This window comes from Equus asinus, chromosome 14 (assembly GCF_041296235.1).
Source record: "Equus asinus isolate D_3611 breed Donkey chromosome 14, EquAss-T2T_v2, whole genome shotgun sequence".
In the NCBI taxonomy this organism is placed as follows: domain Eukaryota; kingdom Metazoa; phylum Chordata; class Mammalia; order Perissodactyla; family Equidae; genus Equus; species Equus asinus.
This window is the reverse complement of record NC_091803.1, coordinates 27514995-28045900: the sequence shown is the minus strand read 5'-3', so window position 1 is coordinate 28045900 and position 530906 is coordinate 27514995. Positions and strand designations below refer to the sequence as shown.

Here is a 530906-nt window from a genome sequence, read left to right as displayed (position 1 = left end):
CCTCCCTCTATGCAGTCATTGTGGATCCCTTGGGCAACCAGAGCCTGCCCCTTCACTAGCTTTTCCTCCACTTACCTCCGCCTGAATTTCCTCCTTCCCCTCCAGCCTGACAAACACCTTGCCCTGGGGGTACTCACCGATTTGCTTTCTTTCTCAGAGGATTTCATTTCTTCCTGGTATGAGGCAGATGCCCCTCAAGGTCAAAACCTTATACTTAAATCCTTGGAATATATATACTTTTAATCTACTTCCTTCTAGATTTGATGATTTTCAGATTTTTGTTACTTGTAATTTTTCTTCTATAATCTCAGGTCCTTTGCTACACGCAGTGGGGGATGGGAAGGGCTAAATTAGAGGGATCTAGAATTCATGATAGGAAAGGGGGATCTGGGAGCTGTTCCATAAGAAAAACCCTCAGTGCAGCTCTGCTTGTCCCGGAAGTTAAAGGATCAATGTTCAATACACTCTGCCTTATGTACGGTGATGGATGGCAACTAAGCTTTTGGTGGTGAACACGATGCAGTCTGTATAGAAGTCAAAATATAATGATATACACTTGAAATTTACACAATGTTGTAAACCAGTGTAACCTCAATAAAATAATTTAAAATATATATATACATGCTGCCCACAGCGCTCAGGCAGGAACCTCTTGCCCACGGAGCAAACAGACCACACGAAATTAATCCTCCGCAATATCTGCAGGCCGGCTCAGACATGTCAGCCTCTCATCCGGCTCTGGAAGCTGCTATTCTCCATTTAGCAGTTTGAAAATGAATTCAGATTCTAAAACAGCACGCTTTCCTAATCCATCAGAACAAAGTCCATGAAAGATCTGAGCAGATCACATCACTACAGATCAAGTAGCAAACATGTCCAGAGCAGAATTTGTTCATTCGCTTATTTACTCATTCATTCGTTCATGTGACAGATACTTTAGTTACGACTCTATGAGAGGCATCATTCTCCTTCTAGGAACTTGGGAGCCACTAGTGAAATCAACCTAGTCTGATGGAGAAGGCATTCTAGCCAAATGAAATGGAGATAGGTAACATCATACTCTTTTTCTCCTTCTATCTTTTATTTTTCAACCATCTGCATTAACGCTTATAAGTGAAACGTGGAAATCAATTCTCCTTGCGGTTTATGGATAATCAGTGGAGAGACCTTCCACACAGGCAACATTGCTGGAAGCTATATGGTGAATATGTATTGCGGTTCTTTTATAAATCTGTTTCTGCTCGTCACTGCCTTCAGAAGGAATGGTTTCACACCCACTGGGAATCTGGATCTGAGGTATTTTGCTAATAAAATAACCAAATGACAGATGACTGTCAGTTTTCCCCACGTGGGATCAGAGAAGCTAGAGGCTTCCAAGAGGGTGGCAGAGTCTTTGCCTGTAGATCCACCCAGTATGTCAGCTTGTTTGAAGCAGAGAAAGATTCTTTTTCTTTCCTCTAAAGGATTAAAAAAGAGAGGAAAAAAGGAAGCATTTAAACAAAGAAGACTTGAGATTAGTTACATATACTTTATGGGCTTAACAGACAGTTGGAAAATTCTTAATTATAAGTTAGTCTCTTGACTTTGTTATTTGATTCAACAAATCCATACTTAGCCACAGCCTATTATTGGCCTTGCACACTGTTTAGCATAAAGTGGACCCTAAATGATTTTTTTTTTTTTATTGAGACACTGTGACAGATTTTGGAGATACAAGATACTGCCTTTCGCCTTAAGGAAATCATAATTTAGGATGGAAGACAGTTTTGTGAACAGCTAACTCTGATGCAACAATGACCGACAGCTCTTGAGGTCTTGCTATATTCCAGGCACCAGGCTGAACACTTTATGCATATGACCTCATTTAATTTTCACAGCCATCCTGCAGAGTAAGCACTAGCGTCTTCCCTCGTTAAGGATGAGAACACAGATGCAGAGAGAGGTTCACAAAGCTGTGAGGGAGCTGTGATCTGAACCCAGATCTTTGTGATTCAAATGTCCCCATGCTTGAGTACCCAGCTGTGTGGCCTCTCTGGGTGTCTCTGCTGCCTTGCAGGCATGAATGATGTATCTAGAAAGCAGGAGAGGGAAGTTAGTTGGTTCTCTTGGAGAAGGGTTTGGAAAATGTTCCCAGGCAAAGTGTTATTTCATTTAGCACTTTGAAGATTTCTAGAGTGGGAAAACTGGGTTTGGCAGCATGCCATTAAATGAGATTAAAAAAATACGGAAAACTGAATACTGTATCACACCATTTTGCTGCTAATCTAGTTTTGACTTGGTGACCATGCTGGTAACTGTAGGCTCATCCAGCTCATTGGGCCACCTCAATCTCTGGGTTGGGGGGAGAACTTGACCCCACCCCCCCGGCTCCTCTTCCCTGATCAACAGCTCAGGCTGTCTGCATGACTGTCAGACTTTCCTCCCTCTCTGGACACTGGGGTGCCCCTGCCTTGGCCCTCCCTCTCTCCATTTCTCTTATTACTCCACGCTGGACAGTACTGACTTGGGGCTGAGGCACCCCTTCTCGTACTGACACACCCATACTGGGAAACATAGCCAGTCAGCTAGGGTCTCTCTTATGGTCCACAGCCAACCCTCCCCCTACAATCCGGCCAGGTGGATGCCAGTTCAGTGGCTCCATCAAGTCCTAGCGATTGGCCGTTTCATTTCCCTTCTGTCATGCAGATTACCCACTTCAGGCATTAGGAAAATGGCTACAGCACTGTTCTGGAACCTGGGCAAGAAGGACCCCTATGCTTTGGAGGTCCCTTCTGTACACACCCCCCAAACATATTATGAAAAGTTGTAACGCCAAGGGAACACACATATCTGGAGACAGTGCCCTCCTAGAGCCAACTCTGCTCACCAGAATCCTGCAATCCGCTGTTCAAACAGCCCACGCTCACTTTCAGGGCCTGTTCAGAGGTCTTCCTGTGTCTGTCTTTCTGAGAGTAGACTACACAGGTGTGTGCCTTCCTAGGGCCAGTCAAGGCACAACTGTTTGAGGGAGAGTGTGGACAGAGCTTGGACCTGCAGGCTAGGGCATCCACGTGCTTGTACACAATGTTGTTGTGGTGTGAAATAGAGCTGAGAGTGGGCCGAGGGCTGAGGGACAGGAATCTCAGTTCTACAACCACAAGGAACTGAATTCTGCCAATAGCAAGAATGACTTGGAAGTGGGTTTTCCCCCAGCGTCTTGTAGACAAGGACTCAGCCTGGCTGAAACCTTGATATCAGGTTGGTGATACTTTGAGCAGAGAACCCAAGTAACCCATCCCCAGCCTCCTGGCCCATAGAAAGAGTGAGATAATAAATTTGTGCTATTTTAAGCTTCTGTGTGTGGTAACTTGTTACTCAGTGTTATAGACTGAATTGTGTTTCCCTTGACCCCTAAATTCACATGTTAAAGCCCTAACCCTCAATGTGACTGTATTTGGAGATAAGGCCAATAAGGAGGCAATTAAGGTTAAACGGAGTCATAAGGGTGGGGCCCTGATCCGGCAGGATTAGTGTCCTTATAATAAGATACACCAGAGAGCTCCCTTGCTCTCTCCGTGTACACTCACCAAGAAGGGTCATGTAAGGACACAAGAGAAGGTGGCCGTCTGCAAGCCAGGAAGAGAGCTCTCACCAGAAACCAAATTGATCTGGGATTTCTAGGCTGCAGAAGTGTGGAAAAACTAATTTCTGTTGTTTAAGCTACCCACATGTGGTATTTTGTTACGGCAGCTGGAGCTGACTAATACATGCAACAATATAAAACAGAGAGTGACACCCCCGCACTTAGCTGTATTCCATTGATTAAAGCTAAGTCACTGGATCCAGCCTATACTGAAGGGAGGGACTACACAGGGCATGACACCAGGAGACAGGGATCATTGGGGGCCATCTTAGAAGTCGGCCTGCCCACAGATAGAGTTAACAAGAATACCATTTAGCACGTATGCCAAACATTAAGTAGGTGAACTGCTCATGGATGCTGAGAAGTCTGGGGTAATTCCAGTCTGCAAAACCATTTACTCCTTGTGCCTTTCTATTCCCCAGGTGAACATGGGAAACCTTCAGGCAACTTGCTTCTTTGTTCACTTGGGTGGCAATGTGGCACAATGATGCTTGGCACGTGGTAGGTTCAAGTCCCAACTCTGCCCCCTTACTAGGTGTGTGATCTTGAGCAAATTACTCACATATCGGCGCCTTTGTTTCCTGGCATATAAAATGAGCATAAGAACACTTTACTCACAGCATCAAGAAGAGGATTAAATACGCTCATGCACGCAAGACCAGAGCATAGTGCCTAACATACAGTAAATGTTTCATAAATATTATTCACGGTAAACGATGGGATTCAACTGGATAAATTTTCAAGATCTTTTTGCTTTTATTCAATGATTCATGAATCAGGCAGCATCCAATCTAGTGGCTAGAAAGAAGCCTTGAAGAGCTGTACAAGGCAAGAGGAAGAAGGAAGTTGTACTAGGCAAAAAGCAGATTGATTACTGTACTATTTCTTTCCTTACAGGGGTTTATCTGGCAGATTACCTAATGATTGCTGATTAGGCGATTCCTGATTGGCTGGTTTAAGATTCCGTTTCTGGCAGAGCTGAAACTGTAGCTAAATCAAGACTCTGGTGATGTGGGGCGTAGCATAAACAACTTCATTTGGGGCCTGTTGTCTTTTCTGTAACATCTATTGTTGTTATCATTATCAGGAAGCTCTCCTGGACTACCTAGAATGCCACAGACATGTGACAACGTCTGCATTTCACTGGAGTAAACAGTTCACCTCATTCGTATATTTGATTTTATTTCATTTAATTTTCATAGCTCACCCTATGAGATAGGTATTTATTATCCCCAACTTACAAATAACAAAACTTACTAAAACCCAGGGAGGCTACAGGATTTGTATGTCATACAGCTATTCATCAACGAAGTCAGGATTCAAACTCAGGCTGCCGACTCGGAACCCCATTGCTCTCCACTAAACTAAGATCAGGCACCGGGCTGCCTTCGCTGATGTCCCGGATTTCATGTGGCTAGGACTTCCGCACCCCAGCGTGCCTTCAGTTTACATCAAAAGAACTCATTTTCTTTACATGGAGAATACTTTTGGCCCAAGCAGAGGTTTTTCTTCATCCAGGATTCCCAAGTCACCAGGACAACTTAAATGATTTAAAATTTTTAGTATTCCTCACTTTTCCTTTTTAAATTCCAACACCTCAGACTGAAAAAGCCAGGCCTGCCGTGAGGATTCCAGACAACTCTCTGGGAGAGCGTGTGACAGGTTGGAAAGTGTCTCCCAGCCTCGCCTGTGTTTCATACCTACAGCCCTGGGACTCTGCCTGAGGCCGTGGGAATGGGAGAGGGCCGGGTGTCAATTCCCCGGCCCCGCGTCAGCGCCACCGGCCGCTGGGGGCGCTGTAGAGCTGAGGCCGTTAAGGGATTACCTCCGTGCTAGTGCTTTCTATCGAGAAGAGATAGTCTGCCGGGGCCTCCCCAGGGGTAGCTGAATGTGTTTCATTTCTATTCGTTCTGTTCTCTGGATTCCTCGATTTAATGAAGTCTTTACTTTTGCCTTTAAAGAGTGCTCTCACCCCTGTGGAGTTTAGCTGTTATCTGGAATTTGAATACCCAAAAGAGCAGGGAAAAAGCAGGAGGAGAGGGGCCAGAAGGTTAACTGCCCCCCACACTGAGAAGGAGCTGGCTATCTTTGGCTCCCCACCTCTGCCTTTCCTGAAGTTCCAAATTTGGTGTCTCAGAGACCGCCCAACTGCTGGCTGAACCTGCCCCAGTTGCAGAGTGGACTTCCTCAGGGTCTCAGAGGTTATTAACAGTCTCTACCCAAGACCAGTGGGGATTGAAATAAATGCACATTCTCAGAAAACAGAGCCAACACAATAGCTGGGCCTCTGGCTGCCTCCCCCATCCCTCCTCCTTCCTAAGCTCTGTTGCTTGTAATCAGACACCAGCCATTGGACTCAGTGTTCCAGCAGATCCCTGGGTGCCCACACAGTGTTGAAGGCAGTCCTTCTGGAATATGGAACTCCACTCAATGTTTAGTCCATTGAAAAGACTGGGTTTCCAGCTTGATCAGCCAGGCAGTGGCCCTCCCAGTAACACTGCTTAATGCTCTGGACCCACGTTCAGCCTCAAGCTCAAACTCAGCAAAACTGTTTACTTCTGCTACTCTTCAGCCGTGATGCGCAGGTCTCCCCATTCTATAACCACAATGTATCAAACTCCTAAATGTTCCCCTGCTCACAAGACTTACTGCCACCACGGCCTAAGTGATTGTTTGCCCACCTTTTACACACGAGCTTCCGGAAGAACTCAATGCAATAAGCCACTGTAGAAAACTGCCTTGATGTACGTTGCTGATAATGAGACACCAGGCATTGGATTCAGAGTTCCAAGTGATCTTGCCATGCCCACATGGTCTGAAAGGCAGCACTTCTGGCAGGCAGAGCTCCCGCCAATGTTTATTTCCTTCAAGAGACTGGGCCTCTGGCTCAATTGGCCCAGTGACCCTACTTAATGCTATAGACTCAGCTTTGGCCTCAAGCTGAACCCCAGCCTAACTGTCTGGAGCCCTCAGACACACTTAGATCCTCAGAAACTGGGTCAGCAGGGAGAAGGAAACTAAGATCAGGCATGATGGAAGACTGAGGCACTACCGTGAAGTCAGGCTAACCCCTGTCCATCTACAAGAGAGTGACAGACTCAGACTTGGCCTTGCCTATCAGCTAACGCTCTACGTCAGGCAGGTGTTGGCAATGGACTTACTGAAGAACAAGTCCTTCTTAATATCACTTGCCATCATCTGAAGCTAAACATGGTCCTCCACTCCGGCTGCACATTGGAGTCACTAAGGGAGCTTTTAAATGTTCAGATGTCTGGTCTCCACACCAAGAGATTATGACTTAACTGGTCTTGCATAAGGCCTGGGCATTAGCACTTTTGAAAAACTCCCCAGGTAATTCTCATGGGCAAGTACTGACAGTAATGAGGACTACTGGCCTAAAAAGAAGAGAATTTAGGGCTTGATGGAAGCAACTAAGTTGAGGGCTCCAGCTCTGGCGTGGAACTGGATTATGAGGTAGGAAAAGAAAACAAACCTAATTGTAGAGACCAGGCCAACCTAGATAAGTTTGGTGATTTCTTCCAGATCCACCAGTTGCAGTCTATTCCAGATCGTTCTCCCTCACCAACTGGTAAAGCTGAGGTTTCTCGTAGACCTCCAGGAGAGGGCCCTGGTGAATTTCAGTTGGGACTGTACTGAACTGAGTTGAGGAGTGAAGGGCCCCACTGACCACACCTGGATGAGTCAGGGGCCACCATTTTGGTAATATCGCTCTTCTCAGTAAAATTACCCACATAAAACTCTTCCAGGAGTCTCTTTTAAATTGTTACAATAAGAAGAGGCTATAGACCTGGGATTCAGAGAAGATAAAATGAGCCATTTAAGAGCCTTCCTTTTTGAGTGAAATGGGCCAAGTACATTCTTTTTACAAAGTTAACCAGGAAAGAAAACCATCTGAAAACAAACCCTGTGGACAATGCCGATGTGCAGGGAGGGGTTTGAGCCTGGAACGTGGTGTAGGAGGCAAGCAATGCTAATGGCCAAACATTGATCAATTAGCTTGCGGAGTTGAGCAACTGTTGGGTTGGCTACCAACCGTATCCAAGTGAGAGCTCTTCAGGGACACCCAATGGCTGTCGGTCCTCGGAATAAAGCTGTGAGGCTGCTGACGTTTTCTGGCTGCTTTCATTGAGCAGATGTCGTCTAAAGCAGCTCAGCCTCATTTCCATACAAGTAGCCTGTACCCTGCCCCAGGCAACCTCTGAGCATGGGCCTTTGCTTCCCCAGAATTTACTGTGCCCTCGTTTTAGGTGAGAACGGATGGAGGTTGCAGGGGTTGCTTCTAAAACTGATTTTTGGGTAGAGAATGTGTAAACCACTTAATCTTACACTTTTCTCATTGCGGACATGTTGATCCTCACAGTCTTGCTTTTTGCTGGGAGAGTATAAAGAATCTTATACTCATTCATGTAAAATATTTAGAAAGTGTCTACTTTGGGTAAAGGACTTTTTTTGGCACTGAGGACAGAGCAGTGAGCATGACAGACAAGCTTCTGCCTTCAGGGTGCTTACAATCTAGTGCGAGACAGAAAATAAGCAAGTATTCTAATACATAAATACAACTTCAATAAGCATAAAAGCTATGAGGAAAACAGTACAACGTGGCCTGAGTACCAAGAAGAAGTCAGCAAAAGTAGCAATAGGAAAAATAGGTAAGTTGGATTTTTTCAAAATTAAAAAATTTTGTGCTGCCGTGGAAGTGGCGCAGTGAAAAAGACAAATAACTCAATTTTGTTTTTAAAGTCCAAGGATCTGAATAGATATTTTCCCAAAGAAAATATACAAATGACCAATAAGCACATGAAAAAATGTTTAACATTATTAGTCATCAGTCAAGTACCATTCAAAACTACAATAAGATACCACTGTATACCCACTAGGATGGCTATAATAAAACAGACAGATAATAACAAGTGTAGGCAAGGATGTAGAGAAATTGAGCCCTCATATGCTACTGGTGAAGATGTAAAATGATGTGGCTACTTTGGAAAATAATCTAGCAGTTCCCAAAAAGTTTTAAACATAGAGTTACCGTATGACCCAGCAGATCCACTCCTATGGATATTCTCAGGAGAAATGAAAACATATGCCTCTACAAAAGCTTGTATGTGAATGTTCACAGCAGAGTTATTCATAGCAGTAAAAAAGTGGAAACAACCCAGATGTTCTTCAACTGGTTGAATGGATAAATAAAGTATGGTATATCCAGGTAATGAGATATTACTTGACAATAAAAAGTAATGAAGTGCTGACACATGCTACAACATGGATGAACCTTAAAAACATTATTTCAAGTGAAAGAAGCAGCTCACAAAGGCCACATATATGATTTCATTTATATGAAATGGTCAGAAGAGGCAAATCTGCTGAGACAGAAAGTAGAATAGTGGCTGCCTAGGGACAGTGGGAGGAGGCTGGGGGGAGGGGGAGTGATTGCTAATGGGGATGGGCTTTTTGGGAGGGAGTTATAAAAATGCTCTAAAATTGATGATGGTGATGCTTGCACAATTTTGCAAATATACTAAAAAATATTGAATTGTATACTTTAAGTAGGTGAGTTGTGTGGTGTGTGAATTACAGCTCAAGAGAGATTTCATTAAAAGAAGAGGAGGAAGAGGAAGAGGCAAAGGAGGAAAAGGAGAAAGAGAAGAAGAAGAAAGCAGCAGCATCTGCCACCAGCCACAGAAGGATCAAGGATTTGGGGGAAGCATTCTGTGCAGAGAGAACAGGTAATGTAAGTGCTATAGGTTTTCTGTTTGCTATTTTATGGTATCATACAAAGAGCCTAGGTTTTGGGCCAGACACATCAGAGTCTGAATCGCGTCTTCACCATTTATCACAACCAGCTTATCATTATCCAGCTTCCTTTTAAAAACTGTTTAGGCTTCCTTTTTTGAGAACTTACTATGTACTAGATATTGTGCTAATAGATTTACGTGCGTTGATGTAATTTCATCCTTGTCAACACCTCTGAGGGAGGTGACAGTATCCTCTTTTCACGGGAAGTTGAGATTCAAAGTGCCTTAACGACCACACTACACTGAAGGAATGACTTGGGATAAGCACACCACCTCCTTGGCTCTCGTGTATCTCGTTTATGAAATGGGGATAATATCGCCACATGATGGTCCCGTAGGTTGAGAACCCATGTGTACCTAGCACTGTGCCTAGAATTACTTTAAAAGTTTTTTACTTAAGTTTTTCTATGTAAAAATTTTTACATGATTATTGCGTATGTCTTATTTCCACATTAGATCGTGAGCATTTTTTGTTAAGCAGCAATAATTTCCATGCCCTTTTAATTTTAGCCTCACGGTGTACAAAACCATGTTTGGTACTTGTAGCGGGTTGAATGATGGCTCCCCCTAAAAAGATATGTCCAAGTTCCAACATCCAGGCCCTGTGAGTGTTACTTTATCTGGAAAAAGTCTCTTTGCAGATGTAGTTAAGTTAAAGATCTTAAGATGAGATCGTTCTGGATTATCCAAGTGGGACCTAAATCCAATGACATATCTCTATTAAGGACAAAAGAGAAGACACAGACCCTGAGAAGGCCATGTGAAATTAAGGCAGAAGTTGGAGTTATGCATTCACAATTCAAGGAACACCTGGCGCCACTAGAAACTGAAAGTGGCGAGGAAGCATCATTCTCTAGTGCCAACCAACACCTAGACTTCAGACTTCTGGGCTCCAGGACTGTGAGGATGTGTTTGTGTTGTTTTAAGCCCATCCAGCACGTGGTAATTTGTTATGGAAGCCACAGGAAATTAATAGGGTACTTAGATTACGTATAAATAAATATTGATGAATTGAAGATATTAACAACAAAGCCCACCAGAAAACAGAAGGAAGAAAAGAAGGATTGTAATTAGTAATTTTTGAGCTCCTACTCTACGCAAGGCACTGTCTTAAGTCTCTTCACAACTATTAACTTCCTGCACTACGAGAGCACATCAGGGTGGTTAACTGTGTGGACTTTGAAGTTAGAGCCGGATTTAAGTGCTGCTTTTCCTACCTGTTTTATATACGATGTCAGGCCATCAGTGTAATCTGTGTGCATCTGAGTTCCTCCATTTGTAAAATGGGGAAAATCATAGCATCTTAGGTGGTTGTGAAGAGTAATGAGAAATAGAGTTAATATTCGAGATAAGCTATTTCTCTGATAACAGACGGTAGGGTCCTGAAGAGCTGACTCTTAAAGAGAGAGATGAGCTCTAGACAGACATTGCTCTCAGGATTTATAGATTTTTTAGCAGTTTGATTATGATATGCCTAGGCATGGCCTTATTCATATTTGTTTTGTTTGCTAAGCTTCTTGATTCTGTAAACTTATGTCTTTCACCAAATCTGGGAAGTTTTCAGCCCCTACTTCTTCAAGTCATTTTTCCTACCCCTATGGCTTCTCCTCTTTGCTTTAGCCACTCTAATTATGCATAAATTAAATCTTTTGATTTTCCCACAGAGATCCCTGTACATTTTTTTCCGATATTTTTTCTTTTTCTTGTTCAGCTTGGATCATCTCTATTGATCTCTCTTCAGGTTTACTTTTACTGACTCTTTCCTATGTCATCTCCATTCTTTTTTTAACCCCATCTCATAAACTTTAAAGTTCAGAAACAATATTTTTTTAGTTCTAAAATTTCCAATTGGTCCTTTGTCATATTTTGTATTTCTTTACTGAAATGTCTTATCCTTGCATTCATTATACGCATATCGTCCTTTATCTCATAGAGCATAGTTACACTGTTTTAAATTCTTTGTCGATAATTTTAGCATTTGAGACATCTCAGGGCTGGCCTTTGTTGATTACCTTTTTTCTTAAGAATGAGCCACAGTTTGCTTATTCTTCATCTGTTGAATAGTTTGGAGTTGTATCCTAGGCGTTGTGAATTCTGTTATAATTCTCCCAAGAGTGTTGATACTTATAACCTGTGTTAACTTGATTAGTGGGTGGCAACTCAAATCTCAATTTCAATACTTTATATTTAGATGGGCTGCTTGCTGGCCATGCACATGTGGTCCAGGTATCAGCCAGAGACTTGAGCAGAACTTGTACACAGAATTTAGGATACTCTCTCTCTGATCTTCTCCTTTTTTTTGAGATTTTCTCCTCATTCTTCAGCAGCCATGGTTGCTCCAGACGCCACCCCCTCATTCCTTATACCAGAGAATCAGTGGGTTTTCTATAGTTTTAGATTCCCTAAATTGTGACAGGAGTCTGACATCAGGGCAAAGCCTTCCTTAAAGGGGAAACTCATTTCATGATGATAGCTTCTTCCAAGTTTTGTCTCCCCTCCAAAATCTCTTGCCTTTATTCACATTCCAGAGCTCTCAGGTGGTTCTCTTGGGGGTATTTTATCCAGAGTTCATGGCTGTTATCTGTAAGAGTCTCAGTCTACTGAAAGCTTACTCTTCCACCTGGAAGTAGAATCTTGCATTTAGCTATAGGTTCAAAATGTTTGAAGCACTTAGATAATGTCTGGCCCAGTGTAATCCTCAACGATAATCATTGTTGATTATTCTCATCGTAACAGTGTGTGAGATAAGCATTATTATTCCCATTGTACAGATTAAGGATGAGGGCTCAGAGAAGTTTAACTTATCCAGCGTCTTATAGCTAGTAATTGGAGCTTTATCAAATGGAGTGAGTTTCAATTTGGAGTTTTGGCTAGATATTTTCCTTCCTGTTCTCCTTGAAGTTTGAATGACCCTGAATGACCCTAAATATCTAAGCTTCATTGATTTCCGTCCCTAAATGGAGATTCATAATTATGCTGCTGAACCCCTGGTGCTAATTTCTATTGGGAGAAATGGGCTTGAAGAAGTTATTGACGAGTGTCAGGCTCAGGTTCAGCTTGGGGACAGTTACAGCAGTCAACAACAATTACTCTTTAAATGGGAATGAGAAAAGGACCAGTGAAATCCCAAAAGCCTCTATTAGGCTACGACAAAGACACTTAGCTCCTCCCCTTTACTAAGTATGTGGCATTGAACAGTTATCTCTCCTTTGAGTCTCGATTTCTTCATCTGTAAATTGGGTATCATAATTCTTAATCTCCAAACTAGGAGAGAATTCGGCGAGAAAGCTCACTTTCATATGCCTGACTTTGTACTTCTCAAAAGGCAGGGAATTGATTTAAGTTAGCAGAATTGGAATAATGGGCTGCATATGCAGTCTGAAGAGAGAAGAAACAAAAGTCAGTGGCACAGAGGAAACCAACAGTTTCTCTTTGTTTTTCCGTGATACAGTTTTCCTTTTCAGATGGCTGGGAGTGAGGCTTCCAGTGGCTGGGGAGGCCAGTCCCCAGACAATAGGCCATTGTGCATTCCACCCTCCTTGCTGCCACACACCACTGCTTTCTCCTAGAGGGGCCTCGGGCTTTGGGAAACGATTAGGCAGCTGACAAGACTGCACACAGTTTCTGAGGAAGTAGCTTCTTCTTATTACTTGATGCTTCATTTTTATTTTTAATTTTCTTATCCTTGTCCTGCCCCAGGGAATGGAGAATCCTCATATGTTGTGGTACTAAATTCTTGCAATGGAACAAGCCATAAAAAGTAGAATTTGTCATTCCTTAGTCTCTCTTTATATGGGCTGGAATAAACAGAACTATTTGTTTATAATCCTTTGGACTTACATTTGGAAATATTGCTCATCTAAGGTTTATCACATAGGTTTTATTATTCCCATTTAACACAAAAAGAAACTGAGAGTCAGGGACATTGCGACTTGGGCTGAGTCCCCTAGCTTCTTAGTGCAGAGCTAGTGTTCAATGACATCAAGATCTGTGGGAAGGTGGACTGTAGCTGGATGAACATCATTTCTTTAGACTCTGTCTCTGGTTTTTACCTATAATTTCGTAGCCACAATCCAGATTAGGGACTTAATGTTATATTTTCTCAGAGATTTTGCTTTGGGGTTTTTTTGTATGGGAACTCGGAGGGCGAGGACCAGGTGCACGCATCCCTTTCGATTTGCAGATCACATTTTATCTATCTATCTATTTATTTATTTTTAATTAAAAGTTTACTTTTTTGTTGTTTTTTTGCCGGAAAGATTCACCCTGAGCTAACATCTGTTGCCAGTCTTCCTCTTTTTATTTATTCTTTTCCTCCCCAGGGCCCCAGTACATAGTTGTATATTCTAGTTGTAAGACCTTCTAGTTTTTCTATGTGAGTGGCCGCCACAGCATGAGTACTGACAGACGAGCTGGGTGGTTCCATAACCAGGAACCGAACCCAGGCTGCTGAAGCAGAGGGTGCTGAACTTTAACCCCTAGGCCGTCAGAGCTGGCTTTGGAGATCACATTTTAAATGTCTGTGGAACTCTACGAGACTAGACTTATACTACACTGTAAGTTTCGGGTCTGTTTACGCTTACCATTTTATCTCTGGCACCGAGCTCTTTATTCTACAGTATCACAGATGCCTCCTCCCAGCACAACTGATTCCCGTCTCCTATATGCCCAGGAAGCACATAACAAATAAAGACACAGAGCAGTACAAGCAGTCAATACCTTTTGAAAGTTTACGTGAACGCCCCCAAGCTGAAAACCTCAGCTCTCCAAACAGGCCCACCTCCTCCCCTACACGGCTCTGCTGAGAAAGCTTTTGCTGGGAAAGTCTCTCGGTCCGTGTCTGTTTGGTGACAGCTGTCCAAATGTAAGAGGTGTTATGCATTTGGAGAATGAAGTTATTTGGCTGAATTGATGACGTGTGACCATGAGTGGCAGATGTCTGCTTTTGTGCTGGGCATTATACCCTCACTTCTCTTGGTTTCCAAAGCAGATATGTTGGAGAGAGATGAATTTGAGGCAAACATCATTTCCTTTTGTAGGAAAGAATAACATTATTCTGAATGTGTTAAGTCCTGCCATGAGGATGTCTCCACCTCTAAAGCTAGTTCTCACCTTCTGCCTTTCTGAAGCCTAAACGATTTTTCTCCTTGATCTCTTCATTGGTGGGAAGTCCACAGGGCCAGTGGGCACTAAAGAATTTCCCTTGCAAGCCACATCTCCTCTGGGTCTTTCATGCTGCATCTGTCCGAAGTAGAAACTTCACTTCAAGGCTGCAGCATCTGCCCCAGCCTGATGCAGGCAGAATGGGTTGTCTGATGAGTTCTTCTGGATGGAGTTATATATACAAGAGACAGGTGCCAATGGGAATCGAATGCCCTTTCAATCTTATCATCAGGGTACGTATTCTACACCCGGCACACATCTTTCCAACAAGTTGGGTTCCAGTAGATGGTCAATACTATTGCCTAGAGGGTCTCTCCTTGTCCTGTAAAGCCCAAAGCTCACGTCTTACGTTTTCTGACCAATGAGATGAAAATGCCCAAACATGCTGAGGTGAGAAGAGAGAGTGAAGCAAATGCTGCAGAAGGTCAGAGATGCCCAGAGTAAACTTGCTGCCTTGACCTCACAGAAGCATAAAGAAGGCAGAAGGCTGTAAATACATGTATGACCTTCATCATGCATGGCCTCTGCTCATTAGAAAACATGACCCAGTCAGTATCCTTGACTTTGACCATGTGTGATTAGTTGGGGGCAGAAGAGAGTGTTTGCCTTCACTTCCCTACTGAACAAGCATAGAAGCTTCACACTTTGCCCTCTTTTTGCAGGACCTCACTGACATCATCAAAGGAATATAAAAACAAGACAAAAATCTGCAATAGTGGTAGAACTAGGAGAGAGTAGCATCCATGGTGAGACATTCAAAGAATTTCTCCTGGATAGAGTACAAAAGGAATCCAAGTGAAAGGGCACAGTAAGAGCTAGTCCAACTCTTCTTCCTAAATTACAGTAGAAAATAAATAAAAGGGACCTTTCCAGAACTTGACCATCATCAACTGGTTTGAAAGGGCAAAGGCTGGAGGCTGGAAGACATCTGAGAAACACTGGCCTCTGAGTCTCTTTTCATTGCTTTTGCATTTTACAGAGCTGGAAGGCCCCAGAGAGTGGGTAGAGATCCAGCAACGGGAAAGGGGTCAGCTGTTACCATGTTGTGTGTGTGAGATGAAGACAGGCCGAATAGAAGATGTCAAATTCTAAGTGACTGCTAGGAAAGTTGGGAAATTGTAGAGCGTATCAGTATGATGGATGGGTGATTGGACTACATAGCTCTTAGCATGTCTTCCTAACCTGAGAATATTTGATTGCATGAATTAAACCCAAGTTAATTCACTCTATATTTAAGTTCTAGACTCTCTTGCTCTGTAGATTTTAATCGACTGCCCCAAGGGAATGACACGGAATATACACCAGCAATATGCTTTCAGAGAAGGTGAAAGATTAATATCAGTTATAATCCAACAAATTACATATATTTGAACACTCACTGTCTGCTAGGTCACGGGACTCCAAGATAGAGAACAGATCACCATATTTTAGAGGAGCAAAAGGTCAGATAGACAAGAAAGACATTGAATGTAGGATATGGTGTGATTAAATGCTGTAATAGACTACTGCTTAAAGTGCTTAGAAACACAGATAAAGGGTAATTAATCTGCCTCATGGAAATCTACAGTGAAGAGATGATTTTTTAACTGGGCCTTGAGTATTAACTCATGGTATTAACTCATCAGACGTTATGAGAAGAGAGCAAATAACCTCGTATAATTGAAAGTTGGGGTGAGCGAAGGGAATGGTCACTCATCAGAGTGAAAAGATTGGATGAAGCCAAGTTTGTTTGTCATGCTAACGAATTTGTACTTCATTCTGCAGGAATTCGGGAGCCATTAAATCCATTTCATAGAAACATCTTTCTGGCAACAGAGTCAAAATGGATTGAAGACTTCTAAGCAAGATAGTATAGTGAACACATCAGAGGTCTCCACCCTCCAGTCCAAACAATGAAATGATTTGAAAATATAAAAATATATATAGATGTACTACAAATAAGCAAAAATAAACAGCAAAAATCCCTCCTCCCGTAATCCCCCTCCAAAATACTTCCATGGACCAAAAAGTACAGGGGAAGCCCATGGTATTAAGCAGAGGCCATACCATACACCTGGGAAGGGACAAGAATACAATTTCAATAGGAAATGGAGACTGAATGGTAGCCATGTGGTGAGAGTGGCGATCCCGTCTCCCTGCACCAAACCAGGAGCTGGAATTATGGACCTGCCCCAGGCAAAGCAGCACAACAGAGGGGGTAAGTGCACGGCCCTTGGGTCAGCCTTCCTGGGATTCCTGACTACGGGGCTTTGGATAAATTACCTATCCTCTCTGTGCTCTCCGTTTCCTTATCTGTAAAATGGGGACAGTGATAGCATCTTCTTTGTAATTCTGTTACAGAGATTAAACCAATTAAGTATATAAGGTATTTACACCTTATTAGAACTTAGTAAGTGTTGGCTATTATTAGGGAAAATGTTGGTAAAGCTCTGCCAGCCTGTCCAGGGCTGTGTCAAGAAATGATTTGCCTTTGGCGGAGGGAGGCAGTAGAGACCAGAGACCCAGGACTACATTGCATGTTGTTGGTGGTGGATCTATTCTGGTTCCTAGTGATCACCATCCAAGATTTCAAAGAGCTCAAAAGATATTCAAAATGAGTAGGAATAGATCTCTAGAACCTATTCATCTTGCATAACTGAAACCGTGTACCCATTGAGCAACATCTCCCCATTTAATGTACAGCAATATGACTATAGGTAACACTACTGTATTGTTTACTTGAAGTTTGCAAAAAGGGTAGATCTTAAGTGTTCTCACCACAAAAAAAAAAGAGAGAGAGAGAAAATGGTACCTGTTTGAGGTGATGGATATGTTAATTAGCTTGATTGTGGTAATCATTATATATCAAAACATCAAGATGCACATCTTAAATATGTATATACAATTTTTATCTGTCAGTTATATCCCAATAAAGCTGGAAAAGAAACTAATAGTAATAATAATTATTGACCATTCTCTATTCCATGCAGATCTAATGAGGATTAGTGGGTCCTTTCACGTTCGGTGCTTTGAGATTCTTAAGCTCAAATGTTATATGATTCTAAAGCAGAGATTCTTAATCATTTTTTGTGTCATGGGCCCCTTTAGGAGTTTGATGAAACCTGTAGACTTCTTCTCAAAATAATGTTATTAAATGCACGAAGTAAAATATATGAAGGAAACTAATTATATTGAAATACTGCTATCAAGATACATAAAAACCCCCAAGTCTGTAATACGGTCATATATGTGCTTTTAATTAACACATTAAATAAAAAAGATCCAGCAGTGGGTCTACCAACTACTTTAATTTCAAAATGAGGAAAAGCATAAATAATATTTTTGTATATCTGCAACAACAGTAAAATGATATGAAAAGATGTGTGATTTTTATTAGTGACAAAGTCATGGATACAAGTAAGGGTCATATTCAGAATTCAGATGTTCACTTTTAGCTTAAGAATCAAGCCCCACATAAGGCTGCTAAGAAATCATTTCCAGTATTCACCCAGCAGATTCTGTGCACCTGGTAGTGTTTGGGGGTGTCCAGTGGGTCTATGAGTACCTGGCACAGAGAAGGTGCCCAATAAATATTTATCAGTGAATGAGTGAATGGAGCTAAGCTACCCAAGAAACAAGCAGAGGAAAGTATTCTTCTCCCCTGCCCGTGCATTCCCTACCTGTCCTCCTCCTTATTCCTTTTCATCCTCCACACATTGAACTAACATTTAACGGGCAGCTACTACCTGAAAGACGCTGTGCTAGGATTGGTGGGTGACACCAAGATAAATGAATAAGACATGAATCTGGCCCTAAAAGAAGACATAGACTGGGAGGATATGATGGGAATCCAGAAAAAAACTCACTTGTGTTCAGCACGTGGCCATTTTATATTGATTGCCTCTTTTTTCTTGAAGAGTTTCTATAAAACCTAGGAAATCATCAAGGCGAATTTCAAAGTTGGCAATAATGAAATAGCAGCCAGGTTGCAGTATCTGAAAAAGAAACTTGTCACACACGGGGTTTGTTTGAACCATGCAATTTGCAAAGCTGAGTTTGGAAGAAGTAGGTCAGTTTGCAGAGCTGGCTGCCATAAGATTCTGCAAACAGCTGTCTTAGCTGGAGCCTAGGTTTACTAGGGAAAAATCACAGATGGGACCTCCTTAAAACATTGCAGAAAGTGGTGCTCGCTATTGAACTTTTTAAAGATTGTTTTATGACAGGTTTCCATACTGACTTATTGAGAAATAGGTCATTTCTCCCACAAAATTTGGTGGCATCTGATTGGATGTGCAAACTTTCTTTCAATGTTACCAGTAGACTTTCAATAAACTCTACTCTGCTATTAGCTGAAGAAGACTGCTACTCAAACACAGATGTGGCGCTGAGTGGTTGTAGGGAAGACCTCTGCTCCTTGCACAGTGTTCAGCTGGCCTGTCAAGGGTAGGTCCACAGCTGAACAGAGAATCCTGCCTATTTTCCATTTTCCTGGTAGAGAAGTCCATGATCTAGAATAGGGATTGGCAAACTATGGTCTGAGGGCCACTGCCTGTTTTTGTCAATAAAGTTTTATTAGAATACAGCCACATTCATTCATTTACAGATTGTCTGTGGCTGTTTTCATGCTACAGCAGCAGACTTGAGTAGTTGTGAGAGACTCTAAGGCCCACAAAGCCTAAAATATTTACTATCTGACCTTTTATAGAAGAAGCTTGCCAACCCTTGAATTAGAACAGTTCAGATATGCTCTCTTGCTCACGGGATGGCTGGGATTTCCAGGACATGCGTAGGAATGGTCGAAAGTAGTACTGTGGGCTGACTGAATTCAAACTTGCCTCTCCTTTTTTAGTCTTCAACCCTATAAAGATGCTAGAGGGTATCAAAGTCTGCTCTCTCTAAAGAGAAAGCATTTTTATCTTGTTGAAGTATAGGTAAAATAAGACAAATCCATAAATAACTATAATATAAAGATCGAAGTAGTAAGAGAAACACTGAGAAAAGTACTTTGGGAGCTCAGTGTGGGAAAAACTACTTTAGACTTAGAGGAACAGAAAAAGCTTTACAGAAAAAAAAAAGGGTGTTTAATCCAGGCTTTGAAGCATGCATAGAATCTGAACAAGAACTTTATAAAAAGGGATTAGAATCACAGATCTGTGAGGACTTGGGAAAATCACCCAATGTCTTGGTCTTCTGCATCCACCTGTCTGTGTATCCAATGGAAGTTTATTGATTTTCTACTAGGTCACAGGCATGGCATTATGGAGATTCAAAAACAATGGTCCAACTCCTCTCTGCCCTCTTCTCTTAATTTCTAAGGTCCTGCCTAAAATGACCCAAGGACTATACAAAGAGATCTGTAGGGGAAAGTAAGGAAGATTGCATACATGTGCTACAACTTCAAGAAATTTCTCTTAGAGTTAGAGAAACTAGGAGTAGATTAAAGGAAGTGTGATGGTTAATTTATGTGTCAACTTGACTGAGCTAAATGATGCCCAGATAGCTGGTAAAGCATTATTTCTGGGTGTCTCTGGAAGAGGATAACATTTGGATCAGTAGACTGAGTAAAGAAGATCTACCCTCACCAATGTGAGTGGGTATCATCCAATCCATTGAGAGCTTAAAGAGAGAAAAAAGGTGGAGGAAGGGAAAATTCTTTCTTGAGCTAGGACATCCATCTTCTCCTGCCCTTGGCCATTGTAGCTCTTGGCTGTTGGGATTTCAGGCTCTGGGACATACACCAGCAGCCCCCTTTCTCAGGCCTTAGGACTATGACTGAATTACACCACCAGCTTTCCTGATTCTCCAACCTGCAGATGGTATATAATGGAAGTTTTCAACCTTCATAATTGCGTGAGCCAATTCCCATAATAAATCTCCTCATATATCTATGTATATATCCTATTGGTTCTGTTTCTTGGAGAACCCTGGCTAATATCAGAAGGCAGCAAAGGCTACAACAAGAGATGTGTAAAGTTAGAAGAGCATTGCCTTGCTCTTCAAACATGGAGAGGTGATATCTAGAGGGAAGGGTATGTCAGGGTACACAGGGGAAGTACCACGTGTGAATTTCATTCATGCGTCAAGAAGCAGCTGCTTCCATGGTTGAAGATGCTAACATCCAACAGGAAGCTGGAAAGCAACAACTCTTTTTCGTGACATAGTATGTTTTTCTCTGATAGAGTGGATGGTATCACTGGGAAGATCAGTAGAGTCATAGTGCCTACTTGAAGCAGAGATTAAGAATTCTATGAATTGTATTATGTTGAATTACATTCATGGAATATAAAATAAAAAAAACTTGTGCCCAGCTCAGTAGCTTGACCAAACACAAAGGAAAAACAAGACAGAGACCTTGTATAGCGCCTGGATTCCTGTCCAACCCAATCCAATCCGTGCAGTCTCTTAGATCCTGTAACTGATAATGAAAAAATCATGGTAACGTAGAAGCATCCAGGTGGACAGTAGCGGACTTAAGGAGGTCCCTCATACTGTCTTTCACAAATATTGAGCAAGGATAGAAGCAACTTCAACCAAAGCTAAAAAATAAAAAGACGGAAACAGAAACAACTTGAGTCCCATGGAAAGATATTTCAACATGAAAGAGGCAAGGAAACAAAGAATTCAAAAGAAGGTCTCTTAGAAAAGAATAGAAGTACATTTTAGATAGCGTGTATTGTCTGTTCTCTATGAAGTGAAAGTAGAAAGATAGGATGATATCACAGCAGTCTATGATGAAAAGTTGTGGCCTGAGAGAAAGGGAAAAGATAAGGAAACGAATAATGGCAGGGGAAGAATGTTAAATTACATTAGAAAATTAAATCAGTGGTATATGACTCGTAAACTTGAAAAGCTCTATAATGCAGAATACAAGAAAAAGAAAACAAGGAGAGAGAATGTTATAACTTAAGTCTAGAGGCCAGAGAATGGAGATTCATGATATAGAGAATTGGTCATTGGGAGAAAGAGGAATAAATCAAAGACAAAATTGAATATAGCATCGTGAACTGAAGAAAGAACCAAATCTACTGATGTACAGGATTCAGCTAGGTGTGGGCAAATTTAACAGAAAGAAATGAGCTCTGAGCTGTCTTTATATATACAACTTTTAAAATTTAAGGATAAAGAAAGAATTCTGGGAGCATAAAGTTTGTATGAAAATGGTTACCTACAAAAGCAGTTCCTTAGGTTGGTAGCTTTTTAAATATGTTCCTCATGTTCTCTTTCTTGAAAAAGAAGAAATCTTTCCAGGCTCAGGAGTTCACAAAAATACCACATGAAAACTCTTTTTTCTGTTTACTCTTATGGTTTCTAAATCCCATCCAACTATTCATTCATCCATTCATCCATCCATCCCCCTATCCATCCATCCATCCATCCATCCATCCAACAAATACTTATTGAGTGCTTACTCTGTGCCAGATAGTGTTCTAGACACTGCAGATATATCAGTAAACAAAAGAGACCAAGTTCCTACTCATATGGAACTTATATCCTAGTGGGGGAGGAAAACTAACAAATATGACAGATTATGTGTCATAAGTGTTATGGAAGAAGAACAAAGCAGACTGAAGGAATAAAGAGTAGAGGAGGGGTCAAAGAACTCTTCTAAAATAAGTCAGCATTTGCAAGAAACCCAAAGGAACTGAGGAAACAACCCTGGCAGCCATCTTGGGGAAGAAGGAATTGTAAGTACAAGTGACTTGAACTAGAAAGGTGCTTGTTTAGAGTGTTTGAAGAAGAGCAAGAGGCCTGTCTGGCTCAAGCAGAGTGAGTGAGGCGAGAGTGGTGAAGATAGGAGCTTAGACACATAGGTAGGTAGAGGTTAGACTGAGCCACCATGGCTTTGAGACAATAGTAAGGGGTTTGAATTTTATATCTGAGTGAGATGGGAATCAGCTGGAGCATTTTGAGCAGAACGACATGATCTGACTTAATGTTCGAAAGGAATCTCTGTGGCTGCTGTGTGAAAAGTAGACTATGGGGAAGCAGGCAACGGGATAAGCAGGGAGACCATTAGGGAGCTATTGCAAAGGTTCAGGAGGGAGATAATGGTGGGTTGGAGCTGACGAGACCTTCTCAAACATCCAACTAAAGGGTAGTGTGCAGAGCTCCAGTAGATCCTCAGTTTCTATCAGCTCCTTCCTCATGAACCCCTCTCCTCTGAAGTGACATCTTCTTGTCTCCACTGCCAGGTTCCACACATCCCTGAACTGAAATTCTGCATGTAAAACAGTGATCACCGTCAAGTGTTGCTACCAGATTCTTACTATCTTCACCCCTGGTGCTTTTCTCATGGAGACGACACCTCCACAAGTTCAATCCACTTCAATTCTCTGCTTGGATTTACCTTCTCTGTCTGAACGTGGACATGTGTCAAGCAGTCCTTGAAGCATGGCTGAGCAGTTCTCTGATTGTTACGGCCCCCACGTCTCTGAACCAAAGGAAACACTGGACTGATGAAAAGTCATTTTACCCTTTCTAATGTTCATATTTTCATGAATCAACAGAAACAGAATCCCAAACAAGTCTTATTTTTTATTAATCCAGATCTATTTACTCTATAGTTGAATTAAATCCTCCCCAGATTTGGGCATAAGAAATTTTGTCAGTTTTCTTTTTTTGCTATAAATCTTCATCTTCAGTATCTTTGCAGCTTTTAGAGAGAAGAAAGGAGAGCCTATACCTGATGCTGTTAGACAGTCATCATGTTAAAACAGATATTACCAAGATGGTACTCAACAGCGCAAAGTAAGCCAGCGGAGGCTATCCCACTGCATTCAGAGACAAGAATGGCAGCAATTATCACCGTTACAAGCATTTCCACAACGAATGAGTTTTCAAAACAAGAATTAGATATATATGATTCATTAATAAGGGAACAGACTTTGTACCACACGGTCCAGTAGAGTTATAGCAGAATCTCAATTTCCTGCAAACTCACAGGGAAAAAAGCTCTTGTGCAGACCAGAGACACGCAATTGCTTGGCTTTAGAGGTTGGTCATGCTTTATATGCTGCATTATTTTGTTTATGTTTGGTCGTTACACGTCAATCAAAACTTCAAACCCAAGGGCATGGATGAGAGAGGAGCCCAAGCTGAGCAGAATGGACAATAAATAAGGAAGTACTTACGTCTGTTTTTCTCAATTTTGATTTGGCATTTTTAGCTTGTAATAACAAAAATACACTCAAATCCTTATTCTTTAAATCTCTGCAGGACAAAAAATGTTATTGTAAATCTAAAACTCTCTAGCTCCATAATTATTTTTCCCAATGAAATTTATGTTTGCAATGTATTTTTGAAATGTACAATGTGTTTAAAACAAAATAATTCAGTTACAGCAAAACATACTGTACATTGTTCTAGAGCTTCTTGCCAACATAATAAAATAAGAAAGGGCAAATTATCAGTATATATATTGGGAAAGCAGAGACCAAATTATTATTTTGAAGTAATAGGAGAGTCTATCTTGAAAACGCATGAAGATCTATTTAATAATTATTAGGATTAATATGAAAGTTCAAGAATGTGGCCAAACACAAGAGAAATATTAAAAACTTAACTACTTTTGTAAATGCTTGAAAAAAAACAGTGGGAAAATTGAATGGATTAAAAACATGCCATTCATATAATGATCTAAAAATAAGGTGTCCAGGAATAAACGTAACAAATAAGAATGGAATTCTTATGAAGAAAAATATAAACTTGGCAGGAGGACATAAAGGAAGAATTAAAAGTAAACAGAGTCAAACAGTGAAGAGACCTGTCGAGTCCGTGGATAGAAAGATGGAATTTCATAAAGATTTCTGTGTAATTTCCTGAAATTAATCTGAAGTTTAGGGATAGCCCAATACAAATACCAAAATAGTTTTCAGAAGGTAGGAGGATGATAAAATAATTTAAAAGCTCATTTATAAGACATAGGATTATAGCCAAGAATATTTTGAAAAAGAAATATAACGTGATCCACTTTAGGTGTTAAAACATATTATGAAGGCATACACTACTGAAACTGTGTCATGCATATAGTGACCAAAAGATTTTTGGAACAGAACAGGAAGCATAGAAATATATATAAATAAAAATAAGTATTTGCTGCTCAAAGATGTTAACATTTTAAGTAAGTAAAAAGATGGTAGATTATTCAATAAGTGCCCCCGAGGCAAATGGTGAGCTATTTGGGAACAAAGTTTGAATTCCTATTTAAGACTGTGCACCAAAATAAATCCAAGATAGATCAAGGAATCAAATGGGAAAAGTTAAAACATAAAACTCTATGAAGAAAATGTTGGCAAAGATGTAGTATAAAATTTAGCTAGGCTTGGACTTTCTGCGTATAGCACTATATCAGTATACTCCATGCCAGCCGTTAGATATTTTAACCATCCCCTTTAATGGAGATTCACACATATCTGAGGTGGTCAGTGATCTGTTTAGCCTAGGTTTCAGAAAATTATTTATGAAAAACCGAGAAGCTTGCCAGGAAGTGATCCAATCGTTAGAAAGAGAAGTCAAGTATGATAAACTTGACTCAGGATCTAGGCATCGTGACTGTAGTTAAGGCTTGCTTGGGGATCCAGCATGACAGTTACTATCAGATTTTGCTGCTATCTAGCCTTGTGGACTAATTACTAGGGTCTGGGTAGGGACACCTGTACATGAAAGCTGGCAGAAATGTTTCAACGAAACCTACAAAACAATGTGGCACCAGCAGCCCTGCTTTGGTGCCATTTATAACAGAATGAAACCCAAAGTAGATGAGTGTGGAGGAGATGGATGGATATGTTTTCAGTCAGGCTAGACTAGAGGAAGCTACAATATTAAATGACCCCAAATCTCAGTGACTTACGACAACAAATGTTTGTTTCTCACTTGTATTATACGTCCATCATTGCTCAGCTTCAGCTCTGCAATGCTGCAGGAGTCAGGCTAACAGAGCTGCCTTTATTGGGGTCGCTACATTTCTCATGGCAAAGGGATAAGAAACATGGTAAACCACATACTGTCTCTTGAAGCTTCCATTTGGAAGTGACGCTTCTGCTTGCATTTCACCGGCCAGAGTAAGCCATATGACAAGACCTGTTGTCAATGGAATGAAGACCACTTTCCTAAGACGACCTTGTTGTTCTGGAACCTACAGGCCCCTAGACACTCCTGGTCTTTTGGGGAAATTGTCCTATGACCCCAGACCCAGCCAGACCCAGAGTTTTTCTAGAAGCTGTCTGCTTGCTCTTCTCTTTCTGAGGTGAATGCTCAGCCAGTGGAGCAGATGTTGGCTGCCAAGGTGGTGCCAGATCCCACTGTGATGGACAGCTCCTCTGTTTTGTTTACTCTTCCAGGCAGAGTGATAAATTCTCCTTCTAATCAGGTTCAGTGTTTCTCACTCTCAGATGCACCAACCCTGCTAATGAATGATTCACCGAAGGTAGCGGCTGAGACACAGCATGCTGCACCCTGCTCTGCCTTTGTTATGCAAAGTCATGCCCTCACTATCTCCCAAACACAAAATCGAGTTCCTGAGTATGGCGTGGATAGATGATGGAGTGTACAACAGCCTCGGGTAATTTGTTCACAGTAATTCAGGCCAGTATATTCTGTCAAGTCCGCTACTGAATACATTTGGTTTAACTTGCTGAAGAGAATCAGGCTTGGAGGGAGCCCTCTGAGGTTGATCACTGCAAAGTCCTGAGAGTTCCCAAGCTGCCAGTCCAAGAGACCTGAGAGAGCTAGTGCTCCAAGCCTCTCTATTTGGTCCAGAGGAAGCTTCAACTGTAGGGAGCATCCCAGGAGCCAGCAAGGAACCCTATCGCCTACTTGTCACTGTCACCATGGCTTGGGAGAAATTACACTGAACAAAGAATGGAGATTTTCCTTTCTTTTTCAATCTGGGCCATGTATTTTTTCAGGATTCATTTTAAACCAAAACCAGTCAAAAAAAGATAAAGGAAGAGGATCTCAAACCATAGGACTTTTCACTAGACCGGTACTTGAAGTTACTTCCCAAGCAGTTGGATATTAAAAACGGAGAAGGCTGGGGGCAAGACATTCCAGGACCTTAGTCATAGGGGCAGAAAAATGCATCTAGCTCTGTGGCTGATTTTCTTGTGGGTAACAGAGTAATCCAATGTTGTGATATCCAAGAGGTGTGAGGATGCTGTTTGGGGAGGCGTTCGTACCACGGAAGATGAGAGGGCTCAGCAGTGAAAGTACTGAGAGAAGGTAGAGCTCAAAGTCAATTGGGTGGAAGAGTTGTGGTCACACAACTGATTCTTTTACAACCTATAACGTGAGAGTTAAATCACAGCCCATCTCACCTGACAGCGGGCTAAGTCAGAGCTCCCATCCCAGCACTCACCTGGAGTCCAGCCATGGCCTTGAACGGCCAGGGGGATAAGTCACTGGGGATAACTGGGAGGGGGAAGACGGGGACTCAGTGGACATTGGCTGCCCAGTCTGCACTACCTTCAAGATGCGTTCTTGGGAGAAAATTGGCTTACACTTGGTCTTGGTGATGTAAAACACACTGAAGTTAACTAACCTGTACCGTCAAGGAACCTGCCTTTCTATAACTTTGCCATAAGCACCTAATGAGCCAGAGAGATAAGAAGAGAATATTGATATAGGTGTGCTTGGCTATGACTGAGTTACTTTCCATATGGACTATCTTCATCAAGCATGGCTTGTCAGGACCAGAGACCCACTTGAGCCGCCTCAAGTAAAGAGAATAGTTATTTTAAGTGCAGTGGGTACAGATACCAGCCTAAAAACTTGAAAATGCAAGAAATATCTTGCTTTGTTTTCCAAAACAATTAATCTCTCATCCTCCAATGGCGTCAGAAAACTTAACTAACTCCAATTCTTCCTGTAATGCCCCCTCTCCCGGGGGATGGTTTTGATGTATACTGCATGAAGGTATCATTGGGATGGATTTTTGGCTTTCAGTTTCTGGTCTTCAGAGAGTGTTGCTGAGATGTCCATCATGTCTGCCCACATGGCTGTTTGAATTCAGGGCTCTTTACTACTTTGTTTTCACGCTCAGTGTGAAGTTGCCCCTGGTCTCACCTACCTATTCACACCATGAGGCCTGAATCAGTCAGAGTTCTCCAGAGAAACAGAACCAACAGGATATATATAGAAAGATATTTATAATGAAGGATTGGCTGACATGGCTATGGAGGCTAAAAAGTAACATGATCTGCCGACCGCAAGCTGGAGGCCCAGGGAAGCCAGCAGTGTAGTTCTAGAAAGCCTGAGGACCAGGGGAGCCAATGGTGCAAAGTCTCAGTCTGAATCCACAGGCCCAAAACCAGGAGCACGGATGTCTGAGGGCAGGGGGAGATGGATGTCTCAGCTCAAGCAGAGAACAAATTCAGTTTTCTTCTGCCTTTTTGCTCTATTCAGGCCCTAAACATATTGGAAGACGCCCACCCACATCGGTGAGGGCAGTTGCTCTTTCCTCAGTTTACTGATTCAAATGCTCATCTCTTCCGGAAACACCCTCACAGACACATCCAGAAATAATGTGTTACCAGCTCTCTGGGCACCCTTAGCCCAGTCAAGTTGACACATAAAATTAACCATCACAGAGCCATTTCCTCCCGGGAGTCTAGCTGCTTTCTTGCAGGTGTGACTGAGAAGGAGGGAAGAGGGTCCCTCTTTTGGGGCCCTAGGCAATGCAGTCTTATTCTCCCCCTCCCCCTGCCCGCAGACCACGGAAGTGTTTTGAGTTAAATATTTGCTCTTCTTTGCTAAACTTGAGAGCCCCTGGGACACTGGTTTTTGAAAAAGAAACCCAGGACAAGAAGAGATATTTGATAACTTTTGGTTTTTCTGCTCAGATGCTTCCCTCCCTTGAGCCAATGAGCATAGAACCAATCTCTATGAATAAAGGGAAGGGAGGAGGAAGATGGAGGAATATGTCTACATACGGTCAGAATATAATAGACCAGGCACGTAAGGAAACAGGACATTTCAGGGATCCCGAAGAACAGATATGCAACTGAACATCATGGTGAACTGGAAAGTGTGGAAGAACCAAGGAAGCTACACTTCGTTTTTCTCTGGTTAGGGTCACACGGTTTTTATCTCCAGGTACTCTGAGGATCATTTGATCTCATGTGTGACTTACAGGTCTCGAGAATATCCTTTACTTGTTTACAAGCCTCTAATGATTTCTTCCTACCTCAAGGATAAAATCAAGACTTCATCACTTTCATACAAATCCCTTCAAATCTGGTCGTTCCATCTTCTTTTCTGTCCTTGCCTTCCTTCCTTCATTCCCTCCCTCCCTTCCTCCTTTCTTCTTCTCTTCCACTCTTCTTTCTAGTTGCAGAGTATCTAAATACTTTCTTATCATAATTACCCACGTGCATGTGTGTATATTTAATGCAGATATATACAAAATATAAAGCAAGACTTCTCCTTCTCATCCTTCTACCCCCAAGCCCACATTCCCATCCCTGAGGTAGACCTTGATATCAGTTTGATGTGCATCCTTCCAATTATTCCCCATATATCATGTATATATCTACCTGTATCTGTATCTCTAGCCATAGCTATACCTGCACCTGTGTTTACATAATCTACATCTAAATTTGCATCTATATATCTACCTAGTGCTTGTGTATTCTTTCAGAGATTATTTACCTTTGCATTTGTGTGACTTTTTTTTCTTTTAACAGAAATAGCATCATACTATATACATTACTGCAACTTAATTTTTCACTTAACAATACATATTGAAGATATTCCCAGATAAACACAAGTAAATCTACTTCATTTGTTTAGCAGCTGCATGAAATTCTATTGCATGGGTAGTCCATCACTTATTTAACTGTTCTGCTGCTGCTGGATGGTCTGTTTATCTCCATTTGTATGTACCACTTTGTGCCCACATAATTCTCTAAGATGTCTACCTAGGTTTCCTGATAGAGAGTCAGATGCATTTCTTAAAAAAAAATTAAGATACCTTTGAATTGTTTTCTAAAAAAGTTTTACAAGATTGATCTTCTACCAACAATGTATGGAAAGGCTTGTCAACACGCACTTAATATTGCCTAAACTTTACTTTTCTATTGGAAAAAAACCCCATGAACTATCTTTGTTGTTTTATTTCACATTTTCTTGGTTACTAATAAGATTTACTTTTTGTGTGCTTTGCCTGTTTATATTGTCTACCCAATATTCTATTAAGTTTTACTGTTTATATCTTATTGATTTTTGAGAAATCTTGATATATTTGAATATTGATCCCTTGGTTATTTTTTCAGCTTTATTGAGGAATGATTGACATATAACACTGGGTGAGTTTAAGATGTACAACATGTTGATTTGATACACTTGTATACAGATATGTTGCAAAATGATTACCACCATGGTGTTAGCTAACACCTCCATCGCATATTTTCATGTAACTAATTAGCATCCTTTCGTTTCAACTCAAAGAGCTCCTTTCAGAATTACTTGTAAGGCAGCTCTAGTAGCGATGAATTCCCTCAGCTTTTGTTTGTCTGGGAAAATCTTTATCTTGTCTTCATTTCTGGAGGATAGCTTTGCCAGGTACATCTAGCTTTTTTATTCATCTAGAATTTACCTTTTGGGTACGGGGAAAGGTAAGTATCTAATTCTTTTCTTTCCAAATGGCTAAATACTGTTTGTTGAATAACTCATTCCTTCTCCACCATTTTGAAAATGCTGCTTTGATAATATACTAAACCCCACACTTGCATGAGCCTTTTCTGGGTTCTCTATTATACTCCATTGATCTATTTGGCTATTTCAACACCAGAACCACGTTGTGATATGTTGTAGCTTTTAAGAGGGCTTTCCTGGAGCTCTGAGGTAATGGAAAGGAATATAGCTGGGAAAGTGACTTCCATCTCTCACATATGCTCAGATCTTCCCACAGGAACTCTGATTCAACCCCTTTCCCGCTTCCTGAGGAGAGAGGAAGCCTGTGCTCACCACTGGAAGAACTTCAGGCATTTTCATAGCTCAGTGATTGGCCTAAATGTACCAATAATCACAGAAGGAAGAGTAAAATTTCCCCTGTCATCTCATGTTCTCATTCCTATTGTAGGGTTCAGCTCTTCCCAGGACGACTGATGATAGGAGGCACTGTACACTTCTGAGCTGCCTCCACCCTAAGTGTGTGAGTATACGGCCTTCTGGGTGGCCTCGACAGGGCAATCACACAACAGTCCAATATCTGTTACTTTAGAGTGTCTGAGAATCTGGCGTTAAATTATATCATGTGTGTTATCACAGCCCAGGGAGATTTAGGATGTGCCAAACCAATCTTGTTACCATTTAATTTCCTATCAAGAGTTGAAAAAAATGAACATGGAGTCCAGGTCTCTCCCAGCACCACACTGCTGTCCGCTGATCACTGGACTTTATATTACAGGTTCTTGTTTCTGAGTCTGCCTCTCACTCTAGACTGCGAGCTCCTTTAAGGCAGGGAGGGCATTTTATGTGCCTTTGAATTTCCTTCTCCTACTTTCCAGTGCTTAGCAGAGTCCGGCACGAAGTAAGTATACCATTACAGTAACATTTGTCTCAATGGATTGAATAATTAGCATTGTCACACGTTCCCCCCAACATCATCCTAATTACATAAAGCTTTTTAACCCCCATCACTCATCCAACAATTTCCACTTGCTCCTTCGCCTCCCCAGGATGCCATCGTATAATTGTTCTATCTCAATATTTACTCAGTTGTCTGTGTGACCCTCGTGTCTGTCTCCAATGGTGTCTTTTACATTCAATCAGATAGCTGCACCAGTGCAGGAAGCTCTTTGCAGCTTGATCAGTGAGCAATGGATCAGACAGCTGAATGGTTGATTTAATTGGCATGAAATAACTAAGCCATCTGTTCCATGGAGTTGATCTTGTAAGTATCACTCTCTTGTCTGCTCTGAAATGTCTTGGCCACTTGGGAAGACCATGTATGTCAGATGGCAGGTCACGAAAAATGTTTGCTTTAAGACAAAGAGCAAGGGTTTAAGGGAAGTTGAAGAATTTTATGGGGCTCTCTATCTTTTATCCTGCTTGAACTTTCTTTGTCACAGTTATTACCTGCTGTATTACATATGCACTTGTTTACCTGTCTCGCCCAGTAGAGGCTAACTGCCAAGAGGGCAGGGACTTTATCCTTTACTCTCCCTGCTAGATGCCAGGGTATACAGTACATGACCTCCCTTGATTTGGGCACCAGTGAGGTCTGCTCAGCTCCTTCTTGGGTTTAACTCTGCTGTGACTTTGTGTTGCGAAGGTCCATTGGGAATGCCAGGTGGATGGAAAGAGAGTGAAGAGACCGGCAGAGGAAGGAGTCTAAAGTCCAATTTGGCGTGTTCAATCCCTACAGAAAACTTGGTTTTTATGTAGCATGGCCTTGGGGTTCAAAGAATCTAATCTAGAGAAAAGGGGAGGGGTGGCATAGCTGTGGTGGGTTGGGGCAGCTTGGTGAGTTGGACCTGGGGACTCTTGGTCTTTCTGAACCTAGGTATCCTCATTTGTAGAATGGGGACAGTGTACTTTCCACCTTTAAATCATGAGGATTAAATGAGATAATGACATGAAATAATTGCCAGCACTTATAGCACTTTTGCATGGCAGGTAATACTTGAAGGACGTTACATATACTCTCTCACAGCAAGCCTCTGGGTTAGGAACCAGGAATGTGGGGTTTAGTACGAGATGGGATGGAGGGAGGCAGCTCATGAACAGCCTTGCAGAGCACATTAAGGAGTGGCCAGTGGTTTAGTTCCCATTTTTCCATCTTGACAGTGTGGGTTACTAGCCTCCTCTAGAAAAAGAGTGTAGGGTTGTCCAGTCTCTAAATATTACATTCTAGCAGCTGAAAGTCTGACTTTCCCTTTCCAAACTTGGCTTATCCAGTCCAGCTTTAAATAGTGAAGGACAATGCCTCTCACTTGGTTATAGGCACCAATTTTTCCCAGGAGGACTCTAAGTCTGGAAACCTCCAACAGCTCATCCAAGTTTTCACAGAAACCTCTTTAAACACAGCAATTTAATTACTCTGCTTAATAATGAGAATGGAGTCTTGTCAAGGCCTTTTTCAAGAAAGGATGCTAAGAAGGCCTCCTGCGTTTGGGCTAGGTTGCTGTAAACCCCAATAAGTAGGCTGACTACCAGATATTGTGACTGTTGTCATTATGAGGCTAATATTCCAGCCATGGAATAAACTTGTAAATGATGGATGTCATCAACCCTGTGGTTTTCGCTCTCCAGATGTCTCTCCCCATTAGAACCTACCCATCCTTCAGCCTTCCCAGATCCATCAACACAACCATAAAGAATCAGATTTCTATGGGAACCCAAGTTGTGGTATGTGTTGAGGGAGATGCTGGATCCAATTCCATTATTCTAGTAGACAAATGCATACAAAGAACACACAAATAGAAGTTGCATACAGTTCAACCACTCTAGTATACAAATATGTAGAGAACACACACTAAGGACATCCTAGATTCAATTCAACCATTTTAGTAGACAGATATATATAAAATACATAAAACATTATAGAAATGTAATTTACATTATATTTATATAAGTATTATCTATATCAATATCTATCTGAAAGAGCACACTAAGGATACAACTCAACCATTCTAGTAGACAAATACAGTCATGTGCAGCATAACGACATTTCAGTCAACAATTGACTGCATATGCCACGGTGTTCCCCTAAGATTAGTACCATGTAGCCTGGATGTGTAGTAGCCTATGCAATCTAAGTTTGTGCAAGTGCACTCTATGATGTTCTCGTATTGATGAAATCACCTAATGATGCATTTCTCAGCACATATCCCCGTCATTATGTGACGCATGGCTATTTAGAGAGAGATCATCATGAGATGATGGATCCAATACAATCACTCTAGTACACATATGTATATAAAGAGAGCACACTAAGGAGATCTTGGGTCACTTTAACCACTGTAACATACGAATACAGAGAGCACACCGCCGTGCATTTGCTCTGGAGCCTCTGATCCCTTCTGCACACAGTAGCTGACTATGCCACCGTCAAACCAGGAGCTCAGGTCAACCCAGCAGTGTCACTTGAGCTGTATCTCTTGGGCAGGAAGATCAGAAGGTACACGGGCCCTACAAACATTTGGGATCATATCTAAGAAATCTGAATTTAGCTGCCGGCTAGGGGTGCTGCTGGGAAATGACAGCTTCCATCACCTGGACATCTTGAGAACTCCTGATCTGGTGGGAATTAGAGTTCAGGCAAAACTCCATTTATCAGGGGTGACTGGGGCATCATCGCAGTCTGACAACCTGAAGCATTTGTCCAGCCTCACTCATCAGGCTGTCCTGATTCCTTAAAGCTTTAAATGGCATCTCCTTCCTCTCGGATCAAAGCCGAAGTCCCTTGCATCGCACACTAGGCTTGGCAAGAGCTGGCTCCTTCTCCTTGTTCACTAGGTTCCAGCCGTACCAGCCTCCTTTCCATTTCTTGAAAACGTCAGGACCCTTCCTGCCTCCAGGCCTTTGTACACTCTGTGCCCTCTGCCAGGGGCTCAGAACGGCTTTGGCTAACTTAACCCCTCTTCGCCCTTCAGATAGCAACTCAGATGTCACTTCTTCTGGGAAATGTCTCCACACACCTAAAGGAAAAGTTTTCTTTAAGAAAAGTTTTCTTGTTAGTACCTATCGCTTGTCTCCACAGCAGTGAAGTATCTTTATCGGTGTCGTTCTCTTGCTTGTCTATGATCTGCCTCCACCACTAGCCTGTAATCTCCAAGAGGGAAGCAGCTGTCCAGGATGCTTCCTCTGCTGTGGTATCCCTAGTGTTACACACAGTACTCGGAATGCAAAAGTACTCAACAAATATTTGCAAAATGTCTGAATGAACCTTCAGAACACGCTTGTTCATGTTAAAACTAGTCATCAATGAAACCGCAGCAGCTCAGTCCAACTCCACCCATTGCTGGCCCATAGCCAGGGCTCAATGAATATTTGTTGACCAACTGGCCAGTGTGGAAGGAAGTAATGGGAGATGTTGTCCAGACAGGCTTATTACCCTTGGTATCTCCTTTCCAGTCCACCTCCTCAGCCACAAGCATCCCATAAACGTCTGCATCCACCTGCATCCTATGGTCCTCTGGGATGCTTTCCAAATTCTGCCTCCAGGACGCACCAGCTTTGTTTGGCTTTCTCTATGTTGCTGATTATCTGCTTTAGTTCCCCTTCCTTCTCCTTGTATGCTTGGTGGACCTGACGATTCTATTGCTCTGTTCCTTCGCTCTGCACTCTGCCACTGGAAACAAATCCACCATCCTCTGGGACTCTGATATCAGTTCTTTTCTCTGTGTCCTGAAGCCCTGGACTAGTCCTGATTTCTTGCTTGACTGGTCTTTAGAGACCACAGTCCAGACCAGAGAGTTCAAACATCGCTCAGGAGGGGAAGTCAGATGGTCATTATCTGCTGTGATTAATAATGCTCTTTTGCACATTTAACTGGACATGAATTAACTTATAATACCAGAAAATAGAGCGACCTGCTTTATAAGTGTGCATCCAGGCAGAGAACTAAAAGCCAGGCCTCTTTGCCTGTCCAGATGGGCTATCTGTGGATCAGTTACTGTGGCCGTTTGCTGCTGCAGGCATTGGCCGGTTATCATCCTCCAAGTGGCCAAGTGTGGTGTTGGCTTCATTTCCCGACAGGGTCTTGGCTGTAGGAAGAATTGTGAAGTGCCAGGGAAATCAATGGTCATGGCTTCCTGGGAACCGGGAAAGAGTTAGGGCTTCTGCCCCAATTGCCTCTCGGCATTTCCTCCTGGGCACGTGGGCTGCTGTGCAGGCACGGTGGCTTCAGGCATATGCAACCCCCACTCCCAGGTATTAGCTGAAAGCACCTCTTTGTTTTCAAAAAGCACATTCCTATTTCTCCAATTTGGACAAATGACACAGAAGAATCTGATATGAACTTCTAGGGCAACGGGCTTCAACCCTCACTGCATATTAGAACCAGCTGAGAAGACTGAAAAATTCTGGAGCTCAGCCCCATTTAGACCAATTAAAAGAGTCTCCAGGCCTCAGTGTTTGGACGACTCCTCAAGTGATTTCAGTGCCCACCAAGGTGGAGCCCCGCTGACCCAGGCAGCGCCTCTCCCAGTCACTTGTGCATAAGAATCGTCCACGGGATGCATTACAACACAGCTTCTGAAGCCCCAGCCCTAGAATGTGGAGTCAGTGTTTCTAGGGCTGGGCCTGAGAGGAGGCGTTGTTCACGAGCCCCAGGTGATGCTGCTGCTGCCTGTCCATGGACCACACAGTGAGCAGCTCTGTTCCAGAGCTTTGCTACTCAGTGTGCAGTCCGTGGAGCAGGAGCCCGGGCATCATCCAGGAACTCATTAGAAATTAAAAATCCTGAGCTGTCCCAGACCTGTTACATCAGCATCCGTTGTTTTAAAAAGGGCTCTAGGAAATCTATTTGCACACCAATAATTGAAAAGCATTAACATGTAGGGTGGAGACGTGCAGCCCCTGGGCCAAAGTTAGCTGGCAGATGTATACCACCTGGCTTGCACAGTATTTTTTTAAAATTTGGAATTAATTTACACTTAAAAATTGGAGTTTTTTACTTCTCTTGAAAATCTAGAAGATCTAGCAATACTGGGCGTCCGTTCTCACGTGGTGACAACTGGAGACAGAATGGACGTGCTCCAAGCTGCTGCAGAATGACTCCGTTCACTAAGGGTGTCTGCAGGGCCTCTGCTGGCCCTGACTCTGCAGCTCCTGGTTCATGCCCTCCCCTCCCCGGTCCCTCCCCAGCCGGATGACTGCTCCCAAGCATTTTTTCTTGAGCCCACCTACTTTATCTCTTTGTACTTCCCTCTATTCATCTGTAAAATGGATCGATAGCATCTCTTCAGGGTTCTGATCTGGATGAAATGGAGATGGAGGTCATGCTTTAAGGTCCATACCTCTGTTTTACACACGAGTTGTTCCTATACCGAGAGTTTCCCCAAGCACCATCCCTGGACCAGCAGCACTAACATCAGCGGGGAACTTGTTAGAAATACAAACTTTCAGGCCCCACTCTAGATCCAAACGCTCGATGAATTACCAGGCATTTCAGGAGAGAGTGGAATTCTGCGTGGATTTCACCAGGATCAAAATCCCACCGTGAGCTCTATAATTTATGTGGAGAAATTTCAACCAAGACTCACGGGTGGCTGATGTTTTGCAGGTGAGAGAGACCAAGGGAAAAGGCTAGCATGTGTGGGATGGAGCCTCCACAGCTTGCTTCCTCCAGCAGCCCGACACCTCCCAGCTGTGGGCTCACCTCTGCGCCCATCCTGAGCCAACGAGCTGGGCTGAGACTTGGTGTCTGGATAACCCACCCTGAGCCTGGGTGTTCACAGGCTCATAAGACAGACTGCTGCTACTTTCACCACATCGGCCCAATCCACATAAAGCATCCTCTGCCTCAGTTTCCCTAGCAGGCACTTGAGATCTCAATGGACAGATCCACAGCCAATGCCATTGCCATCTGCCTGTGCTGACTTTGGGTCCTGCCTGCTGCCTGGGCTCCCATGATCTCACCCTCTCCATTGGATTGGGCTCCTCAGGTCACTCTATTTCCTCAGCCGAGCCTGAAACTGCCGTCCCCGTTGAGACACTGTACATTTGGGACTGGGCCAGCCCTAGAGTGAGGTCAGGTTCCTTGACCCCTGCCTCTCTCCCTGTCTACACTGGCTGAATTCCTGGAGTCCCAAGATGCCTATGACCAGAGCCTGCCCGAGTAATAGCAGAGAATTGGGGACATATGGCCTTTGGGGGGGAAATTATGATGTGACCACACACTATTCTTATGGTAAGAGACGTGGCTGCACAGAAAGGTCACACCAAGATCTTCTTTCTCTTGGTCGGGAGCAGAACATGCATAGAAACAGCAGTGAAAGCGAGGCTGGGAGAGAAACTGTTTTCCTAAAGGTGACGATAGATCCGTGTTGGGCTGGATTGCAGAAGGATTCCTCAGGAACTGTTGCTCTGGCAGTTTTTAAAGAGTGAGTCAGCAAGAATGACTCTGCCTTCTGGGATTCATTAGGTTTAATACTGATGAAAACAGGGTTGGACTATGTAATTTTTCAGAATTACTTCTAAGCAGAGGAGTCAGGCAATAATGATATTAATAATAATAGCAGGATCATCTTTTGAGTGACAGACACTCTTCTAGGTTGTTTCTATACATTCTCAGGGCTCAGCAAGCTTCTGCCATAAAGGGCCAGAGAGTAAATATTTTAGGTTTTGTGGGCTACATGGTCTCAGTTGTAACGACTCAAGTCTGCCCTCGAGACACAAAAGCAGCCACAGATAATAAGTAAACAGATGTACATGCCTGTGTTCCAATAAAACTTTATTAACAAAAACATTTGGCACACGAGCTGTATTTGCTAACTCCTGCATTATCTATTGACTCCATGATACTGTGAAGTAGGTACTTTTACTATTCCCCATTTTACAGCTGAAGGAACTGAGTCTCAGAGAGATGAGGTAACTCGCATGAGATCCCAGAGCAATAAGTGGTTTCCAACTCAGTATTCCAACTCAGGATTTCCTACACTATCATGGCTGGGTGAACACTTTCATGCCCAGAGGAGTTTCATCATTCTGGCTCCTCATGTCCCAAGTTCAGTTCTTCAATTATTTCACAATTATCGGGCAGCCTCGACACAACTCTCATGGTCTATCATTTCATTTAACTGTCAGGATGGCTGCAGGAGGTAGTTCCCGTTTCCCCATTTCGAGCCTGTGGTCCCCAGAGGATAAGGCAGGATTGTCAAGGTCCACCCTAAGAGAGCAGCTGAGCTTGGAGTCAGACTCGGGGCTGTCTGAGCCTAAGTTCAGTGATCTTCCCTCCAGACCTGTTGTCTCCAGATTTTTAAAATCTTTCACAGTTTTTGAATTACCAAATTGTATATGCCTTTTGTACAGGAATTGGAGTGATCATAAAGTTAATAACAAAAAATCACTCATGATCCACCACCCCAAAAATAACCTCTGCTACTAATCTCATGCTTTTTCCCCATCTTGATCCATGCTCATTCTCCCACACAATGACATACTAAATGAAATATTTCATATAGTTGTTACTTACCACATAAGAGTGGGAGCATTTTCTTGTGTTATGAAATTTTAATAAAAACACCATTTTAATGATTGCATATTTTCCACCATGGGATATAACAATTTTTAATAATTTAGATACTTCCCACTTTTTTAAATCATAAATGTTTTGATTACATTCTTGTACATAAGTCTCCAATTTCTTCCGCAGGATAAACTCCTGGAAGGAGAATTATTGCTCAAAAGGGTATTAATTATTTTTAGAGTTCTTTATACATTATTGCAGATTGGATTTTTTAGAAATTTGTGCTAATTTTCATTCCCCTCAGCAGGTCAGATATACCTAACCCCAAATCAACAATAATTTTTTTATTTAGATAATTTTGTGGATTAAAATGTTACAGTTCTACTTTGATTTTTTAATAGGTAGTGAGGCTTTGGGGTTTCCTATTGATTTGTCAGAGTTCTTTATATATTAAGGACTTTAGTAGTTCTTTTTCTGGCAAATATTACTCCCAGGTTTTTATTTGCCCTTAAAAGGAAAATAAACTCATCTCTATTAACTTGTCATCTTATTCACTGCAAAGCATATCAGATCATTAGCATTCAACACATTGAGCAGCAAGAGGAGTAGCAACAGCAAAGGCTTCTTCTGTGAGTAGAATTTGCCAGGTGGCTGGGAATCACAAGCAGAGGCTTAGCTGCAACCCCCGTCTCTCTGGTACAGACCGCAGACTTGCCGGGCTGTGCTTCCACACGTGTGACTCCAGGGTAGGAATCAGCCAGGACAGGAGGCAGCTTGGAGACACAGAGAGGACCTTTGAGGCTCATTATAAGCACTGAGCAAGGAGCTGCCTTTGTTCTAAGAACAGCCGCAAGCACTGAGCACCTCACCATTCTTTCAAATACAGACAAGGAGGAGAAGAACAATGTCATGAAAACCTCTTTTAGAAGACTATGAGATTGAAGGCTGGCAAGAACCTCATTTTCATACTTGTTGGTAAATTTAGAGGAAAGAAAAATGCTTCGAGGCCTGAGCTTTTCTCCCCTCAATCCTCAAGAATATTTTGAGGAAAAATAATCCTTCACATCAGGTAAATCCCTTCTTTGGGAACAATAACATTTCTTTCTCTCTATTAGATTGGGCTAGGGTGGCATTTCTCAGTCGCGGCACTAATGACATTTGGGGCCAGGTAATTATTTGTTCTTGGAAACTAATAATGAATGAATAAATGACTGATTCAATAGTTTGAATTTAAATATTTGAAGAATTGTGATATGAGAAATTCACCTTTTGTCCCCCCCTTGTCGGTCCCTACAGCTGAGTTAATTACAGGGAGAAAGATAGCAGGATCCGTGTGAGGAGTCTCTGCCATAATGACAACTAGGCAACAACGGAATGGTCTCGCTCCAGGATGAATAAGCTCATGCTCACTGGAGGCAGTCAAGGAGAGGCTGGATTGTTCTCAGGCCGCATGCTGTGCAAGACACTCACACAAAAGATGGGGAGTTCAAAGTTTAAGGGCATGTCCTATGCCTGAAAACCTATAAGTCTGTGTTTCCTGCTGTCTTTCTTTTTTAATATTTCATATTCAGGTAGTATTTCCCCCAGAGGAGCTTATTTCTTTTAAAACAGAAGATAAACTTTTCTAGAGTGCTCAAACATCATCATTCATACTGGCTTCTTGGGGGCTCCAAAGAGAAAACACACTTAAAGATGAGTGAGGGATTTTCTGCAAAAAGTGACTCGATTTCCACTAGCCGAGGACGGGAAGATTTTCACAGTCCCTCTCGGATACCGTGGGGTTGACAATGGGCAATGGAACCGGTTCAGTAGGGGGAAGGGTGCAGCAAGTGTGTGGGGGGGGATACTGCCCTCCTAGACAGCTTCCATAATCAGTGCTGCAGATCTTTGTTGACATTCCAGGCCTACCCCGAACTGAGGTCTAGTTTCCTGGAGCCCTGCATCTTCTGAAGGGCTGGCTCCTTTTCCTCTTCCCTCCAGAAGCCATGGTGACCAGAAGGCATGGCTTAGCAGGAGCTATGTTTCAGCAAAGGACATGGGTCAGCAGAAGATGTAAGTCAGCAGGACGCATGGATGAGCAGGAGCAAAGGGTCAGAAAGAACCGTGGATCTCTAGAAACCATGAGTCAGCATGAGCCATGAGTCAGCAGAGGCCACCGGTCAAAAGGAGACATGTTTCAGTGAGAGCTTCTGTACATCAGGAGCCCTGGGTCCATAGGAACTATTGTCAGCAGGAACCATACATCAGCCAGAGACAGTCAGCTGTTGGTGGTGGGGCAGAGGATTGAGACAAAGTATAAAGGATTATTTTTTTAAGGTTCTTAATATATATTGTTAAATGACTTTTCAAGGATTTGTATAAATTTGCTGTCTCCCACCTTCTAATTAAAATACTTATAAAAATGTGTTCCAAAAGGTATGAAATTTTAAGGCAGGCTGAAAGCTGTTAGTATAGCTGTCTATCAGGAGAAATTTCGAGTACAAAAAGTTCAGGTAGATGCTTGACGTAGAGCGAGAGGGCAAAGGAGACTGATATTTGCCATTGTGACTGTGCCTCTCTACCATGTGAGTCAGGACTCTTTGGAATTTCAAGGGAGAGAAGCCAATTCAATTAAGACTGGCTTAATTCAATAAAATAATTTCTAAGGGCTTGTAGCTTGGACATCTAGACAGTAGTGGGGTAGATTTCAGGTGTAGCTGGATCCAGGAGCTTGAAAATGTCAATCACAACAAACATATCAACTCTTTGTGATCTGCCCCAGCTCTGATGGTTGAAAGCCCTGATTGGCCAGGTCAGGCCCCTGTCATGTGCCCACTCTTGGAGCCAGATAGATGTTGAGGGAATTACTGACCCCCCCATCCCACTCCAAGCTACATGACTTGGAAGAGATGGTTTTTAAATGGAGATCAATTAGGCAAATCAAAACAGATGACCACAGGCCCGTCTTATGGCCATGGGGTCTTCAGGACACCCTTCAACTGGAGAGAAGCTGTATTTGAAAATGTTTAGAATGGTTTGAACATTCCCATCAGTTATTCCCATTTCATGTACCTTCTAGAATCTAGGCTATCATTTTCAATGTTACAATGTTACAGGCTGGGGAAGGAGGGGATGTACTTGCCTGTTACATCCAAGATGTGGAGTCCACAGAGATAACAGCCTGTGCCTGGAACAGCCATAGGAACAATGCGTGGAAACTTCTTTGAAGCGTCATTTTAAATAACAGCATAATAGTCTGTTACTTTTGTGGGTTGTGAAGGTGGATGGCACGCCTTCTATGGTGCAACATCCAGGATCATTCTGTTGAGAGCACCCTGGGTCCACTTGGGCAGAGCAAGCTCCTCTCCCCACCACTCCCCTGTGGCATACCGGGTGAAGAGGCGCCAGTTTTGATTGAATTCAGGTCCTTCTAATATCTTACATAGCAGAAACAACTGTCCCCGGATGCTCAGGAAATTTGAAGGCACCCTCCTCCTGACTTGTGCTTCTCCTGTATAAAATCATTTCCAGAATATCACATGATCCTAAAAATGTACTTCCTTCTTTGTGAAACCGGCTAACAGTTCCCCCGAGAGGTGTCTGAATGTAATGTGTGCCCAGACTTCTGGCATCAGAGCCATGGTGGAGAGGATTCTCTCCCCAAGGTGGCATTCTCTCCAAGAACTCCCACCAGGCGGCCCTGGGGAGCAGTTGGCGTTGCCTCCAGGCTGCCATGGTTGGGAAACCACTTTCCATCAAATCTCAGTCCTCCAATTCCTCATGGCCCCACTGCTGGGTCTCAGAATTGGGTCTCCCACGGGCTGCTCTGCATCCCCCTCCGTTCCCCTCCCAGAGGACCTGTCTCTGGGGCGTCTGGATCCATCCTCCTGGGCCACACCATTTGGGGGCGGATGCAGAGGTGTAATGAAGCCATGATGACACCGTTCGAAAAGTGCCAATTATAGGAATAATCAAAATGCTAGAGGACCTTTGGAGTGGGAGGAAGGAAATTTGCCCAGGAGACCTAGAAACTTAACAAAAGAGGAGGCATTCAAATTCAGTCTTGAAAGAACAGGAGTTTGCCAAGTGGAGATGGGAATGGATAATAAAAATAGCTAACATTTACTGGGCATTCACTGTGTGCCCATCACTGTTCTAGGAACTTTACATGTATGACGGGTATTACGCGTGTCACTCATACGCTATTTACATGTACTGACTCATTTAGTCCACACAACAACCATATGAAGTGGGTGTGAACGTCATCCCCACTTTGCAGATAAGGAGACTGAGGCACGAGAGGTGAAGTTATTTGCCGACAGTCCCACTGAAAGTATGTGGTAGACCTGAGATTCTACCCTGGCGTTTTGACTCTAGAGCCTGTGTTCTTAGCCTCTTCGCCATACTACCTGAACGAGCACAGGATCCATATGATCAAGGCATGGAGGGTTGGGGGTGATTTAACAATGTGTCCAAATTCTTTGATATTTCTTCCTACAAGAGGTGGAGTCTGCTTTCCCTCTCGCTGAGTATGAGCTGGACTTAGTAACTTGCTTCTAATGAATACAGTAGAGTGGAAGTGACAGTCTGTGGCTTTGAAGACTAGGTTATAAAAGCACTGTGGCTTCATCCTCGCTGTCTCTCAGATCACTCGCTCTGGGAATGGCCACCTGACACGTTGTAGGGACACTCAAGAAGCCCTTTGGAGGGGTCCACATGGTGAGGATCCGAAATATCTGGCTGATAGTCAGCGAGGAACTGGGGTCTCCCGCCAGCAGCCATATAAGTGAGGCTGGGAACAGATTCTCCAGTCCCCATCACAGCTTCAGAGACCTCAGCTGACGTCTTGACTGCATCCTTCTGAGAGACCCTGAATCAGGACCTCTCAACAAAGCTGCTCTGAACTCCTGACCCACAGACACTGTGAGAAAATCAATGCATCGTGTAAGCCACTGAGTATTTGCACTAATTTGTTACACAGCCACAGAGAACTGATATGGTGTGAGAATATTTTGTGTCTTCAATGTACATAGGCACTCAATATTTGGGGACTGAAGCTCAGAGTTTATAGAGAACTAGCAAGGAGGAGTGAGGCTGTAGTTTAGGATAAATTATGAAACACCACAGCCATTCTGCAAGCTCAGGTTCACATGGCCTACTTACCAAAAGCAACGCTATACTTCTCCCATCCTGACCCCTCAAACCAGCTGGAAAGTGCTTCCATGTCTGTAACTCCCTGTCCATGTTAATATATTGCATGCATGCTCTTATTGCATGAGTCCTTGTCACACAGCCATTTGTGGACGTGCCTTTCTTCCCGCCTAGAGGGCACGCTCCTGGAAGGCTGGGATCGCCTTCTGTCCATCTTCCTCCTTGTGTACAATCCTGTGGTCACTGCAGGAGCCCCGTGAACATCTAGGGGATGAAGGCTGCCCACTCTGACACCACAGCGCTGATGGATGGACTTTTACTCAATTTGGCCAACATGTTCTTCTCTCATCTTTGGCTTCGAGTGTAATGCCCATGAGCAGGATAGACTGAGACCCCAGGGGCAAATTAGTTTACAGTACCAGTAGGTGTGCTGGACTCTTTCACTACAGTGGTGTGAGATGACTCACCCCTGTGTGGACTCAGGAATGATGATACGAGGACTTTGGTGGGCCACTGGAGACAAGGCAGTAAGCCAAGAATGGGGCTACGCTTGGGCATCAGTAAGGCTGCCACCAAGGGTGATGCACATCAATACAAACCATAGTTCCGGTGTAACATTTGAAGGAATCCCACTTTTCTGCCTCGTTCTCCTCTATGTGCTCAGTTCCTGCATGTAGAACATGTTGGATGCATATTTCCGCAATGAAAGAATGCTGATGCAGACAATAATTAATATTCACAACACCCAAGTTCTCTAGGCTATCCCTACAGATAACGAGTTGGGGCTCATCTTAGAGGATGTTTTTGGATAAAGACGGACTCCATCCAGTCACAGAAGGCCAAGGACAGGCACATCCTAGGAACATCTCAGCATGAGCAGACAGCAAGAGTTGTCAGAGCCCCAGGACACCGGGGAGGAGTTCAGGGAAATACAGTAGTCTCCCCTTATCCACAGGGCATATGTGCCAAGACCCCCAGTGGATGCCTGAAATCATGGATAGTACCAAACTGTACATATACTCTGTTTCTTCCTATTCATGCATATTTGAGGTGCAACAGCAAAACTAGAATGAATTTCTATTTCCTTATTCATAATTTCAGGCATAGAAGATTCATTCTTACCGTAAATCTTAGCAACTGTACCGTATGATTTTTTTTCTTTCCTTAAGTCAAGAACTTTCAACTTTTCACTTAAAATAAGCACTTTACAGCTTCTTTTTGGCATATCTGAATTGCCAGCATCACTACTGTTGCACTTTGGGGCCATTATTAAGTAAAATAAGGGTTACTTGAACACTAGCACTGTGATACCACACAGTGGATATGATAACTGAAATGGCTACTGAGTGACTAACAGGCGGGTAGCGTATACAGCACGGATCTGCTAGACAAAGGGGTGGTTCACATCCCGGGCGGGTTGGAGTGTCCAGGTATGAGATTTCATCATGCTACTCAGAATGGCGCAATTTAAAACTTATGAATTGTTTATTTCTGGAATTTCGCATTTAATATTTTCAGACCATGGTTGACTCTAGGTAACTGAAACCATGGAAAGCAAAACCGTGGATAAAGGGGGACCACTGTAAAACACAAATACAAGGAGAATCCCAACCATATCAGTTTATCTAGGAGACATCTGCTGTTATTATTACTACTATTTTTAAGCTGTCTACTAGTTTCTCCTTCTTGGAGGAATAGCTCCCGGAGTTCCACTGGAGAACGACCCTTCTGCTGATTCTTGGTACTCGTGATTTCAATGGAGTTAATGCTCTACCCTTGGATCCTGGGAAGGACACATGGCCTGGACCTGGCCAACAGAAACTCCGTATTCTCCTGGTAACAGTGGTTCAGGAATGGGCATGTGACCCAGCCGGAGCCCGTGTGAGTCAGCACGACTTTTGCTGCTGCTGCTGGAAGAGAATTTGCCCTCCTTTCCGCTACCCTTCAGCCTAGGAGGAGTCAGCTTCAGAAACGCTGGCCTCCATCTCGCCATTAGGTGGTAGAACCTGAGAATGAAGCCAACAGAGTGGAAGTCAGAGACTGGAAAGAATATGAAACAGGTCTAACGACACAATTTCAGACTCTTGATGAGCCATATCCCAACATGTCTTTGGGCTTTTAGGTGGCATATGTCAACTTCCCTCTTTGTCTTAAGCCAGTTTGAGTTTAGTTTTCCATCACTTGCAACCTTAAGAGTCTTGACAAAAGGGACTGCCTTTGGACAGTATACCAGTAGCCAAAGACCCACGCAGGGTAAAAAAATATCAGGCTCAAGCAGCAAGACTGAGTCAGTTTCCACTGATTACTAACCCTGCTTTTGTAACTTACGAACATTTGCTTCCTTTATGTATTCGCCTATGTAAGTTCAATAGTTTTTTCCAAATGGTTAAGCAATTATCTCCAAATTATTCTCCCCACAAACGTGAAATGCCACTTTTATCATATTCTAAACTTCCATGTCATTTTCTTTGATCTAATTCCAGACTCTCCAGTCTGTTCCATTGATCTGTGTACTCCTATGTCACCGGTTTACTGTTGTATAATACATAGTAGTATCTATTCAAAGCTCCTTCCCCTCCATTCCCCCCTCAAAATTCTACTCTGTGTTTCTGACATAATATTCGTACAGGTGAGAATTAGGAACTTATCATCAAGGTCTAGAAAGTCCTATTGGGATTAAGATCGGAGATGATTGAGACTTTCCATTCAGGATTTTGGTGTATATATATATATTGGTGTATATATATATTTAAAGATTTATTTTTCCTTTTTCTCCCCAAAGCCCCCTGGTACATAGTCATGTATTTTTAGTTGTGGGTCCTTCTAGTTGTGGCATGTGGGATGCTGCCTCAGCATGGCCTGATGAGCGGTGCCATGTCCATCCCCAGGACTCGAATCGGCGAAAGCCTGGACCACCATAGCAGAGCACGTGAACTGAACCACTTGGCCACGGGGCCAGCCTCTGGTGTATATTTTTTATTTATTCACATTTTTGCACACCTCTCAGGAAAATTTTGTAAGATCATGTCATTAAAAGACAAACTATTCTTCTGAAGTTCAGGTCATTCAACTCTGACCACCTATTCTTTGCATATCCCTTTCATCGGATGACATTCTAGACTTTGCCTGGTTATTTATTTAATTCTTGGCACACATTTCTCCTCTCCACCTCAGCCCCGTCGTCATCTGGGCTGGTTTCACTGGCCATGCCATGCATCTCAGGCCTGGGACTCCCTCATGTCCAGTAACCTGACCCCCCACTCCATCTCAGTCATCCGCTGACCAAAGCAGCCTCCAGCTGGTCATCACGCTCACACTCTTCCACTCTAAGTTACTAATTCAAGCACACAAACCTCCTAAGCTTCCAATTTACTGCCTCAAATATTTTTATTACTATTTCTCTTTCACTTCTTAGGTACCACCAGTTCCTGGAGCCCTCAGGGCCCATTCAAGAGAAAGAAATCAAACAAATTATTTGAACAGAAAGAATTTAATATTAAAAAGTGTTAACTGGTATTGAGAACCGAACAGGCAAAATTCTAACCTTAAGGGAGGGAGCAACCGCAGGAAGCAGCTAGTACCACTAGAAAGGGGAAAACAAAGGGAAGAAGTTGGGCGTGTTGAATCATGGAAGCTTGGAGGAGGGCCCATGGGCCCAGGGCCCAGATCTCAGAGGAGGGGCACTGCTGGCTGCTGCGGCTGCCTTGGAGAGGGTGCCATGAAGCTGGTTCTGAGAGGCTGGAAGAGCTGCAAACTGGACTCAACTGCAGCTTCCAGAAGGAAGCGTCACTGACAACACGGTGAAGCATTGCAAGGGGGATGGTCACAGCAGCAACGGGCGCACGGGAATGAGCAAGTCCCTTCTCCCACCTTCAGCCTTGCAATCATCCTCTAGTGTTCTCTGTCTCTCTCTCTCCCTCTTTCTCCCTTTCTCTCTCTTTATTGGGAGAATCTAATAGGAAGCCAGCTGGCCATGCAGAAATGTCGTTTACAGAGTATCAATCCCAACTCCACATGAGTTTGAAGCTGGGAGAATAGCTTAATAATTGAACTAACTCTGACTTTCTATCCATCATCCCTGCCTGCCTTCACTTGCTTGTCTGTCCAGCCTGGGACCAACCGTCCAGCACTTCAGTTACTCTTTGGCTGGTATCATAAACTCATTTGCTTCCAGCGAGCAGACTGGTATCACCGATCACCAGCCCAACACTGCCCGACATCTTACCACATTTCTCTAGGCAGCTCATTTCCCCACACTCTGCAGACTGCTTTAAATCTTCTCCACTCTTCTCAAACTTCCACCTCCCCTTTTCTCTTTTGCTAGTTTCTGTTTCAAAGATGGAAACTTCCTCTCAACTTCCTGCTAACAAGCCAATAACTGCACCCACCCCCACCCACCTTGTCTCCTCTCCCAATGAGAAAGGTGGTGTTTCTCTGTGTGAGGCCAGCACCTGCTCCTCTTCACTGCATCCCATTCACTTCTTTCTGGATTTTTTTTTTATTGAGTTCATAATAGTTTACAACATTGTGAAGTTTCAGTTGTACATTATTACTTGTCCGTCATCATATAAGCACTCCCCTTCACTCCCTGTGCCCACGCCCCAGCCCCCTTCCCAGAGTAACCCCTGAACTGTTCTCGTTGTCTGTGTGTTTGTTTATCTTCCACTCATGAGTGAAATCATACGTGTTTGTCTTTCTCTGTCTGGCGTATTTCACTTAACATAATACTGTCCATGTCCATCCACGTTGCTGCAAATGGGATGATTTTGCTTTTTTATGGCTGAGTAGTATTCCATCATACATATATACTACATCTTCTTTATCCAATCATCGGTCGATGGGCACTTGGGTTGCTTCCACATCTTGGCTATTGTGAATAATGCTGCAATGAGCATAGGGGTGCATAAGTCACTTTGAATTGTTGATTTCAAGTTCTTTGGATAGATACCCAGTAGTGGGATGGCTGGGTCATATGGTATTTCTAATGTTAGTTTTTTGAGAAATCTCCATAGTGTTTTCCATAGTGGCTGCACAAGTTTGCGTTCCTGCCAGCAGTGTATGAGGGTTCCCTTTTCTCTACAATCTCTCCAACATTTGTTATTTTTTGTCTTAGTGATTATAGCCACTTTCACGGGTGTAAGGTGATATCTTAGTGTAGTTCTGATTTGCATTTCCCTGATGATTAGTGATGTTGAACATCTTGTCGTGTACCTATTGGCCATCTGTATATCTTCTTTGGAGAAATGTTTGTTCATATCCTCTGCCCATTTATGATCGAGTTGTTTGTATTTTTGTTGCTGAGTCATGTGAGTTCTTTATATATTATGGAGATTAACTTCTTGTCCAATATATGATTTGCAAATATTTTCTCCCAATTGGTGTGTTGTCTTTTTGTTTTGATCCTGGTTTCCTTTGCCTTGCAGGAGCTCTTTAGTTTGATGAAGTCCCACTTGTTTATTTTTTCTTTTGTTTCCCTTGTCTGAGAAGACATGGTATTCAAAAAGATCCTTTTATGATCAATGTCAAGGAGTGTACTATCTATATTTTCTTCCAGAAGTTTTATGGTTTCAGGTCTTACCTTCAAGTCTTTGATCCATTTGTATTTTATGTTTGTATATGGCATAAGATATTGGTCTACTTTCATTCTTTTGCATGTGGCTGTCCAGTTTTCCCAACACCATTTATTGAAGAGATTGTCTTTTCTCCATTGTATGTTCTTAGCCCTTTGTTAAAGGTTAGCTGTCTGTAAACGTGTGGTTTTATTTCTGGGCTTTCAGTTCTGTTCCATTGATCTGTGTGCCTGTGTTTATACCAGTACCATGCTGTTTTGATTACTATGGCTTTGCAGTATGTTTTGAAGTCAGGGATTGTGATCCCTCCAGCTTTGCTGTTTTTTCTCAGGATTACCTTAGCAATTCGGGGTCTTTTGTTGCCCCAAATGAATTTTAAGTGTCTTTGTTCTATTTCTGTGAAGAATGTCATTGGAATTCTGACTGGGATTGCAGTGAATTTGTGGATTGCTTTGGGTGCTATGGACATTTTAACTATCTTTATTCTTCTGACCTATGTGCATGGAATATTTATTTCTTTATGTCATTATCGATTTCTTTCAGTAATATCTTATAGTTTCCATTGTATAAGACTTTCACCTCCTTGATTAAATTTATTCCTAGATATTTTATTCTTTTTGTTGCAATTATAAATGGGGTTGTATTCTTGAGTTATCTTTCTATTAGTTCATTATTAGAGTATAGAAATGCAACTAATTTTCCAAAGTTGATTTTGTACCCTGCAACTTTACTGTAGTTGTTGATTGTTTCTAATAGTTTTCCAATGGATTCTTTAGGGTTTTCTATATATAAAATCATGTCATCTGCAAACAGTGAGAATTTTGCTTCTTCATTTCCTATTTGAATTCCTTTTATTCCTTTTGCTTGCCTGATAGCTCTGGACAAAAACTGCAGTACAATGCTGAATAAGAGTGGTGAGAGTGGGCACCCTTGTCTTGTTCTTGTTCTCAGAAGGATGGCGTTCAGTTTTGGGGTTTGTCATATATGACCCTTATTATGTTGAGATAATTTCCTTCTATCCCCATTTTGTTAAGAGTTTTTATCATCAATGGCTGTTGTATCTTGTCAAATGCTTTTCTCTGCATCTGTTGAGATGATCATGGGGTTTTTATTCCTCCTTTTGTTAATGTGGTGCATCACATTGATTGACTTGCAGTTGTTGAACCATCCCTGTGTCCCTGGTATAAATGCCGCTTGATCATGGTGTATGATCTTTTTGATATATTGCTGTATTTGGTTTGCCAATATTTTGTTGAGGATTTTTGCATCTATGTTAATCAGCAATATTGGCCTGTAGTTTTCCTTTTTGATGTTGTCCTTGTCAGGCTTTGGTATCAGGGTGATATTGGCCTCATAGAACGTGTTAGGAAGTATTCTGTCTGCCCTAATTTTTTAGCATAGTTTGAGAAGGATATGTATTAAAATACTCTTTGAATGTTTGGTAGAATTCTCCAGGGAAGCCGTCTGGTCCTGGACTTTTATTTTTTGGGATGTTTTTGATTACTGTTTCAATTTCTTTACCTGTGATTTGTCTATTCAGATTACCTTTTTCTTCCTGATTCAGCTTTGGGAGGTTGTAAGAGTCTAAGAATTTATCCATTTCTTCTAGATTGTCCAATTTGTTGGCATATAGCTTTTCCTAGTATTCTCATAATATTTTGTATTTCTGTCATATCCATTGTAATTTCTCCTCTTTCATTTCTAATGTTATTTATGTGAGCTTTCTCTCTTTTTTTCTTTGTAAGTCTGGCTAGGGGTTTGTCAGTTTTCTTTATCTTCTCAAAGAACCAGCTTTGTTTTGTTGATCCTTTCTATTGTTGTTTTTCTTTTAATTGCATTTATTGCTGCTCTGATTTTTATTATTTACCTCCTTCTTCTGACTTTGGGCTTTGATGTTCTTCTTTTTCTAATTCAGTTAGGTGTAGTTTGAGATTGCTTATTTGGGATTTTTCTTGTTTGTTAAGGTGAGCCTGTATTGCAATGAATTTCCCTCTTAGTACTGCTTTTGCTGCATCCCATAAGAGTCGGTATGGTATGTTTTCATTTTCATGTGTCTCCAGATATTTTTGGATTTCTCCTTTAATTTCTTCAATGATCCATTTGTTGTTCAGTAGCATGTTGTTTAGTCTCCAGATCTTGGTCCCTTTCTCAGCTTTTTTCTTGTAGTTAATTTCTCGTTTCATAGCATTGTGGTCAGAAAAGATGCTCGTCATTATTTCAATCTTCTTAAATTTATTGAGGCTTGTCTTGTTTCCCAACATGTGGTCTATCCTTGAGACTGTTCCATGCAAACTTGAGAAGAATGCGTATTCTGCTGTTTTTGGATGGAGTGTTCTATATATACCTATTAAATCCATCTCGTCTAGTTTTTCATTTAATTCCACTGTTTCCTTGCTGACTTTCCGTCTATATGATCTATCCATTGATGTGACTGGAGTGTTAAGGTCCTCTGCTATTATTGTGTTGTTGCTATTGTCTCCTTTTAGGTTTGTTAATAGCTGCTTTATGTACCTTGGTGCTCCTGTGTTGGGTACATAGATATTTATAAGTGTTATGTCTTCTTGGTGGAGTGTTCCTTTGATCATTATATACTGCCCCTCTTTGTCTCTCTTTACCTGTCTTATCTTGAAGTCTACTTAGTCTGATATAAATATTGCAACACCTGCTTTCTTTTGTTTCCCATTAGCTTGGAGTATCATCTTCCATCCCTTCACTCTGAGCTTTTGTTTGTCACTGCAGCTGAGATATGTTTCTTGGAGGCAGCATATTGTTGGGTCTTTTCTTTAATCCATCTCACCACTCTGTATCTTTCTATTGGAGACTTCAATCCATTTACATTTAGAGTGGTTATCGATACAAGAAGGATTAATACTGCTTTTTTTTTTTTTTTTTTTTTTGCTCATTTTCCAGTTCTCCAGCATTTCCTTTTTTTCTTATCCTATGTATTTTGGACTACCAATTCAGTTAGATAGTTTTTTTATACTGGTTTTCTTAATTTTCTCCTTATTTATTATTTGTGTCTGTGTTCTACTTTTTTGTTTAGTGGTTACTATGAGGTTTGTATGCAAAATCTCATAGATAAGATACTCCATTTTCTGATGGCCTCTTATTTCCTTAGACTAAGCCAATTCAGTCCCTTTCTACTCCCCCTCCTAAGTTGTTTTTGTCACATCTTATTCCATCTTGTGTTGTGAGTTTGTGGTTAAAGTGACAAGATTATCTTTGCTTTTGGTGTTTTCCTTCCCTTTTTCTTTAATGTTTTACTTGAGTATTCGCTAACCTGTTCTGATGGATAACTACAATTTTCTGATTTTGTCTATCTATTTATCTTCTTATTCAGGGCTTTGTAACTTCTTTCTTCTTGTTTTCCAGGTATGAGGGGCTTCTTGAGGATTTCTTGGGGGGGGGGGGCTTGTGGTGATAAACTCCCTTAGCTGTTGTGTATCTGGGAAAATTTTTATTTATCCATCATATCTGAAGGATATTTTCATGGGATAGTGTATTCTTGGCTGAGAGTTTTTGTCTTTCATAAATTTTGATATATCATTCCACTCTTTCCTAGGCTATAAGTTTTCTGCTGAGAAATCCACTGAATGCCTGATAGAGGTTCCTTTGTAAGTTATTTTCTTCTGCCTTGCTGCCCTTCATATTTTTTCCTTGTCATTGACTTTTACCACCTTCACTACTATATGCCTTGCAGTAGGTCTTTTTACATTGATATAGTTAGGAGACCTGTTGGCTTCTTTCACTTGGATTTTCATCTCCTTCCCAAGGTTTGCAAAATTCTCTGCTATTATTTCTTTAAAAGCTTTCTTCTCCATTCTCCTTCTTTTCTCCCTCTGGAATACTTATAATCCTTATGTTGTATTTCCTAATTGAGTCGGATATTTCTTGGAGAGTTTCTTCATTTCTTTTTTGTCTTCGTTCTCTCTCCTCCTCCATCTGAAGCATTTCTATATTTCTGTCTTTAATGTTGCTGACTCGTTCCTCTATGATATCAGCTCTATTGTTCAGTGAATCCATATTCTGCTTTATCTCACACATTGTGTTTTTCATTCCCAATATTTCTAGTTGGTTCTTCCTTATAGTTTTAATCTCTCTTGTGAAGTAGCTCCTGAACTTAACTGTCTATCTGCATTCCCCTTTAACTCATTGAGTTTTTTAGTGATAGCTATTTTGAATTCTCTGTCATTTAGGTTACAGATTTCTGTGTCTTCAGGATTGACTTCTGGGTACTTGTCATTTTCCTTCTGGTCTGGAGATTTAATATATTTTTTCATACTGATAGATGGCATGGATTTGTGCTTTCACATTGTGGTAGCATTTGATTGCCACTTCCCACCCGTTGCAACTGGATGGGGGTCAAGAGCTACATATTTTTAGCACACTGTGATCCATAGGACAGCTCCCAGGTGCTGGGCTGGGGCACTGGATGGGGGGTGCTTTCTTTCTCCTGCATGATCTCAGGGGCTTCTTGCTCTGCTCACACCATCTACTCTCCAGGGGTGTTGGCTTGATGCAGACACTCCCATGATAGTCACCTCTCTGGGGGGGCTTTCCCCAGGGTTGTAAGGGAACTTGATCTATGGTGTTCCCATGGAGGGCCGCCGCTCCCTCCCCTCTTTCTTCTTGGAGGCTGCTGGTAATCCCTGGGGTGCTGCGCTTGGGGGAGGAAGACAAGCTTTCTTTTACCTCATTCCACTTCCTCAGTTGGGGGGGGGGGTGCTCTAGCACCTCCATCTTCTGACGTATGGCTACGTGGGTCTCTCAGATGTCTTTTGTGTTGTGTGGGTGTCCTCTGTTGGGGTATGAATGTCCTTTTCATTGTATCTTTGAGGGGAGAGTTTAGAGGGAGAGCTAACTCTGCCATGATGCTGATGTCACTCTCTGGAAATTTTAAGATTCACCTTTCCTCCCGCAATTCTGTATCTTTGACCTCTCCCTCTTTACCAGATCCTTGCCTTTGGCTTTTCATAAATTTTAACTTTATTCACTAACTTTTGAACTAATTACACACAGCAAAATGGTACAGCCACTTTAGAAAATAATTCAGCAGTTTATTGTAAAAATAAACATACAATTATCATATAATTCAGCAATCCCACTCCTGGGTCTTTACCCAAGACAAAGGAGAACATGTACACACAAAAACCTGCGTGTGAATGTTTATTGCAGCTCTCTCTTCACAATCGTCAAAAACTAGAAATGATACAAATGCCCTTTGGTGAATGGATAAAGAAACTGTGGTAGGTCCATACAGAGGGATACTGCTCAGCAATAAAAAGGAATGAATCATTGAGACACACAACAATGTGGAGGAATCTGAAATGCATTTTTCCAAGGGAAAGAAGACAGACTCAGAAAGGGATTTACTGTATGATTCCATTTACATGACATTTTCAAAAAGATGACATTATAAGGACAGAAAAAAGATCAACAATTGCCATCAGGAATTCTTTTGAAATTAGGTACATAAGCCTCTTCTACTAAAAAAATGCTCACAAAAGGCTCTTTTGGATCTTACCCTCCCCTGCACACTACTGCCAATGTGACTCTGACTTTCATAGCAAATTTTATTAAACCAGTTTGTCTATACCCATCTTTTCCACTCCCTCTCTTTTCATTCACTCCTCAAGCAACCTCACTCTTGCTTCAGCATTGTCAAACTCACTGAGCATTTTTCTGTACTCATCTCTGTCAACCTTGCTCAGTAGCAGCCCCAAAGGGTTGACTATCCCCTCTTCACTCAGTTTAGGGAAGAGTCTTCCTGCCTAGACGGGGCAAAGGCAGACTCTACCCTTGAGTGGGCTCTGTCACTGCCCCAGTGTCTGCCTCAGTTCATGCCACAGGCTAGGAAAGACCCAGTGAACATTTCTGGAAAGGAGCTTTGGGACAGGTAGCTGGAAAAGGTGGCACTATCCCAAGTTTTCAGAAAAACTCAGCAGCTCACCTACTTTGCACTTTATTATGTTTTCTCATAAAGACCTTTCTACCATGTATCCTCAACCATTGAAGAACAAGACAAAAATGAATTGTAATTGCACAAAAACTAACAAGAACCTCTTATTTATTTAAATTTTGCCCCTCTAAATACATTTCTCAGGAGGATGGACTTCTTTTATTGAACCTTGAAGGAGATGCCTTTTCCACCCTGGAATGGGTTCATACTCTGGATTTATTGCATGTTCTGTGTATCTTCTTTGATTGATTGGTGCTGAAGAGCTGAGCAGCAACATTACTAATTATCCTCAGGATGTAATGCAGTTGAAGAGTCGTTAAGAACTCTCTCAATTTGGAAAGCAGCCACTGCCAAACAAAGGGATTCTTCTCGCCTCAGCCAGAAGATGCACAGTCAGGTCTCTGGGGCCCTCTCTGACTCAACCCGGGCTTCATTTATGTTCAAGCAACTCCACTAACACAGGGCATACCCCTACTTTCGCCCAGTGACAAAGATGAAGCAGAATTCTGCTGAAATGCCAACAGTTTATTTTTATCTTTTCTTTAGTAAGAACTTGGTAGGCTTTTCTTTCTTGTAGGGCATGGGGCTGCTATAGGGCAAGAAGATGGAATTAACTTAATCGTGAAGCAGAGCCAATGGGACTTGAGGGACTCAAATATTTTCCCCATCAACCTGTCTTTGATGCCTAAAATTCTTGTGTTGAGTATTTAGTAAGTACCTTATGACATTAAGGAGTTGTGACCTAATAAAAAACTGAATGGGAGGGAAAATTCATTGAACCTGATATACTAACTAGATCATACATGCAAAGTGCTCAGTACAGTGTCTGAAGGATAAAAAGGAGTCATAAATAGTAGCTGTTATTTCTATTACTAATAATTGCTCGAGCATTTGCTAAGCCAATGTTTCTTGACCATCTACTTGGTGTCAGGATACCATGCTAGATGTTGATAAATTGCCAGAATCTCTGTCTCAAAAGCCTCCTGTGATCAGGGCAAGAAACCCCTCAGATAAACAATTAGAATTCACCCTCATAAGTGCTCTCTCTAATAGGACACTGAGTACCAGGAGGGAGCAGGAAGGAGCAGCCTGCGGTGCTTGTGCAGACGGGACACTGTGCAGGAGGGATGGGTCAGGAGGAACATTTAGGGCGCTGCCAGGGGAGAATGAGGGGATGGGTGTACTGGGCTAAGACTGCATGCAAAAGGCACGATGACATGAAAAAAAGAAAGCAGGAAAACAGAGGAACGATAATGAGTTCAATGTGTTCAGAGCATAGATTTCATCAAGGGCTAGAGAAGAAAATGGGATTGGAAAAATATCCTAAAGGAGGAAGTGCTGTGCCTGGTGAATGGACTTAATCCAATAAGAAACATGGGTCCAAGTGCAGATTTTTAAGCAAGAACACAACAAAATTTACTGTTTGGAAAGACACATTCATTGATATCACAGGACGGGGGTCTGCAAACTATGGCCTTTGGGCCAAATCCAGTCCCTTGTCTTTTTATTTTATGGCTCAGGAGCTAAGGATGAGTTTTGCATTTTCAGATGGTTAAAAAACAATCAAAATAAGAAGAATATTTTATAGCACATGAAAATTGTAGGAAATTTAAATTTTAGTGTCATAATTAAAGTTTTAGTGGAACACGGCCATGCTCATTTGTTTACTCCTTGTCTCTGGCCACTTTTGTGCTAAACAGCAGAGATCATCAAAAATATTTACTATCTACCCTGCACAGAAGATGTCTGCCAGCCCTGGGTTAAAGGATATAGCTTAGAGCAGAGAGAGAACAGAAGGCAGGGAAGCCAGCGTGAAGGGCAGAGGGAGAAGCTTCAGCCATGTTTCTCCAACCTGAGTCGTGTACAAATCCCCCTCCGAAACTGCTCCAGGAGCTCTAGTGTCACTTGAATTATTTTTACTCAAACAGAAATTAAATATTTACAAACAGACATCCTGCTAAAACTTCCTTATTCTTTTAGCTCTTACACAACTCTAAAACCAAACAAACTTAAAAATTAAATACAAACAAAACTACGAGACCAGTCAATTTCACGTTAACGTCCTTAACTTAAGGTGAGGGACGATGTCTTTCGGCTGCAACCAGATGTCTGCGTCGAGGTCCCAGGCCAGCCCCAGATTCATCTGAGTGCGAGTGCAGGTGTCTGCTACCACGTCTGGGTGATGACAACGATCTCACAACCTTCTCTGGGTGCAAGCACTCCAGACACCTTTATTCACGTAGAATGGTGTTGGCAACATTTCTGTAAAGGGTCAGATGATAAACATTTTAGGCTTTGCAGGCCCCTGCTACAACCACTCAATTCTGCCATCATAGCTCAAAAGCCCTCACAGACAGTCCATAAATGGGCGGGCGCGGGTGTGCTCCAGTCAAACTTTACTGAGAGAACAAGCAGTGGCCAGAATTAGCTAAGAGGCTCTGGGTCAACCTTTGTTCCAGGGCAAAGTAGAAAACTGGTGGGATTTCTGTTCGGCTGTGGACACACCCTCGACAGGCCAGGAGACCGTTGTGGAAGGAGGAGTCACTGCCACAGCCGCCCATCGGATGTATTCACAATGACAGGCTACAGGCTGGACTGGGGCCACAAGCCTGGACAGCAGACAGCGTCACAACACTATCACCTCTTCACTTCACATCTGTATTCAAACCAGCTCACAGCAAGAACGACTATCTTGCCACTTCCCTTGGCCCAGAATGGGGTTTCCACCCACCGGCCCTCAACCTCAGGAGGCTCAGAGATGCCTGCAGGTCCTCACCACTTGGTTCCTGCTGGGACATCCAGAAGGGCCGGGTAATTATGGACTTTGCACGTTAGCCACCAGAGTCCAATGCATACTGACAGAGTCTGAGCGCCACGCCGTTATAGTTCTGCAGTAAGAAAGGAAACTTGGGAACAGTCTAGTTAATTTGCTACCTTTTCACCCACACTGCGAGGCATTTGGGATCAGAGTTCTGATTCTCTTTATGAAGCTCTTCTATATACAGAATCACAGCCTATGTTTAAGTTGGAGCCTGACACACCAGAGAAATAATTTTACTATTATTATGCATTAATTTTAGACAAAAAACACATTTTGAAAGGAAAAAGGGCCAAGAAATACTATAATTTGGATAAGAAACAATGTCTTTTATTAGAGTCTTTCTTGTAGGGGAGAAAACTGTGCCATACATGTCCCCATCCTGGCTAATCTTCTCTTCCCTAGACAGTCAATTCAGGGAATTCGGTGTGTGTGTGAAAACTCATCATCCTGGTGAATGGATGGATGGGTGGCTATTTACCAACCAGACGAGGAGGCTGAGTCCTCCAGTGAGGCTTCGGGTGTGTTCTCCTGGGTGTTCCTGGACAAACTGCACTCCATTGCTCACGACCATCCTTACACGGGCCAGGCTCTATGCCAGGCACTGGTCAACTAGAATGGAAGACAAGAGGGGCCTTGCCCTCAAGGAGATGGCACTGGAGTGGGCACCACCAGAGTCTTAGTTTTAGTTACGTTCTTACTGTGTGCCAAGCACCATGCCAAGCGCTATACACCCAATTTCTCTGGGAATACTAATGACACCCCCATTGAACAGACATGATCATCTTGTCTTTACAGATAAGGAAACTGAGACTCACAGAGGTTAAATGACCTGATGAAGGACAGACAGCCAGTCAGCGGCAGAAGCAGGTTTCGACCCTGTGTGGCCTAATCTCGGAGCTTCTGTACTTCCTCCTGCAGAAGCTGGACACCTAAACAGACAATTCCACGACATCCATTATCCTACAACAGGGAGAGCCGAAGCAGGGGCTCTGGGAGCAGGGGACTTGTGAGGGTGGTGGGCTATTTAGAATACTCTAGAACAAACTGATTAGGACACACGACTCATGAGTGGGACCTGAGCAAAGCCCAGCTTCTGAACCCAGTGGAGCACTTTGCTAAACATCCCACTTTAGAGCACTCGGGACTGTCTTGGAGGGAAATAAAACCACCAACCAGGCTTTCCTCCCAGAGATCCCCGTGGCTAACTGCCTCACCTCTTTCAAATCTGCTTTCAAACATCATCTTCACAAGGAGCTACTCAACCACCTTATTTAAGCTGCACCCTGCCCCCTCACCATCGCTCTGATCTCTTTCCCCGCCCTCCTATTTCTTTGTTGCACTGTTTTCACCTTCCAACCTATGGTACTATTTAACTTACTTATTCACTACGTTTACTGCTTATTCTTATTGTTTGTACTCGAATCCTTTCTTTAGAACATAACGTCAACGACAGGAGGAACTGGTGTCTGTTTTGTTCACCACCAGATCCCAAGTCCCTAGAAGAGTGCCTTGTATACAGCAGGTGCCAATAATATTTGTTAAATTAGTAAATGAGTGAAGAAGTGTTGAAAAACAGACTGCGGATGTAAGACTGGGCTGAATGATTTTGGCAGCCATTCCCAGCCCTGGCGTTCGGCTCCCACATACAGGAAAAGCATCCTTCCATTTGGGATTCAGGGGCACTGGAAGCAAGTTCTCACCGTCTAGATACACGACTGAGGTCTCACCGGGATTGTGCTTTTGAATGTGGATGAGACCTTCATGTTCAATAAACTCTCAACCTTGGTCTCCCGTGCTTGTCTTCATTCTAGTCCTGTGCTCTCGTGACATGGGCAGTCAAAGAAGTAAATTTAGTGCACACAGCAAATATTCCCCACATCTCAAAGGCAGGCAGAACAAACTCTGTGATCTGAGTTGGAAATATTTTTTATAAAATTCATGGGAGTGTCTTTAAGTTTGAATTAACATAATTATAAAATTTAGAAGCATCCACTGTGCTTTTTATAAGTTTTCTATAACAGATGTGTCAAATGTTTGGTTTTGAAAGGACTTCATAATTCAGTCACAATTTCCTCTGGGTTAATTACGGGAGTCTAAGGGTTGGTCGGGGGACAAGAGTAACACAGTTCTTGACATGCCATCTGAATGCAGGATGAATGCGGTCTGTAACAAAGGCTTCCTGTTTTCCCTTTTCTTATTATGTTGAGTAATATTCCCTTATCAGGATGAGGAACACTCCACTTCTTTAAAGGTTGAAACTGAATTCCAATTCTGTCTGGAGCACATTTGGGTTTCTACCAGGCCCACTTTCTGTTTCAATCCGAGGGATGGGAGAGATGGAGGGTACCACAATTTATTCCCGTGTGCTCAAATGTGATCAAACATTGAGCTCTCACTTGACAGTTGATGTCAAAGAAATTTAGTGTCTTTTGTTTGCATATTAATTCTTTTTTTATGCATATCCTTCTAGGTTCCAAAGCCAGAAAATCTGCAGTTCATTCCTGATTATTCCCCCTGCCCTACCTACTTCCCTGGCTATCATTTTGTCCTCAAGTGCTATCAATTTACATCTAAATATTTCTTGAATCCATCCATTTCTGTCCATCCTCACTATGGCTGCCTTGATTACGGCTGCCACACTGTTCTGCTGCTAAGGTCCAAAATCTTGAATGAGACCTGTAAATAGGGTGACCAATTCATCCAGGTTTGCCTGGGACTGTCCCAGTTTTAAATCTGAAAGTCTCACATGCCAGGACCCTCCCCCTAGTCCTGGCCAAACTGACACTGTTGGTCACCCTCCCTGTAAGTCTTGGAAACTCTCTGCTTCCTCTGTTCACTGCAGCCCCACTCACCTTCTTCCAGTGACTTGGACTTTCCTACCTCAAGACCTTCACACAGGCTGGTTTTCTCCCTGGATTGCTTTTGCAGTCACTCTTTGTCTAGTTAACTCATCCTCCTCTCCCAGATGCTGGCTTAAACGCAACATCTTCAGATAGCCTTTCACGATCCAGCACCCAGCCCCAAGTTCATTTCTGACCTTGCTACAACCTCTCAGTGTATTCTTTAATTTGCCTTCACAACCCTATCAATTAGTGGGTAATATTTTGTCTGTATAGTTATGTGTTTAAAGAAGCACTTTCTTCATTAAAATTCAGCTCCTCAAAGGCAGACAACGTGTCTGTCTATACAGCTGTTTGTCCCCAACACCTTGCCCAGGACCTGGGAAGTATCGAGCCCTCTATAAATACACTTTCAATACATTTACTTTGTACGTGTTTTCCTTTTCCCCTGATTAAACTTACAAGACGTCTTTCTATCCTCCCTCCTTCCCTTCTTCCTGCCTTTCCTATCTCTTGCTGTCTCTCCTCTCTTGTTCTTTCTTTCTATTGAAGAAACAATTATTGGAATTATCTGTTAATGCTGTTTTATGAGTTTTAAACCAGTATTTTCTGCTTTTATCAGTATTATTTCCTTCATCTAATTTTCTTAGGTATATTCTTTATTTTAGTTTTTGAGCTCTCAGGCCCATTTGCCAGCTCTCTCTTCCTCCCACCTGCTTTAGCTAGACTGAGCCTGCCCTTTTCCTGAAGAGACAGAGCTGTGTCACTTTGTCACTCTTTTGGCACCCGTTGTTTTCTCTGTGGGATATGCCCTTCGTTTACTAATCTAACAAATATTTAATGGCTACCTCCCCACCTTGTCCACTGAACTACTAATTCTTTAAGATCCAGCTCAACTGTTCCTTGACTGTAACGCTTTCCTGCCTCCACCCCCACTGAGTTCATCCGCTGCTCTGTGCCACACCCGTACCTGGAGTGGACATCCGTTATAGCACTTACGTTGCATTGTAACACTTTATTCATACTCCATCTTCCCCACTGACCTCTGAGCTCCACGACGACAGTGTCTGACCTCTGTGTCTATTTTGGGGGAGTTTGAGATTCTGGAGGAAAGGGACACACATAATTAGTATGGCTCTCTCTGCAGCCTCATCCTCTTAATAACTAAAGAGATCTTCCAGAAAAAAATAAGTAGATTAAGTCAACAGGAAAATAGGCAAGGAGATGAATAGACAGAAAAAAATACTGGGTCATGGATCACGTACATTTTCAGCTTGATTATAATACCGACGGAAATTTTTTTATTGGAGACAAGAAGAAAAACCAGGGAGGGACAACTACAAATATAAATTTGATGTAGATAAGAGCGATTTTGAGAAAATTCACACTGGAGGGACTTGGTCCTCATAGAATACGATTTTGCCAAGTTTGGCAGTTGGGGTGGAATATGGACCTTGATCAGAGTGGAACAGGTTTGGAGTACTTTAAGCATATGTTGTGGTCAACCAGTGAAGGATTGAGGACGTTAGAACCATCAAAGGGCCAACTAGATAAAGAGCAAATAACTCTTGTGATTTTACTCAGTGTGGCCTGACATGCTAGATATTGAGGCGGGTATTGAGGGGATAATTCAGACACATTTTCCCCTTCCTTACTGCCTATCTCTAGCCTTTCTGGGAGGAAACACACATCTTGGTGTTGCTTTCTTTAAAACAAGAGAAAAGAGTCAAAACAGTTAATCTCACACGCTTCCTGTGAAAGGGAAAAGGCAGCACACGCTGCTGTAGGAGGAGACCTTGGGAGCAGAGCCAAAGTAGAGGATTTTCCCAATGGGTCCCCATAATGATGCTCTTGGAGGAGGAGAGACTCAGAGTCACCCAAAGGTCCAAGGCAAGGCCAGGCCCATGAAGGACTCAAGTGAATGGAAGTGATGGTCACATCCCGTGAGGAGCCCAAGGAATGACAGCCAGAAGATAAGGGGTGGAGGTGGCCCTGAGGTTAATGACAGGAGAAGACATAAGAAGGACAAAGGTACAGGGGCCAACGGTCAAGGTTGGAAACTTCAGCAACTAAGATGGCGGTGTCATAAACAGAAAAGAAAGATGCAGAGAGAAAAGCAAACCTGCACTGGGAATAAGGAATCGGCGGAACTAGTCTGCCTGAGACAATCAGGACACGGCTTCTTCAACTGCGGGTGCGAGAAGCTGGGAAAATCAGAGAGGGGATAGCAACCCTGACCACCTTCAAATTCCAATTTAACAGACACCCAAGCTCCATCTTCTTCCTAAGACAGCACATCAGTGCCTCTGTATCCTTAGTTGTGATCTGGAAAATCAGATTCTAAGGCAGCCATCACGGTGGCTGACGTAGATCGTCTATAGTAATCACTCAACAGCTTTGGTCTTGGGTATTCTCAAATACTTGCTGTTTCTTTCCTCCACCTCTGCACTTCTGTTAGCAACATTAACAGTTGGAAAGATTTTATTTTATTTTATTTTTTGAGGAAGATTGGCCCTGAGCTAACATCTATGTCCGTCTTCCTCTACTTTATATGTGGGATGAGTGCCTCAGCATGGCTTGATGAGAGCTGGGTAGGTCTGTGCCCAGGGTCCAAACTGGCAAACCCCAGGCCACTGAAGTGGTGTGTGAGAACTTAAACGCTGCATCATTGGGCGGGCCCTGAGATTTAAATCCCTCCCTGTGAGTTACTGCACACGTGCCAAGTAGATGCTCAGTGGTCACCTCGTTCACTCACCATCTGCCAACTTTGTAGGATGTGTGAGTTGAGTTCATGCCTCAAGAAAATGTCACAATTGTTGAATCTCAAGAGTCACCTCCAGATAATCTAAATTTTAAGTATTGAATGTGTAAATGACAAGGGACTGGTGTTTAAAAACATTTGCATAGGAACTCAATTCGAAACCATCCTGTGGGGCTCAGGCCATTAGTCCATGTCTCCAGAGGCTCTGGCTCTTCAAACATGAATTCCTCCTGTTTCATTAGTTTGTGCTATTGCTGTGGCTCCCAAGGGCTTAGATTTGGGAGAAGAGACTTAACCATGGTATTGAGCTTTCAACTGTGTAGGAAATAAACTCAGAAATACCCATCCTTAACCAAATTTGTTTCACTTCAGGGAAAGAACAGATATGGGATTCTTAAAAATTAACAAGTGGCATTTATATTGAATTTTAGATTAAATGATTTTACTAAAGCCTCTAAAAAATAGCCCTTTTTAGCAGGTCAAAGAGCTCTGCTTCAGAAATGACAGCACAGCCTCCCGGTGAACTGCTTGTGTGCAGTGTCTCTTTTTCTTCTTCCCCTTCCACCTCCTAGAGAAGCTCTTCAGGAGCCTCAGACAGGGGGCTGCTGTGTGGCCAGTTCCAGGGGGACTATTCACATCCGAGTCCATTCACGTGACTCTCCATCACTGTTAGAGGCGCAGGGGTCAGAGAGAAAACTTGTCCTCGCTATGTAAATACACAGACAGACCTCTTAAAGAAAGCTTTCTCAGTGTCTTAGGTCAGGCTTCCGAGAAGCAGGGCCTGAGACGGTGATTCTGGTGGAAAGGATTCATTGGAGGAGGGCTCTCTGGAGGGGGTGCAGTGTGAGGGAAGCAGCAGACAGGACAAGAAAACTAAGCAAAGGGGCGGTCTCAGCTGGAGACTAACTTCTCCCTCGTATCCTGGAAAACTGGTCCATCTCAAGGCCAGGCAGTTGGCCTTTTTACCCCAGTCGATTGTTGGCCACTGACTGTCCCCTGCAGCCAGGAGTAACTCTTAGGCAAGGCAGCTCCATTTTAGCAATGAACATTCACAGCAACGGAGGAACAAGTGTGTCACCAGTGAAGGGGACCCAGGTAGGGCACCAGGAGCATGCACTACACTTGGGGAGGGAAAAAAAGATCAGAAAAGCAGAGAAGGCCTCTCCAAGCAAGCAGCTTATAAGCTCATAAGAACAATAAGAAAGAACAAGGATAAATAAGAGACTTAGAGGAGAAGCAGGGAGAATGGTGTCTCAGGCAAAGGGAACAGCATATGCAATGGCTCTGGGGTAGAGAAGAGAATGTTGGCCTCCTTTCCTCATCATTCAAGGTGCTCTGGCCTCCTGATTCTGGGTTTGAGGGAAAGAGTGTAGTGGCATTTCCATAAGGCAAATACAGGGCAGGCAAAGAGTTTTGTACTTTGGGCTTCTGCAAAGGACCCAGCAGATTTGTGGAAGAAAAACTTATGAGTAAGCAGTGGGCCCTGAAGATTGCTAGTCTCACCTTTCATGTGCTCTAATCTCTGTACTAAAGTATATTTATCTGCTTTAGGGAGATGAGTGAAGGTTCTTGTGCCTGGAAACTTTACAAATGCCCATCAAGGCCAAGCTCTTGGTCTGCAAGGGTATAGGGTCTTCTCATTGGGGTAACATGGTCCATCCTTCCCAGGTATGTCATCCTATGTGTCATATCCTAATAATTTACGGCACCCAAAACTCAATGAAGATAGACAGATGATAGATAGATAGATAAACAGAGAGAGAGATAAAAAGAAGACCGGGGAGTTAAAATACACTTTTTTGGCACATAAATTCTGAGATATCAAAACCTTCCTATGAAATGAAACACGAAGTGTCCAGTGAAATGAAAACATTGGAAAGAATGAACCCTCGTGTCTCCTCAATGTCCCAGCATGAGGTGTTTTGATGAGCTGTACTCAACTCAGCAGGAACTGAGCAAGGCAAATGGCCGCAAAGGGCAACTGGTAGGAAAGAAGGGCCTCAATTTTGCTTGCAGATAAAAGGTCTTCAGTACATATTTATTGGCTAGTGAATGAAGATCCCATTGAGGGCTAGCCTCTCACCAGCCACTCTAAAGACAAGCTGAAAAGAGAAAAAACAAGGAAAAAGATAGGATAACAAAGGAGGATAGGAGGTTAAGATGAGCTTAGAGTTCCAAATTTAAACATGAGATAAGAGAATTTCAATTAAAGATGGTGAGTTGAGGGGCTGGCCTGGTGGTATAGTGGTTAAGTTCGTGTGCTCTGCTTCGGTGGCCTGGAGTTCCCAGGTTCAGATCCCCAGTGCAGACCTACACACTGCTCACCAAGCCGTGCTGTGGTGGCATCCCATACAAAATAAAACAGAGGAAGCTTGGTAAAGATGTTAGCTCAGTGACAACCTTCCTCAAGCAAAAAGAAGAAGATTGGCAATAGATGTTAGTTCAGGGACAATCTTCTTCACCAAAAATTAAAAAAAAGAAGATGGCAAATTGAGAACTGACATATACTAAGGTCCTTAAAAATGTCAACCCCCATCCACTATATTTTAGAAAGAATTAATCCATAATAATACTGGAAAACTAGAAAGGCAGAGAGCTGGAGGACATTTTGAAGAAATTCTAGAAGACAGAAAGCAAATGGATCTGATTGATGAAAACAGATCACAGAAAGATGTAGCCCAAAATGCTGGAGAAAAGAGGGACCCTTCCCACAGGGGTCCTTTGAGAGCTCCAAGCTCCTAGTCCACAAACATACAGGACAGAGATGAGACAGGGTACAAGCATGAAGGTAACTGATAAATTAATCACAGGCCAAGTCCTCCCCCAAGGTCTGTTTCCTGACTTTACATCTTTCCCCTCTCTCTCTCCTTTGCTCGCCAACTCCAGCTTCATTGACCTTCTTTATGTCCTTTTAACACATGAAGTGTCTTCCCAGCTCACTGCCTTTGCACTTGCTGTTTCCTGTCTGGAACAATCTACCTCTAGACTTTCACATGGTTGGCTCTTCCTTGTCATTCAGGTCTTGGCTCAAACTTCAGCTGCTCAAAGAATTCTTCTCTGGTCACAGTATCTAAATTAGATCCCAACCCCAGCCAGTCACATCACCCTGCTTGCTTTCCTTCAGAGCATGTGTGAATCTCTGAAGTTGTTTGACTCATTTATTTCTTTGTTTCTCATCACCTGAGGACAGAGGCCTTATCTACTTTGTTTATCAGAGTATCGACAGTAGCTGGAACATCAATACAATGCGGTGTTTGTATCAGTTAGCTCTCGCTGGGTGATAAACTACCCCAAAACTTAGTGGTCTCAAACAACAACTCCTTATTTTGTCCATGATTTGGATCAGCTAGGCAGTTCTTTTTATCTGCGTGGACCCAGCACATCTCTCCCAGGTTCTGTATCCCACACATCCATGGTCAGCTGTAGGCTGGCTGCTGGTTGGATAATCTAGGGAAGTCTTTGTCACATGCTGTGTGTCTGGCAGGCTGTTGGTCAGGGCAACAGAAGCAAATGGGCCATATAGCTCTTGTCATCCTCTTGGGCTTCTTCACAGGACTGCTACTTTTGATAGCTCAGAATGAATATGCAAAAAAATGGATTTTTAACTTTCTGGTCTTTTATCTATCTTCTTTACAAGGGCAGCAAGAGACAGCATGTCCAGCCTGCAAGTGATTTTCAAGTCTCTCTCCCAGGTCAATTTTCTAGAATCCCAATGAACAAACTAAGCCACAGGGCCAAGGCCAGATTCAAGGCGATAGAGAAACAGATTCTGCCTCTTGCTAGGAGGAACTCCAAAGTCACATTGCAGAGGGGCATGGACACAGGATAGACAGAATTTGCAGCCATTTTGGCACTCTTATTGTACTGTTCAATATATATATACACATAAGTTGAGTATATCTCATTGAAAGAACTGCATCTGGGAAGGCTGGGCTAGTTGGACCACATCTGTCTTCCCTGCCCTCCTCCCAAATATATACAGCAGACAACAGAGGCTTTTGGCCCCCACATAGAAATCCAAGCTGTGCACGCTAAAGAAAGTGAGCTGCTTACATGCAGAGGCCTCCTCATTTGAGTGTAGGACCATGAATGGGAAACAAAGCAGAGTTTGAGGAAACTCTGGAACATCCAGCAGGCACCTTAATGAAAAAGGAGAGGAAACACAGCTTTTCTCAAGAAGGAACATATCAAGATAATTCACTGCTCAAGTCAAGTCCTCCCTTTTTTGACTTGGTCTCCACGGCCGGCCAACCCCCACAACTCTGAAATGTCGTTTTCCAGTTATGACACCAGACCCACCAGTACAGGCTCATCCAGGGAGCAGTTTCTTGGCAAAGAGATCTACACAAATCCAAATGGAACTCCCACTCCTCAACAGCCTAGATCTTTATTCACAAACATGAACTAACAGCCAAGGGTCAACAAACACGTGAAGAAAAGAAATCACATACATGAGTCACATTAAGATTAACAAGTAAAATAATTGTGTTTTTAGGAAATAAAGATCATTCAAGAAACAAAACAATTTTAAAAAATAAATGACTCTAGTGAGATTGGAAAGATGGCACATACAGAAGTAAGAACAGACTGCGGCTGCAAAAAAGGAGCAATCAGAGGACAAAAATGAGTACCTGGGAATTAAAAATATGTTTGGCACTAAAAAAATTCAGTGGACAGACTGAAGAAGAGAATGGGGTTGGTTAAGAACCATGTCAGAATCTTGCAGAACTTAACCAAAGGCGAAATAAGGCAATATATAAGAGAGAAATATGAAGCAGCACAGATGTCTGCCCTTTCTTTTATCGGGGCTCTGGAGGCAGAGAACAGAGGTAATAAAAGGGAGGAAAATTCAGTGATCTCGTAGAAGATAATTTCTCTGAGACAAATGCTAGCTGGGTCTCTGAAGCCCGTTTTATAAGGGCACTAATCCCATTCTGGAGGGCTCTGCCCTCATGACCTAATCACCTCCCAAAGGTCCCACCTCCTAATATCATCACATTGGCCGTTAGGATTTAACATAGGAATTGTGGGGAGACACAACATTCAGACCACAGCAATGGATCCACAGAGAATGGTGTCATGAATTTTGCTTGATCATCTGGGAATACTGCAAAAAGGAGGTGCTATTTCTGTTCCACTGTGAAGGATAAATATGAATTCCCACTGCAAGGCAAGGCATTTCAGGCAGAAGGAAGAGTATATGAGCAGAAGTAGAAAGGTCTGAAATTTCCTCACAGGTTTGGAGAAAGAGATCAACAATCCAGTGTGGTGAGAGTTTGAGATCTATGGCAGGAAGTGAATACACATGAATAGCTAGGATGGTGCCAGATTGTAAAGAGCTCACATGCTATTCTGAGAGGATTTTCTACCTGACACTACATATAGTTGGGCACCCTTGGAGAATTTTATGCAGCAGAGCAACATATTCACAATCTGCTTAGCTCAGGGTCATGAGGATAGAAAGCTTTTGCCTTCTGGTGAGCCACTCACCTAGATGTGAAAACACGAGAGGAGATGCAGAATTTCAATAGCACTAGGAACCAGGAATATTCCACCATTACCTGCTAGAAAACCGGAAGAACTTCCATGAGTTGAAGCTTTAAAGCCTGCAGGTAGAATGGTGGAACAATTCGTGGAAAAATATTTCAAGAAATCTTACAAGCTTAGACTAAAGCGAAGAAATTCAAATCTCCCTCAGTATGGAAACTATTTAGTAGAGGATTCAGTCTTTACACCCTCATTCAGCATCAGTCGTGAGCTGAAATGTGCACGTGGAAGGAAAGGAGCTGTGGGGTGGCCATGGCAAAGTTGTAGCTTTTAGCCATGAATGCAGAAACAGCCCATCCAGAAATAAAGTTTGCAATACTGTAGAAAGACAGTAAGGTAGTGGTATCTCAATATCTCTTCTTAGACACCAGGCTGTTATTTTAAAGAATAAGTCACTTTTTAAACTAGAAATTTCAATGATAATTGGCTATTTTAAACTGGAAATCTGGCTCAAGGCTGTGCACATCGAGAGTTCTCCAACTTCAGAGCAGGAAGAAGGAATAGATCACAAAACAATCTGATGGGAACTAAGTAGAAATTACATATAACAATTAGGAAAAGCCTGTATATTTCTTCTTCGTTGATGAATACACTGAAGTGGAAATCAGAGCAACATATATCTCAGGCATGTATCTTAGTCCTATTTTTTTTCAAGACTGTACAACATGAAGACAGAAATTGTAAGCTTAAGAGTCAGGAGACAAGTCTTTGAAAGAGTTCTATTAGAGGAAAGAGAAGCATACTTTAGAAAGCTTCTCTTGTGTCCGTGTTCTCAATAAAATTCAGGAAACTGCCCTATGAAACAAGAAATTAAAACTTATATGATAAGTTGAGAGATTGAGCTGTAAAAGGTGAGGTTGGCAGGATAGAAATAGATAAAGAGGAAATATCTTGAAAAGAATAAAATTTCCCTTGAGATTAAATGTAGCTTAGAAAAAATAAAGATCAGAATTTATACTACGGGGAATTAAACCAATAATGTGGAAGCCATTCTTGAGAAAATCTTTCAGAAAGAAGGGGATAAAGGAAAAGAGATAAAATAATGACTGACTAGATTCCAGATGTGGAAAAAGATTTTCAATATAAGAATGATTGGCATGTCTGATGGAGAGAACAGAGCAGATGGCAAAAACAGTATTTAAAGACGTCAGAAAAAACTTTCCAGAATTCAAGGAAGGCCCTAATCATCAAAAGGAACACATCATATACAAGGCAAAATTAATGAGAAAAAAATGTTACCATAACACATATTGAGAAAGCTTTTGAATTTAAAGAATAAATAAAACTTTCTAGGCATCTAGGAAGAAAAAGAAAAAAGGTCATATTGGAATTAGACTGCTCATCTGCAATTCTAGAGGACAACAGAGCAATGTGTGTGGATAGAGATGAGGGGCAAAATTGTGTGAGATAAGCATTCGATACCCAGACAATCTCTCATCCATGAGTGAAGACAAAAGAACAAAATATTTACACTAATGTGCAGACTCAGAAAATACACTATTCCATTTAGCAACAATATTATAAACACAGTTAAAAGATGGGTCGGACTCAGAAAAAATATTGGTAACACATAAAATAGACAAATGATTAATATCAATAGTAAAGAAGGACTCCATAAACCCAATTAATAAACTGGTAAACAGTATGAATAAACAATTTACTGAGAAATACATACAGATGACCAATATGCAGCAATAACAGAATTCATTCATTAAAAATGAAATTGGCAATGGAATACCATCTTCAACCATCAAATTGAGAAAACAAATAATGCTAATAATATTATATGTTGGAAAGGATCTGAAAACAGATACTTGTAAAAACTCTGGGAGAGCCTTTAGGGTCTGGAAGATAAAGACAGCTCCCTGAATCCAAAACTCTCCACAATCCTGCAATTGACCTCCTACAAATCATGCAGTCAACAAGGAGAACCAATGAAGCCACATATAAGCAAGCCTGTAGCATCACAAGAAGATGAAGACGACCATAACCTTCAAGTTAGCTGGAGGTTCAGAAAGAAATGCCAACTTCCAGCCTAGCTCCAACTGCTACTGAGAGCCTTTGGCAGAGTGGAGGATTAGAAGGTTTAAGAGACTCCATGGAAAGGACAGGTTCATGGAGGAATCAGATAAAACACGTCAAATCACCCTCAAAAGCGGAAGTCCAACACTACCTGTTGAAACATGGAACACAGGCGAAGGACTCAGTAGTCCTCAGCACTGGCCACGAACACGCTGCTGCAAGGGGAAACGCTCTGGAGGTGTCAGCCTTGGAGGAGCACTGCTTCCAAGGGAGAATCAGAAATTTGGAAGCTGTGGTACTCCTTAAAGATGTGGCAATAAGGAAAAAGGAAGGAAGGAAATAAAGAAATATTAAGGATTTTGCATAAAAGAAGGAGAAACAAAATATATCTCTCACTTCCCAACAACTACTGACAGAAGTAGGCTCTCTCAAACTGGGAACCCTATGCATAAAACATCTAGGAATAGGGGGAAGAAAACAAAGTTACAATAAGAAGAAAAGAGAATAAGTGAATCATAACATTTCAGCTAATAAAAATTTTCTCTTCTGCTCCTCCAAAAACATGAAGGAGAATAACTATACCATAGCACTCCACATTTAATTATTTCTAACAAGCATTTGAGGATGTTAAAAAAAAAAAACACCTGGAAATAAAAATCCCAATATTAAGAACAGAATTTGACATAGCACAGAAAGAAATACTTTGAGATTTCATCAAATTTAAGTAAAAAAATAGAAGAAAAAGACAAAACCACTTCAGAAATGAACACTAAAATAGAAGATGCCTCAGTAAGAATGCATTTAAATGTGAAAATTTAACAAAAACATTGAGGAAAGGCATTAAACCACCAAATAGTTGAGATAGAAGATAGGCAAAAGAAGGTCCAACATACATATAATTGGAGATTCTGGGAGTTGGGGTGAGTGGACGATGGAATAGCACTAGTGTTTAAAACTATAACCCAAGAAATAAAAGAAAGCTTAAATCTGAATTTTAAAATATGCATTTGTTTCTGGGGAAAATCGACCTGATAAATTTTAAGCCATATCCTATTAAAATGACTAAAATTCGAAGACAAAAAAAAAAATCCTCTGGGCTTCCGGGCAGAAAATAAAAATCAAATTTATTTATAAGAATAGGAAAATCAGCTGGCATTAGACTTTGAAAGCAAAAAACAATTCAAGAGAACAAGGGACCTCAGGGGAAAAAAGTCCTAGCCAAAGATTTTATATTCAGCAAGTTGTCCTTCATGTATCTTGGCTGTAGAACAGTGGTTCTTAACTGAGGCCATCACTCTCCCACCCCCACAGGACATCTGGCAATGTCTGAAGATGTTTTGTGTTGTCATGATGGGGTGATGGAGTGCTACTGGCATCTAGTGGCTGGTGGTCAGGAAAACGGCTAATCATCCTCCTACGTACAGAACAGCCTTACGTAACAAAGAATTACCCAGCCCAGAATGACAGCAGTTTTGTGGTTGAGAAACCCTGCTATGAAAGAAGAGTTTTAAACATGCAACAATTCAGGGAATATTGTACACTGGTGGCCATCCTGAAGAATTTACTTGTGGATAAACTTCAGCCAACCAAGAGATAACTGGGAAAATTTTGGTAAAAGGGCCAATAGTGAGTATTTAATATAGTTAATTGTGGAGGTAAGACTAACACAAGATTGGAGATGTGTGAAAGGATAGTATACAAATGTTGTATGTCCTGATAAAGTAGAAAAATGCAACTAAGAATGCTAATGTCCTACATATTCAAAAACAAAATTTAATCATCATAATGGGAAAAAAAGAAAGCCTAAAGTGAATGCAGACAGAGACAAATGAACCCATGTGTTTTGCAAATTTAAGACAATCAGCTGCAGGGGAAAATACTGGTGAACACAGTACCTGTAGCATATAGCATCAGTCTAGGGAATAACAGAACTACAAATTAATCTTGAACTTTTCTTAGTAGATATGTTTTTCATAGTATATGGGTGTAACAATCCTGACACAATTTTCTGTGTGACACAGGACTGTGCAAACGAGTAAGTGTGTTGATGTTTTGGGAGCCAGGGTTCTCAGTGGGGAGTTGGGGAAGGCAAGGAAGAACCTTGTGGGGTTAGATTGGAATTTAAGGGGGTGTCAGTATAAATTTATGATTTCTGACATACAAATTTAAACATTTCATAGCTCTGTCCAGTGAAAGAACCTAGAAGCAATGCTGTCTCAGTGACAATGAACAAACCCAAGGTCCAGATCTTAGTTTCCAATTCCCACCAAAGAGAACCAGGAATCCTTGGACAAAGTACTAATTCCAGGGCTGGGACGGGCAAGATTCAAGAACTCGGAACATCTTGTGACAAAAGGTAAATAAGTACCAAAAAAAACTTGTGGGGACTTATCAAAAGGACACATAAGCCTGCTTAAAAGAGATTCCACTGGCCAGATCTAGGGAAAACTGAGTATTGAAATAAGTAAGGACAGTAATATAACCCATTGAATCAAATAGTAATCCATTAGTCTGTACTGATAGCAAATAGACAAGTGAATGGATAGATGGACGGATGGGTAGACAGACAGAAAAATAGACAGCAAAGTAGTTAGCTAGTTAGTTACCTAGATAAATAGATGGATGACAAGAAAATGTTCTTTGTTCAAAAAAATGCCAACTGAAATGTAGAGGGAGTGGTAGAATTGCAAACTCACCATTGTGAAACCATTAGAATAAAGATTTGTTCAGATGATAATCGTCAGTGGATAGTATATCTAGTAGATGATATTCTGAGGAGGAGTAGGATATTTATATGATCTGAAAGTGTCTCTCTTCAGAGAATTTATTAGTTACAAGTGGATAATACTAATTACGTAGAGAAACTAGATGACAATTTTATCACATGAGAAAAATTAAAATCACCAGTGAGTGGGCACATGACCTTCGTGGGCCTCTGGGTGTAAGTTTCTGAGCGCACACATCACTTTTACGGTATTCTAGCCAGGCATATATACCATGAATCTAATCATGAAGAAACATCAGACCAACCCAAATTGAGGGACATTTTACAAAACAACCTGCCGTGTTTTACAAAGTTGCCTAAGTCATGAAAAACAGTGAAAGGCTAAGTACTGTTTCCAGATTAAAGGAGACTAAAGAGCCACAACAATTAAATGCAAAACACGATTCTGGACTGGATCCTGTATTGGAGGGAGAAAGATACTGTGAAAGACGTTACTGGGACACTTGACAAAATCGGAATCGAAACTGTGGAGTAGATAAAAGTGTTAGATCAATGTTAGGATTCCTGAACTTGATGAGTGGGCTGTGGTGACATAAAGGAATATCCTCGTTTTTACACAATGATATGTTGGAGGATAAATTGGTATTACATAATCAAACAACTCTGAAATCAGAAAGAACGAGAAAAGAGAGAGGAGAGAGCGATAAAACAAATGTGGCATGGCAAAAATGTTAGCAATTGGTAAATCTTTTTAAAAAGTATTTGGGAATTCTATGTATTCATCTTGTAACTGCTATGTAAATTTAGTATTTAAAACAATTAAAAATAACTGTGGGTGCAAATATAAATTTCCACAGAATTTTAGTTCTTCAAATTATGAAATACATGTATCAGTTGACACAGCAATTTTACTGCTAAGATATATGTGCATATATACATGCAATCTGTGTGTGTGTGTGCAATAGATATGTTTGTGTGTATGTATATACATACCCATCCACACATACATATATACACATACATACTCCCAAATTGGAAATAGACTAAAGGTCCAGCAGACTTGTTTGTTTAATATCTTACAGTAAGTAAATTTCTATGTAATGCTCTGTGATCGTCAAAAGGAGTGGCGTAGATCTATATGTACTGATAAGAAAAGTCTCCTAAATCTTTGTGACAAAATGAATTTGGTAAATAATATTTTTTTATTGTATAATCCAATTTTTATTTATAACAGAGAAAAAAGGACCAGTGCCTATCAAACTGTTAACAATCGTTACTTAGGGCAGGTGTATACTTGGGGATAGATTAGGTTCTGAAAGGATGTTTGTAAATCCATATGTTTTCAAGTCCAAAGTAACTCAGATTTAAACTTGTGATCCCCATTGCATTTCTGCTTAACGACAATGTGAGTCGATTTCTTTGAAGCTTGAAAAACCGGCATATTCTTCTCCCTCTTACGGATATATTTTCTAGCAGATTTCTTTTCCTGAATAGATAAATTTTGTCTTCCTTGGAAATCTGTTAAGGCAGGTATTTGTCTCTTCCTGCATAATTTGCTAGCGTCACCCATTATTCTTAAGCAGTTAGAAGTCCACATGTGCTGGTTTGCCACTCACATCAGTGGTGTGCTGATTCAGACACACCCGCAACCCTGGTGGGAATAATCTGTGAGACAAAAGAGTCATCAGCAGCCCCTTATGACCGACCTACTTAGTCCTTCAATTCCCCATATCAAGTCTTGTCAACAATTAACGCCAGGCAGACGGACTTCTGACTTCTTTTCCTCACTCAAACAGCTTTTCTCACTTCCTCATGAACACGGTTGATTTCATAGGCACAATTCTCTTCTCATCTTGCACAATTCGTTCTTACTTCAAAATCACTCACACTCTCACATAATTCATGCAGAGCACGTGTGCCACTTTCTTCCTTTTATTGACTCTCATTTCCAGAAATCTCTTTTTTTCCTTTTTAATCATGTGCCCTTTCTTAGTCACTTTTTCAATATCCTTGCTGCTTTTTCACTTATCAGATATGACGGTTTCAATAATATTTGTAAAATATCTAAACCCTAACCATAGGCCTGGCAGACACACTGTAGACTGAGCAGCAGCGTGAAGACCAGGGCCAACCTGATCACAGTGTCTGTCATGGCAGCCTCGGCACACTTCGAATGTGAAAGGTAGCTTTCACTATGGCTAGAAGAAATTGTCAGTTCGATATTTATTAACAGAGGAGCTTCCAATTACATCTGTATTCTTGGATTGATATTTTGCTAAATTTGCTGCTATGTGTTCGTATTTTATTTTGTAATTACAAACCCAGAAAACAATAGAAAAGGAAGATACCTTATAATCATGTTATCTACTGGCAGGCGGAATTGTATTTCTGTACATTTTTATCACCTCACGAAAAATGTTTTTTGTTTGTTTGTTTTGATCTCACCATGGTTTGAGAGTCCCTTGTGTGAAGAAAAACAACTGACTCTTGCCTTTTATGTAAAAGCACACTACTTAATTGGGGGCCTTGCCAAGCCCCGGCCCCAGTTGGGAGCTCAAACCCTGTGGAAAGATATATTCCAAAAAACCAAGAGTCAAATCAAAATATCTCGAGTATAAGGATTGTAAAAGCACTAGGATGAAGAATTGAAGGAGTTTCACACCGCATGTATTAAGGATAACTCAGTGTGTAAATATAGGTTGAAAACACATAGAAATATAAAGGAAGATATATAAGTTTAAAATATTGATTCAGCAATGATAAGAAGTCTAAAATTCCAAAGTTGACGCCAGGGGTTAGGTGAGGGAAAGGTTGAGAGGAGCTGAGAGTAGAAGCTGGATCCTGTATTTTACATGGAGGTGTGACAGTTTACTTTATGTTTCAACTTGACTGGGCCACAGGGTGCCCAGACATTTGGTCAAACGTTATTCTGAGTGTGTCCATGAGAGTGTTTCTGGATGACATTTACATTTGAATCGGTAGACCGAGTAAAGCAGACTGCCTTTCTGATTGTGGGCCTCGTCCAATCAGTTGAAGGCCTGAATAGAAAAGAAGGCTGAGCCTCCCTCGAGTGAGGGGAATTTTTCCTGCCTTTGGACTCGAACTGAAACAGTGGCTCTGCTGGTTCTCAGGCCTTTGGACTTGGGCTGGAACTACACTATCATCTCTCCTGACTCTCCCTGCAGACTGTACATGAGGAAGAAATATTCCTCTGTCCTCTAGGTTCTTCTGGCGGGTCTGAGAACTAAATTGACATGAGACAGAGTAACAGGAGAAAATTAAACAACTTTAGTAACATGCACACATGGGAGAAACCCAGGAACTGAGTAACTTATCCAAATGGCTGAAGCCACCACTTTAAATACCATCTTCACCTAAAGACAAAGTGGGGGGGGGTTGGGGGTCATGGTTTGGGACTTCAAAGAGGAGGAAGCCAATTCACAAGGAGTCAGAAAATCAAATGTTTGCTGGGCCATCGCTAAGCAAATGAGAGAGAACTTGTGTAAAATGGGCCCGGCTAGGTACCTTCTTCTCTACCACATCTAGAGTTCCCTAGGGTGACAGCTCCTTCCTGGGACAGGCCTTCCGTCTTAAATTCTTTTAGGCAGTTAGGGGCGAGGTCAAAGTTTCTTCCTAAATCTTTTGTTCTTAAAAATAATCATGCCAAAGAGACACATTTTGGGGTGGTAAATTCTGATCCCCCACAAGATCTTGAGATTTCTCAGTCTCTGTAATCGAGTGAGCCAATTCCTTACAATAAATCTCTCTGTCTGCATATGCATATACATTATATATGCATATAATTTTATATATATACATTTTATGTGTATATATAATTTATAGAAATAATAAATGAATTTAAATATATATAATATATTATATATTATGTTATATATTAATATATAATAATTATTATGTATTATTATTAATTAATTAATATTAATACATAATATATAATATATTATTTATATATATATATATATAATCTCCTTGGTTCTCCAGAGAACCCTGACTAATACATGAGGAGTTAATATTCTTTTATCGATGGCATTTAAATTTAATAATTCAAAATTCTTAGTTATGACATTGTGGGTGGGACTGCTAGCTGTTTGTCCACATCCTTGTCCTGGGTGCCCAGGAAGGCAGTCACCCAGCAACTTGCGGTGAGGTGTGGCGTGTGGCTATGTTTCAGCCAATGCAATGGGAGTGGAAGTGGCGTGTGCCATTTCCAGGCTGGAACTTTTGAAAGCAGCTGTGTCTTCTCCGTGCTCCCTCTTTCTCCTTGTGCAGATTGCTTGCAGACAATGATAGAGGCATCAGGGATGGCGGAGCCAAGAGACGGGAAGTCATGGGTGACTGACACACCCTGTGGAAGAGAACCACCTGCCCAGCACGATACCCACCTTGGCCTGTAAGGTAATCACACATAAATTTCTATTCTCTGGTTATTCTTTTGCGGGATCTGCTTGTTATTTCCTTAACTATTATGGAAATATTTCACATATGCAGAAGAGTACATAGTATGACCTCTATCTACGGCCCCAATACCCAGAATAAACAGACGTTAAATTCTGCCCTATTTGCTTCCGATGTTGCATTCATTTGCTGGGGCTGCCACGACAAAATACCACACGTAGGGTGGCTTAAACAATAGAAATTTATTTTCTCACAGTTCTGGAGGCCGAAGTTCAAGATCAAGGCGTTCGCAGGTTTAGTCTCTTCTTAGGCCTCTCTCCCTGGCCGCTTCTCCCTGTGTCCTCACACGGTCTTCCCTCTGTGTGTGTCTGAGTTCTAATCTTCTCTTCTTACGTGACTATCAGTCACATTGGATTGGAGCCTACCCATGTGACCTCACTTTACCTTAATTACCTCTTTAGAGGCCCTCTCTCCAAATACAGCCCTATTTTGAGGTCCTGGAGTTAGGACTTCAACATATGAATTTTCAGGACACAACAATATCTTTGTTTTTAGAAGCAAAATGTTGCAGTCACACCTAAAATTCACATTTCCATCCCATTCTCCTCCCTCCCTCATCATAGGTATCAACATCCTAAAATTAATTGCATTATTTATGATTCCAAGAATATACATGTGTATGGCCCCATAAACAAAATATTACATTTTTATGCATTTAAAAATTTACATAAATGGCATCACAGTACACATGTCCTTATTTGACTGGCTTTTATTAATCAACAATAGCTTTTTGAGTTGTGTCCCTGCTAACATGTGTATAATTAGTTGGTTCTCTTTTCCTGCAGTATATTATTCCAGTGCATAAATAAACCACAGTAATCCATTCTCTTACTGATGGAAAGTTGAGCTATTCCTTCTTTTATACTGTGTCAAACAAAACTGTACACATCTCCTGTGTGTATAAACAACCATTTTCTAGTGTACACACCAGGGAGTGGTATTAGGTCATATAATGACACAAATTTACTTTTACCTGACATTATTATTTTGCTCCAATGCAGTTGTACTAATCTGCACTGCTACATGCGATAAAATGATATCCTTCCCCCCGACATCCTTGCTAAAGTTTGGAGCTACAAGACATTAATTTTTGCCAATCTCACAGGTGTGACGTGGAATTTTACCTGTTTCAATTTTCACTATCCTGATTGCTAGTGAGGTGGAATATAATCTCTTACGATTATTTGCCATACAGATTTTCTCCTCTGTAAATTCCTTATTTGTATCTTTTTCATTTTTTTCTAGTGATTTTCAAATTATTTGTGGGAGTTTCTTTACATATATTCTGAATTTTAAGTCATTTTCCTAGGCTACTTTGTTTTTCATTCTCTTTACGGAATCTTTTTTTTTTTTTTTTGGTGCGGGGGATTCTTCCTTAGCTAACATCTGTGCCAATCTTCCTCTATTTTTTTTTTTTGTTTTTTTGTTTTTGTTTTTTTTTTTTGGAGGAAGATTAGCCCTCAGCTAACTACTGCCAGTCCTCCTCTTTTTGCTGAGGAAGCCTGGCTCTGAGCTGACATCCATGCCCATCTTTCTCTAGTTTATACGTGGGACGCCTACCACAGCATGGCTGCCAAGCAGTGCCATGTCCGCACCCGGGATCCGAACCAGCGAACCCCGGGCCGCCGAGAAGCGGAACGTGCGAACTTAACCGCTGCGCCACCGGGCCGGCCCCAATCTTCCTCTATTTTTTATATGGGATGCCACCTTAATGAGCCGTGTGTAGGTCCACACCCAGGATCCAAACCTGAGAACCCCGGGCCACGAAAGCGGAGGGCACAAACTAAACATTACACCGGCAGGCCGGCCCCTATGACACCTTTTGATTAAAAGAAATTTAAAATATAGGCAAACGTCTCAATCTTTTCCTTTATGATGTGTGCCTTTTGCATTTTGTTTATGACATGCTTTCCTACCTAGATGTTGTAGAGACAACCTCCCATGTTTTCTTATAAAATTTAAAAAATTCTTCTTTTCATACTTAGGTCTTTAATCTGCCTACACTTTGTTTTGTGTCTGCTGGTGAGAGGGGTCTAGTTCTTTCTTTTTGCCTATGGATAGCCAATGATTTGTTAAATAGCCCACTCTTTCTCCCACTGATTTGTAACGTCCTCTTTGTTAGAACGCAATTTTCCATACATGTGCTTCTGTTTGCGGGAGTTCTCTTCTCTTCCATCGATTTGTTTACAATCCCTGGGCTGGTAGAATATTGTTCTGATTACTACAGCTTTATAATACTGTTCTTTTGCTATTTGATAGTGTGAATGCTCATTTTTTATTTGTGTTCTTTAAAATTATCTTGGGTACTCTTGGCCCTTTTCCATTACGTAGAAGAATAAACAGTGTGCTCTGTTGTGTTTTAAATTGAGAAACTGTCAGAGGGATTTTAATGTTAATTGTTATGGAAGTGAGACAACAGACTAAGCTGCTATTTAAACACCCCAAATATCGGTAAGGTCTTTGTAATATACGTGGAACAAAGAATTCAGTTGAAGGGATGAAACAAACAGTGAGTTACTTAGAGGTACGGGCCAGCAATTCTGATACCACTTTATATGTATCTAGGATTGAAAAAATAAATAAATAAATTGTGTGTAATGGAGATCAGGCTTTTCACCGTTAGAAAAATAAGTTGCAAATAAGCAAGAAGAGAGGCCAGCGTGAATCCTCTACTGCTGAATTAGAGCTGGAGATGTCAGTTTGAACTCTCGTTTACTTGAACATCTATACAGATAGATACAGAATTAAATTTGTGTTAATATTTCCTAGATCTGTCCACTGAGAGAGCCTAAAAGCAGAGATGCCCCAGTAGCAAGGAGCACACTTAGCACCCACTTCTTGGCTTCTAAATATTTTTCTTCAGTGAAAGGAACCAGGACTTTTTGGAGAAATGGCTGGTTTAGGGTGAGGGTAGGGAAAATATAAAATGAGCTTGGAGCATCTCGAAGTGGCCAGAATGAAGTAAGGAAGTACAAAAAAAGGCAGCGAGCAAGTTGAAAGGCTACAGGTGCCAATATGAAAGAACTCCCAATGACCAAAGTTGGAACATTTTCAGCAACAAAATAAATTACAATAGGATAGGATTATACTGATTTATATGGATCAAAGAATAAAATAAATATCCATGAGTCCATACTCATGTAAATAAGCAACTGACTGGGGCCAGCCCAGTGGCGCAGCGGTTAAGTGTGCATGTTCTGCTTCTCAGCGGCCCGGGGTTTGCCGATTCGGATCCTGGGTGCAGACATGGCACTGCTTGGCACGCTATGCTGTGGTAGGCATCCCACATATAAAGTAGAGGAAGATGGGCACGGATGTTAGCTCAGAGCTGCCTTCCTCAGCAAAAAAGAGGAGGACTGGCAGTAATTAGCTCAGGGCTAAGCTTCCTCAAAAAAAAAAAAAAAAATAAGCAACTGACTAACCAAACAAATAGGAGAAAGGGATAAATTTTCCTTACATGAAAATTCCAATGAATAAACGCAAAAAAATGAGAGAAATAGAAATTCACCATTAGACCACACAGTAATAGTTACTGCACGTAAGATCCACTGATGAATGCTAAAATTAGTGGATGGAACTTTAAAGAGAAACAGGATATTTGCATAACCTCAAATATCTTGCCCGAAATACTTATTAGTTATTGTACTAGTTTTAACACATGTTCGCATAATCTCTGATAGTCCTCCCTCCGGGGGGGTGGAACTTAATTGCCCTTCTTTTGAGTACGACCTGGACTTAGTCACTCACTTCTAAACCATAGAGTATGGAGAGAGAAAGAAAATCACTTTACCATGGAGCAACCTGGAAGACACCCCCTTCATCTTGTCTTCAAGGTTAATGTCACCAATAAGTCATGTTGATGTCACATGTCCCTGATAGGAGGTGAAGAGAAGAGCACTTCTCCTCTGTGATATTCTTCCCCCAAACCTATAACCCCAGTCGAATCGTGAGCATAACATCAGACAAATCCAAATTGGAGGGACATTCTACACAATACTTGTTCACTGCTCTTCGAAAGTGTCAAGGTTGTGAAAAGCAAGGAAAGATTGAGACATTGCCACAGTGTTGGTTTGGTTAGTCAACTCGAGAGTTCCCTGGGTGAAATTCGCAACTGGCCCCTAGACAGGGAGGGCAAGGAGAGACCGAAGAAAGAGGCAGACCACTCCAGATTGGTGGGAGGCAGGTTTAATCAGCAAGGGAACTTACAGACAAGGCTTGTCCTGGGCAGCTACAAGACAAGTAGATCCCAACACCCACCTGCCAGAATCTTAAAAGTTTATATAGACACCTTAATGGGGTTCAGTCACAGGTACCATCCAGATGGTCTCAACAGCACCTTACTCTCTCAAGGCTGCGTCCTTGGAACAGCTCCTACTATGGGGAGAGTGGGCAGGACTACATTCCAAGGACAGGGGAGGGAAGTAAGGAGCCTCTGATTGCCTGGGTCCCGCTTAAGGATCAACTGGTGATCACATCCTGTCGATGACCTCCCCCAACACACAGACCAGAAGAGATTAAGAAGACATGACCACAAAACACAACACGATTGGATACTGGAATAGAAAAAGGATATTAATGGAAAAACCAGTGAAATACGAATAAAGTGTGTAGTTTAGTTGATAGTAGTGTAGCAAGGTTAATTTCTTGGTTTTGACACACGTACCATGCTTATAGAAGACGTTAGCATGAGGGGAAGCTGGATGAAGAGTACAAAGGGACTCTCTGTGCTATCTTGACAATCATCTATCATTCTAAATTATGTTAAAATAAAAAGGTTTTTAAAAACCCAATGAGCTAATTATAAAGGAGTTCACTGAAATAAATAACAATAATGAACAATCACTCTCTCTTCCTACATTAGTCACGTTTTATGACTTCTCATAATTATGGAAAATATATTTCGCACATTTTAAAATTGATGCACATATAAATATTTACATTTCAGATCAGTAAAGACATACTTTGCTATAAAAATAACTCCACAACAGGAGACTTCTTTTCCTTTTACATGGAAGGGCAGGGAAATACAGTGGGTCAAACCTGTCACTTGTGATGGAGATGAGATTACATAGTTACTTTTGTTTCTGCTTGCAATATTCCTACTTGGGAACTTCATTTTAGTTTAATATCAACAAACCTGAGCTCCTGGATTAGTTCATAAGGTTGTCAATCCAGCTTTCTTAACAGAGCATGGAAAGAATTTCCATCATAGGACCTGAATCAACAAAGTAATTTTGGGTCTAAGAAATTTACTTTAATCTTTCCCTTTAATTAAAATCCCTTTCCCTTCTTAAAGGGAGGTGAGTTTTTTCTGATTATACGTTTTCTTTTCCCAAAGAGGGGTTGATATCACTTGGTTTCCACACCTCCATGTGAAGTTCAGAATTAACTTATCAAAATATGCATAATTCATCCCTACACATGACCCTATTGGGATTTTGTTTAAAATTACTCAGAATTCATTAATTAATGGTGAGGATTTTATCCTTACAGTACTGAGTTTAATTTACAAATATGATAAATGTGTAGGTTTTATTTGTTTATTCATATATTTTTATGCCTGTTATGAGTTGAATAGTGTATCCCAAAAAGACATGATGAAGTCCTTAAGTCTGGAACCCATGACTGGGAATTTGTTTGGAAATAGGGACTTGTAGATTTAATCAAACAAAGACGAGGTCATTTGGGTGGGCCCTAAGCCAATGTGACCAGTGTCCTTCTAAGAAGAGGAAAGTGCCACGTGGAGGCAGAGACACACAGGGACAACAGAGGCAGACACCGGAGGCATGCAGCTGCCAAGTCAAGGAAGACCAAGGATTCCTGCCACCCCCAGAGGCTCAGAAGAGGCAAGCACAGATTCCACCCAGAGTCTCAGACAGAGCATGGCCCTGCTGACACCCTGAGTTCAGACTTCTAGCCTCCAGCACTGTGAGAGAACAAATTTCTGTTGTAAGCCACACAGTTTGTGGTCCTTTGTTATGGCAGTCCTCGGAAACTAATACAATATCCTTCCAAAAAGTTGCATAATTTCATCTACAAAGGACTGACTTAATGGACTTTATTGTAGTTCTAAACAGGATCTTATTTAGAAATTATATTTTCTAGTTGTATCCCGATTGTATATAAGAATGCTATTGTCCTTTGTATTTTTTGAATTTTGTTCAGCAATCTTGCCAAACTCTTTTGTTTTCGTAGATTTTCTTTTGCCAACAAACATATAGTTTGCAAACAATAATCATTTGTTTCTTTCTGCCCAACTTTTATGTCCTTTATTATTCTTTCTTGTCTGATTGCACTAACTGGGAACCCCAGTGTAATGCTGAATAGAAGTTGTGAGAAGGCACACTTGTCTTGTTCCTGTCTTTAAAGGGTTCACTTCTAATATTTCATCATGTTTCACTGTAATGTTTGCTGAGGGTTTTTGGCAGATACCCCTTTTCTCTTGGAGAAGTTACCTTCAATTTAGTTTGCTAAGTGTATTTATAATGAATGAAGTGGATGAGATGTTGCACAGACTAAGTATAATGTTCTTGCTTTACCTGGCTTAATCCAATTTTCCCTTTATATATGGACTTAAATGTCACTTCCTCTGGGAAGCTTCTCTCTTGCCCGTAGGCTAGTTAAGATGCTCCAACAGCATGGTCCGCAGCTCTCTGTATTATCTCTCTTTAAAATGCCTCACTTTATTAAACTTGCTTGTGTAATTGTTTCTGCCTTCACAAGGCAGGGATCTTGCTTTCTGTCTCACTGCTTAATCCTCTATGTCTAATCCATGGCCCAGAATATGCTCAAAATGACAACTGAAAGACTGAATAAATGGATGAAGCAAAAAGAGAGCAAGAAACTTTATGAAATTGAAAACAAAGCACGATTAGATGTCAAAACACTCATCTAGACAAAGATTTGTGCAGAGTTTATGCCAATAAAATTGCAGAAGTCCAATAAGATATAAAAGAAGATGGAATTAATGGAGACTTGCTTTCTGTATTTCTGGGTGGGAAAACACCAATGTTACGGGTTTATTATATAACACTTGCGTTTCAAACTGCTGAGAAATAACTAGTGCTAGGAAAATGAAGAAAAATATAAAGTTAGATCCTTGTGTAAAACCATATAATGAAATAAATTTTAGATGGTTTAAACATTTAAGTGTAGAAAATTAACCAAAAATAGTCTAGAAGAAAACGTACACTTACATACTTTGGGAACACCATTTTCCACCAAAGGTAGAAACCATAAAGGAAATAATTGACAGATTGAGTATATAAAAATGAAAAACATATGTAATCAAAAACACTAAAAGCAATTTACTGGTCAAAGCAAACTCGTAACTCAATAATTGGAAAATATATGATAGAGAAAAAATCTGATATCCTTAATACATTAGAGGCTCTTGTGGATCAGAAAGAAGTAGCAACTAAGTAATAGGAACCTGATGAAGACAAACGCCTTCACAAGTGTGTGCTCACACTTAGCATGAACATCGTGGGGCTAAAGGAGTGCCCCCACCAGATAGATCTGTTTTTCTGGTGTATCTGGGGAAGTAGGGGTGGGAAGGACGCTGGGATGATCAGGCAATTCTTGCCAAGGGAGGACACTAGTGTATGACTATACCTTTTTTCTCTCTTTCCCCCTCATTGAAGCTGGGTACCTGAGGGTTACTGTAAATATTCAATAAGATTACCTTTGACCTTCTGCCCAACACAGACATAGATGCAACGAAGTTAATCTTGTCAATTTGCTGTTTTCTTGTTTGACTTGAGGGGTGACTCAAGGGTCACAAGGATTTATGAGTTTGTTTCACAGAAGAAAAAGAATGCCTTCAAGGAAGTTCCAATCATCAGATAAGCAGTCCCCAGCTGTTGCTGACCCTAGAAGTCAGACTGCCCAGGGGCTTATTGAGAGTGAAAGAAACACAGGTTGTCTCTTTGTTTCTCTGAAACTCCTGCCAAGTCCCCTAGCTCTATAAAACCCTCTGCTTTCTGCTCTTGTTAAGGCAGATTTGAGAGAAACTATCCTCCTGCTTTCTTGTTTTGGCCAATTCGAATAAAACTTTTTTCATCTCCAAGCGCCAGTGTCTCAGTGATTGGCTTACTGCCCGTTGGGCACACGAACTTGAAATTAAGAGGTTCAGAATCAACATGATCTCCACTTTTCATTTTTTCCTCCCCCTTGATGTGGTGGTCATAGGACCAGGGCTGCAACTACAAGGGCTGGAAACAGGGATGATTCCTAAGCAAGAAACTGTAATTCTGTTGCTTAACCTTTATGTCATGGTTTCCAAGGGCTGGATGGAGCAGGATGTGCTTTCACCCATTTAGCAAAATTGGGGTTAAAAGTGAATGTTACTGTATTGCCTGGTGCTAACGATAGCCCACTAATTCTGCACCTGTAACTTCACCCTATGTGAACAGGAGTGGACCGAGGGGAGACGCTTACTAAACTAGTGTTGCTTCCTGCAATCTAGACCTGCACAGCAGGTGAACCTCACGTCCCTTCCAAAGCTGGGAACGTTTGGGCTATAAATGGGGAAGGAAAAACAGCAGCTCAGGGTAAGAGAATAAATAAACGGGTTATGTGATGAGGGAAATCCAATATTACATGAACAGCTTGAAAGAAGCTCAGAGTAAGAGACGATGTCTCTTAGCTCGATTATACCAGACGTCTGAAAGGGTGAACTCATATATTACTGAGACGACTCCCGCTTTTGGAATGTGACAAGATTGAATGGAAGCTGTAAACCCGAAGGGCCTCACCCTGGGAGACATTTTCATATGATATGATGATGGACTGGATAATCATTAGTGACTGAATGAGATTCTAGTAATGTGCCAGTCTCTTTTGACCTTTATGATTGTTTGGCTATAATGGATCTGAGTTAGAGGACCAGGGGGTGGACTGTGACATTGTGATTTCTAATAAGAAATATATATTTGGTCTTTGACCCTGTTCCTGGCACAAAGCTTTTAAAACCCTTGGAATTTCCTGTGATAAGAGCCATAAAGGTGTCTTTTGTTATATTAATGAAGAGGCTTTTGGAAAGCCCCTAGGTAACCGAAAGATGGGGGCCTGGTTGCCAGGGAAACCAACGAGGTGATTAGAGGGTTGGAACTTTCGATTCCACTCCCTGACCCTCTGGGAGGGGAGAGACGCTGGAGCTTGAATTGATTGCCAATAGCCAATGATTTAATCAACCATGACTGTGTAACGAAGGCTGCATAAAAACCCAAAAGGACAGATTTCCAAGAGCATCCAGGTTGGTGACCATGTGCAGGTTCTGGGAGAGTGGTGGTTCTGGGAGAGTGGTTACCTGGAGAGGGTGTGGAAGCTCAGTGCCCTTTCCCCGTGTCTTGCCCTATGCATCTGTTCCATCGAGCTATTCCCGAGTCATATCCTTTTCTAATAAACAGGTAATCTAGTAAGAGGTTTCTCTGAGTTCTGTGAGCCGCCCTAGCAAATTCGTCGAACCGGAGTAGAGAGTCTTGGGAACCTCCTACTGACAGCCAGTTGCTCAGAAGCATAGGCGACAGCCTAGACTTGCTCTTGGCACCTGCAGTGGGGGCAGTCTTGGGGGGCTGAACCCTTAACCTGTGGGGTGTGATGCTGTCTCTGGGTACATAGTGTCAGAATCGAGTTGAATTGTAGGACACCCAGCTGGTGTCCCAAGAATTGCTTGTTGCTGTGGGGGACTCCCCCGACCCACAACCCCACACACATTGGAATTGGTACCAGAACCTAGGAACAAACTGTGAAAGATAAGCGTCTTAGCTTGGGTTCCCATAACAAAATGCCATAGCGTGGGTGACTTAAACAACAGAAATTTATTTTCTCACAATTCTGGGGGCTGGAAGCCTGAGAGCAGGATGCCAGCATGGTCAGGTTCTGGCGAGGGCTCTCTCCTCAGCTTGTATAAGGTCCCCTTCTCACTGAGTCCTCAGATGGTGGGTTGTGTGTATGCGTGTGAAGAAACAGAACGCGATTCTCTCTTCCACTTCTGATGAGGCCACAGTCCTATCTGATTTGGGTTCCACCATTATGACTTCATTTTCACCATAATTACTTCCTAAAGACCTTGTGTCTGGACATGGTCACAAGGTGGGTCAGGGCTTCCATTATATGAATTGTGGGGAGACAGAATTCAGTCCTTAGCAATAAATAAAGAGCAAATAAATAGAAACAAAGGTTTGGCATTTATCTTTATCATTTCCTTTCTTTCTGACCTTACTGTCTTGCTCTTTGTCTAGTTTCTTGAACAAGTAGCTCATTTGTTTCTAATTTCTCTTCTTTTGAGATAAGTATATTGAAGATATAATCTTTCTTATAAGTATTGCCTAATTCCATCCACCAGATTTTGTCATGTAGTGCTTTCAGCTATAAATATTTCCTGAGTTCCATGTGAGATCCCTTTCAATGCAAGGTTCTATAAGTTCCCGGTCATTATTATTATTTTCTTATCTGTTGCTCCTCTTACAAGTATGTAATGTTCCTCCTTGTCACCATGTTGGTTTTGTCTGGAGCTTTACCTCCAGATTTCTATAGAGATACTTTTTTATTGACAGGTAAAGGACAAAATGAGGAAATATTTTTGCTATATATGAGACAAGGTGTCTGTCTACACTACTGGGACAGTGTAGACTTCTAATCTTTCACTTATCCACTTTTGTGAAAAGCAATTCTAATATGGGCTCACTGAAGTCATTTTGGTCAAAAGCAGAGGAAATTGATAATATGTATGTTTTCATCAGTCAGATAGTCCATGTTGTGTTGTACTCACAACAAACTCCCAAGTCTCAGCTAAAAATAACCAAGGTTTATTTCTCGATCATACTCCATGTCATCAGGGGCTGGCCTTGCTCAGTCTGGAGGATTGAGTAGATGGCAGCTAAAAGAGGCTTGATCCAACTTCTTGCACAACTGCCAGGCAGGAAAAACACACTCCCACTGTTTGCCGAAGGTTCTGTCTGGAAGAGACAACCTCATTTTTGCTCAAATTTCATTCGCCAAAGGTTCACAGAGTCACATCTGACTTTAAGGGGCCAAGAAAATACATCCCTTCTGTGTGCCAGAGAAGAGCCGACAATATCTGGTGAACGGCAGTAATAATAACTATACACTATGCTCTATTGTGCCTTCCAAAGCTTATTTTTGCTTTTTGTTTGTTGATTTCTCAAAAATTCCCTTCAGTTATGTGAGTTACCATAAATCCTTCTAGTCAATTTCTTTAATAAGAAAACTGAAGTTAGCCAGAGTTAGCTTCTATTGCTTAAAAAAAAAGGATCTAAGGCATTAGACTTGGCGTTATAAGTGTTACTGAGCGGCTTAGGAAAGTGAACTTCAGTTTACACCTTGGGTTGCTTTTGAAGAAAGGGTACACACCAAGTTTTGAAGGATAAGGTTTTAATAGGAAAATAAGCAGGGCATGGCATGAGCCAATATTTAGATCCAAATAATTATTGGTGGCTGCAGCGTGTCAGGCAGGGAGCCAGCTGTTTTTGCATATGCTCTCTAAGTCAATTTAATTCTTTATAAAAACAATATGAGGTGAGTCTTACTATTCATCACATACATATGCAGAAACTGAAGGTCAGGGAGGTGAAATGACCTGTCCAAAAGTCACTTAACTAGCAAATGATGGCTTTGTTTTAACTCTATCATCTGATCAGGCAGAGGTGAAAGAGAAGAATGCAATGTGTGCTCTTGGGTAGTGGGTACTGTTCGGTTTGGCAGGACTGTGGGATACATGAAAGGCAGAGGGGCCCTTGAGTGCTAAGGCAGAGAGTTGGAGTCTATCAGGTAGGCAGTGAGAGGAAGGTTTCTGCATCAGAGAGGGCACTGGTGGAGCCATGCCTCAGAACCATTGATCTGCTATTGTCCTCTACGATGAAGATGAAGAGAAATGAGGCACGCTGGAGGCCTGGAGACCAGTTGGAGCAGCATTGTAAAAACTCACATAGGCCTGAATGGGCATGGGTGTTGGCAATGGAAAAAGAAAAAAGTATTCTATCCAGTCTCCAGACCCCCAGGGAATTGCTGAACGAAGTCTGAGTTCTCCCTATGTAGACAGCTCCTACTTTTCATTATAGGTTTCTCAAGAACTTACTCCCAGAAAAAACCTGGATGGAGAACAAAACAGGTAAGTGGCCCAGTGAGAAATCTACAAAGCTCCTCTCCCCCAAAATCACCTCTTCCCCATCAGTTGTGGGGCCTAACATTTCACCAACGGGGTTCCGTTCTTTCAAGAGTCTCTTATTTAAGTAGGACTATATGTGGACGAGAGGGAGAAGGGACACTGGGAAGTGTCCTCATTAGCAGCATCCAGGCAAGTGACATAAATGTATGAGGGCACTCTGGGGGGGCACCGTGACGAACAGGGCACATGCTGCATGTCAGGGGGGCCTCTCGGTTCTGGCTGAGGGGCCCAAAGTTGCTGGATCTACTATTTCAGCAGAAACCTCATAGCCAAATTTTTTGGGCAAGTCCTCAATTTTGCAACATTGCAACCAGTTTAAACTTCTTAATATCACTGCGCTGGCCACATTTAGCTCTTAATTTGTTACCAGCTTGCCACCTCTAGGTTAAATGTTAGTACCATTTTATCAAAACCTTTCCAAATTTGAAAGCACATCTTTAGTAAAACTAGCTACAGAGCAGGTTCATTTGGATTGCCGAGAGCGGGGATACAGGAGTCTGAGAGCCAGGCAGGGACTGTAGGGAGGCCCCTGGACCACGTGCTGGGCATCCTGGTGCCTGAGCTTCGAAAGGGAGATGGACCACGGCAGTGACAATATTTGCTGCAACTGGGCCCTCCTGGGCGACCACCCAGAGCTGGGCTTGGAGCCGAAGGAGGGAGGGCAAGCTGTGCTGCTCCCAGCTCCAGTTGGCCCCTTCCCATTAACATTACAGGAGTGCAGTCGCGTGGTGTTTGAAAAAGCATCCCTAGTCCCAAGAAATGATTTACAGGACACCAGACTCTGCATTTCAGAGGTCTCCGGTGTACCATAAAAAATATATTCTAAAGGAATAATCTTTATCTGAGCTGAAGCTGCAGTGAAGGAAGCTCACGTCCAGCTGAGAGCAGCAGTGAGCTTCTGTTCACTCAGGGAAAAGTCTGTGTTCTTCGTCTTATTGGATTAACATTTTTTTTCTCTCTTTGGCACTAGGTATCTAGTTAATATTTAGACATTATATACATTTTCTTTCAACTGTTGTCCCTGTTATGTGATCAAACAAAACCGGAGATGCCAACCACATCAGCCCTCTAGGCGAAAGCAGACCCTCCAAGCACCCAGCTGTGGCTAGCAGGGTAAACAGGACTCACTGGAGCCAGCCTCTGGGAAAGACTGGCGCCAGGTGCGTGCAGGGCCAGCCCCTGCCCCCAGGAAGCAGAGTTCGCTGGAGTGCCTCAGTTGATCGCTCTGCCTCTTCCTGCTATGCCAGCCTCGCGTTTCCTCTACCTCCCTGAGCAAAAGGAAACAGGAAGCAAAGTCTAGTTTTGAATGTTTCAAAGCCTTCTGATGTTTACCATTCCCCCCAGGAGAGGGAGGTGAGGGACGGAAATCTCTCTGCAAAGAAGATACTTTTTTTTTTTTTAAATTCAATGAAGCGATGCACACACACAGCTTCTCCAACTTCTCTCTGCTTATAACTTCTCTCTGCTTATTAGGGCGATGATAGTCTCAGTCTATTTTAGTCCAGGGAAATCTGAACTCCTTGAGCGGCAATGGCCCCCAAGGGGCGCATGTGCATCTGTGGTTCAGGGTGTCGAGGAGGAGACAGCCTCTCCTTTTGGAGCAGAAAGCACAGTCAACCGGTGGCGGGACAGAGGCAAAAGCTCTAGGACAAGGAAATCTGTGGGTTTGTGTCGAAGCTCCACCAATCAGGAGCTTCAAGCTAAGATGGGGAGGCTGGAAAGATGGAAGTTGGGATGGGAATCCTGGTACGGACAAGAAATTCCTCCTGTGTCAACGGCAGGAGGATGTCCAGGAAGGGAGAAGGGCGGGTCACGGATGGACCGAGTTTGCTTGGAGTCCCATGAGAAAAGGGGAAGCGGGAGCTCACCACCTTGTGGCCTCCAGCTTCCTGGTGCGCGGCACTGGCGGCGGGCGGCGGGCTCTACATCTTCGAAAGTATCGGCAGAGGGAAGGAGAAACTGGCGTCCCAGGCTCCCAGGGGAGGGGAAGCACCCGGGATTGGGCGGGGAACCCCTCCAGCATGGATGTGGTGCGGGGCGGGGGCCGGGGGGGGGGGGGGGGCACGATCTCCGCTTTGCTGGGTGCCCCAGCCCTAGCGCACGCCTCCATGCCGTGTCCCACTCCGCAGGCGCGCGCGAGGCGCACTCCCCCTTCCCTCGGCGGCGCGGGGCGCGCGCCCGGGCCCCTCCGCCTCTCCTCCGCGCCTCTCCTCTCTCCCGGCAGAAAGTTAGCAGCGGGGAAGGAACTCGGGGCTGCAACAGCGCGCGGCGGCGGCGGCAGAGGCTGAAGCAGGAGCCGCGGCGGAGCCGGGGAAGCGGGGGCGCTGCAGACGGAGCAGGTGCAGCCGGCGGGTCCGCGCGCCCCCCTCGGTCCCCTTGCCAGAGGCTGAGGGGGGGTGGTGGGGGGGCCACCCGGACTCCGCGGGAAGAGTGGGGAGGGGGGCCATGCAGCCGGGTTCTCCCCCGGCGCAGCGGGACAGCGGCCAGGGCCGGGGGTGCAGCGGCGTCGCTTCATGCAGCCGGGGCGGCTGGGCGGCGGCGGTGGCGGCGGCGGCGGTGGCGGCGGCTGAAACCATGTCCGGGCAGCGCCGGGGGCTGCCGCCGCCGCCGCCGCCGCGAGCCGGGAGCCACGATGGCCCCGTGGCCCGCACCTCCTCCGCCTCCGCCTCCGCCTCCACCTCTCGCCGCGCCGCCGCCGCCCGGCGCCTCTCCTAAGGGGCCGCCGGCGCGCAAGCTGCTTTTTATGTGCACCTTGTCCCTGTCCGTCACCTACCTGTGCTACAGCCTCCTGGGAGGCTCGGGCTCCCTGCAATTCCCCCTGGCGCTGCAGGAGCCGCCGGGCGCCGCCGCCGAGCCCCCGCCGAGCCCGCCGCCACCCTCTCTGCTGCCGCCCCCCGTGCGCCTCGGCACCCCCTCGCAGCCGCCCGCGCCGCCGCCGGACAACGCGAGCCGCGGGGAGCCCCCGGAGCCCTCCGAGCAGCCCGCTGCCCCCGGGGCCGACGGCTGGGGGCTGGCGAGCGGCGGCGGGGGCGCTCGGGACACCTGGCTCCGGACCGCGCTGGCCCCTGGCGAGATGATCACTGCGCAGAGCGCGCTGCTGGAGAGGGAAGCGCAGGAGTCCAGCACCACCGACGAGGAGCTCGCAGGCCGGAGAGCGGCCAACGGGAGCAGCGAGAGGGGCGGCGCCCTCAGCACCCCCGACTATGGGGAGAAGAAGCTGCCACAGGCGCTTATCATCGGGGTCAAGAAAGGAGGTACCCGCGCGCTGCTGGAGGCGATCCGAGTCCACCCGGACGTGAGGGCGGTGGGCGTAGAGCCACACTTCTTCGACAGGAACTACGAAAAGGGGCTGGAGTGGTACAGGTAGGACCCTGGGCTGGCGCGGGGGATAGATGCGTGGGGAAGACCCAGAGGGAAAGCTGCGGTTTCCCACGCCCTTCGACATCCAGGCACCTCCCCGAGAGCCCTTCGCCCCACGAGGGCTCTGCGGACCCTGGCGGGGCTGCTCGGGGGAGCGCGGAGAGGACTGGAGGCTGGCCCAGGGATCACTGTATTTCAGGGCGAGGGGAGCTGGTGTCACACTGCCCTGCCTGCCTCAGGCTCCTCACCCAGGGAGGTGCTTTCTGAAGCTGCCTAGCTCCATGCCTGGGAATCCCCAGCCCAGGTGCCCGCGGGGTGTTTCCCAGCCCAGGCTCTTGTGGGGCTCTGCGCTGCTGCGTTGGGGACGCTAAGGCATGAAGCAGGACAGCTAGATTGACTGAAGGGCTTTGAGATCTCCTGGAATCTCTCAAAATCGCCCTCAAACGTATTTGCGTGTCTGGAATCTGACTTTAGCATTTTCAGGTTAGAGCAAAATGAACAGGGAACAGTTAAAAAGATGATACTGGTGAATTTTGGCTTGCCAGAAAAGACTGAGGATGTTCCCCATCTCCAGGACTTTCTATCCCCAGGTGGCTGCATGAACCCTGGGTTGATTTTGCATCAGGAGCATCAAGGTCTGCACGACAGTCGGTGCCCTAAGAGTTTTTACATCCTGCACCCCTGCCCTTTCTAACGGGCGCCTCCTTGGCAACAGATTAGAGCTTCTGTCTTGTGAGATGTTCATCTCCCTTCTCTTCCACCATCTCCCAGCGGTGAGGGAAAGGAGAGGAGAGTAGAAAGTTAAGTGCAGGTAAAATAGTAATCCGGCTTTCTTGCCAGCCATAACATTTAAAAACACTGGAGCAGATGCCCAAAAGGCAAACCTCCTTTGCTTTTTTTTTTTCCTTCCCTCTTTCCCCTTGTTTTCTCTCTCCCTGGAAAACAGATCTGGATGGCTGGCCCCATCTCTGTTACATCTCAGTAATTAATTGCAATTGTCAGACAGAAACAGGGGCTTTGTCAGCTAAAGTGATGTTATCATCTTAACAGAGCCAGTAGGTAAAATAAGGATTGTTTGCTGACAAGTTGCCTTGCTGTTGAAGAGATGTGCTTTCTAAGTTTAAATTACAGCCTGTGAAAGTTTTAGAAATAACCTAACTTCAGAAATATATAATAAATGTGTGTATTGTGATTGATTTCTTCAACTTTTAAAAATATGCCTATGCTTTCAAAGCTTGAGAGAAGTACACGTAGGCATGAACATTCCAGCACATTAAACGGGAAACAGCAAATGTGTCTGTTAATGTCTTGTCTGTTTCAACAGAGAGAACTAATTGCAACATTTTAGGAGGCTGCAAACAGCCCCTTCCTATCAAAACAGAAAACAGCAAATGCCTAATTGAACTGGAAAATCAGTATTTATAACATCGCAAGCCATGGCTTCCAGTTTGCGATTATAATTAAAAAGGTGTTAGGATGATTAATGCAACAACAGCAAACCAGAGAAAGAAGGAGATGTTTGGGAAGGTTTATGTTGTTTAATTGTTGGTTGTAGGAATGTTCTGATTTCTGCTGTGGGGTAGCTTCAGCCCTATGAGGGTCACTGTGGTCTTTTCCAGTTCTAATTTTAAAGCTGTGTATCTTGTGAGAAGTGTCAGATGCCCTTTGGGGGAGAGGAAGGCCTGAACATCAGACCTTTCCAACGTGTGTTGTGTTGCTTTGTGGCAGCTGGAAATAGAGATGGGGGTGTTTGATTCAGGTGACTTCAAATAACGTTGATGACGTGTGCGTGGTGGAGTGCGTGTCAGGAGGCCCCATCGTAGGGTCTGGAGAATTTTCTGAATGAAAGGATAGAAGATGCCAGATTTTCTCATGTTGTTTTACACTGCGGCTGGGAAAGGAAGGTATGAACTGGCCTCGCTGTCATGACATGGCTACTGAAGATGTCATTCCAGCTCGGTGGTACTCTCACCATCACTTGTGGTATTTGGGCCTTGTGGTATTGGGTGTCAGTATTTGGTAGCCACCTGTAGAACTGTTCCACTGGAGAGGTGTGGACAGAACTGGATCCTCTTGATCCTCACTTCAGAGGACCATGCGGTGTCTCTGTGTCCTCGATCTACCCCAGCGACTTGCCCGTGGGAGACCCTTAGGCTCAGTGGTGCCGATTGGAAGTGCGGGAGGAGAATCTGTCTAACATAGAGGGAATCATCAGCCACCCAAACCTGGCTGTTGAGAAGACTCCCAGAAACCCCTTGGACCTGCAGGAGCCGAGTGGGCTGGCACTGGCCTTGGACCGCTCTCCAGCCTTACGAGGGACAGCAGTGCTTTGAGGACATTTGTGGGATTTTTACTTGCTGCACCTCTTCAGGCTCCTCTCTCTCCCATGAAGGAAGAGGGAATGACAACCTCACTGTATTGTAGAAAAGGAAACAGTGGCATTGATTCAAACCAGTAACAGAAACCCTTCCTCCTGGTTCCTTGGTGCAACTCCATCTTTTCAGTGGTGGCATCGCTACTTAAATGGTTATACCACGTATTCTGCCTGAAATCTTACTCTACTGTTTAACTGGTTAGAGATCCACAGGTTAATTAAAGGCTTTGATTTGCCCCCATATATTTATTTTGTTTTTGTTTTTCTTTTCAGTGTGTTTTCCAATAGCCTACTAATTCTGCTAGTGTTTCTGTTCTGGTTGTGTTTTCAGCAAGAGGGAGAGCGAGAAGAAATTGGGGCTGCTCTCGGCACAGCTGGCTTGGGGTTTCCTCATATCCACCTAGGCAGCCCGAACAGATTTATTTCTGGTGTCACTCCAGTTATATCTAAATCTGGGTTTTGCTTTCTCCTGTGCTGTTGATCTAACGTGAGTCAAAGACACATCTGAGATGAGAACATGTGCATTGGATTTTCAGGGCAGGATGGACTGATGGATTAGGATGTGTGTGTTAAAGCTATGGAGAAGCAAGCCTCACTTGGTGGATGGACAGAGGCCAGTGATTAATAATTAGGAGTAGATTAAACCCTCCACTCCTTCCTCTGTCCACCCCCCAAATAAAAGGGTAAAGCCAGGACACACCTTTCAGTATGAGCCGATACACTCTGGCTGGGCAGAGACCTTGAACTCTCCTAAGGGATGGGACCTTGTGGCAGGCCAACTGGCTGCCACAGCAGAACTCATCAAAGTGACAGAGACGACTCGAGCTGTGGCCTCCCTCGTGGTTGACAGACTGAACAGTAACCGTGACCACTTTGCTCTGGGAGCCACTCAGCTCCAGGGTGATGAGAAGTGACCCTCCACGGTTTCCAGTTGTCTGCAGTGGTAGCAGTTAATACGCAGGTCCCATTGGCTGGGGGAAAATAACTCAGGAAAACAGCTTCAGTCATGCTCATGCCACACAGAGGAAAGTGGTCAGCAGCGTTATTCGCATGTGGTATTTGGAGAGAATGAAAGAGGACAATGGAAAGGCGCTGGCATTGATTGAATGCCTGTGATTGTGGTGGTTGGTGCTTCGCAGACATGTTATCACATCGGGGCGTCATGATGAGGCTGTGAGTTAAACAGCAACATTCCTGGTTTACACTCCAGGTGGCTCCCGGAGGGTGAACCACTTGCTGAAGGTTGCTCAGCTGGTCAGTGGTTGAGTTGACCACATCTGTCCAATTTCAGAGTGCTGGTTTCTTTCCCTGTACCACGCTGCCGCACAGAAAGTACTAGAATGTCTTTTCCTTCTTTCATTCAACAAACACTTAATAACGTTTACCATGTGCCCAGTACTGTTTTAGGTACTGGGGATAAAGTGGAGAACAAGACAGAGGGAGGACCTGTTCTTGTGGAAATGACATCTTTTAGTAGGGCGGTAGGGGAGACAGCAAACAAATGATCTTTCTTTTAACCTTTTTAATGTGGCTGTGGAAAACTTAAAATGACACTTGTGACTCCCATTGCATTTCCACTGGGCAGGGCTCCTGTAGAGCAGTGCTTTTTAAACTTGAAATGCATGTGGATCACCTGGGGTGTTGTTAACATGCAGATTCTGATTCAGCAGGTCTGGGGAGGGGCCTCAGACTCTGCATTTCTAACTTCCCAGTTGATGCTGATGCTGCTGATCCCTGAACCTCACTTTGAGAAGCAGGCGTCTAGAGAGTAATTGGGGGGTGTGTGTGTGCATGCACAGATATTATTTTAAGTCAAATGGTTAGGGGAAACCTCTCTGTGGAGGGGATGTAAATGAAGTGAAAGAGTAAGATCCTGCCATGTGGAGATCTAGGTGGAGAGGTTTCCAGTAGAGGGAACAGCAGGTACAAAGGCCCTGAGGTGGAAACAGGCCTTGTGACCTTACAGAGTGTTCTTTCATTATTTCAAAAGCAAGGTGTTTGTAGCTGGACAAAATTGGGTTTTGCAACTTGTTAGATGATCTTGGTTGGATAACTGATTTAACATCACTCATTTTCAGTTTGTTTATCTGAGAATAATTCCTTCCTTGCAGGATTGTTGAGAGGAATAAATGAAATAATAAAAGTGAATGTATTTTCTAAGCAAAAAGTGAGTATCCTAGACCAAAAATCCAAATGGACTCAACTATTGGGTTTTTCCATTTCTCAAATCCTTTTGGTCTCATATGCCTTACCTTCTGTCACAGCTGTCTTAATACTGAGAGAAGAGTCTGTTATTGGGGGTGTTTTTAGGAAAAGTCTAATAATGATTGGCTTTGCAGTCTACATCTGCTTAACCTCTTAAACCAAGGGTCACCAACTCACATGCCTTCTGGGCCCACAGCGATTGTATAAATGAGTGAAATAGACCAGGTGGGGAGAAACCGGGACACACATGTTCTGTCTAAAGGGGCAGCTACTCTTTTCCACGTGCAAACATGGCATCACGGTTGTCAGATCTTCCACTTGGTAAGAGAAACTGGAAATCCAGTTTTTGATGTAAAATTATCTGGTTTTGAATGTTGGCAACAGATGGAAATTTCTTCCGAGTGCAGTGTGGGCCAGCACTGCGGACAAACAAAACCCACCTGTGGGCTGGATACAGCCAGCTGGCTACCAGTCTGTGACTCTGGCTTAAACTCATTTCAGAAAGTAACTGGCACACCCGTACCCTTTGTAGTTGTCACAATTGTGGCTTCTGTGTGCTATTTTAGGTTAGAGTTTTCCCCCTTTGCAGATTTTGCAAGAGCGTGGGGCAAATACCTCCCAGATACATTGCAACAACAGCAAAAGGAGCTGGGTAGAAAGAGGAACATTGAGGCAGAAAAGGACAATTCCCCAATAAATTTCCCATTTGTTCCCAATGAACATTTTCCAGAAGTTGAGAAAATTTTCAGCTTTTCACTCATTAACGAGGCATTCCCCTATTTGATCCATATAGATAAACTATACTTATATAATAGGTTCTGGTCAGATGGATTGAGTAAGACCTGAGAGTTAGAAAATTGGGCTCTGGCTCTGCCTTGCCCCATCCTAGTTCTGTTGGGTGTCGGGTTACCTATATTAAACTGTTTCTTTCTCTCTTTTTCTTTTCTTTCTTTTTTTTAAAATAATTCCTGTTTCTTTTCTGATGAGGTTATATTGTCTCCGTAGGGTCCATTTACCCACTACAATGCTTTGGTTCTGGAGCAGACTTCTGTGTTAGACCCTTCAGAGGAAGCACCAGAGCACTGTAGGAGCAACATTATTTGGAGCCTGTTTTTGTATCTCTGAGTCAGAATCCCTGCATCCTCATTGTGTGACCTTAGACAAGTTACTTAATATCACCAAGCCTTCATTTTTTTTGTCTGCAGAATGGGTTCAATGTTACTTACTTGCAAGTGATTCTGTGAGGGTGAAATGAAGCGGCCCTTAAAAAGTGCCCCCACGCAGAGTGTGTGACATGATAAATTTCTTCTTCTCCTTCTCTCCTCTCTTTCTCTCCTAATTTTCCTTTTCCTTTGCTTTTCTCCTTCATTTTCCTTCAATTCCTTCCTTTTATCCTGCCTATCAGTACGGAAGGCCCTACAGAGAAAGCTGTAATGCATTTTTCATTAGCATATCGTCTTTTATTTCAAGATTATGTCTGAATGAGGGATTTCAAACACTGAAGCGGCTAAGTAGCTCTCCAGAGAATAATCCAAACCAATTCCAGAATTTGGTCTACTGTGACTTGAGCTGAAGGAGGAGAAGAGTCTGATTTCCTGGGGTACCTGCAGCCAGCCTTCTCCACTAAGGGGACGGGGTATGGAAGGGGGCAGGCTCTCGGGGCTTTCCTGCTCACATTTTCTTGAGCCCACAGTAGGAATGGAGGCCGCTTGCAGTGGAGAGGGACTGAGGTATTTAGAATGCCTAGGGCATGCTTTGCCTTCCATTTTTCTGCAGAGCTGAAGGTATTGGAGAAGGCAGGACTGTTCTAGAAGACCCCGCCAAACTCCCTACCTTGCGATTTGGCCACTCCCTGGTGTTCTCCGGCCATCATAACATGATTTATTTATTTTTACTTTTGTAAATCATACCAGGCATGTTTAGTTTTAAATTGAGTCAGGAGAGGGGCCTTGAGACTTTAGGTGAATGAGAGATTGCTAGGGTTGTGCGTTAGAAAGTTTTAAAGGTTTTGGGTTTGCATAATGGATGCTATTTCTGAAACTGATTGAACCACCGATCTTTCAAGTAATCTCTGGATTCCATTGGTTTCTGCGGTTTGACAAGCTCCTCTATAACTGTCTTGGGAATTTCAGTCTGAAATTATAATTCACTAAGGGAGTTTTTCAGCCCATCTTGCCATTAATTAAAAGCAAGCGGTTGATTTTTTTTTTTTCTTAACACTCACTAGTTAGGGTTGCCTGCCTTTAAGTTTTTATTTTTTCCCCAATCTTTTTTTAAGAATGTGTAAAGCATGTTTACAGGGAAACAAAGCAACACATCAATTAGGCAATACTTTTTTGGTTGTGAATGATAGAAATTGAGCTTAAATTATTATAAACAAAAAAAGATGCTTTATTGGCTTATGTAATTAGGAAGTCTGTGGGGTAAGTGGCTTCAGGAAAAGCTGAATCCAGGGGCTTGAATGATTTGACAAGGTCTCTGTCTCTTTCCATTCTTTGCCGGGTTTGTCTCTACCTTGCCTCATTCTCAGATAGGTTTTCTCACTACATTTTAGGCAAGATGGTAAGCAGCAACCCCAGACAAACATTATATGTTTATTTAATTCTTTTGGAAATAATATATTTTTTTTTAATTGAGAGGTTTTTACTTTCCCCCAAATTACAGAATTGTTAAACCCCATTATGGAAGTCTCCAGTGTATTGTTTTCCTCTGCATTGTGTTGAATTGTAAATGCTATTGAAAATTCCAGAAATATAAAATTTTCTAAATTTTATAGTCTCTTTTCTTGTCTCTTGAAAAATTTTCAGCTAGCTCTATTCACGTAAAAATACCCTCAACCAAAGGCAATAGTAAACCATAGAGAAGGAAATAACTTCTCCATTAAAACACATAAGGCTCCACCACAAAGACCCGTATGAAATAATTGCACATTCAAGAAAAGCTGAGTTCCCAAAGGCCAGGAAGATTCTGTGATGGATTGCCTCCAAAGGAGAAGCGTAGACCCATATTTTCATGAGTACAGTTTTGCTGATCTAAAGATGTCTGGGCACACTGAACAAAGTACTTAACTTATAAATGTAAGTTCACATTTGTGACGTCTGATAACTGGGATAATTAATAATGAGGCTACACAAAACTTAGAGTAGATAGTGATTTGGAAATAATTTTTCTTAAGAGCTTCTGCAAGAAATTCCTGGAGATGCCTTTGGTCCAGGTTGGGTCATGTGCTCCTTCCTAAAGCTGCCGTTGTGTAGTACTCTGATCGGGCCTGGCTGATGTAGCCACCCGTTTGGCCTGGAGTGGTGGGGGGAGTAAGCAACCAGGGCTAGTCCCATTGAGACCATAGGGAATAGTTTCCCCATGAAGATGAGGTGTTCAAGGGTTCTGTTGCTAGAAGTGGGGACCAGTCTAGCCACATGTTTATTAAACCTATAAGATCCACTCTGGGACAGGTGTATGATCTCTCTGAGTATTTCAACCCAGAAAGAGGGACAAAGGGTTAATTTTGGGAGGTTCCACGCACTTGTTATTTTAGTTATTCATTCATTTATTTATTCATTAAACACATATTGACTGTCAACTTTGTGCTGGGGCAGACATGAATCAGTCATGGCCAGTGATCTGAAAGAGCCTGCACAGTGGAGAAACAGACAAGTGAATGGTTACATCACAAACTAATAAAAGTCCTGACACAGTGGGGTTTATTCCAGGAATGGAAGGATGGTTCAATCTTAGGAAATCTAATAATTTGACTTATTCTTAATACGGGTAAATGAGAAAAATTCTATGATTTATTTGATGGATGCTAAAAGGCATGTGATTAAATTAGCATCTATTTCTAATTTTTAGAACACCTCCTAATAAAATGGGATCTTCCCAAAGCCAGCATCATCTTTAGTGGTGTAGTACTAGAAACATTCCCATTAAATCCAGAACAAGACTAGAATGCCCATTATCGTCACTATCATTTACCATTGCTCAGTAATTCGTAGATAATGCAGTTGGATACAAGAAAGAATAAGAAAGGGGGAGGCAGAATTATCACCATTTGCCAGTAATTTCATCTCTTTTGGAAAATCTAAGATAGCCAATCCCCCCATGAATCTATTAGAAACAATAATAGGGTTCATTAAGGGCACTGATGAGGAAATTACTATGCAAAATCTGTAGTTTTCCTACATGCCTACCCCAACCGTTTTGGAAATATAATGAGAGAAAATATTCTATTTATAGAACCAACCAAACAAACAAAATAACTTGAAATATATTTAGCAAAAGTTGTAAGGGACTTGTAAGAACAAAATTTTAATACTTTATGGAGGGGCATCAAAGAAAGAGGAGTAAATGGAAAGTGACCTCTTTCTCTTTGATGGCATGTCTTTTTTTCCACCCCTCCCCCCTGCCTCCCTCCCTCTCTCCCGCTCATCTTGTCTCTGGCTCTTCCCCTCTCTCTCCCCCTCTCCCTCCTCCTTTGATTAGAGTTCTTTGCTGCTAAGTTGAGGGTGTGTTTGAGAGTGGTCTGAAAGTATTGGTTATATGAACGTGGCGAAAATGTTGTACTTCATGTATGGAATTCCCTTACTTGCTACATTACGGAGAGGATGGTAAGACAGCCGTTACTGTTCAGATTCATAAACAGTGTCATCATTCTTTGGGGGATGGGTGCTGATTGTTTTCTATCCCAAATTCAAGGGTGGTAGGACTGTGCCAAGGTGTGGATTAATAGTTGAATTGGTGTAAATCAGTAAATTTAGATGCACTCCTGTTGTTGCAAAGCAAAAGTCCAGTCAGGGACAAGTGATGGTTATTTTCAATGGGACAGGGAGATGATGGGGTGGATCGGAAAGAATAATGGTGGCGGTGGTGGTGGTAACAGTAGTGGTGATAGACACATGTTCTATTCCTGTGTGTGTGCCAGGCTCTGCTCCAAGCGGTGGGGTCATTCAGTCTTCAGAGGACCTGGCGAGAGAGGCACTGTGATTTTACAGGCTAGGGAGCTGAGGCACAGAGAGGTCAAGTAACTTGCTCAAAATGTGGAGTTGGGATTCAGACCCAGGTGTTTGGCCACAAACATGCAGCATTTCTTTTCTTTGCCTCAAATCTCTTTCCCACTGGAGGTGGTGTCTTACAGCATCATGGGAGTGAATAGTAACTGCTGGCTTTCCCTGCCAGGAGCTTGTGATTTTCCACGTGCAGATGGACTGCCTGCCTACCTGACAGGCTAATTGAGGGAGTCTCGACCCAACAGCAGACTGTGGCAGTGGCTTCCATTCTGGGACCAGGCTCATTCCCACTGTTCCCTTCTCCTGGAGTACTCGGCCCCAGATCCTTAAACTACCCTGTCTCCTTATCTGTCCTTCAGGTGTTGGCTCAAATTTCAGCTCCTCGAAAATACCTCTCCGAGTTACCTAATTTAAAGACCCTTTTCCACGTCTGAGCTTGTGACGCTGTTTTATTTCCTTCAGAGCATGTACTACTCTCCAAAATCGTGCTGATTCCTTACTTCTTCCTCACCAGAAGGCAGATTACATGAGAGTGGGGCTCTTGTCCATCTCGTTCCTTGCCGGTGCCCAGAACAGTGCTTGGCACCCAGCAGGCACACCGTCATGGTAGTTTATTAATCAGTAATTCTGAATCAATGAATTAATGAATGGAAGGAGGGCCTGCTGTGTGCTAACTTTTCTTGCAAAACTCCAGGCTTCTGAAAAGAAATGACACTCACATTTCTTGGGAACTCTGGCTAAGAATTGTTGTCAGCTCTTTCACGTCCTATTTTTGCAAGACTATTTTGGGTACAAGAAAGAGAAACCCACTCAAACAAACCATGTGGGCTCAACAGTCTCCCACAAGCTGCCTACCGCACAGGACATCACCTCCTTTATTCCTCACAGCAGCCTCGTGAAGTCGAGACTTTCTTATCCCACTGTAACACAGAAAGTGAATGCGACCTGGAAGGGCGGGCAGGAGTCCCAGGGTCACACAGCAGGCTGGCACAAGCCAGGTGTCTTCACTGTAACACGTGGCTTTTGGTTCCTGGCCTTTGTTGCTGGTGCTGCCGAAGTTTTAGAAGAGTTCGATTACTCCCGATAGACCATTATGCTCTAAGAGTGGATTATGTTTCTCTAAATGCGTTACCGAAATTACATAGTTGGCATTTAACAATCAAAACATTATGCTGAGGCCCGTGTTTGATATGTCACTCACTGTAGGTACAGGGGCACCCTTCCCGGTGCCTCCTGGCTGAGCCTTCTGCAGGGGGCTGGAGGGTTGGGTGTCGCTGGAGCTGAGGAAGTATTTGAGCCTAACTGCCTGAGTGCCTCTGTCACAGGGCAGTTGGACTGTTTGGAGCTATGTTGTGTTTTGAAAGAAAAAGCTGAACCTGAAATCAGAATTAAGGCTTTGAGTCTGAGTTCTGTGTCTACCTTGCCTTGTGCACATAGATAAGTATTCAGCCTTTGAGCCTTTGTTTTCTCATCTCTCAAATGGGGGTACCAGCCTCTAATAATTCCATGGTGCTTTTGCAAGGATAGAATGATGATGCTGTGCTGGGATCTGCTTTGTCTACGTCTGTTAGTTTTATTAATCCATGCACGTTTTCGTGAATTCCCCCAGATAATTGGTTTTCTGGAATATTGAACTCCAGGGAATACCTGAAATACAGGACAAGCATTCTTATCATAAAGTTAGATTAAGAAGTTTAATTTACAGAAACTATTATACACCATGGATATCAAACATTGTGAGGGCAGACTGCATAAAGATCCCGGAATTCTGGAGAACCTCTGTCTGCATAACTCTTTCACCCAGCTCAGGACCACTGATGCGTCGTTCTTTTGTGCTGAAAATGTACAGAGCGGTGGGGTACACTTGCTTCTTAGGATTGTGCTGCGGCTCATGAACTTTGGGAGTGACCAGGAGATTCTTTCATTTTGCTCTCAAATGACCTATCATTTCTTTTTCCTCTGCACCCTGTCTCTTTTCCAGGTTGGCATATTAACTTCTTACCTTCTGGCTGCCTGACTAACCTACTTTCTAACCTAAAGAAGGCAGAATAATGCCCCCGCCCCCCCATAACCATGTCCTAATTCCCGGAAACTGAATATGCTAGATTATGTGGCAAAGGGGAATTAAGGTTGCACATGGAATTATGATTGCTAAACAGCTAACCTTGAGATGGGAGATAATCCTGGATTATCTGGATGGGCCCCGTGTGATCCCAGGGGTCCTTTTAAGTGGAAGAGGGAGGCAGGGAGCGAGAGTCAGAGGGATGGCAGCACGAGAGGGGCTCAACCTGCTGTTGCTGGCTTTGAAGATAGAGGAAGGGGTCATGAGCCAAGGAATTCAGGAAGCTTCTGGAAGCTAGGGAACAGGGAAGGAAATCCATCCTTGCTTAGAGCCTCCAGAGGAACACAGCCTGTGGACACTTTGATTTTAGCCCGTGGAGACCCGTGTCAGAGTTCTGGCGTCCAGGACAGTTAAGCCATCCGTGAATGGTCATTTGTTACAGCAGCAGTATGCTCTCCTCAGATAGCTCGAGCGGTCTCCGTCTCATTCCATGTCTTCCCTTTGCTTTGTCTCCCTTTCTGGAAAATACCACCTCTGGGGCTCTTTAGTTCTCTTGCCAAACAGCAAAAAAGAGGTACCCATCCAATATTTGCAGATGGTAACTTTACGAGTTAGGGTGAAAACAGAGACCCCAACACAGTGGCTTCCGTAAGACAGACAATGATTTTTCTACTACGCAACGAAAGTTGATATTCAAGGTTTGTAGCAGTCAGGGCTGCATGGTGACCAGCCACTCCGAGAGACCCAAGCTGACCACAGTGAGTGCAGGCGTGTGTGTTTGAACAGCAGGCGTGCATGAGCACTCCAGCCGGTCTTGCGGGGGCAGCTGTGCTCCAGGAGACCGTTCAGAGACCCAAGTTCTGTTCTTCCCATCTGGTTGCTCTGCCGTCCCCCAGGGAGCTTGTTAGAAAAGCAGAATCTCAGATCCCATCCCAAACTTTCTGAAGCAGAATTTACGTTTTAAGACGATACTTGGGTAATTATTATGCACGAAGTTTGAGAAACATGGCCTAACGGCAAGGTGGTTCAACTTCGGCATCATTGACACCTTGGGACAGGAAAGTCTTTGTTGTGGGGGGCTGTCCTGTGTATTGTAGGATGTTTAGCAGTCTCTCTGGCCTATATCCCCCCAGATGCTAGTAGTTAGGCCCTCCCCCAGTTTTAATAACCAAAAATGCCTCCGGACATTGCCAAATGTCCCCTGGGGTCCAAAACTGCCTCTGGTTGAGAACCCCTGCCTTAGAGGGTTTCCTCTGCTGCGTGATGGGAACTGGGACTGCACCCCATCCGCATTCCAGCCACCATGAAGCAGCGAGGGCAGAAGGCCAGGAGCGGGTTCCTCTGAAGCAGGTGAGGCAGTAATGTCGCTCATAACTTCCGCTCTCCTTCTGCTGGGGAGATTTCGTTGCATGGCCACCTCCAGCTGCAGAGGAATCTGGGGAACTTACTGAGTGTCTCTGTGCCCAGGAAGGAGGAAAGAACAAGTCTGGGGACAGTCAGCTGTCTGCTACAGTAACTCACACAAGGATGTGGTCATACTATATCTCTATTCTCTTCTATCAGAAGTCACTCCAATGGAAGGGTGAATAAATTGATGAGGCATAATATTTTTTGCAGTTGGAACACAGAACTATTTTAGGAGGTCACAGGATATTTTAGGAGCATACATAAAATTTACCTGAAGCTCTAATAGTGTATTTTGATATCAAGAGTTTGGTATCTTCTAAACTTCAGTCGTGAGTGTTATTCCTGCAAGTTTCTTTATTTTTTCTTTTTCCATTTAGATGTATTTGCCTATATTGATTTTTTATGTGAAAAATAATTTTCTTCAATCATTGTAAAGACTATATCATACTATAAGTGTGTTGTTGTGGTGGAGATAGACGTGCATGTCCATACATGTCTATGTATGTGTGTGTGTCGGTAGCTATCAGTAGACATCTCTTTCTCTGTGTATCTGTTTACTTGGCACCACCTGCCTTGGTACCCCCTCACCCCTTGCCCAGGCTGCTGCAGCCGACTTCTGTTCTTGTTCCTGCTGACTTTCTTGCCCTCTGTAATCTGCTGTCCACACAGTGGCTGGGGGAAATGATCCTTTTAGAACATAAAGCAGACTGCATCACTCTCCTAATTTAAATTTTCCAGTGGCTTGTTGTCAACCTAGAGAAAAATTCTAAGTCTTGGCCATGATCTACAAGGCCCTACAGGATCTGACCCTGCCAACCTCTTCAGCCACATTCACTTGTCATCTTCTCTTTGCTCCTCTCCTTGAGCCACATTAGCTTCCTTGCTGTATCTGAGAAGCCAAACATGGCCGTACCTCAGGACCTTTGCACTTGTTGCCCCCTCTGCCTTTAATGCTTTTTCCTTAGATAATTGCTTGGCTTGCATCCCTCCTTCATTCGAGCCTCTGCTTGGCTGTTCCTCCTCACAGTATGGCTTTTTCTTGTACTGTCTGGACTCCCCTTGTACATTCTTAGTGATAAGAGCTCCACTCATTGGAAAATGCTGGTGAACACAATATTGCCATTAATATTTGCCTACGTCCCCTAGTTACACTACCCCCACCCAACTTTCTGGTGTCTTAATTTCTTGGTTCTTAATCCCCCCATTCTTGACAGAAGATCTTGCTTTGATCTGGTGGCACAAAATGACCTCGATGTTACTGTGTCAATTGAAAAGATGCTTAGGTAACTCTTAGCTGTTCCTGTCATTTAAGTAGACTGCCGCTAGGGGGTGGTGATGTGATACAGGCTGAGTCCAGAGTGAGGCGTTTTCCTGAGAGGTGGGATGTGCGTGGCTCCTTGCTCCTTCCAACCTAGGTTAACCCTCCACATTTGCCCCTGAAAATAAGACGGTTTAGGAAAGGCTCACTTTCAGTAAATAATAAACAAACACCAAAGCCAATGTTTAGAGGTTTAAAGCAAACTCAAATATGGTTGAGTATCTTTTGTTCTCTACCCACTTTCTAGCTAGTTTTTCATTTGTGTTCAGATACAGAGAGAATATTCCTGTTACTGTCTGAATATGGACATACAATGAATGTACTATGTTACCATAAATATATGTTAAGACTTTTAATATTAGAAATTATTATTATAACATATATGCCCAATATTAAATAGGTATACTACCCATTTAGACTCTGAGAATCGCATGACAGTTTCAACCAACAAACCGCGTGACCTCACGCAGAACCACTGATTTCCTTATTTAGAGTGAGACAGAGAGTTTGTTCTGTCCATCCGTTCTGATTCTCATTCACTTATGAATTGCTGGGTTGAAAGTCTGGTCTTTTGGTTTACCTTCAACTCTTGGCCTTGATGTTCCTAGATTTTCTTGGCTTGGTGTCTCTTTTCAGTCCCTTTACCTCTCATCCTCCAGGAGGAAGAAATTGCCCCAAATCATGATATGTTAGAGCACTTTTAAAGAAAATCTTTCCCAGTGTTTTCAAACTTAACTTTAGCTGCAGAAATCTATTGGGTAGGATTCTTCTGGTTATAAACAAGGAAATTCCAGGTGAAATCTGAAATAAGCATGAATTGAAAAAGAATTTAGGGGTCGGCCTGGTGGCGTGGTGGTTAAGCTGGCGTGCTCCACTTCTGTGGCCTGGGGTTTGTAGGTTCGGATCCTAGGCGCGGACCTACACACCACTCATCAAGCCATACTGTGGCCGCGTCTGCATACAAAAAATAGAGGAAGATTGGCATAGATGTTAGCTCAGGGACAGTCTTCCTCCAGTAAAAAGAGGAAGATTGGCAACACATGTTAACTCAGAGCCAATCTTCCTCACCAAAAAAAAAAAAAAGAAAAAGAAAAAGAATATAATGGCTTATGTATCTGAGAAGTCTTGGGAAGGGGTGGCCTCATTAGGGCTTAAACAGTGTCACTGGATCTCCCACTTCTGGATTCTGCTGCCTCTGAGGTGGTTGGCCGCTTTCTTAAAACCTGTCCCCTTGTGGTCATAAGCGGGTGCCAGCCCAATTTTCTTGCCCCAAATGGAGTAGGAAAAGTGTACCATCTTTGTCCCAGAAGTCTCTGCTAATGCCTCAGGGCAGCTCATTGCTTTCTTAGGGATCTCGTGCACATCCAGCAAGCAGTCCTTGGTGCCAGAGGGGGTGTGGGGTTTGAGGCACTGCCTCCCTGGAGCAGAGGTGGGAGGCAGTTCTCCTGGGGGCACAGAGGATGAAATTCGGGCATTTTCCCAAAGCAAAGCCAGCAGACAGTTATCAAAGAAGGGAAATGCACGCTGGTGCCAAAACAACAGATGTCTGTTTCGAGACTCTTCTGTTCAAACGTCATCTTTCACCGAAGTACCAATGAATAAAACAGACATCCCGAGAGTTCTGCTGGCTTGCGTGGAGATGGGGGACCCGGATCCTCTTCTGTGGCTCTCCTTAGGTGGGCACAAGTAGAATGGCTCCAGATCTCCCTCTGCCAGGTCACTGCTTGGAGACTCTGCCTCTCTTCTTTAACACAGAAAGAAAGGAAGGAAGGGAAGGGGAGAGAGAGAGAGGGAAAGCGAGAAAGGAAACTTGTCTAGTCTCTGTGCCTAAGAGCTGTTCAATTCTGAGAAAAATATCTAAAGAACCTGCCCCTCAGAAATCACTAATTATTTACTTAGAATATTTTCTATTTCCATCACTTCCTTAGCAACCCCCAGCAGCTGCCTGGGAAAATGTAAAGGGATTGTACATTTTACAAGAGAATTCCTCAAACAGCAGGTGAAATGGTTTCCTACGTTCATCTTCCTGCCCAGATTCACTTCAAGTGGAGAGGGAGAAATGATTTGGTGTTTGATCAGTCTTAATACAACAACTAGATTGCCCGGAATTTCTAGAACATCCTGCTTCTGTGTCATTTTCCTCCTTTCATTTGTGGTAAGGCCTACGATATAGATTTAAGTGTGATTGAATTTTTTATGCTTTTGTAAGAGTTTTTATGGAAATAAATCCACATTTTGGGGGAAAAATTACTCTATTAAATCTAGTGTCTTGATGTTTTGTTTAAAAATACTTTGTGTACTTTTTGGGTTTCTCATTAGCACACAATGACGTTATCTTCCTCTGTGTGTGTGTTTGTGTGTGTGCGTGTGTTTGTGTTAAAGGTGTCTCATGAAGGTGTTCTCTGCAGGTTCCTTAGCAGGGAAGCCTTGGGAACTCGTGGACCTTGGGCTTGTGAAGCCCCAGGGTCGGTTGTCAGGCCCAGGCCACTTTCCCGTGTGGTTCTTGAACTTTCTATGGCTCCAGCCTCCAGCGTTCCCTGACACCGTACCCCTGGCCGTAGGGTCCCACCGGTGTCCTGGCTGTGGAGGAGGAGTCTGGCTCTTTCCTCATTCCCCTGAGAGGAAGACCACAGACCTTTCCCTTTAAGGGTTTGCCGGGTGGAGGTGAAGGAGCTGGAGGAACGAGGAGGAGTAACACAATACCACTTATTGCTGGTCCTCCAGTCTCTGTTGGGCCCAGGTATTTGAACGCTGGTTTTCATAAAGAGAGTGCTCATCCAGATTTCTTGTGACTTATTTGATGAGTCTGAAGACTTCCTCAAAATTCTCTTTTATTTCAGGAAAAGGCAAAATTTAAAAACCAGTAGATTATGCAGGAAGTTAATTTTTGTGACTTTTACTTTCCAGAAATTGTGCTTTTGCATGTTAGGCATTCTTAGGAAAGGTAGCTAACTTCCTTTGACTGCTTATGTGACTAAAACAAAACCCCAGTGAGTCCCTGCCCCTCCTTTGTCTGAGCTAATCCTCAGGGCAAGCCCTATTGAGTAAGAGATCCTGTATGTTATGTGGAAACTGAGGCACAGAGTGGGGAAGAATGATACCCAAAGATTCACAGGTCATTAGTGATGGGACCTAGATTCGAAGATAAGCATTTAGGGTGTTCTGTTAGCCACAGTGCTGTGCTCTTCTCTGAGAGAGGAGATGCTCAGGTGTAGGTCCATCCACAGTCACCCAGAGTCAGCTGTCCCTTGTGCCTGTCTGCAGACAGAGCTGGGATTCTCTGGAAAGCACTTCTGCAGCCGAATTCCAGATGTCTGCATCTTAGAGGATAGCTCCCGTTGCTGCCTTTCGAGGCTGTTTGGGAAGGAAACCCACATCTTCGAAGGCTGTGAAAGACTCTTGCTAACGTCTGCCTACTGCCGTTTGGGGTAAAGGTCTCAGCACTTCGGATCACTTCAGAGACAGATATTGATTTTCCAAGCCCTGCTGTGAGCCAGCAGCTTCCGAGACCCCGTGACTCAGCCTCCCCTCTCCACATGGGGCAGCCGAGGCATGAGAATTGCCCTGGGCTGTGTATTTTTTAAAAATAAGGGGAGAAAAAAAAATCCCTTCAACCTAGGCTGTTTGAAGGCAGTGTGAGGGATGGAAGGCAACCCTTCTCCATCATCTTGCTTAGGGATTCTTCTGACCCTCTGCCTCGGTTGTGCCGTGTCTGTGCAGAGAGGGGCTGCTCACAGAGACAGTGGTTTATTCAGTGACATCACGGCCACCCTTTTGTTCCTAGCGAAGAATGTTTTTTTGCTCCCTGAGGTTAACAACTACCTTTGGAAAAGTGTTTTCGTGAACAGAACTTTGGCTAAAATTGTAGTGATAACATTACTGCCTTGTTGCAAAGCTCTGACACCAGCACTCCTGCTGCAGAGTTACCTGGCCCGGAGTAGAGGAGCATAACAAGCATGCTCATCATGCCCACCAGGAACTTTTATATGCGTTATCTCCCCAAAAACAGTCCTCGTGACCACCCCATGAGAGAGAGGATGCTTTTTTAAAGTAGTTTAATTTGTTTCTCTTTTATTGTGTTAAAAAAAACCCATGTTATAAAAGTTACCGTCTTAAGCATTTTGAAGTATACAGTTCAGTAAAGTAGATTCACATTGTTGTGAAATGGATCTCCAGAACTTTTTCATCTTCTAGATGTGAAACTCTACACCCATTAAATTCTATTTTACTCAATAAATCATAGACATCTTTCCATAATAACAGGAGCGAGACTGTTCTTATCCCCATTTTACACAGGAGGAAACTGAGGTAGGAAAGGTAAGTCACCTGCCCCGGGTCACCCTGATCCTAACACGAGTTGGTCTGGATGCCAGTCTCACTATCAAGTCCTGCATTTTGGTCCTGGTCGGGTCCTAGTCTTCCTAACTGCCCTGCGCTTGGTAGGGCACCTGGGACACAGTAGGATTTCACTTAAATTGTTATTATTTAAGCAATACATACTCAGTGAAGACAATGAGAAAATGCTGACAGCACAAAAAGTCCTCTCACCCAAAGATAACTCTTATTAATAGTTTAGCGTATGTTCTTCCCTAAATTTGTCAGTACAGTCGTGTGCCGCATAACATTGTTTCGGTCAATGATCCACCGTGTATCTGATGCTGGTGCCGTATAGCTGAGGTGTGTGGCGGGCTATTCCATCTAGGTTTGTGTAAGTGCACTCTATCATGTTTGCACAACGACAAAATCGCCTTACGACACATTTCTCAGAATGTATCCCCGTCGTTACACGATGCATGACCATACTTACAAAGTATATATAAGTCACTTTCTTACAAAAATGTGTACTTTAAAAAATAATACTTAGCTTTTTTTCACCTAAAAGTGTATCATGAACATCTTCCTGTGTCTAAAATATACTTCTATAATATAATTTTAACATTTTTATGAGTATAAAGGTAATATACACATGGGCTAGCCCAAAAAGTTAAGGCCTGACCACGCCCAATTGCAGAAATAAATTGCATATAAAGAATGAAACAAAGGGCCGGCCTGGTGGTGCAGTGATTAAGTGCGCATGTTCCGCTTCTGTGCCCTGGGGTTCGCCTGTTCGGATCCCGGGTGCGGACATGGTACCACTTGGCAAGCCATGCTGTGGCAGGCGTCGCACATATAAAGTAGAGGAAGATGGGCATGGATGTTAGCTCAGGGCCAGTCTTCCCTCAGCGAAAAGAGGAGGATTGGCAGCAGTTAGCTCAGGGCTAATCTTCCTCAAAAAAAAAAAAAAAGAATGAAACAAAAGAGGTACCACAATATAGCAATAGTAACAACAACAAAATGAAGAATATTAGAAGGTGATATGGATATATCTTAATAATATTGAGATGACAAAGTCCTTTCAAATCAAGATTAAAGAAACCTGACAACCCAGAATCCATCCATAAAGGGAAAGATGGATGGACTTGCACATAGAAAATATAAAATTCCTGTATGGCGAAAGAATCTGCACCAGACTGTGTTAGTTTGCTGGGGCTGTCATAGCAAAGTACCACACACTGAGGGGCTCAAACGATGAAAATTTATCTTCTCACACTTCCAGAGGCTGAAGTCCCAGATCAAGGTGTTGGCTGGGTTGGTTTCTTCTCAGGCCTCTCTCTTTGGCTTGTGGATGGTGCCTTCTCCCTGTGCCTTCACATGGTCTTCCCTCTGTGTGTCTGTGTCATGAAGGACATTAGTCATGTTGGGTGAGGGCTCACCCTAATGACCTCATTTTACCATAATTACCTCTTAAAAGGCCCTATCCGCAAATAGAGTCCTATTCTGAGGTACTAGGGGTTAAGAATTCAACACAAGAATTTTGCGGGAACACAATTCAGCCCATAACACAGAACAAAACCAAATGAGGAGCCTGGAGGACACATTTACAAATAGGAGCCTAAGGGCCAGTTTCCTCTCTCCTGTGAGCTGCATTGATGCCTCTGCCACCTCTGCTGTCACTGTTCTTCCTAAGCTGCTGGGACTCGGTGACATCCCCACCCCCAGCTCTTGGGTGATCACATCCTTTCTTTGGATATGTTACTGCTTCCAGTCAAGTAACCTCAAGTCTCGAGGCTCCGAGGCTCCTTTTGGGGACTTTGTGTATCTCTGCTCCAATCCATTAAGAGATGCAATTAAAGTTTCATTCTTACAGGCCAATCTTGAAAAAAAACACTTTATGATAAAAGTTGCATGAGCTGGTATGAGAAGGAAAAAAACACTAACAAATAAAGGAGAATGAAATGAAAGACTTGCCTCTCTCCACGCTCACATCCTGCTTCCCACACTGCCCGCTCCGTTCCCAGGAGGAGCCACTGCTTCCAGTCGGCTGTGTTTCCTTCCCTTTGAGTGATTAACACAGTAGCGTAAGTTGTGGTCATTGCTACGGTCCAGTGACACTGGCGAGATGTTATTGATGCTGCTAACACCTCCACGATGCTGTAGCTAGTTCACACTCGCCCCGTGGCAGCTCACTGTCTACTGGCTGAGTGCTGTGTCTAATCCTTACAGGACCCCATGAGGTAGTCCTGCTGTTACCCCATTTTTCAGATGAACAAACTCCAGCTTATCGATGTTGAGGAACTTACCCACAGTCGCAGAGCTGGGAAACACGGAAGTCAGAGCTGTTGACTTCAGAGCCTGCATTTGCTCTGGTTACTCATCATTAGATCGTGAACACTTTGCCGTGACACTGCCTAAGGTCAAGTTCATTATTTTGCCATCTAGACACTGTATTTCCCTGTAGGGCTGGATCATGATGTACTTAACTACTCCCCTCTTGAGGAGCTTCTCTCTGGTTTCCGTCCTTTGCTTTTACAAACAAGGTTGCAGGGTTATCCGTGTGCTCTTGAATGCGTATGTCTGTAGAGAAAATGGAAGGAATAGGCACTTTTAAAATTTTGGCCCACTTTGATATATTTTGATCAGTTGTCGGAAGCCAATCTCCTTTCCGAGTTCTTGGGAAAGCCCTCCATGTAGTCCCCAAGTAATGCTATAGATTTAGTAAAATTCAGCTCTTTTTATGCCCCCAGGCACCTGCTGGCCCTTGATAAAAGCTTCTAATGATCAAGATGGTGATTCTGTGTACAATTACCATGAGATGAGAGAAAATAGCCAGTTTGAGTGTGGTTATCGCTCTTGGATGCTCTTATTTAGAGTTTAGTTTCTATTATCAAAATAATACTCTCTGCTCCTTTCTATTCTGCTTGAAAGGGGGAGAAAAAGTAAATACTTCCTTTCTGTCTTTGAACTGCTGCAGAATCATTTTTCTATAAGACGAGAATTCACAGTGAGGCCAAAGATTCCTTTTTTAACTTTTCCCAAGGGAACTTAAGTGGAGTGACAGGATTGCTATAGCTCTGAAGCAAGATTAGATTTCTGAGGTGTAGTTAGTGACAGAGCGGGAAGCCCTCAGTGTGTCAGGTACAGCCAAGCCGGAGTCCTCCTGCCCGTGACCTTCCTTATGCGGGATTTTGCCCTGGGGCCCCCTGAGAAGTCCAGCCTGGCCTCTGATAGCATCTTGGCATCATTCAGAGAGCAAATCCCAAGACAGGCACGTGTGAGTGACAGTGGGAAGGACTTCCAAAGGCTTCTGTCCCACCATGACAAGGGAAGAGATGAGGGGAACTTCGGCAAGACCAGAGTTGAACAGTTTCACAGGGGACCTGTGAAGCATGGGCCCATGGGTTGAGAAGCTCACATATGGTATGCTGGTGGTAGTCTTCTTTAAAATTCAACAAATACGTTTTATGTGTCTGATACTGTGACAAGATGAGTTGCTGTGGATGGTACTTCCGCAGTCTCATTAGTGCCCACGGAATCTTTTATGGAGGCACTCCTTGATGTAAAATGCCCAATTTCCACGGAAGAATTTTCCTTTCACTGTCTTGCTGTGGAAGAGGCTGCTGTTGGTCTCTCAATTTTTGTTGGGCTCATGGCAATCTGAAATAAAGACTGCGTTTCTCGGCCTTCCTTCTCCTTGGTGTGGCTAATGAAGTTATGTTTGGGCCAGTGGGATAAGAGAGTAGATGCTGGGTGTGACTTCTGAGAAGTATCCTTACGAGGACACTCTTTTCTTTGCTGTTGAGGAGAGTGCAAATACGATAGTTTAAGCTTGGACAGTAATTTGGCGCTATGTGGAAAAAGTGCCATCTTGAGGGTGGTGGAGCAGCATGGTAGAGGTTGCTTAATGGAAGCCCTCTGGATAAGAGAGAAATTTCTGTATTGCTTATGCCATGTTATTTTGGATTTTCGGTTGCTCTTGGCTAAACTTAATTGTAGTGGGTACATATGCCTTCTGTGTTCCAGGCATGGTGTTCAGTGCTTGAGGTGGATCATCTTAGGAATTTTTATTATTTTCTGTATTTTACAGATGTGGAAACTGAGACTTAAGGAGGGAAATTACAAGTGACTTGTCCAAGGTGACACACCTTGTATTTCAGCTGACCCAAGATTTTAGCCTGTTTGACTCCAGAACCTGTAATTTAATCTCTGTACTTTCCAGAAATTATTCAGACATTTCTTTCTCAATCCATATTGATTGTCTCCCAATGTGCCAGGCAGTGTGCTTGGTGCTGGGGATACAAAGGTGACCCAAAGCAGTTGATTCTTGTGGCACTTGCTTTCCAGTGCAGAAGAAGGATGTGATCACTCAAGGTAAATAAAGTTAGAATTAGGAGCATAATGAATACTATGAAGGAACAGTAGCGGTACTGTGAGAGAATATAACAGAGGGTGCAGTTTGATCACACAGCAAGAGATCTACCCTATCAGAGGTTTGGAGCATCTGGGGAGGCTCCTCTAAGTAAGTGACATTTGAGATGAGATCTGAAGGATGAGTAGGAGGTGAAGGGGTGTGTGTGTGTGTGTGTTGGAGGGGGAACAATCTAATAAGAGGAAATGGCACGTGCAAAGATCTCATGACAGGAAGGCGGATGACATGTTGGAAGAACGAAAAGCCCAGAGTGCTGGAGCTCAGTTAGAGAGGGAGGCATGGCTTAGAGTGAAGCCGGAGAGGATAGCTATGCAGGGACGTGTTGGACCTTTTAAAGATTTGGAGCTTTATCCTCAGAGAGATGGAGGGCTGTTTATGGGCTTTAGCAGGGAGGTGACACGGTCAGGTTCATACTTTGAAATGGTCTGTCGGGTTGCTATGTGGGGGATGGACTGGAAGGACGAGAATAAGTGCATGTAGGAGGTTCTTACAGTAGTCCAGGAAGAAAGTTTCTGGGAACTTAGACTAGGGAGATGGCAGTGAAGATGGCAAGAACTGGATGACGTTGAGGGAGGCAAAAGTAAAAGGATATGGTGTTGGCTTGCCTTTGGGAGATGAGAGAGGGAAGTCAGCAGGAACTTCTAGGTTTCTGGCTTGTGTGACTGGATGGGAGAATGATGACTTTTCACCAAGACAGTGATCACAATGAGAATGGCAGGCTTGAGGTAGATAGAAGACATCTGCTCAGTTAGCTTGCCCAGCACACCCTGCGCCCTCTTCCTTTGAAGAACTGTTAATCCACTTATGAGAGTTTTGGTTAGATTTCCCTTCAGAAAAACCCAGCTCCCCTGACCGAGCATGCTATGCTCCAGTGTGGCAGTATGCTTGGGGCAGGCAATGGCTTAGTGACCAGGGTTGGCACAACGAGATTCCTTTTCATGGGACGTTGGAGGTGAAGGTGAAGTGGACGTGTCTTTGGAGTCTCGGAGCAGGAACAATGGAGTGCTGCTCCTGGTTCTGTTTCCCACCTACGGAGAGCGCTGGTGGGAGAGAAAAGACTTGGGTGGAGATAAACAGAGATGAGAGATGGAGAGAGAGACCTTGTCTTGTTGTTTAAATTCCTGAGTCCAGGCATGCTTGAGACCAGCTCTGTCCAAGAGCTTTCTAGTTACTTGAGCCAGTACATTCCCTTCACTGTCTTAAACCAGCTTGAGGTAGGTTTCTGTTACTCCCATCTGGACCCTGGTTGGGGGGGATGATGAGACTAGTTTCAAAAATGTTGAATTTCACGTGGTTTTGAGACATCTGCATATTAATGTCAAATAGGTAGTTGGACATATGTATTTGAGCTCACGGGAGAGGACAGGGCTAGGCAATCTAAATTTGGGAGTTATCAACATAAAGATGATTATTGAAGCCATGGTCAATGATGGTTTTGCACAGGGAGCGAGTATATGGTGGGAAGAGAAGAAGCTTCGAATTTGGTTTTGAAGTTGAATGGACAATACGTAAAGATGAGCTTGTAAAAGAAAGAAAGATGCAGGAGAGCAGTAATAAGACACAATGCAATTTTGTGGCACTAAGGGTTTAAAAAGGAAGGAGTGATCAACCATGTTGAAGGTCACCAAAGGATCTTCTAAAGTGAAGTCTGAAAAATGTCCATTTTATTTAGATAAAGCTTGAGAAAGAGTTGACTTTTTAAGATGTGTCATAGCATTCTGAGAGCTGGGAGATGTCAGATCCAACATCAAAGATATCTCTACAGGCTCAGAAAGATAGAAATGGGTCAGGATTGAGTTTTAGTTCTTGGGGACTTGGGGAGGTGGCAGTGAGGGAAGTGAGTCTCTCATTTAACAGATGTTTAAGGCGTCCCATTCTTTGCCAGGTGCCGTAGATGCCAGGGAGATGGTAAATAACAAGGCACTTTTATCCAGTGGAACTCACAGTCCAAGGCGGAAGACAGACAAGCAAATGCCAATCACAATTTGGGTTATTAAGTGCAGAATGTGTCAGTTTGGATGCTTTTGGCTGCAAGCAAGAGAAAAGCTAATGAACAGTGACTTAGGATATTTAGATTTCACTTAGCAAGAAATCCAGATTGGTGGTCCTGGGGTAGATTAAGCAGTTTACGGGTTTATGAAGGGTTCAGGCTGTTTACATCCTTCCGTTCTGCCTTGTTAGCCTGTTGGATTTTGAGCTATGGCCTGCTGCATCATGATCTGAAGATGGCAGCTACAGCTGTAGGCATCATCTTCTTGCATGAAAGTATGCAAAGAAGGAAGGGAGGAAAAGTGACAGAAACCCTTGTTCTTCAGGCAGCTCTACCTTTTATTGGGGAGAAAATTCCTTCCAGGAGACCCCAGTGTATTTCCTTTGCACCCCACTGGCCACAAATGGGTTGTATTCATTTATTATATTATCCATTTATTTAAAAAAATCTGTTCAGTAACTACTGTCTGTCAGGCACTGTTGTAGATATAGAGTAAACACAGTGAGTAAAACAAGAGAAGTCCCGAGGGAAGTGACACTTAAACTGAGAAGTGAGGGGCCTGTAGGGGTTAGTCATTTAGGCTAAGAGCCGGTGGTGAGGGGAGCGTGTTGGGGCATAAGGAACAGGGCATATGAAGGCTTGGCAGAGAAGTTGCTGTTAGTGCTCTTGAGTTGATTCCAGCTCCTAGCGGCCCTGTGTACAGCAAAGCGGAGCCCTTCTCGGTCTTTTCACGCCATCCTCTCTCCTTCTGGTGCTGTATCAGCCAGTGTTCCGCTGCTGTTCATAGGGTTTTCGCGGCTAATTTTAAAAGTGGGTGGCCAGGTCCTTCTTCCTACTCTGTCAGCTCCACTGAAACCTGTCCACCATGGCTGACTCTCCTAGTATTTGAAATAGCAGAGGCATAGCTTTCAGCATCACCGCAACACATAGTTGCCACCCAATAGATGAGTGTTGTGGTTCCCTGATCAGGAAATGAACCTGGACCGTGGTGGTGAGAGTGCCAAATCTTAACCACTAGACAACCAGGGCTGGCTGGAGACAGAAGACATGGTACCTAAACATGCTATGGTGAAATGACGTGATTCTTCCCTTTAAACGTGTCATCAGTGTGGATTATTACTGATAGAAGGTTGGAGGCTGTAACCATAGTCTAACCTTGGGCATCCCTGGGGCACATTCATGTATTCTGGATTGGAGTTCCCTTGAAGAACTGCCTTATATGGGCTGGCCTTAGTCTTTTATGCTTTTCTTTTTCCTGATGGCACACGCCTGCATGGCAATGAGATACCCTTCTTTCACCCAAAGCAATATTTTTCACAAATCTCATCCAAATGAATTACCATTCCCAGCTCACTTGCTTTCCACGGCAGGAACAAGTTCCTATGACCACATGTGGACCATTGCACAGAAAACCAAAGCCTGTCAGTGTATTTTTGTGCAGGCAACCCTTGAGAGGCTGTTGTCTGGCCATTTTCCCCTCCATTTTCCCGGTGACATCTGTTGAATTATGTCTGACATTCTGTGTATCGTGTACATGCAGGATACTGCCCAGTGTGAGAGTAGAATGGAAGAGGAGGTGAAGGGCTTCATGAGGAGAGGAGAGGGGCAAAGACACTTGATATTTTCTGCCTAGATATTTCTCCTGGAACCTCTTTTTGTTGCTGTCTTTTTCTGAAAAATCCTAGGTGGATTTGTTTTATGATTCAAATGCATGTTTATACTGAAAGTTTCCTTCTCTTGTCAAGAAGCATCAAGCTGGAAAGAAGGCATGGAAGATGTGGGGAAGCTTTTATATGTCCCCTTGTTCATTTACCAGATTTCTTTAATGTACCCAGTTTTATTCAATTCTAAAAGAAGATTCCAACCCTTTGTTGTCAGCATTATGTTGTGGCAGTGTGTGGCCCTTTCAGGAAACTCCAGTTTATTAGATAATGCCTGGGGAATTCTATTGGGAGTAGATAGACAGAATCCGACTTTTTTTGAGAATAAAGCTGCTCAGCTAATTCTCCCCTGAAATTAACCTGCTACCTTGCGCACCTCACAATGCAAATTGTTTTCATTAAAACCCTCGGGCCTCTATCAGATCTCAGAGAGTACAAAACCCAGAACCTAGGGCACATCTTTCTTCATGTCTCTGAGACTCCATGAGGAGGGTTATCTGATCTACCAAAGGTACCAGGTAACTGATATATGTTCTCACTTGCTGTTCCTTTATTAAAACCATTTCGTTTGTTTATGTCCAATGTGCAGAGTGCCCAAAGAACGCCTCATGTTCCTTCTCTTGTGTTTCATTTTGCTTTGCTTTTCAGCTAGTGAGGCATGAAGCTGGCCTTGTGGGAAATTACCTTGGTCTCTCAGTACCCTGCAAGGGCATAAGGATATGGGATGACTTGGGGTGGGTCACAGTATTTTAACTAGCTATTTCAAGGGGCTTTTGGGAGAAAGAATAAGGTGCTATCTGCCAAACATTTAGACTGCCTTGGAAATAGGGGGCGATAACATGGGCTCTGGAGCCAGCTGCTTGGCTATGAGTATTGGCAGTATGACCTGCTGCCTTTGTGGCCTTGAATGAGTTACTGAACTCATTCTGTGACTCAGTTTCCTCATCTGTAAAATGGGAGTATCGATAGTACATATTTCATAGAATAATTATAAGGATTAAATGAGGTACACATGCAAAGCTCTGGAAATAAGTACTAATAAAGCAAAGTAGAGGATGTAGACATTTTAAAAATGATGTCAGTATCATGAGTATGGACGAGTTGATCCAGGTGCCTTTGGTAGTTTTTTTTTTTTTAATCACCACTTGTGTTTTTTAAGGATGTGTGTTTCTTTTCTTAAATCTTCATTGGAGTCTACTAAAAAACCAAGCAACTATATTTATTTAATATTGGATAACTATAACTGTCTCCAGTACTTTGCAAGGTGCTGGGAATACACAAACAAATCACGAGACTCGATAGAGTGGTATAAATTTCACCAGTGTACTCTGGAAATCATATGGGATCAATGAAACCACCTTAGTCTGGCCCCAAAGTTTTACAGTAACATCCAAAAGGATGAGTTTGTCCACCTGTCTGACAATTTTGTAGCTCGCGTTCCCAAAATCTAACCGGTGAAGGTTTTCTTCTTCAGCCTGGAAGGGAGTTTCCACATTGGCGCACTCTTTTCCCATTGTTCTTCATAGTTTTCCATTTTTGTCTTGTCTGAGTGGCAATAGAAAGGGTGGTTTTACCTCATCACCAATCATTTCCATCAGCAAGTATTCTCTTCCAATCCAACTCAACCTCTAAGTCACCTATTGAGTAGAAATCCTGTAGCTACCATTTCTCCCCAACAGAATATAAACGTTTTGAGGACAGGGTCACATGTATACTTGAGAAAGATTTGGAAAATAAAGGAATGGAATTCATACAGAAAAGCTGCCATTTCCTTGTGTTAACGCTGAGCAGGTTCATCAGCCACCAGCTACCCTGGGGTACCACTGGGGTGAAGCAGAAGATTAAACAAAGTCACTAATGATTATGCTTCCACACTAAAGCTCCCTCCACACTTTTTTTCCTTTTTAATGTAACTGTGTTTTCCTAACAGTGAAGTCATCACCTGGGCCCGAAGTAGAACTGACTCATAAAATTCCTCATCCAATTTGACAAGAGGTCAGGTCATTGGCCACTTCATTAACTCATTATGAATTAAAACAACGAGTTTATTGAGTTCTTGGGCATTTTAAAATTTAATAACCTCAGAAGGATACTTGGTTTCTGAAACCTTTAGTCATAACATGAAGGCTTTGTCAGTTATTTCGCTGCTGTAGTTTGAAGACAAGCTTTACTTTTTTTTCGATATCACATATTTTGGGTACTTTCTTTCCTTTTTACTCTTCCCCTCCTTTTATTTCTTTTTCTTTCTTTCTTCCTTTCTTTTTTATAGAAACAACAGTCGCTTGTGTATGTTATTATGCCATGATACCAAATACTTCTAATTCTGAACTACTGCTATGTTACTTTTCATGTGTAGCTTCTTATAGGAGCAAGCTGCTTGCCTCATGTGTTGCTATGCAACATTTCTGAAAGATGATTTTTTGTGAGAATGTATATCATAGGATGGAATGATTGCCTGTTCATCTCATTCATTTATTCTGTCACCATTGACTCACTCTTAGGAGCCATCTTTGGGTTGTAGTTTACTTAACCACAACCACACTTGAAAAATAGCCTTTGTTTTTTTTGTCTGGTTATTAACATAATACCTGTTCATTTTAGGAAATTTAGAAAATACCAAAAGCACATAGGGAAAAATTACATTCTCCCATAACCCTACTAGCCAGAGGATGTTTCTTTTCTGTGCACATACCTGCGTATATATTTGATTATTGATACTATCTCATATTTTGGATTATACTATATAATTTTTAACCTATTTTTGTCCACTTAAACACAGAACATTGACATATTACCATGCTACTCTTTTATTACCGCAGTGGCTTTCAATTTATTTTCTTTCTATATCCTGCAGTAAAAAAATACATTTTATATAATGACCTAGTATAAACGTACATGCATTTTACAGTTTCATGAAACCATACTTATACTTACTATGTGTAATATACTCTGATATTTTCTCTTCTTCTGTTTAAAAAGCTGGCCATGACCCACTAAAATTGGTGTCATGATTCCTTAATGATTTGTGACCCACGGTTTGAAAACTGCTCCTTTACCACATGAATATGATTGGTTGTGGAGTGTTCATTGTATGGTGTGGGTGTGTTATAATGTATTTAACTGATGCTGTGCAGGTGTACATTTACATGACTATCAGTGTTTCCCTAGTCGTAAAAGATTGCAGTGAACAAATGGGTACAGAAAACACACACACACACACACATGCACACACTTTCTAGGCTAAGTTCCTGGGCATACATTGGCATGTAATTACTGGGTCAAAAGGTGAGCGGTGAGCATGATTTTAAAGCTTTTGGTACACTTTCCTCAATTTCCCTCCAGGAAGCTTATAGAAATATTTACACTTTCGCCAGCTGTGTCTGGGGATGGCCGGTTCTCCCTGCACTCACACATAAAAGACCGCATTCTTTGAGTTCCCTTAGAATCTCAATCACAGGTGAAATTCACGGCCTCACTCAACAGGGAGGGGAGAAATGTCTCGGCAGAGGTTGGTCGGATCTACGACTGGAGATTGCTATTGTGTCTAAATTGTATTATGTTAATGTCCCGTGCAACATGCTGTGCAGGTGAGGTTTAACATTTCTATTTCTCATGTATGCCTCCAAAAAGAAATTCTTATTTTAAACAGTGCACGATGTATTTTAGATCCCATCTATCTTTCCATTGTCTGTGGCCGTGGGTCCTCTGATTCTCTCAGAAGGAGGACGGATGCAGGAACCGTGCATTGCACAATTTTCAGGACAGATTTCATTTCCACTGCTCACGTTCTCCGTAGGTCCACTTAGATTTCTTATTGGTACCTTTACTTTTGAGTTGGAGGGTACCATCTATGTAAGAACACGTACATACCACGGTTAGAGCAATCCTACCTTCCGTTCAGTTTGCAGAAATCTCAGTTGTCTAGCAAAAAGGCATATGCAAATTGTGTTTTATTTTTCAATGGCTAAAGATTGGAAACTGCCTCAGTATATATCAGTATGAGACTGGTTAAATAAATTATGGCATGTCCACAGAAGGGCTGCAATGCACTGTTCCAAAGAATGGGACAGCACTGTGCTTATAGGCATGAAGCGATCTCCGGGGTCTATTGTGGATGACAAAACCAGGGCGCAGAGCAGAGAGTGGTGTAAATCCTTTACACCGTGAACCTCTCTTTTTAAAAAATCATATGAGTGTATTTCTTCAATTGAAAATAGGTAATGGAGGGGCTGGCTCCGTGGCCGACTGGTTAAATTCCTGTGCTCCGCTTCAGCGGCCCGGGTTTTCGCCAGTGTGGATCCCAGGCGCAGACACAGCACCGTTGATCAAGCCATACTGAGACGGTGTCGCACGTAGCAGGACTAGAGGGACCTACAGCTAGAGTATACAACTATGTACTGGGGGTCTTTGGGGAGAGGAAGAAGAGAAAAAACAAGATTGGCAAGAGATGTCAGCTCAGGTGCCAATCTTTAAAAAAAAAAGTAAAAAAAATAAAAAATAAGTAATGGAAAAGAGTGAAGATTTGTGAGTGTCAAAGATATTTTAGAAAAAACGTCCACCAGGAAAACTCAGTTGTCTAATGTTGATACTGTGTTGGTTTTGCTTGAGAATTGTGTGCTGAGCTCTCCCAGGGTGGAGGGAATCCTTGGGGATCAAATAGGCACTTGGAAAGAGTTCACCTCTGAGAATGTCCACTTCCGCCCTGTCTACACCTAGGGAGAGCCTGCGTCATTCAATCAGACTTAATCCATTTAGAGGCAGCCTCTTCAAAGCTGAGTTATGCCAGTCGGTACATCTCATGACTAGAATTATGATCGGCTTCTAGGGTTGCTGATCATTCAAGTGTTTTATGGAAGACTAAAACTGGGGAAAAACACATGCACGCACTCACACACCCGTGCACACACTTAAAAACGATAAAGTCAGTATTTATGACTTCAACATTATGGACCTCGTGGAAGAGCTGGGATGGGCTTGAAGAGAGAGGGTTTGGCTCAGCGTGGAGACCCTGGAAATGTGTATTAGACACTTCACACCACTTGTCACCTGTGTTTAATCCTACTCTTCTATTCTGATTGGATTTTGAGTAGGTTTATGTTCAGGTTTTAGCGTCATTCTGACCCAGGCTCAAATCTCAGATCTGCTAAATCCTAACTCTGTGACCTTGGGCTAATTGCTTGGCTTCTCTGAACTTTATTTTTTGATCTTGCAAAGTGGAAAGTGTAATACCTTTGCTATAAGGCTGTTGATTGGGTTAAGGGAGATAAATTATATAAAGTGCCTAGCCTGATGGCAGCCCCTTGGTAGATACTGATTAATTGATAACTGTGTCTCATTATGATGATGTTCTGGGAAGAGAGGCCTTCTGTTAGGAAGGTGTTAGTGGGAATTAAAGAATATCCCTGCAAGGCTGGGAGGGCCAGAGCAACAACACTTTCAGGAACAAAGAATCAGAGACCCAGTGGGGAAAGCAGCTGTACAAACCAAGATTCCAGAAGAATTTCTCACATCTGTTTCTCAGTAATGATAATTAAATTTAAAATCCTTAAAATGTCCTATGGAGTTTGGGGGGGCATCAAGGAAGAATCTGGAGAGATGGGGCCCCACTGAGGAGCCAGGCTGGGAGCAGCAAATCAAGGAATTCAGCGGGGACAATAGGAGTTCATTTCTGGGACCTCCCTGAAAAAGTATCGGGAAACAGTGCTTGGAAAGTGACCCCAGACATCTAATGGTTTGAAAATCCTGTGGTTTCTTTTATTGGCCACAACTTCTGTACGTATGCGTATCAGCCCTCCCAAATCCCAGGCTTCCTATACACTTCACAGCACACCTGCCTCATTCTGATCCAGGAGATGCAGAAGGCATGGAACACATTCAGCTTCCCTCATGGGGCCAGGAGTCCCAGCCCATCCTCGTTTGATGAAGTGTAGTTCGGTTTAACAACACCACCCGGGCAGACAGGGAGGCAATAGAAAGGAAGTTCCTTTCTGGGATTTCAAACCCAAAGACAGATTTCCAAGTACAAATTAGGGATGCCTCGTATTGTAAGAGACTTGAAGCCTCAGATTCTCACTCATTTCCTTTCCCTTCCTGTTGTCATGGGGACTTCTTTTCCCTGAGTTATTACATCTTGCACTTCAGCAGAAATTGTATTGCTTCGGGACCATCGAGTCTCACGTGGGACATTTTTCACCGCTCATGGTGTAATACACAGAGGTGATTTCTTTCAAATGATTTTTGCTTGAAGTGGTTTTCAATGAATTGAGAAGGGTAAGAGTATGAATGGAGGACCGAGTTTCGAGCCTCGGGTCCAGGCATGGAGCATCTCCCCTCAGCCTTGCCAGAGTGTTAAATGTGGGCTGTTCAGTTGCACTGATGGCACATAAATAGATAGCTATCCATTTTATTCTCTTGTTTGACCATGAAAGAAAAAAAACGAAAACATTATGTAATGCTATAATCTGTTTAAGTCTCTTCCAGATCACTTCTGAAAGTTTTATTTTATTTCTGAAATGGAATGTTGGAATGTTTTCATCAGAAGGGAATAGCTATTATTTCTCAAAGGTGGAGGTTAGTTGTTGCACCGGGGAAACGGTTAGACAAAGCAATCTCGAGGACAGCGTGGTGGAGTCTAAAATTACGCCCTGGGTGTTGCACAGGCATCCTCTAATAGTTATCTATTTTCAGTGTCTTTCAAGGCTCTTGCATACATGGTGTTTTCTTTCCTCTTGTTACTTTGAGCTCAAACAGTGAGAAATTTGACACTAGAACACTTTCTTGGGTTCTTTGCTTCTTGTTTCATTTTATTCCTGTTCTTTCCTTTCCCTCTCTTCCTCTTTCCTTCTTCCTGTCCCCCCTTCATCCCTCCCTCCCTCCCTTTCCCCTCCTCCCTTCCTCTCAGGATGGGGCCTCCAAAACCAGCTTCAGGTTCAATAATTCACTAGAAGGACTCAGAACTCAGAAAGGCTGTTATAGTTGCGGTTTATTACAGTGAAAGGATATACACTAAAATCAGCAAAGGAAAAGGACACACTGGGCAGAGGCCAGGAGAAACCAGACCCGAGCTTCTGGTTGTGCCATCCCAGTGGAGTGGCACGGACAGTGCTAATTCTCCCAGCAGTGGTGTGTGACAAACATGCTGAGTGTTGCCGATCAGGGAAGCTCTCTGAGGCTTGGAGTCCAGGAATTGTGTTGAAGGTCACTTGTGTAGGCCTGGAGTGCCCACATGACTGACCTTAGCCACTCGGTCTCCAGGTCCTCCACCCTCCAGAGGTCAAGCTGATATGGGCTGGCCCAGGGTCCCAGGAAAACAGAAACAGCTGCTCATTGTCGATCACATTGTTCGCATAAACTATTTGGTGCGGTCCAGTGAGACACTCTTATCAGGCAGCATATTCCAAGGGCTCAGAGGTTATCTTCCAGCACATGGTCAAGGCCCAGTCCTTTCTTTGGAATGTGCACGGTTTGGGCACCCCACGCCTGCGGAGCAGACCCTTTAACGTGCGCTGCCATCCCAACACGACTCGAGGTCAGGCAAGTCCAAGCTGCTGGGAAAGTAAAGATGCTTCCTTCTATTATATGCAAATCTGAGAACTTCCTTGGGACTAATAGAAGATTTACTCTTCTCTCTTGGCCATCCCACAGTGAGTAAACAATGTTTTTAGGACCTACTTTGGAGGGAGAAACCTTTTCATAATGTTTCAAAGGAGCAGGGAGTGTAATCATTTTGCTGCACTTCCAATTGGCCTCTCCTGATCCAAGATTGGGATAGAGAAAGGTCACAGAATCCTTAAGCGATGTGACTAGAGATGGCCTGCCTTCTCTCGGAATCCAGGGAACATTTCAGTCATAGCAACTGGATCAGGCTTTCTGTTTTCAAACTTATGTCTTTAAAACAAATATTGTAGTTTCGCCCCTCCTTTCGTCTTCCTCTCACTCCTCTCCCTGCCCTCCCAAACCCTAGGGACCAGGTGAGCATCAGGAAAAATTGCCAAGTGGGCCGTGCTTTTTGGAGGCACTTTACTTCGGCTACCTTTTTACATTGTATGAGTTCTTTCGACACACGTCTGCTCAAATCAATTGATATTCTCATCCTCACCGACTCATTTGATGAGCCACCTTGATATGTCATCTCTTAGGCTGACCCTTGTAACTCTGCCACCAAACCGTAGGAAATATATGATTATTTTCATGCTAAGAAGCCCCGGAGAGCAACAGGTGTTTCCTTTTCTAGCTTTTCACAGTGACACCCATTGACCTTCAGCTGACATTCTGGGTGTCACAAAGGATGGTCAGAACCTGGCTGATCCCATGGAGCTCTTGACACCCTGAAGAAGCCTCAAGAAATGGCTTTGCCAATAGTCTTGTGCAGTCTCGACCGATCTAACAATAACAACAACAAAACCTCAAAGGCACCTCCCTGCTTGAGTGGGATCAGTTAGATTTCTGGAGGGAGGCAGTGCAGCTGGGTTATCAGAAGCCGTGTGTTTTAATTGTTGGTCTTGCTCCTGCTCCTTTCTAGCTGTGAGACCTTGGGCCTGTCACCTACCCTCTCAGGCTTTCCGTTTTCTCATCAGTGACACGAGGGTAGCAATAGTACCTACTTTCTGGCATAGTGATGCTGATTAGGAGGATAGAGCACAGAAGGCTTTTAGCAAGGTGGTTAGCACACGGTAAACAGCCGTACAATGGCAGTGTTATTATTGGCAACATTCGTAGTAATAATAAAAGTAATACATTCTGATGCAGCCGTGGATCACGACACCTACCTTGTAAATTTATGGGTGAAAGGTGCCTTCCCAATAGATGGTCTCTGAGATCCATCCCATGTAGGGAATTTCTAGAACCTTCTACCTAGGCTTCCTCTTCCTCTAGGATATGGGGAAATGGAGACAATGGATGACGTATTTTAGAGTTTATCAAGATGGAAGCACTGCATCTTATTGTTTAAAAAAAATGGTGATGTGAGATGCACTTTAATTATCTTTGGTTATTGTTATTATTAATTTTGAGGAAGATTAGCCCTGAGCAAACATCTGCCACCAATCTTCCTCTTTTTATTTTTGCAGAGGAAAACTGGCCCTGAGCTAACATCCATGTCCACCTTCCTCTACTTTATACATGGGACGCCTGCCACAGCAGGGCCTGGCAAGTGGTGTGTAGGTCTGTGCCTGGGATCCGAACTGGTGAACCCCAGGCCACTGAAGCAGAATGTGCGAACTTAACCACTGCGCCACCGGGCTGGCCCCTCTTTGGTTATTATTTAACTGAGTAATCTTGACTCTCTCCATCCTGAACCTGGGTTCGGATAACTGGACTTGTTAGATAGTCTCCTCATCAAGCATCTTCGTGCAGGGTGACAGGGGAGTCACCTGTTTGCCAGTGGATGCTTTGTATGAGCTGACGCTGGACATCCCTCTGTATTTGGGGCTGTTTCCCCGTGTCCCCGAGTATCACGCCTGGTCACGGGCATCGCATGTTACAAAGCAATGAGTGAAACTCTCTCCAATGGCTCAATTCTCTTGGTGCAGAAAGAAGCTATATGAGATTTTGACTTCATTCTAGGGTCCAGGGTTAAACATCATGGTGTTGAAAAAAGAGCAGTGGGCTGGAAGTCATTTGGCTTGGATTCTGGTTCCTGTCTTGTCTCAAGTTTTTTGTATGAATTTTGGGGAAAAAATCACTTCCCACCTCTGGGTGTCAGCATCCCCCTCTGAGAAATGGTGGGGAAGCGGGGGAGACCAGATTAGTGAACAGGTGAGTGCAGCAGTCTGCGTGTGAGTTAGGCTGGGTTCTTTGAGCTCAGATGCACTGGGCAGTGGTGTGTAATGGGTTCTTGCAGGTTGCCTAAGTTCTAATCCTAGCTTGGCTGCTTACTGTCTGTGTGACCTTGGACAAATTACTTAACCTTTCTGTGCCTCAGTTTCCTCTTTTTTGAAATCTAGATACTCATAGTACCTATCTCATAGGGTTACTCTGAAGATTGAATGGGTTAAGCAAATGTACTGTGCTTAGAATGGTAGCTGGCATGTATAATAAGTGCTACATGGATGATAGATTGTATTATTAAGTGTGTGAAGATTAAGTTCACTCCTACAAGGAAATGTGCTCTCTCTCAAAATTTTTTAAACCGTGCCTCTCTTGGTATGTCTTTATAGATGTTTATTTACTAAAAGAAAAGACACAGGGCCATGTAATCATAAATGGCAGCTGATGTATGGTGCTGCTGCAGGACTACGATGGGACTGTGGCTGCTGGGAGATTTGGGGCCTCACCCAAAGACACAGCCCTGATTCCTTTCTGGCCCGTTGCTGCCCTTTGCACTGTGGGCTCAGTGTTGTCAGAGCTTATGTTTTGCAAGAAAAACCAGAGATATGAATTTTTATAGGAAATCTCCCGGGTCTTTTTTTTTTTTTTTTTTTTTTGGTGAGGAAGATTAGCCCTGAGCTACCAGCTGTGCCAGTCTTCCTCTATTTTGTATGTGATTCGCTGCCTCAGCATGGCTGATGATTGGTGTAGGTCTGTGCCCAGGATCTGAACCTGTGAACCTGGGCCACTGAAGTGGAGTGCGTGGAACTTTAATCACTGTGCTGCGGGACTGGTCCCCTCCCCGTTTTTTAGATTGTTACAAATGTATAAAATCAGAGGATAGGCCAAACAAACCCATCGGTGCAGGATTCCCAGCCAGGTCTCAGAGGCCTACCTCCTCGTTTGTTGGAATGAGGACTCAGGCCCTCAGAGGGGCACAGCATGACTGTGAGCATGTAGGCTTGGGGGAGAGCGAGGACTGGAAACCAGGCCCCTAACTCCCAAGCCCAGGGCTGCTTGCCATACAACCATTTACTCAACACATGCGGATTGTGTGCTTCTGTTCCCGGCACTGTATGAGGTACCAGGGTACAGCGGGGCCCAGGAAAGATACAACTCTGCTCTCTGAAGGAATTTACAGTATGGTGGAGCACTCAGCCACAAGCAAGCGAACCATCCCAGGCCTTTCTGGTTTCCCTTGGAGGCCGCAGCGAGTGTCACGAGCAGACCTGCATGATCAGGACAGGTGAGGTAGTGAGTTCAGGTGGCCTTTCCCGTGTGACACAGATGTATACCAACAGAAGTCTTTGAGAGAGAGAGAGAGTGCTAGAAGCTGAAGGGGTCACCTGATGGTGGGGATTTCAGGCTTTGTTAAGGTGAGGTGAGGGGGCCAATGGCTACTTTGGCCCAGTGAAATTTTCTTGTGTGTCTTACGTCATTGCCCCTGGGACACCCATGCCAGGCTATGGAGGGCTGACCCTACCAAGAGCCTGTCTACAATGCGGTGTGCTTTGTGGATTCTGAACCAGCCGTTCGTTTAGAAAACCCCTAGCAGTGTAACTAATTCCCTAAGGTATTGCCATGAGTGCACTCCCGACATGCATGTACTGAAGAACTTGGCCACCAGCCCCTTGAGCTCTTGCAGAAGAAGTCTCATTCCAAGCCTAGGTAAGAAGCCAGCATGCTCCACCTGCCCCAACATGTAGGCCATCAGCACTACAGGACATAGTAGTCTACAGTGTTTGGATAAGTCGGGACTCTGTTGCAAGTGACATCACCTTTACCCACAAAGGAATTTATTTCCTCAACTAAGTGAAAAACCAACATTGTCCAGAGGTTTCAGGCCAAGCTGCACCCAGAGCCTCAAAACCATCAGTGTTCCGTCTCTCTCCAGTTCTTTGCTGTGCTCTCTGTTGGCTTCCTTCTCAGGCAGGTGTCCCTTACGTGTGGCTGCCAATAGTTCCAGGCTTACTTCGAAATGGCCTGCTCACAGCAGAGGAAAGGGAATGCTTCTTTCTCAGTAGATTCAGTGGACGTTCCAAGACTGATTCTCAGTGGCCCCAGTTGGGCTGTATCCCACAGACCTGGGCCTCCTGCCGCCCCTGGAGCTAGCGTGAAGGCGGCCTGCCCCAGACAACACAGACTAAGAAGAGGGAGGGATGTCCCCAAAGGAAAACTGGGGTACTAATTACTACAACATGGAAGAATAAAAGTTAGGCAGAGAGGCTCTGATGGGTCAAAGTCTTTGCCTAAGATCTTGGACCAGTTTAATTTCCTTAGTCACTAAGTTCAACTTGGCAGTGCTTCTCACAAAGGCCCCTCCGTCTCTCCTAGTCTAAGCTTTCATCCCTTCATGCCTCAGAGTTGTCTCCAAATAGGCCTCCTCATGGTGTCTGAGCAGAAGTCAAAAGATATTTTCCAAGGCTGTCATCGTCACGGTTCTCCAGAGAAACAGAAACAATAGGAGACAGAGAGAGAAAGCTAATGACTGATTATAAAGAATTGGCTCATGTGATTATGGAGGCCAGGAAGTCCCACAGGCTGCCATCTGCAAGCTGGAGAACCAGGAAAGCTGATGGTGTAGTTCATTCTGAGCTTGAAGGCCCAAGAACCGGGAGTGCTGCGGTCCGAGGGCAGGAGAAGATGGATGTCCCAGCTCAAGCAGAGAGAGTAAATTTGCCCTTCCTCCATCTTTTTGTTCTATTCAAGCCTTCAACGGATTGGATGATGCCCACCCACACTGGTGAGGGCAGATCTTCTCTACTCACTCTACTGATTCAAATGCTCCTCTCTTCTGGAAACACCATCACAGACACACCCAGCACTGTTGTACCAGCTATCTGGGCATCCCTTAGCCCAGTCGAGTTGACCCCTAAAATTAACTATCACAAAGGCATAGTAAGGGAGCTAACTGGAGTGGTGGTCCAGAACACTGTTAGAAGAGCATGTCGTTGAGGATGTGACCACTCTTGGTCATAATGTCCTTGCAGAATGACCTTGGCTCTTTAACTGTTGCATATGATTCATTTGAAGGGAGAAAATTAACTGTGCTATATGAAGTCGCTTATTAACATCTATGAGGTGGAATTCATCATATGCATTTTGAGGATGTTGCTGTGAGATTACTTCCTGTACTGCACAAATGAGATTCCTAGCACTCACTGGATACTCAGTAAGTGTTCTCAGATTGCCTCGAATCTAGACAGTGCACTCTTGTTTGTGTGATCACTAGGAATAAAGCATTGCCAATTAAACCATAACAATCCTTTTGCATTTAGAATTTTCACATTTTGCATTTATTCAAAGAGCCTTGCTATGCTTGGACATTATCTTCTATCACTCTTGTGATTCATGTATTGGAAAAAGTAAATGCACTGAGTTGGTTCGTGTATTCCTCAAGTTTCCTTTTCGGCGTTCGACTCTAAGTCACCCCCAGGTTGCAGTGTCCTTCCCTGGCATGCTCTTCATAGTACTGTTCATAGTTCCATCAAGGCCATTGCTCTTGGAGCATTTTTTGCAGAGTGCTCCTTATGGTCCCCAGAATCTTCTTCCAGGCTGTTACTGGTTTTGGTGCACAGGCCCAGGCAGTAATAATATGTCATGACGACTATGAGACACATTTTTCTTTCAGACAGGTTGAAATGTGAATAAAAATATCCATTTGAGATTGATGAAATATGGTATCTTGCTCACTTTCCTCTGCTCCCCCATCTTTACTAATAGCAGCACCAGGGCAGCACACCTTATATTGCTCGCTGAATTGTATGCCCTTTCCTGACACGTGCAGAAAGTGTGTGGGTAACTGTGCTTCTGTCCTCTGTGCACTGTGTCTCCTCCAGAAAGTCTTCCCGGCGGGCGGCATGCAAAGTCAGTGTACAACAGCTAAGCCTTTATGACTGTCAGCTCAGCTCTCCCTCTTTCCATCACTCACTGTGTGCCAGACACACTGGCTGTCTCTCTCTGTTAATTGAAAAGCCCACACTCCGCTCTACCTCAGGGTCATTGTCTTTGTTCTCTCCTTCATCAGTGGTTCTCAACAGGGGCAGTTATGGCCCTTCCTCTTGGGAAGTGAGTGGGAGCATTTTCAGCTGCCCCAGTGACTACAGAGGGGACCTTCCATAGAGATATTAGGTGGGTGGGGTCAAGAGATACCGAATGTCCTGCAACGCTCAGCACAGACCCACATAAGAAAAAAACCCCACTCCATACGCCAATAGCACCCCCTTCAAGAAAAGCTGCACCTCTGTGGCTCTTGCCCTTAGCTTTGCCTGGCTCTCTCCCCCTTGTCACTCACTCACAGCATGAATGGTCTCCTCTGGAAGTGTTCAGAGCACAGCCTGCATCCACAGGCTGCACCCCTGGTCACTTTCTATCATGCCACTTCGTTTATTACTGTTGTACACTTGCCACTGCCTGAAGTCACCTTGTTTATCTGCTTACTTCCTTATCGTTTGTTTGTGTCCTTCCACTAGTGCATATACTACCAGAGAGCAAGGATCTTGCCTGTTTTGTCTACTGCTGTGTCGTCAGCATCCAGGAAAGAACCTTGCACTTGATAAATATTTATTGAATAAATGAATGAACAAATGAAGACTTAGAATTGTCTGCTAATTATCTGAAGCTTCTAATTAGACAGCAGCTATTTGTATCTGCCCACTTTCCCTGTCTCCTCTTTAGTGAGTGACATGCTTAAAAAAACACAAAACAAGCAACTCAAAAGACTCACCAATAGTTGGCTGTCATAGTGACTGCGATTCCTGCTCCTGTTTTCTAAGGAACTGTGACATTGCTCATCATTGTCAGAGTGAATTGGCTGGGTGATGTCTTAAGCTGATTGTTTCCTGAAAAGAAGCAAGACTCCCTGGACATGTCTGTCTATTTGGGATGGCAATACATGGGGGAGATTATGATGTTTGTTATTGAGAGATGTCCTTTCCACTTAAGCTTTCTTTGAGAATCCCAGTGCAGGTTCACAGACCTTTAGATTACAGGGGAACAATGTATTCCAGCTTTGGCATCTTCCTGTAGTTGAAGTGATTAAAGTAATGGTATCTCTTCAAGGCTTCCTCCGGAAAGATAGAGATGAGACCCAGGAGAGGCTGTTTAGCCAGTGCTCATGGCTCCTTCTAAGCAAAGGACATGTTTCTGTCTGTTCCCTTAATATAAATATTTGTCTGCTCTGAACAGGTCCAGTCGCTTAGATGGAATGAGCCTCAAAGATGGAATGAGCCTTAGGTTCCAGCTGACTCCTTTGATGGATGGTGAATTAACTTGGTCAGGGTGGGACAAGTAGTTAGAAGCAGAGCCACGATTAGCAACCAGGTATTCTGGTTGTGGCTCCTTTCATGTAGAAGAGTCTTGTTGATTTTGTGGTGGCTGATTCAAACCACGCAAAATGAAAGGATAGTTAAAACAATGATCACTCCTTTCTGGTAAGCACCTTCAATGCCGTTTTCTCCCTCCATCCCAGCAACCTATGAGGACACTACTGTGTTACCTCTTATATAGATGAGGAAACTGAGGCTCAGAGAGGTGGAATGACTTGCCCAAGGTCACACAGTGGCAGAGCCAGGGACTCACATGTTCCCTGACCTTCCAAACCTACATTCTTAATTGCTGTAGTGGATGGGGTTTCCCGCTCCCACCAATATTTACTTTTTAATCTCTCTGTTTACCAAGATCCATGGAAAGAAAGAATGTATGAGTAAATATAGTTGAAAGATATGGTGAGAGTTTCTTATTACTAGATTTTTAGTTTCTGTCTCGAATCTGTCACTATTACATTTTTGATTACACTATACGGTTTGTGTGTGTGTGTGCACTTTACTTTTGCGAAAAGTCTTTGAATTGAAGAGATTTCTATTTTTGAATCATTTGTCTTCTTTTCTTCCCATGCAGGACTTTAGCAAATGTTGCAAAATTCATTATACACAGACATTTTTCCGTTCCATTTTGCGTTTGAACATCAGAGATGGATCATAAATTGTTTTTTTTTTCATTACTTTAAATGATGTTCTCCTCAGTCTTTTTTGTTTTGTTTTTGTGTTAAGGAAAGCGTTTACCTTGCCAAGATTTGATTTTAAGTACCGGCACTGCATTTCCTTAAAGGATGCATTCGAGAAAGAAGAGGGAAGAAAAAAGCAATGGGTCCAGATTGGTAGGACTCTATGTAGCCAAATAAAGTCCTCAGTCATGAAGAGCTCTTCTCAATGAACTTGAGTGAACTTCAGATTGAATCAAGTTTTAAAAATAAAAGAGGCTATTGTATCATCTTTGTGTGAAATCATAGTAAAATATGCTCTGCAGCTTCTCACATCCTCTTGTCTGTATTATTTCCTTTAGTTGATTCAGCTTCATTCAGTGAGGTTCGTTTCTACTGTGAATGTGTCTGGCCCTGTAATAGGTATTGCCATGTGGCGCAAGCACGTTTCTTGCTCTCAAGGAATTTGTGTTGTTCTAGAGAGGCGTGGATACATAAAGAAGTGCGTGTTCTGATAGAGGTGTCTCTGAAGCATAGTGGTGATATATTGGCCATCACTCTCAGTGGCAAGTGACAGAAACCAACTAAAAGGAGAATTTATTTGCCTACATAACTGGAAAATCAGGAGGTTTGTCTAAATATTCAAATAGCTGCGTCTGAGTGTGCAGATGCTCCCCCTGCCCCCCAGTTAGTCCCTTGGCTCTTCTTTCCTTCATGTTGCTTCATTTATGGACAAGTTCTCTCATAGCGGCAAAGATGTTTCCAGCAGCTCTATGCATTCATCTTACTGGCTTAGGGACCCTGGGTGGTAAAGAGGAAGCATCTTTCCTAATAATTCTACAAAAAGTTTCAGTGTTGATTTGGATTGGACCCAGTTGGGTCTTATGTTCACCCTACGCCAACCATGGTGATCAGGAGAATAGGCTATGCTTATTGGCCAAGTCTGAAACATGAGTAACCTTGGGTTCTGGGGAATGGGGTCAACTACACCAGGAAAACATGACAGAGAGGGGTGGCTCCCAGAGGAAAGTAGGTTGCTGTTAGAAGAATAAAGGGGAATGGAACCTGGGCAAGTAAAAGCAACAGAGGTCTGTCATGCTTCTCAGTCATTCAGCCTTTTGAAAGGCTCATGTACTATCTTCTGTAGCATTAGGCTGTTTCCATGCTTATCAGCCACTGGGTTCTCTTTCTGCTCTCTGTGTACAGTGTGTGGTTCATGGTTTGAGCCTTAGCATCTGCCTTCCTTTGTCTCTGCTTCCTACCTTCTCAAATGGGAATGCTTCATGGCTTCAGTTGTCACATATGCAAAGGGTGGTTTCGAATTCTTTATCTCTAGGCTTGACCTTTCTGACAAATATGTTCCTCTGAAATCTAACGCTTCTCTTGAACCACCTTCCAGTTGTGTTATCTTCACATCAAAGTTTACATGTCACAAACCCAGGATATCAACTGTTCCACAAAACCGGAATCCCAGTGAGCTTCCCCGAAGCCCCAGGTCATTGAAGGTACCAGAGAGGTCCACAATTCCCAGTTGCCACCTCAACATTCCAGACAGTTAACTGTTAAGATGTGCTCCAGTAACGGGGCAGTCATGGGAACCTTGCATGTTTCAGCGTGAAAGAGACAGTGTAGCTTTCTGGTGGTGAATGCATGGGCTCCGAGGGCTGAAACTCTGTCTTTGAATCTTGGCTTTACACCCATCCTCTCATCTGTGTGACCTCAGGCAAGTTATTTAACCTTTCTGTCTCAATTAGCTCATCCATAAAAATAGGGATAATATTAGTAACTACTTAAGAGTGTTGTGTGAATCAAATGAATTATACATCTAAAGCACTCAGAATAGTGTTGTCACATAATCACTTTAAAAATGTTAGATATTTATTTTGGGAGCAAGATGAGGTGTAAATCAATTAATCAATCAGTGTATCAGGGAAGTTGATATCCTGTAAGACAGCTCACTTTTTGGTTTGATGGGTCTTCCTGTACTACTGACTCCCTCTGACTCTCACATCCTGCTCCACTTTCTTCTTCTGTAGCTATGCAGAATGTCTTATTGTTCTAGAACATGATGGCTTTGCGAATATTTCCCGTCATCTGTATCATCCCATCTCAGTGTTCCCTTCTTCAGGTTAGGTAGTCTAAATTCTTTGGTTGACGTTTTCTAGGCACTTGCCCACTCTCCCTGTTCCATCCTGGATCCCTTCAATTTTGCCAGCATTCTTCTTCAAATGAAGTGTGCAGAAATGAATTCAATATTCTATGTATTGTCTGCAGAGCCTATTAGAAGGCTCATCTTCTCTGTTGTTTATACGCTACCTCCATTAATATAATCTGACTTTGAATTGCCTTCCTTAAGTCAGCTGCATCACACAGTTGACTAATATTGAATTCTGTGGTCAGTTAAGACCCCTAGGAGACATACTTTTTCATTTGTTGAGATTTTGACCAAATGTCTTTTATGGTTGCATTTTTCAGTGGGTCTAGACATTTGCCTGAAGTTTGGTTCTGCTGCCCAGCACACTGGGTAAGCAACCAGCTTGATGTGAAGTGCATGATTGATAAGCTGCAGATGTGAGTTAGGATTAAGTTCAGCTGCTGTATATATAGCAGAAATGTTCCAAATCACAGTGACTTAAAGTAGGACAGAAGTTTATTTTTCTTTTCAATAAAAGAAGTCCAGAGTTAGGCTTGGTCTAACATAGTCCATAATTTCTCCATACCATTAGGGACTCAGGCTCCTTTTAGCAGGTGTTTTTCCATCTTTAATATCTTGCCTCAGGGTTCAAGATGGCTTCTGGTATTCCAGCCATTGCATCCATATTCTAATTGAAGGAACAGAGAAGAGCGAAAGAAAGGCACATTCCTTCCTTTTATTTTTTATTTATTTATTTTTGAGGAACACTAGCCCTCAGCTAACTACTGCCAGTCCTCCTCTTTTTGCTGAGGAAGCCTGGCTCTGAGCTAACATCCGTGCCCATCTTCCTCTAGTTTATACGTGGGACGCCTACCACAGCATGGCTGCCAAGCAGTGCCATGTCCGCACCCAGGATCCGAACCAGCGAACCCCGGACCGCCGAGAAGCGGAACGTGAGAACTTAACCGCTGTGCCACCGGGCTGGCCCCACATTCCTTCCTTTTAAAGGAGTTTTCCTTGAAATCTTGAAAAATGCTTCTCATTGGCCAGGATTTAATCACATGGCCATGTCTAGTTGCAAAAGAGGCTGGGAAATACAGTCTTTCAGCTGAGGAACTATGTACCCAGATGAAAATAAGGTTTCTGTTACTAAAGACGAAGGAGAGAAGGTGAGTTGGGCATTGTCAGTCTTGGCCACACATGTGTTGGTGATAACATTCTGAACAAGGTCAAGCATTGGCTCATGCGTTGCACAGCTAGAGATCTTCCTGAGTGTGGCTCTGAGTAGATGATCAGTCCATCAGCATTTCAGAAATGTTTGTTCTCAGACCATCTGTATCCGATTTGCTAGAGATGCTTATTGAGGATACAGAATCCTGGGCCATGTCCTCTATTTTTGTACACATTTAATATTTGATTACTCCCTTTAAAATTGATTTTATCGAAGCATAATTTACATTCAATAACATTCACAAAATTTAAGTGTGACATTGATGAGTTTTGATGAATGTGTGCAGTCAAGTGCACCATCCAGATGTCCAGCACATGTCCATCATCCAAGAAGGTTCTTTTGTGCCCCTTACCGTCCCCTCCGCCACTGTGGCCCCAAGAAATACACTTTATGTCAGTTTATTTTTACCTTGTGTAGGATTTTATATAAAAAGAGTCATATAATATGTAGTCTTTTGTATACCATTCAAACTTGAGATTCACTAATCTACATTTTTTTTGAGGAATATTAGCCCTGAGCTAACATCCACCACCAACGCTCCTCTTTTTGCTGAGAAACGTTGGCCCTGAGCTAACGTCTGTGCCCATCTTCCTCTCTTTTTTGTGGGACCCCTGCCACACCATGGCTTGATAAGCAGTGCGTAGATCCACGCCTGGGATCTGAACGAGCAAACCCTGGGTCACCAGAAGCAGAGCACATGAACTTAACTGCTATGCCACCAGGCCAGCCCTTAATCTACATGCTTTTGATAAAAATAAGCTCTGACTTGTCTTAACCATTGTTTCATTTGGTTTTAATTTTTTCACCTGGTTTCTGTAATATCATGGGACAATTTGTCAGATGTTGTGTTCGGCAAATATTGAAACATAAACTATCCACTGCATACAGCCTTTCCCCTGCATTTTCCTCTGATTAAGTCATTTCTTCATTCCTCTTATCATGCATGAGTTGGTTATTACATATGCTACATTGTTCAATGGACCTACCTTTTGATTCTAAGCTTACTCCATGTCTATTCCATTAGTCTGTGTGCTTCTTAAGGCCAGTGCCTCTTCTTTGCTCCTTATTGAATCCCCAGTGCCTATGACAATATCTGGTTTGGTGAGAGAAAACGTCTTTTCAAGTGACTTGAACACAGAATGTTGCTACAATTGTTATAATATGATGTAAAAGTGCTATAGGGCAGCAAAGGAATGTGGCTGAGGAAATTCAGAGAATGACTTGTGGAGGTTGTCATCTGGACCTTGAAGGAAATTTGCTAGGCAAAGAGTGGGATTAGAGCATCGTGAATAAAGCAATTATTGTGCATGAAAACATGGAGATATGAGTGGATAGAAGTTGCTTGAGGAGGAAGGAAGAGTTGCCAGTGATCAGAGCATGTGGCGTGTAGCAAGCAAGGAGGGGATCAAGCTGTCAGTCAAAAGTTCATGTTAACCATCACAATTAATCAGAACACAGTGATAGAAATTGATGGCTGGTGTGGAAAAATACTCTCTGCATTATTCCTTGATACCACCATTACTCCTCTTTCCATAGATTTCTGGCCAGTAGAGGCTGCGGACATGACGGTCACGTAGCTGAGAGTGCTATTTCAGAAGGCAGAGACATGGTTCATTTTCAGCACCATGGGTTGTGGACAGCACCTGTTGCATCCCTGAGCTGTTGCTGCCTTCTACAGGCCGAGACTTTTGGTTTGTCTCCATGTGGGACAGGCCTCTCAACCTGTGGTGGCAGAGCACCAATGCTTCAGAACTAAAAAATAACTAGTACCCTTACTGGCACAAGGGCAGGCATAGCCTTTGCATTTCCTCGTTTAATGCTCACAGCTCTTCTCAGGCAGATGTCATTTTGGCTTTTCTTTTAGAGGAGAGAAATGAGGATAGAGAGATGAGATGAGTGGCAGATCCAGGACTCAAGCCTGGGTCTTCCTGACACCGATATCTGCACTCCTAGCCGCTACACTTGTCTTCCAGTGGACACTAACAGACTCTTGTGGAAGCCTTCAGCCTCCTTCAGATGCTCAAGCATGGATATGCCCTCAGGGGAGAACCAGCATTGCAGATAATTTATAGTTGTAATCTGGCTAGGGCCAGCTCAGAAATACTGGGAATGATGGGAAGAGAGAGGGTTTTCCTAGCTCGTTCCCTCCTGAGTTTGAAAGGGCACTCTCAGATAAACGTGTCAGCTGGCAAGCAGGTGTGTGCATCTGAAATGTTCTAGCAGTTGCACCTGTGAAAGGGAAGTTAGTAGCATCCAGGAATTGTCTCTCTCTCTCTCACACCAATAAAAGTCTTTGAAGCTCCAGTAGAAAAAAATCCTCAGCTACTTTCTCACTAATTTCATTTATAATTATACTTCCCTAATGGTTGTCTGGGAGTTGGTCGGTGGGAGCTCCATCTCCAAGTCTGTGGGAGAGATGTGTTGAGCTCTCCCCAGAGTCGCTGGTTCCTGGCTGTGCTTGGATGAGCATGCTCACATATGGCATAAGCATTTCTTTCTTAATGGTTGCATGCCACTCCTCCTCACTTTAAAATGAGCCCACACTGTGCCCCATTAGCTGAAATTGACATGATGGTTATTTTCAATGCCATTTCTTTAAAGAACTCAGTCTCACTGTGCATTGCTAGCTTTCTCCCCTTGCTAAGCTGAATGAAGAACCCCTGGGAAAGTGGGGTGGCAGCTTTTTGGAAGCTGCTGAGCCCAGCTCCCGCCTTCCCACCTTCACATCTCCAGCTCAGAGAGCATCACACATTATACAGACGTTAAAGCTTCCTCCCTCAATGCAGAATCCTCTGGAAATCTCAGAATCAAAAAGCTCCGTGATAAAAATGCATGAAGCAATGTCCTTATTGGTAAACTTACATATCCAGCTGAGATACTGCACATGATAATGCAATTTTCTATGCAAAAAGGGTTTATCTCCATCTAAATATTATTCCAAATCATTATTCATTCTGGAGAAGTGATTGCTGTCCTAGGTTAACTGATTGAACTTTTGGAACCAAAGCTTATCTTACTGGCTATTGCCTGACTTCTCGTAAATTGCCATTAGATTGGTAGGAATGAATATATGTACACTCCATTAGGAAATATTAAAGTTTTTTTTATACTGGTTTAGAATAAAAACAGGATTAAAAGGGGGCATTTCTGAGATTCAGTACAGCATGAAATTGAAATCTTTTTGGCATATGAAATATACAATATGAATATTCTTCCCATTTTTTGATAGCCGAGGGCGTTAGGAAGAGCGGAAAAACCACTCCCAAGTTCACCTGTAGATGCTGAAACCGGAGAAGTGGGAAAAACCCATTTTGGTATTCCCCAAGTCTACGTCTGTTAATTGTCAGATTCTTAAGCAACAACAACAATAAGAAGAATAAAACATTTCTTAAGCTTAAGTATGTGTCAAGCACTGTCTCATAGGCTTGTCTGTTTATAGGCAGATTTTTAGAATTGTTAAAAAGCTGGAGCAAGACTGCGTTGGTTTCAGATTCATATTCTGCCTCTCACATGAGTTTCGGCAAGCTCCTGTTCTCTCTTTGCCTCAGTTTCCCACTTTTAAAAGGGATAATAACAACTTTATTACCTCATGAGCCTGTTAACAGAATTAAATTATGTCATAGATGCAAAATGGATTCTGAAACATAAGAAGCTCTAGATAGATGTTGGTTGTTGTTATTATATTATTATTATCATCATTATATTTTGGTGGCTTTTCAAAGACCTCTGTGAGGTAGATATTATTAATCTTAGTCCCATTTTCCAGATGCTGAAATTAAGGTTAGTAATGTAGAAATTGATCATTTCCTGAAGAAGCAGCAGGAAAAACACATACTTTTCTGGTTTGCCTTTGTGGTGTAACAAACTCAAAAAATTTTGTACCATAAAGCAACCACTGTTTTCTTAGGCTCATGTATTCTGTGGAGAAGGAACAGAATGGTGCACAGCAACATTGGCTTGTCTCTGCTGCACAGCTTTTGGGGCCTCAGGTGGGAGAACCCAAATGGCTGGGTGCTGGAATCCTCTGGCGGCTTCTTATTCATATTTCTCAGGCCTGGGCTGGTATGATGTGAAGGCCGGGTTCAGCTGGGATTGTTGATTAGAATCCCTCATGTGTCCCCTCCGTATGACTTGGGCTTCCTCACAGCATGGTGATCCCGGGGTAGTCACACTGCGGCTCAGGGCTCCGAGGGTGAGTGTTCTAGTGACAAGGGTAGAAGCCACATGGTCTTTAATGGCCTAGCCTTGGGAGTCACATAGCATCACTTCCTAAACTAGGGGTCAAAAATGGTGAGCCTGCCTAGGTTCAAGGTAAGGGGACACAGACTTCCATTTTCCATAGAAGAAGTGTCAGAGACTTGGCAGCTGTGTTTTATGGCCACCACACTACTGTTGAGACTTGATGCTACCTTTGTGTCTCGGGATGGACCGCCATTACACACTCCATGCGATACGTTGTAGCTCTTGAAAAGCTCAGAGTGTGAACTGCTTGAGGAACTTTCTCAGTATTGATGAGCTCAGCCCTTGGTGGTACTGCCGTCTTGAAAGCTATTTGCATTCACACTTACACAATTCCTCTCCTGTGTATATTCAGGTTCCCACTCACTCGCCCTGCCCCCATGTGGGGGTGTGCGCGCGTGCACGCAAGTACAGTATCAGCCTCTCCTGTTTTCGTTATTCCATCATGTTACTTCACCCTCCTTTTTCCTTCTACTTCTTTCCAGTGGATTCAGTTAGTTCTCTGTGCTGCCTTAGCAATAAAACAGTTCCCTCCACAGCATTAGAATGAGTCTCTCTCATTATTTCATTTAGATTGTTGTGATGTTTGAAAACTTGAGGGCAGGGCAGGCAGGAGGAAAGGAATGTTAATTTGCAGGGAGTCCCTGTTGTGTGGTGGGAGTGCTGCCGAAGAGGAGCCAAGAAGCTGCCACTTGATGTACTCGTGGATACATAATGAATTGATGAAGTATGCTTAAAACCGCATAACCCCAGTGTCCGCTCATGCCGGGACTCATGACCTTACAGGAGGGGGCGCTGTGTAGGTCCTAGCCAAGCCCAGTTTGAAATGGCCGATTGCCACAACTCCTCTTGTCCATTTCAGAAGAGATATTTCCCCTGAAGGTGTGTGTGCGGATGCGGGTGCATGTCTGTGTGCTCACGTGTATATGTGTGTGGCCTCATTCAGTTTTCCTCCATACTCTCCAATTATGGAAATGCTCTTTCATTGTGGTCATCACTGGGAAAATGCAGTAGGTGGCAGAGACCGAGCTGAGGATCCTTATAATTTGACTCACAGAATGTCAGAGAATGTTACACAAAGCAAGGAATTAAGCTCTGTGAGTGCCAGAGTGACATTGATTATGTAGGAATGACTTACGGATAGTTACAAAGCACTCAGGGTTTTTGTTAGTAATCTGTGTTTAGACTCCCCTTTCAGGAGTTTGAAATGTAATCAGGTAAGTGAATAGTGCTAACAGACCTGCATTACATTCCTGCTTCACACTGTGCTAAACAGGAATCATGTTTGTTACTAGACTGAAGAGCATCTCGGTGAAAAAAAAAAAAAAGGACTGGTGGGGAGTAAGCAGGACTAGATTTAAATCTAATTGTCTTTCCTGTTTTCCTCTGCTGTTTGGCTCACACACAGTGGTAGTATTGGTGGGGAATGAGGATTAGACTGTTTGCTGGAAGGCAGAGTGAGAAAGGGCTGGTTCTGCTGCCCTCGGCAGTGATCTCAGCCGAAGATGGATGGAAGGAAGTCCCAAAGTCATTATGCATTAGATGGTTAAAAAAAAATGGCTTTCCTACTGTGTTTCTATGACTAGAAGTTTTAAATCTACTCCACGGCTTTCATTTTCTTTTCTTTTTTCATCCTAAGATTAAATCTGGGACTGTTTGAAAGCTTCCAAACCAGAGAATGATTCAGACCAGCTTTGGGAAGACAGGTAGAGATTGGATAGGACAAGCCTTCCCAGTTCCATTTACTCTCTGAATAAATATGTCGCAAAAAGAGGAATTTCATGGAAGACTTTTGGGGTCGCAGTCACTAATTCTGCCAACTAATTATCAAATCAAGGTGTCGGGCCCTTCCCCAGCATTGCCCAGCTGACTCTAGATAATCTAGAGTTCACAACTGCCAATGCTGGCTGAGTGGGCCAATGGAAAGCTATTGTTAATAACCTGGAGACATAAAATGCAGGTGATTTCGGGGGTGCAGACATGCATGCTCGGACAAGAAAGACTATCCTGCACATGAAAAATGAGATCTTAGAGTTGTGCAAGAATGAGGGGAAAGTTTAGTCGTTAATCACATAGGTCATAATGAGGAGAGGAAATCACCGTGATGAACGGGTTTGTCTGAATGGATTATAGGCAAATTCAAAAGAAGGAGGAAAAAAAGCAACAAAGGGCATTGCTGGTTTGGGAATTGGGCTCTTTAAAAATCCTCAATCATTCTCACAATCAATTTTGCATTTCCTCAATAGCCATGTGAAACAGGGCTCTCTCTTTATTGTCTTAGATTAACCACTAACTGCAAACCATACATTAAATGAAGTATCGAGTATTTGTCTTCCAGAAATACACTTGAATGTTGTTTATTTCCCCAATAGGTCTGCTATGATGCATTTAGTTGCCATATCGCTAAATACTTACTGTACTTTAATATCTGCACCAGCTACTCTCTAACTGCCTTACTTAGGAAGCAGCTGTGCGGGGGCCCCACAGTTACAGATAGAGTTTTTCTCATAAACTGTTTAATTGTTTGCTTCTGGAAACAATTAGACTGACGATATTATAGAGTGAGTGTTGTTTTGCAGCTGGCAATCCCCTTTATGAGTTTTCTTAGCAAAATACCATGTTGACATATGCTGGGCCCACACAGAAGATTCAGTTATATGGCGGCCTGATCTCCAAGGGAAATGTGCTCAGCAGAAGTTTCCCGGGGAAAATGACACTGCCAAGGGGAAGTCGGTCTGTAAACCAGTGCTCTCCTGGCATGGGTTGCCTCTGATCAGACTGGCACTGGGTGTGGACCAGTGGTTCCTCCCCGCTCTGTTGCTGGGGGAAAACCCTGACTCCTTCTTCAGAGCTGAGTGAAAGTGCAGTGTGTGATGCTTCCCTCATGACGCTTCACTCATGACATCTGTCCAGCTCCGCAGGCTTTCACAGGGCTGCTGGTCTGCAAAGCCTGGATAGGTAAAGTGCTTTGGGAAGGAGGCAGGTGTGCTGATATCTTTGTTTCACAGACCAAGGCTCCTAACATAAGTGGCCAATGGGTGAAATGGCCTCCCAGCTCCCCAGTGAGGGTGCATTTCCTTTGGGTGTTTAGTTTGTGGCAGACTTTGTGTTTTGTGCTTTTCATGCACGATGATCTTATTTAATCCTCACAAGCACTTTATGAGTTTACATTCTTCTTCTTATTTCTCTTTGACAGATGAGGACACTGTGGCTTAGCAAGTTAAGTGTTTTATCAAAGATGACTTAGTGATGATGCGTGACAAGTCCTAGTCTCGAGCCCAGGTCTGTCTGGCTCTAAACCCCAGGCTTCTAGAGGGAATCTTAATAAGGACAAGAGATTTCTTATGCCCAGTGTTTTTTTTTTTTTTTTTTAATGCCACAAAGGCCAATAAAAGCACCAAAGAAGTGAGTTCCACTCATTCATTTCATTGATATTTCCTCCTGCAGTAATCAATGTGTTAAATTTTTCCATATTTATCCAGCATCTGCAATGTGCCAGGCACAGTGGTAGGCATGGGTGTATAGCAATGCCTTCGTGAAGCTTTCAGGTGGAGGTGAGTGGGATGCATAAAATCGACAGGAAAACAGAAATCTAGACAAAGCATTTTCAGACAGTGAGAATTACTAACAAGCACAGTAATGTGCTAATTACTGACTTGATTGTCACTCTTATGATTGAGATGGTTGAGAAAGGCTTTTCTAAGGATATTTCACCTGAGTTGAAGCCTGAATCACCAGAAGGAGCTAGTCTTAGAAAGAGCTGGGGAAAGAATAAGTTCAAAATCCCTGGTAAAGGAATGAGCTTGTTGTGTGCAGGAACTTAAGTAAAGCCAGGGTGTCTGGACCAATCCTTGGCAACTATACCTAAGGCCCTGGTGAGGAACCTCCAGTCACACAGTCCATCCATCCCTGCTTCTGTCCATCCATATATCCAGTGTCCATAATCCATCCATCATACATCCATTTATGCATCCCAAAACCATCCATCCAACCATCCACCTAGCATTCATATATTCATACGTTCCTATATCCATATAGAAACTGTCCATCCATCCATCCATCCATCCATCCAACAAATATTCATGCAAGGCTGCTCCACAAGTCCCATTGCTTGACATTGGAGCCCCAGAGATGAATAAGACATGATTCTTGCCTTTAAGAATTTCAAATACTATTAAGAGAGACAGAAATTAATACAAATAATGTAAAATGTGGGTTCAAATGTAATGGTGAGAGTACTAAAGTTGCCGAGAGAGGCAGTGATGAGCTCTGTCGGGAGTCAGGGAAGGCTTCACTGAGGAGGTGACATTCGAGGCATGTTTTGGAGAAGGAGCTTTTCCAGGTAGAAAAGGAGGAAGAGGAAACGGCATGCCCAAAGGCCCAGAGGAGGGGAACCCAAAGCATGCATGGAGGGCATTTAAGGGGGAATGGCGTGAGCCCGGGAAGTGCTGGGAGGGGAGGATGACCTCTGTATTCTAGGTCAGAGGTCAGGAAATGGAAGCCACAGGTTACATTGGGCTTGCAACTCTGTTTTGTTCAGCCTGGACTGAACAAACCTTTTAAAAAGTAAATCCATTTCTCAATTTTTAATTAGGAGATCTCACAAAAATCCAGATTTCCAGCTTCTCTTGGAAAAATTTGGCAACACTGGGCCCACCTTCCTGCAGGGTGACATTGGGCTGGCTGTCCAGTCAAGGCTGGCCTCTTCTGTTGGGGCATCTGTTCCCCGGGGGCCTAGGCCTGCCCTCCCCGTTTCTCCCCCTGACACTGCAGCTGAGTATCAGTTTTCCTTTGTCATCCCACTTGCATTGTTGTTTGTCTTAGAGTAAAGAGGAAAGTAAAATACTTCTTTTCCTTCTGTCTCTATTAAAAGAAGGCATACAAAAGCTAGACTGAGAGGTCTGTTTCAAGAAAAGTGAGAGAGAAAACATATTTCTTTGTAGAAGTGAAGACTATTCCTTCATCTTTAATATGCAAACAAAGTATGTCAGTGTGGGAAGGATGCAACCCTAGGTGGCATTATAGAAACACACACACGCACATGCACACACACGCACGTGCCTGCCTCTTTCCTTCATGTGGCCTGTTTGGCCCTGAAAGACATTGGAGCCTATAAGACTTACTGCCGGCCTCAGGGAGTCTGGAAGGATTTTAAGTAGAGGCGTGACATAGGTGGTGTTTGATCAGCGATTGAGTAAGATCACTCTGGTGACAGTGGGAACGTGGATGATGACGATGGTTTTGCAGTGGGAGGTGAGGGGACTGGGCAAACCCCCAAATAGAAAAGCTGTGACCGTTATGCAGTTGAGGAAGGGTTTCAGTCTGCATGAAAATAGGACAGTGGCAGGAGGAGTCGAGAGCAAGGGCAAGAGTGGAGGTTTAGACAGGACGTGAAAGTGATGACTCGTACGACAGCCGTTTGTACCCCTTCCTCGGCTCTCATCTCGCCCCCAACACGAAGCCAGGTCTTCAGATTCAATATTGACCATAAACCTTCCTGCGGAAGAAGAGCGTCTGCAGCCGCTGGAAACCTACAGCATATCCTCGTGGTGAAACGGCTCTGTTGGTAAAAATGCTCCCGGTGTGAAACAGATGTCACTGGTGCTGGTGCAGAAAGATGAGGAAAGATAACGAATTACAATGGAGTTGAAAACACTGTTAAAAAAAAGAAAAAAACCTAACAGCATAGCACGGCAAAGGAGCAAAACTGTTTTGAAGCTGCGTATCTTTCCCGCACCTGATGGTGAAAGCCTGTGAAACTTTCTACTTCGTTGAAAGCATCCAAGCAAAATTTGTTACAGTAGCTCCCTTCAGCTCTCATCCTATGAGTATGTCTTCTATATTTAATGAGATCAAGAACACGCTGAGGGCAGGGATCTAGCCATATGTTTCCTATATTATTTTAATAACCTGTTACTTGTGTTTTTAGTTTAATAAAATCAGTCTCCCATAGATTCAAGACTGTTATGTAAGATTGAGCAGGTTGTGCGCTGCACAACTCTAGCAGGACACTATTCACATAGATCTCAATATGGATGGTGCTCTCTAGATTTATGCGCTGTTCAACTTGTGCAGCTGTACTTACTGGCCCTATTAGACTGAATTAACTCCAGTTATCACACTATTTTGATTACTGTAGCTTTGCAGTACATCTAAATCGGGGAATGTGAGTCCTCCAGGTTATTCTGGTATGACTTTTTAAAACTTGGGTTCAGATCTCAGCTCTAACACTTACAGGCCATGTGACCACGGGTGAGTTATTTAACTCCCTTGAGCCTTATGTTCCTTAGCTTCAAGCCAGGTCCAGTTACATCCTAGGCTCTGGAGCCAGGCCACCAAGGCTTGAGCATCTCTTTCTGCCACCTCCTGGCTGAGTGACTTTGAGAAAATTCTCTTAAACTGTCTCTGCCTTCCTTTGTAATCCATAAAATGGGGATAATAATAGCACACACCTCATGGAATTGTTGTGAGGATTAAATGAGTTAACATGTAAAATGCTTAGAACAGAACACTGCACACAGTAGGTGTTCAGTAAATGCCGACTCCCACTATGATGTGCACTTGGTGCAGTGTCTGGTGTACAATAATCGCTCCATAAAGATTATTATTTTAAATCTGCAGGGCCCAGGAACAGTCCCAGGGCCTGAGCACACAGTAGGTCGCCTGTTAGTTGAATGACTGCTACATGAGCCTTGCTGGTTTGGTTTTGAACAGACTAGAATGAGGGAACACCAGGTCAAGCAATTGAAGAGGAGAGTGGAAGGTTTTTCTTTGTTAGGTGGGTCCTACTCTATAGAAATAAATTTATTTTTGTACTTTTAAATTTTGTTTTAATTTGTATTTATCACCTTTTTACACTTTATAGTTTATTACCATTTTTATGCCTCCCTTTTTAATAGACTGTTTTTTTAGAGCAAGTTTAGTTTCACAGCAAAATTGAGCAGAAGGTACAGAGATTTCCTGTATACCCTCTGCCCCGACACGTGCACAGCCTCCCCCATTTTCAACCTCCCCCGCCAGAGCGGTACCTTTGTTACAATCGATGAATCTACATTGACATGTCATTATCACCCAAGTGCGTGGTTTATGTTAGGGTTCACTCTTGGACCATCCGTTCTGTGGTTTTGGACAAATTTATAATGACTTCTATCCACCGTTACGGTACCACGCAGAGTAGTTTCGCTGCTCTAAAAATCCTCTGTTCTCTCCCCCTTCATCCTCGCCCGACTCCCCATCCCTGGAAACCGCGCATCTGTTTACTGTTTGCATAGTTTTGTCTTTTCAAGAATATGACGTAGTTGGAATTACATAGCATGTAGCCTTTTCAGAATGCCTTCTCTCACTCAGATAATGTGTGTTTAAAGCTCCCCCACATCTTCTCATGGCTTGGTAGCTCATTTCTTTTCAGTCCTGAATGTCGTTCCATCATCTGAAATAAACACAGTTCATTTACCCTTCACCTACTGAACGACATCTTGGTTGCTTCCAAGTTCTGGCAATTGTGAATAAAGCTGCCGTAAACATCCGTCTGCAGGCTCTCATGTGGACGTGAGTTTCAACTCCTTTGGGTAGATACCAAGAAGCATGGTTGCTGGATCAGATAAGAGTATATTTAGTTTTGTAAGAAACTGCCAAGCTGCCTTCCAGAGTAGCTGTAGCATTTTGCATTCCCGCCAGCAATGAATGAGAGTTCCTGTTGCTCCACACCATGGCCAACATTTGGTGTTGTCAGTGTTCCAGATTTTGGCCGTTCTAGAAGTTGCATAGTGCTGTCTTACTGCTGTTTTACTTTGCATTTTTCTGATGACACATTATGTGGAACATCTTTATAATTTATTTTTATACTCTCTATAAAAATAAAAAATATGTCCACCAATTACATCCTGCTCACATGTTGTGGAATTCCTGTCTCGCTTCCTTTTCTTCTCCTCAGGCGCCAAATGTAAGGGACTCTCAGAGTCCTCAGCCTTTCTTCCTGGACACTACGGTAGAGCCTGTCTGGTGCAGGTGTCTGCTCAGCTGGGAGCTGCTAGAGAAGCAAAACCTCTGGAGGTCAAGGACTGAGCCTGTCTTGTTGACTGTTGAGTTCCCAGCCCCTCTGGTGTCTGGAATGTTGAAGGATCCCAATAAATGTTTAACATATATGCTCCCGAGTTGGGTCATTGAATGGAAGATAACTTTTGTCCTGTAGGGCAGTGTTATCTTCCAAGGGGCATGGAGTTCCTGCATACTTTCTCTCCCCTGCCTCTGACCTGAGCCCCTAGAGTAATTGAAGGCTTTCCAGTATGTTACAAAAAGATTCTTCTGGTGCCCAAGGTGGGATAGTGGAGACGCCTTCCTCCTTGGGTACCCCCTTTCCCCATTTCCTCCAGTTCTCCCCAACCTAAATGTGAGGGAGGAAGAGGGAATTCTGAATAGAGCAGGTACTTCCTGCTTCTTTCTTACTTATTTAAACAATGTCTTTGCTCTAATCACTGTATCATTCCAATCCGATACCAGTATTGATTATATCATTGATCCTCTTTTCAGTTATTTCTAATTGGTTACAGACATTAATCACAGTCTCTGCATAACAGATTGTATCTGCTGTCAATACCTTGCTCCGATAGCCGTTGCCTTGTAGATTTAACCCATTGTCAGGATTCTTTGAGGGCACCCAAACTCGTTGTCTCTTATGTTGCCATTGGGCCAAGCCTGCTTCTCTTTGAGTCCTTCTTTCCGTGTGGCTGTCACTGCCAGAGTCCTCAGGAGGGTCGAGACCATCCAGGGGCCTGGGCTTTCTCACTTCTCCGAACTTCAGAATGGATAATCCGTTTGCTGATCCCCCGTTCCCTCCAAGGGCATAACGACCACCTCGGCTCTGAGCACTCAGCCACCTGGGCAGCTCCTTCTTTGCCCTGTGAACGCAGGTGGAAGAATAGCGATTGGGCACTCACAGTTGCCTGCAGGCTCCAGATGGCCGTAGCCAGAGAGGAAGAGGGGACTTTGGTGTAAAGAAAGGTACCAAGAAGGGTCACCGTGGCTCAGAGACAGCCTGCTTGGGACCAGCAAATGAGAGGCTGACCACAGTCACTCAGGTGCCCAGCACATGATCAGAGCACCATTGATTAAGGTGCTTCACTAAAGACCGCAACAGCTGGTGTTTGGCAAGAGCTCCCTCTGCCCTGGGCAGTGTGTTCGTGCTTTTAGGGACTGTCTGATGGAATCTTCCCTGCAGCCCTTTCCTTTCTTCACTTTGCAGCTTCTGTCGTGTTCCAGGCACAGTGCTAAGCGCTGAGGATGCTGAGATGAACAAAAGAGAGCACAGCCCTGCCCTGTGGAGCTCACAGTCCCCTGGTGCAAACCGGTAGCAGTGAAATAACCACATGCAGTGACAGGTGCTGGGAAGAGAGGCTGTGGGGCTGCCTGTGCGGGTAGAGGGGCCGCATGCTTGTAACAGGCCCTTTCTGGAGGCTGGGCAGGCTGGGCAGGTGGAGGTCCGAGGGACGGCGGGCTTCGGTGGCTGGAGAGCGGAGGGAAGGACCTCCTAGTGGAGGAGCCAGCCATGGAGCAAGAGCGGGAGTGGCGAGTATGCGCGTCCGAAGCCCTAGGAGATAGGAAGTAGGTGTTTCCGTCGTCTGTAAATAGGAAAACTGAGGCTAATCCAGATTCAGAAATCTGCCTGAGGCGACACAGTAGATGGCAGACTGTATGTTTGCTCCAGCTGCCGTAACAAAGTACCACAGACTAGGGGCGGAAACAGCGGGAACTCCTTGTCTCACGCTCTGGAGGCCGGAAGCCTGACACCAAGGTGCCGGCCATCTTCTTGCTGTGTCCTCACCGTGGCCTTTCCTCTGTGCTTGTGCGTCTCTGGGGTGTGTCTCTCTGTGTCCTAATCTCCTCTTATAAGGACACCAGTCGTATTGGATCAGAACCCACCCTAAGGACCCCATAAGCTGAATTACTTCTCTAAAAACTCTGTGTCCAAAGACAGTCACATTCTGATTACAGGGCGCTAGGGCTCCAGCATACGAATTTAGGGAACACATTCAGCCCACGGCAGTGACTTTCCCAAAAAGAGGGCTTGGTAGAGTCTGAGGAGGCAGGCGGGGGCAGCCCGGGGGTGCTGAGTCGGAGACGAGGGGGAGGAAGTGCAGCGCCGCCCTGAGGCGGGGCTCGGAGCAGGACTGCGCGAAACGCAGAGGCTGAGCCAGGCCGTGGAGGGTGGCCGCGCATTGCCAGGGGAGTGAGTGCATGCGCGCTGGTCTCCACGTCACACGCCAGAGTCGGAAAGAGCCAGGTCAGAGCCGGGGCCAGCCTGGGGCGAGGCACAGATCCTGGGGAAAGCAGAGTCTGGTCAGAACCCGCTTGGGTGGATTTCCTGCAGCCACATCTTGCTTTTAATTACAAGCAGGTAATCATTGTGCGTCATTCTGTAGCTTCCGTCAACTCAGATGCCCCGTGCCCGCCACTCAATACAACTGTCTGCGATGATGGAGATGTTCTCTGTGGCCTCCAAAATGGCGGCCGCTAGTCACAGGCGACTGTTGAGCGCTTGAAGTGTGTCTAGTGCATGTGGCTGAGAGCTTTTACTTTTATTTAATTTTAATAAGTTTGCTTTTAAATTTAAAAAGTCACACGTGGCCACCAGATTGGATAGCCTCGTCCTCGACAGTGCAGCTGCAACCATACTGATTGCTAGATCAGCCAGGAGGGGTTTGGGATCTCCAGGAACAGGATGGGGGTGTGGGGAGCCCCTCTGAGAGGTGCACGTGTCAGCTAGAGCAGTTTGTCCATGTCTGCTGCACGCGGAGACCCAGCTAGGGGCGGGAGGGAGCCAGCTCTTGTGAGCTGCCCTCCCATTTCTCATTCTAAAGAGAAGGCAGGGCTCACTCATTCAGCAAATGTTTCTGAAGTGCCTCCTCTGTGCCTCTGACCTCACGTCACTGCGGTGCTCCACTGGCGTAATACTCATTCCCCAAGTATACTGTTTAGTGCGTGGTTGCCATGTGCCAGCTACACACACTTTCTGTTATTAATTTAATCCTCAGAGCCATCCTCTGCGGTAGATACTATCTTTCCCACTTCACAACAGAGGAAAGTGGGATTCAGAGATTTTGAGTGACCGCTTCAGTAATTGGAAGAGGCCGGATTTGAAGCCAGGTCTCTCTGACTCCAGAGTCCACAATGATAATGTCTCTTCTCTTTTGGAAGATCCCATTGGAGAGGGGTGCAGGTGAGGGGAGTGGGCGGGGGAGCACATCTTGTTGAGTTTTGGAGATGCTGTCACTTGCGAGGTCGGCTTGTGTGAGGAGGACGCTGAGGGCGAGGCATCCACAGGTACCTGAGGGACTTAATTCAAGCAAACGCCAGGGAGAAAGCTGACTGTGAAAAATGCTGAACCAAAGGGGCAGGCCGTCCAGACACAGGGAAGGGCTAGTCTGTTGGGTCGTGAAATGCATATTGGGACAGGGACAGGCAGCCGGGTGCCCAGGAGGGAGCGTGGGAGCGGAAAGGCTGATCTCCTCCACCTGCTCTGCCCACTTCCCGCACACCGCCCCTCTGGCCTCTGCATCATGTGCATCTGAGAGCAGCAGCACGCTCGGGGCAGCAGCTGCCTGATAAGAAGGCTGCTCCAACCTCGACCTCCGGCAAGGTCATCTGAGGCCCGGGAGTTATGAGAGGAAACAGCAGGTTTGGAGGAAAAACTGGCCTTTGGGGAAGTTGCAACAACAACTGGTGATTTCTACGGCTGTTTTGCTTTCTGCTCAGCTGCTTCTCCAGGATGGAAGACAGCCCAGGCAATAGGAAATGCCACCTGATGGCCAGTTCCCTAGTCTCCTCCCAGCACGCTTCAAGCGGGTTGTGAGGATGGTGTTGGCAAGTTTAAACCCAACCAAGGCCAGAGCAGACATTTTCCTGCCACCTCTGGTCAGACCTTTGAGTGCCAAGTTATTCATGCATTTACCAAATATTTCTTGAGCACCGGGCACTGTGGTGGGTGCTGGGGTACGGGCATGGACAGGACAGCACTGTCCGAGGCAAATACCAGAAGGACGCGGAGAAGTTAGCCAGATAAGGGCATGTGGCTGGGGGAGAGACATGGAGTGTGCAGGCAGAGGGAAGGAATGTGGGCTCTGAAGGGTGCATTCAGGAGACAGAAAGACATTCATTGTACCTGGATCTTCAAAGCAAGGAGGAGGAGTAAGAAGTGAGGCTGCAGGGGGATGAGGAAGATCAGACGATGAAGGGTTTCCTAAGCCGCAGTACGTAAACAGATGGTCTCTTAGGTTGACGGCAGGAGTGAGCCGCTGAAGATTCTAAGCAGGGGGGTGACTTGCTCAGATTGGAATTTTTAGAAAAATTGCTCTAGCTGTGTGGGGCTGGAGAATGGATTAGTTGGGGGCAAGAAAAGATTTAGGAAGAACAGTTTGAAAACTAGCACAGGTGATGGGCTGGATTGAATTAGAGACGCAGAAGCCGGGATGGAAAGAAGTGGAGGGGTCAAGAAATGACGATGATTCTAAGCACTCGGTGAAGGAGAGCGCAGCTTCCAGGCTGACTTCTGGCTCAGGCGACTGGGTAGAAGGAGGTCCCAGTTAGTGATGCAGGAGACACAGAAGGATGAGCAGGTCTGTGGGGGAAGATGGTGAATTCTGTTGAGGACATGTTGGGACATGAAAGGGAGGTGCCCACTGGCAGCTGGACTCGGCGGCCTGGAGCTCAGCAGTCGACCTGGGCTGGAGGTGATTTGCAGAGCTGCAAGGCAGCGAGGGTGCGAAGGGCTTATCAGTGCCTGCTGCAGAACGGGAGTGCCTCCACGGACGAGGAGGCGGAGGCGCAGAGAGGCTGAGGACCATCCAGGGCTTCGTACCCAAGCTGAGATTTGAACCACACCCTTTGTGTGTTTGTGTGTGCGTGTGTGCACACGTGCACGTGTGTGTTTTCCCCAGTAGGCAGTCCTGTCATCACTCATGCCTGTGCCAGCCAGTGTTTGAAAATATCACAGTTGCCTTTGCCAACTTGGCGCGTATCGTTGGCTTACTTCTATGGGACATCTAGCGTTGACTGCCCCTAGAATAGGGACGGCACATTGATACTGGAGCTGGGGATTCAAACTGGCATTAGCTTGATGGACAGGCAAATGGAGGGAGCATAATGTAGCCATGCGTGGTGAATGCTAGATTCAGAGGGTTCCTTTTTTGCACCCTGCCATATGGGCAGCTTCCGTGGCCCTGAGCGTAGATCTTGGTGAAATCACTTCTCTGCTGAAGAACGAGAGATCAGAAGATAGTTCCGCTCAGTGCTGTGTGTGCATGAACTTGCCACGGTATTATTTGAGGTAAGAGTAACCTTGTGAGAGGCCACCTTCTGATCCTGTCAGCTGTCTCCTTTACCTGGAAAAAAGCTTAGACATAAAAGAAGAGAAATAATTTAAGGGGAAGGATGGAAGAGAGGGGAAGAAATAAATAGCCGAGATGGGCAGCACAGCCATGCTTGTGAATACTCTGGGCTGTTGGAGCGTGGCAGAGTGGAGTCCACGTGAAACGTTTTGTGAAATAGCAGAGAGCAAGGCCACAGCCGCTGGGCTTCGGAGGCCGTAACCTTATTAAAAGTTATGTTTTGATCCGTGGAAGCAGACCCTTTTTGTGTGTGTGTGTGAAAAGGAAACAAATCCTGGCGTGAAATTCTGTTCCACTGAATTCATTCGGAAAGATGTTTCTGTTCGGTGGGCCAAGACGTTATGAAAAACCATAGACGCTGCTGAGAAGATGTTCTAAGGGGTTCGGCTTGTCAAGACCCAGTTCTGAGCAGCTGATTGCTGCTTGCCATTGTTCGACCTGGACTGGGGCTGAAAATGCTGATTCCCTGAATGTCCCTAAAATAGGGGCCAGCTCAGATGGGGCTTAGAGCTGGGGTGAGAGCACGTGAGCCAGATTCTAAATCAGATCGAAGCAAGAGGGGCTGTCAGTGCTTTGACCAGAGAGATTCCCTGGGTGTTAATTCCACCCTCTGCGAGTAGGACTCGGGACTGGAACACATACTCAGCTCAAGGTTGTGGCCATCTTCTTGTCCCTTTTAGCCCTGCGTGGGCTCTTGTCTTCTCTGCGTCTCTCAGTGAATTTACTTGGACTAGTCCAGAGAGAGCATCCTGTTGGCTTAACTAAGTACCATCGCCCCCTAGTGGGCAGAGCCCTCTGTACGAAGTCTCATGGTAATCGTTGGCCAACCTATGGAGGTATCTTCTTTGAGTCAGATGCTCTGTTCCAGTCCAGTCAGTGGCCAACTCAGACAAAGCCATGTTACTTTGCCAAGTGGGCAGTGCTGGGAGGGGGAGTTTGAAATGGCTGGACCGTGGCTGACTTGCACACTCCCAGTATCTATTGTCAGGGGCAAGGGCTTGGCTCAAAGCTAAGTTACCAGACTGGTTAACGGCTGGTGTGTTAATTGGCTGCTGTGTTAGAGAGTGGGACCAGGAAGAGCACGTGTGTTGAATAGCAAGTCAAGAATCCCAGAATGGTGCAAACACCTTTCCTGGCTCTTCTAGTCTATTCTGTCAGGGATGTGGGAAACTCTCTGGATTTGGGTCAAAGGGCGAGATTGAAAACCAGACACCACCACTTGAGCTGCGTGGTCTTCGGAAGCTTGATTAACCAATCAGAGCCTCACCTCTCGTGCTGTGAGCTGGACCAACAACAATGCCCCCTCCCAGGGTTGTGAGGATGAGGTGAGGAAGGTACCTCCCCTAGCATCTGGTACCCAGGAGGCACGTAATGCCTTCATCTCCTTCAGTGAAATACCAGGGACCTTTCAGCATAGAGTCACTTGTGGAAGGAGTGTGTCCACCCAGGGGCAAGAGAGTGGGATATAAGTTACATAAGGATTTTAGTTACTGCAGCCAAAAGAGCTTGGCAGACGGTGGCCAAACTTTCTAGGTCAGTGTCCAGAGAGGAGAGATATAGAGTGTCAGTGGTGATAATTTTGTCTGTCTGTCTTTCCTGCTCACTCACTCACTCATCTGTCACTTCTCTCTCTCTCTCATCTACTTTTTGTTCCATCTATCAGTCATCTATGTACACACACCTCATTTTTTAATTAAGAATTATTTCTTGAATGCCTAATATCTGCCAGGCACGGGGGGTACAGTGATGAAGAAAACAAACCCACGACTTCATAGAGCCTGCATTTGAGGCATGGGTGCAAAAGATGATACATGAAAGCTAACTCATGGCAGACGGTGACAGTCTAATGTGCTTCCGTGTGCACTGCCTCATCTTATCCTCGCGGTACCTCTGTGACGGAAGAGGGTCTCATCATCCCATTTTAAAGACAAAAAAACTTAGACTGGGGGCAGGGGTGCCTCGATTTCACCAGGTGGGCACAGCCTGCCTGGGGCAGAGCTGCCTGACTTGGCATCCCGCATTCTTTTGACTTCCCCATAATGTCACTTCCTGGGAAAGGGAAGAAATATGAACTGACAGAAAAAAAGAGAAGGTTTTCAAAATAAGAGTTTGTAAATCAACCTTAAGAAGTTCCATGAGTTGCAAGGGGAAAAAATAGCTCACTCAGTTACCTTTATTTTCCTTTCTGGTTTTAAATTCCCATAGCACACTTTCTCTGAGCGGTGCAGGGGACTTTAGCTTCTCAAATTGCCAGGCAAATATTTATCCTTATGGATAAAGCAATGCCATAGTCGTCTTCACGGCCTTATTCTAAAACGTCTTCCCTCCCTCTGGAATTTTACACTAGGCCAGCATTCTTTTTTTTGTTTGTTTTTTTTTGGTGAGGAAGATTGGCCCTGAGCTAACATCTGTTGCCAATCTTCCTCTGCTTTAGGTGGGACGCCACCACAGTGTGGCTTGATGAGCGGTGCTAGGTCTGCGCCTGGGATCTGAACCTGCGAACCCCGGGCTGTGGAAGTGGAGCACGTGCACTTAACCACTTGGCCACCAGGCCAGCCCCCTAGGCTAGCATTCTTGACAATTCCTCTCTTCTCTTTAGGGTTTGTCAGGGGCTGCAAGGCAGATGCCCAGTGGGGCCAGGCAGGTGTGACAGTGAGTGAAGGGGGCCTGGTGGGAATACTGGTGACCTCGAGAGTGAGCGTGCGTCCTCTGGGGGCAGCTGTGACTCAGCGCCATCCAGTCCCCACGTGTGTGGAGGGTGCGCCATGTTGTCAGCGCTCGTCATTTGAGAGAAACACAAGTCAAGATTTCATGCACAATATCTTCAATTTAAGTTTTAGTTCAGTTTCAACAAAACAAAATAAAACCCATAGTGTGGGCCAAACCAAGCACGCCCGCTGGCCAGGGTATTTTGGATCATAGGCTGGGTTACAACCTGCTGTCACGGGACACTTCTCAGTGGAGGGAAGGGATGTGTTTACATCAGAGATCAGATTTGATGTGTTTGGCCCGGAGAGTTTTAAGACCCATTTTGAGTTAATGGCTAATCTTTTAAAATTGGGATATTTCACCTAAAAATCTAGGTTTCTGGCTTCTTCAAAAAAAAAATCAAAAGATGGAACAACATTGAGTCCACATTCTTACCCAGTCACAGACTCCTGGTGCTGAGTGTGGCACTTCCTTTAGACAGGGGCTGTCTAGTTTGCCACAGTCCCCATCACTCCCTATTGTTGACTTCTGGCCCACTGCACTTACTGATGTGATCTCCCTGACACCTGTAGGCATTTGAGTTTGTGCTCACAGGTTCAAATCTGTGTTTGGTCAGAATGTGAAAGGGGCATTCCAACTCACCTGACATCAGTGTGGACTGACAGTGAAAATCAGCGCGCTAGTTCTTCCCAAGCAGAAGATCGCTCCCAGGAGCAAAATCAGTCCTGCTGGATCTTCCTAGACCCTTTTACTTTTTATCTGTGCCTGGGGGAAGATCTGTGTGTGTGTGCCTGTGCGTGTGCGCACACCTGCATCCATCCTGTGTGTGCACTTGTGCGTGCAGGGCATGGAGGTTTGATCCTTCTGCCGTCTCCCTCCATCTTCCCCTTTACCAAGCAGTTATCTCTGCTGTCTTCGGCTCTGGCTCTCAGGCTTGGGGAGCAACCTCTTGCTCATTGGTGCCGGGAGGACCAGGCATCCTCACTCTCGTGGTGGGGCCCTCTGAGTGGCTGGCGATCTTGGTGTTTTACATGTTGTTCGCCTCTCACAATCCATTTCTATCTGCGATGCTCTGAAATCCGTGGCAGTCTCCTTGAGATATGCGTGTTCAGCAGCTGGGACCACTCAAAGCTTTATCCCTCTATTCTGCCACCATTGCTCCTTCATGGAAAGGATTTGAAAAGGAAACCTTGACTTTTAGATTGATTTTTAAATAAGCACCTATTTAGCTGTTGGTGCTTGAAAAGCAGCCTGGATTATATTCTTCCAACAAGCAAACAGTATTCTAATTGATGCCTCTCCTAGCTGATGAAAGGGGCCTCCGCGGGTAATCCCCCCCAGCCTGGGGACAGACCTGATATTCACAGGTTGTTGACAACAGCGGGGAGTGGGGAGAGGTCAGAGAACACGGGCACAGGTGAGTGCTTTCTCCTCTCCTCCATCCTTCCCCCGTGGACTCTTGTCCTGCGGCTTCCTCTCCCTTCTAGTTGATTGCCGTGGTTTTGGTGGTCATGCCAAGGTTTTTTTGCTGCATTTCTAAGAACAAAATGCAGACTAGGAAGTACTGTTGCATTGGTAACCCAGTGGTTTCCAGGAAAGATGATGGACAGAGTGTTTAAAATTGGATTGGAACTTAGAAGTTTCCAGATTCGTAGATGCCTCCCACCCGGTGAATAGTTTTCTCTGCTTTTACTAGAGATGTCTAGAATCTAAAGTGCTTTTGCCAAGAGATGAATAAAAGCCTTTGCTCCTCCATCGGGCCTTCCTAGAGTGCGAGAAAGAAAACATATTCTCCTTTCACTCCCGTCATGATGGCCTTGAGGAGAAGTGAATAGCCAGCCTTTATTGACCACTCCTTAGACACCAGGCGTTGGGCTGGGTGCGTCACATGATCATCTTGTCCTCACAACCAGCTTAGGAGGCTGCTTTTGTTATCATCTCCAGTTTACAGATCAGGAGACAAAGGCACAGAGAGGTTAGGTAACCTCTCTCAGGCCACACAGTGGGGGAGGGGTGGTACCTGGGTTTGAGCTCAGCCCATTCTTTTAAGTGGAAAACACTCTGCGCTGCAGCCTATGTTGATACATTTCATCCGGCTGCGTGTTTCCTGATACTTTTCTCTCTGCCATTTAAAGCGTCCGTGGAGGCTGAATGTTGCAGTTCGTGAAGAGCGGTTAGTGTGCAGAACATTACTCATCATAAAAGTGAATAGTCAGTGTTTATGATATGGCAGGGAATGTGCTAAGTGCTTTAAATGCATTTTCACTTGGGGCTGTCACACTGACTCTGAAAGGTGGGTATGGAAGTCACCGACCACGATCCTACCTCCAGGATTTGAACCAGGATTGATACAGTTAGAAGTGAACCCACCCTTTAATTTACCATGTTGCAATTTCATCCTCTGCTGTTCTCTCTTCAGTGTCTCGTCTGCTCCAGCCACAGGATGGCTCAGTGCTGTTGGTTTAACATGCTAAATGATTTCCTACCTCAGGACCTTTGCACAACCTCAGCTCTCTGCTTGGCACACCTTTTCTCCTCTTCTCCCCTCAGCAAACCATGCTTTAGCACCCCGTTCAGGTGTCACCCTGGGAAGCTTTCCTCATCTTCCATGGAAAGAGCTAGTTGGTTCTCTCTGTCTCCTCCCCTGGAACCCTGCTGTCTTTAGACTCTCTTACTGCCCTCCTTACACTGTGTTGTCATAATTTGTATACCCCATGGAGTTGTAAATCCTTTGAAGTGGAGATTGTGAAGGATGCATCTCACCTGACTGTGTGGTTTGTCACTCTCCCAGAACCTACTCCAGTGGCGGGTGGTAATAGGTGCCCAGGTGCCAAGGGTGAGTCCCTGTCTCACTGGTGCCTAGCCTGGAGCACAGGAGCAGACATACTGAGCGCATGTGACAGTGCTTGTATTAGTCAGGTCTCTCCGGAGAACCAGGGCCAAGAGGATATATAGAGACATATTTAAGGGGAGATTTGTTATGGGAATTGGCTCACGTGGTCATGGAGGCTGAGAAGTCCTGTGCTCTGCCACCTGCAAGCTGGAGACCCGGAAACCAGCTGGTGGAATTCAGTCTGAGTCTGAAGCCCAAGAACCAGGAGCTCGGATGTCCGAGGACAGGGGACGATGGACGTGCCAGCTCTGAGAGACAGAGGGAATGCACCCTCCCTCCCCTTTTTCCTGTTTGGGCCCTTGACCGAGTGGAGTTGCCCAGCCGCTGTGCTGACAGCAGATCTTCTTTACTCCGTCGTCTGCTTTAGTCCCTTCCAGAAACACCCTCGCGGACACCCCCAAAATAATGTTCTACAGGTATCTGGGCATCCCTTCCCCAGCCCCGTCCAGTGGACAAGATTACCCATCACCGTTCTCAGTATGGTTTTATTGATGATTTTGTATCATTCTGGCCCCCTCCCCACCTCTTTGTTACCTTCTGGCTTCAAACAGCATTTAGTGAACGATGGAATAATGCTTCTCGCCCAGAGGTTGGCTGACCTTTTCCTGTAAAGGGACAGATGGCAAGTATTTTAGGTTTTGCAAGCTGTGTGGGCTCTGTCAACTACTCACTTCTGCCACTGTAGTGTGAAATAAAACTTTGTTTGCAAACATGGCAGCCAGCAGATGTGGCACACCGGCTGTAGCTTGCTGACCTGTGTTCTAGGAGATTCTTGTCATGACAAATACTGGGAGATGATAATTGGGCTGCTCTTATCACAGTCAAGATTAGCTTAGTTGCCCAAGCCGCAGTCTTAAACTGGGCCTTGAAGAAAGGATTGTCTGTTCAGTGTCATGCATAGCATCACTCCGAGTGCCTCACTGTTGGCCCATTTAGGTATCATTAAAGGGGTCTCGTAGGTTGTCGTGGAAAAGACCTATGCTTTGGAGTCAACTGTTCTGGTTTGAATTCTGCATTCAAGCTGTGTGATCCTGGGTAAGTTACTGAGCCCCTCTGATCCTCACTTTTCCCATCTGTGATACTTAGATCCCCATCCTTACCTTGCAGCATTTTAATAGGCTGCAAATATTTAGCCTGTTTCAGGCACATAATAGGGATTGAGCAAATATTAGTTACTTTGTCTTCTTGCAGGCTTTTGCCCCAAATCCCAACCTTTCAGCTGCAACATGGAAATGTAAACTGTAAAAGCCAGTAGAGCCCAGGGAGGCCCAGTGTATTTGAAATTCTAGAAAGAGTCTTTGAAAAGTGAGAGACATTTAAGTCTGAGGAATTCGTCCTTTCTGTCTCACCATTCTCTTTGAGACGGAGTGAGAAGAATTTGACATTTTGTTTTCACACCTGTAATGTTACAAGTCTAATGCAAGCTTGGGAATCAGAGGTGGCTGTGACGTCAGGGGACGGGGAACGGAGGTTGCAGACCAAGGGCAGAGATGGCCTGTTCAGCTCTGCAAGGAGGTCGATTGGATGTCTACAAGGTATCGAAGGGACTCTTACGCACATTCTTGGACCAGGAGGAGTAAATATTGGGACGCTCCATTGGGAAAAGGAAGTTGGATCAGACCCCTGTATATATCTGTACGTGCCACACATCATAAGTATGTACGTCCCACAACTCCTTGCGTATGGTGTAGGGCACCAAAATGTCACAGAGAACTGTCTGGTTCCGCGTCTGCCCACACTTCGCAGTTCTGTTCCCAGACAGGATCTCCGCAAGCGTTCAGAAATGCCTCTCCTTGGTCCAGGCTGACTTCCGAGCTCCTTACAGCCAGTGTCTTCATGTTTTTACCATTGAGCTTTGACGATTTTTCTGTCTTATTGCCTGAAAGTGGGGCCTGCCATGACTGGACCCCTCCCCAGGCAGACCAAAACGCTCCTTCCTCTCCAGTCCCAAGGCATTCTGTTCATAAGCCCTCAGACCACTTATAACACGGAATGGACCTTCGTCGTGCATCTATCTCTCTAATAGATTAAAAGCTCCTTGAGGACAGAGGTCACATCTTATTGATCCTTTTAGCTCCAGTACCTGGCATGGTGGCAGGTACTTATTAGAGGCTTGATAAATATTGCTGACTTTGAAAACAGGAAATGATTTTTAAATTTGGAGATATTTTCAAGTTGACAAACTGAAAATGTCTTGAAACGCTGGCTGTCCAGAAAAAATGGTTTTGTGCTGACTTTGAAGTTGAGTGGCCCGTCCTTTTAAACCAGCCCTGCTAAGCCCTCGGCGAGTCTCAGCGCATCTTGGTGACAGAACGACATCGCCCAGAGGCCTGCGGTGATTGGCTGCATCATGGGGCGCACTGACGTTCCAGATGTCGGTCCTGCGGGGTTTTCCTGCGGGAGCCGCAGGGAGCAGAGCCACCGCTCGAGAAACACTCCAGGATCTGCAGCTTTGACCCTGAGAACCGTCCACACAGGTGGGTCAGGCGGAGGTTCAGTCCACGGTGACTGGAGGGCAGGGCGAGTGGGTCAAACCAGGCATTTTGTGGGAAGTGGTTAATGTTAGGAAGTGTGAGCACTTGAATAAGAGTAAGCAGCCACGGCGAGAGCCCTTCGGGTGGCTTCTCAACCTGGGATTTAGCAAACATCTGCTGGCTGCCCGCCGTGTGCTGGGCGCTCAGTGAGTTCAAGACCTTCTGAGAGAGGCACTAGCAATGTTTCCATTTCGCAGTTGGGAAAGTCAAGATTCAAAAAATTAAGTAACTGTCACAAAGATTTAGAGCTGGAGAGCTGGAGTGACTGAGATTCAGACTCAGGTCTCTGTGCTCAAGAAATGCCCTCGTCCTTTGCTGTGGCAATGGTGGTTTAGACCACGAACTCTAAAGCTAGACGGCCAGACTGGGTTTCAATGCCGGCTCTGTTACTTATGAGCTGTGTGCCCTTGGACAACTTACTTAATCTCTCTGTGTCTCAGTTTCCTCATCTGTAAAGTGCGGATAATAATAGCTCCTACCTCACTGTGATGATCAAATGATGTCCTATGTATAACATGCCCCAAACGGTGTCTGACATACAGCAGGCACTGCACAAGTGTTTGTCATTATTACGTAGGACCACCTCTTCCATGCGAGGTACCTACTTGGTCTGTTTGTTGCGTCGTTTTGCATGAATCTTGGTGGGCATAGCGCAGTGTACTCTTCACCCACTGTCCCTTTCTCAGGCAGCACTGAATTTCCAGGAACACGGGGACCTTTGATGCATCTTGCCCCAGCGCGTAGCTTAAAATCTGGTGATGTTATTATTTTTCTTCTGCACAATCATGCATCGCAGGAATTTCTCGTGTAGCACTGACTAAACAGGATGCTATTTCTGCAGGGACCTTGGTGACTGAGCTGCTGTGGAACCCAGCGCGTTTATGTGTAGTTTGTGAACTGGCAGATTGATCCATCAAGGGTTCCAGGAGCAGAAGCACACCTCATTCTGTTTTTCTGGGAGGTCCCCCGCCACTCTGTCTGTGTGATGTGCCAGAGGTTGGTTTCCTAAGGGCCTCCAGTGCGAGGGACATCAATACTGAGGGTTCTAGAGAATGGATCTGGACAATGAGTGTTGCTGGCATGTGTCTGCAGGATGAGCAACTGTTGCCTGCCTCTTGCCCTCCCATAAAGGAAGGCGGCACATGACTGCAGAATGTTCCATGGCTGAAGGGTCGCGGATTCTGTCATTAGAAAACACCAGGGCTTGTTATATGTTTAGTGGGAAAAGCCTTCCCTACGCTGGTCTGTTCATCTCGCCTGCCGCTTGCAGACCTCCTCTGGCTGTCCGTTAGGTACAGAATCAACTCCAGAGTCCTTAGCATGACACACAGGTCTTACGGTTTCAGGTGCCCCAAGTCCAGCTGGGTGCAAAAAGCCACGCCCTCTCCCCCCACTTGTACCCTGTAATCACTTTCCACTGAATTTCTTGACTGGTCTCCAGATAGTTTGTACTTGCTCATAGCTTTTGCCTTTGTATGTGCTCTTTCTTTTGTATGATATGCCCTGTCTCCTCTTCGCCAATGGCAAACTCCTACTTATCCTTCAAAACCCAGCTCTGATAACGCTTCCTTTGGAGAAGGCTTCTGCAAGGCACCTGAGCCAAATTACTTGCCCTCTCTCCTGTCCTCTTCTAGCACTCTCTTCTCTGGTATGATAATGAGTCCATTGACTTTTGTTATCTCTCCACCAGTGCATACTCCTTCATGACAGAGACCATTTATCTCTGACCTCCTTTATTTCTGATAGGAGTGAACCATGAGTTCGAAGTCCTGGCTTGCAGAAGTCTGGTTTCTGCAGGGCCGTGCGTGCTTGGCGAGTTCTTCTGATTCAATGCATTTATTTTTAGCAATGAAATTTAACAAAAATCCCCAAATATGCATGCCGTCACTACAAGGTGCTTTATTCCGTGGGTGTTGCTTAGCCAATGCTCCCTCCTCGTTTTAATCCGCGTCCCCCCGATCGGTGCCGTCCTGCACCCCTTTCTCTAGTGCTGCTTCTCTGAAAGGCGTTCAGTGTCTCCGATGCCCCCTGATGTGTGAGTCTCTCTGGACTCAAGCACGTTAGCCTGTTGGTGTTGGCGAGTGAAGTCATCTTGCAACTGATCCAACCTCAGAATTAACATTTCCGGTCCCCTCTTTGTCTGTTTTGTTTGTTTCTCTAAAACCTGCTGGTCTCCTTCACACCTCCATAGCTTTGCCGGGATTCAGCAATCGCTCATTTTTTTCAGCACATGGTTATTGTTTACCTTCCATGTGTCAGGTACAGCTCTAGGCATTGGGGATGCAGCAGAAAGCACAAGAATGTAGAGCTTCTACACTGAATATATGACTAAATTAAATATTGTGACAGAAGATGAGAGCACTGTGGAGAAGAATGGAGGTGAAAGAATAAGTCTTGTGGATACTTGGGGGAAGAGCGTTCCTGGAAGGGGTAGCAGCAGGTGCAAAGGCCCTGAGGTGGAGGAGTACCTACCGGGTTTGAGGAACATGAAGGAGGCAGATCAGGTAGGAAATGGAAGATCGCTGTAGAAACTCTGACTTTTATCCTGGGTGAGGTGGGAAGACATTGGAGAGCTTTGAGTGGAGAAACGCCACTGACTTCATGTCTTCACAGCATTACTGTGGCTCTTGTGTTGAGATTCGACTGTGTGGGCCAAGGGAGGAAACAGAGAGCAGTCAGAGAGCCCTGCAGTCATCCACGTGAGAGCTGCGGCGCATCGGACAGTGGTGTTCCCAGTCCGCGAGGACACCCTTCTCTCTCCCATCAGGAACAGTCTTTCTCCTGTAAAATCGAGGGCCGGGGCATCCTCCTGCTGTAACTCTCCCGGACTTTCTTCTCCTGCACTCAGCACGTTTGACGTAAACTCCTGCAGTAGTGACCATCACGTGCTGTCATCCTCACTGAGCTTTTCTTCCTGCGCTGGTTTTACTTCACTTGGGAATCCTTGGGAACTTACTCATTTGTGAATTCCCAGGGACCGGTACAGTGCCTGGGACATAGTAGGCAAGTTTGGAGGGCGGGACGCACATTGCAAAGCTACCTGGTGGAAACCCCAACACCCCTGCTCACCATTTCTTGGCGTTCTAGAAGAGAGCTAGTCCAAGTCTTGCCTCTGCCTTGCTGGCTCGTGTGGCTGAACAATTGTGCATTCTGAGAAGAAGAGCCCTGAGGGGGATGAAAAGAGTGTAAGAAGGAACGGATTTAGATTTGCTAACACTGAGCTAAGAACTGTGTGCATGTTTCCTCATTTCATCCTCACTCGATCTCATGAAGCATCATCTCCATTTTACAGATGGGATAACTGAGGTTCCAAGGCTTTGGGTCACCCGGCCAGTAAGCGGCAGACAAGGAGTCCAACCCAGGTCTGTGGGCTTTGAAGGCCAGGCGCTCTCCCCAAAGATAGACTGTTCCACTGAACCATCGGGAGCCAACTCATCCTGCCTGATCGCCTTCATATAATAAAACCTAGCGGGGAAGGCTGCAGCTGTTAGCTCTGGGTCTTACTCCAACTGTCCACCAAGGGATGTAAGAGTTTCTTGAGTAACTTCGCTTCCTTAGAAAATAACGCGCCTTCTTTTCACTTTCTGCATTCTCTTCTCTAAAAATTTCACATAAACAATATAATAGACCATTATAATATTTTATAATACATAATATAAAGTATATTAAATATATAAATATGTAAAATATAAATAGATATTATGTTATATATTTATATATAAAGTCACCCAGGAGATACATGGAGAAAACTTGAATGTCCCTTGATGGGGGGAGTTAAGAAAGGTGCAGCCCTGAAAAGAAACTGAGTGGCCCTACGACATGCCAGGACGGCGTGATTCCTAGGTGTAGTTTAAGGGGAAATAATTAAAACAAAGCATTCTGTGTATCGTGTGTTTTCGTTTGCGTAGAAAGAGGCCTGTGCAGACGCACACCGGCTGAGCTGTGGGCGGTCCTGGCGGGCGGGGAAGACGTTGGCATAGTGTCTGATTGTTCGGTGGGGCCAGGTGGATGGCAGGTCACAGGTGGAGGCAGACTGATTTTTCAATAGATTCTTCTATGCTATTTGAATGTTTAAAGAATCTAAGATGCACACAAGTATGTACACATACATATAAAATATGTATTTCGATTGGTATATAAGTATAATATATATATAAATGTTGACATGTATTTTTAAAAATCTAGCTAATTTTAAGCAGGGCTTCCTCAGTGCGTCTGGCATCTCTCATACACCATCGCACAACTCCTTGGCTTCACAGACGGTCTCTGGGGACAGAGGCCCTTTGGTTGGGGACCGCCACTCTGGAGGCTGTCAGCTCCGCGTGGGCTGCCTGGCTCGCTGAGGCAGAAACCCCCTGGGGCCTGGCCTCATGCCCTCCCTTTGAGCCTCTCACCTCCCGCCCTCAGTCTTCTCCCTGCGCATCCTTCCAGGCTCAAGTCCTGCAGGATGGAGCAAGCCTGCTTCTCTTACGGCTCCAACAGGAGCTGACGTGGAATCTTACTGGCTGCTGGCCTGCTTAATTTTATGTGTCAGCTTGGCTAGGCTCTGGTGCCCAGTTGTTTGGTCAAACACCAGTCTCGATGTTGCTGTGAAGGTATTTGTTTTAAATGTGATTAATATTTAAATTTGGAGATTTTGAGGAAAGCAGATTATCCTCCACAGTGTGGTGGTCCTCATCCAATCAGTTGAATCTGTCTGTCTCTATAGATCTATCTATCTATAAATCTTTATCATACAGACATATGCCTACGTCTATATCTAGATATATCTATACTGTCTGTGTCTATGTCTATATCTGTATCCATTTTCTCTCTCTCTCTCCCCTCTTTTGGTTCTGTTTCTCTGGAGAAGCCTGAGAAATATACAGCTGTGATTGGCCTAACTTGAGCCATGGTCCTGCCCCTGATGCATTACTTTCTCCATAGGAATGCAACACACTGGGCTAAAGTTAGGGGTTGCTCCCCGGGCTGTGGGGGAGTGAGATCCGCCCTAATGACCATGGTACTGAGGATGGGAGAGAGGTAGGTCAAGAAACCAAAATCAGGCTGTTACTGGAAGTAGAATAAGTGGAGGCTGGAGTGAAACACAACAAAACAGAGAACAGAAGTCCATCGCTGTGGCTGTTATTATCTCCTCTTGCAAATCAATTAACAGGCTCAGAGTGGTTAAGAGGCATGGTTGAAGTCACACAGGAAGTTGGTAATTGAGCAGGATTCAAGCCTAAGTGTGTATGATCTTGAAGTCTTTATTCGTTCCTCGTCCCCGATCATTTCATTCCTTCCTTCATTTATTCATTTCATCATCCAGCCAGCCAACAGTAAACTAATGTTTACCGGCTGCTCACTATTGACAGACATGGACTGTGCTGGACCCTGAGGAATCTAGATCATCTGATCTTAAAAGTGTCCCTCACATGAGAAAAAAATGTTTCCTGTGCTGCAGACCGCATTTCAGATATTCCAAACAAAATCTACTTTTCTCGAGCTGCTCAGAGCAGGCACATTCAAATCCGGATTGGTCTTCAGAGAAAAGTACAAACTCCTTTTCCGCCGAGCCAACTCATTTTCATTTCACTCCATGAAGTCAGGCAGAGTACCAGGAGGGTAAAAACAATCGTAACGACACCACCGCCCACTGCTGTTTACAAGAAGGAGCATTCCTGGTGGGGCAGAGGAAGATGGACGGCACCCGTGTGCCAGAGCTGGCATGGCGTCCTGGCAAGTGGCAGATTTATGGCTCTGGCATCACCAAAGGAGGAGTCCATTTCCACTGATTTCCTTCCGAGCTCCCCAGGTTGGTTATTGCTCCATTTCTTCTTAGCGTGAGTGATGAGAGTGTCCTCGGAGGCAAGTGGGTGCACGCACGCGAGCAGTTGTTCCATGGATTTATTGTTTATTCTCTGCTCGAGTCACTTTCCTGGCTGCCGCCGCTGTGAATGAGTTTCTCTGTGAGAGCAGCTCCTGGCCTCGCTGTGCCCACTGCTGCCTCTGGGCCTTTGCCTGACATGCCGTGCCTGTTACTGTAGGTCAGTCCAAGCCCTTCCCCTTCCATGTGGCCAAGCTGTAGTAATAGTAATCGTGGTCCCTTTTGACATTCGTGTGGCACTTTACAGTTTATAAAGTAAGGTACGGTTTATAAAGCAGTGGGTCACACTGGTTCAGAGCACAGTCTTTGGAGCCAAACTGCCCGGGTTCAGATCTCAGTTTAGCCTTCACAGGCCAGATAATCGTGGGCCACCTACTCTCTCTGCCTCGGTTTCTGCATCAGTAAAGTGTGGGCAATCAGAGGGGCTCTTGTGGAGAGTAATTTGAGCTTATCCATGTAAATCAGAGGGTAAGCCCTAAACAAATGATTATTATTTTTATTTTATTATGTAAGTCATCCCAAAAGAAGGAGGAGAAGCAAAGAATTGGCATAGTGGCTTGTAATCTCAGCTCTGCCACTAATCTGCGTGAGCTTGGGCAAGTTATCAGTATTCTGTCATCTGTAAAATGGGGATGATGACAGTGCTCACTGCACAGGGTTGTTGTGAAGGTTAAAGGAGATGTTGCCTGGTAAGTGTTGAGCACAGTCTCTGTGATGCAGTGAATGCCCAATGACAATCGTTTTTAACAGTAACTAGGCACCTTAGAAACATTTAACCACTATGTTAAGTGAGCTTGATTTGTGCGATATAATCCTAAGGGAACTTTATTTTTGTCTTCTATTGTTTCTTCAGATTTACTCAGTGGGGCTGATTCTGTTGCTGCCTCTGGATGAAAATTCTGGCAGGCCCTACTGCCTTTTTGGTACAATTCAGTAACAGAAGGTCCTACAGCCCCTGTAAGTTGCAAAACCCAGTTGCACATCAATAATTAACATATTCAGTCCAGTGCAATTGCTAAAACTTTAAACGTGGTTTCTTGGCTTGCCACATACAGGGCAGCCTGCTGTCATGACAGGGAGGTGACCAGCTTCTATCTCCTCCCTCATCTGCTGACCACAGTTTCTGCCTTCTCCAGCGTTGGAGAGGGGACAAGGGCAGAGGAGAGGGGACATGAAAGTGTTTCCTTGACTGGACTGTCGTGAGCTGGTATCAGCACACTTTCTGGAATTGGCAGATGTTTCAAGCAGGCTCTTTCGCTCGTGGTTGCTTTTGGGGTTTCTTTGGAGATTCCCATACACATCGACATCCCTAATTGCTGGAGCTCTCTCACCAGCGATTCTCTTGATGACAGTAATTGCATCGCTGTTTCTGCACTGTCACTTACAACTTCTTCTCAGCCCTTAGGAAAACAGGATTTCACTTCATCTCTTTCTGTTGAGATTCCGTTTTTCCTTCCAAGTTGTCCTCTTGGATGGAACCTTCTCTCTTAGACATGGCTCACGTCTGGTTCACAGAAACATGAGCTTCCCACAAACTCATTTAATCTTCACCTGCCCTTGTGTGATGAGCGCTGTCATTATCGGCATTGACAGGGGCAGAATCTGAGACGTTGAGTGTACACGTAGCATATCCAACATCACACAGCTAGCAAGTGATGAAGTCATGCCCTTAATCCAGGTCATCTGACCCCATAGCCGAGATTTTGACCACCCACGTTGTACTTTCAACTTAAAATTGAGCATAATTGTTTTCCTTCACTGTCTGAGAAAAGATGTGTAAAGATTATGTACAATTCTCCTTCTCTTTTGATTTTTGGGGGAGTTATGGGAATGAAAATGTTCTAGTCATGCTTATCTAGTGTCTTCTCCTTTCCTGCTTCTCCCTCCAGAAAAGTCTAACCGTACAGAAAAACAAAAACAAACTCAGCCACCAAATAGAAAGACCTCTTTTGCTGGTGTCCATTTGCTCAGCATCACAGAACTCAGTGCCTGTGCCCTTCCCACGAGCTGTCTCTCTGCCTCCCACCTTTTCTGTGTGTTTCACACCAATTCTCTCTAGCTCACGCTTAGATTTTCTCCACTGTTGGATCTTAACAATATAGTTTGGAATTCAATTTATAAGAAGAATATATTACACTTTACCAAGTTACACTGCATCCCCTCTGTATCTGTTTACTGACATCTCTGGGGTCTCAGGATTATTTCAGAACAAACTTGATTAAACAGTGTTGGATTAGTTAAAGAGGGGTGCACCTGCAGCTGCCTGGATAGCCCACTGTTCTTTCATAAAAATATTGGACAGGGGCCGGCCCGGTGGCTCAGTGGTTAAGTGTGCACATTCTGCTTCTTGGTGGCCCAGGGTTTGCCAGTTCGGATCCTGGGTGCGGACATGGCACCGCTTGGCAAGCCATGCTGTGGTAGGCATCCTACATATAAAGTAAAGGAAGATGGGCATGGATGTGAGCTCAGGGCCAGTCTTCCTCAGCAAAAAGAGGAGAATTGGCAGCAGTTAGCTCAGGGCTAATCTTCCTCAAAAACAAAAAAAAATATATTGGATAATCCAATGCAGGCAAATCAGACATCAGCTTGTTTTGTTAATGTTCTGACCTCATTTAAAATTAATGAGATTTTATTAAATTAGAAGATACAGATAGGTTAAAATAAAATTGATTCATATATTTTTGCAGAGGTGAACGTACGAAATCAAACTTCCAGTCTTATTGGCTTACTAGCTTAAAAATACTTTTCATAGATTTTAGTTCTCTTCGGGTAATAGCTTGTCTGTTTCAATGGTATTGGGTCTCCTGTCAAATGCTTTCGTTGTAATTAGCATTTTCTTTCCCCACTTAACACAAAGAAAACCCAATCCACCCCTCATTTTGCTGCTTTCTTTGAAAAAAAGAGGATTGGGAGCTATTTAGCCAATCTGCCTTGCTGCAATTTCTCATATCAGAGGAATCTCATTCTTCTTTTTTTCCTTCATATTTTGTAGATTGCAAATATGTTTGAAGATGTCATTGTCAGTGAAAGGATTCTTTTCAATTTTCCACTGTGTTTCTTTTCATCAATCTAATTCTCTCTTTAACTCAATGCTGCTTTTATTTATAGCTTGTGACTCCTCTTCAAACCTTCTTCTACTTTCCAGAATGGTTGCATTTTTAAAGCTACGGCTGATTGGCCATATTTCCAGTTTTTGCAGTTAGAACCATGGGGATTTGGCTTCCCCACCCTCTGTTTTAACATCAGCTCCATTGATGGCCGTTGTCCCTGAAAATCACGTATCTGCTGTCTACCGGAAAATCAAGCCAATTATTGTTTTTTTCTGCCTATGGCGTAATGACAATTTCCTCCTTTCTAGACACTTGAGTCATTTTGATGCTCCAACTACTTGTGGGGAGAAATTGGTTATATTGAAGGATAGGGCAAGGTGACAGTGAAAAATATAATTAATAAAGAATTCGTGGTAATTCAGATGCTGAGTTTACTTATTTTTTTACACTCAGAAGAAAGATATTTATGAGCATTGTTTTTGTTGTAGTAAAAATATGTATAAGAAAAGTTACCATTTTAACTATTTTTAAAGGTCCAATTCAGGGGCATTAAGTACATTCATAGTGTTGGGCAACCATCACCATTGTCCGTTTCCAGAACTTATATATATCTCAGAGATTTTGAAGTACTTGGGTGACCAAATTTGTTAAACATTTTTAATGCACTTTTTATGTCATTGTATCATTTTATTTGTTCTTTAAGGTACATCTTTTCGTTTATTTGATTTATATTTATTGAGTGTTTCTGCTAATCTGGGCACAGAGGACTATAGTGTTAACCAGAAAGACAGGAAGCTCGTAGCTCAGTGAATTGGCTGGAGTGATTTCCAGGTCTTCTTCAGCTAGTCAGCATTTCTTCACCCGTATATGGATATGTTGTCCTTTTCAGAGCAGTCAGACCAGTGTCTCTTTGCTTCAGTCTTCACTTCAGGCTTCTTCTCAAACCCTATCCCAATATTATGTTTGGACTTTCCCAATCCTACAAAGGACTTTCTATTCCTTCTCCTTTATAGATATGTACTTTGCAGTATTCTTTCATGGATGTTTAACTGGTATTATATTGTATGTATTTCGGAGCAATTTGCTTTCTTTTTTCCCAGTTTTATTAAGATATAATTGCCACGCAGCACTGTGTAAGTTCAAGGTGTACAGCATACTGATTTGACTTACATATATTGTGAAATGATTACCATAAGAAAAAACTTTTTTTCCCTGTGGTGAGAACTCTTGGGATCTGCTCTCTTAGCTACTTTCAGACCCAGCATCCAGCAGTGTTCGCTGTACTCATCATGCTGTACCTTACACCTGTAGTACTTTTTTATCTTATCCCCAGAAGTTTGTACCTTTTGATCATCTGCAATTTGCTTTTTTACACAACAACATTGCTTGGAAATCAATGCATATTGTTGTATTTATGAGTCTCCAGCAAATGCTCGTTGAATACTTAGCATGCGGCAGGAGCTGTGAGCTAGATGTCTTCACCTCTCTTCCGCGTGTAACCTTAACAACAGCCCGGGAACGGAGTGTGTTGGCACCATCCTCATTTTATATACAAGAAAACTGAGAATCAGGGTCTTCAGGTGTTTTGTTCAGGGTCGCACAGCTGGTTAAGTAGAGTCAGGATTTGAACTCAGCTTCCTTGACCTCGGAGCATGTACAATTACCATTCCACCAAGCTGCCTCTGCCTGGTTGTTAAGTCAGAAATTTCACTCATTCACAAAGATTTTATTTGTAGTTAGTCCAAATAAATAGCCCATTAATCATGCGGTCACACGTAAATATAACATTGCAAGTGTGGTGAGTGTTTCAAAAGAGGTGCATTGCTCTGTGAGAGGGGTTGACCTTCGCTGTCTCAGCTTCCCTGAGGAAATGGTAATGAGCTGAAATTTGAAGGATGAATAGAAGTAACCAGGTGAAGAGGAAAGGAAGAGAATTCTGGGCAGAGGGAACAGCATGCACAGCAGTTGTGATCAGAGGGAGCACAGAGCTTTCAAAAACCTAACGTCCAGTGTGACTGAAGCACAGACAGGAAGAGAAGAAGTGGATGAGACAAGTGGGGAGAGGTGGGGTCCTGGGCAGGCAGGGTTCAGGGCCTGTTTGCCATCTTGTGGATTCTAGTCTTTATTCTTTATTCAAATGATTTCGAGCAAGAAGGGTGGTGTTTGCATTTCTAAAATATCACTCAGCCATACTGAGCACAAATTGGACACAGACCAGAGTGAAGGTGGAGGCTGCTCAGTATTTGGCGAGCTGGCAGCTTGGACAAGGCTGGTGGTGATGGAGATGTAGAGATGTGACTTGATACAATTGTATCAGCAGGATACAGCTGGACCAGTACAATTCTACTGCCAGAGGTACAATCAGCAGGTCTTGGAGTTGGCTTGAGTTTGGCCAGGGAGGGAGGGAGGATATGAATCAGTAACGTCTCCTGGATTTCTGGCTTGAGCAGCTAAAATGGAAGGTGGCGATAGTCACTGAGCTGGGGAAGACTGGAAAATGGCCAGATTTGGGGCAAAAGATCAGGAAGTTGGTATTACTATGCAGAATAGAAGGTCAGGTAGCTGATTTCAGAAGGGCCCTCCGACTTTATGGGCAGTGAAGTGGCTAAGAACATAGTCCCTGGCATCAGACATCGACTGGAGTCCATTCTCTGAAATTTTTGGCAGCTTCCACTCACTTTTCTGAGCCTCAGTCTCCTCTTGGGTCACAGGGATATTATCAGTCCCTGCCCTAATGTGTTGAGAGGATTTAGAGAAAACTGTGCGTGAAGCACTTAGCCCAATCCTCCGTGCTTAGTAAGTACTCAATCTAGTTACCCAGATCATTATCGTTATCACCATTGTTATTATTCTAAAATGATTTGTAACTAAAATATTGGAGGAGTTCTGAGTGACGGAGTAGATAACTCTTTATCTTTTAAGTTTATACCAATTAAACTTTCTTCTTGACTTAACAATGGACTCCCCAAACAATGAGATGTTGTTCCTCGTAGAGGACATTTTATTACAGGTAAATCAGGCAAATGGTCGCCTTTGAATATATGTTGTACAAGAGCCACAATACATCATTGTAAAGGTCACCGGTGTCAGTTTTTAAATTAATTTTTCCCACTCTTAATAGTTCAGATCAAATTCTTGATTATATTGAGTTATCAAAAAAAAAATCCCCTGTAATTTCAGAGGCTGGTGTCAGCCTCAAGAGTGACAGCCACGTGACTGTGCTGTGAGGGATGCTCTCAGCAGCATGAATGGGGAAATTACTTTTATGAACACCAGATTCTCATGGGAGGGCCCTTCCTCTGACATGTGTCAAGAAGGAGCTGCCAAATTATTCTCTTCCCAATACTTGCTAAATTAAAAGCAATTCAAACATTGCCAGTTGAGTTTGAAACTTCGAGGCTATTAAAAATGTCACATAAAATGTGAGTGTACCTATTGGAAAAGGGTAATTCTCTTTCTAGAGATTGCATAGGTAAAGCTTTCTGATTTTTGGAACGTATAATGTAGTTTCACTAAATAAATATATGCCAAAGCTTCAATGCCTTATCTCTATTTGAAAGAAATATCTTTTATAAGAAGAAAAATACTGGGTATTTGGAGAACAGATGTTAGCAACAGTCTAAGCATTGCCCGTGGCTTAGATGGAAAACTAGAGGGATGTGTATTCCAAATCAGAGGTGGGGACGTGGTCCTGCCTAGACCTTGTTCATCTTGCAGACGTGGTTGGCCTGCATGGGGATTAAAAAGACATTCCCAGCTAGCCACACTGAGTGGAGCTGAGTAGCAGCTGCCCACCTTGGAGTGGCTTGTGCTCACTCTCTTCTGTACTTTTCTGTCTTACCTGTCTGATCCCTGTAGGAATTTGAGTCTGTAACCTCTTCCCTAAGTCTATTCTTTTAAACCAGGGATATGCTGCCCCTAGAAGTCCATAGCACTGGGTGAGTGGCGTGGGTAACTCAGAATAATACGGCACATCTTCTTGGAATGTTGGTTTTACGTGACAATTTGGAGGAAATATTTTCATATTAAGACAAAATATTATGGAATAGGTTAGAAAATTCACATGACATTCTGTTTTTTTAAAAAGTAATAGATGAGATTTGAACATAATCTAGAGTTTGCAGTAGCCCAGTAGTCACTAGCTGGCCATGATCTCAGATGCGAAGGAGAATCTGAAAGTTTGGGGAAAGACAGTTTCTTCCAGGTTACAAGCATACAACAAGCCCTCCTGACCAAAAGGAGGGTCTTCTGCTGTACAAATCCAAAGTAACTAATGATTACAAGGGCCTCTATGCAGTAAAAGCACACCAGAATAGTGCTTTAATGGAATGAGTGTTTGAAAACTGGAAAAGAGAAAATGAAGCATCTTTCATTGAAGAGGAAAATTAGGAGGATCTAGTTATTGTAAACAAGTTGCTTAGTCTTTAATATATGCTTTTTCCCCACCCCCACATAATGTATTCCTGAAAATCTGCCTGGAAAGTAGACAGACATATAGAGAATAAATGCTCTTGTGTGTACTAAAGAAAGTTATATATGAGATTTCAAAGGAACATCAAGCTAGATAGTGGAAAGGCTTGACTCCTGAGTGTATTCTTCCTTCTCCTTGGTCCATGAAGGATGCTTAGTGGGAAAAGTTTGGAATGGGTTGCCTAAGTCATGGACTTAAAGCTAGAAGTGGTCTTGGAAATTTTAGCAGCCAGGACTCTTGGCTGCAAGTGACAGAAACCCAAGTCACTGCCTCAAGCAAAAGAAGGAATTATTGGCTTGCAAAATTGAAAAGTCCTAAGATTGGATATGACTATATTCAAGTTCTCAAAAATATGTCATCAGAAGTCAATCTCTGAAGGATCTCTTTATCTCCCCTCTTTCTCTCTTTCTATCCATGTATCATTTATGTATTGTCTGTCTGTAGCTCCGTCTATCATCTGTTTTCTCTTTTTTTAATCTATCATCATCATTTCTGCTTTTCTCTATTTTTTCTTTATTCTCAGGCAGAGACCTACAGTGCAATAACGATGCCAAGGATTGTATTCACGAGTTAGTTATCAATCTCAATGGCAAAGTTTGCTGTTCTTGTCACATCATTCTACCAAAAAGCTGTGCTAAAATCGTTGGTTCTGTTTGGGTTCCATGTTCATTCTTAATCAGTCGATGGTGTGGCCAGGAGATGGAATAATCTGATTGGATGGGCCTGGGTCACGTGGGCTTGGGGGTCAGTTCCACCTGAAATTCCTAGTCATGAGCATTTCTTACCAGAAGAAATTGAAATGACAGCTACAAAAGATCTTATTTAGTTCTGATTTCTCACCTTACTCATAAAGGAACTCAGGTCCAAACAGGTTTTTCTTTTTTATGGTTTCATGAAAAGATAATAATGAGTAGAGCTAGATTTTTTAAAGTGATTTTTTTAGTGGAAATATAACACACACAGGAATGTGCACAAATCCTAACTGTACAGCATGATGAGTTGTCATAAAGTGAATATACTCATGTAACCACCACCTAGATCAAGAAATAGAATACTACCCAGAAGGCCCTCTCTTGTGTCCCTCACCATCACTACCACCCAACCACTAGGCCTGTCTGGACTTCTATCACCACAGATTAATTTTGCGCATTTGAACTTTACATATATGGCATCATAAAGTGTATAGTTTTTGTGTCTGGTTTCATTAGCCCCACATTGTTTGTGAGATCCATCCATGTTGCGGTTCATTCTTTTTCATCACTATGGGGTATTCCATTGTATGAGTCTACTGACAATCATGTATCTATTTTACTATTGATGAATGTTTAGAATGATTCTGCATTTTGTTTATTATAAACAGTGCTACCATGAGCATCCTTGAACCTTCCTTTGGTGGGGGCATATATTTCGTGTTGAGTATATTCCATATAGAATTCCTTTGTCATAATGTCAAGTTAACTTACAATTTAGGTTATAATTATAAACAGTTTTCTAAAACTTGCCACTGACAATTTTAATTCCCACAGCAGTGTTTGAGAGTTCAAGATACTCCACATCTTCATCAGCACTTGGTATTGTCAGTCGTTTTAATTTTTAGCTTTTTTGGTGGTTGTGATGTAACTTATTGTGGTTTTAGTTAGCATTTTTCTGATGACTAACAAGGCTAAGCACTTTTTCATGTGCTAATTGAACACTTGCCTATACTCTTTTGTGAGGTGCATCTTCAAGTTTTTGGCCTATTGGTTTTAATGGTTTGCTTTTTTTTTCTTATTGATTTATGGGTGTTCTTTATATTTGCTGGATAAAAGTCCTTTGTTGTATATATGTTGTAAAAATATCTTCAACCCGTCTGAGACAGGCCTTTTTGCTCTCTTCATGTTGTCTTTGTGAAGAGGAATTCTTGGTTTTCATAGAGCCTAGTTTATCAGTATCTTTCATTATAGTAATTGCTTTTTTCACCCTGCTTAAAAATTAAGACTTCGTCTCAGGGTCTTGAAGATATTCTAAGTCTTGTTCTTAAAAGTTTATTATTAAATTTTTCAAACTTAGATCTACAATCTATATGATTGATGTTTTTGGTAAGACGTGCAGTAGAGGTAAAGATTCGTTCTTTTTCTTCTCCTTTGTTTCTGATAGGGGTGTCCAAATGACACAGAGCCATTTGTTAAAAAGTCCACTCCCCTCTGCCCCCACTGCAATGTAGTGTCACTGTTGTCACAAATAAGTGACTGTATCTTTGTGGGTCTATTTCTGTGCTCTCTATTCTGTTTTGCTAGCCTATTTGTCTATCTTTGAGCCAATTTCACACCATTTTAGCTCTTGTAGCTTTATAATAACTCTTGATATCTGAAAGTCTAAACCCTTCAGGCTTTTCTTTTTCTTCATGATTGTCTTGTCTTGTCTGAGCCCTCTGTGTTTCCATATATATTTTAGAATCGTCATGTCAATTTCCGCAAAAATAACTTACTGGAGTTTGGTTGCAATTACATCAAATCTATAGCCTAAGTTGTGGGACAGTTGGCATTTTTATTTAATTGCTCTTTTAACCTATGAATGTGGTATATCCTTCCATTTATTAAGGTGTCAGTTTATCTCAATAATGTTTTCTAGTTTTCTGGTCTTGAACATCTTTTCTTAGATTTAGTCCTTAGTATCTGATGATGTTGCAAATGGTGTGTTTTAAAATTTTTTTATTTTCTAATCATCTGTTACTAGTATATAGAAATACAATAGATTTTTTTTTAGATATTGTCCAAATGCACTTTCATTCTTAGTCATTTGACTGTATATTCTTTTGGGTTTTATGTATGTATAAGCCAGTGCGCTGTGAATAATGGCAGTTTTATTTCTTCCTTTCTAATCCTCTTGTTTCATTTTGGTATCTTATGGAAGTTTAGCTCCAATATGTTGTTGGATAACAGTAGAGATAGCTAGCATCTTTGTCTTGTTCCTTATTTCAGAAGGGAGACATTCAACATTTCACATTTAATTATGATAATTGCTCCAGGGTTTTTAAGTTGCTCTTTGTCAGATAAAGGAAATATCGTTTTATCAAAATTTGCTTATAAATGATCATGAATGGGTATTGTGTCTTATCAAATGACTTTTATACATCTATTGGTATGATTTTTTCCTCTTTTTTTCTGTTAACATGGGGAGTTATGTTAGTTTTTCAAAAAAATATTGAGATATATTATTATATTAATTGACAAGATATCTTTGGTAATTTTTGTTTGGCATATTCACATCCATGTTTATTAGAGAGATTGTGCTGTAATTTTCCTTTCTTGTATAGTCATATCAGATTTGGGTTGTTGTTTAAGGTAATGCGGCCTCACCGAACAGGTTGGGAAATATTGCTGTTTTTGTTTTCTCTTTTTATTCTCAGGAAGGTTTTGGGTAAGACTAGTGTTAATTGTAACTAACTTGAATGTTGGAAGAGTTCACTGGTAATGCTATCAGGGCCTGGAGATTTCTGTGTTTGGAAATTTTTATTTGCATTTAATTTTCCTAACTGTTATAGAGTTATTCAGGTTTACCACTTCTTCTACCAATTTTTGAAATTATGTTTTTCTAGGAATTTTTCCATTAATGTGAATTTTCAAATGTGTTGGCCTAAATTTGTTCCTAATTTCTTATACTATTTTTCAAATATTGGTAGGATTTGTAATAATGTTGACCCTTCCACTCTTGATATTGTGATTTATGCTGTTTCTCTTTTTTCTTGCCCATCTTGCTGGGTGTTTATCAATTTTGTATGTCTTTCAAAGAACCAACTTCTACTTCTTTGATTTTCTCTATTTTCATATTAAATTTCTCCTTATGTTTATTTTTCCTTCTCCTTTTTTAGTTTATTTGGCTCTTAAGTTTGTGTGTTAGATTAGTAGATAATTGTTTTCAGCTTTTCTTCTTTTCTAATAATTGCATTTAAGGTTATAAATTTCCCTCTAATTACAACTTTAGCTACATTCTACCAATTGTATTTTTTTTTCCTTGAGGAAGATTGTCCCTGAGCCAACATCTGTGCCAATCTTTCTCTATTTTGTATGTGGGACACCACGTACAGCATGGCTAATGAGCAACATGTAGGTCTGCATGCAGTATCCAGACTCGTCAACCCTGGGCCACTGAAGTGGAGTGTGTGAACTTAACCACCATGGCACTGGGCCAGTCCCTATCAATTGTTTTTTTTTTTTTTTTTTTGCTTGAGGAAGATTGTCCCTGAGCTAACATCTGTGCCAATCTTTCTGTACTTTGTATGTGGGACATACAGTGTGGCTAATGAGTGGCATGTAGGTCTGCACACAGGATCCAAACTCGTAAACCCTGGGCCACCGAAGTGGAGTGCGTGAACTTAACCACCATGCCACTGGGCTGGCCCCTACCAATTGTATTTTTATTAATATTCAGAGGAAAATATTTTCTAACTTCCATGTTAATATGTTCTTCCACTCATGGTTATTAGCAATATATTGCTTAGCTTCCGAACATTTTTGATTTCCTAGTATTTCTTTCATTATTGATTTGTTGCTGAATTCTAATGTAGTTGAATAATGTACTCTGAATGATATTTGCTGGAACTTACTTTATGATCCAGAGTATGATAAATTTTAATAAACATCCAGATACACTTGAAAACTTTGTGTGTTATGTCATTGCTAAGTGTAGCATTCTATATATTTCAACTATGTAAATACTGCTAATCATGTTAAGCTTAAAAAAATTCTTTCTGCTATTTTGCTCCCCTTGTTCTACCAGTTACTGGGAGTTACTGGAAGAGTTTGTTAAAGTTTGCTATTATGTGTGTGCAATTGCTTATTTTTTTTTTTTTAGTTATATCCTTTTTTGCTTTATATATTTGATGTTATGCTATTAGTTGCAGACAAATTTAGAATGTATATATTTTTCGGGAAGATTGACCATTTTATTAGCATAAAAGGTTCTTTATCTTTAGCTACGTGCCTTGCCTGAAAGTCTGCCTTGCCTTGTATCAGTATAGCTGCATCAGCTTTCTCTGATTTAGAGTATGCAGCATGTAACTTTTTCCAGCCCTTTCCTGTCAACCTTTATTTGTTCTTATATTAAAGGCATGTCACTTATAAGATCAGTGTATAGTTTTTTATTTTAATTCAGTCTGTTACTTTAAGTTGATGCGATTAGACTATTTATATTTAATTTAATTGTTGATATGTTGCAATTTTATTTAACTATTTATTTTTTATCTTCCTCCTGTTTTGTATTCCTCCCTCCCTCCCCGTTTGCTTTCTTTTTGGTTCGTTCAACATTTTTTAAATTGTTGTATTTCCCCCCTCTATTAGTTGGTACATACCCATTTAGGGGTTCCGTAGGGCTTAAAGTATAAATTAGGGGTTCCGTAGGGCTTAAAGCGTAAGTCTTTGAATTGTTACAGCCTGATAGTGACCTGTTCACAACTAATGCTAGGAATAAAGAACATTGTAACTTCTACCCTTTCTAGCCTTTTGTGTTATTGTTATCATGCATTTTAGTTCTACAAATATTTTATACACCATAAAATAGTATACTTTTTTGTACAATGTTGCATTAAATTCATTCTCATATTTAAACGTTCTTTATTCCTTTCTGCTTCTCCTGTTTCTGTTGGGATTGTTTTCCTCCTTCCTGAGTAATTCCTGGTAGCACTTCCTTGGCACAGGTCTGCTGGCAATTAATTCTCTTATGTTTTGTCTCTTTGGTGGAAATGTTTTTATTTCACCTTCACAAGTGAAGAATGTTTTCTCTGACTGGAGAATTTTAGGTTGGTGGTTATTTTCTTTCTCTGCTTTAAAGACACCATTGCATTGTGTCCTGGCTTCCACTGTTTTATTGAAAAATCAGCTGCTAGTCTAATTTTTGCTCCTTTGAAGAGATGTATCTTTTCCCCCTTTGGATGCTTTGAAAATTTTCTGTTTCTTTCATTTTCAATAGTTTCTATATGAGTTAGTTAGGTGTAATTTTCTTCATCTGTATCCGTCCTGGGAGTTGTATCACACACCTTGATGTCGTTCACTAGATTTAGAAAATTCTGAGCTATTACCTATTCAGATATTGATCCGATCCCATTCTCCCTATTTTTCTCTTGTAGGACTCAGAATTCCAATATGATAAACCTTTTCCCAGGGTTTCATACATCTTGTTCATGCTCTTTTCTGAACTTTTGGGATTTTTTAACTTTTTGTGTTTCAGTCTGGGTATTTCCATCTGTCCATCCGTCTTCCTGCTCTCTTCATCTTTGTCCAGTCTGCTGGACTGGATAATCTATCTACTGAGTTCTTAATTTCAGTTATTGTGGTGTTCAGTTCTAGAATGTCTATTTTATTCTTTTTTATACATTTCAGTTATTTGGTCAAATTCTTGAACATCTCATCTCTTTTATTGAGCATTTTAATCAAAGTTTAAAATTTGAGTCTCATAACCCTAGTAACTGAGTCACTTGTGGGTCTCTTATTTACTGTTTCTTTCTTTTCCCGTTGATAACTACTTTTTGATTTACCTGGCAATTTTGATTGGATATTGGACATTATGGATGTCAACTTGTGGAGGCTCTGGCTGGTGCTCTTGCTTTCCAGTGAGAATTCACCCTTTTCTATGACAGGCAGCAGGGGACCGATCATCTCACACCATCATGGATAGAGCTGACTTGAGGTTGTATTGCATTCTTTGTAAGACTCAGTCTCCCTTTTGTTTGCCTTCATTCCTAGCCTCTCACCCTCTGGGTGTCCCAACTTAGAGCCCATGGCATTTCCTAGAACTCTTCCCCTTGGCGGGTCTTCAGCTCTAACTAAGTGTTGTCCCTCCAGCACCGTGAGACTGTCAAAACTCTTCGTGTTTTTGAATCCGTTTTGTTTGGCTTCTTAGCCTCCGCCCTGTGATACTTCATAGATAAATGCCTCAAGAGGAAAACTGATGCTGAGTAACTCTCACTTCTCTGTTCTTTCCTTCTGTCTCTGATCTTTCCTCCTAAAGTTCTGGCTAAGCTGGCAGCCCTGAACCCCCATTTATATTACCCTCAGCCCCATGCAGTGGCCTGTATCTCTGCTGGTTTGTGTCCCTTGTATGGACTGCTCCTGTCTCTCCTTTCAGCTTCTTGACCTGTGCCAATAATTGACAAATGTCCTGTGGAAAATATCAGCATGCAGAAAATTGGGCTCACCTCAGTGAGCTTTCCTCTCTAGGGTCTGGATTTTAAATTCTGGCTGCCACGGAAACTCTCTGATGCTTTCAAACAGATGAATTTTGCTGTGCTGTTGGCTTTTATCATTGCTCTTGGTGGGAGTGTTGGTCTGCTACAAGCTACTCCACTTTAGAAGAATCTGGAGGCTCAGAGTTTGGTATTCTACTCAGATTTCCTGCCTGGGGTCTAATAGTGCTTGTCAATATGGGTTCATTGTTGCCATTGAGCAACCAATTATGGCATTGCCAGATGAATGATTATCAAGGACACTTTTTTAGCATTTGAAGTTTATAGTTATTGTTCCCATCTATTACCACCTTCTGTAATCATTGCACCCTATAAAATGGGAATCATGATCCTCGTTCTGTAAATGAGGTAACAGATCTTTCAGGAGTGATGAAGTGGATCGTTCAAGATCACACAGGAAAAACTGCCATTGTTTGGAGTCAAACAAAAACCATTAGACAATAAGTTTTTCTACTTCATCCATGTTACTTTTACTGAAAGAAGTTTCTAGATATGGGAGAATTTCCAAGTATTTTAATTTATTTATCCTTTTATTTATTTATTTATTTATCCTTAATCACAAGTAATATGACAGTTAGGTACTTGGACTCTTATGGTCAGAGACCTGCATTCACATTCAAAATCTTGCATTGAATGCTGATAAGACCCTTTTTAAGTTACCTTTTTAATCTTCTATTTACTCCCCTTGAAAGTATGGATAATAAATTGTGCCTTATTCTCAGGTATGTTAAGAATGGCAAAAGAATGAATGTGCGTGAAGAGCTTAGAACACCACATGCCATCCAGCAGGAGTTCATGTTAGCCCTCATATTTAATTATAACATTCTTGTTGCGCTGTTGCTATCGTTGTGTCTGACGCCTCTTGACCATTGGCAACACTCCCTGTATTTCCATTTCCTTCCAAGGCTTCCCCTGTAATATTCAAGTGATGGGTTTGCAGAGATCCAAAAGTACTGCTCATAAACCATTCAGACAGCAGATGCTTACATTTTATTGCCAGGGACAACTCTGCTTTGTCGTCAGTTGGTAGAACTGTGAGTAACAGTCGGAATCCTGGGTTCTTGGAAAACAATGTTACTCGAACTGTAAGTTTCTTTACGCAAGCAAACCTTGAGAAATCAAGAGCCTTCGAGGATATTGACTGGAGCAAGGGATTTCCTGTTGTGTCATCTTTTGGCTGCTGTCTGAAGGTGCACTTCATTCTCTGCTGGTGAAGCTGTCCATTGCTTCTCATATCCTGTCATCATAGAAGTGGCAGAGGCTGTGTGACATCCCGGAAGAAAGGAGTGTTTTGACATAAGTATGCGGTGAGCTTGGGGTAGAAGGAGGGGGCAAAGAAGTCAGCCTGCTACTCACTCCAGAGAGGGGCAATTCCGAGAAGGAAGATGCACCCAGGCTGGCTTTTCTCTCTCTGGGAATGCAGAGAGCGGTCACAGAGCTGCTAGGAGGCCGTGATTCATAGTGTTAAGTGGGCCTCCGAGTGTGAAAGCCAGGATACAGGCGTGTATCAGTGAGTATACTAAGACGTGCTGCGGGAACACTTAACCCCAAAGTCTCTGGCTTACAACCACAAAGGTCTATTTCTCACATTTCATGTCCATTGTGGGTCAGCTGTAATTATGCTGCACAACTGATTTTCTCTGGGATCCAGGCTAATAGAGCTGCATTAACGTATCTGGTACATGAATGGTTTTATGGCAGAGAGAAAAGAGAACATAGCCGAATACCATAAACATACAGTGACTCTTAAAGCTTTTGATTAGAAATGTTTGCTTGAAACTTTCATGTTTCTTTCATTGGCCAAAAGAAGTCACAAGGACAATCTTGATGACCGTGTGGGTGGAGAAAAATAATCCTTCTCTAGGGAGAGGCAGTGAACATTTGGAACAATACTGTAATCTACCACAAGGATGAGTTCATCCATAAAGAAAGGGGTTGGATGCCCAAGGATGGGTTGTTGAAGCAATCTGAATATCCAGTGCCAGTGGTTGGGAAGTGCTGAGCTGTAGAAGGCTTTACAGCACCCTGACCTTTCAGATGTTTGTCTCCCGTCCTCTCTTGGAGCCTGCAATCCTGTTATGAGATATTCTGACCTGGAGACCTTTCCTCATCAGGAATGCCCACCTGCTTGTTCTGGCAGCACTTCCCTGGACGTTGAGCATAGCACAGATATTACATGTGTGATCCCTCTAAGGAGCAAATAAAGGCTTTCTTGAAGAACCCAGGTATGCAGTCTCTTTGGTGGCGTGTCTGAAGCAAGAAGGTCCTGTGCAATTTGAGTACCCCAAGTGTTGGGGTCTCTTCAATGAGGAAAAGCCACATTTTCATTTTTGTGGAGCGGACTGGAACTGTAAGCTACAATTTCCCTGAACCCTCCTTTTCCTTTGGTCGCTGCCGTCTTGAAGTGGAATGATGGGTGTTGTAAGTGGTTTCCATGCTACCTGCACTCAAATTCTCATTGTTACCTTGAAGTACCATTTCTTTTCAAAGCTCCATGCTTTTCAAACATTCTCTACTGGCTGGATTTTGTAGGGCTTGCCCTCACAGTGAGCTCTTACTCATTCTTTTTTGTTAATAGACAAAAAATATGTCCCCAATGAAATATTTATCATTTATATAGCACAAGTCATAGATCTTTAGAGACAAAAGATAAGCCAATAGAAAACAAAATTTGTTACGTTTAATTCCATGACCCAGAGATAGCTATTGTTTGTGTTTTAGTGTCTGACTTTGCAGACCGTTCTCTATGAACCGTCACCAACACTTTGAATGATATCATGTGCATGGTGATTAGCAGTGTGGAGGCTGGAGACAGCCTGGGATCCATCATAAGCTGGCCCCACTGCTCATAACTTGATGGTCTTGGGCGAGTCATTGAAATTCTCCAAATGTGTTTCCTCATCTGTAAAATGGTAATTTTACTTTTTATATGATTGTTAGGATCATGTGAACTATTTCGTAAAATGTTCCTAGAATACTGCCTAACACACATACTAAGTGCTTGATGTTGATAGCTATATTTTTCTTGATAATCTATTTATATATTTCTATATCAGTAAATCTACATTCATACCACCCTTTTTAATGAAATAATTATAGTACAATAGCAGTGTGTATAACATAATTCTTTGAATCAGTTTTCTATTGTAGAATATTTAAGATGCTTTTTTCTTTTTTTACTGCTATCGGAAAAAAAACTATGTCCTCCAATATTTATCTGGGAGAAATCCCTAGAACTTGGATTACTGAGACAAATAAATGGCCAGTTTTAGACCTTTTGCTATAAATTTCCAGTGCTCTCCCTATAATATTTGCCGGAAGTCTCTGAGTCTGCTACACTTGACTCCATTCAATTCTATTATTTTTCTTTTTTTCTTTTTTTTTTTAAATGTGTCTATTTAGCGTCATTATTATTTTTTTTTTAAAGATTTTATTTTTTCCTTTTTCTCTCCAATGCCCCCCGGTACATAGTTGTGTATTCTTCGTTGTGGGTTCTTCTAGTTGTGGCATGTGGGACGCTGCCTCAGCGTGGTCTGATGAGCAGTGCCATGTCCGCGCCCAGGATTCGAACCAATGAAACACTGGGCTGCCTGCAGCGGAGCGCGCGAACTTAACCACTCGGCCACGGGGCCAGCCCCTCTATTATTTTTCTTAATGCTGTTTATTTGATAAGTGGAAAAAGTTGTCAAATTTTAATACAAATGTCTTTTAATTCTAGTCAAACTGAATGTTTAAAGCATACATTTGTTAGGACTTTTTTGTCCTTTTTATGGAGGTGGCATCACCCCCTTCAATCTTTTGTCCATTTTTCTGTTGGCCCGTGACTTTCTCTCCCTCCCTTTTTCCCTCCTTCCTTCCACTCCTCTCCCTCTTTGTCTTTCCCTCTTTCTCTCTCTGATAGAAATAACTTACCTTTTCTAATTTCAAGTGCAGTACATGTCAGCTGGAATATAGATATATATCAAAGAGAAAATGAAATTTCCCATGAAACTATACCCTGAGACAACTTTATTTACAGTGTCGTGTCTATCTTCCAAGATTTATCAGTGGTTCTCAGACTTCAGTGTGCATTAGAATGTCTTAGAGGGCTTGTTCAAACACAGATTTCTGAGTCCCATCCCTAAAGTTTATGATTCAGTAGGTTTGGTCTGAGGCCTGAGAATTTGCCTTTCAAACAACTTCCCCAGTAATGCTGATGCTGCCGGTCTGGGGACCACAGATTGAGAACCATGCTTATATATACACACGGACAAGATATACATACTGCTCGGTGACTTGCTGTCTTTTGCTAAATTTATGGCAGACGTTATTCACATGGTTCTGACCCACACTGGTATGCAGCAGAGTGTGTATTATTCCATTGTGTGGGTGTACCTAATTTATTTGATATCAAAGGCATTTAAATTGTTGCAGCTTTTTTATTATTACGATAGCAGTGCATCCTGTTTGTCTGAGTAGTGTATTTCTGCAGGCTTTTCTGTAAGACAATTTCCTAGAAGCCGAATTGTTGGTAAATGGGCATGCACATATAAAATTTGACACATTTCATTGCTCTCCAGAAAGATCCTACTAAAATTTACTTCTGCTTGCTGGTGTAAGAGTCTCGGTTTCCTTACACTCTGGTCAAAGACAGAGTGTGATCTGACTTTGCCAGTCTGAGGAGAGACAAATTCTATTTCACTCCTTTTAATACACTTTCTTTTGTTATTTGTGATGTTACACATTTTAAATATTGACCATTAACATTTCTCGTTAGGACATCATCTTTGCCCATTTTTCATTCTTATTGTTTCATAGAGGCTAGTTATTTAATGATAGATATTCAGCCTTTATAATACAGGTTGCGAATATTTTTCCAATTTATCAAATACTTTTATTTACCTTTTTTGATGTAGAGGAAAAATTAATTCACCTTATATTTTATGTAAGATGTATTATATATTTTCTTTCATGTTACTTTCTTTCTTGATTTTATGTTTAGAAAGCCTTTTCCACTCTGATATCATTTGTTTATTCATTTATTCAACAATTATTTTTTGCTTACTACTATGTACTAGAAGCTTTCCAAGGCACTGGGTATAAACAGCTAAAAATCCTGTCCTCATGAATCTTGCATTTTAGTATGAAGAGACAGACAGTAAGCAAAATAATAAAGAATTGATATAGGGGCTGGCCCTGTGGCTGAGTGGTTAAATTCATGCACTCCCCTTTGGTGACCGGGGGTTTGCAGTTCAGATCCTGGGCATGGACCTACACACCTCTCGTCAAGCCATGCTGTGGCAGCATCCCACACAGAAGAACTAGAATGACTTGCAACTACGATATACAACTATGTACTGGGGCTTTGGGGAGAAAAAAAAAAGAGAAAGATTGGCAACAAATGTTAGCTCAGGGCCAATCTTCCTCACCAAAAAGAAAAAAAAAAAGAATTGATATAATATTTTAGAAGCTGATGATGCTATGGAGAAAAAAGCAGGGGAGGATGATATGAATATTTACTTAGATTTTCTTCAGTTTATTTTTATAATTTCATTTTTCAATTTTTAATTTTACATTTATTTACAAATTATCTTGGGGTAAGGCATGAGGTGTGGTTTAAACCTGTCTTTTATCTAAATTTATTTATTGAATATATTGTTCTTTTTCTATCTGAAATATCAACTTTAGGGTCCACTCAGTACTTATAGATTTGGGTCTATTTTCTTTCCTTTTTATTCTGTTTCATTGACCCACCTCTGTTATGGTCTCAGGAAGAAGTTTTTTATTGTTCCTTTATGTATATTGTATTCTCTAATACTGCAACTTCTCCCTCCTTCTCACTCTTTTTCAGTCCTCTTTCGGCTATTCTGATCTGCTTATACTTGCTGATGAATTTTACAATCATGTTGTCAAGTTTCAAATAAAATCACTTTGGGATTGCAGTTAATGATATTAAATTTGTAGATTAATTTTAACGTCTTAAAATTGATACAGTATTGTCCCTCTAAGAACTTGGCTTGTATAACAGTGTATTCTGTTATCTTTATATTCTCCATCAAAGGATTAATATTTTTCATTTGGGTGGTGTGCGTTTCTCTGTAAAGCTATTTCAAGATGTTTTACATTTTTGTTGTTATTGTGAATGTGAAAATTGCATACTATGCTTTTTAACTGGATATTAGTGCCATGTAAGGAAGCTAGTGGATTTTAAATTATATGTGTAATAATTTAATATGTAATATTAATTACATATGTATTACACACACACACACATGCACACACAGATATGGCCTGGAGTGCCTACTGAACAATTTTAATAAATTTGCAGTGGAATCTCTTGGACTTCTAAGTAGTATTGTGTGATCCACGAATAATGGATAAATGCCTCTGCCTTTCCAATTTTTATACAGTATTGCTGCATCTTCTATTTTCTCATTGCCAACAATTTCCAGAATGCTGCTGAATAAAAGCTGAGACAGTTTCCATTTCTTGTTCTTGGCTTTAATGAGAATCCCTCCATTGTCTCATCGGTAAATATGATGGAGCCCACATTTCTCGAACACTTAACATTTTCCAGGGCGTGCCTTGTGCTAGGCGCTGGAGGTCAGGAGCATTTTATGTGTAGATGTTCTCAGCACTCACTTCTTGTCCTTTTATGACATGCCCTCCCTACAAGCAAGGTTTTTTAAAAAATTTGTTAATTCACTCCTTATTTTACTGAGTGTTCCTACAGACTTTTTTTTTCCATGAAAGGTAAATGAGGACTTCATTTCCTTGGTCCTTTTCTGTCAGAGAATTTCTTTTTTGCTGCTTTCACAAAGGATTTCCAACCTGCCTGAAGAGACAGTGCCTGGTTACAGCTGTTTTTCATCAGAACTGCATACTTTGTTTCATTGTCTCTGGCATCTAATGCTGCGGTGGAGGAGATTGCCAACAATTTGATTTCTGTTTCTTTGCGTTTGACCTGGAACCCCGCCCCTCAGGTGGAACTAAAGTATCAAGATGTATCTAAATGTTGCTGTATATTTTTTCACTTTTTTCCTGTGGTAATACATGAACCCTTCCATTTTGTCTCTTTTAGTATGTTTTCAGTTTCTCTTTCTCTCTCCCTCTCTTCCCCTCCCTCTCTCTTCCTCTCTTTCTCCTCTCTCTTTCTCCCTCCCTCCTCCTCTCTCTCACCCTCCCTTCCCTCTCTCTTTCGTTGTCTTCTCTCTCTCTGTCCCCCTCCGTTTCCCTCTTTCACCCTCCTTCTGTCCTCCAGAGAGGCTCACTAGCCTCTGGGTGTGAATTCCAGCTCTCCTCCACAGGCTTCAGAAGCAAGTTACTAACTTGTCTGGCAAGTTACTGAGCAAGTAACTAGCGTATCTTGGCCTCAGTTTCCTCATCTGTAGAACGCATATAAAATATCTGCCTCATATGTTTGAAGTGAGGACCAAATGTGGTAATCCTGGGGCTGGCTCGGTGGCATAGTGATTAGGTTTGTGTGCTCTGCTTCAGAGGCCTGGGGTTCACCGGTTTGGATCCTGGGTGCAGACCTACACACCACTCATCAAGCCATGCTGTGGCGGTGCCCACAGAGAGGAACTAGAAGGACTTACAACTAGGATATACCGCTGGGGCTTTGGGGAGGAAGAAAAAGAGGAAGATTGGCAACAGATGTTAGTTCAGGGCCAATCTTCCTCACCACAAAAGCATACCTTAAAAAAAAAAATTGAAAAAAAGTGATAATCCTAGTTGTGGTCATGTAGTTTATATTTCATTGGTTGTATGTTCTTCAGGGTTTCCAGTTTGTATTGTCCATCACCATCATCAACATAGCTAGAGGAGCCATTATAAAAGTAGTTTCTAATTAGCTTTATCTTTTTTTCCTTTTTCTTTTGCATTCAGAAAGAGCTTCTTCAATTTGCTTTGCTCAACAAGGTGTTGAAATTTCCTGTCTTGTCAGTTCAGCTCTTTACCACCTTTAGTGTTTTAATTCTGTAAATCATTCTTTCTTTCTTTGAATTAATTCCTTAACTTGGTCAGCTTCCTCTTTTTTCCCTCAGTAAATTGCCTTATTATTTCCTCTTACTTTACAGGGTCTGTGTTTCTGTGATTTCCTTGAGAGTGGAAAAGCAGATGGTATCTAAAATTTCCCGAGCAGTTTTTCTTGAAATACGATCCTCCGCCCTTGTCTGTTGGGTTCTGTTTAAATCCTCCTTCACGGACGGTTACACATCTTTTTCACAAGCCTCTTGTGGTGGTGGAGGTGATGTTTGTTCTCTTTTAAATTTGTCGTTGAATGTGGACAGCCATATTCCAGCTTATTATTTGCCCCAAAATTGCACAGCATTTTTCTAGGATGTTGCTGTGTTCACCCATGTGCCGTTGGGATCCTTATCTGTGATCTAGTAAGATTGTTGTACGATGAAGTGAGATAATGTGTTTCAGGGGCTGAATCCATTGGCTAATGCTTGGTATTAGCTTTTAATAGTTGTTACCATTATTGTTATTACAATATTTTCTCAAGTTGGAGAGGAGGATGACCAAGGTTGGTCTCAAAAGGTCAAGGAGACCACAGTCTTGGGTGGGATGTGAAGGGGCTTTGGGCACCAAGGTGGTCCTATCAGCAACTTCTCCACGCTTGCTAAAACTCCATGCCCGTGTCTGTCTGGTTGCTTGGTGGCAAAGTGGTGTGACTGAATCAGGCTCCCTTCTTGATGCTACTGGCTACTCATCAGGGCTGCGCTCTCCCTCAGCTTCCTATCTTTGCGTCTCTAAGAGAGTCCTTATGGGATGCTGTTTGATTTCCCTCAGATTACATCTTGCTGTCAATACTCTCCAGAAAGGAAGTTGTCTGGTGATTCATTTCAGTGTCCTTACATCTGCAGCGTACATCACCTATGTTTCTCAAAGTATTGACAAGTAGATGGCACCCTTCTGTAGATTCAGTGCTAGGGTGAAGTGCCCATTTCATTTGTTCTCTGCTTGGTTCTTCTGTGTGTGAGTGCGTGTGTGTGTGTGAGTGCATGTGTGTGTGTCCCCACATCAGAGATAGAACATTAGTCCAATTCTCACACCTCCATTTTCCCACAAGTCTTCTACTCATATAGTGCCAGCTTGTTGTCAGTGTTCAATCCACTGAATCTCCGTGTTAGTGGCACACATATGTACTGTGAGAGTTATCACAATCAGCTTTAATTATCCCTTTAAATAATTATTCCCTGGGCCGGCCCCGTGGCCGAGTGTTTAAGTTCGTGTGGTCAGGGGTTTTGCTGGTTCGGATCCTGGGCGTGGACATGGCACCGCTCATCAAGCCATGCTGAGGCGGCATCTCACATAGCACAACTAGAGGTACCTGCAACTAAGATATACAGCTGTGTACTGGGGGGGATTTGGGGAGGTAAAGCAGAAAAAAAAAATTGCTCTCTTCAGCAGACCATGAGCTTTTATGGAGACTGCCCTTACTCGTTTTTTTAAAGTTGAACTTTTTATTTTGAAATAATGTAAGTTCACAGACAATAGTAAGAAATAATGCAGAGAGGTCCCACCTGTCCCTTATGCCGTTTGCCCGATGGTAGCGTGGTAATATCTCACAGAACTACAGTACAGATCCCAGCTAGGATATTGACATTGATGAAATCCACTGACCTTTTTCAGTTTTCCCCACTTTTACTTGTACTCATTTGTGTGCATGAATGTGTCTGTAGGTTGTGCGTGTTGTGTGCACATGCGTATTTACTTCTGTGCAATTTTATCACATGCATAGGTGTGTGAGTCCTCTCCCACAGGCAGGATACAGAAGCATTTCCATCACCACAAGGATTCCTCATGTGACCTTTTATAGCCACACCCGTATTCCTCCCAACATTAACCCCCACAATCCCTAGACCCTGGGAACTACTAATCTGCTCTCCATTTTTATAATTCTGTCATTTCGAGAATGTTATATAAATGGAATCATGCTGTATGCTACCTTTTGAGGTTGGCTTTTTGCATTCAGCGTAATTCCCTGGACATTCGTCCAAGTTGTCATATGTGTCAGTAGTTTATTCCTTTTTGTTGCTGAGCAGTATTCCATGGTGTGACTGTAGCCCAACTTAACTGTTCATCTGTTGAAAGACTTCTGAGCTGTTTCTAGTTTTGCTTATTAGGAAAAAAGCTGCTACGAACATTAGTGTGCAGGTTTTTGTGTGAACATAAGTTTCCATTTCACCAGGATAAATGCCCAAGAGTGCAGTTGCTAGATCATATGACAGTTTCACGTTTAGTTTTATAAGAAACTGTCAAACTGTTTTCCAGAGTGGTGGTACCATTTTACATTCCCACCAGTGATGTGTGAGTGATTCAGGTTCTCTGCATCCTCGCCAGCATTGGAGTTGTCACTGTTTTTAATTTTAGCCTTTCAGACAGGTATATGGTGATACCTCATTGTGGCTTTAATTGGCATTTCCCTAATGGCTAATGATGTCGATTATCTTTTCATGTGCTTATTTGCTATTTGCATATCTTCTTCAATGAAATATCTGTTCATGTCTTGTTTATATTGTCCAGTTGGATTGTTTGATTGTTAACATTGGGTTTTGAGAGTTACTTATTTACTCCAGATATTAGTCTTTTGTGGGCTATGTGATATGCACATATTTTATTCCAGTTTGTAGCTTGTGTTTTTATCTTCTTACTAGGACCTTTTGCAGAGCAAAAGTTTTTAATTTTAATGAGGTAAAGTTTATCAAAATTTCCTTGTATGAATCTTGCTGTTAGTGTCAAGTCTAAGGAATTCTTTGTCTAGCCAGGATCTCAAAGATTTTCTCTTGTTTTTATTCTAAAAATGTTATAGTTTTACGTTTAAGCTCATGATTTGTTTTATCTTTCCAATAAGGTTTGAGGTTTTGTTCCATGTTCATTTTTCTTCCTGTGCAAATTGTCCAATTGCACCAACATCATTTGTTGAAAAGGCCGCCTTTCCTGCATTGAATTGCTTTTGCACTTTTGTCTGAAATCACTTGGGCATATTTGTGTGGATCTATTTTTGAGTTCTCCATTCTGTTCCATTGATCTGTGTGTCTTTTCCTCCATCAGAGCCACACTGTCTTGATTACTGTAGCTATACAGTAAGCCTTAAAGTGAGTGATTCCTCTCACTTTGTTTTTCTTTTTCAAGATTAGTTTAAATATGCTAGGGCCTGTACCTTGCTGTATAAATTTTGGAATACATTTGTCTACTTCTACAAAAACCTTCTGTGGATTTTGATAGGAATTCGTTAAATCTATAGATCAACTTCGGGAAATTTGACATCTTTACTATGTTGAGTCTTTCACTTCCTGAGCATGCTATGTCTCTCCATTTATTTAGATCATCTTTGATTACTTTTATTTGCATTTTGTAATTTTCAGCATACAAATATTGTACTTGTCTTGTTAAGTTTATAACTTTTCTTTGCAGCGGTTGTAAATGATACTGTGTTTTTAATTTTCGTTTATACATATTCATTGTTAGTATGAACATGCTGTTGGCTTTTTTGTGTTGATCTTGTATCCTGTCACCTTGATGAGCACACATATTACTTCTAGAAGTTTTGGAGGAATAGATTCCTTGGGATTTTTGTCAACAACCGTGTTATTTGCAAATGGGGTAGTTTCACTTCTTCCTTTCCAGGCTTTGTAGTTTTATTATAGTTTTCCTTGCCTTAATGCAGTGGCTGAAACTTCCAGTATTATGTTGAATAAGAATGTTGAGAGTGGACCTCCTTGCCTTGTTTCTGATATTAGTGAGAAAATGTATAGTCTTTCACCATCAAGTATGATGTTAGCTGTGGTTTTTTGTAGATGATCTTTATCAAGTTGATTTAGTTCCCCTCCATTCCTAACTTGCTGAGAGTTTTTATCATGAATGGTGTTGGATTTTGTCAAATGGTTTTGCTGCATCAGTTTTTTCTTCTTTAGCCTGTCGATACGGTGGATTATATTGATTGATTTTTGAATTGGCCTTGCACACCTGAAATAAATCCCAGTTGGTCATGGTGTATAATTCTTTTCATACATTGTTGAATTTGTTAATATTTTCTTAAGGATTTTTGCATCAAAGTTCATGACAGATATTGATCTGTATTTTCCTTCTTTATATTGTCTTTGTGCTTTTTTTTAAAAAAGGATCATACAGGTCTCATAAAATTATTTGAGAAGTTGTCCCTCCTCTTCTGTTTTGGAGAAGAGACTGCATGCAATTGGTGTTTATTCTTCTTAAAATGTTTGGTAAAATTCTGTAGTGAAACCAGAGATTTTCTCTTTTGGGAGTATTACAATCAGGAATTCAACTTCTTTAATAGTTATAGGGCTGTTCAAACTTTCTGTTTCATCTTCCTTGAGTTTTGGTAGTGTGTGATTTTTGAGAAATTGTCCATTTCTTCTAAGTTGTTGAATTTATGAGCATAAAGTTGTTCATGGTAATTTCTTGTTATCTTTTTTCTTTTTTTCTTTTCTTTTTTTTGTTTTTTTGAGGAAGATCAGCCCTGAGCTAACGTCTGCCTCCAATCCTCTTCTTTTTGTGGAGGAAGACTGGCCCTGAGCTAACATCCATGCCCAGCTTCCTCTATTTTATATGTGGGATGCCTGCCACAGCATGGCTTGACAAGCGGTGCGTAGGTCTGCACCCGGGATCCGAACCAGTGAACCCTGGCCACCGAAGTGGAATGTGTGAACTTAACACTGTGCCACCAGACCGGCCCCTCTTGTTATCTTTTTAGTGGCGCCAGAATCTGTAGTGAGATCTCCTATTTCATTTCTGATATTGATGACTTGTGTCTTCTCTGTTTTATTTTTGTCAGTTTTTCTTGAGTTTTAGCTATTTTACTGATTTTTTTCAAAGAACCAGCTTTTTCTTTCATTGATTTCTCTATTGTTTTCCTATTTTCAATTTCATTGATTTCTACCTTTATTATTGCCTTCTTAGGCTTACTTTGGGTTTATTTTGTTCTTCTTTTTCTAGTTTCTTGAGGTAGGAATTTAGCTTATTGGTTTGAGATCTTTCTTCTTTTCTAAAGTTATCATTTAATGCTATAAATTTCCCTGTTTGTACTGCTTTAGCTGCGTTACACGTATCTTGATATGTTTTATTTTCATTTTCATTTAGTTCTGTATATTTTTCTTTCTTTTGAGACTTCCTTTTGGACCTATAAATTATTTAGAACTGTGTTATTCAATTTCCAAGTGTTTAGAGGTTTTTCCTGTTGTCTGTTAATGCTTTTTAGTTTGGTGTCATTGTGATAAGAGAAAATAGTTTGTTTGATTTCAGTTCTTTTAAGTTTGTTGAGACTTATTTTATGTCCCAAGGTATTATCTATCTTCGTGAATATTCTATGGTGCTTGAAAAAAATGTATATTCTGCTGTTGTTGGGTGGAATGTTATGTATATGTCAACTGAATCCTATTAGCTGATTGTATTTAGACCTTCTGTATCTTTTCTGATTTCCTGAAGTGGTTCTATCATTTGCTGAGAATGAAGTGTAAATGTTCCCAATTCTAACTGCAGATTTGTCTGTTTCTCCTTTTATCACTATCAGTTTTTGCTTCATGTTTTTCAGGCTCTGTTGTTTGATAAGTAACACATTTAGAATCATTCTCTTACTCATTTTTATATTTCTGATACAGGGCCCAGCATATAATATGTGCTTTCAGCATATAATATTCCCTGAATTACTTAGCAAGTTGAAATTAAATAAGTACATAGGTGAAAGATAGAAAATATTTCATTTTCTTAAGCTGCATTTTCCTCCCCCGGTTGTATAATTTATGCATCGTATAGTTTTCAATTAAATCTTATTATTTCCTCATTTATGTTTATTAGTGTTGATTCAAAAATTAAGTTTGAGAAGGAGCAAACTTAGCAGAAAAAGCACAGACTTTCAAGTGAGATGGATTTGCTTTTAGATATGAGCTGTGTGACCAAACAGAAAATTTATCCTTTTTACTTTTCACCTTTTATGTTGGAAAGTGAAAATCATGACAGTCTATCCATTAGGAAACTTTTGGTGACAGAAATTCTGGCTTAAATAACAATAAAAAATTGGTTTATTTAACAGAAAATTTTGGCAGTAACTCATCCTAGGTGTGGCTTTATCCAGTCCCGAGCTTCATTTTGTCATCAGGGAATCTAGCTGTATTTCTTTATGATTCTCTAAATTTGGTCTTCCCTCAATGCCAGTTTATCCTCCTAGTGGCTTCCCTCATAGTGGCCAAAATGACTTTCACTGTTCCAGACCTCACAGCTTCTCACCTTCCCACCACAGCTTGCTTGGAAAGGGTGAGCATCTCTTTGGGCCGTGCCTGCAGGGGCTTGTTCCCCAGAAGTGCCACAGACGTTTTCTTGCTTCTCATTGGCTTTCGCTGGATCACATGTGCATCCCTGAACCAATCACCATAACTAGTAAGACAGAGCTAAGAGTGATGTCAGTCCCAGTCATACCACTTGCCTGAGAATAAGGGTCTTTGTGGGAAATGGATGCAGGGGAGTCAGACAACACATATCTGTTATAGTTGCCAATATTTCAAGATTGTTATGAGGATTAGAAATAATTTGCAGAGGGTACCCTTTGTAGAGCCTGGAATGGTTAGTTACATGTCCAGTAACTCTTGATATTGTAATGATGATGATGATTTGTAGAGTTTAGTAAATGTCTCCAGAAGGTTCTTAGGATATTGTAGGGATGCCTGCAAGATAATTTGAGTTTTGAAAGTGGTTTTCTTGTGTATGTGAGGAAGATTGACCCTGAACTAACATTTGTTGCCAATCTTCCTCTTTTTTGTTTGAGGAAGACTGTCATTGAAGCAACATCTGCGCCAATCTTCCTCCACTTTATGTGGGATGCTGCCACAGTGTGGATTGACAAGCAGTGCTGGGTCCGTGCCAGGATCCAAACCTGTGAACCCCAGGCTGCTGAAGTGTGGTGCACAAACCTAACCACTATGCTACACCGCTGGCCTCTGAAAGTGTTTTTATCAAAAATGACTCTTAACTTCTGAGGTCCAGGGAGATCTAATGACAAAGGACTCTTAGCTAATCTTTCTATCTGTGGTCAAGCGTACTTCAGACCATTCTCCATGTCGCCTCCAGGCTGAAATTCCTAACCTATAAATCTGATCAAATGACTACCCCAGTCGCAAGCTTCGGATGTCTCTCGATGTCTACAGCAGTGCCTTTCAGACTTTATTTGCATATGAGTCACACAGAGTATTTTTAAAACTCAGATTTTGATTTGGTCATTTCTAACAAGTTCCCGAGTATTGCTGCTCTGTGGGTGCACTTCGAGAAGATAGGCCTATAGAATAAAGAACAAACATTCTTATGTGGCAAAGACCTCAATAATCTGACCTCACCTACATCCATAGCCTCTTCTCCCATCATGCCCCAGCCTGCCCCACGCATTGCAGCCTTGCCTAAATGCTACAGGCATTTGCATCCCATTGACCTTTCTCAAGGCCGTCTTTCTGTTTGAAAACTGTGTCCCCTCTGCCATCTTCCTTTCCAAGTCTTACTATTGCCGAATAATCTTCTAGTCTTTTGTTGGAAAGTTTATTTGACATGCCTTCCCGTGATCAGTTAAGAGCTCTTCCTATACAGTCTCATAGCACTGGATTCTTTTTGTCTCTGCCTTCCTATACAAATACTATTTTCTTGGTGATAGAAAGGGCTGCTTTTTTAAATGTTGGTAAAAACAACAGAAACAGTTTGTTATGTGCTGAATCCTGGGTTAAAGACTTCCCATGTATTATCACATTCAGTCTCACGTAGTCCTCACATCTACCCTGGGAGGTAAGTATTTCTTAACGTGTTAATCAGGACTCCCACTTGCAAAGGACAGAGTCTGGACACTGAATTCAGTTGACCCTTTAAAACAGAAGACTGTTGGTTCGTATCACTGAACACTCCTGGGAGTAGGTATAGTCACACATATGGTTCAACCACAGACTGGATGAACAATATTCATGGTATAGCTATCTGGCAAAGGACTCATGTCCAGAATGTATAAAGAATGCCTACAAATATATGCCTACAAAGTATAGATACACAAGAGCATTAAAACGGGCAAAAGGCTTGAACAGACAGTGTGTGAAAGAAGATGTACAAATAGCCAATAAATGGAGAAAAAAATGTTCAATATCATTACTCATCCAGGAATACAAATGAAAACCACAATGAGATACGCTTCCACAACCACTAGAATGGCAAAAACAAGCAAAACAAAACAAAAAACAAAATTGGCAAATCAAGTATTAGGATATGGAGCAGCTGCTGGTACATTACATTGCTTGCTGTGGGGAATATCAAATGGTACAACCATTTTGGAGAACTGCTTGTTAATTTCTTATAAAGTTAAACATCCGTTTACCTAATGACCCAGAAATTCCACTCCTAGTTATTTACCCAAGAGAAATGTAGCTGTGTGTCCAGGAAAAGACTTAAATAGCAGTGCTCACAGCAGCTATATCACAATAGCCAAAACCTGGAAACAACTCAAATGTCCATCATCGGGTGAATGGATAGATAAATTGTGGTATATATTGACAGGGTGGAAGGTTATTCAACAACAGTAGGACAAGCAACTGATATATACAACAATATGGCTGTAGTTCAAAAGCATTTTGTTGAGCAAATGAAGCCAGACAAAAAAAGGATATTTTTGTATGATAATCTTTACTCATGATGATAGAAGTAAAACAATGGTTGTTTCTAAGGGGCAGGGAATTGATCTGAAAGGGGCATAAAGGGACTATCTGGGGTGATAGAGATGTTGTGTATCTTGTGTTCCGTGGGGCTTGCTTGGAAGTTTGCACTTGTCAAAACTCATTAAACCAAACACTTAAGAACTATGTATTTTATTGTAAGAAAATTATACCTCCATAAAAATAATTATATAATACAGGGGAAACTTGAAATAGAAGATGCTCACTGCTGTTATTGTGTCCATTTTATAGTAGAGATAAGTTTGAACTCAGAGACATCAAATGGCTTGCACAAGTTCACATAGCTGGTATGTGGTCTGCAAAGACTCTCAATAGCTATACACTAACCACTCTATCATTCCATCTTCCTGGCATCTGCTACAAGATCTGGTGTGTAGTAGGAGTTCAGTAAATGATTGTAGAGTGAAAGAAAGCATTTGTGATGAGTGCTGGTAGAGTTGTGCCTTACCCAGGTAGTGGAGCCACAAATCCAGGAAGGTACGAGAAATGTAGAGGTGTGTCCTCATGCTAGGGTTGGTGCAAGGGCTGGCCCTGATCCCCCCATCCCAGGAATAGTTTATGTTTCTGGGAATGAACTGTACCTGCAGCAAGTAGATTTGCAGGACTCGTTGGAATGAACATGTTGGTAGATGGACCACAATGACCACACAGTGGCATGTCTGGGTCTATATGTGGCTTTTGCAGAAAGTGAGTCTGAACTGTGTCGCCTATTGCCCTGCTATGGAATGGGAAATGAGAAACAAGAAAATTTTTCTCCTCAAGGGAGGAGTTCCCACTGATTTTTCTGCACAAGGGGTTGTGTCACTCCTCTGCTTAAACTCACTGGTGTTCCCCATTGTCGAAGTGTGAATCCCACCCAACTAAGGATGTCTAGAGTCTGTGAAGCCCTCTATATACAATTTTGGGGGCCCTTTTCAAGCAAAATGGAAATAAAAATATATTTCAAGTAAATAAACATGACCATATGAACATGCTTTAGAGCTCCTCCCAAGGTCTTGGATTGGCCCCAGGCATGTGAGGGGCTAACTAAAGCTTCACCTTCGTTAGCTTCGGGGTAAAATTGCCTCTATGCCCAAAGATTTTCACATAATCTGATTCCTTCCTATCTCACTCAACTTGTCCCCTTACTGCTCATTTTTCCAACCCTCCACCCAGTTCCTGCCTCATGGAACTTCCCGCTGCTCCCGGAATTGACTAGGCTAGTGGTGTTCAACATCCATTTGGCCCAGTGTTCCCTGTCTACTACAGATATTTTGGAGGACCTCCTGAGATGAAATTCATAGACAATATAACTAATCCACGTGCCTAATTAAAAAATCACTATTACCTAATTGTAATCTAAAGGAGAAATAAAAATGAAATAATTTATTATAAAATAAAATACATACCAATATGTAAATGCTTGGTTATGACGACACCAAAAAGCTAAACATGTACCCCTGATTTACGAGCTCCCACTTTCCTCCCCTACCCTCACCCCACAGGGCTTGGTGCCTTCAGCATTGGGAAGAATTGTACAAGATCATTTCTGACTCTGGTTTTAGCAGACCCTATACCTTCTCTCCTGGCTGCCTTCCCCCACTGGCCCTATCTTCTAAAATCCTCCAGAACCAAGGCTCAGACAGTGGCCCTCATCTCAGCCCTTCCAGAAGCTTCCATTGACAGCTCACTTCTCCAGAGGCGATCGATCCCTTTGTCATCTGTACCTCCAACATCCGTCCAGACTTGTGGTTTGCCCTAGCTGAACCACATCATTCCTACTGATGTCAAATCTGATTAATACTATTAATCATTTATATCCAAAGTTAGAAAGAGTGGCAGAATTACAGGATGTCAGGCAGAGATAAGGCTAGAAGTGGCTGTATTTATGATGCCAGAGGCTAGAATGAAAGGGAAGGAAGAGAAAAGCAAGAGGATGAGTATTATGTTGATTTCAGAGGCAGTGTGTCACTGCATGGGAAAGCTCAGTTTGAATCCAGCTCCTTCTTTTACCAGCTGTGTGATCTCAGGCAGGTTACTTAATCTCCTTGCACCTCGATTTTTTTTATCTGTAAAGCCAGGTTAATAACGGTACCTGGCCACATAGGGCTGCAGAGAGAATGAAATGAGAGGTGCTTGCAGTGTGCTCCTATGGGGACTGTCACCTCGTGCTTGCTTAAGATGGCTGTGATTTCAGAACATCCATACCCCCGGATTCCTAGATAGACTAGTAGAGGGGTTGGCAAACTTTTTCTGTAAAGGAACAGAGAGTAAATATTTTAGGCTTTGCTGTCATGCAGTCTCTGTTGCAACTACTCAACTTTGCTGTTGTAGCATGGAAGGAGCCGTAGATGATGTGTAAACGATTGGGTGTGACTGTGTCCCAATAAAACTTTATTTACAAAAACAGGCAGCAGGCTGGATTTGGCCCATGGATTGTAGTGTGTCCACCCCTGTACTAAAGGACGGGCTAAGAGGATGATCTGAATGCAGAAGAGGGGCAGTATCACATAGCAGTTAGTAGCCTGGGCTATGGGTGTATGTCTTTTATTTTTCCTTTCAATAAAAATAGGATCATATTTTACAATCTGTTCTATACTCTGTTTTCTTATTTATCAACATATAGAGGACACATTTTAGGTAAATTAAATGTATTTATGTAAGCTCATTTTTATTGCCTACATTAGTTATTTCTTATATGCAGATGAGCCATCGTTTATTTGGCCATTCGTCTGTGGCTGGAGATAGAGATCCCATTTTGTTTATTGTGGTTTATAATTATTTGTGATGTTATTTACTTAATATTTGTCTCCCATCAGACTGCAGAGTAAATGCACTGCCAGTCTGAAGTCTCACTAGGGTCACCCAATTCGCAGCTCTTGGCCAGACAGACCATCATCTTCCCAGAGGATTTGGCTTACAAAACGTAGTAGGGCTGATCCACTGGTGGGGGCCTCAGAGCCTGCAACCCTGCTAGTTTAGAAAGAGCCAGAACAGACCCACACACACATATACAATGTGTTATTGCACCAAGAGTTTTCTTTCATCAACCCACTGTAGTCTGGGCCTTCGATCTCCTATGACCTTGAAGGCAAATTTCCCCAGATGGCATCTCAAACCACAAAGGGTCATGATTCCACCGCAGTCTTGTGTTTCTGTTGACACGTCTGGTCTGCAGAGAGGCAGCTTTCTGTAGATGAAGTGCATGAAGAGATCACAGATTTCCCCCCTGGAAATCTTGTGTCCATTCTAATTCCAGTGGGATCGTCGGACTTGCTTCTGCTGCAAAAATGCGTGGCCCATCTGTTTTGTGCTGGTGATTCTGTGGTCATTAATCCACAGAATCCAGCAATCACTCATAGAGCTGTGGTCCCAGGTGAAATTCAAACTCCACTAGACACGTGCTCCTGGGGATGCTCTGCGAGGAAGCGATTTATCATTCATAACACAAAGACTCTTACTAATGGGGAGATGCCTTTCATTTATGCCACGGGTTGGCTTTTTGTAGGAAGACAGACAGGCTAGGGGGTTCGACATTCATCAGAGTGTCTGATCCTGGCCTGGAGCCCTGAGGAAATGCCTACTGAGTAAGAAGGACTTACAGTATTTCCCTCCTCCCCCAGAATGTTTAGATCCCTGGAAATGGACCATTCTCGCCTTCCACCAGCTTATGACAATCCTCATGTCATGGGTAGAGAGAGGGATGGTCGAGGACCTGAGTTTGACCACCTGACCATCGCTAACTGACCACCTGTGTCATCTCTCGCCTACAAATTGTTGACACGCCTGCTTCGGACCTCTGGAGAAGGCAGATCTGGGTTCAAAAGCCTAGTCTGCTGCTTAGCAGCTGAAGGGACTTAGGCATGTTAGGAAACCTTTTTTTTTTTCCAACTGATATTTTTTATTCACCTGCCTGATGATTTCCTCAGGACCAATGCAAATAGGTGGAATTGCCGAATGAAGAGTTCACTCATTTTAGGGTTTTGATACATATTGTCTTTTTCCCCTCCAGAAAGCTCTTATCAATGTATAGACTTACTGGCAGAGTTTGAAAGACATTCTAGTGTCATTTTCTTCTACAAAACTAGGGATTAAAATAATTTTTGTACTTTCTTCAAAAGTGATAGGTGAAAAGTGTTTTCTGAACATTAAAATTTGTATCTTTGAATTTTTTAGTGATGCTAAATCTGTCATGATGTATGAGTGTAATATTTGCATTTTGGGGGAATTGATAGCCCACTTTTTTAAATGCATTTTCCTCTTATTGATTTATAAGAACTCTTTACATAGTAATACTGTCAGCCCTGCATCTGTCTGGTATGTTACAAATGTTTTTTCCTTGAGAGTCATTTTCTTTTGAAAGCTATGTATTAGTTTAGAGATTTTAAAAACTTTTGTGTGATCAAATCTATCGGTCTTTTCACTATGCTTTCTTTCTTTGTAATTGTCTTTAGAAAGGCTTCCCCCTCTTGACAGACACAGCTGAGGAGCTTTGCTTATTGGAGATTTCTTCCGTAGTTTGATGAATCTGATGCCTCCTAGACTGGCTTCCTAGATATGCTCGTCCTGTTTCTTTCCTCGCCTGCATTCCTGGTACATGATATGTCTGGGTCCATTCTCTGCCTTGGAGCTTCTGCAGGTCAGAGACGGACTGTCCTTATGAAGCCCAGGTACTCCCAGACTTTCCTTTTTGGCGTGGCCTTGTGGCCTTTTGATGATGAAAGGGCTTTCAGCATAGGGTTTCTCACTAGCAGGGCTAGCTTCAGGGATGTGCAGCCCGTGTAGTTTCTCAGGTCCCCATGCTTAGACAGATCTTGTGCTTGCATTAATGCTCTACTGTCACCATTCTAACATTTTTGAACAATTGGACCTACATTTTTATTGTGCCTTGGGCGCTGAAAGTTTTCTAGCTGCTCCTGCTCAACAGTTCCACCGCTGACATCTTGGTTCAGATCATGCTTTGTTGGGGGCTGTCCTGTGGATTGATGGAGGTTTAGCAGCATCCTTGGCCTCTACCTCCTAGATGCCAGTAGCAACACCTGCCTCCCAGCTGTGACAGCCAAACGTGTCTCCAGACATTGCCAAGTGTCCCCAGGGGGGCAAAGTCACCCCCTGCTAGGAACCAGTGGGTTGAAAGATCCCTCCAGTCTCCCCACAGTGTGCCTGTATCTCCAACACCTTTTCCTCCGTGTAGGGGAGTGGGAAGTGGGGCTGGTGGTGTCCCCAAGGATTTTTGCTTTCTATGTAATAACAACAAGCTGCTTGTTGGAAGAGATTTGCAATTGAGGCCCCAATTTTTTTACATTTTGTCCCATGCCTACTATGTTTAGAAAGGATTCCTAGAAATTTGTACAGTCTAAAAATCAGAAAACTTGAATACAGTGGTTTGCAGTCTGCTTGGGAGGGACCAAGAGTGGACTGAGCTGGCAACAGAGGGTGGACAGCTTGGTTTTGCTTTGGCAGCCCTGGGAGAAACAGGGCCGAGTGTAGAGTGCAACTCACCGAGTTTGAGGCTGAGAGGGTCCTGGCTAAGCCACGTGTCCTTGCAGGACAGACACAGTAACAGAGAGGCCTGGCTCAGACCGACTGAGGACGCTTTCAGGGAGAGCTGAGGCCTGGCCTGGATGCCTTGTGAGCAAATCTAGTTTTTCCGTGTCCTGTCCACTGTGCCCATGGCCCCTGAATAGAGCCAGATGTGGGGCACTGCCAGCACATCATCCTTCCCAGGCACCACATAAGAGCCTGGTGTGCAGATCACACTGCCTATGCCCCAGGCCCTAAGGGGCCAGTGGTAGAACACACTGAAGACTTTCACCTGCTCTGGATGGAGCTGACTGCCAGGCCATGCATGGTGCCCAAGTGGCTGTGGGCTCTGCATGTGTGCCTTGTGTTAGACGTCTCACATGTGGATGAGTGTTGAATTATGTTCTCCAAAAAGATATGTTGAAGTGCTAACTCCTGGAACCTGTGAGTGTGATCTTATTTGGAAATAAGGTCTTTGCAGATGTAATCAAGTCAAGGTGAGGCCATACTGGATTAGGGTGGGTCCTAATTCAATGACTGGTGTCCTTAGAAATTTGGACCGAGAAACACAGAGAGGGGGATGCCATGTGAAGACACAGAGGCAGAAGAGACACATAGGGAGAACGCCGTGTGAAAATGGAAGCAGAGATTGGAGTGATGTATCTACAAGCCAAGGAATGTCAAGGATTGCTGGCAACCGTGAGAAGCTGGGAAGAGAAATGGAAAGATCTTCCCCTAGAGTCTTCAGAGGGAGCAGAGTTCTGCTGGCACCTTGACTGTGGACTTCTGGCCTCCAGAACTGTGAGAAAATACATTTCTGTTGTTTTAAAGCCACCGAGTTTGTGGTACTTTGTTACAGCAGCCCTGGGAAGCTAATACAATGAGGTTCTTGTAGTTCCACAGACAATGCAATGGTTTGTGATGGTGACGGAGTATACCTTGCTGCTGGACGTCTGCAGGACGTGGAAGAGTTGAGGGTCCAAGTATGTCATATCTTGGTTGTCTGGTAGGAGCTGCTGTACGTGTTGCTTTGGGCCACCAGGTCCTGCACCCACTGGTTGAGGCTTCTCACTTCCTTCTTCCGCTCCACATTTGTATTCATGGTGTCCCAGACCTTTTGACTTTCAGGGAGCTCTCAAGAGCATGTTGTGTGCAGATACCGTTGTGAAGAAGGGATTATCATGGGTGTGAACTGTGTTCATCTGCTAGAGGTCCCAGATGATGACGGTATGGTCTACAGAATTGTTCTAGAGTTTGCCTCCTGAATGCAGAGCTCTAGCAGGAGGTTGCCCTTGCCTTCTGGTGTATTCTGTTGCCTGTAGATGGTAATTGAGTCCCATACTTTGATGTTTGAGAGAAGCCACTGAAGAGCAGGTCTCTCATAGAGTAGATGTAGAGGTAAATACCAGGGTGCCACTTTGAGGAGGTCCTTTAATGTCACTGGGGTTTTAGGATCCTAGGATCGCCCTATGGAGGTAGGTGTAGACGGGGGATAGTTCATCATTTAGCTTAGACACGTCCTACCAAACTCCGTGAGGTCTTTGCAGAGCTTGTTTGGGATCTTGTCCAAGATGACAAACTTCAGATTGAAGTTGTTCTCCAGATGGCTTCTCTTCTCCAAGAGTTTGCCAGTGCGGAGCTCAGGAAGGAGATCTCCTGCTCCTCTGGGCCTATGCCACAAGAACTCTTCTCTTTCAGGGCCTCAAAGCAGCATATCTCCAGGTATGTGTCCAAGTGCCCCTTGTAGATGGCCTGGTTCCTCATTAACTGGCACCCATACTTGAAGTGGAGACACCTAATGAACTTGTTTACCTTGAGCTGAGCCTCAAAGTACATCTTAAGGAGAGGTGAGCATTTGATATGGTTGTGACAGAGCGTGGACCACAGGTGCTCTTGTGGTCCTTGCAGGCTCTGAGCTTGATGGTGAAGGGGTGTTTCTATGGGTTGACCTTCCATGGCCCGGCAGACATGCCTACAAAGGATGAAGAGCTCCTCACTCTGCTTGGTCACTGCAATGTTCTGCATCACCACTACCAGCCTGGTGTTGTCCTGAGACATCTCTCTGACTTCAGAGAACATCATCTACAGAACATACGCCTGAAGTGGTGACCACCAGGTCCTTGAGCATACAGCCACACAGTTGGCCACAGAGCTTCCCTGATGGCTGCTTGGCATGCACCAGAGGCTCCTCCTCCTCCTCGGGCATCAAGGCATGCTGGACTCAGAGTGAAGGGAGTAGACCGAGCTGGTCATGTCAGAGCAGTACTGATGGACAATAGAGGGTATGCAGTCCTCATTGTCCAATAGTGAGAAGCTATGGATGGAGGGCATCTGTGGTGACATTTGTGTGAGCTGGGATCCTTGGTTCTTGTGATGATGATGGATGGGGTCTTGAAGGTTATTTCCATGGTGATGAGACCTGGACTAGGGGACTGGTGGTTTCCTCCTAGAGCAGTAGTTGTAATGAGGGTCCTTGCTCACGTTCACACTCCAGAGTTCATCCTCCCAGCATGACTGTCCCAGAGCAGCACCTCCCATGTCCCTTCTCCTTGTGCTCCCTCTATGTTGTCTGGAAAAGGACCTATACTTTATTTTAACACAGGAAGCATTTTCTTTATAGTGTCAACTTCTGCATGTAAATCACTAGAAGCAACGCCAGCAACCTCACCAATTTTGTGCTAAACAACTTGTTCTGGCCTCTTCGTGTGACATTGAATGTGTTTTATTCTCTGGGGGGTGGTGGTCTCATCAAAGGCAGTCTATATCAGAGTGTCAGAGTTTAGAGATGAAAGTTATTTTTAAACCTCTTTAAGAAGCTACTGGGGAAAAAAAACGCAAAGTCTATGACATACTCTTTTCATATCTGTCTGTCTATCTAAATGAGTCATTCTGATTGAAATTTAAGTAGGATCATATATGTATGTGGTATTCCAGGCATGTGCTAGACACTTGCAATAGCACTCAGAACAGCCATTTAAGGTATCTGTAATTATGTCCATTTTATAGTAGAGGAAACTGAAATAACCTGGAAGAGACGTCAGCACTTTTTTAATGTGGATAGAAATAAGCTGGTTGAGATAGAGTGATTGAAAATAGAAGAGAGAGGATTCTAAGAAGGCAGGGAGTCGGGGAGCGAAATGGGAACCAGAGCATGAATGGAAAGGAGGGAATAATGGAGAGAAGTGTTTGTAGAGTATAGGTAAGATGGTAGGCGTAGGGGCAGGAAGTTGAGGGAGTTTGCTCCAGATGGCCTTTGTTTGAGTGTGAAGTAGGAGTTAAGATCGTCACTGAGTGGGATGGGAAGTGAAGTGGGGGACATTTGGAGCTTTGAAGAAATTGGAAAAGATTAGAAATAGTCACTAAAGAGAGTGGAAATACAAGTTGCCCAGAGAATTGTAGCAGGATTCGTAGGCAGTGCCAAGAGTCTAGTTGGGTTGACAATCATAAATTTATAGTGAAACCGTTTGGCCTAGTTGTGTGGTTTTTCTCCAGCAACTCATGGATACTCAAGTGCATGTATGGTGTATCCCTTTGCTAGGGCTGCCGTAACAAAGTGCCATAGACTAGGTGCCCTAAACAACAGAAATTTATTTTCTCATGACCCTGGGGGCTAGAAGTCCAAGGTCAAAGTGTTGGCAGGGTTGGGTTTTTCCTAAGGGCCTCTGTCCTTGGCTTGTAAATGACCATCTTCTCTCTGTGTCCTCACATGGTCTTTCCTTTGTATGTGTCTGCGTCCTAATGTCTCTTCTTATAAGGATACCAGTCATATTGGATTACGGCTCTCTTCAACGACCTCACCTTAATTATCTCTCTAAAGACCCGTCTCCAAATACAGTCATGTTATGAAGTATTGGGGGTTAGAATTTCAACATATGAACTTTGGGGAGGACACAGTTCAGCCCATAACACATAGACAAGAGGAGGATACGGTTCATTCAGGGCTGGGATTTTGTCCTGGTGGGTGTAGGGAAATGAGAAAGGGGTAGAGTGGCTAGGATATTATCAATAAAATTGCAGAAATAAGGACCATGGGCCAAGTGCGCTTAGAGAGAGAAATGAAGGTATGGGAAGGACACTAAAAGAAAAGGAAGATAGTATAGGACCCTGTGACAAAATGTCTTGGGGAAGTCAAAGAGGGTCGTAGAGGGAGTAGGTGAAGAGGCAAGTTGGAGGGATCGGAGGCTGGGGTTGCAGAGTGGGGTGGTTAGAGCAGTGGTTTCAGAGGTGATTTTAATACCTTCCATGGTATATAATTTTCATGAGCAGTTTATCTACTTATAAAACACAGACATGCTTGACCTTTTCAAGCCTTCCAGAATGTGTGATCTTCAAGATAGTGATGATCCATAGCATTCTCCCCAACCTCAGTGAAAACTGCATGGGTTATGATGCCTTTATTTGCAAGTAACAGGAGATCATTCAAACTAAGCTAAGGAGAAAGGAAAGGGAGATTTATTATAAGGTTTCAGAGATATAAAATGGAACTTAATAAGAAATAGAGCCAGACCTCTCAAGAGGCTAAAATCGGGAATTGGAATCTTAGCAGGAATGAGGGACCAGACCCAAGAATCAGAAAGCCATGGGGATGCAAGGTAGCTGCTCTCTCAACCTCTTTCTTGGAGCCACTAGATCTTTATGTTTGTCAGCCACCCAGAAAACCACAGAGTTCTGCAGACTGGCTTTCTCCTTGTCTAGCAAGTGTGGGATCAGCCCCACAATAGTCTCTGTTCATGCCCTCTCTTCAAGCAAAAAGTGGAGAGTTCCTATCATTGGTGCCCTGATGGCACACACGGATGTCTGGGATGGACGCAGATATCGTCCCTGTAGAGGAGGGGCAGCCGGAACATTTCCTGACAGGTTGGAATAAACTGCAGTTCCCCAAATCCCTTTGAAGATTTTTCTGTCTTTTAAACTTCCTGTTAATTGTCAATGTGAAAAACATAAAATGTGCTCCTTACAAAAAAAGCAGGCTTTTTGTTTCCATCTTGGTGGAACTCAAACATTTACTGAAGGAATCGGTTCAATGTAAAGTACCAAAAAGAAGTTTTTAGAATAAAGAGCCCTGAAGATGCTAAATTTAGCATATTCTGATTTCTCCCGTATATTTGATAATTTTAAAAATTTTAAACTAATCTATAGGAATCTCTTTCAAGAGTAAATCTGGCCTACTGTGTGCCAGACTGACTTTTGAATTTTCTCTTATTTAATCTTCACAATACACTTCTCTGAAATTATCATCCTCCAGGTAGCAGGTGAGGAAATTTGTTGCGGCTGCAGAGCTGGCCATCAGCAGAGCTGGCATTTAAACTGAGTTGTGGGTTCAGAGAAGACAGAGATTCAGAGAAGCTTGGTCACTGGTTAGCTTTGTGAACTTGGACAAGGAATTAATCTCACCAAACATTAGTTTTCTCATCTTTAAGGTGGATGATAGGAATAAAAAATAAAGTTGATGTGAGGATTTAATGGATGTCAAAGTGCCTGTTGCGGTCTTCAGGGAAGGGTGGGTGGGCAATAAATAGCATCTTCCGTTTTTGCCTGATTTTAGATAAAGACCAAGGCGTAGCAGATGGAGGCAGCCGTGGCACCTCTAGGAAAGGGCAAATGGAGAATATGGCTTAGTGGGAGATAAGTCAGTCCTTGGGCTGAATCCCTGCATTGGAGTGTCACCCACTGTGTCACGGATAACACTTGATTGGGACCAGCCTTTCTTCATGTGGACTTGCCTGGTAAGGCTTTACTGTATGAAGGAGCAAAGGAGAAGTCCTGTATCCCGTGGGCAGCTTGCTTCCTAGAGAAGAAAGGGCATTTTTCCTAAATCTGACAGTCAACAAGATCTCTCCATTTCCCTTAGGACAGAGAAAGCAAAGGAGTGGAGAGAGGCCAGGAGTGTTTCACTAAATGGGCCTCCTCCCCTCGGAAGGAAGCCTTAGTTGAGGGAATGAACTGTTAACCCTTTCACGGCCATGAAGACAGTAGATAATAAATGGTAGCTAAAAACGGATCCGGAGTGGTCCTAAATCTCAGATCAGCACACATTTCACTCCACCACAATTTCATTGCTTTTTTTTTCTCACTTCATCCTCTTCAGTCATCTTGGCTTGTGCACATTTTGTCACCTCTGTGAAGACTCCTTGTTTGAGGTAGCATATGCTCTAACTATCAAAAGCTTCTGTTTTGCCGTGTTTTCTGTTAACAGCTTCTCTCCTCCACGGGCAGAGAAGTTGCCTGTTCTTCTTCATTCCCCAGATTTATATCTCTGGCCCGTCTGACCAATCCTCTGAGCTCAGACTTGAATATCCAGTGACTAACTTGACCTTCACTCTCAGAGACCTCACAACATCAAAGTGGATGTCTCGTTTCCCCTGTCTTGTTCTTTCTCTCTTGGGAACTGGGGCCTCCATCCTGATCTGCTGATGTCAAAGACCCATGGGTTAGTCCTTGATTCCTTCTTTCCTTTCACCTTCTCCCTTCAATCCATCAGCGAGTTCTGTTTTTCGTTTCGCTCTCAAGTACATCCCAGATTGGTCCACAGGTATGTGGCCCACCGCTAAATCTCTGCAAGCCTGGTCCAGTGCGCCTCCATCTCTCATCCCTCACACAGTGATGGTCTTCCACCTGGGCCTCTCCTTCCTGCTCTTCAATCCATTCTTCACACGGTGATATTTCAGAATGTTTTGGTGCCCTGTGTAAGCACTCAGTGGCTTCGCATGCACTCAGGATAAACTCCAAACTCCATACTGTGGCCTCCAGGACTCCACCCACCTTGGCCCTTGCCAATTTCTCCAGCTCCATGTTCTGCCACTCTTCCACTGTCCCTCGTACCACCTCATCAAGAGTGCCTCCCATGATGAGTTCCTCACTCCTCACTACCTGAAATACTCATGTTCACTTGTGTGCTTGCTTATCTAAGCCTCTAGACTGTAAATTCCGTGAGGTCATGGGCCTTTCTGCCACGTTCGTTGCTCCATTTCCAATGATAGAATCTGTCAGATATATCTGACACATAGGAGGTGCTCAGTAACCATTTGTTGAATGAATAAATGCATGGATATGTGAAGGAAGATATGGTTAGGGTCTGTGTTAGTGATTCTCGATAGTCACAGACATCTTTTTCTCTTAGGTCTCGCCTCTGGATCCTATAAGAACAATCTCTATCAGGACCTATTCCTGTTCCATCTACTCCTCTGTAATCAGGATTGATTTTTACATCTTCCAAAATTGCCTTGGCTAAAGGTCCTCATTATTAATCCATAATAAAGAAAGTTTGTTCTCAAATACAACAGGCAGCAAAGATTAGACCTGATGCCATGAACACAGAGAGACCCTGGGTTGACTGAGCATCCAGGGGCCCCACTGGCTAAAAGCATCTAGGTGAATGCCGCCAGGGAGGGTGTCAGCTCATTTTGATGTAATTGAAAAGCACACAATGGTGGAGACTTTATATTTCCCTGTAATTTTGCTGACTTTACCATTTTAGCGAAAAATAATTTATTCTAATGTGATTTGCATTGCATAAAATTATAATAAATGTTTTTAAGAACAAGGTGCTGTATATTTATGAAATCGTTGTGTTTATATGAGGAAGAGGTTTAAAATGTATTGGCATGTATTTTCCACAAACACTTATATGCAGAGCTATATACTCTGCAGCCTTGACATTAACATATATTATTTGCATAAACCATAAACAGTAGGCAATTTCTTTGTCAAACAAAAAGTACTTATTACCTTAGAAAGGATATTAATATCTTTCCTTTATCCGTATTTTTAAATTTTGCTGACTGTATTTTGATGATCATTCATCTTGTCTGGTAGCACAATCTGCAGCAAAACTCTCTCAATATTTCCCAAAACAAAAAATAAGATAGAGGAAAGGCAACAGCTTCTGAATGTGAATGGTCTGTGGTACAGTAATTTTGACTGGTAGCAAAAAGCCTTTCTTCTGCTGAGTTCACCGCTATTAGACCTGGGCATATGCCAGGTGGACATCTGATTGACAGAGGGGTGTCGGTAAATATATTTTCAAATTGAATTTCGTGTTTATTTTCAGCCCTCTTTAACAGCTTTCCACTTGGAGTTTTGGTCCACTGAACCTAGCTAGTTTCCTCTGGGAAAAAAACAGATAGGTTGTTGAAATAATCCTCTATTGTTTTCCCTTACTAGCTTGGGATCCTTGGGGCTAATTTCAGCTGAACTGATAGAAACAGTACTGAAATTGCATCCTCTCCAAAGTGGGGATTCCATCTTTTATGTGAAGAAGTGAATTGACATACTGAGTCATTGCAAGAAAGGAAAGAATGTTGATCTTGGCGTCAGCCAGATCTGGATTTGACTGTGATGTGACTTGGATCAAATTATTTAACCTCTCTAAACCATTACTCATTCATTAAATGGCAAGAATGATAGTACTTATACCATGGCTTGCAGTGAAGATTAAATTAATTGATCCATATAAGGAGCTTAAGAGAGTGCCTCGTACACAGTAAGCGCTCAATAACTTTAGCTGCTATTGTTATTATTATTACTATGTGAGTTGGAGATAATGACACCTGCAAATAGACTTCTGTGAAAATTAAATGAGATCCAGTGCCTGACACACAGTGGGAACCCAGTACAAGTGGATTTACTGCCTCTCCCCGACGGCAGAACCCCTGAATGCTTATGTAATATGAACACTGGGGGACAGATAGGACTCGGCCAGCATGAGCCCCATTTTGCTTATGCACAGAGGATTATTGGATGAAAGGCAGAATCTGAAATCCAAGGAAATTACTAAATAGAGTTACCAAGCATGTCCCTTTCACAGAAGATGTTTTAGTTCTTGCCTCATAGACTGGAATCTTCTCCATCCCCGGGGGCAGGATGCTGTGTGTGAACCTAGAGACCTGGACGAGCATTCACTCATTCATAACCAGCTTTGCAGTGTGCGCTGTTTGCTAGGTCTGATGCAACTAATAAGATAGGAAAAGCTTACTGCTTGTGGGGAAGACGCATTGGCAACTTTGAAAAAAATGACAAAGGTGTTTTTCCAGAGTGGGTGAGGATTTGGAGAATGGGAACTCGTATACATTGTCAATTCACCTGCTTTAGAATATGACTTGGCAATATCTAGCAAAGCTGAATGTGTTTATACTTTATGACCTACCGCTTCCCCTCTTAAATAAAGCTGAGGGCAATGGTTCACCAAGTGTGGCACCTGGACCAGCAGCGTGAGCCTCATCTGGGAACTTGTTAAAAGTGCAAGTTCTTGAATCAAACCTCAGACCTACTGAATCAGAAGTAGGGGGGAGGGACCCAGCAATCTTTGTATTAAGAAGCCCTCCAGGTGATGTTGGTGGACTCTCAAGATTGAGAACTACTGGCCTAGAGAAACTGTGGTATGGAGGCACAAAGGAGATGGATGAGAGAATGTGGGAATTAGAAGTGATCTAAATGTCCATCACCAGTGAGTCATTGTGATATATTCCTACAAAATCATACTCTTCAGCACCAAACAAGACTATGCACAACCACGGTTGGATCTCCAAAACATAATGTTGAGAGAGAGAAGAAAGGCAAGTTGCATAAGAATATTGCAGGATGCCACCATTTACTTTATAGTTTTAAAACTTGAAAAACAAATTATATGTATGTGTGTATAGCTACGTATTGTTTAGGGGTGAATGCCGTTGTAGAGGAATTAGCAGAGAGGGGAAGGAATGTGGTAGGAGAAGCTACACGAGAGATTTCATCACTATTAGCAACGTTTTACTTCTTAGGCTGAGTGATGGCTGTGTTGGTTTTCATGATATTATTCTTTACATTTCTTTGAGTGTCTAAAATATCTCATCATCAACTAATTTTAAAAAGAGAGGCTTTCTTAAAATACGTCTCTTAGTCTCCAGGGCAGCTTCCCTTCCTTTCCCTTTGTTTGAACATGAAAACTCCCAACTACCTGCTGAACATCCCTCACCAGAGGCATCGCTGGGTGAACATTGCCCTGGTGTATGAGCCAGTTCAGTTCTGTGCATGAGCCAGAGGGCAGCTGATCTATCGTTTCTCGTTTCATATTTGTAGACTCTTTATATATTGCAAAGTATTGTCTCACACATTTCAGCCTGAAAATAACTCTGTGAGTGAGTGTGCATATTATTATTTCCTAGTTGGCAGATGAAAAAAATCAAGCCAGCTCACATTTGTTGAGCATGTACCATGTGCCAAATCTGGAGAGAAGTGCTTTACACACGTGTTCTCATGGAGCCATCACATGATCCCGTTTGACAGATGAGGAAACTGAGATGTAGAGAGGCTAAAGGAACTTGCTCACATCCAGTAAGTGCAGAGTCAGAATCAAAATCAGCTCTGCGTGAAGACCAAGACCTTGTTTGAATGCCTATTCTCTGCTATCTCTAAAACAAGTGTGGTTCCATAACTTGCCTAAGGCTGGTTGGGTTTGCAAATAGCTCTGCAGATTCTCTCTTATGCCACAGAGTGATCCATTCTGTTTTTCTTTGTTTTTGTTTTAATCCTCTCTATAAGTCAAGTTTCCTGACTGCAAGTAACAGAAATTGATGCTGGCTCATTTAAACAGAAGAAAATTTAGTGGGAAAATATCAGGGGAACCAAGGAGTGGAAAGGAAGACTAGAAGAAATGGAAATGGACAGAAGGATGTTCTTGAAGCCTGGATAGCAAAAGCCACAGCCATGTCCAGACCAGGAAGAAGGAAGGAATAGTCTCTTCTTCTCTGCTGGGAGATCGTCATCCTGAATTACTTTCCTCCCAAGCCTACAAAATGGGAGAGAATAATCTCCTTAACCCCACTACCCTAAAAGAGCCAGCATGTTTTTAAGAAGGGCTAGATAGATGCTTGAGATGCAGTCAGTGTGGCAGACATGTAGACAGGAGGTTCACCTGCCTAAGCAGGCAGTGACGTTAAACAAGGAAAGAAAGAAATAAATACAGCTTTGTTGCCTGGCATCCCCCAATGGGTAATTAAAATGATGCCACTGCTGTTTTCACTACATTCAAAAGTGTTTTAATTTGTATTTAGCCAGAGGCTTTCTGGCAACAGGAACATTTTTACAAATTTAACAAATAATTATAAATAAATAAAGTCTCCACTTCTGCTATTTGGGGGAACGTTTCCTTCAGGTAACACATTTATAAATCCACCTGTTTGACAATATGGAGCTAAAATAACAGTAGAGCTTGAACTGGTTGTTTAAGTGACAGTTGAAATGGTGTATTTGTCAGCATAGAAATGAAAAACAATATCATGCAGGGAGGTAATCTAGTCCCAAAGGCACCATGGACTGTAAATGCTAAATTACAATAGACCTAGAATATGACCTTGCATAATTCTTGAATAAAGGGTATGAGGAACAGAAAACCCAAGGCAGCAAGAATTCAGATTAAAGGAAGCCTGCACAGCTGATAGTTAAGGTGACTCAAGACTTTTGAGATGGTCTCTGGGTGCCCCACAAAATGTATTTGACAGCCATTCTCTATCATTGACACTGGATAGATATAATAATAATGAGAAAGAACGTTTCAGGAGGAGGTGGTGTTACGTGATTATGTGCTCATGCCCCTTCTTGGGGCCCGCAGAACTTCTCAGGTCAGGATGAGTTGATGCCAATCACAGTTGATTTTCCGATCTTTAGTTTATGGGTGATTTCAGTTGGAGCTTAGGAGATACCAGATTTCCTTCCTGAGCATAAGAACTGACCTTATTTTCAAAACTAGAGCCAGCTAAGATACTTCCACTGCAGAATATTGCTGGGTCAAAGAACTCCCTGGGTGCCACCCAGCGCATTCACCTTCAGATGAGACACATATGGACCCCAGATGTGCAGTAGGCCCGTATCCTGCTTTCCTCTCCTTCTGAATAACCAAGGCCCCAGGTAGGCAAACTGGGGTTCTGCATGACCTCAGGAGGAAATAGTTTTTCAGCAAGAAATATGTGAAAACAAAATTAGGAGGCCCACTTTCCAGACATTTTCTAGGAATTCTTAAGAAAAGATAGAATCTTGTTTTTAAACAGACTGAGGTGGGCACAGCCAAGGTTATAAAAGCACAGATGCCTTTAGGGGAGTGGAGGGCTCAGGGCCTCCCTCCGTCTGTGTGAAGGGCCATGTGACTGTTTGACCAGGACAGCCCACGGCATGGCGAATGTGAGGACAGGATTCCTTCTGTGTGACAGCATCATTGAAGAAATCTGTGTAAATCATATTTTCAATGCAATAATAGAGCTCACTCTCTAAAGAAGTCCTGTTGTAAATGAAATATTTCTTTTGGAACGTAAATCACTGCTTTCATGGGAGAGAGACGGCATAGCTTGATGGCGAAAAGCGGGGATGCTGGACCCAGTTGCCTGGGTTAGAACCCCAACTCTGCAGCTCCCCAGCTGAGTAAGTGTGCTTTGGTGTCCCAGATGCAAAGTGGGAATACCACTAGAGGTATAAGTCTGTGTAGTGTATTGTAAGTATTCAATAGATATCAACAACTATGAGTGTTACTTAACTACGTCAAGTTTGCTAAAAGCTGTCTTAACTTTTTTGGAAGTATGTTGCAGGCTTCTCATCTTATGCTTTCTTCCCGGAAGTACTCATCTGACCAGATCATTTTCTTTACTGCTCTCTCCCTTTCACTCAGCATTTACTGTGTATCTGCCGTTTGTCAGACACATGTTGCTGGTTTTAAGAAAATGAAAAGATAATAGTTTCAGCTCTCAGGGAGCTCACTCTAATGGCAGAAAACCAATGAGTACATGATTGTGACTCATATTTGCAGTTCATCCTTCTGTCTCTCTGTTTACTGGTAACATTTCCTCAGTGTGCCATGTGCTCTGGAGTCTTTCGACAGTGGTCCAGTGTCCTCACTTGGCTGTTGAGGAGCTTTAGTGCCCTATTTGCTTATGCTGCTTCTTTAGAACGCCAGTGCCTTCTATGTCTTTTCCTAGACTCTTCCTCTCTTGAGCACTGTACTGGGTTGACATCTTTCTAGAGAAGCTGGAATAGGTCCAGCCCACTGAGATGGCCCTTAATCATAAATCACTGGATATCTTCAAAATAAAGCCAGTGCTCAGCCAAGGAAATAAATAAGCCCTTTTGCAGTTACTTTTTTCACTAATCCCAATGAGAACTTGAAGATCCCTTGAGGGGTGGGAGGTACCACCAGAGAATTCTCTTTTGTGATTTGCCTTCCCTACCACTAGGTGTCACTGTTCTACGTAAATAAAATGGAACCAAATTGGCCTTGGCACTGTGAAATTTGGCCTTTGGTTAAAGGGATCTGGCAGGTTTAGGTAGCTCCTCGTTTTGAAGTTGTCAGGTAACCATCACTGCCGCCTAAAGACTGGTTACAGTTCAGGAACTGGCCCTGCATAAAGAGCCTTTGAAATTAAAGTATATGACATGTAAATCCAATACTCTGTAGATATCCTCTTTGGTATTGATCCTTTTAAAACAGATCTTTACAGATTAACTTCTTGGAACAAAGATAGTGTATTTATGGAATGTATTATTTATGTGTCTGTTTGGGAAGAATTGTCTGATTGCATCAAGACATCATCTAGAAAACAAAGGAAATCTCCCAAAAGAAGACTTTGCCCTTCTAGTGACCTGCCTCCCTTCAAGAGAGAGAGGGAAACGTGAACTCACATTCAGAGATAAAAGAGGACATTATCCACTGGATCATCCCTTCCCCTGCTCAAGAAGAAATTTTCCAGAATCTTCTACCTTTGGGTCAATGAGTAGTGTTTTCTCAGCTGTTGTGAAGGATTATCAGCAAAATAACACCCCCACCCACCCACCTCCACATACACGAATGCACGGAATTATTATTGAATCAATGATCTCTTCCACACGAGAGACCCCTCCTTGAGTTATTTGTGTGGTCTTTTTTTTTTCTGACAAGAGGATATTGTGTTGTATTCCAGTGTTTAGTAAAATACAGGGGCCTCTTCCACAATGGTGGTGGTTAGGGGGCTATCGCTCTTCACTTTGGTCCGTGAAGGGTTGGTGGCGTGAGAATCTAGAATGTCAGCCATGAGGCCCCTGGCAGGATTTTCTGCCCTTGTCATGTCCTTCTGGGAAGAACATCTAATTTTATTGACAAAGTAATGATCACAAAAGCCAGTCAGCACTTAGAGGTTTATATGGCATTGGGCTTATGGGCTCTATTTTAAGGCAGGTCCAGTCGTTAGTGAGAAAAAAGGCAAACATTACTGATTAAAAGGAGGAAAGTATAGGCAGAGAAGAAACCAAATTGGAATATTTTCATTATGAAATACTTGTTTTATAAGACATTGGTTAAGTCCAGAATGATGTGGTTAAGTTATACCTCCCCCCCCCCCCCATGGTATATTGATCAATGGAAACCAGAATGTTCTTTTTGGTTGGTCTCTTCTTACAACAGCATGAGGCATCTTGGTCATCTGCACATCCCTTTCATCCTTATAAGTCATGGGAGCATGATGGAGTGTGATGGAGACAGCTCAGATAAGGTTCCTGTCCAGATCTCCTTAAATCCATTTCCTAAATAGATACATTTCCTAAAAAATGTTTCTGGGAAGGCCTGTGTTGGAAATAGCGGGCAGAGTACTTTGGCTATTGAAGTAGACATTTGAGATTGGTTTAGGGTTCCTTCAAACCATTTTGAGAAGCAATCTCCTACAATCCAAATGTTTCCCCACCTAGTATGTTTCCGCGAGGTCGGTATGGTATCTTGACTATTCCACTAGAGAGTGTTTTGATAGGTTATATTAAATAACTTTTGTATTTTATTTTACTTCCAAGATCAAATAAATTGTTGGTCATCATGTAACTTCTAGCCTAGCCAGTGCCTCCATGTAAATAGTTCTTAGATGCTATCACATTAAAATGATAAAGATAATGTAATGTCTGCTTCCTAGAAGAGAAGAGTGATTTTTTCCATAAAGGGCATTTTTAAATGGGTCATTAACTCATTTTATGAGTACTTTAATGCTTTGAGCACTGTGAGGAAATAATGTATCAACCCACTGGGGCCAAAATTGATTCAGAAAAGAATTTCATCACGTACGGAGTATCCTCTACGCATGTGTGTAGGTACTACGCATCCTAACAGCCTGGATCCGATAAACAATGCAGAGTTTTTATTGTTGCAGGCAGCACCCATGTAATTAGTGTACACGGATGTTCAGCCTGTGGTGCTAAGCCCAGTCGTCCGTGGTCAGGTAGGCTTTTTGTCTAAGACAGAAGAGTCTCGTAGTTGGCCAAATGAAATCCGGTATTTAATTCTTCTAACATTTTATTCCTTCATATTTAATTCAAAACCAGGGTCAATCCCATGTAGCATCTTGTGTCTTTAGATTCGCCTTCACAAGTGGGTCTAAGTTGTCTTCTGGTCTATGAGTTTCCAGTGAAAGTGGCAAAATACAAATTAGGGCTTACCTCAGTGGGAGGTACACAGAATATTCATTCAATATGTTTCCCCCATTCTTATAGCTGAAAGTGTAGTCTTAAACCCAGAGCTCTAATGAAGAGGGTAGGATTATCCACAGATGAGAATTATAAACACATTCTGATAGAGGCTTATAATCAGTACAAATTGTAACGGCCGTAGAAGGAGTTGTTCTGCAGATGGCTTTGTTCTTGAGTACTCAGTACCATCTGGCACGTTGGGGCTGAGCCCAGCTCCACCAGTATGAGAAACCATATTTGTGGTGTCTTGGCACAAATATGGAAGTCAATGGCTCCTTGACATTTTGGACTCTCCGTCATATGGCAAGTCCAGCTGCAGAGCATGCCCTTTCCAGTGGGCAGGGAAGTGGCTCAGATGAGGTTGCTTTTTGTTGAAGAAAAGGTCACCTCAAGGAGTCTTGAAACTTTGGCTTAAGTTTAAGGATTACATATGGCACTTTGAACCACTTCTTTTAGGTTGAGCGAAATACTTGCAGTATTGATGTAGAAATTCAACAATTTTACACTAAAAGGCCTGAGTTTATGTTAAAATAAATTTAGATAATTGATATACTGAAACAATGTAGGCTTTTTCCTATCTGCTCTTAAAATACTTCATACAGACTTCGATTACTATATGTATCACACTGTACTGTGATTTTTCTTTTCCTCTCTCTCTCCATGGGCTATGATGTTTTGAAGGCCAAAATTATGTCCTTCTCCTCTTTTTATCCCCATAATCTAGGACTTGGACTGGCACATTTTAGACACCCACTAAATTAATTGAATTAGCTCCGAAAAATGTATTTGTGCTTGTGCTTTGTTAATCCCATTATTAGGAAGTCATTGAAATATGGTTTTACCTCCAGAATCCAAGAAATCAGGATCTTCAGGGAGAGCAACTATTTTGAACTCAAGATTGAGTGTCCTTGTATAGACACCTGATCGTATGTGCACTCTGGCAGTATTGCTTGAGAGAATAAGTGACTGTGTCAAATGTGTTGACTCCGTTGTTTACTAGGTATGTTATCTTGGACAAGTTATTTTGACTCTCTAAAACCTTAGTTTCTTCATCTATAAAATGGGACAGTAATAGTATCTACTTCTGAGGTAGTAGATTTCATGAAATTAAGCATTTAAAGAGATGCACAGGATGAGCAATAAATATAAGCAATTTACTAAGATTTGACAAGAAGCAGGGATGCCTTCCTGCGCTTCCACAGCATAACTTTCATTCACTCCTCCTATAGGACTATTGCCATCTTGGAAAGTGAATGAATGTTCTGATTATCTATTTCTACATATGAACTACCCCCAAATTTAGTGCATGAGAACAACAATTTATTATTGTTTCTCACAGTTCTGTGGATTAATTTGGCTCAACTGGGCAGTTCTCATTTGTGGTCTCCAAAGCAGTTCCGGTAAAATAGTGGCTTCTGAAGGCCTGTCTGGGGTCACTCGCTCTGCTGGCAGTTGATGCTGGCTGTCAGCTGGCAGCTGTCCACTGAAGCTCCTACACATGGCCTCTCCGTATAACTCGAGATTTTCATGGTGGTCTCCAGGAAGCTGCCCTTTCACAGGACAGCTAATTTCCGAGAGAGAGCAATCCTGAGTGAGCTCCTAGAAGACCTGCGGGAAGCTGCAGGGCTGCTGTGACCTAGCCCGAGGCTTGCTTCACTTCCACAGTATTCTATTGGCCAAAACTAAATCCCAGGGCCAGCCTAGATTTGAGAGGAGGGGGCTATATTAGGGTGTGAATACCAGAAGGCATGGTTCTGGGAACCATGGGAACTGAGGAAAGTAGGGAACGAGGCTGTCTTCAGCGATGAGCCACCAAAGTGAGCACTGCTCCTCTGGCAAAGAGTCTGGAAATGAACATGGCGGGGATTTGTTTAAGGCTCACCTGCATTTAACAACGGTAATCAACTTCAGTCTTTCACTGGTGGCTGTTAATGAGTCCTGTTACATATATGGCAGCAGCCTGTGGCGTTGCATGCAGAATTATCTGATTATCATGCAAGTCTGGGACTGCATTATCACTTGAAGAATCAGGATTGCTTGATGCAAGGCGATCTGCTATGATACTGCTTGAACTTCATTCTAATAGATTTTGAATGGCTTCTCCTCTCAAGTTGGCCCAGCCTCTTGAACTTCGTATCCTGGATTCTTGAAACAGACAGTATTTTGCTCCAGTTTAAGCTCATGTTGGTATTCCTGAGCTCATCTGCAGATGAGTTAAAGTAGTCATTCCCAACTGCTGAATAGACCCCGTCCCCACCCTGGTCCATCATTATTCTTCCTAGGTGTATCCATTTTCAACACCTTGGTGTCCATCCTCCAAGACTGTTTTTTATGCTTTTGCAAAGACATGCAGTCATGTATAGCTTAACAATGGGGCATGTACTTAGAAATGCATCACTAGGCGATTTTGTCATTGTGCAAACATCACAGAGTGCACTTACACAAACTTGGATAGTATAGCCTACTACACACCTGGGCTATATGGTACTAATCTATTGGGACCACCATTGTATTTGTGGTTCGTTGTTGCCGAAAACGTCATTATGGAGTGAATGACTATATTTATAGTTTTGTTGCTTATTAAACAAAGTTGGGATCATTCATTCAACAGACATTGATGTTTATGCATTCAGAAATTATTTACTGATTGCTAGTATGTCTGAAATTTTATTTTATTTTAAAACAACACATCTTGGCCATTCTTCTACATCAGTACATATAGTTGCCCTCATTCTTTTTAATTGCTGCATGAGATTATTCATTTAACCTTCCTTTAATGATGCTCATGTAGTGTTCCCACTTTTATGATACTACAAACGATCCAACTGTGACCCTCCTTGAATGTGTATCTTTGGGCACACATACAACATTGTTTCCTGTAATACAGAGTCTAAGAAGTAGAAATGCTGGGTCAAAGGAAAGCCCATTTAAAATTTTGATTAAATGATGCTGAAAAATTGGCTTTCAAACTGGCTGTGCCAAGGAATAGCATGAGATGACCACAGTGATTCTCTGTACTCTGACAACATTGGATATTGTATTTTTCTCTCTCTTTGTAATTTTTGCCAATCTGAAGGCTGAAAACTGCTATCTCACTGTTTAATTTGTCCATTCTTACAAATTTGTTCTCGTAAGTTTAATGCACATTTGTTTAATTCTCTTTTCCTCTGAATTACTTGTTCTGACCTTTTCCAATCTTTCGCTTGGGTTTTTTGTCTTTATCTTAGTGACTCCTACTGTGCCCCTCTTATATTATTGATAATATTTGGAAGTGTGCCCTGCAAGGAACAGGGCGCCTGACTAACAATGACTTTACCAAATAAAGATTTACTTCTCTTGCACAACGAGAAGCCTAGAGATATGAGGCTGTTGGCATTTGCTCTGTGGCTCAGTCTTGTCAGCATCGGGGTCTCTGTCAGTCTCTTGGCTTTTTCATCTTGGTCACAAAATACTACTGCTGGTGGCATTTGTCCTTTTTATCAGAAAGCTACAGCTTTCCCAGAGTCTACAAGGAAGTTTATAATGTCTAGAACGGAGACAGGAAAAGTCAAAAGAAATTGATGAGGAGTTTTGGGTTAACTAAGCAACAGTACCTGGTGTTAACACTGTGTTATTTGCCATTTAAGTTGTATTTTTCCCCCCATTTGTCAAGAATATCTTAATTCAGTTTATAGTATCTTTCAGCTCACTGAAATTTACATTTTCAAGGTAGTAAATTCTGTTGCGACATTTGTTTATGATTTTAGTTGTCCTTTCCATTCTGAAAATATTTTTGTTCTTTTCTAATATACTCATAATTTTGATCTTTATGTTTCTTGTTAAAATCAATCTGGAATTTAATTTTATTCATGGTCTAATGTGGGAAAATACTTTTCATCCGTGCTCCGCAAATGGATAGTCATTTTTCTTTTAAACAGATAGGAGTTTATTTTTCTTATGTCAAAAAGGTCTAGATTGTAGTTAGAGGAGGTTTTCCCCCCCAGCTTTATTGAGGTATAATTGACAAATAAAAATTGTATATATTTGAGGTGGATAACTTGATGCTTTGATATATGCGTCATTGTGAAATAATCACCACAAACTAATTAACATACCCATCACCTCTCAACCTCACGAAGTTATCATTTTCTTTCTAATTTCCTTTTTTTAGTGGTGAGAAGCCTTCACATCTACCTTCTTAGCAGATTTCAGGCACACCATACAGTATTGTTAGCTAGTCACATTGCTATACATTAGATCTCCAGAACTTCGTTTCTTACGTGATTGAAACTTTGCACCCCTTGACTAACATCTCCCGTTTTCTCCTCCCCTAGTGCATGTTAGTGAGATTACACAGTATTTGTCTTTCTGTGTCTGGTTTATTTCAGTCAGCATAATGTCCTCTGGGTTCCTCCATGTTGGTGCAAGTGGCAGAATTTCATTCGTTTTTAAGACTGAATAATATTTATATAATGTTTATATATATATATGACACTTTATCTACTCATCCGTCACTGGACATTTACATTGTTTCCGCATCTTGGCTATTGTGAAGAACCCCTCAGTGGACATTGGGTGTAGATATCTCTTGGAGATACTGATTTCATTTCCTGTGGAAATATCCCCAGAACTGAGATTGTTGGATTACCTAGTGGTTCTATTTTTTAATTTTTTGAGGAACCTCCATACTAATGTCCATAATGGCTCTATCAGTTTACTCACCAACAATGCACAGTGTTGTTTTTTCTCCACATCCTCGCCAGCACTTTTTATCTTTTTGATAATAGCCACCCTAGCAGGTGTGAGGTGTTATCTCATTGTGGTTTTGATTTGCATTTCACTGATGGTTAATGGTGTTGAGCACCTTTCATATAGCTGTTGGCTATTTGTATGTCTTCTTTTCAGAAACGTTTATTCAGATCCTCTGTCCATATATATTTTCTGGTGGTGAAGAAGATTTGCCCTGGGCTAACATCTGTGCCAGTCCTCCTCTATTTTGTATGTGGGACGCCACCACAGCATGGCCTGATGACCAGTATGTAGGTCCGTGCCCGGGATCCGAACCTGTGAACCCCAGGCTGCCAAAGCAGAGCATGTGAACTTAACCACTAGGTCACCAGACTGGTCCCCCTTTGTCCATTTTTTAAATAGGTTATTAGGTTTTTTGGCTATTGAGTTGTGTGAATTCCTTATGTATTTTACGTACTAACCTTTTGTCAGATAGAGAGTTTGCAAATATTCTCTCCCCTTCCATAGACTGCCATTTCACTCTTTTGGTTGTTTCCTTTGCTGTGCAGAAGCTTTTTAGTTTCATGCCATCTCATTTGTCTATTTTTGCATTGGTTTCCTGTGCTTTTGGTGTCATATCAAAAAATCATTGCCCCAACCAATGTCAAGGCAATTTTTTCCTATGTTTTCTTCTAGTAGTTTTATAGTTTCAAGTCTTACTCCAGAGTCTTTAATCCATTTTGAATTGATCTTTGTATATGGTGTGAGATAAGGGTCCAGATTCATTCTTCTGCCATGGATGTCCAGTTCTCCAAAAATCATTTATTGAAGATACTGTCCTTTCCCCATTGTGTGTTCTTAGCATCCTTGTCAAAGATCACTTGCCAGTGGATGTGTGGATTGATTTCTGGGGTCTCGATTCTGTTCCGTTGGTCTATATGTCTGTTTTTATGCCAGTACTATACTATTTTGATTGTTGTAGCTTGGTAATATATTTTGAAATCAGGAAGTGTGATACCACCAGCTTTGTTCTTTCTCAAGATTACTTTGGCTGTTCAGGGTCTTTGTGGCTCATTATGACTTTTGGGATTGTTTTCTCTATTTCTGTGATAAATGCCATTGGAATTCTAATAGGAATTGGATTGAATCTATGGATGGGATTAGGTAGTATAGGCATTTTAACTATATTAACCCTTCATTGTGTGAACATGAAATATCTTTCCATTTCTCTGTGTGTCTTCAATTTCTTTTATCAATATCTTATGGTTTTCAGTATATAGATCTTTTATATCCTTGGTTACATATATTCCTAAGTATTTTATTGTTTTTGATGCTATCATAAGTGGGATTGTTTTATTTCTTTTTCAGATCGTTCACTACTAGTGTATAGAAATGCAACCACTTTTGTATGTTGATTTTATATCCTGAAACTTTACTGAATTTGTTTATTAGTTCTAACAGTTTTTTGGTGGAGTCTTTAGGATTTTCTATATATAAGATCATACCATTGGCAAACAGATAATTTCATTTCTTCCTTTCTGATTTGGATGCCTTTTATTTCTTTTTCTTACCTAATTGCTCTGGCTAAGACTTCCAGTACCATGTTGGTTAGGAGTGGTAAGAGTGGACATCCTTGTTTTGTTCCTGATCTTAGAGGGAAAGCTCTCAACCTTTCACTGTTGAGTATAATGTTAGCTGTGGACTTGTCACAGATGGCCTTTATTATGTTGATGTATGTTCCTTCTGTATCCACTTTGTTGAGAGGTTTTCTTTTTTTTTTTGGTGAGGAAGATTTGCCCTGAGCTAATATCTGTTACCAATTCTCCTTTTATTTGCTTGAGGAATATTACCCCTGAGGTAACATCTGTGCCAGTCTTCCTCTACTTTATATGTGGGATGCTTCCACAGCATGGCTGATGAGTGCAGTAAGTCCACACCCGGGATCAGAACCTACGAACTCGGGCCACCAAGGTGGAGCATGCAGAATTTTAACCACTAGCCATGGGGCCGGCCCCCCATCTTCCTGTTTTTCCTTGAGGAAGATTGTCGCTGAACTAACATCTGTGGCAGTCTTCTTCTATTTTGTATGTGGGACGCCACCACAGCATGGCTCGATGAGTGGTGCATAGGTCTGCACCCAGGATCTGAACCTGCAAATGCCAGGCTGCTGCAGTGGAGAGCACTAACTTAACCACTACGTCACGGGGCTGGCCCCTTGTTGAGAGTTTTTATCATGGAAGGATGTTGAATTTTATCAAATGCTTTTTCTGCGTCCCTTGGACTATCATATACCTTTTTTCTTTCATTTTGTTAATGTGGTGTATCACATTTATTGCTTTGTGGATGTTGAACCATCTTTGTATCTCCCACGGGTAAATCTCACTTGATCATGACGTATGATCCTTTTAAAGTGTTGTTGAACTTGCTTTGCTAGTATTTGGTTGAGAATTTCTGCATCTGTGCTCTTCAGGGATATTGGCCTGTAGTTTTCTTTTCTTGTGGTGTCTTTGGCTTTGAGTTCGCCGTTTTTTCTTGTGCTTTGTCAAGTCTGCTCTTGAAGCTATCTATCATGATTTCAATTCATTGTATTCTTTAACTCCAGAATTTGTTTGGTTCTTTTTGGTGGTTTTTGTCACTTTGTTGAACTGCTTGTATTGTTTTCCTGATTTTGTTGAGTTGTCTGTGTTCTCTTGTAGCTTGCCAAGCATCTTTAAAACAATTATTCTGGGGGGCTGGCCCAGTGGCATAGAGGTTAAGTTCACATGCTCCACTTCGGCACCTGGGGTTTGCAGGTTCAGATCCTGGGCACGGACCTCACATTGCTTGTCAGGCTACATTGTGGGGGCATCTCACATAAAATAGAGGAAGATTGGCAGAGATCTTAGCTCAGTGACAATCTTCCTCAGGCAAAATGAGGAAGACTAGCAACAAAAGTTAGCTCAGGGCCAATCTTCTTCACAAAAAAATAAATAAGTAAAAAATTTAAAAATTAAAAAAACCCCAATTTTTCTGAATTCTTTGTCAGGCGGATCATAGGTCCCTATTTCTTTGGGGTCGGTTATTGGAAATACATTGTCTTCTTTTGGTGGTGTTATCTTCCTTGAGTTTTCATATGCCTTGTAGCTTTGCCTCGGTGTCTGGATTTGAATGATTAGTCACTTCTTTTGGACTTTAAATGGGGAAAGACCTTCACCTGCAGATAGGCGCATGGGTACTGACTGAGCAGGATGTGCTGTTGTGCCGGTTCTGGCGGCACAGCTCCACCTCTGGGGGGTGCAGCAGCAGCAGCTGTGGCTCCAGGAGGGGACAGCAGCACCGACTCCAGACGGCTTCATTAGCTGGGGTCAGCATTGGTGTCGGCCAAGCCTGCAGGGGTCCTCAGCAGGGAAGGCTGCAGGTGTCTGCAGTGGTGACAAGGGCTGCCAAAATCCTCAGTGGTGAAGTCTGCTGGAGTCTTCCTGCTCTCCTTTTCTCCCGTGGGGAGGAAGTTGTGGCCAAGGGGATCCTTGTTGGTCTTGAGCTGTGTCAGCTTAGGGGATGAGATGATGCAAGTGAAATGCTTTTTACACTTTTCTATTTGGCCACCTCGGTTTTTGTGCTCCGCTGGGTTGCCGCAGTTTCTTAATTGTACTCCAGCGTTGTCTCAGAGCTATGTTTGTTGATAGGTAGTTGTGATATCACTGTTTTTGGCGGGGGACCTCTTAGTCCACCATCTTACTAATATTACTTTCTGGATAGTGAGTTGTCTCAATATCATAATCAGACTTTCCATCTGTTTCACTATTGTCTATTCTGTCCACTTATTCCTCTCTCTACCAAAACCGTATTCTGTTAATGACTAGAGCTTGTTTGTTTATGCTGAGGTCCAGGGTGGCAGATACTTTTGCCCCATCCTCTCTCCTCCTAACGCCAGATTTTTGTTTTTGCATATTCTCTAATGTTTTCTTCTCTAGATAAATTTTATAGGCAGTTTGTTAAGTTGCATTTAAACATCACGTTGGAATTTTTCATGGAATTGCGTTGAAATAGAGTAATCAATAAAATAAGTAAAAGAAATGAAATAAAAGAGTGATACTTAAACTTTTAAGTGTTTAATGTACTTCAGTAAAATTGCGTAATTTTGGCGGGCCGGTCCGGTGGTGCAGTGGTCAAGTGCTCACATTCTGCTTCGGCAGCCCGGGGTTCACCAGTTCGGATCCCGGGTGTGGACATGGCACTGCTTGGCATGCCATGCTATGGTAGGTGTCCCACATATAAAGTAGAGGAAGATGGGCACAGATGTTAGCTCAGGGCCAGTCTTCCTCAGCAAAAAGCGGAGGATTGGCAGTGGATGTTAGCTCAGGGCTAATCTTCCTCAAAAAAACAAAATTATGTAATTATCTTCACATCTTGTGCATTTTTTGTTATATTTATAAATAGCTGTTTCATACTAACAGCCATCATAAAATTAGAATCTTTCCCCATTCCTATTGGTGTTGAGGAGAGCTACTGACTTTTGTTTGCCATTGACCACCTTCCTAACGTTCTTATTAATTAAAAAAATTATGTCAATTTTAGCAAAGTTGTGTTTCTTAGGTCGGGGATTAAAACACATGCAAGTAATGATAATTGTGGTTTTCTTTATCATTTTAAGTTTCCTCAGTTTGTTCTTTTTGACAGTGCAATGTCTAAGATATCTCAAACGATTTTGAATAATAAAATGATAATACACTTTTTGATTTAATCCTTTATTTTTATTGGCCTATAATGTTTCACTTCTAAGTGTTGATGTTTGCAATAGATTTCTGCTAGATACCCTTCATCAGATGAAATCACATCTCCTACTTCTAACTTACTGTGAGATTTCTTTGGGAATTTAGGTAAGTATTTACCAAAATTATTATTGTGTGTAGTGAGGTTGTCATATGTGATTTCTCCTTTATTTCATGAAGGTAGTTAATTTTGGAAATCCTATTGATGAACCATTATAGCCTTTCTGGGAAAACTCTCCTTGGTCCTGTTGTGTTATTGGTGTAGACACTGCTAGATGAAGACCACTAATCTTTGTTCTAAATTTTGGTGTTCGTGTTTCTATATTATTGGTTTGTTCTTTTGAGGATCTCTGTTTCTGGTGAAGTACAGTTTGGTTTGGTTTTGTTGTCACTTTTACGTTTGTCTTTAAGAATGATCTGGAAAGCTTTCCATCTTTTCCGATGTTCTAAAATAGTCACAATAAAGTACAGGTTATTTGTTGTTAGAATGTTAGTAGAACTCACGCGTAAAACTCTCTGGGTCTGGTGGTTTGGGAGGGTTAGCCATCTTGCGAACTTTTAATTTTTTTAAATTTCTCTTTGCTTTTAAAAAAACCCTTAATAATAACCTATTTAATTTAAATGTTCAGATTGATAGAGACAAATTTATGTATAGTATAAAGCTCCCTCACATTTGTAGTTCTGCACCCTTTATCATTCATAAAGTTGTTATTTGTGTTCTCCTTGTTCAGTCTTGCTAAGAGTTTATTTTATTGCTTTTTTTACAGAGCTAGCTTTTAGCTTTATTGCTACAGTCTTCTATTTTTCTTTTCTATGTCATTTGTTCTTGGTTTTATCTCTATTCATTCCTTCTTTTTACTTTCTGCAGCTTTTTTATTGTTGTTTGTTGTTCTTTTCCAGCTTTCTGAGTTGAACATTTAGTTCATTTGTCTTCAATCTTCCTTGTTTTCTAATATAAGCGTTTAAAGTTATACATTTTCCCCAGAGTGGTGCTACATTCCATAATTTAAAGATGTAGTGTTCTAGCTGTTCACTTCTAAATGGGTTCTAATTTTAGTTTTGAATTTCTATTTAACCCAAGTGTTATTTAGAAAACAATTTTAAGTCTAAAAATTCATAGTCTTGTGATATTCTTATTTATTTCTGTTTTTGCCCATCTGGTTGTTAATAATTTCTAAATTTACCACATTAATTCCTCTAGGCACCTTTTAAAATTTTGGCCGTTTTTGAATTTGAGATTTTGTTTACGGCCTAATGAAAACATTGAGATTTGGGGTGAATTTATATTCAAAGGATTTATATCCTGTGGGTACAAAATATATGTATAACTGCAGACCTGTGTATTTACATATATCTCAGTATATGTATGAACGTTTCCCTGTTACTCAGTCTTGTTAATTGTCGTCCCTGATAATCCTTTCTGTAGTTTTGTTTTGCTCTGTGAATATCTGAGCGGGAAATGCGTTGCTCTCTCCTTGGAATTCTGAATGATTTGGGTATATTTATTTTGAAGTTCTGTTGTTTGGTGCATAACCTTTCATAACTTCTATAGCTTCTTAACTGATCAGCTTTTACTAGTAAAATATCCTCCCCTGTCCCTTATAATGTCTTTCACCTTTAATTCTACTTTTTTCTGATATTTAAATTACTAATTCCATTTTCTTTTTTCTCCACATTTGACTGACATTTTGCCCTTTTATTTCGTTTTCAATCTTCTGTGAGTTACCTCTTCCAGGAGCGTGTCTTGTAATGAGCATACAGATAATTTTTTTTTTTTTAACTCTCATTTGTGGCATCAGCAGTTTGACAATTCTCTATGGGCTGAAGCATCCTCACATATTGACTGCCTTGACAAATTCTACTCTGCCTTTGAGATAAAGTTCAAATATCAACTCCTTTATGAAACCTTCCCAGGAACTCCTAGCCCTGAAAAGAAGTGGATCTCTCCTCTCTCTTTCTAAGTCATTTTATGACATCTAAATTCTAGCTCTTAGCACTTGATGTTTTAAGTGTCTGTTCAACTTACTTTCTCTAGGATTCATGAGAAAGAAAACCAGATTCTTATTTCTTTGCTGCTTTAATCTTCCTGCTCCCATGACCCCCCCCCCAAAATTCCTACTGCTCTTCTAGGTTCTGCAGCCCCCTGCAGAGACCCTGGGGTCTCCTGAGCATTCAGGTTATGTCAGCTGCATGCAGAAGCATTGCAAAGTGAAGAAAGAGAAGAGTATTTCAGATAGGGTCACAACGGCAGGAAAGCACTGGCCCTGTTTACAACTTTACTAGAAGGTCATTGTGGCTGGAAACTATTCTGCACTGAGGAGGGAGCAGGAGGTGGTGGTAGGCGAGGATGGAAATATTATGTGGAAATATTATTTTCCTGCAAAGGGAGACACTGAGTCTATCGGTCCATTCCAAAGTCTTTGGGACCCAAGTTGGACTTTATACCTAATAATTTCCCATTTTGCTCCTAGAGTTTAACAGCTGGACTCATAAAGAGTGGAACTTAGCTTGGAGAAATCACTCAAGGAAACATTTGCCAGAAAACTGAGGCAGAGCCAAGGATTCTGGCACTGACAATTAAGGCAGCACATTCCCATTTTTCTGCCCTTTCCCTACTAATAGTTGATTCTGTTGGGGATTGTATTCTGTGCTTGCTTTTCCCCACAGATATCTGGCAGGTTGGGCACCGTGGCCAGTTTGTTTTATTTTGTGTTATTTGCCCATTGTACCTGATTCTGTGGAGGAGGGCAAATTGCAAATGTCTGTCCTCACTGTTTCCCATTGTTCCCGTCTCTATGAGCATTGACGCTTATGTGGTATTACAGAGTGGACTGTATGAGTAAAGAGCCTCCCATTTGCCCTCTGCCACAGAGAGCCAGCATCGGTTGTCTCCGTTGCATGCCCACTCCTGCCATCATGTGACCTTCTCTTTCTTCCAGAATTATTCCCATGACTCTTCTCTTCTGTGGCTACTCTTGAGACCGCCCCCTTGCCCCCACATTCTAGTGGCCAGAGGTAGCTAAAGCCCAGGTTCCTCTGAAAGAAAGCTTTGGGGCGTAGCTGGCAGTCACAGTTAGAGGACTTGGGTAGATAATCTCTGTTGATTAAACAGAGGGGAGTGGATCAAGTGGGAGGACTATGGGGCATGGGTAGGCAGGTCAAGAGCTAGAGTGTTTGAAATACTCATGCTAGACCTAGTAAAGAGCCAAGAATTTATCACATGTTGGCACTACATCCAAAAGGTACCATTTAGTTCGATTTTGATGGTGACCCATGATCTCTTAATAAGAAATACCTATCAACACTTTAGAAAAGTTATTAATGGGTCTGGCCATGATATAATAACAATGATGGATAGTTAGGGACTGTGTGCCACATGTTCTGGTCTGTGCATTTTATACACTCACTCATTAATCATCACCGACAGTAGTGTCAGGTGGGTTCTATGTTATCTGACTTTATAGATGAGGAAGGCGACATTTTGGGGAGGTTAGGGGACTCATCCGAAGTCAGGTGAGGAGGTGATGGAGCTGGGATTTGAATCAATGTACTCAAGTCAGATGGCTCGAAAGGAGAAGAGCATCAGGACCTCTCATGACATACAGACTCTTACTTTCCCTTAGTCTGACTTGTTTCTCGTTGAATCCTCTTTGTCTGTCTTGTTTCTGATTCCTTTCCCTCTGAAAGTCCTTAAGTATTCCTGAAACTCTGGCCTTCACTTCTTATTCTACCAATTCTCTCTGAAGTACTTCTTCTCTGCTCACCTCTCTCTCTATATATTGACTATTCCATATTGATATCCACAGCCTAGACCTTTCCCCCAACCTTAGTGCCACACGTATGCTGGGCACCTGTGTTTACATGACCCACAAAGCCTCAACTCAACATTTTGGTAACTGTCTTTATGAATTAAGTCTCTTAGTTAGAAATGTGAAATTCTTGCTAGATGCCCCCCACTCCCTACCACCCCAAGACATACACACATCACAAAGACAGCAAATGCATTCTCTACCTAACACCCCCTTCGAGTCCATTTTCCACAGCAAAGCTGGAATGAATTTTATTTTTAAAACAATTAAAGCAGATGTTGTCACTCCCTATTTAAAGCCCTTTACTAGTCTCCATCACTTTTAAGATAATATCGATGATTTACATAGAACATATTAATTTGTTGAGCATTGATTCACTGAATCTTCACAACTCTGTGAAGTATGTTATTATTCACGTTATATAGATAAGGAAATGGAGACACAGAGATGGTCACTTGTTTTCCCAGGGTCATAAAGATAGTCAGTGATGGAGCACAGATTCAAATCCAGAAAGTGTAAGTCCAGAAGCCTATCTTAGCTATTAGCCTTTGCGGTTGATCTCCTTCTCATGGCACATCCCACATGGCCCTGTCACTGTACAAAGATGAGGTTCTCTGCCCGATGTGCATAAAAAGCCGATTATTATGGCATCAGCTTTTGAGAAAAGAAAATGCTTTATTGTGAGGTCGACCAGCAAGGAGACAGGAGGCAGAGCTCTCAAATATGTCTCCCCAGTCCAGGTCTTGGGGCAAGGAACATGGGATAAAAGGGCAGGGTGGTCTGAAATGCAGAGATAGGTGATTGGAGGTGAGGAGAAGTGAGGTAATTGACCATCTGCACAAGCATAGTCAAGCTTCATGGCTCTTCCTAGGACGCATGTTCACAAAATGATGGCGTTAGCACCATCTGAGGGTGGAGTCATCGCCTGACATCACCTGACATCAAAAGCTCACCGATTGGGCATTCACGCAGACCCAGTTGCTGGGTGGGTGGTCTCAAGTGGCCTGAACTGGACAAGGAGTCCACTCTCAGTTCCTGAAAAGCGACTCTTACTCTGTTGATAAGATGGGGTCAGTTCAATCTGCTTCTAGTGGGCCCATGGTTAAAATCCCACTTGAGATATTCAGACTTCTCCTGCTTTTTATTGGCCAAGGTGACTGGCAGACTGGATCCTGGAGAGAGGAGACATGGGTCAGAGACCCCAGCCAGTCAGCAAGCCAGCCTGTAGACATAGAGTGGGAGCAAGAAATAAACCCCAGCTCTTCAAGGAGTTGTTGTTGTTGATGATGATGATGATGATGATGATGATGATGATGTCTATGCTAACATACTGGCACATTTTGTGAATGCATGGATTTTGGTGAATAAAAGACTGAGATGGTTCATATTCCACAATGTGAAAACGAAGAATAGGCCTACATATCATCCGTAAAAGTGATATATTGCTTTGAACAGAAATCTCTGCTCATCATCAGGGACAGAATTAAGAAGAAATGCACATTATCTGTTATGTGCTAGGTATTTTACAGTGCGAGGAGAAGGATAACATGATCATTGGGCAATACCAAAGACAGCAGTTCTGATAGGAATGGAAGGGTCAGATCACAACAAACTTGTCTTTAACAACAGATTCCACATCTGAGCTGTATTAATTACATCAAAATAGCTCATTCCCACCATCCCTTTATTTTTAAGAAATTCTGTGTTTTTGTAGGACTGACTGTAATTATCATTTTGTGAGGTATGTGATGAGTAAACAGTATTGCATTAGAGTTCTCAATAGGGGAAAAACCATCAAATCAAAGGCTATACATGTAGATCTGGGAATATGTCAGAATCGTTTAGTTCTGCTTGGGGCTGATTTTATGAGGCAGAACAACACAGGATGTGATTTTAGTCTAAATATTTGGATGGCCCTCAAAACATCAGCCTTTGCTCTTTGAGTACAGTTTGAAGGTCCAAAAGCACTCTCATTTGTGGCTTCTTTTAATTTTATTTCTTAAATTATCATACAGTAAAAAAATCACCTTTCTCTTAGTATAAAGTTCTATGAATTTTAACACATATCTAGAGTCACGTGACCACCACGACAATCAGGATTCAGCCAACAGTCCATCACCCCTGGAAAACTCTCTTGTGCGGCCTCTTTATAATCATAGCCTCCCCCACTCCTGCCCCTTGGCACCTGCTGATCTGTTCTCCATCCTGTAGTTCAGTCTTTTTGAGAATATCATGTAAATGGGATGATACCATATGTAACCTTTTGAGAGTAGTGTCTTTCACTTAGCATAATGTCTTTGGGACCCATCCGGGTCTTTGTTTGCACATCCCAGTACCTCCAAATGTGACCTTTTTTGGCAATAGGATCATGGCAGATGTAATTAGTTAAGATGAGGTCATAGTAGAATAGGATGGGTCCTTAATCGCATGTGACTGGTGTCCTAGAGAGACACAGAGAGTAGAATGCTGTGTGAAGGCACAGAGACAAACAGGGAGAAGACAGCCATCTGAAGACAGAGGCAGAGATGGAAGTGATGCTGCCACAAGCCAAGGAACTCTGGGGGCCACCAGAAGCTGGGAAGAGACAAGGAAGGCTTCCTCCCCTGCAGGCTTCAGGGGAGCCTGGGCCCTGTGATGTCTGAGTTTAGACTTGTGGGCTCCAGAACTGCGAGATGCTAATTTCTGCCGCTCTGAGCCATCGAGTCTGTGGTACTGTGTTACCGCAGCCCTGGGGAAAAATGTGACTTTTTGAACTGCTAAATCTTCCTCCAAATTTCTGTCAGCTAAGGTTATAAGTAACAGAAGATCAGCCTAGAAAACATAAGGACAAATACAGTGGAAGAATATGGGGTGGCTCATGGGATTAAAGGTCGCATTGAAAAAAAGGTGGCAGAAAGAATGGGAACCCAACCAGTTCTGGGCCTGGTACAGGAACCCATTGCCAGTCTCTTCTTGGTACTTTTAAAATAACTCCGCTCCCACTGTTTGAGACTCAAATCCATTTTCCTGATTATTAGTAAACTTGAACATGCCTTCGCATATTTATCTGCTGTTTATATTTCTTCTTTTCTGCATTTTCTGTGTATATTCCCCCATTAAAAAAAATGAGTAATCTTTCTTTTTTCTTTTAAAAATCTCTTTTAGGCGTTCTTGAAATATTCTGGATTTAAATCCTATTTCAATCATATATGATGCAAATAATTTCTACTAGAATGTTAGTTGTCTTGGACTGACCTTGTAACTTTCTTTACAGTTTTTTATCAAACAGATGTTTCAAATTAATCACAAAGTCAAGCGAATCAATTTTTCCCCTTGATTGATTCTTTCTTTTGCTTATTGCTTAATATTGCCCCATCCCAAGATTATAAAAGTATTATCCTATATTATCCTCTAATCTAATTTTTAATGTCCAAGTCTAATTCATCTGGAGTTTAATTACACGTGTGCAATGTGTAGGATGGATATAATTTAAAATTTCCCAAATACATAGTCAGTTATGTCAAACCTAGTTTTTGAAGTCAGTTCTCTCAGCCTTCTCTGGTTTTCAGCGCCACCTTCATGGTATATAAACTTTCCTTCAAGTCACAATTCTATTTCTGGACTCTCTTTTTTTTTTGAGGAAGATTAGCCCTGAGCTGACTACTGCCAATCCTCCTCTTTTTGCTGAGGAAGACTGGCCCGGAGCTAACATCCATGCCCATCTTCCTCTGCTTTATATGTGGGACACCTGCCACAGCATGGCTTGTCAAGTGGTGCCACATCCGCACCCGGGATCTGAACTGGCAAACCCCGGGCCACCAAAGCGGAACGTGTGCACTTAACCACTGCGCCACTGGGCCGGCCCCTCTGGGCTCTCTTCTGTTCTGCAAATCTATTATCTGTTCTTATATGAAGAACGCACTCATTAAATGACTTTAATTTCCTAACATTTTTTGATAGCAGATAGAACACATATCCCTCATTGTTTTTTTACAGAATTTTTATGATTTTAAAAAATATTTAAAAATAGCTTGCTAATATTGATAAAAATATGGTTGAGAATTTAATTTATAGAGCACTGAATTTATAGATACTTCTAGGAGGAGATTTTAAGTATTTGCCTTACTGAGTTATTCAGATCTTCTTTAAGATACTTCCATAAAATTATATAATTTACTTTATTTTCATCCTGTTTTTTTCCTGTGTATCTCATTTGTTTGAAGAAGACATATCTTTTCATTAATCATTTTAATTCACTGCTGTTTTTGTACAGAACAGGAAACTACTTTTGTGTGTTTATAAAGTATCTGACCACCTAACTAGATTGAATTATTAGTTTGAATGGTTTTTCAATTGATTTTCTTCCTTTTGCCATGTAGTCAATATCGACACAAATAATCCATAGTCGATCTATAAATCAAAATTGGGGTGAGTTTGTTATGTGCCAGGTTTGAGGACTATAGCCTGGGGCCTTCCTTCCCCAAAGGAGGATAGGCACCAAAGAAGTGGGGTGTAGAGAGTGGTTATATACCATCTTGGAACAAAGAGCAATCATCACATACGACAGGAATATCTCTTTCATTACTGTCACGAGATACTTAGCTGGTGCAGCAGGTCAGTGGTCCCTAGTTCAGTGGTCACAAAGTGAGCACAGCAGATTGGTAATTAATCCTTAGTTCCCAGGAAGAGATGCTTATCCTTAAGGAAATGCAGATATGGGGGGAAGCCACCTCCCTCTCTTTAAGGGCATCATTCTTGTCTTTGGGACATAGTAAATGTCTAAAGCAGGTGTACAATGCATCCTCAACAGGCCACATCAGGCCCTTTTGGAAAAACAAGGTCAGGCTGAATTAATTTTAAGCCAGATAGCTTCCTCATATATTCCAGTGTATCTATTGCTTTTCATTTATTTATCATCAATCTTATCTTCCACTAATAATGACTGTTTCACCTTTACTTTTCCAATATTTCATTTCCTTTACATGTCTTACTGCATTCATTCAAAGTCTAGAATAACGTTATATAGTAAATGTGATATCAGGAATTTTGTCTTTTCTGACTTCATTGAGAATATGTTTTATGTTGGCATTTATTTTAGATTTTTGGTACATACACTTTCTTGAGTTGGGAAGTAATTTTCCAAGAGTTTCCGTAAAAAGAAAACAAAGGCTGAAATTTATGAAATGCTTTTCCAATATCTACTCAAATAATCAAATAAATTTGTTCTTAATCTGTAATGTAGTAAATTATATGACAAGAAATCCTAAAGTTGATCAATTCTTATACTCTTTGCCTCTTAACAGGTGTTGTAATTTTTTGTTGAAAGCTGGTCGTGATGTATCGAGTAATAGCAACTGAAGTAAAGAGACCTTGAGTGTGAAGTATTCTGTGAACCTGGATATGGGCTGGGCTGTGTTGAATATTTGCTGTAGCCGTAGCTGCCAGGGCGTGAGGGAATGCCCTTTCCCCAGGTGGGATAGAGGTCAGATACAGTCTCATCTCCTGGAGAGTAGTCCTTTCTTAGGGAGAATGCTCTGGAAATATTCTATGAGGGTAACTTTTCTGCTGCCCTGTCCCCCAGAGCCATTCCTCCACTCTTCACTGTGAGAACCTGATGGGGTTCCCTGTGGTATAATAAAAAAGAAATATTTGCTCTTTTGTCCCCAGTTCCTGGCACAGAGCTCCTAAAATCCTTGCAATTTTCTATCTTCTATGTACTAATAAGATGACCCCTGGCAGGGGGCCTCTAGATAGCTTCAGGATGGGGGCTGGTCACCAGAAAGAACAAGTCATGATTAGAGGGTTGGAACTTTCAGCCCCAACCCCCCAACCTCCAGGGAGAGAAGAGGAGCTGGAGATTAAGCGTTGAGTTCAGTCCCCAGTGGCCACTGATGCCTATGTAATGAAATCTGCACAAAAACCCCTAAACTAAATGGAGTTCAGAGAGCTTTTGGATTACTGAACACCTTGATGCACTGAGAGGTGTCACACCCAGAGAGGGCATGGAAAATATGCTGTACCCCCAACCCCGGTACTTTGCCCTACACCGCTCTTCCATTTGGCTGTTCCTGAGTTGTAACTTTATGCTAAACTGGTAAACATATGTAAAGTGTTTTCCTGAGTTCTGTGAATTGCTCTAGCAAATTATTGACCCTAAGGGGGTGGTCATGGGAACTCCCAAATTTGTAATCAACTGGGCAAAAGTGTGGGTAGCTGGGCACCCATTTGTGGCTGGCATCTGGCGTGGGGCACAGTTTTGTTGGACTGAGCCCCTTCACCTGTGGGGCTGTGCTAACTCTGGGTAGTTAGTACCAAAAATGAATTGAATCGTTGGACACCCAGTTGATGTCAGACAATCAGAGATGCCCTAAGATTGGGGCCTCCAGAAGTTTCTCGCTCTCGCATTAGTTCACACCTGGCCTCTAGCAGTTTGTCAAAATGACCATCTAAGTGTTCCTGTAGTCTGTGGCTGTAGGTAAGCAGATCTCAGCTGTAATTCTCTGTCTTCAATTGTTTGTCCAGATTACAACAATGTGGAGGTTTGCCCTGTGACTTCAGTTCTCTGATGGATCCAAAAAAAGTCATTGACTTGCCATTTGTTCACTTTTTTCTTGTTGGAAGGATGGGAGTGACAGCTTCCAAGCTCTTCACATGCTGCAACTGAAACCAGAAGTCTCCTTCTATTGTTTGAGTAAGCCCTACTTGGCCAAGATATGGTATTCTTTTCATATACTTCTTGATAGGATTGGGTCATAGTTTGCTTCTGTGTCTATGGAGGGACTCGGCTGTAGGTTTTCATTGGTGTATGTGTCGTGTTCGTACAGCTTTGCCATCAGGATTCACAGAACGAGCTGAGAGACTTTCTGCCTTTTTAGTTTTAGGGCTTTTCATTGTATCTTAAAGGTTTGGCAGAACTATCTGTGAAAAGCTTGGGTTTGTGTCTTCTTCGTTTATTCATATTTTTCTCTTTTTACTTTCACTTTTTGCTCTGATGAATGCACACAAGCGTACATACATACACATGCATACTCAGACATATATATATATATATAAAATTCTCTATAAAATGAATCAGCATGAAAACGTTTTGTCGTGGAATTTTTAATTTACATGTAATCTTTATTTCTCCTTTTTTGCTAATTTTTTCCTTTACTTTGTCTCCACTTTTCTTTCCAACACATCCCACGACCCTCACTCTATAACCAAAGCTCACAGCCTGTGTAGCTTTCTGCAGCCTTCTCTATGCTCATAAAATTATACAAATGCACATGCATGCATGCACACACTCACATCCACGCACGATCACATGTGCACAGGGAATTATTTTAATTATTGTTTTTCAAAAATCCAAATACCCATAAATATACTTCTCTGCATCCTGCCTTTTTCACTGTCAACAAATTCTGCAGATTGCTCCAAACCAGCTGATAAGAATCTAGCTCATTGTTTTTATGACTACAGAGTTTTCCATGGTAGGGCATTCACTTTGTCACCCGTCTTTTTGCTTCTATACGTGATTCTGCATTAACAACCTTCATGCATATCTTGTGCACGGGTGCTTTTATTTCCATCTGACGGACTCCCAGGAGGGGGATTTCTGAGTTGAAAGGTATGTGTGTTTTTAATTTTAATAGCTATTTCCAAATGGCTTTCACTGGTACCTCGTGTAGAGTAGTTTTTTGACAGCATTTCCAATTTATTCAATGGCTGTTGGTCTACTCGAGTTTTCTACCTCTTCTTGAGTCAGTTTCAGTAAATTATATTTTCTCAAGAAGTCATTCATTTTGCATGGATTTTCAAGATTGGTGGTATAAATTTTACATAGTGCTCTCATATAATTTAAAAAAATTCTTCACATCTGTAGAGCTTTGAACATTTTGTCTTCTCTCTTTTTTGTCTAGCAGCTCTCAATGTAATTCCACAGTTTTTTTTACTTGAAAATAGCCCAGGGGTTTGCAACTTTTTGTATTTATTTATTTTAGATTTGAACTTGTAACCACCCTTTCCTTTGTAGCCCTCATTTCCTGCAAGATGGGAATTACTCCAACATTCTCCCTCCAGATCTGGCACACTTCCTTGCCTTTTTGAACTTATTCTTTAAAAAATGCTTTTTGTCATTTCTTGGAATTTTGGAGGGAGAATGTGGACACTTGTTTTAAAATCACATAGAAATTCAATGTTCTCTATGTGTACTTCTAATGGACCAGCAGTTTTAATGAAAGTATGTTTGGAAAGACAGAAAGTACAGATACAACACAATTCTTGGCAAATCTCTAAAGAGGACAGTGGCAAAAAAACCTAAATGAGGGCAAACTCTCTCAAGCTGTTTCACATGGATTATCTTATTTACTTCTCACGGCTGTGCTGTCAGTTAACTATATAATCATGTCTATTTTATAGTTGAGAAAACTGAGGCTCAGAGAGGTAGGGAATTCGCCTTGTAAATCAGAGTCAGGATTCAAAACCAGTTTTTCTTTTCTGCTCTGCCCAGTGCTTCCTCTAAACAGCCAAGTTGTTTTATTTCTCTAACATTTCATCAACCTGCAAAATAACAAGACTGAACTAGCTGGTTTCTGTTGTGAATATCTCCCTCAGGGCTGCCCATAATTTTTGAGCACTACATTTTGAGAGTACCCCATAGTATAAATCTTGCCTTTTCCAGGTAGAATTACAAAAACAAAACAAAACCAAAAACTTGCACACACCCACGTCTCCAGCCTACCTTACTGTTAGGATGCAGATGTGATTTCAGTGCTGTTATCAGATGCACCTGTGTGAGACATTGCTTTGAACTGAGCTGGAGCGTCGTTCTCTAGCATAGATGAGAGCAGCAGCAGTGAGGTCCTGGCATCTGTCCCTGCGGTGTGGCTCTTGACCCCAGAGTTCCCTGACAGCAGCAGCTACATCGGTGATCCAGTTCTGTTGTGTGGTTCTGTGAGCTCAACTTAGAGTCTATTTCTTAAGGTGTCCCAGTGATTCTGTGAGCCATGTACTTACAGAAACCAGAGTAGATCCTGTTATTTACAAACGAAACCCCTGACCAATAAATAAAGCCTATTAGCATTGTAATGTTTTACCACTTAAATTGCTGGTGGGCATGAAAACTTATTTATTTGTCATTAACATTTTCATTATAAAACAAAACATACATGAAAAAGTGCACCAAAAGGTATAATGAATAATAACGCAACAGTCACATACCCACCACTGAGATCAGGGAGGGAATGTAGCCAGCATCTCAGAAATCCTCTGGATGCCCCCACAAATAGCCTCATCAAGATCACGTGACCTTCCCTTTCTCTGGGGAAGAAAAAAACTTATGTAAAGTTATAGTAGTTGATTCCTTGCTTTCTTTTTAATTTTACCACCTGTAATTTTACCATCCCTAAACAATAGTGTTTTGCCAGTTTGTGAAATTTACGAGTGAAATTTACTAGATGTGTTACTTTATGTCTTGCTAATTTCACTCAACATTATGTTTGTAAGAGTCACAAATGTTTGTGTATAGCTGTAGTTTGTCCATTTTCAGCTTTGCTGTTGTTCCATTGTATAACTACACCGCTTAGTACTGATAGACATTTGTGTTGTTTCCTGTTTATGACAGTTATGAATGAGATAGTTGAAGTGAAAAAAGTCTCCACCTCTGCTCCTCACACAGAACACCTCTCTGACAAGACGTGTGGGGTTCTTCTCATATGAAGCGGTTCTCCAGGTCTCTGTGGACGCCAACTGGGTGTCTATAATTCAATTCAGTTCTGGCACCATCTACCTGGAATTAGTGTCAGATCACACAAGTTAAGGGCTCAGTCCCACAACACTGCCCCTCCTTTAGACACCAATCACAAGTCCCAGGTTGTCACCTGTACTTTGACTGACCTGCTATAAATCAGACTTCCCACACTCCCCTCTTTGGGTTTGATAATTTGCTAGAACAGCTCACAGAACTTAGGGACATACTTACATTTACCGGTTCATTATATAGTAAAGGATATGGTAAGGGATGAACAATCATATGAAGAGATACCTAGGGCAAGGTCCAGAGGGTTCTAAGCACAGGAGCTTCTGTCTTTGTGGAGTTGGGGTACGCCAGCCTCCTGGCATGTGGATGTGTTTACCATCCCAGAAGCTCTCTAAACCCCGTAGTTCAGGGATTTTATAGAGGCTTCATCACGTGGGTATGGTCAGTTGACTCAATCTCCAGCCCGTCTGCCCTCCCTGGAGATGGGAGCTGACTGTCCAAGCATCATGGATGACCAGCCCTATAAGGTTCTGGAACCAATTCCAATGTGTGTGAGGGTTTTTTCCCACACCAACAAGCAATACTTTGACACCAGCTGGGTGTCCTACAATTCAACTCAGTTCTGACACCATCTACCTAGAGATAGCATCAGATTCCACAGGTTAAGGGCTCAGTCCCACAAGACTGCCCTCCACTTCAGATGCCAGTTTCAAGTCCAGGTTGTTACCTGTGCTTCTGACCAGCAGGCTACATTGGAGGTTCCCACCACGCCTTCCTTGAGTTCAATTAATTTGCTAGAGTGGCTCACAGAACTCAGGAAACCCGTTTACTCTCCAGATTACTGGTTTATTACAAAGGATATTAAAGGATATGAATCAACAGCCGGATGAAGAGACACACAGAACAAAGCATGGGGAAAGGGCCTGGAGCTTACATGCTGTCTGTGTCACTGTCCGCAAATCTCCACGTGTTCCCAAACCCAGAAGCTCTCAGAATCCTGGCCTTTCAGTTTTTATGGAGGCTTCATTACATAAACATAGTTGATTAAATCATTGGCCATTGGCAATTAATTCAACCTCCAGCCCCTCCTCTGCCTGAAGTGGGGGTGGTTTGGGGGGGTGGGACTGAAAGTTCTAATGCTCTAATCAATGGTTGGTTTTCCTGGCAACCAGCCCCCATCCTTAGATGGGGTCCAAATGTCACCTCATTAACATAACAAAAGCCGCTGTTATCGCTCTCATCACTTAGGAAATTCCAAGGGTTTTAGGAGCTCTGAGCCAAGAACAGGGTTGAAAACTAAATATGTATTTCTTATTATAAATCACAATATCACAAGCCGCCATCCAGGAGCTATCCAGCAGCTCTCTGACAGTCATCTCAGAAAAAGAGATGCTCCTATCACCTAGGAAATTCCAAGGGACTTAGGAGCTCTGGGTCAGGAACTGGGGTCAAAGACCAAATATTAGAACAAAAGATGCTCCTTGTACCTTTATTATCACTGTTAAAATTACAAAGATTTTAGGAGCTCTGGCCAGGAGCCAGGGATGAAGACCAATATATGTATTTCTTCTTGTATCACAGTAACTATGAATATTCCTCGTACCTGTATTTGGTGCATGTGTGCATGCATTTCTCTTGGGTACCTATCCAGAAATAGACATGCTGGATAATCGGATGTTTGTATCTTAAACTTCAGTGAATAAGGCCAAACTACTTTACAAAGTACGGTGGTAAACTGGTAGGTTTTCCCTCCCACCAGCAGTGTGTGAGTTCCTGTTACTTCATATTCTTGATTTTTCTTGATATTGTTTGAGTTTTTCGTCTTTGCCAAAGATGTGTAGAGGTAATTTATTGCAGTTTTGATGTGCATTTTCCTAATTCTAATGGAATTAGACCTCCTTTCATTCTTTTTGGCTCTTTGAATTTCTTCTTTTGCGTCGCATAATCTAGTATTTTCCTCATTCTTCTGTTGTGTAGCCTGTTTTCTGATTGATTTATATATCCTGGATATGAAGCCTTTGTTAGTTTTATGTATTTGAAGTGTACTTTCCACTGTGTGCCTTGCATTTCTCTCTTAATGATGTTTTATGATCAATAGAAATTTTTAATTTTAATGTAATCAAACTAATTATTCTTTGCTTTTATGAATCCAGCTTCTTGGTCTTATTTAAGATTTCTCTGTGTACTAAAATGGCCTGGAGATATTCTCCTATATGATTGTCTAAAAGTCTTATAGTTTTGGCCAATTGGATTTGTAAAAAAAGTACTCAATTTTGCTTTAAAAAAATCGAGTCATCCATTGGAATTAAACATTGTTTTGTTTTTTTATGGTATATATTTTCTGGAAAAATATATTTAACCTGGATAGTTAGAGGTTTAGAAATATGTTGCCTTTAAAGTCACTTAAACTTAGAAACTGTGTGTGTAAAATTTTCCTTATTTTATCCAAGCTGTCCAGTGTTTGGACTCATGCATTTGTCTCCTTGAGCTGCCATAACGAGATACCACAGACTGAGTGGCTCAAACGATGGAAATTTGTTTTTCATAATTCTGGAGGCTGGAAGTCCAAGATCAAGGTGTCCGCTGGGTTGATTTTATTCCGAGGCCTCACCCCTTGGCTTGCAGATGGCCACCTTCTTGCCACCTCTCATGTGGTCATTGCTATGTGCAGGATGTCCCTGGTGTGTCTCTGTGGGTCCTAATCTCTTATAAGGACATCAGTCATATTGGATTAGGGCCCATCCTGTTGGCCTTGTTTCAACTTAATCATCACTTTAATGGCCCTATCTCCAAATTTAGTCACATTCTGATGCATTGGGGATTAGGGCTTCAACATATGAATTTTGAGGGAACACGATTTGGCTGGTGACAGTGGCTAATGATCCCAGACGTCGTGTGTGTCATCCATGGGTGTGAGCTCACCTGTGCTTCTGAGTAATTCGTGGATCTGTTTGAAGGACTGAGACTAGCCTTGTACTTAGAGGGCTTATATTCTCTATTAAAGATAGCATTTATTGCTGAGGAGGCAGTCAGGTTTATTCTTCCATGTAATGGGATCTTGCAGAGGAATTTTAATGGTCATAACAGCCATTTCATTGGCTTCTCTGAGTCTTATATTCATCCTTTATGAGTATTTAGGGAATCTGAGCAGCCAGGAAGGCTCACCGGTCCACGCACATAGAAGAGGACGGGGCTTGGTCTTACCAAACCACAGTCACAGAAAGCGTATCCAACCCAGGTCACCTTTTCTTTGGTAGAGTGAAAACAGACTTTGAAATAAAATCCATCCTGAAAATCCTGCCATCCACGGAGAGTAAAGAAGACATGTCAAACCCGAAACCTTATGTCCACCCTGGATCCCAGGCCCAGTGTACAGAGCAATGGCCTGCTTTAGGAAATTGCCCACAGGCTTAAGGAGGATTCGCAAAGGATAATCGCTGGAGAGGGGCTGGGGGGAGGAGGGTTACCCACCCCTTGATAGGAACAGCAGATGCTGCCGTTTCTCCTGTGTGATGGATTTGGCAGAGCTGGAGGGGGAGAAATTAGGTCAACTCCTAGGTTTGAAACTCTCCTTAAGTGGAGGGTCTGCTGGTCCTATAGCAGCCCCTGCATGGCCTTAGGATCCTGTGCTGCTAAGACTGACAGCCTGTAATCTAACCGAACACATTCTGCTGCAGGGCAGTCCCTCTGCTTTAGATTTCCATTTCGTCTTTCTTCACCTTCAGTAAACACACACACACACACACACACACACGCAGTTGCTCAATGCATGCAGGACTGCTAAGGCATTTTCTGTGGGGCTTTTAATCCCAGGGATTCAGCCTGGGATTATGTCTTTCACTAGCCACAGAGCCTGGCACATATTAGGTGTTCCATAAATGTAGGTTGAGTGATGCTGAAGTTGCTTACAGTCAAGATGAAGAATTACTAAGTCAGTGGGATCCCGATGGAGAACGTTGGGAGTGGAGTTGGGAAAGCTGAGTGAATCTCCACTCATCCATATACAGGCAAGTGTTGAACCTCACGGAGTTTGACATGTGACAGGGGCTTAGTAAGTATTTCTTGGGCCTCAGTTTACTCAGCTGTAAAATACACACAGGAGTAGATAGGTGGGTAGACAAGATAAATGGATAATAGGAAGATAGGTAGGTAGATAGACAGGCAGGCAGGTAGGTATGTAGATTTAGGTATACATATATGTATATCCTTTAAAGTGTTCTTTTGAGATATTAGGAAAATAAAGCAAAAAAGATCCTAGGCTAGTTCATATCAGACGCATGCGTACCGACTAAATGAGAATCCTCACCCACTTCCGTGTCTTGTTGCTCCTGCTGCTTCTACCTCTGCCTGCCTGCCACCTGAATGAAGCTGGGCGCTGCCTAGATGGAAGAAGCCAGGACCCAGCCACTTTCTTTGGAATCCTGTAAAGGGAATGGAACAGACTTAGAACTTTGGCGGCTGTGACGACTTCTATGCCAAAAAGCTGATTTTTTAAAAAATTGAAGATTCATTGTAAGATACTAAATCCGGATGGAACAGCAGGCATCACAACCTGCTTCACTCTTCTCCTCCTTCCCCCTTCCCTCCGTAGGAGTCCGTGGCCCTGACAACAGATGTCCCTTCTGTCAGCCTGCAGCAGATGCCCGGGAGCACCTTGACACAAAGCAACAGCCTGCTAGATTTCAGGGTCGTCTTAAAAGAAAAAGAAATGCAACCACTGTTTAAGTTGGAGAAGAAAACATTTCGTAAACAGAGACCATTTGGTGAGCCCTCCCTTTGAAAAGGTTCAGAATTCAAACAAACCGGAAGAAAGCCTAGCATTCCATCCCGAGGCTAAACTCCTTGTGAGTAATTCCTTTAAGGAGCCAATCGAATTCCGATTGTCAACTTTAAAAACTGGTTAGGAATCAAGAGAAACAGAGATTGCCCTTGTCAACTGTAGTCACTGCCTGCCCCCTGCCATGTACCTTGCAGGGAAATTGGGGGTGAGGTGGTTAATAAACACCACATCTGCCTGTAAGAGAAAACCAGATGGGAGGATCTCTGTGCAGGCTGGTTCACTGTGGGAGAATGCTCCTAGACTTTCTTTGTGTGGCAGCCTCTAAGAATCCCCGTGGCATCGAAGCGCTTGTGTATGTGTGTCTGTGTGTGCGCATGCCTGCGTGTGTTTACCTTTCCCACTATACTTTCAGAATTCTGATTTGATTAGCTCATTTAATGTAAGAATAATATCAGTAATTACTGAAGGTTCCTGGGGTTCCACAAAGGAGCTCAATGAAAGATGGCTTCAGAGGCTGCCATCTGCTCCGGGAGAGCAGGAGGGGCTTGTCTACAAGTCACAGCCCAAGGGACCAGGCTGGTGACTTGCTCTCTGTGGAGAAACAGCACTGATGGTGTGAGTTCGCAGATTCCCCTTGCACGAGAGAAAATCTGGACTGTGAAAGAGTGTCAGTCTCTGAACAAGTGGAGGACAGGTTGTGGCAAATTCCCCCAAGCAGCAGGGGTTGGTCCCAGTGGCGTCGGATTTGGGAAGAGAATAGATGTGGAAGGTAGACGCGCCCCCATGGGTTCAATCCTAGTTTTGCCACTTGTAAACTTTGTGGCTTTGAGCAAGTTATTTGACCTCTTTTTGACTTTTTTCCTCAAGTGCAAAATAAGTGAATCTAAACATCTCATAAGTGGTCACAGGGAGGGCTCAGGAGTTCACTTGCTTGTTCAGGGAAGCTGTGGGACCTTGGGCACACATCTGGTCTGTGGAACCCCTCATCTTCAACAGCAGGAGCAGCAGCACGGCTAACGTCTGTGGAATCGTTGTGTCCTCATATAATTCTCCCAGGAACTCTGGCAGTAGGTGGTGGTGCTAACCCCTTCTTCCACGTGGGGAAACTAGGACACAGAATAACTTGTCCCTGGGAGGAACTAGCATTGGTTAAATTCCAGACTCTGTGCTGGGCCCTTTACATGTGTTCTCTTACTTAATTCTTAGGACACTTCTGTTGTTATCTTAGGATAGACATGTTCTTATCTTAGTTTTAGAGATGAAGGAAATAAGGCTCAGAGAGTTTCAGTCACTTGGCCGAGACTGCACAGGACCAAGATTCAGGTCTCTGTCTGTCTTGCTCCGTAGCTTCAGGCCCAGGTCTTCCTGGAGTGTTCATCTCCATCTTTGGGATACTAACAGGTAGAAGTCACAGGCCAGCCAATCTTATGTTGTCCCGCTCAACTTGGGGCCTGAAAGGATGAATTAAATTAAATTAGAGTGGGATGTTTTTAGGGTAAATCCACGGGTTCAATTCCCACGGGCATCAGTTATGTCCTTGCTGATGAAATTTTCCTTCTCCCTGGGTGAGTCGTATTGCATTTCTGGCACCTGGCCGGCCTTTTCTCATCCCTCTTTCTCTCTTCCCCTTCTTCTCTCCTTTTCTTCTTTTCTCCATCCATGCATCCTTCCATCCATCCATTCATCCCCTCGTCCCTCCCTCCCTCCATCTATGCCTTCATCCTTCCATCCTTCTCTCTCGTCCTCCCTCCCTCCCTCCCTTATGTGCCAGATATTATACTAGGTGTTGTGGATACAACAGTGAACAAAAGAGAGGATGGCATCCTGGACCAAGAGGAAAGTAGTGGAAGTAGTCAGGTTCCAGCTGTATTTTAGGGTGGAGGAGATAGTACAGGGTGTGTAGAGCTGATGCCTCTTCCTAGTCCCCTCTCTCCTGGCCCATAGAGAAGGGAGACAGATGCTCTAGGTCTTGGAATCTAGTTGTTTGGGAGGATTTTGCCCATGGCAGCAATAAGCAGAGGAAATGAGAGAACATAGCTAGGACATAGTGTCAAAGAGTATGTCAGTTTGGGTCCTCCAAGAAACAGAAGCAGATGCCAATACGGGATGTGACATCCCAGAGATTTTTGGGAGAATGTGAAGGAAAAAGGAGAGGAAGATTCAGATTGCAGTGCAAGTCTAACGTCTACAGAGGAGAGGGCCAAGGAGGAGTTGGGTAGGAATTGTTGCAGATGCAATTCCAAAAGAATTTTGTCCAGGCCAGTGGAGAGTCATCGAGCCAGAACTACCCGTCAGTTACACTCCCTGCAGCAGTGGACTCAAGAGGTATATTTTCATATACCTCTGCCCCAAAGGGGGTGCCCAGGCTCTAAATCGGGGAAGGAAAACCCACATGGGTGCAAAAATGTCAGAGCTACGTGTCAGGAGCTGGATAAAGTGAGGAGTGAGAATAAGATGACAGGAACAAGGAAGAAGGATAATAAAAAATAATAACATATTTAGCACTTTCTATGGTGAACCAGGTACTTCTCTGTATAGGTATTATCTTATTTAATCCTTACAACAACCCTACAAAGTAGCAACTGTTATTAGTCCTATTTTTTAAATAAGAAAACTGAAGCACAAAGAGACTAATTAACACAAATAGTAGGTCCTAGATTTAGACTCAGACAGTGCAATTCCAGATTCTGTCCTCTTAACCACTATGTGAAGAGCGAGGACAGCTGTAGTTCCAACTTACTGGGTGCTGTCAAGCAGTATGTGGGTGGATTTTTTTGGCTAAAGGCCCAGGATCAGGCCAGACAGTTGTCATGATGCCACTTCCTGCTCCAAACTCTCCTCCTGTTCCAAACTCCATTCCAGCCCCCTAAACGATGTGGTCACTTAGCCATGTAGGGACACGACCTCTGTCTGTCTTGCCTTCTGCTCTGTTTGCAGGGCTTAACCCATATTGGTGCTCAATCAATATTTGCTGAATAAATTATTCAACAATTAGAAAGTGATTGAATGAATACATGCATGCAAGCTGTCTCTCAAATTCCAGAGAGTGGTCCGCTCATGTGCTGGTACTGATGAGAAGTGTTTTCGCTGAAATGATCCCTCTGTCCCAAGGATTAGCAAACAGACAGGAGTGGCCTCACCCACACTAGCCTGTTGGCTCAGTCTGCTGGAGCGATCATGGCTACTCATGATTCCCTGTTTCTCTGTGAGCTTTCAGAGCATAAGATACCACCCCAAACTAAGTGGCTTAAAATGGTAACCATTTTATTATTTCTCATGATTTTGTGGCTGGTTGGGTGGTTCTTCTGGTTATGGGCCAAGTCTGCCGATCTCTGCAGTCAGCTGGCAGCTCAGCAGAGGCCACCTGGTAGGATGGTCCCATTCATGTCTGACACTTGGCTCTGTGTCAGCTGGGGCAATAGGCATGCTATAGCCATTGTCTCTCATTATCTAGCAGGCTTAGTTAGCCTGGCAGTTCACGTAACAGTGGTCGCAGTGTTCCCAAAGCAGCAAGAGAGCAACCTCCGGTGTGCACGTGCTTTTCAGCTTCTGCTTGTATCACATTTGCTAATGTCCCGTTGACCAAAGCAGGTCACACGGGTGAGGTCAGATTCAAAGTGTAACTGAATACCTTCCACCTCTTGATGAAAGGAGCTGTAAAGTCATATTGGAAAGGTGGGAGACGTTTGTGGCCGTTTTTGTAACACACCACACCTGTCCCGCTGGGTCCAGCTATCCCAAGAGTTCTTTTTGTCGGCATCATCTCCTACAGCCAGGCCCTGTTTTCCTCTTCATGTCATCTCAGTCGAAGTTTCTGACTTTATTGCAGCTCTACTTCTGATGCTCTTGTTCCATACAGTTTTCAAATATGTGGATGTTGGCTCAGAGTGCACTGGGTTTTGCCCCTGAACATGACTTTTGTGAAGTCCTGACTGTTCCTATGTGGACGATTGTTTCAGCTGCCTTCCATTCATCTGTCTGTCCATGTATCCATCCATTCATGCATGCATCCATCTCTCCACCCACTCATCCATTCATCCATCCATTTATCCATTTGGTGCAATTGTTTCCGCTTTAAGGTTGTGTGGACATCTTTCTAAGAGCCATGTTTAACAGGGGAGACAAATGTGCACAGACATAGCCAACCGTAGTGAAGCAAATGGGGACATCAAGGAGGCGAGGCTAGTTCTACCCTCATCCAGCACTCACCTCGCATCCCACAATTCCCTTTTCTCAACACTCAACATTTTTTTCCTGTTTTCCCTGCTAAACTAAAATTTCTCTGAGTATGAGGACCATATTTGCTTAATTTAGGGTTGTATCCTTACCCCCAACACAATGTCTGCATAAAGGACACGTTTCATAAACATTTGTTAAATTGATCCGAATCGAAAGCTACAGAAAAGAGATAACATTTGAACTGGGCTCCAAATAGTAGCAAATAACATTTAATCCACAGCAATGGTGTGAGGAGCTAGGGTTATTCTCATTTTCTAAGTGAGGAAACAGGTCCAGGGGGGTTAAGTGGTTTGCTCCAGATCACACAGATGGTAAAGGGACGAAGCCAGGCTCCTGGTCCTAGAGCCTGTGTGCATTCCGCTGACAAATTACCATCAAATGCAGGAAAAAACCTGAGAAAGAGAGATGAACAGCCTCTTTTATTGATGACTCACCTGTGATAGTCAGCAGATCCTTTCCACGTTTGTGAACCCCTTGCCTTGTTATTCACCCATCCATCACTTCATCTATCCATCAATTCATCCATCCTTCTATCCCATCCATTCTTACATCCATCCATACATCCATCTATCCATCCATCCAGCAAATGTTTAATGAACTCCTGACTTCTTTTCATTCATTGTTAAATTTCTAGCACCTGGAAACGTCCTTGGTGTATAGGCGATAATCAGTAAGTACTTGTTCACTGAATGTCCCAGGCAGTTGGAAGGCAGTATAAGCATAGTAATAATGAGAACATGGACTCTGGAGCCTATTCATTTTGGGTTCAAATTCTGACTCCACTATATATGAGCTGTGTGACCTTGTGCAAGTTATTCAGCCTCTCTCCCAGCTTACTCCTTTGTACACGGGGTTAATGATAGTGCCTGTCTCATGGGATTATTGAGAGGATCAAACACGTTGACACACATACGCACTTAGAATACTGCCTGATCATTGTATTGTTAATGGTTTACCATCATTTAAATAAACATGATACAGTGTTGATCAAAAAAGACAAGGCCAGTGGTGTAGTAGAACCTACGTTTTAGAGAATTAAACAGATAATTATCAGGCAAACAGACACATAACCAAGACAGGTCCAGCTCTGCAAAGTCTCCTATAGCTTCACCTTTATCTGAAATTGTTCTCTTGTCCCTGTTGTTGCTTTTTGGAACCTAGGTATCTGGGTGCCTTGCTACTCTTCTACTTGGCCCCATTTGAGGAGGGAATGCACATTGTCCCCTCTGTGTGGCATTGGTCATTCATGGCACTGATGGGAATGCCAAGCGGTCTCTTGGTGTCCATGTACCCAGTCTAGTCTGCATGTCCATGCTGACTTCTAACTCTGCAGACCCCGTCTCCTTTCCAGACACAGGCAGATGTTGCTAGATGCCCTGTGGAGTGGGCAGAATGACCTTCTGGGCAATCCCTGGGCAACTTACTCCTCTGTGTCACACCTGCTAAGCCTGGTACAAGGCCTGAGGACTGTGTGCACATGAAGATGTGACTACAAGCTTCAGCTCTGTTTCCTACTCTTGTGAAAGATCTGGAGTCCGGAAGTGGAAATTTCTGGCATCCTTTAGTATGACTGGATTGCAAGTACCTTGGCCATGGCGGTGCAGCTCCTGCAATCTGTGAGGATTACTGCCAGGTGTTTGATCAGCCGTGGGCTCCAGGAGCCTGGGCAGTAACTCTCCCCCTTGACTCCCTGCTTCCCTGCAGATTGATGGATACAGATAAAATGCCCAACAGCAGGCACATTAGGATCTGAGGCTGTAACTCAGGCGAGACTGTTACTCTTGGGCTAATGTTCTCTTTCTCCTGCAAAGATTTCTGGAACACAGACTCAGAAAATCAAAGAATTTCAGAATTGGAGAATTTCTATGATGAAACCCAAACTAGCTTGATCTACAGTCCCTTCCAATGAAACCTCCACTTGCTCTCTCCTCATTCACCAGCCACACTGAATTTTCAACCATTTCTAGAAAGCGCCCTGCTTTTTTTTTTTCCCCCTCTGTGACTTCCAATATGTCCTTTTTGCAACCTGAGCTGCTGTTCCAATTAAGAGTCATTTGGTCATAGGTGCCAGGAAGTCCAGTTCACACTGGCTTAAGCAAAATAGAATATATCTATTGACTCACATGTAATGAACAATCCATGCGTAGGTCTGGCTTCAGGTATAGTTGATTCAGGACACAAATCATGCCAACAGGATCCAGCCTTTGGCGGTGCTTCTGGGGAATGGCTCCATTCCCAGGATTTGCTGTTTTTCTTGGCAGCTTCAAGATTCTCCCCTTCAGGTTGCAAGATGGTTCCAGCAGCTGCAAGCCTCACATTTTTACAGCCCCGAATGCAGTAGAATCCATACCTCTCTTTCCTACAACCCCAGTCACTGTCCCCTTGTCTCTTATTGGCTTTAATTAGACAAGGACATGGGATATACTGACCAGCCTGAAACCCCCTACTCAGTGTACAGGGCTGAGAATGGAGAAGAAGTGGTTTCCCAAAGAAATGTTTTGTGTTTTTCCTAGAGAGAGGAAGGATGGAACCTGGGCAGGAGACAACATATTTTTGCCATAGTTTTTCTTCCTGGGGAGCTCCACTCATCATTGACACCCGAAGTGTCAACGTTATTTTTCCTTCACCAAAGGTATTTTTCCCTGTCTTTTCTCTGGGCTGAGTTAAGTACTTTAACCTCTGTGCTTCCATAGCCCTTCAGAGCAAACTCCCTTATACTGTATTTTGGTTGTTCCTTTGCACGTCTCTCTTCCCTACCAGGCTTTGAGATTCATCGAGGGAACAGCTACTCCTTACACATGTTCTAATAGCTCAACCATGTGACTTCATGCTAGGCGTACAGTCAGGATCAGTAAATGTGTGTTGAATGAAAGGATGATATCCTAGATTGACATTTAATTTTATTGCCAGAGTCCTCGCTGTTAAATTCGAAAATCCTCTGTCTGGTCCTTCCTAGAGTTCAGCCATGCTCCGTCTACCTCCTAACGTGGCTCATCCTATTCAGTGATTGCAGCAGCTTGAATAGTGTCCCCTGAAATTGTTGTCTGCCCACAACCTATGAATGTGATCTTATTTGGAAGTAGGGTCTTTGCAAATGTAATTGGTTAAGTTGAGATGTGGTCATACTGGAATAGAGTGGGTCTTAATCCAGTGACTGATGTCCTTATAAGAACATCAGAGAAGACACACTCAGAGGGAAGAAGGCCGTGGGAAGACAGCAGAAATTGGAGTAATACAGCTGTAAGCTGAAGGACCTCAAGGATTGCCGGCAGCCTCCAGAAGCCAGGACGAGACAAGGAAGGATTCTTCCCTGACACCTTCAGAGGGAGCATAGCCTTGCTGACACCTTGATTTCACACTTCCAGCCTCGAGAACTGTAAGAGAATAAATTCTTGTTGTTGTAGACCACCCAGTTTGTGGTACTTTGTTAGTAGCCCTTGGAATCAAGTACAGTGATGATTCTGACTATAGAGAGTTGTTCCTTATGCGTGCCCACAGCTTGTCCTCATACGTGAATTCACTCATTTCTTCAGCAGATGTGTATAGGATATTTACTGTGTGCTAGGCGCTGGAGATATGATGATGACCAAGACACTGCTCATACTATCAGGAGCTTCCTGACTAGTGCAAGAGCAGACAGGCACACAGGCAGTGCATCCCTTCTATGGTGTGTCTCTGAGGAAGGAGTGTCTTCCATGAAGCTTATCACATCTTAGTTAACGTGCAGACTCTGGTGTCAGACAAACCTAAACACATATCCTAGATACTCACCAGATGTGTGATCTTGGGCAAATTATCCTTTAACTTCTGTCGGTCTGAGTTTCCTCATCTTCAGTTGTGGATAACATGGAGTTAGGATGAGGACTGAATGAGTTGTTGCATCCTAAGTATTCAGCCCATTGCCTGGCTTAAATCAGCCAGAGTTTTTTATAGCTTCTTAAGAATTTAGAGAGTGTGGTCCTGCTGTGCCAAATCTTTTCCTCTCTGTGTTAATCATTCCCAGTTCTTCAACCACAAAGAGTATGATTTGAAGTCCTTATCACTTCCCTGGTTCCATTTATTCAGTGATGCTCAAGAGTTCTAATTATCTGTCAGAACTACACTCAGACCCATAATGAAAGGCAGAGCAGGACAGAAGTGTCACCTCCCTTGCTTTAGAATTCTACTTCAAGTAATGCACCCAAAAATGATCTGACTGGCTTTGAGAACTACATCACACTGTTGACTGGTATTGAGCTTGTGGGTAATGAAAACCAGCCAGGTGCATTCACACCTGCTTCCCCATTATGGGTTTGTCCAGATGGTGGCTGGGCCCCAAGGGTAGGACCTTGTGTTTATCTCTGTTACATTTCATGTTGTGTAATTCAGCCTTCCCCACCAGCTGGTGGAGATCTTCTGGGAGCCTGATTCCATTGTGTAGCATATTACCTACAAGATAAAGTCCCAACTTTGTATCATACATAAAGTTTTATCAACCTTTATTCCAGGCCTCAATAAAAATGTTGAACATTGGGCTGGAGGCTGAGACCGCCCTGCCTCCTGGCTAACGTGCTGAAGACACTGCTCTGGCAGTATCTTAGGGACCCTGACGGCAGGCTGTGGAAAGGGCTACCAGAATCTGCTGTCCTCTGCTTCAGGAAGAAACAGCTCCCAGTGCCTTTCTCCCAGCTCGTACTCTCAGAAAAACCGCAAGCAACTGCAGGAGGATGTGGGGGTGTCCCAAGTGTCTAAGCCGAATTCCCTGGGGTTCACTCCAGGCAAAAGTGCACTTAGCAGACCTTTAGGGGTCCATTCAATTCTGAAGGATTCCAGAACTTCTTATAGGTTTAACTGATGTGTCTTTGGATGAGCAGTGGACCCACACTTTAGGAGGCTATTGGAGAATACTGGTCATAGCTATAACCACTCACCTCTATTAAGCACTGACTTTGGGGCAGGCAGAACACACTGACTCACTTAATCCTATCAACAGAATTTTGATGTGGACACTGTTTGGTAGATGAGGAAACCGAGTCTAAGAAAGGTTAGGGAAATTGTCTAGGGGCGGGTAGCTAATAATTGGTCGTTCAGTTAGTTCCTCACACCCAGCCCTCTTCCCTGAGACTGGGGGTTACACCAGGCTCCTCCCTTTCTTTATATTACTCAGTGGGATGTTTGTTTGATCAGGCACTGAATGAAATATATTTACTTAACAGCTTATTTCATCCATGAGGCTCTCAGTTTCATTTGGTCAAAGACTATATCTGCCTGGCTCCTCTTTGTTCTTTCACAGCCTAGAACAGTGCCTGGCATGTGGCTAATGCTCAATACATATTTGTTGAATGAACTAAGGGCTCCAGATGCAACTGTAATTTCAACCACTTCTATATAGTCCAAGGTGAACTTGATGTAGGGGATTTTTATTTTGACATGCAACCATCTCTGGGCAGCGGTTCTCAGAGTCCCAAAGGGGAGTAAGCACTTTCCTCCCAGAGCATTGAGAATTAATTAAGCTTTGTGGCACCCTTTAAAGTTCCTCATAATATATAGCTGCTTTCATCTGGCTAAGTGCACGGCAGCATTATGGGGTCATTACTGGGCCTGGTGCGAATGGGCATTTGTCAGACTCCTCCCTCCTCCACAGTGTGTTAGACCTGTGTGTCTCCCAGTAATTGCTAAATAACTCTTGGAGTACTTGGTCGCTAAATTAATAGGTGAAATAATAGAGTGAAAATAGCAACAGACATGTGGAATGAATAGAGATATCCCAACCCGGAGGTATTTCCTGCTTGTGTGTCTCTTAAATAAAGAGTGTGGCTCCAGTTAGGATTGCAAGAATGGATTTTTATAGACTCTGCGATAGTTGAGTGGTTTTGTGGGAGGATGTGGTGGCTGTATTTGATGGGTAGTCTCCTCTAGTTCTGCCTGAAGTCCTGTGGGATGAGGGAAGTTAGTCTTTTTACACACTGGTATAAGTACAGACGCTCACCCATCAAGGAGGTAAGTGAGAAGAACCAGCTGGCTTCCTGAGCAGGAGCAAAACAGTGGCTGGATAATGTCTTTTCTACAACAGTGTACAAGAAGTAGGAAATTCACAGAGGGCTAGTCTAGAGGGAAAGATAAATAGGAACAGTGGAAGCCAGGGGACAGAGATGAGGACCAGCTCATCCCACGAAAGCCCTTTGCAGGCAAATTTATCTAAACCATTTCAGTTAATGACCAAGACATTCAACTCCATCTTGAGTGTTTTCGCATCCTTTTGTCTCAGTACAAATTAAAATAAGTTTTGAAGAAAGAAAATTGACCAAAACTTGACTCTTTAGAGATTCAAAGTAAAAAAATAAGAAAGTAAACAGAGGAAGAAGTCCCTAAGGACATAGAGCATTTCTGAAATGTACTCGAGATTTGTTCAGTGTTTATTTGACATGTAAAATTAACATGAAGTTGTCTTTAGACAAATTTTTTTTTTAAATATTTTTAGATGTCTGGCAATAAAGAACACCTGGATGAATGGACAGACACTCCAAAGGGAATTTAATTTTGAGGGGCAAACTGGGTCCAGGTGGAGGGATTATTTGAGAGAAGTGGACAGGGAGCTGCTTCTTGGGGTCTAGCATCCAGACAGAAGGCTCCTGGGTCTGCGATCAGCATGGGATGCCTTTCTAAGGGCTTGATATGGTGATGGAGGCTTCTTCATTGTTGGCCTCAGATGGGTGGCCCTCTGGCTTCCTAGATGCTCACCCTAGATTGATGAGGGACTGACCAGAGTAGGGGAGCTGAATCAGAGAATGATGACCCCCAGCAGAGGAGCCGTTAGAGCAGAAGGGAAGTCAGGGGCGTTTGGAAGGAGACAGATTTGAGATTGACTCTAAGCTCTTTCTCTTCTAAATAGGGAGATTTGGGATAAAAAATTTTACCTCCTAGTTCCCCAGTTTTCTCATCTGCAAAATGGGGCTAAAATAGCACATACTGAAAAATTCATTTTAAATGAAAATTATACTGGACTGTAGATGTTAAAAATTTAAGTCAATACCTGGAACACTGTCAGTAATCAATACGTGATAGCAATGATTGCAATCATTACAATTGGAATTATAAAAACAGTAATATAATAAGAATAGAAATTACAATAACAAAAAGGTAACAAGGTCAGATCCCCATTGAGGACTTAGGGTATAACCCAAGAAAAGGCAGAAGCCCATTTAGGTGGTGGCCGGGTGGTAAGGATGGGGCAAAAGCAGCCCTTTGGCTTCCCTGAGTGTCCAGGATCAGATTTCAAAGACACCAGTTATCTAATGCGGGAGTACTTCTTAATATTATTGTTCATAGTAACTTTTATTGTTTATCGTAGTTTGTAGTAAAGAAGTCAATCCTGACCAAGACATCTGGTCTTTGTCTTTGGCTTACTGGAAGGTGATCCAGTATTCTGCTTGATAGGACATGGTTTTTGTTTTGCTTGGGACCTGGGGTCACACTGGGTGGTGTAACAATACTATTTAGGGTGGGGGATGGCCACGCATTGGGGTAAGGGTGAGCCATGCCAGAAAGGCCAACAATGTGATTTGGGGTGGGGGCTTTGGGACGCGGGTGGAAGGGTGGAGACTGAGACTGAGATCAGCCACAAGGGCAATCCCTCATGTTGACATAGTGAAGTCCCCCGAAAACTCTGATCATGGAGGCTCAAGGAGCGTCCTTGGGTGGCACTGTTCTCTGCATATTGTCACACATGGATGCCAGGAAGGTAACGTGTCCTTAACTCCATGGGGAGAAGACAACGGGACCTCCCCTTTTAGCACTTTTCCTGGACTCTACTCCATACATCTCTTCCTTTGGCTTATCTTTTCTGTATCCTTTCTCTGTGTAAGCTATAACTATGAGCATAACAATTTTCAGTGAGTTTTGTGAGTTTTTTTTAGTGAATTATCAAACTTTAGGGTATTTTTGGGAACCCATCAAACTTGCATTTGGTGTCAGAAGTGAGGCAGTCTTGGGGACTGGGCCCTCTAACTTCAAGTTGTCCTAAACCCTCACAGATAGGAAGCTCACAGAAGGTATAAAGAACATTTAAATTCATCCGTAATCACACCGTTCAAAGAGAATCACAGTTTTATTTTGGTGAACCTCTTTATACATGTGAATATTTGCAAATCTTGCACGTACCGACGTGTAAGATAATTTAAAAATGTTATACCCTAAGCATTTTCCCACATTATTAAATATTCCTCAAAACAGAACATTTAAGGACAACGTAATATCCCATGGATCTCCTGTAATTTAATCATTACCCAGTTGTTGTGTATTTATTTACAGTTTTCATTATTATAGTTAATTCTTAGATGAACATCCTTGAGTTAAACCTCCACATATGTGCATGATTATTTCTTTAGGATGCATTCCTAAAAATGCAGTCGTTGAGCTTCCTATATTCTGCCAAACTCTCCTAGAAGGTGGGATTGGCCCAGGGGGTGGGACTTTGGTGTCTACATCCAGACTGGAGCAGCACACGCTCCCTGGAACAGTAGAACCTTGGAGGGCAAACAGAACTCAGACCTGAGCAAACTCAGTGACCCACAGGGCTTGTTCATATCAAGTACAAGTCACATCGACTATGCACTTGACTTTATCAAAAATTTTAGAAAGCCTTCAGATTCATAGGCTGGGCTCTCACAGCTCTTTGTAGGGGCAGTCTTGATAGAAAGTTCTTCCTTCTGAGCGGAGTCAGCCAGGTAGCCTTTTGCTTTGCATAACATTTTGCTTTGGTATCTTCAGATGGTTTTGCTTTCAGAATCGTAAAGACTGAGCTCCCTTGGGGAAACTGAGGCAGTTACCTTCCATCCCTGTCTCTCATTGATCTAAATGTAAACAGAGTCATCATATACTCAGTGAAGCTAGTGACCATTAGCTTGTGTTCCATTTGCCACAGAGCTCAGAGGGCAGCCCAAGACTAATGCACAGTTCTTGAAATGAATACACCTTGAGAAGTATCCTCCATCCTTCCTTTGTCAAGTAAGCTGTTGGAACTCCTGTGAAAGATTTCTGGATGCAGAGTTTGGAAGGTGAAAGGAATGAGCCTGGGCAACACTGGGGCGTAGTGCCCCTGTCTAACTCTATGTCGCAGAAGTTTATGTTCCTGAAATGTCATTTCAGTTCTAGGTGAGAAGGTGAATGGAGAGGGGAAAGCAGAGGGCTATGCCAGCTTCATGCCAGGCAGTTTTCGGCTGCCTTTTCTCTAGACCGTTAGTTTATTGATGGTAGGTTGTCTTTCCAGCAAATCTCTTTTGATTGCAAGTGTGTAATGAAGGCGTACTTTAGTGTCCTTCGAGCACTAGGGAGAACTCAAGCTGGTTCCTTTCATTCCCACTGAAGTGTCAATGCCAAGGCTGATTCATCTAGATTTTTAGAGCCATCATTCCATCTTGAGGGCTTATGACTACTCTGAGCCATCATAAAGGGGATTTGTCTACGTGGGGTAATTCAGATGGTGCTAAGCAAAGTCTTAGGGCACAGACAGGTTTCTCTTTGTCAAGGATGCTGGCTGCTGTCCTTCCCAGATGCCCAGGAGAAGAGCAATTAACATGATGGTGCACAGTGCTCACCTGAATGGTGGAAAGCAGGCATCAGCTTCAGCCTCCATCCACAAAGCTCCTCCAGGTCCAGGGACCCCAGCCTCTTTCCTTCATCGGCAACGCCAGGCTGTCATTCCCAATCTACTGGGGTGACCCTCGGCAGGGTGCTGGAGAACTCTCAAATCCTGTTCACTTTCCTGGTCCTCCCTTGGGAAGTGAGAAGAGGTTCCTGTATAACCTCCTGTCTGTAATTTTATCCTTAACTCTTGTATTCCATGGGACCTGGTCTCACTGGGTGCCCTGACAGGAGTCTAACCCTCATGTTTCTCTTTTGCTGCTTTTCCTGAGCCTGTGAGATTTTTTGTGGCGGGAAAAAACCTCATGCTCACAGATCAGTGAGCGTATTCTTCTATGCCTATTGTTCAGTGCAGGATTTTGGTCTTTTGAAACTCAAAGGATACAGGCTCTTGAAACTCAAAAACCTTTTTTGCTCAAGACTGTAGTCCTTGCCTTGAGTTTCAAAGGCCTGTTTTGAACCTCAAAGGCCAAGCACTGAGTCTCTCTCTCTTTGGATACCTGCTAGAAAAAACCCTACACTGGAGTCAGTGGGTGTAGAATGCTCTAGCTATTGAAGGGGTTGCAGGAAATACCTGGAACCAGAAAAAGAAATTACGTCAGCTTCTCTTTCACAATAACCCATCCCAAGTTCCTTCAAACAAGAAGAGACTCAGAATTCAAATTCAGGTCAGTCTTCCTTCAGCCTATATGAACCTAAGTGTCTTCTGGAGTTTGTCCAAGGAGAGCAGTAAAATTAGAGGGATGAGTAACCATTGTTGATTATTTACCCCAAGAAGTAAGCTGAGCGTTTTAGATAGAGCATCGTATTTTCACAACAATCCTGTGAAATAGGTGTTATTGTTCTTGTTACCATTTTCCAGATGCGAAAACTAAGACTCCTAGGGATTAGTGACATGGTTAGTTAGTGATGGAACTAGGAGTCAAACCCAGTCCAGAGCCGCATCTCTAAGCCGTGTGAAAAGAGGTGGAGGTGATGCGAGCTTGGTGCGTCAAGGAGTCAAAAGAAAGATTTCCTGGACTCTCAAGAGCTAGCAGTAGTGCTCTTTTATTCACAGAATAGCATGGAGTAGTAGGGGACAGGACCCATGGGCACTGAGGAGCTGCTGGCATGGGGTCAGGACCCATGGGCAGTGAAGAGCTGCAACCCGTTGAGGATTAGAGCTAAATTTATAAGGCATAGGTATTTGAGTTATTTCTTTACAAGACAAAGGAAAGATCACGAAAAACATTGTTAAAATGATATCAGTGCAGGTGGGGTCTGGTTATTGGGTGGTCCTATAACTTTGGATGAGAATCAGATTGGATTAAGTCAGGACATCCTATGCTTCCCAGAGGATGATATAGATCAGTACGTAGGGCAGGACGCCTTGGGCTTCTCTTCCTGGGGCAGCCTTGATCCCCATCAGAGGGAATGTAAGAAGGGTCAATATGAAGAAGGTAAATGAAGAGATAAATCAAAGGAGTCTCATCACTGGCCTATTGTATATTCATCTTCCTTTACCAGGAACACCCTTTCCTCAGATCCTGTGAGGTTGAATCCTTTCGTTATTCAAGTTTCGGATCACAATATTATAGACATCATCATCGACCACCCCAGCCAACCACCCACCGTGTGCACACACAGGACCTCAGCCACATTTTGACGAATCCTGTTTTATTTTTTAAATAGCATCGCTTCCTCTGGAATGGTCTTCTCATTTATTGATATTCATCTGTATTTACTATCTGTCTTCCCTTTCTAGAATCTCTGGAGCATAGGCTTTGAGGTGAGGCACTTGGTGGTTTCGGCCTCTTGTTTATCCGCAGCGTTTAGCACAGTGTCTGGCTCCTAGAAGCTTGCTCCATAAATCTATTTGAGTGAGTTTGACTGAGTGAGAAGGAGCAATCAGAAAGGTTAGAAAGAGAAAAGCCTCATCTTGCATATCTCTAAGCCACATTTCAGAATAAAAATGACAAGCTTAACCGCTCATTGCTTTTCAACCTTGACGTCAAAAGCTGCTTAGGAAGGTCTGGCTGGTTTGCTTTGGGGCTGCCTCTTTAAGCGAGGATCAGAAAGCACCTTTAATGTTGAGCTTCATTTGTTTATCAAAGACAGAGGAGCCTTTGTCCTCCATCACAGCTGGCCTGCAGCAAGATGGGAGCATCCTCTGCCTTGTACTTCAGAGGAGCCAAATGTAGCTAAAACGGTGGTTTTTCAACTCCGAAATAATCCGGGAATGTGCAAATTCAGCTTAGACACCCTAAGAGGAGGGAAGCAGGGAAAGTTCAGATTATAACCTGCTTCTAAAGCCCTTTATGCAGACGGGAAGACCAGCTTGAGTGAGTTTCTGAAGTTCTGCTTCTTCAGAGAATTTGGGGGTTCACCAGCTTTTGGGCTGTGCCCACCAAACATGTCATGGGTACCAGGAAAGAAGGCATCTGAAAGGTAGCCACTGCAGCCCCTTCTAGCTTTTTCCCCTGAACTTGACTCATTTGGGTATCACTTTTACAAATTTTTGTCATATCCAAGCACCACCTGTGGTTAATATATGTAATTATATATAATATTATAATGTATATACACGTATCACACCTGTCACACAGGGATGTGTGTATGTGTTACTATATTACTGTCCTTTGTTTATTTTGACTCTGCATTTAAATGAAAACTTTACATCATGAATATAAATGGAAAAGAAGGAAAAGTATCAGTGACCTTAGGTGGAAGGGAATTAGAAACATAACGCAATGAGAAGAAGACAATATTATTAATTCTCTGCCTTTTAAAAATGAGAGATTAGCAAATGTTAGGTGTTAAAGACATCTGAATAACCAAAATTAGACTTTCTCTTTTTTATCAGAAAGAATGAAGGAAAGTTGAAAAGAGTATCTTTCCTCTTGTGTCTGTTGATCTCATCCACTGCTGTTTACCTGAAGACATCTGGCAGAACGCCTAAAACGGTGGCCGTGTTTTGTCAGCAGCTTTGAGAACCACTTCACTCTCCAAATCTGGAATCCCGTCTGTAACGTCTGGCCAAGTGATCGCCAGGCCTGTCTCCATCATTTGCTCTGAAGGAAGCTCAGTCTTCTGACACAATCCACGCCAAGTTCTCTCTCTTTCGAGTGAGAAAGTCCTGGAACCAGGAGTTTGAGTGGGGTGAGAAGGAAGCGAGTTCTTCGCAGCCTCTGAGAAGACAAGATATTTCAGGCATATGGAACAGCATTTAAAAAGGCAGAAGGAGACAGCACGGCCTATTTTAGGGGAACTGCAAGTAGTTAATTCAGTGTGGCTGGATCCACATAAAATGCCAAAGGGAAGGCAGAGAGGGGTGAAAGAGGAGGTGGGAAAGAGAGAGGCGGGGTGCGGGTGCAGACCCTGGGGAGCCAGTGGGCCATGCTTCTGGCTGTGGACTGCAGTTTTGATGCCAGCCGGGTGCTTGCTGCCGTCCTTTGCACTGGTATTTATAGGTGAATCGTATTTGGGTGGCAACAGCATTCCCTTCTGGAAGAAATCTATTTTTGCTGCATGAATATATTGATAAGATTTGGGGGTGGGTGGGAGGGATGTGAGAGCTTCTAGGATTTTGTTTAGCTTTCTGGGATATGCAGGCTGAGGGCAGAGATGTATTTCTAAGGATCATGAAAGGGGATTTGTAAAAGGCTGGGCAGCCTAAGAGATAAAGGCTGTCAGGGGAGGAATTTCCTTTAGGGGAATAACCGAGTGTCTGATGGGAAACTTGAAGAAATTTCTGCTCTCAAGGCAGAAGCAGACACGGAGACACTGATTGAGCATATGTAGTTTATTTAGGAGGTACAGGGACACACCAGGGAGTGAGGGGGCCATACAGGGAAGGAAGGCAGCTGATTAGTGGGCCAGTAGTAAGCCAGCTATCACAGTGGCTGCCTCAAACTTAATCCTGTGGGGGAAACTCTGGGAAATGGGGTAAAAAACTGCCTCAGAATCATCCTTGCCAAAGGGCAGGTCAGTGGTGAGGGGCCGCCCCCAGGCAGATGTTAATTCCCAGGTGCTGCTGACGTGTCCTGGGCACAGGCAGAGCCGGATTCTGAAACGGGGGCAGCGTTTCCAGGAAGATGAGGCTCTGAGTGTTGAAGTCAGAACGGAGCACATGGAAGCGGTCAGAGCGGCTATGTGGAGCGTCACTGGCACCTGCTTGTCTGGTTTGGCGTGTTGTACCTGCTTTCCCAGGAATCATGTGAAATCTCCCATAATCTGCCCATATGTTGTTCATGCATTGGAAAGATGAATCTGATGGGAAGATGTGACTCATTGCTGAGTATGGCCTTAAATGAGGCTCCAGAGAGACCTGGCACTGTCCAAGCAGGCCGACCTCATCTGGTGATACAGCTACGTTGGAGTCATCAGATCCTTCTTAGTTGCAGTGACAAGAATGCAACTCTGACTTAAAAACCAAGAAAAATGAAACTTATTGGATCTTAGAACTGAAAAGTCCAGGGGATAGTCTTCAGGTACAGCTTGATTCTAAGAGCTCACATGATCTAATCAGACTTTGGATTCTCTCTCTTTCCATCTCTTATGTCTATCTTTCTCTGGACTGATTCCATTCTCTCCTTATTATGGTAAGATGGTTTTCAGGAGCTTTAGGCTTGCATCCTGTTTTTCTATCCACCCTAGTAGAAAGATGATTTCTTCTTCTTCTTTTTTTTTTTGGTGAGAAGGATTCACCCTGAGCTAACATCTCTGTGACTCTTCCTCCATTTTGTATGTGGGACGCCTCCACAACATGGCTTGATGAGTGATGTATAGGTCCAAGCCTGGGATCCGAAACTTTGAACCCCAGGCTGCCAAAACAGAGCATGCAAACTTAACCACTATGCCACCAGGCCGGCCCCTAGAAAGATGACTTCTTTTAACAAACAATTATAATGAATTTCAAGCCTGAGGCTCATTGGCTGTGATTGGCCTTCCTTGGGTCATGTAGACACCCCTGAAACTCTTGCTGGGGCCAGAGTGGCTGCCCAGCACTGATTGGGCAGGCTGAGTTCACATACCTACCTACCCTTAGAGCCAGAGGGGTGCTTAATTCAACCCAAATCTCACAGACTGAGAAGTAGAAGAGGAGCTGTTTCCTGGGATAACATGAGTACCATTGATAGAAAATGAAGAGTGCGTGGATGCTAGGCAAGCAAGAGCAAGCGATATCCACTACAACCAAGAAAAACCAACAAGATGCTCACAGACCTGGGATCTCAGGCCTATTTTAAGGACCTAGTACAAAACCAGCATCTCAGGTTACCATGACCCCAAATACCCAATCTTGATAACCAGCCCCCTTCCTGAGCCAGACCTACGGCTTCCTTTCAAAGCTGCTGACTCCAGCTGATGGATGAGGGTCCCAGGGTTTCCAAGGCACTGGATTTCCATTGACTGCTGTAACCTTGAGCTACAGACTTTATTGGCAGTATTTAACACAAATCTGTTTTCCATCCTTGTCAGATCCCGCTTCAATATGCGCCACAGGAGGAGAAGTCAAACGCTAAATTGATTTCTTTAATGGGGAGTGCTTTGCAGCTGATAGCAACCCTTCTGGAGATGCATTAGTCAGGTTACAATGGAATCTTTTCTCGCTGGCTTTTATGGACTCTTCTCTTTGCCAGGAGTATAGGACTCTGATATCATCATTTGCCTAACTGGTTTTTCTTTTAACTGGAGACTAAGAAGGTCAGGGCTCCCATCTCCCACCTCTAGGTCAGAAGCTGGGTCTTTCTAGGGAAGATTTAACTGTAGTAGTTAGCATCTTGAGATTGCCAAGAAGGATTAGTGTCAAGGTGTTTCTTAGCAACTTGAGCACAATAAGGGGCTGGAATCGTGTGAATGAACACTTACTTGGGAATCTGGGAGCTGGCCTTCTTGCCTCTTTGTGGGATTTTATGGACTGTTTATACTGTAGTTTGAGATAATTTGGTGATTTTTCTAGAATCTAGTGAGATCTTGCTTACTTCTGTTCATTAAGGATTCGTTCCATTTCTGTGTATAATAACAGTAATAATGGTGATTGGGGGCATACCCTTGTTCTGTGCTGGGCTCTCTCCATTGTCTCACTCTGTCTTAACAACAGTTCCATGAAGTGGGTCCTGTTATCCCTGCTATGCTGATGTGAGCCTGGAGGCAACAAAGTTACACAGCTTGCCCCGGGTCGTACAACTCATGTTATTAGTAAGTCTCAGGGCCTGTATTTATACCTTTGTTTGAACTCCAAAGATTGTTCTTTTAGCCACCACTGTATATTTCCATTCATGAGAAGGCATTGTACACTCATCAAAGACGGATTTGGTACCATCTCCTAGGATAAGGACCCAGATTTAGAGCATCACTGTCTGGAGTGTGACACAAAGAGAAATAAAAACTGGAGGGATGTGGCCAATACAGATCTTGTTAGCCACACCCACCATACCAACTCATGAGGAAGGACCATCTTTATTTCCTAGTTGTGTTGATCATAGAAGGTGTATTTTCAAGGTAGAGGCTGTTATCTTGTGAAGATATCAGGTAGATTTTCTGCAGGAGAAAAACCCAATGGTTTTTGCGTCTTGGAATCCATCATGTATCTTGTCTTCAACCTTCCGAGATCTGACCTCTCAGGGGACACCGAAGCAGCTTAACACAACTGCATGACCAAAAATGACTTACTGTCTCTGAGCCTCAGGTTTTCCATCTGTATAATGGAATCGATGATGTTATTAATTACACAGGATAACTTGTGAGGGTTGAATTCAGTATTATACATTAGGGCTTCAAGAGATGTCGGTTGCTACTGTTTTGTTTTATGTTGCTGGGCTTCAATTTTTACATCTCTCCAGTGAAGAAGCTGGATCAGCTCCATTTCTGAACCATGACTGTCACCTGAAAACAGATGGGGCTGGCTAGGGCAGAATGAGGCAGGAAACTGAGATCTGTGGACAAACTTGAGGGGTCAGAAACAGCATCAGAAGTGAGAGCAAGTTCAGTCTAGCTGGTGACACTTGGTGTCACGAGGATCTGGCTACAGACAAGAAGTGGTAATTGAAGTTGGCTGTTGGCATTCAGCACGTCCAACAAGGGATGATGGGCTGACATATCAGGCCAGCAGAATATGATGGACCTGTCACTGGGTGTTAGGGACTGAACCAGATACCATTCAGAGACAGAGCCCTATAGACTGGATATAGACAAGGTTGTAGACAGGGGATGATGTTCCAGTTACTATTTCTGTGTAACAAACCACTGCCTAACCTAGTGGCATCAACTGACCATTTTATTAGGCTCATGCATTCTCTGGGTAAGGAATTTGGGAGGGCTTGTCTCTACTCTCTGATGTCTGGGGCCTTGTTTGGAAAGACACAAAGCCTGGGAGTGACTCAGTGATTTGAAGCAGGAAACATCTGGAGGCATCTGCACTCACTTAGCTAGTGGTGATGCTGGTTACAGCTGGGACCTCAGCTGGGGTGTCAGGCAGAACACTTCCTATTTGTGATCTCTCCATCTGGGCTAGTTTGGGCTTCCAAACTAGCATGGCACTAGGTCTTGAGACTGAGTGTCTCATCAGAGCAAGGCAGAGGTACATAGCATTTTTACTATTAAGCCTCAAAGTCACATAGTGTCACATACTCTAGGTTCAAGAGGAGGGAACACATACTTCGCTCCTCAATGAGAGGGAGGTCGGAGTGACTTTGTAAGAAAAGCCTGTGGGATGGAGATTTTGTTGCATCCGTCTTTGCGAAATCCAATCTACCACGGGTGTTTATAGTCTAAGTTATTATTGTGTGAATGTTAATAGCACAGACTCTGGAGCCAGACTGCCTGGCCTCATGTCCTGACTCCACCACTTACTAGCCATGTGATGTTGGGCAGGTCATTTAAACCCTTCGTGCCTCAGCTTCCTCATCTGTGAAATGGGACTGCTAACAGTACCTATCTTTTTGGATCGTTGTAAAGATTAAATGAACTAAGAACATGGAAAGTACTCAGAACAGAGCCTGGCACATGATAAACTAAAGGCAAGTGTTTCCTATCATTATCACTAAGAAGGTTTCTGAGGCAGAGACTCAGGCTTCGGGAACCAGCCAGGAACAATTCAGAGACCCAAACGAAGGAGCAAGATATAGGTCAACCTATTAGAAAACAAGGCCTGATGCTGATGTAGAATGTGAGACAAGAGCTGATTAATTGCTTCTCTTTTGGATCAGAACTGATCCCAGAGGTGGGGCCTCTGTTTTAAAGGCAGACAGGAGCTGGGGGCCAGTGGCCCCTGCAGGGGTGAGGCGGGCTCCAGGCACAGGAAAAACACCGGGCCTGATTCTGTCACATCTGTTAACCGTCTGACCCCACCACACTTCCTTTTGCCTTTCTCCACAGAAGCCCCTCCATGTCTCATTGTGCCTCATTTTACTTGCTGAGTGAAAGGCCTGGAGCTAAGTCGTGTTACATCATCAGTGAGTGACAGAGGAAGGAGGCGTAAACCATCATTACAAAGGATTGTCCACATCTGTTTGGGGAATATTCTAGTTGAAACAGAGGAGGAGAGCAATCACATGGGTGGGCTCCACCACGGGCTTTATGAACCCCCTTGGTATAAGTCAGAGTTTTTTGGTGGCAGATGACAGAAACCCAGTTCCAACCAGCTTAAGCTAAAAAGGGAATTTATTTGCTGCTTAACTGAAAAGTCTGGGAGGAGACAGTCTCACTTGGGTCTATATGCTCCAATGATGTTGTTAGGAATCCTGTCTTTCAGAACCACTTTCCTTTCTTATTTACTTTTAAACTTTTGGCCCTATTCTCAGTTAGGATAAATCCATTCATTCATTAATTCGTTCATCAAACAGCTATTATGGGTTTATTATGCACTAGGCATGTTTTAGTGAACAAGACAGCAAGTCCTTGATCTCCTGGAAATTATTTCCCGAGGAGGAAAATAGAATAAACAAGCAGACAGGTGAAAATGTATGTATTGTATCATACATTTACATACATACAGCTACTAGTGTAATGGAGACAATAAAACTGGGTACAGGAATACAGAGCGACAGTAGAGGGAATAGTCACAGCAAATCTGTCTGAGCTGGTGACATGGGAAAAGGGACGCCTGTAGTGAAAGGGAGCCTGCTGTGGGCTGATGAAGGGAAGAGTATTCCAGCAGAAGGAACAGCCCTGGAAAGACTTTGAGGCAAAGATCATCTTGCTGTCTTTGAATAACTAAAAGGAGACCAATATGGCTGGGCCTTAGGGACCAAAGAGGAAAGTCATGTGAGAACAAGTGGGAGAGGCAGATGGTACAGGGATTCTGGCCATGGTAAGGAGTTTAGATCTTATTTTAAGTGTAACGAGAAGCCATGGGTGACTTTTAAGTGAGGGATCAATATGATCTTATTTGCCTATTTAAAAGATCACTCTTTCAGTTTCGTGGGGAATGTGGTGGCAAAGGAGGAATCAGTTCTTGGGTCAAGGCTGACATCCTTCCGGGTTAACGACCCCTCCAGACAAAGTCCCAGGGGGAGATCTCATTGGTCAGCCTTGAGTCACATGCAAATTCATGGACCAGCCACTGTGGCCATAGTGATGGGATATTTTGAATGGCCCAGTGGAGGTCCATATCCACTTCTATATGTCGGAATGGGGCTAGCCCCACCCCATCCACTGAGAACGAAAGAGTGATTCCTTAATTGAAAACTGTGGGTACACTTAACAAATGAGGTGATGGATGTTGGACAGGCAAAAGGGATAGAAGTCCTCTGTGCTCCTCAGTGACATTCCCAAAGTGAGGACATCCATCTCTGCTTGAGCACGTTCAGTGATATCCAGGGGCTTCCTTCCTCCTTGCCTCTCCTCTCGGTCACTCACCAGAGCAGCCACTAGAGAATGGCTAGAATGGAAAGGCATTTCTTCCTGGTTTTAAACTAGGGCCATTTCCACTATGTGGTCCTTCTTCTACTTTCTGAAGCCTGTCAGGTGAGCCTAAATACTGTTCCATACAGCCCTTTGGAAGAGAGTAGCAACATCTCCCTCAAGTATTTATTTGTCTACCCTGAATAACCTCGGTGGATTCCTTTCTCTCCCCAGGTCACAGCCCCTTTGTCATTCTAGTTGCTTTCCTTAGAGTCCTTAGGACTTCATCAGATTTTCAAATGATCTATTCTGTTAATGGGGCGCGGAGGAGTGACTCATGGTTTAACAGGAGCAATTTCTTATTTTAAGCCTAACCTAGGCTGAACTAAAACAGTATGGTGTGCAAATGAAGTTGTTCCCAGCTTAGACAAAGAAGTCACTAGTCCATCGATCATTGATGTTGGGGGGAGATAAGGGGAGCAAAAAGCAGCTTGGAAAGCAGAATGGGAACTTACCAGGAGGGGGGATGTTCCTGGGGACCTTTGGGTTTTCTGTAGTTTGTAGCCCTCTTTTTTATTTACAGGAGGAAAGTTGGTAGGAGTATTCCTCCCATACCATCCGTATTTACCTTCAGTATGGAATTCATCATGTTTTATAGTCATGCATTTATTCAGCAAGCATATATTGAGCACCTACTGCATACCAGGTACTGGGCAATAGGGATGTAGAGAGGAGCAAACAAATCTTCTGGACTCAGTCTGTTGTGTGGACAGATCAGCAAATCACTAATGGTAATGAAGTGGGATCAGGGCTATATCAAGAATATATGCTAGTGAGGATCCTTCTAGGAAGTGCCTGACACTGGGGCTGAGGGTGGAGGATGGATGGGTGAGGTGGGGTGTGTGTGTGTGTGTGTGTGTGTGTGTGTTCTGGGCAGTGGGAACAGTATACAAAGAAAGGCACCAGGGCTTGAGAGAATAGGGTGATGTGAGTTAAAACAAAGACGGGGTTGGGGGGAGGATAAATGGGATACAGCCGGATATTAAGCTTGATGGCTAGACAAGGTAGGTCTGGTCATGGCATATGAGGGCATTGGGAGTGATTGAGAGTGTCAATCATGGGCAGTGACAAGATCAGAGTTGTGTTTTAGAAAGGTCACTTTGATAAATTTGTAGGGGGTGGACAGAGACCGAGGTGGTCAGAGGTGATGACAGGAGCTTGATGAGTGGGCAGTGGACCAGGGCAGCATGAAAACCAGAGTGGAGATAGTGGCTGTCTTAGTTCAGGCTGCTATAACAGAATGCCATAGACTGGGGGCTTAAACAATAGAAATTTATTTCTCATTGTTCTGGAGGCTAAGAAGTCCAAGATCCACGTCCCGGCGAATTTGTTGTCTGGTGAGAACTCTCTGCCTGGTTTGCAGATGGTTCTTTCTTGCTGTGTCTGCACATGGCAGAGAGAGAGAGATCATCTCTCTTGTGTCCCTTATAAGGGCACTAATCCCATCCATGAGGGCCCTACCCTCAGGACCTCATCACCCACGAGAGGCCCCCCCCCCCCCCCCAAATACCATCACATTGAGGGTTAGGCTTCACTATATGAGTCTGGGGAGGATGCAAGGATTATTCAGTCCATAGCAGTGGCCAAGGGGACAGAGGGACAAGGAGGGAAGGAGATGGAGTTGGGGTAATATCGGCAGCCCTGGTGAATGCCTTGTTTTAGGAACCTAGAGGTGGCAGGCCAGGCTCTGCACCCACATCCCTCTGGACCCCACCTCTGACCAGCAGAATCTCAGTCTCTTCTCAGAGATTCTCCTGGGAGTGAAACCAGTGTGAGCTGACTCTGGGGCCTGGTTGCTTATCTAACCTACCACACACCTAACTATGAAGATATGAAAGGAGGTTGTGACTGTGTTAGAGGGAAGGGAAGTAATATGTCTTGGGTGGTTCAACATGATCAAGTCAAAAATAATACTCTGGAGTTCTATTAGCCTTCCGTTCCTCATTTCACCCAACCTTTAGATTTCCTTAAGTATTGGCCCACAGGTACTCTCTGGCCAGAAGGTAGGCTGGTCAAGCGTGGTTCAAATTCCAAGTCACCCTTTGCTAGCTGTGTGACCAATGACAAGTTACCTAAGAGCTTTGGTCTCTTCACAGGACTGTGAGGAGGACTGAATCAGATGGGGAGGGGGGAGGGGCTGGCTGGGGGCATGCCTGACCCAGTAGAACCCACTGAATTGGATTTCTTCCCTTCTCCTACTCCTCCCCTCGGTCCTCCTCCCCTGGTGAGGTACTAGGGGATGTTCCTGGAGAGGCTGCCTCAGCGAAGGAACTCTGTGGCTGATACATTCTCCAGACCAAGGTTTTGGGTCTTTTTTTAGTTTATGTTCAGCTCTTTTCCTTTTTTTTTCCCTTTCTCATTTTAACAGATGAGAACTCTCCCTATATTTGACAACTGATATTCTGAAAATGACAAGGCACCTCATTTGGGACAGAATGTGCTTGGGGATTTTTATGTGTGTGTGCACAGTGTTATCTGAGTAAGTCTGTGCAGGGGAGCCCTGGCAGGATGTCACAGAGAGCCTGGGACTCAGACAGCATCAGGCCCCAGCAGAGGGAGAAGAGGCGTTCACCCAGGCCTCGGTGGCACTGAGACCTGCAGATTCTTCTTCCTAGATGTCTCCGATCTCTCTCACCATCCCACTGTCCCTAGATTTTGTTTAGCTTATATCAAACTAACAACCTCTTGACTCATCTCATGAATCCAGTCTGCCCCCCTGGAACTCACTTTGCCTCCACGCTGATAATGATATTGGAAGGACTAATAGCACTCCAATAGTTAATATTTATTTTATGTGCCAGGCATGATTCTCAGCTCTTTGCGTGTATTAACTCATGTACTCTTCACAGCAAGTCTTTGTAAAACAGATCTTATCATCCCTTCTGCACAAATATGAGTGGCTCCCTACATAGTGGAATGAGGTTTCCCAGACGTCCCCCACTTTCACACCTCCTTCGTGGTTTTATCACTGTGAATGATCTTCGTGAATTCTGTCATATTGTATACCACCTATACCATTATTTACTCAAGCTTTGACTGTAAATTAACTCATTTTTGAAAAAATTTACATAGATTAAAATAATTCAGATGCACAGTGTCATTCAAACGCACAGTGTCATTCAAACGCACAGTGTCATTTGTCATCAGTAGACGTAATTAGGAGCATAAATATAATGCAAATAAAATAAAACAATGCTATTACAACCTAATTGAGGACTGTTGACAAGCCTCTCTGCCTGAGGCTTGCATTCTTTGTGCTGAAAAGGATAAGAATTAGAGAGATTACAGGTACACCAACCCCAAACCAAGACTGTCTCCTTGATGCAAAACCAAGATGTCAACAAGCGTTTACAAGAGAATATCTTCGTCTTACATCTCAATGCTCTTTAATACTGTGTTCCTCTGTCTTCCAACATCATCTCAGATTCACTAAAAGCAGTCCCTTATTTTGAAAAGTACTGTTTGACAAGCTCAAGTCCAGTGGGACCCTGATCAGTTTGACTGTCTCAGTCTCTTTCCACTCCCTAGCACAGTTTCTGTCTCCATCTACTCCAGTCTCCCCATTCTCAATTACTTTCTTACTCTTTCCCACCTCTCTGCCTTTGCATTGCTGTTCTCTTTGACTGGAATGCCCTGTCCTTCCGACTCCAGCTGTCACTCTACCACACATTTTTTTTCAGAGGTTGCTCCAATATTGCCTTCTCTATCGGGTCCTTCCCAAATCTCAAAGTAAAGTAAGTCCATCCCTCCTCTGTTCCCAATTTAAATGTTCTCCTTCCATCTCAATTGTCATGGCGTGCTGGAAGTTTCTGAGGGAGACATTGTTAATTGGCTAATCAAATAGGCATTCCCATCCATCTTCCCTGGGTAGAAGCTGAAAAGCTCAAGGTGTGCTTTGTCAGCCTCCCCCCACCTGTGAGGGGAGAGCCTGTACACCAGTTCTGTCCAATGAGATGTTAGGACGAGTCTGTTGTAGAACTTCTAGAAAGGTGTATTGCTTCTTGGTGGTAATGGGAGAAGACCCCACTGGAATCATCCCTTCCTCCTTCTTCCTGTCTTGAAAGCAAACATGGTACCTTCTTCCATGGTACCATGGATGGTCACACAGCAACATGCATAGGAATAAGGAATCAGCATACTAAGGAAGGAGGAGTAGAAAGATACACATATCTCGTCTGGAGACCATGGAGCCACCAGACCAACCCTGGGACCATCTACTTTAAAAATTCTTCTTAAATAAATTGTAAATGTCCTCATGGTTTTAGCCACTGTTAAGTAGAAGTTCTATTACATGCAGTTGAAAGTACTTCTGACATATAGTTTCTTTACCCATCTCCATCCCTTGCTGGATTTTGAGCAATCCTAAGGTGAGAGTAGTTTATCTTTATAATCCCCTCACTCACATAGAGCTTGGTGCGTGGTACTATCTGTTGTTACTATCAACAAAAACAGCTGATGTTTATTCAAACTCTGTGTCTGTCTGGTCCAAAGCCTGGATGCTTCACCATTATGGTATAATTCTGGCCATTGATCAAAGTGGAATGAATGAATAAATGAATGAATAACTTATCAGCACGAGCATTTGCAGAAATTGGTTTCTATGCCAATTTGACTTCACAACTCTATTAGAATTTATATTAGGATTTAAAAACTAAGGCTCTGTCATTTGTTCTGTATTTTGTTTTGTTCTTGTTTTATTTTTTATCCTAACTCATGGAACTCATTCATGGGGGCATTACAGGGAGACAATTAGGGTGGATTCAGTTTCTCTTATGTGCCCGGTGAGTTAGGTACGTGGATTCATGTAACACAACAACACTGGGATGTAGCTGTTACCAGAGGAATGATAGTGGTAGAGAGGTTGAATATTAAAATGCAGTCCTTTGAGACTCTGGATCCCATGTTCTTCCTATTCGGTCACCTGAGTAACACCTGCTTGAGGACCACTCTGATACCCTGCCATGGAAAATTGATCTGAGGAGTCAGGACAGGGACCCCATGGTGCGTCCTTGGAGTGAATGGGCTGGGTGTGTGCGTATGTGTTATAAGGGGAGGCTCTCCGGCTCCCCTGAGCTCATCAGCATGGAATCCTCCACAGCTGCTAGTTCCTTTCCCTCCTCCCCTCCAGGTTCCTGGTGAAGGTACGTAGGACAAAATTCACCCCTGGCCCTGAGCACACTTCTCTGTTTCTGCCCCAGGATGTTCACTTAGCAGCCGTGCCTCCACGGGTCCCAGGGCCATGTGCAATTGTTGGAGAGCCGTTCTCAGCATCTGTGGAAACTCAGCCAACCCCGTGGGAGCTGGCAGCACAATATCCCATGTCCAGCTCCAGGGAGGAAGAGGAAATATTCAGCAACCATTCTCAAACTGCTCTTTATTTCTTTCCCCTCCCATTCCCTGTCTCACACGGAAAGCTGCTCAGCGCCTCACTCTACGCTGGACGCCTGTGTTCTTCAGCCTGCGCCTCCCTCGTGCCTGTTCCTGTCCTCTGCCCCTGCTCTCATTCTTTCCATTATAAAACTCCCCCTAAAAACTGTCTGGCAAGGCAGGGTCTTCCTTAGAGTTTTGGGAAATGGGAAAAAATGAGTTCAGCCTGCAGGGATTAAGGGAAGTTTGGAAACACAATATATTAGCATTGTTTTATCTTATCATATGTATATGTCTAATATCTACTGGGTCTGTCCCTGCGTCTCTTCCTGTATCCACCTCCATTCCACATCTCTATGGTGTTTGGCTATAGATCTGTGTTTCTTTTTTTCTGCATTTCCCTTTTTTTTTTTTCCCTCTCTGTTCTCCTACTCCTGCCCCAACCAGTTGATAATCAGCTCCACACTCATTGCCCAGGAATGTGGCAGAAGAGAACCGAGATTCCTGCCCCCCACTTTCTTCCATGCTTTTGTGTTCAAATGCTGAAGTCCTAGATGGGGCAAGGATTTGGGATATAGTATAACATTATGGGGAGAATGTGGGGCCTCTCCTCCCCATCCTAGAAAGAAAGTCACTCCCTTCAACCCATTCAGCTGGAGGACAAGTGAAGAGGGGTGAGAGGAAGAGACCTCTGGGTGCAGAAGAGAGGTGACGCAGGCTACGCCTCCTGGACACGTACAGGGGAGACCAGAAGACTCCACAGGAAAATGTCCACGTGGTACTTCTAGGCAAATGGGGTTCCAGGCAGCTTTCAAAATAAATGCCAGGTGCTGAGCATGATGCAGAATCAGAAGAGAGCCTTTGAGGCAGCAGGGCAATGTTCAAACAGCCACACTGGCTGGAGTCATGAGCGTCTTATCTCAGACTCCCAGCATCGTGGCATTGAACGTCAGGGTCAGCGAAGACCTCAGGAAGAGCCAGGGATTTTTTCCCCCCACTGTACTCGGCATAATAGAGACTTAGGGTCAGAATTGAAGTTACTTTACAGGAAGGTGAAGATGATTGATAGAGAGATAGGCAAACAGACAGACAGACATAGATACAGATATTGTGTGTATGTATGTGTGTGTGTGTATGTATGTATGTATTTGCACTCCCACGTTTGCGTACTGTGATTCATACCTGCTGCCTCATTTCATTGTTAACCTAGAAGGATGTGGATATAAATATGAATATGGCTATATTAAGTGCCCTCAACTTGGCACAGTCCTTTCTCAGGGCATCCCTTGTACATCCACATAGCTACTGACATCCTTTAATTATTAAAAACGCAGAGGAGGACTGAGCATTCTTGCCCATGTCTTTACCTCACCTTTCTCCCTTATTCCTGTTGCTCTGTACTCTAATTTCTGTCCAGCCAGCCTGAACTTCCTTCAGTGCCTCAAGCATGCTGGGCTTGCTCTCTCACACATACAGCTTGCACACATGTTGTTTCTTACGTCTAGAACCACCTCCACCCCCCTTATCCATTACATATCACACACTGATCATCATACCTTTCTACCTGAATAATTTTTATATATCCTTCAAGTATCAGTTGAGAGGTAACTTTTTTATTTTTTAGGAACATTCTTTTCACCACTCCATTCAAACTTTGTCATATTTCCAGCACATAAATATTTCCTAGAACATACTAAGGCTTAATAAATATTTAGTGAATGAAAGAATGAACATAGGGTGAATCAATGAATAGATAAATGAACAAATGAATGGATAGATGAGTGAGTGAAAGAATGGGTGAATGAGTGAATGAGTGAAAGATGTTTGGGATTTCTGGCTCTCACACCTTAGTGATATCTACGGGTAAAACATATTCACTGCTATTCAACCTTTTTGAGTCCAGTGTGCCAGTCAAGCATCTTCATGTCCTTCATCTCTGTGTCAAGGAGCTGAAATAATAGGTGGAGGCATTTGCTTTTTAAAATCAAATCTTATTTTGAGCTACCAGAGGTCAGAACAGTAAAGCAGAGGCATAAATCACCCCTTTTGTTTTTATATCTTAGCACCTGACCATCTGAATTAGGGGACTTTCATTGACTTGTGGGAGGAGGTTGCCTGACTTCACAGACCCCCAAGGGCAACAAAAGTCATTCATTCATTCATTCCTGTCTTCATTCATCTCTTCAGTCAATATAGCTTGGCCATTAAGGGAAAGAATTTTGGAATTTTAATAGAATTGAGTTCTGATTTGAATTTTCCACGTACCAGCTGTGCATCTTCGGGACAGTTATGTAGCTTTTCTGAGCCTCAGCTTGCTTGTGTATAAAGTAGGGCTCACCCTATTTATCTCTCAGTGTTTTTCTGAGCACTAAATGAGTTAATAAATGTAAATAAAGCATATTGCACAGTGCCTGGTACAGAGGCAATGCTCAATAAATGTTAGCTTCTGTTATAAACTCCCTAATTTATTTATTCCTCCTGTCATCAAACACTTATCGAGCTCCTATTGACTAGCAGACCCTGAGCTGAGTAAAATACGCTTCCTACCTTTTAAGATCTCACAGTCAGTTGAGGTTGACAGATGCATGGGTCAATAACTAGGAACTCTGACAGATTTAATGGCAAAGTGTGGAAAGTGGCAGGACCGAGAAGGGGATGACTCACCCTCTCTGTGGGGAGATAGTAGCATGGCTGGGGAAAGCCCAAGAATGCTGGCCTAATTGTGTGGGGAAGGTAATGCTGGGATTATAAAATGTCTTAAGCTGGAAAGTGGTATGATTGGACTCTTCCCCTAAAACTTCCTTGGCAGCACAGTGAAGGATGAAATAAAGGCAGATAAGATTGCGGAAAAGCCAATCGAGGGGGAGGCCTTCAATAGGCCAGGTGTTAAAATGAGGAGGGTCTGCATTAAGGAGGTGCAGGAATGCAGAAGAGGGGAAATATCGGGGGCTCTCTAACATTTTGCTTCTCAAAGAGTGGTCCTCAGAGCAGCAGCAGCAGCAGCAGCATCCGGAAGCTTGTTAGGAATGCAGCCTCTCGGGCACCACCCCGGGCTTCCAGGATCCACAAGTCAGCAAGATCCTCAGGTGATGTGCCGGGGCACTGAGGCTTGAGAAGGACTGCAGCTAGACTCAGTGGGATTTGGTGACCCCTGCAAGGGGGGTGAAAAGGAGAATAGGAATTTGGGAGTCCACAAAATCAAGCACACAAACTGGATTCTGCTCCTTGAGAAATGGGAGAAGGTTATATTCTTCATTCGTGATATTTTCGCCTTGATATTGATTTAGAACTAAAGTTATAAAAGAGAGACCCATGGTTTCTCCTTGAGCCCCCTGGGATGACAGCTCCAGAAGGTTCACTTACACATCTCTGCACATCGGGCCAGCTTTCATTTTTTTTATCACCAAAGCCAAAGCTAAGTGTTTATGGCTGAGTGATAAATCCCCAGAACATGGATTTCTTACTGGAAGTGCTGAGTCAACCTTAACTTCGGCAGTGCAAATGGTGCCACAATAAAATGTATATATCAGAGTTGTGGTGACTATAAAGGTCTTTTAAAATCGAGTTGACATTGCAGTATGTTTCCTTGAGATAAGGTGAGGATTTACGTTCATAAATAGAATTGTGAAGGCTGAGAGGCATAATTGCCAATTTGGGGTGTTGAGATTTGGGCATCTTTTGTCCTTGATCCTCACTGAAGACATCCTTCTCTTTTCGTGGCTTTTAATCTGGCTTTGTAATCAGAGACGAAGGAGCAGTTCTGAGGACCCCCTTGATAGGTTTCCCCTGCAAAGTGCTTTTCAAGCCAATTCAATTCAACAAAACATTAGTTTTTTGACTCCTGCCCTCTGCCAGGCACTTAACTACGTATCCAGACTATGAAGTGCAAAAGAATTCTGACTTCAGTAAACTCACAGTCTAGCCTAGGGCAGTAGACTTTCATTTATTCATTCATTCAACAATATATTTTGAATGCTTATTATGTGCCAGGCACTAATTCTAGGGTGCTGGGGTTAGGGCAGTAAACATGACAGAGTCACTGTCTTCAAAGAGTTTATATTCCAATGAAGAAGACAAGCTGTAAAACCAGTAAACAGATAAATATGAAATATTATGTAATACTATGGAATAAATGCTGAAATAGAGGGATCCTGTGGGAGCACAAAAAGGAAACATTTGTATCTGCCTAAGAGAATCAGGAAATGAGGAGAGAGAGAAGACACTAGAATTGCCCGTTGATAACTAGTTGTTTACGAAGCAAATGCACAGAGGTGTGAAAATACAAGACGTGTTAAGCGCCAGTGTGACTGGTGTCTGGGAAGTGTGTTTGGGGATAGCTCCCGAGGAAGGTAAAATCGGGTAGATCCCTAATGAACTGCCAAAAATTTTAGATTTCAAGCATTAGAGAAACATAATAAGATGCCTGTCTTAATAAAAGTTAGGCTGGCAGTTGCGTGGAAGATGGGTATGATGGTGGGATTAACCAGGACCGTAGTGGAGGGTGGAGGGAATGAGACTTGGGGCTGATTCTAGCTGCCTTAGGCAGGGGGGCTTGGTGAGTGAAGGGTGATGCGGGCTCGGGGCAGGACAGAGGTGAGTCAGAGATGTCTAGGAGTGGACGTGTTGCCTGTTTTCTCAGATTAGAGGTAACTTCGATCTTGACATTCTGGCCATTTCCTTTGGATCTTATAGTTCTCTGACCTGTTTCTGAAAAGTATCCTCAAAGGCAGAAAGCTGAAAAGTTCATCAGTGACCCAAAGTCTTAGCTGCCTGCCCTGGCTAGGCAGCAGAAGGCACGGGAAAAGAAGTCGAAGGGGCAGCGCAGAGAAGGACCTGGCAGCCCCCTTATCCTAACAGTCAATATTGACACTCCTCTGTGTGCTGGATTAGGATTGTTGCATCGGCCTGCGGGCCTCTTGAAACACACACACAGCGCACATGTTCTGCATTGCAAAGTGCGTATTTTTAATATTGATTTCTCAAAATCCAACAGGCCTCATTGATTTTCACAGGACCTGGAAGAAAGACTGTGATAAACCAAAGATGCTTACAGCTTCATCAGCCCGAAGGACATGACTTATTTTCCTCTTCCTTGAACTTTGCTTGGCTTCCTGAGAATATAACTTATTTTTATTTCTCTCTTTATTTCTTTATTTTGTATCAGCCTGTATTAAAGTCCTATAAATAACCTTGGAGACACACGAAACAGATTCATTTAATTTTCCTTTGGTTATCCTAAGTCGGAACAGATGTGTGTTTGCGATAGAACAGGGGAGGAGGAGGATGAATCATAGGTGTGGGGAGAGATAGGAGGAACCTGCTGGCATCCATGCTGGAACCTCTGACAGATTTTAGGAAGTTGGCAAGGAATGCAGGCTCAGCCTGGCTGGGTCTGCTTGGACCCAATGACATCTGCCACAGCTGAGCGCTTGGAAGTCGAGATACCAAATAACGGGCCAGGGAGGGGCTCAGAGTCATAGAGTGATGTGTTTTCTGGCATCATGTGACTGGTGCCTACCCATTGCTCAGGCCACTAACCGGCATCCTTACTTCTTTTCTTACATGCTTAAGAGATGTGGAGGTGAAGGTGGGTGGGAGACCTGAGGTCAGGAATACAGCTGTGGGATTCACAGAGTATGGAGATTGGTTGGTTGATCAAAAAGCCGTGATTAAGCATCTGTTGTATGCCAAGCCCTGTGCTGGAAGCTGAGGCTGTGTGAGGCACATTCCAGATCCTCATGGACAAGGCATCTTACCCTAAGGTGAGGGCAAATGTCCTTTGCATTGCCTGTAAGGAATTAGAGTGTCCCATCTCAGGCATCAGGCTGGCTGGGGCATCAGGAGTATGAGCCAGGGTGAGGATAAACCATCAAGGTCAAGCGTGGGAGGGCAGCTTATCTCTGTGTGTCCAGGAGGCATATCTTGTCCTGATGTGTTACAGTAGGATATTCAATGCCAAGAGTGTATTGTCGTTTAAGTGTTAGAAATGAGAAGGTGCAGAGGTAGGAAAAGGTGTAAAGGGGAAAATCCTTAGGAAAGGAGGCCCAGAAGACCAAGGAAGGCATCAGAGTCCAACCATGTGGTCTTGGGAGACAGAATGAGGTGCCCTTTTAGAAAGGATTAATGAGAGGAAACCAGGACAGAAGTCCATTTGGCCAATACATTGAGGTTGTGAAGATGCTCCACTCCACAGCACTGGCTGAGGCTGATGGCATTGCCATCAGGATTTCCATCAGGGTGAGGATTAGAGCAGGGCATCCCAAACACTAATGTGCATAGAGTCACCGGGGAGGTTGTTAGTGTGCAGATCCTGGTTTAGCATGTCTAGGGTTGGCCCGAGATTCTGCATTTCCAGTTGGCTCCCACATATTCTGTAGGCCACACTTTGAGAAACCCTATCAGAGTGGATACAGCTGGGAGGTGTTAGGGGGCACAGCCTGCCATCTACAGATGGACATAGGTCACCTGAGAAGTAATTACTGGTGAATTTTTTTTTTGAGGAAGATTAGCCCTGATCTAACTACTGCCAGTCTTCCTCTTGTTTTTTGCTGAGGAAGACTGGCCCTGAGCTAACATCCGTGCCCATCTTCCTCTATTTTATATGTGGGACGCCTACCACAGCGTGGCTTTTGCCAAGTGGTGCCATGTCCGCACCCAGGATCCAAACCAGCAAACCCCGGCCGCCGAGAAGTAGAACGTGCGAACTTAACCACTGAGCCACCTGGCCGGCCCCCCACTAGTGCATGTTTAACTGAGACTCGGTAGGTTTTTATCACCCATACCTCATCTTACTCTCCGAACAGCATGGCCACGGAGGTTTAACATGAGCCCCTTTGAACAAATGAGGCAAAGTGACTTGCCTCATTTAACACAACCCGTTAGCTGGTGAGGGTCAGTGCTTGTTCCGATCTCAAGAGGCTTGTGGAGGCGTCCATCAGACACAGCTGTTGCAACGTAGGCTGGAACCCCTACTCTGCTATTTAGCAGCTGTGGGACTCTGGGCCATCACTGCTAAGCCTCGATGGTCTCATCTGTACAAAGGGATCTTATGTGGATTAAAGGACACACGCCATGTAAAGGATTTTGCACAGGTTTTATACTCTGGGAACTTTGGTTGTTATGCAGGGGTTGGCAATCTTTTTCTGTAAAAGCCCTGATAGTAAATATTTTAGGCTTTGAAGATTGTAAAATCTCTGTTATAACAACTCAGTTCTGCTGTTTTATCATGAAAGCGGCATAGACAACAAGTAAATGAATAAGTGTGAGTTCCAGTAAAATTCTATTTACAAAAACAGGTGGTGAGCAAGAATTGCCCCCAGGCCGTAGTTTGCCATCTCTGATATAGAGCATTATTCTAATAATATTCTTACCAGAAGAAGGCACAGCACGAGGTCCGATGAGAAAGGCCAGGAAGGAGAGTAGATAATGCTCCATGCTCTAGATGGAGCTTTGTTTCACTCACACATGAATCACAAACGATGCCCGGGCTCTGCCCAGTCTGATGGTTTATCTCACCAAAATGGAGAGTAAAACAAAATAATTGTAGGTAACTTAATGCCTGGTAATAATGGACTCTTTGATAATGGAGCTGTTAGGGCTAATGAATAGTGACATCACCGCAGTTTACTGTACTTAGAAATAGGAAGACGTTCCCTCCAAGGGCCCAGGAATTACAGAATGAATCTCTGCGAGGCAGAGTCGACCAGGTAAGTGTTATCAGTCAGAGAAGGCTGCTCTGTCCTGGGGGATTCCCATGCCGATGGCACTTTCAAGAATCACGAAATCAGGCCCCCTAGGGATTGCCTCCCCTGCTTTATTGAGGGGGATGCAGAAATGGGGGTCACCACAGTGGGGACTGGAGGAGATGGTGGGAAGATCTGAGCACCCTGCCTGTGGCTCTGTGGGCAGGTGGGGCATCCTAGGGCAGGCTCAGGTGTAGACACCAAACCAGCCTTGGGGCTTAACTGGGAGCTCTTCCCATCCTCAGCCCCGCCCCAGCAGTCCAGAGAGGGATAGGGTTTGGTTTGGTTTGGTTTTCGTTAGGTCTATTTTATTCACCTTGATGTCCCCAGTACTTGGCATGTGGAAGGACTCAATAAATAGACTGAATGAGTGTGGGAGTGAGTGCCGCCTGTCTAAATGCAGCAGGAAACAGGTAAAAGTGGGGCATGGGAAAAGCAGAATCTAGCCTTGTTGAGAGCCTAGAAAGGGCATGTAAGAGGGCTGTTGATTCAGAAAGTCTCAATTCCAGGTAGGAAAGAATCACTAGTCAAGTGAGGAGATAAGGCCCAGCAGAAGGAGGCCAAGGGCCATATTAGGATTCCTGACTATCTGTCCCCCATGTGGAAAACTGACCTCACCACTCTCTCTCTCTCTCTTTGGATCTTCAACTACTGTGTTCCCTCATCCTGGAAGACTTTTACCCCATTTCTCCTGGCTAACTCCTCTTCACCCATAACCCCAAAGCTAAAATGTTGCTCCTTCAAGGAAGAAGACTAAGCTAGCAGCACCACCCCACCCCACACATCACACCTGCTCCCACAGTTCCCCAGACTTCCCATCTGACAGCACTCACCACCCTGTAATTGTTCGAGACTCCCTCCCTAGGACGTCAGCCCGGCAAGAGTAGGGACCAGGTGTGTTTGCTTCATCGTTGCATCCCCACTGCCAGGCACAGGACTTGGCACACAGTTGGCTTTAGTGGGATTTCACAGGATGGGTCTCGGGTCTTCTTAATTCTGAGCACCACTGGATGGAAGTGCTGAAGATGTTATCATACTCCTGTGGCTTGCCCTGGCCCTACACTGGACTCAGCTGTCTGGAGAAGGATGTACTGTTTCCATCTGGCAGGGGTTGGGGAGCATGGATTGATAAACTGTTCATCTGTTTCACCGTAATATATTGGGTGTCTGATAGGTGTCAGTTCTGTTTCGATGCCAGTGACATAAAGATGAATAAAATATCATTCTTCTCCAGGTTAGGGTCACAAAGTGGAGAGAAAGACACACAAACAGACACTTGCTGTACGGTAAATCTGTGAGTAGGGGTCTGTTTTGGAAGTTCTGGGAGCGTGGAGGATGCGGCAGGCGGCTCACACTGTTTACAGCAGTGTTCTTTGACTTCAGTCTGCAGATGGAGCATCTGGGATCTTGTTGAAAGGCAGGTTTGATTCCGTAGGTCCAGAGTGAGGGCTTGAGATTCTGCTTTTCTAATAAACGCCCAAGTGGTGCTGATGCTGTTGGTCCACGAAGCCTACTTTGAGTGTAAGAGTTTTGAGAAAGGTGAAGAAGGTGATGTGATGAAGCCTTGAGGGATGAATAGAGTTTTGCAAGGTGGAGAAGAGAGGAAAAGATTACCAGGCTGGAGAGCAAATGATGTGCAAAGGCACAGGGGTGTGTAGGTTCAAGGCTTGTTTGGGTGATTGTAGCAAGTCTAGCACGATCAGCTCTTCGAGGGCTGGGTGATGAGGAGAAGGTAGCCAGACCAGGTCACGGAGATCTTGCATGCCATGCTGAGGGATTCAGAATACCTTATAAGGGACAGGGGGCCACGGAGGCGCATTCAGGAAATAACCTAAAGGAGTATGTTTTGGAAAGATCATTTCATTGACAGGCTGGATAGCTCGTAATTTGCTTTTCCAAAGATAAATTAAAAAAAAAATCACAAACAGAGATATTCCCTCTAAAGCAGGGTTTCTTGACTTTGGCACTGTTGAGATTATAGCCAGATGATCCTTTTTTGGGAGGCTGTCCTGTGCATCGTTGGATACTTAGTTGCTTCTCCCCACTGGATGCCAGGGGCATCCTCCTTCCCAGATCTGACAACCAAAAATGACTCCAGACATTGTCAGATGTCTGCTGGGGTGCAAAATAGCCCACATCTGAGAACCACTATTCTAAAGCATGAAATGCTTCATTCTTCTTTGTATTCCCTTCATGGAAGCCCAGGCCCTTCAAATATTCAGTAGCGCCCAAGATGCCTGGAATAGCTTCTGTTGAAGAGCATCACCTCTGAGCCAGATCGATCTGCTTGCTGGTTCTCTGAAGCAGCGGTGAGGAGAGGAACCTGGTCTGGAGTGAGAAACACAAATGCTCCTGCTTATAAATTCTGCGTTAAAAATAATAAAATCATTTGCCAATTCCCTTCATTTCTTGGCTGTTTCCCTCTTCGTGATACACAAGGAGTTGTTGAGGAAAATACAGCTATGTAATGAAAATTCCAAGTCCTTAACATCTGTGGATGTGTTTGGAGTTCTAAGAATACTTTTAAGGTAAAATAATACCACAAATCATCTCCCACAGATGATATTGAACTTCTGGTAATTTCCTGTCCATCGTGATACCAGATCAGGTTAGCTGATTCTTATATGACTGAGCTAATATCTCCCAACCTTTCTACCTTTACATTTTCCTGGTAACTATCTGTAAGAATGGCAGATTAGGGCATATTATTGTGGAAAACATGAATGAACAAAAAAAGTATGCTTTCTCAATATTTATCGTCTTGGAGCATAGTAGGGGGGGCATTGTAGTAGAGTGTTTAGACACCTGGGGCTTCAGCTTAAAATAGGCTCGGGTTCGAGTCAAGAGTCCTGGCCCCATTATAAGATTGGATGAGCTATTTGGCCTCGCAAGACTTAGTTCCATATCTGGAAGAAAAAGAGTTTGTGAGAATTAAATGAAAATATGGCATGTTAAGGGCTTAGCTGGGTGCCTGGCACTTAAGGGAAAAAAGGGGAAGTTATTAGTGTGAGTTTTTAGGGTAAACATCATAGTGATCTTTACTTGTTTGAGGAACCATGAAACTGTCATTCATTATGGGCCAGACAACCATAGGATGCACGGACACCTGACCAGACCTGCCCTGGCCTCACATCACTCATCAGTCACAGAGGAAGAATTCCCGTCTAGATCTGACTCCAAAGCTATGTTCCTGCAACAACATGCCACTGTGCTGAGATTTGATCATGCCGGCTAAAGTGAAAAGTGTTGGGCTGTTTGACGCTCTGGCGTAGCGTAAACTCTGAAATGTCAGCTGTCTAGTTTTCCACCTCCTTGGTGGTGGTTGCGTTGTTCTTTGAATCCATTCTTCAGTGCAGTTGCTGCTGCCTTCCACTATTTGCCAATTTTATGGCCTTGGGCAGGTTAACCTACCAGAACCCTGGTTTCCACATCTCTATAAAAGGGGGAACAGTCCCTTGTACGTGGGGGTTAAAGGAGTTGTTGTGAAGATGCCTCACCTAGTTCTGGCACACACTAGGGGCTCAATAAGCATTCCTTCTGTCATCACTCTTCCTAAACACGCCAGGATGTGACTTAGATGTGGGAACCATCGACAGACTATGTAGACTGAATCCATATGGGTTACTATCACAGGTGCGTTGGAGGGGCATGAGGTGGTGCTCACAGCCTTTCGGACAAATGTGAGTATCCTTCCACTGCCCACACCCCCGGGCCAGCCTTGTGCCTCTCTTTTCCATCATTGTACAGCTTAGCTTCAACCTTTGCTATATATGTGAAGTAGATGTTTGACCTCTTTGCGTGAAGACACACTTTCTGTAATCTGCACCTGTTTTCTTTTGCTGGCCAAACCTTCAAGCAATGAGCATCACCTTTATTAACAAACTTCAGGCACCTTTCAAAAAAGAAAGCAAACAGGTAAGAAACAGAAACTTGTTCAGAGCAAAAAAAAAAAAAAAAACCCTTTGCTCTAGGCCATAAATTTATTGATTCACCACAAACATGCTTACTTTAAGATCTGCAAACCTTATGATCAGGTTGAAGCATCTTTCTGAGACAGGTGGGTACGAGCATTAACTATGGACCGGGGAGCTGACATCAACTTTGTTTTTATATTTCTGCAGACAAATAATAATAGCAATTCAATTCCATACACATTTGTTGGCCAGTAACTTTATACCAAGTGCTGATGATAACAGATATGGATAGAAGAGTCTTTCTCTCTTGGAGAATAAAAATGTAATAAAATGGTATGCTACCTCATGGTTTTATTTGGTCTATCAAGCAATACGTGCACAAAGAAGGGAAAATATCATTGTCATCATATTACAGATGAGGAAACTGACCCTCAGCATATTATAAACATTCATTCATTACTCATTTAACTGACAATTATTTTATGCCAGGCACTACATATCCATTGATGAATGCCATAGTTCATGGACTTAAGGAGCCTGTGTGAGGAGAGATGGCCCTAAATAGTTAGGCACATGTGTGCAGGATTAGAAATTGTAGGGCTATGAAGGAGCATATGACAAGGACAGTTTAGATGGGGGCAGGTGAGGAGGCTAACGGAAGTGGCATTTGACTGCAATCTACAGGATGAGGAGGGGCGGCTTGGTAAAGAATGAGGGCTGTTTTCCTGGCAGAGGGAAGGAGCTGAGGCAGAAAAGAATCTGGCTTACTTCAGGAATGAAAATAAAGCCAGTGTGGATGGATCCTAGAGTGCTCAATGGGGAGAAAAGAGCAAGAGGGGGCTAGTGTAGGGGTTGCCATTCCAAATGCCTACCTGGGTCAGTAGGTGATGTATGAGTGTACAGTGAGCCAGCCAGGGACTTGAAAACTGGACACGTGTGGGCTTCCTAGAGCAGACCTTCACCCTATGGGAATAGGGGCCCCATGTTAACAGATCTTTCCGTTTTTTCCCAAGAACTTCCATGATTGTCAAAGGTTGGCAACACATTTGAAAAGTTTATCATTATGAGAACTAAGTAGAGAAGATGGGACATGTTTGGGGGTAGGGGCGAACATCAAGAATTCTGTTTGGACAGGTCAAATCTGAGATGCCTAGTAGACATGCAAGCAGAGTGGTTGAGAAAGCAGTTAATGCATCAGTCTGAGGTCAGGGCGGAAGTTAATCTGGGGAGTCACTGGAAATAGCCGGTTTTGCAAGTCATGGGGTTTGTGACATCACTTAGGGAGGTAACGTGAAGTAAGAAGAGAAGGCCAGGCCTGAGGCTTGGCAAATTCTGACATGGTCGGAGGCATAAATGAACCCCAGTTAGGAGACTGAGAAAGAGTTGCTAGATGATCTGCGGAAAAATTAGGAAAGCTGGTGCCACCAAAGCCAGGAGAAGATAGTGTTCACAAAGACAGCCTAGCCATTTGTGCCTGAACGCTGCTGGGAAGTGTAACAAGATGGGGCCTTAAATGTGCCTTACAGATTTGGCAATCATTTTAAAGGAGTGATGAGGAAAGATTCCATATTTGAGGGGGTTAAAGAATGAAAGGGGGGAGAGGGGTTACATTCAGGACACAAACAAGTCCTGCAAGAAGCTTGGATATACAGGGGACCAGAGAAAAGGCCTCGTTCCTCCCGACCGCGCTATCAGTGACGCACGGGCTGAGCGTCTGTAAAGCAGAGGGCGTGGATCTAAGTCTTCTGCTTCGTGTATTCTCTGGGATCTCTGCCTCTTTCCACTCTGACGTCTTTGATTTCCCACCACAGCCCGTGTTTTCTAATGTCAGTGTCAGAGATGTGCTTCTTCTCCTCTCTACTGCTCCACCTTAGACTAAGCCTCCATCATATCTTGTCTGATTTCAATAGATCCATCCCGTACGGCTAAGTTATGTTGCGCTACATTTTTCCCCAAAGCTAACTGTGGCTTCCCATTTGGCTCAGTAAAAGCCATGCTCTTTATTATAGTGACCTGTGGGGCCGCACATGATTGGCAAGCCCTCTTTGAAGCCAGATCCTCTTTGCCTTCAACTACTACCACGCTGGCTTCATTCATTCTTCTTCAGACACGCTGGTCTGCTTGCTGTCCCTCAACCCTCCTGGCGCTCTCTGGCCCCGAGGCCTCCTCTCGCGCCTGCAGTTCTCTGCATCTTCACGTGTCTGTGAGACTTGCTCCTTCACTGTCTTCAGGTCTTCGTTTATGCACTCATGCCTTTCCGGGCTGCCATGTCTAAAATTGGACCCCTACCCCTGTTGTCAGTCTATCGCAGACACTAACACTATCCGTTAATACTATGCACGTGGCCTCCATATCATATTCATTCTTCCTGTCCCTCCTTTTAACATAATCTCCATGACAGCAGTGGCCTTCGTTTCTCTTGTTCACTCCTGTGTCCCTCGTATTTAGAACAGTACCTGGTGCGTAGTAGCTGCTTGAACGACAATTACAGAATGAATGAATGAACGAATGTGTTCATTACAACACATTCTCAAAGTTGCCCAAAGTTCAGGAAAGAGATTCAGAATCCGCTCGCATATACTCAGTTCTTACTCGGTGCCAGTCATTACATCTTGCAGTTTTACGTCCGTTATTCCTATGAAGGGGCAATCCTATCTCTGTTTCACGGGTGAGTAAACTAAAATTTGGAGGATTTCAATGATTGTTCCTTGCTGGCCACGTCAGAAGATGTCAGTCACAAAGTCAGGTTTTGGGTCCAGGTCTCCTGACCTCATTGGGTTATTGTTAGGCCATGTCTGGCTGTGGGGAGCAGTTCCCTCATTACTGAGAGGAAACGATGTGAGGAAACGTGGAGAAAGAAAGAAGGCAGGAAATGGTATTACCTTCCCTATGAGATTGAAGGATTTTTCAAAAACTAGAGCCTCATGTAATCTGGTGTTCTTGTCATCTCGTCAGCAGGAGAGATTTTTGGTCTTCCTCCAACCCTCTGGAAATGCAGAAACTCAGTGCATCTTAGCCTTTCCTTCCACTCTCCTGGATCCTCCTGATGAATTTTCCTCTTCTCTCTGAGTCTTGACTCACACTTGGCTGCTGCAAGCTTCTGCCTTTGGTTGCCTTATGGCTTTGCTGCCTTATGGCTTCTTCCCACTGCCTTCTCTATTTGTGTCTTTGGGCTTTCTCTTGTCTACTAACTAGTTGTCTTTAAATATTACAACTCCTTGAGAGAGGGCTATTTATTCAACAAATATTTATTGAGCAATTACTATGGCTTTGCTCTGTTCTGGGCATGTTGGATACCTGGCTGTCCCTGCCATTGCAGAGGTAACAGCTGTTATGCAAAATGCTTGCACCAGTCCTGGGCACCAGCAGCATTAGCATCACCACAGGGGTTTGCTTGTTGGAAATGAAAATTCATAGGCTGTAGGCTGGCGCACTGAATTCCAATCTCTGAGCATGGGTCTCAGAGAACTACAATTTTTTTTTTTTTTGAGGAAGATTACCTCTGAGCTAACATCCGTGCCCATCTTCCTCCACTTTACATGTGGGACGCCTCTCACAGCATGGCTTGCGAAGCGGTGCCATGTCCGCACCGGGGATCTGAACCGGCGAACCCCGGGCCGCTGAAGCAGAATGTGTGCACTTACCCGCTGCATCACCAGGCTGGCCCTCGAGAACTGCATTTTCCGGGTGATCCCTTGCACATTAAAATTTAAGAGCCACTGCCATATAGAATAGCTGCCCTTGGGCTGTGCATCTCACCCTGGTCCATTCAGCTATGGCAGAAGGCCAGGGCCATTGGTCAGTTTTCCTCTGAAGGGCTTGTTGGAATGGTGGCATCTAGAACACAATACACACTTTTCCGATAAAAACACAATTGCTTGATGACCATAGCAGCCACCCTTAAAAATTAGGTTTTCTGACTTCACTCCGTAAAGTTCACCAACCTTGTTTTTATTACTCTTGGTTCTTCCATTTTTTTGCCACTATTGCACAAATCCATACGCTGCAAGAATTTCAAACAAGGCATTCTAGGCTGACTCTCCTCCAATTTTAGTTTTCTGTTCTCTGGAACTTCTGGGGAGGGGGGAAGCTTTCTTGAGAGCTTTTTGGTTTGGGAGGAAAAGCTGATACCAGTTGGAAGATATTTATAATACTCAAGGCTATATTCTGCCTTTGTATTAAACAAAGTTATTAAATGTCTACTCTCAGCCAAGCTTCTCTGATTCTTTTCTATTTCCCTATGTCCAAGCCAGAAAGCTCAGGGCTTGGCTCTTCACGTCTTTCAGGGACTGCCTGGGGAATTCTGTTGCCTGCAACTCAAAGACATCTGTCAAAGAGGAAGATATTTTGGTAGAATAGTAAGGAATAGATTTCTCTAACAGAATTAAGTTTTGGGGTTTTATTTTTTGCAATGAGGCTTCAGATATGTTTTATTTACCTGCAACTTCTGGCTCTCTGTGTATTGTTGAAAATTAAAGAAATATATAAGAGAAAAAAAATAGATGAGTGATAGACAGAGTCTAGAATTCAGGAAATAAAAGCTGGCTCCAGGCCATGGTTCCCTCTCACCCCCTCCGCAGAAAGATCTGATATGCTCCTCTGGCTTTCAATCCCATTCATGAATTGATTGATTTGCTTATTCAATAAGTAAATATTTATTGAGTTGGGGCTTGAGGCATTGAGTGGGGGGCCTCTAGGTGGGCTGTAGCATCTATCATGCTTGAGCAGATCCCGGTGATCTTCTCTGGGAATGCGACCCTGGACACTCCCTTTGGAGCATCTCATGCATACCCGTGGCTTCCACTTTGCAACAAGGATGACTCGAAATGTTTTGCTTTTAGCTTTCTCCTCTGTGCTTCAGGTGTCAATATCCAGATGCTTACCTGACATCTTCACTTAGATATTTCAAATTCACCTCTCATTGAATGTCCACGGAGACAAAACTCAGAACCTTCCCACGTAACTTAGTTTTTCTTCTAGTGCTCATTGTGTCAGTTAAATGACAAAACCAGCCATCCAGTTGTTCAATCCAAACTTTAAAAGTCATCCCTGAGCTGCTTGTTTCTTTATTCCACGTGGTCAGTCTATCACCAAGTCCTGTCAGTTTTACCCCTGAAGTCTCTCTCTGACCTCTCAGCTTCTCTCTATATCCACCAACACCACTCTAGTTAAACATAGCATCCTCTCTCATTTTGAGGATGGCAGCAGCCTTTTGTCTGCCTCCTGTACCCTCGGAGGCTCTTGACCCATCCCTTGTCCACCCCATGTCCAGGGGACCTTTCAAAATCTACAAGTGATGTTACTTCTGCTAAAAATCCTTCAAGTGTCCACCATTCCCCTCGGGATGAGAGTCACTATCATTTACTAATAGTATCTAGTAGTTGTTTTGTATAAGGTACTGTTCTGTGTTTTACATATTTCAACCCATTTTCCTGTACTAACCCATTTAAGCAAAACCAAAATTGTTGCAGTGGCCGTAAAGTTGTGCAAATAGGACCCCTAGCTGCCTCTCCTGGCTTGTCTTTGGATTTGGGATTTCTGTCTACAAGCTTTTCTCCTTTCATGAAATGCAGTCCTTCTCAGGTTGGACTCGAAGGGAATCTGCTTCTGGGAAGTCAGGTGAATTCTGTGTGGGTGCCCGCACTGATGAGCAGCTGACCTCTGCCATCTTGGGTAATGAACATCAAGACCCCTGGTCTGGCAGGACAGAAGGGTTCTGGTGTTAATTTTGCATTGTGATTTCAGCAAGCCACTCTCTGACTCAATTAGGACACTGTGATTGCAGGTGAAAGGAATCCATTTGCAACCTGTTTTAGAAAAATATAAGAATTTACTGGAAGCATACTGAGCATCTAATAAATCCCAAGGGTATAGTAAAGTGAACCCATCCTCACAGACAACTGCACTCAGAAACCAGACAGCAGTCAAGACGGAGTGGGGAGATCAGTTGCATCACTTTCTCCCGACCAGGTGTCAATGCTTCAGGATACACACAGCTCCCAGTCCTACATGGGTGCGAGTCCACTGACCAGCCCAGAAGAATGAACATTCTTCAGCTCAGTTCTGAACTCTTTGGAGAGGTCATCTGAATAGTCCAGCTGGGCCCAGGGATCCAATCGTTGTAGGTCAGGAGGGTGGGGTCGGAGAATATAATCCTGTCTGCTAAGGTGGCATGTGGGCCAGCTAGAAGGGAAACTGAGGCCTGGCCAGAAACCCTGAAAAGTGCTACTCTTGGCCTCAGCTTTTTCGTCTTTAAGACCTTTACGGGCACCTTGATTTCTCCCAGCTTGCTCCCTGCTCAGAGAGCTTGAAGCTCACTGTCACAGATTACACCATGGCACTCTTGAAATGTAAACTGAATGCAGCTCAAACTCTAAAGATCTGGGGATTAAGCAGAGAAACCTCTTGTGCAGTTTCCACAAAGAAGCTACAAATCCCCTAAGTACCAGCGAAGGAGAAGCTTCGACTGGGGAAACATCAGAGAAGTCAAACACTTTGCTCTGCTCTCATATCCTGTGAGGGGATTTCTGCTTTCAAACAGTGAGCTCAGATGGTTTTTTTTTGCAAAGCCAAAGCTCACCATTAGTGCAGGAGATGGAATGGGAACAGCAGAGGCCAGGCCGTGCTGAGGGCGGGTTAGTACGGCTGTGTCTCTGTCCGAGGGAAGCCCCACGCCCTGAGTTTCATGCTGGACGGGACGCCTCAGCCAGCCTCTCCAGCCGTCTCTCCTGCCACCTGCCACGCGGCTGCTTCCTGAGTAGGTAAGTTCTGCTGGCTCTCTGCCTTCACTCCTATGCAAGTGCCCACTGTCTTTCGGGGGCACCGAATCCTTCTTCCACGTACGAATCCTGCCCATCCTGCAGGCTTAGCGTAAATGTGAGCTGACCTCCTCTGTGAACATTTTGTAGATTTTAACCCTTTATTGAAATGTGATTTACACACGCAAACAAGTAAAATTCACTCGTCGTCAGTGTACAACTCAGTGGTTTTAGCAAATTTACATAGTAGTGCAACGATCACCACAGTCCAGTTTAAAACAGTTCCTTCTCCCCCAAAAGATCTTTCAAGCCCTTTTGTATTCAACTCAGTTGCCACCCTCAACCCCAGGCGACCACTGGTCTCTCTGCGTCTCTAGATTTGCCTCTGTGTGACCTCTGGACTCCCCCTGGCTGAGTCCTTCTGTCCTCCAGGCTCCTCACATGCTGTGCATGTACTCTGATGATGATCTGGTCATTGTCGTTTATGCATATGTATCTCCAAGTAGAGTTTAAGCACCAAGACCACTCTCTTACCTGGGGCTTAGCAGAACGCCTGCATATGGCAGCCGGACTAGAACAGTCCATATGCATGACTGCAGTCAGGCGTGAATTCAGTTTATTTCCTGATCTGGGGCAAGCTTTAAGAATAGCATGGCTAGCATTTACTGAGCACCTGCTGTGTGCTGGATGCTCTGCTAAGTGTTTATATTAATATTGAAACCCCATAATCCCTATTTAACCTTCACTTCAATGGACGAAGTACTTCTCTTGTTGTTGGCATTTGCAGATAGGCAGGCTGAGGCTAAGAGAGGCTAAGGACTTTCAGATAGTAAGTGACAGAGCCAGGCCTCAGACCTGGTTCTGTGTAGCTGAGAAACCCATTCTCTTAAGCACAGAACTTCAATGCCTCGCAGCCGTTGCCAGTGTGTTCACAAGAACCACGTCTCCTGGGTTGCCTGGGATCTCAATAGGTCTGCACCTTTTAGACTTTAGTTTGTGATTTTGTCAGTGAGTGTCCCCCATTGCTTTTGCTTTGGGGACCCTCTGAAAGGAATGGGACTCAGAATACTTTAAGATCTTTGATTAATTTAGTGTGAAGTCATTTAATTTTCTTGATCAGCTCAATCAGCTGCATGCTTTCCTTCCCACTTAATTCCTGGCAGCCAATGGCCCAGTGGAATATGAGGTAGTGATAACAAACTTAGCCTTGTAAAGCATTTTGGGGCCCGGGGGGAACTGCCTGAGAGCTTACTAGAAGAACTGAACTGGAGTCTTTTGAATTTTGAAGGTTTCATGTTCCACATTTTTGAACTGTTGGAAGCAGAGGAAGAGCGAGATGTGGGATGGGTTTGTGATATTTTGTCCTCCTACGGCCCAGAGACACCAGAATAAGTGAGGACTCAGTTCTCTCAGAAGGAATTTTACTGGGGCTAGTAATACGAGTGATAACCCGGGCTCTCTGGCTGCACCTTCTTCAGGAACTAGGGTAGACAACCTGGAAAATTGTCACAGCAGCTTAGGTCAGCAAACATAAATGCTTACATACTGGCAGGTGATGTGCAGAAATGAAGTGTGCCCAGTATGAGGCAATAGGGAGTGATGAGGACTGTGGTAAGATGAGGAGAGTAGCTTCTATCTTCAGGGAACAGCTGCTGCTTAGCCCCAGCTCACTGTTTTCTTAATTCTTCTGTTTCCCTCATTTTCCTGGTTGTTTCAAAAGAAGCTAGAAATCTGGATGTTTATTGTAAAATCACATAATTCCATTTTCTATTCATCCATCAATTCAGTAAGTGTTTACTGAGCACTTACTGTGTGGCAGATCCTGCTCTAGATGCTGAGCCTATAGCTGAGCAGAAAAGACAAAGCCTTTGTCCTGCTTTGTCAGTTAGAAATGTGTGGAACAAACAGATCATATTTGCTGGTCAGATTTGGCCCACGGGACACCAGTTTGCAACCTCTGGCTTAGGCCTTTGAGTCCAGTGGGATCACTGGAGCACTAAGTGGCCTTTTCCCCACCATGTCCCTGAAGGCCATGGATGCTTTCATGCTGTTTCCTGCCTTCCACATGGGGTGTCAGTGCCGATCTACAGCTTCCCCTCCACCCTAAGGCATCTGCTGCATAGTGGCTGCAGCTACGCACTTTGCGAGGGTAGGTGGGCTCTTTCCCCATCAGTATCCAGAGCTTCACCTGGCTCGATGGCACCCTGTCTCTTGAAAAACTTTGGAGCAGCCCTATTTCCCACCCCATACCGTGCTGCCCACTGAGCACAAACCACCAGTAATGCATGGGTTCACCTTGCAAAATGTGCCTGTGGCAAACTTCAGCCTGCTCTGTGCAAAAAATTTACCAGCTTAGTAAAGGAATTCCGTTCTAATGCCTGAGAAAGGAACATGCACACTTAATTTTGCAATTTTGTGAACAGGCATCAAAGGACCCAGTTTTCAAGTGAAAAGGATTGGTCATACCAGGCCTGGCACAAAACAAACCCCCAAATTACAAACAAAATAACAGCAAACAAGAGCCCCTATGATAATGTAGATGCAGAATTCTAAATAGGAGACTTTCAAATATAGCAACCCCGCAAAGGAGTCATGTGGCCTTCTGTACTTTGCCCCAAGATGGAGCCGTGTCATTTTAATAACCTCGGTATTTTCCCTCAGGCTGGTCTCTCTGATCTCCTTTGACGTCTCCTTACAAACTTGGGTGTAGCAATTGTCCTTCTTCCTACTTTTTGAGAGGTTCTTGGTCCAGTGTCCCAGGGCCCAAACATTATTCCCCAATGCTCTGCTCCAGCTTTCCCACAGGGCCATGAGGAGTGTACCCAGTTGGGGGTCCTCATGGCCCACCCTGGGGTGTGAGCATTGCTGAGGTACAAGGGTCCAGGCCTCCTTTACTGGAGCCAGGAAGGAACCTGAGAAGGTCAGGTGCAAAGGTGATGCTGTGGTGGGGGTGGGGATGGTTTGTGTTGTGTCTAAGCGTGGTAAAACTCAGAGAGTTAGTGAAAGAAGGAAATAACTGCAGAAAAACTAGAAAGGGCGCAGATGGTGACAGCAGCCCTGTTTGACAGATGACCTGTGAGGAAACTTTCTCAGGAAGGTTAAAGGTCATCTTCAAGGGCATACAGAAAGAGCCAGAACTGTCCCCCCAAGCTTCCTGCCTTCTAATCTCAGACCCCAGCCCACCACTGTGGTAGCCCCCCTGCCTGGACCCCTTGCCCCAGTGAGGATCAAAGACTCTCGAGAAGACGTGCCCACAAGGTCTGTCTCTGGGGCCACGAGTCTCAGGTGACTTGGGCTTCATTCCAAGGGAGCACTGGGAAGCTCATTGTTCAGCACTACAATCTCGAAGGCTAGCCCAGGGTGACCACCTAGAAGGTTGGTGCCAGGGAGGAAGAGAAAAGAAACAGCTCAGTTCAGCTTGTCTGACAAGGAGAAGGCAAGAACATGGCCCCGTTTGACGACATTTGCCCCGGGGCAGTGGTCTTCCCTAAAGATGTCAGTGTTTCTGGATGAGGCCTGGGTGGACCCGGCACTTCCCATAGACGTCTCCGGGTCAGCCCTGTCAAAACTCCAGCCGCTCCTATCCTGATCCTTTTGCTACAGAAACATTGAAGTGAAATTCAGTTCCCAACCCTGCTATGAGATTTGCTAAGTCCTGGTCTAGGAAATGCTGTCCTCTCTTCACAGAACTTTCTACTTTCTCTTTCTTTGCCTATTATAGTAGAATTCTTTCATTTGAAAGTGACAGAAACCCATTCAAACTGGCGTAAGCAAGAAAGTGGTCAGTTAACTAAAAATATCCAAAGTATAACTAATGTCTTCAAGTATGGCTAGATCCAGTATAATTCAGTATGACTTTGGCTAAGAGGATGTCAAGAGAAATCTTTCTTTCTCCATCTCTTGCCTCTCTTTTCCTATCTGCTGGTTTCATCCTCAGCCTGGTCCTCCCTAAATGTTGATAAAATACATTGATCACTCCAGGCTTATATCCTACCAATGTAGAAATCCCAGCAAAATGAGATCATCTCTTTTGCAGTAGCTCCAGCGAACGTCCAGGTGCTGACCCTCAATGGACAACGTGGATCATATTTCCACTCCTGAACCAGTGACTATAACCAAACTCTTATTGCCCAAGCCTTGATTATAAACCCATCCTTGGAGTCATAGAGTGGAGTCAGCCATGCCAAAGCCGTATAGACTGGGCCTAGGCAGTAAATAGGGGAGAAGGATGCTGGCACAAATAATAGATTCTACCCTCCATGTGAGAATGGATAATGCCTGGCCTTTCTACCACTGGATTTCCAATGTTGAGCAAAATATCAGACACAGAATAGGTGCTCAATAAATATTTGTTGATAAAGCAATATGCTCCCATCACCCCCTATATATACATCCTTTATTGTAAGTGCCGATCAGAGCATTTTAGACTTGCTCTCCCAGGGGTCTGCCTCCCTTGCTACACTGTGAATCTTTGAGGGCTGTGTCTGAATTGCCATTTATATTCCGACCACCTAGCACCACGCCTGGCATATTCAAGCGCTCAGTAAATATTTAATGAAAATGGCAGAAAAAGGAATGAAAGTTTTTAGAGATCTGGAAGTAATGAAAACAGTGTTAAGACAAATGGTTATAGTTTGTGAGGTGGAATGAGCAATGGAGGATAAAGTTTTGGGGAAACGTGGCCCAAGGCCAGAAGCCGTCTGCCCATTCTCCCCCAAGGGGACTTACTGCAAGGGTCCCCCTCCTGCGCTTGTTGAGGTTTAGGGCCAGGCTTGCTGGCATCTCAGCAGTACAGGCTGCTGGGCACAGTGGGAGAGCCAGCAGTAACTGTGCCCAAAGAAAGCTGGCCCACTTTAGCAGTACTAAAGCATTGCTGGATGGGTGAAGGAGAGTCCTGGTGAGCATACATTGCATCCTTAATGTGTGCCATGAACTGTGCTAGCACTTGTACACGTGTCACAATGACCCCATGAGATAGGCGCTGTTCCTATTGGCATCCCCTTTAACAGATGAGGAAATGAAGGTTGAGAAAGGGTAGACGCTTGCTCAAAGTCACCTTTGAATCCAGGCAGGCCAACTCCACAGCCCCTGCCACTGATCACTAGACTGGTTTCCTGTGAGGTGGGGAACAGGAAGTGAAAGGAGAAGCAGCTGAGAGGGGCTCTGATGCTAAAGGAGATGTCACGAGGCTACTCTCTGGAGCTGTACCTTCAGACAAGTGACCTCTCCAAAACTTAATTTCCCGTTCTACCAAATAGGGGTAAAAAATGGAGGAACTCCTAACGGAAGAAGGAAAGCCAAAGAAAAGTTGTGAACTTCGATCTGGGTGCCTGAGCCAGTTCTGGCTTTGCTTAGTGGAGCAAAAAGCCCAGCGGTGGAGTTGAGGGTCGGGGTGGGGGCGGCGAGCTTACCCCACTATAGCGCACAGTGCCCAGATCCCAGTGGCGTGAGACAGCAGTGTGTTCTTTCTCGCTTTTGCTCTGTGTCCATCATGGCTCGGCCAGAGCTCCGCTTCATATCTCCTCACTCCAGGACCCAGCTGATGGGGCAGCCGCCATTGTCTGGAATATTGGCTTTGTCACAGCTGAGAGAAAGTCATGAATTGCACTCTGGCTCTCGAAGCTTCTCCTGGAGGTGACACCCTTCTCTTTTGCTCACACTCCACGGTCCAAAATGAGTCACAGATCACACCTAACTCCAAAAGGGCAGGAGAGTGTGACTTTGCCCCGCGTGCGTCTAGAAGGACAGAGAACTGAAAGCATGGTTTCCATCTGAGATCCGGAATCCTCTGGTGACCTGGAAAAAGCCCCTTTCTGTTGCTGGTCCTCAGGTTCCCCTTGTGTAAAATGAGGCTAATCACTTGAAACTCTTGGTGGATCGAATGTCACCCATTGAAAAAAAGGCTTGTAAGATGCAAAGGTGGTGTCAGAGTCAGTGATTTTCCTTCTTTTTGTTGCCTGCCTCCCACCCATCCGTGGTGCGTTTTTTCTACCAGCCCTGAAGACGTTGCTCCTTCTGCTGCCCCTGCTCAACAGAAAACAGCTCACGGATGTGCCCCCTCCCTCAGGCCCGTGGCTCTTACACACTCAGGTAATACATTTTTATTTCCTTGCAGGAACAAGGCCTACAAATAGATAAAGTGGAGGCCACAAACGATAACCATTCGATGTATTGACCCAGTCACAAGTTTATCTTGGTGAAATTCAGATTTGTTCTTTATTCCCGAAAGCCAAAGCACCTTCGATGGGCAGTTCCAGAGGCATTACCAGGGCCATTTGGCAATAAAATGTGACTGACTCTATTATGTAGGATGGAGACAAGAAGTGGCTGGTCTTAAATCACGGGGCAGCTGACCAGGGTGCGTTTAGCACAGGCATATGCAGATGGATTCTGCTTGGTGGAGACAGTGCTGCAGAAAGGGAGGCTGTTATTAAAGTGCAGAATTATTTTGAGTTCTTTTGTTTAGCTCCGTGCCAAAAGGTAATTTATCTGGGACGTGGAGCAAGCCATATGGTTCTGTCTGGGGGCTGCCAGCACCCCTGGCTGCTGCCGCTCTGCCTTCAAGGCTTTCCGTCTCTGGGAGGTATCATGGCAGAAGGCCACCTCACCGCTTCCAACGGGTGGATGTGGGGAAAAAATTCTGTTGGAAGGGATTTGATCTCCAAAGGCTATTTCCCTATAGGGGAGGTTTTTGAAAGGAAAGGAGCGAAACCTGTATTGAAAGTTCATTCCCCCGATTTTCCTTGCTCCCCGCACCCCCCACAAATTGCAGCGTATGCACTCTGTAAAGCAGTTTCCCACCTCATAATTCTTTGCTGATGTCCCATCTGCAGAGAAAGACTAGGAGCTGTCATTTTTTTGTGGCTGCTTCCTGTTGGGCTTACTTAAGACCTTCATATTCTGCATTTCATGTCGACCTAACAGCATCCTCGTGTGGGATGTTATTACTCTCTTTGCCTGGATGAGGAACCTGAGACTCTGAGGGATGACAACAGCTGATGACCAGACCCCATACATTAAATGCCCGCTGGGAGCCAGACACTGTGCTTGACGCTTTAATTGCACGATCCCACTTACCTCTCGCAAAATCCTTCAGAGGTATGTACTGTTACAGTCCCATTTTACAGAAGAGGCAGTTGAGGGCTAAGAAGGTGGAGGGACTTGTTGAAGATAGAACAGCTTGTCAGTGGCAGGACTGGCCTTTAAATTCAGCGCAGGCTCATTTCTAAACCTAAGCGCTTTCCATCACTCCGTAAAGGGAGGGTGAGAATTAGAAGCTGAGTTCTCTCCGAAGCTGGGAACAAGGAGATCTCAGACAACGTGGATCTTTTCTATTTCTCCTTCCCTCGGCTGTCAACTGCGGCAGGCAGTCCTAGCCTTTCTGTTTATTCAGGGGCCTGTTCGCAGAGTTCCTCATTCCATGTTTTGCAGGAGAGGTTCTGGGGACTCAGACCCTGTGGCTCTCCTCACTCGACGCTGCTGTCTGCTCTCCTGCGCTCAGACACCCAGCTCTCAGGCAGTCTCATTAAACTGGCTTTAATTACTTCTGTGAAGGCGAAGAGAGACTTCTCAGGTGCCCCTCCACCACAGCCCTTATTGATTGGCTGCCGAGAGGTTTCTGAGACAGTGGATTAGAAAAGGTTAGTTTCCCTAATTCTCTAACACTCTTCCTGGTGATAATTGGTTCCCAGGTGGAGCTTCAGCTCAAGCAAAGGCATCTTGCGTTGGTTTTCCGCCTTCAGTTGCATTTCAAGTGAGGTTTAGCACCATTGAAAAATCTGTATTTCTCCTGTGTCTCAGGCCAGAAAACAAATCTTAGATGCTGTGCTGAAGGGTGACCCTGCCTTGTGAACTCTCTGGCTGTTGTCACAAGGTCATGCGTTGTCAGCGTCTATCTGCTGTTTCTTCTGCCCACCTCAAGGGTGGTAACTCACACCCGTTTTCCCAGTGCTCTGAGATCTTTGCATTTGTCCTAGAAAGAGCCAGGTGATTCCTGAGGGTCCTTCCAACCTTGAGACTCCTTGATAATTCCTGGCAGGAGGTTATTGCTTCTCCGGTGGATATCTTTTTGACTTGTTTTTGAGTGTCTGCCCCTGCTCAGCTCTCGATGCCGTTCTGCCCTCTGAATACTGCCAGACATTCATGAGTTCAGAGTAGGTGAGCAGCTGATAGGTAGGGTCTAGAAACCATTACCCATTAAAATGATTGAAGGGACTGAGGTTATTTTCATGGGAAAAGGAAAGACTCACTCTCACCCGGAGGGAGCTAGGAGGCAAAGCCCTCAAAACATAGATGCGCCGGCCTGTGGAAGAAGTGGCCACGGTTTACAGCGTGGCTCCAAGGGACAGGATCCCATCTAATGGAGAAAGGACAGGGCAGGATTATCTCTTCATGAGAAAGAACCTTAATGATCGGCTCTGTTAGAAAAGTCAGAGTCGGCTCTGCGGCACCGCGGGCTCTTCGATGCTGGGCCTGTTTGGGCTGTTTGCTCTCGTACCTGCGCCTTGGTTGAGGTATATGCATGGGAATCTGGACATGGCCATCTCCCAAGCCCCATCTCCCAAGTCAATTTAGTGCGTTAGAGAGATGCCCAAGAGCAGGGTTTGTGAATTCCAGTGCTGATATGGGCCAGGCAGGTAAATGCAGAGGCTGGATGCAGACTGTGGCAAACTGGAGGATGTTTTCCCTCAAAACTGAGTGTCAGCCCATTGCTGCCCTTTCGTAGCCTGGGCCTCCTGTTGCCAGGTATTTGGGATTTTTTTTTTTTTTTAAGATTGGGACCTAAGCTAACATCTGTTGCCAATCTTTTCTTCTTCTTCTTCTTCTCCCCGAAACCCCCGGTATATAGTTGTATATTCTAGTTGTGGTCCTTCTAGTTGTGCTGTGTGGGACGCCACCCCAGCATGGCCTGATGAGCAGTGCCATGTCCACGCCCAGGATCCCAACCGGTGAAACCCTGGGCTGCAGAAGAGGAGCGCGTGAACTTAACCACTGTGCCACGGGGCTGGCCCCTTGGGCTTTCTTAAAAGCCAGAAATTGAGATCTTTATGTGAAATCTCCCAATAGAAAAATGTCAACTCGTTAAAAAAAATTTTTTATGTGACCCACAAAGCACATTGGTACAACAGGATCTCTTGACTTCTGCTGAATAACTCAGGGAGCTTCTCCATGATGCCCCTGTTGGTAAGATGGTGATGTTTTCAGTTGACGATCATTACGTGGATTTCCAGCTGGTCACACCCTGCGATGTGACGCACAGTTCTTTTTGCACGAGAGAGAACTTCCCTTCGTGATCCGTAGGTCCACTAATGATCTTCTGTGTTCAGTTCTGTCCTACCAAACATTTTAATTCTGGTAGGTGATCTGGTGAGGACCTAGCAGGCCTACGACTCAGAAATGCAGATCATACAAAGCTGAGGATAACAGTTGTGGAGGCATGATGAAATCAGGACTCAAAACCATCTGCTCAAGTTGGAAAGCTTGAGAGAGACCAGTAAGCTGACATTTAGTAGGGGCTAGGCAAAGTCTTGTGTTCAGGTCTAAAATATGAATTGCTGGTTCACCCGGTGAGAAGAAAAACCAACTTGGAATGTATGCATGTAAAAGGGGAAAAAAAATAAGATCTGAGAGAATTTGACCACGAGATGAATATTGTCAGCAGTTTGATAAAGGTAATAAAAAAACTGACTTCAAAAATATATCGATAGTCATTCATTCATCAAGTCTTACTAAGCATTTCTCTGTGCCGGGAAACATGCTACATGTGGGGAGTAAAGAGATGAATAGAGCTGGGTGTCTGCTTTTGAGGCCCTCCCAGCAACAGACTCAGTTACGCTACAGTCCAATGGGATATATTCTACAGAAGGCATTTCTATAGATCACTATGGGAGTCCAGAATATACAGTGGCTGCTTTTCTAGCCTTATATAATTTCACATAGGAGGCAAAATGAGTTTTTTAAAAAATTGAGGTATAATTGACATATAACGTTATGTTAGTTTCAGGTTTACAACATAGTGATTTGATATTTGTATACATTCCAAAATGATGGCTACGGTAAGTCTAGTTACTATTCATCACATACGTAGTTACAAACATTTTTTTCTTTTTTGCTTGTGATAAGCACTTTTAACAAAATGAGCTTTTGAAGGAGGAATAGGAGTTTTCCATGAGACAAACGGAGAATATGGTTGCCAGAGTAGCAGTAGCAGATAGCCGTGCTTTTTGCTGCCGGTATTTGGCATTTGGCATTTGGCATTATGAGACCCTGGGCATCCCTTAGGCCTTGTGCTTTGCATGAAGTTGACTCATCTCCTGAACCTCAGGGTGGGATGCATGACTGATGCAGATAGTCAGGGCATCTGTCTTCTGGCCACCCAAGTCAGACCAAGTAGGGAGAAGGCAATACCTTTATGGGACTGTGTTTGGGTTAACAGGGAATTTGAACATCTGCCTACCTGATTGCCGACAAGAGAGAAAGGAGGTGTAGGAACTGCTGCAACTGGTGGTGAGTTTCTAGGGAGTTAGAATGGAATCCAGATGGAGGAAATGGAGACAAGAAACAGAGAGAGAGAGATTCTGCCCAGCAATAGCATTTGAACCCTGGGTGAAGTTGTGCTTGAAATGTTACCCATGGATTGTTTAGTTACACAAACATGTCCATTCACTTTTACTTTTCTTTTCTTATTTCACTTTGAGTTGAACTGTTTCTCAGTTTCAAATAATGGGATCCTATGTGATTTTATTTACCCATGTGGTCATAATAAGGAGGACATTCTAGGCAGAGAAGCAACATGAGTGAAACACACGGGCATAGGGAAGCACCGTGTGCTCATGAAATTCGAGTGGTGTTTGTCACCGGGTGTGCAGAGGACACTGGTGGGAGGTGCAGCTGGAGAGAGGGTAGAGGCTAGAATGTGATGGGTGTTGAGGAACCCAGGCCTACATTGTTGTCCCATGTTGGCTGGTCGGCACTGAGATGCTAATTGCAGCTTTTAACTGGGCAGAGCTCTGATCTGTTGTGGGAGGATCCTATGGATGTTGTTCAGAATCTACAGAATGCTTCTACATTCATTTTCTTGTTCTGTCCTCCCAGTGGCACAGTAAAATTGGTCAGTGTACTTGTTTTGTAAATACAGAAATAGGACCAGAGAGATTTAGCAATTAAATTAGCTCAAGATTACCCAGTGAAGAATCCCAGCTCCGCAGCATCGAGGGGTCCATTGCGGGGAGCAAGCGAGCAACTTTCTTGCCACAAGGAGGCAGGAGGGGACTAGAAAGGATGGAGGGAGCACATCACTATGGGCTTCCTGGGGCAGCCAGCATTTGGAAGGAGCACTGGCCAAGTTCTCCAGCTTCAGGGGTGCTTCTGAGTTCACATTGCACTAGTGAATGTTGACACTCACCAGGACTGTCCGTTTGGACTTAAACAACAGTATCCTCTCCCCAAAGCCAAGTATGGCGTTGGCGGTAATCATCGATGAGGACAGCTGGGCCCAGCAAGACAAGAAGCTCAGAGCAAACAGAAACTAAAAGCGTAATTCTGGACACACAGGAGGCCCAGAGAAACTCTCAGAAACAGCTGGGAGACAGTTGGAGGGCCTCAGGCCATAATAATTTGCGTATGAAAGAAGAACATAATCTCATTTTGTAGTCACAGGCTGATGAGGTTGGGGACTTATGAGTTACATATATTTCATTGTCTTTTTAGGGAAAAAAAGAGAAGTGTGAATCTTCTGCCAGGGATTCGTGTATTTGTGTGTGAAAACAGGCAGCAGCATACGCTACCTCTCTCTTGCTGAACAATTCTGGGTATATTGGAAAGATCGTCGTCATAATAGGGAGCTGGTACCTGTTCTTAAGAAAGAAACAGTAATAAAATTCTCCCAAGGTTTTATCTACAGTATTAAAAAAAAAAGAAAAGAAAAAAGCCATCTTTCAATTCCCAAGATGCGCCAGCCTCCTTCGTGTCTCGAGGCCTGGGCACCTGGTATTTCCATGCCCTAGACGTCTCCTTCCTCCGTTTCTACATCTGTCTCCTTCCGTTTGCCCTTGAGGTCTCAGCTGAAATGTCACCATGTCACAGAAGGCTACCCAGATCTCCTGGAGAAGGCAGATTTTTGTTTGTTTGTTTCTTTTAATGATGCTCTCTGTTTTCTTTCTGGAAATGCTTCTTACCTTTGCAATTAGTGAGTAAGGCAGATAACGGTTTGTTTGTGCCCTTTCTCCCCTGCTAAACTAGAAGTTCTGCCAAGGAAGCTTCTGTCTTGTTGCTCATGACTATCCCCAGGGCCTCATATGATATGTCACACCTAGCAAGTGATCACTGATGATTTTTTGGCTCAACAATAAACAATAATAACTTTATTATAAACAATAGAGTTGGCCCTTCTGACTCCAAAGCAGATATGTTTGCCACTGTTAATTGTTTGGCTTGTGAAGCCTGCATGCAGAGATCAGAAACACACAGGACTGGTTGGGCCGGGTGGGGACGTTGGCGAATGAGAGCTCGTGCCTTGACACAAAGGGAGCAGATGCAGCAGTGCATTGGCTGTTTGTGGCCTTACAAGTGACGTGGACCCAATGTGAGCAGGCCTTGCAATTTTGCTAAGAAAATTTTGAAACTTTGATTTTCTATGGATCAGCACAGTCCCACTTGGGAGCTAGACCTGGCCTGTGGGCAATGGCTGGCCTTCTCTGGAGAGAAGATCATCGCACATGCCTCTTTGCGCTGCTCCGACTACATGAGGAGGAGAGAATTCCATCTTCAGTACCATTTTAAAAATGCTTATTGAAAACTAGAGGCCAAAATAGGCCAGCCAGGGTGATGAAGGGCCTGGAAACCATGCCATGAAAGGAGCTATTGCCCAAAATGCAAATATTTAACATGACATTTCAGCTTTGATGCCCAGGCTCTCCCACTTGGTGCCTAATTTACCCGATAAGAATCTGGATCCCAAAGTGCTGCAAGAGTTATGACCACAAACACATGGCTGGTAGGTGGGTAATGAGGCCGGATTGTTAACAAATGCGTTGGTTCCTGTGCAGCCACATAGATGTGGTCCTTCTTCCAAGTAGACCCCTGAGGAGGTCATAGCTTTATTCCAATTACATGGCAATTTCCCAGCTATTCTGGGAACTACTCTTTGGAAATTGCCATCAGAGACTGAATATAATTTTTAAATGTCCTCAATTGTGACAAATTTCCAGATTTGATTTTTTGAAACAGCCAAGAGGTATCTGGAGCTAAGTCAGGTGAATTAGTCTGATGATTAAGCTTAACGGTACTATTTTGGGGCCACTGTGCTGTGCAGTTATGCTTTAACAAGAGCTTGGTCTGGACAAGGCATGCTACGATCAGGCTCAGGGCAATGGAGAGGAGAAAGGACACAGGACCAATGGAACTCCACTTAGCAGGGATAAGATATGGGCTTAGAGTGTGCCTGCTTGGTTCCAGATGCCCAAGGTGACAAGTCCAAAAGGCAAAGCAGAATTAGACATGGTTCAGAGGCCTAGTATGAACAGGAATTATAGAGTGAACCAGAATGTTGGAGTCAGGTCCAGCTATGCCATGGACTGGGAAAGCTCTCCTTTTTAGGCAAGTCTGTAAGCCTTGGTCAGGGGCATGGAGAGCAGAGGCAAGCTCCTTGGGAAGAAGATTTGTAATAGCCAAATACAAATGATATGAACAGGGCTTTAGGAGAAAACTCCAGTTTGGTTGGGAGACTGCAGTATAAAGTAGGTTGACCAGATGCACTAAGGTGCTTATCAAGGCAGAAGCTTTGCACTTTAATGAACATTAAACTCCTTACCAAGTCTTTCACGGCCCAAGTGATCTGCTTTCTGGTCTTCTTTCTATCTTCATCTCTTACCGCTCTCCCCTCCGCTCCCTGACCTTCAACCAGAAAAGCCAACCAATGACTGACTTTCTGTTCTTTGAACACATCTGTTTCGTTCTGCTCTGGAGCCTTTGCTCTTGCTGTCCTTCTGCCTGGGACACACTTTAGGTTTTCCCTTGGCTGGCTCTTTCTCACATGGGTCTTATCTCAGCTCTTAACTTCTCGGAGAGGCCTTCCCTGATCATCCTGACCCAAATGGTTTCCTCCACCTCCGGTTACTTTCAACCCAGCACCGTTTTGTGTCCTTCACAGCATATCCAGTCTTGGTTTATCGGTGCATTTCTTTATTATCCATCTCCCATCACATGGAATTCTATGAGGGCAGGATCTTTGTTCTCTCATTAATCCTCAGAGCTAGAACTATCTATGACGTATGATAGGTGTGCAGTCAATGTTTACTGAATGAATCAACTGATGAATGACAGCTTGGTCCATAGGATGGAATTAGCCCATTTTGTGTGGGGGTGGAAAGAACTCAGGGGACAAGTAGAAGCCCCCTGTGTCACCTGGTCCCAGAATTATTTGGCAGCAAGACTCAGATAGTGGGGGCTATTCTAATTGGTAGGCTTCAGAATTCACTAGTAGTGTAGATCCCGGGGCCGCAAGCCTGGGAACTGGGGGAAGAGAAACAGGAGCTGATAGAGTATCCATCGCAAAATGGACAATATAAAAAGTGGATCCTGAAAAATCTAGCCAATAGCAGAATTCCTGGAAGAAGTGAGTCACCAACAAGCGACGCATTCTGAATGTTTGTGGGGCAATCCATCTCCCAGGATTATAGTCACATGTCTTGTTGTGTCTGCCTCCTCTTGACAGCCTCAGTGGGGAGGGTCATCTGCTGTTCCATATCTTTTCTCAACGAGTGAGAGAGCTTTCCATCACTCCAGGCTGGCTTGTTCTTTGAAACAGTCTGTCTCTTCATAGAATTCTTCCTGTGGAGCCTTTATTTTATATTAAAATTTACTGTAATGTGTGATCTCTGCCTTCATTTTAAAATAAATTCTGTTGTACCTAGAGAGTGTTTTCCTTCTTTATCTTAAAAATTAAGTAAACAAACCAAGCAGTTCAGAAAACAATCCATATCATTAACACAAAATGATCACAATAACCGTAACCATCACGCTCATAATAAAGTCTGTGAAATGGAGCCCCTGCCAACCACCAGCCATCAACCATATTCGCAGCCCTTGGACTTCCTTGAGCAATAGGGGCTAAAGAATGGAAGACTTTGTACAAAGACATACCCTGGAAAGGGACGTGGAGGATGTGAGTGTGATTCCAACATGAAGGATGGATTAACGATCTTAGAGAACATCAAATCTAGGAAAAACCGCACAGTTCTGAAAGCTAGGGAGCCATGCGAGGAACTGTTTATGGCATCAGTGAAAAGTGCAGGTTATAAATAGTAAAGCTGCACTGTGCTCATCGTCCTGTAGAACAGGCCAATGAGCAAAGACTGGAAGGGAAGGCAACAACAGGATGAAAGTGGATTCGTTCTTTCATTCATTCCATCATTCATCTAGCAAACACGGTGTGACATTTTGGAGCGATTGAAAATACAGGTAGTTTTATGTCTGTTCTCCTTCCCCAACTTTTAAAATTTGGATATAGTACTTCTATTTTAAAAAAAGAAAGTAGCGAAAAACAAAAAAAAAGCTGAGGCTGGTTCCTTGTAAAAGCCGAATCATTCTTGTAAACTTCTCAGAGTCAGGACGGATGGCTGAATACAACACCAAACTCCATTATGGATTTCATTTTTAGCTCTGTTATCAAACTCTGACGTAAAACCAACTATGACATAATCACAGTAATAAGCCACTTTTGTGCACCACTTTACAATTTTCCAAGGGCATTCATAGAGCAGTCTCATTTAATCCTCCTAACAATTGGTGAGATGTAAGAATTGTGAGACTGGGTCAGACTTATGGTCATTTCTGCTCTGGCGTTTGTTTATCCTTATCTGCTTGGCATTTTCTTGCACCAGGGCTTAAATGTTCTTTGTACATTTAGATATTCAACTGTAAATCCCTTTCAGATGATTCGTAAAAACTCTGAATGAGCCCAGTGTCAGCAGTGGTGCCTGGGAAGTCCGTCTAAGAGATGTGGGGATTTCCCTGTTCCTCGTTGCTTCCTTTCGCCACATCCCACGCTGGAGTTGCTGATCCATAACGAAACAGCCTCCTTTTCCCCATTTGTCAGAAGTTCCTTGATACTCGGAGATAACAAAGGGCTGAGAATGTCCATAGGGAGACCAGCCATCAATAAAAGCCCTCAGAGCCACATCTAGGCATCCAGAAACCTCGATCTCATTCGGAGTGACTCTGCCTTTCTCCTAGCTGCAATTTGAAGTGCAATTTCACTCAACTCACTTCCTTGAATTCTTTGTCACTCGCTTTTGAACAACTTGGTTTAAGAAAATGTATAATTTCAGTCGTTAAGTCTGACTATATTATTCCTTGTGAAATGAATAGAATATTATAGGCAGTGCTGAAGTCTCCACCAGCCTTCCACGCCCAGTTCCAGTTCCCACGCTATTTCCAAAGGTGGCTGCCGTTAACAATTTGGGGTGTAACTTATTGGGTCACCCACCTGATATTGGTAGCAGAAAATGCACAATACACAATATTGTTATTTGATATGTGTGCATTTGAGAAAATTATAACATGCTAGCTATGTCATTTGACAGCTTGCTTTTTTTTTCCTCTCCACAATATCTCCTGGAAATATTTACATGTTAAGTCATTTCTCATTGTTGCAGAGTGTCTCATAGATGCCTACATCAGAGTTTGTTTCATCAGTCCTCTGCTACTGGAGAGCTGGGTTGTTCCCAGGTTTTGCTCTGAGGAACATATTGTGATGAACTTCTCATCATATGCCTTCCTCTGCACTTGGATGAGTGTATCTCTAGGAATATACTGAGAAGAATTGTGTATCACTATATATATATATATATATATATATATATATATATATATATATATATGTCTCAGTTTCTAAAAGATAATGCCAAAATGCCTTCCAAGGCAATCAGGCCAATTTCTACTCCCGCCCTGTCCTTACCAACTTGGTTTTTCTGCTCTCCAAAATTTATTCTCTCTTTGGTGCTTGCAATTGATTTTTGAACCTTAGTGAGCTTAGATCATAGTTCCTAATACTCAGCTTGCCTACTGCTGATTTTCCAGTACGCAGTTTCTCCATGTTGCCTTCGTGCCACATTTAACTCATCTCACCTTTATTCCAATACTGGCTTCCGTCTTATGACCGAAATGATCTTAGGCTATTGATTAATTATTTACTGAATACATTTATTTATTTCACAAATACTATGTAAATGATGAGATATCCTTTTCCCCTAGCACAAACACATTCAAAATGATGTCACCATTTGGTGCTACCTGTGGCCTCTTTTCTTGCCAGATTCCCAGTCGCTCCCAAAGGAAATCCAGGCAGTCTTTGCTCAGTACCGTGGACAGTCTTAAATGGCACGTTCTGCTGCCAGCCACTGTTCTGCTGTTGGAGAAACTCTCATTTCTTGTGCATCGATTTTGAAGGGGATGGTATAGACAACCTGTCAAGAGAGTTTGCAACATCCAGATGTTTCGTCGTCCTCCATTTACAGGAGGCTTTCGGATTGTGAAATCACAGTGTGGGTGTTATGGACACAGGGTGAACACCTGCCATATAGATTGACCGTGTTGCACGGTGTTGAGTTCCTATTTCCCGGTTGGTAATAACAGATTGATAACGTGTTCCCACCACACTGTTGCTTCGTGAGAGATCTGTCTTGGCAAAGTCTCAGAGAAAGCAAGCAGGAGTTGAAAGGGCTGATGAAAGGAAGAAAGATGAGTTCTGTTCTTGGGTGCTTTAGGCAACCAAAATAATCCATTGTCCTCACTGCTGTCTAAGGTATCATCCTACAGCATTCTTTCATTGAACAAGTTTTACTGAGCATCAGCCATGTACCAGTGACTGTGCTAATGCTGGGAGTGCAAAGATAAGGGGGAAAGTGTCTTTGTAGCTGCTTTCAGAAAGTAGACAGTTTAGTGGCAGAGATGGACACTGATCAAATTTTATGAACAAACGTGAAATTCCAACTATAATAAGTGAAAGGAAAGAGAAATGTATGATGCTGAGAGCACATCTAACAGGGGCAATTGACTTCCCAGAGTGCTCAGGAAAGGCTTCAAGAAGGAAGTGACAATTAAACTGAGAGTTAAGTAGGCAAAAAGTTAGTGAGAAAGCATTTCTGACTGCGAGAAAAGCATATGCAAAGGTCCTGTGCAAAAAGGAGCAGTGCACATTCAGGCCAGTGTGGTTGGGAGCACTGTCAAGGGGGAAGCGTGGTACACAATGTGGTTGGGTCCCTGAGGAGGGTCTGTATAGAGAACTTTGGATTATGTTAAGGATTTAGGTCTTATCCTAAGAACAAAGGAAAGCCACTGATAGGTCTTAAGTGAGTGTATGTGTGGTGATGGGGGAAGAAGGTAGTGGCTCAATTTGTGTTTTGAAAAGATGACTGATTGCAGTGTAGGTAATAGAAGTCTTATCATTTCATGCCTCTGTGTAGAAGCATTTGAAGATTCTTAATTGCTATTAGGATAAAATTCAAAATCCTTAACGTTATTTTTAGTATACTCCCCAATATGGCTAATGTCAACTTTAAATCCTTACCTCAGAAAATGCTCCCTTATCCACTCCATGCTCAGCAAATTCAAATGAGTCAGCTATTGCCATGATAATGCCATGTAACAAACAATCCCCAAATCTCAGTGCTTACAACAATAAGCATTTTTTTTTTCTCGTTCATGAGTCTGTGAGCTGGCTGAGGCAGCTCTGTTTCGGGCTCTAGATTGGGTTCAGGTCTGGTCTACTTGTCTCTCGTTCTGACATTCATGCAGCTGCCTGAATTGTGCTTTATCCATAATAAATCACAAGCATCTGAGAGGTCAAGCCAAACTGCAAAAGCACATTCAGTCTCTGCTCATGTCACTTGCACTAACATTGCGTTGGCTAAAGTGAGCCAACAGCAGTGCAGTGGGAGCTGCCGTCCTTCATTGAAGGGGAAGGTGTGGAAAGAGAGGAGAAGGAAGGAAGAGAAGGCTTGTGAGTAAACAAGCGCACTTGTTCCTACTTAATTACAGACTTAATTACAGCATATCCAGGTGGTCCAGTGTAGGATTGCAGAATGCAGGTTTTGTGGCTTTGAAACTTCCTAGCTGTGTGAATCTAAGCAAGTTACTAACCTCCTTGTACGGCAGTTTGCTCCTCTGTGCAAAAAAGATAACAACAGTACCTACCTACATCAGAAGGATTAATTCAGTTAAGCACTTGGAGAAGTACCCAAATAGAATGAGTGCTTACTAATTGTTAGGTATTATTAATATAGATTCATATCCTCTTATTCAAAACCAGACGTGTTTTGAAATTTAGAATTATTCCTATTTTAGAAAGGCAAGGTGACAAATAGACCATATAATGCAAAACATCCCCAGTGGGTTCTGAGATAATAACTGTAACCAAACTCTTGAGCATTCTGCCATGAAACATGATCATTCACACAAAATGGGAAAATAAAAATTTGAAAGGTTTTTATATCACATCAGCTCAGGTTTGGTCACAAAAATTAGCCATAAAAACATTTTGGAGGGCCAGCCCCATTGCCTAGTGGTTAAGTTCGGTGCACTCCACGTGAGCAGCCTGGGTTCCATTCCGTGGTGTGGACCTACACCACTTGGTGGCAGCCATGCTGTTGTAGCATCCCATATACAAAATAGAAGAAGATTGGCACAAATGTTAGCTCAGGGCAAATCTTCCTCAAGCCAAATAAAAGAGGAAAATGAGGAAAATTAGCAACAAATGTTGGCTCAGGGCAAATCTTCCTTAGCTAAAAAAAAAAAAAAAGACACACGTTTTGGTTTTCAGAGCATTTTGGATTTTAGGTTTGTAGATAAAGAATGGGGCCCTGTGTTAGCTTTGAAACATGGTGTGCCAGTGAGTCTTTGTGCGTGCATGCTGCTCTTGAAATGTCCTCTAGACCCCTTTTCATGTGTAAATCCTAGTCATGGCATGATCTCAAACATCACCTCCTCCTTTGAAGACCCATTATCCCCAAGCTAGAAATAATTTCTCCTGCCGCTGTGCTTTCACAGCATTGATCACTCTGAACCCGCTTGTTCTAATTATTTGTATTGATTCTTCAGCTTTGGGATTGTGTAAAACTCCAGGCGCTCCATAAATGTTCTTTGACTTCGGTGCTATATGCTGCCATCACCTAGTCCCTTTTGTCACACCTAATACTAGTGACTATTACTGTAGTTACCATTGCTAATAACTGTCGAGTACTGGCGGGGTCCCAACCACTGTGCAGAGCACTTACACTCACTGTCCTGACTCGGTCCTCACATCTCTCTGCAGTGAGGCTGGTGTTAGGCCTATTTTACAGACGAGGAAACTGAAGCAAAGCGAGAGTTAATAGCCTGCCAATTAGTAAATGTTGGAGTCTGAGGACGAGAGCGTTGAATTGACAGTCAGCCCAAAGACTTCCCATGTCCAGATGGTATTTGTTATTCCCTCTGACTCAGAACCATAGGAGTACACTGCTTTTCAGAGCAGGTATCATCTAGAGAGTTCTTTTTGAATGAACAAATGAATCTTTTCCACGTGGACCTTCCTTCTCCGGCATCCATATGTTGAAGAAAACCAGAGCCGAGCAGAAATTAAAGCAGGGAAAGCAAATTTTCTTCAGGAACTATTGCAATAGAGGAAGAGACCTCAGTATAGAACTGGGCTCCGTTCCAGATACAACAAGAAAACGGGATTTCTAGCCAAGGATCAGGATGGGGGTCAGTGGATGGAAAATTACTAAGAGCAAACACCGGGGGAAGGGGCATTCTGGATAAACTGACGGTGCAGGAATTTTGGTGAAGCCAGGCCAGGGTGAGAGGATATTGAGGGTGTGGGTTGAGGAATCTGATCAGATATCAAGGGTTGAGGATTTTAGCTAAACTGACCCAGCAGGATTCTTGCTAGAACTGGATTAAATGGGCCAAAGACAGAGCCTAACATGGGCCTTGTCAAAAATGAAGCTCAGAGGAGTCTGACCAAAGTTCGGTCAAGGAGAGAATCCTGTCACATAGGAGATGGTCATCAAGATCTCGTTGGAGTACCCCCAAAGCCCAGTACCTCCTAGTGCATACCCCTTTCAGGACATTTCAAATTAAGAATTCTCTACAACTTCACAAATTTCCTTTGTTTTACGGACTTGCAATATCTATTCACTGACCCAGCTTCTGATCTCTTAGAGAACCATAGCTTTGGCATCAGTGAGGGCAGTGGGGTGGAGGGAAAAGCAATGGAGGTGATCGTGGAACACAGATCCATTTGTGTCCACGTAGATGGCCCATCTGACTCCCTGGCCTTGAGTGGCCCTTTCCCAAAGGTCTTCGCTTGTCTTTCTTTCCCACAACTTGCTCCCACCAACATACTCAGACACGTGACCTCCCTAAAACGTTAAACCCTGTAAACGGACAGAGGCCAGGTCTTACTCATTTTTGTACTTTCCCTCTCCAAGGCTAGTGCAGGGCCTCACTAATAGAGGACACGCAGACAATATTGATTATCTGTTTAAATGAATGAATGATTGAATGGATGGATGGATAGGTGTTTGGATGGATGGATGACCAGGTGAATAAATGAATGAATGAATGATGATTGTCAAATTTCTTGTTTGATGCCATATAGATCTGACTGCTCTTCTCCTGAAATGTTGATTTTTAAACCAGTTCTTTTGAGTCATTTCAAACATATCTGGGTCAAAGGCTATTGAGCAATTGCAAGCCAAAGGAGGATAAAGGTCCAGGTTTGACAGCTGCGAGCTGCATTCCTCAGCCCGGTAGGTAGGAGAGTGTGGACTTCGGAGTCCAACGTATTTACTCAGCGTGATGCATTGATCAGCTGGCCTTCAGTTCCTTTATCTGCAAATAAGTGCAGTAGTAAGCGCCCCCTCCTGGAGCTGTCCTGAGGATTAAGTAAAATAACGTATGTGATGCCTCTTGACCCAAGCCCAGCGTGGGGAAAGGCCCTCCGTGATGCCAGCTTTGATCACTCTTCCCATTATTATTGAAAACGCAGCCCTTGGATCCACTCCTCTGCCCCCACCCTGCTGAGCGCTCCTTGTCCTGAGCAGCACATGGAGTCCCCGCACAAGCTGTTTCTGTTGGAAGCAGGGATTCTATCCAGGGGCATCCCACTGAGTCTTCTAATTAATCCCTCCCCCTGTAAAGGTTGACCCCCAACTGCTGCTAGGGCCTAGGCCTCCCAGCATCCTTTGGTGCTGGGTAGAACTGGAAACAGAGAGGGGATTTAGATTAAAGGCTGCAGTCAGCAGTGGGTGTTCCTAGATCAGGCCTGAAGCAATGAATATGCAGCAGACCAGCTTGGAGCCACTGCTGATCTTTCCAAGGGATGCTGACTGTGGTTCCTGTCTCCTCCCATCCAATTTAGTATCTGCGGTGCTGCCTAGAAACTGGATCCTGGATGTGAATTGCTGTTACTAGCTGGATGATATTGGGCTAATCGCTTAACCTCTCTGAGTTTTGGTTTCCTTACCTATGAAATGGGGATAATAATGCATTCCTAACTGTGTCAGGATGTACATGCAAGGCAATAAATCACTAGCACACTTATCATAGGAGCTGTCATGTGGTACCATGCACCCAAATGGCAGCTTAGAGGAAGTCCAACCTCCCTAGTGAGGCTCATGGCCTTTACCGTGTGTGCCCTACTTCACATTCTAGTCTTCAGGGTGCAGGCATCAGTACTCCAGCCCTGGAGGTGGCGATGGGCAGCCCAAAACTAAACTCCAGTTGTCGAACCATTTGCCACTCAGTAAAAAAGGCAATGCACTGCCCTATTCTTTAGCACCTTGGTAAGTGGGAAGGAAAACCAGGCCTCCTGATGCCAGTTTTGTCCAGCTACTCCTCTAGATCCCAGACTAGGGGTCGGTACTCTGTGCACTGTGAGTCAAATCGCTTGCTGCCTGATTCTGTGTAGCCCACGAGCTAAGAATGGTTTTTACATTTCTAAGAGTTTGGAAAAAATCAAAAGAAGAATAATGTTTTGTGATACATGAAATTCCTATGACATTCTCACTTCAGAGTCCATAAATAAAGTTTTCTTAGAGCACCTCCATGCCCATTTGTTCACATATTGTCTGCAAGGTGCTACATTTGGCTACAATGGCAGAGTTGAATGGTTGTGACAGAGATGACGTGGGCAATAAAGCTGAAAATATGTACTCTCTAATCCTGTAGAGAAGAAGTTTTCTGAGCTCTGTCCTGGGGAAGCTATTCGGTATAAGAAATGGTCCTTACCTTGGGAAGCTCATGGTCCAGGGTAGCAGAGGAAGAAATTTGCCTCTACCCTTCTAGGTTCTTCTGGCCAGTCTAAGAATTAAATTGACATGAGACAGATTAACAAGAGAAAATCAGATAAAGTTTGATAACGTGTATACATGGGAGAAACCCAGGAAAAATGAGTAACTCTCCAAAATGGCAGAAGCCACCACCTTAAATACCGTCTTCAGCTAAAGACAAAAGACGATGTTGAGAGTAGTGGTTTGGAACTTCAAAGGGGAGAGAGAAAGGCAATTCACATGGACATGGAAAAGAGAATGTTTGGTAAGGAAATGTTTGTCATGCCATGCAGAGACAATGGGACATGGGGAGGACTCTGATCAAATGGGCCTTGCTGAGTTCCTCCCTGTCTACCACACCTAGTTCATATCATACTATAGTTCTCTATGGGAGAGCTCTTTCCTAGAACAGGCCTTCCATCATAAATTACAGTTAGGGGAAGGTGAGAGTTTCTTCCTGAGTCTTTTGTTCTTAAAAATAATCAAGCCAAAGAGACACATTTTGAGATGGCAAATTCCACACCCCTGCAAGCTCAAAAACAGTGACTGTTCAGCTGGCTTCTTCCAGGAGAGGAATGGTTGAGTTAGGAGGCTGTGCCTTCTGTGACATTGGGCATTTTTGGATGGTGGCCATCATTCCATAAAGGGGAGGCCAAGCGTTTGTTTGGCAGTTGGACAAGATGGTCTCCTAAAACTAGTGTCACTCTTTTCTAGCTTTTTAACCTCTCTCAGTCTCAGTTTCTTCATTTTTAAAATGGAAATAATAATTGTGCTTCACTCAAGGGCTGTTATGAGGCTTACACTGCATAAGCATGAAAGGCACTCAGCTTGGTGCCTGGAACATATTAAAAAAGAATTAAAATATGCATTATTATTATTCATATTTTTTTTAATATTACTCTCAGTCTCTTACTGGCTGTATGACTGAGGGCAAGTTATTCCATCTATCAAAGCCTTCCTTTCTTCATCTTTAAAATGGAGCCAATAACGAAACGGACCTCATCGAGCCGTTGGGAAGCTTAAATGTCTTCATAGATAGCGCATTGCTGCATGCAGCCAGCATTCAGTGGATGCCTTCATAAACCTCCCGCATTTCCCTGCAACACTGATATTCTGTGAGTTTGCAGTGTCCATAGAGCTCCCCACTGTGGCTTTCACCTCTGGACCCCTCACTTGTCGTTGGCCACATGTCATCTTACATCCTTTTAATGCATCTGTCATGGCTCTTTATTTTTTTTTATTTATTTATTTTTTTTAAAGATTTTATTTTTTCCTTTTTCTCCCCAAAGCCCCCCGGTACATAGTTGTGTATTCTTCGTTGTGGGTTCTTCTAGTTGTGGCATGTGGGACGCTGCCTCAGCATGGTCTGATGAGCAGTGCCATGTCCGCGCCCAGGATTCGAACTAACGAAACACTGGGCCGCCTGCAGCGGAGCGCGCGAACTTAACCACTCGGCCACGGGGCCAGCCCCTGTCATGGCTCTTTATGAATCGCGTAAGCCCTTGGAGGGCTGGGGTCTGGTGTGGCACTTCTTATTTATGTAAAACTCAGGTGAAGGAAAAGACAGCTTGAATGATTTTAATATACGAATTGTATCCTGGCATGGTTTGATGGAGCTAAGTCTCGGCTTTCCTCCCAGGATTGGAGAGACCAGGCAAGTTATGCTTAGACTGTTGGGGAGCAGGTGGGGAGGCAGGCACCAAGGTGTGATGGCTCAACAGGCTTTCAGGGAGGAGCTTTGTGATTATGGTTCATCAGGAACCCAAACCCCTGCTTGTGGGTCCTTGCCTACCCAACGAGGCTCTGCCTTTCCATCCCCTGGATGCTAACAAGCTGATTTATTGGAGGCGGGTTCCCTTTCTTCCTGAGTAATAGAATGCTTGATCTTGCAGGGCATATGACCACTCATAATAAGAACTACATCTCCCAGCTTCCTTTGCTACCCAATGAAGCCATGTAAATTCTGGCCAATGGGGTGTAAGCTGAGGTATCCAGTGGAACTCCCAAGAAATATTCTTTAAAGGGAAGAGCCTCACCCTCTTTCACCACTTGCACCTTCCTGGTGGCTGGAATGTGGGTGAGATGGGTGGAGCATGAGTGGCCATCTTAGACCATTTGTTAGATTGGGTTCCCCCAGAAGAACAGACTCTGAGGCAGAGATTTGAGAGTAAGTTGTTTATTTGCCAAGTGATCCCAGGAAGCACTGGTAGGGATAGCAAGGGAGTGAGATAGGAAGGGAAGGAGGCTGGTATAGGGTGTGCTAATGAGCAAATTATGGTGGATTCACCATGCTGGGGAACTCTGGGAAATTGTGTAGCACTTGCTCCAGAGATGTTCTCCTCGAAAAGCCAAAGAGCTGAGGTATTTACGCACCAATGCCTGTCTGCCGTTGGGTGAGGGCTGCTCCTGGGGGCATTGCTTCCCTGGCACCACCTGGCTTCCATCTGTGGACCAAACACTGTGCCGGTCCCGAGAAAGGGGCAGAGAGTCTCCAGTGCTTATGGTCAGGAGCTGTTGGCATGTTTGGGACTGGCCAGTACGTACGGGATGTTGAGGCATCGGCAACTTCTGCAGACCTAGAGTTTGAGCGGGGCAGAGCAAAAGGAAAGAAGGTGCCTCGGTCCCTGCTGACCATGGGGCCATCACACCAGGCCTGGCGGCTTCCCTTCAGGCTCTTTATGTCAAAGAACAAAATCTCTCAAACTAAGCCATTGTTGGGCTTTCTGTCACTCACAACCAAATCTAATCCCAAATGATGCATCGAATAATAATAATAGTAGTAATAATAATGGTAATAAAGGTAATTAGCACACACTGAACATATGGGACATTTCAGTCAGCCCACTCCTTTATTAATTACCCTCCCCCCACACACATGTACATGAAGGTAAGCTTTGTGACCCTTGTGACTTGTTCACTGCCTCATGCCTAGCAAGGTGTCTGATACACAGCAAGCTCTCAGAAAACATTTATTGAATGAAAGAGCAAAAAAATAAATAAAAGCCAAGATTTAAACCCTGATCTATCTGTTCCCAGCTCCCCAGCTTTTAATCACTATGCCTTGGTGAAGAGTTTAGCCATCTTATTTTATAGATGATTGAAGGAATCCAGTATAATGCCAGGGAGCCAGAGTCTTAGCAAAGACAGAAAGCTGGGATGGGATGAAGCAGTGAATGTGCTTGTGAAATAGTCTTCATAAAAAGGTCAATATGAGGGGCCAGCGCAGTGGCGCAGCGGTTAAGTGCACACGTTCCGCTTTTGCGGCCTGGGGTTCGCCGGTTTGGATCCCGGGTGCGGACCTACATACCACTTGGCAAGCCATGCTGTGGAAGGCATTTCACATATAAAGTAGAGGAAGATGGGCACGGATGTTAGCTCAGGGCCTGTCTTCGTCAGCAAAAAGAGGAGGATTGGCGGCGGATGTTAGCTCGGGCCTAATCGTCCTAAAAAAAACAAAGTCAACGTGAGGAGCTGAGTCAGAGGCTAATTGTAGCAAAGGACAATAGCAGCTCCTCACCTGGAAAGTCTGTAAAACCAAGGCTGAGCCAGAGATAGATAGTCCCACGTGGTGGGACTCGGAACAAGGCATTTCTGAAAAAGCTACTACATTCCTCCCTTGGCGCTCAAAGCTCCTCTTGCAGATCTGCTGAACCTGGGACCAGATAACCTTGAGGTACCCTTGGCCCCTAGCGCAGCGGCGTTTACCCTAAAATTGTTCAAACAGAGGCTAGTTGGCAAACTGGTCAGTGATGCTACAGAAGATTATGGCTCTGGGCTAGAAGACTAGATAAGACAGGCTCTGTACAGTGTCCTAGAGGTGTGATAAACCCCATCTGTAGCTTTATAGCCTTCAGAATGAATTTCCAGTCCGCAATTGGCAAGCATCTTTTTTCTCTTAGTGCAAGTTTTCATTCACTGGTAGTTTGTCTCCAGGAAACCCATACAAGTCTGGAGTTTCAAGTGTTTGCCTTTACTGTTAGCACTATAATGCGTTTCCCACTAGGCATCTTTACAATGGCTCTGTTAGTAGATGAGTATGCAAATTATATTTATCTCCTGTGTGGGCGTCACTCTGGTCTCTCTGCTCTATGAGTTTGACTAGGGGTTGCCTAGTGGTAGCTGTACCCCTAGGGCACTTCTAATGAGATAATGTCATTCATGTATTTATTCAACAAGCATTTATTGGAGTGGTTAGTATGTTTAGGCCTTGGAGAGTGGAAGGTGATATCAATCTGAATAAGACATGCTACTGTAGCTTGCAGTGTTTGGGGAAAAATAGACTCAATTTTATGACAGTGTGCCATGTGCTTTTTTAAGGTGTTATACGGAGGAAGCAGTGACGAAGGCCACCTGGAGGAGTTAGAGAAGCAACAGCGTGTCCTATGTTCTGACGACTCTTAACTTCCCAGCACTCTGCAGTACCTCCATGCCTTTGTGCTTCTTGACCCCTCTGCCTAGCCATCTTCTCTTCTTCCCTGTTCTTGGCAGAATCCCGCCCGTATTTTAAGGCTGTGGCGGACCCGGGCTAAGGTGAGGCTTTGCTTCCCAAAAGTTGCTCGCCTTTCCTCCGTGTTTATAGAATCCTGTTCAAGGAGAAATGGCAGCATTTCAGGGAGGTCAGGCCCTGGTGATAAAGCTTGGTTGATCTAAGACAAGCGTGGTATCCGCTTCCCTTTGGCTCATTCATTCATTCTAGAATTCATTCTGTAAGTGTTTTATTAGCAGTAGTAAAGTTTTCATTTGCAAAAACATACTACCACTGGGTACCACCAGTGGTAACACTACCACCAAAGGTATTTAGCCTGTGTCTCCCCCTGCCTTCCCCTGCAGTGTTGGTTTGTTGCCTCATGGCCCTTTGATGGCTGCTTCAAGTCTGAGCATCGCATTCACACACCCCCATGCTCATGGCATGAGAAAGAGGCAGGTCTCGCCCTGCTTCTCTTTCCTTCGTAGAGTAAAACCCTTCCTAGACCCCAACTGTGAAGTCTCTTTGGCCAAAACTAGGAAAGCTGCCCCTCCTCAGCTAGGGAAAGGGAGAGGCGAGGAGGGAATGGTAAGGCTAGAATATGGAATACTCTGATGACCCGTGGATGCCTTCCAGAAGCAAGAGGATGGGGGGATTAGGTTTGTGTCTTTACAAAAAGAGGACATCTGGTTTAAGCGTGGGTTTGGTGTTGCATTGGGGTGAAACTGGAGGCAAGGAGGTTCTAGCAATATTTCAGTCGAGAGAAGATCAGAGCCCGTTTGGGGTTAGTAACGGTGAGGATGGGAGGAGGTTGGAGAATGTGGACTCCAGAATACTCTGTGGTCAGAGCTGGTCTCTGATTCCTCCTTTGGAGAGAAGCCCTCCTGAGTGTCAGTCACACGGCACATCACCAACTTGAGCGCCTTCTGCTGCATCCTCTCCAGTAAAGGCCAGGAAAGGAAAATGATTGCACTCGATTCGGAGCAGTGGGCACACCACTGCAGGGATCTGTTTAATTAAATTTTATCTTCAGCTCTGTAGCCTATGAAAAATCCCCGAACCTTCCCCTGCTCTCTTAACACAAGCACTTTAAATCAAAAACAACCACATGAAGAAAAGAAGCTTGTCATTGGCTAAGTTTAGCGTTTTCCGCCAGCCTGGGTGGTCCAAGTGGTTAAGATCCAGCACTGTCACTGCCACAGCCCGATTTGTTTCCTGGTCAGAGAACCACACCACTCATCTGTTGGTTGTTAGACTGCGGTGGCATGTGTTGCTGGAATGCTGAAAGCTTGGCCACTGGTGTATCAAACACCAGCAGGGTCACCCATGGTGGACAGATTTCAGTGGTGCTTCCAGACTAGACAGACTAGAAAGAATTTCCAAAAACATTGGCCAGGAAAACCCTATGAATAGCAACAGAGCATAGTCTGACAGAGCACCAGAAGGTGAGAGGATGCCGCAAAAAGACCAGGGCAGGGTTCTGCTCTGCAGTCCACAGGGGCGGGAGGAGTCAGAAGCGACTCGACGGCACTGACAACAAAAGTCTTTTCTCGGAGCCTACTGTGAGATCTGCGATACAGGTAGATGTGGAGACAGATGGAGGGACTCCTTAGATCAGGACGTCTCATTCCACGCGCAGCCAGGCAGCGTGACCGCAGGCGTGTGGGCTGCAGGGCAGGCAAGTGGAGCCCCCTCACAGTCACTGTGCATCTCTTCCCACAACGAGTCTTTGCAGGCCTCCTGTGTGCCAGGCGCGGTTCTAGACTCTGGGTACTCCACAGGAACCAAGCCCTGGGGAGTCAATTTAGGGAGAGAGACAGATAATAAGACAGTAATAAATGTTCGGAATAATAACTACTCTGATGGGACAAATGCCGTGGGAACTCTGGGCCACCTCTGCTGCATAACAAACCTCGTTGAAATTTAGTGGCTTGAAGGATAACAATCATATTTTTGTTTATGATTCTGCAATTTGAGCAGAATGCAGTTAGGGAGACTTTCTTTTGATCTGTGCAGCGTCCACAGCGCTGGCTCATCAGGGCTGGAGCATCTTCTTCTAAGATGCTTTCACTCACCGGGCTGGCAAACCCTTGCTGGCTTTCTGCTGGAGCCCAGCAGTGGCAGGGCAGCTCCTGCACGGGGCTTTGTCTCGTGGCTAGTGTTGGTTCCTCCCAGCCCTGCGGTCTCAGGGAAGTCAGACTTCTTGAAGGATGGCTGATTTCCTCCAAAGCACAAAAGCAGAAGCTACCGGGCCTTCTTAATGTCCGAGCTCAGCCGCCCCAGAATGTCATTCTACTATATTTTGTTGGTCGAAGCTGTCACAGGGCCAGCCCTGAGCCAAGGGACAGGTAAATCGACTCCATCTCTTGACGGGGGACTGACAAGATCACGTTGCTGAAGAGCCTCTGGAACAGGAGCTATTGCTGCTGCCACCTCTGGCAATACAGTCTACTCCAGGAACCCAGAGAAAGGGTACCTGTCTGGGGAGAGGGAGGCACGACCTAAAAAATAGGCATTATGAAGGACAGCAGAAAATATACACCACCAGGATTCAACCCAACGCCTGATGTGATCCTGTGGGATTCATGGTTACAGTTGTTTCTCAAGTACTACTTTGCTTCTAGATAAAATAAATTGGGGGGGAAGTCATTCTCTGGTGGGTCCATAAGACCATTAGAATAAGCCCCCTGGTCTGCCTTGCCCTGGAGGAACTATGCCTGGAATTGTTTGGGTTTGGAGTCTGAAGGCCGGAGTTGCATGCCCACTTTGGCTACAAACTTGCCCTGTGACTGTGGCCCCATGATGTGAGATATCAGAGCCTGGGCCTCCAGGTCTTATAATGGGGAGCATTCCAGTAATATTAGCAAAATGCCGAGTGGTCAGGAGTTGAAAATGAGATAATAAATGTTAAAAATCAGAGTGAGCTTTTATTAACTTGCCTTGCCCAGCCCAACACTCCTCCCCATGAGCTCCTGAAGGAAATATGAATGGAGAGAAGCCTGTCCAAGGAAACCTGGGAGACACCTGCCGACCAGGCTTAATCCCCAAACTCCTGCTGTGGATGTCGGAGAATCAAGCTGAAGCACTTGGCCTGTTCTCTCCTCACCCCACGATGCCCCTTCCTGCAGTCCAAAAGAGACAAATTTTAACCCATAGAAGGACAAGAGAGAGCACTGGCCTCAGAGCAGCCCCTGGGACAATTTACTGCATCTTCTATCTTCTGCATGGTTGGAAGAAAGAAGAGATCAGGATCCAGTCTCTTGAGCTCATCTGTTAGTATGTGTGCAGCCAGGACCCCCATTGCAAATGTGCCCCATAGGTGTCCCGGAGTCTGTCAAATGCACACTATTCCTTCTGTGTGGGAGCCGGGGGAGTGTTGAGTGGTGGTAAGAAGCAAGGGGAAGGATGAAGGCTTGTGCTCCCCAAGCCAGCCCTGATGTGGGCATGCTTACTATGTCTAGTGTGGTGTGACGTCCGCCTGCTCTGCTTTTCTGATCATATTATTCCTTGTGTCTCTACTCATGTGGTTTCTATCCGTGTGGTTTATTCTTTCATCGCTTTCCAAAGCAGTCACTGAACACTTATTTTACCCCATACTCTTTGAGAGACAGTGAGCCTACAGAGATGAACATGATGTGTTTCCTGCCCTCCGGGAATAATAAAAATCAGAACTAATAATAACTACACAGAATATGTTTCTTACCCAGGGGAAGGGGCAATATGTCTGTGCCCACTGCTTTTTTCACTCCAGCTTACTCCAGTTCAAACCTAGGAATCCAAAGTATTATTTTACTGAATTATCAGAGCAACCTAACAACATAAATTTCTGTTATTAAGAAGGAGTAAGGGCCAGCCTGGTGGTGTAGTGGTTAAATTTGTGCACTCCACTTCAGCAGCCCGGGGTTCTCAGGTTCAGATCCCGGGCATGGTCCTACACACTGCTCATCAAGCCATACTGTGGCAGGTGTCCCACATATAAAATAGAGGAAGATGGGCACAGATGTTAGCTCAGGTCCAATCTTCCTCAGCAAAAAGAGGAGGATTGGTGGCAGATGTTAGCTCAGGGCTAATCTTCCTCACCAACAAAAAAAAAAAAGAAGGAGTAAATTGATACACAGAGAGGTTACGTGACTTGTTTCTGGTCACACAGTAAGTAAATGAAAGAGTTGGACAGAAAGATAGTTTTCCCTGACTTAAGTGCATGCCCTTAACTTTTTTGCTGTACCGCCTTCTCGCTCCTAATTATATATGTATATTTTCTCTGTAAACTGTGAAGAACAGGTATGCAAGGTATGATGATTTGTTGACATTTAGAAAATAAAACTCATTAGGCTTTTAGACAACTTGCAAGATTGTTGGTTACTAATTCTCTCTGTAGCCAGGTGTGACTGTAGTATGTGATTAGAAAAAGAAGGGAATTGCAGACAAATAGTTCTTGAACACACTCAGTAGCGTCTTCAGTATAATTTCTGATGTGGGCAGCTCTCATATACATCCGGGGAGGACAAAAAGGAGTGAGTTCCCCAGTGGGGCTCACTTCAACTCTTGGAACTGGTTCGAGATGAAATCCATCTTGGAAAATGTGAACAGAGCCACCAAAACTATGAACAAGGTGAGGAAAAAAAGGAAGAACAGATTCCCAAACACCGATGGATGTGGGCTCAGTCTCAGCCTTGCCACTCACTGGTTTTGTGACCTTTGACATGTTACTTATCCTCTTTTGCCTCAATGTTCTCATCTGTAAGGTGGGTATGACAACAGTCTCCACGTGTTTTTGTCAGGGTAATTAGTTCATGCTAGCTTCCATTAAAAAAACAAAACCAAATATCAGTGCCTAACAGCAATAAAGATTTCTTGCTCATACAAACTGATGGAGGTCTCACATCTTTCCTGGATGTCTCTCCTTGAAGCGATAACTCAGGGATCCAGCCGTGTCCATCATTTGGCTCCACTACTCTGGAATCCTTAGTCTTGAAGTCCATCCTTGAGAACATGGGGGCATCAAGATGGATACTTATCCATCTCAGCCTGGAGTGGCACGCATTGTTCTGCTCCATTCAGAACAAGATACATGGCCAACCAAGCCGAGGCAGGCTGGGAGATGTGGAGGTGTCACTGGTGAACGCTCAGAATCTCTCACACTGTCTCATAGGGTTGTTGTGATTAAACAAGTTAATACATACAGCATCACTTATGTGCTTAGTCCAGCGTCTAGCACTAGTAAGTACTCAAAACCTGCTAAGACTACTGCTATTACTTCTCTCTTCCTCCTCCCATCTGGGATGCAGAGGAAAGCATAGCTATATCAAAACAGAGAGTAAGCCAGGGATAAGTTCCAGGGCAGCAGTAGCAAAAGGAATAAAAATCAAGTCCAGTCTAGAAAGCAACGGTGGGCTTCTGAACCGATGCAAAATCACTTTCTTGGTGTATGTCACTTTGGCATCACCCCTGGACCCCACATTGCAAGCAGGGAGATGCAGCAGCTTGAATCTTGAGTTTCCAGATTTCACTCATGAACCAGAACCGTTCCCTGTGCAAGGCTGAAGGTGTCTGCCGCTTCTCTGCCCAACTCCAGTTCTTCGTGCTCCCGATTGCTGAACATCCATGTCTGCCGCCATGATTTACCTTCTACTCTAGCTTCTAGCCTTTCCACCCTCTCCTTAATTAGTGTCTCAGACCGACTATCTAAAGTCCTGCCCCTGTGTACAGTCTTGGCACATATGGCCCCGCAATATTGGGAATATTCCCACTATAGTCTGAGAAAAAGAAACCTCAGCCAGTTATTGGTACAGCTGGACCTCAAACTTGCCCTCCAACTGCCCATCTCAAGCTGTTTTTGCTGCCTCTGCCCGGCCTGTGAATTTCCCGTTCCTAGATGGACCAGATAGCATCAGTGAGTTTGACACAACAGCGTGTATCCACAGGGATTCCGTCGGCATTTTATTCTTGAAATCATCAAAGAATTTAGTGCTGTAATGCTGGAGGCAAATGTCCTCCTGTTTTAGCTCTACATCCTTGTCCTTTGCAGACCTGAAGGTATTTTGGTTGAGTGAGGACAGCCTTGCTGGAGGTCGGCTAATCTTGCAGTGGGAGAAGAGGAGCTGGCGAGGTGATGTGGTGTTCTTTGTGGGCAGGATTTCATATGAGTGCCCTTGAAAATGGACCATTCAATATAACAAAATTAACATTAAAAAAAAAGTCCCCAATCCTCTCATCTTAAAAATGTATGCAGCATTGTGACAGACACTGTTTTAAGTGCCAGACATGTTTCAACTTATAAAACGCTCATGCAGCCCTATGATCTCGCACTTTGCAGAAGAGGAAACTGCGGCATACTTATATACCTGCCCAAAGTCCCACAGCTAGAAATGGTGGAGTAGAGTTTTGATCCCAAGTAAGCTGGCTTTAGAGCTTGGACTTTTAATGCTTATGAGTCCTGCCGCTTAGTAAAGGATAATTGTTCAGTACAACGCTTCTTGTACATTCCTTTTCCAGTTTCAGCCCAGAAGGAAAGATTTCCCCATCAATTCAATCAGAGTACACACATCACCTTGCTTCCTGTAATTTTATGTAACATTAGCTTATAAACATTATTTCATCTTGCCAGTTTTCTTGATGATATGTTGTAATGATTACATGATGTTCGTATATATCACTTAACCATTTATTCCTTTTATTTCATCTATTCCACAAATAGCTAATAAGTAGCTGCTATGTGCAAGGCAAAAGGCTAAGCACAAGGTGCGTTATAATGAATCAGGCAGAATCTCTGTTCTGAAGACACTCACAGGTTCACGGGGGACATTGTAACAGATAAAAGAAGGTGGGAGTTCAGCTCTAGAGATGCACATTGTGTTTGGTGTATAAAGGAGCTGGGGAGCTGGAGGTGGAGGATCCCCATCAGCGTGTCTGGGAGGCTGGCCCCTTTTGAAGGAGGTGCAGCAGAGGTAGTGGATGTTGACTTCAGCATCCCGGATCCTTTGCCAGGCAAGTCCACTCACAAAGCCATGAGCAGAGGGGCTTTGCTATCTCCAGGGCCAGAACTCCTTCCACACAGGGACATGCCTACTCAGAACAGGTGAGGCAGTGTGAATTCCCGAGTTGGGATATTTCATGCCCAAGAAGTAAGTTACTGAGTCCACGGGCACATGCATTTCCTTCTGTGAATAGCTCTGACCCTTCCATCCATGAGCTCCGTTGCTGTCTTCCGCAAAACTCTCCCTTGCCGAGTCCTTTCCTTTTATATCATGCCTGTTTCTTCAAATATCTTGTTAACCAAAATTTCCTTCTCACTCTCCATGTCATGCTTACCTACCTGTACTGGCTTGAAGCATTTATTCTTTACTCAAAATCATAATGAACAAGATATTTACTAGTATACTTGATTGCAACACCATGTCTTTTTACATACAGAACTCTTTACAAGTACTTCCCTGTCTATATTATTAAATTTAACAGTGTGCCCCTGTTTTGGAAAATGGTAGCTAACATTTATGAGTGCCTCCCATGTGCCATGGCACTATTTTAAATGTAGTATGTGGGGCAACTCATTGAACCTTCGTAGTAATCCATTAAAATGGCAGGATTATACCTATTTTGCAGATGAAGAAACTGAGGCCCAAGGAGGTTCAGGGCCATCCTCCAGGTCACATGACTAGAACATCATAGAGCTGGGTATGTTGAACTCATTCAGTTCTGACGTCACTGCCTGCATGTTGCACCACCATGCTTATCTGCCTCTCACTGTGCAATAATGTTATAATTCTTCCCCATTAGAGGGCTGGTGAGACCAGCGTATTTCTCCGAAATAAGCCTGTGAGAGCATCCTCTGACTCCTGACAGGGCCCAGTGGAGAGGCTCTACCACCTGGAGCATCAAGACTCCTCCTCCCTTGAAGACTGTGCCTCATGTTCCTACCCACAGGCTTGGACCTGGGGTGCTCCGTGTGTGGCCTGCCCCTGGATTCTTTGTCTCCACAGGTAGCATGAGCTCCTGCAGGTAGGCCAGCAGCTGGACAGGTTGGTTTTTGACTGGGGGGGTGACCGGATGATGAGCATCTGAAAATGGCAGTGAAATTACCCGTTGGCTAGAGGTGAGAATTCCATCACTGCCCTCCATTTCTGTTCTGGGAAGGTGGGTAGTCTGGTGGCAGGGAGACGGTCTTGTAACACATGCCCGCCCAGCTCTACCTGAATGTGAGATGTACTGGGTGGCAGTGGAGAGGTGGATATACCTGGAACGTGTTGCGTAGAGCCCCTTAGAACCAGCTCAGTAAAGGCTCCGGTTCTGAGGTGAAGTGTCTGGGCGGACACTGGAGGCTGAAGCTGCCCTTACCTAACTTTGATGAGTATATTCAGAATGTTCCAGAGCAGTGGTCCCGGACCTGCAGCATCACTGTAGCCTGGGAACTTTCTAGAACCACAACTTCTGGGCTCCTCCCCAGCCCTGCAGCTTCAGAAACTCTAGTGTTGGGCTCAGAAACCTGAGCTCTAACAAGCTCTCCAGGTGATTCTGGTGCAGGCTCAAGTCTGAGAACCACTGGTCCAGAGCAAGAACTGAATTTTATAGTTCTTATTTTAAAATCGGAACTTCAAAATATTTTATTATTTCACTTATTACGGACTTATGATAGAAATCCTACAATGCGCTTTTAGGAAAATTAGGAATAGCAAAAGGAAAACTTAACAAAATTGCCCACAAATCTTCTCTCTTAGCAGGAGATAAGCATGATTAGGGTTTTGGTGTGTTTCTCTTTAGACTGTTTCCTGTAAAAATCCTAATAAAGTTATCACTAGTTTGCCTTAATTTGGATGAGTTAATATGAGAATCACCTCCTGGATTCAGGCGAGAAGAGGGGAAAGATAAGGTTGAGACAGCTGGCTCAGTGGTGGAGTCGGGACCCGCACTGGGGATGGGGGGGTGTGGCTCAGGGCCTCTGTGCCTGCCTTCATGGAGCCCTGGGGCCAGAGGGGCTTGTGGAGCTGCCCCAGAGGCTGCGGCTCTCAGCTACTCTAATCCGCCTGTGAATACGGAACCCGCTTTATCATTCTTGTTAGACGGGATCAGATTTATGTCAGCTCAGAAATCATTCCAATGATCAAAATATGTGGAGGGCTGTCAGAGGGAAGAGAGATTAATCTCTCAGTGATTACAGGAGAAGTGGAGGCCCTTTCAGGGAGGGAAGGAAGCGGGGTGGGTGCGGGATGGGGTACATCTTAACTTGGGGTCAGGAAGAGCCTCGACATCAGAATTAAGTGAGATGGCAGGACTGCCTAATGAAGGGGAGGGCTCATGGCCTGAGACCTGCTCTTTCTGAGGATGAGTTGCACACAGGCAGCCTGCAAGGAAATGAGGCCTGCAGTGTGTCCCGCACGGCCAGCACAGTGCCGCCGGCATTTAACATCCAGACATTCCACTGCAGATCGGGGCATCTGGTGTCTCTGGAAAACCAGGCGCTCTGGAAACACAGCAGCCATCTTCCCACAAGGCAGCAAGCAGGGGGAGATGAGCAGTGGCTGCCCCCTCAGATGAGGCATGAGCCCTCCAATTTGTCCCTTTCCCCATCACCCCCTCTGCTCCATACACTCTTGTTTCCCTGAGTTTGAGTGACAGCTGTCAGTTAGTATTTCATTCGTGTTTTTGTTTTCTGATACACCGCCTCCTTCCTGTATTCATGTCCATGATAAGTAGCATAATGTAGTATTTTAGAGTGCAGATTCTAGATCTCAATTGCTTGGGTTCAGATCCTGCTCCTGTCTCTCACTGGCTGTGTGACTTTGGGCTAGTTATTTAACCCCTCTGTGCGTTGTATTTCCTCAACTTTAAAATTCATAAAACAAGGTTGCTATGAGGAATTAATAGGTTAATCCAGGTGAGATACATAGACTAGTGTCTGGTGGTTAGTCACTATCCAACTAAAGCTCTACTGATTAGTACTAGTGATCATAGTTACTACTGCTAGTCATCACTTACATTATATACCGGCCACATCCACATGTGAGTTACTACTGGTTTAGTGTTCCTTTAGAGCATCTCTCATGCTTCCATACCACGGGCCCAAAGTCTTTGGAACACAGGGCTTGGGGCACTTTTCCGTCTGGAATAGATATCTGAGACAGGGAGGTTCTGGGATCCTGGCCATATGGAGGCTTCTGGCTGAATTCATTCCGAAAGAGTGCTATCCTCCTGGGCTGGTGGGGACCCTGGTGGGAGCCCTGCAGTCTACCTGTGCAGAGCTGGTGGGAGTGGCAGCATGGTCATGTGTGCATGCGTGTGTGTGTGTGTATGTGCACAAAAGTGCTTTGCGGAGCAGTCAGTGGACAGTGCCGCGGTGGCGTGAAGAGTCTGTGCTCTAGAGCTGGGTGGCCTCATTTCATTCCAGCTCCTCTTTTCCTGGCTGTGACCTTGGGCAAGTCCCTTCGCCTCTCTGAGCATCAGCTTCGCCTCCATAAAATGAACGCGGTGGTAACTCAGCAGCACAGGCCGTCATTGAAGGAGGCAGTGTGCGTGTACCAGGCTGGCACACTGCAGACGCTGCAGTTTCGTGCCCTTTCCCTTCTTTTTTCCTAAGGGAAATGAAGGGCTTGCCATAGCATGAGCTTGAACTTAAGCTTGCCATGTACTGAGAAGGAGCAGATGGTCCCCATTTCAGATCATCTGGGAGCCTGGGAAAACCAGCTGATTGCTCAGTGTGAGTGCCAGCACGGTCACAAGCTCTGAGTCCAGGCACCTGTGTTGAGCTCCTAGGAGCAGAGCTCCATCCCAGCCCCGACCCCAAGCAAACGTGCTGCCCCCAGAGCGTGGAGCAGCGGCAGTCTTGTGGACTGAACGCATAAGTGGACGGCACTCTCACTGTCGGTGACAGACCAGGGGGCGGAGGGGGGACGACGATGACAGACGGACGGGGGACTCTCATCCTAAACATGGGCACCCTCCCTTCCCCAACCCGTTCATCTAGCAGGCACGAATGACGGGACCAGCATAGGAATGGCCTTTGGAGTCTGAAATGACAGATTCGGATGTCTGGCACTCTGTGTAACTCCGGGCAGACCCATGAGCAGTCTGAGCCTCAGTTTCCCCTTTGCAAAATGGAAATTGGACAGTCAAACTGTTGTGGCGATTAAACACAATTTGAGGACAAGGCCTGGAACATCATAATTGCTCAGTTAATATTAGTTTCCTTTTCCCCTTCCTCTAATTGTTTTAAAGTGAAGGAAGTGTTTTGGCCTTTGAAAAAAATCATTTTATACATGAATTAGATATTAAAGAACGTCATGGTTAAATACATCCATGTCGTCGTAAACTCACTTCATTCATCCATCCATTCGTTCATTTTTTTGTTTCATTTATTCACTCAATCATTCCTTTAACAGGGATGCCATTTATATGACACCCTTTCTACCAGCACCCTTTATATAACAAGCCCCTACGAGGCACTAGGGATGTGAAAATTAATAATGTGAAATTCTTTGCTTGAGGACTTTACATTCTTTTGAGGGAGACGGAGAATAGATACCTATGCCCTAACTTCATATGGTGAGATACGCGGCTTGCCACTGTTGCATTATGGCATCTGTCCTTGCCTCATGCAATCTGTTCCCACTCCTTGTTCGCTCCCCTCCCACCCAGGCGTTAGACGTGGACACTCTTGCAGAGGCTACTTGTTGGTAAAATGCTCTGTCTGGGCTGATGGTACAGTTTGATGAGGTTAATAGTGAGATTGCCACTTCCCTTGGCTCATTCAGGGCTGAGCACCAGGCCCCTCCAGCGAGGGAAGGGAGAAAACCAACCAACTGTTCATCCCTCCATTCTTATAGCGTGGGGACCGAGAGTGAAGATTCTGGAGCCAGACTGCCTGGGGTCAAATCCTGGCTCTCCTGCTTATGAGCTGCATGATTTGCATGAAATTGTTGAACCGTTCTGGACCTTGCTTTACTAATCTACAAAATGGGGGAATTAAGTAAGAGTACTTAAGTGGTTGTATTGGCTATCTATTGCTGTGTAACATATTACCCCAAAACTCAGTGGCTTGAAACAACAACATTTACCATCTCACAGTTTTCGTGGGTCAAGAGCTTAGGCATGGCCCATGTGGGTCCTCTGGCTCTGGGCCTCTCTCAAGGCTGCAGTCACGGGCTCAGCTGTGGCTGCATTTACTTGAAGGCTTGAGTTGGGTCAGTTTCCAAGCTCACTCAAGACGGTGTTGTCAGGATACAGTTGCTTTCAGATGGTTGGGTCTGAGTTACAGCTCTCAGTTACTCCCAAGCTGTTGGCCAGGAGCTTCCCATGGTCCCTTGCCACATGGATCTCTGCGTAAGGCAGCTCACGGCGTGTCACTTTGATGATCAGAGAGAGCAAGCGAGAGGACAAGAGAGAGTGCCAGCCAGCCAGAAGTCCTAGTCTTTTGTCACCTAACCTCAGAGGTGGCATCCTATCACTTTTGTGTATTCCGTTCATTAGAAGTAAGTCACCAGGTCCAGCCCACACTCAGGGGAGGGGATTAGACATGGTGTGACTGCCAGGAGGCGCGAGGGATCCTCGGGAGCCTGTCGGAAGCTGCCCCTCACAGTGGTTGTGAGGATTAAATGAGTTATGCGTGTGAAGCATTTTGAGGAGTGTCAGGGACATAGTTCACACTTAATAACTCTCAGCTTATTGTTATTACTAACATTATTATTTATGTCATTTTTTTCAACAAGTATTCATTGTTGCCTACTATATCAAAGTCCCCATCTTCATTGCTAGCGGAATTACTAGAGGCGTAACTAGGAGCACATGAATTATAAGTGGATCCTTCCTCAAAGAGCGCCCAGCGCCCTGGGGGATGGATGTTCATTTGAAAAACAAAGACCACAGAGTAGAAAATGATTGTCCTATAGTCAGAGAGGGCAGGGAGGCAGAGCTGGAAGGCCCTGGATGTGCACAGGGATTAGCAGTGGCTCAGTTTGCCTGGAAAGCAGGACACTTGAAGGTTGGAAAATTAGGTTAGTGCCAGATTGTGACAGGAGTGTGGAGTCCCTCTCCTGTGAAGTGAGAAGCCAGGAAGGACTTTTAAGCTGAGGAATGTCGTAGGATAGCTGTATGGCCTGGAGGGGAGGGGACAAGGTGGAAGGCTCTGGAGCTACCTATTGAAGTTCAGAAAAGAGGTTATCTTTCTTGATCACGACAATCCAGTGGAAAGGAAATCCAGTGCGAGAAGCCTGACTATTTCTCCTTCAATTCCCTTCTCCAAGATGTGCCCCTAAGAGACCCCATTCTCTCCCACCCAGTCTGAGTACTGCTTGGCTCCTGGAAAACAGTCGTAAGAACTCAGGGCTAATGTTTATGAGTCCGATCCCAGTGCCTTGTTCTGACCTTGGGCACATCATTTAACCCTTTGCACCTCAATTTCCTCATCTGAAGATGGGATGATGTTGCTGACCTTGAATACTTGGACAGTTACACACATACACACACACACACACAAATGCTACTGTTTACTGAGTACTTCTTAAGAAGTCAACAGTTGTGTGGGCTTTTATCATCCCCATTGTACAGGTGAGGAAACCGAGATTCAGAAAGGTTCATTGAGTGACTTGCTAATAATTGCCAGAGCATGACCCCAGGCTATTTGGCTTCATAGCCCATGGCCTCAACACTCTGCTGGAGCGCCAGTGTCTGAATGCTTAATAAGTGGCCCTTCTCTCTCAGCAAACAAGCTCCCAGAGGCAAGGAAAAGTCTCTGTCTTCCTGAGGATTACACATACAAGATGGCTTGCTCACAGGGCAGGGGCCAGCTCAGACCTGCCTCAGCTCCTTGCCCAGCTCTGACCAGAGACGAGGCTCTTATCCAAACTTGTTCCACGACTGAAGGAATTGGAAATTTATATATTCTCCATTTTTCTCCATAATCTGTCGGCCTCTCTTTTTGAGAAGTCACCTTTAAATCTCTCTGAGCTGTCTTTATCTAAATACCATTTTATCAGTCATCGAGCCATTAGTTGGTACTACTGTATCTGACACTAGATCTGGTGAGACATCAGAGGGCCCTGCGTGGTCTCCAGGACCATTTGTGCTCAGGCCGTTTCTAACTGCCCTCTATGGTGTCCCGGGTAGCATCATAGGGCATGGAGGCACGAAGCTGCCTGGCCACTTTCCAGGACCACATCCTGGGAAGGCCTCGGTGACAACATGAAAATGATGTTGAAATCGAGGCTCAGAAACTACATGATGCAAGTTCCTCCAGAGAGGTCCTTCAGTCTGGATTTCAGGATGGAAAATGTGTCCTGACTGAGAAGCCAGCAAAGGAAGGTGCTGGATTCTGAAAGCTCAGGTGACAGAGAAACTCTCCCCTCTGAGGGTCCTTCAGTGACTGAGGACCATGTTCCAAGAACACAGCATGGGATTTGTTGTCTGCAGGCGAGATATAACAGTGGTTATCTGTGAGGGGGGCATTACAAACAATTTCTATTTTCTTTGTGTATTTTTTTCATTTTCCAAATTTTCTATAATGAATGTGTTATTTTATATGCCTTAACAAAAAATTGTGATTAGAAAAATTGTCATTTAAAAAAATTATAGAGGCTGACCTGGTGGTGTAGTGGTTACATTTGCATGCTCTGCTTTGGTGGCCAAGGGTTCACCAGTTTGGATCCTGGACTCAGACCTGCATACCACTCACCAAGCTACGCTGAGGCAGCATCCCACATAGAAGAACTAGAAGGACCTCCAACTAGGATATACAACTATGTACTGGGGAGCTTTGGGGAGAAAGAAAAAAAAGAGGAAGATTGGCAACAGATGTTAGCTCAGGGCCAATCTTCCTCACCAAAAAGCAGAAAAAAACTTTTTACATTTCTGGTCCTTAAATAACTTGTAATAGGAGATCACTGACATATTCAAAATTATAGAATCACATGAAATTGCCATAATGATAATTTTAGACTTAATGTACCCAAACCAAATGCTTATTTATTTGTTCTTTTCTCTTCCCGAATGTCCTCCAACACTGGCTTCCCCATTTCAGTAAGGAGCTGCTCCCATTTCACCCCGTTGCTCAGGTCAGAGGCCTGGAATCATCCATGACCTCTTCTCTCACCATGTGTATCCAGTAACACAGCAGTGAATCCTGTCATCTCTGCTTTTGAAAAATATCCAGAAGACTTCTTTCCACCGTAACCACAATGGTCTGCGCCAGCATCATTTCTCCCCCAGAGTATTGCGTAGCCTTCCAATGGGTGATCTGCCCCGCCCCCAACTTATTCTTTGCATGGTGGGGAGAGAGACTTTCTAAATGTCCCTTCTCTGTCAGATCTCTCTATGGATTCTGATCTCACCCAGAATAAAACTCACACATTAAATAGCTTCAAAAACATGATTTTAAAAAATGGCTACGTGGGCTGAGTAGTACGATATGGGAAGATAATTTATTTACCTATGAGTGGACCCCCTGTATTTATTAATAGCATGCCATGATTCGCATAAACAGTGTCTTTCTCTACATCTCAGATCATTTATCGAAGATGGATTCTTAGAGGTGGAATTATTAACTAAAGGGAACTAAATAAAAGAAACTTCTCTGGTTTCATCAGGGAAGAAGTTGAACAATGCTGCCAGTTTAATTTCTGGAAAGTTTCTTCCAGTTTAAATTTCCACCAAATGTGTATGAGAGTATCTGGAAAACCATACCCTCAGCAGCAGTGAATTTTACAGGTTTATCCTGTATCCCAACGTCATCATTTAAAATCTTAACTTCATAATTTAAAATATATTTATTTGTTTTAATTGCATTCATTTTATTCCAAGTGGCTCATTTGTCTTTTTTACAAACCGTTATTGATCGTTTGGGAATTATCTGTTGGAGTGTCCTGCCTGTATTTCCCCAGGAATGTCAGTTTATGTTTCGACTGTCCTCATCCCCGAATCTTCAGAAGAGTTTTGGGGCGTCCTGCAAACATACATGGGCAGGGCGGTCGGTGGGAGGCAGTGTGGGGGCTTATTTAGAAGGGGGTGTCTGGGATCCCAGTACTGGTTTCTAACCACCGTTCTATTGCTTACCAGCTCTGAAACACAGCCAGAGAGGATGCTCCCTAAAATTCTGTTTCCACCAGTAAACTGGGTCTAACAGGAGTGCATACCTGTCTCCTGGGCTAGAGTCAGCAAATTCTGAAGGGACAGGAGATAGTAAATATTTTTGGCTCTGCGGGACATCTGTTCTCTGTTGCAGCCACCCACCTCTGCCGTTCTGGTTCTAAAGCAGCCACAGACAACACGTAAACGGATGAGCGTGGCTGTGTTCCAATGCGCTTTATTCCATGACACTGAAATTCGAATTTCATGTAATTTTCCCGTCACAAAATCTCCTTCTTTTGCTTTTAGTTTTTTTTCCAACTACTTAATAATGTAAAAACCATTCTTAGCTCACAGGTGGGGTTCGGCCCATGGACTGCGGTGTGCATCTAACCCCTCATTCAGGGTCTTGGGCCGATTGAGTGAGTGGATATTTGCAAGTAACTGGGCCTGTTGCTTGACACAGACTAAGTGCTTAGCATATATCATTATCATTATATTATTATTATTATTATACGAACACGATTTTGTAATGTACTATCTGAGTTGTCATTTTTTAAATGAGGGCTAATTCTCACCTCACATACTTGCTGGAGTGTGACTAGGATGATCAATCTAATTTGTGTGGACATCCTCAGTACATCATAGGCATTTAATGCGTTTGTTTCTCTTGCCCTGTGTAAATGCGAATAATTTGTCTCCCACCTCATTCGTTGCTGCTCCCTACCTGCATTCTATGCTCCAATTGACTGAAACTTTTTAGTTCTCTGAACACACCATGCTCTCTTTCACCTTTAAATTCTCATCACATTCTGTATCTTAATTCTTTCAACATGGCCCAACCGGTTTCCTGTCAATACTGAGATGATAAATGATACTAACAGAGCCCCAGGACCTAAAAGGTCTTTACACCCAGTTATTTATTATCCAACCCAAAGTCTCTTTCTTTTTACATAGTTTCCCCCAGAGAATCACATCCAAGTTTTCTGAACCTGCCCTTGAATGATTTTGAGAACCCCATGCCCAAATTGTTAACACTGCAGCCAGTTGCTGGCTTCTTCGGAATTTCAATCCTCAGTCGCATGATACTCAGCCTATAAAGGGAAAGTGGAAGGACCTTGTGTATTCTTTAATGAAAGCAGGAGCAGTTACAGCTGTTGACAGTCTGATTCAACTCCTCTGTGGAGAGGAAGTGAAACTCCAAGCTCTTCTAGGCGACACCCTGCTGTGTCCACTGGCGTCAGACACAGAGTGCTGCCCCTGGCCTTGGGCCCTCTTTCTTGGAGGTCAGCAGATTGGAGTGGAAAAAGCAAGGCTTTTGAAGAGCGTCTGACCCAGGTGTGTAATTGGCCTCACCGCTTACTAGCTGTGTAACCTCGAGCAAGTACCTTCAAAGTTTTGAGCCTCTATTTCTTCATCTGCAAAATGGTGAGGAAGATGTCTACCATGCGAGAAGGTGGGAGGAGAGTGAGGCTGCCCTTAATGTGTCTGACACGCAGTAGGTGCTCAAGCCTGGTAACTGCTAACTAGTACTGTGTCAGCCAAAGCTAGCTTTGAATTAAAGATGGGAGAGTGGATTGCCGTATAATGTGCAGTAAGCTGGGACAATGACAGTTGGTTTTCCCAGTCTCAGGAGTTCCAGTCATTGGAAGAAAGAACAGAGGTATTTTCTAGAGAAAGGGTCAGCAACCTTTTGTGTAAAGGGCTCAATAGTAAATATTTTAGGCTTTTCAGGCAATATAGTCTCTGTTCTAACTATTCAACGCTGCCACTGTAGTACAAAAACACTCATACCTAATACCCTATGCATGGCTGTGTTACGATAAAACTTTATCACTAGATGGCCACTAGATTTGGCCTGGGGCCATAGTTCCCCTCAGTGATGGTTAAGTTTACATGTCAACTTGACTGGATCATGGGGTGCCCAGATATTTGACTAAACATTATTGTGGGTGTGTCTTGGGGGAGTTTCAGGATGAGATTAACATATCGATTGGTAGACTCAGGAAAGAAGATTGCCCTCCCTAAATGTGGGTGGGCCTCATCCAGTCCGTTGAAGGCAGGAATAGAACAAAAGGCAGAGGGAGAGAGAATTTTCCCTCTCTGCCTGTCAGTCTTCCAGCTGGGACGCTGGTCCTGTCTTGCCTTCGGACTTGCATTGAACTTACACTATCAGCTCTCCTGGGTCTCAGGTCTTCAGACTGCAGGTCTTAGGGCTTCTCAGCCCCTGTAGTCATGTGAGCCAATTCCTTATAATAAATAAATATATATACAGATGGTCCCCTGACTTACAGTGGTTCAGCTTACAATTGATCAACTTTACAATGGTGCAAAAATGACACATATTCAGTTGAAACCATACTTGGAATTTTGAATTTTGATCTTTTCCCAAGCTAGCTCTAGACAGTATGATGCTCTCTTGTGATGCTGGGCTGTGGCATTGAGCCTCAGCTCCCAGTCTGCCACGTGATCCCGAGGGCGAAGACTGAGATACTCACAACAAATTACACGAGATATTCAAGACTTTATTATAAAATAGAGTTTGTGTTAGATGATTTTGCCCAACCGTAGGCTAATGTAAGTGTTCTGAGCACATTTAAGGCAGGCTAGGCTAAGCTATGGTGTTCGGTAGGTTAGATGTATTAAATGCATTTTCAACTTATGATATTTTCAACTTATGATGGGTTTGTCAAAATGTTAACTCCGTTATAAGTCAAAGAAGATCTGTATATTATATACACACACATATATATAGCTCACATCTCATGTCTTTTCTTGGTCCAGTGGGTGGTTCTGACCTGGCCAAACCTCAATTTCCTCATCTGAGCATAAAAGTCACTATTCTCTTTATGAATCTTATGCCAAAATTCAGATCAACACAGGCAAGTCTCAGCATTCTCATTATGTCTTGCATGACTGACTTCCTCAGGATTAGAAACAGAAAATGTAGAAAAAAGGCAGAAAAAAACACAGCAAGGCTCAGGCAAAGACGGGAAGAAGTCTTGAAGGAGATGCTTCAGGACCTGGAGACATATGTACCAAATGATAGTGATGGAGAGAGTGTACAACTCTGCCTAAATGAGGTCTCCGACTTGCCATCTTTCTTAAGCTCTGGATCCTGCTTGCAGCTTTCCGTGGGGTATGTCTTTTTGGATGTCCTGTAAGACTCTGAAACTGAACTCGGCACTTGCCCTCTCCTCACCTGCGACTGGCTTCCTCTCTTCTGTGGCTCGTTCCTCGGTGGACGGTGGTACCACCTTCCAGAGATGCAGATCATAACCCCATCCTCTCTCCAGCCACTCTCTTGAATCTGCTTCCTCCATTCCGTTTCCATTGCTGCCACTTCAGGCCCCATTAACTCTCCCTTGGACCATCCCACCTGCCTCCTCCCTGGTCTTCCTCTCTGCTGTCTTGCCCTCCTCTGATCCGTTCTCCACCTAGCAGGTGTTTCTAAAACAAAAATCAGACTTGTTGCTCCTTGCCTAAGACTTCAGTGGCTCTAGGTTGTCTCCAGGATGAAGGCTAAACCACAGGTGTGATGTTCCAGGCCCTGTGTCCTCTCCAGCTTCATCCATGTCACTCCGCCTGTGCACTTTGCCCAGTAATTCCCTAACACGTCATGCTGTCCGCTCTTGTCCTGGGACACACCCGTCCTCACCTTTTCCTGCTTCTCCTGGGTAACTTTTCCGTACCTTTTGGAACTCAATGTGGGTGTCATTTTGTCTGGGAGACTTTCTCTGATACTCTTTTTCTCCTGTGAGGCAGGATCAAGTCCCCCTCTTTTTGCACTATGAACACCGCGTACTTCCTGACTACACCATTTATCACAGTGTATTAAACAGTGGTTCCACGAAGCCAGCCGCTGCTGGATGCTCTTTGTACCCAGCATGGTGACCATCTCCTGTGGATCCTGGCAACAGAAGTTCAGTGGAATGGTCAGAACCAACTGCCAAGGTTCAGGCATCCCTGAACCGTCTGCCATCCCACGATAGCTCCCCATTTTTGCGCATACCCACCTGACAGACTCCTGCTGCTTTAAAATGTACCCGGGATTTATTTTAATCAGGTTTGGTAAGACCCACAGACATAGAAATGACTGGCATGAAGGAAGAAGTTTTTATCCTCACAGATCGCTAGAAACAGGAAGCAGGGCACACCGCGGAGGGCCACACAGAGCAACATCAGTGTGGGTCAGGAAGCAGAAGGAGTGAGGGGAAAACGTGGGCAAGAGCCTTTTTTGTGGATTCCACAGGAAGGAAGGAATGAGGCAGGCGGGGTAGGCAAGCTTAGCAGGTTTGGGATTAGCTAGTTTGACTCATTTCGGCAGGACTGTCCCTGGTTGTCTGGTACCTGGCCTTCGAGTCATTAGGGCAGAGGGATAGTGGCTGGGCATGTAAGAGGTAGTGGGGGGCTGGAGGGGTGCATGTTGCTTTGCATATGAAAGACGTGCTCCAGGGTGAGTCACCTGCTAACTCTAGGAATTAGCCAACACCTGGAAGGGCAGTCCCTTCCAGCGTCAGCAAGGCCCCAGGATGTCAGCAGTAGAATAGAAAAACACATCCTCAATTCACCTCCCCATACTTCACACCTGAGCTCAGATCGCTTCCTCAGGCTAGATTATTAATCATACATAGCACGCTATACATTTTCATCATGCAACTGATGTAATTATGGGGTTATTAGGATAAATGTCTGTGTCCCACATTGGACTATAAGACAAGTGGACAGAGGCTCAAGGTATATTTCTCTCCATTGTGTTCCCAGCCTGGCATGTAGGAACCACTCAATAAATACTTGCTAAATGAATATATGAGATTACTGGCACTATCATTCTTCTATGAAAAGAAAAGTTTATTGAATTTTGCTTCTCTCTTTGCTTCTTTCTTCTGCTTTTATTTAGCCTATTTATATCTATATTCATTCACATGGAAAGAGTTCTTAATATATTGTTCGATGCAAAAAGCAGGTTACAAAAGAGCATGTCTAGCATGATCTTATTTATGTAAAAAAATATATATACACACATATACATGTGTCTACGTGTGTCTGGAATGGTGTCCAACAAAATGTTAACAATGTTTATCTCCGGATGGTGAAAATTCACATGATAAGTAATTTCATATAAACACACACTCATATATATATATACAATATCAGGTTTTTTTAATTTGAATTTTCAACATGGAATTTTATCAGAATAGAATTGTTACTTTCACTTTGGGTAAAAGAAATAAAAACTCTCTTAGGACTTTTTAAAGACAGCAAAAAATGGGTGCTCAAAAGAATTGGTTCATTCTTCTCTTCAACCAGCCTTAGGAACTATCCAGTAGATTACAGATTGGCAAATTCATCTGTAAAGGGCCAAATAGTAACTATCTTAGGCTTTGCTGGCCATACAGTCTCATAGCAATTACTCAGCTCTGCTATTGTAGCCTGTAAGCAGCCATGGATGATACAGAAATGACTGGGTGTGGCTGTGTTACAATAAAACTTTATTGACACAGACAGGAAGTGGCTGGATTTGGCCTGTAGACTGTAGTTTGCCAGCCCCTGTAGTGGAGAGTTAAGGGTGGCACTGTGGTGGCGATTGTTCGGAGATGACAGGGCAGAGAAGCTCTGTTCCATGAGCAGACCCCAGGCCCACAGAGGGAGCCTGGTAAATGCCAGAGCAGGGGCCCATGCAGCAGAGGGCTTTCACCTGTGGTCTGTCCAGAGTTGCTATATGGAGGGCACAGAGTCCACAAGCTTCCTCCACCACTCCATCCTACAGGTGACAATGAGGCTTTTCATTAAAGACTGAAATGAAGGGGCCAAGCCCCCACGGGGAGGCAGTCTATGCAGTTTTCAAGGTCTTGAGCTCTAGAATAAGACAGCTCAGCTCCCAGTCTTGGTTCTCCATGTAGTAACTGCCCGGTCTTGGAGCCTCAATCCCTTATTAACAAAATGGGCATAATGATAATGACACCTGTCTTGTAGGTAATAAATGGAACGCGCTCAGCCTGGCCATGACACACAGTTAGTGCTCATCAAATGACCCTTGGTATCATCACCTCATCAACAGCTGCAGTTGTGTTCCCCTGGGAATTTAGGAGAGTGTACATGAGTGCACACCAGCATGTGTGTGTATATTTGCACACACACATGCACGGGGTTTCCATCCATGTCCCCAGTGGCCTTCATTTGTGCCTACACACCCCACCTTCTGGAAGGCTTTGCTAGAAGAATAAGGACCATCCTGCTTGGCCGAGGACACAGCTGAGGCTGGAGGAGGATGTTAGGGGAGATACACTGAGGGTTCCACTTCCATTGTGTTCTATGCTCTTCACTCACCCAGCTGGGTTCCTGATTTCTTGGTGTCCTTTGACAAATAGCCATCCCTCTGCCTTCCAAAAGCCCCAGGGAAAAAGTCGGACCATGTGTGCTGATAAGGCCTTGATTTGGAGCAACATCTGGCAGCCTGCATAGGGTCATCTTGACTCTGTTGCCTCAGCCACTGTTCCCTTGTCACAAACAGTTGCCTGGCTTTACTTCCTGGAGCCAAATGCCTCCCCAGCCACAGCTCTCTTATTAAAATAAAATCGATCATGGCCCTTCTGTTTAAAACCTTCAGTCTCCATTTAGAAACCTGTGTCTACCTGAAAGTGCTAGTCGTTAGTCTGCAACCATCTCTTCTTTATTCCGCAAATATTTATTGAGCACCAGCTGGGTGGCAGGCACTGTTCTAGGCACTGAGGATACAAGAGGGAAGGAAACAGGCAAGAACCCTGCCCTCACGGAGCTCCATTCAAGTGGAGGGAGGTCAATGATACCAATAAATGATGAAATATGTACTGCGTTGCATGATGGTAAATTCTAGAAGAAAAATGAGCAGAGGAAGGGAGAGGGAAGGACAGGACGATGAGGCTGCTGTTGCAGTCCTTTCACCATCAGCCCAGCTTCCTTCTTCAGGCTCCCTTTCCACCATAGCCCCTGTGCTCCGGCCTCACCAACCTTTCCACCCTTCCCTAAGCATGTCCGGGTTTCGGAAAGAGGTGGGACTGCTCTCCCTGCTTTACGTGACCGTTGGCTTCATCTCAGCTCTAGAAGGAGGATGCTATCAGGACCTCCATCCCAGGATTTTGTGCACAATGAATGGGATGAAGCGTGTCAGACCTGCAGGGCGAGGCTCGACCGGCAGTTTGTATGCAGTGCACGTGTGTTCATAATGCACATCCTGTGCCTTGAATCCTCCTCTCTCCTTTTCTGCCTCCTTCAGATGCCTCCCTCTGCTCCCTCAGGTAGTCACTCCCTTTTATGAGCTCTCTAAACAACCTTTTACTGTTTTTCTGGCCACAGTCACCTGTGTGTGTTATAATTCGTGGTGGATGCCGGAGTCCCTGGAGAGCAGAGACTCTTAGTCAGCTCTGACTGCCCAGTCCGCAGCAGAGTCTGGTATATATGTAGTCAGGGCTCCGTCAAAGCGTGTTGACTGAATAAATGAAAGTGGGATGTACATACTGTGTAACACACAGGATTCACCAGCCTGTGAGTCAGGTTTCTGGAAATCCAGAGGAACAGACTCACATGGATGGTGCTTTCAGGGCTGGAGGTTCATTAAAGGATGTCATGGGGGCCTGGGGGTGGCATGGCTTCTTTTATCTTCGGCCTACAGTGACTCAGGATCCTAGTGAGACACACAGCATGTTTCACAGAGAACTGGAACAGCAGTTCAGCTTTGGGCCAAGGTGGCAAGGTGTACCAGGTAAATTCTGCTAACTGAACTCCCAGCCTCATCAATTGAGGGGGAGACTCTTAATCTCGGGGTAGAGGGTCTTAGCGCCGTGTAGGCGTCATACTGTGGAGGTGGAATGTAGCAGTGAAGAGTGTTGGCTCAAATTAGGCTACTGGGTTTACATTCCTGGGCCACCAACGACCAGTTCTACAAAACTGGGCAGTCACTTGAATGTTCTCTGCTTCAGTCTGCTTGTTTACAAAATGAATATCTCGTGCTTACATGGCAGGGTAGCTGTGGGAATTCGATGAGACGACACACGTGAAAATACCTACTTAAGTGCCCGGCACTTAAGAGTTGCTCAATACAGGTGACCTGAGACAATGTGAAGGAAGAGTCTCAAAGAAGCTAGAGTAGCAGTGGTTGGGGAAGATAGGAAGTTCAAGGAGAATGGGAAATACACCAAGATGATTGGTTGAGTGTTGAGATGGATGCTTGTAGTTCTGCAGAGAGTGATTTCAGGGAAATGGCGGAGCGTGAAAAATGTTCCAGAGACACGAAGCTGTTGGCTTGAGATCGCCAAATTGGTCATGGTGGAGGTGGAGCCTGGGGAGGAAGCGGGTCCTCCTACTTCAAGTTCATTTCTCCCATAGCTTCCATAATAAGATGCAACTCTTCTGTTTCTCCTCATACTCTGGCTATTCTTTATGTGTCCATTTGTTTCTTCCTTTCCTCTTAGAAGCTCCATTTGTTAAGGCATAGTTCTCTGTTTTCATGCCTTCCTGTCTTTTTCATAAATTTTACCCATCATCTTGATTTTATTCTCTGCTCTGAGAGTGAGCCACAAATCCTAAGCTTAACCCCTCATTTCTTTCTTGAAGCTCCAACTTGACTCACCTTCTGCTGAAAAGCTTTTCTTGGGGAGGCAAAGTGTGTAGGGTGAATCAGACAGTCTGTCTGTCAGTCAGTGGTTCTCAAACTCCGGCATGCACCAGAATCACCTAGAGAGCTTGTTAAAACACAGATGGCTGGGCCCATCCTGCTGAGTTCCCGATACAGTGCATGGAATGGGGCCCAAGGACTTGCATTTCTAGCACGTTCCCAGGTAACGCAGGTGTTGCTAGTCCGGTAACACATTTTGAGAACCACTGTGCTACAGTGAGATTGACAGAAAACAGGTGAGAGAAGAGAAACCTTTCTCTCCACTGTAGCAGGGGAGAAAGCCTGAATTCACATCGCACTAGACTCCTGGAAGTTATCAGAGATGTTGTGTGTTCATGAGGAGGAGGGTGGGAAACAGGGACGGTAGTGCTACTAAGATTAGGTCATTGTTGTCAGTTTCCAGAAAAGATAGTCTAAAGTCTGGAGAAGTTAACCATTCTGAGTTCACAGAAAAAAGGACCCAGGGGTAAGTAAGCCCAGGGCAAATACATTCTTACATTCTGCGGTTTGGGACATTTCAAGAAACAGGTGTTTAAGATGAGTCCAGGAAGAGTCCTTTCTGTGGTCTCTGGTTTATCAAGAAAAGGGACGTTTTAGGCCGGAGGCATGCAGTGCTTTTATGTTCAAGGGTTACATAAAGATCCTAACTCTTCCACTGCCTGAGTCCAAATCTGGCTTTGCCATTTATCAGCATTGCGATCTGGAGGAAGTTACTTAACCTCTCTGAGCTTCCTCATTTTTAAAATATGGTTGCTTCATTCATTCAGTACATACTGAGTGCCTACTTTGTGCAGCCCTATTGAAAGGGCTAGAGAAAAATGGCGCACCAACAAGGCATTTACGATGTTCAAGGAAGAAGGCAACTATTATAGTTTCCACTCTCATGGAGTTCAGGGTCCAGGGAGGGACTTAGAAATTCATCAAAGAATCAACAAATAAAGAAAATAAGCTCTGGGAAAGATGCTGTGAAGAGATGTATAGGGCTTGTGAGAGTCTGTCACAGGCCTTTTAACCTGGGGTGGGCAGGCGTCAGCTGAAGCCACGCGGAGCTGAGAGCTGGAGCAGAGAGCTCAGAGGTGGAATTCACGAGACAGGAGGCACAGGGAGGGAAGGGGCACTGCACACAGGGCAGCAGGTGTAGGGAGCCTGAGGCAGGAGGAAGCAAGGAGCTTTGGAGGAACTCACAGCCAGCGGCCTGACACAGGGAGAGTCGCAGGATGCCTAGAACGAGTCAGGGATTTCGAGGTACATTGTAAAACAACTGGAAAATCAAGAAAACGTTCTAGCTAACATGGGGGCATCGGAGTGGGAGGTCAGATTTGCATCTTGAAAAGATCAGATGTGAGGTTTAAATATGATAATATAGGTAAAGGGCTTGTTACCCATAATACACAGAAGCTTCTTCACAGCAGTGATTGTTAAGTAACAACGGTGATGATGATGATGTTGATGATAATGATGGTGTTGATGATGGTAGGGCCAAGGTCTGAATGTTTGTGTCTCCTGAAAATTCATATGTTGAAACCATAAACCCTAAGGTGATGGTATTAAGAGGTGGGGCCTTTGGGATGTGATGAAGTCATGGGGGTGGAGCCCTCATGAATGGGATTAGTGCCCTTAGGAAGAAGCCTGAGAGAACGCCTCACCCCTCTGCCCCGTGAGGACACAACAAGAAGTCTGCAGTCTGGAAGAGGGCCCTCACTCGAGCATTGTGACACCCTGATCTTGGACTTCCAGCCTCCAGGACTGTGTGAAATAAACTTGTGTTGGCTATGAGCCAGCCAGTCTGTGCTATGTTGTTAGAGCAGCCCAAACAGACTACGACAGGTGGCTTCCAGTACTTCTTGAGCACTTCCTTGGCGCCAGGCATTGTAGTGTTAATGGAAGTGAAACTGGGAGAAGTAGAACCAGTAACAGCATTAGATGTGGCACTGTTCGCCTGGCCGTGTCAGGTGGGACGACACTGAAGATTATGAGAAGCCATCTATATTAATCTGTTGCTATGTAATAATTATCCTAAAATTTCTTAAAACAGCGTGTATGAATTAGCTCACAGTTTCTCTGGGTCAGAAATCCAGGCACAACTTACCCGAGTCCTCCGTCTCAGAGTCTGCAGGCTGCGTTCGGGGTCCAGCTGGGGCTGTGGTCATCTCAGGCTCGAGATGGGGAGGCGCCACTTTCAAGCTCACTGCCATGGTTGTTGGTGGGATTCCGTTCCACGCAGGCTGTTGGGCCGAGAGCCTCAGTTCTTCGCTGGTTGTTGGCCGGGGGATTGCCCTCAGTTCCTGGCCACAGGGACACCTCCCCAGGGCAGCTCTCAGTGTGGCTTTCCTTAGAGTGAATGAGTGAAAGAGTCACAGTGCCAGCAAGAGGGAAGTGAGAGTTTCACATCTTCATCTCAGAGGTGACATCTCATCACGTCTGCCATGTTCTGCCAGAAATGAGTCAGAGGGTGGAGTCTACACCCAAGGCCAGGGGATTCCACACGGCATGAGCACCAGGAGGCGGGGATGACTGGGGCTCTTAGAGGCTGCCTGCCATAGCAGCAAGCTAGTTCCAAAGGCTCACTGTGGGTGGAAACGAGGCCGGTCAAGAATGACCCAGAAGTCGGGTGCGACTGGGACTGCAGAGGAAGGACAAGGCTGGTGATATGCCCTGGGAGAGCCTGGGAAGACACTGAAGACACTTGGGAAGACTATGGCTTTCAGGCTCTCTTTCTTTTTAAACCGTGTTCTTATAACCCCCTTGAGTTGCTTCCTCCGAGCTATGGGATCTGGGGATAATATCCGCCTTCATTTCTGAGGTAATGATCCGTGTCATTGTCCTGAGTTAATATTTATTGCACGGCATGGGTCAGCACTTGGCACTCAATGGACCTCAATACATATTAATAAAGATGAGCCAAGTGTATTATTCACCCCTTGCTGCTACTTGGTTTCATCTGTGGGAGCGACATGGGCAGTGTGCCAACACTGGAGTCGATGGTGGAGAATGCCAGGAAAGATCCTCCTGTCAGAGCTGCCCCCGGGGTTTGCCGAGTGTGCATGAAGCTCCAGGTGAACCCCAGCATCCAACTAGAGAGAGTGGGGGAAGCGTCCGTGTGACCTTGAGCCTCAGTTCCCTCATCTATAAAGCAGGCAGGGTGATTCTTACCTCACCGGATGTCTTACTTCGGGTTGTCCCAGTGGCTGACCCTGAGACAACAACTTAAGTGCAAAGAGTAGATTCAGAAAGTGTTTCCAGGAGACAGCGATAGGGGCACGCGGCCAGGGAGGGCATCTAATAATGGGTAGGTTGCCATTGTGGGTTCATCATCCCACTGGGAACTCTGGGAACCAATGGAGAACTTGATCTTCAAGGTGATCCCACCCAAGAGGCGAGGGAGCTTGGCTATTTCTATACCACCTCCCTTCAGCCACTGGTACGGCTAGTGTGTCCCGGAGTGTGGACAGGGACTGACGGCGTCTGCTACCTGGGGCGTCACTCAGGACCCCGAACGGCCTCTCTTGGTGCAGTTGAGTACAGGCTCCTCCTCTAGTCTGAGCTTTCTGGGGCCATTTCTTTAGCCTCCTCCCCCCGGTGAGGCACATCTAGCCAGGACTCAGTGCATGTCTTTTGAATAAATTGTGATGGTTAGAAACATGTATTAAATGTTTAGTGTCGTTTCCAACACTTAGAACGCACCCCATGAACTTTTTGGCATTTTATGGCACTTTATTGGGCCAGTGAAGAAGAGTGTGTACTTGGGTTCATTTGACCTTTGAGAAGGATCCGTAGCCCCTCGCCGACCTACAGAAAGCTTATCCCCTTTAATTCCCTGATTCTCTGAGGCACATCCATATAGTGATTGGCAGTTTCCAGATGGGTTCCTTAAGCATCATGCCCTTGAACTCTTGCAGGAGCCCTTGTGGGAGGGGGTGATGGTGCTTTTCCTCTTGCGCGACGTGAGCCAGTCCAGCAGGCCTCCACTGTGTTTCCAAGCAGAGCTCACATGTCTGCTGGCAAATTCATTCCCACTCGTTCACTCACCTGGAACAGTAGGTACATTTGCCTGTGTGGATACAGACAGACTTGGGGACCAAGGAAAAGGGAAGGGAGAGGGAGAAACTGCTTGCCTTTCTCAAGAAATGAGTCTGATCACTTCACTTTTACACCCAAAGTCCTGGACATTATTATTGTCTCCAGTTTATATGAGGACACTGAGACTTAGATGGATGAAAGGACTTTGCCAAGGTCACCCAGTTAGTAAAGTGCAGAATCAGTATTAGAACCTGACTTTATATCCCCATCTCTGTGCATAGTGCCATAGGTGCTAAACAGGTTATTTTAATTAACGTGATCAGGCACAAAGTACCCTGAACTCTCTTATAAGTTCTTGGTCCCTTAGAAAAGGAATCTGCTGCTGTCCTTAAGGAGCCTATAAGATCTCTGGGGTAATAGAATACATTCTTTGTAATAGAAAATTACAAAAGGGTGAGTCTGCAGGGCTAAAATGTTGAAGAATGTGTGTGCATTAAGAGTCTTTCAGTTGCAAGTGATAGAAACTCAACTCAAAATGGCTTCAGGAGAAAAGAATACATGTATTGGAACACTTAACTGATTCAGGTATGGCTGGATCAAGGAGTTCAAATAATGCCATTGGGTATATGTCTCCTTTTGTTTTACTCTTGATTCTTATCCAGTCTCTCCTCAGTAAGGGAAAAGATGGGCACAGGCATCTCCAGGGTCTACACCCTACCAGCTTGTCCACCCCAGAATAAAAATTGTGTCTATTTCTCAACATAGGTTTAACAAACATCCTGAGGTATGGTAGTTGGCCCAGGTTGGGTGGTATCTCATTCTTGAAGCCTGGGGTTGGAGTTGAGCTTCAGATAAATCACCTGGACTGATAATTTGGATGTGCTGGCTCCCTCAAAAGAATATTGGAGGTTACTTCCAGAAGGAGTGATTAATGACATAGGCAAGCAATAAAACAAAAAACATACTCTCCCTACAGATAGAGTATTTGGAGTTTCAGATTAACCCATTTGTCCCATTGTGATCCCCGTTGGCTTCCTGGAGGAAGTAGGTCTTCCCTTTGGTCTCGATAAACATGGAGGGTATTGTGGTGAGGAGAGAAACAGGAAAGGTATTTCAGGCAGGGAGCCCCTTCTTCGCAAAGACCTAGATGTGGGAAGAGGATCAGTGTGCAGGGGCACTTAGGAGAGGGTTTGCCCTCACAGAAAGGTTAGGGCTAGTGTCTCTTGATTAGGTCCCTGCTGTGTGCCCACAAGTGATCGAGCTCCTCGAAGGGCTGTGGATAGTCAAGAGTCATCGCACAGTCTCTGGAGGCGGATGCTTGAGTTTCATCGTCATTTTCAAGCTGCGTGATGTTGGGCAAAATCTTCACTTTCCAGGGTTTGGTCTCCTTTTCTGAAAAATGGGAATAATAGTACCGCCTCGCTTTAAGAATTAAAGCCAGTGGGGGCCGGCCCAGTGGCACGGCGGTTAAGTGCACACCTTCTGCTTCTCGGTGGCCTGGTCTTCGCCACTTCGGATGCCGGGTGCGGACATGGCACTGCTTGGCAAAAGCCATGCTGTGGCAGGCATCCCACCTATAAAGTAGAGGAAGATGGGCATGGATATTAGCTCAGGGCCACGCTTCCTCAGCAAAGTGAGGAGGATTGGAAGCAGTTAGCTCAGGGCTAATCTTTCTCAAAAAAAAAAAAAAAAAAAGAATTAAAGCCAGTGATGCCCAGAGAGTGCTTAGCATTGTGTCTGTCACATGAATATTCAATAAACGTATTGTTTTTATTCCCCTCAGTGACATGAGGTTAGTTTGACTCCCCCCTTTCAGATGAAGGTAAGTAACACGTGTAATGTGCTCTGAATCCAGAGACATGGCCCTCCTCTTATCAGAAAGCTCTTTGTTGGGGGGAAAGACAATTAGATGTCTAAGGCAGGGCTGAATCGTGTGGAGTCCTACCTCGTCCTAACAGAGCTGTGCTCCCACCATCCCAAATCCATGTCAATGTGGGGTTTTGAGTCAGAAACACCTGCCTTTAGGTCCCACTTCTACCCTGTACTGGTTTTGTGACTCATGAGCTACTCTCATGGTGCACATTTTAGGATAAGTGACATCTTTCAATATCACACAGTTAAGATTCAAAGCCCAGATTTGAATGTTGGTCTTCTGATTCCAGACAGGGGAAATCACAATGTAGGATGTTTAACTCTAGGAATCTCTAGAAAGTCAAGGGCTAAAATGACACGGTAGCATCCTCCTCCATCCATAAAAGCCCTTGGGAATTCAGGTAGCTCTTGGGGAAACCAAGGCCCCTCCTTGTCTCTCCACACCCCTTGGCCTCGTTCAGTCTCTGGGCCAACAGCTGAGCGCCCACCACATGTGGACGCTGTAGGAGGTAGGAGGCCGCCTGTTGTGCAACACATGACCCAGGACCCTCTGGCCTTCCTGGGGTCAAACGCAGCTTTTCCTGCCCATGGCATCCATCTTAGGGTCGCTCTTGATTGAAGGATGGGGTGTCAGAAGTCTACTCAGTCATTCACACACATTAACCCACTCATCTGGATTATACAGCTCTGCCGTTTTGAAAGCTCTCTCATATATGTATTTTCATACCATTCTCCTGGGAACAGCAATAGCTACCATCTATTGGATATTTACTGTGTGAGTCTGGCTCTCTGCTGAAGTCCTGATGTATGTAGACCCACGAGGTTGTTTAAATGTCACCTTCTCAGTATGACCTTCTTGACCACTCTATTTAAAATTGCCTGCATCCTCCACCGCCCATTAGCATCCCCAGTCTCCTTCTTTCTGTTAATTTTTCTCAGTAACAGTTACCTCTCCCTAACGTAGCATCCAACGTAATTATTCATTTCCTAGTGTCTGTCTGCTCCCACTGGGATGTAAGTTCCACACAAGCAGTTGTTTCTGTTTTGATTACTTCCGTGTGCCCAGAACCAAGCCTGGAAACTGGCATTATGGATGAATGAATAAATGAGCTTAATATTCACAATATCTCTGGGAGGTCAGTTGTATTATTACCCCACTTTACAGACGGTGAGGCTGAAGGTTAGGGGGAGTGCTTTGTTTTCATTTTCGTTTTTAGTTAATTTGCCCCCAATGTCACAAAACAGGAGAGACCAGAAGCGAGACCCACGGCCAGGGTCTCTGGTTCCCAGTCCCCTGCTGTCTGAGCAGCCACGCGGAGGGAAACAAGTCAATTCAGTGGCAGTCCTGTTTCAGTCAGCACTGCTGTTTATGCTTGCAGTGTCCATAAAAATGTTATTTTAGTCCTGACACTGATGCTTATGGATAAAATTTAGTCCTCATTCAAAAGCACATTAGCTGAAGCCATTTGGCGTCCTGTTACAGCGTTAATTTTTATGGAGAAGAATACACTGGCGAGGAGTACCTCTTCCACCTTCAAACAGAACAAGCGCCTCGAAGGCCGGGCCTGGTGACGCTCCCTCTGATCATAAGGCATTCCGGCATGTTGCTGCCGCTTTACTTATGGGACCAGGGATGTAATTTTCAGATGGTGGTTTGTTTTGCCGCCGCGTTACATCTCGGGCTTGGCAATTACATTTCATTAACAGGGAAACATAAGCCATAAATCATTGATCAGAAACAGGTTGTTAATCGGTCTAGTTAAAGCACCTGCCGGCTGGCAGGGCGCGGACTACATATTGATGGATGCCTGGGCTCAGAACTTGCCCAGGTAGCCCATTAAAGCAATACTGCTAATAATTTCCACTAATATTTATTGAGCTAGATTCCTATGTGCCTGTAAGTGCTTTATCCTTACAGCAACCCTAAAAGGACTATTCCCATGTTACAGATGAGGAAATTGAATTCCAAAATGGTTAAATGATTGGCAACAGTTCACACACCTTGCACGTGGCAGGGTTTGGACTCTGAAGCTGGTGCTCTTAGTACATTCCTCCTTCCTGAACTTCACCATTGGAGGGGGAAAGGGGACTGCATTTGAGGCCACCGGCCAAATGTCTGACTTGCACACTGCTCCCCGTGGCGGCGCCTTTCTGGGGACCAGACCTATGGCAACCGCGAGGAGGTTTTGGGAGAAACGTAGAATCTGCAAACTGAATTTTAATCTGTGCCTCCAAACAGCTGCAGTTGACCAGCACGGCCAGGCTGCAGGCTAATTCATCTGACTTCGTCTCCACGCCTGTCGTCCGCGAGCAGAGTAGTGGCAGCTGGGCCCTTTCACATCCTATTAACCTTGTCTGTTGGAATGACACCTGGCTGTGCTGAAGCCTTGGTTCCTGTAATTAGGAATGTAAACAACTCCAGCTTCCTCCCATCAGCGCTGGCTCTGTGCCTGCCTCCAGGTCTCCCAGCCCCAGGCTGTGCCTCCTGAAACAGGTGCCGTCCCCAAGCTGAGCCCCCATGGAACTGTGGGTGCCTTTTATTTTGGGTCTAACAGCGACCTGTTGGTCCCCTTACCCTTTCTAAGGCATGACCTCAGTTAAACTCACAGTGACCTCACCTGGGTTATTTATTCCCATTTTATGGATAAGAACATGACTTTGGGAGAGATCGAATGCATGAGCTAAGGTGACACAGCTACTTTATCTCCGGGACAAGTTTTTGTTTTTAATCATCAAAAGTCCAGAGTATACATTAGTGTTCACTCTCGATGTTGTACATTCTGTGTACAACATAAATTTGTTTGGACACATTTATAAAGACATATACCCACCATCGTAGTATCATGCAGAATAGTTTCACTGCTCTAAAAATTCTCTGTGCTCTGCCTGTTTCTCTCCCGGCCCCCCAACCCTGTCAAACATGCATCTTATTACTGTTTCTGTAGTGTTCCCTTTTCCAGAAAGGAACGACATCTTGATTGCTTGCAGGTTTCGGCAATTATGAATAAAGCTGCTGTAAACATCCACGTGCAGGTTTTTGTGTGGATGTAAGTTTTCAGCTCCTTTGCGTAAATACCAAGGAGCACAATTGCTGGGTCCTTGGTAAGAGTATGCTTAGTTTTGTGAGCAGGCGCCAAACTGTCTTCCACAGTGGCTGGACAATTTTCATCCCCATCAGCAATGAACAAGAATTCCTGCTGCTCCTCATCCTCACTCGCATTTGGTGGTGTCAGTGGTCTGGATTTCGGCCAGTCTAAAAAACTTTTGAACCCAGATGTTTTGGCTCTAAATCCAGTGAACCTTCTAGTGGGATAATAATGCGTATCTAATAGGACCAGTGTGAAGATGAAATGACATCACACATGTATTAGGAAAAGGAGAATATCTAACCTTTGGCATGTGCCTGGCATTGTGCTCAGTGACAGGTGGACTTCATCCTCACAATAACCTCAGGACTCAGGTGCTGTTATTATCTCCATTTTGCAGATAAAGACACAGCAGCTCAGCGAGATTAAGCGCTGTGCCCAAGGATGTGTAGGGAGTGGCAGAGCCAGATTGAAACCCAAAGCTGCCTGACTCTGGGGTCAGTGCCTTTAACCGCTGGGTTCTGCCTTGCCTCGTATATAATATAGATGTTCAATAACAATGTTGTTCTCCCTCAGGCACACAGCAGGATCAGTTTCTATTCATTTCAGCAAAGGATCCACTGTGATGCCAGGGTCTCCATCAGGTGGCCTGTGGTGGTCCTCCTTGTAGCTTTTGTTATAAGACCCTGCGGTCAGCTCGCCAGCACACCCCGGCAGAGCCCCGAGTCCGTGCCTGTGGAGAACACGGAAGCCCAGAGCATCATCCTCCTCACAGCCTCAGCATGCGCTCTGAATCCTCGTATCATCAATAACATTGATACCAACTAATTTAAACCCACTGAACCAGTGAAGTTGGGCTGCAGATGTGTTTATGAGCAGGATACTAAGTAGCTATTTTAACTAAGTGGAACATTTCTTGCTTCAATTAATGAAAAGGTAGCAACTCTGAGGAAATATTAGGGGCATTAAGTTTTATATTGGCGCCATTTATTATATATGATTTTTAACACTTTTAATCACTTTATTCCATGTTGACAGCTACTGAGAGAAAAGAGCTTTCCACGGTGAGTGTGACCCAGGAATTACTGTCAAGCTGAGACAGATGATCATTAACCCCTGAGTTGCCATGGTATTTTGGGGCAATAGTGAGAATTTTATTAGTTTTATTAATGGCATTCAGGGAGATCAAGTTATTGATTAGCAAAGAATGAGTCCTTAACATGCACATTTCTTGGAAAGGGTAAACGAAGTAGAAGGGAATTAACATTTATTGAGCTCCTACTGTGTGCCAGGTGTGTGCTGGGCTATCTACATACTGAATTAAATCTCCAAGCAGTCCTGTGAGGCTGGCTACAGTGATGTCCATTACACAGAGGAGGAAATGGAAAGACAGATACTTGCTCATTCAGTAAAACTTTTGCACCTTGCTAGTTCACCATGGGGGTTAGATCGTGAAACTATAGTACACTCCCTGCCCTCAGGAAGCTTCTATTCTGGTGTGGGAACTAGATATTTATGATTATTTTTGATGATTATAATAGTGAAACAAGTGCTGGGACAAGGAAAGAATGGAGGTACTCTGGGAACCTGAAAAAGGCAAACTTCATTTAGACCTTAGGGTGAGAAGTTAAGGAGGGCTTCCTGGAGGAAGTGATGTCTAAGCTGAGATCTGGATGATGATCGGTGCTCAGCCAGGCAAGCAGGGGAGGTGGAAGAGGGCCGGAAGCATGTGCCAGGTAGAGGCAATATTATGTACCAAGGCACAGCGGTAGGGCAGAACCACTAACTTCCCAAGGCTCGTGTCTCTAGTATGTGACAAAGCTAATGTCTGAATCCAGGTTTATCTGACTCTTTCTATTGAAACCCAACACAAAAGGGAATCCGTGCTCTTCTTGGTCCCAGAGAGTCAGCATCTTAGGGCTTTGAAGCTAGGCGTGAGAATTGTTCTTGGCTTCCTTCATGGTTTCTCACACAGCGATGTAAGGCTTCAAGGGGATGTCTCTGTAAATGGTAGGCTGTGGGGAAGGAATCCCCGGGCTCGCCAGCTCAAGCGCTTGTAAGGTGCGGGGAGCATTTTGCCTTCGCGTTGGCGTGACTGAGGGTAAAGCAGTGCCAGCAGAATGGTGGTTCTTTCTCCACTGCCTGGCTCCGTCTTGCACCCTACGTGGCCCATTCCCAGGCAGGTGCTCCCCTTTATGGGGTGGATGGCTCTCGCTGTTGTGATTCTTCATATAGTCGGTTGAAGTCCCGACCATATACGCAGGATGGGGTGGGATGCGAGCGACAACCTAAGCTCAAATGGAAGCCCTGCCATCTGAGACCCCTGGCTCTGACTGGCCGGCTTCAGCCGTCTGCTCTCCCTGGAACACTCGCTGTTGTGAAGGGAATGCGATAAGCTGATTGGCTGAGGCCGGGCTTGGGCGCTCCACGTCAGCTGCGCAGGGGCTGCGCGTGTCCAAGACACGGTTCCGGAGGGGAAAATGGGGCTGTAACTGAAAGGATGGGGGGTGGATCCCGGGCTCTTGCGAGACTACCTCATGCCCTAAGGATATCAGTCCTCTCTTCAAATCCCAATGACACCCACGACAAACACCAGCCTTGGGGAAACGCTGAGGGGGAGCCCCAGCTCTTTCAGGGGCTGCGTGGAAGGAAGCCAGTCTGCTCTAGAAACCCCAGCACCGGCGTTCCCGTCGAAGCTGCACTTCCACGCGCTGTGACACCTTGGGCACATCTTTTAATCACTCCGGGCCTCAGCTTCCCTCTTTGTGAAATAGGAATGTTGATCCTGGGTTTGCAGTGCTATTGGTAGGATAGATGGGATACGGGACATAAAACCCCCGGTACCTGGCACACACCGTCCACGCGGTAACCGCCAGCACATCCAGTGAGCTGCCTGGCTTTGAATCCTTCCGCTCCTCTTAGTATGTTATTCAACTCCGTTAGCTGTATGATATCTTCCTCTTTTTCGTATTATTACCTTATTACATTTTTCTTTTTATTCTATGTAGTCTTGTTTGGTGGTTTAAATCTTTTAAATTTATTTTTTCAATCTTATTATAACTTATTCTCTCTATTTACCCATTTTATCTTACGTTATCTACATAGCTTACCATTTCATACGATATTGTAAAGAGAACATAATATACAGTGTTTATTTTCGAGTCACCATTTTTATCTTTCTAAGACTGCCTTTGAGCGAATTTCTTCTATTAGTAAATGCAATTAAGTTGATCCTTCTTATTTATTTTTTAACCAATATTCGTTTCTTTAAGTCTGTTATTTGTTTTTAATGCTGGGTCTAAATACTCGGTGATTATCTGTTGTAATAATGGCACTGGAACTCTAAGCTGTACCCAGATACCCCAGCAACATTTAACAATATTACATTAGAGCCCTTTGCAATTAAAAAAATAAGTGAAAGTACTTTAATAGCCAAGATCTTATTTTCGTCTCACAAAAGCTCTGCGAGAAGGAGGAGAAAAAATTAAAGTTCAGAGAAGTGCACCCTCTTGACTCAAATCGCATAGCTGAATGGTGGAAGCAGAATTCTCTTTCTTTTCTTTTGACTCAGAGCGCATTGTTCTTTCCATGTTAACATGTTCTTTTGCTTCAGGACCATGCACCTGTTGAATAAAGCCAAATCCTTGGGAACTGGACTTCAGTGTTTTTTTTCAGGATAATTGAAATCTCATTTCCATCAAATTTCCCAGAATGTCCTTCACTAATCAAAGACGGTGTAGAGTTCACAGCAGGCTGAGGACGTGTCAGGTATCACAGCAGATTCTTGAGTGAATTATACTATTTTCCTCCAGCTAAGAGTGTCTTACCAGGAAACAGGGCCTTGTAGAAAGATCATGACCTTTGGAGTCAAGAAGAAAGACGTTTATATCTTGGCTTTATCATTTCTTAGCTCTGTGGTGACTCGGTTAATCAAGACATTTTCCATACCGGGGACAGCAGCCCAATGTAACGTGATTTAAGTAAATAGAGGAATTTATCAGTGTATGTATACGCAGAGTTCAAAGGTAGCATTTGCTAGGTCTCGTGCCTATCTCTGAACCAATCTCTGTGTCCAGGGAGGGAAACACAGTGATTGGCTCTGCCTCAGCCGTGTGCCCATCCCTGGATGCACAAGGACTCAGAATGGCGGTGGATAGTTTCTCAAAGAGAAATCAATAGTCCTGAAAGGAGAGAACAGTCAGGAAGCTCCATCAAGAAACTTATCACAATGACCTTCAGCAAATTATTTCACCTTGCTGAGCCTTAGTCTCCTTATTTATGAGATAGGAAGAATGACCTACTTACTTTGCTTGTGGTTTGGATGAGATGTCAACAATATTTTGCATATGGTAGGTGAACAATAAGTGTGACTTTTCTTACTCTCTTCTGATGCTTCCACCTCCATTTTTCCCAGACTCTCCCAGGAGTATGTATTGGAACAGCGATGGTGTGTCACCTTGGTAAGAAGCGTAGTTGCTTTAGTTGATTTATTCTTCCTCCTTATAAAAAATGGTATATTTGTAGATAAGATGGAGCAGGAGATAATCAGTATAAATAATGATACAGGAAATTCTTTCCTTGCTGAGAACCAAAAAAGAAATGTGATCCGAGACCAGATAAGATTTGGGATGAAAATGCCTTCTAATTGTTGTTTACAGCAATTCTCTGCAGACATTGGTGGTGGTAACATTCTACCCTGATACCTTCCTAGGTTCTCAGGAGAATCCTTAAATTGTTGTGTGACTGATTGCTTTATACCCGTCCTCTTCTACCAGAGGGCTGGGATAAGACTGAGGACAAGAGAAAGTGCTAGGAGAGAATTTTAGAGCTGTTTTGTGTGGCTTAAATATCTAGAGAGATGCATATCATTTAAAATTATAACATAAAATTTAACTATATTATTTTTTCTTTACATTTAGATTTTTAATCTATCTAAAATTTAATATACAGTATAAAGTAACAAATTTCATTTTTTTTCCCAGATAAAAGGCAGTTGTGCCAACACTATTTGTTAAATAAAAGTATGCTTTAGTTACTGACATTTTTCATTATTTACAATTGTCATCTATAATGCAATTTATCTCAAGGGTCATCCCCCCCATCTATTTATTTATGTTAATACCACATTGTTTTTATTGTGATAATTTCATTATATGTTGTAATACCTTGCAAGGCACGTCATTCCTCACTATTCTTCTTTATCATATTTTTGGTTATTTGGGGAAATTAGTTCTCCAAATGAAAATTACCATCATTTTATAAAATTGACAAAAGTTTGGTATCCAAATTGAAATTATATTGAATTAATATGATAATTTTCAAATAGTTGATATTTTAATATGTTGTCATGCCATCCATGGGCATTTATCTTCCTACTTACTGTATCTACATTCATATTCTTAAATACAATTTTATAGATTTCTTCATTTAATTCCCATATCTTTGCGTTTAATGCATTTCTAAATATTTCCTAGCTTTTATCATGTTTATGAATATGTTTTTTCCCATTATTATTTCTGAGTGCTTGATTTAGAAATGTATTGATTTTTGTGTATTTATATTATGTCCAGCCACTTCATCAAATTAAAATGTTTTTGTTTTTTTTGAGGAAGATTAGCCCTGAGCTAACTGCTGCTAAAATGGTTTTTGTCTGTAGACTCTTAGACTTTCTATATTTATAATCGTATCAGCAAAGATAAAAAAATTTTCTCTTCTTTTCCAATAGTTCAGCAATCATTTATTTTTCTTGTCTTATTGTATTTTATAAAACCTCCCCCAAAATGAAAAATAATGCTAGTGTGCAGAGCATCCTTACCTTGTTCTTGATGTCAATGAAATGGTTTTTGAGAGTTTAAAGAGCAGTCATGTTGTCCATGTGCCATTTCAATTTCAAAATTAACAGTTTCTTTGCTCGTATCTCATAAGACATGTTTTAAGGTTGAATTAGGTAGAAATCTTATGGTGGCAAATGGCAGAAACTGAACTCAAACTAGTTAAAGAACGTTTGTAAATTCAAATAACTGAAAAGTTCATGATGGCTTCAGGAACGATTGGACCAAGGTTCTCATTAATGACATCAGGAACCTGTCTCTCTCCATCTGTGATATTTTCTCCACTGGCTTCATGGCCACACTGTCCTCTAGTAACCCCAGACTTACGTCCCCTCAATGCAGCAAGCCAAACAGAAAGTGCACATTTTCCGAATAGTTCCAACTGAAGTCCTGACCTGATTTGGTGATCATGAGCCTCAAAACTAATCAGTCGCTTTTGCCCAGAGGATAAAACTGTGACGGGACATGCCTGGATTATATGCCTATTGCTCTGGCTGATTTTAAGGCCCAGCATGGGCTAAGAATGGGATGGGAGAGATGATCCCCTAAGGAAAAATGAAGTGTTGTTCCCTAAAGAATGAGAATCAGCAAAACAACACGTTCCACCGAGTGACTCCTCATTATCCTAGTCTTCCTCTGGATATGTTCTCTCTCTCTTTTTAAGAAATTAATATTCCTCTAAAACTGAGTACTATATTAAAGTGTACTGACCAGAACACTGTGGAGGGAGACTGTCGTCTTCTTCTTTCTAGACAGTATACTTTTGCAGTATAACCTAAGATTCTTCACATTTTTGCTAACCACATCATATTTCTGAGTCCTTCTGAGTTAGTGTTGAATAACTGACGTCACAGATGTGACTACTTTCCCGGTCTTATCTACCAAAGTTTAGTACCATATTTGATATTTTTAGAATCAGCTCCATCACTCCAGATTATTGGAGTATTTTCCATTCCTAGTCCTGACATTTAGTCCTTTTTTCATTCTTTTCAGGCTTGTGTCATTTGATGAATATTTATTTCCTCCATGTATTCATCCCTCCAAGCCTTTGCCCTCCAGATTCCCATTGCCTGGGATGAACTTCCCTCTCCCATCCATTTGATGAATCCATAGTTTAATTTTGAGAACTAACAAAATGCTCCTGCTGAAGTGCCCTGATAAGTTTTTAATATTTCTCTGTGAGCATTTATCACATTATGCTTTAAAAGAATGTTCTATAACAGATTAAATGACATAAGACTTTTCTATTTCTTGAAGATTTGACAGAATTCACTTCTGAAGCTTTCTAGGCGTGTATTTTTTCTTGCAAAGTTGGATTGCCTCTGTGTCTGAGACTCTTTCTCCATTCTTCGATATTGTGAATTTGAATTTTGTTCTTCTTCTCTTTATTAAGTGAACAGATTTTTTTTTTCCCAGAAAACCATGTTTGGAGTTGTATTCATCATTTCAACTTTTTTTTTTCTATTTCATAATCTGGTAATTTCTGCTTTTATCTTTGGAAAGTGCTGCCATCTGTTTTCCTTGAGTTAAGTATAATTTGTTTCATTTGTATAATTTAAAATTCATAACATTTAGAACTATGAATTTTCCTCTGTGACCTCCTTTGATGCATCCTAGGGGTTCTCAGGAATTCATATTGAACTTTCTGTTTAAAGTATAATTTTAAATAATTATGTACTTACGTCTTCTGCCTGACTACTCATGAGCAAAGTTGAACAGTGTTTACAGAAATATGTGAACGCAGAATCTAAGAAATGTTGATCTGTTCTGTAGATAAATGTGCACAACGTTGAAGAGTTAGTGTGTGTATTATCATCTGAGTCTGTTACCATGCTTGGACTTCAGCAACACAGGCCAGTACGAAAAAAGAGCATCAAGTCAGATTCTTGCAGTTGACAAGTTAGCTTAATCCACACAGGAATTTACCCACTCATGCAACTGAAAAGTCCTGGGTAATGAAGGATTCAGACATGACGCAATCAGCTGCTTAAATGATGTCATCACATATCTTGTCCTCTCTTTTTCTCTTTCACACACACTTCAAGTTGTAGCTATGTTTTCCCTTATTATCCTCTCTCTCTGTATTGTAATAAGCTGCCCTTCCTCTACAGATCCACACATGTACTCCTTATAATTCACAAGGCTTGAGGAAAAGAGGTACGTCCTGAGAAGTCCAGAGAAAGCCCAGGACAGCTCACCTTGGGATATGCGCCCATCCTTGCATTTCTGTGGCTCAGGAGAGGAAGGACCTTGATTAGCCGTTCCTGGTCCCTGATGATATCTCTAGAACCACAGAAGTGGGATCTACCCCATGGAAAAAATGAAGATTGAGCAGCATTAGTAAGGAATTCAGGGTTGGGGGGGGCGTTCCCCAAAGGAATGGATGTTGGACAGGCAAACAGATTCCACAATGGCTGATCCCTAGGTGTTCAGTCAGACAGGGTTCATGGGTAATATCAAAAGGAGGAATGTGTGGACTCTAGGAAGAGTCAAAATTTAGAGACCTTGAATGCCACATTGAAAATATTTGGGCTTCCTAGACATGTCACCCTAAGGAGGACAGGGTTTTACTTATGTGGCATCCAGTCGGGGAATGGTTCATTTAAATCTCATCATGAGGAAACATCAGACAAACCCAAATGAGGAAAGTTCCATTTAAAAGAAAAAAATGGACTCTACCAAAAAAATGTCAATGTCATAAAAGATAAAGAAAGGTTGTGGGAATGTTCCAGATTAAAGGAAACCAAAGAGACACAGCAAGTAAATGCAATCTGTGATCTACTACGTCCTGTACTAGAAGGAAGAAAACTGCAATAAGGGACTTTATTGGGTCACTTGACGATATTGGAATTCAGACGGTAGATTAGATAAAAGTATTCAATCAGTGTTAAATTTAGTGAAGAGGATAACTGGACAGTGGTGACATAAAAACACCTCTTATTCTCAGAAATACACACTGAACTATTAAAGGTAAAAGGCCGTGATATATACAACATACTCTAAAGTGGTTCTGGAAAATAATTGTGTGGTGTGTCTGAATATTTACATAGAGCAAATGATAAAGTAAAATGTTAGCAACAGGTAAATCTGAGTAAAGCGTATACAGGTATTCTTCGTAATATTTTTATTCTTTCAACTTTTCTGTAAGTTTTAAATTATTTCCAAATAGAACGTTTAAAAATATATTGGGATTTGTCTTTCTTTAGGCAATAGCAAAGTAATTGAAGTTTTTCAACAAGCTTGTGATATACGATACATTTTAAAATCTATTTCAAAAGACACTGCAATTAATGTCAACTCAGCCCTGATTCAGAACGCGATTGATTTCATCTTGTTGGCAGAGATATCGCACCATGCTCTTATTGGTTGTTTGAGGGCATTTTAAAGGGAATTCAGGAAAGGGTTTCCTCACTGCTTGGATCTGCTGTGCCTTTTTATCTGAAAATCGAAAACCTCTTTTAAAGAGAAATTGTGCTGTTTACGATGGCGAGGGCACATTAGAATGGAGATGACCTGGAGGTGGGAGGGTATTTAGTGGGCTCTTGGCAATAGTTCTGCCAAGAAACAGTGAGGGGAAGAGAAGAGAGAATGTCTCTGGGATATATTTAAGGGAGTGTTGTCAGGACTTGGTGACTAATTGAACATGGAAGCCGGGGCAAGGATGATGAAAAAGCCAAGTCGTCTGCTGTCGAATCCTGAGTGAATGATAATGCCGTTAGCGGAACTGAAATAGAGGTAGAGAAGTGGGTGGATGGAGCTTCTGGAGCAATGTGGAAGAGAATGAGGTTGTTTTGGCGTTGTTGCCTCTAAGGGATTTCCAGTTGCACGTATTGAGTAGGAGATTGGAATGAGAGGTATGGTGCTGAGAAGAAGAGTCAAGATGCCCTGTGAAGTTTGCGGGTCCTCAGGGCATAGGTGGTCATAAAGCCTTGGGGACAGCTGGAATTCCTCAGGAAAAGTGGAGGCATGAAAAAGGAGAGGACTCTGGGATCATTGTTTTTTATGGATCCCTCCAGAGCTCCTGGGACAATAAAAATTCACCACGCTTGAAATATATCTCATGAAGCCAAGTGGGACAAGTTGGGCAAAGTCCTAGTTTGTTTATTATCGAGGAAATAACTCAGAAATAGTGGAAGAGGTTAAGACTTAAATTCCTTGCTGACCAGAAATCTGAGTAGCTGGCAAATCCAGGCGAATGGTGGAAAGAAAGGTGGGCCTAGGTGTTGGGGGCTATCCAGAAATAAGAGCTGTTGAACATATGCCTTTAGAAAGAACACAAGAATTGGATTATCCGTGTTTCCAGAGAAAGGACTTTAGCTGCCCAAATGCATCGCTAGAGTTCCTTACTTGAAAACAAGTCACGGAAGTATTTATAAAGGCATTTTACGCAAATAGTCTTTCTCTGCTTGGCAGGTTCCCATCAGTAAAGATTTCTGGGTAGACGAGATAGTTGACTGGTTAAGTCTCGCTCCGACAGAAGGGACAGAAATCCACCTCCAACCGACTTAAGCAAGTGTGTTGACTCACAGAACTCCCCACCAGGGATTATACAGTATAATGTTTAAACTTTTAGGCTCTGGAACCTGCCATCCTGAGTTAGAATCTTTGCTCCACTACTTACTTATCCAAACAGTTTTCTCATCAGGAAAACAGAGACAATTATGGAACCTACGTCATAAGGCTGCATGAGGATTAATTGATTTAATATCAGTAAATCTCTTAGAACAGAGTCAGACACAGAGTAACTGCTAGTAAGTGTTGGCTAATTTTATCCCGGAGTAACTAGTTTCAGGCATGGTTGGATCCTGGTGTTCCAACAATGCCCTGCATGAATCTGCCTCTCCCAGTTTTTGGACTGGCTCTCCTGTTGACATTGATCTCAGGCAAGCTCTCCCCTGCGCAAAGATGACCAGCAGAAGCTGCAGGCTCGATGCTACCGGGTTAGCAATCCCAGCAGAAGGAATGTGTCTTTTGCTTAATATTTCCAGCAAAAGTTCCGAGGGTGACTTTCACTGGAAATAGGTAAAATGGCCATCTCTGAACTGGTCACTATGGGCAGTGGAATGAACTAGACTAATGTTCCCTCTGGAGCCAAACACTGTGTTTGCTTCTCTTTCATATTGAAGGTATTTTCATCGTGACACTTGAGAGGGTAGGTTGGAAGCGGGTGAAGGGATGGCCTGGCAGTGCAGGACGAGAAAAGTAGACTTTTAACCAATCCTGCTGTATTTAGCTTTATGCCACGCACTCGCCTCTTGCAAGTGCCTGGTACCCCCAAGTCCCAGGCCTTCCACGTTCCTTTGGAACAAATTTGCTTGCTCCTTTTTCGTGTCTGCCAGTGTGGGTGCTTAGTTCCAGCTTTTTCCATCCTGCCAAGTCAGTTTTGTCACCCACTCTTGTCCCCTCTCAAGTTCACTTTATCCGTGTATATTTACGCTACTTAACGTGTATTTACAGTCATGTTAGTGGACTTTCTGGAGAGAAAGGAGAAGAATGCACGTGTTCATTCCACCTTGTAATCCTGATGCCCTACAGAAAGTTTTCTTAAGGCGGTGATTCCTGCCGTGCTGACAAATACTGTTCTCGAGTTTAACGGTTTCCCTCAATAAGATGTGTTGGATAAATAGGAGAGACTATGGATTCTGCCTGCTTCCCTGAGCAGTGAGTATGCTTCTTTCTCTACCATTGATGGGAGGCACAACAGAACTATGCTTTAAGAGCAGCTGGTGAAGAAACTGGTTAGTAAGTACCCTTAAAGATGCTGTGGTAAGGACAGCATTTGGTAGAGAGATGTACAACGGTTAAGATCATGTGTCCAGTCTTATTAATCATAAATAAAGGTAAAAGAGTCCTTAAATGAGATCTGTGGGGAAACTCAACACAAGAAGCAGATGCCTAACTTCTGTGGGCACTTCTGGAAGCATCCATTTCATGAGACGTCTCATGGCCAATGTCTCTGCGTTACATATGCAACAGTGTTTCTAGGTGCCAACGCCTTGGGCCAGCATGTGGGATATGAAGATGAATAAAACAGAGCATCCACTGGGGCTTTGTTTCCCATTAGAAGGACTAAAATATTTTGGTAAAATGTGATGGCTTCCAAAATAGTAAAATGCCCACTGTGAGATGTGACATATAGCATCTTATACAGAATAAATTAAAGTACCTGGTCAAAGTGATTTCCTGATTACGTTTTTTCAGACTCTTCAGTCAGTGGTTTCCTGAACTGGGAAGATATTTCTGTTTTTTTGCCCATAAGCATCAGATCAGTGCCTATGGTTAATGTTCAGAGTTAACCCATTTTTATTATAATGCCTGTGGTTTTTGTATTTGTTGTTGTTATTTAATATCCGAGCTCATCTTCCCATTTAATGTCTTTTCTTTCAAGCATAAAACTTCCTCGCCTATGCTGAAATAGCATTTTAAAGAAAAAGGGTTCCCATATGAGTGTGTATTTGGCTAAAAGCAAAGATCGTGTTAAGGTGAATGCAAAAACTCCACTCTCTAAGTTAGCCTTGGGGCTGGTTAAGACCCAGAAGGTGGCAGGTAGAAGGAAGTGCTCAGGCCGGTTTGGGAAATCAATGGGAAAGTATAAAAGTGGAATTCCTTAATAATACCTCATCCTGAAAACTAAGGTGACTTTGTTTTTACTCAATAATATAATGAGTTTTATTTTGAGTGATGCTGGATTTAATGGCTAAATCAATATGTGTATTTAGCGTTGGGCTTTATTTCCACAGTAAGTGACAGGAGATAAGCAGCCTTAGAGTGTGTTAATTGGTTTGTGTTTAGCATTTAGGCTAATCAGCAGTAGCAGAGGTGCCCCGGGCCACTTCCGGCCTGGTAATGGGCTTTATCTAAACCAGGCTTTGTTTACGTTATTGACCGGAGTTGAATTGCTCGTGTTTCTTATACACTTGAATGTTAAGCTGGATTTGCAAGTGTAACTCAAGAATTAGCCCAGGTCTGGAACAAGGCAAACCAAATGAAAAGCAAGTATCATGCCATCCCTGGCATAGGACAGCTGTGAGGGGTAATAAGAGCTGGAGAAGACTTAGCTGGGTGAAGAAAACTTTAAACCAGGCATCAGAGCTCGAGGGACCACATGTGAAACCAGGATTTCTCAAATTCAGCACTATTGCTGCTTGGGGCTGGATAATTCTTTGGTGGGGGTTATCCTGTGCATGGGGGGACGTTTAGAAGCATCCCTGGCCTCCTTCCACCAGAGGAGAGTAGCACTCCTGCCCCAAGTTTTGACAAACAAGTGTCTCCAGACATTGCCGACTATCTCCTGGGAGCCAGCATCACACCGAATTGAGAACCACTGGGTTAAATGAGGCTCAAATATAGCTTTGGTCCCTGCAGAGGTAGGAATGTATGTATTTGTGTATGTATTTCTATTAGATGCTAGCATTTTAACAGTTTGGAGATTTCACATAATTATCTGCATTTTGGGGTTCTCCTGAAATATGGGGAGATCTGTCCTCAGTGCCACGTGGTAATTACCAACAGGAGGTGGTTAGTAGCTGTCCCCTTTCAAAAAGACACATGCTGTCCAGGCCCCCCCTGCTGTGTCCCTCCCAGGCTGCTTCTCTCATTTGCCTGCACTGGCTCCTGGAGGCATTTGCTTTTCTAACTCCTGCTTTAACTTTTGCACCGTCGGAAGCTTATCCCTTCACGCCAGGAGGATTTGGGATCAGATGGAACTGAACTTGGGTCTTGGCTTGACCGTTACCAGTTTCGAGATTTCTCTGTGTGTCAGTTTCCTTATCTGTTGTGTGGTTTAGCCTCGGAAGCGTCTGCAAAATGGGAATGTTAACATATACAATTTGGAGAAGTTACGGACTTCAAAGGGACCATATCTGAAAGCCCTAGAGCTTAATAAATGTTGCTGCCCTGTCTCATTTTTTCAAATGCCCCTGGGCTTCTGTTCCGAAGGTGCCAGACTCATAAGATTAGGCCATTTCCTCCCTTTCTCATTTGCGCTTTTCAGGCCTTGGAGACCCGAGCCTCTATCCATCAGCTGACAATGGCCGTCAGGGCCACCACGCTTTGTTTTCATGAACTATGAGGGGAAATGGGGGTTTATGAGGCAATATCAAGGGAAGCTGCTTCAACACTACTTTTCTCTCTTTCCCCTCAAGGACAAACTTCTGGGGACCAAGGCAGTTAGATACAGTGCCCCCGTTACACACACACACACTTCAAGCAGGAAGTCAGGCATTCAGGACATGCAGCACGGATTCAGACTCAGCTGGCGTCTGTGAATTAGCTCCTAGGACCTTGAGGTCCTGAGTAATTTCTCCTGTACTGTCTCACTTGGCAGCTTCCGTCCTGCTGATGGTCAGAGAAAGTGGGACGTTCTGAGTTAGTTTCGCTGGTGCTTCACTGGCCTTTACGCAGCTCCTTAAACCGTGGGGTCTTGTCCTGGAGTCTTTGCACATGCTGTTCCCTCTGTCTCACGTGTGCTTCTCCTCTCCCCCAAACCCTTTATCTAGTTACTTGTTCCCTTCCTTCAGCTCTCTGCTCAATTGTGAATTCCTCAGGGAAGTGTCTTCTGATCACCTGATTCTGTTAGTTTGTTTCATGGCCTCATGTTCCTCCTCTCAAAGCCTCTGTCACTGTCATGCTGTAGTCTCTTTAATAACTATTTGTCTTCCCCGATAGACTTGCACTTCTCTCAGGTCAAAGGCCATATCTGATTTTGCACACCTTTATATCCTTAGCTCCCAGCATAGTGCCTAGAACATATTAGGTGCTCAATAAATATTTGTCAAGTGAATGAGAGGATAGGTTTTCCTGGAGTAGCAATCTCCAGATTCCAGTGGCTTAACATAGCAAAGGGGTCTTTCCCCTTCAGGCACGCTTCTTGTCCACCGCAGTAGGCTCCAGCCTCTACCACATGTCATCTTTGTTCAGATCTGTAGGCAGAGGCAGCCTCTGCCATCTGGACTGTTGCATGGTCAGTGTGGCCAAATGTGCACCAGCTCTTAAATAGCCTTCCACCCAGAAGTGACATATTTCACTTCTACTCACATTGTATGGGCTAAAGCAGGTCACATGTTCTTGCCTAACCTCAGTGAGGTGGGAACTGCAATCCTCCTGTGTAAAAACCAGTTTAACCGTCTCGGCTGTAAGACCGGTGTGAACTACAGCCACTGACCTTGGGGAATCAGCTCTGCAAAGTCAGCCTTTCATTTTAGCTTAATTTATCCTGGCAGCGTGGGCCACATCTCTCTTGTTCTTAGGAAGCCCACATTAGCATCCATTCTTCCATTCCTTCAACTAACATTTTCAGAAACTGCATTCTGGGCCAGGCCCAAGGTGAGCAATGAGACCAAAGATGAGTAAGGCGTGGTCCCTGCCTTCAAGAGGTCTATAGACTAGTATGGGTGGGAGTTTTTAATGTGTTTATAGTCTAAGTGGCTTTACAGTGTGGAAAGTGTAATTTTTAAATATAGTTTTGTTTGTTAAGGTAGGGCTTTTAAATTGAGGTTCAAGGAAACCTGACAATCTCTAGATATATTCTTGGATGTCTGTCACTTTCAAGTCTGAGAAATATTCGTCTAGGGGGATATTTACATGGAATCAAATAAATGCAACAAAGTCTGATGACTTCACAAAGACACGTTATGTATAGTGCTGAGGGAATACTCAAGAGGGAATGACTAATTCTGCCTGTGGGAAGTGAAAGAAGCCTTCACAGAGGAGAGATTGTCTGAACTGGGTATTGAAGAGAAGGCAGAATGACTAGATAACTTGTTGGAAGAGAGAGTATGTTTTGGAGCTGATAGGTGATTCCTAGTCTGGGATTTGCCATTGATCAGCTACATGATATTAAACAGTTCTCTTAATCTCTCTAAGCCCGGGTTTCTCTTCTGTAAGAATGGACATGACAACACTCCGTGTTGTGAGAACGGTTAGCACACATACCACATTCGCAGCTATCATTACCAGCTTGGGAAGGAAAAAGAGTCCAAGTATGGAGGTACGTGTGCAGTGGCAGAAAGCTAAGACACAGCTTGGCATGGTTAGGAAAGTGGAAGTAGTTCAATGTGACTAGAGATATGGATTGCTAACTCAAATTGCTCCAGGGGCCAGGCAGGTAAGATCAGCAAGTGAAACCAGAGAATAAAGATGGGTGGAGACTATGGCAAACTGGAGATCCCGCCTGTTACCTGAAAGCATTGAAATTTAGCTGTTTAAAATACATGAGCAGGTATAATAAATCATGACTTCAGGCTGGGTTTGGCTGGTGGACTGCCAATAACAGCCTGATAACAGGTATGTGTGTGGTCATGAGTGTGTGTGCTTGTGTGCGTGTGCATGCAGAAACCGGGCTTGGAATGGAGAAAATGTGAGGGATTATAATAGAAAGGGAGGCAAAATCCATGGTTTGCCAATCTATTAAAAATATTACAAGGGCTATATGAGGTTGAGATCTGAGTTACGGAAGTGAGGATATGAAATCTATAGATTCCAGGCTTCCCTTCCCATGTGTTATTCAAACCAAAATTAATGAAAGCCGGGCCAGGGTCAAAGAGCCTTTGGAGTTTCTGGAAGAGATTGAGAGGGCTGTAAAGTTGGAGAACAGAGTAGATTCTACACCTGAATAATCAATTAATGCCTTTTTAATGATTGTGAAGGAGATATGTACAAGTTCCAAGTCAATCTCAAGGATTAATTAACCAAGGCAACAGGGCCTGTGTCTCAGCAGATAAGCCAGCAGAGAGTGGCTTGCAGACAAGCCCATTTTACCGTCAAATAGGAAGACACAGATTCACGTTGTACCTCCTCTCACGTGGCATCTGCGGAAAGGACTCAGCATTTTCCTGTCAAAGTGTATGAGTTTGAGGAGCAGGGAGAGGAGAAATGATATGCAAGAACACTAAAAAGAGAGGAAGGTTTGTTCCTCATTCAGTGAGCCAAATCTAATAAAGAAAGATCCAGGGAGATAAAAATCAAGATTCAGGCAGCTGAGAAAACCTGGTTAGCGGAATTTTTTCTAAGCGCTATTGAAGATTTCCTGAAATTTGTAATTCCACTACCATAGTTTTTTGTTTCTCAGAAGCCACTAATATTTTTTCCATTGTTTATGAAAATGTCCAGGTACCCTAGCAATAAATTTTGTACATCACAGCCTCGGCTGACATGTCCCTGTTGGGAAGACAAGCTGAAGAGCATGAGACAGTTAAATGGCATTTCGAGGCTTGAAATAGTACATTATAATTTTGCCCTTGTCTCTACCCCTGCGCTCTAGGAGGTATAGAGGCTGGGCCACATTCTTTATATTCCCCGTGCCTGTTCAAGGGCCGGGAACCTGGCAGGTGTTTGATCAATGCTTGTTGAATAAATAAGTTTATTAAATAAGAAATTCACGGTAAAAGCCCAAGTGTGTTTGGAGAGGTCGCAACAAAGAGACCAGATCTTAGATTGGAGCTATTGTTAAAACGTGCAGTTCAGCAGAGTGGTCGGGGGCAAGGTCATCAAAAGCCAACTGCCCAGTTCCTATTCCTAGTTTTACCACTTAAAAGCTGTGTGAATTTGGGCAATTCACTTAAGACTCTTGCCTCAGTTTCCTCATCTATCAAAATGGTGAAGAGAACGTTATCTACCTCAGGAGGTTGTTGTGAGCATCACATACATTAGTTGATATTAAATCTATGGGAAGCACACAATAGAATTCAATCAGTATTATTCCTGGGGTGTTTTCTGGTAACATTCAACACACATTTATGCAGATTCACCTAAAAGATCCTTGAATTTTCATTTAAGTGCCAGATACTGAGTTCATTAATTTTGTAGGCTTCATTTCCTTTAATCCTTGATGACTGTGTTTTTCTGCACTTCAAATATGCCAAACTTGTTCCTACCTCAGGACCTTTGCACAAATGATTCTCCTCAGGTGTTCTCAAAGGGCTCTGTTGAAAAGAACATCCACTCCTACTGTCCGTTTCCCTTCCCTTACCTGCTTCATTTCCTTGGTGGCACTTTTCATCATCTGAAGTTGTTCATTTGTGGTCCATCTCTCCTACTGGAATGTGAACTCCCTGAGGGCAGGGACCTTGTGTTGTTCGCTGCTGTACCCTGGGGGCCAATTCAGTGCCTGGCACATGGTGGGCACTCCCTGAATACTTAGTGAATGGACGAATGAAAGTTGTATTCATCACCATTTTACACATGAGGACAGCAAGTCTCAAAAAGGTGAAGTCACTTGCCCACTATATATAAGCAAAGGGACAGAATTAGGATTTATAGTCATGATTCCGAGGTCTGAGCTATTTCCACCACACCTATGTGACTTAATGTGTTGGAAACTACTCCTGGCTGTTACAGTGAGCTAAAGCTCTTGAACACAGCCCTTCCCCCAAAGGAGCTATGCTGAGCCACCAGAGAAAAGATTTTTAGGACAAAATTAATAAAATCAATGGTTAAAAATAGAGGACCCTATTACACCTGTACTTGGAGTTAGCCAAACGGGAGGTTAAGGATATAGTCTCCTAGATGCCCAGTCTGCCCAAGATTTCTGAGTCCAGCCACAAGTTCAGGGATCTTCAGGGCCACTCTCACTTCAGACCAGCTGGTTACAAATTTTGGGGTTCCCACAACTACCCTCGGGTGCAATATTTCACTAGAATGACTCTCAGAGCTCAGGAAAGTGCTATACTTATGATTGTGCTTTATTATAGCAAAAAGATACACATCAGAACCAACCAAAGGAAGAGGCGTATAGGGCAGAATCAGGCAGGCAGTTCCAAATGCAGAGCTGCTGTCCACCTCAGAGATGCCTCATCCTCCGGACATCAAGTGTGGCCATTCGCATGTGGTATTGCCAAGGCAGGACGTTCCTCCAAGCTTTGTTGTCCAGAGTTTTCATTGAGGCTCCATGACTTCGGCATGACTGATTGAATGATTGCCCATGTGGTTGAGCTCCATTTCCAGCCCTCCAGCCCTCCACCCCTCCACCCACGTCAGGCTGCTGCTGCGAAGCTCAAAGCCTCTGAGCACAGGGTTGGTCTTTGTGGTGGGGGCACGGCCAGCCCCCTCTCAGTCAGTTGGGTAACAGTTTATAAACTATCTCTGGGCCCCCTTTGAGGAACTTCATTAGCATAAACTATTCGGGTGTGGCCCCTCATGAATAACAGAGACATTCCAGTCACTCAGGAATTTCTCCCAAGAGCAAGGACAAAGGTCAGACCTCTCTCTAGAGGCCAAATTCCTTACTCCTCAAGCTGTCTCTCCAATTTTTTGGATTTAAGTCAAACCAACATTTCTCAGCTAAGAGTTCTTGGAATCCCACCCAGGGACATTGTCAGGTAGGAGAGACATTTTTGGTTGTCACAACTGTGGTGGGAGGTGGTGCGACTGTTACCAAAATACGAGCAGACCGATTTTACCCTCGCACACGCTGTCTTGCTCCTGCAAACACAGCAACTCTGATGAGGCTATCCTTATAGGTAAGGATGTAGGAATCTGCCTACAAATGTGGCGGTCAGACCAGGCCCCAAATATCTGATTCTGTTCACCCAGACATGCTCTAGGTCAGAGTAGCTCACAGCTGTGAGTACCGCTGGTATATACTATATCATTCTAGAAGCTACGTGGACAGGGCGTTAAACAACACCGAGTCACATAATTAGGACGTTACTCACATTTCACTTCTCTTTCTGTCTGATTTTGCCAAGGAGAGTGTCTGAGTTTGGGGCTAGTGTATCTTTAACACCTCTCTATCGTTAGCTTACCTCCTTGTTTTTTATAAAGAAAGAGTGGTTTTCGACTTGGACCCTTTATCGACAATATCTACGTAAAATTTTAAACTGTCCTTCGTTTCTGTTTCTGATACATTTGTGCTTACCATCTATTTTTGGCAAATGATACCAGTTATGTCAAGTTTCCTTATACATATAATTTCTCTCAAGGAGTACAAGTTCTAATTTAAATGAGAGCTTTTTATGTAAAAGTCATTCAATTGAAAGAAGGTATTAAGTAAATGTGGTAGAAACTTCCGGTGCTCACTCATATCTGGTCCTCCCTTTGGGCATCCAAGGGGACTCTGTCCCATTTTCCTGCAGGTAGACAGGGCCGGGACGTTAGTCCTGGCTCAGAGGCAGGCTGAGGCAGGGAGTAGCCTGCGTGATCTCCCCACTGGCACTCGGCCACCATCCACCCAGAAGCCATGTGCTGAGAGGACCATAAGCACTTTCTGGTGGAGCCTCCCTGAGGTGGGGACAGAGCACAGCTCCTGCCAGCCAACACTGGGCACGTGGCATGAGCAAGAAGTAGGCATTGTCTGCATTAGACAATTGACACCTCAGGATTCGTTTGTTATTACAACATAGCCTAGCTCTCTTTGCAACACAGAAATTAGTACCAGGAGTGGGGTGATTTTATAACAACAACTGAAAATATGCAGCATTAGCTTAGCAGTTGGGAGGTGAGGTGCATGGAAACTGCTGTCAGAGGCCACTAGCATGGTTCTCCCTGGTGGGCAGCAGCAAACATGTGGTCACACTGTCCCTTGTGATAACTTGGGAGGCAGACCATGCACCTGATTGACTGATGGCTCTAGGAAAGAGTTGGAAAATAAGATACTAGGAGTGTGTGTTGGCTGCATGTGGCAATATATTGTGTGAAAGCAATGAGCTAGGAAAAAATTGGTCAGTTTGTAGTCAGAAATAAAAAATAAATGAATAAAGAGATTCCAGAAATTGTTTGCATAATCATAGTCATAGAACAGGAGGTATGTAGTTCTGGCAAAAACGGAAAACCTTTATGGCAGCGCTGTCCCGAGCTGACTCTTTCTGTTGAGGAGTTACTGTTTAAATGAAGTCCCCTGTGTCAGGAGGGCACGTCTCCAGGATCAGTCATCAGCAGAATCATGGAGTTCATGTGAAATCAGAACTAGGGTTCTTCAAGTTGGAAAGAGTCTTCAAGGAACTCCCTTGATGAATAAGGCTAAGATATAGGTTTAGGATATTTAATGCCGAAGGGCTGAGGGGGGCAAGAGCCTTGAGAAGAAAACACAATTTGGAAGGAAAGGCAGGCTCCATGGATGGTGGAGGGAGATTGGGACAGCCAGGATTATGCTGAGAAGGACTGTCAGGAGGGAGCAGAGAGGGACTTCTGACACGAATTTTCAGAAGTCAGGGAGCAGCACCAGGATTCTAGAATGTGTTTTCTAAGGTAGGATTATGGGTGAGTTAGACAGCTGAGTCAAAAAGATACGCCAAAATGGCTCCTTGCACACATCTCCACTGGAGAGTTGATCACATGGCATTCCTCTTCCAGGCTCACTTGTTATTCGACCTCTCTAGTTTGGGTGCTGCTTGAGAGCAGAGCTAAGGTCGTTGTCTCTATGCCCAGTGCCCAGCACGGGACCTAACCTAGGAGAGTGGGACTACATTAAGATTTCATAGATGAATGACTAAATAAGTGAAAGTGGATAAAGGGAAATATAAATTGAGCAAGCAGCAGAGTTGGGGACCAGGGTTTATGTCTTGATCAACAGGACAAGGAGTTGCAGAGAGAAGACTGGTCAGAACTGACGGTAAGGAACCAGAAGACAGGATGTTAGGACTCTCACTCATTCTTTCATTTATTCAGTCATTCAACAAACATTTTCTGTGCACTAGCTATGCTCCCGGCATGTTGCTGTGCTCTGGGGGGATCATGGTGAGCAAAAGAGACATAATAATTGCCCTTAAAGTGCTTACAGCGTAAAAGACTCTATTTTACAAATGAGGAAACTGAGTCCTAGAGAGGGAAGGGTAATACAGCCAGCTATTGACAAGGTCAGGAAAGGACACAATATCCTTTTAAGTATTAGACACTACACCAAAGACCGCAACTAGTGCCCCAGGAGCCATATCTGGTCCTCAAAAACATTGTATTTGGCTCACATAGTGTTTGGAAAATTGGGAAATTCAGACAAACATCAAGTTTTCGACTTTCTCTCGAAAATCAGAAGATCTGGCAACGCTGGGCCCATGCTTCCTCGTGGCAAAAAACTGACAGGAGCTGAATAGCAAGCAGGTGTTTACTTTCAACACAGTCACCCCATCTCCATTCCCTTTGTGGCGCCACCTGGCTCCTGTAGTCATGTGACTTTGCAACCCTTGCTCCACACTATCTTTAATTTCCACATCTTGGTGCTAAGGATTCTTCCAGCCGTCTAACAAAGGGTGGCAAACATCACATTCTTATCCTGCAAGTGGAAGCTGCCAGCTACTCAACTTTTCTTTCTCATCCGCCCTCCCCTCCATCTTGCCTCTCCATCCTGACTTCTAAACAGTGATAGGAATGTCCAGGGGTCCTGTGGTCTTCATACATCCCTCCATCCCCAGATCCCGAGGCACGGCGTTGGTGTGTGAGGAAGGGCACCATCATCTGTCCTATCATAGGGCACCATCATTTTTATATCCTAATCCTTCTGGTCTCTAAGTTCATTCATTATGTATGCAAAAATGGTAATATGCTGGTACTTTAATGCTCTTAAGCATAAATATTATTAAAACAAGTGCCTTTTTTCATCCCTAATTGAATGGTTTGCTTTATTATTGCTTTATAGTAGTGACTTTCCATTTCCATTTTCTATAGAGTGCCTGATTTTACCAGGAAGGCACCCAGAATCAGGAGGGCTGGCTGTACTAATTGCCTTCATTATAAGAGCAGCTAGCATTCAGGCACCAGAGCGATAATGTTCCTGGGACCAGAGTGAAAACACACAAGGAGGGAGGTGGATCCCTCTGGCTCCTGGGGATCCAGTATGCCATTGCTTATCAAAACAGATCCTGGGTCTGCAAAATGTAACCTCTTTTCCTCAGTGGTGACAGTTTGAACATTAACATGGATTGAGGGTTATTTATATCAGTTTGTACATTTAATCAGTTTTTTTTGCAGTTTTCAGCGAGATGTGAACTCTATCTCTGTCCAAGGCGTTTGGTTCAAATCAGCTGAGACAGAGAATAATCAAGATTTATGATTCTCATTCTGACTCCCATCACACAGTCACTGCAATTGCTACTTGCCAGCTGCACCCTCCCCCCGCCATCCCCAGTCTGACTGACATCCACTTCACTTTCTCTCCAGCAAGTGATTTAATGTCCATCTTGAAAATTGTCAAAACACTTCTGGTGCTCCAGATAACAGCTATGTGGTTTCTGTGGTCCCCCGACACCCCGCCTCCAGTTACACCCAGCTCCCACCAATCTTCCCTTCCAAAGGCTATGGACATCTGAAGCCAGGGCGTGGGGGCTTCTGAGAGGGGGTGTCAAGCCCAGAGAACATGGTGGCAGTCACCTTTGACAGGTGGTAGTGGAATCAAACAGGTGACTTGAGTCAAACCAGGATAATTTCCTCTCGCTTGATCTTGGCCTGAGTGGAGGGTAAATGTGCAAAACAGAGACATTCTAAGGCCACAGCCCCTGCCTTTATTTAAAGAAGTGCTGCTCTTCATGAGGCATCAGGAATTATAGATACACTAAGAGCCATTGGCACCCTCTGCTGTGTCTGCGCTACCCAGGCGAGAGTCAAGGTCCTAAGAGAGGTAGATCTGACACGGGTTACTTCCACAGGCAAGCTGGGCTCATCTAAAAGGGTGGGGCTGTGGGAGCCCTACGACTGAGGCTTTGCATTTCTAAGCACTCCAGTTTGCATCAGAACCATCTGGAGGGCATGGCAAACAGATTGCTGGGCCCCACCCCAAAACTTCAGGTCTGGGGTGGGACCTGATGAATTGCATTTCTAAGGGGCTCCCAGGGGACGTTGTTGCTGCTGTCTGGGCATCACCTTTGAGAACACCTGGTGTGGTGGTTAGGGGCTTTGCTACGCTAAGTGTGGTTCATGGACTGGCGGCATCAGCATTGCCTGGGAACTTGTTAGAAATGACACGCAAGCCCCACCCCAGACCTCCTAAAGTGGAATCTGTGCTTAACCAGATCTTCAAATGATCCATGTCCACATTAAACGGGGAGAGTTTCGGCTAAGAACACAAAGTCTGGACCCACGTTTCCTGGGTTCACACCCTATCTCTGCACTTATGGGTTTTGTCATCTTTGGTGAATTACTTAACCTGTCTATGCGTCAGTTTCCATGTCTGTACAATGGTGTTGGTGAAGATGGCCCTTGCCTCATAAAGGAATAGATGTGTTCACATATGTAAAGCTCTCACAACAGTGCCCAGCATGTGACAAGCGCTCATTAAATGTAGTTGTTAATATTTATCTGAGTGTCTGGAGCTTTAATACTTGGAAGTAGACCTTGTGTAAGGACGTGAATATCCATCAGGTATTCAAATCTGTGTCTGTCAGGTATACGTCTGAGATCGTTGCAATCTCACACATTTGTGAATTTAATTTTAGCAGACTTGGACAACTTTTCAGCCTATGGACCAAACTGGTCTGGCAAATTTCTATTGTTCCATGTGGTGATTTAAAAAAATAGTTGCCAACCTTTGAATATGGGGAGATTTTATATCTCCTAATATCTGGATTTTCAGCTTCCTTAGAAACATTAAAAGATCTGGCCACTCTGGCTCCGCATTCCCACCGAGCAGTGACCAGCCGGGAGTGGGCAGCAGCCTCCGTCATTAGACGGATGGGATGGGCATTTTTTCCCATTCACCTCTGTGTCTATCACTGCCTGTTGTCTTACAAGCAGCCCACTTTCCTCATTTGCATGATGTGTCTAGTGCCTATAGACATTTGAGTTAGCAATGCCTGCACTTTATTATATGAGTTTCACTGACAGTGATATAAAGTGGCCATTCCTGAGTCTGCAGCAGAAACCCACAGAGCTGCAAGGCAGTGCTCGAGGCCTCTGAACACAACCCATGGAGGTTCTCAGCTCAGCAAAACTGGGAATACACACCTCATGGGTGAATCTCGGTTGTTCAAGAAAGCCAAATCTAAACGTGTTAGTGGGAGGTGATTTCTAACGGTACTGATTTCTACTCTTTATCTACTGTTCCCACAGGACTAATACTGAGCAATGGGGAAGGGGACGTGTATAATCGCAGCCCTCTAAGTCTGGGTCAACACACATTTTCTGGAAAGCACAGATAGTAAAGATTTTTAGGCTTTGGGGGCTAAGAGGCCTCCTGCTCTAAACGTTTGTAGCACGAAAGCAGTCACAGAGTATATGTAAAGGAAGGCACGTGACTGCATTCGCACACTCTACGAAACAGGCAGCACGTCAGACCTGGCCTGTGGATCTCAGTTTGTTCATCCGCTCTAAGTCGATAAGAAGGCCCTGTTTGCAGAGTCCTTTCTAGTCTACGAAAATGCTTTCTAAATCACTGTGGTCATTTCAGTGTACATACCTCTTGGTATTTTTTCTTTTTCGTTATCTCACTTTATTTCTCAAGCATTTTCCCATGTTTTTAAAACATCTTAATGATTTTCATGGTTAATGGCTACAGATTTTATCATATTGATGTAAGATTTGTGCCACGTTCCTTATAAAGATGATATATATCCATGGGTCATATGTATGGGGACCAGATATATATATATATATATGTATATATGTTTGTTTTTCCCTGCCTCAAACATTGGCACAGGTGTTTTGATAAGAGGTAAGGTATGTAAATGGACAGAAGGACAGAATTTTAAAAAACAATTTTGAGTGCGTTGAAAGTCCAATATGTGTAATAAAGGAGCCATTGGATCCCACAACTAGAAGGACCCGCAACTAAGATATACAACTATGCACTAGGGGGGTTTGGGAAATAAAGCAGAAAAAAAAAGAAGGAGCCATTGGACTTCCTAGTTGATATAGCTCAGTAGAGCAGAATGAACATGCAGTTTGCAGCCAGACATGTAGAAGTCCACACGCTGGCTTTGTCACTTACAAGTCGTGTGATCTCAGCCAGTTGTTCAACCTGAGTCTCTATGTCCTCATCTGAAAATGCTTTTCCTGCAAGGTTGTTCTCGGTGTTAGAGGCAGTGTATAGAAAACACTTGGCTCAGTGCGTGGTATCCAGAAAGTGTCTATAAATGAGATCTCTGAATATTATCATAGGTCACTCGTTGGTGTTATGTCATAACCCAATTTAATAGCCCATCTTCCCTTTAGAACTATGACACAGTCACATGTAAGAAGACACCCTAGAACTATTTTGTCTGTTTTTGTTTTTTTTAAAATGTCTTGTTTCACATAGAGCTTCATGGTTTACAAAACACTCTCAATACCTCTTTAATTGATCTTCGTATAATCCTAGCCTTAGCCAATTGACAGAATATAATCTAGCACAGGCCGCGAGTCAAGTGCAGCATCCCCATTTTTGTGGGTAAACTAAAGGCCAGGTTATCTTAGTGACCTGCTTAGAGTTGTGTGGCCAGCTAGGAGCTTATCTGTAGGATACGACTTATCTTGATTTTATGGACCCCCCCCTTTCCCCTTCCATTAGTAGTAAAGTTAATAATGGGTAAGATTCTAATTTTATTTTTTTACTTAATTCCATCCTATCCATTCCAGACCATGGGGTTCATGTTACTCTTTTATAGATTTGCAGAGAATAAAAATTACACTCCTAAGCCACTTCTGATACAAGAAGCTATGTATAGTGTTGCTTTTTAACAAAAAGGTCAAATTTTTCCAACAGGAAGGTACTACCCCATCACCTGGTGTTCACATCGACCCCAGTTGTGGGTGTGGTTGGTCACCAGATTTCTCTGATTGTCTCACTACCTGTTACTATTTCATTCTCACCCCGAGTTCCACATCTAATATCCAAAATGCTCCCCAGGACTCAAAGTGGTCTTTGGTCACCTGGCGATGTGCTATTGGGTCTTCAACTGTTAGCTAGCAAAGAGAGGGTGGTGAAGTCAACTCTTTAGCAAGAGTTTAAGGCTAGGATTGACTACTACTGCCTCTGTAGTATAGATGGATGTCACATGCAGGATGGGCAATCACAGGGAATCAAGTTTCCTAAGTAATGAAAGGCTTAGAAACAACAGTTTTTGTTGATAAACTTCCTTATTTCTCCTTACATTTATAGCCAGCACTGTCTTTGATTTCAAAAGCCACTATATTAGAGCTTCCTCAGAAAGCATGCTTTTAGCCACACATAACAAACGGCTTTGATTCTTTTAGCTTACACAATAAGAACAGTTCATTACTGCACATAAGAAGAAGTTTGGAAGGTAGGGTGGCACCAAGGTTGCATAATTCAGCAGCTCCATGATGTCACGGGTGATCTGGTTGTTCTTGGCTTTCTCCTCTCCTGTTGTGATGGGTCAGTTTTCTGTACAAGCTAGCTTTTCTTCATGGTTGTGAAGTAGATGCAGCAATATTAGGCATCACACCCAGAATCAACACCATCCAAAAGAACAAGAACGTGAAAAACAAGATACGACACCACATTTCTGGTGCCTTTTTTTTTTTTAATCAGAGAGGAAACCTTTCTCGGAAGCCGCCCAGCTGATTTCTGCTCAAGTCTGTTCTCCAGAATTGGGTCACATAGCCTCCCCTGCATGAATCACTGGCAAGAGAAATGGGATCATCATAATTATTTTAGATTAATCAGATGTGTCCTCTAAGGCAGATAGGGGAAATGGACACTGGTGCTCAAGCCATCGAAGAAGGAGCCACGAGAACCTGCTGCCACAGGGCAAAGGGGAGAGTAGATGTTGTTATGGGTCACTTAAATGATAAATGACGAACCTTTTTATGTGCGTACATCTGTGGGCTAAGCATTTAGAAAATATCCTGCGACACATGATAGAATCCTTACTCCTAAGTCATTGTCTTCCCTCCTCATTCAAAGGGCCCCTGTTTATAAATTTCTACTGCCTGAGTCCCAACTATACACCTTTGGAATATGAAAAAATACCCTTTTTAATTTCAGAAGTAAAATCTGTTTTACCTTTTCAAAAGTGAAAGTCAAACTCTGAGCTGGAGAATATCTGCATGCAGCCATGCCGTCGGGGAACTATAGAGAGGTCCATTCTTAAGAGGTAGTGTGGCTTTCATTGGCCGGTAATTGAAACACTGCCTACTGAGTGCTTACTGTTCAGTCTAACAGCCCAGCTTAATATTTCCTCTTCCAAGAAGACTTCCTTAGTTCACCCAGTCTGAGGTCCTGTTTCCAGTTCTCCGTGAACATTGTCTTCTCTGTAGTCTAGTTATTTAGGGCCACATTTACCTCCTCCTTGCTGACTAGTCTGTGAGCTCCTCTGGATCTGGGCCTCAGTCTCATTCTGTTTCTCCAAACTGTGGTGCAGAGCTGGACATAGGAAGTATGCAGCAATATTTCTATATGTTGATAAATGAATGAATACGTGACTGAACCAGCAGAGGAGTTAGCCGAGAACAACTTAATAGCATTACTGCCAATCACGCCGCTACTAATGGTCAACACCCATGAAGCACGTTACCAATGTGCTGGGCGCTTAAGAGTCGCAACCTTATGAACTGGGCATTCCTTTATTACATGATGAAGAAACTGAGGCTTAGGAGAGGTTTGATACTTGCTCAAGTTGACACATCTGGTACCATGAGGGGCTGGGCCTAAACTCAGTTATGCCCGACTCCAGGGTCTTAAGCACTTTGCACATCTCAGGATGTGGTTGGATTATGTTCCATCACACGGGAAAGAAATGACCTGGATAACAGAGTCTGCTTAATTTTGGTCTAAATGGACTAAATAGGGTAAAAGAGTGAGTGGGTGTGAACTTGGGGTTCTGTTTTTAAACCTCCTGAAAATTTGTGATAAATGAATAGAAAACTCTGTTGCCTTGAATGGATGTGTTTGGTTATCAAGGAGAGAAGCTTCTCGATCTGCTTGTTGAGTGCAGCGTGGAGGCCTGGTCCCTGGGATAGCCCAGGGATGAGGTGGCCTCGGCAGCAACAACAGTTTGTTAAGAAGTTCAGGCTACCCGGCGTCTCCACTTGGATTTCCTCTCTAGGCTTTGGGAAGATGTTCATGGCACTGGATGGTTGTTGACATGTATTGATTCCATCTCTTGGCAAAGCCTAACTGGTCCAGGCCCTTTTTACAATCCAGGCACAAAACTGTCTGAAGTCGGGATTAGACACAGAAGCCCTGAGCTGTGGGCAGGAGGCACAGTAGCAGACTGTGTAAGAACATGGGCTTTGGCGTCAGAGGATCTCAGCTTTGAGCCCCGGGACTCCACAAATGATATGCATTAGTTGTCATTTCATTATTATTCTGATCTTGACATGGTTACTAATTCCGAGAACTTGATCAAGTCATTCTTGGCCTTACAGATTTAGTTTCCTCAGCTGGAACTTGGGCGTGACAATACTCAGTTCCCAGAATTGTCATGAAGAAAAAATGAGATAAGGGAGGTGACATTGTAGCTCAGGGAGACCAGGGGCAGGCCTGGCTTTGTGGGCATGTGGCCTGTGCAGTTGCACAGGGCCCTGTGCTTAGGAGAGCTCCACGCTTGGTTTAATGATCTACTGTAGCCATCTTGAAATTCTTAATAATTTCTGAACAGGGGTCCTCACGTTTTCATTTTGCACTGGGCCCCACAAAGTCTGTAGCTGCTCTGCCTGGAGATCCCCTGGACATGTTACAGCACCAGTCCCAGGAGGAGAAAGATGCTCCCCAGAAGGAGCTGGCCAGGGAGGGGCTCTTCCTGGTTGGGAGAGCACCGTTTCCACATCTGGTGTCAAAAGGAGTGAGTGATCATCTGGCCCATTTTTTGGGGAACCAGGATGTGCTCTTCCTTACCCCTGGACCTTTGCACACCCTTTCCTCTTGCCAGTAACACTTTTCCCCTGCATGCCTGTCAAGACTGAACTCCTAGTCCTCCACATCTTTTGCTCTTTATGAGAATAAGACCTTTCAAACTTGCGAGCAAGTGACATGGTAGTATAGCCCTGGGGACGTTTGGGAATCTAGGCTTCCTTTAATGCGAGATCAATTTGTATCTCATCTTTAAGGAGTGAGTGGACCTAGCAGTGAGGAATTAGACCCGGCACCAGCCAGCCTGGGTTCACATCCCAGCTCTGCCCCTTCCTAGCTCCATGACTTTGGGAGAGTTTCATAAATACTCAATCCCTTAGTCTCCTCATCTGTAAAAAGGAAATAATACTAAAATTACCTACATTCATACGTCAGCTAGGAGGAGCAGATGAACCCATGCAGACACAGCAGCTGGAGCCATGCCTTTGCAGAGTGGGTACTCTTGTCAGTAAGCTAGAATTATGATGCTTTCCCACGCTCTGTGACCTGATTAACTGAAAGTCCTTTAGAATCAGTAAGAACCAGTTTGCAACTGCCCCTGGGAACTTGCTAGCTGTGCAAACCCAGGCACAAGCTGTTATATCTTGATCTTAGCCCTTCAATCGTAGGAATTCTGGGAGTAAGACCTGCGATCAGCTGCAAGAGGTAGGATGTGAGGGAAGGAGCATAGGTTCTGGTCTTAGAAGCCAGCACTTACATTTCATCTCTTCTCTTTACCAGCTGTGTGAAATTCCAAGTTATGAAAACTCCCAGAACCTTATTTTTCTCTTTAAAAATGGGGGTAGCAGTACCATTTAGAGAGGTGCTCCTCCACAAAAGAACACGAGTTCCACAAGGAGAGGGGTTTGCTTGCCTTGTTCTTTGCTGCATCCCTCGGACAGTGCCTAGCACTCAGGAAATGCAGAATAAATATTTGAAGGAAGGGATTGTTGAGAGAATTAAATAGCATGATTTATGTAAAGTACCTAGCATGGAGACAGGCCCCTACACAGCAGATGCTCAGGAAAGCAATGGCTGTGGATATTTTCAAGTCAGGTGGGTGGGAACACGGTGGGTCTAGCCAAGGGCTCCATTCGGAGCAGGACTGCCTGTCCCTGCCCCTGCCCAGGCGTGCTGCTGGGATTGAGAAGAGGGATCTGCCACAGCAAGGATGAGCAGAGTTGCTGAAGTAAAGACCAGGTGCATGGACTGCTCCAGTAGAACGAGGGGAAGGAGATGGCTGTAGGTCATGTGGCAGTTTCCACTTACGCAGCAGCAGGAAGAATGCCCCCCGACTCCCTCAGGCAGAGATGAGGCTCTCATCTCACTCTTTTCTGTCAGAGTAAGCTTAGAATTGTGGTAGAGCTTAGCTTACCTGAGGAAGGTGTTTGTATTCCAGCCAGGGAGGGGCTGGGGAAGGCTGGCACCCACTGCAACACGCTGCACAAAGGCAAGCTCTGATTATCACTCCATTTATTTTGACTAGGCAAGTGTTAGATCCTAATCAAGCAGAGAGGAGCAAATTGGTTCCAAATTCAAAAAACGAAAGAGAAGAATGATCGTTTAGAAAGCGTGTCAACAAGGGGTGCTGGCCTGATTCACCGGCAGCATGGCCCAGCAGAGAGTAAGGTGTGGTTTGAGTTCTGATTTCGACTCTAAGCCAGAGGATCCTCATAATACATTAGGAGAAAGTGGCTCTAGCTCAGGTGTTCTCTTTACACTCCCTGGAGAGTGTGTATGAGGTGAGACCCCTCATCAAGACACTGAAGAGAGGCTGTGAAGTTGAGTGGAATGAACACAGGCTGTGGAATTGGGCTGGTCTGGATTTGATGCACGCTCCACTGCTTGCAGGCTGGACAATCTCAGCCTCTCTGAGCCTCAGTTCCCTCATCTCTAAGCAAAAGTAATAAGAGCGCCAGTGTGCAGTGAGAATTAAGTGGACATTACATATAGTCTTGCTTAATAAATGTTCCCTGGGTCCATACCCCCGCAATCCAGAATCCAAGGTTCCACAATCAGATTTCAGCTCTGGCTGATTCTAGGAAAGCCAATGAGAGCTGCAATAAATGATTGAGAGAGTCTCACCCCTGATCGCCTCTTCTCTAGGACCTTCCTGGAGTCTCTGGTGTCTGACTGAATTCCACAGGTTCTTGGGCGGAGGGTAGGGTGAGGGAGGGACGGCGGGAGGCAGGCCCATGGATATCTTGATATCAGGGGCAAGACTCTGCTGGGTTCTAAGTGCAGATGCCCAACCACCGAGGCAGCACTTAAGGGTAATGTGCCAGGATGTCTGAATGACATCTTCAGCATCCTCAGCCAGGCCTCATCACTGCTCCGTATATTCATCATCTGCAGAGTTATTAACACACATTTATTGAAGCCCGCTTTGTAACAGGCCTGTCCTGGCCCAAGAACACAAGAGGTGTAAGTCATGGATCCTGCCCTTATTCTTGGGACCACATGGAATAAGTCAGATAATATCCCCAAGTTACCTTGCTCCCCATCCTGCATGGCTTCCAGCCTGCTCTCTGTGCTGGACCCTTGTCCACAGGACATAAACTAGTTCATCCATTCCTGTCCTAATGTGTAATCTCCCAAACTGGAGATGCTTCATGAAGTATGGAATAGGAGGTCTGGACGCATAGAGTACAGGGTTTCAGATCCCAGGTGCCTGGTGTCTCCATTTCAAGAACCAATAAAAGACAAAATAGAATTAGCCTCATCGTCTGCCCAGATCTCTTTTGCCATCTCTATGCAAGGCATTGCTAGGATTCTGCCATGAAAAATATTTAACAAAGTCAAAATACCATCTGCAGAAATTAGCAGGGGGGTAAGATTGGGTTTAAGTAGGAACAAGTCATGGGTGCGTGCATTTTGAGAGGGAGAAAAACCAAGAGCATAAATGTAAGATGGAAAGAGAGAGTTGTCGGAGGGAACACAGAGCGGGCAGTTATGAGGTTGGTCTCTGGCTCGCTCTGCTCCTCTCACTGATAGAATGCACATCTTTGGCTTTCTACGTGGACTGGCAAGTTACTATCTCCAACTCAGACACATCCTCAGTGTTCCATATTTGTATATCCAATTGCCTCTTAACACTTTCTCTTAGGTGTTTCAAAGTGCTCCAAACTGAAGCCATGCTCTTCATGACTCCCTTCCTCGAGTCTGCTTGTCTTTCTGATTTCCCTCTATCGGTGAAGTCACCATGATCCATTCAGTTGCACAAAGCGCAAACTTAGGAATCATTTGTGACATCTCTTTCTCCCTCCATCCCCCATATCCAATTCATCACCAGCCTGTTGACTTTAATTCCCAAAAGTCACTTGAGTCGATCTACTTCTCTTCCACCTCCTGCCAATATGCTAGTCCAAACTGCCATTTCTTTCCTCAAAACTCCCCACAGTCTTTCAGCTGGTCTTCTTGCATGCAGTTTCTTCCTCACCCTGCACCCAGAGGGATTCTCCCCAGATGCATCTCTGATCACATCATCCTGCCATTGACTCTGTCCTCATAGGGACATACTAAAACTCTTCAGTGGCAGCTCCTTGCTCATATGATAAAGATAGGCTCTAGAGCTGGAGACAAAGTGAGCTCCCCCCAGCTGAGCACGGAAGTGGGAGTGGAGGAAGGGTCCTTTATCAAGGCCAGATACGAAGCTGTTACAGCACAAGGGGAAGTGGATGCTGGTCATGGAGAGACAGCAGACATCCACCACAAGGGCAGTCTCTCAAGGGAGAGTCTTCTCAAGGAAGAACTTTGCAAGGGATTAACAGGATTTCAAGACCCTGTACAGGTGGGCTGAGATACTGGTTCCAGCAAGAGACTAAGAGACCTTACAGGCTTAGGGAAAAGCTGACTGAGTGGAATCAGGGCACGTCTATCAAGTTTAGGGCAGCGTTAGTAAGACCACACTAGTGGTGAGGCCAAGGCACCTAATATGCATCTGACTGCTGAAGACTTCCAGTTCATGGAGCTACACAGGAGCAGGCTGGGGCTGACAGGAGTCTGGCATGACTTGCTCATACTGAACCTCCGTTGGCTTCTCCCTGCTCAGAAACCACCTGTTCTGTAATGTCTTCTAGAATTGAACTGGGATTTGATGTTGTACTGCCCGATCTCTAACTCCTGGGAGTCAGCCTTGAATCTTTGTTCTTGCCTGAAAATGAGCTCAATTGCTCATCGCCAGTCTCCTGGTGTCTCTCTCACCTACCTACCCTGAAGATTTCTTCTTTCTTTCTTGAAGTTGAACTTATATTTCATAATAGGTGCCTCTGTTTAATCCACCGTTTGAAGTGCTGGAGGAGCAAGGAAGGCCAGACAGAGTTTCTTCCCTTTCAGTCCATCTTCCGTGTCTCTCTAGAGACATTAAAAAAAAAAAAAGCCAGTTCTCTGTTTAAAAGCCTCCAATTTTCTGCAGACTAAAGTTCAACCACTCTAATGTGGCACATGGAATTCTTTGTAACACGGCCTGCATCGTGTAGGGTTTCTTGGTTACAGGCACAGTAACTATCTCTGAATGGTGCAAGCCTTAGAAAGCTCATGGAATGGAAGGCATAGCTGATCAAAGAAGCCTAAGAAAGGACTGGAACCAGGAGACCTCCAATAATCCAGAGAATAGGACTTAAGCGACAATCTCTTCAAGACCCTGTGGCTGGTACAAACCAGCTCCAAGACATTTCCCTCAGCCCCTCCATTCATGATTTAAATTCCTAAGAACCACCTCCCACCAACATTGTGTGGCTTCTTAAAGGAAATACCAACCAAGGTGTCCCACGTCCCTTGGGTAAGGAGCAGTGGCCTAAGCTCAGCCGGCTTGATTGCGGAGGGCAGCACCATTCTTAAGCCCATGCAGAAAACATCCCTGCACTGAGTCATCCTCCCTAGAAGTCTCCACTCTAGTCCTTCTCCCATCACGTCTTCCCAGGGGATAAGGAGGCCACAGGCCAAGGGCACTTGCCCACCTCAACCTGCACCCTCCCTTCTGGACCATTCTTTTGGTCGCGGAGACCCTGGACTTCCCTGCCCAAGTTGGCTCTTCCCTGGATCTGTCCTCCCGAGGGCACATGGCACATGAAAGCCAGAGGGGATGTAAAGACTGCTGTCCACCCATTTTCACTGTGCAGGTTATGATGTACTCACACACGTACAAAAAGCCACTACAGTGATGGGCAGAGCTGGGAGTAGGAAGAGAAGTGGGGAACAGGCTGAGGGTAGGGATCCGGGAGCCATAAGCCAGGAGCCAGCTCTCCCCATGCTGCTATATTCTGGCAAGAAAATCTGAGAAGTCAGAGGATTCCAAATTTGAACTTGGCCTTCCAGGTCATTATGAAGATAGGAGGATAGTACATATTTTAAATGACACTTTAATAGATTGCTTTATAACTTTCAAATCCCTGGGCATGTGGTATATGGCCCTTCATTTGTACTCTTCCTCTGGGTCCTGCAAGGGTATAGGCAGGTCGGTCAAAGAGCATCAGGATGCTGCTACCCGAGGAAGAGGCCAGTGATGTCCACGTGCTGTTGAGATTCCGTGTTCCCACCCCTGCATGTAGTGACCCAGCGCCCCGTGACTCAGCTGCCCAGGACCTGAGCAGACCCTGCAAATGCCGGAGGCTCCCAACTGTCTCCCTGCTTCCACGCTCGCCCCCTGGAGTCTTCTCAGCCCAGCATCCAGAGGTATCTTTAAAACATATAACGAATCAAGCCACTTCCCAGTTTAAAAGCCTACGGTGACCGCTTCCCATCCCCACCTACCCCACCCAGAGGAAAAGTCAAAATCCTTTCCACATTTCACAGAGCTTTGCATGACACCTCCAGGCCTCCATCCGCCATCTCTCTGTCCTCTTGCTGACCCACTCCAGCCATGCTGTCCTTCTGGTGGTCGCTGGGACACGTCAAGCTCAGCCCTGCATGGGGTCCTCTGCACCTGCTGTCCTTGTGGCTGGAACATTCTTCCCTTGGTTGTCCCCATGGCTAGCTCTTTCAGCTCCTTCAGCTCTCTGTTTATGCTACTTCCTAGCACAATCTTCTCTGGTGACCCCAACTAAAGTAGGGGACCCCGTTCCCACCGCAGCATCTCCCCCCTCCTTTCCCTGCATTATTCTCAGCACAGCACTCCCCGCCACACTATGCGTCTTGATTGTTTCTTGCATGTTAACTATCTAGACAGACTAGAAGAGAAGCAACGTGCGGGCAGGGACCTTTGTCTGCTGTTCCCTGCTGTGTCTCCAGCACCTGAAACACTCCTGAGCTCAGAGGTGACACTCCACAAATGTTTGTTGAGTGAATAATGGGATGAATGAATGAAAGCATACATGCCATGCCCCTGAGCCCCTGCATATGTCCCCTCTCTGTCTGGGATGCCACCATCATCTTCTCCTTCAAGGCCTAGCTCAGCATTACCCTATCTCTGCGGCACCTCCTCCTCTCCATCCCACCCCAGCAGCATTGTTTTTGGCTCCCCCATCATACTTTACACATACTTCTCTAACAATACTCACTACATTCAATTATTGTCTGGTGGTTTTTTTCTTTTTGAAGATGTACATAAGCAGTACATGAATACATGCACTTTATTAAATATTCAGACAATACAGTAAGTGAAAGATCTCCTCTAGGCTACTCTCAGAATCTACCTTTCCTTTCCAGAAGTAATCTTGTCTGGGAATTTACATACACATACAGGGATAAAAAGGTGAAGGTTTGTTTTGAGTGTGCATGTGTGTGCTTTATTATCCCTATGTTCTGGCATTTTCTATGATTTGCATCTTTGACACAGAGTACTTTGGGTGATTGTCCATTTTTGTACCTTTATGCATTTCTCACTTAAAAAATACTTTAGCATTGAATTAGATAGAATGGAATCATGAAGATTTAGTTGGCCATTCCCCATCTTATGGGTATTTAGATGGTTCACATTGCTGCAGCCATGCCACAGTGAAAGTTCCTACACAGGTCTGTTAGAGCATATGTGTTTCTCCAGACTACATACCTAGAAGGGAAATAGAGGATTTGAAAAGTGTGCAGATTTTAACCTGCCAATTGACCCTTTAGAAAGCCTGTAAAAATTACGCTTCTGTGAAAGTGGGATATTTTCAATATTTGCATATTTGCTGGGAGAAAATGTCTCATTCGAGTTTTGTTTTTCATTTCCCTGATTATTACTGAAGTTTACATGTTTGTGTATATTTATTAGAATTTAGTTTCTTTTCTTTTGTGACTCATTTTTCCATCTTCTTGGCCCATTTTTCTTTTCTTTTGCTGTCACTATCTTACGTGCCTGTTCGTTTTACTTGACTGTGAGCTCCTTCAGGTGGTCATCACATCTTATTTATCAAGGTTTCCCCTTCCAGAGCACACAGACAGTGCTTAATGAATGTATATCCAATTGCATTATTGAAGCCATAGGCATTACCCTCTATCATGGTTATCATCATTATCATCCTCCTCATCACTGCCAGTACCATTTATTTAGTCTCACAGGATGCTAAGCCCTGTCTCGGGAGGTGTGCGTATATTGTCTCTCATCTTCCTAATACCTCACCCAACAAAGTGACTATTGGTAGCTCTATTTTACAGATAAGGCACTTGAGACTCACGCAAGTTACACGGGCTCCCCAAGGACACTCAGCCGTGGGGAGGTGGGATTATGAAGTAGAGTCTTTTCAGCCTGGTTCCAAAGTATGTGCGGTCTCCCTTAGAGCCATTGGCCTCTTCCTGGCCACACATTAGAATCACCTGAACAGCCTTTTAAATGATAGCTATATCCAGTCCTACCCCAGGCCAATTGATTCAGAAACTCTGGGAATAGGTCTGGGGAAGCGGTGTTATAAAAATCCCTAGATGATTCTGATGTGCAGAAATGGTTGAAAACCTTTGGTCTACATTGGGAGTGAACCAGCTTTTTTTGTAAAGTGCCAGATAGTAAATATTTGAGACTTTGCCTGCCATACAGTCTCTGTGGCAACTATCCACCTTTGCTGTTGTAGGGTCAAAACAGCCAAAGACAAAAATGAACGAACATGACTGTGTTCCAATTAAAACCCATTTACAAAAACAAATGGCAGCCAAATTGGGTCCATGGGCTGTAGTTTGTGGACCCCTAGTCTATATCATAATACTTCAAAGATCTTGGAATTTCGGATTGTCCCAGTCAAAGCACGACATCTGGTCACATTAATTACCATGTTAAGTCTCAAGGACAGTGGCTGGAGAATCCTTGCCCCACCTCAAGAGATTCTGCTTCAGTAGGTTGGGGCCTGGGCCTGGGCGTCTGCATTTCAACAAAGCAATGCAGCTGATTCTGATGTAAGCAGACTTCTTGGGTCCTTACTGCAAGAATCACTGGGCTACCGAAGCATAATGTTCTTGGCAAGTAGCAAAAGCTTGGCTGGAGAAGCAGAACTGGTTCTTATCCAAAAATTCTTTAAGCTCACGGATAGACATTTTGTGTGTCCCTGCCTGCCTTATGTTCCAGCATCCTGCCTCCAAGGTTCTGGAACCTTTGGTGCCCCAGCACCAAATCTTCCCAGTCTGCACGTTGGCAGAGAAGGAAGCCGTCCTGCCTCTTCAACTCTGAAATTAGTAGAAGACCAAAGTCCTTGTATATTTCAAAATATTGAAGAAGAAAGTGACTGTTTAACCACCTACGTGATAAAACTGATACTGGCATTTATCAGTCTGTGTGTGTGTGTTAATAGTTCAATAGTTAGAAAATGGAGCCTCCATTTTCCCGTCATCCGCTTTGAAGCTATGTAGTGGGTGAATGCCATCATTTCTGTTTCCGACCTCTTTAGCATCCATTATTTCTCTGTTGTCCACATCTAATAGTCTGGATCCTTTTAGTTGTTGATGGTGCGGCGATTACTGGGGCTGCTGCTTTAGGATGACATCCAAATGCATCTGAACAGTTGAATTTACTTACTGCTTCCCTCCTGAAAGCTTTTTAGCATGATCCAGCTGGGGTGGTTTCATCAGGAAAACCATTATTTGCGGCTCTCTTTTTTTGAGGGGTAGAAATAAATTTCCCAAAAGATGAAAGTGGACGCTGTTCATTGTAGATCCCCAATATTACTTTTTCTTCTCTCTCCTTTTTACATTCCATTTGCACAGTTTTTCTCAGGAATGACTTCTTTCTGGGGAAATGGAATGTTCTAAATTGCACAATTGAGTCAAATCAATATTTAGAGTGGTTTGGACTTTTAAACCTTTTGCTGGATTTTGGCAGTATCATTTTATACTGTAAAACCCCTTTTTCCCAGGTAACCTATAATATTCATATTGAACATTATTCACAGCTTTCTAACACCCCCTCATTTCACTTAGCTATCAGCTAAGCAAATAGTGCTCAAGAGTTAAAAATATGCCATTCTTCCTCTACAGCACACGCACTTTTATGTGAAAGGGGAACCGCTCTGTGTTCCTAATCTCTATAGACATATCTATCTGTGCATGTAGTAGCTTTCAACGCTGTAATTAGACACAGAAACCACACCGTGCCAACACAGTGCACACATGCAGGTTTATAGAGCAGCTGTGACAAATATATAATATGGTAAAACACCTTTTCACTAGCTGGGACAAATTCTAGAGTATACAAGGAGAGTTTCAAATGAAAATTAGGTAGAAGAATCTGAACTATTTCATGCAGGAGGACTGCACAGATGAAAATATCTAGGATGCCTCTCTGGAGGAGTGTATTTGAGAAGAAGTGTGCAATACTGGAATGCTGATAGCTCAAGGAGTCCAATCCTCTTGGATTAAATCCCTGCCAAGGTGCTGTGTGATCTTGGGCAAGTTGCTTTACCTCTCTGAGACTCAATTACCCTGTTACGTCACAGAGATAATAGCAACACGTTTACCTCATGGCGCTCGTGTGAGGATTAAGTGAGGTAACAAATGTCAGGCTGCAGACACACTTTCGTCATCTGAGGATTGGAACCACAGTGTGGTGATGAAAATGAAAGGAGATATGTCATCATTACAACAGAACTCTCTGGAATATGCCCCTCCCTGCCACGCACACAGCAAATATGTCTCTTTTGTGAACTGTCAATGTTAATAGCATCCACATTTACTCAGCTGCCCTCATAAAAAAATTAGGAGCTACACTTAAATGGTTTCTCTCTCCTCCTACCTGTCCCCTTCTTCTCGTGCCTGATCCCCCACGGTCGCTTGGTACCAAATTGTGCCATTCAGCCTCCGAAATAACTTTCTAATTCGGTCTCCTCAGCTTCATCCTCCCTGTCACTGCCTCAGTTCAGACCCTTATTGTCTTTTGTCTGGATTAACGCAAGAACCTCTTAACCAATTTCAGTATCTTCGGCTTGGATCCTCCATGATCCATTAGTAGCCCCGTTTTACAGATTAGAAAATTGAGACAGAGAGAGGTTCAATCAAGAGCCCCAAATCACACAGCTAGTAAGTGGTGTTATAGGGATTCCAACCTCAGCAGCCTGGCTCCAGGATCTCTGCCCTTTCCTACCTTGGAGCTTGGTGCAGTGCATTATTTGGTTGTGGAAATCGGCAGTGCCTCCTACATCTGGTAATTGCCTCGAGTGAGTCCTGTTTCCCCCTCACCAGATGTTTCCTTAGAGCTGCTCTAACTGATACATCGATCCTGCAGGAGCTCCAAGGAGCAGCCAAGCCATTCTGCAGGAAGAGAGCGGGTGAAGGAGGAACAGGCAGAAATGTACAAATGAGTTCAGGTGGGAGACCATCAGTGCATCGTGGTTGCTGTCCAGAGGCTGACGTGGGCCATGTATAAAAAGAGAAGGCTAAACCAGGGATGGAGAAAGTAGGGATTCAGGTCCATTTCAGCATTTCAGGAGTCTGGTCCAGTGGGTGGGGCCTGGCATGAAGAACTGCCAGGGGGGATGATGCTCGGATTCTGGCAGTAACAGAGGCTGCTGGTTTAGAGCAGGATCGCAGGCAGACGTGATGCTGTGGTACCACAGGGACAGATCATCCATGTTCCCGTGAAGCCAAAGCCACTCTGAAGCCGAGGCCCAGGGCTTTCCCATGCCCTGTGGTCATAGGCACTAGAGTGGCAGGAAAAGTAAACTGAGGCACTTCAGGTCCAGGACAGCATTGCTTGCTGACCAATCTGTGGAGCTTGACGTTCGCTGAAAGGTTGACTGTGGTCTCCCCAGCCATGACTTGGCAAAAGACACTGCCAGCCTGTGTGAGTGTGTAATTTGTATATCAAGCCGCTGTAAAGGCCGTGGGTGTAGCTCTGAGGGCGCATCTGTGAGGGCCTGACAGATTATGATGCTGGCATTTGCTTGCTCACTGTCTACCTTGGCATTTCTCAACCGTGTCTGAGAGATGTCAGTAGCTCTTACAAGGGATGAAAAAGACAGGAGGCTGGCATCGTGGTCAAAAGTACCAGAAAAAAATAACCTCTACTCTTTCCGAATTTGAAAATACAGCATAATACATCACGGTCTTCAAAATTCATAATGCATCTTAGCATTAAATTTCTGTAGTAAAAAATCCATTTTTAGTTTAGTTTAACATATTCTTGCCCAAACTTATTTGACCAGAGAACTGTTTTTATGCAGCGGAGTCGGTAGCATGGCAAAGAGTGTCCCTCAGGATTCAGTTGGGAAACAGTGATTCAGTCGAACGCAGCACTCGAACTTGGAGAACATAAGAAGATGGGGAGTGAGCAGGCTCACCAGTGTAGACTGCCCTCATTGGCGAATTGTACCTGATTGCCAGGTACCCCACTAGACAGCGAGCTCCTACGAGCTCTGCAAATGCAGGCATCGTGTCTAACTTACGCAGCACGGCATCTTTCCCAGTCTTTGAATGCTGATTTTTTGTGTTCTGGCCTTTTCCTCAGGACAACTGCCATTCATTCATTTTCATCTCTCAACATTTTCATCTTTTGTTGCTGTTTCTTGGCACTTTTATACCATCCCAGTTTTTCTCGCATTAATGATTATATTTTTATGCATTGAAGATTACCTTTTCCTTTACCACGCCTAATGCATATTTTAATCCTCTTATTTTATTTTTGTTTTCCATATAGTCTAGCTTATTTCAAACAACACTTTTCATTTCAGTTCATTGTTTTATCATTTCAGCTTTATTTCTTCTTTCGTTTGAGTTTTTGTTTTTGAAACTTTATAGAGACCATAAAACGTATGCTTTCAAGAATGTGTTTCTGTTCCCTGTCATGTGTCTTCTTCCCGGCCGTGTTCCACCTGTGCTGTGTAAGTGCTGCGTCCTTCTTTCTTGCTGAGCAAGCTCTGGCTGCACTCAGAAGACATTTCCTTGTGTAAAGACAAGAAAGCCCTCATTCAGTCCTGCTGCATGGGACTTCTGCTCCTTGTTAGACTTTCTCTTCTCTCTCTGATGCTCACCACGCTGAACCAAATTTCTGGCATCATCAAACACTTAGCCAGTATGTTTCTTTAAGACTCGGGGAATCTGCTGTCTCTGCTTCATGCAGAGAAATCTATGTGTTTGTGTGTGTATATATGTGTATGTTTATATATGTGTGTGTGTAATATTGTTAAAAACAAGAAAACAGGCCCAAAATGGAGTCGCTTATGCTCAGCCTCACGTCACCAAACCGAGACTTAACTTAATTACAGTTTCCGCTCTCCCAGACGTGGAATCTTAAACCAGCCAATCAGGAATCACCTGGTCAGCACTAGTTAGTCGTCAGCACAGCCCAACAGACCCCTGCTGTCCCCTCGGGGAAGGAACTGTGCAGTAACTGACCTGCTTGATTGCCTAGTACAACTTCTTCCCACTCCCTCCTGCTTAGAAAAGTCCTTCATTTGCTACAGCTCCCCAGCACTCCTTTCTTTCTGCTAGCTTGGATGCTGCCCCATTCAGGTTGATTTTTGCTCAAAGTCTAAAAATTTTTAATATGCCTCAGTTTATCTCTTAACTATATATATGTAGCTATATATATATATATACATATATATATGGTTTTGTTGTTTCCCTTTCTTGCCAGAAAATAAGTATGGAAAACCGCAGCTGCTCTGATTTTTCTGTCCCTTTCCTTTCCTACTTAAGGGAAGTGACATGATGGTTGTGTTCCTCAACTGGGCATTGTAGTCCTGCATGAGTACAGACGGTGATGAACTTAGAGGAAGGGAGGAGGAAGTATCCGTAGGCACCTCCTGAAAGAGTTCCCACGGCTGGCGGAGCCCCCTGCCTCTGGTTGGCACAGGGCCCTGGCCTCTAAGCTCCTGTGGCGGAGAAGTTGTAACAGAAGGGCCTGGTCTTATCTTTCTGCATCAGGGACCCCTCCCTTCTTTGATTAGCAGAAATTCATCAAGGACCCCAGAAGATTTTGATCCGTATTTCTTGTTCCCAGGGCTGCAGCAACTTTGCATTTATGGGTGTGTGTAATTTCATGCATATTTCAGTAGGAAGTTGGTAGAAAGTGAATCCAGTCATTTGCCAGCTGGTAGCTTGCCCTGGAAGTCCCTATTATCTACTTTAATCCTTCAAACAGCCTCGCAGGGTGCTGTTATTAACCCTGCATTACAGGTGAGAAACGAAAGCTCAGGGTGCTTCACAAGTCATTGAGGGTCACACAGCTAGCAAACAACAGAGGCAGACAGAATCCGAGTGGGGATCTCCTTCCTCTCCAAGGCCCCTGTTTTCTCAGCCTTTACTCACATCCTTCAGTCTCTAGGCGGCTCATTTTATTTCATTTACTTAATTCCATCTTATTGAAGATGGATTTACTAAGCTCCTCTTATAGAACAGAGACTCTCGTGCTCCAGAAGCCGGTGATGAGAAGAGAAAGATGGAAAGCGGTGAGTCCATGGTGGACAACGAACAGCATGAACAGAGGCTGCGGGGTTTGGGCAAAAGCAGAGATTACACTGGTGTGGATGATCGGAAAATATCTCATGAAGAAGGAGGCATTCGCAGTGGTGCTTGGAGAGGGGCATGGCTCCTGATTCAACCGGACGTGACACAGGCAGGGTATCAGGAGAACACGCCAAGTTTGGGAAGCCCTGCAGCTTCTGCCTTGACTGCATATGAGTTTGCTAGGTTTGCAATGACAAAGTGCCACAGACTGGGTGGCTTAAACCAAATAAGCATATTTCTCACAGTTCTGGGGTCTAGAAATCTGAGATGCGGTGTCTGCAGGGTTGGTTTCTCGAGGCCTCTTTCCTTCGTTTGTAGATGGCCGCCCTCTCCCTGTGTCCTCACGTGGTCTTCCCTTGTAGGTGTCTGTGTCCTAATCCCTCTTCTTATAAGGCCATCGGTCATATGGGATGAGGGCCCACCTTCATGACCTCATTTTAACTTAATTTACCTCTTTACAGACCCTGTCTCCAGAATACACAAAAGTAAAAAAATCCATATATCAGAGTAAAACCAAGCGCTAAAATAATATTGTTTTTGAGAATTCTCTAGTTTTAAAAGATAATTAACTTTATTTTGGATGTTAAAATTATAAACATAAAAAGCGTACAGTGAGATGGGATAAATGTATCAGCCCTGGTCACTCTCAGCCAGACAAATGGATAGAACATTTCCACCAACGCGGGCAGGTTCCTATCAAGATATCTCAAAGAGGAAACCACTCTTCTGCTCTGAGACTTCATGGAAATAGAGTCACACAGGAGTATTAGAAAGGTACATTAAAATGGATATGTTTCCGGTGTTTAAAAATAGTTTTTGGGATGCCGGCCCTGTGGCATAGCACTTAAGTTCTTGTGCTCCATTTTGGCGGCCTGGAGTTCACACGTTCTGATCCTGGCAGAGACCTACACACTGCTCATCATGCTATGCTGTGGCAGCGTCCTGCATAAAAAGCAGAAGATGGGCACAGATGTTAGCTCAGGGCCAATCTTCATCACCAAAAAATATATATATATATTTTTTGATAAGAATCTTTTGTTGACCATACTGTTTGGAGGGATTATCCATGATATTGCCTTATCTATAGTTTGGTTGTTTTTATTGCAGAGTATTCATTCATTATATGAATATACAATGGTTTGTCTACCACTTCTCCTGTTGATGGACATTTGAGTTTTATCCAGTTTTTGCCTACATTGCTACCAACATTTTTGTAGGAAAAAAAAAGAAAGACCCTGTCTCCAAATACAGTGAGTTTCTGAGGTACTGGGGGTTAGGACTCCAATATATGAATTTTGGACGGACACAATTCAGCCCCTAATGGGCTAGAATCAATGGTATGTCTAAGTGGCACCATGAAAAAGGTTGTGGATAAAGACTAGATCACATGGCATAACACTTGGAATGCCACGTGGAGGAGTTGAGACTTAATCCTCCTCTAGGTCACCATCCCATGTATGGAACACATACCACTGATTGTGTGTGAACATGAACACGCGTCCTTGTGTGGCACAAGGTTTTAAGTGGTACCAGGATGCAACATTACATAACACTGAATTCCACAGCAAGGAAGTCATTCCCTTTTCATTTTTCTTTCAGTTTTTCAAGGAGAGGATCTCAGTTGGTGCTAATATGTCTTTCACACCTCTCTGACTTTGGCTAATGTCCCCTATCAAGCAAAGAGGAAGCCTAGGAGCCTTGGAAGATAATAGTATCTAGCTTGCATTTGAGAACAGTCTGTTGTTCTAATCTTATTTAATTTCATGCTTGCCTTTCATTTGTGACAGGTGATTCTGTGCTACCACTTGCAATAATAATATAAAACTTGCCTTTATTACTTGGATGTAACCAAGTCTTTTTAAAAAGTGCATTAATTTAAAGAAAATCTTGGAAAAATAGGAAAATAACTCTTATAAGCCATGGCAAAAATTCTGAAGGTGGAAAGCAAAAGCCTGAAGCCTGGGAATACTGTTATGGGCTAAGGCAAGGAAAGGGAGGGAGGAAATGGGGACAACTATTGGGAAAATGATCTGGCGAATGATGTCATTGTGTGTGTGTGTGTGTGTTTGTGTGTTTTCTCATACCCTGGAATTGTCCCATCAACCGAGATGAGTTAGCAAGATTGGCTGTGGCTTCGTTTCTCTCTCCAGGCAGAATTGAATACATCCACACACTCACAAGTACATCATGGTATGAATTCTGCTTGTTTCTCTGGAAACAAATAGTTACCAAGAAAGAGTTATTGAGCACTTTCCATGTGCCAAGCTCTGTGCAAGGTGCTGTAGCTACAACAGGGATTAAGGCAGACAGGGTCCTGGCTAAGAGGTCGGAGACTTGCCCATGACTCCCAGTAGCACCTCTTACTGGCCAGGTGCCCTCGGCCAAGTTCTCTGAACTCTTTGAGCCTCCGCTTCCTCACGTGTCTAGTGGGCTGAGACATACCCCGCTTATCAGCCCTGGTGATAAATGAGCTGAGGTGTATGAACACATTCTGCCAACTGTGCGAAGGCATGTGTTCAGCATTATTACCCTGGGCCTTACATTCCGTGTTTCAAAAGTGCCATTCAGAGAATCCTTGCCTTTACAGCCTTCCAAGCATGTAAAAGACAGAGCTGCTACTCAGAAGACCTCATTGCATAACTTGGGCGGTTTCGCTGGTAATGTTACAAAGGCTCCGCACCAGGGGCCACCGGGATGGAGGAGACCAGGTGGTGTGACGGGCAGGGCTCTCCTTTTGGGAAGAGAGAGTTTTAAGGAGCCCGGCATCCACTGTGTGTTCACTTGGGAGAGGTATTGTGGATTAAAACTGTGCAGCCCCTGAATTTTAATAACGAGCCCAACAAATGTGCAGGGCTCCAGGGAGAATAATTGAAAGGAAGCTAAGGCAGACCTACTTCATCCGAGCCCACCTGCCGTCTCTCTTCCAGTGGAGGTGGGGGTGGGGAGAAAGCTTCAGGTTAACAAGTTAATGACACCTGCCGACTGTGCCTTTAATTACCCCGCAAACCTCCAGCAGAGACTGACAACTGCGGGAGCCATATGCAGATTTCCTAGACTCTCTCCCCCCAGAACACAGCTGTCTTCCCGCAAGCTTTCTGACAAGGATGAGCTTTATTCCAGGAAACCCACCTTCGCAGGGCAAGTGAGGCTAATCGTATGTTCTCATGGGGTGTCTCTTTTAATCTCAGAACAAACCCTGGGAGGTCAGCGTTCTTGTGTTTATTGACCAGGAGGACACTGAGGCTTAAAGAGGTGAAATGACAAGTCTAGGATCTCCTGGGTTGGAACAGGACAGATGTGAATAGAACTCAGTTTGGTCCGACCAAAACCGATACTCCCTCCAGGATTCCATGTGGCTGTGCCGTGCCCCACCCGATCTCCACTGCCTCCTTCGGTGCTTTTTTCTCTAGTCTCTTCTTTTACTACCCCGCTTTCTGCTTTCTCTCCCTCCCTCCCTTCCTCCCTTTTTCTCTCTTTCTTTCTTTTCTTCCTCCCTTCCTCTCCCGTTCCCTCCCTCCCATGCTTCGTCCCTTCCTTCTTTCCATCCTTTCTTCATTTCTTCTCTTCCTCTTTCTTTCAACAGATATAGTGAGATTCCTGTCTATGCTCATCTAAGCGCTGCGGGTACAGAAATGAAAAAGATGCGCCACCTGCTTCCACGAGTTTACATTGTAACTGGGGCAGACAGATGAGAAATAAACAAAAATAGCATCACATAAACGAGCAGGCAAATTAAGTTCAGGGAGGGGAAGGGTGATGGGAGTGATGACAAGCAGGCAGTTTTGAAGTGGAAGCCCGTAGAAGGCCTGCCTGCCCGGGTGACAGTTGGTCTGAGATCTGAATGGAGTAACGAAGCAGCTATGTGAAGCCTGTACTGTGAGGTGGAGGTGGAGGAAGCAGCAGGTGCAGAGGTGCCTGTAATAGTCAGTTTAGCTGCTGTAACACAAATCCACAGACAGGGCAGCTTAAACAACAGACATTTGGTTCTCACAGTGCTGGTGGCTGGAAGTCCAAAATCAAGATGTTGGCCAGTTTGGTTCCTGGTGAGGGCTTTCTTCTTGGCTTACAGGCAGCTGCCTTCTCACCGGAGAGAGAAAGCTCTCGTGTCTCTTCCTCTTCTCATAAGATCCACTAATCCCATCATGGGGACTCCATCTTCATTACCTTATCTAAACCTAATCACCTCCCAAAGACCTCAGTTCCAAATACCATCACATGAGGGGTTGAGGCATCAACATACAAATCTGGGAGAACACAAACCTTGAGTCCACAGTAGTGCTGTGTGGGAATGAGTTTGGTGTGTTTGAGGAGTGGCAAGAAGGTCCGTGTGGCTGAGCCTGAGTGAACAATGGAGAGACTGGGAGGAGATGAGTTCAGAGAGGAGGCAGCTGGGAACAGATCCTTTCTAGCTTCCTGGCCCAAGGCAGAGACCTTGCAAGTGTTGGCAAGGGGCTGTTAGCAGACAGGACCTGATGCTTGGATCCCCTGCTCTCTGTTCCTCCCCCTTCCCTTTGCCTTGAACTGGCCCACCCAGCCTTCTGCTTTTCAGTTGTTGCAAAGTTTTCTGTTTGTCTTACACAATACATTTTTAGGGGGGAGAGGGGAGTGGCAGCATTTAAAAGTCAGGAGACTGCATATTTTTTTAACAAAACCCAGAAGATCCAGAATTCTGACTTATTCTGAAAGACTCAAAAGATCTGGCAATGCCAGCGCTGTATGACTCCACGGTGACAGCTGGAGCATGGAGCTTCAGACCGTTTCACAGGGGACAGGTGCCTTGCCATGGTCCCCACCCTCCCGGTGCTTCCCGGACCCTGAAGCCAGAACGCGTGTTTATGTTCTTCCTGGCACTCCCTGCTGCTTTGCCTCTGGGTAGACACCTTTGTCCCTATAGAGAGTTTCTGGTTTGCGATAGGGACTTCTGATTTCCTAAAAACACGCTTTGTCTAGCTCCTCTAACTCTTTCATCGTATGTAACGTGTGTTAGTTGCCTTCAGATGATTCCATGAAGTTTGCTGGAAAAAGTGAAGCAGACCGCATGACTGGACGCCTGGGCTCAAGCTCTAGGCCACTAGTTTGTGGTGTTACCTTGGGCAGACTCTTCCCCTCTCTGGGCTTCAGTTTCCCCATCTGTAGAAGATTCTCTCTAGGCACCCCGCCAGCTCCACCATCTACATGGATATCCTGACAACATCAAGCACATCCCTCAGAAATACACATCCCCGCATAAATCCCCGACAACATGCTGTTTTTCTATAAAGAGCTGTGCGAGCAGGTGGAAGTCTGAGGTCTCTCATTTACAAAGATGAAGTGAGATAAGTCATTTTAAATGCATATCACAGAACTTAGAATAACTAATTAATGTTAGCACTTGTTTCTATTCTTATCCAACATGAAACTCCAAAGTCATAGAAATATTGTAGAGAGAAACATAAATATACCTGGCTCCAGAACATGCAAAGGGAACGTGGATCATTCTTTCCCAGAAAGAACAAAACTGAGACTTTAGAAAGTGTGGTTCTCATCAACCTGGGACAAGGAGATTGTGATTGTAGGTTGGGGATGACCATGGAGGTCCCTGTGCACAATCCAGGTCAAGTACTTACCTCTCTGGACCCAGTTTACTTGCCTGAAGACCCAAAACCCAAAATCTAACGTGTATATGTTATTCTTTTAGCAACATAGTCATCTATCTATCTGTCTTTCTATCTCTTTCTCTTTATTTCCATATTCATTATTATTATTATCATTTACTGTGGATTCTTAGGCAAGTATAGCAATATAGGTTAGGTTACGTTGCAGTACCAATGACAACAAAATCTCAATAATTTAAATGTTTATTCCTCATTCAGAAAATGTCTATTGTGTGTCAGCAGGGGTGCACTGCCCAGCATAGGGGTTCACGGATCGGGGCTGATGGAGTCTCCCTTGTAACACAACTTCTGCTACCACAGAAGCAAAGAAAGGAGAGGGTGGCAGGAAATGCTCTGGCTCTTAAAGTTGACACATCACTTCTTGCCACATTGCATTGGTCGAAGCAAGTCATATGGCCATGCCTGAGTTTCAGTAGGTGGAGACACACAATCCTACCATGTGCCCAGGGCAAGAGAAGAAAATATTTGTGAAAGCCCCTATCTTTAACCACAGGAAGACCTCTGCTCCCCCATTCAGCAGAGAATCTTGACACCCCAGTTTCTCATAGCCGGCCCCTGAAGTCACACGCGTTTCCAACCCCTGGACTAGATGTTCTCCGAGGACCTGACAAAGATTAGATCTGATCGTTCTATTTTGTTCCTATGAGACTGAATTCAGAGTTAGTCAGCCCTGCCACATCCCCATTATCCTTTCCTAAATCTGATGAGTTGGTCATTTTGGATCATCCACAATTGCTCCATAATGTGAATCCTTAATGAGAGGGGCTGGGCTCCCAGCAGGGAGGCAGCCTGCTGAGGTTAAAGAGGAAGGCACGGGCTTTAAAAGCTGGACCAGCCAAGAATCTCAGCTCTGGTGCTGAGAAGCTGTGTGGCTTTCTTTGGCTGAGTGAGTTGGCCTCTCTGAGGCTCAGTTCTCAGTCATGATGCTAAGGGAGGCAATGTTGCAAAGCGCTGTCCCTTGCCTAGTTCATGGCAGGCATTCAAGTGATGCTGGTGATTTAGGGGAAACTCAGGCACAATGTTTGGTCATCATGAAGGGGGCTGGGGAACACGATGATCTGGTCAGTACAGGGGCTATGAGGGAGGGAAGCCTCAGGTGTGACTGCTTTGGGACCAGTGGCAGCAGCCCTGTTCTAGGTGTTACCCACTGACTGAGCTAAGGCTGCAAAATATGTGCCCAAGTCATAGATCAGAAGAAAAATTTTCCATATGAGAATCCCCAAACCTCTCACTTCAAAATCCTCTGAACCTAGTCACTTTCCCTTCACTAAATGTCTTCCACTCTAGAGAGCCGTTATGTGAGGATGCACATGGCAGCTCTGTTTCTTCCATCTCAGATGTTCTTGGGGTGAATAACATCCTAGTGAACTGTAATTCCCAACAGTTGAATATATGTAGACCAGAAGAAAGTGACGTGCTAACCATCAGATTGATTTGATTCATGTAGACAGTGAAGCTTTACGGTTTGGCCAGGAGTTTTAAATGACCTGGCTTGTCTATCTACATGGTTCAGGCTCACTGGACATTTGATAAAGATCCCCCCAGAGTATAAACACAATACCATACCTGACAGGTTGGATTTACATCTTAATGAATCCTCACCTCCAAGAGACAAAGAGAAAGAGAGAATCAAGATCCCTGATTTTTCAGAAGGATGCTTTCTTGTCATTTCACATTGACTTCCCCTCTGAATTGACTTAGTTTACCTACCAGTGCAAGGGCTAAATGCCTCTGCCCCATGAATCCTTGTCAGTTTCTATCAGGGGGTCAGGAAAACTGGGTAGCCGAATAATCAGAACTGTGGCCAATGGGCCAAGGTGGAAATTTTTGAGAGCTAATGGTCAAGAAAGGGTCACACAAGAAGAATAGCTATCTTCACTGAAATAACATAGAATGCTGAGAATGGGAAGCTGGAGTGGGTCTGCACCAGCTCATTATTTTAGGGCAAAGATCCCATCAGAGTCCAAAGGCTCAAGAGAATGCCTGAGCTGAGGGCAGGGAATGTGGCCACGGGTTCCATGAATGCATAGTGAGGAAGTGAGGGCTCAGAGTTGCTCCGCAGGCCAGCTCAGGGGACGAAAGCAGGGTGCTCAGGCAGGATTCTCTGGGACCAGGCTCTTCATCCAGCTGTGCTCACCATTTGAAGCTCTCGGCCTCCGCTCTTATTCACTAAATGGAGCTTCTGCCACTGCCCTCCACCCAGCCTCTTAAAAATATCGCAAAGGGCATCATGTGTTTCCCCCAATAATGAGCCATGACACACCAATATTTATTTGTTTATTGTTTTTTCTTGATTATCATGGTAACACAGATCAACCTATCAACTTGGCATTCTCAGACATGCAAATACCTAGAGATAACAAGTTCAATACATGGATCATTATTAGTATTATAAGATGTATTCATGTTTATAATTATCACAAGGTATACTTTATTGAGTTATTCACATCATGTTGTCAATATTTAATGTTTACGATGACCTTGTGAAGTTGGTATTATCCCCATTTGATAGGTGGGAAAACCAAGGTCCATGGAGATTAAGTAATTTATCCAGTGTCACACAGGCAGAGTGATCTGAACCCGCATCTGGCTGAGTGAGGAGGACGCAGAGGCCTGGGACCAGGTGAGGTCTCCATCTCATTGTGGAGCCTGTTTGAGTTAGAAGGCACATCTCACTGCGGGTCCAAAATAGAAGAGCACGGTCCTGCCCAGAAAGTATGAGAGAGAACTAGGATGTAGTTTGATGGCAATCTGAGACGTCCTCCCGGAGACAGGGGCATTTAAGCAGGTCCTGACGGAGGAGGAGGAATTTAACTGTGAAAAGTGGGAAGCACCACAAGTCATTGCCAGAAAATGGCCCTCTTAGAGCTTTGAATTACAGATGTTCTCTGAGCTATGTAATTGTGGCTGTGTGATTTCTAGCAAGTCACCAAACCTTTCTGAAGCCCGATTTCCCCATCTGTGGAGGAAGGGGCCGATCGAGGGGTTGTCCTAGTTATTTGGGCATCAGCTGGGCATCAGCTCAGAGCAACCCCTGGAGATTGTACATTTGTCAAAAGGAGAAAAAGAAATCAGGTTTCAAGTGATGGTAATATTTTTAGATTGTGTTGCTTCATGCAGGCCTTTTGGTTGGCTTAAATGTGGGCTTTGGGGCAGAGCAGCGACATGAGCAAGCTAAAGGGGCCAGCATGAGAGGGCTCCTTGGCCTTGAAAACCGGGAAGTGACACGGCTCACAGTGCAGCAGGAGGTGGACAGCTCCGCAGCAGCTTTGGCTAAAAGGTCTTAATGGATTGTGCTCTCTCCTGCTTTGTGATTACAGGATCCTTTCCTGTCCATCACGTCTTGGGCTTCTAGCAGCGCTGAAGAATCGCTGCATTCCTGCTCTGCCCTCTCACTCCCTAAGGCAGAATCGAGCCTGCTCAGGGGGCCTGGAAATCACTTCTCTTACATTGTTTGCCTCTGCTTTCTTCCACATGAAAGCAGATAATTCCAGAATCTTGGTTTTGGAGGCATCCTCAGAGAACATCTCACCAGGCCCTTTCTGTACAGATGGGGAAACTGAGGTCCAAAGAGGGAGGGGAAATGAATGAGATGGTAGAACCAGAGCTGCAGATCTGGGCCCTGGTGTCCTGACAATGGGCTCAAATGAACAAGTGTCAGGGGAGCATCATTTGCTCGGCCCCATTCATGCTCCAAGTTCAAAGCTGCAGGGTGGGGGGATTCTGGCTGTGAAGGCATGGGCTGAGGTGGGAGGCCTTGTGGGCCAGACCTTTCTGAAGCAGGTTGAAAGAGTGTGATCCAAAGGATGAGTTCAAGTCAGTATCAAACAGGGGAGCAGAGAAGCAATCCTAGCCTCCAGTTCAAAGGATGAGGCAAAGCTAGACACCTGGAACCTGTAAAGAGACAGTGGCAGAAGATGTGGAAGCAGTGAGAGGCCTGGTCCAAGTCACAGGGTCAGGATGATGAATACTGGGCTATTTGGGCTGTTCCTTTTCTCTCTCTTTCTTTTTCTTGAATACTGGCCATAAGATGTGAGATCTGGTTTTCTTACAGAAAACTACCAGGCCAGGAGAGGCAGAACTGTTTTCACAAAATCCTTATCTTTTATTCTTAACAAGGAACAGAATAGGGAGGAGAGGATCCTTTCAATCCTTATTGAAAAAATAGGCAAGGTACTAACCTTGGGTCAGAAAAGCTGACTTAATTAACCAAGTCACTCATTAATTCATTGATTCACAAACATGCCTAATATTTGCTAGGTTGCCAGCTCCATTCTTCACCATGTGAAGCAGGCAGAACACATAAATACTCTCAGCATGAGCTGTGAAGATGGTGACAGTGATCACACCTTACTGGGATTTTGATAGGATTAAAAGAGTTACTCTAGGATGGTGAATGCGTTGCATTCTGAAATCTATAAAATTCTTCTTCTTATTATTATTATTATGTTCCTTGTGATTGTGTTGATTGTTGTCAGAGCCCTGAGTTTGTGCATTAGGGGTTTTCCTTACAGCCAATTCAGAGAAACCCAGCCTTGCCTCCCCCCCCCCCCCAAAAAGACAGATTGGATGACTACTCAAGCTCCCTAAGAGGTCCAAGGAACCAGAGGCCTTGGGAAGTAGGTGCAGCAATTTGAACTTGACCTATGCCCCCCTTTCATTGGGATCTTTAAGGATGTCTGTGGCCGATCACGTGGGATAAACACCAGTGACACGTTAGTTGGAACCTTTTCCACCGAAGTATACCCCCTTCAGCTCTGCAATAGCTGATGTCTTCCTCCCTCGCTCTGAGAATTTCCTGGTGGCCATTAAGTCGCTGAAGTACAATCCTGCTTGAGTATCTTGCTTCCTGCTTTCACATGGCTCGCAGTCGGGACAGTCTTTAGACGCTCAACGTATTTGCACTGCCCTCTGCTTCTTTCTTTCCATAGCAGACATTGCTAATCAATCATAACACTGACACTTCACCGTGACAGGGGCTGGGGCCCTTTCTCGACAGTTTTCTGTTTAGCCACCAGATGGGAGATAGCCAAGGTATGGCATATTTGTCATCTGAAATCTGGTATAACAACTAACACATATTGATGGAGCACCCAGCATGTGTTCAGCATGCTACCAGATACTCTATTGAGGAATAAAGCCACAGTTTCTAGTTCCCTTTAGTCTAGAAATACCCACAACAGCAGAGTAGTTTCAAACATCACTCTGCAATTGATCAGCTTGGAATTGTAATTAACTGATCAGTCATTGATTACTGAGTGGCTGGGGTTTCTAGTTGGCATCCCTTTCTCTTCCCTTTGGCTTCTCACTAACTGGAAGAATTCACCATTAGCCACGTGTTGGGGTTTTCTACTCTACAATGAATCCTCAATCTTTTATAAAGATGTTCTGTAAGACAAGTGCTATCTTGGAGCCTTGAGGAACACCATTTATTACATGTCCCCATCCTTTAAAGGACCTGTTTACTCCTCTGTTCTTGGTTTCTGAGCAAATTCTTTATTGGCAAAATGCACATTTGTTCCCAACCCCATGGTAATGCAGTATTTTGGACAATTTTTGATGTGAAAATTTGTCAAAAGTTTTCCTACCTTTTTTCTTCTTTTTTTTGTCTAATTAAATTATTCCTAAGACTCCTTTAGCCAGATGCCTGTGCCGGCTCAAAAAGCTCTAATAAATTAGTTGAGCATAATTACGGAAACTGTGTTGCCTCCCTCTAACAGGAGATTGTTTATTACACAGCGTGCAATTGCTGCTGAACGGTATGGTACTGGCGTAAAGTGCACTGTTAGGTCGTGGTGGAGAACATCCGCTCTTACCTAATTCCAAGTCTCCACACCTCTCTTCTTTCTTCAAGCTCACCTCGACCTCCACCCACCATCTTGGCTGCTCACCAGCATCTTGGAACAATTATGACCAGAAGGAGAGTGGATTTAGGACATCCTGGCCAGATCATTTGGAACTTGGCATACTTTTAACTTTACCTCTTGCCCAGAACTCGGGTAGGACTCTTCCATTGTAAGTGACAGAAAACCTGCCCACACTGGGCTAAGCTGCTAGAGGCTTATTGGCTCGGGAATATGAAGAATGTGAGTCATTGCAGCTTCAAATGCAGTTTGACTCAGGCTCAAATGATATCATCAAGACCCTGTTTCTGTTTCTCTTTCTCCTTCCATCTCAGGGCTCACCTCTCTGGGTTGACTTCATTCTCTGATCAGTTCTGATCTATGGTGACAAGATGGAACGAGGAGCTTTAGCCTCAAATTTTCCCAGGTTCAGACAGCATGGGAAAAAGGAGCTCTTTTTCCCTCTCAGTAGCTCCTACAAAATTCCTGAGATTCATCCTGATTGGATCGGCTCAGGTCTCATGCTTATCCTTGAACAAATCATCATGGGGCTAAAGAGGGGAAATATCCTAATCTACTAAGTCGGGTCATGTGTTCCTCCTTTTGGAATTGATGATGGCATTCTACCTGAAGTATGTGGGCAGAAAATGGGAGAAAGAGGTTACTGAACGTTGAGTGATTAAAGGAACATGTACCCACTATCCAATCGTTAAATTTCTGTCACAGAGCAAGGTTCCCCAAATCCAAATCCAACCAAACCACTCAGATCCAATTCAGAGAAGTTAGAGAAGGAACACTGGAATAAGACAGATCTGGTTCAACTCCTGGATCCAGTGCTAATTTGCAGCTTCCTGCCTCTGGGCCTTAGTCTTCTCATCTGTGCAATGGGAGTAGTAATAACTTTCTCACTGTGCTTAGCACAGTCACTAGTGCACAATAAACTTTAATAAATGGGAGTCTGGCTCATTGTTCCCATCTAGATTTCTGCCATGATAACCTCCTCGGTGCTGTCAGTCAAATGAAGACCTGCTTTCTTCTTACCTATCTCTTTTTGCCCCAGCAATGAGATAGTTATACAGGAACTTTGGCTAGGTGCCTGCAGCCCTGCCAGCTGACTTGGTACATACCTAGCTACCTGCCTCATCTCTGAAGCATCTTCATTGCCATGCTTCGCACACTGTTGAGACTCCTACACCGTATGCTGACCCTATTCCATGAATATGTCCCTACTTTACAGAGCTCCTGGTTACTCTGACTTTCTCTTGTAACTTAGAGCTGGATCTGTCTCCATCATTCCCAACATCTTCTCCAAACCTTTCAGTTCATTGACTAGCTCCTGACTATTCCCTGTCTTTCCCATCAATTTTCAGCTAACAAAACCATGCTCCACCTTTCATGAGATGTGATAGGGAGAAAGTGAGTGGCTGAGATGCTCAGAGAACCATATTGAGTTGAGTTGGAAAAGATGTTAGAGGTCATCTAATATGACTCCACTCCTGTGGGAAAACTCCTAGCTGTCTGAATGGGGCTGGAGATAGAGGGGGTTGGTTGGAAGCCAATTGTGAACCCCTAGGATTCCAATAAAACTGTGGGTACCTAGTAAATTAGAACATTCTTATCCTTATTGACAATTAACATCCCATACTTCTTCAAAGAAACAACTAAACACAAGTAAGATATGCCTTAAGGAGAAAGTGTTCTTAAGTTAGGTCTTAGGGCTTCAATTAGATTCACTACTGGAATGTATAAAAAGCTAGGTGGGTAACATACACGAGTGAGTGGCACTGGTGATTACACGTGTGTTGTCTGAGTGGTGGGGACTATGATAAATCAGATAATGCATTTCTCTTCTAAAGAACCAGCTTGGAAGGAGCTGGTTCTTTGAGAAGATAAACAAAATTGACAAACCCTTAGCTAGACTCACTAAGAAAAAAAGAAAGAAGGCTCAAATAAATAAAATCAGAAATGAAAGAGGAAAATTTACAACAAATACCACAGAAATATAAAATATTATAAGAGAATATTATGAAAACTATATGCCAACAAACTGGACAATCTAGAATAAACGGATAAATTTTTAGACTCTTACAACCTCCCAAAGCTGAATCAAGAAGAAATATAGAACCTGAATAGACCAATCACAAGTAAAGAGATTGAGACTGTTATCAAAAACCACACTGAAAATAAAAGTCCAGAACAAGACAGCTTCTCAGGAGAATTCTACCAAACATTTAAAGATTTATTACCTCTTCTTCTCAAACTATTATAAAAAATTGAGGAAGATGGAAATATTCCTAACACATTCTATGAGGCCAACATCACCCTGATACCAAAGCCAGATAAGGACAACACAAAGAAGGAAAATTACAGGTCAGTATCGCTGATGAACATAGATGCAAAAATCCTCAACAAAATATTGGCAAACCGATATGTAAGTGCCTAACACAAGACAAAATAAAATACTTACAGACTTCTGAATCAAGAGGGAATGGGAGGTGAAGGGAAGGACATTCATTCTGCAAGAGACGTAAACGTTTTAGTGGATGGTCCTCGTTATTGACTGAATGGTTGTGTCTCTTCAAATTTCATTATGTTGAAACTCGAATCCCAATGTGATGTATTAGGAGGTGGGGCCTCTGGGAGGTGATTGGGTCATGAGGGTGGAGCCCTCGTGAATGGGATTGGTGCCCTTATAAGAAGACGCGGGAGAGCTCGCTTGCTCTCCTTCTGCTATGTGGAGATACAATGAGACGTTGGTGGTCTGTGACCAGAAAGAGGGCCCTCACCAGAACCCGGTGAGATGCTGGCGGGCTGGCACCCAGATCTTGTACTTCCAGTCTCCAAAACTGTGGAAAGGAAATGTCTGTTATTTATAAGGCACCCAGTCTGTAGTACTTTGTTAGAGCAGGCCGGACTGACTAAGACAGTCCCTTGAGAGAAAGAATACCATCCCTGTGTCATTTTGTATTATCTTTGTTAATTGAGGAAATGAAATGTTCTACATCAAAAATGAACAAAGGTGGAAAGTTTTCCTCTCTTCCTCATTTGGTCCATTTTGTCTTCTTTCCTTCTCTCCCTTGGTCTCTCTGTCCTTTCCTTCCTCTTGCCATCTGCTCAATCACTGAGCATCTGCAAGAAACCTGGATGACTCCCAACAGGAACCCATCCCTCAGGCAAGTGGAAATCTAGCTGAGATGAGACTCACCACGAGCAGCTGCAATGTGGAGACACGTGAAAGGTTAATTACAGAAAAACAGCATGCACCTGCAGAAGTGCACTGGGAATACACTGCTGAGTTCCTCTTGCCGAGTTGGCTCTGCAGAGTTCCAAATGATTTCCTGCTCCTCACACTGGAATGAGAGTCTCACTCTAGATTCTCTCTGTGACCAAAGGAAGGAGATCCCTTTGCAGTATGTGAAGTTCAGGGACATCTGTTCCTTAGACATTAGGTCTGTAGATGGAATGAATTCCTGTGGGATTGTTGAGGCATCAGCAAATTTTATGTGGCAAATAAATCAGCAGGGACGCAGACATGGATAAAGACATATGGGGACTCCAAGGAGTTTGATTGGGCAGGAAGGTCCTCGTAAGCACATGAATCTGAGAGGCAGAGGGGATTCAGTAGCATTTTACAGGCTGCAATGATTGCCCTGAGGGGTGGCTTGGCCCTCATAATCTCTATTGACAACACTTCCAAACCACCCCCAAACAAACATGCAATCAGTGCTTCCTGTACAAACATTGTTTCCAGACTGTCTTAGTCCCTTCGGGTTGCTATAACAAAATGTCGTAGACTGGGTGGCTTATAAACAAGAGAAATTTGTTTCTCACGCTTCTGGAGACTGGGGAGTCCAAGATCAAGGTGCCAGCACACTCAGTTTCTGGCGAGGGACGGCTTCCTAGATTGCTGTCTTTTTGCTGGATGCTCACATAGTGGAAGGGGACAAGAGATGTTTCTCAGGCTTCTTTCATAAGGACACTTGTCCCACTCATGAGGGCTCCACCCTTATGATCTGATCACCTCCCGATGTCCTCACCTCCTATAGGATTTCAACTGATGAATTTTGGGGAGACGCAAGTGTTCATTCCATAGTACAGAGCAAGTCCCCAGTCCTACTTCCAACCAGATTACTGCCTCTGAGCAGCTTCTAGAGAAAAATTCTGAATCAGCATTGACTGACTGTCCACCCTCCTTGATATTTAACACAATAATTCTGAGCACCGAAATAACAGACTCCTTCGCGCTGCCCTCTCTGCTTGTTCCTGTGCCAGGGGAGATGAATGAAGACAATTTGGAGTCAGAGATGCCTGGGTTCAATTTCTCTCTGCCACTAAATGACTTTGTGACCCTAACCACTTCTTCCCCCCACGTCACAGATTCTCAGTTTCTTCTTCAGTAAAATGGGCAGATGATAGTGTCTTCCCAGGGTTGATGTGAAAATTATGTGCAATCAGGAAAAATTGCTGCTGGCACTAGTCGGTAGTCAAGGAGATTCAGTTTCTTCACTTCTCCCGAAAAGACACCTTGCAGGAGCAGAGGCAGGCTGTCCTTCTCTTTCAGATATTCAAACTGTGCACAACTCAAATGCACAGACATTGTATGTCTGCTTTCCTAAACCTCCCACAAATATGCCAAATATGAATTTTCCTCCTCTCTCTCCTCATCATAACTCACATTTATTGAGAACTCTTACAGGGGACAGACACTGTTCTAATCAGTCAGCATAGATTAACTCAACCCTCTGAGGAAGGCCCTGCCATAGTCACTGAATCTCATTGAATCTAAGATGCCATCAGTTGGATGCACAACACTTTTATGTCTGACTTTCACATGGCATCGATTGTATGGTGCACCCCAGTTTCAGACACATTAAGAAATGAAAAGTATATCTTAGGATCAATAAAATAGATCAATAAAATATTCCACCCTCATTTTACAGATGAGGGTACCGGGAATCATAAAGGTCAAGCATCTTACCCAAGTTCAGGTAACCAGTCAGAATTTGGAAGTTTGAACCCAGACAATCTGACTGCAAAGCCCACACTTTCAATCACTTCAGCAAACTGCCTCTCTCCATGAGCTGATGCATGAGCATTTCAGGCAATCTCGTATCCAGCCTCAATTATATGCCCTTTGGGGCTCAAGTGGTCACTTGACTCTGTTCCGTTTTGAAGGAAGGAAATGAAATTAAAGAATAAGTACAAAATCCTGAAAATACATTGTCAAAAATCATGTCTAATACATGTGCTATAATTTGGCATTTTGTGATATTGTTTTGCTCTCTGGGAGCCAAACACCTTTTAATGTGTAGGTAGATCATTTGACCTCTGCATGTTCAACTTCCGCGTGTGATTTCGAGGGAATGTTGTATGTTAAAGTTGGCGTCTTGGTACACTGTTTGTAAAAATGACTGCAATTCTTCACTCCTGCCTCTACCCTCATCCTTTGCAATGGGACGTTGCAGCCTCTCCCATTAAGAAATGGAGTCTATTTCCACACCTTTTGAATCTGGGCTGGATTTGTGCTTTGCTTTTGCCAATAGAATGTGGCAGAAGTGATAGCTTGCCAGTTCTGATTCAAGGGCTCAAGAGGTCTTCTGAGATTTGGCTTTTTGTTGGATCCCTGCACTACCATGAGAGCAAATCTGCAGTAGTCCACTAGAGGGTGGAATACTAAGAGGAGCAAATCTGAGTCATCTGAGCTGATGCCTTCCTACCCTAGCCAGCCCCCAGCTGACCTGCTGGCAGACGGCAGAATCTTGAACAAGCCCAGCTGAAATCAGATGAGCCTGGCGCAGATAACCCGAGCCTTGGCCAGGTAAGCAGAGCTTCCCAGCCAACCCAAAGACTCACGAGAAAAAATAAATGGTTGTTGTTTAAAGTCGCTAGGTTTTTCAGATTATTTGTTATACAGCAATAGCTAACTGATACAGCTTCTCTCTTAAAGCCTTGCCAACCCAACAAAATGATGGGATAACCCTTGACCAATGTAAAAAATTCCTGGGTGACCATTCACCCTGGAAGAATGCTTTACATTTTCTTTGGTGCTGAAAACTTCCCTATTGAAACAACTCCATTTTCTGTATATTCAGTTGCTATGGCAACCTGATACTTTTGTTCTCTGCTCTGGTCTTCCTGATCGTATCACTTTGCAGTTAGTCAACATGATGTTGGAACCTTGGTTGTTATGGTAACCTGGGACCATTTTTTAAAAAATGTATTCCATTGACATTGTTTTTGAGGAGACCTGCGATTTAGTCTTGTACTCATCTGGAGAAACTTGTGGTACAGAGCGAAAAGCATTTCAGGAAATGCTCCTCTGGGGAGAAATTCTTCATTAAAGCCTCCTTCCAGAAACCTCAGACATTCTGTGCTCTTATGGATTTTTCCTGTTTAAATGCCTCTCAGAATTTTGGCGAATTGCAAAGTGTGTTTTAAAAAGTCCTAAAAGAGCCTGAATTGCTCATAGAAAACATGTGTAGCTGAATTGTCATTAATTATGCATGAGGCCTCATAGGTGCCCTACCCAGGGCTCACAAACCCTGGAGATGAAGTTCTTTGTGATCTGAGGAGGAGGCACGTGAAACCTGAGGGGAAGGTCCGTGGGAGGAGATGAGGGGTGAGGAGAAACGGGGTCAGGCTCGGAAGGCCACGGGGAAGGGGCTGCGGGAGAGAGAAGTGGAGGGGGCTTGAGGCCGTAGTGCGGCTCTAGGGGTGAGGAGGGCGGGCAGGGCGGGAGGGACTGAGGCATGAGTCCAAAGCAGGCTCCAGAGCGAAGAGAAGGTGCTTCTCTGCTTGGAGAATCTCCAGTGCTGAGAAGCCCAGGGCACTGGCATTATTGGAGGCTTTTGCTGTATTAAAAAATCGTGAAATGCCAAAACGGTTATAAAATGGTGGCATTTACCAAATGTTTACATTTAATGCTTTTACTAATAAAAATATGACGCAAGATAGTCGTGCTCTTCATGAGGTAATTAGAGGGTTTATTTACAAACACATTCATTAAAAGTACACCAAAGGCCAGTCGGAGGACTCAGGTTTAAATCGTGGGGTGCACCAGGGTTGGGCCTAGGGTGGAGCATGTGAGGCACCCAAGGGTCAAAGTTCAGGAAGCACACACTCTCAGGATCAAGCCCCCTTCAGTTTTGTGCCCCCCGCACTTCACTTTCCTCCCTCTAATCCTTGCCCTTCTGGAAGGCACCCTTTCTTTTTCGGTCATGTTAACCTATCACTGTTACTGAACATATCACCTCATTCACAACAGTCATCAGAGGTCTCAAATGAGGCCAATGGCAATGTGTGACTTGGGCCAAGTGCCTCTCCCACCTTCTCCTCTGATGGGCCCCACCTTTGCTATCTCTGATTTTTTTTAATAAGATGTGCTAATATAAGGGTTTAATAAAGGTGAAGTGGGTAGTACAGCAGGATACAGAAAGCATGGGCAGACGTCAGAGTGCTTTGAGACCTCCAGAAGCAGTTTGCTGAGTCTTTTCGCAGTTGCTCTGTGCACCTGGGGACCCTGCCTCAGTCCCTGTGTTCTCCCGTCTTCAGATTACAAACCTTACAGGATACTTCTGTCTCAAGGCACAGGTTCACTCTTCCTCGCTGGTCACATAGCAAAGCCAGGTTGTGGAACTGCTCAAATCAGGTGCCAACTATCAGTCTATATAATTTTAATAAACATGGTAAACAAGATGCCACAGAATGCCTCTAGGGCAGTCTTGAGCTTTACATAGCACATCATGCATCACTATGTAGGACACTGCATTCCTGTTTTGGCCAAGGGGCAGTGCCAGACTTCTGTCATACCTGGAGGTAAGCATAAGGCTACCACCGACCAATTGCAAATTAACTTATCTTTACATAATATGTTTTTAATTATTTTATTTGATTACTTTTGCATCGATCTATAAGTTCTATTATATATTATCAGTTACTTATAGGGCTTGGGACCACAAAACAAATAAAGGTCCCAGGGCTATCTTTGTGTTTTGTTGTAACTGAAGGAAGGACAATTGAACATGGAGGAAAGGATTGTGTGAGAAAGTCAGCACAGAGTAGTGTAGAAACCTCAGCACCAGAAGGCTTGGGTTCTCAGCCCAGGTGGGCCACTCGCTTCCCACATGCCCTTGAGCAAGTGTCTTTCCTTTCTGGGCCTCTGTGTCCTCGGCTCTCAGAAAATATTTGGATGAACTATTTATTAGGGCCACTCCGACTCAGACTACCTAGGATTGTAGATGAGGGGTTATTACCTCTCAGGAGAATAAGGTAATCTAGAAGAGGGAGGTTCCATCTTCTACCTGCCATCTGGAATCTTGCCCTCTGGCTGATGAGCTGGTGGTTATACCTTTAGTACAGAATATGGGGCATCAATTCCGATACTTGACATCAGACTGGGGGTCTCTAGAGCCTCTGACATAGTTAGAAGAAATATCTGTGTGATGGTGTCCTTAGTCTTCGAACTTTAGGATGGCACCCAAGAGACGATAACTTCTCTTCTTGTACGCGAGAGGCAGTATAGTATACTGGTTAAGAACATGTTTATGGGGCCAGCTCCGTGGCCGAGTGGTTAATTTCGCGCGCTCCGCTGCCGCGGCCCAGGGTTCAGATCCTGGGTGCGGACATGGCACCACTCGTCAGGCCACGTTGAGGCAGCATCCCACATCCCACAACTAGAAGGACATGCAACTAAGATATACAACTGTGTACAGGGGGGGTTTGGGGAGATAAAGCAGAAACAAAAAAAAAGATTGGCAACAGTTGTTAGCCCAGGTGCCAATCTTAAAAAAAAGAACATGTTTATGAAATGGAACAAAACTCTCCCACTTATCTCATAGGCTTAAATGAGTTAATACATGCAGTGACTTAGAATAGTGTCCAGCACGTAGTAAACATTATAAGTTCTTACGATTTTGTCCATTTATTTATTCCACAAACATTTATTGAGCACTCATTCTATGCTAGACATTGTGCTGACCACTCTCCGTGCACTATTTTATTTCACCTTCACAGCAGCCTTTACAAAGAGTGCAATCTTGTCCTACACGGAGATTGGATTCTAATGCCAATGAGGAGGGTGAAATTTATGTAGAGTCAAATTACTCTCAAAACTCTTTAGGATTATGCAAATTTGGAGACCAACAATGCTCTCTGGCTCCAGAAACTGTACTCCTCACATCTAAATCTTTACAGCTTCACACGTGCTCCTGATATCATTACATTTCCTTGATATTATATCAGAGAGAGAACACGGTGTGGGGAGATAGAGCCGGAAGTCCCGGGTCTGGGTTGGACTTCAGCCACTTGTTGCTGTGTCACCCTTGGTGGGTTCTTTATTGCTTCCAGTTTTTGATTCCTTTCTTCTCCCCTCTAGGGGGGGTCACAGGACTGAACAAGACAAAGCAGAACTATTTGTGTTGTAAGCTGTGATGTACTACGTAGATATTATTATGAAAATTATAGAAATTGGTAGAAAAGCTCATGTTTGTACCATGAATAACTTGCATCATTTTTCCAATTTTGATTATTTTTACTGAATATTTCATAATCCCTTCTCAGTCTTCCAGTTTCCAAACTAAAAGTCCTTCACATATATGAAATAACATTTCCATGCTGCCCCCCATCATTTTTCAGCACCCTCTAAAGGCAGGAAACTTGGGGCTTCCCCACTCCTTACAGAAGTGCTTTTTTCCCCCCAAAGTGAAAATTTTGCTTTAAAATCTCACATCGGGCATACTTGTTTGACCATTCTCAAATGACTCCTTTTCTATTTTCACGGCTGGAAAAGCTTCATACATTTCCAGCCTTCTTTGCAACTTGGTAGGGAGCCCATGGCATGTTCTGGACAATGAGACATAAATAGACATTTGCTGGGGGCAGTTCCAGGAATGCTTTTGATTTCTTGATCACGGACACTTAGGGCTGGTGCCACCTCCTTCCCCTCTTCCTATTGTGAATGTTGATACGATGGCTGGAGCTGGGGTAGCCATCTGGCCACGATAAGCAGCAAAGACAACAGGCCGAGAATGACGGAGGGAAAATAGAAAGAGGCTAGGTCCCTGGAAGACCTGGTTTAACGGCTGAATATCCTTTTATCATTCTTAACATACAAATTCTTGAACGTTGACATCAGAAAAAAACTTGAATTGCCAGACTTGGCACACAACACAATTTGTGACCTGACCATTCTTACTTTCTAATTCTCTCTCTTGCCCACTGTCCCTCAACGACCATGTTCCCCATATATGTTGTGCTCGTGTCCAGTCTGAGCTTCAGGCAAGCTGTTCATTTTGCGGGGAATTCCTGTCCCTGTTTTCTTTGTCTGACTAACTCTTACTTTAAGACTCAGAGTCTCCCGAAGTCCAAGAATCTTCTCCAGACCATCTTTTCCCCCAACTCTCTCCCTTGAAGTGTGGGCTCAGAGACCTCCTGGGTGATTGCACAGCACCTGTTCTATTCGTATGTGCTCCAGTGCTTACGATATGCTGTTTCAATCCGTAGCATGTTGACCCCCTGTTCTTAGACAGTAATTATCTGAGGCCGGGGACAGCGTCATATTTCTAGCACTCGCTGTCATGCCTGATTAATATTAGATGCTCAACAAAGGTTTGCAAAAAGAATGAATAACTGAATATTTTCTATTGGAATTTGTTATTTGTTATTACCATTTATGAATCTAACTGGAGACCTGTACACCTCATCCTAGGATGTGGGCTCGTGCAGTTTTGTACAGATATTCTGTAGACCTTTGGGAACATGCCGGTAAACTGGACTGAAGCTCTCAGGAAACAGTAGAGTATGAGCCTTACATCCTTTTCTCAACTGGTTGAGATATAAATATGGTTGGAATTCATTTTTCTTAAATATGTTGCCTAATCCATTCCCAAAGGGCATCTCCGTGCTGTCTCACACACCCCAATTACTCATCCATGCCAGCTTGGTTTTTCACTACTAAAAAGAATGTATTATCCTCTGCAATGCTGGACAATTTCTTTGTTTGAAATAGTTGTCAATATCTTAACTTGGTTAGTCCCAATGCTCCTCCCTGGGATGTCTATGATACTTACGTATTATCACTTAGAAATTTAATAGTTTATCCCCAGCCTTCTTTCTGAGTATAATCCATTTCTCCATCAATGACAAAAAACTTCCCTTCAGGCTTCACTACCAGCAGTTCCAGAGCAGCCCGTTTAATGGATCACCTTTGAATTATAGTGCCTTCTTAGAAACTTTGGTTGTATTGGGGGCTGTGGCTTGAGCCCACAAGCTTGGTTGAAGTCCAGAAGCGCCCGCAGGTACAGACCAAGGGCAGGGCCCAGAGAGAAGCACGTGTGCTTGTAGCTGTGCACATTCGATGGGCAGGAAGATGAGCATCCCAGGAGTTCAGTAGGAACGTGATATTTGAGTTTGCATGGTTCAAACAGTGACTCTGAGTGGCATTGAGCTGGGCCAGCTATACCTTATACCTGAAAGATCATGTTTGAATAGGCTGAAGATGTTGGCATCAGCTGAAGTGTGGGTTGGCAAGGAGCATCTCTGGCTGCTCAGCTGTCCTGTGAGATGGCGGCAGTGAAGGTGGTGGGTTTGGAAGAAGTTACCCCAGCGTTTGAACTTGGGAGGGAATTAAGGGCTGGGAGCCAGGGAAGCATAGTGATTAAAACATGGGCTTTGGGGGGCTCGCCCGGTGGCATAGTGGTTAAGTTCGTGCGCTCTGCTTTGGTGGCCCAGGGTTTGCAGGTTCAGATTCCGGGCGTGGACCTAGCACCGCTCACCAGGCCACACTGTGGTGGCATCCCACATACAAAGTAGAAGAAGACTGGCACAGATGTTAGCTCAGTGGCAATGTTCCTCAATCAAGAAGAGGAAGATTGGCAATGGATGTTAGCTCAGGGCCAATCTTCCTCACCAAAAAGAGGGCTTTGGAGTTAGAACAAATTTTGGTCCTTCTGCTCACTAGCTGGGTATAAAACTTCTCCTCTCTAAGCAGCTTCCACATCTCTAAACTGGGACTACTGATATGTTCCACTTAGGATGCTGTGGGGATAAACGAGGTGACAGGGAATTGCCTCAATCAATAGCAGCTATTATTAGCAGAATAATGAGGATGACAGGGGACAAGGGTAGCTACTGCTTTTATAGGCTCATGGAATTGAAACTCTGTATTCCTTGGAAATTATTCAGAGTGGTTAAGTGGTACACATTTTATTCCAGCCCTACCTGCCAACTTGTAGTTCTCTGAACCAGCCCCCTCCCACCACTCAGAGTTTGCCTCGGGGATCTGGCATGGCTAGGCTCTCTTCTAGGGATGCTCTCTCCCCAGTGTGGCAGCTAGCTATTGCTGCATAACAAAGCACTCCGAAACTCAAGGCCTCACAACAACCCTGACTGATGATGTCTGCTCTTCTGCTCCTCTCACTTGGGATCATTCATGCAGCTGCAGGCCTCTTCACTCACTTGTGTGGCCACTGTGCTGGCTGTCCACTGGGGCACTCAGCCTCCAGGAGGCCAGGCTGGGCTTCTTTGCATCATGGTGGCTCAGGGTTCCAAGAGGGTGAATGAGGGACGGGCTGCAAGTAGGACTTGCTTTGACCAATGGCAAGCCCCGATTCCAGGAGGTGGGAAAGTAGGTTCTGCCCCTTGGTCGGAGGAGCAGGGACATCAATGTTGTGAAAGGATGTGGTCACAGTGAGGCCTGCTTGATCAGGGGCCATGCTGATGGCCACCTGTGACATCTGGGTATCTGCCTAGCTCTCTGCCCATGTCACTCAGCTCCTGGAGGAAGCTGACTACCTTTGTACAATAGACTGCCTTACTGCTGCATCCCACCCACCACTGTTGCTCTGGCCGTTTATTCTGCTGTACTTATGTTCTAGCGCTTGTCACCACCTGACACCCTACACATTTATTTGTGTTTGTGTGCTTGTCTGCCTCCTCCATGGGAAAGTCAGCTCCAGGAAAGCAGGGCCTTCCTTGGTTTTGTGGTTTTGTTCACTGCTGTCTGCCTAGCACCCAGGCCGCTGCCTGGCACATATCAGGAACTCAGCGAATATTGGTGGCATGCATGAGTTGAGTTCATTCAAGTGACATTTGTGTAAATGTGGTTGAAGGAATGTTTAGCCGATGTCCTTTCGATAACCTTCAGTAATGAACTGTCTTTGCATCATTTGGCGGGGGCGGGGGGGGCAATGAGACAGGAATAACAAGTGGCTACATTTCCCGTGCAAAAGTTGTTTGTGCGTCAAGTTTTTTTTAAAACAGACCCTTGTGCATGGCTCGCATCCGAGAACTGTGTGTTTATCCATTGGTAGCAGCAGGTTTTGTGTGTCTTATTAGAAAGGATTGGCTGCTCTGGCTTAGTAATGTGCAAAAGGATTGGGCTTTAGAGGGATTAAAATTATTTTCAGCATTAAATGTGAGATATCTGAGCCGATGCATCTAGTCTTGAATATAGATTCCCAGACCAGAAAGATTATGAGACATTAAATCTATGTAAATTCAACTATTAATTTATGTTTGAACAAATTCAACAAGAGATTTGACTTGGGGGCTTACAGACAAATAGATTTGGTTGGGAAAATGCATATTGTGGTCTTTAACCACCATGTATTCCCTTGGAAAATTCCACAGCTGAGTGAGTCTCTAACAGGTCACAGTTGAGAGCCCGGGCAGTTATGCCGGAATGTGTTAATAATAAAACAGGGAAACAACTATGTTGCTCTTGTAGAAGGATGAAAGCAGCTGTTGGTACCCATTCAGAAAAATGACAGCAAAGCAGGCGGCTCTCATTGTCGTGGTGCCAGCAGGACGGGAAGAAGGGGCCCTTCGCAGGAGCTCCTCAGCCCTGACATTTCTCAGGCCCCTTTGCGGGTGCCCAGGACTGTGGGTGCCACTGTCAACATTTCACTCAGTGGCGGTGGCTGGCAGAAATATTTTCTAAAGGCCGCCCTGAGCAGGTGCCTGGGAAGCCCCAGACATAATAAACGAGCTGCCTGCACACAATAAATGGCAGCTGCGACTGAAGGAATAAACAGAATAATCTGGACTTACAGAAGCCACAGGGGGCTTTTGGCAGCATGCAAATTCACAAACTTATCAGTGTATCCTTTGAAAATGAAGTGTGCTTTTGAAGCTGGCAGGCAAGGGAAAGTAATCAAGCCTGCCCTCCTGGATACATATAGGGGCCAACGCTGGCAGAACTGAATGCCCTGTGGCTTCCATAGGTCTGGTATTAATAACAGGAATGATAATAATGACAAAAGCAAGCAGTTATCAAGCTCTTACTATTTATCAGGTCCTTTATATGTGAGATATCTATATATCTATATCTATATCTATATCTATCTATATATATGATTACCAAGTAAACATCACAACCACCTTGGTATTGTGAGGGGAGTACTATTGTTATGCCCATTATACAGATGAGGAAACTGAGGCTCAGAGAGGTTATGTAATTGCCCAAAGTCACCAGCAGCAGAGCTGGAATTTGACCCACACCTGTGTATCTGATTCCAGAACCTCCACTGCGACAGCCAGAACAGTGCACATTCAGGAGGAGGGAAGGGAGCATCCTCTTGGGGGTCATGTATCTGGCTCTGCCACCCGCCTCTGTTCAAGACTCTATTTCAGACAACAGTCAGAAAGGCTTTAGCACAGGAACCGGCTTATCTGAGGAAGCCAGTGACAATGACGACAGCCATGGGGTCTACTACTTTCCGAGCACGTTGTGTCAACCATGTTTTGGGGGAGTTGCTTCCATTCATTATCTCATTCAATCTTCCTAATAATTGTACCCCCCAAACTAGGTCTTCTTGATAGCCTATTGTGAAAGATGAGGCCACTGAGGCTCAGAGAGTTCAAGCACCTTGTGAGAAATCGGTGGAAGGGAAATTTGAACTCGTCCGCCTTACGGCTCCACTCCCAGCTGCTCTTCAGAAATGCTCCTGAGCCCTGGCCCCACTGCTACTTGGAGAGCGCCACTCCCCAAGGCCACGGCTGCATTCAGGAAGTCAGGGCAGAATAGCTCTTTTCTTCCTTCCTTCTCTCAGCAACCAACGTTTTCTGGAGATATGTTTTTGTCTCCTTTTAATGAGCCCTTACATTCAAATATTGATTGATCTTTCACTACATGGTCACTTGGGGCATAAATGAATGAGTGAATACCTAAGGGCAGGCAGAGCAAATAGCTCAAGGTTTAGGGACCTGGCTTGAGTTGGCTTTCCCTGAAAGCAGCCCCGGGGACAATGATGGGGATTGCAAGTGGTTCATTCAGGTATTCATCCCAGGGAACACTAGCGGAGGAGTGGAGGGGAGACAGAAGAAAAGAAAGCAGACAGCACATGCAGTATCAGGCAGGTCCCCAATGTGGACAATGGAAGCACAGTCCCACGGGGAAACTGGGAGATGCTAAGAAGAACGCCTACGGGTTCCTCCAACCAAGGGGTGAGGGAGCTGGGGTACTTATTCACCAACACTCATCCGTCCCTGGTTGATGGCTGCTCCTGAGGGTAAGTCGAAGCCCCTTCCAAGCTGCCCCCTGTATGGGCCGAGTTGGCTCCAGCAGCCAGAGAAGGACCTCAAGCAAACAGTCACAGGTGCTGGCAGCTGCCATCTGTCAAGGTGGTGTTCACGGGAACAGTGAGATGAAAGGATGTGGGTGGAGCATCAGTAGCGTCTGCGACGGCCTTGCTAACCAAAGTGTGTCCACAGACCAGCATCTGTTAGTATCACCTAAAAGCTTATTGGAATATACAATCTCAGGCACCCCCCAGCCCTGTTAAATCAAAATTTGATTTTAAAATGTCCCTAGGTAATAAATGTACACATCAAAATTTGAGAGGCACTGGCCCACTGGATTTTTTCCAAATAAAGTCATTTGTTGAACACATGGTTCAACAAGCTTTAGAGAATTCAGCATCTCCTGAGAACCTCAAAGATGCCAGGCCCTCTGCTAAGTGCTGAGGAGTGAGGATGGAGAAGTCCCAGGCTGGGCCCTGGAGGAGCTGATGAGGCGTTTCAAATACTGTACGATAGGTCTGTTGACAAGGTAAGTGTACAGTGTTCTGGCAGGTCCAGTCTGGGGCACACAACTCTGCTCAGCTTACGTGAGAGGAGATGTCTAAGCTGAGTCCTTAAGGATCAGGAGGACCTATCCAAGTGAAGAAATCAGAAGGAGGTCTGAGGGAGAGGAAGTAGGGTGTGCCAAGAGTTGGAGGCCAGGAACAGAACACCAAGCCATTCAGGAACTGCCAGTAGAGGCAGACACCGTTTAGTTCAGGGGACGTACTGTTTGAAATGGGAGGGAGGTGGAAACTAACTGAATTGGTATTCAATAGGGTCTTTATAGCATAGTTTTTATGGAGATGTGTTCTGGGCATCCGATTCTGTCAGTCACTTTTATATTCCCTTAAAATTCTCTAAACCTTGACGTGACTACAGCTGTTCCTCATCTCGGCGCACTTTCCAGGCTGCAGTGATGAGCATGTGGTCTTCCGTCAAGCCTTAATGGCTTGCTGATCTTTACCCTCTGTTTCTTTAACCATTTACTTAAAGGCACCTTAACTTTTCCCTTCTCTCCTTGAAAAGCTCTTGACCGACCTTTAGGATCATTTTAATGATTTCAGTTAAGGGCACAAGTGGTAGGATCAGATAGACTGGGTTTTGAATCCAGACTCTCTTACTAGTGGTGTGACCTTGGGGGAGTTACCTAACCTTTCTGTACTGCAGTTTCATCATTTGTAAATAACACTATGATAGACATTACTAACGCTCAACCATTATTTCCTGTTTCTCCTTCTGGGACACTTCAAGCCCCCTTGAAGTTAGGCATAGTCATGTGACTTGTTTGGACCAGTGGCGCATGCCAATTCTGCCCAGAAGATTTTAAGAGCTGGTACATGATTCTCCATCCTCTCCCACCCTGCAGTGACTAACCTGGAGCTTCATGTTAAAATTGTGGCTTCATTAGATGCTGGAGTGTCTGTCACTCTGGGGTCCTACGTGCTGACTTCATGGAGCAGCCTATCGCCTTCCCCTCACTTGTTGCAAATTGTATCGCACATGTTACATGAACAATGAATACACCTTGGTGGTTTTAAGATACTGAGATACGAGGATTGGTTGTCGCTGCAGTGTAACCTCACTTAGTCTAATTCAAGCATCCACCTTGGGGTTTACTGTAAGGATTGACTGTGATAAGCCTTTATCCAGTGCCTGGTGCAAAGAAAATGCTCAATAAATGGAAGCCACTGTTAATGATCTTCAAGGCCAAGGTGCAACGGCCTAGATTCAGTGATGCTCTCCCTCATCTGTTTCTGTTCCCTTGTCTGATATAATTAGCTGCTCTTCCTCTGCCCTCTGACAGCACATTCTACATACCTCTGCAGCACATAGAATTATAGCACTTTATTTGTTAATCTCTCTTCCATATCAGCTCTTAGAATCTCCAACACTGGAATGATGTCTATTATTTCTTTCATTTCTTCCCCAGCTGCAGGCACAATGCATGGCACTAGAGTGGGTGTTTGGAAAAATATACTATATTAAACCGAGTGAACTGCATTAATTTGAATATTTCTGTAGCCATTGCAGCTAGCCTGAGCATTGTAGACTTTTTTTCCCTTGAAATTTTTATTTTGTTTTCTCCATTACTTTTATCAAATATATCTCAAGCCACTGAGTATTCAGTGCTGTCTAGACCAGGGGTTAGCAAACTTTTTCTACAAAGGGCCAGGGATAAATATTAGACTTTGCAGACCATAAGGTCTCTGTCGCACTACTCCGCTCTGCTTTGATAAAGTGAGACTGGCCTAGATAATAGGTCAGTGGATGGCTGTTGCTGTGTTCCAATCAGGCTATATTTGCAAGAACAAGTGATGGCCAGATTTGGTCCATAATCTTGGCTGATTTCTGATCTACACAAACAGGGGCTTACACTGTTGCATTCTAGTGCAGGGAAGATAAAGAACAAACCAGTAAACAGTTACAGAAAGGCAACAATTTCACATGTGACAAGTGCCCTGAATAAGAAAACGCAGAGTAATTTGATAGTTGGTGGGGGAAGTTATAGGGCTACTTTGTTTGGACTGTGAAGTCGGGATGGCCTCTCTGAGAGTGATAACATATGAAATAAGCTTGAAGCAGCCTTGTAAGATCTGGGGGAGGAGAATTACAGAAGTACAGAGGAGTGGGCTGTGCAAAGGTCCTGTGACAGGAATTGGCATAGTATGTTGAGGAACAGAAAGAGGGCCAGTAGCTCCTGATGAGACGGCTTCCCTTTCAAATTTGGACTTTGCCCTCATGGTCTAATTTCCTTGGTTTAGCTTGATTTCCTTTGTTCCTGGCCGGATCTCCACAGGCTAACTTCTATAATGCCTGCCTCTCCTGAGCTTTTCCTCCCTTCAGATGTCCATGAGTAGTTATTACTTCTCCCCTTGGGCCCTGCTTATCCAAGCTAAGCGGACTTAATTTGTTTAGTTCCTCCCCGATATTTCAGTGCCTCCAGCCGTGGGCTTTGTATGGAGACTTTAGGGGATTTGTCTTCCTCACGTCACCAGGGCCTTTAGAAATGCTCTCTCCACTGGAGCTCGCTTTCCTTAGCCCTCTTTCTTTTTCTTATCTTTCTGAAGTCAAGTCTCAGAGCTCACACACCAGCTAATCTCTCGTTTCTTTTTCCTGCAAGATTGTCGGGACTGAAGTATTAAATGCTCCCTAGTCAAAACACTGATCATGCTTCCATCACTGTCTTTGTCTCCGCAGATCCTTACTCTGCTAACCAATGGGTTAGAGTTTGGTATAGTTTCCTTTGTTCTTTATAAATCTCTTGAGTCCCTCACTGCTAATGGCTTTGTGATGCTCCCTGCAGATCCTCCTCCTGCAAGCTGCTCTCATCCTTTCAGTGGCTCGCCCAGTGGGACACAGCACATGGCCTCCCAGATATGACTCTCTGATGGAAGGTCATGTCTCTACTGGCTCCTCTCTCATCTGGCATCCTGGAGACTTTCTGGAGAGAGTTCGATGAGGTGAAATGAGGCTGGGGTTTAGATCCAGAAAAATTACACTCACCTCCTGACTCTTCCCTAGGAATTCTGTAATTTGGGGCAAGTTTGTTCACCCCTTTCTGGAAACCTCCACCATCTCATGTCTAACACGGGAAGCATGTCGATAATAGCCATCACACAGGATTGTGTGGAGACTAAGTAAAACAGCACGTGTGAAAGTGAGTTCATTCATTCATTCACTCAACAAGTATTTATTGAGTGTCTATTATATACTAGGCCCTGTGCAGGGATCCATAGATCCAGCAGGATCTAGATTATCGGTGAATAATACAGGCACAGCCACTACCTTTATGAGGTCTACACTCTTGCCAGAAAGATTAATGATATCCTGCCATTCTTGAATATTATTTTAACCACACACCGTGCTAGTACATGAATGATCTCAATCAGTCCTTATGAAAAATGTATGTATTAGCCTTGGTTTATACATCAGAAAACTGTGGTTCACAGAGCTTATGGAACTTGCCCAAGGTCAGCAGAGAACAGGAGCACACTTAGGATTCGAGTCTAGGTCGAGGTCTCTCTCTCTCAAACCAGTGCCCTTGACCAATAAGATTTGCCGTTTAGTCAGAGTAGAAAGAACGATGGATTCCTGGATGCTGTAATTGATGGCTATGTACAGGTCGGGAAGATAATTGGTCCCCATTAAAACCTTGGAAGACACAGTCTGAGTATTCAGCACTATGTTTTTGTTTTACTGGGTCTTTTCTGGGGTAGGAACAGAAGCTTTTTGAGGCATTCTTGTAATGATTGTTTAGAGTTTTTAGTTCATGTCCCAGATACTTCTTTTTTCGGAAATTTATGTATACCATATACTGAAGGATCCTTAGGGCATCTTAGGTTATATATCATATATTAACCCTAAAGGAGTTTATTAAAATTCCACATGGTATCACAGATGCCTTTAAAGCCACATAAAAATCCTTAATCTCATCCTCTGAAAAGCACACTTTATGGATCTCTTTAAAGACAAATAAATACTTTAATAGTGATTTGTAAAACGAGAAGAGGAGAGATTAATTCTGGTCGGCGGGATCCTGAAAATCTCACTAAGGGGGTGACATTTGGCTTGGGGCTCAAAGAACAAGTCACAGACTGCCAGCCATTGTCACAGCTGTCATTTATTTGATGCGGAGTTTACAGCTCTGATCTCCTGCATGTTCTTCCTGACCTTAGGAGGTAGGCGCATTTTGCAGCAGAGAGAACTGAAGCTCCTAGAGGGTGCGTGTGTGAATCCAGGTAGCAATGGGGACCCCCGCTCCTCTCCTCGGGGGCCTATGTCTTGTCCATTTTCATTCTCCTCCATTTTCCCTCTCAGTTGAGACCCAGTTCTTTAAGCAAGCCTTGCCCATGTTTACTTATTTGAGGAGCTGAACTCCTGCATTGACTGATGGAAACCTAAATAAACTGTAACAGCGGACAGGTAGTTGAGAGCTGATTTTGAAGTCAGGCCAGTCCAGGTTCAAACCTCAGCTTTGCCAATCCCAAGCTTTACAACCCCAGGCACATCAACTCATCCCCCTGGCCTTCAATGTTCTCATCTGTAAAATGGGTTCATAAAACGTGCTGGTGGTGAGCAGTAAATGGAGTTTATCAGGGATGTGCCTTGAATGCTCAACTCCCAGTTAATCCCAACGCCTATATCCTTGCATCCCTCAGGGCCTCTGCTCACACGGCAGCTCCTCATTGCTCTGTTTATGATAGCACACTCCTTCTCTATCCTCTGTTTCATATTTCTTTATAGACCTTATAATGGCGTGCGAGTGTATCGCATATTTATGTGCTTATCTTCCATCATTGGGCGCTTATCTCTACATCCCACTAGACAGTCAGCATCACGAGGGTAAGGATTGCATCTGTTTTCCAAACACCTGGAACAATGCCCAGCACTTACTAGGTGTACAAGAAATACCTGCTGAGTGAATGAAGTGCAGAAAGCCCTTTGACCTTAATAAATATTAATTTCTTCCTCCTTTCTCTCACCACCAGCTACTCCCCAATTGCATCTTTCGTAAGTGCACGTTTAGGTCTTTTTTCTGTATTTTTGATAACCCGACTGTGGTGTAGCTGGGTCTCCAGCATCTGCACGTATGGCCCAGATGGAGAGTAGGCACTGCCTGGGGGTCGCCTTCCTCCCCTATGCTTTCCCCCCGACTGTCATTGTTAAGCGAACAGTTTCTTCCCCCGGAGCACCTCGGTTGGAAAAGGAATTTTCTCCAAGCCTGTAATGTGGAACGTGCTGATTAATTATTCTTTAAACACTTTGGGGTTCCAGTTTCCGCATCTGTTTATTTTGTGACACCTGGAAGAGCCGGGTAATTAAGAGTGTGCTGACGTCTCTTTCCCGAGCTCCTGATGGGGCTTGAGTTTATGTGATGTGGCCATTCAAGTAAGCGGCAGGCACGTCGTGGCCATGCGGAGTGGGCACCTCTGAGCGGCTCAGATGTCCTTACTTACAATGAATAGGATTTCGATCTGCTTGACTTGGTTAGAGCCAGCGCCAAGCTGCGCTGGAGAGTAAATAATTGGTTTGCGGGGGCCTTTTCCTTCCCATTAAGGGACAATCTGGGACTGGGACTGGGACTCAAGGCTTCCTAACAGAACCAGGGAACTCTTGTCATTCTGCTGAGCCAACCCCGAACCCAGGACCTACCTTAACACCTCTGGCTTCCTCGCTCCCCTAACATCAAAGCCATCACCAGGCCCCCGATTTAAACCCTTAAATAACTCTCAGATCTCTCAGCTTGTCACCATCTCCGCCACCCTAGGCCAAGCTGAAGACATCCCTTGCTTGGACTATTGCAATAGCTTTGACCACATCCATCCTCACTTCAATCCATTCCACTCTGGCTACTCTGCCCAAACCATGCTCCCCATGGTAGCCAGAGTGATGATTTAAAAACACAAAATAATTTTGATTATACCCCTCACATCCCCATTGCTTAAAATCCTGCAATGCGTCCCAGTTCTCTCCAGATGGGGATAAAATCCTTCATGAACTTGGCCTCCTCTGAGGTCCTGGAAAATTCAGCCCCGGCCTCCCCATTTGTCTCTTTGCTCCGGCCACACTGGCCCTCTCCAGACATTCAGTCCATCCTGCTCGCTCTGGCCACACAATCCACGGGACACGTGTTCCTCTAGTCAACACCTTCATCCTTCAGACCTCAGCTCAGCTGCAGCTCTTCTTCATGGAAGCATTTCCCCTCCCCCAGCCAGGTCACATCCCTAAATTACAGGCGCTTACAATTCTCTGAGCTTCCTCTCTGCAGCACTTGTAACTATTATAATTTAACATTTATTTAGTTATTGGATTTTATGTCTGTCTCTCTCATTAGACTTTAAGCTCCCTGAGGGCAGGACAGGACCATACGGAGGACAGCACAGAGTAACCCTGAGAGTACACAGGGAGACTTCACGGTCAGAGTGGGACAGCTTCTTACTCACAGCACAGCAAACAGTGGGAGCATCAACATCGTTACGTGGGTTTCCCTTGCTCCCAAGTCCCACGGATGATGCGATGGCCCAGGTAGAGTCCGCCCATGCTCTTCCGCCACCGAGGAACCTGAGGCCAAGGGCCCAGCACCTTCAGAGGGAAGCATCAATGAGGCTGCCCCTTCCTCTGGGTACAAGCAGGTACACAGTAGCCACACCATGGTTGCCTTGACCTCCTAAGTTGCCTGGGTGACCAGCTATAAAAATGGCTCAGTATCCAAGCAGTGTCACATAAGTCTTGTGGTCTGGCACACTCAGCAAGAACATGCAGGGTTACTTGGGCCTCACCCAATACCTACCATAGGGGGCTGCCTCTCCCAGTACCTACCGTGGAGGCTGCCTCTCCCAGTACCTACCGTGGAGGCTGCCTTATTGCTCTTTTAAACAGAACATTCTGTGCGGCCTTAAGCAAGTGATCCCCTATTTTTCCACCTTAAAAAATTAGATCATAGTATTTCCTTTTAGGAATGACAAGGAGTTAAGTGAGACAATGCATAGGAAGTACTTAGCACAGAACCTAGCAATGAGTAGGTGCTCAGTACATGATACCTATCATTCGGAGTATTTTTGTTTAATGGATACATGTTTGGCCTCAAGCCAGAGTGCCTGGGTTCAATTTCCAAATCTGCCATTTGTGGTGTTGTCTGGTTGGTTCTCATGGCTGGACAGTTGAGAAGGTGGGCTGTGGTGATGGTTGGTTTTGTATGATGATGTTTGGTTGGTCGTTGTGATTGATTGGCTGTAATGGTGTGTGGTTAGTTGTGGTGGTGGCTGATTCTTGGGTTGGTTCTTCGTTTGCATTGATTCTTTGGTTGTGGGAGTGGCTGGCTGTGTTGGTTAGCTGGTTGTGGTAGTGGCTGGTTGTTTGTGTTGGTTAGTTGGTTGTGGTAGTGGCTGGTTGTTTGTGTTGGTTAGTTGGTGTGGTAGTGGCTGTTTATGTTGGTTAGTTGGTTGTGGTAGTGGCTGGTTGTTTGTGTTAGTTAGTTGGTTGTGGTAGTGGCTGGTTGTTTGTGTTGGTTAGTTGGTGTGGTAGTGGCTGTTTATGTTGGTTAGTTGGTTGTGGTAGTGGCTGGTTGTTTGTGTTGGTTAGTTGGTTGTGGTAGAGGCTGGCTGGTTGTGGAGTGAATGGGATGCTGATGAGCCCTATACAACTCTGACTGAGGGTACAAATTCCCCAAACCTGTCCATGTCAGTCACGCTGCATGGCTGAACAGGGGAGGAGCTGGGGCCTGTGACTGTGCGTGTGAGGGGCTGCACGTTGAAACCCATACCACTGACTGGGAGCCGTGGCTCCTACGTTCAGTCGGCGTGTTTTATCTGCCCCGGCATTGAAGCAAGTGTGCCTTGTCGCCTCCTTAGCAGTCACTCAGCCTCTCATTTTCCCTGCCTTTCTATTTGGAGTTTCCACAAGGATCCCCAATATTAGTTTTTCCTTGAGCTATGTAGGCTATATTTTAAGTCAGACCATCCAAAATATAGCCTATAAATTCTGCAAGATTCATCAAGCCATTTTCTTCTGGCTTGTTGTTTCTTCTTGAAACAGCAGCAGAAGCTTCTTGGTCCCTGAGTGAAAGTCTGCCCAGAGGACAGTAGTGTCTCCTATTGTTTGTTGTCTGCCTGTAGAGTTGCTCCAGGGTTCCTGCAGGGCTTCATGTCTGTGTGTGTGTGGTGTGTGTGTGTGTGTGGTGTGTGTGTGTGTGTGTGCATGCATACACACATGCACACACGTGCCAAGCAGGAGGAGATTTCTGAGCAGGTGTAACGTGGTGGTCCCAGCCCCACTGTGCTCCTAGAAGGCCTATAGCCAGCACCCCTGAGCCCCTCCCAGAGAATGCGTGTCTGAGGAAGCAACCTGAGGACCCCTAGAAATCAGAATGGGACCATCTGCATCTCCAGATTGTGCAGGTTGACTTCTTCAAGCTGGGAGGTCAAAGAGCTGCCCCCAGCCTGTGGCGGCAGAGAGCAGAGCAGGTATGGCCTGCCAGTACCAAGACAGGGTGTGTCCAGCCTGACTCCCGCAGTCTGTCCTCAAGCTGGTGGAGCAGGAGGGTCTGCCGCAGGAGCCGGAAAGGTCAGGGGGGGTTTGCAAAAACAGACACCATGCAAAGTGTCGCTGCAGAGAGTGTCTGGAGAGCAGATAGAAAGACGAGGACGCTTGAAGGAAAGAAGAAAGAATTCTTACGTGTGCTGAGTGCTGCTTTCAGGCCAGGCATTGGTCTGCTGGATTGACACGCTTGGTTGTATTTACTCGCAGAGACAGTGTGCTGCAGGAGCAGGCAGACCCCGGATCTGCTGTTTACAAGCTGTGTCACGTGAGGCCAGTTGTTTTGTCTCTGTTAGCTTTAATTTCCACATCCACAAAATGGGAACAATGGTACTATGAGATAGCTTATCATACATAGGTTTTTGAGCCAGTGAATTGTTAGTTTGAGTCCTGGCTCCCAAAGTTTGGACTGTGCAACTTTGAGCAAGTTACTTAACCTCTCTGTGCTTCAGTCTTCTCCTGTAAACAGATAGCACTACCTACCTCATAGAGCCCTGTGAACCATTTAAGAAAATGCATAGAAAACAGTTGGCCTGATACCAGGCTCATAGTAAACAATACATTTTCATTCTTATCATTATTTTTATTAATTTTTACTTTATAATATTGTTAATAGGCCTCCCATGAAATTATATATATAAAATATTAGGCATATTGTAGGTACTTAATGTTAGTACCTTCTTTTCCTTTCCCCTGATTTTCACAACTCTGCTGTAGGCAACTTTATAGAAATGAAATTGCGACTCAGATTAGTAGAGAAACTTTCCCGAGACCTGACAGCTGGAACGAGCAGGACTGGAATGGAATCCACTTGTAGGGCCAGTGTTTTCCTTGAGAGGAAGAGCTGAGTAAATCACATGAAAGCTCCTGGCATTGGGATGTTTATGATCCTTCCATCCACCCTGAAAAAGTCAGTAATTGCTGAGCTGTGCCACATTGTCCAGAATGCCCCGAGGTACGTGGGCCAACAGACATTGGGGATGATTGTATACAGGGCAGGCAGAGCCCTTCCTGGAGAACTGGCCATTCCTTCCTTCTGCAGAGGAGCATGGGAGGGGTGTCCTTGATTTCCCCTGGGAATGGGATCGTCCTCAAGGTCCTTCTAGTTGTGGCACATGGGACACCACGTCAGCATAGCCTGATGAGCGGCGCCATGTCTGCGCCCAGGATCCGAACTAGTGAAACCCTGGGCCGCCTAAGCAGAGCGTGTGAACTTAACCACTCGACCGTGGGGCCGGCCCCACACCTAGCTTCTTAAAAGTGACCTGAGAATCCTCCACTGCCACTTGCAGCCCTCCCTGTGGAGACCCCAGGGGGCCTTGTGGAAGATTTGTACCATCATCCAAAGGGCACACAATCGTAAATAGTCATAAGAGATGTGAAGTTGGAGATGCTAAGCCTACAAGCCATAACAAAGAAAATCAGTAACACTGAGGTATAGGAAAGGATGGCATCATGCCAGAAAGGGCTGGGAGATCCTTCACCACTCTGGTCCCCCCTCACCCTGGCCCTGAAAATGTGTCATGGGACTTGTGAGGAGCCCACAGTGGGAAGAGGAAGTGATAGCATGGAGCCTCAAGGTCAACAGGCTAGGTCCTGAAGGGAGGACGTCAGGCTCACTCAGCATGTAGAGTCAACGTTACCCTTGAGAATTCCTTAAATCACCCATAAAGTACAGTCTATGAGGCTTTATTTACACAACCCTGTAAAGGTTTCTTAGGCACACTAAAGTTTGAGAACCACCAAGCTAGACTAAAGAGAGAAGCAACAGCAATGTCTGCATGCAGGTGTCTAGACATTTAAACCATTCTCCTTCCAGATAATTAACCAGTCCCTAATAAAGAGGAACGGATGGGGATTTATGAAGCGTTTCTCCTTACTTGCAATGTTTATCTTGATCTATGGTAATACTAAGCCTCCGTAACTTTAATACATGTTAGCAGGTGTGTTGTTGAGTGGATTAATCAATGGATATATTGAAAACATCTAGCATAGGCTCTGGCACATAATAGATGTTCAATGAATGCTTATTGGATATAAATCTTGCCTGACCAGATCCATATACACACTGTTTTTTTCAAGTAGCAGAGAAGAACCTAGCCAGCTGCTTCCTGCCTTTTCAAGGCCCATTGTAGCCCACCTTTCATGTCCTTGGGCATTGGTTTCCTGACACCTTAGATACACCGTGTTGCCCAGCCCTCCTTCCACCTCTGCTGCTGGGGACCGCTGTGCAAAGGGTGAACTGAAGTAGAGAGCTACTGACCCCCAGATACAGGCACAGAGGGGAGGTGCCATACCCTGAAGAGATGCCAAAATGAAGTTAGTAATGAAACATTCAGGTTGCCATTCCAAAATCCCAGATGCTAATCCTGCGATACCATGAACACGTAAGGAGAAAGAGGAGAAGAAATTGGTATTTATTATGTCCACTGTGTGCCAAGAACTTTACCTCTAGAGAATTCAAACCAAGGGCTCCAAATAAAAGTGGGATCAAGAAAGCAAAAATTTCAAGAATGTATTTTTTTCAAGAAATGTTTATTGAACTCCTGCCATGTGGCAAGCACTGCTTTAGGTGTGGGGACACAGCCATGAACAGAGAGATGAAAACTCTGCCCTTCTGGGGCTTAAATTCTACTGGAGGATCACATCATAGAATTAGAAGGGATAGAGCAGCAGGAGGTAGGAGGTTTGCAATGACATCTGGAAATGCCGAGCTGAGGTCCTTGGCAATTATTAACATGCTCTGAGCAACACTGCATGGGGCAACCTGGGTCCGCTCACAGGAGCCAGATTTTGGGGTGCGGGGGGCACAGGAAATGATATTCTGTGACTTCTAGTGCTCTCCTCCTGAGGTATTGTTCTAGGACCTGTCTTTGTCATGTCCCTGACCCCATTCATGGCTGCGTTTCTCCTGGCGGAAAAAACATGGCAGAGAATTGGCCATAACAGGTTTCTCCACAGGACCGTCCCCAGCTCTGTTTGGTTTACAGTGAGAGGCAATGTAAATTTGATTGTCCAGGAATCATAAGAATGTGACTAAGAGACCTGCCACAGCTAAGCAATGTGGCTCTCATTGCTCCATGTCCAGTCACTACTGTTTCAGACCTGGCTGGGTAGAGGCTCCAGGTCCTGGCTTTAGACCCTGTAATGGAAACATTGTCTTATTGTATTAGTCTGGGTTCTCCAGAGAAACAGAACCAAACCAATAGGAGATTATCTATCTGTCTATCTGTGTATCTATGTATCTATCTAACTACCTATCATCTGTCTTTCTGTGTACTGAGAGAGAGAGATTGAGGAAGAGAGAGAGAGAGGGAGAGAGAGAGAGATTTATGATAAGGAATTGGTTCATGCCATTACAGAGGCGGAGAAGTCCCGAGATCTGTAGTCAGCAAGCTGGAGACCCAGGAGAGCCGATGATGTAAGTTCCCGCCTGAGTCTGGAGCTCTGAGAACCAGGTGAATGAATGGTGTAAGTTTCAGTCTGAATCCAAGTCCAAAGGCAGAAGGAGACCACGTTCCAGCTTGAAGACAGTCAGGCAGAGAGACAGAGGGAGTACTTTCTCACTCAGCCTTTTTGTTCTATTCAGGCCTTCAGCTACATTGGGGCAGACAATATGCTTCACTCAGCCTACCAATTCGAATTTAATTTCATCCAGAAACATCCTAACAGACACACCCAGAAGTAGTGTTCAACCAAATACCTGGGCATCCTGTGGCCCAGTCAAGTTGACACATGAAATTAAGCATCACACTTACGTACTCAGCTTCTCTAGAATATGACATGGGATTTGGCACATAGTAAGTGCTTGGTAAATGTTTATTGAATGAATGAATGGATGGATGAATTCTCAGGATAGACATATGGAAGTTTGGATGTGTGGATGATGATGGATGGATATCCAGATGCACAGATGGATGGATTGGTTGATGGGTAAAGGAAAGAAGGGAGAGTGTTGATACAGAGTAGTTAAATAACTTGTTCCAAGTCAAACATCTGGTATGAGGCAGAGCTAGGATTTGAACCCAGGCAGTCAGACTCCATTCTTATACTCAAACCTTGAGATGAAGGACAGATCTGGGATGAACTGGAGCAAACATTGCTCTGACAGTCAGTGGGGGAATAAAAAAGACAAAGCCAACATGGACTCAACGTCTGTCATCGTCAGATGCCACGAGAAGTTTATTCACTTTCGTTTATTCTCCATTCATCAAATGTTTACTGAGGGCCAGTTATGAGCCAGACACTGGGAAGAGAGCAGTGAGCAGGAGATAAAAAATCCCTGCCCTTATGGAACTTAGATTCTAGCGGGGGAGGCAGACAGTAAATAAATAAGCATGTTCATGAGTCAATGGTGGTAAGTGTTAGAAAGATGAGAGAGAGTGAAAGATGTGGGGATAGACCTATTTCAGTGAAGAGAGGGGATTCCCTGTGAAGGAGAAAGTGCAGAAACTGTGGAGGGTTCTGGTGGTATCTGGGGGAAGGCTCTTGCCATCTAGTCCGTCATCTCATTCTCACAACAGTGGTGCCTGGAAGGCATCATTATTCCCGGTGTTATGGACGAAAAGGTGTGAGTATTAAATGTTGGGTACTTGCTTCAAGGTCACAGAGTGGCAGTGTCTTTCAAACAAGCCCGTATACCCTCTGCCACAAATGCTATGGGGGCCTCTCAGATCCTCCAAATCCATGCTCCTGAGCAGGTGTCTTCTCAGTTCCCTGAGGCTTCTAAAGATGACTGACTCAGTTGCCCCAGATTTTGAGGACTGCAGGGCTCCTCAGGGTGTGGTTGAGTCTCTCATTTGCACCCACCCTTACACCTGTTCCCGATCCGTGGTGCAAGTACAATAATGAGACAACTTTTCCACTCTGATTTATGAAAATTAGTCCCATTGCATTGTTTTCCTGCCTCATAAATCTCCCCCAACCGAACTGGAATCATTAGTACAGGCCTGAAAGAAATTTACTTGAACCGCCATCTGGCATCATAGAGAGCCTTGTTCTTCCCGTAACTCCTTTGTTAGCGTTTTCATTATTATCACATTAGCTCGTGTGATCCTCTTAATAGTCTTAATGGTCTTGTGAGGTGGTTAAGGAAGGTATTATCATGCCCATTTTGCAGATGGCGCAATGGCAGCTCCCTAGCTCAGCTGGGGCTCAAGTTGGGCGATGAGGGCCGGTTTTAGCAGTCTTCCTGTTCTGTACAACGGCACCACCGTCTGCTCAGTTACCCATGTCCGAAGCCTGGGGGTCCTCCTTGCCGTCACCATGTCCGTCACTGCTCATATCCAGCCTGTCAGCAGACCCCGCTTACTCCAATATGTGTCTCCAGCCCTCTCACTCCTCCTCATCTCCTCTCCCACCCCCAGGCCAAGCTGCTCTCTTTCTCTTTAAGTAGTCTCCTCACCTCCATTCTCACCCTCCCATCTCCAGGCTCCCCACAGAGCTTGGGTGGACTCTGAAAAACGGACTCAGTTCAAGTCATTGCTTTACTTAGAGGGCTTTCTAACGAAGTACAGACTCCTGGGCCCCACCTGGACCCAGCCGTCCTCTCCAGCCTCATGTCGTAACCCTCACCCTTGCCGGAAGTGCCGTGGCCAGTTGGCTACTCCATTTCCTTGACTCGGGGCCCAAACACATGCTGTTCCTTATACCTGGAACACTATTGCCTTTGACTTTTCCTGAGGTCAGCTTCCTCTTGCTTCAGATCTCAGCCTAAATGTCTGTCACCCCAGCAGGCATGTTTCCTGACCACCTCCCTCGTTAAAATTTATAACTTACTAGTCCTCTGTTTTGCAGTGTGTTTACATGTGTTCATGGTCTGTACCACCACACCCCCTGTCACCACTGGAATGTAGGTTTCATGGGGGCAGAGAACGTGTCCATCATCCAAGTGCCCAGGACCCGGCCAGTGCTCAGTAATCGTTTGTGGAATAAATGAATGAACTTAAACAAATGGGTGAAATGAGACATTACATTGATTACATATATGAATAATCAGTATGTCCCTCTCTCTTCTTTTCCACATGATTCCTGATTAATTTTCCTGATTTTTTTGCATTTATTTTCATAGTACCTAGGTATAGAATGTCCTCAATCAGTAGTTATTGAATTGATTCATGGATGCATGGAAGGATGCTGGAAGGATGGATGAATGGATAGATGGATGGATGGATTGATGGATGGATGGATATATGCTTTTTACTTTGTGATCACACAGATATTTTTCTTTCTTATTTTTTTCATAACCAAGTAAACAACCTTATATTCCTTTTGTGATTGCCCTCCACCCTTTCCCTTTTGCAATATCCTCTCTATCTCCTTTCGAAATCTGTTTCAGGGTTGTATTCTCTTAACAGACAAGAAGTTCTTATGTGACCCCAACAGTAGAGCCCAACTGCAGTAATGTGGGCTGTTTTCTGAGCGTATTACATCTCTTTTGGTATTAGTTCCCTTCTTCCAAGGATATAAGGGGAAAAAAAGTTGTGTGATACAAAAGCACATCCCACCTGCAAGCACTTTTAATTTACGGATCTAGAAAGTGGTTAAATTGAGGGTGAGTGGGTCAATATAGCAATTCTAAAACTGGCCCATGACACTAGAAATCCTGAAGTCATGCAAAAATCCAGTCTCTGTAAGGTCCTTTGGTTCAGTCACAGCGAGGATTTTTCTTATCAAGAAGGCCTCCAAGGTATTTGGCGTCATCATCAACCAGGATCCCTAGTTCTGATATTTCCTTCCTGCCGGAGCATTTCTCATTAATCCCCCAGGCTTGCAAAAGGTGGTGCTCTGAATTCTCTCTGTTGCTTCAGGGACAAGCCTCTGGGTTTCTTGTCAGTACCACCTCCATTTCTCTTTCTTTCTCCCCTGGTGTTGCCATTTTCTTCCTATCCACTTCCTCACATGGTAACAAATCAAACAAAGTAAAATGCCGTTCCTTGAAGCAGCTGTCCCTTGGGCAGCATGAGGCTCATTATCCCATTCAGGATCTGGTACACACAATACAAATACATTCCACCTCCATCCAACAGTCGCCGTGCATTATGTCTACCTGCCACCTCCCTTGTAGAATGTTAGGTGATTTATTCTCTCTGGGTTTTAGCTCATTTGCTCATGTTCTTTCTTGAGGATAAGGGTGAAAGAAAATAAACATTTATTTAGCACATACTAGATGTCAGATTCTGTCTATATCAGTTGCTGCAGGCTAACATAGGAGGAGTTTAGTTTTTACTCACATAAATAGTCAAGGGGATTGGAGGTTATGGGGCAAGGGAGGAAAGGTTAGTGATTCAGAAGCCCACCGTGATGGAGGCTCTGCCATTTTGAACTTCCAGCTTCCAAGACTGCTCTGGCTGTAAACATCCACCATGTAGAAGAGGAAAGAACATGGAGGATCATGAGTGGGAAATGCTTATGCGGCAGACCTGAGAGTGAACGCGTCCCTTTAGCTCATATTTTGTTGGCTAGAACTCGGTCACGTGACCACATCCAACTGCAAGGCAGGCTGGGAAATGTAGTCTAGTCATCTGCCCAGGAGAAGGAGCAAATGGGTTTTGGAGAGTAGCTAGCCTAACTCAGCCACCCAGAGTTGGGTGCTTTTATATAATTGCCTTATTTAACTTCCACAACAGTAGGGTAAAATAGGCATTATTATCACCATCATCAATGAGGAAACTGAGGCCCAAGACATGAAGTAAAATGCAAGAGAACACATTGTAGGGTCTAGATTCAAATTTAAGATTTTATTTTTTCCTTTTTCTCCCCAAAGCCCCCCAGTACATAGTTGTATATTTCTTGTTGTGGGTTCTTCTAGTTGTGGTATGTGGGATGCTGCCTCAGAGTGGTTTGATGAGAAGTGCCATGTCCGCGCCCAGGATTTGAACCAACGAAACACTGGGACGCCTGCAGCGGAGCGCGTGAACTTAACCACTCGGCCACGGGGCCAGCCCCTAGATTCAAATATAGATCCATGTGACTCCAACTCAGTTTTCTTCTCAGGGGATCACAATTCTTCACTAAGGAAGGAAAAGGTCTGACTCTGGAGCCCACAAAATAGCCATGAAAACTGTTGATGGCTGTGTGTATAGAGTAAACTCCCCACTGGCCTCACAGAATGGACAGGGCTACTCTGGCCGTCTCGGTTAGGAGGCACTTCTCTACCCAGTCCCCCTCCTACATCCCCAGGCATCTTCTCTATAAGTACATTGACTTTATTCCTTCAAATGAATCTGTCTGGCTACTTAATTTGATCCCCATGAATGAGACTTCTGGTACATGGTTAATCAAAACCTCCCCAGCTTAATTATTCTAACACCATTTTGCCCAGCAATAAATTCACTTAATGACCATATCATTTACAATTCAATACCCTGAGTGTTTCACATCCATTTGTATGTCCTATTCTTTTTATCCATGGAAACCAAATTTTAAAGAAGAGATTTTTATCAGTGTCACTAAAAACTACTTGAAGTGTTTAAAAGTAGCTAAAATATAAGAAAACACCCACACCAATACAGAGAAAACCCATCTTTCATAAAATGTGCAAATTTGATAAATATGCGTGCGCGCACACACACATACAAACTAGAAATGCAAAGTTAAATTGTAATGATTTTAAACATATTGTTTAGATTCTTAAAATGCCATAAAAGTGGTTTAAAGGAAAAAAGAAAAGAACAATACGTTTAATTAGATTTAGAACTCCTCAAAGGCAGTGTGAGTTTCCTGGCCTGACCACTCCGTGGGCTGCTCATTAATGGAAGTCGGTGTAGATAAACGGGCTCAGTTAAGTCATTTGTAGACCTCAGTATTATCTTGTTTGAAGGTGTCCCTTCCTCTGGTACTCCTAACCAGTCACCCTATCGCAGTCTGTCAGGGACCAGACTGCCCTAATGGAGGCTTGAGAACCCAGCCCCTCTCCCACCATCCATCCCCGTCTCCACTGTGTCTCCAGGCTTGATGCACACTGCCTGTGGTGGCCCTGCCTGTTTGTGATTGACATGGCTCATAAAGGGCAGGAGGCCAAGTAAGTTGGAGTCAAATTGGACTCAGTCTTCTGATTTTAGTAAGTAACCGAAATATGACCATTCTGTGCCGCTTCCACTTGTTGAAGGATCGGCAGATCCCTTTTTTGGGAGTTTTGTAGCCAAGGCTCCCAGCAATCCCCAGAACTCAGTCCTCAGACATTTTCTCTATTTTCACCTGCTCCCTTTATGAGCTCAGCCAGTTTCAAAGCTTTAAATACCTCCTCTATGCTGATTTCCAAGTTATAGCTCTCAGGCCAGCCCTGTTAACTCTAGATTTGTGAATCCGACTGCCTGCTCCACATTCCCACTGGGATGTCTAAGAAGCACCTCAAAATTAACATGTCCAGAAGCAAAGTCTTCATTTCTCACCAGCCCCCCCAAACTCTGCTCCTCTGTATGTCTTCCTCTTATCAGAAAATGTTGGCTCTACTCTTCCTTTTATTTAAGGCAGGACCCTTGGAGCCATCCCAGGTTCGTTCTTTCTCTCATGCCTTGAATCCATCTACAAGCAGATTCTGTTGCAGCCTCCATATCTCATCACACCCCCATCACATTTAACCTTTGGCCAAGCCCCCACCGCCTCTCACTTTGATGATTTCAGTAGCCTCCTAATTGGTCTTCTTTCTTTAACACTTACCCCCTAGAGCTGCTTCTCCACTTGGCAATCAGAATGATCTTTCAGATGTGAAGGTCTGGCCATGTCCTTCCCCTCCTCAGAACAATCTAATGGTTCCCACTTCGTCAAGAGAAAATCCACACTTCTTCCAGTGGCCTGCAAGGCTCCGTGTTGTCTGGCCACCGCTACTGTCCTGCTCTCATCCCCTCCCACTCTCCCAATCACACTTCTTTCTAGTCACACTGCCCCCTCTCTCCCTGATCCTTGGACACGCCAGACACACTTGCACTGAAGAATTTTGCACCTGCTCTTTCTTCAGCCTTCCTGCATGCGGTTTGCTTTCACACTTCTTCTGTTTCCCTGTTCAGATATCTCCTCGAACCTTGTCTTCTGGTTAAAAGTGCCCCAGTTTGCACACGGGGAATCGCCTCTATCCCACTGTTTGTAGTTCGAGACTGTCACTCACTTGGATGATAAACTAGAACAATCGGAGGTTTCCTACCAGGAATTTGGACCTTTAGAGGAGTGCTACAGAAAAAGAGAAGAGGGAGAGAAAGACGAGGAAGAATAAGAGATAAAGAAGGAAAGAAAGAAGGAGATAATGAAGGAGAAAGGAGACAGTTGAGTCGGACCCCTCCGTATGGTGGTGCCTAACGAGACTATTGGATCAGGTCCTGCAGCCTCTGTTCCCAGAATTCCCCCACTTCCTGTCTCTTCCAGGCCTGTTCCCAAGCTATTCCTGATGAGTCACCTCACACGTCCTTTGAGTAAATTCCACTTTACAATGGTTAGCTGGAAACATTTCTGCTCGTTTGTTGAAAACCAGTGTTCGAAAAGATGGACCAAAAAGCACGTGTATAAGTTGAAGGAAAAGCCAAGAGCTGAACATTGATGGAAATGCTGTGTGAAGTTTAAATAGCTGAGAGGGGCCTCATTCACAGTCACGTAGCTCAGACCAACCCTCTGCTTAGACTAGGGATGTGGAATCACGTGTTCAGCCCTTCCCTGCCTTTGAGCAGCTTTGGGAATATTTAACAATGAGGGCAAATAAAGGCCCAACCGTTGACCTGCTTGGAAACTCACAGAAAATCAGAGAGCAGGAGGAAAGTGAAACCAGATACCTCTCTTCAGGGCCTGATATCCTGGCACAGGTGGGGAGAGAAGGGAAGACGTCACGGGAACTATCCGCACGCCCTCTCCCCTCAGCCTTGCTGCGTCACCTTCCTACTTAATCTCCCCGCCTCTGCTGTGTGCAGGACTGGCCATGCCCTGTGTGGGAGAACTTAGGAAAGCAGAAACCTGCACGACTGCTATTTCACATGAGCACGTGCTGTTCTGCTGCCTTTTTTGCCATTACAGTCCTTGACCAGCTAAAATGTTCTTTTTTGTTTCACAGTGTAGACCAGCTGCCCCCTTTCACCCTCTCAGGGTTAGTTATTCTCTCTTCTGACCTCACAGTGCCTGGAACAGACTTTGGTCTCCATCAACTCTCATCACCCTGAAGCATGGAAAGAGTATGGCATAGAGAGTCAGAAAATGCTGGATTCATATCTCAGCCTGGTGGCATATTATTTGGGTATCCTGGGGTGGGGGGTCACTCTCAGAGCCTAATTTTTCTTGGTAAAATCCTAGAGCTTATTTTCTAGAAGTAGAAATGAAAGGATTTGTCATAGAAATCACCTAACACAGATCTACATGATAAAGCATCATAGATCTAAATTTAAATCTACATCATAAAGCATATGTAATAGATGTTTAATCATAATTAACCATCTTCCCCTTGGTTTTTTGCATATCAAAAGGTAGCATTGAATAGTGGTTAAGGGAGCTGCCTTATTGGAATTCTGCCAGCTGTGTGACCTTGGACAAGTCATTTAACTGCCCTGTGCCTCAGTTTCCTCACCCGTAAAATAGGGATAAAAGTAATTTTCACCCCAGAGGATTGTTGTAAGGGTTAAATGAGTTTAATCCTGTAAATCACTTGGAACAGTGCCTGCCTTACAGTAAGATTTCAGTAAACATTGAGTGAACATATGTTGATATGAGTAAGTTTTAGATATTACCAGAGGTGTCCCAATTAGGCAGTGAACTCCTTGATGACAGGGACAGTCAATATTGCTCCTCATTTTCTAGGACTTAGCAGAGTATCTGGTAAGTGATGAGTCAGAAATTGCTTAGTAAATAAATGCGTCAATTGCTGGGAGATGAGTATTGGTGCCCAATGGGTCCTAATCCTGGAGCACTAAGAGGGATCCTGCCCCTTCCCGTCCCACCCCACGGCTCCAGCCCACCCAGGAGACATAGAATAATTTAGACTACAAAGACATAAACATGTTGAGGACTAAATTAAATGCCATATGAAACCAGGAAGATGACATCACAAATAACCTAGAAGAAAAAGAAACTCGCACTCTCCAGTGCACTCTCTCGCAAAAGGCACTGTGATTTACTCCAGCAAATTACCAACTGTAAAATATTTACAACGAATTCTTTCTACCTTCCAGGGTGGTGGTGGCAAAGGAGGCAGGTTGTTTCGGTAGTAAATGCAGGATGCAATTTCCATTTCCATGGCCCTGTTTCCTGCAGCAACCTCGGGCGACAGCGTCATTTATATCTTCCACATGCACAATCTTTTCTGCATGTGCCTGAGTCTCGATTACAGGCAGTTGGGGTTTGTGTGGTAGGCATTATGCATTTATGAGCCCGAGCAAATATTTACTAGTGCTAGTAACTCGTCTAGGGGTGGAAGAAGAGACAGGTGGGAGCAACCAAGCACAGCACTGGCTCCCTGACAGTGTATCACAGACCTGGGATGCAGAATTGGCACAGAGCTGGGCAAGAAATGTCCTGTCCATCTGGAGGCACCTGCTCTCCCAGGCTCATCTCCTGGCATTTCCATCTCCCCACACCTCCCGCCCACAAGGTCAATGTAGAAGGGTCCCAGGACTCAGTCCTTGGACCTTTTCTTATCTCTGTATACCCTCTAGTGTATAACATTTGTATGTTGTCAACACCCAAATATTTCTCCACCCAGATCTCTTCCAGACTCATATACCCCCTGCTCATCTGACATTTCCATCTGGATGTCCACGCAGCATCTCAGGCATAACATGTCTGAAGCAGAGCTCCTGACCTTCTCCCCACTCCACCCCCAAGTCTATTCTCACGTCTTCCTCCAACTCAGTCAACAGTTACTTCACTCTTCCACTTGTTTGGGCCTATTCCCTTGGAGTCACCTCTCTTCTTACACTCTACATATAAGCCATCAGCAAATTCTCTTAGCTCTTTCTTCCAAATATGTCCAGAATCTGCCCACTTCCCCACCCTCACTGTGATCTCGCACCCATACTGCTGTGATTGCTTCCTCACACGTTTCCTAGCTTCTGCATCCGGGTGCGGTCAGTTCCAATCCATCAGGTCAAGTGGTCCTTGAAAATTGTAATTTAGATCATGATACTTAGTCTTCTGCTCAAAAAACTCCAAGGACTTCCCATCACACTCAGAATAAATTTCATCATCAGGCTGCCCACTGCCTCTCTGATCTCATCTCCTGCCACGGTCTCCCTCTCTCATTATCGCCAGCCATACTGGCCTCCATCTTGTCTGTGTTCACACTGAGAACACTCCTACCTCAGGATCTTTGCACTAACTGTTTCCTCTGCTTGCTTAGATCAGGCTTCCACCAGAGAGCCACATAACTTTTTCCTTCACTTCCTATATATATATATGTTCTTAGGTAGAGAAGGATTTTGTAAACAAGAAACAAAAGTGTTAGCCACAAAATAAAGATTGATACATTAAAATACTTTAACATTGAAACTTCTGACCATCAAAAGACATAAAGAGGGTAGTTTAAGTCATAAACTGGGAGAAGATATTTGCAATGTATATAATGGAGAAAGGAGTAGCACCTGAAATGTACACAGAACTTCTAAAAATCAAAAGGAAAAAAAGACAAATATCTAATAGAAAAATAGGCAAAAGATATAGATGTTTCAGCCAGGAGGAAACACAAGTCACCAATAAAGAAAAAAGATCTCTCTTTTCATTTGATTTCTTCATTTCAGAGAAATTCAAATTAGCACAGTAGCACAAGCTAAGTCTCATGAGGAAGAGGAATGTGAACTCTTCTGCACAGGTCGAGGGGTGTAACTTGCTCCAAGCACTTCGTAAAACAAAGGGTCATCATCTTCTAAGGGTGAGTGTCACAGAGCACGTGACTCGGCATTTCTGTTATTTGGAAAATACCCTCGAGAGATTCTTGCCCTTTTCTATCAGGAGGCATGCACAAGAATTTACACAGCAGCATTCCTTATAAATGAGAAGTCTAGAAACAATCCCAGTGCCCATCATCAAAAGAACGGATAAATAATGCCATATTCACACAATGGAATATAATACAGCAGTAAAAATGAGTTGACTAACACTAAATGCAATAGTGTGAATACACTTTTACAAAGATATCGCTTGTTTTTTTTAAATTAACATAATAGAACATTATGACATTTTTCAAAAAACAGCAAAACAGCATATTATTTAGAAATGCAACATATGATATATACACCCATGGGAGAATGATAAACACGGCATTCAGTAGAGTAGTGTCTTACTCTCTTACTCTTTAGGGCAGTTCTCTAGCAGCTCTCAGCTTGCTTGTTCCCTTGTGGGCAGGTGGGTGGGGATCAAAGGACGAGTTTTGGTCAATTGGCAGAAATGATGAAAATCATTTCCAGGATGATCATTTCATTGGCAATGTGATATGTTCTAGAAAGCTCACATACTTGCTCTTCCTCCCCTTAACCTTTCCCTCTTTCTCTCTCATCCATCCTTCTGGCACAACACCCGGCAATGTTTGAGATGGTGGGGGGCTTCACACAGATAGATGCAATGACATCAGTAATTTATGGATTCATATGTATTTATTTATATATATTATATATGCATTCCAGGGAAGCTGTATAGGAAAAGGCCTTTGGATCAGACATGCCATGAACAAGAGTTGGCCCAGACAGTGGGCAGGAAAGGAAGGGCATCTTAGGAAGTTGGAACATGATATGCAAAATCCAAGACACCACCAAATTTAGTGTACCCAGAAAATGACAAGAAGTTCTAAGAGGCTCAAATGCAGATTGTGGGAGGCATGTGGCAGGACTGTGGCCAGAATACAGCACTCCTCACTCAGGAGCTGAAATGCAGGGCCTGGATAATATTTCTTCTTGCCAGCAGACCCTTCCTTTGAGTTTTGTCTCTCCTATTTCTGCTCATTTACACTGAACCACATTAATTTCCATGCATAATTATTTTCACATAAATATTTCTCGATGCCAAAAGTTCATGTGGAACTCCACCTGTTCCTGGTGCTGCCAGGGGCACAAGAACTCCTGGCAAAGACGTGTTGTAGCATCTGGAAAAAGCAGGGGGTTAATCTGGTCCAACTAAGCAAACTTTTCCTGGGAGTCTGTTTTGGCCTTTTTCCCAAGGACTTCACAGGCTAGTGGAGAAGACAAGGAAACACATGCGTGCCATATGGCGTGATGGGTCAATCGGAAATAGAGCAGAGACCAGAGCAGGGAGGCATCCTGTCACCCTGGGGAAAACAGGACACTTGGGCTGAGTCCTGAATGATGGTTATTGGCACCAGATTGGTGGACATTAAGAGGTTCAGTACCATTAAGAGCTGGTGAGGGGACGTGGGTACTCCCATGCATGGTGAGTGAGAGCAGAATTTGACACGACCACCATGGAGAGTGACTTGCCAGTCTCCATTAAAGCCTTTAGACACAGACTCCCAGGACCCAACAATCCGACTTCTCTAGGGGCATATTCGGAAGTACTCAAATATGTGCAGACAGAGGCACATGCCAGGGGGCTCACTTCAGCCTTATTTGTCATAATAGAAAATTAGTTCAAACTAAAGGACCCTCTACAGGGGAATGACTAAATAAACAGTGGTTTGTAAATACAATAGAGTGCAACATGCATTTGTGTGTGTGTGTGTGTGCGTGGGTGTGTGTGTGTGGGTGTGGGTGTGTGAGGAATATTGGCCCTGAGCTAACATCTGTTTGCCAATCTTCCTCTTTTTGCTTAGGAAGGTTGTCCTTGAGCTAACACCTGTGCCAGTCTTCCTCTGTTTTGTATGTGGGGTGCCACCACAGTGTGGCTTGATGAGTGATGTGCAGGTCCGTGCCCGGGATCTGAACCCACAAACCCTGGGGCACCAAAACAGAGTGTGCAAATTTAACCACTACAGCACCAGGCCAGTCCCTCAACATGCATTTTTAAATGAAATTTGCACTGATATGGAAAGATCTCAAGAAGTATTATTGAGTAGAAAACCCAAATTTTAGCATGCTACATAGGGTATGATACTATTTGTGTTAACACACTCCCACACATGCACATGCACTCACCCAAAAGAAGACTTTAGCTCAGACACAGGGCTCTGTGCAGCAGTGGGAAGCCAGGAGACGAATGAGGAAGGAGGGCCAGGGGTGACTGAAAGCAGGTGGGCAGCCGTGGGAATTGGGGAAACGTCTATCCAGAGAGGAGGCAATGGTAGTTATTTTTCTCTGCACTAGGCCATTCATTTTGACCCCAAAAGGGAAACATTTTATTCCCCTAGAATCAGAGTAGTGTATCTATCCCAACTCAAGGGGCACAGCTTTGAGTCTTACTGAGAACATATCCATGGAGGTTGGCAGGGAACGAGGAAGTCTGTCCCCCCAGGCAGCATATCAAATGTGTGTTGAGCTCTGTAAGGGGACATCTCTCTCTCCCTATATACATATACACATATATACATAGAAATATAGAGATAATATATAGATATAAATATAGATACAGCTATTAATATACAGATGTAGATATAGAGAGAAAGACAGAGAGATGGACAGAGAAGCAGAGAGAAAGATGTATTATAGGAATTGGTGATGGGGTTATGGAGGCAGAGAAGTCTCATGATCTGCCCATCTGCAAACTGGAGAACCAGGAATGTTGGTGGTATAATTCAGTCCAAGTTCAAAGGACTAAGAACCAGGGGAGCCGATAGTGTAAATGCTAGTCTGAGTCCAAGGGCCCGAGAACCAGGAGCATTGATGTCCGAGGACAGAAGATGGATGTCCCAGCTCGGACCAAAGGAGCGATTTACTCTTGCTCCACCTTTTTGTTCTTCTCAGGCCTTCAATGGATTGGATGATGCCCACCCACCTCGGGGAGGGCAATCTTTGCTCAGTCTACTGCTTTAAATGCTAATCTCGGCCAGAAATGCCATCACAGACGCATCCAGAAATAATGTTTTACCAGCTATCTGGGCATTCCTTAGCTCAGTCAAGTTGACACATAAAGTTAACCATCTCACCTGTCCTCCGGTCTGTCTGTCCATCTATTCATGGAACAACATGGGTCTAGTTCTAGCCCTGCCCTGTCCTCTGCGGTTACAGGGATGGAAAAGAGGTGCTCTTGTCTTTCAAGCAATTTGGTTTAGTGATGTGTTTCTAAATCCTGGCTGCACATTAGAATCCCCTGAAGAGCTTTCAGATAATACCACTGACCAGGCACCATCACAGACCAATTGAATCAGAATCCCCAGTTGTGGGGCCCAAGGAATTCTAATGCACCTCCAGAGTTGCGATCACTGGTGTGGGGACTTCAGGGCCTCAATCTATTTGCAGCAGAACTGCAGATGGAAAAATTGTTGGCGATACAGGCCTCCAGCCCCACAACCACAAACAAAGCAGCAAGTTCAACTTGTTTCTTCTCCAGAGAATGGAGCCTCCTGGGAGGTGGTTGGCTCTGAAGAAGGAACAGTCTGAGCCCTGCAGTGAGCTGCCGTCCCTGTTCTTAATCCTTAAGTTTGTGCCTGACCTGCCGTGTGACCTCAGGCATGAACTCTAGCACTGAGCTTCGGTTCAAACTCCAGCCCCAACTCTTCCTCTGCTTTGCCTTTCCGAAGACTGGAGATACGTGATTCCATGTTACATGTGCATTTCGTGGTTGAGGTCTCACCAGCTCTAACTAGTTCTACTTTGCCTGCCGCCCTGGCCAGGGACAAGAGTAAGCATCAGCAGCATCAGCAGGACAGCCTCAGCCTTCCTACCTTCTCACCACCTGCAGACAAAGAGATGGAGGCTTACCTACCACCAGATTAGAACCGACTTCCCCTCCCTTGCTCTGCTTCTGGCCTCTTTGGGTGTATGAAATGAGCGTCTATGTGTGTGAAAATGTGAATGTGCATATCCGGAGGGTTGTTCATTTATTCATTGTTCATTATTAAGCACCTATTATGTATCACGCCCCATTATAGATAGACATAATACCTAGTGATTAAGAGAATGTTCTGCCATTGTGGAGCTTAATTCTAGGTAGAGAGGCATCAGAAATCATGTGTACCAATAAGTACATTAGAAAATTCCGGATCTTGACCAATGCCACGAAATGCGAAGAGAAAGCAGAACAGTGGGATAGAGAGTGACTTGCAACAGGCATTATTTTTGGTGGAATGACCAGGGAAAGCCTCTCTGAGACATGACTTTTAAGTGGTATGTAGATGTCACAAACAGTATAGCAAATGGTTTATTCAGGAGATGGTTTCCCAGAGCAGCATTATCCAGTAGAACGTTATGTGATGATGGAATATGCTGCATCTGCATCTCTAACACAGTAGCCATTAGCCATTTGTAGCTATTGAGCACTTGAAGTGTGGCTACTGTCGTTGAGGAACTGCATCTTTAACTTTATCTAATTTTAATTAATGTAAATTTAAATAGAAACATGTGGCTAGTGGCTTCCATATTGGACAGCACAGAGCCAGACACCTGATATAAGACTTGAATGATGAGAATAAGCCTGCTATGCAAAGATCTGGGGGAGACTATTCCAGGATAAGGAAAGAGCAAATGCAGAGGGAAGGAGTTTGGAGTGTTGAGGGACAGAGAGAAGGCAAGTGTTGCTGGGACTTTGAGGAAATGAGATTGAGTTTAGAGGACATTTCATATAGAGCCTTATAGACCATGAAAGGAAGGCTAGATTTTTTTTTTTTAATATAATGAGAGATTATTGAAAGGATTTAAGCAGGGGAATGATGTAATCATAATGATAATCATAATAATTATAGCTAAAGTTTAGGTAGATTTAATAAGTGGCCTTCATGTATAATTCACTCCTCACTCCTCAATCGTCAATAGAACCAATGAAATATTTTTGTTATCACTGAAATCTCCATTTTTAGATGGGGAAACTCAGCGCACAGAGGTTAAATAATATGCCTTACAGTCTGCAAGTGGCAGAATTAGTGTATGAACCAAGGCAATTGGCTCAGAGTCCACCCTCTTAACCGCCATGCTGCATCCCCTCCCTCTCAGCTAATACAAGCTTTTGAAAACTCACTCTTGCTCAGGGTGGATAATGGTATATAAGGGAACAGGACAGAGAAGAGGCAAGAGATGGCAGTGCTGTGGACTTGGGAAGTGCCAGAGGGATGATGGAATGAGGGCGAGAAGGGGTTAAATTTAAAATATGTTTTAGAAATAGAGGCAGCAGACAGGGCTTCCTAAGTAATTGGATTGCTATGGGTGGTGAGGCCAAGAAGAGTCAGTGATGGCTCCTAGGTTTTGAGCTGAGTGACAGGGTGGATGGTGGTGCCTTTTCCTGAGGTTGGGAAGACTGGGAGTGGATAACAGCTGGGCTGATGGGGAAGGGCGGAGGCTGCGGTGTGGTGTGCAGAGGAAAGCGATTGGGTGTAATTCTGTGCCTCAATTTGGGCTCATTTTCCTTCCTTTTTTCCTTCCTTTATTCTTTCCAACTATTCTCCCTCTTTTCCTTCTTTCCTTTACTTCTTCCATCATTCAGCAAATATTTATTGAGACCCGTTTGATTCTTGGCACTGTGTGAGGTGCTGGGGATATGGCAGCAGACCAAAGTGTCAGATTGCCTTCCTTCTTTGGAGCGTGCTTTTTTAGGAGGACACACAGACTGTACATGAGAAAATGAACACATAAGATAATTCCAGGTAACAGTCAGCTCTATGAAGAGAACAAAAGAGGATGGTGTGAAGGAGTGTGATGTTCAGATGGCGCCCGGGGAAGGGGATTGAGTTCTGAGTGCCTCATGTCTGAGCCAACACCTGAATCGTGAGAAGGGATCAATTATGGGAAGATCAGAGGGAAGTGTGTGTGTGTGTGTGAGTGAGTGTGAGTGTGTGTATGTGAGACAGAGACAGAGGGAGACACTCTGTAGGGGATTGGTGTGCATGAATATCAGATAACATAGGAATCTTCAATCTTCATAGCATAGTGTGTGTGTGTGTGTGTATGTATCTCTCTAGGTGTGCGCTGATCCTCTTTCCTATCTATCTGTCATTTCTCCATCTGTTAGATGATCAGATTGATTGGTTTGAAAATCTGTTTAGTGTTTCATGCGCCCCAAGCTATGAAAGTCAGGTCTAAATACAGGCACGGTAGGCTTCACTAATTAATTTATGATTGTAGTTTAACATCATTGAAGCTAGAGATCTTAGTTTGGGGATGCAACTTTATGTAGGAAATATCTCAAGGACAACACGGAAGGCTCTTACCTCATAGAAGAGACTGTCCTGGCATCCTGGCCAAACGTCGGGAAGTAGGGGCTCCCAGGCTGCATTCTCTCAGCTGACAGTTCAAGTTTCCTTCGACACCATATTTCAGTTGCAACCAAACAGTGGAGCTGGTGCATGGCAGTGTGACAAAACATTGTTCTTCATAGCGCCATTCGTACCTGTCCTTCATATGGATGGATGCTTCCATCTTGATCGATTTATTTTACAAGTTTCTGTGGCCAGGCATGAGTCGAACCGGGTAACCCTTTCACCAATAAAACATCAAGTGCTTTGACTGAGCGTTATCTGTCTAGCTGACCAGCTTCCTCGACTCACAAGGAAGAAATACGTACAAATGATTTACAAAGCAAAGTTTGTTTTAAGGAAGCACATGAGGTAACAAACGACCTCACTGTCAGCACAGGTCCTGAGATGGCGTTCTCTGAGAATGCACAGTGAAGAAACGGGCCTCACTGGTGACAGCAGCAATAATGAACACTTGTGCTAAGCAGTTGATTCCTTTCAGGCACTGCACTAAGTGTGTCTGTCTTAGTCTCTTCAGGCTGCTGTAACAAAAATACCGTTAACTGGGTGGCTTAAACAAACATTTATTTCTTACAGTTCTGGAACCTAAGAATTCCAAGATCAACGTGCTCGCAGATTCAGTGTCTGGTGGGGACCCGCTTGCTGGTTCAGAGAGCGCTGTCTTCTCATCTTCTGACTGTGTCCTCACAGGGCAGAAGCAGGCAAGAAGCTCTCTGGGGTCCCTTTTATAAGGACATTCATTCTATTCATGAGAGCTCCACCCTCATGACCTAATCCCCTCCCAAAGGCCCCGCCCCCTACTCCCATCACACATAAATTAGGATTTAGTGTAGGAATTTTGGGGGGACAGAAATGTTCAGTCTATAGCAGCATCATAAGCACCAGCCCTTTCAGTCTTGAGAAAACACACTCTGAGATTGGTGTTGCCTGTGATCTCCACTGTAGACAATGAGGAAACGGAGGTTGGAGATGGTTAAATGGGTTTCCCAAAGTCCTTTAGAGTGAGGATGACAGAGCCAGGCTCCCAGGGGCAGACGGCGAGTGTCAGCTGCAGCGGCTTGAGGGACATTGCCTAGTGGGCAGGAGGCGGGGCCACAAATGGTCCACCAGTGACGCTCTAGGCAAGCAGATGGTGATGGGCCTCCACCACAAGGACATGCGAGTGTCCTGAGAGGCAGGTGGAACAAAGCACAGGGTAATCCGAGAAAAGGCAAGGCTTGAGTGAGAACCTGGCGTCTTGGCAGTCAGCTTCATGAAGAGCAGCACCTTCGTCACTTCGAGGCTGAGCGTTATGGTGACCCACACAGTTAGAGGCGGTAGGGCTTAGACATGTACAGGGTTGCCAGAGGCAGAGGCAGACTGGGCAAGAGCCAGCAGGGCTTGGATCAGCAGCAGGATGCAGGTGAGAAGGAAGCGGGGCTGGCAGCATCCCTGAGGCGGTGACAGGCTGGCACACAGCTGAGAGTGAAGCATGAGGTAGAGAGACCTGGAGCACAGGCTTCCCGGGAGGAGCCCTCTCCTGTCATTGTCTGTTAAATCGTCAGCGCGAGGTGCCTGTGCAGACATGCTGACATCTCCGTAATCATCATTTAATTGTGGCATCTGCCCTTTGAAACACTGAGCCCGAGGAGAGAAAATACAACAACCCCACTAATCGAAGTTGGTGTTCTGCGGTGGGGCACTGTTTGAATGAGTGTGAATAAAGGATCAGAGAAGCACACTCTGGGTGAAACCCCCAGTCAGGGGCAGGCGAAGCGTATGCTCCGTAATCTCGTTAATTCAAAACCAGGGAGCATCTTGTCTTAGAACCTCTGGGGTGAGATGGTCCAGTAACAAAAGAGAAAGGGTTGGAGGAAGAGCTGTTGGTAAGAAGGCGCTGATGGAAGCTGAGGTTGCAGGCAGGCAACGCTGTAGATTTTAGAACCGTGCTTCCCAAGCTATGGGCTTGAGAATTATTGCAAGGGACTTGCACATCCCTATAGATACCAAACATTGGGTATAATAAACTAAATCAATAAAAATCTCTAATAAATACACACACACACACACACACACACAAACCTTTCAAAAATGTAGATTCAATGGTGATGACTCAATCACGAGTTCATTTACAGGATTGTTGACTTCAGAGTTGCTTTCTGTCCATATGTGTTTTCTAAATCAAACCATATGAACAAGTTAGCTTCTGTCACATGGTGATCTACTGATGCTGAGACGGATGATCGTGCCAGGAACAGTCAGGGATGACAGGGAGAAATGAAAGCAATGCCTACGATTTGTGCAACGTGAGGCACAGGCCCTATAATGTGGCCACGGTCTGCTCAGCAGTGAGGCTTCCCCAATGCTTGGGCAACTGCGGGTAGCAAGGAGAAAGAGATTTCTAGTAATTCATTGGACTCTATGCCAAACTGAAGCTGTTTGGTGCTCTAAGAGTGGGTTTTATCAATGCCGTCTGAGAGTTGGGTTGTGAGACCCAGAGTCATCATTTACAGAGCGGTGCATATGTGAGGCAGCCTGTGATAGGCATATAGATTCAGATTTGAGCAGGGCTGTTCTCCATCACTCAACGAATAGGTTTGTTTGTACCTACTGTGTGCTACGTGACTCTAGCAGTAATAACAAGAGAGCACATGCACTAATTAGTATTACCAGTACTAGCTCTGCGCCAGGATGCCTGAAACCTTTTCTTGTGAATGAACAGATATTATTGTCCCAATTTGATGGATGACAGAATTGAGGGTCAAAGACATTAAGTGAGTTGCTCAAAGCGAGTACAGTCCAGAGACGGAACCCCGAAGTCCAGCGCTTAGCCACACATCTTGGTCCGGATGAACATGCGCTTACAAGCTTCCAAAGGAGGTGATTGTGGACCCTGGAATTGAGTTGACCCTCAGCCAGTGATTCCCAGCCTAAAACTCATGGACCTCTGTGAATCCCAAGAGATGAGGGTAGACCTTTCCAACTACTTTTACTATTTCAAAAAATGCAAACTTCTTCATGGCGAGATCGTCTTCATTTTCTCTCCCGATACTAACACAGTGCCTGTCAACTATAGTTGACAAATTAATGAACAAATGAATATTTTTCTCTTTTTGTTTTTGGCTAAAATTTGTTTCAGTGTAGTGATCCTTATTTTCTCCTGTGAAGAAACCCTAATAAGCAATTGTACATAGTTCTGGTATATGTAATATTAAATAATAAATATATAATTATTTGGATAAGTGAAGTTGGTTCCAAAACTTAGATCCCATGAAGGGAAACATGTATAATATGAGAGGTCAATATGGAAATCACTTGAGGACGTGGAAGTGAAGGCATTCAGCCCTCCGCGATAGACTGGCATTTCCCCGCCCTCCAGGGGTAGTTGGACACACCCAGGACACCTAAACCTCCTCTGAGCTCCAGAGAAGGTGCTGCGAGCCTGAATCCACCAGACCAATTTCTCTTGGGGTCCTGAGGCAAGAACATGGATATGAGAACCTTAATATTCTGTGGGACCAGCTCCTGACTACTCAGGGAGTGAAAACAGCACGAGATTGACAAAAAACAATGAAGTCCTTATTGTACTCATTTGGGAAAATAAGAGATACCTTTGAAAAGCTGTGAGCCAATCTGCTGTGGAGCTGGAAGTGGCCTGAAAGGGGTCTTCCTTTCTTCCCATTTTTATTTGTCTTGTATTGTGTCTCTGGCCACAAAAGACTACCTAGGATAGGCAGTGTCGTTACCTTCTGATTCTTTGAGATCAGTTCCATCCCAAGTGCCTCAGGACACTCGAGGTCCTCAGAAGAGAGTAACAGGCATCATTTTTCCTAGTAAATTCTCCTCCCAGAGTGAACTATATTCTCATATTCCTCTCTCCCCCTTTCTGATTGCTGTCATCTACTGACGCCCTGCACGCTCACCTTATTCATTTGTGATAATATCTTCAGAAATCCATCTGTATTGTTTTTGCCTTAGTAGGATCATCAGGAAAAAATATGAGAATTCAGTGCTTTCTTCACATTACACCCAGAAAAGTAGTCAACTCTTCATTTCCAACGTCTACATAAAGACCTCTAGTGCTTTCTGCTGCCCATTGTCTTCCTGTCCCTCAGCTCCCACCGAGCTTCTCCAGTCATCACTTAGTTGAGACATGAATATGGCCTAAGGCTCAAATGCTCACAGGCATCCTCAATTTCCTTGTTTCTGGTCATTCTGCCACACCTGCCTGGCACAATCCCTGAATGTACACCTGGCCCCTGAGCACTGAGTAGATAATTGTCAGCTCAAATTATGGTTTCCAGCTTCAGCTGGGCACTCAATGCCCGTTGATAATTCTCTTGTGTCAAACAGATGAAATTACTCCTTGACCCTTGGGTTTCAAGAAAATTTTTTGTTCTAATACAAATTAAACCTGGCTTGAAACCCATATGGCTAGTTTGAACAGAAGTCCTTTATTGATCACTATTCAGAACTACCTGTGACACCTCTTGTGGAGCAGCCCAGGGACATAGGAAATGGCCCCAATCTTGGGCATATGGGATTTGACTGTTGGTGGCCCCACCCTCTCTGTGCCAAGCTTGGCTGGAAGGTCTTCAAAGACTCGGCACATAGCACCCATCCACACAAACACCTACACAGTTTTCCCAAATCCAGTGTATTCAGTAATTTCGGATGTTCTCCATTCCAGGAGTTGGGACCCAGCCTCCAGACTACTGCAGATTCATTGTCTCAGTGGAGTAACACCCACGACAACAATGATAGCAGACACTTAGATGGTGCTTATCATGTGTCAGGCAATAAAGGCGGCATGTACAGGAACTCGTTTAATTTCTAAAACAAACTTCTGAGATATGCACTACTGCTACCACAATTATTATCATCCTCACCCATAAAATGGCACAGAAAGGTTAGGTAATTTGTCCAAAGCCTTACATATGATAAGTGCCCAAATTTACACCCGGGCAGTTTGGTTAGACAAGCAGCTTTCAGCTGGGGGTGATTTTGACCCCCAAGGCCAGTTGGCAATGTCTGTGGACATTTGTGGTTGGCATGACTGGGGGCTGCTACTGAATGCAGGGGGTCGAGGTCAGGGATGCTACTCGTCATCCTCCAGTGCCCAGGACAGCCCCCCCACAACAAAGAACCCTCCGTCCCGCAGTGCTGACAGCACTGAGACAGGAACCCCGGGGGAGGCCTAGGTCTTTGAAACGTAACGGCTTCTCAGTCAATGGGTTTGTCCAGGGCACTCGGATATTTTTTCAGTCTGTGCATAAACTGCTCCCCTCCCCAGGGGATCCAAATTAGCCAAGCCTTGGGAATAAAGGACTGGCTACCCTCTGTGGAGACAGGGATGTCTGATGGTGGTGGAGTGAGAGTCGTGATGAGTGGCCTGCCTTTTCTTCCAGATGAGTCTCCAGAGGCAAAAACACAGGAAAGTTCCTCAACAGGTCACCATAATCCGTAAATCATTAATATTTCATCCAGCTCCATTCTCTTCTCTCTGAGTCCTCTAACCCCACTCCCGAGGCCTCAAGCTTAGCAGATGACCTTACTCCTCTGTCATTGGGAATGTCAAAGCCATTAGGCAGGAAATTCCTAAATATGGATCTCTCTGATCTCTCCCACATCCCAGCTCCCAAATCTCAAGACCGTTTCAACGTCCACGCCTGCAGATACCAGGGCTTCTCTCCCGCAGTACGAATGCCTGCTGCACCCTCCTCTCTCCACCGGAGGTCGCTGTCCTATCCCGTCCTCCATGCTCTAGCTCCACTCTGGACCTTCCAGTCTTTTATCATATTGAATGTGGTGAGGAGCCCAGGCTCTGCTGGATTTCAAATCCCAACGCTGCCACATATGTGCTGTGTGATCTTAGACAAGGCACTTAACTTCTCTGAGTCTCAGTTTACTCCTTGGTAATATGAGGAACAATGAGTGTCTCCCTTCTCAGCCTACTTTAGTAGGGCTAGTGCTCTTACCACCTCAGCGAAGTGTCTCTCACAAAGACCATCACAAACCTTCTAGTCCTAACATACCTGTACCTGCCTGGCCCAAACTTTAAAACAGCAAACACGCCTGAGACCTGCTGGTCGTGTGTCATTTAAAACTGGAACGCTTTCCTCATTCTTTTCCGGTCATTTAGATTCTTTGCGTATCTTCAGAGCCCAGGTTCATCTTCCCTGTCTCCTCCTGCTCCTCCTCTTCCTCACTTCTTTCCTCCCTCTGGTCTGCATTTCTCCTCTCCCTTCTCATCTCCTTCAGCCTTTGCTTCTCCTCTTCCTCCTCTCCTCTCCCCTGCCCCTGCTTCTGTCTCTCCCTCCTCCCTCTTATGGGCACAGAGGAATGCGGCTGAGACTCAGCGGATAGGATTTCTTTGAAAGATGTCTGCCCACCACGGAGATGCCCCATGTGAACCACAGACCACTCTGCAAGCTGGGATATTCAGGCCTATCCTTCAAAGAACTTCTAGTCTACTGAAGGGCAGGTACCATGTGTGCTTTATCTCACTCTATACCCAACACCTGCTGCATAATAAGCACCAATAAATACTCGACAGAATTAATGAGGGAATTCATGTTAACACAGCCCTTTGCTTGTACAGGTCCAGGAGGGAAAGTTCCTCCTAAATTCACTCAGTGAGTTAGTTGTTAGGTCAGAGCATCAGTTCAACATCCCTTCTCCCTCGGCTTCAGTCTGGCTGAGAGCCATGCGGCCCCAGGCATGCTGCTCTTCTGGTGTCTTTATAGAAGAAACGTAGTTTGCAAATAGTTTGGCTTTTTGCCTTCAGGGATTCCAGGATTCATGAATTTGGGTTTGAAAAGCACAATGAACTTTCCAACAGAACTGGGCAGGGCCAGGTCCCGGCTGTGTGTCCTTGGACACGGTTCAGTGTCTCTCTGACTCAGTTTCCACATCTCTACAATGGGTTCAGTGAACCATCAGTACTTGCAAGGTTCAGCCGGGACAACACATGACACTGCCTTGCTCAGCTGGCAGCTGAGCAGGTGCTCCGTTGAATTTCTGAGTGAGTTTCTTTCTTCAGTGCAGAGGAGATGGCCCTACCTCCTGCCCTTGTTCTAACCGCCACTCTCTTGGGTTACAGTTCATCAGGAAGACTCAGAAAATATTGCTAATTTATGCACCATTTGTTCCCCTGGATAATGCATTTGGGAAAATGTGAGGTGTCCACGTACCTCTAATTCAGGCAAGCCAAAGGCAAGCCGTGCCGCTGACCCTTCCGGAGAGAATGAGCACTTAACATCTAACACGGGTGATCGCTTTCTCCCTCGGCATTCATGATGGTATCCATTTGCTTCAGTGGAGGAGGCCCCGGAGAGAGATCACAAATTGAACGATGTAGCTTGATCTGGCAAGAATTTCTAGGGATTCTGGCCTGGGTTTCTGTAACTCCCAATAATAAGTCGGTGACAGCCCACGTTTACAACACACATAATGAGTCTCATTTTGAGATTCAGCTTTACCACCTACCAGCAGAGTGACCTTGGGCCAGCTGTGTAATCTTGCTGAGCCTCTCTAGTCTGGTTAAGCATTGTTGGGCAGTAACTAGGAGCCTGGGTTGTGGTGTGAGGCAGAGCTGGCACTGAATTTCAACTCCACCTCTTGTGACTTTGGGCAAATTAATAATTTCACTGGGCCTCAGTTTGCTGATCTCTAAAGTGGGGGTAACAGTAGCACCTTCTTAAGAAAGTTGTTTTAAAAATTAACAGCTAGGGGCTGGCCTGGTTGCATAGTGGTTGGGTTTGCACACTCCACTTCGGTAGCCTGGGGTTCAAGGGTTAGGATCTTGGGCACAGACCTACACACCACTCATCAGCCATGCTGTGGCGGCATCCCACATACAAAATTGAAGAAGACTGGCACAGATGTTAGGTCAGGTCCAATCTTCCACACACACACAAAAATTAACAGCTAATGTGTTGAGAACCTGCTGTACGTGAGGCCCTTTTTCAGATATTAACTCAGTTAATGTTCATAAAATCCCTATGAAATGTGTATGATTAACATCATGCCTGTTTTCCAGATAATGAAACTGAGACACAAATTACATGGGTTAAGTGATTTGCCAGGGGCCACACAGCTAATACGTGGATCCAAATTCAGTAAGTCTGGAGTCTATGTTCTCAAGCGCTAGACTGTGGAGTCCAGTGTCTGAAACTGCTTACAGGAGTTGGTCTGGCGTCAGAATTTGAACTCTCAACCACAAAACACAGCACGGAGTGAGCAGTCAGTAAATGATGTATGATAAATATTGTCATGATTACTACCGTTATTGTGGTTTCCTGTGAGGCTGCCAGATGCTGACCCACACCTGGACCGGGCTTGTGCTGAGCAAAGCGCCCCGCTCCGTGGAGCGGGGTCGGGGCAGGGCGAGCGAATTGGAGAGAGTGTCTCGTAAACACTCGGGGCTGTGAGAGCAGCTGTGTGATCCTGCAGAAGGATTCTCGCTTCAGGACTGTGTGTTGACGCTGATGTCACGGCTGCTCTGAGCACCCCAGATACTGTTAACGAGCTGTTCCAAGCCCAGATGTCGTGTTTTGTCACCATATGGTGCACGCTGAAGTGCATGGTCTTCAGACGGGGATGGCGTGGAACTCAAACGCCGAACCCCCGTGTGCAGAACCTCCTTAGAGGGGCCATGCCCTGCAAAGTGCTGCGGCTCTCCCGGCTGCCAGGGACCACGTCTCTATTGGAATGCCGTTCATTTTTTCAGCCAATAACGCAGAGCGTTATGGGGCAGCTACCATGGGGCGGGTACTGTTGGCCCTGGGGACATAAAGGTGAATAAAACATTGCCCGTGCCTTCGAAGAACTGAGACTAGTCATGAAGGACATGGGAACAAATCATGTTATGACGTTATTCTAAGCTCTGTGTAGAGGTAGTTACCAAGGACTCTGGGAATGAAAAACAATTAGTGAAAATCTTTGTGATTGGATTTTTTAAAATTTCTCTGCACGCCCAGCATCTAAATACCTTTCCTCCCAAAATAGGCAACGGTCAGGTCCCCTCTTCTACTGGCGAAGGTAGAGAGTCAGACATTCCTTCTCCCTAGTCCCTGGCAGGTGGACAGTGAACACATGACGTAAATGTCCATCTCCAACTTGGGTCTCCCTTGGACTTCAGACTCCTGTATCAGGATGATTACTCAATACCTCCTCTTGGGTATGGAACAGATATCTCATATCACAAGTCCAAAGTCAGACTTGGTACCTTCCCCCGAAACCTGCCTCTTTCCCAGTGTTCTCCACATCAATACACTGCACTACTGTTTAAACGTTAGCTCAGCCAAACAACCTTGGAGTCATCTGCGTGACACTCTCTCTCTTGCACACACATCCCACCCATCATGAAGGACCGCTGGCCCTACTTCTAAAATGCATCCCAATTCTGCACACCTCTTACCACGCTGCCCTCTATCCCTGCATCCGGGCCACTACCATCTCTAACCTGCTCTCCTGAAAGGGCCTCTTAGCAGATGGCTTTCCTTCCACTCTTGGCCCACTTCTGTCCATTCTCAGCAAAGCAGCCAGAAACAAATCTCTTAAAATGTAAATCATATCACAGTGTCCATTTCTATATTCTTCAGTGGCTTCTCATCACATATAGAATAAAACCCAGTGTCTTTTCCATGGCCGCCCTCCACCATCTGTTACCTGCCCTGGTCTCATCCAGTAGGAGAGCTGCGTCCTTTAGTTTTTGGGGAAGAGGCAGACTGGGAGAGGTGTAGAAATAGAAATAGAAGCTGGATGGAGGGGCCAGGTGAGAAGACTGGCGAGGGGATAAGGGCTGAGAAAAGGCAGATTAAGACAACAAAGCCAATCTCAACAAAAGCCTCGCCTTAGGACAGGAGATGAATGGCTTATCAGCATTCATTCGTTCATTCATTCAACAGATATTTACTGAGCACCTGCTGTTTACCAGGAATAAGTGCTAGGCACTGACGCTGGTATTGAGTTACTTTTGCTAAACCACTGAGCTTAGAAACCAAAGACATACGCACTCAGTGAGACCTTGAAAAATATCTTTAGGTTCTGAGCCTGGTTCCTTCTCTATAAAACTGGAATAATAATGATGCCTGCTCTGTTGATTCAAATAGTTATTTATATGATGCTATAAAGAGCTCTACGTTTATCTGATGTGGTACTTAGACTGGAAGGTCCGTGGAGGAAAGGACGATGTCTGTTTTGTTCACTATTATATTGCCATTTATGGAAGTGAGCATTTATGGAACCCATGAGTGAATGAATGTAACTGATTCAGAATCAGTTTTGGGAAGGGATACTGCTACTTCACAGATTTTGAGAAGCTTAAGGGTATCTTCTTACTGGCAAAAATCCTGGGTAGTTTATGCCACAACAGTTGTATCTTGGCTCAATGTGATGGTCTTACCATGTGTGCCCCAAATGGAGGAGCTCTCCTAAATTGCATGGTTTAATTCATCTGTAACATGATGATCAAAGTTAGTTCAGCTCCTCTCATTCCCTTTTGCACTGGGCACTGGGCTAGGCACGCACTTACTCTCCTACACACACTGGCTTATAGGCTGGGTACCAATTCATCCTAGCTGCTTCAGATAAAAGTCCCAAGATACACAAAGATCTTGAGAGACTGTGGCAATTAGCTGAAGTGAAGGAGATAAATTCAAACAGGGCACAGGGTAAAGACAAACACTGAGGTCTAAGAGATGAATAACAGAGAAACGAACGGGAAGAAAAACCGAGCAGCTGCTCCTGCGCTAAACAAAAATGCAAAAAAAAAATATACAAGCTAAAATACATCTGAGGGACTAAAATCTGGAAAGGGCCGTGCAAAAATAACTATCTTCAGGTATTTTTTGCATCAACATTTATTTAATATTTTCATAATATGACAGGAGTTCCATAGTACGAGAATACATTGCTTCCATTGAAATAAAAGTAGGACATCAGTGTATTCCTTCAGTCCCAGCTGAGCTAACAGGAGGTCCCTCGTTGGTCACCAGCCTCCAGATCGGAAAGTGTGGTTGATGATATTAGCTTGAGTCAGAATATACTTTTTTGCTAGATCAGTTCCTTAGTTCCGATTGTTCAGCTTGTCCATTTGGTCAAATGTAAATATTTTTTCCTTGCTCTTCTCTAAGAATTTTTGTGCCAATGATCTGGTGCACCTGGCTTAAGTTAAAAAAATTCTGACATTAATTGGGCGTTATGCTAAGTGATCTACCTGCATTATCACAGTTAATCTTCATTACAATCCTGTAAGGGAGGGACTCTTATTAGCCCTGTTTAGTAGATGAGAAAATTGAGATTCAAAGTGGGTTGAGTACCTTCATCCAGGTGACATGGGTAGTCAGAGCAGATGTGGCTCTCCAAGGCCATGTTCCTTGGCCCTGTCCCTCCAAATGAGACAGTTAAATCTGGTGAGAGCAAAACAGACTCACAAACGCAAAGACACGCAAAATACTTTGGAGAATATGTTCATCCAGGACGAGCATGATTCCGGCCGGGGCTGTTGCTTTGATCTGAAAGCTTCATGCTGCCCAGCTGTTATATACTAACGACTTCCAGCTCTGTGTGAATTTCTCTACCAGGCAAATTCCTTTTGCCTCATAAAAGTGCTTGCTGAGAAAGCTCAAAACCCAGTAGCAATTAATTATTGACAGAGCATGTGAATTAGAGATAAAAGAAAAGTCATTCTTTCTCCACACACGCAATAGTAAATAAATTTAATTATGGTAGAGGAAGCTGAGGGATGTGCGTCGGCATTAAGTTTTATTAGCTGAGACATTTGAAAGCATGTCGTCGTAACAAAGAGGACCTGTGTAATCCTAAACGTAGCACTTTGGTGCAAGGCTTGGAAATGAATAGGCTTAATGGAGCGCATGGGGCAGATGGCCTGCTGCCCTGACAGGTGTTGAACAGGTTTATCGTCAATCAACGTTGGTCTGCACGTGCCTATAGCAGATTGACTGTGTCATAGACCTGAGCCTCGCTGTGTCGGTGACAGGCCTGCCACATCGGGAGTGGGGGACGAAGAGCATCAAACTCCCTCAATATCTTGAAGCTTCCAGATAAGACAAGGCCACTCTGAAGGTGAACAAGGATGGAGGGGCGGGTTTAGAAATGCAACCTGGGCAAGGAAACCAAAAGGCGTGGGCCCCAGTGTGGGGTCTGCCACTGGCTCACTGGGGAACTTTGGGAGCAAAGAAAGAAGAAATCCCAAAAAAGAACCAAACCTATGTTAGATGCTTTCATATTATATGTTATTTTAGTCTCACCTGAACTTGAGGTAAGTTTGAGGATTTTACAAATGAAGATAATAAGGCTCGAGGATGTAATTCAATTTCCTGAGGTCACGAAGCCCGTGTGATTCTCTATATCTGGGCTTCGGTTTCCTTATTTGCACAATGATGCCTTTGGACTAGGTCAGGGGTCAGCAAACGTTTTCTTCCAGAACCACATAGTAAATATGTTTGGCTTTGTGTGTCATATGGTCTCTGTTGCAACTACTCCCCTCTGCTGTTGCCTTGCAAAGGCAGCCACAGACAGCGCATAAAGGAATCAGTGTAGGTATGTCCCAATGAAAGTTTATTTATGAGCATTGAAATTTGAATTTCGTATAATTTTCACGCATCCCAAAATGTTATTATTATTATTTGGGGTTTTTTCCCAACCATTTAAAGATTAAAAGTCCTGGAGGCCGGCTCCCTGGCCGAGTGGTTAAGTTCCCGTGCTCCGCTGCCGCGGCCCAGGGTTCAGATCCTGGGCGCAGACATGGCACCACTCGTAAGGCCACGTTGAGGCAGCGTCCCACATCCCACAACTAGAAGGACCTGCAACTAAGATATACAACTGTGTACAGGGGGAGTTTGGGGAGATAAAGCCGGAAAAAAAAAAAAAAGATTGGCAACAGTTGTTAGCCCAGGTGCCAATCCTTAAAAAAAAAGGAAGATTGGCAACAGTTGCTAGCCCAGGTGCCAATCTTTAAAAGAAAAAGATTAAAAGTCCTTCTTAGCTGCGAGCCCTACAAAAACAGAAGGCAGGCTGTAGTCTGCCAATCCCTAGACTAGATAATCTTTGAGGTCTTGTTGAGCTCAAACATTTTCAGAAAGCCACTACAGCAATAATAATATCCTTGATTTATTAAGCTCTTACACATGCCAGATTCTGTGCTAAACGCTTTACAAGCATGATCTCCCTTAATCCTTACACTGCCGTGTGAAGTAGGTGTTATTATCTCCATTTCAGAGATTATAAAACTAATACATAGAGAAATTAAGAGTATATCTGGGTTAAACATAACTGGTCAGAGGAGGAGCGGCGATTTAAGCCAGGTGAATAAGGTTCCCGAGAATGAACGCGTAAGCCTTTTGCTGCCTTTTCTGATAATACTATAGTCAGAACTATACTGAGACATATAGTTAAAAAGAACTTCCAAGTGTTTATCAATGAATTTTATCTAGTAGCTTCCCCACTAGGCTATTTATCTCACACATTTCATACCAAAGTTAAAATATTTCTGGATAGGAATAACCAGGGTTTTTCCTTTTCTTCCCTCTTCCAGAAATGTGATGCCTAAGACTTTGGATGGACAGATAACCATGGAGAAGACGCCAAGCTACTTTGTGACCAGTGAGGCTCCCAAGCGCATCCACTCCATGGCCAAGGACATCAAACTCATCGTGGTGGTGAGAGACCCCGTGACCAGGGCCATCTCTGACTACACCCAGACACTGTCAAAGAAACCGGAGATCCCCACCTTCGAGGTGCTGGCCTTCAAAAACCGGACCCTGGGGCTGATCGACGCCTCCTGGAGCGCCATTCGAATCGGGATCTACGCTCTGCACCTGGAAAACTGGCTCCAGTACTTCCCGCTGTCTCAGATCCTCTTCGTCAGTGGCGAGCGGCTCATAGTGGACCCCGCTGGGGAAATGGCAAAAGTACAGGATTTTCTAGGCCTCAAGCGTGTTGTGACTGAGAAACATTTCTATTTCAACAAGACCAAGGGGTTCCCTTGCCTAAAGAAGCCGGAAGACAGCAGTGCCCCGAGGTGCTTAGGCAAGAGCAAAGGTCGGACTCATCCCCGCATCGATCCAGATGTGATCCACAGACTGCGGAAATTCTACAAACCCTTCAACATGATGTTTTACCAAATGACTGGCCAAGATTTCCAGTGGGAACAGGAAGAGGGTGACAAATGAGGCTAGAGATGTGGAGGGAAGGCAAGTGAATAGTTAAGGAGGCTCCTTACCTGAGTCCTGAATCTCCCAGGGTCTGCAACCTCAGCCTTGCTAGAGTGCCAAGTAGATCTCCTCCATTATCCAGTCAGGAATACTTCCAATGCTGTTGGCTTAGGCAAAGGGATGGATCCCATGGCATCCTCATAGAGGAACCAGCAGCATATGGTTGACCAGATAGCCACCAGAATCCACTGCTAATTCTCGTCTTCTGCTAGTTAATAGAGTCTGAAGACGGAACAAATAGCTGTCAAAGTCAGAGACAGTGCCATGAATGTTTAGGTGATAAAAAAGAAAGGAAGGTCTCCCTTTGGGGGCTCTCACTTTGTTTTGGGAAGCCTGAGTTCTAGCCCTGTGTCTGGCAGAGGCCCCTGCTGTATAAACGTCCGCTTTGGCGTCTCCCCAGAATGTTAATTGTGGCTGAGTGCTCCAGGACTCTGAAGGAGCAAGGTCCTCCCTCTAAGGTGTCTCTAGCCTTCTCTTTAAAGGTCTCATCCCACAACCCTTCGACTTCCTCTCTCTTCATCTTATGAAGGCAGAGGCATGCACGTTCCTCACCAAAAAAAGCCAATACCCCTGGAAGCCTTCTTTCTAAGAGCCCTCTAAGGAGGGTTGAGTCTCTCTCTTCATGAGCAGCCCAGGTTGTGGAGAAGCCCAGCATATGCCCTGGTGTTACACTGAGGCCCGCAGGGCTGCTCTCAGAGCAGTGTGCTTGCAGCTGACCTCAGAGCCCTGAAGTTGGGAAAGACGAGTGCCACATCTGGGAGGGAAAAAAGAAAGCCAGTCCTCTTGGTGGGAGGTTTCTGCACCTGAAGACCCTCTCTCAGCACCATGGTTCTGAGTCATGCTTTTGGGGTGGGCTCTGTCCTTTAGGGTCCCCAGAGGGGCAAGGACCCGAAAGTTGGCATATCTTTTGTTATGAAGAACCCTTAGCAGCACAAGGAGGAGGGGACCAGTCACCTGTCTTCTATTTGCCCCACCATTCCCCCCTCACAGTCGTCTCACACTTCCTTTGCTGTTTTCAGAGCTGGCACATATTGGGGCAGTGACAAAAGGGCTGACTCCATTTGTCAGATGCAGTTCATGGGGGTAGGGGAGCGCAAGGGCTGTCTGCAGACACCCCATCAAGGGCTGCTGAATAAAGTGTCCCTTCCATTCATTCGATTCCATCAAAACACAGCATTTGACATGAAGCACTGTTCACAGATCTCCAAAACCGGAACTGTTCTAGTAAAATTGGAAATATGTATGAGTGGGGGAGGTAATCTGTTCAGCTGTTATTAAACTGTCATTTCTCCTGCTAAATGAAAACCGTGTTGTTATAAAGCTTAATGCAACCTGATTAACGGGTTTTGATGGCGTGTTTGTGTTGTCACTTCCATCCCCACACCTACCCCCATCCCTCGAATTCTGGGAGTATCCCGTCTCTGATATGGCCAGAAAGACGCAGATTTGAGAATCTTCCAGGGAATCCTGTCTGCAGGGCAGGAGGATTCTTGAAACAGCACAAAGGAAGTGGTCCCTGTAAGGGGTACAGCTTTCCTTATCTTAACCAGTCCCGGCAAGGAATGGACTGACAGGCCCGAGTCAGGAACAACCTTACACATAATTTTTTTCCAGATAAGAAAGTGGATATTGAACTGAAAGTAACATGTATTCCTTCACTACCAAAGTAAAAGAAGATATAGATAAAAATACACACACACACACACACACACATACCCCTGTTTGAAGGAAGAAAATTCCTTCTTGTTCAGAAGAGTGTCCTGTGGGCTGGCTCATTTGGGGCCTTGTTTTATAAGCAGAGAAAGGAGTGGGTCTAGTTACACACCAGAGTCAGCTGTGCAGCTTTTCAAGCGACAGCTTCCTGAGCTCCATTTCAGACTTCTTGAGGAATCAGAATCTCTAGGTGGGGCCCAGGCATCCATCCTTTCAAAAACATGCTTATGGAAGCTGGGATTGAGAACAACTGGAAGAAAGTCTTACCTGTGTCTTTCTTTATCCTCTCATCCTCCCTCCCATCCTTTTATGCTTTTGTGGGGATTACTTCCAAGAAAAGTGGCCCTCAGGGTTTCTGGCTTCCTTGGATGAACATGGGCTCTTTTGGAGTTCAGTGGCAGCTAGGTAAGGAGTGAGATTGTCCCTTAGGGGGTCAAAGGAGCATCTCTTGTAGGAAAGCTTTACAGATGTTTTTATGCCAGCTAAGAATGACCATTACTCTAGGCTGCCTTCATCTCTTCTATCCTGAATAGACACACATTGATCAGCCCCTCAGTGACACCTACTCTCCATTTTCCACCTCCCTGGCTGTCTACCTGTCCCCATAAACCCAGAACATCAAGACCTTAAGTGCTGCTTATAAAGAAACCTAGTAAGTATGTGTCCTCACATAAATATGACAAGCAAATCCATTTTTAATATGGTTGGCTGATGGTTAATAAGCCATTCTGACCTGGGAAATAAAAGTGGGGGATCCCTCTTAAAGTATTCATACACTCTTGCATGTAACCGTAGGCTAAAATTCTCTGGAGAAATCGAGCAGAAGCCTAAGCCTTGAGATCTTGAGGATTTTTATTTTAAAGGTCTGTTTGGAAATATGGTTGAAAGCTCATGGTTCTGAAAAGAAATGCAAACTTGACATGTTTAAGTTCTATTTTCCACAGTGTCTGCTCTAGCTTGATCCCTGTGACTCAGAGTGAGCCACTAAGCCGTGTCCCCTTCTTCAGTAGGGAAATTCAACCAAAGAATTATTTCCTATCCAGAAAAGCTAAGTCAACCTGCTAAAATAGAGTCAGGTTAATAATACTTCCACCCCACTTAAACATGAGCATTGCAACTCATAGGAAATTGAATTTTGTATTTGATTTCAATTAGTAAAGCATAATTATGTTTAATTTTCTGTTCTCCTCCCTTCCCTTGAATGGATGATTCACAGCTCTGGAAAGCTTGCTGCATGTGGTTCAGAGACAAGAAAGGGAGAATTCAACCTTCCAAATGGTGCAGCTGTCATGGTTCCTGTATGAATCTCTTTATGCCAGTATCGTTCTATACCTCAAAGGTATGGAAGCCTTGACCTTGTATTTAGGCCTACCAGCTCAAAAAATAGCAACGATAATAACAAATACATTCAGCAGCCCCATTTATCTTTAGACTATATGAAAACCACAGCTTCAGAGTAGTAAAGATGTGGCTGTTCACTGAGAATTCCCTGCAACCTTCAGGGGCCTCTCAGATCAAATTTTAAGTTCAGGAGAGTGGCCTGCTCAGTACCCTGGACCAGGAGTCCTAATCTGAGCCTCACTTCTTTACAATCTCGACACTTTGGTTCTTCCAGCTGCTTGTCTTTCCTGCCCTTTCTCATTTTCCATCCTCAACCTCCTTCTTCCCCAAAGAAAACTGTGTGACTACTGTCAGGAGGAAGGTAGCTGGGTTTATTGTTGCCACTATCTGTGTCTTGGACAAGTAGCATTATCTATCTGATCCTTAATTTTCATATCTCTAAAATAGGCATATTTAATCCTTACTGGTTTACTATACAGAGTTTCTGTAATGACCAAAATGAATTAATAGATGATTAGACATGTGAAAAGAATAAAACACTTCATCGACTCAATAGATAGTGATGAAGTGATGATGATGATGGTGATGCTGATGATGATCATGAAGAAGATAAAGAAGGAGGAGGAAGAGGAGGAGATGGTGATGAAGATGGTGATCATAATCATGATCATGAAGGAGATGAAGAAGGAGGAAGAGAGAAGGGAGGAGATTAGATACCCCTTCCAGAACAATATGTCTTTATAGTGTTCCAAGGGTATGTCTTTACTCAAACTGGACAATTATGAAAATGCTAAGAGAAAGTGAAGCACCGCCGATTTTTCTCAAAGCTAGGGCCAGAAGCAAAGTTGTGTATACATAGCCCTGACCTGGCTGGATTTCAGGCATTCAAATACACAACCTTCTTCCTACCCGGGTCAGGACCCTCCTCCCACCCCACACACAGACAGGTTCTCACTCTGGCCTTTCCCTCGCTCCACACTCAAGGTTCTCTTAGATACAACGAGGCACCAAGGCTCATTCACACAGGGCCAAGCAGATCCTCTTGAGATGGCAATAGGGGTGAAGTTTTCAGGCTTCCAGGCTGTGAATTCTGTACCTGGAGCTCTGACTCCTAAAAGTTTAGATGGAAGACAAAGAAGAGTGAGAACCAGGGCAGGTGCTTGGGAGCAGGTCTCACACGTTTCTGAAAATAAAGTGGGGTTGGGGAATCTCCTCAGGTTCTTTGTGTAACAAATCGGGGCGGGGAGAGATGAGTTCATACGATTTCCAGCTTCTCAGGGGGGTAAGGATGTGTCATTTTCACATATAAGATGTACATGAAACCCCTTTTTTAATAGTGAAATATAATAGTACATCATCTGTCATGAAGGTGGGAAATAAAGGCCGAGAAAATGTATGAAATGTGTGTCCACTGATAGAAAATAGGCAAGAATCTCCAGTGTCCCTGATACAGGAAAACAGCACTGCTGTAGAGTCAATCATGTTTCATTCAGGCTTTTATTCCACAAATATGTACAGAGTGACCAAGTGGCAATTGAAAGAGATGTGGAGAGAGCAAAGCTGACTTGCTTCAACAGGGCTCCCAGCCAAGTAGGGAAGATGGACGTGAAAGAAATAGGTACGGTGGAGGTTTACAGAGTTACCAGAGGGGATGCCCAAGGTGCTGTGGAAACGTGAAACCGGGGTCGGGGGTGGGATGATAACTAACTAAGGCAAAGGAGACACCACCAAGTCCTTGCGGCATTAAAGACCATCCTCAGCAGCATTTTGCCTCAATCATAGGACTATTCTCACGCTCCAGAGTTAGACTAAAGCACAAGAGGTAGACACTAGCAAAATGAAAGATATAAAAAGTACAAGATTGGGTGATTAAGAAGGCGAAACGGCAGAGATTTGGGGAAAGAAAAAGAAAAGTGTGCATGAGGGCCATTGCTATCACGGATAATCTTTTCTCGGAAGAGAAGCTGCTGTGGTCTTTTCTTTAAATAACTATAACCAAGTCATTAATAGGGAACATAAACCCTTCCAGAGACCACCCATAGCTTCCTTGGCATTGTCTAAGGCCAAGGTCAGATGAAAACCCTCTTCACTTAGCTGTCAGCTACTTGTTGACACATACAGCGAGAAGGAAACAAAACCAATAGAAATCCAACTTCTTTGAAAATGTGCTAAAATCAATAATAGCTCAGATGAAAACATGCTTACACACTCACACATCTTAAGTTGGATTAGAAGATGATATAGACTTGTCCTTTAGGTTAGGGTCTGTATTTTACAGATGGGGACTGCCATGGTTTGAGAATTTAAGGGAATTTCCTAAAGTTCCACAGCAGTGTAATGACCAAAGGAAAGCCACAAAACAGGTTGCTGCCCTGGGGCTAGTGGGAGAGAGAAGTGCCAGGACAGCCTGCCCTGAATAATAGCAGTAAACACGATTTCAAAGGATATTTTCAGAATCTTTTCTCAAAGCCCAGAAAAGGTCAGTTTGAATAGCTCTGATTCCATCTAATCATTCTGGACCACTTGGAAAAGGATGATTTTGAAATAGAATAATGACCAGTGAGGAGCTCATCCCTGAGGCCATGAGTGGACTAGAGCTAGAACAGTTTACTGTCTTTGGAGTACAGAAGGATCTTAATCGCAGCTTCTTTCTGGCTCTGAGGAGGCTCATAATACCCTGCTGTGATAATTGTGGGGCATAAGTAGGACTGAATGTGAGTCATGGAGCTTATTTGGGTTAACACTTTTCACTGGCAAGTGTCAAGCATCGTGAACCCATTCCCTGGCCTTTTGTCCAAAATTAAATAAAGATCTACATTCACACTGAGACCCAGAGCAGTAGACACCTCTCTCATTAGCCACTGGCTCCAGGAAGTACTTCCTTGTAGGTTTCCTCCATGGATCCTTCCTAGACAGCTTATTTCCCTAATTAATTTTTTGCTCTTTGCTCGTATTCCAATGCCCACATATCTCATTGTCTCTACTGAGACAAGCCTCCCCTTACAGGGAGCCACAGTATCTATTCCATCTGCCTCAGGAACCTGGGTCCTGTAGCATTTCTCCGGGGTAGGCCATACAGAGAAAAAAGGCAATGGAAAATCAGGGGGAACATTTAGGGGTGCTCTGAGAACTAGAAAAAGTTGATGTAGGAGTCCAGAGTGGGGCTGAGAAATTTGGTGTGAAGAACCCTCAGAGTTCGTGTCTTCTGTCTTCATTTGATAGACACAAAATTTGGCAGCATCCTGTTTCACTTAATGTAATGCTGAAGAGCCGGGTTTCCAACCTGGGTCAATTGACTTCTAACCCAGTGTACTTTCCACTACCCTCACCTCAGAGATTAAGAAGACAAACCAAGGGTATTCAAAAGTAGCCTTGCCTAACGGATAGATCTCAGAAATGGGATGCTTCTACCAATGCTAACAGGGAGAATTTTCAGGAAGCAAGTGTTGAGTTGATGCTTGATTCTGAATGTGCCCCAGGCTCACCTCCTCTGAGTGCAGTTCAGCCTTTCCTAGTGGTGTACCCAAAGTCAGAGGCCCCACGTTATGAGATGGTAACCATGCTGGGCTGAGAGTGTTCCAGAGTTCTGGAAGGAGCACATCTTTGGGAGGACCTAGGCCTGCGTGTGTGTTTGACCGGTACACATAGCTTTCCATTGCTCTTTGCCAAGTCTTCATTTAGTCTGTCAACCAGGAGAGGGACCTTTGGATAAGGGGCAAGATGAAGTCCCAAGGAGCTCATTGGGAATCACTTCTATCCAGAATCAACTAAATTAGACCCAAGAAGGAAATTTTAGGCAGCAGTGATTGTTAAAGCAAACCAAGTGGGCTGTGAAATTCCCACCACTTATTCCATTCCATCATTTATTTGGCAAGCACTTATGTATCATAGCTGTGCTAGGTGTTAGGGAAAGGTTGTAAACCAGAAGTCCCATTATTTGTTCTCATGAAGCTTTAACAGGAGAAAGACGCCCTTCTGTCTGGAAAGGTACAGAAGCAATCCAGCCAGTAAGCAAGAAGGGATAGGATGGTTTCCCAGGACACATTAAGTTCTGGAATTTGATTATTAAAGGGATCTTGGGCTGTAGAAGATACTGGATATCTCCTTCCTTTAGGTCTGAATTTGAGACAAGAGTTGATATTAAGCTTTTTGAGAATTTCTAACTAACTTCTTAACTTTCAGCTAAGTTTTTTTGTTTCTTTTTTAACGTCGCCCTAACTGGAAGAAACACAAAATGTCCTATAAAAAAGGGAATGACATAAGCTGGAATTGCAGGATTAGGCTGGAACCAGGCTGGGAAAATGTCAAATTGTGGTTCTTGAAAGGTCGAGAGCACATCGCTTCATATCCTGCTTGTCCTGTCGGTGGGCCCGCAGAGGCCAGGCTGGGACAGGACCCAGCACTTCGCACAGCTTCGTCTTGGATGGGAGGATTTAGTCTTCTTCCCTAAAAAATTTCAGCCAGCCCCAGTCCCCTTGGCAGATCCATCTCTGCCACATCTTCACTTGCAACTCGATTATACCAGTGTCTCTGTAACAAAGGATATTTCCTCCTTAAATGTACATGTCTTTAGGGGCTGAGCTTTTGTCATCAGTTTGTTCCTAAGATCATGGGAACAGCCCTAGGATGATAAAAAAAAAAAAATCTACAATAAATGGTATAAAGGAAAAAAAAGTAGTGTGTGTTCCTTCTGATAACTCATGGAAAAAGCAATATTTAGCAATCAGTTTGCTTCCTTCCATCTCGAGAGGAAAGAGCATGTAGCATTCAAGATGATGGCTGCAGATTCCACTGTGGCTTTGACGATCAAAGGCGAGACTTTCTGATGGAGCAGAAGATGGCTTCTTTTCCATCATTTAAGGAAGAAAAGCTTCCTTAGTTTTTATCCCAGTAGAAATGCCTATAAAGGGTGCCAGGGGAGAGGATGTGCTTCTGGGAATGCTTAGGGGAAGGGCCTTGGAAATAAGGGCTTTCATTACACTGGCCATCCTGCTGAGAGGAAAGAAAAAGCAGAAAAATAAAATGGGGACTGTTTATGCCACAGGCAGCACATCCGAGGACTGAGTCTAAATCATGGACTCGCAAACCAGTCCCCAAGCCAGGATGAATCCCGTCATGCATTTATTCTGCTCTGGTGCTCTTGGCAGAGAATGCAGATTGGGATCTCTGTAAATTTCTAGTTTCTAACCTCAACTAGGCCTTCAGTTCTGCTAGTCATTCCTTTTATTTTCCCCTGGGCAGCTCTTTTGGCCAGGTCCCTTGTATTTGTTTCAGAGATTTCCACCTTTTTTTAAGTTTTCTATTTCTACCCATATCGCCTCCCCTTGTTCCCTTGGTCAAAGGCGTTGGCTTCATGGAGAAAGTTGAGGTAGTCTCTCCCTGCGTCTCGTTGCACTTGAGTTCCCTCATCCTTCAGATGGAGACAGTGATGGCACCCACCTGTCAGGACAGTCTGAGGGCTAAATGAGAAGATATGTGCAGGAAGTTTAAAAGAGGAACTGGCAAAAAGAAACAGCCCAATTTTTGTTGTCAGTGCCATCGAGTGGATTTCGACTCCTCCCGCCCCTGAGCACAGCAGAGGGAACCCTGCCCCTCCTTCTGCGCCATCCTCTCCCCTTCTCCCGCTCTATCAGACAATGCTCCGCTGCTATTCATGGCCAATGTTTTTGAAAGTGGGTGGGCACGTCCTTCTCTCTAGTCTGTCTTAGTCTGGAAGCTCTACTGAAACCTGTCTGCCATGGGTGCCCCTGCGGGTATTTGAAATACCAGTGGCAGAGCTTTCAGCATCACCGCAAAACACAGCCGTATGCAATATGCAGTATGACAATCAACAGATGGGTGGTGTGGTTCCCTGACCACCAATAGGCTTGCTATTGTTATTGTTATTATTGTAAATTTAAAATACTAGCTGTGGTATGATCCTTAATTCCTCCACCTACGTCTCATCATTTCCTACTTTGCCTTGAATCCCTAACTCTTAACCTCTACTTTAATCTGTCACTTTAACTGGAAGTGACAGACAGCGCAACTCAAACAGCATAGAGGACTAAAGGGAATATACTGGCTCATGTAACTGAGATTTCCAAAAGGTGACTGGCTTAAGGTATGGCTGCATCCAGGAGCCTACTAATAACAGTAAGTTTGCTCTTTTCCAATCCCCTCTCCCGCACCCTCTCTGTCTTCCAATATTTCACCTCCACTCATCTCTTTTCACATGACAAGAGTGTTATCATTCTCGGATTCTTTTCACATGATATTTGTATGACCGCTTGCAGTCTAGCCTACACCACTCTCAACAATTCCATAGAAAACGTTTTCCTAAAAGCTCCATCAAAAATGGGTCACATGGGCTGGCCCCGTGGCCGAGTGGTTGAGTTCGCTCACTCCGCTGCAGGCGGCCAGGTGTTTCGTTGGTTCGAATCCTGGGCGCGGACATGGCGCTGCTCATCGGACCACGCTGGGGCGGCGTCCCACATGCCACAACTAGAAGAACCCACAACAAAGAATACACAACTACGTACCGGGGGGCTTTGGGGAGAAAAAGGAAAAAATAAAATCTTTAAAAAAAAAAAAAATGGGTCACATGGCCACTCAGGAACCAATCACTGTGGCCAAAGATCTAAAGCACTCTCATAGTCTGGGCTTAAATTACGCCTGAGGATGGGGCAGATCCAGTCCTTGCCCTTATGATTTGGGAAACATAATTATTAAATGGGAGAGAATGATCCAAAAAGAGATGCTGGGAAAACCAATACAATGTTTTTTCCTGGTTCCCTATAGGCTACAGTCTAGATTCCAAATTCCTCAGCTTAGCAAGTAAAGGTTTTACAATCTGTCTCCAAGCCACCCCTCCAGCCTCCTCCCTGGCAACTACTGCATACTTAATGCTCCTATCACACTGGTTTGTCATCATCCCCAACACAGTTTTTATGTACCTTGTACTTGAAACACCTTCCCTACACTGATCCTTCCTTCTCCTGCAAAACAGTACTCATGCTTAAAGACCTGATGCCAATGTTCCTTCATGATTCCCTCGCTGCATTGGTTGTCACATCCTCTGCTCTTTAAACACTCTACAATGCCACTTAAGACCCTGCGATTCAGTTCTCTGAGCCATTGTGTTCTACCAGACTGTGAGCTCCTTGGGAGTAGGAATGTCTCATTCATCTCTGTCCCACCGATGCTCAGTCTTAGGAGTGATACAGTAAACAGGGAACAAAGGGATGAATGAAGGGTTTAGCAAATGAGTAAATATACTATTTAAATGAGGAGAGCCCCAGGCAAAGAGTCTACAGTCTTCATTTGAGCCCACTCCCCACAACGCACGTATCTATTCTTCAACCTCCAATAAGCCCTTTACCTTCTCTTAATCTGACTTCCCACTTCTTGCCTCCTTACCCTCTAAGTGTACTGATCTCTTGTGAAGAGCTAATGTGATGAATAAATGAAGGAGAAGAGCTGTTCACATTTCCACTGTATGTTTTGCCAGGCTGTGACTGGCATCTAACTTTTCACTGGAAAATGTCATTAAGGACTTCAAGAGGCAAGGTAAACAGCCCAGGAAAGACAGTTTTTCTCTCTTCCTGAAGTGCCTTAGAGACTCCAGACTTCAATGCTCCTTTAGCATTTTATCATCATGGATGGGAATTCTGCCTTTATATCTGACTAAATGCCATCCGTTTGTAGAGCTTTCTCATTATTGTGAGCTGGTGTTTATTGAGCACTTACTAAGTGTCAAGTGTGTTCCCTATATCTGGAGTGTTCTGCCAGATATCTGTGTGACTCGTTGCCTCACTCCACTGAGTCTCTGCTCAAATGTCTCCATCTCAGAAAGGCCTTCCCTGACCACCCCATTTAAAATCGTAACCCCTCCACCCTGCAACTCTGTCCCTTTAGCCTGTAACATTTTTGTTCGTTGCACTTCTCAGTGCCTGTTGTTATAATACAGTATACATCACCTTTGTGTGTTCAATTGCTCGCTGTCTGTCTGCTCCACTAGAACATAATCCCTGGAGGGCAGACACCCTCTGGCTTTTGTATGCCACTCTGTCCTCAGCTTCTACAAAAGGGCTTCACATCCAGTAAGCACTCAGTGAATATTTCCATGTTATTGAAGAACTAACCAGCACCTGTCAAAGATTATTTAACTCAATTTTACCCAACAACCCTATGAGGAAGGCACTAACATCATCCCGTTTTATAGATGAGGAAACTGAAGCTCAGAGGGGTTAAGAGGTCACCTTAAGGTCACATAACTAATAAGTAACAGAGCCAGGACTCCAACCCAGGGTCCAGTTGAGCATTTCTCTCTTTGGGGCATCTCTGGGCTTCACCAGGAAAGCAGAGACGGGATCTTATATTCTTGAGTACAGAGTGGGCCATTTCCCAGTGTGGTAGCCAGCCCTTCTCAGCCGCTGTGGGGACCCTAGAGGAAAGAGATTTACTATTTCTGGACCAACACAAATGAGCTACAGAACTGACTCCTCTGCTTTGCAGGCTGCAGGTTGTAAATCGTTTTCCCCTCTGTGATGTCAGTTGCCTCTGAGTTAGTTACGATTCCCATTCTGTGGGAAAAGAAACAAAAGATAGAGAGGGTAAGTGACCTGTCCCACAGGAAGTTTTTCAGCTCAGTTCAGTCCCCTTTTCCCTACTTGTCTCCACAGGCAGTGAACAGCTTATAGCCACATGGAGAGCATACAGGAAGAACAGGGACTTATATCAAGGACTTCTGACACCCAGACTACACAAAGCTATTACTCCTTTTTTCTTTTGGTGATGAAGATTGGCCCTGAGCTAACATCTGTGCCAATCTTCCCCTACGTTGTACTTCGGGAGTCAACACAACATGGCCTGATGAGCAGTGTGTAGGTCCACAACAGGGATCCAGAACCGCAAACCCCCGGCCGCTGAAGTGGAGAGCATAAACCTAACCACTACACCACTGGGCTGGCCCCTGTTGGTCCTTTTTGCTAGAATGAAACTTCTTTTTTTTTTTTTAAAGGTTTTTTTTTTTTCCTTTTTCTCCCCAAACCCCCCCGGTACATAGTTGTATATTCTTAGTTGTGGGTCCTTCTAGTTGTGGCATGTGGGACGCTGCCTCAGCGTGGTTTGATGAGCAGTGCCATGTCCGTGCCCAGGATTCGAACCAACGAAACACTGGGCCGCCTGCAGCGGAGCTCACGAACTTAACCACTCGGCCACGGGGCCAGCTCCTAGAATGAAACTTCTTGAAAGGATAGTGCGACCCCTTCCATTCACAGAGTTCCTCTTTTAAAATAGTCATTATATCATTATATTCCTCTTGGAGAGGCTACTCCTCATGGATAGCCAGTATTGCTAAGGTTGACCTTGGCAAGAGGCCCCCAGATGACGTTTTTCTAGCTAACCCCTCTCTAGATTCTTGATCCACTTATGGAGTGCTTTGTGGCCAGAGAGAGTGCACAGAGCCTTCTTACCCAGAGGGAAATGATAACATCTGCGCAGAGATGACTTTATTAGACCATGGGGAAATGGCCCAAATAATCTGTTACTCAGGGAAATTACTGGAATTCACTAGACTCTTAAATGCTTAGGTCCTATAATGTCAAAAAACAAAGTAAAGTAATAAAAGGGATACTGGGGACACATTTTTGTGGAGCAGTCCAAACATTCGTATGGTGCATAATATTAGTCCTCAGACCAAATTCAGCTTGCAGAATTATTTTATCTGGCCTGCACAATTCTATTGATTTTGAATGGAGTTGGAATGCTTGCAAGCAGCATGTGGATCCCTACTTCGCCCCAGCCTCCAGGAGTCCTTAGAGTCTGACATCAGCCTGCTTTATGATATGCATCTGCCTCTGAAAGTTTCAAGATTTCAAACACAGAGAGTTTGATGATGTTACAGGATGAGTTTTCTAGGCCTATACCTCATAATATTTTTGTGACATTTACACTTAATAATATGAAGGGAGACAATAGTACCCAGAATCTCTATAGCATCTTCCAAGTTTTTCCCAGAGCATCTTCTCACTTGTGGTTTCATTTGTTGCTCACAGTATCGCTGTAAGGCATTGGTTCTTGAACTCAAGCGTGTGTAAGAAGGACCTGAAAACTTATTAAAACACAAATATCCGGTCCACACCCTAGAGATTCTCTTTCATAGTTTTGGGGAAGGCCTGAGAGTCTGCCTTGCTAATAAGCTTCCGAGGATGCTGACGCTGCTGGTTTATGGCCCGTGCTTTCTAGGAGCAATCAAGGGGAAGATTATCTCACCCATTTCTCAAAGGTGGAAACTGGTTATCATCTACAGAAGGTTGTAAAGGACCCCAAAAGCCTCTACCTGTACTGAAAACAACTGCAACGCATTTCCCTATTGGTCATGAGCAGAAGCCTCCAGAGAGAGACATCCGAGCAAATTCTTTAGGAAATCTTTAGGAAATCTTCAGTAAATTCATTTTTATCACTCCATTTCTCCTTGTAGCTTTGGGCTAGCTGGGTGGAGAGAGGGAGAGATGAGCCAATGTGTTGTAATGAATATTTCTACAAGCTCATTAAGGAAAGAAATATCTGGACTAATGAGAAAACAATTTTCTTCTCTACTCCCACTGCTGAGGTTAAGAACTCCCAAGGTCAAAGCTAAGCCATCCCCAAGCTGCCTTCCTACAACTTTCCCTTGATGTTGATTAAGGATAATTTATTGCAGATTCAAATGGGAGATGGGCGGGGGGCGGGTGGTGGAGGGAAAGATAGACCTATATTCCAGTTGATGAAAATAGCTAATCAAACAATTTTTTAAATGTGTTCATCTCTTTAGGAGACCCATGTCTACCTCCATTTTGGGAAAGTGATCCCACAGCACGTTGTATTGTGGTGCCTCATGACACCATTAAAAAAATTTTTATCCACAAAATGAGGAAGTAGTGAACTATAAAATTGCTAATTATTTTCTAGTAAATTTACTTTTAAATAACTTTAGACATCAATTACAGGCACCATTAGGCACCATTAAGCACAGGGTGTGTTTACCAAACAAGGGCAGCACATTGCGGATTCTTGTCCCATCTGTGTGGCCTCGTCGTTCAATTTCACCTTCCCCTCCACCCTTCCCTCTGCCAGCCCTCCTCCAAGGCTCCACATTAGTATCAGGAGCTGAAATTAAACTCCATAAATAATGGCAGATTGTTTCCATTTCAAGGGTCATGGCCCAGTCAAGCCCCGGGCGCCTTAGACGAAGGTGAGTTTAGGGGAAGATTTCAATTCTAATTGTCAGTTTGGGGTGCATTTCCCTGCCGGTGTTTCTCTGCCATTGCTACATGTTAGAATCACCTGGGAAACTTAAAAAAGCACACACAAAAAAACCCAAAAACAGCCTTTAGGCCAGGGCTTTACTTCAGACCAATTACATTGGAACATTTAAAAAAATTTTTTTTAATTTATCCTAAGTGGTTCTAAAATGCAACCAACGATGACGACCACAGCCTCAGCCACTCACAGCTGCAGGCTCAGGCCTTCCAAACTAGAGACAGAGGCAGCACATTAACCTCTGCCTTCCTGTTGTCTCGCGTGCCTCTCTTTGGCCTCTCATTGGCCGGAGTTTAGCATTAAATAGCAAGCCAGAGCCGTGATGCATTGTCTCAACTGTAATCTGGGGTCTTCTCGAGTGAGTCTCTACCTGCCCACCAGATTCATGGCTTGTGGGTCTTTATAACCACTTATTCGCAGCACCTCTCTCATGGTGTAATTGAACATACCGTGGTTCAGGCAGGCCTGTTTTCTAGACCCAACTTTCTTTGGAATCGTGGGCAAACTTCAAGCTCCTCACCTGACAAACAGGAATAAAGGGCTGGTGCAGGGTTGCACACACCAGTTCTGGCTCAGAGGTTCAGAGTGGAGGCGCTGGTATAATGTTCTCAGCCTGACTCAGCCACTTACCAGCTGTATCATTTGGCTTCACTGTGCCTCATCTCATCTTAGTCAGCTCCTAAGATTGTTCTGAGGATTAAATGAGTGAATATATGAAAAGATGCCTGGACCCCTGGAAAAGACTCAATCTAGCATAGCACTCGTGTCAAGCACAGAGGACAGTGTCTAATCCACAGTAGGTATATTCCTGCTCATTTTTGTGTTTCCACAGAAAAGGTAACTTTGGTCAATGCTTCTAACCTTTCAAGAAAGCATATAAGGAAAGATTCCACCCAATTTTATTGTCCTTCCACAAGGGAGGTAGGGTAGCCAATATAACTGCTGAGAACATGACCTGTATTGGGCAGCATTTGCCTGTAGGTTTAGTCACCGCTCATGTATCCCCTGGACCTTGCTCTCTTGCTCTCTTGGACCTGCCTGTGCTGAGAGAGAAGGACTGGAGGAGGAGATGGCTCTGTTCTCCAGCTTCCTTCCATTCAATTGTGGGTCAACTCTGGGTCTGCTATACAGAACGACATCACCCCAAAGGCATGGGGAGTAGAATTGGGAACCTCTACTGTAATGTTCTCCAGATGGTCTCCCTCTGCAGAGAGAAGGAGTCAAGGTGGGGTTGGGGTATTAGTAAAGCTGATGGCTGAGTTCTCACTTGGCTGTCAGTTTATTTTGTTTAGTCAGACCCTGGAGTAGGGTTGACGTGGGTCTTAAGTACCAGAAGCCATCGGAGCAAGTTGGTTCCATTTTCCTCTCCGAGCTGTTGGCTCAATCCATAGGAGAGAGATTCTTCGTAGGTGCTTCCTGTTAGGACTGATCACTTCCCCTGCTTAAGATACCAGTGCTGTGTTCTTCATCGGAGCCCACAAGGACCCCCATTCATAGGGCAGGTCCCTACTGCTACAGGCACCGTTTACAAATACCAAATCACATCGTTTCCCAGTGGATGAGAGTGGGTGAAGTGGTAGATTCAGGAAGAAGTGGATGGAAGTTTACTAGGCATCTGGTCCCCAGTGTTTGACTCTCTCTTGGCTTCCATTGTGCCCCTCGGCTGCTGGATTGTGTTTCCACACCACTCTGGAGTTAGAACTTGAATCTTTCCTTCTAGACATGGTGCCTGGACCACCCACTATGATCTGTGAGGCCAGCATGTCACCTGTTTTGTCCCTTCACCCAGACCCTGCCTTCTCTCTCTGTTTATCCTCACTGCAGAAGCCTCACCATTTCTTAAATATAACCTTTTTCAGAATAAGCCTAGAAATTTTGGTGGGAATTATCTGGGCTGGGCTGGATTGGCTCTTCAGTGTAGGGAAGATATCAGGTCTTAACAATACAAAGAGGTCATGTGAATTCCCATATGAAACTACAACATCAAATTTTAAATGCTTTGGTTGTGAGCTCAGTGGAGGTAGTAAGTGCTTGGGGCCAGGAGTGGGATGATGTAGTGAATTCTCCCCAGCAAGATCTGTATCCCAGGGTGAGCAGCTATGAAAGGAGAGGTCTAGAAGACTAATTGATTTTTTTTATTGTAATGTTTTTCTCCCATTAACAATTATAAAATCAATATAATAACAGAATGAGGAGTTTGGGAAACCAAAGAAAATAACTTCCTTAAATACCAACCTCTAACACAACGCAAATTTTATTTTTGTGTCTTTCCCTTTCATCCTCCGTAGATGTGCAAGCTATTTTTATACAGTCACCATTATTGCTTTATTCAGTAAATAATTACTGGATTCCTATTATGTGTGTATCTTCTTCTTGGGGGTCAGAGCCAAGGGAGACTTGGTCCCTGGCCTCAACCAGGTCACAGTTTAGTAAGGGAAACAGACATACACAGATCACTGCAATGCCAGGAAGTAACTACACTGGGAGAAGTTGAAGCTCGTGTCTGGGTACAGGTGATGAAGATAATGGCCTGATTCTTCCTAACGCCTCAGAACCTGTCGGGCAAGCCTGGTGATGTTAGGATCACATGGCAACATGGTGTAATGCAAAGGCCTCAAACTGGGTCAATTTGTCACAATTCTATAATTGGAGGCTTTGGGCCAAGGGAGACATATTGCTTTGATAAAATGGAATTCATTGCTAATATTAAATAAATCGGAGGCTTCATGTAAAAGTCCAGATTTCTGGCTTCTGTTGAAAAGCAGAAGATCAGGCTTGCCTTCTCCTCCAGGGACACTTGCAATGAAAGTGGGTGGGGGCTGCCCCATTCAGATGAGGCAGGCACAGCTGTTTGCCACAGTCCCACCTGAGCCACGCTGCTCATATTACCTGCCTGGCTGATATGGGCCACTGAGTCTTTGACTGTGGGCAATCCTGTCTTTCTCATATTAGAAAGCCAAGTCCTTACGAGGGTTTCTAATGGTTTCTGTGACCTGTTTCCCTCTCTGTCTTCATCTCCTATGACTCCCTTTGTTCTCTTACTTTACTCATAGGGACCTCCTTGCTCTGCCCAAGCATGCTAGTGTGCTGTGCCCAAGTGCATCAGAGCGCTCTATCAAGGCATGTTAGTGTGCTCTGCCCAGGCACGCCAGTGTGCTGTGCCCAAGCATGTCCGTGTGCTGTGCCCAAGTGTGCCAGTGTGCTGTGCCCAAGCGTGCCAGTGTGCTGTGCCCAAGCGTGCCAGTGTGCTCTGCCTCCGGGTTCACACTCTCTCTTCCCTGTCTCTGAGATGCTCTTCTCCCAGATAGCCACAAGTCTCATTCCTTCAAGTCTGTGCTCAGAGGTCACATTCTCACTCATTTAAAATTGCAACCATTTTGTCCATTTTAACATACCTTTTCACTTTTGCCACCTTTAACATGTTACCCAGATAAGTTCTTATTATGTTTATCTTAACCATCCATTTCCCCCCACTGGAAAGGCAGGGATGGCACTGAATTCTCGGTGCCTAGAAGGCTGCCAGGTGCATAGTAGATGGACAACCCATTTGTTTTCCAATTTTTTTTTGTGGTAAAATACATACAACATAAAATGCACCATCTTAACCATTTTGTAGCGTACAGTTCGGGGGTGCTAATGCACTCATAATGCTGTGCAATCATCTCCACTGTCCATCTCCATAACTCTTTTCATCTTGTAAACCGAAACTCTGTGCCCATTAGAAAACTTCCCCCCGTCTCCTCTCCCCGCAGGCCCTGGTGACTGCCATTCTATTTTCTGTGTCTATGAATTTGACTACGCTAGGGACCTCATACAAGTAGAATCATAAGTATTTGTCCTTTTGCGACTGGTTTATTTCACTTGCCTAATGTCCTCAAAGTTCATCCACGTTGCAGCATACGTCAGAATTTGCTTCCCTTTTAAGGCTGAATAATATTTCATTGTGTGCATGTACCACATTTTGCTCATCCATTCATCCACTGATGGACACTTGGGTTGCTTCCATGTTTCAGCTCAATTCATTTATGTGGAATAAATGCATGACCCTAGAGTGGACTCTTGGACTTAGGAGTAGTTTCTGATCTCAGCTCCGTCTTGGAAGCTAACTGACCTTGGCAAGTCACCAAACCACTCCAGGTCTCACTTTCCTTATTGGTAAAATTAGTCGGAGGCTTAAGAATCATATATAGTAAAATATAAATGTATATATATTCTGGAAAGATGAAGGCAGCCTGGCCTGGGTTTGTCCCTTAAGTGACTGAGTGAACTTGGCAAGTTGCTGAACGTTTTTCGTGCCTTAGTTTCCGCATCTGTGAAATCGGGGCCTCCCAGACTGCCTGCTCATAGACTAGGTAGGAGCCACAGGGGATACGGTGTGTGGAGGGTCCAGCCTCAGCCTAATAACTATTAGATATTTCTCCTCTTCCCCTCAATCTTGAAGATTCCTCAGGGGATGTGGGGCAGGTCTCTGGAGTGCAGCTGCACGCCTGACCTTTCAAGCCAAGAATCTTTGGCCAATGAAAATTTGAAGGAGCGTTCCAGGTGGGATAAAGAGTGAGGACTTGTGTTCTTTGGATGAGAAGAGGCTTAAGTGACTTATCATTTCCGGCAGCTCCATAGGCAGCCTGGGATGGAGGGGTGCGGTGTGTGAAGGGGTGGGGGGGGGACCACGGCCAAGGTTGGTGGTTAGCCCTGTTCAGATGAGCCCATGCGAGTAAGCTAATAAACCTTGGGCTTTTGCAATTTCATCGGGGCCTCGCACAGCTTTGGGGGCAGCAGGACCACCTATCACGACAGCGAAGATAACAATGCTGCTTCCTTCCCAGGGCTGCTGATGGGTGTGAGAACATCCCCAGTCTCGTTTCCCGGTGTTTGCTGAGGTGCCTAGAAGTAGATGGGAACATCACCAATTTGATAGCCTCTTTTTCTTGCACTTAAAGTTTTCAAGGCTTAAAAATAATCATCATGATGAGAAAAGCCATCAGTGCTTAGAACCTCTGCCAGGTCTGAGCACTTTGCTAAGCGCTCTGCGTGGTTACCTCATGCCACAACAAGCCTAAGAGCTCGGTCCCATTACTACCCCAATTTTGACTGGCCAATTCTGCAAAATGTGTTCTGGTTGGGAGCTGTTAATGCTTAGGAAAGAGGCTGGTTAGGTGGCCCAGGGCTAAATTATGAAGAAATTCACACCCACAGGCCCTTCCCTTCCCACCTGGGAGAGTGAGCGGATGTTTACTCTCCAGGCCTCTGCTGGCTCACCTTTAAAAGGGAGACCATATGGTTTACCTCCCAGCACTTCCGAATGTACCTGGGATGATGTTTAGCCCAAAGTACATTATCCAGAGAAGCCAGTGCTCTTCTCTCCCTCCTTCTCTTTCTTAAGGTCTCAGTTATGAGCTGAATTGTGCCCCCTGCCCCAAATTCATATGGTGGAGTACCTAACCCCAAGAATGTGACCTCAGGATGTGACCTGAGAATGGGACTATATTTGGAGATACAATCTTTAAAGAGGTGATTAAGTTAAAATGAGGCCGTTAGAGTGGACCTAATCCAGTGTGACTGGTGTCCTTATAAGAAGACAGGATTAGGACACAGACACACAGAGGACCAACAGCCTGTGGTATTTCATTATGGCAGCCCCAGCAGACTAATGCAGGCTGCCGCACGCCAGCACCGCAGACGGGGTGGCTTCAACAAACACTGCTGGTTTCCTTCGAGGCTTCTCTCCTCGGCTTGCACGTGGCCTCCCTTTGCTGCCCCTTCACACAATTGTTCTCTGTGGGCATGCATCCCTGGGGTCTTTTTCTCTTCTTGTAACGACACCAGTCCTATTGGATTTTAACTTAATCACCTCTTGAAAGGCCCTTTCTCCAAATGCAGTCACATTCTGAGGTTCACGGGGGTTAGGAATTCAAGGTATGAATTTTGGGGGAACACCATTCAGGCCATAACACAGCCCTAGCAAACCATTACAGTCTCTGAGCATCATGGATTTTTAGGTCAAGGCCTGGCTGGGCTCAGGAACAACGTCAGCTTAGGGGTAGAGCCAATAGAGGGCTTGGCGGTCATCCCCTGACGGTGAGCATCCTGGTGCTTCAACACGACCTCCCACAGGTTCACCAGTCGTGCCTGGAGTTCCACCCTCTGTGGCTCAGTCAGTGTGCAGTGAAGGCTGGAGGATGTGGGAGAGACTGAACAATACACCCCCAGGATAATCAGCTCTAGGACCTGGGTCCCAGCCGCACAATCATCTGAACAGTGCTATAGATATAATCCATTTAGGCAAAGGAAATGCCTGACCATAGAAAGGCTTCTTGAAAATTCCATGAAATGCCTATTAAAAATAGAGATGCCCAGTTCCACTCTCTCATTTTCGTTTTCTGGGTCTGCAGTAAGACCCAGGGATCTCTCTCTATCTCTTTTTTTTAACAAGCATGTCAGATGACTCTGCTATGCAGCCTAGGTTTGAGAGGAAACCAATGGTTTTTAGACTCTAAAACCTACAATAGGGGATGCAGGGCCACCCCATATGGCTGCACAGGTTGTGCACTGAACAACAAGCTGTGCACAGGGGCCCACAGCAGAAGCCTTGAGTGTTTCACATCATCCATAGGATCGCCCTCATGTATTCATCACTCTACTGTTTGTTTTGCAATAGCCTCTATAATTTCACAGCACAGGAACTGTGTAGGTGAGGGAGAAATAAGGCAAGGCCTGAGTGGGATGAGGTTGGGGGGAGGGGCAGATTCAATTTCAGAGGCTAGCATCGTGGGGATAGAGGTTGTATGGATCAGGAAACAGTTCTGCCTGGATGGAGCTCTACACACCAAGAAGCATCCAGAATCAGACATTATGAGATAGGAAGGAAGAGAGGGAAAAAATAAGGAAATCAAAATGTGATTTCCCGGGGAAAGGCAGGAAAAATTCTGAAACGGGGGGATCTAGCTTCATATCTCAGTCCTGATGCTTCATAAGTTCATGACACTAAATGAGCTCAAGCCATGCTGAGCCCCAGTTTTCTCACAGTCATACCTACCTCACCCATTTGTGGAGAAGATTAAACGGGATTCTGTCTAAGATGCTCTTATCACAGAGCCTGGTATAGAACAAGTGCTCAATAAATGTCCGTTATTAGAGAAATAGTCACTGTTAAGTAGACTAGAAGAGCTTTGGGCATTGGGCTAATCAACTAGAGATGGAGAGAATGGCCTAGAAGTCAAGTTACGTACAGTGGCCCATATCCTTCACAGAGCTCCATCGGAGACAGAGTGGAACTGGATCACACAGCACCTGCCACAGGAAAGAGGCAGGGAGATGCTGTGCCTTGAAGGCCATCTCTATGCTCTGGTCCATAATTATGAGTCCAGATCTCAGCTGCCAACGGTAAATTCCCAAACTGGTCAGGTTGCCTGAGAAGAGACTAGACTCAGTTAGGAGGGACTTTGGAAATCAGGGTCTCAGAAATTGTCTAGTGAGCTTCATTCAAGGGTCCCAGGAAGGAAGCAGAGTTGAGCCCTTGAACTCTGTCTTTGTGGCTTGGGGCTGTGAAATCTGTATGCTACTGCAGCAAAGACAACTTTGGGTTTTAGGGGCATGATTCTGCCACAGGGGCTTTGCTGTTCTCACTGCTTGGAAATCACCTCCCTTGGATGTTGGGGTGACTCACTCGCACTTCATTCAGGTCTCTGCACAAATGTCATCTCAAGATCTGCCAACCTCCCTATATGAAATAGCACTCCCTCCTTTATTTTTTATTCCCTATATTTATTATAAGTCTACTGCATAGACTTATCACTTATCACGGCTCTGTGTCATGGGTTGGTTGATTGATTGTCTCTCCTGCTAAAATGTAAGACTCCTGTGGACGGGGACCTCATTTTGTCCACTCTGTCCACACTGGCTTGTTAAATGGAAAGGGAGGCTTGTTAAATGAATGAGTGAGTGCCTGGCTGTCCAAGTCCTGCTATCTTCCAGCCACCCACAGATTTATAACAAGTCTCCCCAAAAGGGATAATGAAGAAAGTTTTGTGTAGTCTTTCAGTATGTTTCCATTCATATGGAGTTATTTAATTTATAAAAGTAGTGTCATATTGTGTATACATATTGCGTATACTTACCATTTGTCATAAACTTTTTCCTGTAGCGATAAGTAACATTTTAAAATATAGTCACAGTATTTCCATTATCTGGGTCCTTCATTTACTTGATCTCTTCTTAATGAACATTTTTATTGTTTCCATTATTATAAATAAAGCTGTGTATTAGTTATCTGTTGCTGTGTAACAAACTACTGCAACACTTAGTGTCTTAAAACAGCATTTATTATCTCACAGTTTCTGTGGGAAGGAGTCTGGGCGTGGTTTAGCTGTGTCCTCTGGCTCTCGGTCTCTCCCAGGCTACAGTCAAGGTGTTGGCTGGGGCTGTGGTCTCATCTCAAGGTTCTACTGGGATGAATCCACTTCCTAGATCACGCATGTGGTTGTTGGCAGGATTCAGTTCTTTGTGGGTTGGTGGTTGGAGTGTTGACTATTGATTGGCTGGAGGCCTCCCTTCATCCCCTTCCACATGGACCTCTGCATATGGCAGCTCACAGCCTGGCAGCTTACTTCACCAGAGCAAGCCAGAGGGCAAGAGAGAGAGAGAGTGCCAGCAAGACCAAAGTCAGTCTTTGGAACCTAATCACAGAAGAAACCTCCCATCGTTTTGCCATATTCTATTTGTTTTCAAGACAAGTCACTAAGTACAGCCCACATACAGTGGAGTAACCCAAGTGTGTGAAAACCAGAAGAGAGAAGTCAGGTTAGAAGCTGCCTACCATGGGCTGATATGAATATCTGTATCTTTAGCCGAGATAGCTACATCCACATACATATTTGAGTACATCTCTGATGGCTTATTTGGAATCCATTTTCTAGAAGGAGAATCATTGGGTTGGATTGTGCATATGTTTATCGCTGTGTTAAGTGTTACACATGTTTCATAAGATTTGTGATATCTAAAGGTATAATACCTTCAAAACTAAAAGATGTGGTAACGGTTTATCCCTCTCGCCCTCCCAGTATTGTGTGAGCATGTCTTTACCCGACACACTCATCAACAATGGTTCTTTTATTCACTCCCAAGTTAATGTGTGAAACAAATTTCACAATAGTTTTTTTTTTTAATTTTTACAGATCCAACACATTTCATATGTTTCTTGAGTATTTGGGTTTTTTTCCTTCTGTGAACTAGTTCATACCCTTTGCCCATTTTCCCATCAGGCTTATATAATTTTTTATTGATTTGTAAGAGTCCTGCATATTTTAAATATTCTATTTCTGTTGCATAAATGGCAATAGAATGACTATAAACATTAAAAATTTAAGTATCTTATTTCTGTTACATAGTTTACAAAAACTTTTCCACAGTTTGTAATTGGCCTTTCAGTTTTGTTTATGATGTTTCTGATATTCCTTTATTCTTTTCCTCTGAGTTACGCTAAAAAAGTCTTTGTGTCCATACCAAGTTTGGTTACCTAGAGTATCTTTCATTATTTTTACCTTCTTCCTTCCTTCTCGTCCCCACCGTCGTGCCTCCCTTCCTCTCTCCCTCCCTCCCTCCCTTCCTTCCTTTGCTTATAACATTACAATGTTTTAATCTACCATCTCTCATTTATTTTGCTTCATATATTCAAGTACCCATTCAACATCTCCTTCTTTCTGCTTCTCTTTTTCCTTCCTCCTCTTCCTATTATTATTTTTCTAAATGAATACTGAATTCACCACATATTGAATGATTCTTCCATCTTGTACTCATGGGAAATGCCATATTTATCATATTGTACATCTTTATATATGTTGATCTCTTCCTGGGTTATCTATATTTTTCCTCGATCAAACTATCCATTCTTGAACAGTTCTCACAATATTTTAAACAAGTATATTAATTTTATTAATATTATTTATTTGCATATTATCTAATAGCAAACATTACATTATTATACCAGTAAATTAATCTATTAGTACACTAACATACATTCTTCTCACTTTTCTAGTTATTCTGGGATGTTTACTTTTAAAATTGAAAAATCACTTTGTTAAGATGCAAAAATTATTAGAATTTTGATTGAAGTTGTTTACACATATAAGTTAGGAGAGTTAATGTTTAAAAAATGTTATTCTTCCAAACAAAAACATAAGCAGTCTCTGTTTTTTCAAGTCTACTTTTATGAACGCTCAGTAAATATTTGTAGCAATTTTTTATTAATCTTGAACTTTTTGTGTCCTCCTTTGCAACAGCTATAACTACTGTTTATATTCCATAGCATTGTAATATTGGGGAAAGTCCTTCACCTCTCTGAACTTCTGATGCTCATCTTTAAACTGGACATGTTCACTCCTGCCTCTCACCGATGCTGTGAGGGTTAAATGAGGTGGTAACTTTCAAGCTCCCTGAGCAGCGCACAGCACAGCAGGTGTTCAACACGTGGTGGTAAGAGTTGTTGTTAATTTAAAAGAAATCGTAGAACAGCATTAGATAATCGGGACCATACTAGACCATGATGAAAATTCCTCTTTTACACGACAACTCTTTAATCACCTGGTACAATTAGTCTATAAATCTTTTAAAGTGCGGCAATAAGGCAATGGGATAGCAAACGACCCAAGTTGGAATATTGTGGCTTTAACTCTTTTTTGCTCAGTCCTGCTTTACACTTCCTAGCAGATCCATTCAACTACTTATCATATGAAAGCTATTTGATTCCTGGTTGAAGTGGAAAGTCCTATCATGTTCTGCCATTAAGTATGATTTGGCGGTTAAAAGAGTGATTCCTGAATATGTAAATCAAGGGTAAACAGATGCTGACTACCTCCTCCACTATCTTAATCCTAGTCATTCTAACTCTGAGATTCTATGTGATGGCTTTGTAGCGTAGCTCTCTATGATAGTTCTACATGACAGTTCTGTGTGTTGGTTCTAGAGGGTGATTCTATACGATGGTTCTAAATGATGGCCTATAAGCACTCTCCCCACAGTACCATTTTAAAAACCAGTGTGGAATTCCCACTGGGAGCTCCTCCAGCTTGTTGTAGAAGATGAACTGATGGCGGATGGAAAAATGAGAGAGAAGAAACAGAGGATTGACAAAGGGGTTTGGAGGAAGAAAGAGGAGAATAAGCGGGAATGATAGACGGAAGGGAGGTTGGTGGGAAGAAATAGGAATTGCCAGAGGGGTAGGGGTGAAGGGAGAAGAGTTGAAGGACCAGCAGAAGAGAAAGGAGGTAGTTAGAGGGAAAGAGAATAGAACGGGAAGTCTTAGATTATTCAATTTCTGCAAAAATCATAATGGAAATGTCCCCAAATGTTGCCAACAATACATTCTGTGACTAAGTCATTATGCAGAGAGATGAGCTGGGGGCTGAAGGACAAAATTAATATAGTAAGTAATTCTATCCCTTTGGCAATGTCTTTCTGCATGAAATAATGATTTTATGTCTCACTTCTCTGCAGCTCGCACATTCCTCATAACAAACAGTTCCACAGTGAGTGACTATTTATGTTTCAAGGCAACAGCGTCGGCATAATGGACTATCCTCTGAATCTTTTTCTGCACAGGGATGCCAGGGCCGCCTGGGAAACTTGAGAGAGCTTTCCAGTTGGGAGTAATGCTGCCGCTGCCGGCTATGGGAGTTAGAGTTTGGGATTTGGAATCAGACAGATCTTGGTTTAAGCCCTTCCAGTGGCACTAACTGACTTGCCTTCTCTGCATCTCGATTTTCTTGTTTGAACACGGAGATGCTCACGTCTAGCTCACACATGAAAGCATACAGCACAGCGCCTGGAACATAGACGGGGTTCAATACTGGTTGACAAGGAAAATGTCAAATCTCCTTCCAGCCTCTGTGCTTAGAAGAGCACAAAGCTGGATGATAAAATTTCAGGCTGTGAGTACAGATAGAAGAAATGAGTATATCTCCTAGTCCCCAGACCTCCCTATGAAAGCTTACTTCATTCATTCAACAATATTTAATACTTCCTTTGTTGTGAGCACTGACTTGTAGGGATGACAAGATAAATGGACATGAAACCTATCTTTGATCATTATTTTTATTGGATTATCTTTGTACATTTACCAGGTGTTATTTGCTAAACCGAGCAATGGAATTGCTAAGCATTCTACACGACATCCACATGATAAGAAGAACACAGGTTGGTCGCTATTGTGCCTTTTTCCAATGAAAAAGATCTCAAGTGCAGAGACTTAAATAAATTCTCCGGGGTCATGCTACAGTGTAAGCTAGATTTAAACTTAGAACTGTGTGACTGTGTCATAGCCTGAATTCTCAACCTCTGGGCTCTGTTGCCCTGAACCTCCTTTAAATTTCCCACCATCCAACAGGGAAGGCAGACATGCAGATAAATACAACAGAATGTGTTGAACTCTGAGATTATTGCATAAGGTTCCATAGGATCACAGACAATGGATTATTATCTGAATATCAGTTGAACATAATTAAATTATCCTAGGGTTTGGGGGATGGCTTGACAAAGGGGATAAACATATGATTTGAGTCCTGAAAAATTAGCAGGACTTTGCCACACAGACCTGGCTTTCTAGGTGGAGGAAACGGCCTCTTCAGAGGTGTGGTTTCTTGACTATTCATAAAGTATACAATCGGGAGCTACCAGGGACTTCATGGCTAGAGCAACAGTGCTCCTTCAGAGAAACGGCAGGAGATGGAGTGGGAGGGATCCGAAGGAACTCGATTGTGGGGGGACTTTATTGCTTGTCTACAGAGTTTGCACTCTATCCTAAGGGCAATGGAGAGCCACTGAAGCGTTTTATAAGAGGAGTGACATGATCAGATTGGTGTTTTAGAAAGATCACGCCTGCTGAGCGAAAGGTTGGCTATAGCCTGGTGGCAGATGACACCAATAGCAGGTTGAGCAGAAAGCCTAGGTAAGAAATAACGAGATCCTGAACTAAGGCAATGGGACTGAAGAGGGGAGGATGAATTTGCAAGAGATTTATGAGGAAGAATCCATAATTGTGAGCTTGTGCGTATCTGTAGAGGGAGGCAGAGGGAGAGGAAGGAGGGAGAATTTTAGGATGGTTAAGGAGCTAACTTGGGCACCCTGATAATTGTGCCCCACCCGCCGTCCCCCTACCCAAGTAGAGACAAGCAAGGCTGACTTGACATCTGTATATAGCCTGCCAAATATACTAAAGGTCCTTCAGTTTAAAAACCACAGCAGAAAACTCTAATTATTCCAGTTCAATGTTCTTTTGATCTGAAGGCAAATTTCATCAGCCGGGAGACCACAGCAGGGGGTTTAAAGTTGGACCAGCCATTTGGCCTCATTAATTCACCGAGACAGATCCTTAGGCCTAAGTGCCTCGGCCCTCCCTCCCCTCTTCCATTCCCAGACTGTCTTCTTCCTAGGGAATTGCATCCTGCAGATCCCAGCATTTTAGGGTGTCCAGGATGAGCTGGTTGGGATGGAGCTTCACCCCCATTCCTGTGACCCTAGTGAGATGCTCCCAGAGCCTGTTAATTCAACAAATGCTTACTGAGCACTAATATGTTCCAAGGATTGTGTTATGTCCTGGGGATACAACAATGAGCAAAAGAAGGATACGCAGTTCCTGACTTCAGTGGGGTGGGGAGGGTAGTGTTACTCATACCGAGATAAAATGAAAACTGTTAAGGGCCGAAGAGGAGCGAAACCCAGAGCTATGAGATTCCACACTAAAAAAGGAAAATCGCCTACTCAGTGAGGTCAGGGGAGGTGCTCCTGAGAAAGTGACAATTACACTGAAATCTGAGAGGTGAAATAGTATATTTCAGTAAAGGTGAAAAGAAGAAGGAAAGCCCCCCAACGTAAGTCCACCCTTCCCAGTTATCTGAGAAACCGTAAACTATTGCCTTTCTAGGAGCAAGCTCTCACTCAAGGATCTAAAGCAGCCCCTGGCTGCTCCCAGTTCAGGTTGACGCTTTGGGGTATGGTATCTCAGATGGCTCCCCTGCCCTGGAACCTAGCTGAGGCATGGCAAGGAGGAGCCCTGGGCTTGGGGCCAGGGAGACCCAAGATGAATCCAGGCCCCGCCCCTTGCAAGCTGTATGACCTTAGGCAAGTTACATACCTTCCCTGGGCCTCAGGCTCCTGGGTGGTAAATTGAGACTAAAACCGTTCTATTTCCTAGTGATTTGTGAGGACTTAATGAGATAACGGAGTGCCTGGCAGGGTGCCTGACATATAGTAAGTACTCAGTAGTTGATGGTTTTCATTGACATGGACCTCTGAATTTGGCTCTAGGTCAATTTATTGAAAATCAATTTCCCTAAAGCCAGTTCACCTAAAAGCAAATTGTTAAAAAAAAAAAAAAATCAATTCGCTGAATGATCCATTTGCCACTGTTACTTGATGCAGAAAGGCATCCTAACAGGCACAAAATGGAAACATAAAAGAAAAAATGCCCTGAACCCACATCTCTCTAGCAAAAGGGTTTCTCTTGCTTCCTCTTCACAGCAAACTCAAAGGAGGAGCCTTAGCAAATTCACCAACCCGCCTCCTCCAGCCTCGCTCCTGCCTTCAACAATCCCCGTGGTTTCTCTCTGAGGTCACTAATCACTCCGTTTGGCCAGGTCCAAGGACCTCTCTCCATTCCTGGCTTTACTTACCGCTTACACCTTAACTGACCTGGAATATTGACCACTTTCTCTTGCTGGAAACATTTTCTTTCTTTGGCTTAATTCTCACCACACTTCTTTTACTTCTCTGACTCTCCTCCTCAGGTTCTTTAATAGTAATTACTTACTACAGCTCCAGTTGCTTTTTCTTGGCCTGCCTCCCTGCCCCCAGGCGATAGCATTCACATTCACAGCTTTAATTGTCAGCTATTTGCTGATACCTTGGAAATTTATCATTCTACTCAGATCTTTCTTCTGAGGTCCCTTTGAATACATCTAACTGACAGGTGGAGGTCACCACTTAGATATCTCACCAGACCTGCAAGATTGCCCTCATGGTTCCAGTTCCCCCGCCACACCTCCATTTCCCAAACCACACCCCCCGCCCGCCCTGTTCTGAATCTCAGTATAGAACCTCCCACCTCTCCAGATATTCCTCTCTAAACCTAGTACTCACCTCTGACCTTACCCTCTCTCTCACCACCTACATCCAAAGACTGAAGAAGCTTGCAGATTCTCCTTCCAATTTCTTTCACAGACATTTCCCTTCTCTACAGAGAGCTTTTAAAAATGCAGATCAGATCATGTCACTTCCCTGCTTAGAATCCTTAATTCTCTCAGGTTAAAGACGCAGATCCTTGACATGGCTTGCAAGGCCCTGTGTAATCACATCACGGCTTTTCTCCCGGCCATATTTCATGCCATTTCTTTTTTGCGTCCTGATCGCTCGCCACACTGCCTTCTTTCACTTCTCTGACAGTACCGGTCTCTGCTGCTGCCTTGGTGGAAGGTTCTCTCTGAGCGTGGAGGCCTCCTCCGAATCTTACACCAAACATCACAGGCGAATTCCCTTTCATCCTTTAGTTATCAGGGTAAATGTCACTTTCTCAGACTGTATGAATTTCCTAATTACGAGCTCACATTCTACTTTCCCGACGGTAATTAAACAAGGAAATGAATGAAGAGTAAGTGAAATCTGTACCTTCCACGAGCACAAGGACCCTGTCTGTCTTGTTCACCACTGCATCTTCAGTGTGTTAGGTAGTGCCTGGCACAGCGTAGGCACTCAGGGAATGTTCTTTGAATACATAGGCAAAGGAATAAGTAAGTCTACATTTCTTACAATGTGGTTAATGAAAATGAAATAAGATAAGGAAGTGGAAATACCGTGCAAACTGTGAAGTATTGCGTAAACCCCACTCATTTTCATTACGAAAGTCTTGAGTAGACAGCTGCAATGCCAGAGCAACCAGCTGTGAAGACTGAGCTGACGGGAGCAGGCTCTCAAAGTGATCAAAGATGACAAACTGAATCTGACACGTATTTAACGATGTGCAGAACCTGGATTTCACTGTGTGGGAATCAAGTGCCACTGCCTAATTTCATAAGGTTCCTCGATGATAGCCCAAGCTCCTTAGTCCCTTCCTTCCACCTCCCCGCTCCATCTACCCTGCTGGGTTCTAAAGAGATGGTGAAGGAAGTTTCTCTGACCGCCCCTTTCTAATCTGGAAGTTAGAGCCTTCCTTTGTGCTCTGGTAACAGTCTGTACGTCCCTCTAGGAAAGCATGTGTCCAACTGTATCTCCATTGTATATTTACCTCTCAGCCTCCTCCCACTGATAATGATAGCTCCATTACAGGAACATAAATATGTCCCATGCTCTGAATGCTTTACTCCCTTGTCAACTCATCTTTACAACAATCCTGTAGAGGTGGGCATGCCTGTTTGCAGATGGGGAAAGTGAGGCTTAGTGAAGTTACCTACCTTGCTCAAGGGTTTGCTGTATTAACAGATAGAGGAAAGCTAGAACTGGAACACAGATAGGTGTGTCTGATCCAGCAGCACGTTGTTGAAGGTTGGCAAGAGCTCTTTGGGACATAGGAACAGTCCTCATTTGCAGAGTTCGCCAATTTCTCCGATGCAAATATTCACATCATAGCTGATTCCAAGCTCCCCGTTGGCTCTTGCAAGCCAGTAGAAGCTGTCTCCAGCACACCACTGATCTGACAAGAAATCATGTGCTCTTAATCCTTACCTTAAAGCAGTGGTTTTTAAAGTGCAGTTTCCAGACTAGTAGTAGCAGCATCAGCATCACCTAGGAACACGTTAGAACTGCAGATTCCTGGGCCGCCCCAGAGCTCCTAGGTTAGCAAGTCTGAAGTGGGGCCTAGTAATCTGAGTTTCAACCTGCCCTCCACATAACCCTGTTTGCTCACCTCTGTTTGCAGGGCCCTAGCATGACACTGGCACAGTGAAATATTTGTTGAACTGAACTGAATGGACAATTTTAAAGAGAGCATCAGCTCTGGAGCCAATCTTAACCCCAGGAGTCTTCGTTCTACCTTCAAGGAACAAGATGGAAGTGGCAAGGACCTTTGGGTAGGGCTGATGTTTTCTTTAAAGCTCTCTGAAGACCCCTCCCTTCATATCGCAGCCCCACCCCTTCCTCAGCTTTCTGGAAACCCCAAGAGGAAAGTGCTTTCTTTGAATGGTTGAGACTTGAGCAGTCCCTTCAAATCACTGCTACTAGAGATAGGATGGTGAGTCCCTGTGCTCTATCTAGACATCTTTATCTAACCCAAGATCGCAAAGATGTTTCTTCCTATTTTGTTCTAGAAGTTTTATAGTTTTAGCTTTTGCAATTTGCTTTACGATTCATCTTGTTATTTTTGTGAATGATATTAGATAAGGATCATTTTTCTCCATCCAGATATCCAGTTGGTTCCTCACTGTTTCTTGAAAAACCAATCATTTCCTGATTGAATCGCATTGGCACCTTTGTCAAAAATTGTTTTTCTATTTCTAGATTTTCTTTCTAGTTCCGTTGATCTATACGGGTATTATTTTGCCAGTACCACACTTTTTTTGTGTGTGTGTGTGTGAGGAAGATTAGCCCTGAGCTAACATCTGTGCCAGTCTTCCTGTACTTTGTATGCGGGACGCCTCCACAGCGTGGCTGATGAGTGGAGTAGGTTCAAACCTGGGATCCGAACCCGTGAACCCAGGCTGCTGAAGTGGAGCGTGTGGAACTTGAACCACTCAGCCATAGGCCTAGCTCCTGCACTCTCTTACTTATTGTAGTTTTATAGTAAGTCTTTAAATAGGGTAGTATAACTCTTCTAATTTTGATGTTTTTTAATTTTAGGGTTTTTTTTTGCAAAATTGGATTGACTATTCTAGTTCCTTCACTTTTCCATATAAACGTTAGAATCAGCTTGACACTTTCTACAAAATGGCTACTGGGATTCTGATTGGGATTCCATTAATTCTGTAAATATATTTGGGGAGAACTGAAATTTTAGCAATATTGAGTCTTTGCATCTATGAACATGGTATATCTCTTCATTTATTTAGATTGCCTTTAATTTCTCTCAGAAATAGTCTATAGTTTTCAAAGAAGAGCCTTGCATGTCTTTTGCTAAATTTATTTCTGAGTATTTAAAGTTTTTTGTACTAATGTAAGTGGAACTGTTGTTCTAATTTTATTGTCTAATTATTTCTGCCAGTACCAAAAATATTTTTGATTTTTCTATATTTTATTTTCAACCTTGCTAAATTTAATTTTTAGTTCCAGTAATTGCTCTGTAGATTCCTTAGGATTTTCTACAGCTGACGCACAAGATAGTTTTACTTCTTGTTTCCAATATGGTTGCCTCATGTCTATTTTTCTTGCCTTATTACACTGGTTCCAGTAGTTTTGAATAAAAGTGGTTTATCCTTGTCTTATTCCTTACCTCAGGAGAAAAACACTCAATATTTAAAAATTAAATATGATGTCAGCTGTAGATTTTTCATAGATTTCACTTGTTAGGTTGAGGAAGTTCCCGTCTATTCGTAGCTTGCTGTGTATTTGTTTTTTTCTTAATCCCAAATGAGTGTTGGATTTTATCAAATTATTTTTTCTTAATATATTAAAGTTATTACATCTTTTTCCTCCTTTTTTCTGTTAATATGATGAACTATGTTCATTGATTTTAGAATGTTAAGCCAATCTTGTGTTCCTGGAATAAACCCTACTTAGTTATAATGCATTATCCTTTTGTTTTGTTTTGTTTTGTTTTGTTTTTTGGTGAGGAAGATTGGCCCTGAGCTAACATGTGTTGCCAATCTTCCTCTTTTAGTTTTCTCCCCAAAGGCTCAGTATATAGTTGCAAATCCTAGTTGTTAAGTTTTTCTAGTTCTTCTAGGTGGGACACCACCATAGCATGGCTCGAAGAATGGCACGCGGGTCCTCGCCCAGGATCTGAACTGGCAAACCCTGCGCTGCTGAAGTGGAATGCACACACCCAACCACTATGCCACTGGGATGGCCTCTGCATTATCCTTTTTATATAGTGTTGGATTTAATCTGTCAATATTTTCTTATAGATTGTTGTGCCTTTACTCATGAGAAACATTGCTCTGTAAGTTCGTTTATTGTAGTGTCTTTATCAGGTTTTAGTATCAGAGTAATTTTGGCTTCAAATAATGCATTGGGAAGTGTTCACTCCTCTATTTTCTGAAAGAATCTGTGAAGATGGTTGTTAATTGTTTTAACCCATATTTTAAGATAGATAATGCTGCCCTGTGATCAGAATAGACTAGAGATCGATGATATAAGCAGGGAGAGCTGTTAAGAATCTACTACAGTAATCTAGAAAAGACATGATGGTTGTTTATTCTAGAATGGTAGGGAGATTCTAGATGTATACAGAAGGTAAAGCCAATAGGATGTCCTGGCAGATGTCCTGGGGATATAAATAAAAAGGACGGCTTCAAGATTTTTGGCCTTTGCAGCTGCAGGGTGGGGTCACCTTCACATGACATGGGGAAGGCTGTGTTTGGAGCAGAATTTGGGCAAGTTAAGAGTGTAGCTTTGGACATGGTAAGTTTCAGATGTCTTTAAGACATCCTGGCAGAAGTGCTGATTAAACAGCCTGACTGATGAGTCTGAAGATTAGGAGTGAATTCTGAGTTAGAGATACAAAATTGGGAGTCACCAGGAATAGTCATGAGATTTCAATGAAACGCCAAGGGAGTGTGTATAAACAGAGAAGAGGAGAGGCCCGAGGACCGAGTGCTTCGCACTCCAGCATTAAGGGATTAGGGAAAGATGAGGAGCTACAAAAGAAACTGTCAAGGAGTAACCAATGAGGTGAGAGAAACACCAGGAAAGTGGAGTAAGAAAGGATGTCTGGGGAGGGAATGAACAATGGTGTGAAGTGCTGCCTGTGGTTCAGGGATAAGAAGACCAACAAGTTACTACAGGATCTGGCAACTTGAAGGTCACTACTGATCTGAGATAGAGCAGTTTTTGTGAAGCAAGTTTAAGAGAGAAAGTGAAGAGAGGAACTGGAGATAGAAAATGAGGAAAACTATATATTTTACTGCCAAACCAAAGAAATAGGAGAGGAGCTGTCAGGAGAAGGGGCGTCAAAACATTTTTTCTAATGGGAGACATAAGAACATACTGCAGCAGTAAACACCATTTCCCTACCCCTCTCTTTGAATGCCATTTATGACGTGTCTCATACCATTTCCTATAACAGTCCCTTCCTCTTCCAACAGTTTTTGATTGGGACATTTTTCAGATTTGCTATTCAAGGTATACGGCTGCTGAATCTCTCTCTGGCTTGAACTCAGAAAACATCTGACTCGAGACTCCTTTGCTCTGTCCTGAGACTTCAAGTAAGTTGCAATAAAAGCAGAATGTTAAACCTGAACTATAAAAGCAGAATGTTAAGCCTAAACTAGTGACCATGCCATTGTTCTCTTCTTTGTTTTTTGCTGAGGAAGATTTGCCCTGAGCTAACATCTGTGCCAATCTTCCTCTGTTTTGTATGTGGGTCGCTGCCACAGCATGGCCACCAACGAGTGGTGTAGGTCCATGCCCAGGAACTGAACCTGGGCCACCAGAGTGAAGCACGCCAAACTTAACTGCTAGGCCATGGGTCTGGCCCTTCCTTTGTTCTCTTCTTGCAAGTGAGTCCATTCTGTTCATTTTGGCTCTTTAATACCTGCTTTCAGCACAAGCATTGTTTCCTTAAGAAAGACTCTCTGGCCTGACTTCCCTGACCATCCCTGCCACTCTCACTAACCTAACTCAGGTCATTTATTCTACTGTTTCCTAGCACCCTGTATCTGTTCCCCAGAGCACTGTTGTCAGTTTGTTGTTACACACTCACTAGTATGATGATTTAATTAACTTTGAAATGTAAGTTTCATGTCAATTTTACTTTCTTTCCATAACCCCAGTACTCTGGGATTCAATTCCAAACAAGCTCTTTCTGTATGCTTACTGTGTGCTGGATCCTTTACGGCAACCCAAATAACCAAGATATAGTACCTGCCCAAGAGGCACTCACAGTTTGAAGAAAGAGTTACATGTAAAAACATAATTATAAACAATGTGTTACAGAATCTGAAGATCTACGAATGACTATCCAGGGACATGAGAGAAATGATTTAATTTAACGTGTTATATCAGAACAATACATGAATATGATAAAAGAGTATAAAACAATAGGAAAGCCCATAATAAAAACCCAATAATTGTTTCTTCAATCTTTCCCCCCATTTTTGCCTCCAGTTTCAACCAGTATCATTCTTAACTCTCTTGGTGGTTACCTCCATGTTTTAAAATAATACTCTCATTCTATTATTTCTTGATTTATCAATTTTACACATTGTTATTGGCGTCCAACTGAACAGATGGCGAGTTAACTTTCTGTGTCACCCCCCAACACCAACTTTCCCTCCCCTTCCTCTTTTCTCTGTGTAGGTCTATCATTGCTCTCGTTAATTCTACTAGTCTCTCCTGCTTATCAAATGGTATATTTAATACACCTTTCCAAGTTTGACAAAGCATGGGTGGATTGTTAGCTGTTTGAGCTTGGATTTGAAGCCAGGGTAGGAATCTTTGCAGAGGACGGGGTTGAGCAGAGTGGCAGTAAGGATGGACATTCCAGATGGATGATAGGTTGTGTAAAATGCTGCCAAGGAGAGGAGTATATTAGACTTACAGGACATATGGTGCCCACACTACATAGAACCCAAAGTATAATTGCATGTTGTGTGGTGAATTATCCAGGACACTCTGTGAACAGAATAGGACCAGGAAATAAAAAGGAGTAGGTTAGGACAAGTCAACCCTGGACTTGTCACAAAATCAATTCCTATCACCCATACAGTCTCATTAGTAAAAACAAGACACCCAAACCATATTGCATTAAAAAATATTTTCCCAGTCATATGTGAAATATTTAAAAATATCTCAGCCTTTTTAGCTACTTTCATATTTTGGAAAACAAATAGAAAGAGGTATTTTTCAATTAAGTCCTGTCTGGTGTAAATTTGAAAATGGAAAGTCTGCATGAAAAAAATTATATTTTGCCAATCTTTGGTCTGAGAATTTAATTAAAAGAACGTCATATTGCTAAAACCTAAACTTCCCTCTTGGATAAGTTGCTACATATCAGATTAAATTTTAACCATGTCAGAGCGTTCCTTAGAACAAGTCAGTATGCTAGAGACTTATCCATGCCATAGTGCAATGAAGCCTCAACATGACCCTTTGAGATAAGTATAATTATCGGTCAGTGTAATAGATGTAGAGAGTGAGGCTGGGAGAGCTTAAGCGACTTGCTTCATGTCGTTTATACAACAACAGCAACCATTTATGTATTTAGCACTTACCATGTGCCTTGTTCTTTGCCAATTGTTTCCCCAGTATTATCTCATTTAATCCTTACAACATTCCTCATAGACAGGTTTTGTTTCCCCATTTTGTATATGAGGAAATTAAGGTTCACTGAGTTGGAGTATCATAAATTTCCCACATCTCTTGGGTAGCTAAGCTAGGAGCCTCATCTTAACTCTGCCCTGTATCTTAACCAGCAGATGTGGAAGCTGTAGGACTATCAACTTCGCCAGCCACTGGTCCAACTCCCCTTTCTGTGTACCACCCTGATTCCTAGGGTGAAAGATTGTTAGTGGTTGGATCCCTCCTTGATGTTGAAAGGCATGTAATCATGCCTTCTAAAGTTGGAAAAAGTAAATTGCCACAAGTGAATTCTTCTTGAGTATGCTTGTTAACTCCTCCTAACTAATGACAACCATGACGGGAAAATCCGCATCTAAAATCGTCATACTTTCCAGGAAATCTTAGTGAAAATTCTGAAAGAAAAGGAAAGTTAGAAATCCACCCATATGCTGGGCTCTGAGATATGCTAGAAATGTCTCTGCCCAAGCATGTTTTATAGAATACCAGAATTATAACTTCTCAGAATAGGGAGAAATCTCAGAGGTCATCTGGTCCATTCCTTTCCTTCCCCCACAAGCAAAGTTCCTCTCTGTGGCGTTGCTGGCCAGAGGTCAATACCTGCTTGAGTACCTTCCCACGTTCCTTGTTGTATGAAGAGAATCCTGCCACTCGCCTGTAATTGCTACTCCTGCATCCATATTTCTGTCCTCTGAACCCACATAGAAATCTGCTTCCTTTTTTCATACTTTTTATTCATTTAGCCAACTGTATCTGTTGTGCTCCTACTATGCACCTGGTAGAAAAATGGGAGGAAAAATTCTGTAGAGAGCTGGACAAACATGCCCAAAAGCCCTAAAACAGAAGGAAGATCTCATACTACTTAAAGAATGGGAAAATGTCCAGTACGACTGGATAAGAGATTGTCTTAGAGAGAAGCATAAGATTGGCCATGTTGCAGCTGGACATTTTATGCCTTGTAGCAATAACTTGCTTAGAATGATAGGGACATATTAAAAGGACAAGGAGCCAGCTTGCAGGGTCAACCCCTAGCCAAATCAGGGATAATTTGGTCATCAAAATAAATAATGATTAGAAATGGATTCTAATCCATAAAAATCAGTGAATCGATTATGTCTTAAACTGAAGAATGAATACATAATGAGCATTGCAGAAATGGGCAGCTCGTTCTTACAGAAGAAAGTCACTAATAAATATTAAAGGAATGGCGGAGTTAGAAAATTGTCCATGGATTATAAAATTAGTGGGTAAATGTTTTATGGGGAATGAGATATTTATATATTTCCTCACAGGATGCTTATTAATAACAAAAGGGAAAATAAAAACTTTCTAGTGGAGAAACTTGAATCAGTTGATCAAAGTCAGCATCACAGACATTGGGGCAACATGACGTCATGGGCCTCGATGATGTGGTGCACTGGGAAGAACACAGCATCATTTCTGTGGAGGTCCTGCCAAAATTCTTACCGCAAATCCAGTCACAGGGAAATGTTAGGCAAAGCCAAATTCAGGGACACTCTACAAAGTAACTGGTCTGTTCTCTTAAAAAATATCAAGGTTTGCACTGGCCCAGTGGTGTAGTGGTTCGGTTCCGGCACTCTGCTTCAGTGGCACAGGGTTTGCTTGTTCGGATCCTGGGTGCAGACCTACACATTGCTCATCAAGCCAGGCTGTGGTGACATCCCACATACAAAATAGAGGAAGATTGGCACAGATGTTAGCTCAGGGACAATCTTCCTCACCAGAAAAAAAAAATGTCAAGGTCAACAAAGACAAAGAAAGACATGGAACTGTTCTTAATTAAAGGAGACTAAAAGATGCATGACAAATGAATTCCATGCAAGATTCTGGATTGGATCCTGGACTGGAAAATAAAAGTAGCTTGAAAGGATATTATGAGGACACCTGAAAAATTTTGAATATGGACTCTGGATTAGATAATAGTATTGAATTAATGTTAAAATTTCTGATTTTAATAACTGGCTATGTAAGAGAATGGTCTTGTTCTTAGAAATACACATGAAAAAATCTCAGAAAAAAATCTGTCTATCTATCTAAATGTCTGTCTATCTATCTACAGAAAATGATAAGTCAAATGAGACAAAATGGAAATAATTGATTAATCTGAGTGAGGAGAATATGAGAGCTCCATGTATTATTCTTACAATCCTTCTATAAATTTGAAACTATACCAAAATACTCAAATAAAAAGTTACACGATCAAGGTTAGCTGGAGAGGTAGGAAGAGTTGAATGCAGACACCTTGCAGGTCCTTGCACGTTAGCTTACAGATTTGGGGAAGAACAATCAAACCTTTTGAAAGGTATTAATTTCGAGTGCATTAAGAGAAGAAGTGGGAGACCACTCAGGCAGGAGGTGATAGCATCTGTCTACGGTATTGGCATGGGAACATCCATGTGTGGAGGGATGTAGGAGATTGAAGTGGAGGTAGAACAGGCTGGATGGTATGACTAATTGAGTGTGGGAAGTGAGGAAAGGGATGTGCCTTGAGCCGGTGGGTGGATGGTACCTCTCACTGAGTTGAGTAACAGGCCTGGCAGACTCCTCTGGACCTGTGACAGTTTGGCTCTACCTTTCACAAAGAGGGGTAAGCAGACCTCAATGTACTACTCCACGCTGTGTGTTAAAGTTTGATTCTCAGAGGCTGAGCATCTTTATTTTTTCCCTCTTAAGGAGCCCACTTTCCTATTTATCCAACTAGCTGTTGAATCCTCTTGATTCTAAAGCCCCTCCCCAAATCACATAAATCCATACCCTCCTCTGTATCTCCAGCGCCACTATTTTGCTCAAAATAATCATAATCTCTCTTTCAGACTTTCTAATTTCTTTATATCTTAGCCTCCCTCACTTTCATCCTCACACTGGATGGTAACATGACTAAAATGCAAATCTGGTGGTTTCCCTTGCCTTAGAAGGAACCTCAAGTCCTCATAGAATTGGATCCAGACTTCTTATCTTGGCATACAAAGACTTCAGCCACACAGCTCGCCACAACTTCCCACTGTTATCTCCTGCTCCCCTTACTCACTATGTCCATAAAGCATAGTACGTAAGAGTACCAGGCTGGAGCCCCATCCCCAACTCATAACCACTGTGCCCCTTTGTACAAGTTTTTTCTGTACATTCTGAGAATCTATTTCATTATTTAGAAGATGGTAATGACAATATTGCCATGTTTGTAAAATTGTTCTAAGGATTAATTAAGGTGATATTGAATTAGCACATTGCATGGCATATGGCAATTGCTGTACTGAAGATGCCTGGAGCTTCTCAGTGATCTCCAGACACCCATCAATGCTAATTTCCTCCTCTGTGTCTTTGCGATTGCTCCTATCCAACAAATTCTACTCACCTTTAAAGACTGGTCTTAAATGCCATCTCTTTTAGAAAGACTTCTAGAATTCCCAGGCTCTGCGTAGATGTCCACAGAGGAGTGGTAGCGTAATTATTTCACTAGTTTAACAAATATTTATTGGGAGCACACGGTGTGCCAGGAACTATTATGACACTGGAGATAGACCAGGGGAAGGAGTTTGTTGACCCCATGGAAGACACATTCTAGGGTGGAGAAGCAGAAAGTGAAAGAAACAAACGAATAAACAAGGTAATTGGAGAGAGTGCTAAGTTTCATACAGGGAATTAAACATGAAGATATGAAAGACAGTGACCTGGAATGGAGGCTACAGTAGAGAAGGCAGTCAGGGAAGGATTCTTTGAGCTCATAAGTCAGCTGAGACCTGAATAAGGAGAGGAAACCATGGAAATAGCAAGAGCAAGAATGTTGCTGGTGGATGCAGAGGACTGGAAATGGAACTGTGCTTGTATTGACCCAGGAGCCCAGTGCGATTGGAGTAACAGAGAGCAGTGATTGAACAAGGGGTAGAGAGGACCAAGAAGAGTTTGTAGATTAGTTGATACACTAGTTTGTAATCTAGTCAGGCACTAGATTATGCAGGACCTTGGAGGCATAAGTCCCAGATATACTGTATGGTCCATCCTATAAGAAGATCTTTACTGGGAAAAGTGAAGAGCAATTCTGGTCTGAGCAAAGGAAACTGATGAGGGTTATTTTTCTGAATAGATTGTTGTTATGGTTAATACCAGTAATAGAAATGTAACTAATGAAAGAAACCTTCAGTGAAAGTGTATTCAGGAATACATCTTTGTGAGTGCCAAAAGCATTACCATTTGCTTTGCTTGCAATTGGAAATATATACTTTATTTCAAAATAATGCAACATTGAAAGTTATGGTGGAGCAAATCTTATTTTGCATTTAAGTATCTGAGAGTCATAGAGTCAGTCAAGGAATGATAAATAAATTAAAGGAAAAATAGCTTCTGAGATTTATCTTTAAAAATGAAAATACTCTATTGTACATGTATACAATTTATTTATCTGTCCATCCATTGATTTGGGTTGTTTCTAGATTTTGGATATTATGAATAATGTTACTGTAAAAATTTGTGTACAAGTTTCCGTGTGGACATGTTTTCATTTCTCTTGGGTATATACTTAGAAGTAGATGTGTTGATTCACATAGGAAACCTATGTTTAATGTTTTGAGGAACTACCAAACATGTCTACAGTGGCTGCACGATTTTATATTCCCGCCAGCAGTGTACAAAGGTTCCTATTTCTCCACACCCTTATAAACACTTATTTTACATTAAAAAAATTAACGACATCGTAGTGGGTGTGAAGCTGTATCTCATTGTGGTTTGATTTATGTTTCCTTAATCAATGACATTGAACATCTTTTCATGTGCTTATTGGCTATTTGTCTATCTTTGGAGAAATGTCTAGTCAAGTCCTTTGCCCATGTTTTAAATTGGGTTGTTTGTCTTTTTGTTGTTGAATTGTAAGCGTTCTTTATATATTGTAGATATTAAGCCCTTAGGCAAATCCACAGAGAGAAAACAACACAGAAGTTACCAGGGACAGTGGGGAGTGCTTATGGGGAGGGATTAATTACTTAATGAGCATGAGATGTTTTATGGGTAGTGAAAATGTTTTGGAGCAGAGAGAGCTGGTGGGTGCACAACATTGTGAATATGCTAAATACTACTGAATTGCACACTTTAAAAAGGTCAAGTGTATGCTATGTGAATTTTACCTCAATAAAAAATTTTATGTAAAAATGAAAATAGAAACCTTTCAAAGATGGGGAGGCTTAAATAAATGATCAACGAGATTTACACACAATGAATTTTCTTACATCATGAAATAATTTCTTTTGATAAATTTATCATTGTTTTCTTCTGCTTTATTAGCCCTTATGCAGAAAAGTTTACTTACTCGTAGACCACTTGAGCATTACCTGCAGGGACCACAGAGATATAGAGCTTCCTACATTCCTACCTGCAAAATTCTGTTCATTCTTGCAGACCCAGCGTATCAAGCAAGAAAGCAGTCTCTGAGTAGCTTCCACCGCTTGTTGTGTGCCTCAACTCTTCAGCATTAAATAAGTTGATTTTATATATGAATCATGTTTCGTAGCCAGAATAACTGATGTTGGCTGACGCAACGGAAAAACTTGAAATCTCAGTGGTTCAGCCCAACCAAGGATTGTTACTGCCTCTCCTTAAATCTGATGCAGTTTCAAAAAAAAGATGAATGATGATGGATTGAACGATGGACAGAGGATTGATATGTGATAAAGCAAATATAATAAGATATTATTTATAGAATCGAGGTGATGGGCATATGAGAGTTCACTGTACAATTCTTCCAACTTTCTGTATTTTTGAAAATTTTCATAATAAATTGTTGGGGAAAATGTGATGTGGGTTGAGTGGCCCTCCACTATTATGGAGCTATGCCAGGTGTAAAATACAGACCTCACTATAGGGAAAGGTATTAAGGATACACACCAACCGTTAACTACCTTGGCCCAGAATTGATGCGCGTCACTTCTGCTCATGATCCATTGGCCTTGAATGCTGAAGAACGTTTATTTTGGAGCTGGGACATTGGTCTTCTGCCGTGGGAATCGGACTCAGACTGAAACTTGCACTAGAAGAAGCTTTCCTGCTTCTCAGGTACTCACACTTGGATTGGAGCTATACCATTGGCTCGCCTGGGCCTAGACCTCTCAGCCTTCAAAATCATGTGAGCCCATTCCTTATAATAAATACATAAATAAAATCAATATCCTATGTGTGTACATGTATACACATAGTATGCATATATGTATGTATCTAGTGTGTGTGTGTATACATATGTATATCTTCTCTGTATATATGTATGCATATCTTATTGATTCTGTTTTTCTGGAAAACCCAGACTAATACAATTCCTGTTTATTTCTGTTCCAGGAATGAGACTTTACACAGACATTCCTACTGTTCCATGCCCAGATTTTTTGACGTAAAAAGTGGTGTCAAGGGTGGGTGTGTTTGGAAATTTCTGAAAGGATGTGTCTTTGTGTCTGGGGTGGGAGATGACTTCCTTCTCAATGGAAAAGGCAAGTGTTGAGACTGCCCGTGTTTTCTGTGCCTCGGGGAAGAATGAAGGGCAGATCTCATGGGGGATGCTCTGGGGCTCCTACTTGAGATAAACTGGGGATGGTAAGGTCGTAAGAGTAAAACACCAACAGAGGCAGAGCGCTGGGTGCCTGGTCCTCGAAGGAAGGCTTCATATAGACCACGAACAAGTGCAGTCCACAGTAATTTATTCAGGTCTTCGTTTCACAGCCTCATGGTTCTCAAATCCCCATTATTAGACACTGCCCTCCCCCTCTGAAATTAAAAATTCAAACAAACATGGTAATTCCCTGGGAGCACTTTTGCTTTTTTCAATTTATAGTCTTGCAGCGGAAATTGGCCTGGCCTGGGTGGAAACAAGGAAGCCTGATGCTAAGTCCTGGCTTTCACGTACTAGCTCTATGACCTCAGGTTCCCCTATGTAAGATGACGGTGTGGCTTATTTTAGCCCTAAATTTTCTTCTACGTCTTCATTCAATCACTCATTTATTCATCAAATAATTATTGAAAATATATATAAGGCACTTTATTACTTGCCAGATACATGATGATGAGCAAGATACACATAATCCTGTCTGTGGAATGTAGGGTCTAGCTGGATAGATGGACAAATTTAGAAGCAATTATGCTGCTGTGTAATAAAGACTGCACTGGGATAAGTAGACTGGACTATGCATGAACGTATAAAGCAGTCCTGAAAGACAGACTGGGCCCGGAAAGGCCGTGTGAGCTGAGTAGAGCTGGTTTGGTAAAGTCACAGGGGAAGAATATTCCAATATTCTTGCACAGGGAGAGCAAGGCTTGAGATGAAGGGACAATATGGTGGCTTGAAGGAAGTAAAAGGGTTTCAGTGTGGCTGGGGGCAGTGACAGTGACAGAACATGAGGATGAAGAAACAAAGAGGAGTTGGGTCATCAAGTGTCTTTATGACGTGTTAAAATTCTGCAATATGCAGGTCTGTGTATATTCTTGGTCTAAGCCTCCTCACTAGGCTTCTAGCCTTCTGAGTGTCCTTACACCCAAGACATCAGAGATGTAAGCCTATCCCATACTAAAATCCAGAGTCTTTCACACCCACTGTTTCTTCCCCAAAGTCTCTGGCAATTACCGTGTCTGGGATCCGTCCAGCTCTCCTGGCAGAACACAGAAACACATGCACATCTTCCAGCCTGGGCTCAGAACATGCCTTTTTCCCTTCAGAGGGAATTGCTGCTTGAGACATCTAATTTTACAGATCATGGTTTTAGAGGAAAAATGTCACCCCAGAAGTGACTGGGAAATGATTCACTTCTGGAGAGAAGGAAATGTCAAGACATATGGGTCATGCCCCAAACTGGATTCCTGGGCAGTATGCCCAGAGAGCCAGGAAATCCAGTGTCTTCCAGCCAGCCTGCCTCTCGGTGGTGCAGGTTTGGAAGTTGGCCAACACTCACCACTGGGATCTTTCTTACCTCTGAGCCATTTCTCATGCTGCTTCCTTTGCCTGGCCCTTCTCCCTCACTCCCACTGGATAACTCCTCCATATCCTTCAGCTTAAAGGTCGCCTCCCTGGAAGGCTTCCCTCTACCCAAGGATGGCTCAGATGACCCTACTCTGTGCTTCCAGAGCATACTTTTAATACAGCTCTATCGACTCATCACACTGTTTTATAATTACTATTCTATTTGTTTTATGTTCTTCTCATACCAAACCTGCATATTCCTGAGGGCAGGGTAAATATATATCTCATTTCCTATTTTTTCCCGGCACCTACAATATTGCACGGCGAGTACACAGTGCTTGGTAAGTTTTGTTGATGAATGGTTATATGAAGAAATGAGTGAATGAATTCTGAGGGCCTGCAGTCTACCCTTGTTAAGACTTTTCCCCTACATTGCCCTCACTTTTTAAGGCCCTAATGCCTAGAATAATGAAATGCATGACGAGAAGAGACCCTGTAACAATGTTGGTGACTCCCGTGTTTGGTTGGTGGGTGCTTCCTTCGTGAGGAAGATCCAATCTGTATCTGTGTTTAAGTGAGAGCAGTGGGATACTGTGTAATTTAAATAAGCAGAGACTGTGCATTCCTGAGGGGAGAGAGAGGGAAAATGCAGGTGGTTCCAGAAGAATTAACTAAATGTAACCTGCAGCCTGTATGCCGCGGCAAGGGGGAACGAAGAGAGGAGAAATTCTGGTGTCCTCTGACCTTCTTTTTGGGCTTAAATCCATAATTCAGCCTTGCCAAATGAACTGCTAAGCTGTTTCTCCCTGACCACTTTCCTGCTTGGGAGCTCCCCAAATTCCAAAGCAGCTTATCTGTCTCAGCACTGTGGACACTTCGAGCTGGATGACTCTTCTTTTTTTTTTTTTACACTTCCTATCTTTACTTTTGCTTAGAAAATTAATATCTATACATTTTAATGTATTTTTAAATAATAGTATATATATGTGTGTATATATATGGAAAAAGTAAGTTGCAGAATATATGTATATACATATAATTTTTATTAAATTTACTCTTTTTCAAAATCAGGAAATTAACACTAATGTAATCATACTGTCTAAGTACAAACCTCAGTCAGACTCTGTTGATCATCCCAAAAATGTCTCCATAGTAAGAAAATCTTGGATCATACATTAAATCAAGCCTCCTTTTACCTGGAGCTGTTTCTCAGTCTTTCTTTGTGTTTCACGTTTCTTTGTGTTTCATGTCATCAACATTTTTGAAGAGTACTAATCAATTATTACAAAGAATGGCCTTCACTTTTGGTTCGTTTGATGTTTCTTTGTGGTTAGATCCAGGCTGCGCACTTTTGGCAGAGACGCCACACAAGGGACACTGTGTTCTTCTCAGTGCATCGTATTCAGAGGCTCATGATGTCTGTGTGTCTCACTGCTGGTGACGTTAACTCTGATCACTTGGTTAAGGCTGGGTCTGCTGGGTTTGTTCAGTGTGAAGTTGCTCTTTCCATCCTTTGAAATAATAACCACCTTGTAGTTAATATCCTGTTACTCCTCCAACTTGTACTGAGCTGGATAATGCTTTGTTGCAGGTGACTGTGCTGCGCCTCGTGGTATGTTAGCAGCATCCCTGGCCTCTGAGTGCTGGTGGCACCTCTCCTCCGAGGTTGTAAAGACCAAAATTGTCTTCAGACCTTGCCCAATGTCCCCTGGGGTGGGGCAAAATTGCCCTTGGTTGAGAATCATTGACTTGGAACCATCCTACCAATAGAACGTGGGCATGCTTGCAGCGTACATCTGTAGATTTTGCTCGCCTAGGATCCATTTTCTTTTCTCTAAGTAAAACAAAAACAAACACCAAACCTGAACAAGCAAAAAAACCGCTACTCTTATTTTCTTTTTATTCCTATTTCTCACCCATTCCCCCAGAATATTTGGTTTAGGTGGGGTTGACTGCAAGAGTGAGACTTGGTTCTGAGAACTATCTTTGAAATGCTAGGGAACAGAATCCTTCTTTCTGCTGAAGGTTCAGAGAAAATGGTAGGTCTGGAGCTACTGGCAGCCATCTTGTCAACATGAGGAAAAAGTTCACCTAAAATAGGTCTAATGCAGAGGAAAACAGTGCAGACATGGGCAGATTCCTGAGGACATTGTCTGAGCCTTTGGACTGAGTCTGGTCCAAAGCTGAATTATCCCTGTACTTTTCAGTTACATGAACAACGAAAGTCCCTTTTGGCCCCAGTCAGAGCTGGATCTCCATCAGCTGCAACTGGAAAATGACTTGACTTTTTCATGTGTTTCAACTATATGTTTCAACTTCTAGTTCTTACTCAGAGTAAATAAAACGTGAATCTGCTCTCTTTTTTGCAGTCCAACTTTGCTGGTTTTTGAAAGTATTGAAACAAATGAACTTGCCAAGGTCAGAGCTCCCTGACCTCCGGGCTTCCAACCGTGTGTCTCCATTTTCTATAATTCTCCCTCAATGATCTTTGTAAAGCATAGAGCTGTTCCTGCCTCTTTTCTGTTTAATAGCCTTTGATGGCTCCCATTACCTATGAGATACGCCCCCACTTCACAGTCTGCCACTGGGGACCTTTACAGCCTGGATCCGGATGACCCTGCAACCTCAGTGTTGGCTCTGCATCCCTCATAAGCACCAGGGCATCTCTGAGACCTGCCTGTGCCTCCACTGTGAACGTTTGTTGAGTGGATGAATGAACCAGAACCTGCCCCATTCCTGCTTTCTGGGGGGAAGTTGCTTCTCCCCAGACAGATGATTGGCGTCATACGTTTGCTGAATGCGTTTCCCTCAGTGAGATAATAAGAGGGAGCAGAGCTGGCGATTCCTGTGCCTGCCACCTGTGCAGCATCTGCCCCCATAGAGCTGAAGGAGGCCCCTCCCTGTCCCCTCACCAAACCCTAGTAAAGGCCGTCTGAGTCCAGCCTGGGAAGCAAAGCTAAAAGGACCCTGAGGAGCATTTGCCCAGCTCCTGTCTCTCTCAAGTTCTCTGGGCCCCAAAACATCCTGTGAAAATCTTATTTATGGGACTTACCACTCAACACTGTGGTATTTGATCATCCCTCTCCTCAGGCCCCACATTTTGCCCTCCCCAATGGTGGAGTGCGTATCTTATTGTGTGCTGTTCTGTGCCTAGTTTGGTGTCTGGAACACAGCTCCATTATGCCCATTCGTGCTGTTGAAAAAATAATGACAAGATGAACGAATGCAATTTGGAAATAATAAAGAATACAGCCTTCGGATATGAGCAGACCCGGTTCAAATCCTGACTACCTCACTTCCCAGCTGTGCCATTGTGGGGACGTTTCTTAGCCTCTTAGATTCTATTTTTCTACTTTAAAAATGGCCATGTGTATCTTGTGGCTGTTACGAGGACGAGGATTTAAATGTACGTATATAATCAAAAGGCGCACATATGCTTTCCTCAGTTCTGGGCACAGAACAGGCACTACATATGCTAGTATATTTTTTTTAAATCACTCAGTGTTAAGCATGGTATTAACTGTTTTCCTCATGTTTCTCATTTAAGTATTATCTCCCCTCACCCCCGCTCACAGACATAAGCGCTTTAATACCTATTTTCCAGAAGCAGCAGCTCATGAGCCTCAGCACATGCAGGTGATGAGGAGGGCGGCGTTCACTCACCGGGCAGCTGGGAGAGTCAAGGCTGAACGCAGGGTGCTAACCCAAGCCTGAGGGCTCTGTCTGCTCACGGGGCTTCATAAGTGCACGCTCGTGCTTCCGGGGGTGGATGAGCTGCCTTCATGGTGATCATTTCTTTATGGTCATAATTGTGTGACTATTTTCATGTTTAGAAAAAAATACATAACCGACTTATCAAGCCTGTGACTCATGGCTCTTGAGCTTAGTATGAGACTGAGGGAGATAGATGACTAAAAAGAAAAACAAGGCTATTCAGGTTAGGAAAAATATAACCATCTTGTGGTAGCTGAGTTTGATGATTAAGAGGCAGGCTCTATCACTTATCCGCCCTGTGACCTTAGAGAAGTCACTTAAACTCTCTGTGCCCCAGTTTCCTCCTTTGAGAAAAGGGGATGGTAGCACTTACCATATAGAATTGTAGTGAATATGAAGTGAGTTAATGCATGGTAAGCACTTAATATGCATTCAATAGCTGGATTAGTATTGTATTTCGTAAATATTATAGCACAGATAGTGCATGGTTGTGCCAAATCATGCTGGTGGCATGCAAGAAATAAGTAAAGTTTGGGAAACACGAGGCTGTATCCTTCCAATACTTGGGATGATGAAAAACAGTAGGAATACGAATACCCATGAAAGCAGCTTATGCCCAGGGCATAACGAGCGGTGGGTACCCTGATATTGAAGATGTGTGTTACCCCCTCGAATACTTAGGGAGCGCCCTCTGTCAGGAAGATGTATTAGCCTCGTAAAAGCTTGCTGGTGAAGCATCTCCATGGGGCCCTCGGGGTCTGCAAAGTTGTCTGCATGGAAAAAGCCTGGCCGAGACCTTCTGTGGCTTTTCATCTTTGTTTCCAGAACAGCAGAGCTTTGGCCTCGGATATGGGGTCCCACTCCGGCACCACCCTTGCTGACTTGGGAAGTTACTCAACTTCTGTTTACTTCAGTCTTTAGATTTGTAAACGGGAATTACTAATTTTACCTACCTCCTGGGTCTAAAAATGTCTAGAGAGGACTTATAATGAAACAATATATGCCAGTGAGCTCTCAAGAAATCTTATTTGTTACGGTTATCGTGGATTTTATGACCATCTTCATCATTAGGACAGTGAAGATAAACTGTAACAAAACAAGGAAACAAAGGTTCTTTCTCAACAGAATCCAAAGAAGTCCAATGAATCAACTGTGTGGCTTACGTAATGTATGTGCGTTTGGCGTGTCTGTGTGTGCACACATGTACATTGTATATAATACATTTAAATACATTTTATATAATATATAAATAGCAATGGAAATTAATGCTCCCCTTTTAGAAAGTAAAGTTAAAAACATATGTCTTCAAAAAAGTGCTCTAGATGTAATTCAAAATAAGAAAACAATCTGTATATACAAAGGTTTCCGCTACAATGTTATCTGTAACGGTCTTCTCTTCTCTTCTGGCTCATGAAACCCCTTAGTCCACACTGTGTGGAAAAGCCTCAAAAGAGACCATTGGATCGACCAGCTGATTTTCCTGGGGGTCTCGTTGTCCTAGGTATTAACTAGAGAGAGGTTTCACCTGTGTTCTGAAGACCCCTGACATCCTCACAGCTGGGAATGCTAGCTCTTGAGGTGACTGGAAGCGATTTAGAAACGATCCAAGACCTGGTTGGAGTTGGGAGAGCTATGTTCTGTTCCTCAGTCCAGCACCCAATGGCCATATGACTTTGGTCCTTATTTTTCACATCTGGAAAATGGGCCTTCAGAGACGGGGTCCTGAGACCCACATCCTGAGCTAAGGTAAACATGAGTTAGGAAATCAGGAAAGGATGGAATGGAGATCAGTAGGTTGAAAGGGGCTAAAGGGAGATGATTTGGATGAATCACAAGGATGGTTTCTCAGTTAGGATAAGGCTAAGCTGCTATCACAAGAAGACTCCAAATGAAAGGGACTTAAATTGGAGTTTTGTTTCTCTCTCATAGAACAGTCTAGGGGTAACTGGGTGTAGACAGATTGAACAGACGGCTCTGCCACCCTCAACATGTGGCTTCCTCTTGTGGTTCAAATCAGCTGCCCCATTTCTCTCCTTCTCCCATCTAGTAAGGAGGAGAGAGGCGAAGAGAGGAGCCCCTGCCCAACACTTCAGAGTAGTGGCTAGTTTATAGTCACATGACCACAGGTAGCTGCAAGGGAGGCTGGGAAATGTGTCCAGCTGACACTGTATTACAAGACAGAATGATAGTAGGAAACAACCAGCCATCCGTTTCAAACAGAGAGAGGAGGCAAGCTGCAAGCTGGGATTTTACAAGGCGTGTGTTCAGGGTCTGTTTAAAGGGCCAGGAGTGAGAGCCCAATCATTCAGAGAGTGCTTAGAGTTGGGTCAGGCTCTTACTCAAGGCTGATGGTACGCCACCCCTCCTGGTGTTATGATGGAAGACTCTACTCAGGAGACTGGAGCTCTGGTCCCAGCTCCGGCACTTCTGGCTTCCAAATGTGGATCCAGGTGTAATGAATATCTCTTGTTGTTGTTACTTTCTTGACCTGCATCTTACCCCCCTTCCTCTGGTAGCTCAGGTTCTTCCTCTAGGAATTATTCCTGCCCAATTTTCAGGATATGCTCCACAAATCTTTGGATCCAGGGTTGGGCAAGTGGTTTAGGCCTGGCTAATCAGAGCACTTCTCCAGCACAGTGATTGATTCAGGCATGGGCATAAGGCATGAGACAGGCAGGGCAGTGAGACCTAATCCAGATAATTTTGATGGAGTTGTGAAAGAGAGGATCTCATTCTGCCAGGGTTACGAAGAAGATAAAATGCAAACTGAGAGTCATTTGTGGCCATTTTTGCCATTATAGGGGAGAACCCATCTGAGAATGAAGCAGAGCTGAGAGAGAGAGATTGCAGATGACCTTATTCAGAGCTCCTGGATCCAGCCATGCCTGAAGCCGTTAATCCTAGAATTAATTTCATGAGCAGCGAATCCCTGTTTTGGTTTTTGCCAGTATGAATTAAGAACTTGGAATGAGAATTTAATCCTAATATATCACATTCCAAATCCTTTGCTTTTTCTCCCGTATCATGGCTCTCAGACTCGGCTGTACAGCAGAATATCTAGAGAGCTTTACAAAAAATACAGATTCTCTAAAAACTTCTAGTTCAGCCAGTCTGAGCAAAGGCTAACAATCTAATTTTTAAAAGCTTTCCAGGAGTTTCTAATAGGCAGCTTGATTTGGAAACCACTAACTACTCCACTCAGCCAGCCAATGTGATTATTGCTCTGTGTCTTTGGAAAATCGTTGACCTCTCTGGGTCACTTTTCTCTTTACCTACAACAGAAAGAGGGAGGACCAGGTGGTTTTTAAGTGGCTTTCTTGCCCTAAAAGTTTGCCATGATGACAGTCTCTTTGTCACGCCTCCTTCCTCTCTGCTCCAAATTTCCCGCACACACACACACACACACACACTCCCATTGTGAACAGATACAGCCAAGAAACGCACCTCTGAGGCCTTGGCCCACTTTCCATAACACACTCCCGCCTCTACAGCAGGCGCTGACAGGTGCGAGCTGAGAAAGATACAGGCCTTGTTTGAAGCATCCTGATAAGAGAAGCTGGGAGACAGGCTGAGGAGAAGAAACAGAAATATTGATCTCAGGAGCTGACAGGTTTTACTGAAGGATCCAGTGGTGGGAAAGGGGGAGCCCAGGCTGAAAAGATTACACTTTCCCTCTGCAAAATTCGACTGCAGCAGAATATTGATTAAAACATTTTTGTGTGTGTTCACCATATCCCAGAGTTCTAGCCTCCCATCCTATTTCTAACACTGGCAGGGGCCTGCTGAGCCTTGAGCAGACTGTGTTTTCTTCTGTCTCTGTGCCCTGGCCTGGCCGGCTGTGCTGCCTGGGCCCCCTGCCCCGTTCCGAGTCCGTGAATGCCGCCTCTCGAGATCCGGGTCAGGCAGACTTTCTCTGGAAACCTTGCTGGTGCTTCAGGCAGAGCTGTCAGCTCCTCCCTCTGCTGGGCTTCAAAGGCATGATCTAAGTCTAGAGACTTCTATCCTCTGTGTTATAATTGTTTGTTCGCACGTCTCCCCCAGCAAGACAGGGCGGGAGATGCATGCCCAGGAGAAAGTCAGCGCCCAGTAATTTCTCAGAGCGGGTGAACAGAAGAACTGAATACAGGTGAAGCAAATGTGGGAGAATCTTCATCAGAGGCACCGGAGTGCAGACTTTAGATGTGAGGTGGGAATCGCTTCAAAATGTGTTGCACATACATAGGCATCCCAACGCATAATTTAACTCTTTGCATAGCTGTCATTTTGAACATCCACTAGAATAGTGGTTCTCGGTCTTGGGTTTGTGTGAGCGTTATCTGGAGGCTGGTTACAACACAGAGTCCTGCACCTCCCTTCCCCACACAGCAATCCTATTTCAGTGGGTCTGGGGTGGGACCCGAGGCTCTACATTTCTAACAAACGCCGAGGTGATGCTGATGCTGCCAGCCTGGGGATCACGCTTTGAGAACCACTGCACCAGATTCTATTACTCTAGTTCGGGCTCTTTGAAATGGGTGGGATTGTTGTCCTTATGCCAGATTTCTCCATAGCCCTGAGTCTTTTGAATTCCCCTGCTGTCTTCTTATTACGTTGTTGCGTTTTTCCTCAAAGACGCCAAAAGTGGTGCTCTTTCCATCCCGCTGTAAGTCCTCACCGTGATGCTACGTTGCGTAACGCAGGAAAGTGAGGAGCATCGGGCTGCAGTCGGTGGGAAAGCTCACGGTAACAGAAGAGGCTAGACCAGGCCCAGGAGTGTGGGAGGACGGACGAGTCAGGGAAGCAAGACCAACAGCAGGGTCATTAGGAAAAGGGTGCAGGAGGCAAGCTGAGAATTAAGAATTTCCTTGGATTGTAGCAAGAGAGGTTAAACCTTTCAGATGTTCCTTGACCCAGGGGTTCTCACCCATGGCTGCCTAGTAGAGTCCCCAGGGGAGCTTTTCCAACAGGCCAGTGCCCGGGACCCGCTCTAGACCAATGACATCAGATCCACCGGGGTCTGGAGCTCAAATATTATTGTGTTTTAAAACTCCCCAGCTGATCCCAGTAGGAAGCCAGGACTAGTCTCTGCGGGGATCCCTCTATTTCCCTGTCCTCCTTCCCACTTTTAATCCTTGACTTTGGGCACTGTTTGGCTGCACGCCTTAGCTGCGCCTCTTCCTGTCTTGTCATTCTTCTCACCATGGATCTAAAAGTCCAGGAAAAATGACCTTTCCTTGCCTCGGCTGTTTTGCTCCACACATGGGTTCTAGTTAGGATCCAGAAACACGCAAAGAGCTACCTCCTTGACCGCCCCATCAACAGCAACCACCCCACCCTCCTCCTTGGTCACCCTCTCCCCCTTAACCTTATTTTATTTCCAAAATAACACTTACTGCAGTTTAAAAGTGTCTTGTGCATCTGTGTGTTCACTTAGGAAACATGGATCTCTCTCCACAGCCTCAGACCTTCTGTGCCCCGCAGCCACCCCAGTCCCCAGCACAGTGCCTGGCACGGAGTGGACACTGAATACCAATCTGTTGAATGGATTAATTCAGTAATCCCAATGCTTATTTCCATCACAGAAAGTCGTGTCGGCAACCAGAGTCCCAGTTTGTCCAGAGAAAACCAAAAATTGAAGACCCAACTAAAATCTTACCTCTTTCTTCTTCATATTCCTATCAAAATGGGTGTAGTGCACACTCAAAAGGGTGTCCAAAAATGGATACCCTACCTTTACCCATTAAGGCAAGTTTCCAGAATGTTTTGGCCTGCAAGTGCTTCCTTCTCTCCCACAGTGCAATTCTGGGGATGAATAGCAGGTTTTGAAAGCCTTCTTTTATTTCAGATCCACTTGACAAGCATGAAGGAAAATGTAAAAGGATAAGGGGGTCTAAAAGAATAGGGGTGCGTGAGTGTGCTTATGCATGTTTGGGCAAGATGTATAAAAAAGAGATCATGTATAAGAAAGAGATAGTGGCTTGTGTAAATGGAAGAATTAATTCAGTCTTAGTTTATTGTAGGAACTCAAATTTATTATTGAATGCCAGCCACCCAAAGATGCATGGGAGAGTCGAGCAGATATGGGTCCTTGCGGCCCAGATCTCAGTTAACTCGGAGTCATAAACTAAATACGGTGCTGTTTCAGGCCACTAAGTTCTTTCAGTGGCCTGTCACACTGCAAAAGCTAACTGCTACATCATCTTAGACCTAAGATCCTCCATGTCATGGATAATGGACCACGAGTATTAGCCTATTTGTATTAGTTTTCTATTGTTGCAGGACACATTATCAAAAATTTAGTCACTGAAAGCAACACACACTTGTTACCTTAGGGTTCTGTGAGCCAGGCATGGCTGAGCTGGGTCCCCTGCTCAGGGCTTTAGAGGGCTGTAGTCAGGGTGTCAGCTGGGGCTACACTCAGCAAAGGACCTGCTTTTGTGGGATCATTGCTGTTTCTTGTGATTTTCAGACTGAGGACTTCAGTTTCTTACTGGCTGTTGGCTGGAGCCGTCCTCAGCTCCTAGAGGCCACCTTCAGTGCCTGGATGTGTGGGCCTCCCAACATAGGCAGCCCACAACATGGCAACTTGCTCATTCACAGCCCACAGGGCGTGAGAGAGAGGCTCCAGCAGGATGAACACTTCAGTCTTAGCACAGAATCTTGCACACGTCATCGCATATAGCCCGTCTTGTCTGTCGTATTCTACTGGTTAGCAGCAAGCCACAGGTCTCGCCCACGCTCAAAAGGAAGAGATTAGACAAAGGTGTGAACCTCAGGAGGCAGGGGTCACTGAGAGCCATTCCCTGCTGTATTAACCTCAACCCACTGACCTGCAAGGGACCTCTGCCTCCTTTACTCTGCACTGAACAAGCCTTTATTGAGGGCTTTCTACATGGCAGGCACTGAGGACACAGCAGTAAAAACAAGTCACAGAGAGGATGATGCTGGTAATGAACAGCCATGCGTCCTGGTGAGGACTTTGGCTTTTACTCAGAGAGGGTGGAGGAGCCGCTGGAGAGTTGTGAGTAAAGCAGAGGCGGGATCTCACTAAGGTTTTAGACCGTCACGGCTGCAGTGTTGATGACAGGCTTCAGGGAGAACAGTCAGGGGGCTGCTCTCCCATCTCGGTGAGAGATGAAGGAGGGGTGGATTAGGAGGTGGCAGTAGAGGTGGAGAGAGGAGCTGAGGAGCGACTTACTTCTCAACCAGGGGCATCAGGCTCTTCCTGCGACTCCTGCCTGCTTGGCAGAGGATAAACATGATGCTTAACTTCTTGTCAATTCTATGCCTCAGGGAGACTGAGTCCTTTGTGGGGTTCTCCTTTGGATGGTTGGGCCGCCTGCAGTGTCTTTACCACCAGCCTTTAGATTTGCTACTGCCTGCTGCTTGGACCCTGGCAACTAGCAGTTAAGTGTAGTGGTAAGAGCTCGTAGTCTCTGATGTCAAGAAGACCTGGGATGGAATCTACTAGTTATTGCTTAGATGAGCCTTCTTTTCGTGTCTGCGAAATGGGGGTAACAATGCAAAAACCTCAGGTCTGTTTGTGAACCAAATAAAATAATTCACAAGTCTGCTAGAACAAAATTGGTCTTTCTCCCTGCTTCCATACAATGCCTGCTGGATCGTGCCCCAGCCTTGAGCAATTTCGCCTTGTTCTGAACAGTCTGTCTCTATTCCCTCAATTTGGCTATGATGATGGGAACTTACGCTAACGTAAGGAAACCACTTGGACTGTGGATGCTTTTGAAAGATGTCGGCAGGTTTTCCAGGCTGAGATGCCCACTCCCCAC

General features: G+C 43.9%; 1 protein-coding gene and 1 long non-coding RNA gene across 2 annotated transcripts; one reads left to right on the top strand and one right to left on the bottom strand.

Annotated features, from left to right (window-relative positions):
• Positions 1–58666: 58666 nt before the first annotated feature.
• LOC106826673 (uncharacterized) lies at positions 58667–62142 on the bottom strand. Its single transcript, XR_011494014.1, has 3 exons — positions 62033–62142; positions 59009–59122; positions 58667–58802 (listed from the first exon to the last, which is right to left on the bottom strand). It is a non-coding gene; the product is annotated as an uncharacterized lncRNA (long non-coding RNA).
• A 31103-nt stretch (positions 62143–93245) lies between these two features.
• Positions 93246–476055, top strand: HS3ST4 (heparan sulfate-glucosamine 3-sulfotransferase 4). Its single transcript, XM_044747239.2, has 2 exons — positions 93246–94117; positions 474032–476055. Exons 1-2 carry the CDS (start codon positions 93387–93389, stop codon positions 474666–474668), a joined length of 1368 nt encoding a protein of 455 aa, XP_044603174.2. The 5' UTR covers positions 93246–93386; the 3' UTR covers positions 474669–476055.
• Positions 476056–530906: the final 54851 nt, after the last annotated feature.

Excerpts from the sequence above, each read along its gene's own strand:
- HS3ST4 (XM_044747239.2), top strand. The coding sequence starts at position 93,387 with ATGGCCCCGTGGCCCGCACCTCCTCCGCCTCCGCCTCCGCCTCCACCT. Across the intron at positions 94,118-474,031 it reads AAGGGGCTGGAGTGGTACAG|AAATGTGATGCCTAAGACTT; the intron begins GTAGGACCCTGG and ends TCCCTCTTCCAG.